General features: G+C 45.4%; 1 protein-coding gene and 3 long non-coding RNA genes across 7 annotated transcripts; 2 read left to right on the forward strand and 2 right to left on the reverse strand.

Moving 5' to 3' along the window:
- The first annotated feature begins 13,893 nt into the window (after nucleotides 1-13,893).
- LOC129147334 (uncharacterized) lies at nucleotides 13,894-16,732 on the forward strand. The gene is made up of 2 exons (XR_008554703.1): nucleotides 13,894-13,960; nucleotides 16,680-16,732. It is a non-coding gene; the product is annotated as an uncharacterized LOC129147334 (long non-coding RNA).
- Nucleotides 16,733-23,124: 6,392 nt separating this feature from the next.
- SHISA6 (shisa family member 6) lies at nucleotides 23,125-310,708 on the reverse strand. Of its 3 annotated transcripts, XM_054709460.1 has the most exons (6): nucleotides 310,056-310,708; nucleotides 286,511-286,671; nucleotides 164,679-164,774; nucleotides 29,682-29,738; nucleotides 25,705-25,857; nucleotides 23,125-23,675 (listed from the first exon to the last, which is right to left on the reverse strand). In XM_054709460.1, the coding sequence occupies exons 1-6, from the start codon at nucleotides 310,706-310,708 to the stop codon at nucleotides 23,125-23,127; spliced, it is 1,671 nt and encodes a 556-aa protein (XP_054565435.1). The 3 variants fall into 3 exon arrangements, with proteins under 3 accessions (XP_054565435.1, XP_054565436.1, XP_008151802.2); XM_054709461.1 differs by lacking the exon at nucleotides 29,682-29,738; XM_008153580.3 differs by lacking the exons at nucleotides 29,682-29,738; nucleotides 164,679-164,774.
- Nucleotides 310,709-325,488: 14,780 nt separating this feature from the next.
- On the reverse strand, nucleotides 325,489-374,097 carry LOC114227049 (uncharacterized). The gene is made up of 4 exons (XR_003613137.2): nucleotides 373,968-374,097; nucleotides 369,728-369,764; nucleotides 368,692-368,831; nucleotides 325,489-325,660 (listed from the first exon to the last, which is right to left on the reverse strand). It is a non-coding gene; the product is annotated as an uncharacterized LOC114227049 (long non-coding RNA).
- Nucleotides 374,098-374,251: 154 nt separating this feature from the next.
- Nucleotides 374,252-381,635, forward strand: LOC114227048 (uncharacterized). 2 transcript variants are annotated; one of them, XR_003613136.2, is made up of 5 exons: nucleotides 374,252-374,482; nucleotides 375,674-375,749; nucleotides 378,584-378,641; nucleotides 380,912-381,022; nucleotides 381,126-381,635. It is a non-coding gene; the product is annotated as an uncharacterized LOC114227048 (long non-coding RNA). The 2 variants fall into 2 exon arrangements; XR_003613135.2 differs by lacking the exon at nucleotides 380,912-381,022.
- The last annotated feature ends 195,081 nt before the right edge of the window (nucleotides 381,636-576,716 follow it).

Raw genomic sequence — 576,716 nt, forward strand, 5'->3', positions numbered from 1 at the left:
GCTGCGTGGGGGCTCCATCCAGGAGACATGCTTAAGAATATGGAGTGTTGCATTGTTCACAACAACAAAATCATGGGAAACAAACCAAATGTTCATCAATGATAGAATGGAAACATAAATTGCGTATATCATTCATAGAATAAAATACCATACAGCAGTGAAAATGAATGGACTACAGCTGTATGCATCAACATGAATGAACCTCAGAAGCAGAATGTTAAACAAAAAAGGACAACTTGCAGCTGAATACATTCAGTTTAGAATTTTTAACCAAATGAAATGAACAATATTTTGTTACATATACATATACACTGAGTGGTCAGATTATTATGATCTCTGAACGCATAATAATCTGGCCACTCAGTACATATATATATGCATATATATATTAGAGGCCCGGTGAATGAATTTGTGCATAAGTGGGGTCCGGCCAGCCTGGCCAGGGGTAGGGAACATGGGCGGTTGGCCGGCCTGCCTGCTGATCAAACTCCTGGTCTAGGGGACAATTTGCATATTAGCCTTTTATTATATAGGATATACTCTGAGTGGCCAGATTATTATGTGTTCAGAGATCATAATAATCTGGCCACTCAGTGTATGTATAGTAATCTAGAGAAAAGTAAAGGAATGATTATCACAAAATTCAGATTTTGATCACATGTCTTTGGTGACAAAGAGGTACAGAATGGTGAGAAGCACACAGGGATTTTTATGTTCCTTGTAATGTTTTATTTCTTAACCTGGATGATGGGTTTTAATTTTATCATGCTTCTTAAACTATACATATATTAAGTAATTCTTTGTATATATGACATTGTATGTATGTACAATGTATGAAGTATCATAATTTTTCATAAATAAAGAGATGGATGTGGCATTTATTACCCTCAATGTTGTGGGGCCATTTCAGTTACTGGAAATAAATGGTAACAATTTAATAGATTTACAAAATTATACATCAGACTAGAGGCCCATTGCAGGAAGATTCATGCAATAGGCCTTCCTTCCCTTGGCTTCCAGCACCTGTTTTCCTCCAGCACCTGAGACCCAGGCCTTTACTCTGGCCGGAGTCTGCTGCCTTTGCTGTAGATTGCAGCCAGAGTCTGCCTTCTTCGTCTTTGCTGCAGTTTCGTTTTCACTACAGATTCTGTAGTCTGTAGTCTTCATCTTCACTGCGGCCAGAGTGCCGCTCCTGTAGATCCCTTCGCCCCCTGCCCTCCCTCTCATAGCAGGCGTCCTGCCCCACTTGGCCACTCCGAGCCTGGAGCAGCTGGGTGGCCACCATCTTTGTCCTTCTAATTTGCATATTCCCTCCTGATTGGCTGGTGGGCGTAGTGGAGTGATGGTCAACTTGCATGTTTCTCTTTTATTAGTATAGATATCTTTACACTTTTAATTGATTAGTCTTACAAATGCTGTGATTAAGTCTGTTAGGTGATTTCTTTGTCATCACATTCAACAGGCACTGTTCAACCCCTTCTTACTGTACTTGTTGGCTCTGTTCAGCCCAGCAGATTGCAGGTTCACTGTGGGGAAATGCACTGTTCTAGTCTCAGCTTCCATGACAAGCATCCCCTCATTCTCTGACTACTCTCTTTTGTGTGTTCCTTCAGTATTAATATTGCTTAGACATCTCTCAGAGCTCCTGGTCTTCTTACTTTAAAATCACTTCTTGTATGAACTTACTCATCCAAAGCAGTAATTCTTCCCTTTATGCCAATGTCCCCCAAATCCATATTTCCAGCTCAGAACTAGGTGTGTAACATTTGAGGCTAATACCTGTTTTCCCCTCAGACCTCTATAGAAACTGATCCACTGCTTTCTAAAGCCAGTTTGATTTTTGTCCCTTTGTAAGTAACTTTTTTTTTTATCCTCACGTGAGAATATGGTTATTGGTTTTAGAGAGAGAGAGAAACATCAGTTGGTTGCCTCCCATACATACCCCAATCAGGGGTAGAAACTGTAACCTAGGTATGTGCCCTGACCGGGAATCAAGCCCACAACCTTTTGGTGTATGGGATCACACTCCAACCAACGGAGCCACCTGACCAGGGCCATAGGTAGCATTTTGAAACCATATGACTGTTTAAAAATTCTTTACTCTCTTTTTATTTTTGTAATTCAGAAAAAGTGTTTTAGGGTAAAGCTAAATCCCATTGAGTTGATTTTTGCCTGAAATTATGAGAGCCCTTTCGGTTCTCATAATAACGTGTTTCTTCACAGCAGGGAGGATTGTTCTTATGGAATCTTTGATTATTACTTATTTTCCATTTGCACTTTCTGGTCTGGTTTTCTGGTAATGCAAACTGATAGAGTGTGCTAACAATTACAAGTAGGGGATACATTGTCAAATACTAATTGAGGTTTTTCATTCATATGTTGTCCTGTGGCTCTTCACTCTGTGAGTTAGTGACATTTTAATACCTCAGGGGAGTGTGGATACTGCCGAAAATAGTCCATTGAATTTCTGAATGGTCTTTAAACACACAGCAGAGACAATAGCCTTGAAAGCCATGCTATTTCTTTTCTTTTATTGTAAGAGTAAAACACTTCGGAAGGAGAAAGGGTTTATGTTGTATTGCTCATTTCTTTCAACTCCAAGTGCTTGGCTTTGAATATCCATGGCACCGTCTGGAAGGCTGAGAGTTAGAATGTATATGCTAAACTGTGGATGGATAGGAGTGCACGGCTATGTGACAAGCAGATTTCCTTAGGAGAAGACATAGAACTCTTTCCAGGATTGGGGAGGGGCTGGAGAAGCAAAGTAGAAGACAACTTGGAAATGGCTATAGAATTCTTGACCCTTTTAAGGAGAGTCCAGGAAAGGGGATGCATGACAACTACTACAGAAATGATTGGGGGTCCAGGGGAAGGGGCCACTTGAGCCTGGCTTCCCAGGGAAGATGGGAAATTGAAAACACGTGGAAAAGCCCTCATCTAAGCCTGTCCCTGGTATAGGGAAGGGCAGGATTTAGGGAGTAGTCAGACTTGCCCTGGCCTGGTTCAGGCATACGGGCTGACCCTTTTTAAGATCTTTGTAGGATGGTCAGGAGGAGAATAGAAATGCTTAGAGAGGTCAGGCTGAGAAGGACTCAATGCAGGTACCTGTATCACCTAGAGGCCTTGGTGGATGGCAGGGCTTGGTTACAAGGTGGTTTATATGTCATTGAGGACAAAGTACAGATGTAGCCCCTCTCCTGATGACAGGCAGATACATAGGCCCAGGAGCTTACAGCCCTCCAGAAAAGAGAGTAAAGGAAAAGAATATTGAAGCCTACAGACATCAGAAATGATTGATCTTCTCCTCTTCCTCCTCCTCTTTCTCCATCTCTTTTCTCCTCCTCCTCCTTCTCCTCCTCCTCCTCTTCCTCCTTCTTTTCCTCCTCCTCTATACTGGTTTAGTGGTGATGAACTCCTTTGGCTTTTTCTTTTCTGGGAAGCTCTTTAGGGAATATAATCTAATCTAATAATAGACAAATATGCAAATTGACCATACCTCCGACACACCCACAAGCCACGCCCACCATCCAATCAGAGCGAGTATGCAAATTAACCCAAACCAAGATGGCTACAGCCACAGAGAGCAAGGTTCCCTAGGTAACAGAGGAAGCCAAGCTTTCTGCCAGCCGTTGCAGGCCTAAGCCTCCACTCAAGCTACAAAGTTTCAATTATAGAAGGTAAACAAATTCAAACAAATGGCGGCAGAATGGAGCTTGAGAGAGCAGGCCAGGGTTGCCGCCGGCAACAGGGGAAGCAAAGCTTTCCGCACACCCTGGCCGGGCTCACCCACTTAAGGCAACAAAGTTTCAATTATAACCCCAACACAAATGGCTACCGGCCGCCTAGGAGGGAGCCCCAGGTTTGGCTCTGCTCCAGGCTACAAAGTTTCAATTGTAGAAGGAAAATAAATTCCAGATACCAGGGCCTCCTCTTGGGTTGCCAGGGGGCGTGGCCGGCCTGTAAACCACCACAGGCCCCTCGCTCAGGCCGCCCCACGCCCCCAGGGTACCCCACCCTGATCAGGGACACCCTTCAGGGCAAACCAGCTGGCCCCCACCCCTGTACCAGGCCTCTATCCTATCTAATAAGAGTATTATGCAGATTGATCATCACTGCAACACACAATATAGCTGCCCCCATGTGGACACAGGATGGCCACCACAAGATGGCCAGCAGGAGAGGGCAGTTGGGAGGCACCTGGCCTGCAAGGGAGGGCAGTTGAGAGGGACCAAGCCTTCAAGGGAGGGCAGTTGGAGGTGATTAACCCTGCAGGAGAGGGCAGTTAGGGGTGACCAGGCCGGCAGAGGAGGGAAGTTGGGGGCAAACAGGCTGGCAGCAGAGTGGTTAGGGGGTGATCAGGCTGGCAGGCAGAAGCGGTTAGGGGCAATCAGGAAGGCAGGCAGGCAAGCAGTTGGGAGCCAGCAGTCCTGGATTGTGAGAGGTATGTCCGACTGCCCGTAAACGGACAGTCGGACATCCCTTGAGGGGTCCCAGATTGGAGAGGATACAGGCTGGGCTGAGGGACAACCCCCCTCCGTGCACGAATTTCGTGCACTGGGCCTCTAGTCAATAATAATCCAATAACTATGTATGGTGTCAGATGGGTACAAATTTTATCAGGATGATCACTTAGTAAGTCTAATCACTGAGGTGCATACATGAAATAATATAGCATTGTATGTCAACTGTAATTGAAAAATAAAATATGATTTAGAAAAAAAAAGAAGTGATTGATTGTCCTGGCTGGTGTTGCTAAGTGGTTAGAGTGTCGGCCTACTCACCAAAGGGTTGCAGGTTCAATCCCTGGCCAGTTGGGGTTCATGTGGGAGGCAACCAATCAATGTTTCTCTTTCACATCGAAGTCTCTTTCTCTCTCTTCATAACTTTTGCTCCCTCCCTCCCTCCCTTCCACCACTCTCTAAAAATCAGTGGGAAAAATATCCTCTGGTGAGGATTAAAAAAAGAAAGAAGGAGAGAGAGAGAGAGAGAGAGAGAGAGAGAGAGAGAGAGAGAGAGAGAGAGAAGCCGTTATTGAATTATCTTGAATTGGCAAGACTGTGTTTTCTACCACTGACTAGATATAGGAGTGGATTGGTTGGCTTGGTCAGGCCCCTCCAAGTATTATAGAAACAAGGGGTTCAATATAGAAATGAGAGCTTCCCTGCTCTGGGAAGAGCTGGGAAGTGACAGTACAGATAGCTATAGCTGGAGGATCCGAGAAATAGGCATCAACATCAGCTTGCAGCCCCGGATTGTGTAAAACAGGCTGAGTTTATGAGAAGTGTGAAAGCCATGTGTCAGAACCACAGAGCGGGAGCCTGAGGGGAGACCTGCAGAAGCACACGTCTGCAGGAGCATGGGGAGTTCTCGGAGAGGTCTGCAGAGGTGCTGAGCCTGCACCTCGTCCTCCAGGGTAAGTGAGAGTGCCAGACAGAGTACAGGATGCCAGTTCAATCTGTGTTTCAGAATAAGCTTTTAGTATAAGTATGTCCCACTAGCGCATACAACTGCATGGGGAAATGGGACATACTAGACTGAACAACTGCTATCTGAAATTCAGATTTAACTAGGTGTCCTGTATTTGTCTGTTTGGTCCTAAGTTGGAACTGGGGACAAATATTAAGGAAGCTGTCAGTTAACAATCAGGTCGTAGTGGTTTGGGGCCACTACTAAGTTATTGTTTGGCTTTCTGGACAGGTTGTTGCAGATTGTGAATCAGAGTTCTATTTTTATATGTGGTTGGCCATTTTTCATTTGTATATTCAGTGTCTCAATATATAACTCCTTTTTTCCTGGCAAATATGATTTTCATGACCACAGAAAATGCACTTTCATCCCACACAAATACTACTACCATCTGCCTTTTATTACATAGCTCCCAGAATCTAATCTTCGTCCAGTCTCACTGAACATTTTTATGGGAGTTTCTAATTCTGATTGTAGAAAGGTGATGAGGATGGAGAGTGTGGGGTAAGATTAAGTTGGAGGACATAAGTGGATAAATATTATTTTGATTATTTTACATACTCAGCACTTATGGTTAACATCACAGGTCAGCAAATTTCAGCCTGTGTACCAAATTCAGCCCACTGCCTATTTTGGAAAATAACATTTATTGCACTCATTTATGAATTACTTTGTGAGTTTTATTATGAATTGCATTATGAATTATGAAAAGTCTTTGGGCTTTTTCACACTGGAAGGGCGGAGTCAAATAGTTATAACTATACAGAGACTGTACCAGCTCCACAATGCCTGAAATATTTCTCTCTTTACATAAAAAGTTTGCCAACATTTAATTTGGATTATTTATGACTAAATCTTTTAGCTGGTAAGGATGTGTGGTAGGGAAGGTATAAAGCCATCTCAGTTTCATGAAGTCACATTCAGAATGTGTTTTGGTGGTTTCCATGTGTGTTAGAGTAAAAGGTCATTCTTTGCAGAGTCTGACTCAGGTAACCCATTAGTCCTAACTGTGAAAGTGGACATTCTTCTTTTTGTGTGTTTTCTTGGTTGTTCTAAGGAGAAGTTGGGAGAGATTGCATTAAGAGTCCCTCAGTGGAGACCATTTTGAACAAGAAAGCCATAATGTACTTTCTCATTAATGGTTATTAATGATTCTAACTACTTTCTTTTCTCCCTCCTGACCCAACATGTTCTGTGGGCTGTAGAAGCAGAGACCTTACTCTCTGTGAGCAGGAATGCATTCATCAGTCCTCTTTTCTGCATGCCTGGGGGATGCAGTGATGGATAGCATAGAGTCTTGTCTTTAGAGAGAGAGAGAGAACCATCTATTCACAATCCAAACTTGTTATTAATAACAACAATAAAATGTGAAAAGGGCAATGCTAGATCAGACCCAAGGCTGTCCACATTCTCTCTGAGTCTAGTCCCTTTCCATACAGTACTTTCCCTGTTATTCAATTCAACAGAAAGCTAGCCCTCCATTTTGGCACCCATTTACCCTTCTTCTAGTAATTGTTCACCACTTTTTGTGGGGAACTTCTTGCACCCCCTGAAGCACCTTCTACTCTACCCCCAGTCCAGGTACTTCTGATAAGGCTCAGTCTCCAACTCTAGCACTGAAGCGTGTGACTTGGCCTAAGCTGACCCTTGTCATCAGTCATCAATGTGCAGTGGGCATCCTGTCTCACTCTGACTCACCAGAGAGTCGGACCCACAGTTTTGGTTTGACTGTTGGGGTAAATGTGGTCTTTCTCTTGGACTTGAACCTAGGAGCATGTAGGGCAGGGCTAATGTGGGAGGCAACCATGGAGCTGGGAGAGGAATATCTGAAAATGGAGTTAGGACAACAGAAGTGGCGCGAGAGATGGAGAAGAGAAAGCAGTTGCTAAGGATTGTTTGAGCTGCAGCCCTCACACCAGACTTTCCATTTGCATGAGCAAAAGTATCTCCTCCCCAGTAAGTCAATTTGAGTGTTTTCTGTCCCTCTTAAGCAATAGTCACACTGATGCAAGTGGCAGGTAAAGAAAAAGGAGAGATGAAGATGTCTATTGGCAAGGGGGAAGGAATCCATCAAAGGAGATGGTTGGGAGGGAAAACATAAAGGGGTGCTTCCTGGAACATTTCTGTAGGAGATGTGAGGGGTAAGCCTTCAGTCACTGTCACATAACAACTCCAGGTCACAGACTGAGCTCTTGATTTTCACCCTGCTTTGGACTTAAGGCAGTAAACCAGAAATTCATATGGGCACATTTTCCTGTTTATTCACCATTCAACATTTAATTCCCAGAAGGATGAAAGAAATACTTAATTAAATGTGCTAAACAATGACCGTCCTCGCTTGCTTTTCACATATACTTGTCTTATAAAAGTATGCTGTGAAGAGTCGATGGCGCTACTTTTTAAAAATGAATTCCACACATTACTTAGTTACAATAGTCTGTGGAGTGTAACTGCATGCTTTCACCCCAGGACACCGGTGGGCAGGACAAGGAACGCTGCAGAATGCACACCTGCTCAGCTGGTTCTTTCTGTGACTGTGGGAATTCTTAGGGCTTGATGTTAACTTTTAGACATGGTCCTCTTGATTTTAGAGGAAATCACACATTGAAGAGGCCCAGGGAACCACCCCTTCTCATGGGATGGAATTATAAATTTATGAAATATATATTCAGTTGTAATACATATATTATAAAAATCTGAAAGATTATGTTCGCCTTTGAGCTGGTCACCTTGGTGGATGTAGGATGGGGGCTAGGGCAAAAAAGGATTGTGATGGTGAGCATTGTTCTTCAAGGACCTGAGGTTGAGAAGAGGAAAGATCCTTAATCCTCTAATTGCTGGTTTTTTTCTCACACTTAAAGACAACTTTCTTGATTTTTCTTATTTGCCTCCAGAAAAGAGGAAAATCTCAGCTCCTTCTCACTCTCTTCCTCTTCATTTAGCCACAATCCCCTTCCTATCAGAAGGAGAACGAAATCGGCCAAATTACATCTAGGATCTAAAAGACATAGTCCACCGAGAGGAGCTCTCTAAGGTTAGAGATGAGTGTAGCTGGGGTGTGCTGCTCTCTTTTCCTCACCTGTAGCCACACGTTGTAATCACCTGGGATATTTTAGAGTACCAACACCCAGGCCCACCAGGATAACATAGGCAGTACCTGGGAATGGGGCCCCAGCCTTGGGATATGTTAAAAATCTCCAGGTGATTCCATGTGTTGGCAGGGTAGAGAACTACTGGGCTGCTGGCAAGCTCTTCCTTCTATAGGGCCAAGGAATGTGAGAGCTGACTCTTCATCATCCTGATACTCTCTTCCCCGTGCGCCTCTCCCCCCCCCCCCCCAGCTTTATTCTCCTTTCTGGCTCTCTCTCTGTTTCATTTGTTCTCTCTCCCTCTCTCTCTGGCTTTGTCCATCCTTCAGACACTCTTATTTACATGAGTTTGGAGAGGTCTCAGAAACCCTGAGAGGAGACTGAACCACTGCCTCGTGCTTCTTTGGAATCCCTTCAGGTACGAGGTCATGGCTGAAGTCAAGAAATCGCACAGCCCTCCAGTGGAAGGCTGAGGCAGCCAGATGAGAGGCCCGGGCTGGAATGACTAGGCCTGTTGGGCTCTAGGGTTGGGCCAGTGGTTCCCAAAGTGTGGTCCTGGGAGGCAGCATCAGCACCTGGGAACGAGTTAGAAATGTGAGATCTACTGAAACAGAAACTGGCAGTGGGTCTTAGCACGTGTTTTCAGGAAACTTCCAGGTAATTCTGATGCCACTGCGGTCTGAGAACTAGGCTCTATGGAGAAAGGCTCCCTGGTTGCTCTCCACGGGCCTCTGCCTTGGGGAAAGGAATCATCAGGACACCTGAGCACGAAAAAACAGGGGCTCTTTATTCCGAGCCTGCCAGGGCCAGGGAGGCGATCACTCTGCGAGGAGGGAGTTTATAAAGCTAATCCCCTCTCTCGAACACGCACCCCGTCTATTGAAAGTGAGTCACAGCCTGTCCTGACGTTTCCTGGGAGCTTGTTCTGTGCTAAGCACTGATTTAAGGGCTTTACATGCATTAACCTAGTTCATCCTCACGAAGCGCTATGACTTCAGCACAAGGGTAATCCCTGTCTTACAGATGAGTCGTCTGAAGCATGAAGTTTAAATACAAAGCCAGATAGTAGTGGCCTGTTTCAGAGCCAAAGCCCTGCTCACTCATCTATGCCGCCGCTCGTCCTTGTGGGGAGATTCCTCCCGGGCGAGTGTTATGTGCACAGTGATGGCTACAGAGGTAACGGCACGTGTTGACTAGCACCCTGGCAAATAGGAAGGCAGGAGCTTTTGTCACTTTCAGTGGGAACAAAAGGTGAATCATGTGAAACCTCATAGGATGGCAACGGATGTGTGCCTTCAGATGGAAGATACACTCAATTGTTTCCTGGTGGATCAGCTTATTTACAGCTGGAGCTAATGTCTGTGGAGAAATAGAAGAGAGAATGCTGGTTGGCCTGGGATGGCCTAGAGGTAAACCGAACTCTCACTGTTGTGGCTTAACCTGTTTCATCAGATTCTGGGAGTAAAACCAGAGAGGCAGTTGTCACGGTTGTGAGGTGTGAGCTGCTTACTTCTTTGGTACGCCTGGGCCTCAGGAGAGAGCTGGCGGGCCTGGCAGGGCAGCCCATGCAGGTGGACCTGGGAATGAGCACCTTCTCTGCCATTATATTCCTCTCCTCCCAAGGAAAGGATACCAGTGCCCACTGGTTGACTCTGGGCTTGAGTTGAGCTCTTAAGTTAACAGACAGACAGGGGACTGTCCGGTGCCCAAGGGAGTGGAAGCTCACAGCAACCCCCTAGATTACCTACCTCTGCTCTGCCCCTCCCCCTAAATCTAAAGAGGAAGACCTCTGAGCTGGATTGACCAAATGCCGGAGCCCCAGAGACACCCTTGCATCACACGTCCAGAGAAGTCAGGAGGGCAGGGATTTCCTCAGTGGAGAGGCGGGCCAAGCAGCTCAGTTCCCCTGGGCTGTCCACACTACGCTTTCCGATCTTCCCTCTATCACCGCTGCCAGCACACATACTTGCAAGGCATATTTACCCAAAGGGTTGGATAAACAAAACGGGGTTGGGCTTCCTAAAAGAAACTCGGGAGTTGGGCCATCTTTTTCTTTTCTCTCCTTTTGGCCTGTGGGCCTTTGAGATCTTCCTCCCCGACAGTTAGCGTAAGCTGATCTGGGGCATGCCTTGAACTGGAGTGGCCCAGGTCTAACAAGGCCTGGGCACTTGAATGAACTCAGCTGTGTCCTGGACTTAAGAAGAGTCTCTCCCTCTTTCTTGTTCTTCCTCCAACTGTTAACTAGAGAAAAGGGAATCCTCCATCAGTTCTAGCTGAGTCCACTGTAGTTCTACATGGCCCTCAACAATCATAAAAGATGCTTTACTTTGCTCTTGTCTTGTTGCATTTATTTCTTGCTAAGATTTTTGTGGTGAAAAGTGACAATTTGAGGAAGAGATTTAGATGTTTGGGATTTGGTATTTCCTCTTTTTCTTCCTGCTGTATTTTGATGATTTCAATTTATTGCTACACTGACTTTCTCTTGGTGACATAGCTTCCCAGGGGTCTCATCGCTACAGTGAAACCAAAGACCAGTCCCGCTCTGCATCTTCGGAAGCTTTGCTGACCTATGAGAAGAGCATCATGGAAATAAGCAAAATGATATCTCAAGGCCAGTAAACTTTGTCAGAGGTTTATGTAGATCACACTTTGCTAGTATTGCTCAATAGCCCTTTATATAGCCAACACCTTTTACTATAAAATGCTACAACCCAATACTCGGAGATATATTTCATATTCCTATCCAGAATACTCATTGTTTTCTGGTGGGTAACACATATACTAGTAGAAGGGCTGAGGGCCTGGAGTTCAAGGTGGGGAGGGGCTTGCTCTATGTATATCTGTCTTGCCACTATTTTTATGCTACCAGACCTGCCATATGTTGGCATGGACCATTCATCAGGAATTTTCTCTTGAGTTCTAGGCAGGATTCTGAGCAGAGGCTGTGCTGCCCTCGGGTTCTCCAGTCTGTGGGGAGGGATGCATTGTCCACCCCCATCTTCCACCACCCCGACTAGCCCACCTCATGGTGGTGATCAGGGTCGGGCTCTCCCAGAGGCACATATGTCTTGCTTTCTCCTCTGATTCTCCCTGAATTTCTTCTCTCAGGATAGGAAGATATTTCTCTCTGTCCTGTGTAGCAGCAAAGTGTGTTCTTCCACCGCAACCTACTCCGTGGTTTCTTATCCAGCTTGGCTCATTGATACTCAAAGGTCAGCTTTTGATACTAATGGAAACACTCTCTTTCCACCGTGTGACTCTTGCAATTAGTGCGAATTTCTGACACTGTGAGCTTGACAAAAGCCAACTGTGAAAGTCAAGGCATAACAAAGACTTCTGTCTCTAACTTTTTCCTGGGGGAAGAGTAGATGGAGGGTTACTGTTGTTGTTTTTGGACTGGTGGGGAAAAGAGTAAGGGTAAAAGGAAAGGAGGGAAAGCTCCACAGTTTAAAATCAACACCCTGTGAATATATTAATAAAATTTCACTGAATCTATTGTTAGCATGTCTTGTTCACTGTATTCCCCGGAGTCCCCATGTTGGAACTAATGAACAGATGCTCTGTTCGTGGGATGCCTTCTCAACACTTCAGGGATGTCCCACTGTAAAGCGGCTGCTACACTTCATTTTCTGAAAACTGCTATAACTCCAGGGGTGGACAGTTGTAGCCATTTTGGAGTATGTGGTCCAGGGTTCCCTGGCCATAGCTATGGGACCAGGCATATACACTTGACCCAAAAGGTGGCAGGTAAGGATGCCCATAGCCGTATCCTCCACCAACATGCTTTTCTTACAATGCAGCCTTGTTGCACTTCTTTCAGGCAGCACAGGCTGTGCCCCCTGCTCTTGAACCTGGCAGAACTTCGTAACTCTTCGCCCCAGAGAGTGTACTCTGTGACTTCTGAGGAAACATCACATGAGATGATACAGTTCTTGCCTGGCTCACTCATTTAATATCTCCTTTTTGCCCACCCCTTCTCTCTCTTCCCAGATGCTTGCTCTTGGAACCCAGCTGCCACGTGGAGAGAATGCATGTGAGAGTTCTAGTTGACAGCCCCCTTTGAAGTCCCACCAACAACTGGCATGAACAGCAGACATGTGAGGGAGGAAGCCTCGGAGACGATTCCAGCTTCAGCCGGCACTTGACCGCAGTTACGTGAGGGACCTTAGTGGGAACTCTCTGGATGAGCCCAGTCAACCCTATGAATCGTAAGAGATTACTACAATGAAGAATTGTTGTTATTTGTGTGTAAAACGGGACGTTGTGTCATGCAGCAAGAGATAATGATATACAAGAGGAGTCATTATAGAGATTTTCAGAATTTTCTCTCAGGAATTTTAGAATGGGGCACAGAGAGATTGTCTCAGCTAGCCATCGGGTTGCTGAAGATGTCATTTCCATCAGGTTTGACCCTGTGTGAAAAGAACCACACACTGAGGAATAGGTATTTGCAGTGAGTAGGAAATGAGAGTGTGCCACCAAGAAAGAGTATTGCCATGGTTGTGGATGATGTTCAACTTCTTCACTTTGGAGAGGCCGGTTAAACATTCAGACCTCAGATCCTGTGAGAGGCTTTTATATCTGGCAGAAATAAATAAATAGTATTCTCATTTTTTGGCCTCAAATAATTGAGTACATTTTTGTTTTTTGTAACCAAAAGACTCCTGATTATGTAAGACATCTACTAGCCAATTTGAAATGGAAATCGGCATGCCACTGGGTTCATGTAAAATAAATCAACTGCAGAAAAAGTTTTACCTGATTTAAAAAATGAGAATATTTTGATGGTTTTGCTACAGTAATAGAGAAGGGGCTGTTTGCCCCTGTGAATTCCTGTCTTTAGTTCTCAGCACGACATGGCAGCTGTGGTGATCATCCATCTACTCGCTGGGTATTTCTTGCTCCCCGTCTGCCTGGAACAGCATGGAATCACATTTCCTGGCTCTCCTGTGGTGGGGTGGAGACTACGCACCCAGATTGACAGACATGCTGTGTGTCACCTCTGGACTGCCATTTAATTGCCCTTAGCCAAACCCTTCAGAGTTCTCTTTTCCCTCTGCTCTGATGGCAAGCCGCACGACACACAGTGGGCACTCCAGGTATGTCCCAGGCCTTGAGCGAGGACGAGGAAGTGAACAGGGGCCCCAGCTGATCCACACTGAGTGGAAGCGAAATAGAATTCTTTGATATGTTAAGGAGATTTGGGAGTTCTCACCATAGCATCGTCCAGCCTTCCCGCCAGATTCAGTGACTCTGCATCACACATTACCAAGGAGCTTGAGATCCTCCAGGAAAATCCCCTCAGCAGCCCCTTCTCATCATCTCACACTGGCTTCCGTCCTGCCCTCCCAAGAAGTTTCTGAGGTGCAGCTCTTCCTCCTCCTGTACAGCTCCAGGGCCCAAGGGTAGGGCTCTTGTTTTGTGTCCATGTCCTTCCCAGTGCTCCTTCAAATGTTAACATATTCAGATTTGTGCAATGTTTCACGATTCTCATTCAACCTTATGATGCCTTCCAATAGTCATGGACATTCCCTTCTGTGAAACTTTCCCGTAGATAGTTTCTGTATCTGACTCAGCTGTCTCTTCATTTCCTAAATACTTAATCCTCTGTAAACTCATTTTTGTTCTAACCTCTTCATGAAGCTCGTTTGGCTATATAGATCAAGACTTACTCTCATCCCTGAATTCCAAGTCTTTATTTTTATCACAAAGTTATAGAATTTCAAAAATAAAAGGCAGAATGATGTGCTCTTCAAACTTTAATGTGCATAGAGTCACCAAGGTATCTCGTCAAATGACAAATTCTGGGGCCCCACCACCAGAGATTCTGGTCCAGTCTGGGTTGGAGACTGGTGTCTGCATGGCTGTGAGCTCCCGGGGGTACTGATGCTGCTCTCTGCGGGCACACATGGACTAGCACTGGATTAGTTGACAAGTTTTGTTTTCTCCAAGTCTAAAATGAAGATCAATGTCAGCAGGAGTAGCTCTTATAAATGGTCCAAGAAAAAAGTCATTAAGGTGCACACAGTTGGGAATGAGGGCAACGGTCCTAATATTCTACACTTGATACATATTTCTAGAACTTGGATTTGGGATTGAGATTGAGGCTGGAGGCAAAACAACTTCTCTCTCCTCTTTGTGGAAAGAGCCCTGGTCCTGAAACACACATTTGAGTTCTATTTCTATGGGCAAAAGCAGGAAAATAATGAACTGATGGAACTTTCTGTAAAGTTGCTGAGTTCTGGAAATCACAAAAAGTTAAACAGAACAGGAAATTTTCCAAGGACTTTGTTATTCCTCTAGTTCAATACCTTTTCTTCCCCTATAGCCAACTTATTAACATGGGTAGAAATGCTGGCAACTGGGAAGATGCTATCATATAGCAGTGGCTCCAGCCAAGGGTTTTCTCCTTTCCTCCCATCACTCTACCCTTCTGCCATGACTAGGACCAGCTGAACTCACCAACTCCCTGCAAGAACTCGTCAAAATCACAAAACAGACTAAAGAAGGTGAAGAAGGATTTTAGAGACTTAGAGTGGTCTGGTATATCCACTTTGTTTTAAATAGAAAACAAATTTGAAGAAGAGATGTCTTTCCAGGCCATACAGAACAATACTGGCAGGGCCAGTACAATGAGCAAGGTCTTCTGACTCCCAGTTCAGTTCTCTTTGACTATATCCTATTCTCATGAGATGGGAAAGTTGAGATGGACAGGACCAAGGAAGACGGCAGGATGGGTTGCCTGAAGTTTATTCAGCTACCTGGAAGTCCGGGTATAGTTTGAGCAGAGTTTTGTGATAATTCAGGAATGACATGTATCAGGTATGGGAAGAACCTTTGAGACTATTATCCCAGCTTTGACAGCTGAAGAAACCAGAGATGACATTGACAACACATCCCTGTTATAAAAGTTACTGATTCCCTCATTCTGCAACTTTCAAAGCTCTCATTCCCAACTTCTGCTCTTTCTGATTTTCCCACTCCTGACAAATTTGCAGTCCAAACACTGAGTATCCTTGGTCTTCTTAAAATCTTGAAGGAAAATATTTTTACTCCTTTCTAGAGGTTTTGTGCTTCCTTATTGCTCAACCAGAGAGGAAAAAGATCAGTGTCTAAAGTGACATTGAAGGTGAAAAGCTGCCTAGTACTCCTGGCACCTCTGTGATTTCAACCTGAGATTTCACTGGCCTTGGCTTATTAATGGTGGTATATTAAGACCTAATTTATTCAGATTTTGTCAATTTGGAATTAGTGACAAATGTGATAGGGCTTAAATTGAGGTTTACTTTTGAGAATCAAAGAGAAAAAATTAAGCCGAATTGTTAGAGTTGATGGTATTTAAAGGGGCCATTTAACTTATTTAAGAGAATAATCTTTTTTTTTTTGTTTTGTTTTGTTTTGTTAATCCTCACATGAGAATTTTTCTTCCCATTGCTTTCAGAGACAGGAAGGGGAGAGAGAGACCTGGATGTGAGAGAGACACAGACTGGTTGTCTCCGGCACATGCCCCAACCAGGGATGGGGAGTGGAACTGGCAACCCAGGTATGTGTCCTTGACTAGGAATCCAACCATGATCTCTTGGTACCCAGGGCAATGCTCTAACCACTGAGCAATGCTGACCAGGGCTAAGAGAATGATCTTTTAAGGTATTTTAGAAATACCATTTAAAGCATGTTCAGAACTCTTTGAACCATACCTCTTGACAATTTTTATATTAATTACCTATTATTCTTACCTGTTCAGTAAGGAAGGTCTGAGATTTTCTGTTTGGGAACATGTTGCTAGTTTAATTTAGTCAATATATGTGTGTGTATGCATTGTAATTAAATTGCACTTCTGTAAAAAAAGTATCTCCAATTCAGAATTTTGTTTTCTTTTGCATTTCCTTCCAATAATGAATATAGATTAATGAAGCTTTTATATGCTTGTAGTGTGTGTGTATGTGTGTGTGTGTGTACTTGCTATGAGTCATTATGGGTGAAAGCCACTATGACGTAGAAGCAATGCACTCTAATAATGATTGTTAGTAAACAAATGATGTAGTGAGCAAAATGCATTTCAGAATATCTGTGGTTATGTCATTATGCATTAGAAGAGTAAATAGGCTTATTACTTTGTCCTAGGTAAAGAATGCCTCTGGCAGGAGTAATAAAAGGAATTTTGAACATAAGCACAACACATCCAAAGAGAAGGGTTTTAATCACCATGGAGCTGGGCTGTGGTAAGAGAGTCTAACTGGCTGTGGATACTAGGAGCCATGGAGGCACTAGAGTTGGCCGAGGACATGTCCTGTTTGGCAGCACTGCTTGCTGAACCTGAGCCTACCAGTGTCCAGGTGATGCTCAGAAACAGGACAGCAGATGACCTTGGCAGCACCAGTGAACATGTGCCAAAGAAGATAATATAAAAAAAAACGAGTCCAAAGAAAGAGAACCTGGAGCAAGGGTCCAAATCTAAATCAAGTTTCAAGGTGCAACTTGATTCGCTCTTTTAAATGGTATTGATATTTAACCACCTGTACTCTAATCACTCATGGTAACTATAAGAATTATATCTAAAACCAAACTGAGACCTACTGTCCAAGAATAATAGTGCTAGTGTAGATGAGTATGGATACAGAGTTTTATTAAGGACCAGTTTGCATGTCATACAGTTCACTCATTGTAAGTATACACTTTGATGATTTTTGCTAAATTTATACAGTGTGGCCATCATCCTAATCCAATTTTAAACAGCTTCTATCTCCCTAAAAGTTTCCTCATTTCCATTTGCAGCCAATCCCTGCTTCTGCCCATCTCCAATGATCTTCTACATCCTTTCAGGATTTTTAATTCCATTTATTTATTGATTTAGTCTTTCCCCCCATTACCATTTATCCCCTCTATGTCCTCTTCCACATCCATCCCCCCCACCTTGCCCCACAATCACCACACTGTTGTCTGTGTCTATGAGTTCTCTATCTTACCTTTTCTTTTCTTGGCTCTGTGTTTGTAAAATTAAGCACATGGATACTTGCAGAGACAGGTTATGTTGAAACAGCTTTATTTTTTTAATCCATAAATATATGTTACTGACAAAAGTGGAAAAATCCTTGACTAAATCTTACTAAAGTGATATATGTTTACAGTACATATAGAATGTGCTTTGACAGGTAAGTAGAACGATGAGATTTGTACAGAGCAGCAGTGACGAGAGCAGTGCTCATCACGAAGCTTGCTGATGGGGATGAAGAAACTGCAAGGTACAGACAGAAAAGTACTTCCATCAGTGCTACCATATAATAAACACGGAATCCATAAATTGGGGTAATGCGTAAAAATGTTCATTAATCCCCCCTTAGGAAATTGTGTCCCCAAACTAAAAATATTACAGTAAGAATTGCTTTTTATTAGAGAATTTCAAGAATTCTTTACTACAAAATGTCTAGTTGAGTTATAGAACTAGAGGAATATTTGCCACTATGAAGCAAATGAATGAGTCCTCCCATGGAGTGGCACTCGAGGGTCCCAGCGGAGTGGGCAGCAAAGTTGAGCAGGGTTCTCCCTCTCCCTCAGGAAGAAGGACATGAAAGGAACATGGTCACATCATTTCTCTGACTGATGAAGGTTGGTGCGTTTGCTGATTTACAAGATGGATTTGATGATACTGACTTGTACTCTCAATCTTGCTTCACAAGCTTTCACCGGGAGGACAATAGTGTCCCACGCAGGGGCTAGTGAGGTACTAGGATGCCCAACTCCTAGCAGCCCAGAGACGATGCTTCCCTTCCTCCAGCTGGAATGAAGCCCAGTGTCCAGACTCAGTCTTCAGGACCCAGGTTCTGGAGGGAGATATGACATCCATTGCCACAAAGAGCCTCCGCCGTGAACGCTCCTCTGTGGCTTGGAATACAGTTCCCACCGACCTCAAATACAAACATCACGCCCTTGTAGGCCAACCTCTGGACCTTTCTCCTCTAGCCTATCCTCTCTCTGAAATCAGAACTCCCTCCCTCCAGCTTTAAGGACCACATCAAAGTGAAAGTTTCAAATTCAGAATTTCCCAATGACACAGATACCATAGATGACTTAGTAGGTGTGTCTATATGTGAAGACTTCCATGACACACGGTGGGTAACCTATTGAATGGGTAGGCCCTTACACCTTCAGATATGAGAGCATCCCTAGATGGCCAAGACCCTGGGGCCCACCCAGGTTCTGGTGAGGAGTCTGGTGGCTGTCTAGGGCATCTAAGGTTGTCACCGTGGGGCAGCCTTAATGGGAACCATGCAGCTCAGTTGGGATGGGGGAAGAAGGTGAAGAAAGGAGGTTAATGAAAGCCCTAACATGTAAGAGCTGGATGAAACTTCAGAGTTCATCTAGTTAAAGCCCCTCATTTTACAGGAAACTGAGGCACTGAGCAAGAATAGGACTCATCCTCAGTCACATGGCAAGATGGAGACAAAGCCAGGGCAGAAGTGTATCCAAGAGACTTGGCCCCGAGCTTTTTCCTCCTGTAGTATGCTTCCTTCCAAAATCAAATATAGAGCTCAGGAAGACATATCTTTCATACTGACTCTGTCATTAAAATGCTGCATTTATAAAAAATAGCATCTGAACCCTGAAAAATACTTCATTAAAACACAACAAGCTTTCTTGAAAATACTTCAGAGCAAAGTTTCCAGGTTTAGGGAAGATGGTGGATGAATGTATGCGGAAGGTAACATGTCAACGCTTCCCAAAGCCATGCCTTCTAGGGTCCAGGTCACCAGCAGCCCTTTCAGAACACCTGGGGTCAAGTCCACAGTTGCCTGTGGATGGAATCGGAGGATGGCTGGTGGCAGACAAGGTATCTCTTAAGAAATGGATCGTTTGGTGGCAGGGTTGTTGGAATGGATATTTCTCCACACTTGGGGAGTCATGAGGCTATCCAGAATTTTGGGACAGAGGGAGATCTATGACACACAAGCAGGACAGGTATGAGGTGGAACAGTGGCCAAGAGCCCTCAAGGGTCTGAACTTTGGCCAGAGTAGGAACCTCTGGGGCTAGGGCAGGCTGGGGCAGGGGCTTAGGGGGATGGGCCGGCTGCAGGAGCCAGTGCTGACCTTTGAACCAAGATGCCTCTGACAGGGCAGCTTCTCTGGCTCTCCTCCAGAAGACCAGGGTAGGAGCCCTTGGCTTCGTGCCCTGGGGCATCACCTTCCAGGGGCAGGAGGGGAAGGATAAACCAATGAGGCAAACAGAAGATCTGAACATCTCATCCTTTAAATGTTTTCACTGAGAGCTGTAGTTGTTACAACTAGAGAGTATAGCAAGACCAAGGAAAAGAAATTCGGGATGAAGAAAGGTAAGTTAAGGAAGAGGGCAAGGCCAGGGAGATGAGAGGAAGGAAAGACTGAACTGGCATAAAAGACTGAGCTTATGAAAGAGTTTGGTAGTGGGAGAGTGGAAAAAAGGAGAAATTTGAATTAAAAGATTTGGAACTTTCTAGAAGGCAAACCCATCACCCAAGAGACTGGGGAGCCAAGTGAGGGGTTTAACAGAATTCTTGGGAAAGCCTCTGTGACTTAGGAACTCAGGGAGTCAAGAGTTAACTGGAGGAGCAAGACAGGGAAGGTGGGAGGGCATGGGGGATTGTGGGAGCTTCCTTGTCCCAGAAGGCCAAGGAATCAGCAAGTACCTTCGGGGCAGGAGGGAACGGGGCAGATCCCAGATCATTGAATCAGAACAATGGAGACTCGCACAAAGAACAAAACAAGCAAAGGAACAATCTGGGCTCTGGGCTTCCCTTGCTGGGGGAGGGGACTTTGATTGTGGGGCAGAAATCATGACACCCGGGTTCTAATCCCAGAACCCTTCCTTATATGCTGCCTGAACTCATTTAGTAATGTGGCTTTGCTTGCTCTGCAAGCTTGGATGGACCAACGGAATGAATAAGACACTTCTGTGTCCTAGTTAAGATGTCATTTTATGGACTGAATTGGAGCAAGTCTGTGGACTTCTCTCTTTCTCCTCCCTCCCTTCCTTCCAGACCCCAGGGTGAAGCAGAAGAATCATTGAAAAGAAGTTGGGGCTCAGGTAGAATTTTCTGATCTGACTGATCCCAGAGGTTTTACACTGGATAAAGTGTAAAGTAAGGCTGGGATGAGAGACATTTTGGAATCAATCTTTCAAACAACCCCTGAGACAGAAAGACAGGGCCTAGGAGAAATGTCATCCTGAGGGCTGGGGAACTGGTGCCAAGATGCTTCTCACAGGATGAGAGAGATGAGTTTGGGTTTAGGGTTTCTGTATAGACACGGGGGAGGACTTTCTCACCCACCCATATCCTTTCCCCTCTGCACCAATAGGCAGCCTTCCAGGGACTGGCCCGGGGCTGGATTAGAGGGCAGTGGGTTTAGGGACCAGCTGTGAGAGACATTCCTTTGTTTCTGCGAGGGGCCAACTGCTCGGTTTAGGGTGATTTCCTCCAGCTTAATCCTCTTAGCCTCCCCTCTAGAACAAACTCTCATAAACCCTGGGGCCAGCCCTTGGGAAGGTTTATGTGTTTGTAGGGGAGGAAAGCAGAGCTATCCCTGTCCTCACAGCCTCACAGGACACTACCCCAGTGGGGGAGCTGAGGGCTGTGTTCACCACCCTGAACCCTAATACCCTCATGATTATGTGATTATGGGAGCCTTGGGAGGAGACAAGAGCTTTGGAATTCTTGAAATAAGTCAGAGGAATCAGGCAATTGATTTCTCTGTGGTTGTAGACTGGGTTAGACTAGAAAATCCCAGGGCTGACACTGGGGAGTTCTCCTGCCCCAGCCCCACCTCCCTTTTAAAGGGCCATACATATTCCATGCAGAACTGGGGGAATCTAGAATCCCAGTTCAAGGTCATTGTTTCCGGAGTCTGACTGTAGTGAGTCACGTTTTTAGTATCAGACCTTCACCCAACACTTTGGAGCTGATTTCCCCAGCCCCAGCCCAGGGAGGTGCCCTGGCCCTGAGAATGGGGGAGCCCCTTCTCTCCCCACTGGCTCTGGTCTTGAGGGAGTGGATGCTGCTTAGCTCACGGTCCAGTCTCCAGGAGGCGGTCACATCCTGCCCTCCCCCATCTGGAGGCAAGGAAAGGGCTGAGCTAGGCTGGCAGGGGCCGGCCCCCCAACAGAGCTGAGGGAGTCCATCTGCCTGGGGCCTGTGTCCCCTGCAGGGGAGAGACTGGGTTGCTGCCCAGTTAGCCCCAGACCAATCCCTGGAGTACCGTTATTTGCATTTGCTACTGAGCCTCAGTCCCTTTGACCCAGAGGAGGCACTGGTCTGAAGAAGCAGCAGCCGGGAGAGAATGATGGAGCTGCAGGAGGTGGGGGGCTGGAAACAGGCAGAGAGCAAATTCCACAGGAAGTGGGCAGTGATGGGGATGGAGGAGTGGACGAGGTGCGGGACCACCACGCACGCCCTCCTTAACGGGAGTGGGGAGCTGGGGGGGAGGGGCAGGGCTGCCCCTCTTCAGAAGCCGCTGTCTCCATCCTGTCTGACCTGCGTGCTGGGAGACAGGTGGAGCCCTGGATGATGGGAACAGCAGCCCCTGAGACCTTGGGCGTCACAGTGGCCTCCCCACCTGCAGCTGTCTGGCCGTGGCAGAAGCCTCCAGGGGGCAGTGTAGGGGAGGGGAAGGCAGGCCTGAGTGGCGGGTCCTAGTTCAGACCGAGAGGCCTGGAGGAAGTGTGGAGATAATCGGGTTGCTAGGGAAGGTGTCCCAACAGTCCCTACACCTACCTCATCCATACTCTCTTCTGAGGGGGCTGGAGCAAGGCCCCAGGGAATTCAGGGTGAAACATCTGGGGCTAGGGGAGGGGGCAAAGTCCCCCAGAAGAGGGCCGGGGGACCCTGTGGGTGGGACAGGCAGCCGGAACTGGGCAGGCTCCCCAACAGTGGGAGTGGGGAGGCAGCGGAAGGAAGGGGGCCCCTCCTCATCCCGGGGCTTGGGGGAGGGGCAGGGTTCAGGGTGCGGCCTCAGGGGCTCAGCAAAGGAAGGGCCACTCAGTGGGGACCAGAGTCCAGCAGGCCGAGGAGATCGGTATTGTGCTTATGGACACAGCAGCTCCCTGGCTCCGGAGCGCGCAGGCAGTTTAGGCACTAGAAGATTCCTGTGATGCGGTTCTAGGTAAATGAATGAGACCGAGTAGCCTATTCGGTCAGCCATTGACCGCACCCGCTGGCCAGTTCACACCCAGGCAGCTTCCGCCCGGGTCAGGCCAGGGCCTCCCGGCTGACAGGCCTGCAGCTGAGCCCCAGGAAGGGAGAGAGGACGTGGAACTGGAAGGATTGCGGAGGACAGGGGGCAGGGAAGGGGGGTGCCTGGGCTTAGCCCGCTCCTCACTCCCCGGACTCTCCTGGGAGAGGGAGTGACTGCCCTAGATCCCAGGTCTGTGCAGCCGTGCCAGGCCACCTGCTGTGCCGGGGAGTATGGCTTTCGGGTGAAGATAGCCCACCCCCACCTCCTGCAGAAGGAACAAAGGGAAGGGAGCCCTGGGGGCTAGAAGCGCCGCCCCAGGCCCCTCCTGCCCGCCCTGCTCCGCCAGTCGCCCGGCCTGTCCAGGGGGTCACACGGTCACTTCGGTCTTGCTGGCGCTGTAGCAGGTGTGGTGGCCGGGGATGTAGTGCAGCTGCTCCACCGTGTTGTGTCTGCGCGTGGCGAAGGCCTGGCGCTTGGCCGCCGTCTGGCTCTGGCCCAGCGTGGCGTAGGAGTTACTGGAGGCACTGGGATGGGAGTGCATCTTGGTCATGCGGTAGCGGTCCAGCATGGGCGTGGACACGAACACGTCCGTGTGCGAGATGGCCCTGGCCAGGGACTGCTCGGGGAAGGCCGTCCGCTCGGGGGACAGCAGCGGGTCCTGGGAGTGCAGGCGCTCCGTGGACAGCAGCTGCTCGTCCGACAGGATGCGGTCGTAGGGCATGCGGAACTCGTCGGGCAGGCGCCGCTCCGGGGACAGGACCCGGTCCTGCGACATGGCGCGGATGGGCCGGCGCGGCCTCTCGCGAGGCAAGGGCTTCTGCTGGGACATCTGGATGACGTTGACCGGGAGGGTGCCGCGGGCCGCCAGGTCGGGCAGGTGCCGCCGCCTCATGTAATACTCGTCAGCCTCCTTGTCGGCTGCAGGACAGACAGAGAGAGAGGTCAGCTGGGGCGACAAGGTGACACCACGCGGGGGCAGCCAGGACTGAGCTAGGATCCTGCAGGCCAGGCAGACGGAGGCTGTGCTTCGGGCTCTCGTTCACGCTGGATTCGTTCTCCTGCGTCTGGGGCTGGCCCGAGTCTGCTCCCAGGCAGTGCTGGGCCCTGTCGAGGCCCACCTGAGTGCCCCCGGGCTCAGGGGCTCCTCGAGTCCCAGGGAGTTCAGGGCAGCACGGAAGACAAGCCCTCGCCCCCAGCTCCTGCTCAGCGCTGCTGCTACCACACCCTGGGGTTGCTGAAACTCCCAGGGTGCAGCCGGCAGCTTTCCCGTGCAGCTTGGAGCCTCTCTCCAAGGGGGCTGGGTTGCAGAGCCTGACTCCTGCTAGAGTAAAGCTGCGCCAACCGCGAGGCACTGTGAGAAAGCTACACTGGTAACTTAGGAACTGAGTAGCACTTTCTCTGGAATAACAGCCCATGCATAGGAAGCCAACACGTGGGTATCCGGCCCCCACACACCACAGAATCAAGCCTACACACACCCGTTGTGTGCACACCCAGCGGGCCAGAATAATCGGCACCTCCTTCAGATGCTCCCTCTGGTCTCCATGCAAGAGGCCCTCCCAGACTCACTGCCTGCTGAACCCTTGAACTTACCCAGGGTACCTATACCTATTTTGCCCCAAATTTTAGGAATGGGGCTTCCCACAGATAGGCTTTTCAGTCTCTGCAGAATATGGGAATGCTGACTGCTCCTCAGTTTTCCCAGAGGGCAACCTCTGGCTAGGTCCTGCCTCCTGAGCCACATATTCTCCCAGCCTAGGCAAGCATAGGGGTCCCTGGATCACTGAAGATCCCCACTGCTAGCCATGGAAACTCACCATTCCACCTGATCTGGACTCATGTGCTGGCTGCTCTGATGGTAGATTAACCCATAGCTTCAAGCAAATACTCAGTCCTGTAGTTGGGTGGTCCTAACAACGGACTTATGGGGAAGTGGGGGCAGCAGTTCCAAGGGTGGGAAGGTAGGAGGGAAGAGCTCTTCACCATGTATCTTCTAGACACTGTAATGTCTTAAACCAATCAGGCTGTTTCTCGTATCCCCATCAATCCCCAGAGCCTTCCAGACTCAAATGCAGAGCTGGGATTATTGGGTGAGCTGGACTCAGCTGATCAAATGGGGTATGTATGTGAGAGTGGGCGATCTCAGGTCCTCAAGACAGTGTTGGCTGGATTAGGGAGGCAGTGGTTTAGGGGCCCTTGCACAGCTAGGTCTCTGTGAGGGGACTCTGAGAAGGCTCTGGTGTTGGCCACCTCTACTCCAAGATCTTGAGGGTGCGAAGGCCCATAGGTTGGAGCTGGTAGGTATGGGGCAAGGCTGGGGAAAGGTTCTCTCCTGCACGCCTTCCGGGGGAATGTGGACCTGAGGATTCCATGGCCTCTGCTCTATCTATAGGGGACATAGGCTTAGGCCCCAAAGAACGAAAACAAGGAGCTTGTCCATGGTCTTGGTGTGAACAGTGGCTCATTGGCTGGGCTTCCCTGTTTTCAACCCCTGAGTTGTGGGAACCAGTGACGGCAGGACAGGATAGAGAAACCAGGAATGCCCTGTATTGAAGCTACCTTTGGACTAAGCTCAGGAGTGCTTCTCTTTGTCCCCTGGTTCACAAAATTACTGTCTTCCAGGGTTTAGCACTCTCTTTGCCAAGAGGCATGGGGAGCCACAATCCTCTGTTACATTGTCCAAGGTTAGAGCCTGCCCCATCTCTGGTGTCCCAAAGCAGAGCAGTCAGCATTCCCATATTCTGCAGAGATTGAAAAGCCTGTCTGTGGGAAGCCCCATTCCTAAAATTTGGGGCAAAATAGGTATAGGTACCCTGGGTAAGTTCCATGCTACCCTCGCTCTTTGTTCTTGGGACTCCACACGGGTCCCTCGGGTGTGGGGCAAGAGAGTGAGACACAGGAGGATGTCATAGAGGCTTCAGAGACAGGCCTGGGACAACCCACTTACTTAGCCTCTTCAGGGAAGAGTACTTGCTGGGGTGGCTCTTCACTGCGGACTCGTAGGATGGGGGCAGGTGGGCCAAGTTCTGGAAGGAGCGGGAGAAGGACAGGTCATAGGGCTCCGTGGCTGATGTCAGGATGTTGTTCATTCGTGGCTTCTCTGTAAAAGAAGGGAGGGGTGCATCGCATTAGTGAGGGTGAAGGCTGGGGAAGGCAGCAGGGAAAGGGTCCAGGCTGTATCTCGTATCCCCATCCCGCTTTCCTGGCCCCACGTGCTAGGACACAGATGGTGCTGGTGACTCAGTTTCCCTCATGCTCAGTTCCAGGTGTCAACAAGCCTGGGTTCAGGTGCTGTTTTGTCTGCCACTGGCCATGATGGCAGTTTTCCCTCCCTTGAATGGCAAACTCTTTCTCCTGGAGCACCCCTGGGCTGTCTGATAAAGATGTGAGCCTGATGGAGCTGGGGGTACAGAGGCATGGTTGTAAAATTATATGTTTGGGCATGAAAGTTCTGTCCTTTCTCAAATAGTTTTAGGCAAACCTAGTTCCCTGGCTCAGAAAAATCTGAGTTTGAAGGAGGAGGAATGACTGGGCTTGTCTACATACCCACAGAACTGGGTGCAAGACCTGGTTCCACTAAGACCCCAACCCACACTGTCCATGATGCCATTTCACCTCTCACATCGCCACTCCCACCTCGGGCCTCTCCACACCCTGCGCCTGACAAGCCACCGTGAGCTACAAAACCATTTCCTCTCCTTCCATTTTCTTCTCTGGAAGCCCCCTTAGCTATCTCTGAGCTGAGGGAGGAAATAAGGAAGTAAAGAATGCTTAGCATATCATTCCCCTTTTCTCCCTCCTTCCCTTGAAATAGACCCTTGAGATTCCAAAAGCTGAAGAGAAGGGAGTGTTGTTCAATGCCATGCATGGGTAAAAGAATAGAGGAAGGAATAGAAGAAAAGATGAAAGTGAGATAAGGTGAATGACTGATGAGGTTAATGAGCTGAACTGGGCTCTGGGGGCCAGAGTAGGAATAGCACAGGCTTTGGGGCATTGGGATTGGGGAGATTCAGGTATGGGTGAGGGAGGGGACGTAAAGCTGGAGGACTGGAGATCTGGGAAAGGAAGACAAATATATCTTGGTGCTTGACTGACTTGAGGCACAGCAAGAAGTCAACAGCTATTCCTGGGGAAACAGTGGTACCCTTCCAGAAATGAGGCAGGTGAGTGGCTCTCACATTATCCCTCCATACACTTTGCTTTGGGACACCAAAGAGATGGGGCCGGCTCTAACCTTGGACAAATGTAACAGAGGATTGTGGCTCCCCATGCCTCTTGGCAAAGAGAGTGCTAAACCCTGGAAGACAGTAATTTTGTGAACCAGGGGACAAAGAGAAGCACTCCTGAGCTTAGTCCAAAGGCAGCTTCAATACAGGGCATTCCTGGTTTCTCTATCCTGTCCTGCCGTCACTGGTTCCCACAACTCAGGGGTTGAAATCAGGGAAGCCCAGCCAATGAGCCACTGTTCACGCCAGCACATATGCGAGGGGGTGGGGGATGCTCTGAGAGATCAGAACATGCTGTACAGAAAGAGCCTCCCTGGCATGGATTGGGATAGATGCCAGGACATGGAGTGGGCAGGAAGCTGAGAGCACTGCTTGTGGAGCTGGGGATAGCCACCTGCCCCTTAGCTCTGGTTTCTTCACTTTGGCCATGCTGGAGAAGAACGAACTTCCCTCTGCCTGTTGGCATTATCCTCCCCCAGAGGGCATCATTCAGCTCGCCCACTTCCAAGTGCAGCCTCTCTGGATGCTCTTATCTTGCTCTGTTCTCCAAAACAAGCCAGTGAGCGCAGGCCAGGTCTTCCTTGCCTTCTGCCTCCACATGATTGCCCTTGCCCCTTGCTTCTGCTTTCTCTCTGATTGCAAGGCCCTTCCTTACTCTTTCTCTAGTCAAATTTCCCTTCACTCAAGACCCTTCGCTGACAATGTCACATTTGTTCAGACCACAGTGATTTCTAGTCTTCAAGGACCTATGGCTCTTCTAGTCAATGCCATCCACTATATGTCTACGAGATCTCTAATCATTTTACTTGAGTGATCTTGATCTCCAAAGATCGTGGTCTCCTTGACAGCAGAGTTCTTGCTTTCCAATTTTTCTGATGCCTTCATAGTGTTTGGCTCAAGATAATGATCCAATTAATGCTTTTTGGTTAATCAAGTGGACACAGGTCGCCTCCTTTCTTAATAGTTGCTCTGTCAGCTCCTGGGAAAAGCATAAGAGTACAGAGCAAACGCTGCCTCCACTAGGTTGTGAGCTGCTCAAGGGCAGGGACCAGGTCTCATTAACCTCATCTCCCGACACCAGGCAGAAAAAGAAAGTAGGAGGAGGGGGAAGAAAAAAATATTTCTCCTGTTGTAATTAGGAGGCTGTGCTTGTGTTGGCTCCTTCTGGGGAAAACCGGCGCAAGGCTGTTCTTTCAGAATGTCACTGAGATGTGAGGCATTCTTCGCTCGCCCTTTCTGGCTTCTCTTCCTGCTGCTGCTTCATCACCATGGGCATCCCCCGGGCTCTGTGCTTCTGCCTTCTGCTTTTCTCTCTCAGCCTTCTGGCACAGACGGCTCCCACTCCCAAGGCTTCTGTTACTGCTCCAAACTGTAACTTACATCTTCAGCTGTAACCTCCCTCCAGACTTCATGTACGCATTTCTGCTTGTTGAATGATTTTTTTTTTTTTTTGCACATCTTATGATCATATCCAGCTCTAAATGTCCAGATCCGAACTCACCATCCTAGCTCCATCTCCTGTACACACTGGTTGCTTTCCTTATTCCTTAGATTGTATTAATAAGACCCCCCTCATCCTTCTAATTAATCAAAGCTCACTCATAATTGACTCCTATCAGCCATATTGGTTAGTAATTAATTTTTCCCAATTCTTTCTCCAAAATGTCTCTATTGCCACTGCCAGCATCACCAAGCCTAGAAATGGTGATGAATGAGAAATGATATCAACTTTTAACCGATCTCTTCAATTTCTCCCAGTTCTAATTTTTTCTAGACTCCCCACAACCTGAAACATCTTATTAAACTGTTGCTTTCATCATCACATATTTACACTAGGAGCCTCGCACTGGGGGGGACATGAAAATAGCCCACTCTGTCCTCCTAACTGTAATACTCCTCCTTCTCAATGCCGAAGCAGAGCACACTCAGATGTGAGAGAGGTAGGTCTCTCCGCCAGGTAAGCTGTAGAATGTATCCTTGTTTTGAGTTTCTCTCTCACTAAAATTCACTGGTGTTTTCACATTCTTTCAAACAAAGAGAGAAGAATGACTGATAGTTCACCATTTACATGGCTGTCTTATGTTCCATCAAGTTCTGAGCAGGTACCCAAAATAGTTTTGCTTTGCAGTTCCAAATGTGAAGTTGTGAATTGGTGGCAGGATGCTAGAACCTGAGGGGGAAACGTGGTTTGCTACCCTTTCGCACTATGCTGATACTCCTGTGCTCCCCAACTTTCAGCTTCTTCTCCTGCCAAGAGGCTGAACCTCAAATAACCCAGTTCAGTTTTGAGGTTCATCAAATCTTGACTAGTTTGGGAGGATCAAGATAGTTTAATGAGTCTCATGTCATTTTATATGGTACCACAAGTAGCCTTGGGCAAAGGAGGGTGTTCACTCCTTGCTGTGGATATATGGAATTGATTACTGCAAGCGAAAATGGGTTCAGAAAGGGTATGGCTTTTTCTCCTTCATGAGGGAAGATCACTCTGATATCAGAGACAGAACACTGAGGGAACAATGATCTAAAAGTGAGCGTGAGGCACTGTGGCCCTGGAAGAAGGTGGACACCTGACTCCTGACACCTCCTTAGCTTCAATGAGTCAGTGACTGAATGTCTGATGCCCTGGTGGGCATCAGCAGTGCGGATGGAACCACTTGGAATGAGGATGGAATGCAGAGGACTCTCAGTCATCTCTCACCATGTGCAGGGGTCTGGGTAGCACTGCTTAAAATCGGATGGTTATACTGATGATCACCTGAAAATCATAGAAAAGAACATTTTAAAGAAGAGTTCAGGCATTCCATTGTCTCTCCAACACAGCAGCTCTTCCCTTGGCCTCCGATGTGCTTCTCTGAGTCAAGTGAAGCACTTCTTAAAGGTGCCGGACTTTTGAAGTCATAGAAACGTGAAGAGCAGGGGACAGTGTATTAGGCTCAAAGAAACTTCCTCTGCTGTTTCTGTCTCTCTCCTTCTGCATCAGGGCTTCCTCTGTCACCATGGTGACCCACCCACATCTGTGGATCTGGCTGACCAGCAATAGAGGCTTTGCTGGGGAGAGTGCGGGTGGGGAGACTATACAGGGGAGAACTGGGCTGAGGGAATAGATCCTTCTTTGAGGAGGGGGTTGTTAGGTGTGGTTAGCCAGGAAGAGTGCTTACACCTTATGAGGCTGTGGTTTGTCCCAAGTCTTTTTGTTGTTGTTGTTAATCAAGTGAGGACTGCTGTGTTTTTTTTTTTTGTTTTGTTTTTAGAGAGAGAGCAGAGGGAAGGTAAGGAGCGGGGAGAGAGGGAGAGAGAGAGCAACTTCCATGTGAGAGAGACACATTGATTGGTTGCCTCCCACAAGTACCCCAACCTGGGCTGGGGATCGAACCTGCAACTCAGGTGTGTGCCTTTGACCAGGAATCAAACCTGACCCTTCAGTGATGCTCTAACCACTGAGAAGCACCAGCCAGGGCCATCCCAAATCTTTATACACAGGTGTCTGGGTGCATCCTGAGATATGGCAAGGTGACATGAAGTGTCCACTGTCTGGCATTGGTAGTCCTGGGGCCTAGATTGTGTCATACTTATAAATGACACAGCCTGATATTTAAAAAACATTTATTTTGCCCTGGCAGGTGTGGCTCAGTTGATTGGAGCATTGTCCTGTATACCAAAAGGTCACAGGTTAAATTCCCATTCAGGACACATACTTAGGTTGTGTATTTGATCCCTGGTCTGGGAGGCAACGAATTAACATATCTCTCTCTTCTCTCTCTTTTCTCTCTCTCTCTCTCTCTCTCTCTCTCACTCTCTCTCTCTCTGTCTCTGTCTCTCTCTCTCTCTCTCTCCCCCTCTCTCTAAAATCAATAAGCTTGTCCTCGGGTGAGAATTAAAAAAGAAATAATAATAAAATAAAAAACATTTGTTTTAATTAATAATGCAAAATCCACGTGGACTAAACAAGCCACAAAATGAATAGAGGTACAATTGTCAAAGCACAGAGTTCAAGAGCTTTTAAAACTGAGTGAAGATTTGGCTTATCACTAAAGCACACATTGACATTGTAGTATTGCTTAGATTCAATGTTGCATTTTTATTTTTCAAAGGCACGTTCATCTAATTTCAGTGAAAGCCGGGGGGAGAAGAGGCATGAGGTCTTTGCTTTAATTTATCTAAACCACGGATCACAGCTCTGCCATCGTCTTAGGGCTACATCTGTATACACCTCCTTATGTCTTATTATTGAAACCATCTTTCCTGCCCTTGGCATTGTATCCTCTGGCTCCTCATCCTCCAGCTCCTTCACTAGGTCCCCCTTCTTCTTCGCTTCTCTACGTGCCCGTGCTCCCCGGGCTCAGGTGTCTTCATGAAGAATGGGGCTCTACCTTCTCAATGCTACCCCTCCAGCTGGAGGTCCATCTGCTCTGCGGGGTTAGAGTTTAAACTGCTTATGGACAGCCCATTGAAGTTGATGCCCTTAGCCTGAACTATTAAAACCCAAAGTGAGCTCATCTTTTTTTTTTCTGCAATGTTCAAGCATCTGTCTGTCTATAGTACTAATGTTCCCTGGGCTTGTATTGTGAAACTTCAGTTGTCCTTCACCTCCCTTCATTTCTCTCCCTTCACCCTCCATAGCCAACGAGTCCCCAAATCCTGTCCTTATGGCCATCTCCTAAACCCAGGCCCACAATATATCTTTTTGTTCAGGTTTCACTTAGCTCTAATCTCTGGCCATTTCTAAGACAAATCATCTTGTGTACTCCTACCAGACAAAATTTTCCATACCAATAAAACCATTACATCATTCCATTGGTTCAGAACACTCTTGAAATAGCCATGGACACTATCCAATGGGGTGTGCGTTTGGGAACTAAGCCAGAGTTTCTCACATGAAGATATTCTCCTTTCCTAAGACAGAATATTAAGTATATCCAGGGAAAAACATTTGCCAAAGGTTAAATCAGTTCTGTACTGCATCTGGATTTAAGCAAGGACAGAGAATCCAGGAAGGGAGATAAAGGATAGGTATTTTCTGCCTATCCTCCCGAGGCAAGGAGAAAACCAGTTTCATTGTCCTTTTGTTGCTGTTGTTTGTTTTTAAGCAATATAGCAGCACCAAAGAGGCCCCTGCAAGAAATGAGAGAACCCAGGTGGAATGGTGGAGTGCCAGTTAGAGAGAAACACTTCTCACATTCCATTAATAGTCAAAGCTGCCACAGTGACATTTATTGTATTTTCTTTTCTTTTCCTCCCCCTGTAAATCACTATATGCATGTTTGTTCTCTCTCTCCCCTCCCCTCCCCCTGTCTCTCTCAATATTGCTGTGAATAACCAGTAGCATTTTTCTTTTTGGGAAGAGTGAGAATTAGATTATAGCTCTTAAAATGTAGAAAAATATGGTGATTTGATCTTCACACTTGTGCAAAGTAGCAAACGTGTGAGGTTTTTCATTGCAGCATGTTTGTAGCAGCAAAAGGAAGGAAACAACCTAAATGTTTACACATATACTAGAGGCCTGGTGCACGAAATTTGTGCACAGGGGATGGGTCCATCAGCCCGACTTGCACCCTCTCCAATCTGGAAGCCCTGAAGGCTTAGGCCTACTCCCTGTGGTTCTCTGCTCTCTGCGGGGCCTGGCCACTCTACGCCTGCTGCCCAGAGGCTCTCCATGGCCCAGAGACTCTCCACGACTGCTGCCCAGAGACCCTCCGTGGCCAGGGCAGAACACTTGCCTCACCACCGTGGTGATGAAGCAAGCATTCTGCCAGGCCGCTCACACTGCCTGCTCTCAACAGCCGCCCCCTCAGGACTAGGGGACTCTAGCGGGGCTGAGGGGACTGGGTGCTGACATCTTGAGGCTATGGGAGCTGCCATCTTTGTGACGGACTGATGGTTAATTTGCATATTACCCTTTTATTAGATAGGATGTACATACACACAGATAAATATGTATAGTTTCCACATATGTATGAATGCTACATATACTATTTTTAACCTGTTGCCTTTATACTTAGTGGACAGCATATCTTGAATATACTTTCATGTTTTGAAATATTCTTTAAGATATTTTATGTGGTTTTACACTAGTCCTTTCTACAGAACAGTCTACTGTATATTTCTATACATATAAGTGTAATATGTTTATTTAATATGTAGACTTAAGAATTCCCCTATTACTGTGTATTTAGGTTGTTTAAAAGTTTAATAATGGTACACTAAATAGCCTTGAACACATATCTTTGGCCATGTCCCATTTTCTTAAATGAATAACTAAAAGCAGCATTTCTAGGTGAACACATTGCCAGTTGCCTGGCAATGTGAGAAGTGGACTGATAGGTTTCCTCATGTTGAACCACTCATTGGTTCCTGGGCAATACCTTACCAGGTGTACCAGTTAATAATGCAGATTTTTTTCAATAGATGGAATTACACATATGTTGATATATATGCGATTTGATATGTATGCTATTTTGTTGTATTGACAGCAAGCTTCAAAACTTCATATGTCAAGTTTTCTGAAGGTGTTAACATCATAGATATTTTTACGCTTAAAAATGTCAAATTTTGTGTCAAAAAAAGAGCATTTGTGGGAAGTTTTAATTCATTACTTTATTTTGGAGAAAAAGTTATTGTATACTTTGGGAAGCTTATGGTGAATATGCTCCTCTCAAGATACTTGTGAACACTGGTTTAAATGCTTCCAAAGTGATAATTTTGATGTGAAAGACAAAGAACGTCTAGGTCAACTGAAATACTTGATTTTGGTGTGCTATTCTTTCATTACAACACTAGATACTATTTGTATATATGTAATTCCTATAGATTCAGAAAATTTGTATTTTTTTGCTAACATATAAGCTTTTTATATCAAGAATAGAGGCCCGGCCGAAACCGGTTTGGCTCAGTGGATAGAGCGTCGGTCTGCGGACTGAAGGGTCCCAGGTTCGATTCCGGTCAAGGGCATGTACATTGGTTGCGGGCACATCCCTGGTGAGGGGTGTGCAGGAGGCAGCTGGTCGATGTATCTCTCTCATCGATGTTTCTAGCTCTCTATCCCTCTCCCTTTCTCTCTGTGAAAAATCAATAAAATACACTTTAAAAAAAAAAAAAAAAAAAGAATAGAGGCCCAGTGCATGAAAATTCATGCACTAGAAGGGGGGGGGGTCCCTCAGCCCAGCTTGCCTCCTCTCATAGTCCAGGAGCCCTCAGGGGCAAGAGGCGACCTGGCAATCAGGGGAAGGTGATGCCCCCATCACACCTCTGCTGCTGCCACTGCCAACAGTGCAAGCCTTGGCTGGCCCTGGTTACCTGAGCCTTGGGCGGCCCTGGGCGGGTGGGCAGATGCCATCCGAGGCTTGCCTGCACCTTGGGCCAGCCCTGGGAGGCAAGGGGGCTGAGAAGACTGGGGGACTCTGGAGACAGGCATGCAGAGTGGCCGGACCTGCCTGGGGGTGGGCCCAGCCATGCCACGTGCCTGCCACTCTGGCAGGGCTAAGGGGACTGGGTGCCACCATCTTGTGGCTGTGGATGCCACCATCTTTGAGGGTGTGACAGTCAATTAGCATATTCCCTCCTTATTGGCCATGGGCGCTGCTATCTTTGTGAGGATGTGATGGTCAATTAGCATATTCCCTCTTTATTAGATAGGATAATGATTTTGTAAAGTCAAATGTATATTGTTCCACCTTTCTGTATGCCTTGAAACTATTAATATCCTACATAATAAAGAGGTAATATGCAAATTGACCATCATGCCCTTGCACAAGATAGCCTCCCCTATATGGTCACAAGATGGCCACCACAAGATGGCTGGCAGGAGATAGCAGTTGGGGGGTCCAGGCCTGCAGGGGAGTGGTTAGGGGTGACCAGGCTTGCAGGGGAGGGCAGTTAGGTGGGCCCAGGCCTGCAGAGGAGTGATTAGGGGTGACCAGGTCAGAAGGGGAGGGCAGTTGGGGGGGGGGACTAGGCTGGCAAGGGAGGGCAGTTTGGGGAGAGAAGGCCTGCAGGGGAGGGTAGTTGGAAGGGACCAGGCCTGCAGGGGAGGGCAGTTGGGTGGTACCAGGCTGGCAGGGGAGGGCAGTTAGGAGCAACCAGGCTGGCAGGGGAGGGCAGTTAGGGGTGACCAGGCTGGCAGGGGAGGGCAGTTGGGGGAGATCAGGCCTGCAGGGGAGGGAAGTTGGGGGGTACTAGGCTGGCAGGGGAGGGCAGTTAGAGGCAACCAGGCCAGCAGGGGAGGGCAGTTGGGGGTGATTGGGCTGGCAGGGGAGGGCAGTTGGGGGCAAACGGGCCAGCAAGAGAGCAGTTAGGCATCGATCAGGCTGGCAGGGGAGTGGTTAAGGGGTGATCAGGCTGGCAGGTAGAAGCGGTTAGGGGCAATCAGTCAGGCAGGCAGGCAAGTGGTTGGGAGACAGCAGTCCTGGATTGTGAGAGGGATCCCAGATTGGAAAGGGTGCAGGCTGGGCTGAGGGACACCTCCCCAGGGCATGAATTTTGTGCACCAGGCCTATAGTAGCATATGAAATACTTATTCTTTGGAAGTCTGAAAGAATCCTATATAATAAAAGGCTAATATGTAAATTGACTGAATGGCAGAACAACCGGTCACTATGATGCGCACTGACCACGAGGGCAGACACTCAATGCAGGAGCCGCACCCTGGTGGTCAGTGCCCTCCCACAGGGGGAGCGTTGCTTAGCCACAAGCCAGTCTGGTGGCTGGCAAGTGCAGTGGTGGTGGTGGGAGCCTCTCCCACCTCTGCAGCAGCCCGCTCCCCGAGGGCTCCTGGACTGCTAAAGGGTACAGGCCAGGCTGAGGGGAACCCCCACCCCCCGCCCACCCTGGGCCTCTAGTGAAATAAAGAATGCCTGTTGTCTTTGGGAAATCCTATTAGCATTGTGTAGGGTTGGCTTGCTATTTTTTTGACTGCATAACAACTTTTGGAGATAGATATTACCATTCAGAATTAGGGACACTGAGGTTTGGAGAGGTGCAATAATTTGCCCAACAGGTGATGCTGGGGTGCGAACCCAGGCAGGCTGGTGCCGGAGCCCATAGCCCTAACCAACATGCATACTGGCTCACATGCTTGGCAACTTTTTCCTTGCATATTGATTCATTCACGTTTTTTGCTTGTAAATTAAATGTATAATTTCTGTTTTTCTTAAATAAATCCATTGGACCTTTTAAACTTTATTAGCTTAAGACTGTAACATTCCCTCAATAAACTATGCATGTGAAATTATACCCGTTTTCTTATTCTTAATTTTTTTGTGTTAATGTTTTGTTGATTAGTAATTTATTTGTATTGCTAGAGGCCCAATGTACGAAATTCATGCAAGGGGCTTGGCCCTTGCAGCCCCAGCTGCCTCGTGCCCCATGGCCCCACCCATTGGTCATTCCAGAAGGTCGTTCTGGAAGGTTATTCCGCCATCTGGTCTAATTAGCGTATTAGCTCTTTATTATATAGGATTATTCTTTTTCAAATAACTACCTCTTATACATGTCAGGTTTTTTTTTTCTTTTTCTTTTTGTCTTCAAATCCTCACTTTGTGCTTTTGAACTTGCTCATTCCTGCTTCCTAATTTTCTTTGGTTCGTTATTGTTTCCTAATTCCTGGCTCTGAATCTGTAGTCCATTTGTGGGGCTCTTTTCTGGTAATATAAGGCCTTTAGCTGGAACCTGTCTCCGGCCCTATCCCCTGAGCATCGATACAGAATGTTCTGATTGTTGCTGTTCCTGAATGAGCTGTAATTGCAGCCTTGCTTTTCTCTCTGACCCAGAGTTCTTGAATAGAGTGTTGTTAAATTTCAAAGTGTTTGGATTTGCTGGTTTGAACTTTTGCCATTAATTTTCTGTTTTATTGCACTGTGGTCAGAAAACAGAACCTGTTCAATCTCTGCTTTTTGGAATTTATTGAGATTTTCTTTGTGGGCAAAAATATGATCTATTTTTGTAAATGTTTCCTGAGTACTTAGAGAAAAGGTGTATTTTCTTTTTGTAGAGTACAAAGATGACATATATTTATTAAATCAGACACATGAAATACATTATGCAGTTCCTCTCTATCCTAATTCATTCTTTACCTACTTAATCTGTCAGAGGTGAAGGGAGGTGTGCTAAGGTCTCCCGCCACTGCTGCGTACCTGTCGTTTCCTCTTCATACTCGGTATAGAATTGGTTTATGTATTTCATAGCTACTTCGTTCCACACAAAAAGGCTCGTGATGCTGTGTCTTCTTTGGGGCTTGTACCCTTTATCCACATGAAGCAACCCTTTCTGTCCTATTTAATGCCCATTTTATATCTTCTCAATCTGGTATTTATCTTACTAACCCCCCTTTCTCTTTGTTTGCATTTGCCTGATAAACTTTGCCTATCCTTTTACATCTAACCTTTCTGTGGCATGTTGTTTTATGCGTGTAGCCTTTGCAATTTTTAAAGGAAATTGACCTGTGTACTTTGGCGCTTTCGGGGTTGCTCTGATGTTAAAAGTGAGTCCTTCTGCTCAGAGAACTGCCTTATCTTCTATCATGTTGTCCCCATCTCCCTGTCACAGTTGTATATGACAGGACCCTGTTCTCTCCACATAGCCCAAACTCTAGGTCATGGTTGATCCGGCCAGGTGTGACTACCTGGGCCAATTAGAGCTCCTTCTCCAGGAATTAGGAATCATTATAAACTCAATAAATTGGGTTTCTCTGCATGGCTAGACCTATGTACACTAGCTAACTTGGGACGGTCTTATAGATTTGGAAGAGAGAAAGCAGGTCTTTGGAGATTGGCACATTATATTTTATAATAACAGACACAGTTGTATCTCTAATCCTATGTGCTCTCCCGGAACTTTGCCATCCCCGCACTTGACAGGGAGTTTTCTCCCTCCTTTAAATTGAAGGCCCTTGTGACTGTCTCAGTGAGCAGAATGCCGCGGAAGTCACACTGCATGACTGCCACGCTTAAGTTGCAAAAGGTGATGGGCTGTCACCTGGCTCTCTCTCGGCACACTCCACCTTGGATCCCTGCCACCTGGCTGTAAGGCCCTCCAGGCCACGTGCAAAGCTACATGTGAGAGCTGGCAGCTCCAGCTGACGTCTCCATCAACAACCGACATCAACTGGCAGGCATGAGTGAGCAAGGATTCAGAGGACTCCAGCCCCCTGCCTTCTGGCTGCCCGAACAGAAACCAGTGGAGCAGAGACAAGCTGAGCCCACTGAGCCTACCCAAACTCAGACGTAAAGCAAAATAAATGTTGCCTTTACTGCGTTGCTTTCTAAAATTAAAATTTTTACTCTGAGATAATTGTAGATTCACATGCATCTATAGCAAAGAACACAGATATCTTGTGTACTCTTTAGCCAGTTTTCCCAGTGGTAAGCAACATTTTGCAAAATCAGAATATCAACTCTGAGACAGTCAAGAGATGGAACATTTCCATGTGAGGAGGATTCTTCCTGTTGCCTGTTTACAGCCACACCCACTTCCTTTCTGCATCACCCCCTCATTAACCCCTGGCAACCTGCCTGTCATTTCTATGATTTTGTCATTTCAAGAATGTTACATAAATGGAAGGACACACTATGTAATCTTTAGGATTGCATGGAGATTTATTGAGCATGGTACTCTGGACTTCATCCAGGTTGTTGCACGCATCAATAGTTTGCTCCTTTTTTTGCCAACTAGTCAATACTCCATGATACGGATGCACCACTGTTTGTTTAAATAACTGTCTGCTGAAGAACATTTGGGTTGTTTTCAGTTTTGCAGTGTTAGGAGTAGAGCTGCTATAAACATTCACATGCAGGTTGTGTCAACATAAGTCTTCATTTGTCTAGGATAAATGCCTGGGAGCGCAATTGCTGGGTTATATGGTAGTTCCATGTTTATTTTTAAAAGAATGTGCCAAATTTTTCCAGAGTGGCTGTACCACTTTACATTCTCACCAGCAATGAATGAATGGCCCATTTTCTCCATATCCTTGCCAGCATTTGGTGTTGCCACTATTTTTTATCTTAGCCAGTTTTAGTCATGATAGTTATGTAGAGATATTTCATTGTAGCTTGCTACATATATAATTGATTTCAGAGAGGAAAGGAGAGGGAGAGAGAGAGATGAAACATCAATGTTGAGAGAGAATCATCAATAAGCTGCCTCTTACACACCCCACACTAGGGATCGAGTCTGCAACCCCGGCATGTGCCCTGACTGGGAATCAAACCGCCTGGTTCATAGGGCAACACTCAACCACTGAGCTATACAGGCTGAGCTCATTGTAGCTTTAATTTGCATTTCCCTAATGGCTAATGATGCTAAACATCTTCTCATGTGCTCATTTTTTTTTTATCTGTAAATCTTCAGTGCAGTGTCTCTTGATTACTTTTGCCCACTTTCTCATCAGAGTGTTTGCATTTTTTCCTGTTAAATTTTGAGAGTTCTTATATCCTAGATAATAGTTATTTGTAGGCTATGTAGTTTGCCAATATTTTCTTCCAGTCTGTAGCTTGTCCTATCATTCTTTTGTTTTAAGTGTTGCAAGGATGTTGATAGGAATTGTGTTAAATCTGCATATTATTTTGGGAGAATTGACATGTTTACTCTGTTGAGTGTTTCAATCCATGAGCATGGTATGTCTATTTATATTTTACCATTTTTAATTTCTTGATATTAATTACATGTGAAGACTACATGTGGTCACATCAAATCATCCACTTAAGGATACTTCTAGAACAGTGTTTCCAAAACTAGCTCCAGGAAATCTTGTGATTCCTTGGAAGTGCCTCAAGGGCCACTGTTTAAATAAAGTCTAATGAGTAGTGTTTTAGCTCTGTCCTCCCAACCTTACCTCACCCAGAGCAGCTTGCTTTTCATCTGTCCTCTACTTTGGGCTTCTACCTAAGATTTCACTTGAGGAAAGAATTCCAGTGCTTATACATTTAAAAATATACTGATCAAATTCAGCTACTTCAGTTTGTAGATGAAAAAAGAGGACCAGAGAAATGAAGTGACCAGACTAAGATCACAGAGTTGGAGGCAGAGAAAGGACTCGGTCTTATGTTGTATCTTCTTATGGTGCATCATTGTCTGAAAGCTTGCCTGCTATTTACACAACCTCTCTGTTTTCCAGCAGAGGTCCCAAGAAGCTGGGCATTTTCTGGTGGCTTTGCCCCACTTCTCTGGCTGCATTTGGCTCTCAGTGTACATCTGACTTCCTTGAAATACTTACTCTGAATTCTGGGGATGTGGGGAGAATGGAGGGTGGTTCTGGGTCAAGTAAGCTTTGGATTCTACACATGCTGCCCTTCTTGGATACTCATCATGCATAGTAAAGGCTCTGAGAAGTCTAGTCATAGATAACCCATTTTATTAGTTATTTGATTATAGGGTGTGTGTTTTTTCACCTACTACAGTTGGAGTACAAATGGGAAACAGATACACATCCAATTGGGTGTTTTAGGGAGATTTTAATAAAGTGACTATTTTCAAAGATGTAAACAGGATGCAGGGAACCCATAATGGATCATGCAGTGCCCTGGGACTAGCAAGATGGCTGGCTTTATCCAAACTGGGCCTGAGAGGTGAAAGAAGTGGCTTCTGGAACCCAAAGAGGGGGAAGCTGTGTAGACAGGACCCCTGATCTTTGGTTGAGGGACACAGCCAGAACTCCGTGAATGTATTGGGAGGTAGCCTGGGAAATAAGTATATCCCAACTTCACTTTCCTCCATCCTTTTGATCTCTTCCTAGGATCCCCCATAACCCAATTAACATCCATAGAACACGAGAGCCAAAAGAAGCAACCCATAAAGCTTAGCATCCAGGAGACTGAGTTAGGGTGGAGAATAGATATGGAAGTTCAAATGGAAAAACTGTTCAGCCCAGTTTTTATTAACCCTCTCTGACAGATGCTACTCTAGTACATTCTAAGATGGTCTAAGGGGGTTTGGGCAGATGGTGTTCTAGGTAATGAATGGAGTTTGGGGTGTGGGGGTCATTAGGTTTTAATGCAGAAGGGAGAAAAGCAGAATTCGAGATGTACAAAGAATAGAGAAGTTAACCATTCAATGACTGCCTGGAGCTTCTCTCTGTGGTGACGTGTATATGATCTGTTAGATTTACCATCCTGTCTCTCACCTGACTTATCAATGGATCACATCTCCACTCGCTCAATTACCAGTCTTCTCTCTCCTTCTCTCTTCAGGCAGTCCTGGGCCTTGGCACAATGCCCAGTCAGGGCCTTCAGCGTCCTGATGGATTGGGCTGGATAGCATAACTATTAATTAGTGCTCAGGACTCATCGATCGATATGCTGACAAGACTATAAAGTGACAAAACAATCTCCACCTGAGCTCCAAGGCTGTTTGAAGGAAGCAGAGAAGCAAGGTGGGGCCCTCTGCCCTCTGAGAGTTTGTGGACTACCAGTGGCTAGCAGGTCTCTTAGAATCAGAATACGCCCCAACCCCCACCTCTGCAGCCTCGAAGCTGCTGGAACCAACAATGAATTTTCTCACATTATTGTCTGATTCAACTGCAAAGGGAAATGGCTAGTTTTTTCTGTGGAGCAAAGAAACTATGTACATAGATATAGATTTAGATGTAGAGATAAATATGTTTATGCATGCATTTGTGTGTGTGTGTTGTGTGTGTGTGTGTGTGTGAGTGTGTATGTGTAATAGGGAAAAGGTGAAAAAGAAGAGTGATTTGGGTTGGATGTTCCTCGTGATAATTCACTGAGAGATGTAGCAAAAGCAATTTCTGTTTAGTGAGTCATAGGAAGGTTGTGGGGTACAAAGACATACACAATGACTTGATCAATGGGATCCTGAGAGTACAAAACAAAGAGGTAATATGCATATTGGCTACAGATTCTCAAGTCTTAGTCCTTATCGCACACTCTGGAATTGCTATGATAACGTTCTAATTTCTGCCCTGCATCTGGTCTCTTCCTCTGTGGTCCACCTTACACACTCCTGCTAGATTAGTCTTTTTAAAATGCTAATTTCATCCTAGCCTTTAGCCTGCAAATATTACAAACTACCAATAGGTTAAAGTTTAGATGCCTAAGGCCAAAGACTTTGAACTGAGGAACTCATAAGGAAAAACTCTGGGCCCTTCACCCATACCATGAATTTGGATTCAGGTGATCTGAGACAGGTCCCAGGTGATTCTTCTGCAGCTGGAATCTGAACCACACTTTGAAAAATTGAATTTTCAAAGCTGCCCATGGGCTAGTCCCATTTCATCTCAACCAATACATCAGGGAGTCATATGGACTGGTTTTCCCTCTGCTATTCCCAACCACCATCACCACCTCGTGCTTTGCTCAGGAACATTTCCCACCTAACTTGCTTTTGTCCTCTTTACTTACCCCAAACCCTTCCAATCCTTGAAGATAAAATTCCAGTTCCATCTCCATAAAGTTATCCTCAGGCTCTCCGATGCACTATAATGCTCCTTGCCCTTCTGATAATTGGAGCATTTATTACCACCACCATTTGCTCTTGGTGCTTAATCATATATTATTATTATTTTTACTTATCTGAGTCATTCATTTGCTTATTCAAAGATGGTTCTGCCTGTAAGTCACTTCACCCCTACTTTTAATACCCTGACCATTTCTGGAGGTGGAGGTCAATCACTCTTCTTTTGTGTTTACCTTACTTACTTAACACAATACTCCCTGGGCTGAGTTTTTGGAGGAACTTATACAACATTTTGAATGAAGAATGAATGAGTAGGCCCATCAACTCTTGAGGTGGCAGAAAATGGACAAGAGGCCATGGTGATGATATTTGATCGCCTATCCTACTTTCTCTCTTCTTGTCCTCTACTCTCTTCTTCAGGCTCAGAGTGGCAGATTTTCTGGGGCTGTAGCCAGATTTGTGGGTTATAATAGTTTATATGTGTCCAATTATGAGTCTATATGGAGGAGTAAAGCATCCCCCCTGTCCCACCTCAAATTCAACCCACACTGCATACTTCGTGAGGATTAGTTGCCATTCTAATGTATCAGACACACCCCTTTAAATCTTGGCGGCATGAAAAGGGCAATGTAGAGAGGCAGGCCTGTGAGTCATGGTGTCAGATGGTGGGATTCCTCCCAAGTTGACTGGTTGGTTGCCAATGGCATTGTGAGATCCTCAATCCCTGTGCTCCTGTCCATCCTCTCTCCTTCTCTGTGCCTCCTCTTACTGCAAAGGCTTTGACTCAGGGACCCCCAGGGCTCACCACAGAGAGGCCAACCTGTGGGAGTGCCTCCCGAGTGGGCCTGCTCTGTTTCCCCACTTCTGGCAAGGATTTTCATTTTCAATTCTGCTGAAACAAATGGCATCCCTTGGTTGTCATGCCCACACAGGAAAACAATGTGTCTTCTGCCAAATTCACTTAAAAAGACAAACTTTAGGATTCCCTGAGAGAGCCGCCCGCCACCTGCTATGATCCACGTCTTTGGGACAGCTTTGGCACATCTGAGCCTGAAGGCACTGGAGCTATGTTTGTTCTGCTAGCTTTATTTTCATCACCACAAAAGGAGTATTTACCATCCCCTTGGCTCCAGGGGAACGATCATCCTTCTGGCAATAAAGACCAGCAAATCCCTGAGAGCTATTTGAATCAGATCCATGGAAAGTCAACCTTGGAATGCCCTGGGATTACATGGGGGGGTGGGGGGGGGTGGAGTAGAGTATGAGTACCAGGTGTGTGATGAGGTGTTCCAGGGGAGGCTGGGTCATCTTGGCCTCTGACACTGTGGCAAGCTGGCACCATCAGGAGGCTCCCTAAGGAGGTTGAAAGGCTGTGATATTCCCTAAGAAGTAGGATTGTTGTGAGATTCTATGGCAAATCTCAGACCCTTCTGACCCCCACTATCAGTCACCCCATCTTATAATTTCCCAAGCTTGACGTAGGTACCCAGCACATCTGGGTGACACAAAGTGGCTCAATATCATAAAAGGTGACTCCAGTTGAAATAACTAGAACCGAGGGATGGTTGATATTTAGAGGGCAGGCAGCCTTTTGGGAAACCCAAAAATATCCCAAATAAAAAGTAGGTCCCCAGGGATCTGCATCTATCCTGTAACTACTATAAGCTCTAAGTGTACCTGACAGTATTATATTTCCCATTTAGAAGTAACATTTTTGTGTGATCTGGGTCCATTTTTAAACTTTACATTTGCTCTTTACATTATAATACCAATTGGAGGACATTCCAAGCCTAGTGTCTGGCCCAAGAAACCACAGGCATTCCTATCCCAGTATAAATGGACTTTTACTGTGTTTGGGCAAAGACAATAATCTTTTTTCTATCAGCTGTCATTTGTTGTAAGTTATTGTGCCAAGTAATATATAAGCATTATGTCATTGAAACCTCACAATGATTCTATGAGGTCATTCACATTCTATAAATGACATTGAGTTGCCCAAGGCTACACAGAAAATAAGTGGCTGAACCCACATTCAAACTCACAGCCAAAGACCCCAAACACAGTGCTGTTGAGCTGTATACTATACTACCATTTTGCTACAATGTGCAAGCATAGACTCACCTGCAGCATCAGCTACAGAGCTGCGAGTTTCTCAGGGAATCTACAGTCTCTTGGTTTGCAAAATGGTAATAAATGATTGGTATTTGGAGAAAATCTCATACAATTTCTAATCTCCAGGACCTGGACTCACACCCACACTGTATACCTCTGTGAAGGCTATCCCCGACTCAGCTCAGAGCAATGCAGCTCTTTCTCAGCTGTCCTTGTATTTCCCCACAGACGGCAACATTCTAACTTCCCATTGCAGCCCTTTTATTTTTTCTTTCTTTTTTTAAAACTATATTTTATTGATTTTTTACAGAGAGAAAGGGAGAGGGATAGAGAGAGAAACATCGATGAGAGAGAAACATCGATCAGCTGCCTCCTGCACATCCCCTATGGGGGATGTGCCTGCAACCAAGGTACATGTCCTTGACTGGAATCAAACCTGGGACCCTTCAGTCCACAGGCCTACGCTCTATCCACTGAGCCAAGCCAGTTAGGGCCCTTTTATTTTTTCACCTAAAAATCGTTATCCAATCAGTGCCTGCGGCTTAGCAGAAGCCAGCCAACTGCTAGGGACACAGGAGACCAGGAGTTAAGGGAGTGAGTGCTCTTTTTCAGGGGACCACCATGGAGAGCTCTGATTCCAGGCGGTGAGTCACGGCCTTCTGGAGAATGGTGACCATGCTGGGGTCCTCTGCCCCCAAAGCCCACTCTCCTGCCCATGACCTTCTTAGGCCCATCTCACATGCAGTCATAAGTCATCACTTTCCTGCACTGATTCATTCTCCCTTCAATGTCTCTTCCTCCTGGGCTACTTGTTAAATTCTTACTCACCCTTCAAGTCCAGCTAAAAGACTGCCCTTCTGTTGTGGCCTCCTCCAATCCCTTCAGCTGCAGGCAGTCTCTCCTTACCGTGAACTGTCTCATGCTCTGTCACTTCTTGGGGGCACTTAGCACTTTCTACATTGTGTAATAATTAAATATGTACATGTCTTGTCTCTTCCAACATGCTCTAAGTGTCACTGCAAGTGGATAATGGTGAGTGAGAGAGGATTCATCTCTGTATTTCCCAAGTTGTCTAACAGTGCTTTCACCGGTAAGCATCTATTAGATGAACAAATAAGCCCCATTATGCTAAACACTGGAGAAGATATGAAGGTGGGTCTGCCATAATCCTACTTGCACACAATAGGTGTTCAATACATATTTTTGAATCAAATGATACATGCATATATAATTGCAGGGGGTACATAAGATATTTTTTAAAATATATTTCTTTATTGATTTCAGAGAGGAAGGGAGAAGGAGAGAGAGAAACATCAATGATGAGAGAGAATCATTGATCAGCTGCCTCCTGCATGCCCCCTACTGGCATGTGCCCTTGGCTGGAATCGAACCTGGAACCCTTCAGTCCACAGGCTGATGCTCTATCCACTGAGCCAAGCTGGCCAGGGCCATAAAATATTTTGAACATTTTTGTAGAGTATAATTAGGGAAGGCTTCATAAAGAAGGGAAATCTTGAACAAGGCTGTACAAGAGACTTAAATTTGGACTGGGGGTAGGAAATCAGAGGTAGGCACTTATTTCATGTAAAAGAAATCCAAGAGTGAAAAGGGTGGAGCTTGTAGGACAGATGGTTAGGATTAGAACATGGACATGTGTTGGAAAGGTAGCCATAAAGAGAGAGAGAGAGAGAGAGAAGAGAGAGAGAGAGAGAGAGAGAGAGAAACGGAGAAACATCAATCAGTTGCCTCCCATACAGTGCTTGAACACTCAACTTACTAGTAAGTATGTGACTTTACTGGAAATTGAACCCAAAACCTTTTGGTATATGAGATGATGCTCCAACCAACTGAACCACTTGGCCAGGGCTAGATTATGGCAGTTTAATGGCAGGTTGAAGACTCTGACTTTATCCTGAAAGGCTATTGGTTCACAAACAGAAAGGCGATATGACAAAGGCCTTGTTTTCTAAGGATTGATCACCGGAAAAGACTAGCATAAGGAAGGAAATCAGTTTGGAGGTGTTATGGACTGAATGTTTGCATCCCCTCAAAATTCATATGTTGACATCCTAACCACAATGTGATGGTATTTGGAGGTGGGGCCTTTGGAAGGTAATAGGTCATTAGGGTGGAGATCTCATGAATGGGATTAGTGCTTGATAAAAGAGATCCCACACAGCTCTCTAGCCCTTTTTCTGCAGGTGAGGATACAAGGATTTGTAGTCTGCAACCTTGAAGAGGCTCTCCCCAGAACCCCACCATGCTGTCACCCTGATCTTGGGACTCCCAGCCTCCAGAACTGTGAGAAATAAGTCGTTGTTGCTTATAAGCCACTCAATCTATGGTAATTTGTTATAGCAAAAGGACTAAGACGGTAGAAATGTTAAGTGGGAGATAAAGGTAGTTGAATCAATTCTAAGATTACTTCCAAAATGAGGCCTCTGCAATTTATAGTCTTTGTGTTTAATGAGCTAATGCCAGGTAGAAGATGTAAAGAGAACTGATAATAAATATTGATTACATTTCTTCATTGGGGAACTCATTCCTACTGCTGTTGGCTTCAGCAACTATCTCAGGCAGACAGGCAGGCTTCGTGGCTAACACGAAGCTCAACTGCACACCTAAAGCTGCTGTCCACACGCACATCTCTCAGATCCCCGAGAAGGTCTCCATTTGAGGCTCTAAATGAATTGTGAGAGGTGAGAGGAGGAGAGATGCTGCCTCCTGTCCCCCACTCTTTCAGAAAGACCAGCGGCACCAACATCACACACCCATTCTCAGGTGTCTGTGTACCCAGTGCAGAAAGGTGTGGAACTCCCTTTGATAACACCCGGGGGAGACCCTAGAAACCATGTGCTGAGAATTGGGATATGTGTGGTGGGGAAGTCTTCAGGGGCTGCAATAAAATGGAAAACAAACACACATACAAAAACAAGCCTTGCTATCATGGGGAAGGGCCTGGCCCACTCCTGGAGCCACTGATAGTGTCAATGTCATAAATGTAATAGACTCAATAAACTTTAGAGACTATGTTCTTTATGTACATTGTGTATATTGCCCTATTTAATTTTTACAGCAACTCCTCAGAGGTAGGGTTAGTATTACCCTCATTTTATATATAGATGAAGAAACTGAGACACAGAGTGGTAACATGCCCAGGTCATGGGGCTGTTGGTCATGGCAGAGAGTGATGAACCCAGACAGGTGACTGCAGAGCCACCATGTCAACCCTCACTAACCAGATCTGAGCTACTGCTTTGTTCACTGAAACTTCACAGGTGATCTTGCCATGGGCACATTCTACGCAGAGCAGTACTAAGACAACTGAACCGACTTTACTGGTCTCCTGGGAATCCCGACCATATGACTATTGCAGTAAAATAACAAACACCAGCTGATATCCCCAATGGTGAAGAAAGAACAATTAATAAATTCACTATTTGCTGCATAATTCCATAGTGAAACAAATTCACTTGTTAGATTCAGAAATGTCTACCATTGTCCTAGCGTTCAGCTGCCTCGCTATGAAATATGTGCTTGCTTTGTCCGTGAAAAATTCACACACGGCTTCTTTACCTCTTGAGCATGGAGAGCCTTCTGCAAAGAAGGACATCTGAAGTAAGTGACTATCCTTGACAGTAGACATGCCAGTGATGCTGCTAGAACTCGACACCACGGAGTTCCGAGACCTCCTGTCAGTGGGATGAAGCAAGAGGAGATGGGAAGGAGGCATTCACTCCTGTGCTCATTCACTGGGCTCTCGGGAGTCTCCAGCAGTGTCTGTCTCTCTTCTGAAAATAACTCCAGTTGTTACTGGTTTTCATTTTTAAAAAGTATATAAATAACATGTCTAATTCTGGAAAGACTAGAAAATAAAAATGAACTAAAAAAAATATGTTGTTTTTTCCATCCAAAATGGGACAATGCTAAACAAACTGATTGAGATGTGCTTTTTAGTGACAGAATACTTGGAATATTTTTCAGTCAATAATGAACTTTTCTGTGATGATTGTAAACAGTGGCTTAGCATCCAACCACCTAGATGCATCATAATTGTTTCTTTAACCTAGTTCCCCATTGTTCGATATTGAAGTTATTTCCATTTCAGTGATATTATAAGCAACTAGAGGCCTGGTGCATGAAAAATCATGCACTGGAGGGGGGGTCCCTCAGCCCGGCCTGCCCCCTCTCACAGTCCGGGAGCCCTCAGGGGCGGGAGGCAACCCGGCAATCAGGGGAAGGCGACAACCCCATCACACCTCTGCTGCTGCCACTGCCGGCAGCGCAAGCCTCGACCGGCCCTGGTTACCTGATCCTCGGGCGGCCCTGGGCGGTTGGGCAGCTGCCATCTGAGACTTGCCTGTGTCTCAGGCCGGCCCTTGGTGGCTGGGCAGCTAATATTTGAGGCTTGCTTGCACCTGGGGCATTGGCTGGGCAGCCTACATCTGAGGCTTGCCTGCACCTTGGGTGTCAGCTGGGCAGCTGACATCTGAGGCTTGCCTGCACCTTGGGCCGGCCCGGGGTGGCTGGGGGCTGAGGAGACTGGGCGACTCTGGAGGCAGGCGTGCGGAGCAGCCGGACCCGCCTGGGGGTGGGCCCGGCCTGCGTGTGCACCTGCCACCCTGGCGGGGCTGAGGGGACTGGGCGCCATCTTGTGGCTATGAGCACCGCCATCTTTGAGGGCCTGACAGTCAATTAGCATATTCCTTCTTTATTAGATAGGATACTTTAAACATCTATAGGCAGAATTTTTTTCATGTCCTTAATTGTTTTCCACAGGGAAAATATCTAGAATCAGAATTCCTAGATTAGAAAGTGCAATTTTAAAGATTTTGGTTTAATTTCCTGATAGCAATGTGGATGATTTATAATTATTTTGATTCTGCATGAGAGCACAGTGCACTCTGGGTAGCACCTAATGTTATCTTTTTTTTTTTTTCTTTTTTTGGGGGGGACTGTTTTTTGCCAAGATGAAAGGTGTTTTATTTTTTTATTGATTAATAGAGAGATTAATAATTTAATAAATTTCCCTTGTTTGACAGGGGAAATATGTTTGAATACTTTTGCTCATTTCTTACCCATTGGGGTGATTATCTTGTTTTTACCCTTTTAAAATTTTTTTTAGGAATTCTCTATATAAAGGATATTATCCTACCTGTATCACATATCACATTTTCCCCAATGTTTTCACCATTTGTCTTTTAATTTAATTTTTTGACTTACAAATGAATTCAAATGTAGTTAAGCTTATCTCTATTTTCCTTTATGTTTTGCCTCTTTGGCAATTTATTAATTTATAATTCAAAAAGCCATTTTTGAGCACAGACCCTGGGTCTAGTGTTGGGATATTCTCAAAGAGACCATTTTCATTCCCAGATGACACAACTATTGCTTTTCCTATTCTTTTATGTTTTCACTTTGGCATTCTAATCTTCCATATACATGGAATTATTGTATTATGTCCTGAGATAAGAATTTAATTTGTTTTTAAGTGGTTAACTGAGTCCAACACAGCCTTTCCTCACTTCTATGCAAATCCATCTTAATCTTACACCAAATAATTACCCATCGCATAGTTGGGCAGCTAAGCTCACAGGCTATTTAGATTAACAATAATAAGGAAGTGTTGCCCAATGAGAGGTCTGCAGAGCGAAATGTCTGAACTCACATCCAGAAATGATTCCATAGTCCTGAGACTATTTTGATAGTAGAGCAGCAACTTGGGAAAATCAAGATTTTGACTGGGACTCTATATTATAAAACATTAAGCAGCTTGGCCAGTGTGGCTCAGTGGTTGAGTGTTGACCCATGAACCAGGAGATCCTGGTTTGATTCCCTACCAGGGCACATGCCCAGTTTGTGGGCTCAATTCCTAGTAGGGGGCGTGCAGGAGGCAGACTATCAATGGTTCTCTCTCATCATTGATGTTTCTCTCTCTCTCCTCGTCTCCCTTCTTCTCTCTGAAATCAATAAGGGTTATACTATAGGAATTCCATATAGAATTGGAATTCTCCTGGTTTGGATGGAAATATAAACACTGCACTGCAATACCACTAAAGCAGTTGGTGAAGTCCCCACTGAATGAATTGGTCTGAATTTTGTCTTGTTTGTGACTATGGGTCTACTGTTGGGTGATTGAGACACATGCATTTTCCACCTATATCTAAGGATGAGAAGGCTAATCATTCTTTTTATACTGAATACATTTTAAAATATTTCCCATTAGATTATTAGGAATAACTTGATGAGGAAATTGGTCTGTGGGTAAATTACTGCCAGAAACAATGGCATAGATACAGAGTGGCAAGCTACGGTCCATGGACCAAACCTGGCCTACCACTGGCTATAGCTCAACCACTTCTAAGACTCTTTCATGCGGGAACCCTAGACATGAGAAAATGTGAGAGACTGTATGGCCTGCAAAGCCTCGAAGATTGACTCTGATCCTTTACAAGACCTGTTTGCCAACCTCTGACATAGATCACCTTCTAGACATCTGAAGTTATTTTTTGTAGGTGATCCCTAATTTTTATCCAGTTTACACAACATCTCATGCACATTATCTTATTCATTTTGCAAACTGTTTATCCCTGAAGGTACCGTGCCGTGGCAGTGTTCAAACCAGAAAGTCTGCATTGAGAATTTCACGTTGCCTGGGGTGGCACATGGCTAGTCGTGCTCCAAAAAGTCTGCAGTGAAATGGTTTTGTCCCTGCATTGGGAGGTGCATGGTGATGCTCTGGTCGCCCACCTCTATGCACGAGAAGCAAGTGGATCCTTGACTCAGCTCTGCCTGCAAATGAGGCACACATTCTTGCTGGGCTTCTGAGTTTTCACAAGCAGGTGTGAGCTGCTCTCAGATTCACTGTCTATTACACAATGCAGAGTATTTGCACTACTCAAGAGTACAGTCTCTAGCTCTTTACCATGTAATATTTATCAATAGTTTGGTCAAAAGAAACAACAGCGAGGGAGAATTGTAGTTAGGAAATACTGACTCATCCTGATATTTGAAATCCTGTCTGGGCCAATCAAAGCAGCAGGAGCAGAGAGCTCACAGCATAGTGTCAGTTTTGTTTGCTGGCATTCAGTCTAAAGTCTATTGAAGGTTGTTATGAAGAACAGCCCTATGTCCGACTGGTGTGACTCAGTGGTTGAGCATCGACCTATGAACCAGTAGGTCACAGTTTGATTTCTGGTCAGGGCACATGCCCAGGTTGTGGGCTCGATTCCCAGTAGGGGGAGTGCAGGAGGCAGCTGATCAACGATTCTCTCTCATTGCTGTTTTTTTCTCTCTCTCCCTTCCTCCCTGAAATCAATAAAAATATATTAGAAAAAAAAAAAAAAAAAAAGAACAGCCCTATGAAACTCATCATTTAGAATAACCTTGTTCCTTACATCACAATATTTCCTTTAAGAAAACCACTGGGAGAAGAAAGCCTATTCTCATACCAATAGGTAGACATCTTTGGCCGACTGGCTGTTTTCTTCATGTGGAGATTATGAATTACATGTATACCCAAGAAGATCCCATTTCTCTGGCTGACTGTTAGAATGGCCAGGTCAGATATGCCGTTGAGTAAACGATTGTGCTGTACAGTTTAGCTTAATTCCTGCCCTTACTTTGTCCCCACCTTTGCTTTACTTTCTCCCTCTTTTTTTTAAAAAAAATATTTTAAATTGTATTTGTACACTCCCGTGATCAGACGTTACATAACTTAATATGTGATCATCCCAATAAATCCCACACCCATCCAGCACCACACCTAGTTATTAGGATATCACTGACTATATTCCCTATGCTGTACTTTACCTCCCGTGACTATTCCATAACAACCAATTTGCACTTCTTAATCCCTTCACCCTTTCCCCCCACCCCCCAACCCCCCTCCCATCTGGCAACTGCCAAAATGTTCTCTGGATCCATGAGTCTGTTTCTGCTCTGCTTGTTCATTTTGTTTGTAGATTCAATCTGATAGTTATGTATTTATTGCCACTTTATTGTTCATGTTTTTTATATCCTTTCCTACTTTCTCCCCCTTTTAAGCCCTCTTTTGCTTTTGTGAGGCTCCGTTAATTCCTTCCGAGTCAAGGTGAAAGATACTTGAGCAGCAACAAAGATCAAATAAAACAGCAACAAAAAGAACCCAGCGGGTCTTCCCTGCGTTATAGGGGCGCACCCTGCACCCCTTGTCAGGCTTTGGAATGTGTGGGGGTTGCTTTTCAAGATGGTGGCCTGAACGCAATAGAGCCAAACCTCTCTGACCTCTTCTTGCAAAAGGGAGATTTAAAAACTCTGATTGTAGCAGTCATTGATGTTGTTGCAAAACATTCAGAAATTATAGGAAAACAAAAGAAATAAAACCTACTTGTAAGCCCACCACTCAGAGAATCATCTTGTTTCTTAAAGTACAAGAACCGAATTCACCTGTCATCCATGAGTACAGCCAACCTCTTCACGGACACTTTCTTTCATAAGCCTGGACCACATTGATCTCCATAAGAAAAACCCTGTCCTTTCGGAATACTTATTTTTCTGCCATTTCTGCCCAAGTTGCTGTCTCATGATTTTAATTGTTGCCATTTTGTAGCCGGAGAGGTAGGTTTCAGTCTCTTTCAGGACCTATGGCCAGATGGCCCCAGTGTGACCTCGTTGTATGGCTCAAGCAGAAAGGTACATATTCTTTTCAAAGAGTTCAAAATTATAGCTCTTTACAGCTCTCCAGCCAATAAAAAACTATGCAGAGAATAAAGCAGATACATAGAAGCACATTTTAAAACCATATCAACGTGTCCCCTTTTCAAAGCAGGCGCAGACACAACGCTAGACTGTCATAACTAGAGTAATTAGCATCAGCCAGACTCTTGGGTGGTGGCCAAAACCCCAGCTATGCAACTCGGACTTCTTGCTGGAGCGTTGAGCAAGATCTGCTCTCTCCTCCCACAGGCATGTCTGCCCCCGGGGCTCACAGAGACACACCTGCCTGCCTCTGCAATGACCCTTCAGCATTTCCATTCAGCTCCGCTTTCTGGTGTTTTGTCAGATTCTCTTTGCAGACTCGAGCCCTCCCACAGATAATGGGAGGGATACATTGCCAGAAAGAAAACAGGGAAGCCGCAGCTCTGTGCAGTGGCAGCAAATCCGACCGGAGCAAACACGAGGCCCTTCTCCCTTTTCTTTCTCCTTCTTTTTGAAATCTCTCCAACTTCTCCGCTCGGCTCCAGCACACAGTCTGTGACTGTTGACTAACAGGCTTAGGCAGTGGCTCCTGGGAAACTAACTTACCATCGGGTTTAGAGGCTCGGGGAGTGCTCAATGCCAGTATCTGGGATGAAACCCTGTGAACGTCTGCTGACAGACTGTTTAAATGTTGATAAAAATACTCTTGAAAAAATTCTGCTCAAGCAAAGGATACCAGTTGTTTTGGAAAACAGCTCTGAAAACGGAATCTAAGGCTATCTGTGATTTCAAGGCATGTCTGGGAACTTGATAAGGCAGAGGTTTCCAGAAACCTACATGTAAAGTATTATTGCATGGGACTCAGTATAAGGAAGTTCTTGTTGAAAACATGTCACTGGAACACGGAACATAGGCACAGTCTAAGTAACACGAACCATGCCATCTAGTTCCTGGTGATAATCCTTGGTTTATTTTTAAAAACTCAGTGTAAGAACTACATCTCTCTCTAAGTAGGTTTGTCCTCATTGCTGCTCCTTTCTTGACCCTTCAGAAAGTACAGATAAGCTGGAGAGAAGCAAGCATGTCAAACTCAGGCTAACATGGGTCAAATAAACGAGGCATGTGGCCCATGGGTCGTGAGTTTGACATGCTTGAGCTAGAATCTAGCTAGTTTCCTCATAACTACTTATTTTTCCATTTATTTTTATTGTTGACACTATATTTTTAAAATATATTTTTTTATTGATTTCAGAGAGGAAGGGAGAGGGAAAGGGAGATAGAAACATCAATAATCATTGATCGGATGCCTCCTGCACACACCCTACTGGGGACTGAGCCCACAACCCGGGCATGAGCACTGATCGAACTGTGACTTCTTGGTTCATAGGTTGATGCTCAACCACTGAACCATACCAGCTGGGCTATTGTTGACACTGTTATAGATAGTCCCATCCCCCCTTTGCCCACCTCCACCCAGTCCCCCCCTACACCCCCCTCCCCCACCGGCCATCACCACACTGTCTGTCGTCTATGTCAGGGTAATGCGTATATATGCTCAAGGGGCAGTTGTTCTGAAAAAGCAACTCTAAAAGGTTGTAGCCAGTAACTCCCAAATACTAAGCTGCAAATATTTTTGAAATCATGCTGCTCTGAAGCCTCAAGTCCCAAGAGGATTTTGCCTAAGTTAAGAATGATGATAAGTTGATATTAAAAAATACCAAATAAATACTCACTTCTATAAAAGTCTTGCTTTAAGTACAAGACATATATTTAATTATTATCCTCAAAAACTTGCTTCAAAGAGCAATAATCCACTGGTTAATATTGTTTGAAATCAGCTGGTTTAATAAAGAAATTAATTTTGGTTAGTAAATAAAATGAAGAATATTCAGGATTAGACATTTCTGGAACATGACCAGAAAAGCCTAACTTCATCTGAACCCAAGCTTTAAACCCCAGGCATCATGTCCCAGGATGACCCTGTTCCCCCATCTGTCAAACAGGCTTTATCAGTGCGACCTGCACGTCCCAGGTGGACTCTATCACAGCGCGTCCAGAAAGACAGTGGTGAGTCCCTCACAGAGCCTTTGCCCGTGGAGTTAAGGATTTTTTAGCAGAGACAGGCAATAATGAAATAGCAAACAAATAATTGCTAACAGTGACACGAAGATAACTAGACGCAGGGATGGATGATAAGAGAAGGTGGTGCCTGTTTAGTTAAAGTGATCGAGGGAGGCATGCGTCTCTGAGGAAGAGATGCATGCAGAGATCTTAAGGATGAGAAGGGCCAGCCATGCACATGGACAAATGGACATGGGTGAGGAGGAGAAGAATAAGAGAAGAACGTGTGTGTGTGTGTGTGTGTGTGTGTGTGTGTGTGTGTGTGTGAGTGTGTACGCAAAGGCCCTAGTGTAGGAAAGAGTTAAATTAAGTGGAACATAAGTATAATTGAGAAACTAAAGTGAGCAGTATGGCTAGAGTATTGTGGCTGAGGGCAAGGAGCAGAGGCTCGAGAGAAGGTTGAAGGTAAAGAATCAGTCGGGACTCTGGCCCAGAGAGGAAGCTGCTGGAAGAGTCCAGCGGAGAAAATATGGTGGGGCCTGGGATTGAAGGGGGAGCGGGCACGTAGATAAGGGGACGGATCTAGGATATATTCCAAAGGCAGAAGTGCCAGGATTTGCTAATGCATCAGATCTGAGAGGGGAGGAAATGAGAGAATTAGAGATGCTGCTCAAATTTGAACAACTCAGCCTTTGCTGATATGGGGAAGAACACTGGATGCACAGCTTGCGGGGGAGGTCAAATCAAGAGCTCCAGTTTGAACACATGAACTGTGAGGTGCCTGGGAAACACCGGAATGATGTGAGGTAGGCAGTGGAGTTTACAAGTCTGAAGTTCAGAGAAAAAGCCAGGACTGGAGATGCAACTGTGAGAGTCATCAACGTGTTTAAACAAATTTAAAATGATAAAAGGAGACAATTTCCCCTAGAAAAGGAACAGAACATACACAGAGAGGAAAGAGATGGTCTTGGAGAGAACTAAGGAACCCTTAAACCTACAACCTAAGCCAGGGGCCTAAGAAGGCAGGGGCGGGGCAGGTAGGAGGAGAAAACAGGAGAAAATAGAAACCAGGAAAACAGAGAGCTGAGTATTTCAGTGAAGTTAAGTGAGGGGAGGAAGGAAAGGTGTTGCTGGATTTGTTAACATGCATGTCAAGGTGACCCTGGCCAGAGCAGGAATGCTGGAGTGAGGAAGCCAAACCCAGAGTGGCTGTGAGTGGAGGAACAAATGGGAGGTTAGAGTGGGGACAGCAGGTAGACACAGGTATCACCTTCACCATCATCATCATCATCATCATCATGGTAAATACACATGACATCTTGACCATTTTTAACTGTACAGTTCAGTGACAGTAAGTACATCCATCGTGTTGTGCAACTATCACCACTATCGATCCACAGAACTCTTTCATTTCCCCAAACTGAAATTCTGCACCAATTAAACCACAATTCCCCATTCCTTCCCACACCCAGCCCCAGGCAACCATCCTTCCACTGTTTGTCTCTATGAATTTGAGTGGAATCATACAGCATGTGGCCTCCTGTGATTGGTTTATTTCACTTAGCATAATGCCTGCAAGGCTTATCATGTTGCAGCATGTGTCCAAGTAGCATGTGTCAGATGGCACACTTTGTTGGGGCACACTGGTTCAGGGACACTGGGTTGCTTCCAGCCTTGGTTATCACGACTCATGCTACCGTGAACATGTGTGTTCAAGGATGTTGAAGTGGCTCTTGACTAGAGTAACAAGAATGAGAGCTGGAGGGGATGTGGGGTCAAGGAGGGGGTTTCCTTTTGGTTTTGTGCTGTTCTCCAATCTGAGAGACACCAGAGAATGTCATGCTGTTGGCAGTGCTTCTGTGGAGAAGGAGAGGCAAGTGCTGAGCAGAGAGAAGGACAAGTGAAGGAGGGAGAGGGAAAGAGACCACACTCTATAGCGACGCCTGGGGCTTGGGCAGGGCGGAGAGAGGGAGGCCTGAACCCTCTGGCAGGGGCACCACTTCCTAAGTCGAAGGGAAGGGAGAAGGCCTGGCCTGACCTGCAGGTACTTTACTCCCTGTGGCAGTGGGAGGATAAGGGGGTTTCCTTCAAATGGCTCCCATTTTCTCTGTGAAGCATGAAGCAAGTTCATCAGCTGGACGTCGAAGGAGAAGGGAGGGCAGGTGTAGAGGAGAGAGAAGGTGGGGAATGATCATCTTAAAGCCTTGTTTCTCCATCCTGGCTGCACATTAGACTCACCTGCAGATCTTTCAAATGCTCTCACACCTGCTCCCTCTCCCCCATGCTAACTGGGATTTCACTGCTCTTGTGTGGATCCTGGCACAATAGTTTTAGCTATAGTTTAGTGAAAAACGGTATACTTTAAACTAGAGTCTAAAGTTAATATAACTTACTCTACGTATAGTTATAATTTAAACACCCTGATGATTCCATGTGCCGCATGGCTGAGAACAGTTTCATAATCATAACTTTCTTTTTTAAATTAATTAATTAATTTTATTGTCTAAAGTTTTACATATGTCTCCTTTTTCCCCAATTGACCCCCTCCCCCATCCCTTCTCAGCCCGGGCAAACCCCCACTGCCCCAGTGTCTGTGTCCATTGGTTATGCTAATATGCATGCATATAAGTCCTTTGGTTACTCTCTAACTCCCCTACCATTTGTCTCTAGATCGATCTATTCTTGTTCATCAAATTATGTTGATCATTATATCCCACATATGAGTGAGATCATGTGATATTTATCTTTCTCTAACTGGCTTATTTCACTTAGCATAATGCTCTCCAGTTCCATCCATGCTGTTGCAAATGGTAAAAGTTCCTTCTTTTTAATAGAGAATCATAACTTTCAAGTGAAAGGAGCCCATGGTTATAGGGTGTGCACATGTGTGTGTGTGTGCGTGCGTGTGTGTGTGTGTCTTTGCTCAGCATGTTAAAGTTCAGCAAATCTATAATCATCCTTCTTCCTGATAAACTCACTCATGTAAGAGTCCATCTATTTCTCATCATCAACTTCTATCAATAACAGTAACAGCTAATGTCACCATGTGCCAAGCGCTGTTCTAAGCATCTTACATCTATTAATTCCTTCCATCCTTACAGATATCAACGTCTCCATTTTACAGAGAAGCAAACGAGGCACAGAAGTAAAACCAGGCACCTGTCAGTACTCACAGGGCTAATGCACCATAACACGGGAGCTGAGACCCGGGAGACTAGACCTGGAGTCTGTGCTCTTGACCACGGCTCCAGCCGCCTCTGGGAGCACATCTAAAACGGCACCTCCAGCCTGTCCTTCCCACCACAGGAAACAGGCCATGGGTTGGGAGAGATACTCCCATAAACCCTCAGGCAAGGAGAGGACCAGGCACCTGGGAGTGACTGTCAGTTGATGGGGATGGGGACGGCGGGGTCAGGGAGAAGAGAGATGAGCTGGGAATGCAAGCCGGAGGGCAGAGCAGACATTCTCAGCTTGCTGGAGGAAAGGGGTGCAGAGAAGAGCCAGGAGCGGGTGGGGTGAGCCAGGGAACTTGGGCAGACAGGTATGTCTGAGGTGGACTTTGAAACCTACCTGTATGTTTCCCATGGAATCGTCTGTGAACCTCACCTTGGCCACCACTAATGCTGGTGTAAGCAGATTATTTCGGGGGCAGGTAACCAGTTGCTGAGGTTTATAGCAAGACTGGATGGGTGGGAAGCAAACCAGAGATAGGGCAGCTGTGTCTATAACCAGTCAGTTTCCCATGGTCTCCTGGATACTTCCGCCATTAAGCTCGTTAAGCACAGAATGGCCCCGTAACCCCCGTCAGCTTCTCCTTCTGGCTTCCAGACCCTGCTGGTGGCACGGATCCTCCGCCCTGGGGGACGGTAGTCTCGGCACCGCCTGCCACAGAGGCGCGGAGTGCGCGCTGGCCTTGGCTGCAGGAGCTCTGGAGTGCGGCAGGGTTATTTTGGGATGAACATCAAACCGAGACCCTTTCAGACATCCCTGCAGGGAGGGTCCCTTGGCTGGGCCAGTCCCGGCGGCCTCTCCTGAGCCGCTTCTCCTACGGCCTGGGCACCAGCAGCCGCCACGCGGCGCCCTGAGCTGCCTGCTGCCTCCCGCCGGCTCCCTGGGCGGAGTTCAGGCGGGGATTCTGTGAGGTGGCTGCTGGGCCGGGGTGGTGAGATCAGCCACGGCGGGAGTATTCATAGCACGGGAGCCCGCAGAAGTCGTAAATCAGGGCTCCCTCTCTCAGGCGCCCGCCCCGTTCACCAGCACATCAGTGACTTAGTGCTCGGCTGCGACAAGGTCCTGTCCCCTCCATTTCCAACCCAGTCCTCACTCCGCCCCTGAGAATGAGCTCACTGAGGCTGAAGGAGCGCAAGTGACTGTCAGGGGCCCCTGGCCGGTGAGGGGCAGATGGACCTGGAACCTAGTGCCTGAAACTGCGGGTCTGCAGATGGTGTGACTCAGGCCCTGAGGTGTCGCCTTCACCTCTGCCGCCAAGCCTGGGCGGTCCCGGGGGACACCCCGATGTTTCCTCTCAGGTTCCCACAGTGACGTCGGGTTCCACTCGGAGGCAGGCGATGGACGGTGAGCACCTGCCCTCGTGTTCAGACCATGAACAGGTTCCCAGTGACCCCGGGGCAACCTGGTGGGGAATGATGGAGACTGTGGCGCCTTTTCCTGCCAATGACTGGGATGATGTCATAACATTGAAAACTCTGTATTTGAAGAGAACCCCTGGCACTCCCCCTGAGCGCTCTCAGCTGGAGCTTGGTTTTGGATGAAGAGGAGAGTGGGAGAGAGGGAGAGAGGCGTGGGGAGATTAAACAGACAGCTCTGGACAAGGGCAGTCTCAAGGCACATGGCCTCACAGAAGTCCCAGCGCCATCAAGAAGCAGAAGGAGAACGGCCTTGCTTGGCTCCGCGAGCTCCTCACTTAGGGAGATGCAGTGGGTGTGCGGTACCCCGCCCGGGGGGCCACGGTACTGAGCTGGTACATCTACCCCTCTCCTGGGGCGATTTCCCCGCTCAAAATCCAAACCGCTGCAATAGGGGAGCTGACTGACAAGGATACACGAGGCCAGTCCTTTTGCCCCGAGGGTGACCAGCCACTGCACTTGGTGCCCAGGGCTCTCCATGGGGCCAGCTGGCAGCCAGTCTCCCGCTGAGCCCACACCCTTGCTTAGCCTCCTTCCCCTGCGCTGGCTTCCTTCCCTCATTCCTCTTCTCCGGAAAAAACTCCCTCAGTAAAACACGTGCCCCAGGATCCAATCTCGGGCTTAGCTTCTAAGGAACCCAACTTAAGATGGAAAGTTCTATGCTGGGGATCCAAGAAATACATGAAGTCACCAAGGGGAGTGACGCTACTTGGTTTTCCTGGGAATGTCACTCCCCTTAGCCATGACACCCCTCTAGGAGGATTTGGGGGAGTTCTGAGTCTTCCTGGCGAGACCTCATGCTCCCTGGCAGTGACAGCATCACTAACGGAGGCCCCCAGGGCTCCATGTACGGCCTTTGCAGCTCTCCTTGCTTCTTGTAAGCCCGGGTCCCTGTCCCCCCGCACCACCCTACAAAACGCAGGTCAGCCAGGCATGTGGGTGCATGCTGCTCCCCGGGAGGTGCCCTCGGAAACTGAGTTAAGGAAGGAAGCAGGCCTTTTATACGAGGGTGTGTGACTGAGGCTGCTGCTGTGAGGAGGACACGTGCTGTGTGCAGGGGCCCCCGAGAAATGCGCAGGTGGCTCCCGGCATCGAGGCTGCAGCACTTACGCGTGGGCCCCCATTCCACGCTGGCTGGGAGTTGACCTGTGTGTTAGCCCCAGAGCTTCTGGGCTCCTGCTGCCTCTGGCCAGGCCTCTGAGTACAAAGCACAAACATGCACAGAAGGTGGGGTGCTGTCCTCCTGAGGGAGTCTGAGGTGCATGGAACCGTCCCCTGCAGCGGAGGCGGAAAGCAGGGATGAGCTGAGGTAGCAGAGAGACCTGTAACTGTCACCCACCCCATCATTTCAAAGTGTCTGAAAAGCAGCTCCATGGAGGAGGCCATCGTTAGAACCCCCTTAAGAAACATGAAGGCATCCCATCAGGCCCCACCACTGTGTTATCCAGGCACCACCAGAGGCCAGGCCTTATGCTTGGGGCTGAAACATAGGAACTTATCAGTATGCACGTGCTGAACTTAGGGAAATTAAATAAAACAAAATATGAAACCGTAAATTCGGATATTAAGCATGGGTCAAATCACATTAAAAAGACACATGACTGGTAGGACAGCAAGCTGTGCCTGAAGCTGCGATCACAGCTAAGGCAGGACAGGGCTGGCCAAGAGGCCCAGGGGCCAGTCAGCCACACAGCACAGGCCCACTCTGGCTGTGCCCACCTGGGCGCTGTCCAGGGCCGAGTGCGGGGAAATAGGTACATACATCAGAGCCTGAAGCTAGCGGGCTTCCAAACCCTATACCCACTGCCCTCCTCCTCCTTTTCCGCTCACAAAGCACCCGCCCTTCTGAGATGCCTGGCTGCTGTGGAGCTTGCCTGAGGGGTACATTGTACTGCAGAATCCAGCAACTGTCTGGTCCGCCTGCCAGCGCCATTTCTCATCACAAGGAGAGCAGGTGGCTCTCTGGTTCATACACTTCTCCTCGGGTCCCCAGTGAGTTAGTCACTGTGACCAGCCTGCTTGGGATCAGCTCTGGGGCAGCGATGAGATTGAGCTTCTGCACGTGGAACATGGACTCTCAGCTCTACCGTGGAGTGACCTTAATGGCGCAGATTCCACAGCAGAAGGGCCCTGGTGGTCAGCGAGCTGGCCTTGCAGGGACCTCGCCTTCAAATGCCTGCACTTACTTGATGAAGAGGCAGGAGAAGAGCAGGCTCAGGGAGACGAGTGATAAGGTCTCAGGAGTATCATCTCCAAGGAGAATGTGAGAGAATTTACATAACTGAGCATACAGAACCTGTTACCTAGAGACATGGTATAGGTGGAAAGTGAAGAGGTTTAAGAAGCAATTGCTCATTTGTATAAAGTTATAAAAAGTCATATCTTTTTACATTAAAAGGGAATTCATAAAAGAAATACTAGCAGAGTGCTTGGGACACAGAAGGTGGTTATAAATATTTGTTGAATGAGTGAAATATAATTGATCAATGAACAATAAAATAGCCAGCCTCAGTGGTTCAGAAAAAGCCTATTAAAACAACAATGAAATACATTTCCTTCTCTCAGATAAAAAGGGTAAGAGAAAATATAGCATAAATTAACTAGCATGTGCTTCCCAGGAGACGGAAAGGAAATAGCTAACCATATCATTACTACAAAATGTCTGGAAATAAGTCCAGTAATGTGCCTCAAAAATCTTACAATAAATAGAATAGTGCACCCAGCCATTTCATTAATAGGAATGGATCCTAAGAAGAGAATTGAACAAGTTCACTGCAAAAATGTTGATAATAGCAAAAAATTGGAAACAACCCGAGTCCAACAATAGCAGATTAGTTGAATAAAATATAGAACTCCAAGCAATGGACTACCACTCAGCTTTTACAATGTATAATGTAGATATTAACAAATGTATACATGTGAAGGGGAAAAAGCAGGTTGGAAACAGTACAATAGAATATGATTCTTTGAATTTATATGAATTATTTATATATAAAGTAAATAATCTAGATGTATAAATATTGAAAGTTTATCTTTGAGTGGAAGGATAATTGACATTTTTATTTGCTTTTTTGACAAATTTATATTTTCTAATTGATCTGCAATCGACTTGTATTTTTGCAAAAATAAAACGTGACAAATTTTGCCAATTTCCATACGGACTTGATTTGACTTATGAGGTGTAAAAACATATACGTGTAAGCAAAAGTATACGTGTAAGGTTAACAAACATCAGATTTCACTACAGGAAGAGGAAGAATGAGCTGTGTGTGGGTGAGTGAGGTGAGCTGATGACCATACCTGGGCGCTGCTGTGAGTGTCTGGTAGCTGAGGCAAGCACTCATCAAAGAGGTAATTTTTGAACAGAACCTTCTTTAAAAACAGAGGGTAAAATATTACATTGTGCTTTGAAATCACTGAGTGCTCAACTTGGACAGGAGTAACCTCGGGATCAAACTCGTTTGCAGATGAAGAAACTGAGGGTGGGGGTGGGGAAGTAATTTGCACAGTGAGTGTGAGAAGGGTGACTTGTTCATGTTCTCTGATTCCTGGCCCAGACAGGCATGGGTGTGGGAAAGCTTCCTCACTCTGCACCAATCCCATCACTTGGTGAGGTCAGCTGGGAGGCTGTTTCTGCATTTTGAGCCTTGGGAAAATTCTGTCCAACCCAAGAAGGCCTCTGATTGGAGCAAGAATAGAGGCTAATGCTCTTCTCCCCTGACCCAGAACTCATCGACCCTTCAGGCACCCAGTTTCGTGGTGGATAGGTGAGGACACGTTTTTCTGTGGTGTTGTGTGGGGGACCACAGACCCTTGGAGGGGTAGGCATCACGGAAGGCTTCAACTCACCCTATTGCCTCTGGGGAAACCCTAGCCTTGTGCTTCTCACTGTCACAGGTGTTAAATGTGCTTGGTCTGGCCTCTCTAGCTGCAGCTCTGATGACCTCCCCGGGAGGGAGTTTCCAGGCCAGGGGCGCTGCCAAAGGTGAAAGCAAGGACGTCTTCGCCTATCCAGTAAACGCTCTCCACACTAGCAGAAAGGCTTGTTCTGATGACACCGCCAAGAAGCGAGGCAGCGTCAGGCACTTCCATGAGCTCTCGGAAGCCCCACGTCCTGCCTCATAGCTGTGGTGAGCCTGCGACGGGGTAGCAGGTGGAAAGTGCTTTGTAAATGGTTCAGCCTGTGCAGGTATGCGGAACTTTATGTAATGCCTAGTTGACTATGGATACATAGTTTTTAAAAATTGATCTTAGAGAAAGGAAGGAGGGGAGGGAGAAAAGGAGGGAAGAAGAGAGAGGGAAACATTAATCAGTTGCCTCGACCGGGGATCAAACCCGAAACTTGGGTATGTGCCCTGACCAAAAATTGAACCTACCACTTTTTGGTGCATGGAATAATGCTCCAACCAACTGAGCCACCCAGCCAGGGCTGGATATATGCTTTTTGAGTGAATTCACTCAGATTTGGTTCCCCACTCAGAAGGGTAATGGGCTTGGGGGTAAAGTCTGAAAGCATTCCTCTGTTCATGCCCAGGGTCTGCATAAGCCTTCAGCCAGAGAAGTAGGTTTCACACTGTGCTGTCTGGACCCGGATTATCTGGGAGACTGAGGCTGTGTAGCCCTGGAGGCTGAAGTCCCCCACCCTCCTCCGCCCCACCCATCCTTCAAGAGTCAGTCAGTGAATGCTTTCTGCACTCACACCTTCAAGACAGTGTTATTTCTCCATCCAAGTATAAAATTTTGTCTCCAATGCTCATTATTCCCATAAATGAGGGTAACTGATTTAGAATCTATTAATATAATACTTATCAAATGAGTGCTTTTCTGAAACTCAATAAATCTGATCATCTGGAAAGCGATTCCAGTCTGAGAAGCAAGGAGTCAGAGTGTAGGAGATCCTCTGAAAGGCGCTCCCCCCTGCTCTTCCCTCCTTCTCTCCCTCTTTCCCTCTCTCTCTCTTCCTCCCCTGTGGAGGGGTGTCTGTGTGAGGACTGGGGAGGGCAGTGAGCTGCAGGAAGGGTGGAGTGGTACGTGCTGTCTTGGAGATGCTCAGTTGGGGAGGAAGGGGGATGGATGAGCTCCAGAGCCCCTGCTTTTCATTCAGTTGCTCAGACCGACTCAGACTCGTCTTTGACTCTCCTCTCTCCTTCTCGCCAACTTTTCAAACAAAGCATAGGCTCTACGTGTAAAACACAGCCCGTTTTTGGAGGGTCAGAATCCTCATCTGGCTTCTCCTTATGCTCAGACTAGCCCCTACACTCTTTACCTTGGCTTACAAATCCAATCGCTTTTAGCCTCTGTCTTCTTCTCTGAACTCACATCTTTCTTTCTTTGTCAAACAAGCCAGCTTTTGTTCTTCAAGCACAGCAAGCTCCTTCCCATTGGCATTCCTCTGCTTGGCATTCTCAAGGCTTATTCTTCCCTGTCACTTACATCCAAACACACATTTCCTTCCTCAGGAAGGCTTCTCTGACCTCCTACTAAAGTGTGCGCCATGTCACTCTCTTGTATCCTGTTGCCTCTGACCCTGGTCACCAATTGCATTTGTCTCCTTTATGTGCTTGGTTAGTTGTTTCCCCCACTAGAGGACAAGCCCTTTGAGGGGAGGGACCGTATCTGTCTTGCTCATGTTGGCATTGTTAGTATTTAGAAGAATGCCTGATGCATAATAACTATTTGCTGAATGAATAAAAAAAGGAAATGGCCTTCCAGACACTGTTGGCCATCTGTATGGAGCTCTCACTTGTGGATACTCCCTATAAAGGCATGACTGGGGGGCAGTGGCAGGACAGACAAAGGGACGCCAGCAGGGTCTGGCTCAACCTCTGGTGAACCTGAGGACTTGGTCACAGGTACCTGGGCCTTAGAGATATTCAGGTCTAAATTTGTTATATCTTAAAATACGTGGGGGCTGAGTCTCAGAGAGCTTTAGGCACTTGCCCCTATCACATAGCTATCCTCATTCAGAGCAAGAATGAGAATCAAACCCTGAATTCCTGGCCACTATTTTCTCACTGTACCTCACTGCCTTCAAAGCCTCAGGGTGGAGGAATGAAGCTGTTTTGACAGAGACTTAGAGAAGGCTCCGTGTGTCCAGAAACAGATGCCCAAATGGTAGAAATTTAGGCAACTGGCTAGTGGTTAACATTGGGATCCTTGAGCCAACTCATGCCCTTTGGCCTCATGTCTCCCATATGTGAGAGGTGGTGTGTGTATTTTGTCACAACTAAGTGGAATTTGAACATATGTTTCAAAAGGAAATACAAAGAGAATAAAAATATTATGAGCTTCAACAGGGTACTAAAGATCAGAAATTAAGAAATCTTATTGTTTTAAAAGAATTTTTAAATCAGTTTTAAAACTGATTTTTTTTTAGAGAGAGAGGAAGAGAGAGAAACATTGATCTCATATGAATGTGATTAATTACAATTTTGAGAGGTTAAGGAAAATAAGGAAGATGTATTTATTTTCCAGAGGAGAAAAGAGACCCTGAACAAAGGGGTAATTTAAAGCTAAATTACTTGTGTGTGATATCCCGGTCTCTCTACCTGAATTAAAGACTCCTTCTGTGATTTTATATTTCCCCAAAAAAGATAACAGACAGGAATGTAGAAAGGAGAGCAAGAGAAAGAGAGAGAAGGCATGAAGGGAGCCAGCAACTAAAAGGAGCAGTGGTGTCGTGTTTGGGGGTGAGACAAAATGCCACCATCACTTCCTCAGCTGTCACTTCAACAATGGGTTCTCATCGGTTTTATGAATATGAGTGTCTCACTCAAGGACACAATCCTTGGATATATTTTGTCTCCTGTTTCAGTGGAAATCTATATTAGGACTGACCAATTTTCATGCCATAACTACAATTAAGAATCAAACTCTTCCAAGTTCTACCATCTCCCAAGACCCACCCTCTCCTCTTCATCACACTGTCCTCTGCCTGTGACATCTGTCAGGCAGCTGGCCCTTGGTCATGAAGGAGCTGAGAGGCCACAATCCTTCCCCGAATCCATCTCCAATCAAACGGCTTCGAGGGAGCTTTCCCAGGTTCCTCTTCCTGGAATAAACCTCTTCCTCTCTGAATTCTCCATCATCCTTAGACTGCACTGCTTTTCCAGAACTCATCACGATCATCTTGATGATCTACTGTTTTGGGGGTCCCTCGCCTCCCACACCACTAAGCACATGCGTTCTCTAAGAAGGTGCTCAATGTTGTTTAAAAGAATAACATTTTTTAATTGAAAACATTTTTAAGACATATCTAGGACTCTGTTTTACAGGGCTGACATGGCCAGTTATGTCCAGCTGGTGTGATTCAGTGGTTGAGTTTCTACCCATGAACCAGGAGGTCACTGGTTCGATTCCCGGTAAGGGCACATGCCTGGGTTGTGGGCTCCATCCCAGTGGGGGTCGTGTGGGAGGCAGCTGATTGATGTTTCTATCTCATTGATGTTTTTACTCTCTCTTCCTCTACCTTCTTCTCTCTATAAAAATCAATAAAAACGTATTTTTTAAAGAAAGAACCCAGTTATCTAGTCTGATTCATAGCCCAGTAGTTGCTTACCCATTGCATTCCCACCCACTCCACGGTTCTGGGAATCCCATGGCCTTGGGAGCCAATGGCCTGGTTCTGCATGAAGATGAGGGCTGATTTCCAGGGCGGTGTTTCCGTTATATTCTAGACTGTGTCTACAATGGCCAGCCCAGGGGAGACCTATGTAGAAAGGCTCTTAGGAGAGAGCTGAGGGGCACTCTGGGGTATTCCTCTACTAAAGCATGTGTCTGGAGACCACAGGGTTACATCCTCCTCCATGTCTGTCTCTACAAGGCCAGTGGAAGGGAGACTTCCATTTCTGGAACTCATTCATGAACATAGGCATGTTCAAGAGGGACGGTCCTGACAAGAACTTCTCCGAAGGGCTGCAGTGTGGGAGCCCAGAATCATAGGAGGTAAGCCCACTTGCACCTCCTGTTTAGAGGAGAGATAAGAATTGTAAACTCCTTTCTGTAGGGAAAATGAGAGAAGCAGAGTTGCATGGACTTTCTGAAAGTGCTGGAAATTTTCTCCCAACAACACAAGAAGACAGGTTCTGGTCAGATATGTCCAGCCCCTGAAAAAAGAGGCTTTGCTAGAGCATAGCTGTCGTAGATAGGCCAGAAGTTTGGAGCCCAGTCTCAGGAATTCCAGATTGGCATTGGTCAGTAAGAACAAGAACAGCTCAAAGGCAAGGTCAGACACATATCAGCTAAATAGCTTTACAAAACCCCAGGTGCTTCTTGGGACACAGGTGTTGGGTTTACCTTTTCAATGAGGTCTTCTGCCCCCTGCTAAGGTCAGTGGTATTGCAAATCTGGAACCACCAGCTCCATTTCAATCCTAGTATCTCCAGGTCCCTAACTTTGTCTCCTGCCCTCCTCCCATCAGTGTGTTATTTGTGGCATCCCCACTGACTTGGACCTTGAAGTTTTAACTCGCCAGAAGCTAGTAGGCCCCTGGGTTGAGTTTCACAGGGATTCTCCCATGTCCCTTCTTGCAGCAACCCTCTCCTTTTCTATCTGGGCTCATCGTGTGATTGGAGAGACAGTTTCCTTTTCTGTGCCTTCAAACCTCCAGCCAAGGCCAGGGCTGCTGGCGTCACTCCTTGAAAACAGAACTTGGTCAAAATCTTGAGACAAGTCTGTCCTAAGTGGATTAAGTTCGCTGGACTTCTATGATCAGGCAGAAGGGCCCAACAGGAGGGATGGAGAGTCTCTTCCTCATGATGAAAGAGTATTTTTCAAGGAGAAATTTTGCAGAGAGGTTTAAAAATTCTACCAAAGATTGGGGACTGTGGAGCTTCCCCACCGGGAGACTTAGCTGACTAACAGCTGTCTCATTCCTGCTGTGAGGTTTCATGCAGAACACCCTGGACTGGAATGAATGACCTGCAAGGCCTGTGGAGTCAGCCTTTCCTCTTCCTCCTCTCATGTGAGCACCTTCTTACCTGCCTACCTTCAGTAGAGGGGCAAGAGGCTCACGGATCTTCCGAGATCATTGAGAAATAATTTTTTCCAACCTAATGCCTTTTGGTAATTACTCACCCACCCACCCCAGGTAAGTGAGCACCTCCCCTAGGGTTAAAAATCGCCAGAAGGGGTGTATTCTTTTGGTTCTGCTTTTATTATATTGTGAACATTGGTACAAGGTTAAATACACATAGAGACAGACATCAGAGGCTGCAGAGTGCATACACATGAACATACTTGTACAGAGAGTACAGAGACTGACAGAGCACATGAATACACATAGAATACAGGTAACTGCACAGGAGTGCTGGCTACATCGGGTACACATTCCTACACAGAACAGAACATAGGGTATACAGAGAGCAGATGTCAGTAAAAAACATCATCAATTCAAATCCAGCCATTTGTGTTACATTTGACAACAACATACAGAACCTTATTACATCTCCAAGGGCAAAAGGCTTAGGGAACCTCAAAGAGCTTTCAGGAATTGTCTCAGAGGCCGGCTCTGAGGGGAGGAAGTGAGCAGGCAGACCACAGAGATGACAGGAGGAGGACTGGCCATCAGGCTAAGGAGCAGGAACAATGCGGGGAAGGCAGTGAGGGCAGTGGGGCCACATTCTGTAGGAACCTCAGTGGTATCCAGAGGGTCAAAGGCCCTTCTCCATCTAGACACTTGGCCCAGCCCCACCCCCACACTCCAGCCCTGCTGGAGAAATCCAGGGATTGACATGGACCGCACAGAAGCCTGTTTGTGCTTTAAGTTACATTTGGTGATTAAGTTCCCAGCACCAGATACAAGGCAAAGGACATCACCCCTGCACCGAGAGAGCTGCATGAAACAGTGCTGTCAGCCTTGGGGTCTAGCCCTGGCTCTGCAATCAACTAGCTGGGCGATCTTGAACAAGTCAATTAACTTCTCTAGGTCCCCATTTCTTCATCCGTATTTGAGGGAGCTGGCTAGATGACCTCTAGACCCCTTCCAGCTCTTAACAAGGGAAATGCAGGTGAGTTTTAATAACACTTTTTGCTAAAGGATAAATAAACAAAAAATAAATGGTTGAACAAAGGTAATCCAACTCCCCAACCACTCATCTACCCAGACCCCACAGTCACCCCCAAAGAATAGATCCTGAAGCCCAGGATTTTGATACCTTGAGACCTGGCTCTATACCTAAACTCATCCCAAGTAGCTACTTCTGTTCATGGCAGACTTCCCAGGCTTAGAAGTAACCTACTGTGTTCTCCTTGAAGCAAGAGATGACATGGTATTGCTTTGTAAATCCCAATATCCACACTCAGTGCTTGAGAAATAGGAGGTACTTTGGCCTAACCATTGGCAACTTCCTGTCAGCGTGGCTGCACTGAGTTTCTGCAGAGTTTGAGCACCAAACACTCCAGCCTTTCCCCTTGTTCCTGAGGCTCAAGTAGAGGAACCTCAAAAAAATGCCAATGTGGAAACGGAAAAGCAAAGTGATTTGGCACCAAGGAATTGTCCAACCATTGGCCAGGGGACACACTATTCCTCTACCATCGCTGTCTCTCTTTCCTTCCGTTTCCTTTCCTTTTCCACCATTAGGAGAGGGAACAAGGTCCCTTTTGCTCCACTGGCGCTATGAAGGGTGTGTAAGGGAAGCGTCCCTGCGACTATCTCTCGTGGCAGCTGCCATCTTCTCCACTGCTTAGTGCTCAAGAAGCACCCCCTTGTGACCACCCAGTTCTTTGTGCTCCATGTCTCGTTACTTCTCTGGCCTTTAGCACCCACATACTGTCTGCATAGCTGTCTCCCATTCCCAGCGATTAAATCACCCTTTTCACTTCTAGTACCAAACAAGCCTCATTCACTCCTGTAATTGGTTCTGAGCCCTTTCATTGTCTTTGCCATCTTGAAAATAGCCCCAGTTGGTGGGCTCCGCTCCTTAGCAGCACCCAAGTCTGTATTCTTTTCCGTCCGTCGGAAGAGTGGAGCCCAGTAAGTAAGTACCAGACTCCGAGGTAAACAGACCTGAGTTGGAGACGTGGCTCACCACTCAGGCTGTGTGATCACGCCAAGGTCCTGAACTGTGCTGGGTTCACCTGTGAAAGGGGTTGATGACAGCATCACACACCCAACTGTGAGGACTGAGGTCATACATTCAAAGAGCTTACCGCATAGCTTGGCACACGGTACACCTTAAAAATAAAAGAGATGAAAGCAGGGCTTTTTGCCTTGCCTCCCAGGATCCCTGTAGACACAAGTATAATGTATAGTACAGCTATGTTCACCCAGAAAAACTTTGAAATAACGGAAATTCCAATATGACAGCCAGGAGCCACCTGCAGCTACTGAACACTTTTAAGTGTGGCTGGTGCAGCTTGGGAAACGAAAGTTTTACTTTTATTTCATTTGAATTAATTTAAGTTTAGATTGCCATATGTGCTTATTGGATGCCATATCAGACATATCCAATGGATATATGAAGATGTATCTGTGTGCATGTTCAATAGCTCCCCACAAGTCCAACAGGAGTGGCTCCGTGGCTGAGCGCCGACCTATGATCCAGGAGGTCTCACACACACACACACACACACACACACACACACACCTGGGCCAGAGACTATCTGTGTATATATCTTTGCTGTGCACGAAGTAAGGGTTGGCCTTTTGAACAAACCAGGGAACATGTGGTATGGCTCCACCTGACACTACTATGGAACCTTGGGCAGGTCAATTCGCCTCTGTGCCTCAGTTTCCTTGCCTATAAAGTCGGGTAGTTGACCAGAGTTCTCAGGTCCCTTCACCTAGGGCTGCTGCAGATGAGCATGGGCTGTGCATGCACCGTTGCAGACAGGAGCTCCATTCACAGAGACTACAATGTGAAGAGCACCCCCTGGAGTTGTGCAGCCTCATAACCTTCCCCCACCGCTAAATATCCTGGGGCTTGACAAGGCTGATTCCCAAGCTGCCTCTTCTGCTACCCCCTGCAAGTCAGGAGGGGCTTGCGGGCCACTACAGGACGCAATCTGTGAGGGAATGGGGCTGGAGGGCAGGCGGGGACGAGTGTGCGTGTGGCATTAGGGCAGATTCCCTGTGCCTGGGCTCACCTGCCCAACTCTCCGCCTTGGTCTCCCACGCACAGACATCTTGTAAATGTTTGTAGCATGATTTAGCAGGGACTAGCGTAAGATATTGGTTCCTCCTAAGGCACTGAGAGTACAGGGTCTTAGCAGCATTAACACCGCGGTGCACATCACCGGCTGTGAAGCGCTGCCTAGCTGACAGTGCTTTGCTATGGAGCCTGTCAGGCCCTAGAGGAGGTAGAGGTAGCTGGGACTGGTGGGGGTGTGAAGTAGAAGTTGATGCTTGCGTGTGTTTGTGGGGGTGTTGCAGAGTACTTTAGAGGGAACAAAAGGTCCTGAAAGAGGGGACAACGGTGCTCCACAGCCCAGTTCCCAGGTGGCCCCTTTCTGCCCAGTGCTAGCCCCCATCCAGGATGGATAAAGCTGCCCCTCCCACTCCTCTCAGGTCTGGGTCCGAGTCCCCTTATTTCTGCGATGCATTGAACCCTATGCCCTGATATCCCGGCTCCACGGCGGACCCTGCACTCGGCATCCCCGTCCTTCCTTTCAGGAGAGAAGCTCAGCTGGTTAGAGGTTAGTTGTGCATCTCTAGGAAGCGCGCCCCTGTGTGGCTGCCAAGGGGTGTGACACAGAGCATGCAGTGGCAACAGGGAAGTGTGGCTGCAACACCCGCCCCTCCTTCCCGTTGAACCTCTTAGTGATAATAGTGACAATGAAGTAAAAATGACAAGCATGTACTGAGTGACCAAGCCAGGCTCTGTGCTAAGCGCTTGAGACTCATCACCTCATGGCATCCTCATGTCAATCCCTTATAAACACGGAGATGCAGCTCAGAGGGTAGAGTGAGTCCTGCAGGTTACACTTTGGTCATGAGCTTGAGCAGGAATTCCAACCCAGGTCTGTCTGGCCCCACAACCCAGGCTCCTCCCCGCTCCTCCTCCCTTCCCCCTTCTTATTCTTTTCTTGTTCTTTCCCCATTACATAGTCCATTCTCTCCCTTGCAACTGTGGTAGAGATTCAGGCCTGCCCTCAGGAGAAACTCACACAGATGATTGTAATAGTGTGTGAGAAAGGATGGATGCAGGTGTGTGGAGGATGTTAGGGGGACAGGGGAAGGAGGGGTCAGCTCAGGGAGGGCGGGGCCATCAGGGAAGAATCTAAGGGAAGAGGTGCCCCTTGGGTAAGCCTTAATCACCTCACATTTAGTGTGAGAGCTCTGGCTTCCTCAGTCTGTACCACTGTGGGTTCCACTGTGTGGGAGAGAAACCCGTGGGTTCCACTGGGTGAGAGAGAAATTGGAAAAGGCGAGTGATGACCTGCTATGCGAGCCCCCTGCCCCTCATCCCTACTCTCTTCTTCTTTTCCTTCTACAAACACTGTGTTTATTAAGCACTCCCTGGGAGCAGGGATGAGTATATAAAGAAATAAACCCTAATACCTGTGCCTAAGGATTCAAAGCCCAGGTTGGGAACAGGTGTACCCAGTGACTGGTGCTGCAAGCCAGAAGGAGAAGTGAGCTTCAACAGCACTTTAAGGACACAGAAACCCAGGGGCTGCTGGGCCTTAGGAGGAGTGAGGAGCTCAACAGGCCAGAGAGCTCAAGGTTGTGGGAACCTGACTGGTGACGATGTGGCCAGCTTCGGGGAAAGACTTAGGACACATGTTTGATGAGGTCTTATTGGTTCCCGAAGTTGTGTTTTCCCTGGGGGGCGGGTGTGTGTGAGAAATTTGCTGCTGTATTCTGGGCCCGCAGCCTGCAGAGTGTGGGAAAGCTTCCCGGCTGCCTGGTGGCCCAGCTCCTCGGCCGACGCACCTGGGCCCCAGCTACCCGTGGGCGCTTGCACCTGCACAGCAGCCCACTCAGTGCTCCTCCTGTTGTCACTTGGACCTGCCACAGCCCCACTTTCTCCTGACAGCAGTCAGAGTGATTGTTTTAACCTGTAAATCAGATCACATCCTTCCCAGCCCCAGGCTTGATGGGCGTCAGGGCACTTGAAAATGACAGCTGAGATACGAGAATTTCTAGAGGCAATCTCAGAACACGGCCAAGCTGGTGTCCCATGACGGCAGGTGCCTGTTCTTCATCCATTTCCTTTGCCCAGGACACTCCTGTCTCTTCTCCTCCCCAGGTCAAGGCCCCAGGGCATCCTATCAGACACAGTCCAGTGGAAAGACTGAAGGGGCCTGGCTTAGGACAGGGTCCTAGGCTCCTCCCTGCGCAAGTCCATGATTCAGTGTCTGTAGTTACAGGAGGTGGCGTGCAAACTGAATGTGGCCTGCAAAAGTGTTTCTTCAGCCTTCATTGTTTTAAAAGTTAGCAAGTTATAACAAAACCTGGATTCCTGTCTTCTCTTGAAAAGTGAGAAGATACACAGGAGCTGCATTCCCACTTGGAAATGATTGGAGAAAAGCCAATAATTGGCTCGCTCCTTTAAATGGGACTATGTTTTCCAGTCTGCCACAATCCCCACCACTCCTTAGTGTATTCCACCTATCCCACTTCATCCCACTCTATGCCTAGCTCTCACAGTGTTTGAGTTTACACTCCTGGGCTGGGGCAATTTCTGGTTAATTTTTTCTATAGTGAATCCAAATCAAGTGACTCTTAGAGAGCTTGATTTTAAGTCTCATCGGTGATGGACTGAAGGGTGTTGAAGGAGTTTCAGGTGACAGAGGATTGGTCAGGAGAAAAACAGTGGTAAAAGAAGGGAACCTTCTAACCAGGTTAGAACCCTTGCTTGGCAAATAGGGAGATTCAGTCAGTTCCTAAGAGATGGCACCTAGAAAAACCTTAGGTTTTATTCCAGAATGGCAGGAAGCAGGTCATTTCTGGTACATAGTAGGCCATCAAGTAACACGTATGGGATGGATGGATGAATAGATGGATGGATGGATGGATGGATACATGGACTTCCGGTCATAATTTCAGGCTGTTCTGGCTGAGTGGGGCCATGAACCAGATGTGAAAGAGGTGCCCTGGGAGAGGGCTCTAGGAATCTTCCAGATGCATCCTTCCTTAATAACTGACACTTCTTTCCCTCAACTTCTAACTGTGTGATTTAAAAGTCTGGGCTGCAGCCAGAGCAACACAACGGTTACACATTTCATACACAAATCAACCCCCTGGTGGTGTGAAACTAAAGGGACTGAGAGAATGGGAACCTGGAACATATGAGCCAACATGCTCACTTAATTCTCGGAGGGATGCTGTGGTGGCCACAGTCAGGTCAGGAACAGGGGGAGGTAGTCCAAAGTCCTTGCAGGCTGGCAAGTCTTCATAGGACGTGGTCAGGCCAGGGGCAAGGCTAGGGACAGAGAGATAGGAGCTGCCCTAAGAGGCGGCCGGAGGAAAGATCCTGGACACAGGGCTCCTCTTTGCTAACTTCTCCTAACCAGCATTGGAAGGAGCGAGAGGAGTGCATGATGGCGTAGGGCACACACCCAGGCCAGTCATTGCCCTGGCCTGGGCAGACCTCCTCTCCCCTGCCTCTTCCCCAGTTGCTATGTTTTTCTGGCAATCTATGGAGAATCCCCATTCTCGTGGCCTCTGTGGAACTGTTTGCATTTGGACCCACTGCTGGAGAACACAACCCAGGAAAGGCAGCTCAGTCTATGCCCAGGGAAGGGAGCATGAAAGAAGGAGGGAAGGTAATGAAGTGCTTTGTAGAGAAGTCAGCTTGCCCAAGGTCACACAGCTAATAAGTGATGGAGCCTGATTCTGTCTGACTCCTGGCTCAGGCTGCGGCTTGATTAATAAACCCCAAAGACTTGACAATAGACAAGATGCTTCCACCCTGAGGTTTCCCTGGACAGAGCTCTGTGAGGTCCACTAGAGGCAGGGTGACCAGCTCATTCCACCTTGCCCAGACCTTTCTTGGTCTAACTCTGAGTTCCCCGTGTCCCAGGGAACACCTCATTCCTGGGCATGGCTGGTCACCCTAGTCAAAAACTATGTCATCCTCAGCCCTTGGTCCTCAGTCTGGCTGCATACTGGATGCTTTGCACAATATCAATGACTGGCTCCCAACTCCAGACATTTCTGTCTAATTGATCTAGACTTCAGCTGAGGACAGAGAGTTTTCAAAGCTCCACAGATGATTCTAGTGCACAACCATGGCCAACCACCACGGCTTAGCCCAACACTGCTGCCAAGCGAGCCCCTCACCTGCTCAGCCGTCTCCATGTCCCTCTGTGATTCAGTGATTTACAATAGGAAATATATATTTGGCCTTCTTCCCTTTTTCTGGCACAGAGCTCCTAAACCCTGAAATTTCCTGAGAGGAGAGTGATAAAGGTATCTTTTGTTATGTGAATGCGATGACTTTTGGACCTCACCTAAGGTTGGAGGTTGGTTGCCTGGAGAACCAACCTTGTGATTTGGGGATTGGAAAGTTCAGTCCCAGCTCCCTGACCTACTAGGAGAGGAGGGAGCACAGGTTGAATCAGTTGCCTGGTCATAGACTGAGCTGCCTTTCCTGGGCTGTGACTTAACCCATTGTGTCTGTGTAATGAGGCCTCATAAACATCCGAGAGGGGTGGGCAGAGCATCCTGCTTGGTGAGCAGGTGCAGGTGTGAGAGAGAGGACTGCTCAGGGGGCATGGGAACTCTGGCCCCTTTCTCCACCCCTTCCCAGTGCATCTCTTCCATCGGCCTAGACCTACCTCATATCATTTTATAATAAACTAGAGGACCAGTACATGAAATTCATGCATGGGGGGGCGGTCCCTCAGCCTGGCCTGTGCCCTTTTGCAATTCGGGACCCCTTGGGGGATGTCCAACTGCCAGTTTAGGCCTGATACCGCAGGGATCACTGGCTCCTAACCACTCTCCTGCCTGCCTGATGGCCCCTAACCACCCGCCTGCCTGACTGATTGCCCCTAACTGCTTGCTTGCCTGCCTGATCGCCTCTAACCACCTCTGCCTCAGCCCCCACCATGGTGCTTCATCTGGAAGGACGTCTGGAATGACATCTGGAAGGTCGTTTGGCTGTCCAGTCTAATTAGCATATTATGCTTTTATTATTATTATTATTGTAGATTGGTAATCTAGTAAGTAAAATGTTTGAGCTCTGTGAGCCACTCAAGCAAATTAATCAAACCCGAGGAGGGTGTGAGGGGGTGGTCAAAGGGACTGAGAGAATAGGAACCCAGAACATATGAGCCAAACACGCGCACTTAATTCTCAGAGGGATTCTAGCTGCAGGGGCCAGTCCTGAGGGTGGAAGGAGGACCCTGCCTCCTGCGGCACAGCCTGACTTCCCTGGTATTTCCCCTGATTACCACACTTCACCACCACCTCTCTGGTGAAGTCATTTTATCTCAAATGAGAAATTAGTATAAAGGAATGAGTAGGGGGAAAAATAAAATGGAGAACAGAATTCAGTAAAGGAAACATTTTTAAATGACTTTTTTTGTGTAGTGAAACATTATTTCCTTTCTATTCTATCGTCTGACAGAAGCCCCAAGGCCAGGTCCTGGAGGGACCCCTGCCCTGTCAGCTGTCAGCTGCCTGGGGTGGGGGAGGATCCCAAGGCTCTAGGGTTGGTGAGGCTGGGAATCCCCAGCCCTAAGATGCCTCTCTGGGAGGCACCCCTGTGCCTGGCCCCCCGCTGCTGGGTCTGAGGTGAAGGACTGGTGGGTGGCTTCTCTTGAACCATCGAGTTTTCAGCAGGTGGGGAAGGAGGAAAAAAGAGAGGGAGAGAGGGAGAGAGAGCTGACAAGTAGCAGTTGCTTTTTCCCTTCAGCAATCATATGTAGCTGACAGCCAAGCGGCCACAGTGATCAGGAGCCGACCTGCCGTATTGATGAGTGAGGGCTCCTAAACTCACAGCAAAGTCCAAGCTTTTTGCACATTCTTTACATTCATAAAATATTAAATCAGTGTTCGTGTTTGGGGGATCCGGGAAAGGTCCTCACTTGCCAGAAGATGGCTGGGGCGGGGGAGACAGGCCAACCTCCAACTTTCCTATCAACGACAGAATTCTGTGATTGAGGTGGGCATCGCTGAGAGAGACTGGGATGAAAGACAATAGGAAGGAATGGAGGCCTGTGAAGAAAGTTCACTGTGTGTGACAATAAAGAAGCAAGAGGGGTAGTGGGGAGGCTTGGGAACCCCAAGGCTGCCTGAACACAACGAAACCCTGAGCTAGAGTCTGATTTGGGGAGGAGGTGCAGCAGGGTCTAGGGGAGGAGGCTGACCTTGCAGGGACCTATCACCAGGTGAAGGGCCACTTGGTGAAGGGCCACCAAGTCTTGATGCACAGGGAGGTGTGCTGCAAACCGTGAGGGTGGAGAGAACACCCGATATGTACTGAGCCTCCTGTGCACCATGGTGTATGCCAGACACGTCTATGCATCCACTCCCACAACCACCTTGAAAGGTACCCATCACCATCCTAATTTATAGATGACAAACTGTGGCTCAGAAGGGTTAAACGGTTTTCCCGCAGGAATGCCGCTGTTAGGAATGGGAGAGCTGAGACAAACCCGAGGTCTTTCTTATTCCCAAACCGAGGCTCACGCAGCTTGCTGGTTAACCCAGGAATGGTTTTCATGAGTCAGTGTCTGGGTCCCTTCAAGTCAATGTTCTTGCAATGATGGGTACAATTAGACCCCAATCCAATAATAAGAAGCAAAACATTTGGAACCTGTACTCTCAACTTTCTGTGGCCTTTTAGCATTTCATACTGCTCATCATTCATTTATTGGGTATTCTTTTTTAAAAATATATTTTATTGATTTTATTTTATTTTATTTATTTATTATTATTATTATTATTATTATTATTATTATTATTTTTACAGAGAGGAAGAGAGAAGGATAGAGAGTTAGAAATATCGATCAGCTGCCTCCTGCACACCTCCTACTAGGGATGTGCCCGCAACCAAGGTACATGCCCTTGACCGGAATCGAACCGGGGACCCTTCAGTCCGCAGGCCAACATTCTATCCACTGAGCCAAACTGGTTAGGGCTATTGGGCATTCTTGAAAACCCCAAGCAGAACACGAATATCCAAGCAGGATGCCCCACCCCTCCCTGTCCCCCTTTCCTGCCCCCACACACTCATCTCCCATCTAGGACTCCAGTCACATCACACTTCACTTCCCTAAAACCTGTAACAGTTTCCTCTGAACTGCACAATACTGGACGCTCATCTTTGAGTTGGCACTTAAGTCCCTGCACTTATGGGCTCAGTGAGCCCTTCCAGTTCTTCCTCCCATTACTCCTCACACTCAGTCTCCTTGTGGCTCTGTTTCCTCAAAATTCTCTCCCTCACCACCACTCCTGCTGGCAGCTCCTCTCCCGAGGCCATGAGTCCCATGAAAGCTTTCCCCAGGTCACTGTAGGTCACAGAGCCGGGTCTGCCCCAGGTCCTCACTGCCCTGGTGCCTGTGAGAACCTTGGTGCTGGGAGACTGCTCCCCAAGGAGACAGGGCCCTGGGCTGAGAGGATCCACAGGAACCCAGCATCTCCCCTCCTCCTTCCGTGGGCACAGGGCCTGGGTCAGGCGACACCTGAGGGTGAGGCCTCCATCTGCACTTGTCTGCCTTCTCCAGGGGTCCCTGCAGGGCTTGCTGCACGCGTCACAAAGCCACTGGCGAGGCCCTACCTTTTCACTGGGCCATCAGTTGGATGGAGAAGGTCATCAGCTTGAAATGTGTCTCTGGATGAACATGGCTCTCTGGGCTTCTCAGCCCTCCAAAGTTCATCAACAGTCACCCCTCCAGTGACCCCACGACCACCGCTACTCCGCACACTGTGGGGAAACAGGACAGGAAGGGCCCGAGGGCCTGGGTCCCAGTCTGACTGCTGGAGGCTGGGAGCAGGTGCCCCCCTTCTTTCCGCGGTGGATACGGGTCCGTAGTCACTGCCACCGGCTGAGCCTCCCGAGTGTAGTAAAGCGTGTGGGCTCAGAAGCGGCTGGAGCAGAGTGTGAATAATGGGAACTGCTTCTGACTTAATGAGACTCACATTAACATCGCACTCCCTGAAGCTTGCACGAGCTGCATGCCGGCCCCGTTTTGTTTTCCTCCTTCATGTTCTTCTCCTTCCACCCAGTCCAGACACCCTTCCTGCTCTCCCTTCTTCCTCTTTCCTCCTCCTTCCCTGTCTGCTCCCCCGTCACCATGTCTCCCTCCTTTGTCTCCACACTCTAGGGGACCCCACAGCCCTGGAGCTATGCATCTACTCCATCTTTCTGTTTAGTAACCGTGAGCACAGGCCAAAGCCCAGGCCGCTCTGGGTGTGTGAAAGCCAGATGGACGGCAGGAGGAGGAGGCTCCCTGGATGCAGGCCTGCCCATACAGAGGCAATACCCTGATGGTTGATTTGGGGGCTTGTGGCTGAGGTCAGAGGGGCTGCCAATGGAAACACCTAAGCCAGGCTTTCTCAACCTGGGACTAATGACATCTGGGGGGCCAGGTCATTCCTCGTTGGGTGCGGGACGGGTGGGTAGTCCTGTGCACCAGAGGATGTTTGAGCAGCATCTCTGATTTTTACTTGACTGCCACCCCCCCCCCCACACACTTAAACATGTCCCCAGGCACTGCCAAATGCCCCACCCCGCGGGGAGCAACATCGTCCTGGTTTGAGAACCACCGTCTGAGCTTAGCTTCTCCCTTAGGCATCTGTGTGGTTGGCTGGCCTTGGTGTTTGTGTCCTGGATCTGCCGCCTCCCAGCTCCCGCCCTGGCTTCCCAGCCAACCCTTAGGCACCCTTATGCTCTCTGAGGGTTATTTTACTTGACAAATGGGGCCATTGTCTACTTTGCAGGATTAATGTGAAGAATAAATGAGATGCAAACTGTGAAGTACCACATCACATTACATAAAGCATATTTAAGTACTACGTTATTATTATATGTAAATAAGATTAAATCTGTACACTCGGAGAGTTGTCTTTAAGTGATGATAGATAAGGGCCCTCCAGAAATTCAGTTGATTAGATGGAAGGATTTGTGAAGAACGAAGGGAGGAAGGGAGGGGGCTCAGCATCAGGTGGGAGAAGGAGAAAAGCGTGAAAGCAGGTGTGAACAGAAAAAGGTCAGGACCCTGGACAGCACAGTGGGTGAGAGCTGGTCTGGGGTAGGCTTCTCCCTGACAGAGGGAGTGATCTGTGAGGCGGGGGGGGGGGGGGGGGGGGGGGGGGTGATGAAAGGTCAGCTCAGGGTGGAAGGGAAAGTACAGCTAACTGGGGTGAGAGGGAGACTTGAAAGACACTTCTCAGCTCGTCAAGGGGAGTGAGCGAGGAGGAGAACCTGAACAAGAAGGATCCAAACCAGGATAACACCCCAAATCCAGAAAGTAAGACAAGCTGCAGAGACTGGAGGGAGCAGCGTGGATATCTGACCTTTGCTCCCAGCCTCCCCCATCCCTTCCTCTGAGAACAGTACCCTGACTTTTCTTTGGGGAACCACCCATTGCCCAGTCTCTGTCTATGCGGCTTCAGGAGTGGACATGAGTGTTACATCCCAACCGCAGGGACAGATTCAGGGATGGGCACATGATCAGATGAGGCTGATCAGAGCCGGTGAGCACCGTCCTGGGCCTTCACACACATCTCTGGAAGGATGCACCCTCTACCGAGGCTGCTAACCTGGAAGGTCGTAAAGAAGCCCGTCTAAGAAGGAAGCCAACACAGAATAAAGCAGAACAGAGAGATGGAGAGAGAGAGAATACCAATGACACCACCTCTACTCCTGGATCCAGCCATGCCTGAACTCCAGCACTGCAGGCAACTTTCAGTCAAATAAGGGCATCAATTCTTTTTCTTTTTTTAAAGTCCAGTTTGAATCAGGCTTCTGAAGTTGAAAGAGTCCTCGTAATATAGAGAGGCAGTGTGCTAAAGGGGCAAAAAGGTTGGTTTAAGATCAGGAATTCTCATCTTGGCTGTAGGAAATCATCTCACCCTCGGTAACATGAGCTTCAGTTTACTCATCTATAATATGAGTATATTGAACAAGGTGGTGTTGAAGGACCCTTCCCACTCTATTACCAGTAATGACAGCCTACAAACAGTGGCGCCCAGTCTTCCGCAGGGCCAGTGACGGGACACTGGCCAGCTGTTGTGTGCAGCTTCTGGTTGTCTATTTGTCCAGAGCTGAGCGCTCACAGGGCAAGACTGTAAGTCAGGAAAGCTTTCTTCCCTCAGAAACATAGCTCTCCTCCTCCACTGCAGGTTCTTCAGTCCCAGCGCCCTCCACCCAAACAAGACCGGGTCTGATGAAAGACGTTTGCCCTCTGCTCCGAATGCAAGTTCCGAACAAGATCTTGCCTCTTAAAGCAACTTTGGCAAACATGTAGTCAGGCTCCTAATAATCTTCATTGTGAGAGGCCCTTTGTGGCCCCAGGGCAGCTGGCCTGGAGGTGAGCTGTCACCTGTGACTTGCTATCTACAAGGGTCACATCCCTGAGACCAGACTCCAGGTTTTCGGGCGGGGGCGATGCTAGCTAATTTTCATCAAAATTGGAATTCAAGAGGCTTGGCAGACCACAGAGGAGATTCGCAAAAGGGTCCCGGCATTAGCAAATTGCTAAATTGAAATGTTTCGGTCTTAGAAAGAGGGGCATTAGCACACTCTGGCTGTGGCTAATCCGATTATTTGGAACTCTATCAGCGCATTCTTCTGGCTGGAGCCTAATCTCAGGGGTGGATGGCTGCAGGGGCTGCTTTTCATTCCTGCTCTCCAGGCTTTAATATTTCCTGGGTGCACGGCTAGGTTAGGACAAGACGCTAACCTGCCCTTCCCTTGCCCCCAGCTGCCTCCCGATCAAATCCCACATCATTCCCAGGGAACCCTGTTGTGGCTAATAATGATACAGTAAGCTAGTGAGAAAGTTTATTTTGCAAATAGTGAAAACCAACAACAGAAATCTACTTTCCACCCTAACTTGGCACAAATACTGTCATATCCTCTGGGCGCCCGAGAGAGGAGGAAGGAACCTTGTACAACTGGGATCTTCATTCATTCATTCACTCACTCACTCACTCACTCACTCACTCACTCACTCACTCACTCATTCATGCACTGCCCTGGCTCTTGGTGCCTCCGATGGGGAACGTGGCGATGGTCTGCCTGTGCTGTGCAAGCCCCGTGCAAGAGCGGGGCCTGTGTTTCCCTAAATTAGCAGTCAGGAAACTTTTCCTGTAAAGGGCTGCCATGTAAGCTGTATGTTGTGTCACAGCTATTTAACTGCCATCGTGGCTGGAAGACTACCATAGACAATATATCAACAAACGGCGTGGTTATGTTCTAATCAAACTTGATTTACAAAAGCAGATGCACCAGATGTGGCCCTGGCCCAGTGTGCTCACCCCCAGGCTAGGCAACAACTGCACTGAGTGGCTTGGTTTGTGGTGCGAACTTTTAACAGTCCATTTCCTCACGCCCCTGCTGCAGTGGGTGGGGGATAGCTACCTCCCTGGAAAGGTATGAGGACAGCTGATGAAGACAAGAGTGGTGGATGAGAAGGCCCTTGAGGTTTCTCCCCAGCCCCAGATGCCAATTCGGGGTGAATGGAGAATGATGGGAAACTTCCCCATGTGGCTGTTTCTGGTCTCACCTTGGATGGTGTCTCTGTTGCCCTGGGAAGGGTCCTTAAAGATTACGGGACACAGAGCCCACCCAGGGCTGGGGTCTCTGGCAGCCCATCTTATTGATTCTGCTGGATGTGCCACATTGTGGTGTATATTCATTCATTCATTCATTCATTCATTCATTCATTCAACTTCTGTTTCTCTTTAGCATATTTATAGTGGAGGTGTTTCCTAATGTTTGTTGAATATCTGCCAACTACGGGGCAGGCCTTGTGCTAGGCATTCTGGGTTCGGAAGAGGAAGATAAGTATCTGGCCCAGGGAGCTCACAGAGTAGTGGGCAAAAGAAAAGAAAATTGCAGTGGGACATGGATGTGGTAAGTGGGTGACAATGCTAAGCAGACAGTGCTGTGGGGATCAGCAGGTTCAAGCTCCACGCTGACTGGGCAGGTGAGACCGAGGCCCTGTCTCTTTGGGGGCAGAATTCCAGGGCACAGAATAAACAGCTCACCTCTCAGAGGCCACCTGAGCACCAGGAGCCCTGTCACCCACGTGGAGCCCAGAGCTGAGGCAGAGGCCTCCGGAGCACATTTGTAGAAACGAGGAGAGGCCCATTCAAGAAAAACCCTCCTTCTCTCTGCTTCTTACAGCAGTTTTTGTTTATCTCATTATCTCCCAACCTGAAGAACAGGACCATCTGGCATGCGGGCATGTTAACAAGATCATAAATTAGGAGGAGAAATGAAGCCAGATTTCCATAATGGTCGCAAGACAGAAATCAACAGCGCTGGGAGGAATCTGCCCGGGAAGGTGGGTGGGGAGAGGGAATGAACCGCCTCAGCACATCCCCCGAATGGAAAACACAAGCCCAGCCGCATTTAGAAGGAGTGTGTTTTACAAAGCGCTGGCGAAGCATCTCTCCTGCCTCCCCCTCTCCCTCTTCCTGCCACTTAGGAACGTGAATCCCCTTGGTCCTGCAGGTCGTTATTACAACTTTTGTCATAATGGTGTGAAAACTCCCTCTGCTTCCCATTCCACAGAAGTCAGGCCCCCCGCAAGGCTGCACACTGGGCCGAACTCTGTGCCGTGGGCCTTTCCTGGGACTTCCAGCATCTCCTGACGCTGTGCCTTGGGTCTGGCAAAGACACTGTAGGTAATTATTAGGAGAGGACATTACCCACTTATGGCCTGGATGCTGAGGGCCCCGGACAAGTGCGTAACAGGGTTTTCCCCAGGGTTGCCACCCATTAGGTAGCTCCTGGATTCCTGGTGGAGACAGCTCCTCCCCATTGCAGTGCATTCAGTGGGCATCACCATGCCCTCACCTGCTCTCACCAGCCATCCCTTCCCCTGGATTAATTGATCCAAAAATTGTGGCTTAAATAAAAATATAAATAATTATCCAAAGTGAGTATCCACATTACTGAGAAAGAACTCGGGAGAGAGATAGGCACAAAATAAGGACCAAAATAGGGTAAGAAATCACAGACGCAGAAAACAGTGTTTTTTATATCCACAAAAAGAGCAATTTTCTAAGCGACTGTAAATTATCAAAATTGGCTTTTTAAAAAAGTTTAAATGCCTGAGTAGATGAAAATTCATGGAAGAAATAAAAAAAATTATCAATGAATTGCCCTCTAAAATGAAATGGAGCAGAGATAAATTGGCAGGCAATATGGGAGCCTTATGCTACATAAAATTTTCAAAGTGAACCCATTATGATGTTACTTTTCCAATTGAAAGAGTTTATTTTACCCTCCTCTCCCTGATGTCCCTCTATGAGTATAATCAATGGGACAAATTATCTTCCACTCCCCACATTTTAAAACCGGATGTAGCCATTTTTATTGTCGGTAGTGGTTCAAAAGAAGGAAAGGGTGCCTGGCGAGATCAGCTTTCCCAGAGAGGGTAAGCCTGGAGACGCCCTGACAGAGATGAATGGGTACTTCATTTGTTCTCATTCATTTTCGCTCAGTCAATTCACTCACGTATTCTTTCAGGCCCAGTATATGGTCAAGTTTTGTAAGTATCTCATGGTCAAAAGAAAAACTATCTTGACCACTTTGTAGGTTAGTGATATAAATACTTAATCATTAAATATTTGTACAGACAATGTGGCCTTATGTAGTCTCTGAATTCTGGATTGCTCCAGAATTATTATTATGGCCTTATTATTTCTGTCTTTCTTTAATTCCAACTATTTTGTGATATTATTACTGTATGAAGAGATAGGTGTATTAGATCTTCATTATAGAGTATTTGCTTCATTAATAAAAAATGACTGCTCTATACATGATTGACCACTTGGGTTCTATGCACCACTCCGTTGTGTTTTTACATCACCTGGTATTTTTCTGTGTCCAGCTCTTAACTTTTCAATTTGAACTAATTATGCTGTAGATGTATTTCTTTTTTAAACTTTACTTTAAGAGCACATTTATTAAAGCTGGGGACAGTGAAACAAAGAAGGGCTTAGGGCTAAAGAAGGGACGGGATTGCCGAGGCGGGGCAGCGTTGGCTCATTGGAAGTCAGGGACAAGGGGGCCTCGAGACAGGTTCAGGGTGAGCTACCACTGCCCATTCCTTGCTCCCCTGGTTGCAAGTCTCCTGAGGACCTTTAGAGTTTAGGAGGTGCACTCCTGACAGGGCAGAAGGGCGTGAGTGTGCTCACGGCAGGGAGAGCGCTTGGTGTAGTTGTTGTACGTAACATAAGGCTAAGCTTTCTTTCCTGACATAGGAGTCAAATCCATTTATCTTTTTTTTTTTTTTTAAATGTCACATTTTTATTGATTTCAGAGAGGAAGGGAGAGGGAGAGAGAGATAGAAACATCAATGATGAGAATCATTGATCAGCTGCTTCCTGCACACCCTCTACTGGGGATCGAACCTGAAACCGGGGCATGTGCCCTGACCTGGAATCGAACTGTGAGCTCCTGGTTCATGGGTTGGTGCTCAAGCACTGAGCAACCACGGCTGGGCGAATCCATTTATCTTTATCTCATACCTGATTTGTTCTTATTTTTGCCTTATCTGTGTTATTATTATTTTGCTTTATATTTTTTTATGTTTCTTTGATGTTTGTATCATTAGCTTTATGAGACCATGTTTTGTTTTTCCCTCCTATAATGTTATTTTTAGTCCAACTAGTAGTTACTTTCAATTTTACAAGTATTGTCAAACCTGTATTTTATGTATTATCAAAATCAATAAGGGAAAATTACCTAATGTCTTATATACTTACAGAGGGAAAATGCTACCAGATATTTACATGTTCTCTCTTCCTCCCAGATTCACCTGTTAGACCAGCGATTTCCAACCTTTTTTTATCTCATGGCACACCTAAACTAATTACTAAAATTCTGTGGCACACCAAAAAATATGTTCTAGTTTTTGCTGACCTGGTATAATGTTGATTCATTCACACTGGACAATTATTGTTGTATTGGCTGCTGTCATCTCTTTGACAATCTAAGGGAAAAGAGGTCAGTGCCCTGACTAAGTAGTCAGGTATTGCATGTTTTTAAAATTCTTGTGGCATGCTTGTTGAAAATCGCTGCGTTAAACTATCAAAATCTTGGCCCTGTTTAGTATTGATAATTACAATGCTGTTTTTTTGTTTTTCTTTTTGCTTTCAAGAATCATGATTTTTGCATTGTTTTGTAACTGTGTCAACAATTGATTTTTAGACTTAAGTGTGGCCAAGGGCGCCACCAGTGCCACGGTCGTGGCTGTGGCTCTCTGGCTACCTTTTGGCTGCCAGGCATACAGGTTAAGAATTTTTCATATCTGGGAAAGGCTCTGAATTGCCTGGAGAAGTAAGCCACAGCCTGCCTGGCTGCTGTGTTCTTGGGTGGAAACCTTTCCCTCCCTGGTATAGCATCTCTCTCTTTCCCTCTCTCTCTTAAATTACTTTTTTTTCTTCTTTTTTTAGCTTCTCTCTTCTGGAATTTACATCACCTTACATTATGGAGATCTCTGTGGCAAATCTAGCTCGTGTTCCTTTGTAGAGAGTTTTGTTTGTTTGTTTTTTCTTCTGTTTTTAAATTCCAGACAAATGCCTGGACATTTGTCTAATTCTATGTTTATCCTAAAATTAAAAAGAAAACATTCAGATATGGCTGTGGCCATCACCTGTTAAGTTTCTTCATAGAATAAATTCTTTTAAAATTCACTCAAGCCAGAGCATCATTAGTATTGTAACTAAGTGTTCAGACATGAGTTGATCTCCCATCTTTATTTGGATTCGTTTTAAACCCTCAGTTCTCACTTCTCCCCCATCTCATGACAAATGCCTGTTAATTTGGCTAGCCCAGCACAGAATTACCTGGAGGATACGGAAATTACTTATTCACCCCACCATCTGTGACCTTTACCAATTGGGGAAGACAAATTATTACCAAACAAAGAAAGGTTAACAATTTTGCAATAGAATGAAAAATAAATAAATGTATTTATAAAAAAAAAGAAAAAAGAAAAGAAAACATTCAACAACTAATAGCACCCGAGGAGCCCATTCCATCCACTCATTTGAGTCTTTCTAAATTCAGGAAAGTTTTCCTCTACTCTGTCCTATTTTACCCTTTACATTGATTCGATTCCATTTTAAAAGTGAATCCCCTGCCCGGCCGGTGTGGCAGGGTGGTTGAGCATCGACCTGTGAACCAGGAGGTCAGGATTTGATTCCTGGTCAGGGCACATGCCCAGGTTTCAGGCTCGATCCCCAGTAGGGGGCATGCAGGAGGCAGCTGATCAATGATTCTCTCTCATCATTGATGTCTCTATCTCTCCCTCTCCCTTCCTCTCTGAAATCAATAAAAATACATTTACAAAAAAATAAAAGAGTTAACCCCCTTTTCTCTTCAACTCCCTGCAGCTGCACAGTAGCTTTTACTCTCTCAACAGAAGCCCCGAAGTGTCTCCACTGGCCACGTCCACTCAACTCCTTTTTGTGCTGCATCTGAGAGCACCTCTAGCTAGTCCTCACATCCCTGCTCCCATTTTGTATGGAATCTAGTTTGCTCCTTGCCATTTCCAATGCCAGTTCCAATGTTATTTGCTTCCTTTTATTCTTTCCTTGACCTCCTCACTGTTGCCCTTAAAAACATTTTCAGTCTGTCCTTCTATTACCTCCTGTTTTATCTCATGTGTTTTTAAGTGTATGGTCTCCTCTATTTGAATTAAAATTAATGCCATTTAAAATTTATAAATGTTCTAAACATTTTTAAAAATATATTTTTATTGATTTTAGAGAGAGAAGAAGTGAGAAGGGAGGGGAGAGAGAGAGAGAGAGAGAGAGAAAAAGAGAGAGAGTGAGAGAGAGAGAGAAACATAGATCGGCTGCCTTCTGCATGCCCCATCAAGCCTGAAACCTGGGTGTGTGCCCTGACTGGGAATTGAACCAGCAACTTTTAGGTGTGGAGTCACAGACCAGGACTATTTTCTAAATATTTTAAAATCATTTTTTATATCTAATTCTTGAATGCTATGTTTATCTTTTGTATACTCCATAATATGAATATATAGGGTGTGGCAAAAGTAGGTTTACAGTTATGAGTCTGTGAAATAGTTTATTATTGTATTATTATTTATTAATTACTGTATTATTTTTCCATAAGGACAACTGTAAACCTACTCTTGTCCCACCCTGTATGTTATTCCCCACAACTGACATCTTTTTTTTTTTTTAAATCCTTTTCCTATTACATGCTTCATTGATTTTAGAGAGAGGAAAGAAGAGAGAAACATGGATTGGTTGCCCTGTACATGTCCCAACCAGGGACCAAACCCAAAACCCAGGTATGTGCCCTGTCGAACCCGAGACTTTTGGAGTACAGAATGACGCTCCAACAAACAGAGTCACAGGGGCCAGAGTGCATCTTATTTAAATGAGATGACTACCTCAGTTTGGAACAGCCCGGGAAATGCTATAAAGTGCTCTCTGGAACTCTTCCTGCTCCATCCCGGGTGCTGCTCCCACTCAGACCTAAACTGCCACACGTTTACACACTCTGCGGACAGTCCCAGCAGGGCGCCTGCTTGCTGTGCCATTTCTTTACAGCCAAGGCTCACTTTCCTGCCCTGTAAGTCAGAGTGGGGGAGGCAGATCCCTTCCTGGAACCCGTGTGGGGAGCACACTGAAGGGAAACACAGCCTGGGGACATCACTCCCTCTTCTGAGCCTGGTGGACGGGGAGCCGTGACTGTGGGGAGAGCCTGGTGGACGGGGAGCCGTGACTGTGGGGAGAGCCTGGTGGACGGGGAGCCGTGACTGTGGGGTGAGCCTGGTGGACGGGGAGCTGTGACTGTGGGGAGAGCCTGGTGATGGGGAGCTGTGACTGTGGGGTGAGCCTGGTGATGGGGAGCTGTGACTGTGGGGTGAGCCTGGTGGACGGGGAGCTGTGACTGTGGGGAGAGCCTGGTGGACGGGGAGCCGTGACTGTGGGGAGAGCCTGGTGATGGGGAGCTGTGACTGTGGGGAGAGCCTGGTGGATGGGGAGCCGTGACTGTGGGGTGAGCCTGATGATGGGGAGCCGTGACTGTGGGGAGAGCCTGGTGGACGGGGAGCTGTGACTGTGGGGAGAGCCTGGTGGACGGGGAGCTGTGACTGTGGGGAGAGCCTGGTGATGGGGAGCCGTGACTGTGGGGTGAGCCTGGTGGACGGGGAGCTGTGACTGTGGGGTGAGCCTGGTGGACGGGGAGCTGTGACTGTGGGGTGAGCCTGGTGGACGGGGAGCTGTGACTGTGGGGTGAGCCTGGTGGACGGGGAGCTGTGACTGTGGGGTGAGCCTGGTGGACGGGGAGCTGTGACTGTGGGGAGAGCCTGGTGATGGGGAGCCGTGACTGTGGGGTGAGCCTGGTGATGGGGAGCTGTGATTGTGGGGTGAGCCTGGTGGATGGGGAGCTGTGACTTTGGGGTGAGCCTGGTGGACGGGGAGCCGTGACTGTGGGGAGAGCCTGGTGTGTTGAGCTTCTCCTGGCTGCTTTCTCGTATGGTGACACATTACCGGGTACCTCCTACTCATTCTCCAGATTTCCTTTTCACTCATTCACTTACTCACTTACTCACCCACTAAATGTTAGTTTATGGATCTGTTCAGCAAAGTGCGAATAGCTGCCAGGCACAGTGCGAGTCGCTAGGAATATGACTGAGAAAGAGAACGCTGTCCCTCACCAGGCTTTCCTTCCAGTGGGCCACACAGACCCCTGGTGCGTGTCTAGTGACATACAGGACGGAGTCAACAACCAACCCACAGCTCATTACAGCCTGTGCAGATGCCGTGCACCAGATCCAAGGTCAAGGGCCCCACTGTGGGTGCAGAGGGCAGCAAAGGCTTCCCCGGAGATGACACCTGGGCTGAGAGACGGGACTGAGAACAGGAAGGAGGTCCGTGCGCTGGAGCGGAGTAAGCTACTGGTGTCTTCCACTAACTCTCTCCATCCGCTCTCACCCTCTCCACCCTGTGCACCCCGAATTCCCCGACCCTCTGCTTTCCAGCTGGGCTCAGCCAATGGGGACCACCAGCAGGAGACTGCGGGTGGTGGGTAGACAGGAAGTCAGTTGGGGCATATACTGCTCCAGCCCGTGCTCATGAGTCACAGGGGTCAGCTCCAGCTCCTCTGTGGCCTTTCATACCTTCTCTGGGCCTGCCCCCCCACCCCCCGCCTTGCCCCTTTAGGTCGGGGAGTGCAATAGTCCCCACTGTTGTCAGCCCCAGGGACTGCACCACCCTTATCAGCCCCCTAACTACACCCACCCTTTCCTCAGGAGCCCAGTTCACAGGTTCTGTTCCCTTCCGGCCAGAGAGATTGGCATAAGATGACCCTGCACGACCTTCAGGGCACACAGGTGACTACTCTGTGGCCACCACACAGTCCTCGGATGCCGCCTTACGACTTCGATGCTCACAGGAGTGAGTGAGTCACTGTGTCCCTCTGCCTGTCACTCGCTTCAGCTGGCTTCACCTGCTGCCGGTGGAGGCAGGGAGGGCCTGCTGTCTAGGAGCCAGGATCCTGGCTGCTGCCAAGGAACAGGTGTCACAATCCTTACGGAAGAGAAACCAAACCGATGCGGTGTGGAGTGACTTTGCGTCCCCGTGCAGGGGCCATTCCTCCTTGTGAGAGAGGCGTGGGGAGCATCAGGGCTTTCCAGCACCTGCCCCTGGGACTGAGACCTGGGAGAAGCCCTCCCTGCAGACCTGACCTCCGGGCTGAGTGCTCACGATCAATCGATCAATCGGCCACTGCAGTGGAGGAGCTCGGAGGGGAATTAGCAGAACTGCCCTGAGCGGCCCGGCTGCACCCGCGGAGCCAAGGGCCGCAGAGGCTGCACTCAGAGCCGGAACCGGACAGGCCCAGGACGAGGATGCCGGACTGAGGTCTGCAGCTGAGGCCAGGCAGGGCCCCCAAAACTGCTCCCCACCCAGTCTGGTGCAGAGCCCCTGCTCCGCTGGGCGGTCAGTGGGGAGGACTGGGGGAGTGGAGTCCTGAAGGCGGATCCAAGGTGCCCTGTTCCAGGAGAGGAGACTGCAGGACACCCTCAACGCCTGCTGTTTCCTCCTCCCTGGGGGGGCAGACAGTTTCCTACAACTGCCGGAACAAGTTCCCACACTCTCACTTATTATCTTACCGTTCCTGAGGTCGCAAGTCTGAAATGGGTCTCACTGGCCTGAAATTAGGGTGTTGAAGGTCTGGGTTACTTCCGGAGGCTCCAGGGAGACCCTGGTTCCTGGCCCCCAGCGCTCCCCACATCCCTGGCTGCAACATCCACTTGCCCGCCAGCAGCGCAGCACCCTCCGTCCCCATCCCTGACAAGGCCCTGTGATGCCCTAACACCCGGCAACCAGGAGAATCTCCCAACCTTAAATCCCTCTGCCACGTGAGTACCAGAAGCACGGGCTTCGGGACTAGGACGGGCATCTGTGGGACCATAGGGGCTCATTCTGCTTGAGCCCCAAATTTATCTTTGGAGGAAATGGTCTGAGCCACCACAGCTACATGAGGACAGGGTGCTGGCTGGGGCCTCCTTAGGGTTAGTCTTTCCTGCTCAAGTGGATTTGGGAAGGAAGGAAATACTGGCCTGACAATTTGAACCAAGACCCGGGTGGGCAGACCCTGCAGCAGCCCCCTCCCCCCCAGCCCGGCTCTTGAGGAGGTCACCACAGTCAAACCCGCTCTCAGCCCTAAAACTCACGGTGGCTCAGGATGCGATCCCAGGGCGGCAGGTGCTGACCCCATGCAAAAAATGAGGTCCTTTATGGTGGGCAAGGGGTGCCCCCACTCCCTTCCCATGGCTGACCTGCATTCGGACTGGAACCTCGTGGGCGGGACAAGGTGGGTTTTCAGTTCCTGGCACCCTTTAAAAGGACAATGGACCCCCACCTTCCCACTGGAGGGTCATCTTGGATTAGGCTGGGCTGACAAACCCGGGCGCGGTCCTGTTACTTCTCTGGGAATAATCTGGGTCACAGGACTCCCCTCTCCTGAGGTTCAGGTGAAAACAGCCTCCAGCCCTCTCAGTTCTCACTGTTCTAACCAGGCACTGGGCCTATTTTCCGTGAGCCTTCGCATGCAGCCTGCACAGGGTGGGGGGTGGGGGCACACCCCTAGGGGACTCCTCCCCTGACTTACAAAGTCGGGACCCTGTCCGTGCACAGCTGCCCTTTGCCGTTCAGTGAAGATAACCTGGGGCGGACGGAAGCCCCACTGCACGCTAACCATGGACAGCCAGGGACCCCACGGCCCCGCGTGGACACGTTTCAGGAGAGCAAGGCACATCAGAGGAGGGTGCTGAGGAGACAGCTGGCCTGGGAAGCAGGGTTGGCGGGAGGAGAGGGCGGTGAGGGGAACAGGCCAGGGAGCGAAGGGAAACAGAGTGGATAAACTCATCTCCCCCCAGTCGTTGAATTGGGAAAATTAAAAATATAAATTAAATAATGCATCTGTTCTCCAAGGTTCACTCCAGCGTTAAAATTTTATGCTTCCATAAGCTTTTGGGGAAAAGAATAAACCAACCGCTAATATCAAGGAGCTTTGGAAAGCTTTAGCGGTTTTAGAAGCTGCGTCTCCCGGAACAGGGATATTTGCTGCACACACTGGCGGTCCAGAGGGACAGCGGAGAGTTGGCTCTCCGGTATCTGAATGGAGGTTTATCGAAAGCAAACCTCCTTTTCAGGCCCTGCACTGTGTCTGTGCTGCTGAACTCAGCTCTCAGGACTCCAATGCTGCTTGCCTCTCATGCCAACAGGAGCTGTGAGAAGAGGCCCTTGAATCTGTCATACAGTCCCAGTTCCCAGAGAAGTGAGGACCAGGGAGGACAGAGAACAAGGCTTTCCTGTTAGAAGCCCCGATGAGGGCTGGTCCCCTGAAAGCTCGGAGGCGCTGACTGTATTACATGTGCTTGTGACAACCGTGGCAATGGGTCCCTCTCCTGTCCCACCTTCCTTAGCTTTTCCGCATTTCTGCAGAGACAAAGGCACCTGGCATGCACTTTGCTCTCTAAGAAATAATGAGGAGACTGAGAAGGCTTTGAGGACCATTGGCATAATATGGACAAGGTGACAGCAATGAGGGGTGATCTTAAAAATTCATAAATTGAGTTAACCTTGAAGTTAAACATGAACTATTTAGGGACTATCTCTAACTTGTTCATCATTGTAACCCTTAGGCCAAAAGGAGCACCTGACAGAGGCGATGCCCAATGCTCACTGAACAAATGAATGAGTAATTAGCAAGGAAATGGATACTCGTACCCATGAGAAAAACCTGTAATTTCAAAGCTTCTGGCATTTCCTTGTGGCGGCTGAGCCGGAAGACCCAGAAACGTGGCCCTCTATTTAGCAGGCATTCAATGACCTCGGGGACACGCAAAAAGGACACCTGGAAGGGAGAGCTGGGTGAAGAGCATAATCTGCGTAAAAGAGCTGCAAAGGAAGAGGGACAAGCCAGGTGGCAGGAGGCTGGCTCCGGGGGACACATGGACCACGAGGAAAGTCCCCGTGAACATTGGTCAATGAATGTAGAGGATCGATGTCTGACGTGGTGTCTGGGGTGGGTGTTCCAGAGAAAGAGGGTGTCTGCGGAGAAGAGACTGGTTATGGGCGTGACATGTGGAGGTGTGAACCTAGTGTGAGTCGAGAATGGACAGGGGCAAGCACCCTGGTGGAGGCTGAATAATGCCCCCTAAGGACGTCCTAAAACCTGTGAATATGTTATCTTGCATGGCAAAAGGAGCTTTGCAAATGTCATTAAGGTAAGATTCTTAAGATGGGGAGACTATCCTGGACTATCTGGGAGGGCCAGTGTAATCACAGGGAGATTGTAAGAGGGACAAAGGAAGGTTAGTCCGAGAAGGGACGTGACGATGGAACCAGAGCTCGCAGTCATGTGGCCAGGAGCCGAGGGGTGCAGGCAGTCTCTAGGCGATGGGAAAGGCAAGGAAGCAGAACCCTGCCCCCACGCCCCCCTCCCGGAGCCTCTGAGAGGAACGCAGCCCTGCTCACACCTTGATTTCATCCCAGTGAGGCCCATTTTGGATTCCTGACCACCAGAAATGTAAGATAATAAGTTTGTGTTGTTTAAGCAACTAAGTTTGTGGTAATTCATTACAGCAGCCACAGGAGACTAATCCCGCACCTTTTCAGGACAGCCATGAAAACAGCAGGGTTCCGATGAGTATGTGGGTGAGGGTGGTGATCACCTGGACATTCTGGCTCAGTAATAGGTAGGTCGGTGGGCCCTCCTTTCCTCCATCTTAATTCTACACACTGGAGACCCACGAAAAAGCTAGGGTATTGGTGCTGGGGGAGATGGCACCTGCCCTTCACCACATGCTGCTCCTATGCTCTCCATCAGCTGTCCTCCATCAGGATCCCAGCTATGAGAGGACAGATCAGCTGGCCCGGGGATTAGACTGTGGAGCAGAAAGGCAGGTCCTGACCTAGTAGAGCTGGGTTGGACCTACATCCAGTCTTGTCTTTTCATAGATGAGGAGCTGAAGTCCAAATAAATGACTTGTCCAAGCACCGATGATCTGTCACCACAGGGCCACCTAGTTCCCTCTCCTCTATGGTGACAGGCCCTGGGGACCTCAGGTTGGGCATGTCTGTGCCTGATCAGGTCACTTTAGGGGAGATGGCTCTGGGGCTTTGGGTGTTGGGAGTCCCCCTGCCCCCCATAAATAGCCAGAGCTACCACCAACTCAGAGGGCACTTGGGGGGGGGGGGGCTGTTTCCCTACTTCAGGAATGTTTTCCCTTCCCCAAGCTCCCTTACCTGCAGGGCCTGCTTATCATCCAGACTCCATCCCTGACCAGTGTCCTTGGATCAGAACCTTCTGTCTGATGGAGTCTAAGCTCTACATCAGCACGCACACTGATGACAGATGTGCCCCCATGAGAGCCTCTCTGGCTTGAGTTTGTAAATACTGGATTTGGGCGGTAGTGGAGGGACTGTTTCTGCTATTAGCAGAGTTGAGTTGAGAGCAACAAAGGCAACATCCTCTATAAGTTCTCTCTTACAGGGTGTTTCTTCCATAGGGGGCAGGGGAGAAAGACAGGAAGCCACGTTTGCAAGGGCTCCCAGCACAGGTGCAGTTGTGAAGGGCATGGCAAGGTGACCCAGCATGAAGCTCAGCCTCAGAGCAGGGAGAAGTACCACTAATGGGGTTCCTCCAAAATGCACAGGGTTTGGCCAGGAAGGGAGAACGGGCTGGCTCTGGGGTGACAGGGCAGTGGGGGTGGAGGAGGAGAAGCCAGGCAGGAGTGGGTGGGAAGGGTGGGAATAGACAAAGAAAGGTGGGCCAGGCTGAGGGTGAGGGTGGGGCATGACTCCACCATTCTAGAGAAGCTTTCAGTTCTCCTGTGGGCAGATAGCTAGAGCAACTCAACAGGAAACTGAGGAAAGAGCCTGCCCAGTCTAAGTTTCTGAGTTCCCTCCCATATGTCAACTTCCGGCTCTCCCTCTGCCCCTCCCTCCCTTCAGCTGAGGCCCACACAGCTCTCTGCCCCACACTGTGGCAGCCCACCCTCCTGGAGGCAGAGGGAGCTGTGCCTGTGCTGGGAAGCCTGCCTTCACCCATCTCCTCTATGCAGTGCAGAAAGCCCATCAACTAGGTTCTGATGGGGGAAACCAGGAAACACACCTCAAAAAATTAACAGTGTGGCTGTTCTTAACTTAGTGTGATGTTTTAAAATATGCATTATGTGCTTATTATATGCAGGGGACAGCAGATAATACAAAATGCTTTATGTGCCTGATCCCTGTCCTCTAGGCCCTGATAATCTAACAGGATATAAGCCATATATATGCAAACAGGAGCAATGCAAGGCTGAATAGGAGAGGCATTGTGAATATGAAAGTAATTTAAAAGACAGACACATTGTTCTAGCCAAGGCTTCCAGGTGTGGTGACCTCTGTACTAAGTCCTGAATGCCTTCAGGAAAGGCAGAGGGAGTAGGGAGCAACCGGGAAGCAGAAAGGACACACAGTGTCGGGGAGATGGGGAACGGATAGTTGGGCCACATCCTTTGGGGGATGAAGCCAAGGGGTTGAAGATGTTGAGTGCTGGTCTGAGGAGATGAAGCTTTGGTGGGTAATGGGAAGCAACTGAAAGTCTGAGATGTGGACGTAAAGGGGCCACAGGCTAACCTGACAAACTCTGGGGAGGCCTGTGTGGTGGCCTTGCAAACTGAGACCTGAAATAACCACAAAGGATGGTCTGAAAGTAAAACTTATGAAAAAGCAGTCTGTGGTGGGTAGGCATGTCCTAGGCTCCTATCTTCCCTGGCAAAAACCAAGGTTGATCTTAACTGAGCCTATTGCCATTTGGCATCTACCAAAACCTAACTTTGGGATGTCAGGGTAACTTGTGCTTCCCTTTTTCAGGATCCCTCAGGGCACAACCAAGGCACCAGGGCTGAGAGCACAGATTCCCTCAGTTATTGTTATCCTGTTAACTGATAACTGTTAGCACCTATGTATCCTGTACCGACCTATGTAAAAGAAGCATGTGTCTATCATTTTACTTTTTATCCAATCACAGAACCACCCGCCCCCCTTTGCTTTCTCCCACCTCCCTAATCTATCCCCAATGGATTTTGTGTAACTCACTTATGTCTCCTCATTTGATGGTCATTTATAAAACTAAGTGAAAAACCGCCATTCTTGAGAGCATTATCTCAATGTGTTGAGATTCTGCTTCCTGGCAACTGTCCACAGTTTGGCTCAAATAAATTCACAAAAATTCATTACAGACTTGAATGTTTCTTCTGTTAACAGAGAGAGGAGTAGAAACATTAGCAAAGTGCTGGCTTTTGATTCCTTCAACAAACAGCCTGCACCTGGTGCTGATAAACAAGGATTTCCCTTTCGGCTTGACTGTTTTCTTTGCCTGGGCCAGGACAGGCCCTCCCCACTAAGGTGGAACTCTGAGCTTTCTTAGCTGCTGCTTCCTGGAATTCAACACACTCATTCAGGGAAGTGAGCATGTGATGGGGCCTGGTGCAAAGGGAAGCCAGCTTTACCTCCTGCCATGCCTTTCCTGAGGTGATGAGACTTAAAATCATTCAGGCAGGATGGAAAATGGAGTCTTCTAACCCTTAGTCCCTAAATATATGAGAAACATGTTCTCCTGAGTGATGGGGCAAGGGCCCAGGTGGGCATGGGGACTGGGCTAATTGTGATGTTAACAATCACAGTTCATCTAAATAGGAGGAAAGCAACACAAAATCTATGGTATACTGTAAATTTAAACAAAGCCAATCTTAAATTCTTAAGTTCAATAGCTCTTTCTTTCCCAAATGCCTTATAGGTGCGAGGCATGTATTCACAAATGTATAAACAGATTTCCCACATCTTATCACTCTTGAGATCTATGAGGATTACACCTGAATGTCCATCAGTAGGGGCTGGCCACATAAGGGATGGCACGTTTTTACCGTGAAATACTGTGCAGCGATTAAAACAAGAACAGGATAGATCTGAAGGAGCTGAGCAGGAACCTTCTCCATGATGTATCAAGTCAAATGAGTTCTAGACCAATATGGATAGCATTATTTCACTTTTGTATAACAAGACACGTGCATGTACTCACATAGACATGCAATAAAGCACAGCAAAATGTTAAAGGCACTTAACTGATGGGTGGGGTTGAAGGAGAGGAGGCTGTGACTTCCACTTTTCCTTTTATCATAATAAGTGGTGTGACTTGAGGCAGCTTTCCTTTCTATTCTCCCATATGTTTTTAAAAAATAAAAACCATTTAAAAGATCCAGGAAGGGTTTTCACTATGGAAAGGAGTCATTTAGTAACGTGGAGAATAATAACAGCTATTATTTGTTGAGTGCTTGCTGTATGCCAAGCCCCGTGTCAAGAGCTTGACAAATATGATCTCGTTGACTCTGTCCCTTTTGGAAGTAGATAGCACTATTATCTCCGCTTTGTGGATGAGGCGACATGCTCAGAGGTCAAAGACTTGCAGGAGATGCCACATCAGCGCCTGGTGGGGCCAGCATTCCACCTGTGGCTGGTCACTGCACAGGCTACCTTTGACTGGTACACTCTTCCTGAACAATCTCTTGAGAAGTGGGGATAAGGGGATAATTCTAATTTACGTTTTCCCTAAAGCATACTTTAAAGTCACAGGTATATGATACAATGAATAGTGTGACGATCAGCTTTGTAAAAGCAACGTCTGAATTTGTATTCCACTTTACCCTACTGCAAGTGGATGGCATACTGTTTAATACAAATGTATATTTTTTTAATTTTAAAAACCTTACATATCATCCCACTGGTGTTTTCTCAAAAGCCATAACTTTGGCTGAATAAATTATAATGAGATTTTATGAATGACCTGAAGTTGAGGACCTCTTAATCCTCCCTTCCTACCTCCTTTCCATTCATCCATTCAACTTGCCATCCATCCATGCACCTACCCGTGTACTCATCTTATCTTTCCATTTTTCCATCTAGCCATCAATTTAGCAAACACTATGGAATGCTCTACAAGGGGATTTCTTAGGAGCTATGAGAAATATAAATGGTATTAGATCATTCTTGAGGAACTTAAAGACTAGCCTTTGTCACTGTGATGTGCTTCCTGGGCTGGATGGTTAAAAATCACTGTGATGAGTGAAGGAAGCCCATGCCCCTCACATCCCTTGAGAGACTGAGCCCAGAACTTCCCACATGGAGCCTCTGAGACTTGGGTTGGAAATGCCTGTGAGGTCTGCATATCTGGGGAGGAGGGCGTGCTTGGGGATTGTGCACCAAGGCGAGGCACCTGGAGAATGGAAATTTTGCTCACTTTGCTCTTATTAGGGAGAGACCCAAGTTTACTAAATCTCCAAAGAAAGCCTCCTTTGTTCAGCCGTAAGGTCGCTGTTTTAAATAATTGTGTGGGAGACCTGAGCTGAGAGGGCTGCTAGGCTGCTGGTGGGGATGCTGGTTCTGTGGGGGAGGTGGTGGCAGGGCAGTTTGGTGTGGCAGCCGGAGTCTCTCTCCAGGGAGGCCTCCCAGGAATGACACTGGACCTTCAGCAACAAGCTCCACAAGCTTGGACCTGAGGATCAAGCTGGGAGAACGGGAGTGTAACTGGTGGCATCAGTAGGGGTTGCAGCTTCTGTCTTTTCTCCCTTCTGAAGCTCGGCTTCCACAGACACAGATGCCATTTCAAGTTGTGCCACAGTCTCCAGTGAAGGCAACTGTGATACCAAGGGAAGAGCAAGGGGTCTGGAATCAAAGGCCTGAGTTCAAACCCTGCCCCTGCCCTTGCCCCTGCCCCTGCCCCTGCGCCTGCCCCTGCCCCTGCCCCTGTGCCTGCCCGTGCCCCTGCCCCTGGACGCCCTCATTGTCACAGGCATGCTACCCACCCTCTCTCTCTGAGCCTCCACTCTCCTGTCTGAAGAATAAGTGGTCATGGGAACCAAGTGGGAAAATCACGGGCAGAGCTTAGCATGGATGTCTGATATTTATGTGGATGCATTATTTTTGCTGCTGATTGAGGCCTTCCCCCAGCCCCAGACTGTGGTTCACCCAGAAGCTGCAGGACATGCCGAATACAAGAGACAGGAGATCAGAGAAGCCACCACAGTGTTAGGGGTCCTTCCTAGGGGAACTTTTACATCCTCTTCTCAATCATGTGCTCCAGACCCATCTTTCTAGAGTAGCGGCTCCCACATAGGAGCCATTGTGTCCCTGAGGGGACATCTGCAGGGTCCAGAGACATGATTGTCGTGACGAGGGGAGAGACTGCTCCTGCTGCTGCCCGCACTACAATGCACGGGACAGCAAAGAACCACCCCTCCCCCAAATGCCAACAGCACAAGTTTGAGCAACTCGACTCCTGAGTCAAGAGTGAGGGCAGGGACACCAGGCAGGAGACTGTGATGCATTGAGGCCAAACCACATGCTGATACTAGCACACCCTTCCGGAGACCTGAGCTGGGGCTGAGCAGCATTAACATGATTATGATGATTCTAATGATAATACCAGAAACAATTTCCCCAGCATCTTCTCTCCCCAGTATTCTCCATCTCAACAATGGCACCACCAACCCATGTCCACGCCTGAAAGTTACCCTTGGTTCTCTTCCCCTCACTCCTCTCCCCCATGATCCCACTCACTTGCTGGCTCTGCCATTCCAAAGTACACCCTGAAGCCAACAGCTGCCCCAGGCACCGCCCTCTCTCTGGACTACACTATTCAACAATCTCTCAGCTGGTTGTTTTTGCCCCATCTTGCCTCCCTGAAATTCAGTCTCCATCGAGATGCCAAGGTGATCTTTTAAAAACATTAATCTACTGGTAATCATGCCAGGCCCCTGCTTCCCACCCTCCCACTGCCCTTGAAATAAAATCCTAATTCCTTGAGGTTCCTCAGTTCAGTTTCTAGAACAAGTCAGTCTTCCCTCGCTGGGCTTCCCAGTCCGTCTGTCTTGTGCGGAGGCTCTCTCCGCCCTGCCAGCTGCTTTCTCTCAGCTTCTCAGGCTCAGTTTACATGCGTCCCCTTCAGGGAAACCAAACCCGATCCCTGTAAACAGGCCCACCTTATTAATCTCCTCCACACACCCCTGTTTGTTCTGTCACTGCCTTTACACAATGTGCAACTAACTAAACTACCAAACTCATTATCTTGTTTACTTATCATCTATCTCCTACTAAATGAGGGCATGACCTGCGTTTCTCGTGTTCAATGCTGTATCCTTAGATCCAGCAGGTGTTCAACAAATTCACTGCCTCTTAAAATTACAAAGGGTGTTGTAGTCGACAAAGCCTTGTCAGCGTATTCATCGTCTCTGGAGGGAAGTTAAGGGAAGCTCCCACTGAGGGTGTCCCATCGGCACTGGTGCTGGTGATGGGTACAGAGCAGTTCCTGCTAACAGTATTAACCCTGGTAGCAGCACAGCACTCTGTCCTGCGTTCAGGGGGTGGGGGAGTTTCAGTGGTTGCCAGATCCATTCCACTGGCTACACTTGGCGGACAGCTGGGTTAAGACTCGGATCTGTGATCTTGGGACACAGACAGAGCTCTTGGCCATGGTGGGGAGAAACCCGCACTGGCGGCACCCTCAGTTAGCAGGCATCCCAACTGGACAAGCCATTCCTCCTCCGTGGCGTGCTTTACAGATGGTGCATTCACACTGCCTTTGCCCTCCCTCCCAAGGAAGAGCAGACGAATAGAGGGGAGGGGAGGAATGGGCAAACTTTAGTCTCTGCCCTCTTGTCCCTTAGCCCTACATCTCTAAACTTGCTCTCTCTCATTCCTATCCAACTAGTCTGTTTTCCTCTTTGTATGGCATTGCCTGAAATTTTTTTGCATCTCTCTGAGTTTCACTAATTTCCAATTGTTTACCACCAACAACATGACTGTAAACTGTTCCCCTTTGGACATAGAGTTGTATTCACTGTATTTTCTGAATTCTTGATGCTCTCGGCACCTGGGGCCTTGCTGACTCTGGAGGGTCTGCCCCTGCCAGGTTAGCTAATTCCTACATAGTGAATGACTTGCTCTGAGCACGCCTTTCATATGCACACTGACCAATCCAGAGCCCACATCCCATCAACCTGCCTTGCTTGCCTTTCCCCTTATTCTCTCTGCCTCCTAACTGACCCTGGCACTTCTCCTTGTGGCCCTGCTCCGCATGCTGTGCCTTCTGATTCCAGGGATCTGTGAGTATAAAAACTTCTTCAATAGCTATCTTTTCCATGTCTACCTGTCTTACAATACCTTACGATGAAACAAATTCTAAGTATCTTTTCAAATAAGAGAGTTTTCTATTGAACTGAATGTATATCAACATATGATTCTTATATGTATTATAAGTATTTTTATTTTTAACAGATTCAACACACACTCTGTAGATATACTAACAGTTCCTGATAAAGATCATTCAATGTTCATTCATGAATTAATTGATAATGCCAAAAAAATAATCTATGTTGTAAGACACTTGTTATCCTAGTTGCAATCCTTAATGATGTCTTCCTGTCAGTCATTAGCTGATTAGGAGACAGCCAGGGACTTGTCACCTCTCTGCAGGATCATCCATGCTCCAGGCCAGTGGCAGGACCCATGTCAAGGACTGTGGGCTTTGCCTAGCCACAGACTAGATCTTGGGTGGTGGTGGTGTGTGTGTGTGTGTGGGTTGTCCCTAACTCTCTTCTCCACACACCTGTCTGGTGGGCTACCCAGGAGTTCTGGATCCAGTCAGAACTATAAACACTCATCACCCCCTGTCTTTGCAGCTCCCAGATACAAAAAAATGTTGTTGGGTTTCTTTGCTAGACTTGGGTCCATCATTCTTCCTGATTGCAAACTGCTCCTGGGAGACCCTCTGACACCCAGCTATTCTGCTGCCAGGCAGTGGGAAAGTTCTTACTGTGTCTGGACAAAGCCCCTCACGTGGCAGTCCATGCCCAACTCTCCTGTTTGGCCTCATTGAGCTGGGCATAACCATCCTTCTTGGAGAAAATTCTCACACACTTGCACATTGTTATTTGTTCTCCGCCACAATAAATCACACAGATGGCTTCATCCTTTCCTCAGAGGCCCTATTTTCCGGCCTTTAATCATGTTTGTTGCTTAATGTTGGCCAATCCGCTGGGCAGTCATTTGTCTGTGACCTCTACAGTCGAGGCCCTCCGTGGTCCCGCTTGAGCTTGTTTGGGTTCTGGGGTTTGATGAGCAATCACTCCTATCAGTGGGCTGGATATTAAACAACTGGGGCTCTCTGAAGCCATTTCAGGGACTCATCCAGAAGACAAGGAAGCAATTTCAGAAACAAGAGGCAATTGCTTTGTAGATTCCATCTAGTTTCTTCAAAGTGTTCTATGACTGAACACAAGAAATTGATGGAAGGAAGGAGCTGGGGTCTGTGTTTCATGTCCAGATTCTACCATTTCCACTGTTTCACACTTACATCACCAGCCTGTTCAACAGGGGCCTGTCTCCCAGGCTAGGGAGTGTGGACCTCAACAGACATCTCCTACCTCAAGACACTGAATAGCACACAAAAGATAACTCACAGGCTGAGTCCAAGCAGAGAGGGGCTTTCATTCTTTTATTCATTAAATGTTTATTGAGCATCGACCATGTGACAGGCACTGCGCTACATATGGTGCATATGTAAAGATGAACAAGATCCGTATCCTGCCCACTTGCCCCCATAGAGATTATGGTCCTCCAGGCAGCAGACACTGCCCTACTTACCCAGGCAGGCTACAGGAAAGGCTATTCATATTCCCGAGGCAATCCAGAGGAATCCACATTAATTCTGTGTAGGAGGGTGAGGAAGACTTCACGAAGGATGGAACACTTGGGTCTAGTCTTGGATTCACAACATCTTTTACACTCCAACTCCATTTAATTCTCACAACAGCCTGATGCTGAGGGCAGGGAGGATGCCCCTTTGTCAGGTGGGATATCAGGGACCAGAGAAGCTGGGTGACCAATCAAAGGCCACCCAGAGGGTGGGTGGCAGAACCACAAGGAGGCTGTCTAGTTCTAGGAGCAGTTTTATGCCATCTGCTTATCAGGAAATAGGATGGGCCAGGAAAAGACACTGCATCTGGGGCCAGTTCTCCAGGGGATGCCCAATTAGTACAAGGACACAAAGGTGGTTTGAGCCCCGAACAAGGGAACCTGGTCCAGTCTGGTAGGTCACAGAGGAGCTCCTCATCCCGGCCATCATGACTATCAGTATCCGGTTTCCTCTGGGAGTGTAAATCCTCCCTGGCACACGGCCTCATCCATCCTCATTAACACACGGTCTGCTACGCTCATGGGGCAGCCACCGAAACCACTGCTCCTGCTGCAGTGTCTTCCTGCAGGGCTCAGCGCTCACTGCTTGGGCCATTGAGCTTCTTATTCCCTGACAACAGACCCAGTGGAGAGACAATGAAGAACAAACGATGAGGGGAGAGGAGGAAGAACTATGATGCCCACTGACCACCTTTGCAAAGCTGTGTCCTTCATCATTTCTCCTAGGTAATAGCACAGCAGGCAGACATGCTCTCATCTTACAGATGAGAAAACAAAGTGTCCTACTACCCAGGACACACTGTGGTGTGACTTAGGAAAGGTAAGACTTGTAAAGAATTAATGACAAGTCTTAACACATGGTAAGTGCTCAATAAGTGTTAGTTGATTTGTCAATGATGTTGCTTTTGTTAACATTAGTATCGCGTCTACCTGTAGGAAGGCAATGGGAAACTGGGATGCCCCTGTGCAGAAATTAGCCCCATGAAGTTCACGGAAAGCTTCTATTCTGTGTTGTGACTGTGGTCACAGGGTGAGGTGTAATGCAGAAAAGGCTTCTCTAGAAGCCTGGGGCAGCCTCAGGCATAAAGGGTTGATGGGTTGGGATTAGCATCAGTAGGAAGGGGAGTGCATGGCAGAGAGGAGTGGTGGGAACAGCGCTGGGGGCCAGGGAACGGGGCACCAGCCACAGCCCAGGGAAGGCTGCGCACATTAGAAGGATTGCCTGTAGAAAGGGCCGAAGACAGGGCCTTATGGAGCTTTTTTGGCATAATATTCAGTGGGTCACCATGAATATTCAATTAGGCAGAGATCTGCAGATAGGCCCTTGAGGGAGCAGGAATTGACAGGGGACTGACTTCTTTTAAGAATCTCCCAATATTGAGGGAACATAAGCCACAGTAAGAGAGCTGGATAGGATCGTAGGTGGAGACAAAGATCTAGAAGCTTCAATGAAGAGGAGTAGGTGAGTGACAGCTGGCAGGAGCTGAGGTCTCAGCTGAACAGCCGGCCTACAGTGGAACTGTGGGGCTTATCATTTCCATTTGTGTGCAACTGTCAACAGTCTCTAAGGGATATTTTCCTGCTTGGCAGGTTCTTATAAAATCACATAAATGTAGCACAAAAGAGAATGTTAAAGACAGACAACAACTCTTGCAGTTCTTAACCTCCTGTTGAGAGGCATGGCATGGCCATGGTGGTGAGCAAGGGTGCAGGCCCCACTCATTTCTAACAGTGTAACTCAATCCCTCACATGCTTACTGACCTCTGAGGACAACTTCATCAGAGGACATGGCTCAGCAGCTACAGGATAAAATTTGTGAAAAACAAACTCTCGTCCACACTCATCATTTTAAGAAGCCAAAGATGAGAAGAGTTGTTCTCACTTACTTAGCTCCAGAATCCAGCCTGGGACTCCATTCTGCTTACTCCCAGTTTGTTTTCTGCATGTTTTTGGCTGCAAAGCAAGATGCTCATGGAACTGCTGCCAGCTCATATGATGCCTTTGGATGAATGAGAAAAAGAGGGACTCCTCTGGGTGGTCACAGCCCTAGTGAGCAAAGGCCCCCTTTGCCAGGCGCCTGTGCAGATCACAACCTCCCACCCTGAGTGTGAGGAAGTAGAAAGGATCTGGCGAGGTCCACAGTGCCATTTATGTATTCTCCTTCCCCCCTCCTTCTATCTTCCACTCATTCACTTTTTAAAAAATAAAAATGTGCATTTAGTAGATGCCTCCTACATGCACAGTGACACCTCTCTGACACGTCTCGTAAAGAATACCACAGGCCAGGGAAAGTGATGGGTATAAATTTACAAAGAGCTTTTCTAACCCTGACAATTTGAAATTGCTAGCTTGAGGGTAAGAACCTGCCAGAGGCTGGGAGACTTAGAGATAGTGAGTGAAGGTGAAGGTGCTTTTAATGAGCTCTTCCCTGTTTGGATCTCTACTGCCACACTGCACTGGATCTTAGCCCAAGGCTGAGAAGCATGCCCACCTGCAATTCTTCATGGTCAACAGGATGAAACGGGTTAGCTCTAATACCAGGTGACCTGGAGAATCTCTTAAAACGATGGTTAAGAGTGCAGGGACTCCTGGGAGCTTTGTGGTGACAAGAAGATTCTGTAAGGGGTACATCTTTGCGGATAAGAACAGCATGGATGCAGTCCTGCTGGGAGGCATCCACTTCAAAATGCAGGACTGCAAGCCCCTCTGTGGTTACTGGGGAGGAGAGGGTGTCAGGAGAGAGAGCTCCAGCATGGGGTGAGGACCACAGTTTCTGGGCTGTTCCTGGAGCAAACGAGGAAGGTTCTGTGTTCATGAGGAATGCCCTTTGATGCAACACTTACGTTTGTGGAAGGAACGAAGATATTCATTGTCCTCTTTCACAAATTTACTTGGAACGTTACCACTTTTTAAGTTCACACTTACATCACATTTATTGTGCGCTGGGCACTGTTGTAAAGGCTTAACATGTATTGATTCATTTGATCCTGAACCTACGAAGTAGGTACTATTATCCCATATCAGATCTCCACAAACTCCTTCCACTTTCTCAAAACTCTTCCTCTCTTACTGTAGTCTCCTTGTATCCCTATATTTTGGTTCTTGACCTATTTTCTTGGATGACTTTGTTACAGGATGAATTGTCCCCCAAAAGACATGCTGAAGTCCTGACACCCAATACCTCAGAAGGTGACCTTATTTGGAAACAGGGTTGCTTCAGCTGGAACTAGTTAAGATTAAGATGAGACCATAATGGACAGTGTGGGTCCTTAATCCAATGTAACTGGTTCCCTTATAAGAAGAGAGCCACGGGGAGAAGGCTGAGTGAACCTGCAGGCAGAGATCAGATGATACACTTGACAGCACAGGAGGACGAGGACTACCGGCCATCACTAGAAACTAACAGAAAGGCAAGGGAGAGACTCCCTCAGAGCCCTCAATGGAACTGAGTCTGGAGGCTTCTGGCCCCCAGAAATGGGAGACAATAACTGTCTTGTTTTAATCCACCCAGTTCATTACAGCAGCCCCAGGAAACCAAGAAACTCTTTCTTTCTTCATTTGGTTGATTTCTCTTCTTCCTTCCACTCTCCGTCTTCCTCATCTGTGATTCTCCTGCTCGCTCTTCTACAAGATCCACCATTTTCTTCACTCTTTCTGACCTCTACACTGAAATCTTCCAACTTGCAATTTCTGTTCTTAACTTTTCCCCTCAACCACCTGCATATCTTAAGCAAATACAGTGCTTCTGTATATATGACTCAACTGGTATCATACTAGAGTGATCTTCCTCCTCACCAAACTGCAAACATACCACTTTCTGCCATGTGCCAATCACACTTTCCTCACCCAGACCTTTAAGTTTTTACTCCTCTGCCCAACCTCCTAAGAGAAACTTTTATATTTGTCACCATTTCTCCATTTCCCTTAATATAAGACCACAGCACTTGGATTACTTGGAGTCTACCAACTCATCCTGTCTCCAATCTTGCCTCACCCGGGGACCATGAGCTCTATGACCCTCAGCTTTCCCTGCACTCACTCTTCCTCAAGGACTTGAGGTCTCTCTAGCAACAGGCAGCTCATTCTGGGCCAGCCTCACATTGTCTAACTCTGGCCCCACATCTGGCCCCTCTTCTCAACAGCCCCTCCACTGCCCATGGACATTTCCACCTGCACAGCACTGGTTAATCCCACCTTCAGACAACACTATGGGATGCGTTAACTAAAGTAAATGATGTTCTCTAAACATGGGCCTGTGAGTTATTGTGGAGCAGAATATATTAGCCTGTCAGCATTGTTTAGTAATAATAACTGGATTTATAATTTGCAACTGGTTTTGGTGGAGGCTGGGAATAGGTGAGAGGTTTCAACGGTTAAGGCTGGTCATGTACCTGGAATATATCTAGGTGACTAGCTCTAAGAGACACCATCAGGAGCAGACTTGGAGCTTCCTGGCACCAAGATGCTTTACATATATGCTGGTGGTGGTTCAAGACCTGGGGACAGTGCATGCCCTGTGTGTCATCCTGCACCTGAGCACTCCAACCCCTTTGAATGCATAACTTTCTCCTGCTATTGTTGTACCATTGCTGTGTTCCTATCCTGTAATAAAACTGTTCTGTGCATAGAAGCTGGTTCTTGTGAGTCCTTTTAGAGATTGACCACTTAAGGTGATCAGCATGTAATTAATGCAGGCCTTTACATATGCTTTTAAAAAATCATTTTTTATTTTCAATTACAGTTGACATATAACATTATAATAGTTTCAGATGTACGCACAGTGATTGGACATTATATTACTTAGTATGTGATCATCCTGATAAATCTTGTACCCAACTGACAGCATATATAGTTATTAGAGTATTGACTATATTCCTTATGCTTACATTCCCATGACTATGCTGGTACTATAAATTTGTATTGCTTAATCCTTTCACCTTTTTCACTTGACCCCTCAAACCCCTCCCATCTGGCAACCATCAAAATGTTCCCTGTGTCTATCAGTCTATTTCTGTTCTGCTTGTTTATTTTGGTTTTTAGATTCAATTGTTGATAGATATGTATTTATTGCCATTTTATTGTTCTTTTTAAAAAACCTTTTCTTTCTTTTCTTCTTCTTCTCCTTCTTCTTGACCCTTTACCATTTCTTGTAATATCTGTTTGGTTTTGATGAACTCCTTTGGCTTTTCCTTGTCTGGGAAACTCTTTATCTGTCCTTCAAGTCTAAATTATAAGTTTTGTTGGGTACAGTAACCTTGGTTGTAGGTCATTGCTTTACATCACTTTGAATATTTCTTGCCACTCCCTTCTACCCTGCAAAGTTTATGTCGAGAAAATCAGCTGACAATCTTAAGGGAGCTCCCTGGTAGATAACTCTTTTTCTCTTGCTGCTTTTTAGATTCTCTATTTGTCTTTAACCTTTTGCATTTTAATTATGATGTGTCTTGGTGTGGGCCTCTTTGAATTCATCTTGTTTGGGACTCTCTGTGCTTCCTGGACTTGTATCTCTATTTCCTTCACCAGGTAGGGAAGTTTTCAGTCAGTATTTTTTTGAAATCGGTTTTCAATCCCTCGCTCTCTCTCTTCTCCTTCTGGTACTCCTATGATGTGGATGTTGTTACATTTGATGTCTCACTTTTTAAAGTTCTTTTTTCTTTTTGCTGTTCCAATTGGGTGTTTTCTGGTACCTTGTCTTCCAAATTGCTGACTTGTCTGCTTCATCAGATCTACTGTTGATTCCCTCTAATGTATTCTTATTTCAGTTACTGTATTCTTCATATCTGACTATTCTCTTTTATGTTCTTCTTTCTCCATTTTTGTCTGCTATCTCATTGTTGAATTTCTCAATGAGTTAATCTACTCTTTCCCTAAGTTCATTGAGCATCCCTAAAATCAGTGTTTTAAACTCTGCATGTTATAGATAGCTTGTCTCCATTTTGTTTAGTTCTTTCTCTGGAGTTTTGTTCTATTCTTTCATTTGAGACATGTTTCTTTGTCTCCCCATTTTGGCAGCCTCTCTGTGTTTGTTTCTATGTATTAGGTAGAGTGCCTACATTCCCTGGGCTTTTCAGAGTGGCCTAATATAGTAGGTGTCCTGTAGGGTCAAGTGGCACAGACAATCTGTTTACCTGAGCTGGGCATTCCACATGGGCCCCCCATGTGGGCTGTGTACTCCCACTTGTTGTAGTTGAGCCTTCATTGTTGTTGTCATGTCAATGGTAAGGGGGGGATATACCCACAGGCTGATCAGCTGCAAGGTCTGGCTTTGACCACCCTGGAGGATCAGCTGTGCAGGGGCCTACTCCACAGAGCAGGACTTACTTCAGCAGGGCTCTTGTGTCCATATGGAAATAGTTGGGTGGTGCTTTGACATGATCTGAAGCTGTCCACTGGGTGCACTGGTTCTGGGGGCTTCTGGGAAGTTCAGGAAAAGGTAAGCCACTGCCTGTATTCACCCAGCATGAACTACAAAGAGATCTGCAGATGGTTGCTACTTGTGCTGGGCTTGAAGGTGCCACAAAAGGCCAAGCTGCAAGCCAAGGCTGGCTGCCACTGGTGCCAGGCCTGAGGCCACTTAGTGGGAGGTGAAGGGCATGCTGAAGCCAGATGCTGTTTGTTTGAGAAATCTTAGGAAAGTCTGAAGCATGAGCAAAGACAGTGTGTTCATATGGAAAAGTCACTGGAATTATTTTGGATGGGTGTGCATTTTGATGGGGCAGGGTCTCAGGGAATCACCAGATTGGAGTGAACAGTGTTAGCCAGGTTGATGAAGACTCAGATATGACACCTGCCTGCTGGCTTGTTGGGGAGGGCTCATCAAAGGAACAATGACCTCTGCCAGTACTTCTGTTTGGAATTAAGCCTCCTTTCCAGATCTCACCATAATGCCAGACACTTCAGTTCCTCCCCTTTTATGCCTTGTGCCTTTTAAGCTGCTGCCCCAGTGCTGGATCTCAGAGGGAGTAAGTCCCTGCGCAGACCCTTTAAGAGGAACTGCCTGGAACTCCAACAGCCTCAGCCTCCATCCGCCTCAATCCATGCTGGTTTTTATAGACAGAAGTTATAAGGACTTCTCTTCCTGGCACTGGAACCCTGCTCTGGGGGGGGGGGGGTCTATGGTGGGGCTGAGACCCCTGGCTCCTCAACAGAGACCTCTACAGCCGAGATATCCCTCTCAATTTTTATCTGCCACACGTTGGCGTAGAACCAGCCCATTCTGCATCTCCTTCCTTCTACCAGTCTCAATGTAGCTTCTTCTTTATCTATTTAGTTGTATGACTTCTGTTCAGCTATATTTCAAGTGGTTTTGAATGATGGGTTATTCTGTAGTTTAGTTGAATTTTTGATGTGGTTGTGGGAAGAGGTGAGTACCACATTTACCTATGCCTCCTTCTTGCCTGGAAGCTCTACTTATACTTTTTTAACACATGAAATGCCCAGTTTCTATTTTCATGCGCCCTACACCTAATCTCTAAGGAGGTCTCAAACCCCTCCCTTTCAAGGAGTCTCAACCACTATCTTCCCATCTACTGATCTTCACAAAACTTGGCCTAAAAGGGCTTTAGAATTTTGCGAAATTTACACTATCACTTGGGGGCACCACAGTTTATTGGGAAGCCCAGTTCCAACTCATCCAATTAATAGTTTTACATAATATGGGGAGTTCCTTAACCCTTCTATGTCTCAGTTTCCTCAACAATAGAATGGGGATGCTAATGCCTACTACAAAGGATTGTTGTGCAATCTGACAAAATAATGTAGAAAGTGTGCCTGACATTCAAGGAGCAGGCAGTACATCTTAGCGCTCTTCTTCCTTCCTGCATTTTCTTTCTTTTCCCATGGAGACTATAAACTCTGCAGTACAGGTAATCATTTCTTATATCTGCATGGTGTCACCCAAAGTAATAAGCCCAGTGAGACACAAAAAAGCCACTCAGGTCACAGAGTTCAAGACCATCAAGAGAAAGCTAAAGGCATGGTCTGTGTGGAGTTACACCTGGATGGAGGCATGCGCCCACTAGCTCGTCTTGAGATGACTTAGCTCTTAGGAAACATCCCTTCTTTCTGTTTTTAACAGAATGATCACAGAGCACTTGTGAGAAGTAAATGATGTAGGCAAATTTTCCAGTGCTTAGGAGGTACTCCATAAATGTTAGTCTGCCTTTTTTGCTGCTCATTTTCCCCTTCTGCTCCCAGGGAGATGATAAACAAGGCAGTTCTTATATTTCCATTGTGTGCCCTAATACCCCAAGTCCTGGGGGGTACACAACAGACAGTCACAGCGCAGGGTCCGAAGAAACAACATAAAATGGACAGCGTTCTTCCCTGGGAGTGGCCCATGCCTACTGCCCACTGCTGTGTTTAGATGTGCTAAGCCTTCTACTGCTTATCAGCCTTTTGTTTTCATAGCATGCCCCTCACACACAACAGGGGGTACTTCCAGCAGCAACAGGACCTGCCAGCCATGAAGCACTTGGCTTTAGAGTGGAAGAAATGGGAAGAAGACATATTCATGGAGGAGATAATGATTAAGCTTGTGATGAGGCCTCTGTCCTGCGAGTCCGGATGGGGACTGAGGAGGACTCTGTCAGATCAGCAAGGGTACTATACATGGAGGAATATAAAATGCCTGCCTCCTCTTTCAAAAGGGTTGGTTGGAAAAATAAGCTGTGGAGGCTGGGGTGGGAGAACTGTTAATGAATCTGGCATTAACAGGTTTGTGTTAACTCAAGGGAGGTGGCTCTACCCCACGTTCGATTCAGCCCCTGCCGGAGTGCTGTGGGGGTCTTCTCTGAGGTCCACTGCAATGAAGCTCACTATCAGCTGCTCATTATTCCCACAGACTGCGCCACTTTCCCCAGAGTGTTCCGGGAAGGAGACAACAGCCCCATGCTGGTGAGTTAGTCCAGCCCCATTTATCATCCCTAACTCAGAGATGTCTCCTTCTCTTTATTTCCTTCCTACCTTCTCTCCACTGAAAATTGTGAAAACCAAAGGTCTCTGGCTTTGAAGGTCACCTTGACACCATTTCTTGTGCTTAACCATGGATTATTTGTTTAACATGCCCATGGCTTTACTTACATCTGAAGAAAGTTTTTTGTTATTGAGGCAAAAGCACTGGGTCTCTGTTTCCTCTGGAAGAAGCAAGAGGGAGACATGTCTGAAAGATGCCAGGCTCAGACCGGACTCCAGGAGTCTAGATAGGAGCAAGACCACAAGGTCAATACTTTTAGCTAGGCAAACACTGGTGAGAAGATGCATCTGCTTCTTCAGGTGGGCAGACTGGAAGACGTAGAAGGTTCTGGAAGCCATGTCTCACTGGCTTCTCCCACATCCAGGGAGATGAGCAGGCATCTGCTATTACTGCTTTCAGACAAGGAACCTGCAGCTCAAAATATAAGTGACTTTGCACAAAATCACGAAGGCAGACACAAGATGAAAATGTCCTGGGCCCCACTCCGTGGCAGCTGGGTCAGGAAGAGCTGGGTCAGGTGGCTGGGCAGAGACTTCCAGACAGAAGAACAAGGACTCGTCTCCCAGGCTGGACACAGCCAGAAACTGCATCTATTCCCACGCCTCTGCCCACACGGGCACTTCATCTCCATCTGTCTGCTGCAATTTCATTCCACCAGGTATTTGTCTGAGAGTGCTTCCGGACGGCAGCCTTTCGTGGGAGGAATGCCGAGGGGCTGGATGCGGAGTGGTGGATTCTAAAGGTCAGAGGCACGGCTAATTAGCACCAACGTGCTTGAGCAGCGGCAGCCATGCACAGCAAGGGCAGAGAGCTGCTGAGTCTCCATATTCCTGAGGCTCTGAGTCTTGTCTTTGAAATCAGTTCCACCACAGACAAAGGCAGTGCATGTGTATATGCTTTGTTCTATGCATTTCTACCACAGGTGGCAGATTCATGTGACCAGCCCAGTCAAGTGATACACAGTCCCTTCCAAGTACACTGCTTGGACTCAGGCTGTTCCCTCTGCAGGCAACATCCTCCCTCACTAGCTATTCCTCAGTCTGGCCAACTCCTGTACATCTTCTGAGACCCAGTCCGCCCGCCATTCCCTTTAAAAAGCTTGCTCCACCCCTTTCTACTGTGGATAAAAGATCCTGTTTACTTCCTCCGGGCTCCCATGGCTTCCACAGCTGCCACCTTCCAACCCTCCTCGTCTAATGCTATCAGCTACCTTCCCTAGCCTTGGAGCGCTTTGAGATCAAGGACATTGCCTCTTAGACCTTTGCATCACCAGTACTTAGCACAATGCCTGACACATAGCAGGGGCTCAATCACTGTTTGCTGGTGACATGTCAGTGAAGTTTAAATGTCCAGAATAAATGTCCAGTGGCTGAGGGCAAAACCACACAAGCAAAGCTGTCATGGAATTAGGATGTAATATTCTTGACTAATATCAGTATACTTGCATTGCTAAAACACATTGATGTTAAGTTGCTCGGAGTTATGTGACAAGGATGTATGTGTACAGTGATTGATGCTTGGCAGACAATCACACCTGTTCTTTCGGGAGTATTAAGTGCTATTCAAATCCTCTTCTAAATACTTCCACCGGGTTTTGCTTTAGTGTTACACCTCCAGCTTCATCAGAGGCCATTTGTAAAAACTTGTGTGAAAACCACTTCTCTACACCTGCATTTTCTAGAAAGCGGTCACTCACTGAGCTCTACATAACTCATCTCCACCATGCAATCGTTATTTTAGAATTTGACGCCAAGAAAACCGTGGCCTCCTCTGCAGAATGGCCAAGCCTCTCTCTCCCTAATGCCCAGAGGTACATAAATGCCACCTTTTCCTTTTTGACATGGTTGCCAGGAAACTCAGTCACATCAGATTCTCCTTTACTGATTCTCAGCCATTATGTCAGCTGGTTTCTGACTTCCTGGTCTTTCTCAGAATTATAAACCATCGTTAAGTAATCCCTGCTGCTTCTTTCCTGGGTGTGAGCCACCAGGGCTGCCTGTTTGAGAAGAGCTCCATGCAGATCTACACCGGCAACTAGAAGCTTCTCCTTGAATGACTGGATTTGGGGCATATATTTTTGTCGTTGTTATTCTTGTTTTGGTCCAGAACATCTGAATCCACATAGCCCATCCCCCCGCTCACAGGTCCAGAGTGATCTCAGGTGGACCGCCCGTTTGGCCATCCTGGAGGACCACTGGTCTCGCTGAAGTTTCTTAACCCCTGAGAGAGGGAGTTCACACTGTATCACTGTGTGAAATGCCGTACTGTGTTCTCACATAACAGGAACAGAACCAGAAATGTGATTTTCTTCTTTCCTGATCTTGACTTTCCTACTCCTCTCTCATCTCCCTGACTTTATTTCCTACTTGTCACGTACGGTACAATGTGTCAAGTCCTTTACAGAAGGGAAGGAACCTCCATCTAGCTCACATGTCTCCAACCTCCCAGTCTTTCCTGACCTCCCCTACCCCCACCCACCTCAATGGGCAAAATGGACACCTCCCTTCTTTGTTCTCAGAACAGTTCTATCCCATTATTGTTTCTGTTACAGCACAAATCCTGTTATGTTGTAACTTTCTGTCATGTGACTGAGAACTGCCCTGGAATCGGCTTCGTGGAGTTGAGTGATGTGCCCGTTATCTCTGTATTCCATGCGCCCGCCCTTAGCAGAGGCACAGATGTAGACATGTTACATACACTTTTTGTGCTTTGCTTTCTTTTTCTGAAAAATAGACATCATAATAGCATCTACCTTATAGGATAGTTGTAAGGATTAAGAGAGAAAAGCCAGGTAAGACCGGGTATGCAGAGTAGCCACCCAATGAATGGTAGTTCATTATTACTAGTAGTAGTGGCAGTACTGAAATTTATAATATTCTTGTACACCACAGTGCCTAGTACACAGCTTACAGCTCAGTAAGTATTTGCAGAATAAATGCTGAGTAATGAATGGATATAAATAGGCTATCCCTCTCTCCTTGTGAGGGCATCATGCTGCCCATTTCTGAGATGGAGATGTAGAGGCTGACACAGCAAAGGCTGGAGCTGAAGCCAGAATCTAGGTGTGCAAAGTCCTGGCTACACACTTTATGCTAAGACGTGCTGCCTTTGTCTGAGGGCTCCGGCAGCTGCAAGAAAAAAGAACTCCTCACATCGCAGAGCACCCTTCAGGACTGCCGAGGACCAGGCCTCTCAGGCTGCCCAGCAGAGGTCAAAGCCAGAAATGCCACCTCCACTCAAACACCAGGACTGCAGGGGAGACAGTGGGGCAGACCTCAGCGTGACCATGGGCACTCCAACCGCAACTCGCCTTTCGTCTACTTGAATTCCCGGTTTGCTTTTTCTGCTGAGAAGTGCCAGGTGGACAGGATTGAGCCCTATCTCCTCCCATTCCCTGTCTCAGCTCAGGAGGAAGAGCTAATGAGCAGTGGCTTGGCTAAGAAGAAGGTGATACATCATTAGAGGGGACGCCCACAGCCAGCCCAGCCCACAGCATGCCCTGCTGCGTGCCCAGGGCCCGGCAGCCTCTGCCCGGGCTTCTCCCCAGCACGCCCACAGGTGGTGCGAGCTCCGTCTGCAGGAGCATCCAGTGCAAAGGCGGACTTCCATCACTGGAGTATCAGCGTAGGGCAGTGCTTTGCAACTGCTGCGCCCCAAGAATTTTAAAACATGCAACACCTGACTATTTAATCAGGGGCCTGGCCTCTTTTTCCAGAGTGTCAAGTAAAAAAATAACAACAACCAACACAACAATAGCTGTCCAGTGTGAATAAATCAAAATTATACCTGACTTTTGTTGTCAAATCAGCAAAAAAAAATAAAAAAAAAAAAAAAAATTCTTTTCACTGTGCTGCAGAATTTTAGTAATTAGTTTATGTGTGCCATGAGATGAAAAAGGTTGAAAACCACTGACACAGACAGTACCAGTGACTTGTGTATGTGTCGGGCACAGCTAAATATTTTGTATGTGTTATTTCGCCCTCACAACAGCCTTCTGAGGAGGTACTGCTGTTAGTCCCGGGTGCGGGAGAGGAGGCCAAGGCTGGGACAGGTTAGGTCCCTGTGGAAGGCTGCACTGCTGGTGACGGCTGGGCTGGGCTGGGCACGGGGTGCTCAGATGGGGTCACTAAAAGGACAGGTAGGTTTGGTGGCACCTGGGGGACATGTGAGAGAGGAAAAGGCCAGAAACTGAGGAGGCTCTACTGGTAGGCAGATCAGGTGGGTCAGTTTCAGGCTGACCCAGCGGGACAACCTGTTATTGGTTGTCCAACGTTCACCTACCATCCTGTGACCTTGAGCCTGAGGCTGTTTCTTTAGCAATGAAATAGGGTAACAATACTGAGACATAATAGTATTCCAAGCTTCAGGTGCTGAAATATCGGTGCACATCCCTGAAGCATGGTCCAGGTCTGTGAGGGTGATGGAGAAGGCACTGTACGCACAGAGAGGGGATGGCAGAGGGAGGAAGGGCACAGGGAAGGGAGAGGAGGCAGCACCACAGCTGCTGCTTCTTGGCTTGGCCCTGCTCTGCCTCTGAGGAGCTGCCCTGGGCCCTCACTGCTAGGATGGAAGGCTCCAGCTTTCTCCCACTGAGCCGAGGTGAGGTGTCCCCGGAGCTGCTCGCCGCCCACAGAAGGCTCCCATGGAAGTTTCTAACACCTGGCTCCCCAGCACTGGGTCAGTGGAGTTCATCATGGGACCAGACATGGCCCACACTCCACAGAAGGAAGTTGGAGTGAAAAAGTGGCAGAATGCTGTATATATGTCAACTTAATGCAAGTGAAAATGTCTAATACTATGAAACTCATCGTGGGTGTGGATATATTTTGGGTTCGAATCTTGAATCTATGATGACACCTTCCTTCCTACTTCCCACCATATGCACACCCACTGTGGAGAACACGGGTCACTGTAGTCTTTCGTTTGTTTGTTTGTTTGCTTTCACTATTGTTTGTGGACCCTCAAATCAGAAGTGACTCTCAAAGTCATCAATGCCATCCTCCATCAGATCCTCCTCAGCCAAGTTCCAGCACGCCGACCTGTGAGCATTGCATTCCTGCTCGAGAGCCCACTGCACCTGAGGATGGCTCGGATGGCTTCACACCTTCCTATGCTTAAGAGTCCAAACACGTCCACCCCTGACTGTTCTGAATGGGTTCATTTTTTAGAATATCTAAGCCCCTATTCAAATGAAAGACCCTCAATGGCCACCCCCATAGTCTTCTCTTTTCAACCCTTCACCATGGGGGTAGTTTGAGTTTCTTTCCATTTCCTCTTCTGAATTTATCCTAGGTTGGCTAGGGACAGCAGCCTTGGGGAGGTCCCGTCAGGGCTTCAGCCTGGCCAGGGACCGGGAAGGGTGGGAGATGGGTGCGGAGTTGGACTATGGAGGAAGGAAGCTCCTTCATTCCTCAGGAGAGGCTGAGCTCTGGGGGAGGATGGGGGAGAAACTCAACTTCTTTTCCTCCTTCACTCCTTCCTCTCTCTTCTCATTACCCGCTGCCGTCCTCTCCACTACCTCCCATCCTTCACTCTTCTCCCGATTGGCTATTTCTCTCTGTACCTGGGCATCTTACCTGGCCTCCTCTCTCCTGTCTCTCAATGGAGCGGTAAGAACAGCATGCCTGAGACCAGGTGGGACCAAACCCACCTGCCAACTACTAGGTAAACGCTCCACCTGGTGCTGCCAGGCCAGGGGTAGGAACCGAAGAGCCTCCGTTTACATTATCCCTGATTCTTATACCCAATGTCAATGAGCAAACTGATGCTTAGAGAAACTATGGCTTGTCCAAACCCACAGGGATTAAATCTTAACATAGTAAGATTTAAGGAAACAGCCCCAAGGCTATTTAGATGCAAATAAAAAGCCTGTGTTCTCTCCACCTGCTGCACTCTGGGAATAAGTCTGGACCCACAGGGATTGCATAGAGGAGGGCGGGGAGAGGGAGAGCGGGGAGAGGGAGAGCAGGGATCGAGGACTTGTATGTTGTCTTATAAATAGCATTTGCCCCTAATCTTCTTCCATATCCCCCCTCCTCTCAAAGAAACCCCCAAAGTCTCCGGATGGCAGCAGTTGTTGGCTAGAGTTAACGCCAGTTAGAAAGTAGCCAACATTTGCTTTTGGTTCCCACCAACCCTCCCTTTCGCCATCTCTTTCCCTTGTCCATGGCCGCTAAAGGAGGGAACTGGCCTGTAGGGCAGGTTCCCACTCTTGGTCTTTTTTGTTTCCTGCTCAGCATGAAGCAGGTGCTAGATTAATGTGGAAAGAAAGATTAGATGAAGGACTGACTGCACCAGCCAGCACACCCAGGGCCTACAGGCTGCCCCCTGCTGGGCTGGGAGGGCCATGCTCTGCCCACCTGGGTGGTCTTTTCCTTCCCACTGAAGCATAATCAGGGTCTGCCCATCCCCTCAGCATGCTTCCATCATTAAGGGACGAATCTCCTCTCTTCTCAGGAAAAGGCCAGAAAGCATGGAAGGGAAAGCTGTCATCAGACCATAAAATCCTCTCTCGCCAAGGGCTAAAAACTTGAGACCAAAAGAGAAACAGGGGGCGGTGGCGTTGCCTTCAGATGCCCCCAGAAGTAAGCCTGTGGTTACATGGGAGGGGATGAGGGCGGGAGCAGGAACTGCTGCTCCGTGAGTGCTGCCGAGGGCAGGTCCGTTCAGAGAAGCGTTATTTATAGGATGTGCCCGTCTTATAGATGGCATTTAGGATTAGCTGGACTTGGTTACTTAACGAGAGTGATGGTGGCACTGGTTTAAGGTAGACCCAGGACTCAATGTGGATATGCTGGACTCGAGTCCAGGCAGTTTGGCGTGTTTTTCCCCAGGAGGCTGCTGGCTTTTGAAATTTGCACATGAAGTACGTGGCTACGTTCTCTTTGAGAAGTGGCTATGTCTTCTCTCTGAGAGGCCTGGCTGGCGGGATGACTGACGCTGCCCAGGATGCTGGCTCCCCCTCCCCGCCCACGCTTACATACACTGTCCTTTATTCTATCCACCAGTGTTCCCACAGTTGGTCCCCTTCACCGCTCAGTGCGCCCTTCCCTGAGGTAAGTGTGCTTTTGTCTCCAATAGACATACTTGTCTCTTTTCTCTGAAGGGTTTTCTTGGTGCGGAGAATTGGAATTGTCTGGAAACGTATGTCTCCCCGCAAGCCCTTAGCCGATGATTGGCAGGTTTAGGAGTAGGAAAGCTAGCCCCAGATGAGCACCCCTCAGGTATAATGAACACTCCAGTGCCCCCTGGAGTACCTGTCCTCAGGTCTGGGCCTGAGTCTGCATATTCCCTTTTTCTGCTGCCTTGCCCTACCTCCCCCTTTCCTTTCCCAGATGCCCCCGAGACTTGCTTAATAAATCACTTGCACGCGAACCCTCATCTCAGGGTTAGCTTCTGGGGAACCCAACCTTTCTGTAACGCCTGCTTCATCACCTATGAATTGGGTCCTGTGTCATGATCTAACCATGGTTTTCCAACAGGAATGAGTCTGTTACATGTTTACTGTCATAAATTAAATTATGAGCTGCAAAAGTCATGTTGAAGTCCTAACCTCCAATGTGACTGCAACAGGAAAGAAAGGCTTTATGGAGGTAATACAGGTAAAAATGAGGTCATGGGGTAGGGCCCTAGTCTCTCTCTCTCTCTCTCTCTCTCTCTCTCTCTCTCTCTCTCGTTGGACATGCTCACAGAGGAAAGGCTTCGCAAGGACACAGTGAGAAGACTGCCGACTGCACACCAGGAAGAGATTCTCACCAGACACCAGCCTTGCAGGCACCCTGACCTTGGATTTCCAGCCTCTGACATTGTGAGAAAATATATGTCTGTTGTTTAGACTGCCAGCCTATGCTGTTTGCCTATGGCAGTCCAAGCAGACTAGCACGGTTACTATACACCCTAGGTTTTTAAACAGAGCTTGTTGCTTGGAGAGTGGTGAGGATGAAAACAGGAATGACACAGTTAGTGAAAATAATGTATTAGGTCAAAACAAGTCACTAATGAACTATTTCACACTTGTACAAAGAGCATGTGCCGAGCCTCTGGCCTGCACCAGGCATGGCCCCCAGGGAGCAATGCAGTGTGAGAGGACCTTGGGAAAGGGTGGAAGACTATGGCGTGAGTCCTCATCCACCCTAACTCAACCTGTCGAGGTTCAAAACATCACACGATGCGTGGCATCGCTATCGCCAATGTGACGGGCAGCAGCCCCGCGTCATCTGTAGTGACAGCAGCTGCAGCTCCAATGTTGCAGAGCCCCTGTCTCTCACCCAGGCCTAGGCTGTGCTGGCTGCTCTTCCAACCAAATCCACCTCTACATCCACTCACGAGAACCTGTGAGGCTCACCTGCAGAATCAGGAAATGAAAAAGAGGAACACCTGGGAGATGGGCATTAAAAACCACGCAAGCTCAGGGTGGGATGTGCCATGGGAGCTCTGCTTTGAGGCCAGGAGGTACGACCATTTGTCTTGCTACTCATTTGGGGAATCCTCTGAGCTGCTACTGACAAGCCCCCTCACTGTCCGTCCCTCCGGCCAGTGTGCTCAGAGGCTAGAGGACAAGCTCATCACCAACTGGATGCAAAAGGAAACTGCTGAGCCGACGCACTGCAGAAGCAGGCACCGTGGCATCCCTCCTCCGATTCCAGGCTCGGCTCTGGGGGACAGCGCTCCCAAGTGCAGCGTCATGCTGACCTGTGTCCCACTTTAAGGCTGCACTGTGTCAGAGCCGTCTCCTAACCCGCGGGGACCCTCTTAGTCTTCAGCCAGTGGCAGCCTGGAAGCACGGGGACTAATGGTCCTGGGCCGATTCTCAGCCAACAAGAGACAGGAGCAGATGGATAAGTGACCCGGCCTCCCATCCGTTAAGCTGTCAGGACTGTGTGCTTTTCGGGGGTTGCAGCTTAACCAAGCCTCTGGGATCTAAAGCAGCAACTCTGACAATGCAACTCTATATTGGCCTTTCCTCCTCCCCTCTCATCTTCCTGTCCCTCACTACTGCTTCCTTATAATAACTTCCCTGAACCCCAGTCCCTCTGTCAGCTCTGCTCTCGGGGAAGCAAACTAAGACCACCACTGCTTAGCAGGCAATGTGTCCTACACAAGAGGCTAATGAGAAGTCCCTTTCAGTCTTAATTGAGGGGTGGTGAGAATGTGGACAGCTATTTACGAGTTTGACTTGATGGTTGGAAAAAACAGGTTTCCAATAAGGGTACCACTGAGTTGAAGATCAAATCTTACAACAGCATTCGGCTCTTCAGGAGTCTAAATTAGAATCCTGTACTATAACAGCTAAGCAAAATAAGTTACTGGTCAGTGTCATTCAGGAGCCTCAAAATTCATTCATTCAACAAGTCTATCTCAGAGACACGGTGATAATCCCGGAAGATACAGGGAGTCAGGATAGATAGAGGCACTGCCCTTATGGGCTTACAGTGTACCAGGAAAAATAGACATTAGCAGGTAGTTAAATAGACTGCGTAAGCACAACCAAGGGGAAATACAGAGATGCTATGAAAGTGAACAATGGGGATCTGATGGGAATGGTGTAGTTGTAGAGTCACAGATACATAAATAATTGTCAGCTACATTTACAGGGAATGACAGAGCCGCACAGCTTACAGGAAACCATGTGGATGTAGAAACACAGGTACAATTCAGCGCCTACATTAGTCTGCTCTGGCTGCCGTAACAAAACTTAATAGACTGAGCAACTTAAACAGGCGGGATTTATTTGTTCACAGTTCTGGAGGCTGGGAAGTCCAAGATCGCGTTTCTGGCAAAGCGGGTTTCATGCTCAGGCCTCTTGCCTGGCTTGTAGGGGCACCACTTTGCCAAATGCTCTTCTTTGTGCACATGGGGGAGACGAGCTCTCTGCTGTCTCTTCCTATAAGGGCACTAATCCCATCAGACCAAGGCCTTCCTTTCTTTTTATAAAAAAAAATACTTTTATTGAGTTTTAGAGATAGAGGAAGAGATAAGGAGGGAGAGAAAGAAACATCAATGTGAGAGTGGAACATCAATTGTCTGCCTCCTGCATGCCCCCTAGCGGGGATCAAATCCATAACCTGGGCATGTGCCCTGTCCAGGAATCAAACCAACAACCTTTTAGTGCATGGGATGGCACTCAGCCAACTGAGCCACACCGGCCAGGGCCCAAGGACATACTTTCATGACTTCATCTAACTCTATTTTCCAAAGCCCCATCTCCAAATACCATCACATTGGGAGTTAGGGCTTAACATTTGAATTCGGAGGACACAAACATTCAGTCCATGACAGTGCCTCTTTAACTGTTTTCAATGTTAAAATCTGTGAAAGAGGCCAGGGTAGGAAGGACAATTGAAAAATGTGGTGATAGTTCTTCCTTCCTGCTCCTGTCTTGGATGTTTCTTTGTATGTCAGATTAAAAGTCTACTTGAATATGCTGGATAACTAGAGATAAGAGTGAGGTATGAGACTAGAAAACTTTTTCAAATGTGGGAGAAAATGGTATTAGGTTCCAGTAAAATAATACATAAAAATGATATGTTATGTAGGTTTCTCTTGTATATAAAGAAAACTCTAGCCGAGACACAGGAACAACTGAAGAAACTGAAGATGGATTTGTCTGAGCCTATTACACCTTCTGCTTTATGCTAAGAAGCACAGAAATGCCATCCGTATAAACCCGCAAAAGGTTTGGAGTTGGGGGTGGTCAGGTGGCTACGGAGTGGTCTGGCCAAGGTCAGCTTGCCTTGGTATTAGACATGGCTGCAAATACTTGTGAAAAAACTGGGGAGGAATATTTGAGTTGTGATATGTCTGGGCCTAGGTGATTGGATCCAAAAGAAGGAGCGCCCCCAGGGTATAAAACTGGGCTCTGGTCATTCTTGGAGTGAGTATGCACTCATTTGGCCTCTTCTATCCATTTTTCCTTCTTTGGCTACAGCTTCTTGATTTCCTTTTGGCAATTACCTGTTTTCCATTTGATGCCGTCTTGTTTAGACTGCAAATCCACAAGCAAATCAATACGATGCTCCCCTGGGGCTTTGCATCTTGAGAGGAGTTAGCAAACATCAGGGCAAGGTGGCTGAAGGTCATTCAATCCATGGAGGCTCCCTCTGCTGTCTTGGGTCCTGAGTATTTCTCAGCCAGGATCTCCATCCTCCCCTTTTATTTTATTTTTAAAAGATTTTCTGATTGTAATCTTAAAGAGAAAATTACAGCTTTATGGAGCTTTAACTCACATACTGCACAATTCCCCCATTTGAAGTACACAACCCAGTGGTTTTTAGTGTATTCACAGAATTGTGCAACCATCACCACAATCAATTTTAAAGCATTTTCGTCACCCCGGAAAGAAACTGCCTCCATTAGCAGCCACTGGCCACTCGCCCCGCTCTCCAGCCCCAGGCAAGCACTCATTTACTTGCTGTCGGTACAGATTTGCGTCTTCTGGACCTTTCATATGAAGAGAATCTGCAGTACGTGGTCCTTTGGAACTGGCTTCCTAAACTTTGCATGATTTTTTTCAAGTTTTGTCCATGTTGTACCATGTTATTACTCCATTCCTTTCGTGGCTGAATAATAGCCCATTGTACAGACAGAGCGCATTTCAAATCCACTCATCAGCTGATGAGCATTTGGGCTGTTTCTCCCTTTTGTTCCTATGAATTATTCAATGCCCTTCCAATAAATTGCTTTTCTACTAAGTTAGGCAGGGTCGGTTTTCATTGCTTGAAGCGAAACAACTGTAACAGACACAAATCCCTCTATAGCTGTCCATGGATAACATGCATTTCAGAAGCAGTAGCCTGGGGTTCAGGTGGCCCCCAGTCCCGTGCCTCATTCATATTCGGCCTTTCTCTGTGGGACTCCCGGTGAGGGAGGCTAAGTATGAAAACCAGGGCAGCAAACTAGAACTTGCAGATCACTAAATGTCTCGGGTGTCACTGACTCTAAGGAGGCAGCCATGGTACCTAGAGTCCCAGGAGAAATGCCACAGCCAAGGGCAGACCCCCCCCCCCCCCCCCCCCCCCGCAGAAGTGGGGAGTCAGGGACATCTAGCTTTGTTTTTCATTCTGTTAGCGTCTTCTCAATGAACCATTGCTCCTCAGGCCTTTATCATCTCCCCTGACCTTTCAACACCTATTCTCCTGCAAGAACCTAGACCTTCCGTGTGAACCTGCATCTTTGTATTTTTTTTTCTTACAAGCAGACTGGATTTAGGGTTCTAGAGTAGGAAGGGACTCTGTTGGAGGCCAGGCATTTGGCTCGGCTTGCTCCTCCTGTAACATGAGGGCTGGGGTGGTTGGACAGGTCAGTGTAGTTCAGCTTTCTTTAGCAACAGAAGCGATTCTTCCAAAGCTACCATCGGTGGAACCTAAAACACAGAAGCGGCCTTGAACGGCTACTCTGTTTTATTTTTTCTTGTGACTTTCAGTATCTAACTCCAGCTGAGAAGGTGGTACTAGAGTCCCTCCCCCAGGAATGGGTGTGTCTGTAGACGGAATACTTTAGGGTTAAGGAACGCTGCCGCTGCATGGAGAGGGACAGGGGACAGACAGCTCTTGAGAGTCAGACCCTGCAGTGGGGTTTTCAGAGGGTGGGTGCCAATTCACATGGTGGAAGTTTGGAGGAGTCACTCCAAAATGAACCTCAGACTTGAGGACAAAGAAGCAGAACTCAGAGCTGGAGGTGCCCAAATGCTGCTTCCTCGGGAAGGTGCTGTCTCCCTGGACCAGGGGGAAAGCTGGCCTCGCTGTGCAGTTGGTGGTGTTACTGCTTTGCCTGGGCTGGCGTACCCCGTCTTTGAGCACAGTCTGAAGCAGGCAGAGGATCCTGGGTGGCGGTGGGGAGCGGTCACAAGGGGAGGTGCATCTCTGCCTGGCCTGTGTGGAAGGTGCACTGCCCGCCAGGGAACTGTGCCCATGCAGATGTGCGTGCAGGGGGCGCAGCTGCAGGACAGTACAGCTCCTGGGGGACAGAGGACAGCGGAGACGAGCCACTGCCAGAGGAGGGAGCTGCTGGCTGGCCACTCAGGCAGGCAGGAGGACACACCTTCTCAGTGGAAGGTTGTGTGGAGGCTGATGCTTGGGGTCCATACTAATCTGTGCTTCGGGCCCTCCCCAGATTGCTGGCCATCCAGCCCCCAGGGAACCATCCCTGCCCAGTGGAGGGGAGCCTCGCCAATGCCCGTTCTGCCACCAAGGGTCCCAGCCACAGCGGCTCTCCTGGGAGGACGCTGCCCCTGTGGCGCTGGGTGTGGGGAACAGGCTCCAGTCCCTGGGCCCTGCTCTGTCCCTGCGCTGTGGTTCCAAGGAGGAGCTGCCTGAGTGAATGGAGCGGCGGGGTGCACACCTGCCTGGGGTGGTGCCCTCGGGCCCTCTGGTCCCTAGTGGATCCAGGGTGCCCAGAAGTAGAATCTGTCAGCGTGCGGACATCGCACAGCCCTGGTGCCAAGGCGGAGGAGAGGGCTTGCGGAGTCCTTGCCCGGCCACAGACAGAACTAGCTCCTCTTGGGGCAGCCTCCACCCACCCCACCCACCCTGCTCCTCCACCCTCTCCTCACTGTACACTGGTGGGAGGCTGGGCTCTCTCCTGCAGACCTCAGAGGCTCCGGACAAGAGTTTCTTTCTTGTTCACGCTGTGTGCTCACTGTGGGTTGGGGGGTGAGAGGGTCCCTCCTCGCCATCACTCAGGGATGCAACTTTGCTGGCGCCATGGTAGAGGGCAAAGCGGCCTCCGAGGGGTCTTTCGGTTAAACACTTGGGCCTGGAAGGAAGGCTCTTCACTTGGACTCACAACACGTGGGCCAGGCCTAGTTTCTCGACCAAGAGAAGGTCAGAAGGGGGCAGCACTGGGACTGAGTGGCAGTACCAATGGCTAAGTGGAGAGAATGTGCGGGGAGGGTCTGGGAGACACCATCCCTTTGGCTGTGTGACCTGTAGCCAATTCTTTAAGTCAGTGAGCTTCAGTTTCCTCATCTGGATGCTGAGGAAATAATAGCTTTCTTGGGATGCCCCTAGTGTTGAGCACATGAAATAAGGCCACAATAAACATTAGCTCCCTTCCTTTTCCTATTCAAATACCTCGATGGACATGATTTAATAGTCACTTTGAACCTGAAGGGTAAATACAGACAGCGACGGGTAAATGCAGATAGCGACTTAATTCCTGTTTGTCCCCGCATCCCCCCCCTCGTCCCCCCATGCCCCTCACTCCTGTGAGGGATGTTTGCAAGCTGAGGGGAAAAGCTCAGTTGCATAGACCTGCTTTGGATGCCATGGGGTAAAACCCTCTGAATGGTGGCTCATCCCTGGCATCATTGCCCTGGTGGAACCCTCCCCTTGAATGTGGGCTGGACATAGGGACTTGAAAAAGTGAAAGGTGTCACGTTAGAGATTAGGTTACAAAAGACTGGCTTCTGCTTTGCTGGTATCCTCTCTCCCTGGCCCTCTCTCTCCACTGCTGTGGTGAAGCAAGCTGCCCTGCTGGAGGGGGCCATGTGGCAAGGAACCGGGAAGCATCTAGACAACAGCCAGAAAGGAAACGAGATTCTTGGTCCAGCAACCCACAAGGAGCTGAATCCTGCCCGCAAACCCCGAGTGGACTTGGAAGTGAGTCCTCCCCCACTTGAGCCTGGAGAGGACGGTAGCCTTGGCCACGCCGTGGGTTCAGCCTCGTGGGAAACCTTTAGCCAGGGGCACATGGGTAAGCCTCGCCTAGATTCCTGATCCACAGAAACTGGGAGACAATCAGTTTAAGCCACCAACTTCTGGGATGATTTGTTATGCAGCAATAGGTAACTAATACAAACTCCAGCCACGCCAGGCATTCTGCTACAGATAGGCAGAACTTATGCCTTCCCCAAAGATACAGTCTTGCTGCCACCACCCAGTCCCCAGGCTTAGCCTCTCTCCTTTAATCGGGAACGGCATTTGCATTCAATCCAGCCTGGCCAGGGTCAGGGCGGGCTGCTTTGGACCACACACGTGCCTCCCTTGACCTCACTATTCCCCAGGCTTGAGGAGCTCTGCTTTCACTGTTTTAAAAGACCGAACCCAGGGAGCGCATCCTGCCTCTCACCCTGTTGCAGTTCTTTCCTCAGGAGGCAGCTTGGTTCAGTGGATAAAATCAGATTACCTGGTGTGGAGCCAGGTCCCACTATTCATTAACTGTGCCTTTGGGGACATTCTCCCACCTCTACAGTCGTTTTAGTGAGTGTGAATGGGGGATAAAATGGCACTTGGGGCTGCCCGAGGGTAGATGAGGGATTATCCATAAAGAGCATAGCCTCTGGCTGGGAAATGGCTAAGTGCTCCATAGATGTTACTCTCATTAACCTTAGACTTCATAGGGGGGGTATTTGCATCTGGTGAGCAGCGATCCCGATACCCTTTCGGTGTATCCTTTCGGCCTTAGCAACTGTACTTGGTTTATGTCAGTAACCACAGGCAGCCAGGCATGAATGGCCACGATTCAGCTCAGTTATATTTATGTGCTGCTCCCTGTCCCCGACCCAAGAACCGGGTGTTATGACTGGATGCCAGGAGACTGCATATTGGGGGTTTTATTTTGCTGCATTTATGTGGTGGACTGAGGTTCTCTGTTCTCTTCACCCCCGTTGGCCCATATGCTGTTTACCTCCATAAGTGATGTCAGGAACACAACTGTGAAAGGCAAACTGTTCGGAGAATATTTTTTTAAATAACTGACTCACTACTTAACGAATTAATTAACTAGCTTGAAATGTTTCACTCTGAGCAGTGAGGGCCTAGCGAGGCACAGGGACTCACCAGTGCAGGCAGCCGTGAGGGGTGTCAGTAGAAAGGGTTGGGATAAGAACTGGCAGAATAAAGTTGGGCCTAGAGGCAGGAAGAGCAAAAAGGAATGGAAAGGAGACGGGAGAGGGGTTCTTCTTCGGGTTCTGACTGGAGGCAATCAGAGGAGCCTGGAGAACTCGGGCTCTATCCTCAGGGCTTTTGTGCAACATTCCTAATCTCCAGCACACCACGCTGGTTGCTTCTGTGATATCTCTGTAGCCACTGGAGGGGTCCATACAGAATTGCAGTGTGGTTTTTGTTGTGAACTGGACAGAAGTGTGGGAAAGAAAGATGGAGGAGGTGAGAAGATGACGGTAGAAGATCTCTAATACCTGAGTCCTCGGATAGGGTGGGAGGATAGAGAAATGCTTCTCCTTATTTCACCCCGCCCCCATCGTTTCCAGAATTATTTAACTCCAGGGGAATCTCAGCCAACAAGCATTTACTGTGTACCTACTATGTATAAACACACCTATTTTATTTTAAATTCAGATCTATCTACTCAGAAATATGAAGTTTTGAGAGTGGTTCAAAAATAATTTCTTCCCTCACAGTGCTGAGGACAGACGATCTGCATAGTCTCACATTCCGTGTCTGACAGAGGCACGGGGCAGAGCTGCTACCTGACTTGCCCAGCTCCGTTCGCTGCAGGGGTGCACTGAGCCTCGATCACCCCTGGGTGAGATGTCACCCTCTGCATCCCACAGATCTACACAGCTCCCTCCCAAACCACTTACTTTTCCTGTTGGGGACATCTCGTGGCTCATTTTCCCCATGATTATTACCCGTCAATCTCAGAACTCATTTGACTGAAACTACATCTTTCTAGAAAAATCAGCCCCTGCCTAGAACATGAACACTGGAATTTGGAAGCCAGTTTGTGCTTTGTGTTTGTCCTTACATGGCCTCTTTTTATGCTTAAAATGCACCTTTTTTATTTTTTTTTACTTTTTTAACATTTCCCTTTCACCTTTTGTCTGTCATTCTGTGTAAAAAGAGACTAAAATTCTAGGACAGTCATTGGGAAATTACCCCTGTAATTTTGTGAGCTGCATGTTGTGGGCATTTGTTTTTACCATTCTCATTCCATTCTTCCTCTTTCTGGTGACTGCCTCCCCCCCCCCCCCCCCCCCCCCCCCCCCGGCTTGTATGGCTGTGATGAAGCTGTGTCTGTAGTAGGCGCCTGTAGTGGGCGCCTGTTCAGAGGTCACGTTGATCAGCGCACAGCCCTCCGTCTACAATGAGGGGCTCACTGTGTCGCTCAGAACTCTGTCAAAGCTAACGAGGCACAATGAGTATCTCACTGGGGCGCCGGGGAAGAGATTTTGTTTTTCTTTCAGTACAGGAAACTCAGGAAGTTTAAGGGCTGGGCTACCATCACCATCTGGCCATGACTACCACCTGGCCCATCACAGGAAGTCTGAGGAGGAGGCCAATGTGAATGAAGACCAACTGTGGAAGATTTAAGAAATTACTGGGGCACATGGTCATACCTGAACCACAAATTTGTCTTAAGCTAGACCTAGCCCTGAATTTTTCATCTTACACAAACCAATCATTTTTCACTTCCTTAAGTCACTTTAGGTTGAATTTTGTCACTTCAAGCCAAAAGAGTCCTTACTAATATGGTTGCACTAGTGAAAGCCATTTTGATGCCTGAAAATGTAGCCGTCTGGAAAACGGAAGGAGGCAAAACAAAATAATGCTGGGAATGGAAAGCGTCTTGTTGATGAACTAGTTCCCACCCCATTAATTAAAAGGTAAGGAAACGGAGGGTCAGGAAGGGGGAGTCGGTACAGGTGTTGGCATCCTTAGAAGTGGGAGTAGGACCAGATTTGACACCACGTCCTCTTTGTCACCTCTTCCCACCTACATTGAAGTGGACTCTCACTTTCTGAAAGAGTGAGTGTCCTTTTTCATTTGTTTCAAATCACCCTCAAGAGCTCCCGGTGATGAGACACCTGTTCCTTCCTTCTCCTGTGGCCCCCTTTCTGTCCTTTCCTTTCCTATTTGATAGTTTTATTTCTTTAAAAATTACTTTGAAATATTTCAAGCACACAGAAAGTTCAGAAGTAGAATAACAGACGCCATGTACCTCAATCTAGAGTTCACAGATGTTAATATTTTGCCACTTTCCACCAGATTTTAATTTTATTTTTAAAAAGATGTAAAACATGGCAGTTATAGCTGAAGTCTGACTGCCTTTCCCCTTCCTTCTGCTTCCCTTCCACCCTACCCAGCAACGACTACTGCCTTCCTAGTACATGTGCTTGTGTTTTTCTCAATCTTGCTTTGTACTTTAAATGCATGAATAGTAGATAGTGCAGTGGGGGGCTTTTTAGTTTTATGTCACTAATATGGTACATATCTGGTTGGAGCTGGCCTTTCTCATCAGCATTGTATTTTGAGATTTATTTATGCCAAGGGTGGAGAATGCCTTGTCTATGGGCCCTGTAAGGCCCTCAAAATCTATGGTTTGGTCCTGCAAAGACATTAGGGGTGAGTTAATTACATGTTTGACCAAATATAGCAGGCTAATTTTTAAGTTGATAATTTTGTATGGCCCATGAATGATGTTACAAATATACAAATGGCCCTTGGCAGAAAAAGGTTCCATCACCCTTGATTTATGCTAACAGAGATAGATATCTTAGTCTCTATTTGTGTAAACATTTATTTATTTTGTCTTACTTCCTAAATGAGAGTTTAACTGGTTATAGACATTTATAATTTTTATTATTTACTTTATTTTTGAATCATTTTTATTTTTTAATTATAGTTGAAATATATTATTATACTAGAGGCCAAGTGCACGAAATTCATGCATGGGGGAGGAGGGGTCTGCTCAGCCCAGCCTGCACCCTCTCCACTTTGACCCCTCTGGGGATGTCCAACTGCCTAAACCGGCAGTTGGGACATCCCTCACAATCCTGGACCACTGGCTCCTAATCGCTCACCTGCCTGCCTGCCTGATCACCCCTAACTGCCCCTCCTTGCCGACCTGATTGCTCCTCAGTGCCTCTGTGTGCCAACCTGATTGCCCCTAACTGCCCCCCCTGCCAGCCTGGTCATGTCTCACGGCCCCCCTGCCAGCCTGGATGCCCCACGCAGCCTGCTTGTTCAGTCATTTGGTTGTCCCTCACTAACCCCCCTGCTGGCCTGGTTGTAGTCAGCCATCTTGTCAATTTGCATATTACCTCTTTATTGTATAGAATTATTTTCAGGTGACTAGATATTACATAACTTACTGAGTGATCATCCTGATAAATCTGCACCCATCTGACACCATACATAGTTATTAGGATATCATTGACTATATTCCCGATGTTGTATTTTACACTCCCATGACTATACTATAACTACTAATTTGTACTTCTAAATCCCTTCACCTTTTCACCCATTCCCCAAATCTCTCTCCCCTCAGCAATCATCAAAATGTTCTCTGTATCTATGAGTCTATTTCTTTCTGCTTTTATCTTGCTGCTTTTAAGATTCTCTCTTTGTTTTTAAACTTTTGCACTTTAATTATGATTAAAATAGTGTGGGCCTCTTTGGGCTCATCTTCTTTGGGACTCTCTGTGCTTCCTGGACTTGTATGTCCATTTCCTTCACCAAGTTAGGGGAGTTTTCTGACATTATTTTTTCAAATAAGTTTTCAAATTCTTGCTCTCTCTCTTCTCCTTCCTGCACCCCCCATTATGCAAATGTTGATATGCTTGACATTGTCCCAGAGGCTCCTTGTACCACTTTCATTTTTTTTCATCTTCTTTTGTTTTTGCTGTCCTGATTAGGTGTTTTTGCTTCCTTAAATTCCAAATTGCTGTTTTTATTCTCAGCTTCATCTACTCTACTGCTGATTAATTGTAAATTATCCTTCATTTGTTAGTGTATCCTTCATTTCTGACTGGTCCTTTTTTTTATGCTGTTGAGGTTCTCACTAAGTTATTGAGCATCCTTATAACCAGCGTTTTTGAAATCTGCACCTAGTAGATTGCTTGTCTCCATTTTGCTTAGTTCTTTCTCTGGAGTTTTGTTCTGTCCTTTCATTTGGGACATGTTTCTTTGTCTCCTCATTTTGGCAGCCTCCCTGTGTTGGTTTCTATGTATTACATAGATCTGCTATGTCTCTCAGGCTTAGTAGAGTGGCCTAGTGGGTGTTCAGTAGGGTCTAGTGGCACAGTCTCCCCAGTCACCCAAGCTGGTTACCCAAGGTGTGAGCTGTGTACACCCTCCTGTTGTAGTTGAGTCTTGATTGCTGTTGGCAATCAATAAAAGGGATTTATCCCCAGGATGATCAGCTGCAAGGACTGGTTGTGACCACTGCCCACCGATCTCCAGTCACTGTGAAGGATCAGCTGTGCAAGGGTCCACCCCACAGAGCAAGACTTACTTCAGTGAGGCTCTGGTGCCTGCTGAGTTTGCTCCTTGAGTGTGTTGCTCGTGGAGGTGGTTGGGTGGTGATGCTTCGACACGATCTGAAGCTGTCACTGGTTGCACTGGCTGTGGGGCCTCCCAAGAGGTGCAGGACAAGGTCAGCTGCCACCTGTGTTCTGTCCAGGGCTACCCCTTATGAGCTACAAAGCGATTTGTAGAGGGCTGATAATTGTGCTGGGCTTAGAAGTGATCAGGAGAGGCCAAGCTGTGAAGCAAGGCTGGCTGTTGCCTGTGCCAGGCCAGGGGCCACTTAGTTAGAGAAAGGAGCACATCAAAACCAGATGCTGCTTGTTTGAGAGATTTAGGAAAATTTGAAGCATACGCCAAGACAGGACATTTGTATGGAAAAGCCACTGGAAACAACTTGGATGGGCCTGAAAGTTGGGTGGAGTAGGGCCTCAGGGAATCACTAGGGCAGGGCAAACAGTGTGAGCCATGTTGATGGAGACTCAGATATGGCATCCTCCAGCTGGCTCTCTGTGTGTGGGGGCTCATCAAAGGAAAACTGGCCTCTGCCAGCACTTCTGTCTGGAAGAAACCTCTCTCCCCAGCTCTCTGCCTGATACTGGACAAATGAATTCCTCCCTGTATGTCTCTGGTGCCTTTTGAGCTGCTTCCCTAGTGCTCGAGCTCAGAGGGAGTGAGTCTGAGTAAGTCCATGTTTGGGGCCCTTTAAGAAAAACTGCTTAGGAGTGTAGCAGTCTTATGTTTCTCTCAGCCTGTTGCCTCCTGTTCCTGGACTTTCCTGTTGCACGAGAGGCATGAGATACTGTGGGGCTCTCTGACACGTGCAGTCTTTCCCAGATGGCCCAGCGACATGGAAGATGGGCAGTGCCATGCTCACCTGCACCTCAAGCTCAGCCTGAGTATTGTGGTTCCTGTCATGGATGCTGCCTTCCAGATCTAGGTGCTAACGATCTGGCCTCCCAGGCGGCTACTGGAGGCCTAGGAGGTAAAACCAGATGCAGGAGAGTTGATATCACAGGGGACAACTTTGACCAAAGAGAGACGAGAGCCAGCATAAAAATCCTCCTCCCTTTCCTCTCCAAGATGGACTGTGAAAACATAAGGTAGTTCGAACAGCCTCTCTGAAGACATCCTGAGAAACCGAGCAATCGACTGTGCTTGTTATTAAAGCTGTGGTAGAATCCCTTTAATTTGTTCTCCTGCCTTCCCCGACTCCTGTTCTATGCACACTGTCTCTCCCCATCCTCGACCCCCCACTCCAGAGTTGTACTTGACCCATTCCCCAATAAGTCTTGCAGTAAACAAGCACACTTCAGGTGTTCTGTTAACACCAAAGGATTTTCCTCAAGCTCCATTTTCCAGGGAACTCTGGCTAAGATGTGTATTTGCCACCTCACTGGAATCTGTAACCCCTCCAATTAGGCAACAATCAGAACAATTGGGGGAAGGCAGGGAGCCTCCTTGAGAAAAAGGTACCCCTCCATTTTGTTTCTGAAAGCTTCTGCTCTTCTTCCCTCCTGGCCATGTTGCATCTTGGTGCTACACAAGGCAAAGAGAAGACAGTGTTGGGGAAGCGCTTGCATATGAGACCAGGCAGTGCTGAAGCAAGCCAACTTCTCCAGTCACGTGATGGGCTGCAGGTCCTTGACTCCTCCAACCCCACCTTCAATTTATATAATAAAGTTTAACAGTGGCCATGGATGGGGCCTGAGAAATTCCCTCAGTGCTGTTATTTTCTCTTTCTTTTTGTTGAGCAAATTATCTTTTCCAACCATGCCTCCTCGCTGAATCTGCAGGATACCTCTGATAGTCATCTTCATTTTAACTTTGAGGCTCTCTAAAATTTCATTGTGAAAACAATGTTCTTACCCCGGTGCTTTATCACCAGAAAAATGCTACATGGAAACGTTTAATCATAAAATCTAAAAAAAGGAGAGAGAGAGGAACCCCAGTGCATGGTATATGGGAGATTGAATATTCGCTAAAAGACTGAACACACTTATATGAGAAAACCTAAAATTGTGAAAACTTGTAAGAGACTGGAATGAGGAGACATGGGATGTTGCCCTGCCAGCAATAATTTGTGGTCCTTGAGTAGGTCATCTTAACCGAATTGACCCCGAAATGACTCCTGAACACCTTTACTGTGTGGGGAGAAAGCCCAGAGACAGAATCTTGCCTCCGATGAAGTTCAGGAGGTTAGATGGTTCCTCTCTCAGCATCCTGGCAATCAATGCCTGCTAGCCGGTACCCTAATCTTAGCCAATGGACTGGTCCTGCCCAAGAATGTGAATCTAGAGCCAATAATACTATAAAGCAAGTGACCACTTAGAATTATTTGGGTGGTGGCAGTGTCAACTCCTTGGGCCAGTGGTTGTGGCAACGGGCCAGCCGTGGCAATACCTGTGTCGGCCACACCCTCCGTGTGGCCTGTGGCAGCTGCAGTTCGGCCCCACCTTCCATTGCTTCCTGGAGCTCTGAGCCTGGATCCTCAGCTCTGCTCTCTGAGTCTGTGAACTATGTGATACAGTTTGGTGTTTAAAAGCCAACACATAAATGATGTTTTAGTTTCCTTTTAGGTAAATAAACACAGGGAGATCTAAACTTTACAAGAAATTTTCATTCAAAATGAAAAGTTTTTAGACGAATGGGAAGGAAATACTTTAAAAGCACATGAAACATTATGATGTTCGTGAGTGGAATTGGAGACTATAAAGTTCTGCTGACACTCATGAACCTGACCAGCCACAGGAGATCAGATTGACCGGCAGCCGAACGGTCTGCATTCCCATCGTTCAGTAAACACGGCCGGCAGGTCAGACCATCCTGCCATCTCAGAGATCCACGATGCAGATTACAATATAAAAACAGCTCCCGTAAGTCTTGCAGTACACAAGCACACTTCAGCCGTTAATGTGCCCCACCTTTTACAAACGCATTTGACTGTAGGACTCTTGTTCACGGAACACTTAGAACACACAACTGAGCTAATATTCTGCGGAACCCAGTTTGGGAACTGCTCATCTGTTAGATAAGAACAAAATCCTGTAGCACAAAACCAAACAACACACAATAGCAAAACCCACGGCAAACTCCAGGCCTGTAAATATAGTTTAATATACAGAAATGATGCAGCTAATGAACAATGTCATTAATAAACATTTTATTTACACCTTTCAAATCATCAGTAGTCATCTGGCTTAAGTGATATATTCTACTTCATTAAGTGACACCATGGTCATTAGAGCGGGGAGGAACCACACATTCGTCTGAATTTTAATTGTTTTGGCTCTCATCGGGGCCTAGGCTCAGCCAGGCAAGACTGTCAACTTACACTGACAACCCATAAACTATTTTCTAGGCGGGCTCATAATTACTTTTGCGCCAAGGATTATAAATAAACAGAACATAATGTGTTCTAACGGTTAGGGGCAAGGTCAGACAGAGGTGAGTTTGAATTCGGATTCTCCAAGTCTCATCCTGAAGGAGACACCTAACCTCTGGGCCTCAGCTTCCTCATATGTAAAATGGGGATTTTCCTGTCTCGATGGCTTGTTTGAGGATGAAACGAGATTATGTAAAATGCTTCATGCACTCTACCAGGCACAGGATAAATGCTCAATAAATGCTCACTATTATTTTATGAACTTCAGATCCTGAGTTTACTAGTTGTTTTTCTCCTTTGTGAGGAATAACCTTTTTCATCCTTGGGGGACATATATAGTCACTGCAATGCTAATCATCAAACTGATATTTACCTACGTGCCATTTACAAATCCTTTGGATTTCAAGTAAAATGCCTTGGGGAGAGTTATTACATGCAGGTTTTGAAGGTCTCCTTTCATACTCTATCACAGAGTATGCTTCTGAGGAGACTGGGAAAATGACGGGAAAGCAGGGCGACCCTTCTGCACTCAGATACTTCAAAGAGTTTGCCCGGACTGACATTTCAATGGCAGGGAGGGAGGAAAAGGAAAGAGGCATATTTTCTGTATCACTCACCTGCCCTTAACACTCAACAGCAGCACAAAGCCATTTTGAGGGCTGCCTGGGTCAAACAAATGATTCTAGGGATGTGCCAATAGGATTGCATCGAGGCCAAGGTTTCTGACAGCCTATGAGGGATGCTGGTCTAGAAACTTTATTACCAAAGTCAAGAATGAGGGTTAAATGATAGGTGGATACTGCAGAGTGGTTTATTCCAACCCTCGTTCCAAGCACCCTTTTCCGTGGCCTGTCTTTATTATATAGATTGGTAATGCTTACAACAAGCAAGAGAAGGGAGAGGCAAAGGGGTGGGGGAGGAGGAAGGAGAGGAGGAAAAAGAGGAGAGAGGAAGGCAGGCAGCCACGTCAAGGCAAAGCCCTCACTCTGCTGGTTGCTGTTCTGGCTAATGGGTCCGCAGTGGATGGAGGGCTCCCTTCTCCAGCCCTCCCTGCATGCATGCCTTTGCACTGTGACTGTGCAGCTGCTCCCATCAGGAGGTGGGGTCTGTTTTTCCAGTTTTTGAAGCTGAACTGGCCTTGTGACCTGCTTTGGCCAATCGAATGAGGCAAAGTGATGTTGGCCAGGTTCTGAGGCCAGGACTCACGAGGCCTAGCATGCTTTTGCCCTCTCCTGGAAATGCTGCAAACGCTGCTGTGGCCACTGAGAACAAGCCCAGGTGAGCCCGTGGGACGATGACAGATGCATGGCCAGGCGCCCCACCCACAGAGGCCGATCCACCCCGCTGACACACCAGAAAACCTCGTAGACAGAAGAACTGCCCTAACTGCCGCCCCAGGAGATGTTCGTTAAATAAGTGGTGGTTGTCAATGCCCCAGTTTGGGATGGTTGGCTAAGCAGCAGCAGAGAAGTGCTACAGAGCAGAAGTGGGTGTCTGGTGGTACCATTCTCCCTCTGTCCTTGCTCTTCTGCCCTCGGATGCCTGACATGTGACAGTCGGAATTTTCCAGCCATCAAGCAACCATGAGGGAAAGGACAGACCTCTCGTTTTTTATTTTTGTTGTTAATCCTCACTTGAGAATATTTTTGCATTGATTTTTAGAGAGAGTGGAAGGGAGGGGGAGGGACACAGAGAGAGAAACATCAATGTGGGAGAGACACATCAATTGGTTGCCTTCGGCACATGCCCCCATCTGGAACCTGGATGGGGCCTGCAACCAAGGTATGTGCCCTTGACTGGAATCGAACCCAGGACCCTTCAGTCCGAGGGCTGATACTCTATGCATTGAGCAAAATTGGCTGTGGATGTGAACCAGACCCTGTAGGCTCTATGCTTGGGAAGGATGTGAGGCATAACCCAGTCCTACCTTCCCCCAATCACCCACCCCCTTTACAACATTCCTGGCAGGCTCCTCATTACCATGCAGCCCCCCCACCCCCAATTACTAGAAAGTGACAGCCAATCAAACCATAATCTGCCTACATTGCTATTACCACTGGGCACAGTCCTAGTTTCTCGTGCTTTCTGGATTTTTCTGTGAAGTAGCCTGAGAGTAAATGGAATGGACACAATATACGAGGCTGGTCTGGAGGAATGTACAGAATACAAAGCAGCAAAGCAAGTTTATAAAAGACCAAGTTTTCTTCAAAATCATGCTTTATTTTAAAAATTCAAAAACACATAGAAGAGATCGAACTAAATCTTGGTTTCTAAAACATATAATCATATTTCTATTTCTTTCTTTAAAAAATTTTAATGTATTTTTATTTATTTCAGAGAGAAAGAGAGAGGGAGAGAGAGACAGAAATATCAATGATGAGAGAATCATTGATCGGCTGCCTCCTGCATGCCCCCTACTGGGGATCCAGCTCACAACCCAGGCACGTGCCCTTGACCAGAATCAAACCCAGGACCCTTCAGTCCGCAGGCCGACACTTTATCCACTGAGCCAAATCAGCTAGGCATGTTTCTATTTCTTATGATGCATTTGGTCCTTGTGGAACATGCCACATTTATCTCACGGCTTTCATACCTCCACACTTGCAGAAACAGGACCATTTCATTTCCTACAATAACAACAGTTATTTATTTAACACCTACAATATGCCACCACCCTGCTAGGAACTTCACTCTCATAAATCATATAATTCTCACCACAGCCCTATGTGGTATTATTTTGCCTAAATTAAGGATAAAAACATTGAAGTGCAGAGATTTTAAATAATATATTTCCCAAGGCTTCAAAACTGGTAGAGTGGGCATATTTAAACCAGTTCCATAGATCTCCAAAGCTCATCTTTCCACTACAACTTGCTGTTAATAAGCAGCAGCCTCACATATTCAGAAACAATCTTTTTTCTTTTCTTTTTTTTATCTTCTCCAAATATCCTTTTGGGGAAAGAAACTAAAAAAAAAAAAAAAAAAAAAAAAAAAAAAAAAAACATTTAAAAAAAAATCACATTCCCTTTCCAGTAGGGAGTCAAACAATGGTAGGCATTCATTATGAGAGAGAAGAGAAGACAGAGACCAAGTAGTGTGGGTTTTTTTAAGTCTCTGCATCCCAGAAAGTCTGAAGACTATTTGAACACATCCATTGGAATCCTGGGGCCATGTGTGGTGAATAAAGCTCCTGGTACCTAGAAGATCCTAATCACCTCACAAGGTCAAAGAGGCAAGGTGAGGAAATAGGTGTTGCCTCCATGTCAGGCAAGGTTCTCCATGTCTATGATATTCTCAGTGGATTCGAGGTGATTTGGGCCTGCAAAGCCTATCTAAGAAATGTTTTAAGTTCTTGAAAGAAAAGCAGTGAGGGAAGGAACAGGAGAGACTAAATAGACCAAATTTAGTCTCTGTTTCCCTGTTTCAGTCTATATGATGGAATATGTCAGACCAGTGGTTCTCAGACTTTGCTAATGCATGAGAACCACCTGGACCACTTGCTAAAAACCAGACTGCTGGGCCCCTCCCCAGAGTTTCTGATCCAGTAGGCGTGGGGTGGGGCCTGATGATTTATATTTCCAACCTGTTCATAGGTGACCTTAATGCTGAAGGTCAAGGAGCCACACTTTGACTACCACCAACTCCTAAACTATTCCTGGAGCCTGGCAGACTATAGTAGTGAATGCATGAGGCACGCAGACCTAATGGATGGACTGGGGAAGACTGGTTAGCCTCCACATGTAAAACCTCCCCATTATCAGTCAGCCAGGTTATTGGAGGACAGCTGATCGGGGTGACCCACTTTTATAACAAGGGTGAGGGAAGAAGTTCAACTTTAGAGTTAGATCTTATTCTACCACTAACTCTAATTGGACCCGAGCTCAAACACTAGCTCTGCCACTTAATATGGGCAAGTCACTTAATGTTTCTAATCTTCCTTTTCCTGGTCTGCACCAGGGAAATCATAGTACCTAACTTGTAGAATTGTTATGACAATAAAAGCAGGCGTAGGTGAAAGACTACAAAGTGGTGTTTAAGAACTAATATTGCTTCAGGGAATTGGGTAAAGTCATCCGACTTTCTCTGAGGGCTGTTGATTGGGGTATAACACTGGAAAGGTGAGGTTAGAGCCAACCTGAGTTATTCCTCCTTGCCTGACTCTATGAACTGCAGCTTCAGGGAGAGAGGCCTGTTTAAAGAGCAGTCTAAGGATCACTGACAGTTCTTAAGACTCCTGAAGGACTGAAAGGTGTCTGGGTCTTAACCCACGGCAGTGTCTACTATCAATGAAAGGGGAGAGCTGGACTCTTCCACCAACACCAAGAATTCTGCAACACTTATGAGCTCATACCACTTTGCTTCTAGCACTACATAGAGCTTTCATTCTGGTGCTCCTGGACTTAGGGAGAGTAATACGATCAAAGATATGTTTCAGAAGCGACACATTAAGCCATACCAACGATGATCTATGGAGGTCATGTGTGGTGATGTCATCCAAGGGGGCGTGGAACTCTGATCCTCAATGACATTATCCGATATGACATCCCAAGAACTCCTCATTTTCTCAAATAGACACATGGCATTGTCAGTTGCTAACAAAGACAAGGCTGGGCAATGGCCCCATGAACCTGGAACTGTGGATCCTCTTGAGTTGGATGACCTTCATCCAGAATGTAAACCCATGTCCAATTTTTTTTCAGGATGATAATTATAACTACTATTCTCCATAGAACAGTATTGGAAAGGCAAGTTAGTTACTGTCTGACCCAATTACGTGTGTAACTTTTAGAATTTGTACTGGCTTCCTCAAAAAGAAAAGCTAGTTATTTTAGACACTGTAGCCATAATGACACAACGATAACATGGGTCTAATGAGTAATTTTATCAAATTAATTCTTTCTGAAAGAATAAATTTTTATGCTTGGAAAAATCACTCCAGCTTTTCTTTGTTCTGATCTTTGTAACTAATTTTAAAGATCACACTGTGTCTGTTCCATTTGTTCTGAGAGTCTTGCGATGTCCCTGGTCAAAAGTAATAACATTGAGCTTGACCAAAGCCCCAGTCTTTATTGTCTCACTGCATCCTATCACCCTGGGCGATTAAAGTCAGTTGGTTGAATTAGCTTTCAGACTTTTCACAGTTTTAATATCACAGCTTCAATAAGGCGGCCATGAGCAAAGAAGACAGCTGAGCTCTTCGAACTAAGAGCCATCAGAATTAATCATCAGCCTCAACTACATCCCACCTGCCTTGATCAATGGGCAGATAATGGTTTATGCACTGGAGAGGTATTTTTCTGGGGTCAGTCATGAATGGATGGCTTCAATTTCCCAGCAGCTTACGTCCAGCTCTTTACAATTTGACTGAAGCTTCGTGTCCAGAACAGAACTCCATTTCTGGGTAACATCAGCTCAGATGTCCGTTGAGGACATGATACTTAAATGATGAATCCTTTGCATCAATCTGCTTGGGTGAAGTCATATATTAAGAAGCATGTTTTAATTATATATCTTAGTGCTTTATGACAGTGGTTCTCAAATGTGTGTATGTGTCAGAATTACCTGGAGGGCTTATCAGAACACATTGTTGATTCCCACTCCAGAGTTTCTGATTCACTAAGTCTAGAGTGGAGCCCAAGAATCTGCATGTGTAACGAGCTTCCAGGTGATGCTGTTTCTACTGGTATGGGAGCCTCACTGTGAGAACCACTGCTTTAGATGTACCAAGACTTTTATTTTCTAAATTAAGTTCTCATGGTTTCCCACATGGCATACAAAGGGCTGGGAATGCAGAAGCTACTGTGAAGTCCTTACCTTGCCTGGATAATTTATTTCACAGAAGAGTCTGATGTAGAGAATTTGTTTTTAAAAAACCATTAACTCCTAGATTACCTACTAACCTCAGAGTCGGGAAGAGGCAGTATGTCTACCTAGCCTGGGAACATCAGGTCATATTTGTTCATAGATGTCAGAGAGACCACACCTCAGAAGAAATGGCTTTGCAATAATATAAATTCCATATCTTCTTTTTTCAAATGTGAGGCCCCCAATGAAATGGTTCACAAACAAGGTGACAAACTCAAGAATGAGGACAAATTTATATCACAGAAAGGTCCTTAAATATGTGACAAGGACCCCTCATGGAGGAAGGGATTGGACACACCCCAGAGCACACAGGAGGGGGCCTTAGGTTCCTCGTTGACTCCCCAAAAGAGCCATCAGATAAAGCTGAAAAGTGGTATTATTTACAAGAGTGTTTCAGACTCAGAAACCATCAGCCAAACTCCTTATTCTAGCATTCCCGTCTTACTAGTACATCCAAAAGCAAATAAAGTTCTAGGGAAACAACAGCACTGTTCTCCTTTGGAATACTTTTATTTTGCATATATAGATCATTTGTCCATTGAAGGTTCCTCAGTCTCTCTTTCCCGAGAGATGGGTATGTCTGTATGTGTGTGTATATTTGATAGAGAAAAAAATGAACAGGATATACCTAACATTTGAGGACTGCTACTCTAATAAGGAAAACCCTAATGGTCCATTCTGCTTCCAGGGTTCAAGTTAAGTCTCTTACTTACTAACACATGAACTATGGGAAATGTCAGCAGTCGGACTGTGAAATGTGACTAAAGTGGTATCGTAGGAGAAGCCCAGTCTCTAGTGCAGTAGAAGAGTGAAGAGCACAGACCTGAAGCCAGGTCTACCTGTTCCCAACAGAGACTCCACTAGCTGTATAACCTTGGCCAAGTTACCTAATCTCTCTGTGCCTTCGTTTCCTCACCTATTCAATTCAGGTAGTAACAGTACTTCTCTCATAGGGCTGTTACGTCGAGTAAATGAGTTAATATCTGTAAACTACTCAGAGAAGTGCCTGGCACATAGAAAATGCTATATAGAAAGTGCTAGCTATAATTATTTATGTCCAAATCCTGTGCCATCCGCCTTTTGTTCATGCAAATTCCTTATGCTAATGCTATTTAGACTGGCTAAGATCCAAAATGTAGACTACTGCTATAATTATCTACATATGGCAGCAGGATCTTTCCAGAACAACCCTAATGGTCTTGATTAGAACCAATCACCTGTGCCTATTTACACAGCAGAATGATTGGCAGGGTTTTGGAAGGACTGGGTATTCCAATTATACTTTCAATGGATATGGACCGATTTGAGAAAATATGCTGCCAATCAGATCAGTTTCTGTATATTTTATGCAACCCAACAGAGAAACCAGAAAAAAGATAGAGGAGAGGAACCATTGATTCAATAAATGTTGCCTGAGTGTTTGCTATGTTCTGTGCATTGTGCAAGATGATGCAGATTGAGAGATGGGCAAGACACTCCCACTTGCAAGGAGCTCACTGTCTATTGAGGGAAACAGATGAGAAAAATGAACAGATACTATACAATATACTAAGGCTTACATTGCCATGGGCTGCTGGAGGAGCACAGAGGAGTTGTCTAGAATGGCAGTGCCTATCTTGGTCTGGGCAGGTGCGGTCCTTCCAAAGTCAAAAAAGAAAGAGCGAAGTGACAAGCAGGAGCCAGCCATGCCAACAGGTGGGCAAACACATTCTGAGCTGCTTATAAGAGCTCAGAGGTACAGATGATGCTGAAGAAGGTCGAAGAAGTAGGAAAGCAATCATTCTTTAGGGTTCTTAACCAGGAGTATAAAATGACAGAAAGTCAAAGATGAAGGGGTGGGAGCTAGCTGCCGCATCACAGACTCACTCTGGTGGGAAACAGCTCCTAGACCAGCAGTTCTCAATTGGGTGAAGGTTTAGAAATGACTGATGTCCGAGTCACAGCCCCAGAAACTATGACTTGGTTGGTTGGGGATATAGCCTGAGCAACAAGATTCTTAAAACCTCCCCAGATCATTGTGATGTGTACCCAGAGTTGAGAGTCTATAACTCTGTTACCTAAAGTTTGCTTTTGGACCAGTATTAACCCCAGGGACTTGTCAGAAATGCTGCATTACAGGCCCATCCACATCTACTGGATGAGGATCTTAATTTTACCATCCCCACGTGATTCACATGAGAGTGTGAGAAGCACTGACAGCAGCTGAGCTGTGTGTCAGATTCACCTTGGAAGCTTATCAAAGTTATAGATCAGCACTTCTATAGATTATGATTCAGGGGGTCTTGGGTGGAGCCTTTCATCTGCATATATTTTTTAGGTTTTGGTGAGTCTGATAAGCAACTGGAGTTGAAAACCACTGTCTAACTGTGCAGTTAACGGTGGACAGAGGCCCTTAGGACGAGATATTTTATCAGGTTGCTCTGGTGCAAACAGTAGGGGAGAGGGAAGGCAGATGCTCCCTCTTCTCACATGAAGGGAGTTCTACATGGAGAAGAGCATCATGCAACTCAGGGATGTTTGTGGGAGGGGCTGCACGGCCCCTTGCAGCTGTGGAGGGAACAGATGGAAATGATAAACGAGCCCACAGGTGAGGTCATCCTTTTTGTGATATAAAGTGACTCACAACTTCAATGTGATTTTCCAAAAGGAGAGTTGAGGGGCAAAGAGTATAACTCTCCTTGCGCTCATGTGTGTGTGTTTGTATGCATGTATGTGCACACAGTGCAATAGGGCATTATTGTGAGTCCTTAGAGACTCTTTGGTTCTTATAAGAAAGTCTCCCCAGTTGAGAAGTCCTTGAGATTCATGCCTCACACTGACCTCCTTCACCATCTGGCCTGCAGCTTATAATTGGTAAAGTTCAAGGCCCACATAAGCAGTGAGAAGGCAAATGGAGGTGGCCAGCCAAAGAAATGGCCATGTGAGGTAGCCACACTCATTTTCTTTCCTCTTCCTCTCCTGAGAGAGGACTAGAAGTTTGGTGTCTGGGCCAGAAGGGAGCTGGGATACAGAGGCTCAAAGCCTCTGGACTATCCTTATCCTCACTCCAATTGTCCAGATCAGGACCCTGCCCCAAGTCCCCCAGTACCATTCCCTGCCCAGTGAAATTCCCGCCAATTGAATCTTTCAGTGCCTAGTACAGGGTCAAATACATTGACTGCCTGACCAACTGACTGATGAATGAATGGAGTGGATGAATCGATGAGTAAATAAAAAAGATATTCCTCTTGCACTGACTTTTTTTCACTCAAAAGAACAAAGAAAAGAGTCTCCGTATCACCTGCGCCAGGAGCTGTTCACTGAGTCTGGCTCTCATCTTCCTAGAAGCTGCTTGATATTTTTATTTTTATTTTGACAGAACACCTCACTTCTCTGGCTAAAGTGTATAATTTCCTACCTAGCTCTTGAATGGTGTCTCAGCCTTCACAAGAAGGACTAAGAGAGCAGGTGTGAGAGCTTCCTGTGCCTGGGTGTGGCCTCAGCACTACCCCCTGCTGTCCCTGCCTTGGGTTTCCAGTGACTGTGCTTCTGAGTGGCCCCCAGGGAACCTGCCTAGGGTTGATTGACAAGAGGCCTCTGGGAATACCTCCCAGCCCTCCTTTCCCTCTGCCTCCAATTACCCAGGGAGGGAGCGGATGGAGAACATATTTAGAAAATGTGTTCATTGTTGCTTTTAAAAATCTCCTCTGTAATTAGATACTATGGGGGTAGTCAACCACAAAAAGTGACAACCAGCGCTGTCAGGTTCCATAAAACAAAAGAGGAACTATTAATCTAAATGAAAAAGAGGCTGGCTGAGCCTCAGCACCTGTCTCAGCCCCTGCATGCCTACACGCACCCAAACGAGAGTCTCAACTCAGGCAATGCCCACTCTGCTGCCTGGGCATTTCCAGAGCCCCCGCTGTGTTGACTTGAGGTCACTGGGTCTTTGATCTTTCTCCCAAAATCCATCTCATTAATAATGAAGCCAGTTTTGTTATGCTCCCCTGGTAAAACTTCCAGAATGGGCTCTTGAACCTCCCAATTGCAAAAACAAATAAACAAACAGATTCTTAGTACTTTTTGCATCATAGTGGCTCCTAGAGAGTATCTGCATCCATGGGAAGAGTTAACAGGTGCAAAGACCTACTAGAGCTCCATACTGTTCCTTGATGGCTTTTGAAAAGTCTCCAATCATCTCTGAGCCTTGGGAGTAATTGCTCTCTAAAAAACTGAGCGATTGCAGTGAGTGTGTATTTTAAGTAGGGTGCTGTAAAAAGCCTGTTGCATTAGCATAACCACCAGGAAGCACTGTCTCTCAGGGGCATTTACTTCTGGATGAGCCACATAGGGTGCGTTCTCTTTCAACCCCCTCTCTCCACAAGGGAGTTGCTTCAGGGTACCAAAGTCAAAGGATGAGAGGCTGTGAGGAAGCCAATCCTGAAGCTCCCAGGCAGAGTACCACAATTCCTTCCACAGGATGCAGTGCTCCAAGTATTTGCCTGACCAGAGGAAGAAACTGCACCTCCTGGCGTCTTCTGCTAGATATCATTGCTCATTCCCTGACAGAGGGCTGCCTTAGTGCCTTAGAGTAGTCGCCTATAGTTTCCACACAGAAGTGATAGACCCTGTGCTATTCACTATTTGATCTGGCTCTCCTTCCCAGTGCAGGAAGAATACATTTCTCTGCTCTCTCGAAGTGCAGCACGTCCATGTGACCTGCTTTGGCCAATGACAAATGAGTGGAAGTCGCATGGATTGCATCAAAATGGAGCATTTAAGAGCCAAAGTGCCACTTTCTCTGCTTCTCCGCCCCTCCCACATTAGCTGAGAAGGTCAGTATTTTAATTGGATAAAGTGACTCAGAGTAAAGAGTCATTCTGAACTGCAGCCTAATCAAGAAACATTCCCCAACCCAGATTGGGGCCCCTCACAATATCTGCTGAGAGAGATTTCAAAATTGGTAAGGATCAGTGCCCAGCAAGTGTGTCCCCTTCCTCCTCTTTCTGAATTCAGAGAACTTGTTGTGGTTTCCCTGTTCCTATTCTACCACATGGTGTGTGTGTGTGTGTGTGTGTGTGTGTGTGTGTGTGTGTGTGCGTGCGCGCGCGCGCGCGCGCGCAGGGAGGTATGTATTTTTATATTATAGATCTCTCAAGGGATTAAGACCTGATGTGGGAACTTGGTTTTGGGAAAACCTTTCGGAGATTAAAGTGCTTGGAAAAAAAGCAAGATTTATCTAGAGATGTAAAGTATGAGTGGGATTTAAACTAAGTGAAATGTGGGAGAATAGACATCTTAGGTTTCAGGAAGGCAAGGAGAAAATTGTACATTCAGTGAAAGGTTAAATATACCAGGCAGGCTAACCATATGTGCTCTGAACTGAGTAGAGAGCAATCAAAATGACTAGGAAGATTGAAGAACCTGAATGCCTAGGTAATGGAAGAAATAGAAAAAATGGGGAGCCACTCTAAGATTCTGAACAGGAGTATAAATTTGCTGAAAATGATATTGAAGAAAGATTAATCTGGTGATGGAAAAGGTGCACAGCAAAGAGGGTAAAAACAGATTTCAGTTAGGCAGCTATTACATTAAATTGGAAGTGCGTTTTAAAAAGTGTGCATGGGAAAGTGAACAAATGTGAAAGATTCAAAGCATGTGTTGACTATAAATCAATACAATAAGGATGGGGGGAGTGTATATCAGAAAAGTCAAGCAAAGGTGATGCTAACACTTCCAGTTTGGGCAACTCGAGGAAAATTATGTCAACAAATTTCATCAAAAATAGACGTTGGATTTGGAGGAAAGATGCAGATTCAACATAGGACTGTCTGAGTTTGAGGTGATGGCAGAAATGCAGCCGGGTCCCTTCCTTTCTCACTCCCAATGCCAGAACTCTGTTAAAAACTATCAGTGGAGTTTATCAAAAGACAAAGACTGAGAGAGATGATGGACTTTGATATATTTGGCTTACAAGTAACGATGACAGGAGTCACACATGTAAGTACAGCCTTTAATGGAAAGTTTCAAGAAAGCAAAGAATAGAGGTTTAACACAGAGCTTGGAAAATATGCATATCTGTGGAGTGATGGAAGGAAACTATACCCAGAAAAGGAGACAAATAAGGCATGGTCAAAGAAAAACTGTAGTCTGTTATCATGAGAAATTACTTTCAAGTAAGAGTTGGAAGTCCATAGTAATAAAATTTGGAGACAAAAGCAAAACAAGAAGAATGAAGACCAAGACAAGTCTTTGGATCTGGAGATTTAATTTTTACCAGGGACCTTCGGCAGTAGAGTTTAGTCTATTTTTTTTGCCTGAAGAGTTGCATTATCATCTGCTAAAATCCCTTACCCTCAGCATGGCTCAATATTTCCATAAAAGTCCTCCTACAAAAATGGAAAATGGGGTGATCATATAATTCCATACTTCTCAATGACATAATATTTAGTCTTACAGCCAATTAGTAGAATTAATAATAACTGATTAGGGTTTTTCCACAGTCAGCAGCAAAAGTACTAAGTGACTATTACTAGTACATTACACATAAGGCATGCACCATGACTGATCAGGTATGATTTGGCTTCATGTGTGTGGTTTTATCCATATGCCTGTATATTCCATAAACCCTTTCCACCTCTCTATTGTATACCAGTAATACAACCAAAAGCTTTCTAATCAAACAGCTCTGTCTTAATTCCAGCCCTGTTATTGTATTTCTAGCTATTGCTCAGCATAAACCGAAAACAGAAAATGCCTAGATTTTAAATTACTTTTAATAAAAAAAATCAGCAAGTTACCTTTTGACTCCTGCTACAAGCTCTATGGTGAACAAGGACAGCCTAGGAAAACAAAACAAAACAATAAACTATGTAAAATAGAGAAAAAAGGAGATAGTACCAGGCCTAAGAAAAGCTTTTAGGAATGAGAGCATTCACCCTAAGTGTGAAAGCACTGAAAAAGTGTCCTGGTAGGTTCAAGTACTGACTAAATGAATTCAACACGACAGCCTTCCAAAACATTGCTTCTAGATGAGAGGAAGGCAAAGAGGGAGGGAGAGAGACTCTTTGGAGATTGGCTGGTAAGGGAGGAAGAAGAACGGGTGGGGACAGGGGTCCTGTAAGACAAAAGAGGGAAAAATCAGGACACATATCCCTTTCCTAATAACAATGACAACAATGACGACAATCATACAATTCATTAGAGAAATTATATTTTCTATACTGTTAGAAAAGGAAGGAGAATAAAACTTGGGTGGTCAAGACACAATAGAGAGTACATATATGTCATATTATAAAGTTGTGTACCTAAAATTTATATAATGTTTGAAGTCATGTTACCCCAATAAATGTAATAAAAATGCTTGTAAAAATAAATGAGTCAATTATATACAAAAAAGAGAAAAAAGAAAAGGCTACCATTAAAACAGGGATCTTATAATGCACCAAATCAAAAAAATGGATACAAGAAATGTGAATAAAGACAAATCTCCTATTAAAAACATAAGAATCCAAAAACCTCTACTGATGGCAGTCTTCTTCCAACACTACACAAAAATAGCCATTAAGTAGAAGAAAACTGAATACAACGCTCTAAAATAAACAACTTTTAAAGACACATTTGTAGCTATAAAAAAATCTGAAAACACTTTGTGGTGATTGTGGAGGGGAGGTGAGTGGGGGGAGGTGAAAGAGGGTATAGGGGAGATAAATGATGGAACAAAATAAAATTTAATTTAAAATACCTAAAAACAAATTAAAAAAAAACTAAAAGCCAGTGGCAAAAGAGAAATAGAAATTTAAAGAGAATTCACTGAACTCAGAAAAGATATGAAAAAAAAAAGACAAAATGAAGACTAATGCAGAAGATGCCAAAAAAAGAATAGAGTCAAAACCTCCTAAAGGCATCGATGAAGGGCAAGAAAGCAATCAAGAGAATAAAAATGAACCAATGAGCTTTTTCCTTTCTGTCTGGCCGAGGCCAATAGGTAAGCCAGGAGCTGAGGAGGAAGAAGCAGTGGATAATAATGCGCTTTCTTCTCAGGATGCGCTGCCAGCAGCTTAGCCAGCTCTCTGCGCTCCACAGCACCCCACCCCACAGCCCCTGCTCCATAAAACACACAGGCTGGAGACAAGGCCAAGCAAGGTTATGTCATATTATCGGATTCGTGTGCACTGTGTGGCCGAAAACGCCCTGTTCCTAGGGTGCGACCTCTGGCAAGCCTGTCCATCATGGTGTTGATTGGCTCGGGTCAAGTTTGCTCCAGGCTTCAGTCTGCTGCCCAGGAGCCAGCTGGCCGCCACTATAGGGCTCTGAGAGTCCTGCATTCCTACTGGGTTGGTGAAGACACTCAGAAATTCTTTGAGGCTACCCTCATTGACCCATTCCCTAAGGCTATCTATCAGAAGGAATCCTGACACCCAAGGATCACCAAACCAGTCCACAAGCAGAGAGATTCTAGGTCTGTGGTCTGCTGATCACCAGAGCCGTGGCCTTGAAAGGGCACCAAGTTCCACTACATTATTGGTGGTTCTCACTGTCCAGCTTAGAGAAGGTGTAATACTCTCCAGCTCCACCATCATGGCTAATATAAGTAATGTTTGTACAATTCTTACCCAATAAATCATTTAGGACAGTCAAAAAGAAACTAGTGAAAGCAAAAAGAATTAGATAGAAAGTGGTTGCATGGAACGACAGGAGAGAAAACATCCTATCTGAAACTGGAGTCCCTTAAGAAGAAAAACAAAACCATGTAGATAATATATACAAAAATCTGATTCAATAAAGCTTTCTTTAAATATTGAAAGATCCCAACGGATATCTGGAAAATGTACTCAGAATGATCAACTCTGGTGTCCTAGTAAAGTAACAGACTTCAAATATAAAGAAAATAAATTGTCAGGGCTTTCAAGCAAAAAGATCAAATAACTTACAGTTGGGAGAATTAAACTGTCATCAGGCTTCTCAAGAAATAACATACAAAGCAAGGCAACAATGGGGCAGCATTTTTAAAAAACCTCAAGGGGAGAAAGTAAGAACCTAGAACTTTATCAGTAGGCAAACTTTTTCCCCAAGTGTCAAGGTTACAGAACAACAGTTTCAAGATGCAAGAGCAGGGAATTCTGCATCCATGAGCCCTTCCTGAGCAATCTATTGGACAATGCACTTCATCCAACCATGAGATGAATGGAAAAAAAATTAATGATGAGCGTCTCTCTCTCTCTCTCTCTCTCTCTCTCTCTCACTATATATATATATATATATATATATATATATATATATATATATATCTCAAAGACTAAAACACAGATTGTTTGGAGGGCTGATTACTAATGTACAGAGGCTATATGTTCCAAAGTAGAAGTAATGGAACTAAAAAATGGTGGAGGGGAGTAAAGTAGAATAACTATACTGATTGTTGTATGGACAAAAGGGTTAAGTTAAAGAATTTAATAAAAACTGATAAGCCAGATGAAAAAGGTTAAATATAAACATGTGGGACTAAGTAGCATTAAACATTAAGTACAAAGGTAACTACTAGAAAAAAATACAACAAACTTAAATACAAAATTTTAAAAATTAATTAAATAGCAAAAAATACATATCTTGTAGTGACAGTAATTAATAAACTAGCCTCGAAAATCATTAGGCCATGATGATTTTATAGGAGAATTATTTCAAGTCTTGAAAGAACAGATAATCCCAATGTTGAACACATGATTCCAGAGCATTGAAAATGAAGAAAATTACCAATTTCTTTAATAAAGCAAGTGTAACATGGATATTAAACATGAGAGCAATAGCACAAGAAAGAGACTATTGATACAAAATACTAAAGGAAATATTAACAAACATAATCTAATACCATATTTAAAAATGAATACAACATGACCAAATGAGATTTATTTCAGGAAAGCAAGCTTGAGTCAATGTTAGGATAGCCATTAATATTACCATATTAATAGATCTAAGGAAAAAATCATTTATTATCTCCATAGCTACCAAAAAAGCATTTGACAAATTTCAATACTCATTCCTGATTTTTATAAAGCTCAAGAAAATATGCAATGAGGGATAATTTTTTAATGTGAATTAATCTGAATAAACATATATCTACATATCTGTCCACCGTCTGTCTGCCTATCTATCTATCTATCTATCTATCTGTCTATCTATCTACTTTGGTATTAAAGAGAGTAATGAGAAAGCTATAGAGCATTTTCACTAACATCAGAAAAAGGATGAAGATGCCCGCTATCTCTGTTACTATTGAACATAGCCCTAGTAGTATTAAGCCAATGCAATCAGATAAGAGAAATCAATTAAAGACACAAAGGTAAAGAAGCAAAACAACCTCTATCTGTATATGATATGATAATGTACCTGGAATGTCATTGATGACAGCAGGATATATAATTAACACACACAAGTCAATGCCCTTTATATACAAAAACATAACCAGTCAATGGTCATAATGGTAAAGAAACCCCAATTAAAAATAGCAACCGTGATGATCAAATACTTAGAAATAAACCTAAGAGTATGTGAACCTGAGCCAAGAAAAGCATTTTCCTTTGCTATAAAGGACATGAGCGATACATTTCAATAAAAATTCAGGTAATAGTATTTTACCAACGTTAATTTTCTGATTTTGATAATCACACTGAGAATACGTAAGAGAATGTCCTTGATATTATGAAATACACACTTAAGTATTTAGGGGTAAAGGGCCATCATATCTGCAACTTACCCTCAAATATTAAAAAAGCAGTTATATGGTTTTTAGAAAAAAAACAAAATGTATATGTATATGTTTACATATACATATAACATGTAAACACACACATAGAGAGAGACAGAGACAAAGAGAGACAATGATAAAACAAATGTAATGAAATGTTAAAATTTGAAGAATTTAAAAGGTATACAGGAATTTTTGTACTATTTTTATAACTTATGTAAGTCTGAAATTATTTCTCAACAAAAAACATTTAAGAGATATAAAGTAATAGCCCTAGCTAGTTTGGCTCAGTGGATAGAATGTCAGCTTGTGGACTGAAGGGTCCTGGGTTCGATTCCTGTCAAGGGCACATGCCCTGGCTATGGGCTCAATTCCCAGTAGGGGCTGTGCAAGAGGCCGCCAGTCAATGATTCTTTCTTATCATTGATATTTCTATCTCTCTTTCCCTCTCTGAAATCAATAAAAACATATTTAAAAAATCCAGCACTTCTGGAGACCAAATATACATTTTAAAAAATAAAGTAATAAAAAGAAAGCAAGTGGTAGGGCCTTATATTGCTTATATAAATGATGGTATAATAGGAAGAATTATTTAATAACCATTGGGGGAAAAATAATTGAGCTAGACCTATTGCTGCAGATATCGAATGATCTCCAAGCTATATCAGCTTTAAAAAGCAAGATGCAGAATGGCGAATATATTGCATTTTTATGTGTGTGTTTAAAATGCATATGATTGGAGCCAGAAAGAGTACAGTGAAATAAAAAACGAAGCTCTGGAGATGACTGGACAGGAAAACTGCCTACACATCTCTGACCTTGTGTATCCGCACATGCGCATGTCCTGGAGCATCAGGACTAGGGAGCACCTTGTACAAATAGTTTATAGGGAGGGAGATATAAACCCAGAGAGATGAAGCAATCTTACCAAGACCACATTCAACTGCAACAACTTGTCAAATTTCTTGACTCCAAGTTTAGTGTTGCTTCTTCAATTCATTCATTCCTCACTCATTCATTTACAAACACCCACTGAAGGCTGTGCCAGCCACAAGGAACACAGGGTAAATATACTCAGACATGGTCCCTGCTCACATAGTTAGAGGCAAAGACAGATATCAGGCAAGAAATCACACCAATTACAAATACTTTTTGAAGAGTATGGGAAAGTATATAGTAAGGGTGCAATTAGAAAACATAATGGAAGAACCAATTTCCATGTGAAGGGCAAAGCAGACTTATTCAAACAAGGGAAATTCAAATCGGGACCTGAACAATGAGTAGATTGGTATGTTAAGGGACAAAGGAGAACATTCCAGACAGAAGAAACAGCTTGTGCCAAGTTCCTAAGAAGGGTAGCATAGAAAGCAAACCAATGTTGGCTAGAGCGCATTGAACAAGGAGAACCGTATCCTAAGAGGCTCCGGCAGTAAGCAGGAACCAGATGGTACAGACCTTGCATGCCACATATTTGCTTTGCTCCCGACTCATGTCAACAGTCAAATAGATTAAGGAAGGAGAATATGCACACATTATTATTTAAGAGTTTGAACTCAGCTAGTATTTCTATGATGGGTGAGCGCCATTCCAAGAGTTAGGGTTCATATTTAAGACTCTGGCTCCAGTAGAGAGCCTCTGAGGTTTAATAAAGCAGAGGTGACAATAGATCTTAGCTTTAGGTCAGATTAGGTAAACTGGATTCAGTCAGGTTAAATTAAGTTAGAATAAGTTGGATCATTCTGGCTGCTCAGTAAGGGACAGGGTGTTGGGAGCAAGAATGAAACTCCTTGTAGGAGGTCTTTGCAAGTTGTCTAGATGGGACAGGAGGGAACTGCGGATTGGGAGGCTGGCTAAGAAGGGGGCAAGCAGTGGGCAAGGTCAAGAGAATGGAAGGGAATGGTAACTGTCTTGGATGTGGGTGGTGAGGGAAAGAAAGATGTTAAGGACAGCATGTAGGGTTCTACTTGAGCACCTGAGTAGCTAGAGGTGCCATCGGCTGAGGGACCCACACTTTCAGTAGCACGAACATAAGCTTCTGTCAAATTAGCCAAATCTGATCTGGGCATAGCTGGCATCCATGCCACAGCCCCCTCTATTTCAGTTGAATAGATTCAGGGTTCAGGCATCTGCACTCAATTGCTCTTAGTTAAAAACAAAAACAAAAACCAGAAAATTATTATGCTTCCCCAAATTACTCTCCCAGGGCAAAACCAAAATGATTCACTGGGAAGCAGATGAAGAGAACAAGAATTGAACATCAATCCTATTCAAGTAATGAATACTTCATAAGCTCTGGCCCTCTGAACCCAAGGCGCACACTTATGCATTGCTAGTGGAAGGGCCTTCAGGTATGAACTATGAGCAATCTGCTGCTAACCTCGGGAAAAAAATCGCCTCTCTCCAGTATTATGCACATACCCGGAGGACCTCTTGCAACTATCTCAGAGTGTGAGCAGAACAGGCCACTCTGAGAACACATGGGGGTGTTGAACTCAAGGCCTCCCAGTGTGAGAAAAGCTGCCGGCCTCATTCTTCGCTGTAGCTCTGCATTTAGGTGTCTTATCCTGAAACAACCCCAGAACATTAGAGAACAAAGAGTCTTATTCACCTTCCATGCTCTGATTTATACAAGGGAACTGAGCGAGGCCTGACACAATATCAATACCACAAGTCAGAAAGTCCATGTCTGGGACACAGCTCGGCACTGAACCATGAGTCCACTCGATTCCCTTCAGCTCTGCAGCCTGAGCTCCACAGGATTCCTGCGAGGGAGGACACCTCGGTGGGGGGAACAGATACCAAGAATTGACCATACGTTGGCTATATCCACCTCTGCCCATGGAGTCAGCCTTATATTGAGGCCAGATTTTCATGTGTCAGTTTTATTCTTAAAGGCAGAAGAGTACAAAGATGGTAGTCAACGAGGGTTTTGAACTCTGCCCCTACTGTGTGCCTGGGAGGATTCAGGACACTGCCTCCAGCTCACCTTGCTAGCTCCTGCTGCCCCTTATAGGTGTCCTGAGGCCTCATCACTTTCCTGCACCTCCCACAGGCATTTGATGCCCCCATCACATGGGCATTTCTACTTCTACACCTTTGTGCAGGAGGCACCCCTTCTGAAATGCCCACAGCCACTCTTGGTTCATCACCTTCTTTCTTGCTGCAGGGACCCTCTCGATCCTGTCTCCTGTCTGAGGCCATTCAGGACCCCACCACTCAGAGGCAATGTTCTCTCCTTAAGGTCCCATGGCTATTCTCAGGATCTACTTCATGGAACTTCCCATTTACTTGGCAGGAACCGTACCTCCTGGCTTCTTAAAGGCAGCTACTGTCTCACCTGTCTTCACTCAACAAATACTTCAGTTTTATTGAAATAGACAAGATTCCATGATTCTGACACCTGGGACAGGCCACTGGAGTCTTAGAGGGTCTGCTTGTATCACCTCTCAGGGCTCAGTATTCCTCCTCAAATGATTTCTTCCCTCCTCAGCTACATGTCAAAGGAGGCTTCATGGCAAATGAATCTCAGAAATGGAAGTGACCCTGAAGACCATCGAGGAACCACAATTAAAGCAAAATTCTTCTATCGCTGAATGCACAAACTGTAACGTGCATACGAGTCACCTGAAGATCTTGTGAAAATGCGGATTCTGCTTCCGTTGGGTCAGGGTGGGGCCCAAGAGTCTCCGTGTCTCACTAGCTCCCGGGATGCCCTCGCTGCGGGCCCAGTGTCATCCTGCGTAATGAGGTTCTACAGCTCTCGGAAGCTCTGCATGACAGGAAGAGCTGTCCCTGCCTGAGTGCTTGGTGCTCTGGTGCATTATCTCACACAGTTCCACACTAGCCCTGTGACTAGGTGTTACTACTACCTTATTTTATAGATAAATGTCACAGAGGTCAAGGTCGCACAGCTAGCGACTGGTAGAGCCAGGAGTGAGCGAGCATGTCTGATTCCAAGGGCCCCTCTTCTCATCCTTTTTCCTCTTCTCCAACCACTGAGTGGGGGAGGGGAGAGTCAGCATCACTATTTGGAGGGGATAAGGCTGAGGCTGAGGCATGTCTCCAGGCAGGAAGGCCCTGGATTTCTTTATTCTGCCACATCATCTCCACAAAGCAGAGACTCGGAATTCTACGGTTGTGTTCCAGACACCGGAGCCCCAAGAACCCGAGAACATCAGTATTCTGGCCCACTTCTAGGTCACCATGAAATCCTGGCAACTGCTGATGGAGAGACCGTCTTCTCCTGGCCATGGACTCAGCTGGCATAGCAACGGCATTCCCACCACCTTCCCGGACTTGACAGCGCATAGCTTAGCTGTCAGGGTTTCTGAGACTTGGCAGTGAGCAGCAGAGAATGAGGGAAGCAACGCCAAGGGCTGGCTCATGGGAAGGGGAGATTCCCAACTTGGATGACTGGTCAATGCCAAGAACAATGCCAGGAAGAGACTGTACTGGCCACAAACCTCCCCACTTGCCAACTTGAGCCAGGGGTCACGGCAGGAGACAGGTCGGCCCCGGCACCAGTGAGCAACTGGAGAATGAGAAGAGCACAGCTCCGAGTGCTCGACCTCTGGCGGGGCCAGCCAGCCTCTGGGAGAACAACTTGATCCTCTCCCCTCTCCCCAGGAGGATTGAAGAGACACTGCGACACGGTGCTGGAGGCCTCCTGTGGTGCTTCCCACTCCCGCCTGAGCAGAGGAGGAGTTGGGCTGGCAGAAGCTGAGGAGAGGGATGCTTCCTGATCTCAGCATACCAAAAAGACTTCTTTCTGCCGCACTGCTGTACCTGGCTTGCTCCTCTTTTGAGAACATCCCCATACCCGATGGGTAAAAGTTGAAACTTCCCAAGGCAAGGAGACTTACAGTGCCTCCTGACCCTCCTCCTCTGCCCTGTAGTAGCTCCCCTCTCCTCACACCTGCCCAGCAGACTGTCCCAGTGCACCGTGCCAGCACCCTGCATGGGCCAAGGGCAGCAGGCCCACAAATTAGCATAAACCTGGGCCACGCATGGGCCAACACTCAGCAAATGGTCTGATGGATGGGAACGTTTCTCTGTGTTACCATTCCCCCAGGTAGTGAGAGTGGCTAGTGGCTTAGATACCACATCACCTATCAGGGTGGCATTTCCGCCCAAGCACCGCCATGAGAATGAGGTGTGGAAAAGTTGTGGACCATCTTCCTTGGTGCCTCGAGTGGCCTCCCAATGGCACATCGGGTGGTCCTACCTTGGAGGTGGGCTCTTGGGTGGCTTAGGAAGTAAGTCCAGAGCACCGTGCTCCTCAGATCGAGCTGTGAGGTTTAACTGCTGCTACAACTAATCTAGGCGGAGACAGGGCCCTGGGCCAGCGCCCTTTCTGCTTCCCGAGAGGTCATGGGTGTTCCTGTTAGGAGGGTCAACCTGGAAAGGGGGTTTTGTCTTTAAGCAAAACTGTTGAGATTGCAAACATAAGTATCCAATGTTGAAACTCTCAAAGGTATTACGCTGAGTTTTCTTTTGCCTCGTTTCCTTTTATTTTGTTTGAACAGCAGTTACGTAGAGAAATGGATTCACTGGGTAAGCATCGGATTTAACATTCATGCAGACCTGTTTTTGCTTCTGATGCAATCCATTCTAACCAGTAAGACACCTTGTGATTTTGACTCAATTCTAACAAAATGTCATTCCCACTGATGCTACATAGGTTCCTGCATGTAGGGCTGAGGGGCAGCCTGCGTGTGCCGGCCTGGAGCATGAGAAATACTGCTGAGGAACTCTGAGCACACAGAGTCATGCCTTGTTGTCGATATTTAGCCATTCATCAGGAGTGAGCGGGCACGGAGGTGACGAAGGGAGCCGCCCCACATATGCAGAGCGGCAGGCCTTACACCTTGGGTGCCCTCAGCCCAGAACCCACGAGTTCTCTGCTTGATTCCCACTCCCCACTGCCCTCCCTTGGCCTATGGAGAGGGTACAGCAAAGAATGCTCCCGGCAGATTGGGTGGTTCGGCTTCTCAGAGGCCAATCTCAAGCAAGCCAGGCCCAGCCTTCCCTCTCTTGCTTCTCAGCTCACTGTTGCCATGGAGACCGGATGCCTCTGAGTTCTGCATTTTACCTGGAGTCCAGCCTTTAAACACCTTGGTTCAGTCACGCCCACTCCCTTGGTTCCCCAGAGTGTGAAAATAGCTAAGCTGGGTTTCTTTAGCCAAATGGCTCGGGGTCCTCTTGCTATATCCACAGGATGGTCTGCGGGTCTTGCTCAGACCCCGGAGTGGGGGCGGCAGCCTGCATTTCTGTGGAAGCCCACGCACTGGTTCTTTCCTTTCTGGAAGAGGAAACCTGATTTCGAACCCTGTACCACACACAGCCATGGCAGTGCCCAGACATATGGGCCGTGGGAGAGAGGAGCATACGCCAGGGGGTGCACGGGCTTGGGACTAGCACTGGGGCTGGGGAAAGGGCATGATCACTTTTCCCTTCTTTCCTGGATCATCCCTGTACATACAGATATACTGGGATTTCTCCCATCTTAACAACAAACAAACACATCTCGTTCTACATCACACTCCCTTCCAGTGACTGCCCTCATCCTCTGCTCTCCTTTACATTAAAACTCTAAAGACTGTACCTGCAGTCCCCTATTCCTCTTCTCCCATTCTCTCATTTTTTATTCTTTTTATCATGAACGTTTCAAACACACCCCACAATAGAAAGGCTGGCACAGCGAGCACCCCTCCCCACTGCTCAGTTTGCCCAGACCATGTAGAAGCCACCCCAGACATCACCCATTCCCTCCTGCCTCAGCCGGGCAGGCTGCTGCACTCCCACCCAGAACAGCTCTTGCCAAGGTCACCAATGACCTCCAGGTTACACCCAGAGGTCACTGCTGGCTCATCTCACTGAGCCTCTTTACAGCATACAATAGCTCACTCTCTCCCTTGGAAACACTTGTTTTTCACTTGATTTCCAAGACACCACGCTGCCACGCTTTTCTCACTCGCAGTCCCATCTGTAGGTCCCTCCTCATCGCCCCGACTTCTCCATGCTAAGGTACCAGTGGCTCCCTTCTCGAGCCCCTGGTTACCCGGAAAGTGACACTCCCTCCCAAGCCAACGTCACCCAGTCTCCTGGCTTCATGCCCCGTAAACTCCCACGTTTATATTCCAGCTAGGATATCTCCCTGAACTTGACGTTTCCACGTGGATTATTAATAAGCATCTAAAACTTAATATGAAGCCAGAGTGAATTGACCTCGTCTTCAACCTCTGCCTAAACCCCGTCCCTCCCACAGTCTTCCATCTGTCTAATGCCTCAGGCGAAAACCATTTTGTGTTTCCTGTGGCCCAGAGTGGAAACCAGAGCCACACTCTGACCTCAGCCTCCTGCTCTCTCAGCTCTGCTGCTCCAGTCTCGCAGCTGTCCCCACGCAAGCCAGGTGGGCACTGCATCCCTGCTCCCTCGGCCTGGGAGACCCTTCCCAGAAATCCAGCTGACTCCATCCTTCACCGCCTTTGACTTTGCTCAAATGTCACCTTTTCCTAAAATCTTCTGGATGCTCTTTTATAAACTGCAAACCCTCCCTCCCTTTCCCCGCCTCATTTTGCTCCACAGTTCTCAACTCCATCCCAACATACTTCTTGCTGGATTTCTATGACCTCCTACTGTCTGCTGTGTCCTCAGCGCCTGGAACAGTGGCTGGCACAGAGCAGCTGCTCACGGGAAACGAATGCCTACATGGGCCACCGTGTGCCTCCTACAAAGGGGCAACCACTTTGGAGCTCCTGCCTTTTACAAAGGCTATGGGATCCCCTTTTCCCTCTCTCATACGTAGACACATCCCCTCTTTCTCATACATAGACACCCCCCCTCTCCCTGGCCCCTGGGATGGTGGAAAGGACCCAGTGAACAGGGAAAAATGCCAGAAGACGAGCGGAACCCAGCACGTCACAGCCACTGCAAACTGCCTGTGCAGAGGGCAGCTGCAGTGAGCACGTGCGTGCTTGCTGCCACAGCCCGGGCCCCATAGGGCCTGAGGCCTGGGATGCACTGGGGTTGGGGCGGAGGGGGGTCACTGGGGTTAGCACTATTGATGTTGAGGGGCTTCTGGAAAGACTTCTGGCTCTTTCTACCAGACTCAAGGAAAAACACCACCTGCCTGAAAGATTTTAACCACACTGCCTAGTAGACTAGGGCCTCTGCAGTGTAGACAGACCCAGAAAAACGATTATAGGGGCATGCGCCTCCTTTCTGAAAGGAGAGGCCCCACAGATAGGGTGTTGGTGCCCTACTTCTTGGTCTGCCTCCTTCCCTCACTTCCTGTCTTGCAAAATGTACCTCTGATGAAGACAGCCATCGGTCACTGCGCACTCCCCAATGCGTGGTTCCACTGAGCCACAGCCCAGGCTCCGCCTCGGCTCCTCCCACTGTCAGGAGGCACGATCCCCAGGGGCTGGGACACAGTCTTGGGAATGTGGAAGGGAACAGTGCTAACTGCTGGAGGCTGGCCTGGCCAGTGAACTCACCCGCTCGGGTTTCAGTTTTTCACCTGGAACCTGGGGATGACCGCAGTTCTCTAAGGTTGGAGGAGTCCTCACTGAAGCTGGTACGCACGCCTGTCTCCATAATGCCTCTGGGGCCCGTGTGATGGAACACGGGACCCGTGTCATCCCAGCTCCCAATGAAGGCCACCAATGCCATTTAGAACAGGGACCACCCATGTTTGGTTCTCAGGAAATCAATCCCATTCAAAATGCACATTAAATTCCATGATGTGGGTTGGTGGGGCAATGGTATTAACTTCAAAAGCACGTGTTGGCTACCCCGTTAGTTCTGAGAATTTACGGGGTCTACACAATGGCCATGTGTCACCAGAAGGTCTTAGGCAAATGTAGGAAAAGAAGAAAAAAATAAAGGAATAAAGGAAGAGGGACCAGAGAAGGCGGTGACTGGAACTGAGAGAAAAGAATAAGGAAAGGAAGAAATGGAATGGAAGAGAATTAGACTCCCACGATGGAGACAGGTGCCGTGTTCCAGGTCTCTGAGTGGTCCCTCCCCGGGGGTATTTACGTGGGGTGGGTGTGCTTCCAGGTGCCACTTAGAGTTGAACTTGGTTTGCTGTGAATGAAGGGAGAATGGAGCTTGGGCCTTTTCCAGAGATCTAGGTTGCATGGGGACTAAGGAGACCCTGACATTAGAAGAGCATCCTCATTTCCAAAGCAGCCCCCTCTGCCCCCTGGACACCACCACCCCGCCCCTCAGTCTCTTTGCTCATGAAACTGGTTACTATCTAAATAGAAAAATACATGGAAGGTACATTCCTGGAAAGAGGAGGTTTCAGAGGCCTTTGGGTGGCAGAGAATGGAGAAGACCTGGTAGAGGTAATGGACAGGTAATGGACACGGGGAGTTCAGGCCATGCATGCACAGGTGGGCAGGGTAAGGCCAAGGTAAGATGGGGAGATAATGAGCAGTAGCCACCGCAAAGCCTCCACACAGAGCAGGGTAAGCCCCCTGGATGCCCTAGGTGACAGTGACCTAAAGGACAGGTAGCCATAGAGAATGAGCTTTATGTTGCTCTGACGGAGGTCCAGTTAATTTGAAGGCAGGCTTATGTCCACAGCCTGATAAATGCATGATCCGCTCCCCTGTGGCTCTGGTCCCATTTCCTCCTCTCGGCCTCTTGGACCCCGCTGCTCACCCTGGCCTCCCTCCTACTTCCTGACGCCACGAGAAAGCTTCTACCTCAGGGCCTCCCTGTTGCCTCCACCTGGGATGCCGCTCTCTACTCGATCACTACCTCATGCAAGAGGCCTTCTCTGACCACCGTGGCTTCCTGCCTCACAACCCCCTGCCTCCCTGCACTTGTCATCAGGAACTAATTTTGTCTGCTTCCCCCAATGGATGATAAGCTCCATAAGAACAGATTCTGTTTTGTTTACTTCTGAAGATTGCTTAGCACATGCAAGCCTCATGAAATATTTGTTGAACGAATGTGTGAACCCAAAGCCATAAGTATATATAACATGAGTTCCATTGATTGATTGGTGTTTCAGGGTGGACCGCCTCTACAAGGAGTAGGGGTAAGGGTGGGAAACCACTGCAGTTCAGAAACCCCGATTGCAACCTCCTGAGACCCCAAGGCAGGAGCACCCGGCTCAGCTGCTCCCAAATCCCTGAACCGTAGGAACTATGTGCGCTAATAAATGTTTGTTATTGTTTTAAAATGCTACCTGTTGGAGTGATTTCTTTCACTGTGGCAGATAATTCTCACAAAGGCATGGGGGTGGGCCAACCCAGGTGTGAGTTGATATGGGATGACCAGCATTGTGTCTCTCACTGGTTAACTGTGCAGCCCCTTTCCGCTTCCGGAGCCAGCTGGTCCCAATTTGATTCTGCAACTCTTATTAGCCACAAATGCCACCCGTATCCTCAATAAACTTTATTTAGACACAAATAGACACAACAGAAAATACATACACAGATACAGATTATTTTCTCTACAGGATGAACAGACATCACAAAGGGAATTTAAAAAGTAGGTGCATGGAATGTAAGAAAATATTGCAAAGTCCTGGTTCACTCACACTTAACACAGACACATATTTCAGAGGGAGACAGGGATACTCCATCCCTACGGTAAGCTCAGTTGATCTGTAACAGTGCACAGGTGTTGGGAAGGTACTCTTGAAGTGACAGAATGCTCACAACACTAGCAGGACTCTGTTTAAACAAAAGACAGAATCGAGGAGCCGGACCCCGCACAGATGCTCTGCAAGCTGCCAGCGAGGTCCTAAAGCAGCTTGGCAGAAAGGCTACATTAGCTGTCATCTTGCGGCTTGAAGGTCTGCGGAACCTCCACCGTGGTGTGCGCGCCATAGAGTTTACAGAGACACACGGAGGACGTGGCGACTCGACATGCATGCTGGCTTCGAAACCCACGGTACAGAGCATTGACAACAGGTTATAAAATGTGGCTTTGGAAAAAAAAGGAATAATAGCCAAGAAGACAACGAATGCTTTGCAAATGCTGCACATCCACGGCAGTGTTTCCCACTGCGCCGCCGGGGGTCCCCCACAGGGAGCCATCGGCCTCTGTGTCCTGCTCCACACCACGGTGGAGCGGGGTGGATGTCTCTTGCAAGTCTATTATTGCCCTCTAAGGTCACTCCTGTCAGAGCCACGCCTGTCACCAGAACAAGCTGCAATGGAACCACCCCACACACTCCTGTCCCGACAGGCCTCTGGCCTCCACACCATCTTCGCATTTCCGATCGGGGGTCCCTAGGCAATCTCTGTATTTTAGTAAAAAATGGTTTCCACTGTACCCTTCGTGTGTCCTCTTCCTAATGTGACAAATCCGGATGAGATGAAGTTATGGAGATCAGCTCCTCCACTTCGGTAAGCATCCTTGCCATAATGTCCTGCAAGAAGACGGGGCAGAATTACCTGCGCATCCATGACACCACAAGGACCAGCTCACCAGCAGCAGCGCTGCACTGGATTTCCAGCCAGCGGCCAAGACAGAGGTAGAAGCAATCAAGAAAAAATATATACATATACTTTTACAAATGTATATGTAAATATATAATATATAATAAAAATATAATATTTTAATAATATAAATATATAGTAATATATATCATAAATATACATATATTTAGATATAGTCAGTATATATTACTGTGCAACAAAGTGTGCATATATACATATATATATATGCATGTGTATATGTGTGTGTATATATATATATATATACATACATACACACACACACACACACACACGGCAATAAAGAAAAACCTTCTGGGAAGGTCACACTGCGAGTTGAAAGAAGAGTGGGTGGAGTGACACGTGGCTTTGGTTTTGGCATTTCTGCCTGAGCACACCAGACATCAGTCTATTTGTCCTACCATCCTCTCCTATGCCTCAGCTTCCTTCTTTCTCTTTCTTGCCTTATTCATTTGTTTTCTTTCTTCCCAAAGCATGGAGGCAGGGGTGTGGTCGGGATGGCTCTATGAATGTGTATGTTCACGAGTCATAGCACATCCTATGGAACCACACAGCCTGGGGCTTAGGAGAAACCAGTATCACTGAAGCTGGCAAGTAGAATGGGTCCTGAAACATTGGAGAAAGAGTTCTGTGCTGGCCTGTCCTGAATTTCTGCAACAAGATCTATCCCTTGCAGCCTAGTGCATCCGCCTACCTGGGTGGTGTGAGGAAGGACTAAGGCGGGCTAAGATTCTGGAAGAAGAAATTAAAAGAGCAGGAGAGTTAATGTTCTGTTCTGACATTTGCAATATGATTAAAATGTAGACACTGTGAAGAAAGACAGGACACCGGACACCCTGAATGCCATCCTAGGTACGTACTTATTAAAATGGAGAAGAGCCATATCTTTGTCATGTTGCCTCAAGAGCGTATTAAAAACTGTACTTACAATCCTAACAACGTGCAGAGCTACCCAAGATGTGAAGTGAAGTTAAAAGGTGGACAGAAATGCTATATTAAATACTAGAGGCCCAGTGCATGAAATTTGTGCACAGATAAGGTCCCCAGTGGCTGCCGGCTGCCGGCCAGGGCCTCCCTTCCCCCAGCTGCCTGCCACTGCTGGCCTGGGCCTCCCTTCCCGCAGTTGGCCGGCCGGCCCCCTCCCCTGGTCGAACTCCTGGTCGAACTCCTGGTCAAGGGGACACTTTGTATATTAGGCTTTTATTATATAGGATAATCACAAAGCTGCAGAAAATTCCCACCAGTGCATTTAAAAGAAAAAGATGGAAAGAAAATTCACCTGGTACTGACAACTGTCTTCAGGTAGTTGGAACACAACTTCTCTCCTTTCAATGTTTCTATATTTCCCAAGGTTTATTTTTCTATAACAAGTATGTAACTTTTATAATTTAAATAGGTGAAATGAATTTCTAATAGAAAAATGTGTGACTAGTGTAAAGGCAATGTAAACCATACTTTTTCTTAGCAGACCACCTTGCGCATTAGCAGATCTCAAACTTGGGTGCAGGTCAGAATCTTCTGGAAGTTTTTAAAAACACGGCTGTCTAGACACTACTCTGGGGTTCTGATCCACTTGGCAGGGCCTGGGCTTGGGGAAGCGTTTTTGTGAGGAGCTCTCTAGGTGGCTGTCATGTGCCACAGGGAAGGAGAACACTGCCTGGAGCACATGGAGACACGGCCTAAGTGCGTTTACTCACGAGGGCTCAAGGACCACCTGCTGGGACCCAGGTGGGTGCCAGAACCACCCACTATGTAAGTTCCCAGCTCCCTAATGCTCCCTCGCCCTTCCTTCTCCCACATCAGCCGTTCTCAAACCTGAGTGTGGATCAGAAAAAACAGGAGAGCATGTTCAAACAGACTACCAGTCCCCTGCCAGAGTTTCTGGTTAGTAACATCTGGGATGGGGCACAAGATTCTGCATTTCTGTCAAGTTGCCTGGGGATGCTGGGCCGATGAGCCCAGGGACCAACTCTGGGAACCACTGTCCCAGCGCATCAGGAGCATAAGAAAACGGTACTGCTGTTTCCTTCAGCCCCTCCACTCTGAATAAGTGTCTCATTCCTCAGGGCACACAGCTTTCCATGAGGAACTCTCTTGCAATAAAATACTGGGTTTGCAGCCCAGAATTTTATAGAAGAGAAGAATTATTGGAGCTGAACTAAGAGGCTTCTGCCCAGATCCCAAGCCATATCACAGCCCCAGAAACCAGACTTTAGTACTTAGAGAAACTCATCTTCATCAGGGAATGAAGGAGGAAGGGAAGGGCTGAGGGAAGGGGTGAGCTACAAGTCCCAGGGACAGAGGGACCCTTGTCCTGTAACGCAATCACTTTCCATCCCATCTCCTGACAACAGAAGAGTAAGGAAAGGAAGTAATAAATCAGAACCCTCATAAATTTGGATCTCATTAATTCAGGACCTGTGATACACCCTGCAGAATCTGGGCTGGTTTATTTTTGTGCTCCTTATAAATAAAAATTTTGATAAACAAATCAATATGGAGGAAGCTGGAACATAAAATGGTGCCTGTGCTACTTACAATTATCTTTATCTGTCAGCTGGAACAAGCTGCCTTGGGACTTTGCCCTAGTGCTTTGGGGCTGTGCTGTCAGAAAGGAAACTGACATTTCCTGATCACCTACTATGTGCCAGGCAGAGGGACAGCTGGAAATACAGCTTAATTTTTTGCACAATAATTATGAACACATTGTAGCATGATACAATTTACAAAGATTCTTCACATATGCTATTTATTTAACACTTGTATCACTACTGCATGGTAAGTTGTCTAATACTGTTTATTTCCCCATTTTATTGATGGAAAATCTGAGGTCAAAGTCCACAATCTTTCCACAACTCGTACCCTTGGAACCTCACCCTGGGGCCTGCCACGTGCTGTGGTGCTGAGTCGTCAGCTGGGACCCAGTGGGCACGCTGAGCCAGAATTCCGCCTGCGGACGAACAAGTGCAGCGAAGTTGGTGCTCAGAAGTGTTGAGCTTCAAGGACTGAGGTTTTAAATTGAGAAAAGCAAGGATATGCTGAGGGGCCAGGATCAAGAGCACTGGACAGGAATAAAGAATTTATGGTCAAAGCAGTTTGGAAATCACTGAGTTAAATGAAAAGTAACCATGGAAACCATGTCCAAGGACCTGCCCGAGAGCACCCCACTCTCCAGGGAGCCTTCAGACTTTTCAAAGTCGTCTCTTGGGACACTTTTGAGGAGGGCACAGTGGCAGTTTCTGCTTTTGCTCAAGCCAGGCTCCTCAGACGTGGACACATCAGACTTACCTGGATGGCACACAGATTGCCGGGTCCCAGTCCCGGAAGTCCTCCTGTAGTAGGTCAGAGGGGAGGCCTGATCATGTGCATTTCTAGCAAGTTCTCAGGTGATGCTGCTGATAACCCAGGACCGGGAACCACACTTTATGAATATTGTGTTAGAGAGAACTAGCCACAGGTCACTCCCCCGCTGGATACAGAAGGTCAAAGTCCAGAAGATTTATGTCTTCTGTGTCCTCCAAAGAGCTGGTTTAGCCTGAGCGAGGGCAGTGTGAGGAGAAGAATGGCTGGTAAAAGTGGAGCCTACACAGTGGACAGTCAGAGAGAGGGGAGCCAGCCCCTTGTCTGCCCTGGTGATACACTGAGTTCATCAGGTGATGATGTGAATGGTATGAACGGGGATCACAGACTCCTTTAGTCACAACACAAACTACCACGTCATTCTCCGTCTGGAGTCCTGAGGCAGGAGGCCAAGGGAGTGCAGACACTCACCAAAGTGCATTTGCAGAGAAATAGCTATATAACCAGCAGGGCTCCAGGGAGAAATATGCAAGAGCTCTGTGGGCACCCCTGTGCGGAGTGTGGGCACCCCTGCACTGAGTGAGAGCACGCCCATGTCACATCAGATGGCCCCAGCTAGTAACAAGGGTGGCCTCGGGCTGCACAGCGTGCCTGCCACTGCCTGGACGGAACTGTACAAAGCGGCACACCCGCCAGTCTACCGCTTCCCCTCACCATCCCTATCACGGGGAGTCACAGCACAGCTGCCTGCAGGAGACAGGTGAGAACTAAAGAGAAGTCTGAGGCTTGTTCTGGGAGATGCTGGCGGCTCTGATCGCAAGGCAGCCCTGAGTGAGGAGGGCTGTGTAAAAGGAGGGCTGTGTTTCTGTGTAAAAGAGATTTGCTACAAGAAACAGGAGGGACAATTAGGTAATATCTGAACGGTGATCTCAATAAGACTTAAGAGAACGTTGCATCTGTGAAATTACATCAACAGCCACAGAGAGAAGCAGACTGATCAGGAAAAGTTCAGCTCAGCTGCACTGTGGACAACAGAGGGGATACTGAAGGAAACTGGTGAAGAAAACCCGAACAAGAGAGGTGGATGAAGGACAGAGAGACAGAAACAAGGGGAGAAAAGAAGGGACAGGACATCTACGGTAGCTACTATTTCTTTTTTTAAAAATCTATATATATAAAAGGCTAATATGCTAAGTGTCCAACCGTCCTAATGGCATGACGTGCACTGACCACCAGGGGGCAGATGCTCAATGCAGGAGCTGTTGAGCTGCAGTGACTTGGCAGTGGCAGTTCTCAGGTGATGCACCCCAAAACCAGAGAGGAGGGAGCCCAATTCCTCCTGGGCCTGCACAATTCCACCTTCGGCCATGGGTTATGTTGTTGCTGGGGCCCTGAATCTGGTTTAATGCACATTTGCATTTGCATTCTACACCCTGTATGACAGCAACTTTGCAGAGTGCCCTCTCGCACTCCAGGACCCCTCGGGGGATGTCAGAGAGCCGATTTCGGCCTGATCCCTGCAGGCCAGGCCGAGGGACCCCTCCTGCTGAGGGACCCTGCTCACTCCACAGATGCCAGGGAGGGACCATGGGAGGCTGGCTCCAGGGCATATCTGGCCCGTCTCGCCCAGTCCCGCCCCGCTGGCCACCTTCTAATTAATTTCCTTTCAATGTGCATGAATCTGTGCACCGGGTCACTAGTATACCGTACTTTCCGGCATATAAGACAACTTTTTAACCCAGGAAAATCTTCTCAAAATCGGGGGTCTTATATGCCAGAAAATACGGTAGGTTAGAAAAATCTCTGACAATGTATATCAGATTGCTTAAAACCCAAATACCGTATTTTCTGGCGTATAAGACCCCCAACTTTTGAGATTTTCCTGAGTTAAAAAGTCGTCTTATATGCCAGAAAATACGATACATATTTTTTTATTTCAGAGAGGAAAGAAGGAGAGGGAGAGATAGATAGAAACATGAATAGTGAGAGGGAATCACTGATCGGCTGCCTCCTGCATGTCCACACTCGGAACCGAACCTGTAACCTGGACATGTGCCCTGACCGGGAATCGAACTATGACCTCCTGGTTCATATGTCGATACTCAACCAGTGAGCCATGCTGGCTGGGCTGGAAGTTACTATTTCATATAATATTTCCAGAAAAGGAACAGAAGGGGTAATTCAGATGAAATTATTAAAATTTATCTTTTCTGATGGAAGATTTTACTTTTTAGATTAACAAAAGGACCAAGCATCAGACTATATATTAGAAGGGCCAGTATCTAAGTATACTCTAGTGAAATCCCATTTAAAAACATAAAAGGAAAAAACCATTTTCATAAAACATCAAGCCCACAGGAAGTGAAACAACCTCCCCAGGGTTTTGAAAATTATTTCTGCAGAGGCCGGACAGGTACTGGTTGCAGAACACACTCTGGACACGCAGACAAGACTCCAACCTCTTTATGCATCAGTCTCCTCAAATGCAAAAGGGAACCAATAATAATACCCATTTCATAGGTTGTTGAGAAGATTAAATGAGCTAATATATATAAGGCACTTAGAACAATACTACTAAGTGCTACCTAAGGGTTTGCCAATATTTTTGAGTAGAGGTTTTTTTATTCCATGACTCTAAAACTCATTAAAAATAATGGAAAAAAAAAGAGAGAAACAATAGAAAAACTTTCTTCAGAAAAAAATACCAGACACACATACATACAAATACAGAAAAATTAATTCAAAGACAACTAGAGACCTAAATATGAAAAAAATCAAACTTTAATCTGTTAGAAAAGAATATTACAGAATATGTTAATGATATCAAAGCTGGGAGGGGTTTTAAAACAGGAATCAAAAGGTACAGACTATAAAATCCTCAACAAAATATTAGCAAATCCGATCCAGAAAGACATCAAAAAGATCATACACCATGACCAAGTGGGATTTATTCCAGGGATGCAAGGCTGACACAATATTCTCAAATCTATAAATATGATACATCACATAAACAAATTGAAAGACAAAAGTCACATGATCATATCAATAGATGCAGAAAAAGCATTCAACAAAATCCAACACCCATTTTTGATAAAAACTGCCAGCAAAGTGGGAATAGAAGAATCCTATCTCAATATAATAAAGACCATATATGACAAACCTACAGCCAATATCTTCAATGTGTAGAAACTAAAACCATTTTCCCCAAGAACAGGAATTAGACATGGATGTCCACTTTCACCACTCTTATTCAACACTAGAGGCCCGTTGCAGGAAGATTCCTGCAAGAATAGGGCTTCCTGTGGCGGTCTCTGCCACCTCGCCTGCTTCCCTCCCTTCTCTGCCACCCTGCCTGCTTCCCTCCCTTCTCCGCCGCCCCACCTGCTTCCCTCCCTTCTCTGCCATCCCGCTTGCTTGTTTCTCCTCAGCTTTGCTCCCTTCTGCAGCGCTTGGCTTCCTTCTACGCTGTCTTCAGTCTTTGCTCTGAGCCTGGATATGAAAATTAACTGCCATCTTGGTTGGGTTAATTTGCATACTTGCTCCTGATTGGCTGGTGGGCAGGGCTTGTGGGCATAGAAGAGGTACGGTCAATTTGCATGTTTCTCTTTTATTAGATAGGATAGTATGGGAAGTGCTAGCTACAGCAATCAGTCAAGAAGAAAACATAAAGGCATCCAAATTGGAAAGGAGGAAGTAAAACTCTCATTATTTGCTGATGACATGATATTGTACATAGAAAACCCTAAAGACTCCACCAAAAAACTACTAGATTTAATAAAGAAATTTGTCAATGTAGCAGGATACAACATTAACACCCAGAAATCTATGGCATTTTTATACACCAATAATGAATTCTCAGAGAGAGAAATTAAACAATCCCATTTACCATTGCAACAAAAAAATTAAGGTACTTAGAAATAAACTTCACCAAGGAGGTAAAAGACTTGTACTCAGAAAACTACAGGACACTGAAAAAAAGAGCTAGAGGAAGCTAGAGCTGCGTTCATGGATTGGTAGAATTAACGTAATTAAAATGTCCATACTACCCAAAGCACTCTATAGATTCAATGCAATCCCTATTAAAATACCAACAGCATATTCCACAGATCTAGAACAAATACTCCAAAAATTCATATGGAACCCTGAATAGATTGTGTTGTGTAATATCCAGAACACAATCTTGAGAAGGAAGAACAAAGTTGGAGGGATCACAATACCAAATATCAAGTTATATTACAAAACCACTGTAAGCAAAAAAGCCTAATACTGGCACAAGAACAGGCATATAGATCAATGGAACAGAACAGAGAACCCAGAAATCGACCCAAGCCATTATGCTCAATTAATATTTAACTATGGAGGAAAGAGCATACAATAGAGTCAAAACAGTCTCTTCAATAAATGGTATTGGGCAAACTGGACAGATATATAGGAAAAAAATGAAACTAGACCACCAACTTTTACCATACACAAGAATAAACTCAAAATGGATAAAAGACTTAAATGTAAGTTGTGAAACCATAAAAATCCTAGAAGAAACCATAGGCAGAAAAATCTCAGACATCTCTCACAGCAATTTGTTTGAGGATACATCTCCTAAGGCAAGGGGAACTAATGAGAAAATAAACAAATGGGACTATATTAAATCAAAAGCTTCTGCACAGCAAAAGAAACCATGAACAAAAAGAAAAGGGAGCCCACTGTATGGGAGAACATATTTGGCAATGATACATCTGACAAAGGGTTAATATCCAAGATATATATGGAACTCATAAAACTTAACAATAGGAAGACAAACAATCCAATTAAAAAATGGGCAAAGGACCTATATAGATACTTCTCCAACATAGACATACAGATGGTCAAGAGACATATGAAAAAATGCTCAAAGTCACTGATCATCAGAGAGATGAAAATTAAAATGACAATGAGGTATCACTTCACACCTGTCAGAATAACTACCATCAACAAATCAACAAATGACAAGTGCTGACAAGGATGTGGAGAAAAGGGAACCCTAGTTCATTGATGGTGGGAATGCAGACTGGTGCAGCCATTAAGGAAAACAGTATGGAGTTTCCTCAAAAAATTAAATATGGAATTGCCATTTGACCCAGTGATCTCACTTCGAGGAATATATCCCAAGAAATCAGAAACACCAATCAGAAAGGATGTATACACCCATATGTTCACAGCAGCACAATTCACAATAGCTAAGATCTGGAAACAGCCCAAGTGCCCACCAGTAGATGAGTGGATAAAAAAGCTGTGGTACATTTATACCATGGAGTACTATGCAGCAGTGAAAAAGAAGGATCTCTTACCCTCTGAGACAGTATGGAGGGACCTGGAGAGTATTATGCTAAGCAAAAAAAGCCAGTCAGAGAAAGACAAGTATCACATGTTCTCAATTATGTAGAATCTAATGAACAAAATAGATCCAGAGACAGAAGCATAGAACAGACTGTGGAATCTCAGAGGGAATGTGGGGGTGGATGGGTGGGTGGGAAAAGATCAATCAAAGAACTTGTATGCAAATATGCATAACCATGGACACAGACAATAGAGTGGTGAAGGCCTGGGGCAGGGGCAGGGGGTGGGGGTGAGCTAGAAGGGGCCAATGGGGGATAAAGGGGACATCGGTAATACTTTCCACAATAAAGATTTTAGAAAGGGTACAGACTAAAGAGGAAACATCTGAAAAATTTTAAACTGTGATGCATAAAAAGCAATAATAAAACTACAAGTCAAGCACTAGAAATATATATTTACATTAATATCCAGAACACACAGATAACTTCAAATTAATCAGAAAGTAAGACAACCCGCTAGAAAAACTAAGCAGAAGAGATCATAGGCAAGTCATAGAGGAGAAAACGTGAAGGGCCCATATACACAGTGGTGTTCAATCTCACAAGTAATCAGGGAAAGCCAAATTAAAACCGTAATGAGATAGCATTTCACACCCAGTAGACTGCAAAAGTGAAGATGCTGCGACTACCGCCACAGCCAAGCAGGAACAAGACATCCCGCCCTCTCTGGTGGGAGTGTAAATTGGAAAGAACTTTGCAATGGCTTATACAGGTGAAGACGGAAAGATCATAAAACCAGCAATTCCACCTTTAGGCATATGCCCTAGGTAAATCCTCACGTAAGTGCATAATAAAATATGAGCAACATGTTAATATGCAATATTGTTTGTAATAAAGACAAACTGGGAAAAAGCCCTCTCTTCCTACCAAGAGAGAAGTGACAAATAGTGTTCTACTCATGCAATGCAACCCTACACAACCGTGCAAATTAAATGAACCAGCGCTCTCAGTATCAACATGGATGATTTCACAATTAGAGTCGAGTCCACTAAGCAAGCTGAAGAAACACATGATGACATCATCAGGATGACATCATCTGGAGCGTTTCACGCCATGCAGTACAACACTCTGTTGTTTGAGGATATGTGCATATGTGGTGTTATACAGATACAAGGAAGTTCAGGGGAATGACAGACACTGACTTCAGGAACAGATAGGCCACTTCCGGAGGTAGAGCAGGGAATGTGACTGAGGAAGGGTATAGGAAGTTCTTCTGCGTTTATTTCTTATGCTAGATAGTTGTGAAGATGTTTTCACTGCTAAATAGCTCTTTATTTTGTTTAATGACAGAGAGGTAGGGAGATAGATGATAGATAGATAGATAGATAGATAGGTAGGTAGGTAGGTAGGTAGGTAGATAGATAGAGAGATAGATAGATAATAATGGGTGAATACATAGATAGGTGCTGGATAGATAGACGATTGATAGGTCATTAGTTAGCTAGTTAGCTAGTTAGTTTTTGGTTAATGAACTGTTACCAAGGATCTTATCCACTGACAGATTATCCTCCAACAATCAAGGAAACAAAGAATCTCCAGATTTTAAGAACTCAGAGACCAAAATACCCGTCATGCCTCACCGAGGGAAAGAAAAAGCTGCCAGATAATATTCGCCCAACAAAGTAAGACTACAGAATTCCTAAACCATAAATGCACTTATTTATAACCTTCAAGCAATACATAAACCCCAGAATTCTCTAAGGAAAGATTGGTACTATAGATTCCACATTTTTAACATCAAACAAACTGTCTTTATTGATGGAAATACAGTTAAGTGATCAGAAGCCGCCCTGGAAAATCTGGTAGGCAAATAGGGCAAAGAGAGTACAACACTGAGATGAAATAAAGCCAAGAGTAGCTTCTGTGATGGGGGACAACTCTCCATCTCTTGCGCCTGCTTGAAATGCAAAGCATGCGCCCAGCGCAGACACCGGTCATCTCGGGAAGCTGACAGGGGCTCAGATGATCCGGGGCCTGCTCTGCAGTCACCTCACTGTGGGAAATATGCCACAGACGGAAATCAAAACTCTTGTCAACCCCCAGAAACATTTTAATACATGAGAGAAAGGGATTTTCCTTTGTTTACAAAAAGCTCAATCATATCAGTAATAAAAATAATAATAAAACATTAGAAAAATGCACAAGGAATATGAGTAGGTAGTTACCACCTCAAAAAAATTTAAAGACCAATGGAGATATAAAAATATGATTAATCTTAATTCATAATTAAGAAAATGCAAATCAAAATATGAAGCATTATTTTAAAAAACGAACTGGTGACCCAAGGCCAGGGGAACGGGCTCCCACTGCTGCTGATGGGAGTGTAAAGTAGTGGTGCCTACGTGAAGGGTGGGCTTTTCGCTTAGCATCTCACTGCTAGGAGTTTACCCTGCACATATGCCCTCAAGTTTTTCCATAATATTTGAGCCTGGCTACACAGTGCAGTATTGGTTGCAATAGTTTCTGTCAATGGGGGAGGGGGGGTTAAGTAAACTGGAACCCATGTCATGGAATAGTATGCAGCTGTTAAAAAGACGAGACAGAGCTGTATGTGCCGATGTGGGAAAATCTTCAAGATATTGAAAGTTTAAAAAAAAAAAGCAAGGTATAAAGCAATGCTTCAGTATGTTCCCTTTCATATAAATAAGAATAAAAATAGTATGCACAAAAAATATACAGAAACCCATGGTAGGTAGGATGATTCATACAAACCATTTTTTTTTTTGGAAATAAATCATGCATACAAAAGACTGAAACTTCCTTTCCTTTGGGGAAAGGGTCTGGAATGAAGGGAGAGAGATATTTACCTCTGAAGTTTATTACTTTCTTTACTGTGTGACTTTTCTAAACGTGCATATGCATTATTTCAATTTTTGTACTATTTACAGAGTTCATCTGGAATTAGGAAGTGGGCCATTCAATTAGGAAGTGGGCCATTCTTTGATTTCCTCTTTGTCCTTCTTTATATGCAAAATCTCTAATAAATGTCATTTTATAAAAAGAAGTATGCGGGCCAGGGAGTGAGAGGGGCCATTGTTCCTTGTGTAAATGACAAGGCATTTATCAAGCGCAGATCCTAATACCCACCTGGCAGGAGGGTGGTAAGGATTAAGTAAGATCCTGTTATAAATCATTTCATCTGCTACTCGGCAGCAATAAGCCTCAATACAGGGGAGCGCTACTCACTTGGAGACCAGTCTTTCCTCTTTCCGGGGAGGGCAACTCCCTGGGGGCCTCTTACTCTCCTGTGCCTGGAGCTGCCCTCGGGCCAGGAGTCAAGAGCAGAGGAGCTGGAGAGAGCGTGGGCTCTGCTATCTGGCCTGATGGCTCTCCTCCTCCCCCTCGCGCTCCCCCCCCCCTCCCGCCCCGAACCCCAAGGTTCCTTCCAGCTCCCTGGAGCCCACACCAAGTCTGCACATGGGGAGAGGACTGGGGCCAAGAGGCCTGTGTTCCTCTATGCCAGTGGTCGGAGCTGCCTCTATGCAGGAGGACAGTGGTCGGAGGTGCCACTGCCTCTATGCCAGTGGTCGGAGCTGCATGTGGCTCGCGAGCCGCCGTTTGCCGACCACTGCTCTATGCTGCCACTTCTTGTTGAGCAAAGGAGGCAGCTCTGAGTGCCCTCACCAAGGTGAACTGGGTGCAGGCCAGGCCTGATTGCCGATTGCATTCACAGTGACTATTTACTAGTTTAAAAATCTCTAGAGAGCAGCCACTGGGAATGCTTTAAGTATGTCACAGTTCTAGTGCTGGCTCGCAAAGCGCAGGAGGACTGTTTCTTCCAGAGCCTATTGAGTTGGCAGAGATGTCGGCAAATACTTTGGGTAACCCCACCTCTCTGGCATCTTCCCTCTGCTGACGCTGCAGTCAGGGACCCGGAGATTGTCACCAGGTGGGCTGCACACCTGGTTGATTGGGCATGGTCCTGTGCACCGAGAGGTCACTGGTTTGATTCCCGGTCAGGTATATGCCCGGGTTGCAGACTCCATCCCCAGTAGGGCGCCTGTAGGAGGCGGCCGATCAATGTTTCTCTCTCCCTCTCCCTTTCTCTCTCTCTACAATCAATAAAAACATGTTTTTAAACGGTGCTTTCATCCCATCACTCTGTTCTATGGAAAGTAGAAGCTCTCGTCAGATACAGAAGAATCAGGCTCAGGCCAGGCCAGTCGGGGGCAGAACCTGGAATACAGTTTGAGAACCATTGCACTGGGAGCAAATCCCCCAGAAAGTCATTCACAAACCAGCCCCTTTCAATCCAAATTAATGTCCCCCCAAACCATCCGTTTTATTGGTTTGGGTTTAAGAAAACTGGCACTTTGTGTTGGAAACCAAACCAAACAAACAAACAAACAAACAAACAAACACATAAATATGCACTGTACAGAGGTCTCCAGCTGTGGCTGAGGACAGACTCAAGGTCAACCTCATCCCCTGCAACAGGAAGTTCTGCTGTGGTCTCTTGTATATTATACAGCCTTTGGGGTAAGATTTTTTTTTTTTAAGAAAGCATTACATGGCTCAAAAATTAAAGTCTGAAAACGACAGCTCTAATGCATCCTCATTATTTACCAAGGGGATGAGAAAGGATTGCTTGGTGGTGACATTAATCTGCAGAGGTTTTATGAGGACTAAGCCCTCCCGGGCCCCACCACTGAGAGGGGATGGGAGAATGTTACAAGAATGAGTGTCCAAGGTCACCTTTTCCAGCTGGAATACTTACAGATGAGGAAACTGGGCCTGGGGTGGGGAAACAGAGTACAAGGTCATGGCTGCTGCTGTGACCAAACCTTCTAGGTCAGCCCGAGCTCTCCCCAGCGCCCCACGCAGCCCAGCCTCCCTCGCTCTGGAGCAAACCAGGCAGAGGTCCATTTCCATTTCAGGGGACCCAATGCGCCATTTATTTTCTCCTCAGATGTAATCCCCTTGGAAAGATGCCGAGTCTAACCAAATTCCCGTCTCTGCCTGTGATCACCGTCTCAGATATGTCTCGTTCTTGATAGCAGGACCCTGGCCAAGAGGGGTCCTGAGGCCTGGGGAGGGGAGGCCGAGGCCGAGGTGCTCTCTGCAGGAAGGAAGACTCTTTCCTGGCCCCAAACATCCTAGGAGATTCGCCAGACCTCAGAGGTGAGTTAAGAAACCTGAGAATTGGTCCTATCCCCTCTGATCTCCATGCAGACTTAGAGCGGGGCAGCCCGTGGGCACCTGGCATCTGCTCTCCTGTTTCTTTCCTTGTCTCACACTCTGCAACCCCAGCGCTCCCTACGAGTGCATCCGAATTGGTGGGGAACGGAGTGGTGCTGAAACACTCCAGTGTCTTAGGTAATTTTGTCACGTGCCTTTACCCAGAGACACTGGCAATGAATGCCTGATTCCCTAGAGGACAACATTTTTAAAAAACATTACTATTATCTCTATTTTGCAGGTGAGTCAATGGCCTCAGAGTAGTTATACAAAGTCACGGAGTGGCCACCCTGTGACTTAGGACAGGACCTAGATCCCACAATATATACTGGGGATTCCTTTCATTCAACCCTGCTTCTTGCAAAGCCATGCTTCCAGCAGCTGCTCTAGGGACCCCACTTTTCCAAAACACCTAGGAGCCCTTTATGTCCGAGGCAGTGCAGAATGGGAAATTAGAGAGAGACAATTTTTAGGGGCTATTATTTTTTTTTTCAGACTTTATTGCCTAAAGGGATGGCAATTTAATTGGACTATTATATATATTATATATCTCTGAAAATTTATCAGTGAGTGATGGTTCATTAAAATTTCAAGCCTCTTTACATTGATTTGGGTTAAGTGTTTGTTGTCATGGTGAGTGAGGCAGCTTGGCAAATCTGAGATGAGAGTACAAAACAAGGTGAGGGAAACTAGGCATAGCATCTCGTGTAGCCTTAGAATTCACCGCGTTAATGTCCGTGTGACTGTTCACATGGGTCCTTCTGGGAGCAAAGCAACACTGCCCACTCTGGGTCCCAGGAAAAGTCCCAGGGAGCCATGATTGACACGGGCAGGGTGGGGGAAGGGGTGTGGCCTCACCTGGAGCAGATATGCTCTGATCAGCCTCCTTTCCCTCTCCTGCCAGGTGGGGGGTGGAGAGTAGGGGGTGGGGGGAGGGAATGCACTCCTGCTAGGAGGACAGAACGCTGCAGGGGAGCATGCGGGGGAAATTATCCACAAGAACTTCCCCCAACACTGTCGGCTCTTGGGGGTGAACTCTTGCAATTTCCTCCACCCTCAGACCCGCCACTCCCAGGGGCAGGAGCAGGGCATTGATGCCTCTGAGGGGCGAGATGTCGAACACGTCTCCGTGTTCCCCTATTTCTCCGTTGGGTGTGGTGAATTTATTAGTGCGCACCCAGGCCCCAGGCTCCTGGTAATCTCACTGGGGAGGCCATTGTGCTCCTCTGCCCTGCTCCTGTGGGGGCCATCCCTGTCAGCAGCAGAGCCAGGCCCCTGGCTCCCCTCTGCTCTCAGACACTTGGTCCTCTTCATTCAGGGGGTGCGAGGCAGAGCACAGCCCTCCTCAGACCGCCTGGCCAGCCCCTTCCCTGCGGGCCCTGCTCCTCCTATGGGTTCCCAAGGCTGGATCACGAATGTGGAGGTGGCAGGCCCTTCGTTTGACCTCTGTGCATGGCAGCACCAGGAGTTGGCCAGGGAGAGGCAACAGCAGGAGGGGGGGCGTGAGGGGGGCAGGAAGAGTGCGGCTGTACCCTGGCCCCTCCACAAGGGCTGCGGGAGCGCCTCCCTAGCAGCCCTCCTCCTTGTGCCAGTCCCTGCTCCCTCTCTGCCCCTCAGCCCTGGAATGAAAAGGCAGGCCACGGTCGCCTGTCCCCTCCCATTTACATCTTTTCATAATGGCTTTGTGAAACTCTTCTCCAAGGGCCATGTCTTTCCTGCCCAGACTCTGATAAACCATCCGTCTCCATCCAGAGCCTCCCTCCCCCTCCTCATCCAGGTGAGATTCCATGGTGTGAACCCTGATGTCTTCATCTGAAAATGAGACTGATAATAACAGTACTTAATGAGGGTTTTGTGATAATCAAATTATCACAAAAAGTGTTTAAGATCTTGAGGAGATAACACTAAACAATAAATCATAGCTCCTGCCATTCAAGGCCTGAGCAAGTGAGCCAGGCTGGGCAAAGCCACGCACGGAATCCTGTGTGGGAGGGTCTGCACTCTGGAGCCACACTGACCAGGTGGCTCCATCGCGGCTCCGTTTCTCATTAGCTGTGTGGGTTAACAATGAGTTAACCTCCCACTTCACTCCTCAATAATATGGGGAATACAGTGTCCCCCACCGCACAGCGTGATTGAAAGGATACGTGTGGAGAGTTTAGAACGGTGCCTGGAATATGTGAAGCATGGCGTGTTTGCTGTTGTCACTGTCACTGCCCAGGGTCTCGGAATTAATGACCGACATTCTGCGACGCCCCTCAGCCCTGTGGTGCTCTGCTGTCCTTCCCTGGAACGTTCGCTCTTCCACTTTCCAAGTGTCTGTAAGGTTTCTCTGGCTCCTGGAACCTCCAACACCTCCCGCGCTTCAGCTGATGGCCTTGCTTCCTCCTCCACAAGAAACTGAAGCAGGAAGACGGGAACACTCGCACTCACAGGGAGTTTACATCCATGCTCTCCCTGTGTCCCTGCTGGCAAAGGGGCACCATGCCCTGGTTCCTGTCCCAGCCGAAAGAGCTGACAGCAGGAAGTCACCTTCACCTCACACTTTGTTCTCAGTTCTTTCCTGTCTGACTTGTGTGTTCATCTCTCCACTGACGTATTCTTGTCAGCAACAGCCATGGTCATAATGGATAAAGGCCATCCTAATTCACTATGACCTCATCTTAACTTGATTGCATCTGAAAGAATCCTATTTCCAAATAAGGTCACACTCACAGGTACAGGAATTAGGACTTCAACATATCTTTTTAGGGGATACAATGCAACCTATGACATCGGTCAGAAAAGAAGATTATTTAAACAGCCCCCAAACTGCCTCTCCTCTAGGCATCCTCATCATCACTTACCCCATGCGAGACCTGATCCCTAAGGACTATGCACAAAACCTGCCTCACATGCAGCCGCTCTTGCCCATCTCTCCTGCCACCTCCTCAGCAGAGCCAGCACCACCTCTCACCTGCAACAGGACCAGCCTTCCTACCTGCCTCTTCATCCACTCCCATCTGTTCCATACACAGCACAACTAAAAGTAATCTAAACATAGACATCGGATCATGCTAAGCCTCTTCTAACAACCTTTCAAGGCTGCATAACGCACTCAATTAAAAATGTACAATGATCTGCAAGACACACCATGCCAATGCCCTGCAGTTTCGCTCCCTCATCCCCTTTCCTTGGATTCCTGTTCTTCATGGCCCGCTCAGGCCTGTCTGCCAGCCTCTGCATTCACCCCTTCCTCCGCCTGCAATACTCTGTCCTCAGATGCGTGCAAGCCTAGATTCTTCTTAATCATTTAGGTCTTATTCCAAATGTCAACTCCTAAGAGAGACCTTCGCTAATCACCCCATCTACTGTAGGCTCCCCAACATTCTCTATCACAGTATTTGACTTTCATCATGTGCATGAATTGTTATATAAAACTATCTTATTCACCTATTTGGTTGTTGTTTTTTGCATGTACTCCCTCTTATACCCTAGTGAAGGAAAACTCAGTATCTAGAACAGTGCTGGGCATACACTGCACCCCCTAGATAGCTGTCAATGGAATAAATGAATGTCTTCTCAATCTCATCTTCATAAACTCATGCCAATTGCCTTAGAGAACCTTAAACAATAAGAACATATTTATGCTTTGACAATTTCAACCAATAATGTCTTTATATGTAGGAAAATTTTAACTGGATAAAGGATTTCTTGACCTTAATTATATCAGTTGCAGTAATAATAATCTATTTATATAAAAGGCTAATATGCTAAGTGTCCTTCCTACCATCTAACCAGTCACTATGACACACACTGACCACCAGGGGGGCAGATGCTTAACACAGGAGCTGCCGAGCTGCAGTGACTTGGCAGCAGCGGTTCTCGGGTGATGCATCCTGAAACCAGAGAGGAGGGAGCCTGATTCTTCACGGGCCCGGCGATTCCACCTTTGGCCATGGATTATGCTGTTGCTGGGGCACTGTCAACCCCAAATCCTGTTTACTGCACACTTTCATTTGAGTTCCACACCCTGTACAATAGCAACTTTGCAGAGTGCCCTCTTGCACTCCAGGACCCCTCAGGGGATGTTAGAGAGCTGGTTTTGGCCCGATCCCCACAGGCCAGGCTGAGGGACCCTACCTGCTACAGGGACCCCACTCACTCTGCAGATGCCCTTCGAGCCATGGTAACACCCCAGTTGCAGCCACCGGGAGGGACCACAGGAGGTTGGCTTCAGGGTGTGTCCAGCCCATCTCACCCAGTCCCACCCTGCCAGCCACCTTCTAATTAATTTCCTTTTAATGTGCACAAATCCATGCACTGGTTCACTAGTAATCTACACTAATAAAAGAGAAACATGCAAATTAACCATCACTTCACTACACCCACAAGCCATGCCCACCAGCCAATCAGGAGTGAGTATGCAAATTAACCCAACCAAGATGGCAGCTGGCCACGGAGCTGGAGCAAGCAGGAGGCTTGGGTTGCCCCCAGTAATGGAGGAAGCCAAGCTTCCTGCCCACCCTGGCCGGCCCTGGCTTCTGCTCAAGGCTACAAAGTTTCAATTATAGAAGATAAATAAATTCTAGATACTTGCTTCCAGCAGGCCCTGGCCTCCACTTAAGGAGGCGCTGAAAAAAAAAAGAAAAAAAGGAAAAAAGGAGGGGCTGGGACCTTGGGTCACGGGGGGGTGGGGGTAATCAGGCCAGGATGGGATGGCAGGGGCCGTTGGGGGTAATCAGACCAGCAGGGGGGCCAGTTGGGGGTGAGCAGGTCGTCAGTGGGGGTCAGTTGGAGGTGATCAGGACAGTGGGGAGGGGGCAGTTTGGAGTGAGAAGGCCAGCGGCGGGGGGCACTTGGGGGTAAGCAGGCTGGCATGGGTGGCAGTTGGGGGTGATCAGGCTGGCAGGGGGGCAGTTGGGGGTGAGCAGGCTGGCAGGCAGAGTGGTTAGGGGCAATCAGGCAGGCAGGCAGCAGGTGAGCGGCTGGAGCCAGCAGTCCCAGATTGTGAGAGGGATGCCCGACTGCCGGTTTAGGCCCAATCCCTGTAAACAGGCAGTAGGACATCCTTCGATGGGTCCCAGATTGGAGAGGGTGCAGGCTGGGCTGAGGAACACGCCCCACGCACGAATTTTGTGCACCGGGCCACTAGTAATAATAATAACAACAGGAGCTATTATAGTTATTTAATCCTGAGAGTGTTTATGAGCCAGACCCTCTGCTTTATAACCATTATCTCATTTAATCTTCCTAAAACCTCTGGAGGTGGGCAAGAGTAACTTTTATCTTTTACTTGAGGAAACTGAATCTCAGTCTTTAGGTATTTTTCTCCTATTCACATATCTCATTGGTCGATGGCCTAGGGCTGAAAAACAAGTTTATTATGGCTTAAAAATTTTAATGCTTTTAACCACAATGAGATACCACTAGACATCCACCAGAATGGCTAAAATGAAGAAGACTGGCAATATCAAATGTTGTTAAAAAAATGGAAATGACCAGAAGGCCCATAAAATGGAGACTGAATAAATATACTGTGAATATTCATGAATGGGATACTGTACACAGTGTGAACTACTGGCATATGTAACAACACAGATGACTCTCACAGGTATTATGTCAAGTGAAAAGCTAGACAGAACACAGTACACACCAGATGACTCCATCCATATGAAGACCAAGACCAAGTTCTTTTGAAAGAGACTCAAAAAGAACAGGCAAAGCTATTTGATAATTACAGAAGCAGAATAGTGGTTACCTCCAGAGGTTAAATATATATCGGGAAGGGGCCACAGGGAATCATACAGGGTGATGGAAATGTTCTATATTTTTATCGAGTGCTGGATAAAGAGGTGGGGATGGATGGTCAGATGGGTAGGTAGATAGATGAGAGAGAGATGATAGATAGACATGTGAAAAGGAGCATTGACTTATATACTTAAGATCAGTACACATTCCATATTTTAGGATTTATGTTATACCTCAATTTTTAAAATCTATGCTTTACCCTTGCCGTAAATATGTTACAGGTTCCAGCACAGGAGGAATGGGGAAACTGAGACAGGAAAGTTAAGACAAGGCCAAAGAGTGTGGGCAATCTGCAGCCAGCTTGTAACTAACAAGCCATTATCTTCCCCAGCCAAGGAAACTTGAGAGCAGATGGTTAAAAAAAACTTCCCTAAAGAGAGAATGCAGAAAGGGAGTGGGGAAGAGAAAAGGAAAAAGGGCAGTTTTACTCCCTAAGCAGTCAAAAGGGACCTTGAGAATCTGTACCAAAATATTCAGCAAAGGAACTTTGAAGCCTATAGTCAGGCGGGTATATAACACCTCAGACCCCCCCCTACCCCAACTCAGTCTTCAGATGAGCTGAGAGCCCGGCTGCGCTTCATAAACCAGATGTACAGGTTTACTTGCTTTGCTTTTTCCATAACGGACATGCTTTAATTGCTTTAGTAAATTGGCTTTTCACAATGCAGTCAAGGTCTCGTGTATAAATTCATTTACACGAGAACACAAGGATTGAGGCTGTGGACAGCCTTCTCCCACTGACGCAGGGGTCTGTCCGGGAACACCTCTCTGGTGCCGGGAGAGGTGCCTCGAACAAACTGACCCTGATTTGTTCCCCAATTATAACAACACCAAGAGGAAGGCAACCATTCTTAGTTTTCTAGTCCCCTAAATGCCTATATTTAATTAAGAATACAATCCCCAGACCATCAGAGCTGCAAAGGAACTTAGAGTCCGCCCCACCCCCCCATGAGAAAAATGAAACAGCTGGAAAGAGGAAGTGAGTTGTAAACTCGAGTTGCTCATAAAGGGCGGGCTTGGCCTAATGCCGTGGTTGGCAAACTGCGGCTCGCGAGCCACATGTGGCTCTTTGGCCCCTTGAGTGTGGCTCTTCCACAAAATACCACGGCCTGGGCGAGTCTATTTTGAAGAAGTGGCGTTAGAAGAAGTTTAAGTTTAAAAAATTTGGCTCTCAAAAGAAATTTCAGTCGTTGTACTGTTGATATTTGGCTCTGTTGACTAAATGAGTTTGCCGACCACTGGCCTAATGCAACCCGTCTCCTACCTCCAAGTCTAGTCAGGGCTCCTCCCTTTAGGTAATGCTGCTTGGAATGAGCGCCTTTGCCATTTTTCTACAAGCCAGACTACTCACAGAGATTTGGGTGTACCTGGGAGAGTGGACCCCGTGATAATGACCTGCCCAGCAGGCACCCCTCAAAGGAACAGAACGCCCTGGAGCTGTGGGAAGAAGGGATGGAGAAGCCCGGAGGGGCTCAGAGCAGGGCTCCACGCTCCTGCCATCCGTGTGCAGCTGAGCCGGCTCACGCAGGGTGAGCGATGAGGAACGAGGCTCCAGCAGAACGTGGCACTGAACCCGCCAGGAAGCAGAGCCTGCATTTCAGCAGCTGGCCCGAGGCCATTTATTCCGCTAATAAACTCAGAGCAACAGTGACAAGGAGTTTAAGGCCCAGAACTCCCACTAAAGTAGTGATTTAAGTAAGAAGAATTATTTTCACTGAAAAGCAAAGTCAGGCTAAACCCAGAAGAAGCGGGATAAAAATCTATGCTCAGGAAACCTCTGATCCACAGGCAAGGGCAGCGCATAAAAAAATGGTCACCACTTCCAATGTGGCACGTGACTATGTGTTTTCCATAAAATCTCATTTAATGGAATCTCTGAAAGAACCTCAGGAAGGATGCTTTCATTATCTCCATATGGCACCTAAGAAAAAGAAAATCTTCCTCATTTTAAATAACATGTCCCAAACCTGACAGCTAGTAATGTAAGGCAATAGGATCTGAGCAAAATGTTTTACTTCAAAGCTTGTGATCTTTCAGCATCTCAGGCTGCCATGAGAAATAAAGACAGTCGATTGTAAGAAAGCGAAATGGGTGAGAGCATCAGAGAGAAGGGCAGTAGAGGGCCAGTTCCAAAGACTGGACACGAGGAGCAAGGATTCCAGCTCAATGATGAGAAGTAGAAAGAATACTGTGTTTGATACTCTGGGTTCATGCGACCATGTGGCAACCCTCCCCCCAGCCCCACCCCAGCCAGGTGATCCATCGATTATGGCTTGTATGTTCTCCATGTGAACTGGAGATGCGAAAGGCCCTCGGGATCCAGCTGTCTGTGACCTGGTCCCACCTCTGAGCCCGTGCGGGTCCTTCGCTCCCATTTCACCTGCATCATTACTGCTGGTGAGAATGTGTAATACCACTTACTGCACAGCAAGGACCAAGCTCCCCCGTCATCACCACCCTGCAGCCAGCACAGTGCCTGGCACATGATGGGTGCTCATTAATTGCTTGTTGGATTAATTAATGAATAAACACCGGTTTGGGTTCACATTCTAACATTCGAATGTCTGAGTCATGGAAATTCCTGATTTATCTGGGCTAGGAAAGTGCTGAGTGGTTATTAAAGGACGCATCAGGGGGTGAGCAAAACCTCCCAACTGTTTGTTTCCAAGTAGATGCCCCCCTAAATTATCCACACAATCATCACAGCTTGCTAGCCCCCTTGAAGTGAAGGTCCAGGATAAGGGCAAAACACAACATGCACTTATGCACTCACTCAGTAGAGTGCAGGGTGAGATTAACTTGGAACATCTATAGGAAAGCCTCTAAATTCAATTCAATTCAATTAATTTTTATTTAAAACTAAGTGGGAAAGTGCATACACATTAGATACTGTGAAAATCTACACTCTCCTCAAACTAAACTGTGGTTTTAAAACAATTCCAATGAGAACCATGCATATGTGACTGAAAAGCTGGCAAGCTGAGTCTAAAGTCTATCTGGGAAAATTAATGTAAGAGAAGAGCCAAGACATTTTGAAAAAAAAAAAAAATGTGATGAAAGAGAACTTATACCAGATATTACATTAGATAAAGCTACAATCGTTAAAACAGCATGGTCCCAACCTAAGACTAGATAAATGGAACAAAATGGAAAACCAGGAGAAAGATCCTAGTAAACTTAAGGAATGAGGTTATAATAAAGATGGTATCCAAATCAGGGGGGAAAAAAAGAGGAAAAAGGATATTGGTTATCTAGTTGGGAAAAATAAAAGTGATGTCTACAGTTTCTCCTCATGCAGACATATTAGGGTGCTTGTCTGGCCCACACCTCTCCTGGAAGCCCTACACTAACTTCCTGATAAGGGGATGGGTCTGGAAAGCCTTGCTTTCTGTATCACATGACCCTTCTTATTTCCTGGTCATAGTTGATTGGGCCAAAAAAAAAACAAAAAAAAAAAAACAGTCTGTTTTTGCTCTCAAGAATATAAGCTAAGAGTTTCAAATGCTCCAGTAAAAGCATTTGGATGTGAAAAGTCATAGAGTTGGAGGTGGGGTCCCTGTGAAGACGCCTCAAGGCCACACCCTCTGTCCATAATGCACTCCCACACCAGGTGTGAGCAGGAAACCTGGCCCAGGCAGAGGAGAACTGCTACAGAGCGAGGAGGCACCAAGGAGATCCCAGTTCCTGGGAGGCCATGCTGCTTCCCCAGCCACAATCCCCACATTGTAAACAGGCTTCCTCTTACTTGAGGTGTTTTGTGTTTACTTGAGGGTTTGTGTTTCCTACAAACAAGCATATGAACATATACAATTAATCAAAGCATCTTCTAGTTACAGTCTAGAATGTAATATGAAAAAACAAGAATGTAAAAGAAATAGGAGGAAATGTGTGAATATTTACCTAATCCTGGCTGAGACATATCTAAATCTGAAAGCAAAGAGGAAGCACAACAATAAGAAGGATTAACGGGTCAGATTTTATAAAAATTGTTAGAATTTTTTGTGTTAAATATAACCATAAATGTAAACCCATGTTCATAGCAGCATTATTCACAAAAGCAAAAAGGTAGAAGCAACCTGAGTTTCTATCCTATCTAATAAAGAGGGAATATGATAATTGACCCACACACCATCACAAAGATGGTGGCGCCCACAGCCAATAAGGAGGGAATATGCTAATTGACTGTCCTGCCCTCAAAGATGGCGGCACCCACAGCCAATGAGGAGGGAATATGCTAATTGACTGCCACGCCCTCAAAGATGGTGGCACCCACAGCCACAAGATGGTTGTGCCCAGTCCCCTCAGCCCCACTGGGGTGGCAGGCGCGTGGCAAGTCCGGGCCCGCCCCCAGGTGGGTCCGGCCGCTCCGTACGCTTGCCTCCAGAATCCCCCAGTCCCCTTAGCCCCCCAGCCGCCCAGGGCCAGCACGAGGCGCAGGCAAGCCTCGGATGGCAGCTGCCCAGCCGCCCAGAGCTGGTCCAAGGCTTAGGTAACCAGGGCCAGGTTGCCTCCCGCCCCTGAGGGCTCCTGGACTGTGAGAGGGGGCAGTCTGGGCTAAGGGACCCCCCCCTACAGTGCATGAATTTTCATGCATCGGGCCTCTAGTCAGGGGATAAATGGATAAAACAATGTGTACACACACACACACACATACACATGAACATCATGCATATTATTCAGTCTTAAAAAGGAAGAACATTCTGACACATGCTCCAACATGGATGAACCTTGAGGACATCGTGCTAAGTGACATAAGTCAGTTGCAAAAGGACAAACACTGCATCACTTCACTTATATGAGGTATTTATTGGTCAAATTCATAGACACAGAAAGTAGAGTGGTGGTTCAATGGCTATAGTGGTTCAGTTTGGATGAATACGTTTTGGAAATGGATGGAGGTGATTGTTATAACAATACTTAGCACTACTGACCTGCCCATTTAAAAATAGTTAGGATGGTAAGCCTTATGTATATCTTACCCTAATTAAACATGTTCAAAACAATATTTTTAGCATATATTTAAAAAGCTCTTTTAAAAAAAGAAGAGATGAACTTTCTCAAGGAAAAAAACAGACCGTGGACATGAACAGCCATTCAGGAAAGAAGAAACAGAATGGGCAGTATCTCTTCAGTGCAATGTCATGATCCTATATAATAAAACTAGAGGCCCAGTGCATGATTGAATCATGCACGTGTAGGGTCCCCTACACGCTTTCGCTTTTCGCAGCTGGGTGCCTGTCCGCTGGTGCACCAGGCCTTTCAGAAGCCTCTGACTCGGCGGAGGCTTCTGAAAGGCCTGGTGCTGGAGTAGACAGGCACCCAGCTCCCCCACTTTTGATGGTCCGCGGCCGCTGAGGGGGGCTACCCTGCTGTTGAGAGGCGCAGGGGGCGGGACTCCCGCCCCCTGTGCCTCTCAACGGCCGCTGAGGGGGGCTGCCGCGGACACTACCCTGCCGTTGAGAGGCGCAGCTGGGTGTCCGCGGCAGGCCCCCTCAGTGGCCGCGGATCTGGCCGTTGAGAGGCACAGGGGGCGGGAGTCCCCCCCCTGCGCCTCTCAACAGCAGGGTAGCCCCCCTCAGTGGCAGCAGATCTGTGCCTCTCAATGGCCGGATAGGCCACCCTGAGTCCCGCCCCCCAGCCTCCTGCCACCCAATCGTGGGCGTAGCGGAGTGATGGTAATTTACATGTTACTCTATTATTAGATAGGATGTTAATATGCAAATTGACCGAACAGCTGAACAACCAGTCGCTATAATGAGCACTGACCACTAGGGGCAGATGCTCAATGCAGGAACTGCCCTCTAATGGTCAGTGCGCTTCCACAGGGGGAGCGCTACTCAGACAGAAGCTGGGCTCATGGCTGGAGCACATTGTTTTACCCATTTATCCCCTGGAGGTGCTCGGAGCCTCTCCTGCCTCCACAGCAGCACTGAGGGGAGCAGGCCTAAGCTGTCAGTCATACATCCCCCGAGGGCTCCCGGACTGCGAGAGGGTGCAGGCCGGGCTGAGGGACCCCCTAGTGTAAGAATCTCGTGCACCTGGCCTCTAGTATATAATAAGGGTTTTAAAACATGCACACCTTGTGACTCGGTAATTCTACTTATAGCCATTACCCAAGGGGAATAATTACAGACACAGCAGAGATTCATGTACGACAATTACCATCACAGTATTATCTATAATAGCGTAAAACTGGAATCAAGCTAAATGTGACCAACAGGGGAATGGAGTAGCCGAATACATCATGTCACTTCCAAAGGCTGGATGCCAAGCAGGATGCCATTCTCTCCGGAAGAATGTTTTAGTGCTGTGGAACATTCTCATGATCCTACATTAAGTGGTGAAGATTTGTAATTAGTATGAAAGGTATTTACTACAACCTTGTTTGAAAAAAGGGAGGGGGATACACACAGGGGCAGTGGATAACTCCATTGCTCTCAAGGAGTTTATTGGGCTTGTGAGTACTTTTCTACACTTTTCTGTGTTTTCCAAACTTTCTTTAATGGGCAAATGTTTCTTTTCTAATAAGAAATAATTCTGTATTCAAAATGAGGTACATTTTGATGGAGGTCACAGTGCAAAATGCAGGCACAGTCCCTCTTACCACGCAGGCCTCGGACCTGCACGCCCTCCACACCTGCACGCCCTCCACACCTGCACGCCCTCCGCACCTGCACGGCCTCCGCACCTGCACGCCCTCCACACCTGCACGCCCTCCACACCTGCACGCCCTCCGCACCTGCACGGCCTTTCTGCTCTGTCTCCCTTTTCCTGGCGCAGCCGCTGTGCCAACCCTCACTCCCCACCAGGGAAGCCAAGAGGGCCCTCTTTCCCTGCCACACAGATTGCTCCCCCTGCATGGCATTTAAAGGGAAAGAAAACCATCGCTGTGCAAGTTAAAGGGGACACCGCAGAGGCTTGAGTCCAGGAGGGGCTGATGGCGTGCTGCACACTCCTTGAGTGAACAGGAGGGGTGCCGTGCTGCTGGCAGCTGGCCCGTGGTGGCCCTCCACCAAGAGGCAGTGTCAGGGCTGGGAGGGGCCAGACACACATCCCACAGCTGCCAGACAAGGGGAAGAGGCCTCACCATTCTCTGTTCATTGACGGGAAATCAGCCATTCCATCAGCCATTAACACCCTGGTGTCTCTGGGTGTGAACTTTAAATAAGATGCTCCAACTGAAGTGGGTGGAGGCAGCTACTTCGCTGTGACTGGGAAAAGAATAACTGTGCAGGGCAGTGATGGGCAACCTTTTGAGCTTGGTGTGTCAAACTTCGCCAAAAAACTGAGCATAACTCGGGTAGTGTGTCACTTTGAGGAAAAAACATTATTTTGCAAATGTTTCATCCTCAGGAGCAGCAAATGTTTCATCCTCGGCATGCGGCTGCCTCAGCGGCCGCGTGTCATCAGAAATGGCTATGCGTGTCAGTGCTGACACGCGTGTCATAGGTTCGCCATCACTGGTGTAGGGTTTCCTCTGCTCCACGGCAACCCAGGGAGCCGGCCTCATGCAGGTGAGAAGGCAGAGCAAGGAGAGCATGCAGGTTCTAGCTGGAAGCAGCTGCCTTGGTGAGGGAGGGGGGAGCGGGGTTTGGGCTGCTTGCTCACATGACGTGGATTGCCCAGACTGGAGCTGGAGTCTCTGAGCACCTCGAGGGCAGAGTTTACACCAGCAGGAATGATGCGGGGTTCTGCTCACTAAGCCAATCCTGTGGGGTATGGACCTGCTGGGCAGAGCCTGCTCCCTCTAGCCCCAGCCTCAGAGAGAGGCGTAGCATCTGAAACCCCCACCCTGCCCATGAGTGGTTGGAGTTTATAAAAGTGCGTTGGCCAATAAGAATAATGCAATATCGTCCTAGCTGGTTTGGCTCAGTGGATAGAGTGTAGGCCCTCTGACTGAAGGGTTCTAGGTTTGATTCTGGTCAAGGGCATGTACCTTGGTTGCAGGCCGGAGGCAACCAATTGCTGTGTCTCTCTCACATCAATGTTTCTCTCTCTCTCTCTCTCTCTGTCTCTGTCTCTCTCTCCCCATCCCTTCCACTCCATCTAAAAATCAATGGAAGATATCCTCAGGTGAGGATTAACAACAACAACCAAAACTAAAGAGGAGGAGGAAGGAAGAGGAGGATGAGAAGGAGGAGGAGGATGAGGAGGAGGAGGAGGAGGGGAGGAAGGGGGGGGGGAAGAGGAAGAGCTTCCGGGCACAGGGCCTGGAATAAAGACCCCCAGCAGCCTGTCTGGGGCTCTGCCCTCCCACTGAGTTTAGGGGTGCAAGGCCTGGAGAACAATTCAGGGCTTAATACAGGACACCTCCTTAATTGTTTGCACTTAAAGGGAGATAGGTGATAAATCCCTGGCTAGAATCACTGTATGTGTGTGTATGTGAGGCTGGAGGTGGGGGTGTCTTTTTTTTTTAATCCTCAGATATTTTCGCATTGATTTTTAGGGAGAGTGGGAGAGAGAGGGAAAGACAGAGAGAAATACCGATGTGAGAGGAACACACATCGACTGGTTGCCTCCTGCAGGAGCCCCAACCAGGACCGGACCGGGAGTTATGTGCTCTGACCGGAATTGAACCCAGACCTTTCAGTCCGCAGGCCGACGCTCTGTCCACTGAGCCAAACCGGCTAGGGCAGGGTGTCTTTTCATTTTGCTCCAAATCAGGACCCTGCCTGGCTTCCCAATAAAGCTGGCGACCAGCACTTTTAAGGAAAGTTCCATGATTAAACACACTCACATGAGAAGGCTCCAGGGCACACAGACTGAGGAGAAAGAGAGCCTTCAGCCCCACTGCATTGGAAAATGGCTATTCTGTTTTGGGAGGAAAGAAACAAATGCGGAAATCACTGTGTGAGTGCGCGGGAGGCACGTGCCCGCAGACCAGGCTCAGGCCATCTGGTCCCATTAGCTGCGGTGCCCTCTGCACTGCACCCCGTGGACAGAGACGCAGCTGCCTTGGCTGAAGCGCGAGCACTCGGGCCTCTGCAACCTCTCAGGCCCGAGGCTTCCATGTCCCAGGCTTCCGGTGCGACATGGCAGGCTTTCAGTGCTGTTGAGATGCGGCTCCTTAATTTACTCCCATCTGCCCTGTGCCCCTCTAACCAAGAATGTGGAAAACGAACGCGGAGTAGGGAGACCCTGCCTGGTGGGCGACCTTGCTGAGACAAGGAGGGGTCCTGAGGATCTCTGCGGCCACCAGGTCTACCCTGTGTGGAGGAAGGGTGGGTAAAAGGAGAAAAGTGGGGCGGGGTGAAGACCATGCTACTGGAAGTGAGGTCTGTGGAGCAGCCGCCATGCCCTGGGAGTCTGTTGGAAATGTAGATCTCCACCCTAGACATGCTGAATCAGAATCCACATTTGAACGAGGTCCCCAGATGATTCGAAGGCACTGAAATTTGAGAAGCACTAGTCTAGAACAGCAGTCCTATACCAGGAATGATTTTTGCCCCTACAGGAGACGTCTGTCAATTTCTAGAGACATTGTCAATATCTGGCAACATTCTTGGTCATCACAACTGAGCAGGAGGGGGAGGCAGGGATGCCAGATGTGCTGATAAATATCTGACGATGCACAAGAACAGACAGCCCCAGCAACAAAGAATTATCCAGCCCAAAATATTAATAGCATTGAGGTTGAGAACTCCCTGGGGTAGAGGTTTCTTAGGAAAAGAAAAAAATACATTGGGATCTGTTCCCTTTCTTCCTCATAGTTCATCTGAAATTATTCAAACATGAATTCATACAACATGCCCAGGACAGCCCCATAAACAGATGTCTCCTTCCAGCATTTAGTCCCAGAAGGCAGGAATGTCTTCCATTTCAAAGCAGCATTAAAAATCTAAATTATGAACAGATAAATGATCTTCCCTCCGTTCCTCAAAGCGTCCATAATTTCTTCGTTTATCATGGTGCCCTCTGAGTACACCCATGATAATTCAAGAGTCTGTGGCTATAGGCAGACCTGTTGCATGGTATTCCCTAGAGCCGGAGGTGGACTGTACTGAACTCAGTGTATGCACCACTTCAGTCCAGGCACGTGCCTTACTTATTGGTTACAGCGCCCAACAATGACTTAAGCCATGAAGCCACTTTTCTCTCATAGATGGTGAGGACCCTTTTCAGGCTCAGATTCTGGAGAAACCAAACCAAGATCCTCAAGTCTTGTTGATTCTTCCTTGTTATATCTCAATCCTAGCCCCTCCTCCCTAAGTCCACTGTCAGTCATGTCCTATTGAACCATTAAAATATTGTGCCTACCTATTTTTCTGCCTTTAGTCTTACCCCTCTCATAAGGTGACCAGAATAGCCGTTAGTGTATAAATCTGGTCATGTCATTTATTTGCTCAAAATTCTTCAATGGTTTCCCACTGACTAAAGAAAAAATGTTAAACTCCTTTAGCATAACATAAAATATTATCCTGCCTTCATCTCCTGTCATGCTTATCTCTGAATATTCAAATGCCAACGTCAAGTGTAACTGTCTAAAAACAATTCTCTTGGGTATCTCTACATATTGTTAGTTGTTTTTTCTTTTTCCCAGGATACCTAGTCTCAAAGTGCCTACCCAATAAAATTCTACTAATCCTGTTTCAACCTGAGTATTACACCTCCTCTCTGAAACTTACCCTGATCCTTCCAACAGATAAAATTCTGCCTTTTTTACTATTTCTTAATTGTGTTTTCATTATAGCAGCGATAAAATTTATTACAGTTGTTTTGTTTGTGCATCTCTATTTCATTAGACTCTGAGCTCCATGAGTATAAGAATCATATCCTTCCTTGTATCCCAATCCCCTTGCATAGGTCCTAGTACACCTTAGTAGCTCAAGGGATACTTGCCGAATGAATAAAACATTTTAGTAAGAGGGAATGTCAATGTCACATAAAAAAGGGGGACCACAGAGATGTATTCCATGGTTACAGAACAAAGGCATACTGAAGATCTACATAGTAAAAGGAGTCAACAATGACCCACAGGTTTTTGAGCCTGGAATAGTGGTACTATTGGCGGGAAAGAATAAGGAAGTCAGACAGAGATGTAGGCTTAACGTTAAAGATGAGTTTTAAGTTTTTAGTGGGACATTTGTATGGAGATATTCACCAGAGAATTGGAAATGTGGGCAGAGCAGAGGCAAAAAGTCTGAGCTCAAGAAATAGATTAGAGTAGGACCTAGCTAGAGGTGAAAGTGAGACCCATGGGAATAGAATATATGAATTAGGGAGAGAAGGGAAAAAGAGCATATACCTTTTTAAAATTAACTATATTGGGGTATCATTGGCTAATAACATTATATGATTTTCAGGTGTATAAGATTATAATTTAAATCTATGTATTGTATTGCATGCTCCCCATCCAAAGTCTAGTTTCCTTCCATTGCCATATATTTGATCCCATTTACTCACTTAAACCGTGCCCCCTTTCCTCTCTGGTGACCATGATTCTGTTGTCTTTATCTACAAGTTTGTTTTATTTGTTTGTTACTTTTTGTTTTATAGTCCAAATATGAGTTAAATCGTAAGTTTTTGGTCCTTTTTCATCTGGCATATCTTTATTTCCCTTTTAAATTTTATATTTCAATTATAGTTGACATTCAATATTATTTTATAATAGTTTCAAGTGTTAGATATTTATATAATTTGCAAGGTGATCCCCCTGATAAGTCTTGTACCCACCTGGCATCATATATAGTTATTACAATATTATTGACTATATTCCCTATGCTATACTTTATATTTTGTGACTACCAATTTGTAGTTCTTAATCCCTTCACCCTTTTCACTCAGGCACTTAACCCTCCTCCATTCTGGAAACCATCAGTTTGTACTCTTTATCTGTGAGTCTTTTTCTTTTCTGTTTGTTGATTCATTTTGTTCTTTAGATTCCATATATATGTGAAATCATATGGTATTTGTCTTTTTCTGTCTGACTTATTTCACTTAGCATAATACCCTTTAGGTCCATCCATATTGTCACAAATGGTAAGATTTCATTCTTCTTTATGGCAGAGTAACATTCCACAGTAAATATGTACCATATCTGCTTTAGCCAATTGTTTATTGATGGGCACTTAGGTAGGTTCCATATTTTAGCTATTGTAAATAATGTTACAATGAACATAATAGTGAATATATATCTTTTTGAAGTAGTGCTTTGGATTTCTTTGGATAAATGCCCAGAAGTGGAGTTACTGAGTGAAAAGGCACTTCCATTTTTAATTTTTTTCATAATCTCCATACTGTTTTCAATAATGGCTGTACCAATCTGCATTCCCACCAATAATACATGAGGGTTCCCTTTTCTCAACATCCTTGCCAACACTTGTTTGCTCATTTATTGATGACAGTCATCCTGACAGGTGTGAGGTGATATCTCTTTGAGGTTTTAATTTGCATTTCTCTGATGGTTAATGATGTTAAGCATCTTTTCATATGTCTATTGTCCATTTGTATGTCCTCTTTGAAAAAATGCTTATTTGGGTTCTTTGTCCATTTCTAACTGGATTGTTACTACTATTGTGTGTGTGCGTGTGTGTGTGTGTGTGTGTGTGTGTGTGTTAAGCTGCATAAATTCTTCATAAATTTTGGATATTAACCTCTTATCAGATGTATCATTAGTGAATATACTTTTCCCATTCAGTAGGTTGTCTTTTGTTTTGTTGATGATTTTAGTTTGTTGTAGTCCCATTTGTTTATATTTTCTTTTGTTTCCCTTGCCTGAGGAGATATATCAGAAAAAATATTTCTGAGAGCAATGTCAAAGAATTTACTGCCTATGTTGTCTTAGAGGAGTTTCATAATTTTGGATCTTACATTTAGGCTTTTAAATCATTTTGAGTTTATTCTTGTATTTGGTATGAAAAGGTAGACTGATTCAAGAAGAAACAGAAAATCTGAACAGACCAATTATTACCAAGAAAGTCCAATCAGTAGTCAAAACCTCTCTCAATAAACAAAAGTCCTGGACCAGATGACTTCACAGATGAATTTTACCGAACATTCAGAGAAGAATTAACAGCTACCCTTTTCAAACTATTCCAAAAAAGTGAGGACGAAAGGTTCCCAAGCTCATTTTATGAGGCCACTATTATCCTGATTCCAGAACCAGACAAGCACATTACAAAGCAGAAAATTATAGGCCAATATCCCTGATTAACATAGATGCAAAGTTCTCAACAAAATGTTAGCAAACCTAATTCAGCAATGCATTAAAAAGATCATACACCAATCAAGTGGGCTTTATTCCTTGAATGCAAGGCTGGTTCAATATCCACAAATCAATTAATAAAATGAAGGATAAAAATCATATGATCATATCAATAGATGCAGAAAAAGCATTTGACAAAATCCAACATCCATTTATGATAAAAAAAAAAAACACTCTCAGCAAAGAGCGAATAGAGGGACCATACCTCAACATAATAAAGGCCATATATGACAAACCCACAGATAATATCATACTCAATGGGGAAGAGCTAAAATTGTTCTCCTTAAGATAAGGAATAAGACAAGGATGTCCGTTTTCACCACTTTTGTTTAACATAGTATTGAAAGTCCTAGCCACAGCAATCAGACAATAAAAAAATAAAATAAAAAGCATCCAAATTGAAAGGGAATAAGTAAAACTTGCAAATGACATAATACTATATGGAGAAAACCCTAAAGATTCCATCAAAAAACTATTAGAACTGATAAATGAATTCATTAAAGTAGCAGTATGCAAAATTTACCATTCAGAAATCAGTTGCATTTTTATACACCAATAATGAACTATCAGAAAGGGAAACTTAAAAAAAAAAAAAAAGCAATCCCATTTACAAAAAAATATTGAAATACTTAGGAGTAAATTTAACCAAGGAGTAAAAGACCTGTGCTTGTAAAATTATAAAACACTGAAGAAAGAAACTGAAAAAGACACAAATAAATGAAAGTGTATAGCATGATCATGGATAAGAAGAATTAACATTGATAAAATGTCCATACTACCCAAAGCAATCTATAAATTCAATACAATCCTTATCAAAATACCAGTGGTGCCCTGGCCAGGTAGCTTAGTTGGTTAGAGCTAACGTCCTGCCCCAACCACTGTCTTTCCCAAACTGAAGGGAACTAACCCCATTTTGTTTCAATATGGCAGTCCCCAACCTCCATTCCACTAGTTACCCTCATGCTCTTTCTTCCTGGTGTGGTAACCAGACCACCCAGAGCTATTCAGCTGTGAACAAATAATAGTTATTAAAAAATAAGAACATTGTTTCCATGGCTTCAGTAAGTCATCATTACCACACTGGGAAGAAAGGCAAGGCCCAAGAAATACTCAGTTAGATAAGCAAAGTTATGCTTCGATATTCTCCTTCTGGTCCTTTTGGGTCTTGCATGCCCAACGCAAGGTCCACACGTCTTCCAAGCTCGCTCATCTTGACTTTCCACATGCTTCATTTTCACCTGCTTCACATCTACTGATCTAAGCTTTTAATTTGAAGAATCACTCCTTTTTGTTAAACCCTATTCCATTCCTTCCTTCCCGTCAGTTATCAGACGTGGCAGCTAGTGAAAGCTGACTGGCAGCAGAATGCTGCTGAGGCCCATGGAGACATTGGAAAGCACTGGGTCTGTGTAAACAAAGCCGTTTCTCTCAGCACTGGGACCTGCACACCCCCAGGTGGCTCAGCTACAGGACACACACCCAGGGAGGAACCGTCACTGGCATGCTTCCTTCCAAAGCGCTGACCCTAAAACTCAGACCAGAAATGTCTTCTATTGTTACTGCATAGGCGGGTGAAAAAAGCCCTACTCAAAGGACATGGTGCCAACCAAGCACAGAAAACAGTACAAATAATCCTATACTAGTGTAGTTACTCCAAAGCCAACTCTAAGAGATGTTAACCTGAGAGGATTCAAGTCTAAGCCATTAGCAATAGTTTCCTTCTGACTCAATATGAGCAAAATAATGCCAATGGATGCTAGGTTAGGCATGGTTCTGTTGATGATCAATGATGAAGAGACCTGATGGGGGAATCAATAATAAACTAATGATGTGGTACCTCTAGCGAAATTATATGGCCAGCAAGGTACAAACAAATGCATTTTAGCTGACAGCATTGTTTCTCCAGTGTATGTAATTTAGCCAAAGGACCCCAGGCCACACGTGGTCTTGAGCTCATGTAGAACCCGTTTCTTTCGGACATATCAAAGCAGGCAGTTGGTATTTCTGGGATAAGTGTGCGCCTGCCTGCCCCTCCTCTGCAGTGAAGTCAGAGCCAGATAAGTAGGAGGAGCAAAGAGATGACCAACTTTCATGGTTTCAGTTCTGATATTTGTTTCTATGTTTGCTCCACTCTTTCCATCAGTGTGAAGAATAAGTTTCTCACAAAATAATTATGTGGTTTGGAAATAAGCAATCTTGAATCAAACATAAAATATGTCTTCCATTTTACTACTTAGGATCTTGAATGTTAAAATATACAGATTGGGTAGACTGCTGAATATAGGCCCAAAAGAAACTGTTTCTTTAAAAGGAAAAAAAGAAAAAAAATGGGGGTGGGGGAGAAACTTAGTCAGATATTGCTGAGCAAAAGCAGAATGAAAAACAAATAAAATTTCACTCATGAATTCAAACCAACAGTGAAGAGGCCCATTGGGATCATAGAATATTTTGAAAGAAATTATATGATTATATAATTATTTAATTAGTTATATTAAATAATAATTTGATAGTTTTCACACAGAGATTGATAAGTGTCATTAACTAACCAAGAATCGTCAAGGTCTTTGAGCCCTGGCTGGTGTGGTTCATTTGGTTGGAGTGTCACCCTATATAATGAAAGGTTGCAGGTTCAATTCAATGTTTCTCTCTCTTCCTCCCTACCTTCCACTCTCTCTGAAATCAATAGGCATATCCTCAGTGAGAATTAAAAAAAAAAAAAAGAAAGTCTTTGAGGCATGCTTTAATAAAGGCAAAAAGTTGTTTATATTTGGCATATCCTTATCTTGTAGGTACATGATTATCAAGTTCTTGAGAACTGTTTATGTCTCTTCAGGAGCTATAACACCCCATCCTTGTTTGTGTAAACAAATAACTTACAGAAATCTTTTCTGGTTCCATAAATAGAGCAAAGCAAGCTTCAACCTAACTCCTGTCCAGACTTTCCCCAATATCAAAGCAATGAGGCCAATTAAATGCTGTTTCACCATATGTACTCTCCACTTGGGGAGGGGAGGGGCGCTGCTTAATTAAGCTAGGACACAAATCTTATGGTGCTATTGTGCTTTACAGAGCTACTATATTCTGCAAACAAAATAGAATTTTACATCCTGTTATGGGTCACTGATTAGCCCTGCTAGTCTGAAAAAAAAAAAAAATCCTGTTTATTCTCAGAAGTTAGCTCGGCATTTTGGCTTTATATGTCCCCATGGATCTTTCTCTCTAGGTCAAGTCAGTTCATGAAAGGGGAGTGAAGTGGGTGATGTGGGAGGAACCCCATAAGCACCAGGCCAGATGCAGCAGTGTGTCCCCTGCTGCCACCCACTCAGGGCTCTCAGAGGAAAGGGTGTCCCCTTTCACTCTTGGACACAGCTCTCCCTTCTCTGAATCTACTCCCATCTTCCCTGACAGGTTCTGCATCTTTCCTGTCTACCCATGCTGCTCTGATTTTATCACCTCCTTGTGGAAGATATATCATTACCTTCTCAAACTCAACATGGTCACATACATGAACTTCAGACTGCGCTTGTATTCCAGCTTACAATTTACTTTCTTTTTTTACCTTTGGGCAGGTTAGTTAAGGATTCCGAGCTACTGTTCCGTCATCTATGAAATGGAAATAATAAGATCTATCTCATAAAGTTCTTGTGTTATTAAAATATGATATGTGGATATGTAATCTAGGTTCTGGAACACAATTATACCTCAGAGGTATAATTGAAAACATCCTCTCTAAAGTTAACAAATTACTTACTAGACAGTAAATCTGAAGGACCTGTCTCAGTCCTCCGTTGTTTCACTCTGTTGACGACCCTGGCCTTCTCTACCCCTCTGGTTCTTCTGCCTCTCTGCCTGCTCTTGCTTTATCACCTAATTTTATTTTCTTTCCCTTTCCTTCTGCCAATGAAGATATCCCTCGAGGCTCAGTCCTCATTCCTCTACTGATATCCTGTTTATTTCCCCTCGAAAGATGATACTCAATCTTTAGTTCCAGCCTGACCTCTATCCTCAGTTAAGTTTCTAACTTCCTACTTCCCTGTGAATATCCATATGTGGAAGATATATCATTATCTTCTCAAACTCAACATGGTCACATACATGAACTTCATGGCTTTAGTATGATTCAAGTTATAGATTCACCTCCATGAAATGGAAAGATGCATTGTCACACAAAGAATAACTCATTATATTAAATTATATATACCACATAAATATTCATGAAAATGTCATCAGTGCCTTGATTATACCATGAGTCTATTACTGACTATCAAGGGAGTATATCTATTTGTTACATCAAATGATATATATCATGTAAGTATTTCATAAGTATATCATGATTAGTATGTTGAGTATATCATTGAGACTAAAGTAACCATTTCTATTCATTAAATAAAATAAAATTTTATGGGCATAAGTGATAATTTTTTCATCATAATGAACATATTATTCTAGGCTGCAAAAGACAAGCATAGGATGGCATATTATTTGGGAAAGTTATTTTAAGTTTTCTTTATCTCCAGAAATATTGATTTACTGGTTTATCTCAGGAGATTCCATCTCAGATTGAATTAAAGATTTACTTTACTAGTTTATAATTTAAAATAGTCTAAAACAACCACTTTTTCAAAGTAATACTAATTCTTCAAGTGATCATCTGCCTTTGCAATATCTGAAAGTTCATTTTAAATGGTCTTTTGATCTTAAAATAATTTCAGAAAAGCAAAACTTTTTGGAAACTTATGAATATAGATGTAAAAATTCTTAATAAAATACTAGCAAACCAAATCAAGCAACATCTCAATAGATGCAGAAAAAGCATTTGACAAAATCCAACCATCTTTCATCATTAAAAACACTTTACAAACAAGGGATAGAGGGAAGGTTCTCACTGATAAAAAGCACCTATGACAAACTCACAGCTAACATTATACTTAACTAGAGGCCTGGTGCATGAATTTGTGCACCAGTGGGGTCCCTTGGCCTGGCCTGCGGGATTGGGCCTAAACCAGCTCTCCAACATCCCCTGACCTCTATCCTCAGTTAAGGGGTCCTGGATTGTGAGAGGGCGAAGGCCAGGCCGAGGGACCCCATTGGTGCATGATTAGGACCGGGTAGGGACGCAGGAGGTTGGCCAGCCAGGGAAAGACCACAGGAGGGCTCCAGGGCATGTCCGGCCCATCTTGCTCAGTCCCTGTCAGCTGGACCCCAGCAGTAAGCTAAACTACTGGTCAAAGCATCTGCCTCCTGGTGGTCAGTGCACATCATAGCAATTGGTCAACTGGTTGACTGTCTGCCCCTGGTGGTCAATGCATGTCATAGCGAGCGGTTGAACATCCTTAGCATATTATTAGCATATTATGCTTTGGTTGGCTGAATAGCAGACGGGTCGACTGGACAATTAGCATATTAGCCTTTTATTATATAGGATGGTAAAACACTGAATGCTCCCCCTAGGATCACAAAAAAGACATCAGTGTCCACTCATAACTTCTATTGTACTGGAGGCTCTACCATGACAATCAGACAAGAAAAAGAAATTAAACCATCTCTATTTTCATATGTCACGATATTGTGTATATATACCTATATGTAAATATTCCACTAAAAAACTTCTAGAACTAATAAACAAGTTTAGCAAGTTTGCAGAATAGAAGATCAACATATAAAAATCAATTATTTTTCCATACACTAGCAACTATGACCTTTGAGCAAGTTACTTAGCATTTCTGAGCCACAGTTTCCTCAAACAATCTGAAAATAAAAAATCAATGATATATATAATAACATCATAGATAATAAACAACAAAGAAATGCAAGACATTTACCCTTATGAACATTGCAGAAAGAAATTAAAGAAGACCTAAAGTGGAAAGACATCCCATATTTATGGACCAAAATACTTAATACTGTTAAAATGGCAACATTTTCTAAATTGATTTACAGGTTCAATGTAATCCCTACTGAAATTCCAAGGAACTTTAAAAAAACAACAATGAAAAAAACTTATCAAGCTGATTCTTTAAGATGCATATGAAAATGTAATGAACCAGAATAGACAACCCAATTTTGAATTAAAAAAATTGGAGGACTCAGAATTCCCAATTTCAAAAATTATTACAAGGCTACAATAAGTAAGACAGTGTGATCCTGAAATAAAGATAGAATGTAGATCAATAAATTAGAAAAGATAGTCTAGAAATAAACCTTTCTATTTATGGCCAATATATTTTCAACAAGGTTACTGATAAAATTATCTGAAGGACAAAAAATGGTGCTGGTACAACTGGATATCCAAATGCAAAAGAACAAAGTTGGCTCATAAGTCTAAATGTAAGAGCTAAAACTGTAAAACTCTTAGAAGAAAATAAAGGAGAAAATCTTAGTGAGCTTGGGTTATGCAAAGGCTTCTAAGATACAATATCAAAAGCACAAGTGACTGAAGAAAAATATATTTCATCATACTTAGAAATGTTTGTATTTCAAAAGATATCCTAAGAAATGTTACAAGACAACCCACAGAATGGAATAATCTATTTGCAAATCCTACATCTGCTAAAAGACTTACATCCAGTTACATAAAAAAACCTTTCAACTCAAAAATAAAATGACAAGATGATTTAAAAAATAAACAAAGGATTTAAATAGATGTATCTCCAAATAAGATCTACAAATGGCCAATAAGTACATGAAAAGATGCTGAATGTCATTAGCCATTGGGGAAAATGCAAATTGAAACCAAACTAAGATACTATTCCACACCCACTAGGATGCTATCTATAATCAAAAGACAGATTAACAGCAAGGATTAGTGAGGATGCTGAGAAATTGGAACTCTCACACACTGCTGGCGATGCAACCACTTTGGACAGTAGTCTAGCTGTTCCTTAAAATGTCAAACTTAGAGTTACCATATGACCTAGCAATTCTACTCCAACTTTTATACACAAGAGAACTTAAAACATATGTTCATACAACAACCTGTACATGAATGTTCATAACGGCATTATTCATAATAGCCCCAAAGTAGAAACAACCCAAATATTCATAACTGACTAAATACAGTGTGATTTTCCATACAAGAGAATATTATTTGGGTGAACTTTGAAAACATTATGCTAAGTGAAAGAAGCCAGTCACCAAGGACCACATATTGCTTGAATCCATTCACATGAAATGTCCAGAATAGGCAAACCTGTAGATTTCTACCCCAGGGTCAAGGCTGAAAGAGGGTGGGAAGAAACGGAGAGAGACTGCTAATGAGAACAGGGTTTCTTTGGGGGTGATGAGAGTGTTCAAAAATTGATTGTGGTGATAGTTGCACAACTCTAAATATACTAAAAACCACTGAATTATACACTTTAAATGAGCGAATTGTTTGGTATGTAAACTCTACTTCAATAAACCTGGTTTTTAAAATGTCCGATACCCTATTTACCCCAGTGGTTGGCAAACTCATTAGTCAACAGAGCCAAATATCAACAGTACGACGATTGAAATTTCTTTTGAGAGCCAAATTTTTTAAACTTAAACTTCTTCTAACGCCACTTCTTCAAAATAGACTCGCCCAGGCCGTGGTATTTTGTGGAAGAGCCACACTCAAGGGGCCAAAGAGCCGCATGTGGCTTGCAAGCCGCAGTTTGCCGACCACTGACCGATCCCATCAATATCTGCACAGTCAAATCCAGCATCTACTGAAAAACAGATGTACATAAGGAGGCTGCTTGTGGTGTTCTAGGGGTGATACTAAGATTTGGGACACTAATTGGTGGTACTACAGCTGCCAAAATCCTGCTTCACCCACCTACCCTTCCCCTATGAGGTTCATGATGGCCAACAGCACAGGAAGAACAGGTGCTGCTTTATTTTCTGGGCTTGTGCCAAGGGCCCCATTTTAGGACTCTTTACTAGGAGGAGCTGAGACTCATGGCTCACCCCAGTGGTTCTCAGATCAGCAGGGTCGGTATTTCCTAAGAACCTGCTAGAAATGCAAATCCTCAGGCAAACCAAGACTCAAAGAGAGAAACTCTGGGATGAGCCCAAGTGATGCATTGACCAGAATTTACCAGTAAATTCTGACACAGCGTAAGTTTGAGAACCACTGATTTAGTCTAAAGCCGGGGGACCCAGGTCGCAGGATCTCACAGTCGCCTGGCCAATGAAGCAATGACTTCATCTCTATGCAGGAGTGTGCAGACCATTTCTTATGCCCATCTCATTCCCCCGTCCATTTCTGCTTGGCTGTTAGGAAAGGAGCCGCTGGCTGCACACAGTGTGTGGGGAGCCGCTCACTTCAGCGGCACCTGGCACCTGGCGCTCTTGCTCTCTGCCCTGGGGCTTTTTGTGCTGCTGCCAGCAGCCTCCCAGCCACCCCATCACAGGTGCAAACCTGGAGCGAGGGGTTTAACCACCTCTGGGTGTGGGATTCAGGAGATAAACACGTGGTTCCTAATCGCAGGCCCATGCTTTCAGAGTCCTTCCCTGTGTTCTCAGCAGGACTGAGTTCCTAACAGCCACAGGTCTAGCCAGCACACAAACCCCTGGATTAGCTTCTCTCTCTCCTTGTTTGCGTTCTCAGTCCTCCACTCCTCAGGATCATGCCCCCAAATACACTGCCCCGCACAAGCCCTGGTCTCAGGCTCTGCTTTTAGGGGGACCTGGGCAAAGTGATCCTTGTGAACCTGGGCTGAAAATGCCCAGAATCGGACCAGCCACAGGGGCTTCCCTCCTCTGCGAGCGGATGAAGGAGAGTGATGGGAAAGCTCACCCTGGCTGGAGCACAGAAGCTGAGCCCGCTCTCCCTCGCCCAGATGTGGGCACTGGGATGACGCACGATCCTCAGTGACTAGCCTAAATAAATAAATAATTTGTCGCCAAGCTAACGTCACATGCAAGATGTAGGGGAAAGGGAGCTGGGCTGCGAGTCGGGATCCCAGCTGTGCGACCGGGCACTGCCTCAGAGCACTACCAACAGTTCACGTGTTTTCTGTCTTTGCCGCACGCAGTTGTGGGTGTGAGCAGTTCAGTCTCCAGGCCTGTAAAATGCGAGGGTTGGACAAGAAGCCCCAAAGTTCCACCCAAACTGTCCTGGTTCTGTTTCTGAAGAGGTGTACAATTCACACAGCCTAAAAATCACACAGGGCAGGGCTAAAGCATATACTCACAATCGAGATCAGACCTGCCTGCTCTGCCTCCCCACCTCTCGCCAGTCGAACTTTTCAGAACCAGGCCCTCACCCTGGTCCACGGCCCACTCCTGCAGCGAACGTGTCTCTTCCCATGAGAAAAAAAAGTGTACTTCCTATCAGAACACAGATCTGTCTTATACTCCAGGATGCGGATCAGGTGCTCCTTTCGGGGTGACCCCCTAACCTGCACTCACTACTGGAAACGTGCCCTGTTCGATTTATGGGAAACAGGTTTCGAGAAATCACCTGTGCCCTTGGGGATGGTTATCCTCTCCCTTTATTATCAGGAACAATCCCCCAGTGCCAGCTCCAAGTTCTCCATTCTCTCGGCATCTCCAGGGTCTCAGTTTGTCCTGTGCATCAGCTGAGTGCTGCACAGGCCCCGGACACCTTCCTCCTTCCTCCCTTCCTCCTTCCTTCTCCTTCCCTCCCTCCTTCCTTCTCCCTCCTTCCTTCTTTCCTTCCTTCCTTCCTTCTTTCCTTCCTTCCTTCCTTCCTTCCTTCCTTCCTGTCCCTTCCTTCCCTTCCTCCTCCTTCCCTTCCTTCCTTCCTTCCTTCCTTCCTCCCTTCCTTCCTCCTTTCCTTCCTTCCTTCCTTCCTTCCTTCCTCCTTCCTTCCTCCTTCCCTTCCTTCCTTCCTCCTTCCTCCCTTCCTTCCTCCTTCCTCTTCCTTCCTCCTTCCCTTCCTTCCTCCTTCCTTCCTCCTTCCTCCTTCCTTCCTTCCTCCTTCCTCCCTCCTTCCTTCCTCCTTCCTTCCTCCTTCCTTCCTTCTCTTCCTCCTTCCTTCCTCCCTTCCTTCCTTCCTTCCTCCCTTCCTCCTTCCCTTCCTTCCTCCCTTCCTCCTTCCTTCCTCCCTCCCTCCTTCCCTTCCCTCCTTCCTTCCTCCTTCCTTCCTCCTTCCTTCCTTCCTCCTTCCTTCCTCCCTTCCTCCTTCCTTCCTTCCTTCCTTCCTTTCCTCCTTCCTTTCCTTCCTTCCTTCCTTCCTTCCTTCCTTTCCTTCCTTCCTTCCTTTCCTTCCTTCCCTCCTTCCTTCTTTCCTCCTTCCCTTCCTTCCTTCCTTCCTTCCTCTCCTTCCTTCCTCTTCCTTCTTCCTCCCTCCCTTCCTCCTTCCCTCCCCTTCCTCCTTCCTTCCTTCCACCTTCTTTCCTTCCTCCTGCCTTTCTTCCTCCCTTCCTTCCTTCCTCCTTCCTCTCCTTCCTTCCTTCTTCCCTTCCTTCCTCCTTCCCTTCCTTCCTCCTTCCCTTCCTTCCTTCCTCCCTCCCTTCCTCCTTCCCTCCCCTTCCTCCTTCCTTCCTTCCACCTTCTTTCCTTCCTCCTGCCTTTCTTCCTCCCTTCCTCCTTCCTTCCCCTCTCCCTCCTCTTTTCCCACCTCCCTCCTTCCTTCCCTTCCTCATCCCCTCAGGTCTCAGTCTCACCATGATAAACGGCTTCCCCTTCTCCCTGCTCAGAGACTCTCCCTCCAGAGGATTTTGGCTGTTCAATGATTTAATATTTATATGGCTTAAGGCTGCAGCTCTTGCTTTCCCAATAGACATCCCGGGTCTGAGTGACAGCAGGACTTCTGCAGGCTCGGGTCAGCAGGGAGAGAGCCCAGCGGGAGGGGCTTCTCCCCCACCAGCCACTCCACTCATGGCAATCCAGCCCTGATGAAAATTCCCGAGAAAGGGGACAGCCTGGTGATGCACATGGGCCTCTGGGAAGCTGCGGGGAAGGTGAGAGAGGTGCAGAGAGGTAGCCTGCAGGTGCCCCCCCCCCCCGCCTCTGCCACTGCCCAGGCCGTTCAGGACTTCCAGATCCCTGCTCTACTGCCAGGCAGAGAGCGGGGGGCCAGCCCTGTATCCCAGGTTTCCTCCCAGAGCACTGCACGCGGTGGAACATGGGTTCCTGAGGGGGCGGGGGAAGGATGGAGGTTACCTAACCTTCCCCTAGGGCCCTAGGCCGACCACGTTCAATCCAGGCCAACAGATGAAAAGCAGTCGCTGCTCTGTCTTCATGTGTGAATCTGCTCTCCCCCTCAGTACCTTGCACCTGTGCTGCAGTTCTCATTCCTGATGGTGGGGTTTGGGGTTCAGCATGCTGCCCCTCAAATCCATTTCCTCTGGTTCTAGACTCAATCGGAACAGAGACCCAAAAATAACACCCCCAGCGATGCCTCAAATCCACTTTGGAAGGAAACCGTGTACAATAATCAACAGCGAAATGCCGTGACAATGTTGTAAATGAGATCACCATGCGCACTCAATGGCCCACGGCACCTGGGCCACAGCGAGGAGAGACAGAGGAGCCTGGACGTCAGTGGCCCAGAGCCTGGAGCCAGGGGGTCAGGTTCATGGTGCAGCTCTGCCTTGGGCGGGTTACTTCCCTCTGCCTCTGTTTTCTCATCTGCAAAATGGGCCTAATAATAGTGTCTACTTATTAGGGCTGTGCTGAGGATTCAGAGTCAATATATGTAAAGCCTGCAGGCATTTGCCGCCATCATTGTCATTGTTGTAGCAATAACGCTGAAGAATGCTGGGATCACGGCCCCGAGACAAACAGCCGTGAATCCCCCAGCTGATGCCCTCATCCTTGTTCCCAGTGTCTGCAAGAGAGCTGCCTCAGCCTTAGACCCGGCCCACAGAGCTCGCCTTCAAAACGCAGGGCAGGCCTGTCACTGACATTCACCGGTTATTACCCACTGGAGAGCCTTCAAAGGTGTGTCGGGGCAGCCCCTGCCTGGACGAGTGCCACCTCTGGACCTGCAGCCGGCAGCCGTGTCCCCAGCCCTCTATAACCCACCTCCTCCCAGATGCAAGCTGCACCCCTCACTTTTTCCTTTTGCCCCCTGGGGACTGGTTGAGGCAGATGATCATTAGGCCTCTCCTCGCACAGGTCACTGCAGTGTCCACTCCTCGGTTTCTGAACCCCAAGAAGGCCACTTGTGACCCCAGTCTTGTTAGGTGGCCTCCATGTAACCAGAGTGTCACGTCTTTGGAGGGGAGCCCGTATGGGAGGCGCTGAGGTGCCCACAGCTGCTCTTCTCCAGGTTAGACTGTCTGCAGAGAGGATCGCCGGAAACCCGTTGTCTCCATACATGTACGCGGCTGCTTCCTCAAGAGCTGGGTCTGTTTTCCCTCCCCTGAGCCTGGCTGCCCTGGGATTGGCTTTAACCAGCACCATGAGCAGACGCCATGCTGTGCCGGGTCTGGGTTGAGGTCTTTGGTGGCCTGAAAGCTCCTGGTTAGCCTTCCTGAAACACGTTAGCCTCCACGTAAGGAAGCTTAGCTTAAACTCTGAATGAGGAGAGACCACAGGAGACCGAAGCCCAGCCTTCCAGGGCCTAGATGACCTCCGCCCCCAAAAGCCCCATCAGTGGAATGCAACCCACAGGAGCGAGCTGAGGCGAGCCCAGCAGAAGTTTCGTCCCGGCAACTCTCACAACTGCAAGGAATAACAGTGTTGTTTGCATGCACTAAGCCTTGGGAGAGTTTATCACACAGCGGTAGCTGACTGATACACTTCACCAAGCCCCAAACCAACACCCAACCTTGGTTCATTTATGCGCAAGCTCACATCGCCATCCTTATATGATCTCTGAGAATTCATGTGCTCTCAACTTTCAGAACAGTAAAGGGAACAAAGAGCAGGAAGGCAACACTAAGGTACCCAGTTTCATTTCTTAATTATCTTGACACAATTAGGGTAATAATTAGCTTTTAACAGGTTGTTCCCATGTTTCTCTCCTGGGTCCCCTCGAGGGCCCTCCCCTAGTAGTCATTCTTGAACGTCTCTTCACTTTTCTGGCAAGTCCTTACCTTACTTCTACCCCAGATCCAGGTCAAATGTTTTCTTCGACTACCTTGACCCCCAAGGCCTTTGATCCTAGTCCCAGGTCCACACTCCAAGTCAGAACTGCGCTGGCATAGGCGCTTCCTTTCCCACCCTCCCCCTCAATGGCTACCAAATAGGAAATTTCCCCCTGGACTTCCACTGGCTGAAACTTTTGGCCTCGCCTCACTTTCAACCTGAACCCTCAATCTAGCCGCTCCGCCACACAGGAGAGAAGACGAAGGCTGGGGGGTCACAGCAGATCTTTCTGGACGTGGCAGGTGGAGGCAGCTCTATGCTTTTTCCTCTTACTTCAGGAGAGCAGAATATCCCTAAACCATAGTGTTTAAATGTCTACAGTGATGCTAATTTTCACAGTTACCCCTCAAAAGCATTTATTATTATACACACACATGAAACAGGTTTCCTGTAGAAAAATTAGAAATCACAGACCCAACAGAAGCTTGGGGAAGGGGGTTGAATCACTCATAAACCTATCACTTTGAAATAACTCTAATGAGCATCCAGAGATAATTATTCCAGATCTTTTCAGTCATATTTAAATAACTGCAGTGAAAACAATTTGATCATATGTATACTAATTTTACTAGTAACTTGCTTACTTCACGCAGTATATTATAAACAGACCTTCACGTTAGCATGTACACGTTGACAACACATTTAATGGGATGGAGGCACTTTAATACCTAGGTCTTCTACTGCCTGAATGTGCCACACACATCTCCGTATTTTGTTTTGTTGGTTTTCATTTTTTTTTGTTTGCTGTGTATGTTTTTGTTTATTTGTTTATTTTTTAGTGAATCCCTAATCATTTGGTATCTAGATTTACACAGTTTTTTAAAATTTTATTTTTCCCATATGTTAAACCTTATTGTAGGTAACATGCATGGATTTTTATCATTTTACGCACATCATTCAATTTATTCTGTAATCTCTATCATAGTACATTTAGGTGACTGGCAGCTCTTCAATAATTAAACCAGCACAATGTCTCCTTTATGTATCTTTGCAGTTTCTGTAGTAATTTGTAAGGGAGCAAGATTGGTGTTGTTTATTCAAATTCAAAGTCACCTTGAACCATGAATTAAAAGACTGATAAGCCTTCCACTAAAAGCCTCTGGTATTAAGAGGACTCGCTGAGCATGCATTGGTATACAGAGTCTAGGTTGCTTTTCCATGAGTAGTTGGTCCTTGGCCCATCACAACAGAGGCCCCAACTGTTATGCAGCTAGGAGGGGGGGATGATGGGGGCATCCACAGCAGGTGGATGCCGAGCCCCCACCCCGTCTGTGTGCAGCTGCTGAAAGCACATTTCTGTGTCTGTACTCACTGCTGAAGACCTTACCCAGATCACAGGCTGAACCCAGAAGATTCCCCCTCAACAAAGCTTCTCTCTACTTGCTCTTACCTGCCCACTGGTGCAGGCCTCAATCACTTCTGCTTGGTCCCTGACTGGCACCTGTGCTCTCCATCACTCCCCTTTCAAGACTTCCTGAGGCTCAGAGCTTGCTGAGCTTGCTACCCCCTGTTCCACCACAGCAATGGCGATGAGTAAACTACGTCCTGTAGTGGGCACTGTTGAAGGCATAAATGAATAAATAAACAGCGAACCAAGAATTATAGAGGCTCAGGGAACAAAGATGAGGGACTCGTGTCTGAAAGGAAAGACGGCAAAGCACAGTGGGGTAACTGTGGGCTACAGACTATCCTAAAGCCAGGGAGGAATGCGGTGAGAGGAAGTCCAGAGGTGCCTCACTGTACCTGGCCAAGCAAAGGCAACCTGAAGCAGGTAACCCGTGAGCTGATTCTCAAAGGAGCAGGGTCTGTAGGAAGGACAGGGGTCCCTGTCCCTGCCTCTCTGTGCCTGGATGGAGAAGCTCTTTCCCAGGAAGATCTGGCTCTCACAACTGATGCTAAAGATCCGCCGCCCTGCACCCCCAGGCACCTGGCCTCAGTGCAGCTATGATGGACAGGCGGGCAAGCTGCCAACCACCCACGTCAAGGGTGTCAGGTGTCGCTCTGCCTCACTGCTGCAGGGTTTTGCCCCAAGATGTGCAAGTGCAACAAGAAGTGCTGGGACTGATGCACTGGGGTGCTGGGAACAGGTGGCCAGCCCTGAGGCACACTGCGAGGTGACGCTGAGGGTCCGCGAGGGGCTGGATCAGGGGCCGGCAGGTGGCCAGCCCATGCATGCAGCCCGTGACCAGCTTCTCCTCTTGTGCAGTCGCCGTTGCCCACTCCCTCGCTTCTGCCCCCGGGAACCACCCTCCAGAAACTACCTGCGGCCAAGTTCTTGTCTCAGACTCTGCTTTGGGGCAAACCCAAACTAAGGCACACTTTAATACTCCCTGGGATTTGGGGGGTCCTAAGGGAAATTTGGGGCTCACTCTTCGATCAAGGGAGCCAAGGAGGAGAGAGAAAACGAGCCCCTGTGGGGTTTGTCTGGCTCATCCTTGTTTGACTTCGCACAGCTGTCACCTGGCCTCACGCAGGCCCCCTCTCCCTGAACCTGAGGAATCAGGGTGCTCCTGCCGCCGCCGCCCGAGGAAGCTTCCGGACGCCGGGGCAGCTCCCACACAGCTCTGCTTAATGACTTTCTGCAAGAAATCAGAGGTGACACAGCACCGTGGAGTATCACGTTGTGCCGGCTCTGAGTCCCTGCGCCCTGGGCGACTGGGGAAGGACAGGACAGATGGCAGCTGTCAGGCCTTTAATTGCACGATGTTCCTGGGAGGTGGTCAGGGAAAGGCATCTCATCCCTGACCAAACGGAGGAGAAGGGGGCAGTGACTTCTCCCCGCTCCCTCCTCGCCGGCCTCCTGGGGCCCCAGGTGGGGAAGCCTGGTCACGGGGTTAGAGTGAGCGTGGATATCCTGGGGTGGCAGCTGCAGGACATGCCCCATGAGTTCAATATCGGGGTCCCTGGAGGAAGGTCAACCTGGGCCATCTTGGTGTCTAAACCCCTCAGCGTGGCCCCCCCCCCCCCAATGGCTTTGCTCACTGCCCCTACCCCACACCCACGTTGAGGTTATTTAGGCAGAAGAAACTATGGAAGGACTGAGCTGTAACTTAGAGACACTCCGGGGCCAGCTAACACTTCACTGTGCACTGCGATTCGATAAGGTGCCGCCTTCACACCTCACTGGAGCTCTGCGTGCGCCCCACAAATAAGCAGGTGCCAGAGGAGGAACCCAAGTCTGCCTGTCCTGCCACCGGGTTCGCTGGAGCACCAGGCACCCCATCATTCCTGGGGAAGATTCCATTCTCTTTGGGCAGAAATCATTGAGACTCTAGGTCTTGGCCACAAGAAGGTATTTTAAGGACCAGAGCTGTAACGTGGGGAGCTGGCGTCGGCGGACAAGGGGGAGAGAGCATGAGTTCTGTGTCCCTGGGGCCTCATCCCTCTTACCCGTCTTGAAGGCCCTGAGCCCCGATGAGACCCCCCCACTCCCTGCGGGGCCCCAGGTGTCCTGGCGGGCAGGCACACAGAAGGAGCACTTCCATTCAGGCATCACCTGTTCCTTTGTTCACCCACACCGTTTCCCAGCGTGCCCACATGCTGGCACGTGGTGAGGCTGGCACTTGGAGTAGAATCCCAAGGGAGCAGGTGTCTACAGGGAGCCCTGCCACACAGGACAGCGAGGCCAGGGCCCCGTGACCGGGGACAAAGCCCTGCCCGCACACCTGCTTGCCCGGTGACAGAGCCGGCCTTGTTTCCGAGGCGTGCAGGCCTGCTGTCCCCCCAGCCTCGCAGGCAGTCCTGACCTGCGGCTTCTCGGGGCCCACCGCGAGTTTAAAGATCCTGCCGTGCACGTGCCAAGGCCAGCGCCCATCGGCACCTGCTCAGAGCATCGGGGCTGACAGGGTGCTGTTGGATCTGGGGGCTGGGCTGCCAGGGAAGCCTCTTCCTGCTCCATGGCAGGTGACAGTGGCACTGTTAGCCCTCCCCGCCTTGGACGAGCAGCTAGATCTGCAGGGAGCGGCAGTCCTGGCCCAGCCCCAGCCGCAGCCTGCCTCAGTGTCCAAACCTGGACTTGCACGTCCAGTGCTCCCCAGACCAGCTGTGTGGGAGCCACCGGGATCCTGTTAGGGGACCTGCTGCCCACACGGCTGAGTTCAGGGGAGATGCCACCTCGTGCATCCGACGCAGACAGTGATTCTTGGGCCCCGGGGCTGATTTGCATGTACTCCCACGAAGCTGCTTTTACACAGCACTTCTACCACCAAATGTGTAAATGTGTGGGTTTTCCACACCAAGCAACCCTCCGATTCTGGGTGCCCCAGGACTCAACTGGATCCTGACACGAACTACCTGTCATTGTCGGATCTCACAAGTGAATGGCACCGGCCACAAGACCAGCCACTTCAGAGGCCTCCCCTCCTCAGACCAGCTGGCAATAAAGCAGGGTTCCCATGGCCCCTTCTCGGTTTGATAATTTGCTAAAACAGTTCACAGAACTCAGGAACAGGCTTTACTTATTGCCACCAGCTTATTATAAAGGGTACAACCCAAGAAGAGCCACGCAGAAGCCATGCATCGGCCAGGGGGTGGAGGGGAGAGGCCCGGGGTCCCATGCCCTCTCCCGGCACCTCCCACTCACAAACCCAGAAGCTCTCTGAACTCCAACATTTAGGGCTTTTATGGAGGCGTCATTACACAGGCATGACTGGCCCTGTCACTGGCCATTGGGGGTTGGACTCCATCCCCAGTACCTCTCCCCCTCTGGAAACTGGTGGGAGGAGCAAGAGTTCCAAGCCTCTCATCATAGTTTGGTCTCTCTGGTGACCAGCTCCATCCGAAGCTATCTGGGTGCCACTAAGAGTCATGGCTTTAAAACCAATGATGTCCCTGACACCCAGGAAATCACAGAAGTTTTGGGCGCTCTGTGCCAGGAACTGAGGACAGACGAAATACAGAGTTCTGACTATGCGGCACTCGCCAGCCCTCTGGCTCTCACAGGGCCCCTCGCGGTGTGGGCCAGAGGAACCGCCATCCTGCCCCCCGAACATCATGGGGTGAGGCATGGATTTCCTTGTAATGCAGGAGCTGTCCCAAGTCCCCAAGCAACACCATGAGGGAGCGGTAACCGCTGTGTCCCCACCACACCACGCAGCAGGCCGTCCACTGGCCGCACGGCACCCAGCACTGCTCTCCGAGGCTCACCCTGCTATCGCCATCTCCCCCCGTGAACCACTCATGGGCACCGCCTTGGCAATACAGGTGTCTACCCCCCAAGAGGCGAGGGTACCGAAACGCTCCTGCAGGCGGATGTCTCAGGCTGGGATCCTCCGTCATCTCTCCTCCTTTATTCATGACTGTTCCCCAGCAATGAAGGGGCGCTCTCCGCTGGTGGGACAAGGTCACAAAGCCCTGTGTGGACTTTAGCTTACCGCACTCCGAACCTGCAGGGGGTGGTTGCACGAACGGAGAAAACACCAAAGAGAGCAGACGAGACCTGGAGCCAGGAGACCGTCAGGCGAGGCTCTCTCCCTCCATCACACATGGCCCACGTCCACCCTGCTGCGAGGCGGGTGGGAGGAGCGCGGGCTGTGCTTCCTTTATAATTGACAAAGAACAAAGGAGCCTTTTCAAAAGTTCTGTGGGGCCACGGATCTGAGCCAAGTGATTACAGTGCGTGTTTATTCCTAAGTGTCTGGATAAAGAATCACCGCTTTGCCCAGAGGGAGGGGCCCAAAGCAAGTTGTCCCCGTCTCTGGTACCCAGAGTGGCAGGAGCTGGTGTGATACCAGGCATGGCCCCCAGATGACTCACCCCATGGGGAAGGTGCACACATGATCGTCTTCCCATTTTTCAACCCTGGCACCTCTATGTGTGTCAAGGAGATGGGCAACATTTTAATTAGAATGCTCACTTGTCTTCACTTTTCAGGAGACGTGGGGGAGGTGGTGGTGTTTGCATAATTAAATCCATAACTTCTGGAGCTGTACATGTATAACTAAGCAAGGAGAGAGTGTGCGCGCTGGAGAGAAGGGGGCAGCCAGCAGGGATGGAAACTGAGGGAGAAAGAGAAGGAAGCGACTGAGGTCGGCCTGGCAGTGAGCGTGTCTGTGAATGAGAGACACTGAGAGGGAGAAGCACTCCTGAGGGCTGTGGGGTGGGCAGAGCTGGGAGGGTCTGAGGGCACCGGCCGAGGGCGACCACAAGACCGGAGGTTTGTGTGTGTGAGGAACAGCTGGATGAGCAGAAGGATGGAAATAATGAAGACACCAAAAGACTGTGTGTGTGGCTGTGTGTGTGTGTGTGTGCGCGCGCGCGCGCACGTGCCTGTGTTTAAGGAAGAGAGAGAGAAAGCAACAGAGAAACCGAGAGAATGAACCATGTGCATGCGAGCTGTGCAACAGAAAAGGAGAGACAGGAAGAAAAGAAATCAAGCAAGCTTGTGAGTGACAGAGCAGGTAGCTCTGTTGGCTGAGTTCGTTGTGTGTGCTTTGATCAATGTGTTTGCTTAAGGCATACATCTTTTTTTTTTTTTTTTCTTTTTTTTTTTTTTAACATTTTTAAGACCTTTGGAGGGAGGAAGGAAGAGGGAGAAGGAGAGGGAAACATCAATCAGCTGCCTCCTGTACTTCCCCTACCGAGGATCAGCTCCCAACTGGGGCACCTGCCCTGACAGGGAATCGAAACTGCAGCCCTTTGGTGCACAGGAAGATGCCCAACCACCAGAGCCGCACGGGCCAGGGCCCATCTTTTCTATTTTAACTGTGAATTGCTTGTTTTCATTTTAAAAGTAATACATAGTCATTAGAAATAGGAATATATAGAAAACTGAGAAGAGGAAGAAATCACTCAAAGATCTACCTCCCAAGAACAAAAGCAGCAGGTTTTGCATTTTTCTTAAAAGTAGTTATAAATCCTATGTAACCGGACTTCTGAATTCAGCAGTGAAATTCACCTGAAATGACTTATGTTAAGTGTTTTGCAAAGGGCCGCCTGGATCGAGCATGCCATCAGTGTGGGAGTGGTTCACATGGTCGCTTTTGGCCTGTACTTTTCTCAGGAAGAAGCTTTTCCCAAGGAATTTCCCATGTTCAATTACAGAGCTGACCACAAAAAAGAAGGGTAATCATGAATTAAGAAATTCCTCCCTGCCCAGCCAGTGTGGCTCAGCAGTTGAGCGTCGACCCAGGAACCAGGAGGTCACCCGTTTGATTCCCGGTCAGGGCACATGGCCAGGTTGTGGGCTCCAACCCCAGTGGGGGTGCGTGCAGGAGGCAGCTGATCGATGGTGTTTGTCTCTCATCAATGTTTCTGTCTCTCTATCCCTCTCCCTTCCTTTCTCTTTAAAAATCAATGAAAACGTATTGGGGGGAAAAAAGAAATCCCCCTCTTTAAAGCTTCATCCAGGTGCCAACAGGACAGGAGGGTCTCTGCCCCCGCATCCTCAAGGGGTGGCCTGTTCATCCCAAGGCAGGGATACAGCTGACCCCCGGGGCCTCAGGATGAGAGCGTGTCCTCCTGGCTGCAAGAAATGCCAGCCACGTCTCAGAAGCAAACACTCACTTGCATTCCTAACTCCCGTGATCTCTTGCTTGGCTAGAACTGCAGACCTACTGTTTTCCTAAACTATGTATCTCCAAGGGTGACTTCCTGTTGTCTCTGTAGCTAAAGATGTTCTCTTCCTGGAGCACAAAGTCAGAACAGTGGGACCCATCTCACCGTCGCCTGGCCTTTCACAGGGCGGAAGCCCAAGGCCAGCCGCATTTTGTCCCAGCCACAGCTCTTGCTAGCGCACCTCGCCTTACTTTTCTTCACAGATGTTGCGTTTTCTTACAAACTGAGGGCAAGACCTTCCATCAGCAAAAAGATTACAACTTGCTTTATGGCAGTGGTCAGGAACCACACTTGGAAATCTCTGAGCTAAGCCTGTACTTTGAATATATGATGATTTTTAAATGATCTGGGTGCTCACGTGACTGGATGCTCACTGCATTTTTTAACTTGTCTTTGTTCCTATTTTCCAGGGATCTGGCGAGGCGCTCTGGGAGTGAGTCTTTGCCTTCTGATTTTGCCTGGAAAGAGGAGCATTCTTTTAACGTGGACCCGAGGGAGGCTCAGGAAAGTGATCTGTTTGCATCTCTGTTTCTTGTCAAAAATTGTGTGGAGTTTCTTCAGGGACAGCTCTAATCTTTGACTGTTTGCTATCTTTCCCATCTACTAGTATAATCTCTCCACTCTCTGTCTCTGTCTCTCTCACCTTTAGCATTACTTTCAGAAATTTGGGGAAGATTCTCAATTTGCCATGCTCGTCACTGAACAGTTTTCTCGATGTCAGTTCTACTCTTTATTCACTCGGATGGCACGGGTGAGCTCTGCGTCTGCCTAGAATCCCTAACGTTGGGGGACCACTTAGCCTCCTCCCCCAGCAATTCCATGCCAGGTGGTGCAGATGGGTTGGCTCCCCTTCCCCAGGCCCCTGGAAGGGGACCACATACCAGTCTTACCTATCCCAGGACCTCAGTCCACTGAGAGCGGTTTAGAAACGGGGCATTTTAAGACAGGTCAGCCAGGGCTTTAACCAGAATCCCAGAACTTTTGCTGGAAATATAAGGAAAGGTTTCACTTTTCTCTGAGATGTGAAGCTGTAAGGATTATGCAAGTTGGGAGTTTATATGGGGCGGTGGTGTGTGGGGGGGCATGTCTCCCTCATATGACAACAGCTTGCCGAAGAATGAAGTGAAGGCAAACAGTGAGGGAAGAGAGGAAGAGGGAGGAGGAGGGGGAGAAAGGTGTGTGTGTGTGGGCGGGGGGGGGGGGTGGAGGGAGGGGGGGCTGGGATAAAGGGGGAGAGGAATTGAGAATTGAAAACCTCACTCAAGCCTCTTGATCCAGGTGAGCCTGATCATTACCCTCATGAGCCAATACATTCCTCTTTCACATAACCAGTTTTAACCTGTTGCACTCGGATGTCGAGTGTGACTTGACACGGTTAGCATCGGTAGCAGCTCGTATGTCGAGCCACACTCGACACGTAGTTTCACCGCGGGGGGAAGGGGGATTTTTGTCTATTTATCCAGTATCTTTTCTTGTTTTCATTAGCATGAAAGGACAAGTAAAACGTAAATGCCGTCTCAACTGATGCCACCACCTAAGCTTATCTTTTGCATAGGCAGCAATCTTGAGTACGAGGGTCCAAGGCATGAGTCGTTGCATCATGCCTTTTTGAGCTTGCATCATCTTCCCTTGGTAAAGAACCTTCCTTATCTTTTCATCTCCTAGGTTTGTTTAGGTTTCTATTAGCATATCACACATGTTGTCATGACACAGGGTTTAGTTGGATGACTGGTTTGCCCCCTAGCAGTCGCACGTTCTGAGTGAATTTCCCCTCCTCAGGATGGATAAGTTTTCCAAAGACATAGAAAGCAGCGATGATGAATTTTACTTCTAAAACGAAGAAAAAAGTGAAAAATGTAATAGTGACGAAAGTGAGTTCTCTGAGGATGCGAGTGGAGATGATGAACAAATCGCTGGTCCTAGTGGAACTACAGAAAGGAAAAAGTCCCTTGCTTTGCCCAAAGATCTGGCTGAAAGTACTGACAGTGACAGTGACATTGAATTCATAAAGGCAAAACGAAGACGCACAGTTGTTTATTCGAGTGAGAGTGTTGGAGATATAGGTGATATCATTAGGAAATCGGGTATAAGACCCAGTGAAAGTTACGTTTCTAGGGGAAAACAGGAAAAAGAAGAGTGGACATCTACATCTGTAAATGACAAAGAGCCTAGCAGAATCCCTTTCTCCACTGGTCAGTTACATGTTGGACCTCAAGTTCCTTCTGGATGTGCCACACCAATAGACTTTTTTCAGTTGTTTTTTACTGAGACTTTGATAAAAAATATAACGGATGAGACAAATGAGTATGCTAGGCATAAAATTAGCCAGAAAGAACTATCCCAGTGATCCACTTGGAATAATTGGAAAGATGTGACGATAGAGGAAATGAAGGCTTTTCTTGGTGTAATACTAAATATGGGTGTATTGAATCACCCCAACTTGCAGAGTTATTGGTCCATGGATTCTGAGTCTCATATACCATTTTTTCTATCTGTTTTCAAAAGAGAAAGGTTCTTGAAAATATTTTGGATGTTACACTTGAAAAACGACCAAAAGTCAAGTAAAGATTTGAGAACAAGAACTGAGAAGGTAAACTGCTTCTTGTCATACCTTGAAATGAAATTTAGGGAGAGATTCTGTCCTGGAAGAGAGATTGCTGTTGATGAGGCTGTTGTTGGTTTCAAGGGAAAGATACACTTCATCACATATAATCCTAAAAAGCCAACAAAATGGGGTATTCATTTATATGTCCTCTCAGATTCAAAATGTGGTTACGTACATTCATTTGTCCCTTATTATGGAGGAATAACATCTGAAACGTTGGTGAGACCTGATCTCTCTTTTACCATCAGAATAGTTTTAGAGCTTCATGAAAGATTGAAGAACTCAGTACCTGGTTCTCAAGGTTATCATTTCTTCACTGACAGGTATTACACTAGTGTCACTCTTGCAAAGGAATTGTTCAAGGAAAAAACACACTTGACAGGGACAATAATGCCCAATAGGAAAGATAATCCACCTGTTATCAAACTTCCAAAGCTAATGAAAGGAGAGATAGTGGCTTTCAGGGATGAAAATGTAATGCTTCTTGCGTGGAAAGACAAGAGGATAGTCACAATGCTCAGTACATGGGACACTTCAGAGACTGAGTCTGTGGAAAGGAGAGTGCGTTGTGGTGGGAAGGAAATAGTTCTCAAACCCAAGGTCGTGACCAACTATACAGAGTTTATGGGGGGTGTTTATATAGCTGATCACTACACAGGCACATACTGTTTTATGAGGAAGACTCTAAAATGGTGGCGTAAATTGTTTTTCTGGGGGCTTGAGGTCAGCGTTGTAAATTCCTATATATTGTACAAAGAATGCCAAAAAAGAAAAAAATGAAAAACTGATAACGCATGTGCAATTTATTAGGAAACTAGTACATGATCTTGTTGGAGAATTCAGAGATGGTACACTAACTTCCAGGGGTAGATTATTATCCACTAACTTAGAGCAACGTTTAGATGGAAAGCTCCATATAATCACACCTCACCCTAACAAAAAACACAAAGATTGTGTTGTTTGTTCTAACAGAAAAATCAAAGGAGGAAGAAGAGAGACGATTTATATTTGCGAAACATGTGAATGTAAACCAGGTCTTCATGTGGGTGAATGTTTCAAAAAATATCACACCATGAAAAATTATAGAGATTAAAATTACTCTTTGAATGTATCAATAATTTGAAATATAAAAAAAATCCAAATAAATAAGTTTGTATGAAAAGAAACTCCAGTTTTTTATTCTACTGCCGCGCTTTGTAAAATCTGGGGTATTTAAAAAATTAAATCCCGAGTAGAATAAAGGAATCGAGAAAAAAGCAAGTGAGTGCAAAGGGTTAAGTTGGTTTTCTCTCCCCTACAGCCAGTAAGAATCCAGACCAGGACAGCTGGTCCCGCTAGACCAGTGGTCGGCAAACTGCGGCGAGCCGCGGTTTGCCGCTCTGTTGACTAATGAGTTTGCCGACACTGACCTAGACTCTCGATTCCAATAATTACAGGCTGTTGTTGTTCCTTGTGATTAAGCCCCTATCCCAGTGGTCGGCAAACTTATTAGTCAACAGAGCGGCAAACCGCGGCGCTAGACCATGATGGATGGGATCTTCCCCTGCCCCACTGACTAGTCTTGGAAGACTTCCTTAGTGATGACAGTCTAAGAAAAGCTGGGAGGGCCAGCATGCTGGTTCCCAAGGCTCCTCCTACCCTACCCTACCTAAAACTTACTTGTGCGGAGGCCGAACCTTCCAAGAGGCACTGTGCCTCACCCATTCCCACACCCCCTCCTGTTCCTTGGGGTGTGCAGGGAAGAGGCAGGAAGGAGAAAGCCAAACTGGTCATGTGGGGAGAGTACACATGCCCAGGTTATCTGCAAACAAGGATTTCTCAATCAGTGGGTGGTCACTGAGAAAACAGTGAATGCTACTCCTACAGGGATTAACTCCACAAAACTGACATCGCTTTGCATTTCTAATCCAATTCCAATAACTTTGCAATTCCAAGCTGCAATTCGTAGAAATCTCTAAGATTCGGATGGCAGCTTGACTCACCGTCGGTGGTCAGTGGTCCATGCTTTGTGCCCTCCGAGGTGTCTCGATGGAGAGCTGGAGGGGCGGCACCAGGGGCTGTCAGCAGGTCAGCATTTAAAGCTGGAAGCACTGCCATCTCTTCTCTACCCCCCGCCCCCCACTCTGCATACCGTCCACTACAGTTTTAAAACTCAGGCTGCGATGCCCTAGGGGGCTAAGATGAGCAGGAGTGCCTAGCAATGTCCTGAACATCCACTGAGCACTACTAACTCAAATGTTGTTTTGATCATTATTGTCATGATCGTCACAATTATTCTGAGCAGCCGAATCCCATTTCAGCATCGGGGTCTTAACATTCACTGTTCTCTCTGCCTGGAACACTGGGCCCCAGATGGCCTCGAGGCTTACTCCCTGCCTTCGTTCAGCTTCTTATTAAAAACAGCACCTCCTTTGGGATGACAATCTAACGGGTACCCCCTTCATCGTCTCCATCACCGCTTCCTTCTTCTGCTTCATGCTGTTCCCCATCCCCTTTCCATCCCTCTGACCTATGGCATATGTACTTACCTGCGATCATCTGTCTCTTCCCTCTAAGCTCTATGACACTCTTTTATTACTTGTAATTTTTCTTTAAAATTTTGTTAAATTACTCGTCAACTGCTTATCACTTCACAAAACACATACGCACAGTTTATTTGCTGAGTATTTACTAAGTACCAGGAGCTGTTCTAAGCACTCTGTCTGCACTCACTCACTTAATCCTTAAGCAAAGCCTGCAGGATGGGCCCCGCTGTCACTCCCACTGCAGACATAAAGGCCAGGGAACAGAAAGGCTCATTAGGCTGCCTGAGCTTATGCAACTAGTGAATGCTAGACCAGGGTTGGTTCCCTTACAAGTCTAGCTCCAGAGCTGTGCTCTTAATTGCCTTCCCACATGCTCTGGAAACTATTATTATTATTAGCTATTATTATGACTATTAATGATGGTGGGGCCCTAGCCCACAGTGGTGAGAAACCTGCACTCACTCCTGGGGCTGGAGTCCAGAACCCATTTCCTGACTAATACGCGGAACTCCTCGTAGTTCATTTGTTGCCCACATCAACCCCTTGACACAGTTTCCATTATCTCCACATTCTGATGAGGAAAGTGAGGCTGAGAGGGCTCAAAAGACTGTGTTGAGGTTGAATAACTACTGATCGACAGAATGCTTTTAAAAAAGTGGTGGGAGCTGGATAGAAGGGGTCAATGGGGGATAAGGGGAGCTACCTGTAATAGTTTCAACAATAAAGGTTAAAAATAAAATAAACTGTAAGCTGCACCAAAAAAAGTGAATGAGTTTTTTTATTTATTAAAAATTATATGTGGCCCAGCCAGCGTGGTTCAGTTATTGAGTGTCGACCTATGAACCAGGACATCACGGTTCGATTCCCAGTCAGGGAATGGCCAGTTGCTGGCTCGATCCCCAGTGTGTGTGTGGGGGTGCAGGAGGCAGCCAATCAATGATTCTCTCCCATCATTGATATTTCTATCTCTCTCTCCCTCTCCTTCCTCTCTGATATCAATAAAAAAATATTTTTTTAAAATTATGCGTGATTTAAAATTATTAAAATGTGTGTGTGAGAGAGAGGGGGAGAGAAAAAGAGAGAGAGAGAGAGAGAGGCTTTTGGAACAAGAGTGGATGGAAGAGCTTCAACTCTGTCTTTTCTCATGAGCTTGTACCTCTTTAGTTCAGTGTCACTGGGTCTGCATAGGATTCCCGCTGCCACTGCCGACATAGATCTCAGCAGTAGACTGAGCTCCTCTCTCCTCCTCTTAAAGTCCTGAAGCCTCTTCAAGCTACAGCGCTAGGAGATACCTTGGTCCCGCCTCTCATTTCTCGGATGGAGAAAGTGACCCTCATGACTGGCCTAAGGCCATCCAGCTACTGAGCAGCAGAAACATTAACTGCAGAAACCCAAACGTAGCAGTTTCCAAATCACGCTAAGTCACAACAGGGCCAGGCCATTCCAGATCAGTGAGTACTCATGGCACACATCCTCGGAATAGCCCCTTTACACTGGGTGGGTTTGGAAGTGAGATGGTAGTTTCGGTTTTTAGACTCCTTTATCCTCAACATCACTCATGTGGACCTCTCATCCACAGGGTTAAAGTGTCTGCAGAGTTCTAGGGCAAGGGCACATGCTGACAGGTGGACATTCTGGCGTGAGAAATAAGGGGTTAAAGTTGGTAGATTTATGGGAAGATGGCCTTTGTGCTCTTTATGTTGCTCTTTTGGGATCTCATTGTCTTAGATGTGGTAAGATAGGCGGGGGCTGCTCCCTACACTTGGGATGTTGGGAGAGGGAAGTGTGGCCTAGGAAAGAGCCTCTAAGCCCTGCCTATGCTCTTAGCATAAGTAGTTCAACATTCGTGGGAGGTCTCGTCTTTCTCCCAGACCAGGGGCATTTCACATGGAGGTTTGGGTTCAAAGCCTTCTCATCATGCTCCATGTATGTTTGCCGAAATGTCCTCTGAGCACACAGCCCCCTGGAACCAATGAACAGACGGGCAGATGATCTAGAATTCGGAAAGTTAGGGAATTGGCCAAAAATGGTGCCACATCATTGTGAATGAAGGAGCAAATAAGACTGGCTGCCCTGTTGGTGATCCGCTGTGGGATTCACTGGCTGCTGGTTCCCCTTCCTCATCTCCATCACTCGGAGTTAAGAACCCCCAATGCTCCACTAGACACAGTGAATGCACACAGGAGCGAGTGTCCTGGAAATAGAAGTGAAGTGGACAGTGTATCTCAGGAGGGAAGAGAAAGCGACTGACCCAAGCATATCTGGGGCTTCCAATGATGCTCTGCAGGGTCCTGCAGCCACTAGACCTCCAAGCTTGCCGGGGTTGGGGAGGGACATCCTAACAGTGGCTGCTCTTATGTTTCTTGCCATTGTTAATGGAAGATAATGTACAGTCGTAGGCTTTCAGAGCAGGAAAGACCCCCCACAGATGGTCTAAGCCAACCCTTTCATTGCACCAATGAAAAACAGGCCCTGAGAAGTGCTTTTTCCAAGTTCAGCGACCCAAATCAGTGTCTTTGGACAACAAGTTTTTCGCCTCCCCTCACAGGGAACACTTTCCTACAGTTATTTTGCTTCTCCAGACTACAAAACATAAAAGCAGACGGGGAAGATTTACTGGCATTTCCCTTCAGAATTCTGTCTTTTGTTTTTTTTGTTTTTTTTCCCAGCCGAAAAGCCTCTTTCCCTCATTGTTTGGGATAAGCTTCTGGCACGAATGGGCTTCGTTCCATTTGGTGCTGGAAAGCCGCTTCCCCCTAGAGACTGCTGCCAGGGCCGCGGAATGGGGGCTGGAATTCCAGATGGAGCCGGACAAGGAGATGACCATTTCTGGGTCACCCAGCTGCCCAATGCCCTGGGGTGGCCGCAGCAGCGGGAAGGGTAACCTAGTTTGCTTAGGAAATATTGCAGATGTCCCAGTTTATCGGATGCAGTCCCAGAAAAGTACTGTCCTGTTTCTACTGCTCCTACAGTGAAGCCTGACAAAGCTCCGCTGCCCCTTCTTCTGCCCGACGAGCCGACAGCCCAGCACCCTTCTCCACATCCGACCTTGATCTGCCCCAGAGTCTTCACTCTCCTCCGAGGTGATCCCACACTGGACAAGGGTGTCCTGGCATGGAGACGATGGCACGTTTCTCAGAAATATTTTCAGGGCATTCAGACCCCAATGGTTGAGGACCCGGAGCCAGTAGCACACTTCACGGTGTGACGGCTGGTCGACCTGCTTGGCTGTGCTGAGCAGAAGCAGAGGGTGGAAGTAGGAAGATGCGGTGCAGAACCGGCAGGGGAGCACCTGGATCAGGGAGGCAGGAGGGTGGTAATGGGAAATGCAGGGCAGGACCAGGCTACCTGCTCCAGCTGTGCTACTAATGATCCCTGTCTCTCTGGGTATCTCCTGTCACTTCTCTGCGGTTCAGCTTCCTTATTGGTCAACTAAGAAGACCTCACTAGAGTGGTGGGTGGAGAGGTAGTTGACAAGAGTTTGAGATTGTGAACTAAACATAGAAGTCATAGCTCCCAGACCTCCAGAATATAGTTCCGGATTCTCCAGCCTGGACTCTCAGGGGTGTGTGGACAAGCCCAGGTGGGGCTTGAGGAGTGGGGCAGGGGGAGGGATTACAGCAGGCATGGCCTCCACTCTCTAAGCTCCCAGTCAGGGGCACAATGGGTCCTCCTGCCTCTACACCCCCACCCACCGCCCAAGGGCATCTATGGAAGCTGGACACCTGGTTTCCTGGGCACTACATGAGGGCAGGCCTCTGCCTGTCACCGCATATCCCCGTGCCCAACACAGGCCCCAACATGCAGGCGGTGCCCGAGAACTATTTACTGAATGAACAAAGGAATCCGAGTTCCTTCTTTTCCTTTTTATGCCAAAGAAAACTGACAGATGACTTTCCCTCCACGTGCTGCTTACAGGGGAAAGAAAGGGCGTCTCAGACAGAGAAACGTTGGGAAATTCCTTCCTTTGTGTGCGTGCATCAGACTCAACAGCCTACGCGCCAGCCTGACACACTCCCTGATCTTAGATGAGATGGAAAACCAGGGCCACAGCTGAGGAGAGCTGCAGGTGGGTGGGAAAGTATTTTCAAGAGGTTTGGGGCCAGCAATTTAGAAGTATGGGTCTTCCTGGGTTGCCATTTCAGGAAAGAGGAGTGCATCTACCGCTGGGCATGTACCCTGAGTTGTTGAGGGCACCGTATTGTCTTAGTTGGAATAGCTTCCTTTACTTGACGTTCTGGGATATGGGATCCAGATTTCAGGCAGCAGGAAAAAATTAAATAAAAAATGGAGCATTGTATAGTATGTGAATCATAAATGTATTTTTAAAAGTAAGTGAGACCCAGTTAAAGCCGGGACCGTGGATCAGGGAACTAAATCCATACCAGGGTCACTGGAGCATAAAGAAAGGCAAAGTGAAGGGAGAATAAGAGAAAGAAGGGGAGGGGGTTGACAGAAAAGAGATGTGTGGTGTGGCTACAGCACCCCGGCAGGGGAGAGCAAAGACTATAGGTTCAAGTTCCATCTCAGCCACTTAACTAGTATTATGACCTTGAGATATCCTTCCTAGAGCCTCAGGTTCCTCATTAGTAAAACAAAGGTGGTTGGATACAAAAAGTACCAGCTTTCTATTAGTCTTTGATTTGGGAATTATTTTAAGACAGGCTAATGAAGTTTGGATAAAATTAGAACTGTGTGAGTTTGAAAGAACTCACCCTGTTCTCAGTGACAGATTAAAGAACAGAATGGAATTCCAAGTTCCTTTGTGAACTTTCTTGGTGAAGGATTTCTGAGACTTTGCTCCTGTGGGCACAGGGTGGGGAAGACTGGTTAACATGACCTGAAAAAAAAAATTTTTTTTTCAAAAACAAGAATGTCAGTGAGTAACACCCCCCTTCTCTTAGTCTAACCCTTTCTCCTTCTCTCCCTCAAACTTTCAAATGTTCCCAAAAATCTCAATAAAAACCTCAAAATTAATGTCTAAAATAAGCATCCTACTCATACCCTGATGCCCAGTTTACCCTTTAAAGAATGGTTGTGTTTCCACATGTTTATGAGGAAACTAAAATTTTTTAAGCAAGCTATTTGATGAAAGCATTCTAATAGAAACTCGGCGTTTTACACTGGGATCAACCCATTTATAAGTGCAATGAATTCCCTCCAAGTGGATCAAATACAGTGGGTCAGTATCCCTAGGAAGAGAATGACATAGTCCTAATTAATTTCTAGAAGTTAGGCTTTGAATTCTGGTTTAACTGAAAAAGAATTGGATTCCAGTATCTTAGTCTTGAGCTACACTCTCAATATGAGTTTTGTTAACGCCTAATCTCTGGGCAAAGAGAGAAGAAAGAAATAAACCCTAATATTTGAAGGTACCAGAGAAAGATAAAAAAGCAGGCAAGAACAAGAGGGGATTTGTTCCTTGAAAAAGGAAAATGATGTCTGGTGAGTTATATGTTTGTACTGTTTTTGTCTTGCAGGAACCCCCAGTCCTCACAGCAGAAAGCACTTAGAATTCAAGCAGGAAGCACAGGCATCATTGGTCGGAATCAGAGAACTGTATTTGGGACCTACTGCTGATGGCTGAAGTTGAAGAGAGGGGTCCAAGAAATGAGATACCACAGAAGGAGAAACCCCCCAAATCTGCACAAAACTCCCCTTACATCCTTGATTGACCTTGAACTGTGCATGTGCAGACCAGACTGCAAGGAGCCGAAAAGAAAAATAAGAGCTACAAAGTTGAAGAGTTGGGCAGACTTCAGCTGCTGCCCACCTCTGGAGACTGAATGTAGAATTTGAGTCTCACCAAGTTAGAGAAACTTGGTAAACACCTCAGTCTTTTTCAATATAACCCCAGAAAGGCCATGCTTTAGGGGTAAAGACTGTATCTCAGGATTCAGAGCAAAACCAAGGGATTTGCACAACAAAGCACAAAACCGAGCCTCCTCAAGTTCATGATACACCTGTAATCCAATTAGTTGATAGAACAAGACACAACACTCTGCAGAAAATATCAGAATCCAGAGACTCTATAATGCATCATCCATAATATCGAAGATACAATAAAAAAATTACCATGCAAAAATATTTTACTAATATTCAATGGAAGCAAATCCATAAATGACTTGGACTTTGTGATAATAAAAAATAACTCTAAAATGTTTTAAAGAATCTTCGGAACAAGTTGAGTATAATGAGTAGAGATGGGAAGTTTCCGAAGAGACTAAAACAAACAAACAAAACCACCCCAAATCCAAAAGTAGTCTAAGCCTGTGCCCAGGAAAAGTGTAAATGGTGGGGAGGGGAGTAAAGAAGAGAAAAATCATAGAAACTTATGAAATTAAAACTTTAAGATTAAACCGAGCCTTATAAAACCAAGTGAGAACCATGATGGAGTAATTGATGGTAAACAATTATAAAACTAGACAAAACATATGAAGCATCAATTTGGATTTTTGAGAAATGCACAAAGTGAGGCCCATGATCACCTGGTTTTCTGCCTTTAAGCACTTCCAGGTGGCATACAGTGAGGAAGCCAAGCAGAGTTCAGTAGTTTCAACGAACTGTGGAAGATCAGAGTCCAGGGCTACTGAAGTGGTTGGAGACTGAAGGGCAAGAGTGCCAGAGTAGAGAGAGCAGTACAGGGAAGTTCCCACAATGGCCACAGGGGTCGTGACCTCAAGACTTCGTTCAAATGTCAAGATGCACATGAGCCTGGTGAGAGTCCATGAAGCTGGGCAGTGAACAGCTGCTTGGAAGCTGTGAGCTAGACAGATATTCCAAAAGCAGTATAATACTAGGAAACTCAGGAGTTCTAAGGAGGTAGAGTACAAAGTCCTTGCTGCACAATCTGGGCTAAAAAGGCCACAGTCAAGGAATAAGACTACTCCAGGCCTAGACTACTCTCTACCCTAGACCTATCTGAGCAAAAATATATAACAAGTTTCCAAAGGATCCAGCATATTAAAAGCATGCAATAATAAAAATCAACACTCTTAAGGAGGACAGAACCAAAATTTTCAACAACATAGTGTCCAGAATGTTTAACACATAAATGAAAATTACTGGACATGAGAAGCATCAGGAAAAGGTGACCCATGACCAGGAAAAAAATACCAGTTAATAAAAAGTGGTCACAAAAAACACCAAGACCTGGAATTTTATTTTTTTTAAAAAGAAAAGATTTTATTAAAGCAGATGTTATGAATTTGGTCAAATAATAAAGAAAAATATAGTGATAATAAATAATGCATGAAAATCTCAGCAGAGAAATGGAAACTCTAGAATCAAAGGGTGAAATGGAAATTCTATAACTGAAAAAGAACAACACCTAAAATAAAAAAATAGGAATGTGCTTAACAAATTGGAGATGGAAGAAGAATGTGTCAGTGAGATTGAAGACAGATCAATGAAAACTGAGCTAATCAGTAAAACAAAAAAACCTCGTGAGCTGTAAAACAATATCAAGCAAACTACCCTATAATCAAATGAAGTCCAAGGAGAAAGGAAGGAATACTGCTAAAAAAAATCTGAAAAAATATTGGCTAAATTTTTCCAAATTTGATTTTTTTTTTAAAGCAACCATATATACAAGAAACTTAGTGTCCTCAATGGGATAAATTGAAACAATAATAATAATAACACATAGACACATCCTAAGCAAACTGCTGAAAACAAAAACTTGAGAAAATCTTAAAAGCAGTCAGAGGGGAGAAATAATATATCACATACAAAACGTAAAAGGGAGGATCACTACAGACTTTATTGAAAAACAATGAAGGCCATAGACAATGGAGTAATATCTTCATTCAAAGGAAAAATGTCCATCTAGAATTCTACAAGCAATGAATACCTTTTGAAAATATAGGCAAAAAAAAAGCTGCAACAATTTGACCAAGAAAATAAAGTGGTATTGGATTATAACCCAAAAAGTATAAAATAAATGTCCACAAGTCTATACTAATATAAATAAATGGAGAACAGAAAAATCTCTCTTGAATGATTCAGAAATGATTTATGAAGATATTTCACTCTCAAAAAGGTGGTACATAACTCTCCATTTCTTAAATATGGCTGCACCTAGGGTCTCTCTTCCACAGAATACAGGATGGAAGTGGAGGGAGATGAAGAGTAACTGGGCAGTGCAGAGGCCACACAAACACTAAGCCGGGTCATGAAGATTAACGTCAACAGTGCTAAGTCATACTGATAGTATATGATTGATTTGTTTTGATGAAAATGACACTTAACCGCTGTGCCCTTCATCTTCAAAACACATAACCCAGTCCGGTTATAGGAAAAGCACCATACAAATACCATTTGAGGGACATGATACAAGATACCTAACCAGTCCTCAAAACTGTCAAAGACATCAAAAAAACAAGAAAAATAGAAGAAACTTTCACAGCCTAATGAGATGATACAAGTACATGTAGCATGGTATCCTAGATGATCCTGGAGCAGGAAAAGGACATTAAGTAAAAATGAAGGGACTCTAATAGAAGCACAAACTTCAATAGTAATCATCTATCAATTAATTAACTGTACACATGTACCACACTAATGTAAGAAGTTAAAGACAGGGAAAACTGGATGTGGGGGATATAGGAACTCCTAGCACTATGACACTATCTTTGCACCTTTCTGTACTTCTAAAGATGTTATAAATGAAAAGATTAGTTTAAGAGAAAGATAATAAAGATATAAGTAAAAATTTTTAAATTATGGCAAAAAAGACATTTTCAGATCATGCAAGCTAAAAGAATTTATTACCAGCAGACCTACTCTATAAGAAACTGTAAAGAAATATCTTTCTACTAAGGGGAAGTAGTACTAAGTAGAAACCTGGACCTCTAAGTAGGAAGAACAGTCCCTAGAAATGGAAAATATGCAAATAAATGCTAAAGACTTTTTTTTCTTTTGTTACATCCCTTTCTTGACTGAAGTAAAAATAAAACCATGTAGAAATGGAGTTTGAAATATATGTAAAAGTGGCTTCTAGTCAAGATGGAGCATAGATAATGTGGTATTCACATCCTCCCACAAACATCAAAATTACAACTATCACTCAGAACCACCTGAAATCTAGCTGAATGAAAGTCCTAAAATGAGGTCTTTAAAAGAAGAAGTCACATTGAGACTGGTAGGAGGAGCTACTGCCACACCTTGTGTGGGGATAAAAATCAGAAGGGATATCTCAGGTACAGAGGTCTCTCCTGAAACCTCCAACCCCACACCTGGACCCCAGCTCAGGGTTCTAGTGTTGGAAAGGGAAGTCCCCGTAACCTCTGGCTGTAAAAACCAGCAGGGATTGTGGCTGAGTGAGACAGAGGCTGCTGGAGTCCCAAGCAGTTAATCTTAAAGGGCTCGTGCACAAACTTACCTCAGACTCACTCAAGGGTGCCATATCTCAGACTCTATCAACCTGGCTATCATGGTTTGCCCTGCCCTGGTGATTTCCTGAAATTCTGCCCCATCCAACTTTCAGGCCCAACCAAGGTCTGTCCAGGGACTTTTCAATATGAAAAGCCTGTCTTGGTTCATACTTCAGACTGTCTTAAAAATCTCTCAAACAAGCAGCATCTGGCCTTGTGTGCCCCATACCACTTGCTAAATGGACCTAAGCCTGGCACTAGGAGCAGCTGGCCTTGATTTGCAGGTTGGCCTCTCCTGGGCAACTCCAAACCCAGCACTAGTAGTAGCCATCTATAGATCATTTTGTAGCTCCTGCCCAGTGGCCCCAGCAGAACACAGACAATGGCTGACTCTGGCCTGCACCTCCTGGGAGGCCGCAGAGCCAGCAAACCCAATGGACAGCTTCAGACCACATCAAAGCAATACCCACCATCTCCATAAGCAACACACTCAAGGGGCAGACTCAGTGGTCACAAGAGCCCTGCTGAAGTTAGTCCTACTGTGTGGCCCCTGTGCAGCTGATCCTCCATGGTGGTCACAGCCAGTCCAGGCAACTGATCAGCCTGGGGGTACATCCCTCTCATTGACATGCCAACAGCAATCAAGGTTCAGCTACCACAGGAGGGTGTACAAAGCCCACCTGGAGGGTGCATCTGGAGTGCCCAGTTCAGGTAAACAGCTACAGATCACTTATTATATAAGGCCACTCTACCAAGCCCAGGATACATATCAGCTCCACCTAATACATAGAAACAAACACGAGGTGGCTGCCAAATTGGGGAGACAAAGAAACATGTCTCAAATGAAAGAGCAGAACAAAACTCCAGAAGCAGAACTAAACAAAATGGAGACAAGCAATCTACTAGCTGCAGAGTTCAAAACACTGGTTCTGAGGCTCAATGAATTTAGGGAATAGTAGATTAACTTAGTGAGAATTTAAGCAGAGATGGGAAACATAAAAATGGAGATAGAAAACATAATAATAAACTAGTCAGAAACAAAGAAAATGCAATAACAAATAATAATACATTAGAGAAAATCAACAGATTTGATGAAGCAGAGAATCAGATCAGCCATTTGGAAGACAAGGAACCAGAAAACACCCAATTGGATCAGTAAACAGAAAAATGAATTTAAAAAATGAGAACAGCTTAAGGGACCTCTGAGACAACATCAAGTATAACAACATCCCTATTACAGGGGTACCAGAAGAAGAAGAGAGCAAGAAATTGAAAACCTATTTCAAGAAATACTGACAGAAAACTTCCCTAACCTGGTGAAGGAAATAGACATATGAGTCCAGAAAGTACAGAGAGTCCCAAATAAGATGAAGACAAAGAGGCCCAAACCAAGACACATCATAATCATAATACAAAAGTTTAGAGACAAAGAGAGAATCCTAAAAGCAGCTAGTTACCTACAAGGGAGTTCCCATTAGACTATCAGCTGATTTCTCAACAGCAACTTTGCAGGGCAGAAGGGATTGGCAAGAAATATTCAAAGTGATGAAAAGCAAGGGCCTACAACCAATATTACTCTACCCAGCAAAGCTATCATTTAGAACCAAAGGACATAGGAAGAGCTTCTCAGACAAGAAAAAGTTAAAGGGGTTCATCACTACCAAACCAGTATTACATAAAATGTTAAAGGGTCTTCTTTAAGAAGAAGAAAAAATAAAGATCAAAACTATGAATAGTAAAATGGCAATAAATATATATCTAGCAACAAATGAATCTAAAAAAACAAAACACATGAACAAGTAGAACAGAAAAAGACTCACAGGTACAGAGAACACTTAGATGTTTGGCAGATGGGAGGGGATGGGGAGATGGGTGAAGGGACTGAATGGAGTAAGAGGTACACATTGGTAGTTACCAAATTGTCATGGGGAGATGAAGTACAGAAATATAGTCAATAATGTCAATATAGTCAATAATGTTGTAATAACTATGTATGGTGTCAGATAGGTATAAGATTTATCAGGGTCATCACTTAGTAAGTTATATAATGTCTAATCACTGGGTTGTACACCTGAAAGTAATATAATATGTCAACTGTAATTGAAAAATAAAACATTATTTAAAGTCAAATAAATAAATAAAATATATCTAAAAGTAAAATTCATCTCACCAATAGACAAAGTGTGAGAGAAGTATAAATAAAATTATGGCGTTGTAAAAAGCTTACAATGTAAAGAATATAATATTAATTCATGGTAATGGTAGACACTGATAAGTTAAGGAGACATACTGTAATTCCTAGAACACACACATACACAAAATTATGTACAGACATGTATTTGAGAAACTATAGAACGAACAGAATCCAAGCAAAGAACAAAACAACAAGCATATATCCAATTAATGTGAGTTAAATGCTTTAATGAATTAATGCATTTTGAATAATCCTTATATGCTCAAGCATGAAAAAAAACCCAGAATAATTTGAATAATCATAAAGCTATTATGCCACTCACTTGCCTTCAATTTACAAAAGGAAATGTCAGACATGACTTACTTAGATGGTTAGAGTATTAACTTTAAAAGTGAGCAGGCAACCCACATTTTCCAACACTTCAAGGAAAACAGTAGCATGTAAAAGAGGTACCAGACTGAACAAACTGAAGAATTCCTAGAAATAGTTAACTTGAAAAATAGAAAACAACTTCAAAATAAATAAAATTAGTTCCCTTAGAGATATTTGAGAGAACATTATATATATACATACATACATACATACATATATATACATATATGTATATGTATATGTATACATATATATAAAATATACTGTCAAGAAAAAAAAGCAAAGTTCTTGGAAAATAAAACATGATAAAAAGAAAGACCCATGAAGAGCTGAATACCAGTTCCAGAAAACCTAACTCAAGGCTGAAGCACAAATTTGTGAACTCCACAAAAAAGGGTAACAAATTGAAAGTGTAAGAGAAAAGTTAAAAGCCAGTGTAGATAATTTGAGTAAAATCTGGTACCATCCAATGAGAATTCCAGGAGCAGAGAAACAATAAGATGAAATTTTAAAAAAATCCAAAGATAAAGTGTTCAAATAAGAGATACAATTAGTATCTTATAAAGATATTCATCAATCATTCATTTATTCAAGCAATTCAAACATCAAGTGTTTAGGAGATGTTTATTGAGCATCTACTGTGTACAAATAGGAATTGCATATGCAATAAGGAGCAAGAGTAGATACAGTCCCTGCCCTTATGGAGCTTAACTTATGGTGTAATAGGAAAAACGTACATTTCACCAAAAGTACACATTAAATATACAATTACAGTCAGATAAGAGGAGGGACAAGCCAATGGTATTGTAGCAATGCAGGACAGGAGCACACCCAGGCAGCACCCCGGGGAAGTGGTGATTCTGCTTACACCTCAAGGACCTGCAGAGTTATGTAAGCAGGGAGGGGCAGGATGGTTTGTGTGGAGAACAGCATTCTAAGGGGAGACAGCAACTTGTACAAAGGCACTGTGACATGGCATGATAAGAAACTAAAAGAAAGTCGATGTGATCAAAGCTCAGAAAAGAAGGAGAGGTATGAAATTTGTGAATCCCAAATATAAAAATCAAATATTGCCAGTTTCCAAAAAGGAAAAGGAAAAGTCAATTTACAAAAACTAGGTGTGAGAAAACAATAGAGCAATGACTTAAAAGTGTTGAAGTTCAAATAATTTTAAGCTGAGTATTAGGGAAGCAATGTTAATTTTTTTAGTATGATAATGGCATTGTGGATGTTTCCAAATTTCTTTATATCATTCTCTTTCAGAAGTACACACTAAATAATTTACTATTTATAAATGAAATTATATGATCTCTGTGACTTGACTGAAAGGAATCCAGTGTGAGGTGTGAGGTAGGAGTGGGGAAGGTGAGAGAAAACAAGAACTGAGAGACATGGATAAAGGATTCATCATATCATTCTCTATACATTTGTTTAAAATTTTCTATGATAAAAAAAGTAAAAGGAAAATTTTCAATTAAAATTTACTATAGTAAAATAAAGACATTTTTCAGAAGTACAAACAACCATAGATTTGCTGCCCAAATAAATATATTTTAAAAGCATGCCCTGCATAGTGTGGCTCGGTTGGTTGAGCATCGTCCTGTGCACCAAGCACCGAAAGGTGAAAGATTTGATTCCCAGTCAGGGCACCAACCTAGGTTGCAGGTTCAATCACTGGGGTGCATGTAGGAGACAACCAATCAAAGTTTTTCTCTCACATCGATGTTCTTCTCACTCTCTGCCTCTCCCTTCCTCGCTCTCTATAATCAACAAAAACATATTAAAAAAAAAGAGCAAGGGAGACTAGACCGAAACAAAAACAAAGGAAGGAAAGGAGGGAGAAAGAAAAAGAGGGAGGAACATAAGATAGCAAAGAAACCAGTAAAAATAATAAAATCCCAATAATTATTTATACAGTTGCTGTGAAACTCATTTAATTATTTTTTCAAGGACTCCTAAGATATAACACAAAATTATATACATATCCTATAAATAAAAGAGAAAATAAAGGTATGAACAAAGAAATATTATACACTTATTAATAAAGAATCAGGACTGGAAATATTATCCTATATAATAAAAGGGTAATATGCAAATCGACCAAATGGCTATGATGTGCACTGACCACCAGGGGGCAGACGCTCAATGCAGGAGTTGCCCCCTGGTGGTCAGTGCTCTCCCACAGCGGGAGTGCTGCTCAGGGAGAAGCCGGGTTCACGGCTGGCGAGCGCAGTGGCAGTGGCGGGAGCCTCTCCTGCCTCTGCAGCAGTCGGACATCCCTGTGAGGGCTCCCGGACTATGAGAGGGCACAGGCCGGGCTGAGGGACTGCCCCCCCTCCACCCCTCAGCCTCCAGTGCACGTATTTTGTGCACCAGGCCTCTAGTAAAATATAAGGCAATGAACTGAACCAGTAGTATTAAAACTAGTGAGAATTCAATAAAATGACCAGATAGAAAGTACATGAAAATCAATAGCTTTCCTAAACATGGGCAAAACCCAGTGAAAAATAAATCTATTTATTAACAAAAATGATCAAATGCTTTGTCATAAAGACAAGAGAAGTAGCAGAACTCTATTGTAAAAACTGTGAAAACTTTGCTAAAGAAAATAAAAGAAGGAAGTCCTGGATGACCAAAAGACATACCATATTACTGGATAGGAAAACTTAAAACGTGGAAAATGTCAGTTCTCCCCAAATTAAGACATGAATTCTATTTAAACCCCTTTAAAATGTCAGTCTTTAAAAGTAGAACTTGACAAGCTGACTCCAGATGTCATATAGCTGAGCGAATGCACACGAACAGCTAGTAACATTCCGTAAAAGAATATGATGAGAGGATATATGCACTTCAGACACCAAAATGTACTACAGAGCTTCAATTTAAAAAGTAGCATGGAATGATATAAAGGCACATGGAAAAATCTACACTAAAATTTTCCTACCTTTTGTGCATACCAAAGTAATTTGCAGATTCATTTTAATATCTGTTTTTTAAAAAAATCTAAATATTGAAAAAAGAAAATATGAAAGAATGTCTTGTAAATTTGCAAAAGGGGAGCTCTAATATATGACAAGTAAACTCAGAAGCAATTAAATAAAAGATAGACAAACCTAACTTTATGAAAATTTAAAACTGTGATATGTTGAATCATGAAATAGGTTATAACCAACTGTGAAAAAAATATTCACGACATATACAGTAACCCAAGTTTATCCACTATCCAAAAGATAGCTAAATATCACTGAGGAGAACAGTCTGTCCATTCCATCCACAGGGCTGCCAGTTGGACAGCGCCCCCTGCAGTTGTGCAACATGGTGATTCTGGTTTGGAACATGTGACTTTTCATCACCAGGATCAGTACAACAACAGCCTCTTAACTGAACCTCCAGATTCCTCCTCTCTTGCCTGCCTATCATCCATTCTCTACAGAACAGTAAAGGAGATATTTACATGTTTGTAATGAATTACATCAATTCTCTACCTAAAACAGTAGTGATCACTCAGAATAAAATCCAACCCCTCTCTGTGGTCTGCAGGGCCCTTCTCTCTGTCTCCCACGTCATCTCATTCATCGCTCCTCCTTCATCACTGTACTCCAGCCTCTGGGACCTTCTTCCCAGCTCTCCCTGGGGCCTGGGGGATTTTGCATAGCTATTGCTGCTGCTTAGAAAGCTTAGCAAGGCCACCTCTTACCTCTAGTCCTTAACTCATGCTATCTGCCTGGCTGGCTCCTTCACACCTTTAGGTCTCAGCATAGATGCTACCTGCCCAGAGAAGCCTTCTTCAAGTGTCATATCTAAGGAGGGGCCCCTTCTATTTCCTAGCTTAGCTCCTGGGTTATTAACTTCTTAATTTGTCTCAACTTGCAACAGTTGCATCTGTCTTAGTCCCTAGAACATAAACTTTGCTAGTGCAGAGAAAAGAAGGTCTTGTTCACTGTTGTATCCCTAGCAGCTAGAGGGATGCATTGCATGTAGAAGGTGCTCAATTAAAATGTTTTCACCCATCAATGGATGAATGGATAAAAAAAAAAAAAAAAAGATGTGGTATGTATACAATGGAATAGTATTCCACCACAAAAAAGAGAATATCCTGCCATTTGTGAAAACATGAAACTCTGATCACATTTTGTTAAAAGTGACAAGTCAGACAGAAAAAGACATGTACTGTATGATATCACTTACATGTGCAATATAAAACAAGCAAACCTGCGGGTGGGGAAACAACAATAAAATGGCGGTTACAGAGGATAGGATGGAGAAAAAAATATTGATGTTGTTTAAGGGTGCAAACTTGCAACAATTAGTAAAATAGCAATAGAGATCTAATGCACAGGGTAATGAATATAGACAATAATGTTGTACTATAATGCTGTAATGTGATAAATATTACTTCAATGGCAAGCATATTGCAATTTATAAATGTATCAAAGTCATAAGCTGCATCTTTACATTTACAAAATGTAACACATCAAATTTATCTAATAAAAACATTTTTGAATGGAAAAGGAGTAAATATAAATAGATAATTCATAGAAGAAATAGAAGTGGTATTTAACACATGAAAAAAAAATGCAAACTAAATAAGAGTGAAATACAATTTTTTAATCTACCCAATTGGAAAAAATTAGAAAGAGCTTTAACCCTTTGCACTCGCTTGCTTTTTTTCTCGATTCCTTTATTCTAATGCTAACCATGTCGAGTCACACTCGACATCCGAGTGCAAAAGGTTAATATTCAGGGCCATTGGAGTTATAGAGAAGTGCACCATCATTACTCAGTACATGAGTGGAAGTTAACCCAATAATTTTGAAGGCAATTTGGCTTTCCCAGTGGTATGCTGGAGCCAGCTTGAACTGGCTTATACCAGCTTACACGAATTCATAGTTAATATTCAGGAGTTTTTGGCGAGCAGTTGCTAGCTTGAAATTGGCCATGGTGGCAGTATTTACACCACAGAAATCAGCAAATGTTATAAATCAGATGGTTGACTTTATTGGCTTGTTGGGTTTTTCATAGTCAGTTTATGAGCACACTGATACCTTTATATATATCAAAAGAGAAATTAGACATAATCTTGATCTAGAATTCCTGGAGAAATTATTGTGCAAGTGCACAAGAAAAAGTAAATTTAAAAAATAGACAATCTAAACACTTAGGCACCCATTAGCAAGGAAGTGATTAAATTTATTCCATATTCTAAAGTAGCCACTTAAAAAGGAGATAGATCTACAGATTCTGCTATAGTTTATTGTTGAACAAATAAAAAATTTGAAGGACATATAAAATATCTCAATTAACAAATTATATATGCTTATAATATAATGTTTTACCTGTGTTTGGACAAAGTCTATTTGGATGCATGCAACTGTTGAAAGTGGTTATCCTTAGGACTGACAGAGGAGTAGGAAAGAAGGAGGGGTGGGTTTTGTTTTTTCATTGATTAATTTATAAATGATATGTACTTTCAAAATAGCAGCAGATACAGATACTACTTTCAGAAAAACTAATCTTAACTTTTGGCTTAAAGAGGCAATCAAATCCTAATTACAGGGTATTTAAAAATTATGGAATGTAGCAAAAGCTGTAATAAGCAGGAAATTCATATCTTTATATAATTACATGATTAACAAACATTAATAAATCAACTTTCAACTCAATATTTTAGAAAATAAAACAAGTAAATTGAGAGAAAAGGATTCATGCATAAAAGGAGGAATGAATGAATTTAGAAAACATGGAAAGTACGATAATAAGTAAGTCCTAGATACCTAGTTCTATGAAAAAAAATCAGTAAATCAGTAAAATTGGCACATTTCATCAACACATATATACCAATGAATAAGAGAATATAGCTAAAAATGTGAAAATTAAAATTCATGAAAGTAGTGAAACACTTAAAAATTGAGAGCCAATAAAATGTGCTATTTAAAAAAATTTTTTAGCCGAAACCGGTTTGGCTCAGTGGATAGAGCGTCGGCCTGCGGACTCAAGGGTCCCAGGTTCGATTCCGGTCAGGGGCATGTGCCTTGGTTGCGGGCACATCCCCAGTAGGGGGTGTGCAGGGGGCAGCTGATCGATGTTTCTCTCTCATCGATGTTTCTAGCTCTCTATCCCTTTCTCTTCCTCTCTGTAAAAAATCAATAAAATATATATATTTTTTTAATTTTTTAAATGAAAAAAACCCACACAACTCAAACAGGCTATTGACTAATGAAAGAATCTTCCATATTTGTCCTCCCAAAATGAAGTTTTGAAACTTCAAGGGATAAATAGTACTTATGCTATTTAAATTATTCTCATAATAGGGGATAAAAGAGGTAAACATCCCAATTAATTTGACTAGTATTGTACAACAGTGGATTTGAGAAATATCATGTATTAAGATGCATTTTACTAGTATAACGATAACTCCAAAACCTGAGCCTATCAAATGCCCACAAGAAAACCAAAGACCAAATGTCATACACATAAATGCAAAGATTCCAAATACTTTTTAGCCATCTCTCCACATAGCAGCCAGAAGCGATCCTTTTAAAGCCTAAATAAGATCATGTCTCTCCCTTGCTCCTGACCCTCCAAAAGCTTCCCATCTCACTGAGGATGAACTCCAGAGCTTTCCGCAGGCCCACAATGCCCATCATGAAGGGCTTTAGTGACCTGTTGGTCCTCATTTTCTTCCTCTCTCCCCTTGCTCCTCCCACTCCAGCCATTCAGAACTTCTCGGTGTTCCTCGAATCCAACAGCTACCCAGTCTCAGTGCTCCGCATTCCCTGCCTCTGTTGCTCTTGACCGTCCTAGGTACATAGTACTTGTGGTTACCCTGTATCCCCTTACCTACATTATTCCCTCCATCGAGTTTGCTGCTATGTGAAGTTACATTATGTACTTGCTCATTTCTTTACCGTCCATCATCTTGAACCAATAAGAGCAGGACTTCATGTTGCCCACTCCTGTCGTCTCAGCCTAAAAACAGTGTCTGGCACACAATGTCACTGTGTGACGTTATGGTATAAATTCGAAGATGCATTCACCTCCACAAGTCATGGTAAACATCACGAGGGCACAGACACTTTGCAAATAGTATGCATGAGGAAGACTACTAGCTGTCCATCACAATCCATTCTCCCCATCTTCCCTGGGACGAGACCTGCAGCCTACAAATACACTCCGTTTCCCCGTCTCCCTTGCCCATGTGCCTGTGCTCTCAATTAAGTAAGATGGCAGGAGTGCCATGTGGTCTGACACCTGCCTCCTCCCTCCCCCCTTTCAAAAGCTGGAGAACGGATGCTGGAGCCCAACATTGGCCATGCAGATGAGGACAATGCCTCAATACGTCTGAGTGATGAATGAATGAGTCACTCTTCCTGACATTTCTATTCCAGGTTTAGAAGAGGGAAAGAGAAACCCAAAAGCAAGATAAACCACAGGACTCTCTGTGCATGGGAAGAATCATAAAAGAGAAAGAAGCACTGTTTGTAAAGTGAATTAAGAAAGTCGTTACGAAAATCCAGGGCAGAGCAAATTCTTGCAATAGTGAGCATCCACACCCCTGATTTAATGAGAACGAAATTACTGACAAACCACTCTGCAAGTTATTGATGATGCTTTAAAGCAGTGGTCACTAACCGGTGGTCCGGGGACCACTGGTGGTCCGTGAGGTCCGGACGGTTGGCGACCACTGCTTTAGAGCATGGCCACTTATCAGAACCTAGCAACCACTCACAAGGGGGTGAAAATCTAACATCACAAGTTAACACATCAAAGCACTGGAGAGTGAGAGCCAAAGCATAAACAAAAATGAGGGAAATTAGGGAATGACCCCACCCAGGCACACAGGGGTCCCTCCTGCCTCCCAAGAAGAAACACAAGAGAGAGGGATTGATAAAATGGGATCGGGGCAAAACAGACACAGGGCCGGGTGAGAAACAATCCAATGAGTCCATTCAAGTTATTGCAGAAACCAATTTGCAATTGGACCCAACTAGCATCGAAATTCTCCCTAAAGAATGAAAGGGAGGAGAAACCAAGATGGCAGCATAGGTAAACACCTAAACTGCTGCCTCGCACAACAATTTCAAAACTACAACTAAAAGGCAAAACGAACATCATCCAGAACCAAAAGCTGGCTGAGTGGAAATTCTACAACTAGAAGGAAAGAGGAAAGCACACGGAGAATCAGAGGAGCTGCAAAAGGCTGAGGTACGGAGACACGCGTGTGGGCGGCTGAGTGCCTGGCTGGCTTTCTCCTTCGGGAAGGAGACAAAAGCTCCCGACTGTGCTGAACCCCAGTTCAGACTGCACTGAACCCCAGTTCTGGGCGAGACCCTGGGGATCCGGGCTTATACAGGGGGAATCTGGACTGTCAGGCAGAAACTCAGGGGAGCCGCGAAAGGCAGAGGTCTGGAGGCACACGCGCGCGAGTGCGTGCAGAGAGGACTGACTGCTGAGTGCACAGCTGGCTTTCTCTAGCGGGTGGGAAACGGAAGCTCCCCACTACGCTGAACTCCAGTTCCGGGCGAGAATCTGGGAATCCAGATTCATTGGGGGAGAAACTGGACTGTCTGGCAGCGGGCGAAACTCGAGGGCAGCTTACTCTTAGAGGTGCTTGCAGCGATTACCAAGGGACACTGAGACCCAGGGGCCTCATAGGGCAGGGCTGACAGGAAGCCAAGACAGTCTGCTCGGCCCTGAGACTCCGCCCCATCCAAGCTGAGCACAGAGGCTTTTGCAATTTTGCAAGTCTTGTCTCATAAGACTGTCTCCAGCGCAGAAGTTCTCCCAGCATAGACACAGCTGATCCTCACAGCCAGTTGGCCTGGAGGTCAATTCCTCCCAGTGATACCAACAACAATAAAGACTTAACTACAACAAGGCTGTACACACAGTCCACAAAGGGGTGCACCAAGAGCGTCCACCTCAGGTAACTGGGGAGGCTGAGCCACTGGGCCATATAGGACACCTAGCACACAAAGCTACCCTACCATCTCAGGGAAGCAGCGAAAATGCGGAGACAAAGAAACAGATCACAAATGAAAGAAATGGAGGAAAACAAACGACTGGATATAGAGTTCAAAACCACGGTTATAAAGTTTTTCAAGAATATCCTAGAAAAGGCTGATAAATTTAGCAAGACTCTCGAGGATATGAAAAAGGACCAACTAGAAATCAAACATACACTGACTGAAATAAAAAATATTATACAGAGACCCAACAGCAGACTAGAGGAACGCAAGAATCAAGTCAAAGATTTGAAATACAAAGAAGCAAAAAACACTCACCCGGAAAAGCAAAAAGAAAAAAGAATCCAAAAATTTGAAGATAGTGTAAGAAACTTCTGGGACAACTTCAAGCATACCAACATCCAAATTATGGGTGTGCCAGAAGAAGAGAGAGAGCAAGATACTGAAAACCTCTTTGAAGAAATAATGACTGAAAACTTCCCCCACCTGGTGAAAGAAATAGACTTACAAGTCCAGGAAGCGCACAGAACCCCAAACAAAAGGAATCCAAAGAGGACCACACCAAGACACATCATAATTAAAATGCCAAGGGCAAAAGACAAAGAGAGAATCTTACAAGCAGCAAGAGAAAAACAGTTAGTTACCTACAAGGGAGCACCCATACGATTATCAGCTGATTTCTCAACAGAAACTATGCAGGCCAGACAGGAGTGGCAAGAAATATTCAAAGTGATGAGTAGCAAGAACCTACAACCAAGATTACTCTACCCAGCAAAGCTATCATTCAGAATTGAAGGTCAGATAAAGAGCTTCACAGATAAGAAAAAGCTAAAGGATTTCATCACCACCAAACCAGTATTACATGAAATGCTGAAAGGTATTATTTAAGAAGAGGAGGAAGAAGAAAAAGGTAAAGATAAAAATTATGAACAACAAATACATACCTACCAACAAGTGAATCTAAAAATCAAGTGAATAAAAAAATCTGATGAACAGAATAAACTGGTGAATATAATAGAATCAGGGGCATAGAAAGTGAGTGGACTGAAAATTCTCAGGGGGAAAGAGGTGTGGAGGGTGCGGGAAGAGACTGGACAAAAATCGTACACCTATGGATGAGGACAGTGGGGGGGAGATAAGGGCAGAGGGTGGGGTGGGAACCGGGTGGAGGGGAGCTATGGGGGGGAAAAAGAGGAACAATTGTAATAATCTGAACAATAAAGATTTATTAAATTAAAAAAAAAAGAATGAAAGGCAACTATGTATAGTCTGTGGAATCAAACACTGGCATTGGGAATGCCCGAGTGGATGGTGCACGCTTCTCCAGCAGTGACCAATCTTTGGAAGTCTAGTATCAGGTGAAAGTATGAAACGGATAGCCCACATGTTTACTGAGCTCACTTGTCACCTGCCTTCAGGTCCCGTCTGAAAGATTGCCTGCTTCTCCCTTTAGGTAACAAGCATTCTCTATACAGCTGTTGCCTGCGTTGCAGACACCAGGCCGGGGAGACTCCCCTGTGGATACTTACCAAACACAAGAACTGGCTGCAGCCTGAGCCCTGGGCAAAGATCAGCTGTGAGATCACCAAGTTTCTTTATTAAAGAACAAATCATGCTGGACAAACCTGATTGCTTTTTGGATCCGCTGGTGAGATGAGGGGCAAACACGGGCATGCATGGTATCTGGGGTGTTCAGTTATTTAATGGAACACTCTGGAAATTAGACTTGGGAAGCCTGAGCTGTTTGGCCTCGGGTAGAGGGGGAATCAGAGTGGGCCCATGGTGCCCTGGGGTGTAAAAAAGAGAAAACCCTGCTCCTGGCATTTCCACGAAAAAGTCATTTGGTCGCATTTGTGTGCACATATGAGGTGGGGAGTGAGGGCTGGTGCAGGCAGAGTTCTGTGTATTGAGGGAGCTGGGGTCACACTGATGGAATTCCAGCAGACCTGTCCCCCTTTGGTGCCTTCTCCAGGCCAGCATCGCTGCCCTCTGCAAGGCCACCTCTGGGACAGGAATCGTGACAAAGCCAGAACACTGTGCAAAATGCTGAGCAGAGTCTTCCCTCTGGACTTCCGGTTTCTCTTTTTAACACTGGAAGTTGGTCTAGGCTTTCTAAGGGTCTCTCTAACCCTGCCTTTCCATGACAAAACTCTAGGAACCTGATATTAAAGACTGTACAGTTATGTTACCTTAAACATTCTCATCTGTTAAGTGAGTGGTTGGAGTCGGAGTCCAAACCATTTTTGCCACTCCATTTCCCAGCCTGCCTTGCCAATAGGCATGCCCATGTGCCTGTGACCTCACCTAAGGAAGGTGGTAAGACCACAGTGTACCACTTCTGGTCTGAAGCCTGAAAGAGGTTGACCTGCCTCCTCCCACTGACTTTCCCCTTCCAGTAAGCTGGAAGATGAAGCTGGAGCCCAGCTTTAGCCATGCACTTGAGGGCAATGACTTAATGAAAGCAGAGAAACAATATGGAAGGAGCCTGGGTCCCAAAACCATCACATGGAGCAGAGCTGCTTGCCAATCTGAAACAGACAGGTGTGTGAGCTACTGCTACCTTGTCAGAGCCACTGCATTTTGTGATCTCTCTGTCAGAGCAGCTTAGACTCACACAGAAAGCAGAGTACTAAATATATAGCTCTTTTCTTAACCGATATTTTGCAAACAGAGAGCAAGGAATAAAAATTCTCCAGAATTCAGAGTGCACAGACACGTTAAAGCCATGTGCTTCCATTCCCTGAACGTCAGGGAACAGACTGATTTCTTCCAAGTCTCTTTCTAAGACCCATGAAGGCTTTTCAGTCAAACTAAAGCATCAATCTTTTTGGCAAAGATCCACTTAAGAACGAAGCCTCCCATTCCCACCAACCTCTATTGTTTCAGATGGCCTTAAGACAGTCATCACTGCATTGAAAGAGGTGGGTGGAGGTTAAAAGAGGCAAAGACATAAAGCAGATTTAAGAATTATATCTAGCCCAGCCAGCATGGCTCAGGGGTTGAGCATTGATCTATGAGTCAGGAGGTCACCATTCATTTCCCAGTCGGGGCATATGCCCTGGTTGCAGGGTCGATCCCTAGGGGCCGGCGTGCAGGAGGCAGCTGATCAGTGGTTCTCTCTCATCATTGATGTTTCTATCTTTCTCTCCCTCTCCCTTCCTCTCTGAAATCAATATACTTGTGTGTGTGTGTGTGTATATATTATAATTCTGTTTAGGAAAGAATATGAAGTGTGGGTCCTGGGATGTAGAAGTGACTGGAAGGACGCGGATAAGAAGCCTACTAAGTTTTTGCGGGAATTGCATTGGCAAAGAAACATGGACCTGGCCTGAAAGAGCCTGACGGCTCTGTGCGTACAACAGCGCCACAGCCCTGGTCGTGCACACGAATGAAGCCAGCGGTGAGGCCCTCGGTCCTGCAGGAGGCCTGCTCCCCAGTGCCCACCGGGTGCAGTCACGGAGCAGAATGGATAAGGAAGACGCCCTCGGTCAGGCCCACTCCTCCACTCTTAAGGCACAGGGGCTTCCCAATGCCCTCACCAGAACCCCATCACCACTGCGGACCAGCTCTGTGCCTTCCCTTCTCCCCTTCTCTGAGTAGAAATGGTCACTGGGAATGTTTTCTGAGTCTGCTCCACCCCGGTATGTACATTGGAGCGGGGAGGAGGGATGGATGAGGGCCTATAGAGGAAGGAGGGCTCAGATCACTTATTTTAGTGTCTAGGCTGCTGAACCATGAGCAGATTCATCCACGCCTCAGGGAAGGAAACCTGCTCAGGACCCAGGGACCCTGGAGCCGACCTGTACGTGCTAACTGACGAGACCCTGGATGGTTTCCCTGGGGCAGGGCCTTGTGCTCTCTGTGTAAGGAGGGTGTGCACGGCTGTTTGGTGGCCTGAGGAATTGACTGCCCACCAGGAATGTTTCCCATCCCTTGTGCTGATCAAATCAGAGCCTGGCCCAAGGCTGACCAGTGCACATTCCACAGCCTTCTCTGCAGCTGGGCCTCCCAACCTATGTAAGAAGTGAGGGCACCCCACCCAGACCTGAGGCTGCAGCAGGAAGCTCGGCCTCCTCCACGCTCCCTCATTCACTGGGGCTCAGAGCATACGTGGCTGTTACTCAGCTGCGACCACACAGAAGATACACTAGGCCAGTGGTCGGCAAACTCATTAGTCAACAGAGCCAAATATCAACAGTGCAACGATTGAAATTTCTTTTGAGAGCCGAAAACCAACTTCTGCGCATGGGTCACGAAGTTTCAATCGCACTGTACGTGCGCGCCCGCACGTGGTATTTTGTGGAAGAGCCACACTCAAGGGGCCAAAGAGCTGCATGTGGCTCATGAGCCGCGGTTTGCCGACCACTGCTCTAGGCTGAGGGAGTGGCGGAGCTACTGCCCGCCCCAAACTTGAACTGTTAAAAAAGAGAGAAACGAACTGCCATCTTTTAATGCATTTTGGGTCTCCATCAGCCAGCTCCAGCTTGCTATGCGCAAGTCTAGGATGGCACCTGGATGCTGCCACTGGCCCAGGGCTCTCCAGCCTCCCCATCCAAGGCTTCCCAGCACACAGTTCTTTCTGGTTTTGGTTTATTAGCTTTGTCTTTCCCCTTCTTGTCTATTGCCTACTGATCTTGGCAACTCATTTAACCTCACTGAATCTCGGTTTCCTCACCTGTGGAATCTGAGTATGGATTCCAGGAGGCTCAGTAGTGCATGGGGTTAGGTTAGCACTCAGCACGTAATGAGTATGAATGCATAGTGAACAGGGCTGTGCAGAGATTCACAAAAGCTAGTTTTCCTGACTGCTGGCAACATAGCAAGTGCTTTATAAATGCTTGCTTATGCAACGCGAACAATATATCCCCAAAGAGGCTGCCCTGTTTTTCATAAGAGAACACGGAGGCATGGAAGGTATTAAATCACTTGCCCGGGGGTGCACCACTGGCACGTGCTCTGCTTGGCCAGGGATGAGGCGTGACGTCCGGGGAAGAGCCTCAAAAGCCCACCTCCGCAGGCCTACGTGCCATTTCTGATCCACATGAAATCTGAAGACCAGGCTGTCGGAAACACGTGGCCCAAAATTCTACCTTCACTGCAACTGTTCTAGGTTCCCTTTGGTCTTCAACCAACCAGTCCCCCAGCAGCCGAGCAGGACAGAGAGGTCTCTTGCTAAAGACCAGGGGTTATGAGACCAGCTGAGCACAGCCCTGCCCCTGACCCCTGACCCCCGACCCTGCCAGGAGCAGCTACCCCAGGTCCCGGGACAGCATTCCTTTCACTGCCCTGAGGTGTCCCTGGGAAGTTCCCATGATTCTGAGTTCTCTCCTCTCCTCCCCACGCTCCCCTCCGCACCCTCACTGGAGCACAGCCCTAAAGGCAGACCTGACTGTGGGCTGTGTCTCAGCTTCAGGATTTACTCTCTCCTCCTCTGACACCCCCCAGGCGCCCCAACTTGGTCCCCTACTCACTTCCTCTTCAATCAGCTCAAAATGTCCTTCCTCATACATCCCAGCATGCGCATGCCCCTGGCTTCTCTCTGCTGGCTTCCTAGTAATGAAGTTTCCCATACATCATCCATCCCCACCTCACAGGGGTGTTAGGATCAAATGTGTATGAGGAGAAGGGAGGACTTGAACCCAAGACATGAGATGCCACGTGGCTGTGTCACCAGCTCCCCTCTGTCCTCACCAAGCCTACATCTGTCCCTCTTGTTGTCAGGACTTCACGCTGCCTCCCTCCACTCCCCCCACCCCAAATCTTCCATCCAGCTTCAGAATGCTATCCTTGGGGCAGGCGACATCTGCACAGCAGGCTGGGCAAATCCCCAGAGGCTGAAACTCAGCGCAAAGAGGTCTGTCACCGGTCAGGTTTTTGCTGCCCTATCAGGATCCCACCATTCACCAGGAAAAATGCCAACTGCCCAAAGACTCCCCAGGGAAGTGGGCCAATACCCAAGGGGGCATCTGATTCCTGAATGCCTTCCTGACTCCATTCTCCTCCAGAAACAAGGAGGCCGCACTTCCTTCAGCCACTTTGAGTGAGCATCTCCCAGGCCCTGCTGGAGGCTTGTCCCGGATGCAGCTCCTGACTTGTTGGGCATCCTGACCTCCGCTTCCTGCATCCACCTCCCTCTCTTGAAGCCTGTCCAACCGGACAGACAGGAAAGAGCATGTCATTGCCACCACTTCACCCCGTCCCCACGTCCATTCCTGAGTCTCACAGGCCCATCAAGACGCTCCTCTTAGGACACAGCCCACCAGGGAGCTCTGTCTCTGCCCTGCAGTCCTCGGGGGCCTGGGGAGAGGAGGCTCGCCTCGGAGGGAGGGGAGGCGAACACGATTGGGGCTTCTGAGTCCTGGAGACCATACCTCCAAGCGCAGCCTCTGGGTACGGCCCTGTCCTGTGTCGGTCTCCGCAGACAGGAGCTTTCTGACTACCTCCTGGTGGGGTAAGATGAGGTCACACTCATACGCACACACAGGCACACGCAGATACAACTACACAATCACACTCCCACGCCAGCATGCAGGCAGGTCACCGCAAGGCCCTTGATCGCCCTCCAAGGCAGTCACCACACTCTCACTCAGAAGCCCTTTCCCGGGGTCCCCAGACCCAGGAACACTGGGCTGCAGCAGCGCCCCTGGTGGGAAATGACAGTCTCCAGCCTTCTACCAAACTCCCGCGGAGCTGCAGAAAACTCCATTTCCAGCAAGAAGCCTCCCATGTCAGACCTGTCTGCTCTACCTGCACTAATCCCTGCTGCTTCTTCCTCCCTCCTCTCGTTTCTACAGCCCCATCCGGCCCCTGAGGAGGGCTGCTCTGCTGCTGAGAGCCCTGGCCCTTGGGGGGCTGCCTTCTTGGCCCCGCCTATAAAACGCCTGGGTTTTGAGTCCCGTATACCTGCTATGGGACCTGAGCGTTGCCATTAATGTTGGAGCAGAAGAGGGCTTGGACCAGCCCAGATGTTCCCCTGGCCACCAGCCTCCTCAGGCTAGTTCCTCAGCACCAGCTTGCACCCCAGCCCCTTCAAAAGCATGTGTGTGTCTGGCAAAGAAAAGCTCTTTGTTGCGGGCACTGATTTATGTGCTAAGGCAGAGGCACAGGCGCCCACGTGGAAAAGGGAGCTGAGCCCAGGGAGCTGATGTCCTGGTACCTGGATCCTGGCCACAGGCCTGCGCTCGCTGGCTGCTGGCCCTTAGGCAAATTCCTCAGCCGTAAAATTAGGGGTTTACATTGGATGAACCTGGGAGGTGCCTTCCAGCATAATGTTCTGTCATCTATTTCACTCTCTGCAACTTCTTACATCTTGCTGGCAGGAAACTGAGCCTGACAATTCTTTCAGAAAACTCCAACCACAGGCCTAAGGTTTATTAGCTCAGGCTCCTCAAGTCAAGTACAGGCAAAGGGGGGAGGGGCCCCCTACAGGTCCCAGCTTTCCCTACCTGAGGCCTTTCCTTGAAAGTGCCACACCTGCATTCCCAGCCTCTCTACCTGCACCACCTTGACTTGTGGATCGGCAGGGATGCACTAGGTTGCAGGAACCTTCACAGGAAATGCAGCCAATAGGGACGTTTCTGGAAGCTGCCCCTGGCTGGAGGAGGTGGGGTGGAGGGGAACAGCAGTGAGCTCACACTAAGGATGCTCTAATAGAACACAGGATAATTCATGCCCGGTGTGACCTAAGGGTAGAAAGCTGCCACCATGTCCTCTGGCCAGCACCCGTGCAAAGGAGTGAATTAAGGGAGATATTGGCCCAAAGTGCTGCATTCATTTGGGTTCGCACAGTAGGCCGTGGCAAAGCCTGGGGCTCCCCAAAGGGGTGGGATACTGGAAAGGAATAAAAATGAAGGTCAGTGGGCCACCCCTCTGATTGAGATGGGACTCGGTAGCCGCCTGGGGCATCTGATGCTCTGCGGAATGTGTGGGGAAGGGTCCAGAGGCTGCAGGACACCCTGAGGGAACATGTCAGCTTCCCATGAGAGTCCAGGGTGCCCAGCCCAGTCCAGCCCCGCACCCACAGCATTACAGGTCGCAGGGAAGGAAGGATGAAAGTGAGGGCTCGGGTGGCATGCTGGAGGCTGGCGTGGGCAGGGCTCTAAGGAAGAGAACCAGCATCCAGGGGGGAGGCCCTCACAACCAGAAACAGAAAGGCCCAGGATGAAGCTGGGGACAAACCTCCGGAGGCCCAGCTGGGACTTCCTTTGGCTTCGGGCCTTGCAAATGCCCTTTACAAGTGTTTCCCCGCCTGATACTGAAGGCTGTTGTTTCCTCTTCTGGTTGAACATGTTGTGATTTCGCTTTCCTCCTCACGCAGGGCTCAGCATTCACAGTGTGTTCCCGAAGCCTGGGCAGATGGGGGCGGGGGGTGTGCTTTCCCTGTGGGCTCCGCCTCCTCCCCCACTGCCCAAACACTGCAATTATCCACTAACATTTCAGGGGGAGCTGTGATTCCTAGCCAGCATGTCAGGGAATCAGAATAAGGAGCCTGCTCTTCCTACAATCATCTCTTAAGACGTTAACATTTACACCCATAGTTGGTGAATTATAACAAATGACCTTGAACTTGTAAAAAATGGTATTTTCTCCCAAGAAGGGCACATGGTCTTGCTACGAGTCACTCTGTAACTCTCACTAGCTCCACAGAAGTCCTGGATATCACATATGAATGGGGCCTTATTGATCAAAACTGAGAATGGCCCAAAGGCTTCACCAAACATGACAATTCAGATCAACTGATGGGGCTGCCTGGAAAACAGTGTTGAGAAGGATTCTGAAGATGCATTTGGATTCTGAGGAAAAGAGGGCAAACTGCTGATGCTCCATGGACACAAGAACAAGAGTGGTGGCTCATATAACCTGGGTTGGCCCTTCCTGATTCTACAGCAGGGTGGTGCCCAGGGCCTGGACCACACTGGTTGGAATCCTATGCCTTGGGCTTATGTGGTAGGCAGAACAATGGCCCCTAACAGTGTTCACATCCTAACCCCTAAACCTGAGAATATGTCACCCTTCAGGGAAAAAGGAACTTTGCAGATGGGATTAAGTTAAGGATCCTGAGATGGGGAGATTATCCTAAATCATGTGGGCGGGCTCAATGTGATCACTGTTCTTCCTAAACTGGAGGCAAGAAGGTCAGAATCAGAGAGAGAAAGCGATGGCACGAGAGAAGGAGAAATTGGAACGGTGCACTTTGAAGATGAAGGAAGGGACCACAAGCCAAGGAATACAAACAGTCTCTAGAAGCTAAAAAAAGCAAAAACTGGATTCCCCCTATAGCTTTTAGAACAATCCAGCTCTGCCAACATCTTGACTTTAACCAAATAAAAATTATTTTAGATTCCTGGCTTCCAGAGTAAATTTAGGTCATTCTAAGCCACTAAATCTATAGTAATTTGTTACAGCAGCAATAGGAAACTAATACACCATGTTACTTATTCTCTGTGTCTCAGTTCCCTCTTTGTTTTTTTGTTTTGTTTTGTTTTTTGTTTTTCAGTTTCCTCTTTGGAAAAATGAAAATAATAATAGTATCCACCTCAGATGGAGCTATCAGGACAGTTAAATGGAATATAATTTATGTGAAGCACTTAAAATAGCATCTGACACTCAGGAATTCTTAACAAACATTAGCTATGACTAGTTTGGTCCAACTGCTTTACTTTATAGGAGAGACCATTGAAGTCTAGACTTCAATGGGGAATATGATGTAATAGAGGTCACAATGACACAGTGAGAGGATGTGATCATTCCTAGTTCATTACTACTAAGTATTTACAAAAAGGGACCTGGGAGCTACAGAAGATTCAACTCTTATAGGTCATGGGAGGAAACAGGGTCCAGAGCTGAAGCACATTCAGCAGCTCAATGATTTTCTGCCATCCCTGGACAAAGCTGCCATTCATGTCAACCCGCCCTAGATAGCACCTTAACTAGGAGAAGAAGTTGGCCTCCTTCCTACCTAACTCAGCAATGAGCTTTGTGTCTCCTTGAGTTGGCTGCCAACAATGAGCCTGGCACATGGTTTGCCCACTGGGAGCCATTTGTTAGTGTTCTTGGTTCTCACCGAGCCACTCTCCAGCCATCCCCACCCCCAGGCTCCTATCTTGGAGCCAAAATTTCAACCCTCAAAAAAATCACTATTCAAATGCCCCACTGCCCCACCTCCTGGCAAGTTCAGTTCTTCTGGTTTCCCCACAATCCTCAACCTCATTGGAAAGGACCCCACTGCTTTCCCACCAGCTATCAGCTCCCTCTTGTCATTATCCTTGCTAGCTGGCCCAGCCTGCATTTCATTATCTATCATTATAATATCCGCACTTCAAATAGTCTCAAGTTTTTTGCTCTGTCTCCCTTTGTTACACTCACCTGGGCCACCCTAATTCTGTCTAAATCTACCCATCTCCTCCTTCTCCATACCTGTACTCTGCAGCTAAACTTCTCCAGAGACAACTGTGCAATTAGGCTTACTGGTTTCACTTTAAATTCAAGGTCACACGTTTCCACTGGACACTCAAGCAGCCCGGCTTTGTGTTTCCCACCTTTGAAGGAGCCCGTCCCACACCTCTGGTTTCAAGCCAGAAGCAGCATGCACTGGGCTTGAGAACATAGGTACGAAGATCATGTCCCCGCTCCACCAAGATCGGTGGGATCTTGGTCAAGTAACTAAAGCTGCCTGGGCTGCAGCTTTTCACTGATCCTTCAAAAGGTTAAGTCAACTAATACATGTAGAGATTTTAGAGCAGAGACTGGCACAGAGTAAGGCCTCCACAAGTAAAAGCAATTATTATTTTCCTACCAAAACTCTCCGGCATTCCATCCTCTCAACTGATGACCTCTCCCCAAAAAATAGGACCTGTCTTGTCCTCTTGCCACCAGTCACAAACCCTCCGGCATCAACAGCCACGTTCTCTTTCTTCCTGCCGATGTGATGGAATTGTACCCTTCTGCTGAAGGCCGATCGCTCCACTTTACCTGGGGATTCCATTCCAATTTGACGATAACAGAAACTGCTGGAGATTCTGAAGGAGGAAGACTCCTAATAGCTGCCCCTTACTTCTTTCATGGTAAGAGAAACTTACATTTTCAACTGACTACATGGATACTAAGAAAAAGATAGTTCCTAGTCTCCTTTATAGCTCAGCATGGTAGTGTGATGGAGTTCTAGCTAATGTGATATGAGGGAAGTGATGCATTGTCTCTGTTCCCATCCTGATGCTTGGAATGTGGATATAGTGGTAGGTTATCAGGACCCCGAGGGCAAGGACCCTAGAGATGGTGGGACAAGAAGACTGAAGGAGCTGGATCCTTTAACAACCTTATGTAATCAAACCATCATTTCAGCCCAGGAAGCTTACCTTGGGCTATTATGTGAAAAGGAAATGACTTTCTATTTCATTCAAGCTACGGTTTTTGAAGTCTCCCATACAAGTAGCCAAATCCATATACTACTTAATATGCTCAGTTCCTTTTAGTTTTCATTCATCTCTCTGTCCTTTCTCCATCTCCAATCTCCTATATTAAAGTGAGAATATAGGTATATGGACATGTTCTAGTATCTCCCATCCATACAAGACTTGCTCTTGACTCCACATCCCCCTCTCCCACTTGCCTGCCCCTCCCCCCGACCTTTTCTTCAATATCTTACCAAACAAACTTCCTGAAAGTGTCATCTCTATGGTTTCCACTTCCCCTCATCCACCTCTTTTAACAACCAACCCCAAATTAGCTTGAGTCCCTCAGCCCCACAGAGACGACTCTTTCTGAGGATGCCGATGATTCCCAATGGGCATCTCTGTGCTCTCATCTTATTGGACTTTTCCATAACATTGGAAAGGGTGGAAACACTCCCCAGCTTCTAGAACCGTGGTCGGCAAGCTGCAGCTCACGAGCCACATGCGGCTCTTTGGCCCCTTGAGTGTGGCTCTTCCACAAAATACCACGGCCTGGGCGAGTCTATTTTGAAGAAGTGGCGTTAGAAGAAGTTTAAGTTTAAAAAATTTGGCTCTCAAAAGACATTTCAATCGTTGTACTGTTGCTATTTGGCTCTGTTGACTAACGAGTTTGCCGACCACTGGTCTAGAACATCATTCTCTCTGGGTTTTCTTTCTGCTTCCTTCACATGATTCTGTCCCTGATGCTTTCTTTCTAACCAACCTCGAAGTGCTAAAGCGCCTCAGCACTTAGTTGTTGGCCCTCTTCTCTGCTGAAGTGACTACCCCGTCACTTTCATTACTCCCTAGGTGCAGGTACTCCCACATGTATGTGCCGATGCAGGCTGCTCCTGAGCTCTACAGACATGTATCCATATTGCATACAGAGCAGCTCCAGCTGAATGCTTCAAACAGAACATTCCCAGATGATCTCAATGTAGATGTTACCTTCTGAGACAGGCTGCTATGGGCTGAACTGCATCCCCCTTCAAGTTGTTATGTTGAAGCCCTAACACCCAATACCTCAGAATGTGACTATATAGGGAGAGAGGGTCTTTAAGGGCATGATTAAGTTTAAATGAGCCCTGTATGGTGGGCCCTCATCCAATATGACCGGTGTCCTAATAAGGAGAGGACATTTAGACACCAGACAAGCATACACTCAGAGGGAAGACCATATGAAGACGCAAGAAGAAAATGACCATCTGCAAGTCAAGGAGAGAGGCCTCTGAAGAAACCAACCCTGCCAACACCTTGATCTTGAACTCCAAGCCTCCAGTACCATAAGAAAATGAAATTTGGTTGTTAAAGCCACCTGATCAGTGGTGTTTTGTTAGGCAGCCTGGGCACCCTGTTAAAGAAGCCACTAGAAACTTTCTACCACATCATTCTACTCTAATTATGTGCACAGGAAGTATCATTCTGATCCTTTCCTTATGTGCTAACTTATTATTCTCCCCTCATTAAACTAGAACTCCGTAACAGCAAGGTTGTGGTTAATCACCATTAACTCGCATGCCTACAGTAGCCAGACACATGGAAGTCCCTAAATATACATAAACTGGATTAATGAACATATGACTTGCCACTCCAGTTTATTCTAAAACTAACTAAATAAAGAAGAAGTAGGGAGGAAGTGAAGGGGAGGCACCAGTAGAATAAAAATTAGCTGGATATCTTCCAACTCACTAGAGAATAAAAGAGACAGAAATAGGAAAAAAATTGAAGAGAAACAGTAAGGAAAGGTGTTTTTTTTTAAAGGGAAAGCAAACAAATGATATAAAAATATAAGAATCAAGTACTTAGGTTATCTAATAAATATGCATAGGCTTAACACCTCTATTACAATAAAGTCTCTCACAGAGAGACAACAAAACGAAATTTTAAGATAAGGTACATGAAAGAGTTGTACATAAAATTATAAAAAAAATTAACAAGAGGGATGAGCAAAATGCGAAATTGCTAAGATTCAGGCTTGGCAATATTAATGTTATAAAGTATAGCATTAAAGGCAAAGGGCATCAGAGACAAGAGAGGGTATAATGTGTGCTCTCTCTCTCTCTCTCTCTCTCTCTCTCTCTCTCTCTCTCTCTGTGTGTGTGTGTGTGTGTGTGTGTGTGTATATACATATATATATAACTCTTACATACAAATATAAATATATTTTTTCTAATATTATAAATACAGGTTAAACCATAGGAAACTGCCAATATTGAATTGTTTTGACCTATAAAAAAAGCAATTTCTTACGTGTATAATACCAAAAAAAAATAAATAAAGCACAATCACTGTAGAAGAAATTAAGACATTTCTATCAACTTTGATCAAGTGCATAAAAATAAATAAGAATAGAAAAGATTTGAATGACATGATTAATATTTTATTTAATTATTATATATTAATTATATCATAAATAGATACTTGTAAATGCCCACATGATAGTTACATGTCTTGATCACATCAAATACACATATACAAAAAATTTGAAAATTTCCAAAACTGGAAATAATATTGGTCACACACTCTAAAATGCAATAAAAGTAGATGTTAATGACAAACTATGAACAAATAAAAAGGCAAGCCAGTTGAAATTTAAGAAATAAAGTCAAAGTGTTAATTTTTAAAGTGAAAGATTACTCCTTGGATAAAAGTAATCTTTAGGAAAAAGTGTAATTCAAATGAGTAACCACAGATATTTAGAACATACCAGTAACGAAAAGATTACATATAAAAACTTTTAGGATTCAGTTATTGCTGTCCTTAGAGAATAATTTATACCTTTAAGTTCTCTTATATTTAACAGGAAACAAAATTTAAAGCATCAGGAACCCAGCTCTAATATGTTCACTAACTGGTTCTAGAGACGACCCCGTTGTTAGAATTAAATCTAACAACCCCGTCAGAAGCAAGTGAGCACAGCAGCCCAGCAACATGAGAGAAGAAAGGTATGCAATTGCTGATCCAGAAGCGCGATGGTAAATTAATAAGAGGCTGTTTGCAGCTCTATGCCAATAAGCTCAACAAAATCAGAATAATTTTGTTTGAAAGTATAAATTGCCAATATTAATTCAAGAACAAGTAGAAAACCTAAGCATTGAGATAATCATTTAAAAAATTGTTTAAATACATCCTATCTAATGAAAGAGTAATATGCAAATTGACTGTCACTCCAACACACAAGATGGCTGCCCCCATGTGGTCAAAGATGGCTGCCCCCATGTGGACACAAGATGGCCGCCACAAGATGGCCAGCAGGGGAGGGCGGTTGGGAGGGACCAGGCCTGCAAGGGAAGGCAGTTGGGGGCAATCAAGCCTGCAGGGGAGGGCAGTTAGGCATGACCAGGCCTGCAGGGGAGGGCAGTTAGGGGTGACCAGGCCTACAGGGGAGGGCAGTTAGGGGCAAACAGGCTGGCAAGGAAGCAGTTAGGCATCAATCAGGCTGGCAGGGGAGTGGTTAGGGGGTGATCAGGCTGGCAGGCAGAAGCGGTTAGGGGCAATCGGGAAGGCACGCAGGCGAGCAGCTGGGAGCCAGCAGTCCCAAATTGGTGAGGGTGCAGGCTGGGCTGAGGGACACACATCCCCCCCATGCACGAATTTTGTGCACTGGGCCTCTAGTATTTAATAGTATTTAATAAAAATAAAAATTATATTTAAGTCCCTTCCCAGGACAATTTCATAGGGAAGCTCATTCAAAATTCCCAAGAAGAGAATATACTAGGGAAGGGGAAGGAAAAGAGGGAAGGTGGAAAAGAAACAGTCCAATTCATTTTGCAAAACTAGTGAAACCTTGATCACAAACCTTAACAAAGAAACCTCCAAAACATAATGATAAAATATAGTTTAACTCATAAAACTAGATGCACATACTCTATATAAAATATTAGAAAATAGAATCCAGCATTATTTTAAAAGGATAACACTTTTGACCAAATTGGTTTTATGTTCCAAGAATGAAAAATACATCAATGCTAATGCATCATCATTTTAACAAATTAGAGAAAAATAGAACTAATTCTTCAAATAAATGCCCCCCAAAAGGCAATGGATAAAAATCAATATCCATTCTTAATTTTAAAACGAATCTTAATGAAAGAAAATTAAAATATACCTCTTGTCATGAAAAAATATAATAACAAAAAAATCTGTTGTATGTCTACTATTTGAAAGGTTCTGTGTTAAATGTTTTACAGTATTTATTACGTCCTCAGTTGAGATTGGTTATAAACCAGTAACCCCTATCAGGAAAGCGAACCATGTTGGGAGCCCTCCACCCAAGGTGGACATGAGGCACTGCGGCCAGTGATGGCGAACCTATGACACGCGTGTCAGCACTGACACGCATAGCCATTTCTGATGACACACGGCCACATGCCAAGGATGAAACATTTGCTGCTCCTGAGGCTGAAACATTTGCGACTAGAGTCTTGGAGTTAGTTTTTTCCTCAAAGTGACACACTACCCGAGTTATGCTCAGTTTTTTGGCGAAGTTTGACACACCAAGCTCAAAAGGTTGCCCATCACTGATTGCGGCCAACCTCCCTCCTCACTCGGCCTTCTCTGGAGTGGGAGCCAGTGCAAGGGAACAGGACAGAGGAATACGAGGTAACAACACTTACAGGAAAGAGGCAACATTCTCATTATTACCAGATGGTGGGCATATTGATCCAGGAAATCAATACAGTTATCCTGAAACTAGTAAGAATTTCCAATACATTTGAAAGTTACAGAATACATGCATAAAATTAATATTTTATACCAGCAATAATTAGTATGGGGGTGAAAAAAAGAGAAAGGAAGAACACAGTGATCCTATTCACAATTATGAAAATTTATATAATTCATGGTCTTTTAAAAGAAGTGTGGGGAACTCTTAGGAGCAAAACTTAATATAGAAGGTGTCCTTAAAAAACGATGAACAAGAACAGAACCAGAAACAAGGAGGCATCGATCGGACTATCGGGCCTCAGAGGGAGGATAGGGGAGGGGGGGGGGGGGAGGGGGGAGAGATCAACCAAAGGACTTGTGTGCATGCATACGAGCCTAACCAATGGTTAAGTTCAACAGGGGGTTGGGGCATCCGTGGGGAGAGGTGTGGGATGGGAATGGGGGGATGAGGACAAATATGTGACACCTTAATCAATAAAGAAATAAAAAAAAAAACACGTATACATACTTTGAATACTTATTAATTCCAATGGGTTAAATCTGAAAGGAAAGAGCATCAATTGAGCTATCAGCTGTTAAGTGCGTACACATTTTTTGTAGTTACTAAAGGACAAAAAATGCTTGTTCTTGCGGGGCCGGCGGGGCTCAGTGGGTGAGTGTCAACCAATGAACCAGGAGGTCAGGTTCGATTCCTGGTCAGGGCACATGCCTGGGTTGTGGGCTCAATCCCCAATGTGGGTTGTGCAGGAGGCAGCCGATCAATGATTCTCTCTCATCATTGATGTTTCTATCTCTCTCTCCCTCTCCCTTCCTCTCTAAAATCAATAAAAATATATATTTTTTAAAAATACTTGTTCTGGGACAGAGATTCTTAGTATTATAATAAAAATTAATCTGAAAATAACCTATTATGTAAAAATGCAATAAAAAATAAAAACTATCTCTATTGGCCCTAGCTGGTTTGGCTCAGTGGATAGAGTGTCGGCCTGCAGACTGAAGGGTCCCAGGTTCGATTCCAGTCAAGAGCACATGCCTGGGTTGCATGCAGGAGGCAGCCAATTGATGATTCTCTCTCATCATTGATGTTTCTATTTCTCACTCCCTCTCCCTTCCTCTCTGAAACCAATTAACAAAATATATTTTAAAAATAAAAACTATCTCTACTGTATTTTTATTTTGACAAAATAATTCTAACATTTACACAGAAGAATACAAATAAGACTGCAAGAATAATCAGACAGTTTCTTTGTATGCCTCATGCATTGTGTAAATGAGCACAACCAACCAGAAGAAAATTTAGCATTTTAGAATAAAAGTCTCTAAAAACCTACACAGCCTTTGATCAGTAATGCCACTTTTAGCAATTTGTCCTAGGAAAATAATTACACAGGTGTGCAAAACTTTTTGTCCAAGTTATTTACTGTGGCATTATTTGCAATCATTAAACACAAGAGTACCGTCTTCCATGGCCAAAACCAGGGTACCAGATGAATAAATGATGCTGCAGCTCTATGAAAAGATCATAGCTGCTGCAAAAGGAACTTTTGTAACTGGCAGGGTATAAGGTGATATTAAGAAAGCACTGCTAATTTCTTTAAGTGAGATAATGGTATCGTGGATGTGTGTCTGTGTGTGTATATTCTGTGTATGTTGTGTGTGTGTGTGTGTGTGTGTTTGTATGTGTGTGTTGGGGTGGAGGGTAGTGGAGAGGTTATGAATGAATACGATTAGCCGTGAATTGACAATATGGGGGGCTGAGTGTTGGTACATGGGGTTCATTATATATACTATTCTCTAGACTTCTGCATGTATTTAAAATTGTCAATAGCAAAAAATAAGAAAAAAACTGTTAAAATTATGTTCGACATGTATATTTATTAGTATGTAAAGGTACTTATGTAATGCTGTGTTGAGTAGAATCTAATTCTGAAAATTTAGATATATATGCAAATAAAGACCAAAATGTAAACCAGTGATTATAAGCGAGATTGTGAGTGGTTTATTTTTCTTTGATTCACTGCATTTCCCATTTTTTCCTATAATGAAAATATTGCACTTGAGTAATAAAAAAGGGAGGGGGACTCAAAGGAAGCGGTACCCAGGAGCACAGAACATCGTGCCTGCTGGCTGAGCTGCTTCCTTCCTCCTGTCAGTAAACTAAACTAAAGCACTGGCGTCAGACTTTCAGGATATCACCTCTCCTTTCCCATCATCCCGACAAACACTTGGAGATCCTTCCTCCTGAATCCTGCTGCCAAGGCTAGATACCGAGTTCTGCACCTGAGAGGCTCCAAATTGATGTCATTGAAATAAATAACCAGATTATGGGGGTCTGGACAAAAACGTCCTGGGGACCAATGGGGTTTAAATAGACATTTCACCTCACAGAGGAGTCTGTCCTGGACTGTGTTCTGTGCTTTGACGGGAAACCCATGTTAGTCATGGAAGAAAAATCTCTCTCTGCCTCTCCAGCAACATTTTATTCCCAATGACAGAGGATTTTCCTTGGCTATGTCCCAGCCATATCTAGATCTAGACACAACGTTGCTGAAAGGCAGGATGGTGGGAGTGCTGACTGGAGGTGCAGCCAAAAGCAACAGGGCAGACAGGAGGGATCATTCTGATGTGGAAAAGGGGAGGAGGGGGAGCCTGGAGGGCACCCCAGAGGAAGTGGCATTTCGAGTAAGGCTTAGGGGTGACAAGAATTCCACAGTTGATCAAGGGGGAGAAGGGCACTGCTAGCGCCGAGAATATAAAAAATGAAGGCGCATTAAAAAAAAAAAAATAGCCAAAACCGGTTTGGCTCAGTGGATAGAGCGTCGGCCTGCGGACTGAGGGGTCCCAGGTTCGATTCCGGTCAAGGGCATGTACCTTGGTTGTGGGCACGTCCCCAGTGGGGGGTGTGCAGGAGGCAGCTGATTGATGTTTCTCTCTCATCGATGTTTCTAGCTCTCTATCCCTCTACCTTCCTTTCTGTAAAAAATCAATAAAATATATTTAAAAACACGAAGGCCCAGCATTGTATCAGCTCAGGATGCGAGGAAGCGAGCCCTTCACACACCTTACTGAATCTTCAGTAGAGAGGCACGCACACGTGTGCCCTGTCCTCTTGGCAGTGACTGGCCTGGTCCATGAGTGGACAGGCAGGCGGTGGGGATGTGGTGGGAGGTGCCACCAGAAAGCTGGACCTCCCTGTCTGAGGCACATTTGCTTCTGCTGAGGCAGCGAGTGGCACAGCTCATGTCGAGGATGGCTCTCCCACATGGGGCCTCAGCTCCGCCTCAGGAGTAAGAGACACACAACCGCAGCCACCAGCACCCCCGTCTCTCATCCCGATGACTATCACCGCAGCCACTAGCTTCTACAGAGTTCTCAAGAGCCACTTCCAACCACCCTAGTCCCTGTCTTGGCCACAGTTTTGCTTGTTATGTTAACAATAAACATGCAAACATGGGCCCGTGGGCTGCACGCATTCCACGAAGGAAAGGGAGATTCCGGTTCCATGGGGCCCTGCTCAAGGTAAGCTCTCATTACATGGGAATTATATCCAAGGGAATAAATCCCCCACCTAAATTAGCCCCTGAGCTGTCGGACTTGTTTTTTAAGAGGTGTCCACATCATTGTTTCACACAGCAACGGTCCCCTCTCGCTGCTTTGTAAGACACGTGCTTTCCCAGCCACAAGGCAAGATGTGCGCCTCTCAGGGCACAGAGGGGGTGGGATGTGCCCCAGAGGTGTCTGCAACACGCTGCAGGGAAGGAAGAAATGGCAGCGAGTCTCTGACAACCACGCTGCCTCAGCCTCGGCCTGAGACCTTTCTCCCTTCTGTCTGACACCCCCAACGGATGTGCAAAGCGAAGCCCCGCTCAGACTCCTAACTGTGTTTGCAGTTCCTCAGTAAGAATATAACTCCTTCTTACTCAATAGGCCAATATAGTAATTAGCTGATATATATATATATATACACACACACACACACACACACACACACACACACACACACACACACACACTCCTAACTGCGTTTGCAGTTCCTCATGAGAACAAGCAGGCCCCCAGCTGCGGAGCCTCCTCTGGGAACATTCGCTTCTAAGGTGCGTGTGTGGGTGTGAGCGTGCGTATCAGGGAAACCTGAAGCTCGGTGAGTATTTTCCAGATGTTTCCCCATTGTTGATTTCATATCAGCAAAATGCCACGTGTTTGCACAACGGCACCAGGTTCAGCATCCTGCGTTGAGCAGCAGGCCACTGGGCCAGCTAGGAGGGCGCAGTTGAAAAATGAGAGCATTGAGGCCGTCCTGGGGTAGCATCTGCTCAGAGCCACGTCGACTCTGGTTGGGAGGAGTACAGGTGCCGCAGCACAGGATGGAAGCCTGAGGAGGGCCTGGCTTGCACGCATCACTAAACTTCCTTGTCCTCGGTTTCCTCCTTGAAGGATGGAGACAGCGATATTTGTATTTCGTGACTGTGGTTGAGTTCAAATGGGACCATGCCAGTGAAAATGTAAAGTGATGCAGAAGTACAAGATTGCATTAATGAAGTCGTAAGAAATAGTATGAATTCTGAGGGACATCCACAGTATTTCATTATAGAGAGATTTGCTAACGTGAACACATAACCAGAAGAAACTCCCCCATGACTAAGTCCCTTTGGGGCCCATAAAAAGACAGAAGAAACTGTCCCCGAAAGATAGAGGAGACACTGTAAGTTATTCGCTCAATAGTCCATCTGTCCCTCTTTGTCCTTGCTAATAAAACACATATCTAGTTTGTGTCCAGCTAAGTAAATGTCGCTGGGCCCTAGCCGGTCTGGCTCAGTGGGTAGAGCGTCGGCCTGCAGACTCAAGGGTCCCAGGTTCTATTCCGGTCAAGGGCATGTACCTTGGTTGCGGGCACATCTCCAGTGGGGGGGGGGGGGGGGGTGTGCAGGAGGCAGCTGATTGATGTTTCTCTCTCACATCGATGTTTCTAACTCTCTGTCTCTCTCCCTTCCTCTCTGTAAAAAAATCAATAAAATATATTTTTTTTAAAAAAGATTGCTGGAACTGCCCTTGCCCCACTCCTGGTGCCTGGAATGTAGGTATAAAGCCTGGATCTGGGGCAGCCACTTTGTACACATGAGGCAAGAAGCACAGGATGAGGAGGGAAAAAGGGAAGAAGATGAGGCACTGTGAGCTGCTGAGCCCACTCCGGAAATGGCCTGCCTTTGGGCTTCTGACCGGGTAAGAAAATTAGCCTTTATGGCTTCAGCCATAGTTTCTCAGCTTTCTGCTACTTGAAATTCAACATAATCTCAAATGATACGGTTCACTTCTCCCAGTCTTTACTAGGTAAGTGTGTGTGTGTGTGTGTGTGTGTGTGTGTGTGTGTGTGGTTTGGAGGTAGTGATGCGGGAGTCAGCGTTTTCTAATGGAGGATTCCTTGGGTGGAAGTACATGATTTTCTGAGCAAGGAAAGCTTGGGAGAACTAAAAAGAAACTGGGGAATAACAACCCACACACATACAAGACTAAAGAGCAAACCACACGTAAAGCTGAAGCTAAAGAATCCTATAGATTATTTCCCATTATGCTTCCTCAACAGCAATAGAAATATGAGATAAGTTCCCACAGCACCGGACAAAATTGGAATTTCCTTATTAGCCACTGAAGGTATATGCTGTTGAAATGCAAAACTGTGTCTCCTTTCCATTATATGCTCCTTCCCTGGCGCACAGCATGGATATTTAGGATCTGCAATGTTGCAAGGCATCTTTGCTTTCAACAAATATTTGTTTTTACTGAGTTCCCAAAGCATGGTGATAGGGCTATATGCTTTGCACACTATCTGCTGACACCATTTTAATGTGACCAGCTTATTTTCCCTACGCCAGATTCAAAACACAGAAAAATAAGCATGTGCATGAGTTTATTCAGCAGGAGGCTTCAGACCTATCAGACTTAATTCTGTAGCAGACATAAGAGTGCCTGAGTCATCACAGGCAGGATGGAGAAGTAGACAGAAAAACAGACCTTGAATCAGAAGATCTGAATTCAAGTTTGGGTTTTAATACCTACAGGCTGTGATGGTGGAGACATTAATTGGAATTCTGAACCTCCATACAGAATCACCTATTAAATAAATATAACTCCTTCTTACTCAATAGGCCAATATAGTGATTAGCTGATATATATATATATATATACACACACACACACACACACACACACACATACATATAAACATGCACACACATATATTTGCTTTTGTAGAGTACGATATGAATGCAATGAATTTTATTACTTACATTGTCTAAAAGGGCAATAACAGTTAATATTTTTGTGGGGACACTTTAGAGGGTTCAATTACCCTGAGAAGTAGGAATTTTTACCTTAACCTATGAAATGGAATATCTGAAGGCTTGGCTGGGAAAATAAAACCAGGTTTTCTTTCCAAGTTCAGTGGTTTTTACCCTCTGACCAATCAATTAAACTATCCTGGAGCAAATCATATATAAACAGCAGGGCTGGTTTTAATGTCAACCTCTCTCTCCGCTCTATAAAGCTGAATGTGGACTGTGGCTTGGGAAGTCAGACTGAATGCCTCGTCCAAACCCCAGTCAGCGGACTCCGAGTCTGAGTGAGGAGCCATCTCCTTGCACCTGCTCTCCACGGGTGCCCCTCTGGTGTAGGGGGAGGCGCTCGTTCACGTATGGCTCCGGATTACACCGGTCGATACAATTATTATAAACAAGAACTTGTTTGGTCCAAATCATCTGCCCTTTTGCCCCTTCCCCACCTTCTTCTTTCACCTGGAGGAGCAGCTCTAGAACTCTGCTCTGACGTTCAAGGTCTGGGGGACAGGTGAGCAGGAGCATTCCAGAGAGCAAGACAGAGTGAGCTGTGCATAGTAAGGGGCTGGGGCGGGGGACAGGGCAGGGGGGGCGCGGCTTCAGAGGCCAGGGGCTGACCATGGAAGAACCATGTGAGAAAGGAGTGCGCTGGGGAAGCAGCTGCTGGGATCATGCCAGGCCCTGAGAGAAAAGGTAAGGAAAGGCTTTAAAGTTGTAATTTTTTTAATTTTGAAATTCTTGTAAGTTTTTAAGTGTGTTATACACCATAAATACTGTACTACCTTGGCCGATCCTTCCCCAGCTTTCTGACCATCCCAGTCTTATCACTGATACTGCTAATCAAGGTCACATTCAATACCCACTCCCTCTCCTGCTGCCTCCTTGGCCGTGGCAGCCTTCGGCACAGTGGCCAGTAGGCAGCAGGCGCTCAGCAAAGCCCAAGAGGATGAATAAGCTGGCAGCGTGCTCCTATTTCTATGAAGGCCCACACACAACTCACGTGTGCCCCTCTATTTAGGCCGGTTCGGATGTGGTATTTTGACCTCTCTCTCCACAGGCCTAAGTGCAGCACCTTAGTTCTAAAGAAACTCAGTGAACATTCCCTCCATCACGACCCTGTGCAAACTCGAACGCGTACTGCTTGGAACTCTCCATGTGCACAGCTCGGACAGACTCGGTCAGACTGTCCGCTCGCCCTGGGCATGGCGTTCCATCGTTCAGTGCACAATGCCTGGGATAGTCAGCACTCAGTGAACAATGAATGAACCATGGGTTACTTATCTCCGTCTCCCTGCAGTAAATTCCACTCGCAGCAACCATGCACCCCGAGGAACGTTCCAAATAAGAGGCCAGGGGCTTAAAGCAAAGCTTTATGGGGCAGCAGCATAAACAGAATGCTACCAAGGCTCTGTCTTCAGTGGCTTCTGTTTAAGAATGTTTCTAGGAGCCTTGGCTGGTTTCGCTCAGTGGTTAGAGCGTTGGCCCTCAGACTGAAGGGTCTCGAGTTTGATTCCGGTTTGATTCCGGTCAGGGGCACATACCTGGGTTGCAGGTTTGATCCCCAGCCCCGGTCGGGGTGCCTGTGGGAGGCAACCAATCCATGTGTCTCTCTCGATGTTTCTCTCTCTCTGTCTCTCCCCCTCCCCACCCTCCCTTCCACTCTCTCCAAAAATCAATGGGGAAAAAAATATCCTCGGGTGAGGATTAACAAAGAAAAAGGAAAAAAAAAAAAAAGAATGTTTATAGGAAAACATCTAGCTCCTTCGTAGAGAAGGACAAGTCTGATGCCCACGCGGCCTTCTGACTCACACAGCCCACAGGAGGCTGCTGGCCAGCCTCGGCGAGATCTCCATGGTTTTGAGAAGCACAGTAAGCTTCTTTTGCAGGAAAATCTAAGGAGCCAGGTGTTTGCCCAGAGCAGCCCCGAGAGCCTGTGCCTGCTAATGAAAACTGAAAATGCAGGTCACAGCCCTGGCCTCACCTCCCTGTTCTCTGATGCTCTTGGTCTCTGTGACCTGATGGAGGGCTGGAAGCAGCGATCAGCTGGGAAGGCTGAGAGGGCCTGCCTCCGTCAGCTCCTGCACGCACCCCGGACACTGCCACCTCCTAGCACAAGCGGTGTGACCCTGCGCGAGTCCAGCAGCTTATCTGAGGTCGGTCCTATCATCTGACAGGCGGCAATGGGATGCTCATGTTACCAACGTCACAGGGTTCCCATCCAGCCGCCCCTGGGACAGCGAGTTCCCATGAAACCACAGGAAAATGGAGTTCTCTGTCCTGAACGCCACGGAAAGAAAAATCTAAAATCATTGTACAGCAGTGACCCAAGCTCCATAATAACACCAACGCGGACCGTGTCTGACTCATCAGCCAGGCGCCAGGACTGTGCTGGCTGCTTTATATTTATTGTCTCATCCCCACAAGGATCCCACAAATAGCTATTAGTACCCTTGTTCAGAGGAAAGCAAACAGAGGTGCAGGGAGGTTGAGCCATGTCTGCTCGATGTGAAGGTCACGCAGCTCACCCACCCTGTCCACGACCACAGCCTTCCCTGGGGCCTGGAGCTGAGAGCCCGGCTGGGTCGAGGCTGCAGCCCCAGCTCACGCCCACGTCCTCCTCAAAGGACCACAGGAAATGCCTGAAGCTGCACCCGGAGTCAAGTTCGGGACCCAAACTGCTCACTCAGGGAGGATTCTTTAGCTTCATTCTGTGGAAAACGCAGGGCGCTTCTCTGCCACAGGAATGCCCACCCCTCCCTGTAAAATGACCCCAGACGGTGGCCAGCATTTCCCACCCCAAGCCATTTGGCTGGCCCTGGTCAGCCCGTTCTACCTGCTGCCCTGCCGGCCTCCTCTGAGGCCCCATTTCCTTTCATCTAATTCCTACAGGGAAAGAAATGCCACATTTATTAAAGTGCAGGCTTATCTATTTGATCACAAATCTAAGCTGCAGTGATAAATCCCTAAGCTAAACACACACAAAGGGAAATATGAAGCTTGAATACAGATCAGAATCAGGAAGCAGGGGAGGGTGAGCGTGGCTTCGCCTGACTGCCGGCTGGCTGCCTTCCCCACCCACCAGGGTCGTCATGCAGGGGAAGGTGGGGAGGCAACGTCCACATGGATCCACTTTCTAGATAGTTCTGGCAAACCTTCCACAAACACTCTATTTAGGAGAAATTGGCTTTGTTGCATCTTGCAAGACTCCTGAACAATCTGAATGGATTGCCTTCGCTTCACCCAGTGGGCAGGGGGTGGCTCCGGGGAGCGGGAGAGCCCAGAATCCCAGCAGCGAGGAGGTGGACCCAGAGGGAACAGCACACAGCCTCAGATTCTAAGCAGCTCATCGCCAGGGACTAGAGCTGGGGACTCTCCACAGAATTTCCCAGACGTGCCGGCTTCCTTACGGCAATAACGTTCTGTGGCCTCCATATCAGAATCAAAGGTAGGAAAACAGCCCCTTCAGGGTGCTCAGACCTTTCCCGGGGCCCCCAGTGGCCTCGCCCGTCCTGGGCCCTTCCAGTCCACGGAAGCACAGTAAAGATGGTAGCCAGGGATCCGCCACACCCGGGGGCTTTTTATACTGACGATTTGTGGTAGAAAGCATCATAGAGCCCCAGCCCCATTCCAGGCCATATTGTGACACTGATCACTAACTGTCCCCCATGAATCATTTTTCTCTTAAAACAGCTCCCAGACTTTAACTTGTCTCATGGCCACCCAAATTAAAGGCCACACTGGTTAACATGATGTAGGTGGGAGTCGGATGACAACTTCAAGCAACTGTCCTTAAAGAAATGCAATACAATCCTCATGGTCCTTTGTTGTTCCTGATGCCTGATGCAGACACGGTGGCGGGAGCTGGGGCAGCCATCCTGTGCTATGACATGGGAGCCACATGCTTAGGAAGCCAGAGTGGCCAGACAAAAGGAGCTTCCTCACACTGCAAAGCTTCACTATCCTTGGATGAACTCCCTTCATGGGAGAGAGGGGAACTTCTCTTTTGTGTCAGCAACTGTTATTTTAGGTAAGCGCACATAATCATAATTGCTGCACTTCGTCTAATGTACTGAATGAGAGCATTCATTCTGTCATTTATTCAAGTAATGGTTATTGAAGACCTACTAAGTGCCAAGACATGTACACTGTGAATATATTAAGCAAAGCAGGCATGTCTCTATCCTCAGACACTTAGACAAGTCTAATGGGTCATTCATTATTGGTTCTGGTTAGAGTGATATATACCTATGAGTAAATTCAGGTTTAGATCCCTGGGAGAAGGAAATCTGTGTGTGTGTGTGTATGATGTGTGTTGTATATATATGGTGTGTGTGTGTATATATGACTGTGTGTGAGAGAGGGGGGCGGGGGAAGGGAGGGAGGGAGGGAGGGAGGGAGAGAGAGAAGGGTATCACACACATTCTTTGACTTCCACCGGAGAACTAGCAACCCAGCCAGTTCAAATGCCAACACAGAATTTCCTCATTTTCTTTGGGTAAGAGCTCTCAGCTATTCATTCCAGGTCCTGGCCTGGCCATTCTCATCAACCATTTGCTCTGGCCAAAACCTCTGAAGTTATCTGTGACTCCTGACTTCCTCTCATACCCTCCATACAATCCATCAGCTAATGCTGTCATTTCTACTTACAAATAAATTCTGCATCTTTAGTAGATACTAGTATTGTAACAAAGATGCATTTCATAAGTCTAGTCATTGTTTCATGATTATATATAAGAATACCCTTGAATTTAAGAATTCGCATGATGGAGTAGATAGATGTGAAGAATAATGGTATGATATCTGCAACTTACTCTCACATTAGTTCAGTTCTCATGATGATGATGGTGATGATGGTAACGATGGTGATGCTGACGAAGGTGATGCTGATGATTATGGTGATAGTGATGATGCCGCTGCTGATGTTGATGCCGATGATTATGGCGACAGTGATGGTGATGGTGATGATGGTGAAGATGGTGGTGATGATGATGGTAGTGATGGTGATGATAATATGATAATGGTGATGTTCATAATGAGAAGGAAGAGGAGGAAGAGAAGAAAGAGAAAGAGGCAAATGTTAACAACTGGTGAAAGGCATGCAGGAGTTCACTGTATCATTTAACCACGTCAAAATTTTTCATTGGTTTTAAATTGTTCGAAATAAGAAGTTAAAAATAAACATACACGGAAGCTGACTTTCTTATACCCTCCATCATTACTGCCCTAGTCCCAGCTCCCATCACCCGATGTTACGACAGCGTCCACCACCTCCCACCGTCTCCTTTCCTCCACCTTTGCCCTCACAGGGTCTAGTCTCACCATGCCAGCCAGAGCGCATGTGAAACACATGTCAGACCTCATCTCCCCTTTGCTGCAGACCCCGCTGTGGCCCCCATCACACCCAGAAGGAAACCCAGAGCCTGTCCCGGCCCATGCGGCCGAGCGCCTCGCCTCCATCCACTGCAGCTCCACCGCTCTCTCCCCTCCAGCCACTCTGCGCTACGTGTTTCCCAAACAACCAGGCAAGATCTCAGCTCTGACCTGCACATGTGGCTACATGCAGTCCCACGCGGTCACACGCGACAGGCTCTCTCAAGTCACTCGGTCTCTGTTTCAGTAATTCGACCCTTCTTCAAATCAGGCTGCTTCCTACCACTGCCCATCACCTTCTACTTCCTTTCCCTGCTCTAAACCTCTTCGAAGTGCTTATGGTCACCTGATTTTATGTTGAATGTCTGTGGGTTTATTCTGTCTCCTCTAATGGATGCAGCACAATGAGCGTAGGGACTTTGTTCTGTCCACACTCATATCCCCGGGGCTGATACCCAGTCAAAAACCAGGATCATTTTTGTATGAACAAAGGGATCAGTATACTTTGAGTCCTACCCTGCCCTCCCCTGTTCCTTCCTCCCAATGCGCTGCTAATGGGCTGTGGTCCTAGCGCCTCCTCCCCTGCACCTCACCTTAGACCCTCACAAGCCTCCTCTCCAGGCCCCCTTGCAGAGTCCACACTTGTCCCATCCCCATCCCCCATCATTAGCCCAACTTAGCCATATGGCACCTCCACAATAGCCACCCCCCTTCCCACATCCCTCCTTCCCCAGGGACACAGCCCTTATGTTCAAAGACCAAAAAAAAAAAATAAGTCTCCTGCTCACAGCATCCTTCTACAGGACAGAGAGTCCCAGCTCCCTCTGGCCTTTTCCCCAGTTCTTTCATCACTACTGTCTGTTTACAGAGAAGTCACAACCATCTTTTCCAAAGCAATTGGTCACTGCTCCCCTTTGCAAAATGCTAGTGCCCTCTAGGGTCCCTCTAGGGTCTTGTTGGCCCCAGTTCACAGGCCAGGAGCGCCCTCCACCATCTTCCTCACCCATTTAACTCCACCCCCTTCAGGGCACCCAGCGATGAGCAGCCTTCCTCTGGACCCTCAGCACGGGGCCTGCAATGTTGTGGGGCACCCGTCTGGCTGACTGTCCAGTTATTGTTACGGTCTTGTCTTTCTGCAGCTGAGGCCTGGGCTGTCTCATCCACCGTCTCGCTCCCCCAGGCCCTGACGGAGTACTCAGCACAGAGTGGGCGATGCACGTCCAGCTGCGGAAGGCGCCACGCCACCTCCCCCATCTCCACTAGCCAGGCAATGAGCAGCTGGGGGCTGGGCCCCCTTCCCCTTGCAAGCTCTGACCCCTGGAAACCCTGAGGCCTGGGCTATCTGTTTCCTGGCCCAGCACCTCCTGCTCCTGCCCTGGCTGCACCGTGCCTATTGGCCCCTCTGTTTTGCCAACTCACGGAGGTAATTGTGAATTCCCACCCTGTCCACAGCTCTCTGGCTCTCCCTCTCCCCTGCACCTCATTTTGGTCACAGCCAGAACATGTTCTAAATCCCCCTGCTTCCTGGGCGCTGTAGGTAATTAGTGGGCCGGCTCAGTGCCTCTCCCTTCTCCCCGGCCATATGGCGAGAGCAGGCTCCATCTGCCCCCCACTCGGGCTGCCCAGGCGGGAGGGCGGGAGGGTGAGAGGAGCAGGGGGTCCACTCTGGCCAGGCTGACTGAGCCATTGCAGCTCCCCAGCCGGAGCTCCTCTGGCTTCTGGAAGGCTCTGGGTCCGGGCACACCCCCTCTTAAGGCAATCCTGTGCTGGGAAAAGCCACGCAACCCCATCCCTACGCTCCCTGCACCAGGATCAAAATACAGAGGCTTGGGACTCCCCTTCTAAAAGGGATTAAACTGGGAAGTGGGAACAAACTCTTCCTCTCATGACAAGCCTGACACTGGAAAGACGATGTGACCCAATCGGGCTCTGACCCCAGGGGAGCAGGACGGGGTGGGGCACAGAGTCCCAAAAAAAGACAAGTTTGTGCGGCCGCTAGGAGAGTGCACACAGGACCAGGGTCAGACCCCCACCCACTGACAAGCTGTGCACCCGTCTGGGGGCTGCCTTCCCCCCGCCCCCCCGACCTGGTCCATGGCCCTGCAGCCCCCTGTGTTCTGGGCTTGTAAGGGGACGCATAGAATAAAGCTCTGAGCGACTCAGCCCTCAACAAAAGCCAGCTACTGTTCCCGATGTCCTGTCAGAAAGGGGGGACTTGAAACGCTGCTAGGCCAGTCCCCATCCAGGAAAATGCCAGTGGCCCCTCGACTGCTTTTACACATCCTGGGGTGAGTGACTCCGTGCACAGCAAGGTGAGGTCCTCATTGGAGAACATCTGCCCGCAGGCTGAGCACACACTGTCCTCCCCTGGCGTCCTCCCTGCAGGCCCAAGTCCCTGCCCTGGGCAGCCAGGAGCAGGCTGGACCCACAGCCATAGGCCAGCCGTCAGGCGGCGGCAGGGGGCGCCCTGTCTGCACCTCCCGCCAGTAACTTCAGGGCTGGGCTCTGGAGTCAGGCTGCCGCCATTCAGAGCGCAGACCAGCGCCCTCTTGGTGGTGTATTTTGGACAGGATCCTGAAGCCCCTGAGCCTCGGGTTCCTCATCTACAACGTGGGCGGGACAACAGGGACTGCCTCCGAGGGCGGCTACACGATTTAAATAAGCGGGTGCATGGGAAGTACTTCAACAAGTACTGTCAGTTGCTAATATCATTTAAAGAACGGGGTCCTCGGCCTTCCCAGCAGCCATGTCACCCTCCTGGCATCACAGGGCACAGGTGTCTTCACCAGGACACAGCAGCCCGGGGGTAGCACACACGCCAGGAGGAGAGTAGGCAGCCCACCTCCCTGATGCGGCTCCAGGTTCTCTCCGTGCAGCCTAAGAACAGCTGATTCCAGAGCCACTGACTGATTTACTTCATTTGTTTGCATGAAACAGAGAGACAGCTACACCCCTAAGACTCTGACGGGACCTGCTGGCCCCCCACATGGGACTTACTGAGCCTTCTGATGCAAACTGAGGATTTTATGTGCCATTTACTTTATAGCTCGTGTGCCAGGCCCAGAGCCAGGCAGCGGGATCGGGAGGTGAGCTGGACTGATACCAGACGTGCCTCAGGCAGACTGGAGGTCATGGACTCATTCACTCCTCACTACAACACACAGGGAGATGTCACTAGTCCGACGTACAGCCCGGAAACCGAGGCGCGGAGAGGTTAAGGAATTGGCCAAGGCTGCGGGGCCAGGAAGACACAGAGCTGGGTTCCAAGCTGGGATCAGCACCCTGCACCCAGGCCCCTCCTCCGCAGGGCAGGGGCCCGGCTGCCACGGGCACCCAGGGAGGGCTGACCCAGCCAAGAAGTCGGGGGCAGTGAGAGCCAAGCTGAGACCTGGGAGGGAAGGAGGAACAGGCAAAGCTGGAGGAGAGTGGACAAAAAAGGAATATTCCAGACACAGCAAAAAGCAGAGCATGGGTGGGAGAACGCGCCCTCCCGAGCTGAGTGGGTTCACGTGGCCAGAGCGCTGGCTTCCAGGGAGGAAGGGGTAGGAATTCCCTCCCAGCCACAGAGCCAAGTGGGAAGCCACTCCTTGAACCCCCAAAGCTGTAAGAAGGAGGCCGCGAGCCAGGGAGTGGAGTGGAGGGAGGCCAGTTGGCCGTGGGCTGAAGAGCAGGAGGGAGGAATGGAAGAGAGGCAACAGGTGTAGACACTGCTTTTCAAAATGCCCTGTCAGGGAAGGGGAGGGGGCGGGAGGGTGTGAAGCAGAGGGAGCTGTCCCTCTGTGTTGAGGGGAGAGCAGAGCACCACGCCAAGAATGAGGGAGGCGTGCAGATCAAGGGCCGGGTGTCTGAGGACTGGAAACAAATGGGATGTGAGACGCTGGTGGAAGGATGAGCTTTGAAAGCCACAGGGGGCTTGTTCAGTGTAACACTGGGGTGTCTATACTATGAGGACACTGTACCCTGAGTCTGAACCACCCAGGGGGTGCTGGCCAACCCTCCCGGTGATGTGTCACTTGCAAATACAGTAAGTACACTCTCTGCACCATCACCTGGGCGACAGAGAAAGCCGGGAAGGGCAGGGCTGAGGACCCTGGTGTCCCTGTGGTTACTTCATCAACCCCGGAGCCAGCGGCTGGAGAACCAGGATGGAACAACACCCTGGCCAGAGCACCAGGAAAGGGGGGGCGGGAAATGGGCCTGACCTTTAGGGAGCGCCTCCTGGGCTCTGCCATGCTGTTGACTCCCCCACGTTTCCTAGTGAGGAATGTGTACCCTGCACATGCCACATGGAAGGTGCCTGTGGCTTTCAGAGACAGGTTAAGAATAGCCGTTGGTAAGCCAGAGCCCAGGGCCCAACCTGCCCGCCCCCACTATTGTTATAAAGCATGTTTTATGGAAACTCAGCAGAGCCCACTCATTTACCAATTTACTGTGGCTGCTTTCGCACTTCAGTGGCTCAAATGAGTAGTTGCGACAGAGACCTTCACAATCTGGCCCTTTCCAGAAAAAGGGTGCCAGCCCGTGTTGAAGAGCCCTGGACTGAGGCCTGTGGCCTTATCCAAGCTGAGCTGGGATTTGGACCTGGGCTTCTCTGATTCTGACACCCACAGGCAATCGCTGCATCACCTGGCCCTTTGTGGGGCGTCTCCTTGTGGAGGAAGAAGTCAGAGAACATTCTCTTATTAACCCGTGTTGCTATTAGAAATGCTAACTGCTTCTTAACTACTTGGCAACCAGGGTAATTTTATTAAAACGGAAATCAGATCATCATAGTCAAACAGAATCCACTCTCCTGACTGTGGCCTCCAAGACCCTGCCTGACTGGCCCGTGTCCATCCCTCTGTTCTCAGCATGCACTGCCTACTCCTTCAGCCACCACTGACACCGTGTCTTCCTGCTGTTCCTCGAACAGGCCAGGTCTGTTTCTGCCTCAGGGCCTCTGCACTTGATGTTTTCTCTGCCTGGAATGTTCTTCCTCCAGATCTCCCCATGGTTGCCCTTCATCAGTCAGGTGCCAGCTGAAACGCCACCTCTTAGGACCACACTCTCCAAAGCAACTCCCTGCCAGCGCTCCTCAGACATGTCTTGCCTGGCTGTGCCGAGCACTGAGCATGCTCTGAAGGTTTCCTTTGTTGACCTGCCGTCTCAGTCAGCACAATGCAAGCTCCACAAAGGGAGAGGGCCTTTGTTCAGGACTGAACCTTGAACTCAAGGAGACACCCAATGCTGCTAACACTGAAATCAGTTCTGTTTAATGTAAATATCATGTCAATCACAGATGTGAGCCACACATGGAACTTTACTTTTTTTTGCATGGTGATGACTTTTTGAAAAATATATATGTTTTTGTTGATAGTATTATAGATATCTCCCATCCTCCCAGCTCCTACCCATCCCCCCAGGTCTTCATTACCTTATTGCTCAAATCCAGGAATTTCACATTTTTTAAGTAGTCACATTAAAAAATAAAAACAGGTGAAATTAGTTTTACTAATAAACTCTATTTACCCCAATATATACAAAATATTATCATTTCACCATGTAATCAATATAAAAAATTTTGGCAATACCTTACGTTCTTTTTTCCTACCAGCTCTTTGAAATCATGCGAGACTCTGAAACACATTTCAAGCACTCCACAGCCACATGTGGCCTAGCGACCAACACATGAGATGGTGCATACTTAAAACAGTGTTTCCCTGTGTCAAATGGAATGTGTCAGATGCTGCTCTGATTGCTTTACATTAAAACTCATTTAGCCCTGGCCAGCGTGGCGCAGTTGGTTACAGAGTCGTCCCACGCACTGAAAGGTTGAGAGTTGGATTCCCAGTCAGAGCACATACCTAGGTTATGGGTTCTATCCCTGATCAGGGCGCATATAAGAAGGCAACTGATTGATGTTTCTCTCTAATCTCTGTCTCTCTCTCTCTCTCCCCTACCCCAACCCACCCTATATCCAAAATCAATAAGCATGTCCTTGCTTAAGAATTTTACAAAGCTCATTAATGTTCACACTAGTCCTAGAAGGGTGATGCAATCATTAGCCCCATTTTACAGATGGGAAGATCAAGTCAGAGTCTGGATGCACAACAGCCTGACTCCATAGTCTGTGCTTTTAACCACGGAACCAAGTGAAAACAATACACATGGTAATGGCTCTGAAATAGACCATATGAAGGTCTCGTTGTGCAGAAACCACTCAACTGAAGTGTCCCCTAAACCCAGAAGGAAGCATGAAATGAAATTATCAGCATAACTAAAACTGATGTAAAAGAATGTGTAAAATGCAGGATCTGCCATCCAGAAGTAGGTCAGGGTCTGTGGACTCCTACCACTCCAGCTTAATAAGCTTGCTGCTCTGCTGCTCAGTCTGGAATAAAGCTTTGACTAAGACAGAGGAGGGTGCAGAGGAGTGAGCTGACTGCCTGAACCCAAGGGAGGACACGCCAGGAGCAAACCCTAAGAAGCTGACCCTAGAACGCACGGAGCTCTGCCATGTGGAGGAGCCTCATGCCCACATTCCCCAAGCCCCTGGGAGCATCCTCTCACAGAATGTGCCTCCAGACAGGACTTACCACCCTGTGGCTTTGGCAGGCTGCTTGCACCTTTCCCACTCCCCACTGCCCAACCTTTTCAGCCTGGTGAACTCCTGGGCACCCTTCCAGGCACCTCAAGGACCCCGGCCTCTGTGGAGTCTCAGGCTTCCATCCCTCCTTTGCACCTGCATCTGCGTGAGCACATCTACATGCTTGTCAACACTTCCTCGGGGCTCCATCCATGGACCCCAGGAACCAACACAGCACTGGGCACATGATAAGATCACTGTGAACTCTTTGGGGAGACAGAGTGATGTGTTGTGTATTTTATAATTACCCTATTTTTTAAAAAACATTAGGATAAAAATCAGTTTAGATGCCTGGAAGAGCAAATGCCTCCATGTCTAAAGCTTGGGTCAAATGTAATGGCAGACGGTTTGTGAAGCTGAGCTGAGTGATATCCTGCTGTCTATGCTTAACATGAAGTGAAATATAAGGAACCAGTAACAACAGAGAGGTTCAACAGCACAGTGCCCGAAGCCCAGGCTGGGGCTGGAATCCTCTCTCTACCAAGGACAACATGTGTGACCTTGGGACAAGGTCTCCAACCTCCCTGCCCTCACTTTTCTCATCTGTAAAATAACAATAACTATGATACTACCTCATAGAGTTGTGCCGATTAAATGATATAATATGGGTAAAGCATATATAGTGGTGCCCAGTACTCCACATTAACTGTATTGTAAGCACCAATTAATGCTACTCCTATCATCACCGGTTAGTGATACCTTTTCTCTACTAGGAGCCTTGACTTGGTGAACTTTCTGGGTTTTTCAGAACCTGTAAGGAGGCAAGAGTCAAAGAGTGGCGGTCTCATGTGGCTGCTGGTCAGCCTCTGTCTGGTTCACCCTAGGTCATCCCCAGGCAGAGACTTGCAGGACAATGACTGCAAGAACAGGGCATGCTGTGGAGGGAGTGGGGGTAAACCAACATCTGGGCAAAGCGTATGGAGACTCCACCTGGGAAAGGTCAATGCCAGTCTGCTGGGAGACTATCCAAACAACAGGTATAGATTTAGAAGAAAGTATTGTCAACCGGAAACAGGGAAGTGACAGGGGATGTTCAAGGAGCAGAACTAGGAATGAAATGACAGGACACTGTAGGCTAAGTTTGTGCCTGTTTTAACAGAAGAGCTGAGAACCAGCCACTGCTGAAGACCCCCAACATGAGAGAAGAATCAAAATATCAGGCAAACTGGGAAAAGGAATGTAGGCAGAGGGAGGCAGCGGGAGGTAACAGAGAGAGCGGAAAGAAGATAGATAGGCAGGAAAAGATGGAGAAGATGCAGCTGATAACAGATGATGCTCATGATGATGAGAATGCAGATGACCACTGAGTGGGAACTCTGAGCCAAGCCAGTGCCAAGCCCTTAAAATACATGAATAATTTCATTCAACTCTTTAATCACCTTTGAGGAGGGTGCTAGTCATTCTCACATTACAGACGCGGAATTGAAGTGATGGAGCCTGAGTCCTGAAATTTGTAAGTGGGGATCCAGGGTGCACACCCAATCTGTCCATCTGCCCAGACCACATTTTCAACTCCAACCTGAAGCCTGGATGCTGAGGCCTGGCCCAACCACCTCTCACCTAGGCACCCTCAGAGTGCCTCAGTTTCCTCACAGGTCAAGTATGGTTGGGTCAGCTGATCTCATGCCATCGGAGCTCCAGAGTTTGATGAGGCTAGACAAGACAGCCCTGTTCCCCGAGGATGACTGGGAAAAGAAAAGTCCCATTTCCTATTAGAGGCTGAGGTTGACCAGAAGTTTCCCAGAATTCAGGTATATGGCCCAGGTCATCTGGCTTCACCTGTAGCCTTCAGCCTGTGCCTGGAAACAGAGCATCTGAGCTGCCTGGGCTTCCAAGACCTCTGTAAGGAAGTCTTTCTTGAAAGAGTAAGCCAAATAGGCAGGGTCTCCTGGGTTATGACCTCCCTGAGCCCAGCCAGGGAAGTGAAGTTCCCAGCCTCTGGCTGCACTGAATCATGGCGTCCTGGGTCAGCCCAAGACAAAGAGGCCCTGGGGTCTGGTGAGAAGCCTGGGCCTGGAAACCAGGGCCTCCAGCTCAGCTCTCCCCCAGGTGACCAGCGGGCTGTCAACGTGACCGACTCCACCCTCACTTTACACAGAGGGCCACAGAATGCAGGCAGCGATGATGAGAGCTCCTCAGCATGCAGCCTCAACCAATACCTATGTGTGGGCTCCTACATCCATCCCAGTAAAGGACGGTGTCCTCGTTCATTCATCCCCTGAACAAACAGTCGTTGAGCAACTATGACGATCTTCCAGGCAATGTTCTTGGGTCTAAAAAAACAAAACCCTCGCCTACACCAAGCTTATATTCTAATAGAGACAAAGACAATAAACCAGTGAACCAGCAACTAGACGATGTTCGATGGTGTAAGTGCTCTGAAGAAAATAAAGCAGGGGGCGGACAGGAGCAGATGAGGTTAGGAAAGGTAGTGCTTGCTGTCTGAGCATCGAATTTCACAGCACGAACCTCTGGGGCTGAAAAGTTCCTGGCCACCAAACAGAGGGGAAAATTCCCCAAGGGAAGGACGTGCGTGGCATGAGGAGGGACAGGGTGTCTGGATTCCACTGAGAGACACAGAAGGCAATAGGCTGAGGTTCAGGAAGCACCGAAGGGCCAGGCTATGCAGGGCTGTGACAAAGCACCCCTCTGTCAGCTGCGCCGCCTTCATGCTCGGTCCCCACAAAGCTTAAAGAGCCATGTCCCTGGACTCCCTGAGTCTGCCTTTAAAGCACACGGCTTTGACAAGAGGCAGGATGACGGATTGCTCATTTAAACAGCTCACAGTGGTGTGTAGCTGGGACATAAATATTTATTTCCTCCAGCTGATGCCACTGTTGATAATGGGACGTCAGGCATCAAAACTTTGGAACCCCAACAAATGATGTCACTGCTACTGCAAGGAGCAGGTACCCTACTCTCCCCCAGCTGCGAGTCAGTGAGTCAGGTCAGGTGAACACGCGAGGTCCCACTCCTCCCATCCATAAGCATCAAGTGAGGCACTGCAAGTCTCTGAGATCCTGGGCTCACGAGACCTGCGACTCCAGATGCGATCCGTTTCCTGATGCCTGGCTCTGCTGGGCCCTCTAGTTAACTCTGATGTTTCTCCTTGAGCCTGCTGCTGCACAGGTGTCCCCATTCATAGCTGAAGTCTGACAAACCGCCCCCCACCACCGCCCTCTCTCAGGTGAGCCTGAGCCCTCCATCCCCTCTGCCCGCCTGCCATGGACAGACCTGTCCCTGCAGCCACTGGCCTGCAGCAGCCAGGCTCCACTGTGTGGGTGTGGTGGGAACCCAAGCTCCACAGTCCTCAAGATGCGCTCCTCACTTCACTGCCTCCCTCTCAGCTCGGGTTCTCAACGTTTGCTGAACATGGGAACCACGTGGGAAGTTTCTAAGAAATACCAAAGCCCAGGTTTTACCCCCGACCAATCAAAGCAGAATGTCTGGGGCGGGGGCCAGGCGTTAGTATGTTCAGAACTGCCTACCTGACTCCAGTGTGTCAGAGCTGAGGATCCCTGTGCTGAAGGGATCTTCTTCAGCTTTAACGTGCACAGATTGTCTAAAGATCTTGTTTATAATGCAGATTCTGACTCGGCAGGTATGGAAAAGAGCCCGAGATGCTGCACATCCAGCAAGCTCCAATGGGATGCATTCTCTGCTGGTCCATGGTCACGCTGAGCAGGAGGGTCTGCGGCAGCCAGACTGAGGGGTGGGGTATGAAAGTGGGATTCACTGATTTTCTACCTCAAAGTAACCGTCCATTGTGAAGGTCCCTTTAAAGCTGGAAAGGGACTTCGGGAAGAGTTAGGATAAAGGTTCCTATAGAAGGAAAGGGGAATTTTCTGCTAATGTGCGAATAGGAGCTCCTGTACCTACAAAATGTGACAGGATCCACTCTCACAAGTAAAGTGCCCAGCACATAGTAGGCACTCCACAAATGGTACCTGTGCTCCTTGTGGTATCATTGTTTTTATCATCATCAAAGCAGGACCCTCACTCACTCCACTTCCCAAACCGAGCAGGCATAGGCTTCCGATGTCCAAGACCCTGATGAAGCTGGACAAAGCCCTACACACACTTTCATCTGTAGAGGGGGCCGAGGTCAAGCACAGAAAGGCTTGGGTCTAGGGTATTTCATTTCAGACACAGCCCCATGACCCCACCTGGTCACAGGGTGCCAATGCCTTTGTTTCCCTCATTGATGATTCATTGCCCTGAGTGGTGGCTACCCTTCCACAACCCAGTCATGGCTATCACTGAGTGGCTGCTACATGTCAGGACCGGTCTTAAGTGCTCTCTTTGGTGTCACTAATTACGTCCGCAAAACAACTCTAGGCAGCAGGCAGGGTGCAAAACCAAACTGAGGAGAGCTCATGCCTTCTGGTGCTTCTCAAACTTTACTTGCTGAATTCATTAAAATGGCAGGTTCCAGCTGTGGCCCGGTGGCTCAGCTGGCTGGAGTGCCATCCTGTACACCAAAAGGTTGCTGGTTTGATTCCAGGTCAGGGCACATACCTGGGTTGTGGATTCAATCCCTGGCTGGGGGGTGTAGGGAGGCAACCGATCAATGTGTCTCTCTCACATCAATGTTTCTCTCTCTCTCTCCCTTCCTCTCTAACAAAATCAACAAAAACCTATCCTCAGGTGAGAATTTTTAAAAAATGCAGGTTCCATTCAGCAGGTGAGATAGAGCCTGTGAATGCACTTCTCACAAACCCCAGGTGATGCTGATGAGGCAGGTCCATGAACAATATTTTGAGTAGTAAAACCACCCCTAAGCTCTGATGCCTCCTGGTATTTCTGGATATCTTCCTTAAGATGCCCCTAAAAGACTTGCCAACCAAACTCATTGATGAACCACAGCCAATGGCAAAATCACAGTCCACTTAGAACATTTGAGCAAAGTTCTGTTTAAATTCTGCTGAAATTGGAGAGAGAGGATATCAACTGACGAAGGATATAGTTATTTGGAAAAGCTGTTGTGTCCATCATAAGCTGTAGATGTTGTGGGTTGTTATGAAATTGCTTTTAAATTTAAGTGATTTCTGGGCCAGGGAAACAACTCTCACTTCTAAAAGTAAAATCAAGCGTTCCAAACCGGGAAATACAGAAAGGATTTCTCCGAACATGGGAGTGAATCATGTAACTATAAGCTTTCTTTCTGTCTCAAATCACTAGAGGAGAGGATGTATATAGAAGCAAGGAGAAATGACAAATCTTCCTGCCCAGTGAAAGGCATTAAGAGCAAATCAAGACTGTCTACTTAATCGGTCCTGACTCAGTGGCTGGAAACCAGCTGGCTTGTGAGTGAGACAGAGAAAATCGGAGCAGACAGGGGTGAAGGTAAACGTCCAAGGATGCTTTGGATGTCAGAGATCTGAAGTTCCGGAACTGCAGACAAGGCTCTGGAGCAGCCTAACTTCAAACCATGAATCTTCAGGGAAACAAATGCCCTACTCAAGGATGGTCAAGGTCCCAAGGTCAGATTCCACGGTGATGGATGATCAGGACTGGTGAGAACGACCCTTTATGTAATGTCCATAGCCCAGTGATCCTCAAGCTTTGCTCCACATTAGTATCTGGGAAGCTTTAAACACCAAACCCTCCCTCTCTCCCCACCCCCTGCAACCCACCATGCTCAGACATACCCCCACTTCAATTAAATCACCATCTCTGGGTTTAGGGCCCAGGTACCCTTAATTTTCAAAGTTCCTCAAGTGATTCCCCAGGTGACTCCAAAGTGCAGCCAAATGTGAGAACCACCGGCACAGTCTTTCAGTGTCCTCACTCATAGCATGAAAGAACCCATCTGGACCAATGGTTCTTCACCCTGTCCGAATGTTAAATCACCGCAGGGAGATTGTTCAAAGTACTGATGCCAGCAGCATCCCTGGAAATTCCGGCTAATTTGTGGGGCCCAGGCACCAGTATTTGTAACAGCTTTCCAGGTGATTCTAAAGTGCATGTGGGTAGGTAACTACTGGCCCAGGGTTGTGTGTGTGTGTCTATTTGCCAAGATTCCTTCTATTGCTTACATTTTAAGCATCAATGACATTAAGGCTAAAAATGCATCTTAGACTTTTTGCAAAGGCGGATCTCTCATCTTTAACTTGAAATCAGGGATCTCTAACTTTGGAAAGGTCCACGAATCCCCTTAAATCCTATGCAAAATGTGGGGTGAATACGTATATTCATATATATGTATATTTTCTAAGGAGAATGTCCTTAACTTTAATCAAGATTCTCAAAAGATTTAATGCTATTAAATACAATTATGTGGTTTCTGGCTTAGTAAATTTAAGAAAATTCAAGAATGAATGGAAAATAAATTTGATCCAAGCAGCATATTAACTATAAATTTGAATCTGCAGCACACCCACTCCAGCCAGCTGTGTCTATCCTTATCGCAGGTATAGTTCACACTATATGCAGCCCATCCTTTGAAAAGGGAGATGGATGTGAAGATTTCAGACCCAAGTATCAAAGTGGAAGCTCTGTCAGACTGGAGTCAGTACTCGGCTGTCTGTTAAAGCTCATAATGAAAAAACAACTTCCCCAGCTGTACTTGTAAGGAGACTGTCCACTCAGATACTTTGGACTCATGACCCTGCTGGGTTAGGATATTAATATCTTCTAGTCCCGACTATTGTTACCTTTATGCCCCAGTTTGAATCCCGGGTTTCTTTCTAACAACCCTGTCTTTGGGAAACATACTGAACCATCCTATTCCTCATGTGAAATGGGAACAAGATAAGTACTTTTAAAATTGCTGTGAAGAATAAGTAAGAAAAACACATAAACGGCTTAGCAAAACACTTGGCACAGAGCAAGATCCAATCATGAGAGGTTATATCACTGTCATTACTGATGTCTTATTATTAATATCTTAGTGACCAGTCCAAGTCACAAAATTTCCCTGAGCTTCATTTATTGTTTCATACAACAAGGGAAGTGAGCCCTGCTCACAGTTGCAGTGATGACCGAGCAGAAGAGCAGACGGTGACGGTGTATTGCTATTACATGGCAACTCATCATCCACCCAGCAATCGCCAGAGCACAGGAAAGGGTCACCCTACAACCCACACAGAACCCCTACCTCGAAGTGTCGGGTTTTTTTGTGTGGTTGCTTGTTTTGTTGTGTTTGTTTGTTTGTTTTGAGATTTTAACAGTTGAGAAGTCTCTACAATGACTGCAGCAATTTCTTATCACATCGCATCCCAGTCAGCCTAAACCTTCCCCCTCACGGGCAGGCGGGTGACCGGGTGACCGTACACCACAAGCTCCCTTTCAGGTAAGAGGATTCTGCCAACCACTCTCTAAATCACAGATGCTCTAAATCAGTGGTCGGCAAACTGCGGCTCGTGAGCCACATGCGGCTCTTTGGCCCCTTGAGTGTGGCTCTTCCACAAAATACCACGGCCTGGGCGAGTCTATTTTGAAGAAGTGGCGTTAGAAGAAGTTTAAGTTTAAAAAATTTGGCTCTCAAAAGAAATGTCAATCGTCGTACTGTTGATATTTGGCTCTGTTGACTAATGAGTTTGCCGACCACTGCCCTACATAAACAGCCCTCCTCTAGGCGGACACGCATTGGTGGCGTCTCTACCGTGCCAATCCCTCCCCAGGGGGCAGTCCCCAGACTCCCACAAGCCCAGCTGCCCATCAGAGTCTGACAGCACGGGCTCCACGACCTGCCCCAGGGGAGCAGCAACGTCACCGACACCTCTCAGCAGCCTGAGCGGAGACCCAAGGCGCTCAGCGCGCACTTACCTGGAGGCGGCTTCGCTGTGCGCACGGGGGTGTAGTGGTTTTTGGAGGCCGATCTGACCGGCGTGCTCTCCTTGGGGGAGGTATCGATGGCCGAGATCGTTTCTCTTTCACAGTGTGCTATGGGGATTGGTCCCTGTTGTCTCAAGATGTCAGCCAGAGCCCTAAACGGGAGGAGACAACACAGTGAGGTTCCCTGGGCAGGTGTGCAGGCCACGAAGGCCTCCGATGGGCAGAGGCGGGAGGAGAGGAGCCTGGGCACCCAACTCCCAGCCTCCGCTTCCCCTGGGGCTGGGCTCAGTGGGAATGCAGGCTAGAGGTTGCCATGCTGGGCAACCAGAATGCAGTGATGGTGGTTTCTTTCTTTAATTCATTTCAATCCAGGGACTCCGAGCCCTTTCAAAATACTGGCTTCCCCAAACCCCCGCTTCCCGCTTCCCGGCAGATATCTAGGGCCACTGGCCAGCGGCCATCACTGCAGCGGGACTGACACCGTGGGCCTCACGTTCAAGCAGCAGGTTGCTAATATCAGAGCGAGCACTTCCCCACTGAAAAACACGCACCCAGTAGCATGTGCCCTATAAAAACACGCACCCAGTAGCATGTGACCCAAATTAGTACAACACACACCTCCTGCCATCAAAGAAATGTATGATTTAGCTCCCATGACAGGATGTACAGATAAAAAAGTATCAGAACACATGGGTGGTACAGAAGGAACACAACTGGAGCCTGGAAGAGAGAGCAATTACAGGTGCAGGGAGGGAAATGCGCAGGAAGGCGAGACCCAGGGAGCGGCTGCTGGTGCTGCAGAGGCCGCCCCCTCTGCAAGAGGCCAGGGACCCACGAGAAGCTTCCCTCATAGACTCGCTCCACACCGAGCCTCGACATCCAAACCCGCATTCACTGAGCACTCAGCCCGCATCTGGCCCTGCAGAGACAGAGGCAAACAGGACACAGCCCCGGCCATAGGAGGGCTCACAACTCAGGGGAAATCACCCCACAGCCTGTTTCAAACAGCACTCACTCTGTGGGTGTGACACATGAGATAGGCAGTGCGGACTGAAAACAGAGACACACAGGGATACTCTGAAAAGACAAAGATGAGTGTGGACAGCATCAAGGGTCCACCATCTGGATACTGTCCCTCTAGGGCCAGGACCCCAGGTCTGAGTGAACCCCTGTCTTGCATGAGCTGGGCAAGAGCTCTTCCATCTACTTGGGGTGTCCCTGAGGTGTGAGGCGAGGCAACACAGCCAGCCCAGCCCAGCCCAGCCCCAGGCAGCTCCCACACTCTGTCCCCTTGGGAAGTGACAGCCCTGGCAGTTTAAAAGCACGTCTGAGAGTGGTTTGTTTCCTTCCATTCTGCTGCCTCTGACACGCTGACCCTTCCTGGGAGAAGAGCATCAAACCGGCAATCTTATCATTCGGTGGCATTTACACAGCAATTTCCAATTTTCCAACTGCTTTCCCCTCACTGCTTTCTTTCCTTCAGTGGGAAAGGAAGCCAGGCACACGCCACCCCACATACACACTCACTGCAGGGGACCCAGCAGTGAGGGAGGACACACAAGCTCACTAGCTTGGTAAAGGAGGTTCAGGCAGACCTGTGGTCCAGGTCAGAGACCTGAGCTTCAGGGCCTGGGAATAAGGGAAAAATTGCCTTGATGGTTCAAGAGATTTGGGTTCTAATCCCAGCTCTGCCACTGGTGAGCTGTGAGCCTTTGGCAGATTCGTTCATCTCTAACATTACAATGTATAGAGAACAAACAGACTGACAACTATCTGAGGGAAGGGGGGTTGTGGGGCTGGGTGAAAAGGTGAAGGGATTAGGCAAAACAACAACAAAAAAAAACCTCATAGACACATACAAGTGCATGGTGATGACCTAAGGGGAGGGAGTTAGGGGAGGTAGTAGAAGGTGTGGGAATATAAAGGAGATAAATGGTGATGGAAAGAGCTGGACTTGGGGTGGTGGACACACAATACAATATACAGATGATGTATTATAGAATTGTACACCTCAAATCTCTATAATTTTATTAACCAATGTCAACCCAATAATAAATAAATAAATAAATAATAAATAAATAAATAAATAAATAAAATTTAAAACTAATCTTCTCTCCCTATTAGCAAAATAAGGATTTACACGAGCAGGATCTCTAACATGCCTTCTAATTTCAAAATGTGATAAATGTTTTGTGTGTTTTTTTAACCACACACGTATGCAAGTTACCGGATTCCTTCATCCTGCTGTTGATCAACCTCACCTTCCCACCACTTTTACATGGTAAGAAAATAGTGAGCTAAAAGTTATAGCAGAAATATAGACCGATGGAATAGAATTGAGAGCCCAATTGATTTTCAACAAGGGTCCCAAGATAACTCAATGGGGAAAAAACAGTTTCTTTAAGAAATGGTGCTTGGACAACTAGATATCCGCAGGCAAAAGAATAAACTTGGACTCTTAATTAACACCATATATAAAAATTAACTCATAACAGGTCATAGGTCTAAATATTAGAGCTAAAACTGTAAACTCTTAGAAAATATGGAAATAAATCTGTGTGCCATACATTTGGTAGTAGTTTCTTAGATATGACACCAATAGCACAAGCAACGGAAGTAAAAAAAGATACATTGGACTTCATCAAAATTAAAAACTTTTCTAGCCCTGACCGGTGTGGTTCAGGGCTTAGAGCGTCAGCCTAAGCTCCAAAAGGGTCATGGGTTCCATTCTCAGTCAAGGGCATGTACCTGGGTTGCAGGTTCATGCAGGAGGCAGCCAACTGATGTGTCTCTCTCACATAGGTCTCTCTCTCTCTCTCTCTCTCTCTCTCGCTCTCGCTCGCTCTCTCTCTCTCTCCCCTTCCTCCCTCCTTCCCAGTCTCTCTACAAATCAATGGGAAAAATATGCTCAGGTGAAGATTAACAAAAAAATAAAAAATAACAACTTTTCTACATCAGAAGACATTCTCAATAAAATGAAAGATAATCCACAGAAGGAAAAAATATTCGTCAATCATATTTCTGATAAGAGACATATCCAGGCTACATAAAGAATCCTTAAAATTCAGCAATACAAAACCAACAACCCAGTTTTAAAATGGACAAATGATATAAAGAGACATTTCTCTAAAGAAGGTAAGCATGGACAGCAGCTCAACATCGTTAGTCATCAGGAAAATGGAAATGGAAACCACAATGAGATGCCCCTTCAGAGCCACTAAAACAACTGTAGCCAAATGTTGGCAAGGACGTAGAGAAATTAGAGCCTTCTTAAGCTGCTGGTAGGAATGTGAAATGGTGCAGGCCCTTTGGTAAAGAGTTTAGCAGTTCCTCAAAATGTTAAGCATAGTTACCATATGGCCCAGCAAATCACACTCCTAGGTATATACTCAAGAGAAATGAAAACAGATGTCCACATAAAAGTTGTGTATGAAGGTTTATACAGCATTATTAATAACTAGAGGCCCAGTGCATGAAAATTCATACACTGGAGGGGGAGTCCCTTACCCCGGCCTGCCCCTCTCACAGTCCGGGAACCCTCAGGGGTGGGAGGCGACCCAGCGATCAGGGGAAGGCGATGCCCCATCACTCCTCTGCTGCTGCCACTGCCGGCAGTGGAAGCCTCAGCCGGCCCTGGTTACCTGAGCCTCAGGCAGCCCTGGGCGTCTGGGCAGCCGCCATATGAGGCTTGCCTGCACCTCGGGCCGGCCATGGGTGGCTGGGGGGCTGAGGGGACTGGGGGACTCTGGAGGTGGGTGGGCCCGGCCTTGCCGTGCGCCTGCGACCCCAGCGGGGCTGAGGGGACTGGGCGCCACCATCTTGTGGCTGTGGGCACCACCATCTTTGAGGGCGGGGCAGTCAATTAGCACTTTCCCTCCTTATTGGCTGTGGGTGCCGCCATCTTTGAGGGCGGGGCAGTCAATTAGCATATTCCCTCCTTATTGGCTGTGGGCACTGCCATCTTTGCAATGGTGTGAGGGTCAATTAGCATATTCCCTCTTTATTAGATAGGATAGCCAAAAAGTGAAAACAACCTAAGTGTACCTCAAATGCTGAGTGGATAAATGAAACGTGGTGTATTCACACAATGGGTTATTATTCAGCCTTAAAAAGTGATGCAGAACTGACACATGCTACAACATGAATAAACTCTGAAAGCATCATGCTAAGTGAAAGAAAACAGTCACAAAAGATCACATGTTGAATGACTCCACTTATATAAAACTAGTGTTCCCGTTGCAGGAAGAATCTTGCAATAGGGTTTCCTGCTGCACTCTACCCGGCCCCACCTGTTCTCCTCCCTTCTCCTCCCCCCCCTCCCCCAGCTTGCTTGCTTCCCCGCAGCTTTGCTCCCTTCTGCAACTCTGGGCTTCTTTCTACGCTATCTTGATATGCAAATCAACCGCCATCTTGGTTGGGGTAATTTGCATACTCATCCTGATTGGTTGGTGGGCATGGCTTGGCTGGTGAGCATGGCTTGGGCATAGCAAAGGTGTGGTCAATTTGCATATTTGTCTATTATTAGGTAGGATGTCCAGATTAGGCAGATCCACAGAGGTAGAAAGTCCATTTGTGGTGACCAGGGGCTAGGGAAGGGGAAATGAAAAGTGACTGCTAATAGGGATAAGGTTTCTTCTAGGGAAAGTGAAATGTTCTAAAATTAGATAGTAATGATAGATAGCTGGACAACTCTAAATGTATCAAAATCACTGAATTGTATACTTTAAAATTTAAGGATAAATTATATCATAAGGGAATTGTATCTCAATAAAGCTGCTATTACCAAGAAAGGTTTATATTATTTTTCCTTCTTTCTTTGCCTTGTCTCCTAAATTCTTAAGGACTCCTACTGTCTGGTGCCCATGAAGGAGTATGGATTCTCATGGTTAAGTCCACTGCTTTTGGTAAGCCAAGCCTGAGTCCACATCAGTCGTTTTCCATGGTGATTACGGACATTGGCAACATCCAAAGACAGTTTTGTTGTCACCACTGGGGAGGGAAGTGCTACTGGCATCTGGTGGGGAGAGGTCAGGAGTGCTGCTAACCATCCTTCAACACACAGAACACCCAGAGCAAAGAACTGTATGGCCAACAGTATCATCGTGGTAGGGTGGAAAACCTTGGTTTATATCTACACAGCACCAGATGAAGCGGGTCTTTGATTCAGGCTCAACGCAATCTAGTCTCACAGGTATCTACAAGATCAGACACTGGGCTAGGCTCTGGGGCACAGTGGAGCTGGGCACATGGAAACCACGTCCTGAGGAGGGACCATGTCTGTCGGGGCCAGCAGTGCATCCTCAGGTCCTGGCTCACAGCCCAGCTGTAGTACTTCCAGCCCAGCCTCACCTGTGTCCCTATCGACAGTGAAAATGCCATTTCAGAGTAGATTTGCTCGGAGGCTCATCAGCCAATGAAGATACGGCAGAGAAGAAATTCCTGAGTTCACCTCTCCCAGGATGGGGAGTCTCCCGGTGCCCACCTCCCAAGAGGCTCTGCAGGACTCGGGCTCCGAGGACTGAGGGGTGAGGGAAGATGCCTTCCTGGAGACCACCAGGCATTGTGGACACTGAGCGTGCTCAGATGTGGCTGCTGCTGGACAGTGAGCTTTACCTGGGGTACGGTCACTTGTCTCCTAAAGATGATGGCTTGCACTGCATCCTCTTCAGATGCCCAGTTGGCGGGGCTGAGCTGGGCAGCAACACTAAAGAGGAGGGACATGCTGGAGAAGGTCCCCTGAAGAGCCAGGCTATCTGAGGGTCCCAGGGTGGCCACCCCAGCCCTGTGTGCTTCCCTGACTCCTGAACTCCATTCTCCAAGATTATCCTTTCCCAGTGTGTCCTTAGGAGCGACCCCTCTGCCAGCTCTCCCTCTCCTTATCTCCCCACCCCCTCCCTCAGCTCCTCAGCTCCGACCTCCCTACTTGCTCCCATTCCTCTCCATCTTCCATCCCCTTCTCTCCAGGGTTCTTGATAAATATTATTCTAATTCTGAATGTGCGATCCCAGCCTCACCTAATTAATTTGGATGTGCCAGAGGAAATGGGTTAAGGCCTGAGCTACTTTCTAACTGCAGGGGAGAAAAAAAAAATTGGTCACTGAGGAACAGGGAAGCGGATTCTATAAAAGAGTAGAGGCAGTTTTCAGATCCTAAGGAAAGAGAGGGACAGACAGACAGTGACAAGCAGAGAGACAGGACAGAGAGAAAGGAAGCAGGTGGAGAGACGTGGACAGACAGAAAGAGAATGAGCACATCAGAGACCCAGAGGCAGAGAGAGAAAATTCAGGATAAAGGAATGAGAGAAAGAGAGATAGACAAGGAGACAGAGAAAGAAGGGGGACAAAATCAGAGGGACAGAGACAAGTAGGTAGGAGGAGCGAGAGAGGAAATGAGAAACAGTCAAAGGGAAATTCAGATAAAAAAGTGATTCAGAAGGCGAGAGGCATTCAGAGTGATCAGAGGGAAGGAGAATCAGATGGGGAGAGACAGAGATGGGCAAGTGAGGCGCGAGAGCAGATTCCCTGCCAAGCACCTCGCATGCAGACCACAGCCCTGTCCAATTTAAGAAGTTGAAGAATCTTGCTCATTGTCCTGCTTGCTCCACTCTCCCTCTCCCCCAGGGCCACTTTTATGGCAATATCTGGATATATCAAATAAAAATGCATTTTGCCTGAATCATCTGGATAATTGCCGTGGTGCTCTGCTCCCGCTGGTACGTGGACTTCATGGCTTGCTCCGGGGGATGTGTGGCAGGTGGGGAGAGTGATCACCTGGGCAGCAGGTCTGAGCAGGGAAAACTGTTGTTCTGATCATTGAGACTGGGAAACGAGTCCTTCAGCATGGCTGTATACTAACCATCTGCGTAACTGAGGTGCCATCTTACCCTGGATAACATTTAGTTTCTAACTGTGATCACTTGCCCTATGCAGGGTGATGCCATCCTAACCCTGTGACCTTTGTAGCTATTATCACCCCCATTTTCAACAAAATGAGGCTAAAACTAACCCTAGGACGAGAGCACGATGGGACAGAAATTTGAAGCCAGCGCCTGGGCCTTGAGTCTGGGTGTCCTGCTCCTGGGACTGCCGATTACGGGCATTTCACTTGCCTGTGAATCGCAGGCTGAACGCGTCCTCCTGGCCTCACCAGCTGGATCTGCTCACCTAGCAAACGCCAGCTGACATTCGGGCATGGTGAAACAATTAGTAAATGAGTGATTCAGGTCAAGACCAATTATTTATTTGCCTAAAACCTTGGTTACTGTTGTCAGTGGTCCCAAGGCCATGAAAGTGTGTTTGAATTTCCTAGGTGTTGAGTTATCGCGACACTAGGGACCAAGCCCAATCAACATTCTGATGTGCTGGCACCTGCATTCAAGGCATGAAATCTTTCTTAAAATAGCAAATGATTCCCTTTAACAATAGGAACATAAACAACCCTGCTCATAACTTTGCTTCATGCTCTTGCCTGCTTGGGAAATTAAAAGCTATCATTTAATAAGCAATTACTATGTGCCAGAAACTCTTACGTGCATATTATATAATCCTCAAAACAACCTTATATGGCAGGTGCTGCATTTTACTGCTGAGAAAAACTAAGATTTTCAGAGATTTGCTTTCTTTCCCAAAGTCACACAACTAGTAAATGGTAAATTTAGATTTCAAACATAGGTAGGTTAAAACTACAGAGGCTGGCTTTATATCATTGAATTATCCATTCAACCATTCATTCATCCATCCAATGCTCCATCCATCCATCCATCCATCCATTGCTCCATCCACCCACCCAACCATCCATCCATCCATCCATCCATCCATCCATCCATCCATCCATCCATCCATCATTCTAACCCTCCATCACTTAATCACATCTGGTTTTTTTTTTCACCTACTATGTCCTTGCAATGGTCTCTGAACACAAGGTTTTAGAGTGTTCCATCTTTAGTGGAAATATCTACCCAGACAGAACTCAGCTGCCCCCCACTGCCCAGTCCTATTCACTTCAGTGAGCCACCAACATCAACAGCTTTTAAAGTTTTTAAAATGTTTTACCAGGCAATATTTTTGTCAAATGAAATTCAAGGTAGAGCAACAATATACTTCACTAGGCCCTTGCTCTACACAAGACCAAAGTGAGGAGTCCTGCTCTCCAGGCTTCACGGAGTTTCCAAGTTTAAAAACAAATGTGGAAAAAGGGGGCCACATAAAAACACCTTGGAATTTTTTGTCACAATTTTCAGTGAACAAATGGAAAAACTTAGGTTCCCCCAAATTAAGTGAGGAACCTGGGGATCCTTAGTTCATTTGGTAATAAGTGGTTTTTTTCATCTGAATTAATACACTTTCCTGCCTCAGCCATGTCCCTGGATTTCTGAGCATTTAAATAACACAGAATGGGGAATGTAAGTCCAGCGAGTAGTCAATAAGTTTTCCTGTGCCGAGAGCAAGGCAAGCTGGTGAGTTTAGAACCCTAATCACACACGTTCTCCACTTTCTCTTTTTGGGGGGTAGGAAGCAGTTTATGCTGCTGGGTACATATGACAGAAGGCCAAATAGATGAACAAGCTATTCTGGTTAACGTTCTTATTCCTAAGGACTAATGAGAACACTCTTGTTTTGGAAGAATATTCTAAAAGTATTCCTGCCAAATTAAGTAGAGCACACTGGATATAATTTTTTTAAAGACTGCAAGGTCCTTCTGTGAGTGGGCCACCCGTCTAATCTTTCATTCTCTTCACAGAGAAAACTAAGCAAAATGCAGACAACCTAGAAGCTATTCATATAAAAACTGCGGGACAAACCATGGAAGGATTTGTTTTCTTTAAGTAAGTCACTGATAGCTACTTCTTTTGGATTTCTCCTGAAAGTAGAGTGCAGACATTCTATTTCAGTTAAATCAAGTTTGGTTTTGTGAGTCCCAGATAACTGAGTTTTCACGTGGCACTGACACCCCAGGAGCGACCGGCGTCCTCTTTAACCTCATCCTCACCCTTCCCTACTGGGCAGCCGGGGTGCTCTCATTCTCTGAAATATGCACTCCGGACCAGAGAAGTGAATATATTTTTAATACACATGGTCCAAGGAGAATGGCTTAATTTAGTTCCCCTTATTCCCGGTTCTCTCGCAGTCCGCTTGAAAAACACAGCTGCCCGCTTTGTGTGCGCACAAGACCGCTCTCCTCATACAGAGAGGCTCCGAGTGGCTGTGGCGCTCTCCTTTGTTGTGGTAACAATGTTTGTGCATCTGCATGGAGCAGTTCCGCAGGTCTGAGTTGTCCCCGGCACAATTGGAATTCATCACGGCCAATAAACATCGCAGAACTCGGCGAGGGAAGGGAAGGCTCGGGCGCCTGCTTTGTTTTTCAGGCCAGCCGGGAAGTCATTCCATCCTGATGGGCACCTTTCCTGGGGCTGCCACTGGACGGCCAGCCAGGATCTAAGCAGAGAGGGAATGTGGTCCCCTGGGGCCCCATTCATCCCAAATAGCATCATCTCCACACACTCCATCCCTTGCCTCATCGATCATAGGAAAATTCATCCAGGACTGGGAAATTCAGTTGCATCAATAACAAGCCCAGACTTTTCAGAAATATTAGGACTGTTTGTCTGAGAATGAATTAAAGATGTGGATGTATCAAATGCAGCTCCCACTTGTTCCAAAAAATGCTACCGAGATTTGTTCTAGCACTTGGACAGACAAGTGATAGATGAGTTAATAAATGTACCTGATGCTGTTGTTGATGTTACTGTTGGTATCACCTTGATTTGCTCTGGGCACAGACCTAAATCTATAGGTGGGGCAAAATGAAGGCGGTTTAGCCTAGTGGTTAAACACGAGGATTCTGAAGGCAGAGTGCCTAGGTCGGAGTGACGGCCACATGGTATACAGTGTCGACCATCATTCGCTAGCTACTAAGTACCCTGTGCTTCTGTTTCCACATTGAAAAAAATGAGGCCAAAATAAGAAGGCCAAAAATAATGTCTACCTCTCAGCGTTATTATGGAGATTAAATGAGTTAATTTCTGTAGAGCAATTAGAACAGAACGTGGCAGCTAGTAAGCACTATGTAAGTATCTGATTAACAAATACATCCAAATATAACTCCCGGTGTGTACATAGGCCCAGCCTATAGGACTACGACAAAGCATCGGTAGGAGAGGGTAGTCTTGGAGGACTCAGTGATGCCAGATGGCAAAACTCTTGGTGTGGACAGGGAGACACATGGCATGGCTGTGGCCATGGGTCATCCTGGAAAGGACCGCCCACATCCCATATTTTCTACTCAAGCCTACAGACAGGACTGCATCTGGTCACACAGCAGTTTTTGCTGAACTTGAACTTGGACTTTGTGAGCCAAGTGCAAAGAGAGTTTCCTCCTTTCTGCAAGGCTATCACAGATCATGCTTTCAACAGTGTGCGAGGATGCTTCGAGATGAAGTCCCAGGGAAAGGCAAAGGAAATTCAAGCAAAACAAATCAGGCTGGATTTTATTGGGCCATAAAAGAGCAAATGGATCAAACTGGCCAGGGCAACATTTTCTGCAAAGGATTCAGTTACTTTTTTCTTCATTCTTCCTATCTCCCTTTTCCTTTCCTTTTTCTTTTCCTCTCATTTTTGCTGCTTTCCTTTCCTTTCCTTTCCTTTCCTTTCCCTTCTTAAAAACATGATAACCCTACCTGAGTGACTCAGTTGATTGAGCACTGTCCTGTGCACCAAAAGGTTGCCAGTTCAATTCCCAGTCAGGGCACATAACTGGGTTGTGGGTTTGGTCTCTGGTTGGGACACGTACAGAAGGCAACTAATTCATGTTTCTCTCACATTGATATTTCTGTTTCTCTCTTCTTTCCTCTCTCTAAGCATGTCCTTGGGTGAGGATTTAAAAAAAATTATAAACACCATTGTCCTTTCCAAACACAGTACCTTCATATCAATGTAACCATTGGAAGGGTGAGGTAGATGAGAAAAGACCACCCAAAATCCTCTCCATTTTAATTAATTAAGTCACTCATTCATTCAACCATATTTACGGAGCACCTACTCTGTGCCAAGTACTGTTCTAGTCAATACAGGAGTAAACAAAATTGGCAAATACATTTGTCCTCTTGACATCGTGGCGGAGGAGATGGATTGGTGCCGATGGCTGGAGACTGACCAATTTCCCCTTAAAAATCTTTAGATGATAAAATTGTGTTTGAATGACTGAGAGCAACACGTTGCTGTTGGCAACATCACTTGGGGTTTCCCTGTAAAATTATAACCCCATTTCTATATGGACGACTTTGCACAGACACGAAGACTTAAAACCACATCTCATGAGAAACAGACTTGTAACGAGGGATGTTCATCCAGGAGAAGGAAGACTGAAGGGGCTTTGACTGCCATTCAAAGAGACATCTTGTTGTCTTACAGGAAAAAGGATACATTCCTTCTGGGTGGCTCCATTGGGCAGACCTCATGCCAGCAAAGTCAATGTTGCCCCGCTCCCCCATGAAAACTAGCTAGAATTGCATCCTAAGAACAGAATAAACTGCCTCAAGGTTTGGGGGAGCCCCCACTCTAGATGCATGAGTGTGTGAGAAGGGGGATCCGGTGTCCAGAGGGAGAGGCACTAAAACACCTCGTAAGTCCCTTTCAGTCATGAGTCTGGATCGCATTCTTGTGACTGAGTGTGCAAGGAAAATGTATCTTCTCCCGCCCCCAGGGCTGTTGACTGGAAAGTACAGATCTTCAGATGTAGACTCTTGTCCTGAACCTCCCAGGTATGCTGAGTTCAGAATGCGCCAAAGAAGAACATGCCCCCACAATGGGGAAGCCCCCGCCCCACCGCCAGGCTACCAGACCAAGGCGGGGCCAAGGGACTTGCTAAGGTCATGGGGACAAAAAATGACAGAAGTGCGATTAGCCTGCCTCCTATTCAGCTCCCAGCAAATGCTCTAAGGAAAAGACAGGTGGATGACAACTCCAAAAGTGAGAACGGGGCTTTGCTAGGTGTCTCTCAAGAGCCACATAAGCAGGCAAAGGGAGACAGGTCCAAGTCCTTTCTCTAAGGGACCCAGGACTATAGAAGTATGTCCGGTCAGGTCCCACAGTAGGTGCGATGCGGTCTCCTCCACCCAAACAGTGGTGTTGGAGACAGTGCTGTACGTGTGAGCAGGCTCCTCAGGCGGCACAGGCCATTGAGAGAGAACAGAGAGAGCAAAGACAGAGCTCACTGTCGCCTTGTCCCCCAGAGACAGGACACGCTGTGCCAAGTCTGCCCCCAGGTTCCTGACCTCTCCTACCGGGCTGGCCATCCTGGCGCAGGAGAGAAGGAGGCAAGCCCTCACTCCGGGGCTGGGGCATCATCTGTAACAGAATTCACAACGCCAAAAAGGACAGGGTTTCTGGATTCTAAAAACTCAGAAATACAAAAGAAAAGGAACAAGAGGGGAAATTAGCAGGAGACTCCGGAGGAATTAAAAAGGGAATTGAAAGCAGCCTACAAGTCAAGCATCTCCATTTGAGCAGAAATGGGGGGAGGCTAATCCCAATCAATGAAACAGACATGGAAACTACAAAACACTTTAAGGAAATGCATTTTTACTGCTTCCTGAGCCATTGCAGGATTACAAACTAGGCTTTAAAAAAAGAGAAAAACACCGATCTTTGGAGAGCCGCTTTACTGACTAGATAAGAATGACTTGTAATTAGCAGGCCAATTGTCCATGGCGGAGCCTGCTTGAAGACAATCTGTCCTTCTGCAGCCCTGTCGGAGCTATTAGTCTGTTCATCGCAGCTTTTTATCTGACAGAGAAAAGCAAAACAACTTCGCCCAGGTCCAATTTGGAGAAGATTTGAGTTTGCAGTGTCCGAGTTGATGCAGTTACAGCAGGACAAGTTCAAGAAGGAGACCGGAGGGAGAGCGGAAAGGAACACAACCCAACGGGAGTGAGCAGGAATCAAAAGAAGGACAGATGGAGAAAGAAGCGACAGTGGTGGACAAAGATGCTGAAAGGAACAAGAAGGAACATTTTAATGATGTGACTTAAAAGACGGAGAGAAGTGACAGATCCTCTTTGCAAATGCTTGGGGATGGGGGAGGAGGGGCTGGCACGGAGGTGGGTAAGAGCCGGCTGCTGCTTATCTGAGAACAGAAGCGCTGTCTGATTTCCCAAAGCATAAAAAACCTTCCAAGCTGATGGGATAGCATTCCTGGGAAAGTTCAGGCAAATTGCTCAGGAGGCAGTGATAAGTCAGGGAGGGCCAACTGCTAGCCCAGTGGTCGGCAAACTCATGAGTCAACAGAGCCAAATATCAACAGTACAACGGTTGAAATTTCTTTTGAGAGCCAAATTTTCTAAACTTAAACTTCTTCTAACGTCACTTCTTCAAAATAGACTTGCCCAGGCCGTGGTATGTTGTGGAAGAGCCACACTCAAGGGGCCAAAGAGCCACATGTGGCTCGCGAGCCGCAGTTTGCCGACCACGGTGCTAGTCCAACAGGGAGGCTGGGATGCGGAGTCCTGGGAGCTCGGGCTGGGCCTCGTGTTGGGGAGGTGGGTTAACATGATCCTGCCCTGCTCAGCAAAGCGGCCAGACGTCAGAGTTCCTACTGATGGGGTCTGAGGCCGACCCCAAGACGGGGGAAGAAAAGCTCTCCTGGCAACTTCTTTGCTATTATGGGGTTCAGCCCCCTCCCTGCCCGATGCCTAGGGATCACATGCATTCCCAGGACCGCAGAAGGCTCTGGAACACACTCTCAGATGTCGTTTAAAAGGAACAGCCACTTCTATCCCAGGCACTTCCTCTCAGAGTTCCGATCCCTCCTCGCTGCAGCAGCAAAACCCAAGGAAGAGCGAAGAGGTGACTACGGATGGGAAGCAGACCTCCCAGAAGAGGACATTTGGCGAAGGGAACCACGAATATGTCTAGAGGACAGATGTCCTAAGTAATGAGACTTTAATGCCGGAGCTAATGGGAACAGTACACGAGACCAAATGCCAAAAAAGCAAGAAATAAAGAGAGCGTTTGGGAAGCTGCAGAAAACAGCGACTCTCCTCCCAACCACCAGGGAGCAGGGCCAAGGCTGGGCCACTGGAGCCTGCTCGGGACTCAGCCTCCATGAGTCTCGAGAAGGGGACAGTAGCTCCCACAAGCAGGACCCAGGGCTCTCCTGTCCTCTGACTAAGAGTAGGAATGAGCCAGGGTGGGGGCTGAAACCCTGCTCAAGAATGCCATGTCCCTGGGGGAGCCAGGGCCCCGGTTCCCACCCCCACCTCAACTGGATGAGTGCCCTGGAGCTGCAGGCCAGGCAGTCTGAGCCCTGCCACTGACCACCACCAAGGTCATCACCACCACTTGGACCGTGAGGACCGAGCTTGAGAGTAAAACCTGGGGTCTCCCAGGACACCTTCCTTTCCAGGTGCCTTTCAGGACAGAGGGCTTGAGGGCACAAGAAACAGAAGGAGCAAGGAGTTGGGAAGCAGGGCAAAGAGAGTCAAGAAAGGGAAAGAACAGAACTAGAGCAGGGAGCAGACGAGAGCTGGCCAGCATTCTGTGTCTTGTGCACAGTGCTGGCTGGTATAAATGGGGCAGGGAGGGGAAGTGTGATAAATGGGGCTGTTTGTGAGCTGTGCATCTCAGTAATAAAACTGGGAACGGCCCAAGGTCCATTCTCCAACCCCCCTTCCCCCCACTCCCAGATCGCTTTTTCTCTCATCACTCTCAGGAGCTAGGTCTCACGCAGAATTGTCCTGGGGTTCTTTCAATTCTGTAAAAGGGGTTTAAGTTTTGTTTTTTTTATTCTGGTTTTGGTTTTTACATTTTCTTTGTATTGCCTTCACTATCTTAGCCAATATAATCCATTCTTGAAAAAGAGCCCTTTTACCCCCTGGGGCTGCTTCACGCCCAGCACGCAGTGTTAAGTGAGGATCACCAGCCCTGAAGTACCCTGATCAGTAGGTCATTTATCTTCCCATCCCTTCTGGTGACAACCTGTCCCAGGGCACGAGCAGGTGGGTCTTTGCTTTCTCAAGTAATCTGAGTATCACTGACTATTTACATCGGGGAAGATGAGAGCCAGCTGCCCGGCTGGGCCCCAAAGGAGACAGAGCCAGCAATGTACTTGAGGTGTGACCTTTAACAAGTTACTAAGCCTCTTTAAGTTGATTTCCTCATCTGTTAAATGAGCACCTATACTTAGAGGGTGATGGAAGGACGCAGGGAGACACCACCAGTCCAGCGCTTAGCAGGCGCCGGGTCGGGGGGCAAGCCCTGGAGATGGAGCTCTTACAGGTGTTTCCCTGGCTGTTTCATGCATGGGGCTTGAGGCCTCATCTAACTGAGATCTCGGGTCCTCCTGGCCGCCGGCTGTTGGGAGTTGCAGAGGAATGAGGTTCCGTAAGGTCCTGGGAGAGGATCCCCCTTCCTGGCACTTGAGGAGAGGCAAGGGGCTCCCCAGCCACGCAGCAGGCTCCCAGCATGACCACGAGTGCCCTTCAGGGACCAAGCAGGGCCAGAGCCTCTGCCCCAGCCCATGCAGGGGGAGCAACGCCAGTGCCCGCCCCGCACGCACCGCACGAAGGAGACTGGGAGGAAGAAACGCCTTCACACCCACGGCAGCACAGCCTGCGGCTTTCCCAGCTGCAAAGAGGAATGAGAACTGGCAACAACCGCTGCACCTGGAGCCCCTGTCACCTGCCCTGAAACTCCGCTGGCCCCACCTGTGCTCCGGGGTATGATCATTCTGGTCACAAGAATGGACTTTGGGGCGAGCCTGGGGCGGCACAGTGGGTGCGCATTAGGAATCTGCTGGCAAGGCCCCCCAGGAAGCCCATCTTCCTGAGCTTGCCAACATTTTTGCTCCATCGATGGCTGTCTGGCCCAAGCGGTGACCTCATCTGAATGCCAAAATGCAGATGCGGTGACATTTAGGTGGACAGAAGAGAGGGCACAGAGACCACCTGGCTCTGGCCCCAAGCATGGCCACATGCGTCCCAAAGAAATTGGGTCCCTTTACCCTCAGAATCAAATTAGGAATCCAAGTTGAGCTCTCTGCCTACTGGCTCAAGCAGAAATGTGGGAGATTCTCTTTTTGGCCCCCACCCTTTGAGCTGTGTTCTGCACATTCGTCTCCTTTCTTTCCCCCTCTCCCAATTTCTCCCCCGTCTGCCCTGACACAGTAATGCGGCATGAAGCTGATTTTCTTAAGGCCAGTAATTATCCCTCCATGTGAGAAGTAGCCCTCAAAGTGGCCATCGGGGAGAGCGCAGCCCTGATCTGTGGGGCTGCCGTTCATTACCGGACACCTCTCCTGGGCACCTGCCTTCGGCGGCAGCTGATGCCGCTCCCAGGAGAATGGGTCTCATTACTGGAGGCACTTACTTCTGATGAATAACCAGCCCATCCCCTATTTCATTCATCGACCTCAGCCCCATGACTTGTTGCTGCTTACACGCATTAAATCTACCCTGAGAGGATACAAATACACTGAGTGGCCAGATTATGATGATCTCTGAACGCATAATAATCTAGCCACTCAGTGTATATCCTAAATAATAAAAGACTAATATGCAAATTGTCCCCTTGATCACAAGTTTGACCAGCAGGCAGGCCGGCCAACCGCCCATGTCCCCTCCCCCTGGCCAGGCTGGCCAAACCCCCACCCATGCATGAATTCATGCACTGAGCCGCGAACATATATATATATATATATATACACATACACACACACACACACACACACACACACGCACATACTGAGTGGCCAGATTATTATGTATTTGGAGATCATAAATCTGGCCACTCAGTGTATGCTGTCATGACAGAGTCACAATGACATGCCACGGGCTCTGAAAGCACTTCCAAGAAGGGAACTGTGGCAGCGTGTTCAAGGGAAGAACCAGTGTATTCTCCCAAGGTGACTGCCTAGAAGGACGGCACAACAGGATACCTATGTCTTGGTTCTTTCAAAGGAAGACTCAGGCACACTGCAGGCAAAGGCCCCAAAAGGCACGCCACCGAGATTAAAGTTCACCTGATGACTGGACCCCAATGTCCAGCTCCATCAGCCGTCCTGCCTGAAGCTTCCCTGGACCCCTCACCTGTAGTCACCTGTGCTGTCCTAGCCCCGAGCTGAGAAAGGGCAGGACTGGCACAGCGCATGCGCTCCTGTGGCTCACAGAGCTGTCCTGGACATGCAGGAGCCATCCTGGAGGACAAACCTGGATCACCCCCACACAGGCCCACAGGCCTCGAGGTGTCTGGTGTCCGCAAAGCTGAAAGTCAGGGACTGGTAGGTCTCGGCATCCTCGCCCACCTCAGGGAGAGTGAACGCATTCACAGCCCCAGTTTTTAATTAAGATTTCGGCCCACAGTTTTATTCAGTGACCCGTCACCCGCGTTCACAACTCTCTGGCTTGCGCTGTATCTTCCTCCTTCAATGGTCTGCATTACTCAGATCTTATTAAAGGTTGATGCTTCGATCAAGGTATTGCCCTTTTCAAAAGATATGTGGAGAAACGGCAGGGAAGATCAACGGAAATCATCCTAGTGAATGGGAAAACCGAACGAGGAAAGGCTAAAAAATGTAGGGAAGAAAGAGAAGGAAGGAAGCTGTCACTCACATCCATAACCTGCAAGTTATCCGGTGATGACTAAGACATGTGTGTGCAAAGTAAAGCAGACTAGGTTCTCACTGGGCAGAATGAGGTGGAGCATCTAGGAAGGAATGCTGGCCTAGGCCACAGGTGCCTGGTCCCCTGACCGGCACCCACACCACTTGCTAGGAAACCTGGGCCCTGAACCCCTCCTCCCTGACTTCAGTTGTCTCACTTGTAAAATGAGGGAGTTATGTTAAATGACTCGTCTGCAATAAAAATTCTATGATTCTGTAATGGATGACAGAATACTCCTTTGCCTTTGCAGAACATTCTGCTTTAACTTCTAGAGAAGAAGGAGGAGCCCGGCCCGTGTGGCTCAGGGGTTGAGCGTTGACCTAGGAACCAGGAGGTCACTGTTCGATTCCCAGTCAGGGCACATGCCTGGGTTGTGGGCTTGATTCCCAGTGTGGGGCATGCAGGAGGCAGCCGATCCATGATTCTCTCTCATCATGGATGTTTCTATCCCCCTCTTTCTTCCTCTCCTTTCCTCTCTGAAATCAATAAAAATATATTTTAAAAAAATAAAGAAGGAGGAGGAGGAGACTAATAACAATAATAATAATAATAAGAGGAATAATACCAATAATATACAGGGTGAGCACCTGCCCTGAATGGGATTGAAATAACCCCCTCCGAGGGTTTGCTGCTCAACCCTCCCACCAAGCCCTCTTCCCTATCTGCAATATTGGCAAAAGAAGATGCTAAAAATGCGAGGTCATAAACGTGACTCGGGGAAAAATAATGGGTTACAGTTTCCCAAGATAGAGAAAAGAGGGAAACAATTGCAGCAGAAGGCATTTTAAAAATGAATTTAACCTCGTCCCTGGTATAGTCTGTCAGAGTCCCCCATCCCATCACCCATATCAGACCTCTTATACACAAGTTAAGTTCAAACCACAATAGTGTGGTTCCACAAGATATGTATTGTCAAGGGATAAAACAAAAATTGTAAGACAGAATGCACTTGAATTCACCATAATTTCAAAAGTCGACCGTGCATGTCCCAGAACGGGGAGGTGGGGGGGGGGGGGAGGGGGAGGAAGTGTGGTGACATCCAATAGCCCCAGCTGGTGCTGGTTCCAACAAGTGGTGGAGATTCTGGAAAAGGAGCCAGAGTTCAGATCTAAAGGCAATCCTGCCAGCCCTGAGAAATCGCTCAGTGAGACTAGAAGAATGAAGCTTCCTTTGGTGCGGTTCCCTTCCTTTCCGGACCCACGGGCCTGTCTGGCTGGGGCCAGTGAATTAACCTCTTTCAATCAGCTCACTTTTTCAGCTGTCTTAACCACTGCTTCCTGCACAATTGATATGAATCGACTGCACAGTCAATCTGACCTCTCATTAAAATAGATTGAAAAGAATGCACTGGACTTTTTCTCGACCTGAGCCGGGGCAGCCTAGAACTGTGGGTAAACTCTTGGTATCTTAGCAGCAGATTCCTTCCAATGTATGTGTTCTGAGCCCCCCCGCAGGGAAAGAGGGGCAAATGTGCATGCCTTCTGGGCTTGGGTTGAATGGGAGAGGGCATGAAGACAGCAAGTAACGCGTACCAGGGAGAATTGCCAAGTCTCGGAATTTTTGAAAAGTATTTGCATGGCTGACCTACTAATTAAAGCCTCGTGTGTCCAAGGTAGCATCCACTTTCCAGTTGGAATCATATCTTGCCCACAGCAGTGAGCGCGGCACATCTGTTGCATGAACACACGTGCACAAGGCTGCAGGCGGCGGAGGGACACCAAGCATGAAACCAAGCGCGGGACCTGAGCAGCACCGCCCACTTCTCACCTGCCCGCCTTCCTCCTGCTCCTGTGCTTGCTCCTTCCTGTTTTCCTGGTGTCCTTCCCTAACCGCTCCTCCATAAGCCTTCTGAAAGTCTTCCACAATCTCACTGAGTTCCCGACGTGCACTTGTTTTTTACTCAAAGATAAAATGGAAATCATGCAAGACTAAGACCTTCAGTCCAAGGCAAGATGTTCTTTTTCTTTCCTTCCAACTGCTATATTTGAAGCAAAAAACAAGTTGACTCTCTGTTAAGATCAATTCATTATAATGAGCCCACAGTGCTTCAAAAAATGGAGTGTTTGGGTGATTTGACAATTCATTGCCCAGGAACCCGAGAAGAGAACTCACTAAATCAGTCAGCAAGTGGTGCTGCGGGCCTGTGGTCTGTGAGGAAAATCAGAGCTTTGGACATGTAATTAATGCCTGGAGGGAAGAAAGGTGGGACAGGTGCTCCCTTGATTCCTCTGGAAATAAGCAGAGGAACCCAAAGATGAAGGACCCTTTCATGTCTGTAAGGGTCACCTCCAAATACTTTTCCTTTTGCCTAAAAACATCTCCTCAGGTTGTTCTTCCCACAGCCCTGAGCACTTCTCCACCCCCACCCCCACCCCCAAATCCCTCCATCCCCTCCATCACAGTGCAGGCAGTGGGAGTACCCAGGGCAGCTCTGACTTCACCAACAGCATCTAAAGCATCCTAATAGCTTCCCAACACGTCTGTTAATTAGCCTTTGGGGGGGGGGAAAAAGCCACACAGTTCCTCCCTCAAAGTGATTCTCATCTCCAAGACACTAATGAATCAATTCAGGGTGAGAAGGAAGGAACAGGTTTAAACGTGAGACGCTGGTATGGAATTAATGTCAAAAAGGAGCCAGTCTCCTCAGGCATTTCCCGGGCAGATCCCCAGCCCTTGGAAAACATCAGCAGCCCCTCCCTGAACAGCCCCCGGGAAGCACTGCAGAAAGCTGCTCCCGAAACATTAAAATCAGTGGACGCCTGAGGCCCATCAGCTTGAGCCTCCTGGGCAGGTGAAAAGAAGAAGGTGAGGTGGGGATCCTGGTGGGAAAAGGGGTTTTAATTGGTAAAGGTGGGCACCCCCTGTTTCTCCAGGTGTGGCACTCCAGGTCCAGATCATGGGGTTCCTCTGTCTCTTTCCCCTCCCTTCTCAGTGCGACTGTGCTCATCTGTTAGGATCACGGAAGAGCTGAGAGCTTCCCCTACAGACACTGACTTCTCCCACTGGAGCAGGATGGCAATGCCTAATCAGTTCTAGAAAAGTTTAAATCTCTTCTTCCCTGAAGGGACTGAGGAGGTGACAGGTAGCCCTGCCTAGGGAGTGTGTGCACGTGCGCAGGGGCAGGCCGGAAACCCCGGGCGGTTGATCTTGGCGCTCCTCACTCAGCCTCCTGACCCTGCTTGCTCAGCTACCACCTTCAGAGAATCACACAAGAAAGAGCTCCTTGCCTTTTCAGAAAGCAAATGTCTCTGTTGAACTATTTCAAGGAATATGTAAGCACATGCACATCCCACCTCCTCCACTGCCCTCCGAAGAGTCTACTTTCTTTCTTCTCCCTTTTCCCTAGGGAGAACTCAGCATAGTATAAATATTTACCTTTCTCCATCACACGCTCCTTTTCCCTACCCCAATTCCCCAACAAGAATTCTGCACATTAAACTCCCTGAAATAGCAAACGGCGATCTCTGAAGTGTGAGCAAAGCGAGCCAAGCCATGGTACCATGCACACCCGGGAGTCAGTGAGCAGCTCCCTGAAATGTGCACACTCACCCTGACACACCTGGGAAGAGGTCAAGATGAGATGCTGCTGTGCCTGAGTTACCCCAAACTGGAAAATAAGCCCCCCCAAGGTCACTCATGGAGTGTCCTAGGTGAACCTCTCATGCTTTGTCTCCCTTTCCCCCCCCCAAAATAGACAGGCATTGTCCCCTACCTACAAGCACCAATATGATGGTTTCCGAAGCACTGTCAGGCGAGACTGCAGCTGCTGGAAGAGGTGCTGTGAACTGAATAAAATCAGGAGTTGAAGCTGAGGGAGAAACATCTCATATTTACATAATGGTCTGAGGGCCGAAATTCATCGCCTTTCCCATGGTTACCTCCCTTCCCACACTCCAGAGAGAAACTGCCCCCAGTGGCATCACCACGGAGCCATACACCATATACCCTGGTTTGGGGAGGGGAGGAGATCAGTGTAATAGGGCGGGGAGAAAACACCAACAGGGGCCAGCGACATCTCCAGGGCCACAGGCCAGTAGAACACAGGCCAGCGGCGGCTTCCAAACACCATCAGTACCCTTCCAGGTGATGATGAGCACACTCAGTAGGAGGTGGCAAGGTCAGGACAGGGGGCAACTCTCTCTATAAGAGCCGAGAACAAGGACTCAGAGAAGAAAGAAACCCAAAGAAAGGGATTAACCAGAAGGCCACAGCCAGGGTGGAAGGTGTGGTCAGAAGCCAGGACCACAGGAGGTTAAAAGGAGACAAGCCTCGGGGGCTGGAAGCAGCGATGGAGTGATAAGGACTAGATACATCTGCTTCAGGAAGGTGCTTGCCCACAGGCAATTCCCTCTCTGCTTTCCTTCTCTGTCTAGAGAGAATGTCTTCATCAGACAAGACCCCGAGGAGTGTTGTTGTTTTGCTGTCCATCCCACCTGCCTTCTGCATTTGAGAGCCTGCACTGACCACAGACCATCTGTCACAATTCCTCCATCAGTTCCCAGGACCAGTGCGGACACAGTCCCACTACCTGAGAAATAAGATGGGAGTAGAACGGAGGGCAGTGGCACCTTTCGGTGATGAGCAAGCGTCATAAACAGGACTCCTCGAAGGGCCCTAATTCCAGCACCCAAGTTGTCAGTATTGCAGTACCCACACTTAGAGGATTTGACTCAAATCCAGGGAGCATCATCTTTTCTCAACATCCACAGTTTCCAGGGGGAGAGGGGGATTGCTCAGAAATGTCCATCTGCCTCTCTCTCTTCATCAAGGTACAGGTGATTCATGTCCACAGCAGTGAGGGAAGAGGGTTTTCAAAACAAAAGAATAACAAACAGAGTGCCCAGATGAGCTAACGGTCTCTGGCTCAGGGTGGGTGCCTGGTGGATAAACTCAGAAGCAGGACTGAACGGAGAGGTGGTCCGGGTTCCTAGGGCCGTGCACACGTCATGTGCCAGAAATGGAGGAATATCCCAGGGCAGGGTTTGTTCCCTGAGAGGACTCTGTTGAACCACGTCCGGCCATTCATCATCACCAAGGGACTGGAAGCAAAGCGAAGTTTCTATCCCCTGGGTGCTTTGTTCCTAGAGTAGCAAAAAGAAGCTGCTGCCCTATTCTCTGGGCTTTGACTTCCCAGGGGGCTCACTGGGAGCTGGAGAGGTGGGGTGGGAGGCAGTCAGGGGGAAACCATGGACTACCAACCACCTTTTGAGCTCTTGGCGTAAGTTTTGGTGGGAGGCGGCCCCCACGGCCTCCCAATTTTAAGCAGTGAAAGATGCCCAGCAGGTTTAGCACAGCAAGAAGTGTTAACTCAGAGTTCTGCCTACAGGGTTTAAAAGAACAAGTCCTCCAGGCTCAGCACGAAAGATAAGCAGCCCTCTCGGGCAGGATGCGGTGAGGAGACACCATCTGCCCTTGGTCAACATATCGCCCCCATCTCTAACACCATCCAGTGTAACACTTAGTCACTTGGTACTCTTTTCCGTAAGGTTCCAACATTGGTCAGTTTCCTTTATTGAAGATGATGCTCCGGTTTGACTCAGAAAACCAAATGTATTAAGAGCCTGCACCCAAGTGCCCACCTGCCATAAAAACTACGCCCTGGACCCTCACCCAGGATGACAGAGTGTGTACAATCCTTACACTCAAGCTTCACAGACCCCGCTAATCCTCGCTATACTCTGTAAATCCCCCTACCGCCTCAAGCACAAGAGGCAAGAGGCGGTGATTGATCGCATGTCAAGGAAGCAAGGGTGAACGTGACTTTAGAGTCAGGAGGGACCTGGGGATGCCCGAGAGCGAAGAGGACCGGGGAAGCGCGTTAAGCGTAGAAAGAGGGGTCAGGCTCCAGGAGCCTGGGGGCGGGCACCTGCCAGAGGCTCTCACCTGTGGATGTTCATCTCCCTCGGAGGGCGGTGGGCCTTATCATAGGAGACCTTGGCGAAGACGCCGGCCACGATGACGAAGGCGATCACCCCGCAGGTGATGTAGACGGTGAAGTTGGTCTTGTCCTTCTCGGGGTCGTACTTGTTCTCGGGCCCCGGCGACACCACCTTGGTGCTAGGCGTCTGCACCCACACGGGGCTCTGGTAGTTGTTGCACTGGCGCTGGTCCAGCTTCTCATGGCGCTTCTTGCAGCAGAAGCGGTAGTAGCAGGTGCCGCAGCAGTACAGGTAGCCGCTCTCGCTGTTGTTGCACTCGAACTCCTTGTCGTACTGGCCGCTCACGTCGTAGTAGCCCCAGCACGTCTCGTAGGTGACGGCCGCGCTGGCAGCCGCCGCCGCCGCCGCCGCCACCGCCGCCGCCGCGGGCTGTCCCCGCCGGCTCCCCGCCTCCGGGACGCCGGACGCCCGGGCGGTGCCGTTCAGCTCGCGGCCGCCCCGGGCCAGGGCGCCCCCGGGCCGCCGACCCCCGACGGCAGGGGCGCCGGCGCTCAGGGTCCGGTTGGCGGCGCGGCCGCGGGCGCCGTGGGCGCCGGGCAGCAGGTCCAGGAACTCGGGTGAGAGGAGCAGCAGCAGCAGGAGGCGCCGCGGCGCCATGGCGGGGCGGGCGGGCAGGCGCGGGAGCTTCAGGCCGCTCCCTGGTCGGCGGGCTCGGAGGGCGGCCGCGCGGGCCGGGTCGGCGGCGCGGGGCAGTCAGTGGCCCCGGGGCGATGGCGCCATCGAGGCGCGAGCGGCGACAGAGGCGACAGAGGCGCGCCGTGCGCACAGAACGGACCGGCCCGGCGCGGGCTGCTGGCACTCACGCTGCGCGCCGGCTCCGCGCTCCCCCTGCGGGCTCGGCGCGCCTCCGGGGCAGCCCCATCCCCCGCCGGCGGTGGCAGCCCCGCGCGCCGCTCGGCTCAGGCAGGACCCGAAGCGCAGCTCCGGGAAGCGGTGGCAGCGTGGTCCCGTCCGGGCGGGTCCTGCGGGACAAGAGAGGGAGCCGGTCAAGGGGTGGAGCGCCCGGTGCTCCGGGAGGCGGGTGGAGAGCGGAGGGCGCGCGCAGCCCTCGAGGAGCGAGGCTCCGGGCCAGGAGGGGCTCAGAGCCCACTCCCGAGACGGGCCCGGTGCGCTGGCCACGGAGGACGCACGAGCCGCCCGAGTCGCCCCTCCGGGCGTCACGCCGCTGCCCGAGCCCTGGACCGCCGGCCCCGCAGCGCGTTCTCGCCGCAGGCGGGCTCCCTGGGACGGAACCGGCTGCCGCTGGGGTCGGGCGGCGGGTTCGGGGAGCGCGGCGGCTGGACCTCACTCACCATGCCCTACTGCGACTGCAGAGGCGGCGGCGGCCCGGCGGGAGCGCAGCGGCAGTAGCGAGCGAGTCGGGAGCCACCGCTCGCCGCCTGCACCGGTGCCGGAGCGGAGCGTGTGCGAGAGGAGCGAAGGAGACACACGCACTCGCACTCCCGCACACACGGGAGCGCCGCGAGAGGAGGGGGGGCAGCCGCTCAGCTCACCGCCGCCTACGCTTACTCGCCCGGGCGCCCGGTGGGAGGGGGGTTCCTCTCTGCTTCTTCCCCCATCGCGGCACTTGAAGCTCCGCGTCACCAAAGCTCAGGACACCCGTTAATCAACGAGGCGAACCAGGCCAGGCGCGCAAAGAGGGGCCCGGGAGTAGGGCGGGAGTGTACCCTCTGTAGCTGGCCGGTGGAGGACCAAACCTTCCCTGCCTTTGCCCGGTCCAGCCCTGGCGGCCGGTCCCATCCTATCGGGTCCCGGGCTGTGCGCAACCGGAGCTGGAGCTGGGGTTTCTGCAAGCCTTTGCCTCTCTCTAGTGGCGGCGCTGGCTGCAGAGAGATCAGGTCAAACCCATTGCTACAGGTTCCTAAACTGAGACCAGGGGTCAAATGGCTTGTATGAGGTTATGGGGCTACTAGTGAGCAAGGACTACACTCTATTCCCCTTTGGCACACTGCTTCCCACCCCGCCTCCAACATGCACACAGGCACAAAGCCCCAGCGCTGGGTGGCACCTCTATTTCCCTCTTTCCAGGACTTTGGGACACAGTTAGAAAAGCTGTCTGAGCCTGTAAGAGCTTTGAAATTCCTCTACTGTAGCTGACAGGGTGGGAGTGGGGGTGGGGGTGGGGGTGGGGGTGGGGTGAGGTGGTGCAGAGGGTGGTGTTCCGGTATGGGTGCTGATCTGGTCTGTGAAAGAGGCCCAGGTGTAACTCGCAAAGCCATGAGGCCACCCACCCTAAGAGGGAGCCACAATCATCCTCTTTGGCATGCGTTAGTGGAGGAGGTGGGGAATGAGAACAAAAAGCAGTGGCCACTGCCAGGATCCTGCCTGCCTGGCCTGGGCTTGTGTGCATATGCCCAGAGGGCTTAGGTTGAAGGCAGAGAGCAGGTTGTGAGAGTGTGAGGAGTAGAGATTGTCCCCAAGGCTGTCTATTCGGTCCCATTCATGCATGACCCAAATCAAGGATCCCCCATGAGAGAAAGACAGCCTCTCCTTGGAACTGCAGAATGGATACATTGCAGCGAGAAGACAGATTCCAAGGCACAAGAAGGAGATACTGAACCTAGGACGAGAGGTGCACAAACTCCCCACTTGCTGCTCTCTCTCCATTCCCTTCCTCTTCCTCTGTCCTGCCTCCCATCCCCTCAGCTTCCTCTCAGCTGCCACCCTTTTCTTAATGATCCTGTTCTAGAACCATTTATTTAGTGCCTGCTCCCCACCAGGCACTGTGGTGCATGCTGAGGTAAAGGATGAATAAGACAACCCCTCTCTTCATGGAAGGGACAGATAAACAAATGGTCACCATATTGTAGTGAATTCCCATGAAGAGGCGGGCATGGGGTGCTCTGAGAGCACAGATGACAGGTGCCCACCTAGCCCTGAAGGGGGAAGGTGGGAGCCCAAGGCAGCTTTCTTGATATGGTGATGAGCGGAACCTTGAAAAACAATTGACTTAATCATCAAACAAGATTGGAAGGACACTCCTGGCGGAGGGGTGGACATCATTAGCAAAATCAGGAAGACTGGGAGCAGCAAGGCTATGTGAGCAGGGGATAGAGCAGATTAGCATAAACTCTGAGGGAGTCTTCCAAATAAAGCTGGCAGAAGGGCATTGATCCCCTGCCAAGGAACTTGAATTTATTCTACAGGAATTACCGGTGGGCTTTACTCAAGGGGAAGACACTGTCAGATTTACATGTCCGCTGGATCTCTAAGTCAACAGGAAGAGGGAACACTGGATGGGAGAAGCGCTGCTCTGACAACCCAGGTAAAAGTCCATGAAGGGAGGAAGTAAATTACTGGTAGTTGGTGCCCATCGTGCAAATGACAAGCATATCCAAGAACAGGTTCAGGACAGCAGTAGGGATGGGCATGGTGAGGTGCCTGGAAGAACGCTAAGAGAAGCTGACCAGCACAAGGGTTTCAAGCTCAAGAGAGCAGATAAAAGCGTATGCACTTGGGAATCATAACAGTCTCTTTACCCTCATATGATATGCAGGCTTTAAGTCAGTCCCTTCAGTCCTCTTTCCAGAGCTTTCACCTCTCTTCATGATTCCAGAATTGCCCACTCCGTATCTGGGAGCTTTCTCACAGTGGGTACCAATGTGTCTTCCTCATGTGGGACTCTATCAAGACCTGATCAGTGGCACTGAGTAAGGGAAATTGCTTTGGTTCCTCAGACTGCCACCACCCACAAATATGTTCTGAACCCCTGTACTCATAAATGGACACTCACAGCCAATAAGAGTGTCATAGAGTTGGATAGGTTCTTAGGGGTTATTTATTCCAACCCTGACTGTAGTATACTATATTTCTTTTTTTTTCTATTACAGTTCACATTCAATATTATATTAGTTCCAGGTGTATAGCATAGTAGTTAGACATTTACATAACTTACAAAGTGATCCCCCTGATAAGTCTAGTACTCACCTGGCACCATACCTAGTTACTACAATACTAGAGGCCCGATGCACGAAGATTCGTGCAAGAATGGGCCTTCCTTCCCTTGGCTGCCAGCACCGCCTTCGCTCCGGCCGGAGCCACCTTTCCGCTTTCCCACTCTGCCCAGAGGCCCGGAGTGGCTGGGGTGGTGTGGAATGCCTGTGTTGTCACCATGGCAAAGATGCATGCATCCCGCCCCTGGCCGCTGGGTGTCTGTGTATGTAAATTAACCTGCCATTTTTGTTGGGTTAACTTGCAATCTCACTCCTGATTGGCTGGTGGGCGTCATGAAGGTATGGTCAATTTGCATCTTTTTTCTTTTATTAGTGTAGATTATTGACCACATTCCCTAAGCTGTACTGCATAGCCCCATGACTATTTTGTAATGGCCAATTTTTACTTCTTAATCCCTTTACTGACACTTCCAGCCCTCCTGGGTTGTCCCTGGTAGTAGTCCAGGTTGGTTGCCTACCAACATCCATTTCCCTACTTTCTCCTCCTAGTTTTCAATACCTGAATTGTTGACAGTGTGGCAGTGTCCTTCCTCTGTGGGTCTGACTCATCAAACATTCCAGAGAAGAAGCATCTTTTTTTAACACCTATAACAACTACAGACAGCCTTTGGGTTCGGGGGAAAGTGACCCCATCCTTGGCTCTAGAAAGTAAATCCTAGTTGGGATAAGCCAACCGTAATAACCTTATTTCTCTTGCCAGTGATTTGTTAAGAATGGACATGTGATCCAGTTCTGGCCAATACAAAATGAGGGAACTGTTGAGAGATTCTGGGGATATTTTCCTTGCTCTTAAAACCAGTGGTAATTCCTCTACTTTTTTTAGTGTTGTTTTTCTGGCTGTTATGAACTTGAGGTGGGGTGGGGCCCATGACAGAAACCAGTGGTTAGTTGAAACTGATATTCAGTTTCATAGTCACTAATGCTGCTCACTAAATATTTCTACCTTCCAGAAATATAATAGAATTGCAATTCTGGGTTCATTTGTGAGTAGGAAGGGAAAGTGACTTAGTACCAACTGGTCAACAAATCATGAGCAGAAATAATGTGTGTTATTTCTGAACCAGAGCATCTACTTGCAATTTCGAGACCCTCTAAAGCTCTCGTTTTCTTCTGGCATAGTGATCAGCAATGTTCTACATGGAAGTGGCTTTGTTAGACTGTAACTGACAACAGTGAGTAGAGCCCACAGATAATAAAAATAATGCCCCACTATGGGCATGTAGCATGAGAAAAAAATATACTTTTTCATCATAAAGCCATTAGAATTGGGGTCCATTATTGCAGCATATCCTACCCCATCCTGACTAATACACTGAAGATGGCAGATGGAAAGATGGAACTAGCATTTTTGAACCACTCATGGAACTATGCTCAGGGCTCTCCTAACTCTGGTCTTCCAATAATGTGAAATAATACAATTTCCATTTGTGGACTCTTATTTGAATCTAGAGTTCCTCTTAGATGCAATCAAAGGCATCTAATAGATACATTATGTGTCTTCTGTCTCCATTCTGACTTGCTCTAGGGTTTCTACCTAGCTATGCAAATTTGTATTAAGCATACACTTCCATAGAATTTGGTTTTCCCCTCTATAAAATGCGGGGCTGGCGGGGGGGAAGCTAAGTAGAGGGAGTGTTTATTTAAGAAGTAATCTCTATTGTCTCTTCCCACGATGGCTTCATGGCCCCGTGATCTGGTCCCTGCTATCCTTCTGAGTTCATATCCAACAACTCTCTCCTTACTCACTCACTCCAGCCACAATGGTGCCCTTGATATTCCTCAAAGCGTTTGCATTTGTGGTCTGCCTGGAACCCTTTCAGGCCCAGATGTGTGCAGGTTTCTAAGTTTCTACTTAAACACCACTTATTAAAGAGGTTTCCTGACCATCCTAAGGAAGATAGCATAACCATCACACCACTACCCAACACTTCTTCTTTCATCATGATCTATCTTCCCCCTATCATGATGCATTTTTATCATGGCATTTACCACAAATAGATATACTTTCATTTAGATATTAAAAATGTCTATTCTCACCTTCCACTAAAATATCTGCTCTTGTTTGAATTTTGTTATCTGTTTTGACTGTTGTATTCTCAGTGTCTAGGACAGTGCTTGGTACACAGTAGGCTGTATGGACATGGAAAGACCCATCTCCAGCTAAGAGCTCCTTGAGGGTCTGCCTCAGGTATAGAAACTTGCCTCTTCTGGGAACACAGTCTTCCTTCCCTGGATGGTCCATTTCCATAGACTAATCACGTTGGAGGTGTAAAGGCCCAGCCATTGCAGAAACTCTGATGGAACGTGTTTTCTCCAAAGTGTCAGAGTTCCCTGAGGCAAAGGCTTTGATGGGTCTGTGTGGCATTGAGATCGACAGGATGATGGCTCACGCCACTGCCATCTGCCCCACCTGCTCCCTCCCCCATTTCCATAGGTGTTGATCCCTAAAAATGAGCCAAGCCTGCATGCCAGAGTTTGTCCCAGCATCTATTATAAGAAATCTGAGACTGGTACATAGGCATTTTAGTAAATATGTGTTGAATAATGAATGTGAGTGAATGAGTGAGTCTGTGATCCCCAATTCCCTCAATGGCATCCCTTTGAGTGATTATATAGCTTCTGCTTTAGCATATCTGGTGGCAAGCTAGAAACTATCTCTTAATGCCATAAATCCCAATCTCTATATATAAAAGCCTAATATGCAAAGTGCCCCCTCAGGAGTTCGACCAACCGGGAGTTCCATCGCTTGCTATGATGTGCGCTGACCACCAGGGGGCAGTGTGGAATGAAGGGAGGCCCCTGCAGGCAGCTGGCAGCTGCAGAATGGAAGCCTGGGACAGCAGCTGACAGCCAGCAGCCACGAGGGACCCTACCCATGCACGAATTTTGTGCACTTGGCCTCTAGTGTTAAATAGTTCTAATAGTTAGAAAATTAGAATACTTTGGATTTCATTATTGTTTCTGATAGGCAAATCAATTTATTGGCTCATACTGAGCTTATTGTTGACTTGAGTGTTTTTTCACACCTGTGCTACTTAGGATAACTTTTTGTATTCATGTGCAATACTTCATACATATTTTGGTTAATTTTAAAACTTGAGCCCATTATTCCAGACTTTTAAGCATTTTAGGAACCTGTCTTCTAATATACTATTTCTCTCAGTGTAGTAGACATTTGTTCCTTGCCTCCCAACACTCTTCCTCCTTTCTTTCAGCCACAGTTTCTGATCTATATTCAGAGATTTACCCTCCATCACTCTCATCCCATGTGGTCTGCATGAGGTTCCACATAATCCAAATTTAAGCTGAACAACACCTCTTAACTCCTTAGCCAAAAGTCTGGACAAAGTAAGTCAGTGGCAGAAGCTCATCCAGTCAGATGACCCACAGGACTGTGTGGGCAGGACTGAGAGAGATGCTCACTCCTCTCCCTGGGAGGAGGTAAGCATGGCACTGTGGCACCTATCTTGTCCTGAAAAGGCAGACCCCAGGGCTGTTGGGTCCCACAAGAAGCCTGAGAAAGAAGCCAGCAGGAAAGTCAGCTGAATGAAGAGATGGAAGAAAGTTTTGCTGGCAGCATTTGAACCTTGAATCTAGCTTCATCACCTTGAAGCCTGCCTACACCTGTGCTTCTGTGTCACCAGAGCCAATGTATCCATGCTTTAATTGAGATCCTTTTTACTGGATTTTCTTTCCCCAGCTAAAGGGTCCTAACTGATACAATTGACCTCACAGTTAGTTGATCAACACGATCAAAGGTTTAAGTTGGAAGACATGGCTTTGCCCTCCTGTGAATGACCTGGCACATCCCCTGCTCTGTTTCATGGCGGGTAAGGGCTGGGGGCTGGAGATGAGAGGAGCTGGACAGGCCAACCTGTGGGAGATAAGACAGGTGGCCATTCATAGACAATGTCATCAAAGTGCCTCTAAACAGAATTTAGGCTAGAACTCTCCAATTCACTGAAAGCAGCTAAGAGAAAGTATAGATAACGATGAGTGTATTCCTGGTGTGAAACTCACATTCCAGTGGGGCAAGGTCAGAGGTGAATGGCCAACTGTTGAAGATTATTACAAAGCTTCATGCAAGCTTATCAAGGGACACATGAGTTTTAGAAATTGTCAGAAGCACAGTATTCATTCAGATAGATAGACTATAATAGATGTACAAGATTGGGGGAATCTAGGCAATTATCCACAGAACCAACAGAGTGGATGGGTTATAAGCAGGGCCCTGATTTTGGTGGTGGCATGAAGTATTGGCAGAGTGAGGCTGGAGAGTTGAAATCAGGGATGTAGCGGGTATCCCTGGCAAAAGGCTTAGCCAACTGAGCCATTGTGGGAAGGTGCATGAAGAGGTTCAACTTGGAGGGTTGTTCCCTTGTGTAACTAACAACAAAGGTGATTTAAGGAGCAATATGGGAGCAGGAAGCCATGGCCAGTTCTTAGTTGAGATTGAGAGTGGCATTGAGATCGACAGGATGATGGCCCACGCCACTGCCATGCTTTCTGTCTCAGACAGATCCTGTAGGTGAAACCAGTTGTAAGACAAGGGGAAAATCAACGTTAAGAGGAGTAGAGGCACCAGCAAGGGCAGGAGAACAAATAGCATTTTGCTATAAATTAATGATGGCCACTCCTCCTATCAGGAGATGGAGTCTTTTTGTCCTCCCTTTGGAGCTAGGCTGGCCTTGTGACTTGCTTTGACTTTGACTTGAATGTGGCAGAGATGATGCTGAACCAGCTTCAAGTCTAGCCATAAAGAGGCCTGGACACTTCTGCATTTTTTGAGATCTAGCCACCATGTAAGCAGCCTGGGATACCTAGAATACTGAGTGGTGAGTGGCCATGTGGAGAGAAATATATCCTAAAAGATGCCATCTCCAGCATCTTATTCCCAACTGAGCTCCCAGCTGAATGCAGCATAGAATTGCATACAAGGAGAACATCTTGTCAACATGAAGATGGCTATGTATAGCCAAGGAGAGAGACCTGGAAAAGACCCTTCATTCACAGCCCTCAGAAGGAACCTTCCTTGCCAACACCTCAGTTTCAGTCTGGTCCAGATGAGAACAGAAGAACCATCCATCTGAGCCCAAACCAACCCACAGAATCATGAGAAGTAAAAGGTTGTTGTTGTTTTAGGTATTTTAAGCCAACCAGTGTTTGTGATGGTTTATAACAACACTAGAGACCCAGTGCATGAAATTCATGCATGAGTAGGGTCGCTAGTGGCTGCAGGCTGCCAGCCAGGGCCTTCCTTTGTTCCACGCCACCCACTGGTGATCAGCACATGTCATAGCGAGCAATTGAACTCCCGGTTGGTCCAACTCCTGAGGGGACACTTTGCATATTAGGCATAGATAGATAGATAGATAGATAGATAGATAGATAGATAGATAATAGCTAAGACCATCCACACATTATAGCATAGTCTCTAAACAGAAACGTATTAGGACCAACTTCAGTCCACACGATGTCTGAAGCTGTTTTTCATAGCTGTTGTATTAGTTTGCTATGGCTGCCATAATGAAGTACCACAGACTGGGTGACTTATAAAACAAAAATCGATTGTCTCACAGTTCCAGAAGCTAGAAGACTGAAACCAAGGTGTTGGCAGGGTAGGTGCCTTCTGAGGGCTGTGAATGAAGGGTCTTTTCTAGGTCTCTCTCCTTGGCTATACATAGCCATCTTCATGTTGACAAGATGTTCTTGTATACAATTTGGTCTCCAAATTAACCTCTTTTAATAAGGACACCAGTCATATTGGATTAGGGTCTACCCTTAAGACTTTATTCTAATTCTATTACCTCTCTAAAGACCCTGTCTCCAAATAAGGTGATATTATGAGTTACTGGGGGGTTAGAAATTCAACATATGAATTTGAAGGTGGGAAGAAGACACAAGTCAACCCTGCTAAATGACATGCTCTATATAAAACATTGTGAAAATGAGATAGAAAGGAAGAGAGGTCATGTTTGCCACCATCTATTATTAGAGAGATGTTAGAGGATGCCAGTTTAGGTTATACTGGGAATGGTGGGTATTTTTCCTACACTTTTCAAGACTCAAAGCAATTGCTTTAGTGAAATAAGATTCCAAATAGGAAGCAAAGGAAAGGGAATGCCTTCCCCTGACATTTCCCTCCTAGAGATGGAGTTAAGGAAGTTTGCATCATGCATAATTAGGACTCTAGAATTGTGGCATTTTAGAATTGGGTGGGTGCGCAATAATTTATATCCTCTAGACTTTTACTTCTAAACCTATATCTAGTCATGGGAAGACAAGAATGACCTCAATTTATCTCTGTGGCTAGCCTGGCCTAAGATGAACTCACCTCTGCATTTATGTATTCACTTTTTATCATTTATTCTGCCAATCAGTCCTTCAATAAATATTTAATGAGCCTCGACTATGTGCTAGTCACTGGGTAGACCCCAAATTACAAACAAATAAATTACACTTTCCGACTTGCATCTGTAATCCTACTTAGGACCTTATAGAACAACCTTCTCTCTACCACATATCAGATGTTATCAATTGAATGTTTGTGTCCCGCAACCTCCCAACCCCCATTCTTATGTTGCAGCTCAAACTTCCCAATGGGATGGTATTTGGATGTGTGGACTTTGTAAAATAATTAGGTTTAAATGAGGTTATGAGGGTTGAGTCCCAAGGCTGGAATTAATATATTTATAAGAAGAGGAAGAGACCAGAGCCTTTTTTGCCATGTGGGACTCATGCAACCCACCAGAGTATCGACACCAGATACCAATCCTGCTGGCACCTTGATCTTGGGTTTCCAGACTCCAAAACCATGATAAATACATTCCTGTTAGTTAAGCCATCTAGTCTTTGGTATTTTGTCATGGCAGCCTAGCTAACTAAGATACCAGAGATTGGAAGGTAAAAGTACCTCTTCACGATGATTTCAGAAATGTTTCCCCCCCAGCTGAATGTCTACCAGCTCCCTAGGTCAGTTAGGTCAAGAGCTACACTACGAGGAGGATGCCTTAGCAGATTTAAAACCCCTGAAGAGACGTTCTGGAAACAATTGAAGAGTCTAGCATGTGGGCCACTTGTGAGCTCAATGTCTAATAGCTTCTTGAGAAATAGCCCTCCTTAAAGGGCTATTTTACTACAGTGATCATCTAGAACTAGGAAATGTAGCTATCTTCATGTTTATTGCAAATTCATTAGCTAGGGAAGGTAAATGTGCATGCTGTTTTTTACTTGTAACTCCAAAATGTAGAACCCTACTGTTAGAATTGGTCATTACATCTGTCTTTTCTTAAATGTGCTTTTTAAAATTGATTTCAGAGAGAGGAAGGTAGAGTGACAGAGAGATAGAAACATCAATGATGAGAGAGAGCCATTGATCAGCTGTCTCCTGTACATCCTCTACTTGGGATCCAGCCTGAAACCTGGGCATGTGCCCTTACTGGGAATTGAACCATGACTTCCGGGTTCATGGGTTGATGCTCAACCACTGAGCCACACCATCCAGGTTGTGTCTGCCTTAAGAGTAAGATTAGATTACAACACCAAATGATTGAAAAATTTGTTTTCTTTTTTCCCCCTCCTAACATATATAAAGCAGTTCTGTATCCCCAAACACATATTGAGTCACAAAACACCTCATTTTAGTTGTGTGTGTTTTTGGATGAATTTGTACTAGGCCATTTTCAATGGATATACTTGATTGGATCTATGGAATATGATTACTTTATCTAGCATTGCAGCCAGTCACTCCTTATAGCTAGAACAGGCTATAACAATGTTCTATGCTATAATGCCCCCTCTTATGCCCATGTCAGACATCACTAATCAATTGTGAAACCCTTTCCTGCTGAGACCAGTCATAGCCTCAGAGAGCCATTCAACACACAAAACTCCAAATAGCCAATAAGGATTAGCTGTCATTGGAATTGCCACAAGGAATAAATCTTATTTAACTAACAGCTCAGTGAGCGGTAACTGTCAGAATGGTTCAAGCATAATTCTCTTACTTTAGGTAGATATGGTTTTAGAATTCTGTCTTAATTCTGTAGCCTTATTGCCCCAAACTGAAACATTTATGAGAGGAAGGGGGTGAGATTGCAAAGGGCACCAATATCATTGCTTGTTATGTGCTTTTGACTGAAAAACCTCACTGGTTTATAGCTATAGGAAATGCACACTGGGGTTAGGTCTACCTTCAAAAAGTGATCATGAGGCGTGCACCAGAAATGATCATCATACAGCCACTCCCAGCTATTCACCTGCAGAGTCTGTGCATCACTCTTACATTGTTCTCTTTGGTTGGAATTTATTGATATTTTATTCAAAACCACCATGAATTATCCTACAAAAATATGCTTCCCTTTAAAATTAAGAGGACTGTATGAGCACATTCAACATAGATGTGATGTTTTCATCAACCTGTTCTATATCAGTGTAAACTGTTTTTCTTTCTTCTTGCCTTACCTTTACATTGCATCTTTTGTCTATTGTCATTGGGTCACCTTGAATTCTGTTTGTGATTTCCATGAAATCAAACATGCCATAGACAGTGGTGTCTTCTGCAGACTAGGTATGTGTGATTTAAACAATCTACCAAAAATGGTTGGTATGGCTTTTCTTTTTCCTTTAAGGGAAAAAACTTGAATTAACTAACTAGATCTAACCCACTGACCTAGTCCAATTGACCAGGCTTGGTCATTAATATAAGAAAATGAATAAAGAGCAATTCTTGACTCAGTGTCAGGATGTAGACACTGTCTGGATGGACCATCTGTTGGTAGAGTGCCAAGCTAAGGATGAATCACTGAATAGACAAATGCCATCATTAAAATAACTGAGGTAACTGTGCTGAAAAGGACCAGTTTGGTAATTGTTAACTCCCATCAATTTTCAAAATTACTAATTTGAGCCTGGAATTACTTCAGTGGACAGACATCCATTCTGACATCCTGAACCTTGATCAAGATATTGAATAGCCCCCTTTGCTGAAGCCAGGTACCAATTTAAGGAGGAAGGGCCAGCCTGAAAATGCTTAGCAAGTGAATTTCCAGAGATAGTTGGCCAGAGAGCCTAAGAACCATTTTTTTAGACTTTTGCTTGAGGGTCTGGTTTTCTAATTTATTTTGTGAATCCAAGCTCAGCACCTGAAACTGCCTGATCATTTTACCCTCCTGTTCGTCCCTCAGCCCCCAGCTCCAATTTCATCTTCTAGAAGCCCAAGCTTGGGGAGAGGAGATGAACTCCCTCTAAATTCTTCTTCCAGGAAGAGTCACCAGGGACTGAAGGACAAGGTCATGGTGGTATTGGTATGGTGATGGAGGCGGCTACAAGGTTGTGGACAGTTCCAGATCAAAGAGAGAAATTGAGACCAGGGAAATCCAGACATACAACATTGGAGTTGTGCTCAGGCCATTTAGAATGAGCACAAACACAGTGAAATCACACTTGGAAAGCGAAGCAGAGGATTCATTTAGAACCAGGCAGTCAGCCCAGAGAGGTTACACCACAGAAAGAGGTCAAGGCAGGGCAGTGAATTAAATCCGGCAGACCTAGAAGATCTCAGAGCAGGAAAGGAGATGATTCAGTGTCTGTTCAGCTGTTAGGAATAAAGGCATCCATGAGAACTGACAGACAGGGCAAGATATTGCCACTGGGTCCAGTCACAGTGATAAGGACCCTGGCCAAGAAATGGCTTATACATTTCCAGCATGAACAGTTGGAAATAGCTAGAGATGTAACTGAGGTGTGGCAAGTGTGATGAGGGGCTGTGCCTACTTGCCCATTTGGTTGATGGCACTCAAATCTCTCCACTCTTATCACAAATCCTACCCCCAGCCCCTGAATGGAGTTCATAAATATGCACAATACAGGGTTGCACAGTGTTCATGATTAAAAATGTCTAATTGACCATTATTTTTCCCTTTTATTTTATCCTTCCTCCCATTTTTTCAGGTTGATATCTTACCAGTTTTTTTCATCAACATGTTCCCATTTTTGCACATATTCTCCTAGGGTATTTTTACCACATTTAACTTCAGGATATGCCATTCCCTCTGGGAGATAATATATTCCAGGAGAAGAGAGGAAATTTGGCAAAAGAACTTAGGAATTTGGTCTTAATTCTCATCTTTAAAGTGCTTACTGTCCTCTGCCAGAATCCCTCATTCCTTGCGCTGTCATCTTTATAGGGATTATTACACAGTGCACAACAGTGGTTCTTAACCTAGGGATGATGGTGAACCTCTTAAAATGATAGCAATGTTGTGTGTGCAAGTGAGTGTGTTTGTGTGTGCATGCACAAGCCTCTGCTATCTCTTTTTTAGGAGACATTTCACCTGACAAATGAATTCAGACCCCAGAACTAAACATAAAAACAATAGTAAAGGACAACACCCCTAAAAATTAAATTAACTCCAGTCTACTTTTTACTAGTTCAGCTACTAGTTCATGACCTCCTGGGACAAACTGTCTTTGTTGTAGAATCATGAGGGTCATTCTGTGTTTTCGTACAACACAGGGTCATAAAGATCAAATGAGATCACAGATATTAAAGTATTTTGGAAACTCACAGGTTCAATAAAAGTGTTTATTTTTTCTTATTCTGCCAAAAGCATAAGGGCTGGATCAAAAGTCAAACAGACCAGTGCTGGTAGCCTGGGCCATGCTGTTTTCAAAGCATGTACATGTCCTCTTTGATATTTCAGTCTTACCGAATTCCTCACTAGCTCTGTGTACATCGGATGCATCATGGCAGCCATCCAGTTCATTTAATCAATTAACTGTAGATTTGGACAAATGTGGTTATGTATTCTCTCTTCACTATTTCTATCTGGGCCCTCCTCTCCCTGCTGGGCCCAGCCCTCGGTGGACAGCTGCCCTTGGGAACAACTCTTCTAAGAGCTTTCTGAAATTAGCTCCGTGTGGCATCCACTTTGCTACCAGCTCCAGTGACAGCCAATTCAGAGCAAAGAATGGGATAGTTCAATATTTTCCCTCCAACTGAGAAGGGCTTTGACCTAAGTGGAGTCCCAGATGATTTTGGAATCTGAGATCAGAGCGATCCCAGCAAATTATGCAAGGAGCCAGATGGAAAGAGGCCAGAGTCAGGACCGCATGGGACAAGGTTATACTTTATTACCAAAAGAGTAACACCTTTTAATTGCTTAACACATCAAATAAAGAGGTGGCAGCCTTGGCTTGCTTTCGATTTACTCACGCATCAAATGGGTTTGAGAAAACAAACTCCTTTTCTCACTTAATTTAGGAGTTGTGATTTTGATTAGGAAACAAAGGACCACACAGGAAACGAAATGTGAAACAGAAGGAGGCTTCTAACTGATAAGAACTGAATTTATTAGAAAGTCCCCCTAGAGCATGCATCATGAAATGAAAACAACTTTATTAATTCAACAGTGAGAGGAAAATGTTAGTCTTACGACTCTCAGGACAGAACAATCACATCTCATAGGCTGCAGCCTCGGAGACATGGCTTATGAGGACGGTTAATTTTCAATGATGCAGATGTCAACTTCATGGATCCTTTCCCAAATCGGCTTCTTTCCTTGGAAGGCTCCGGTACCCTACTCTGTCAGCAAGCCTGGAACAAATGAATTGGGCAGCTGAAAATATCGCTTGCACTTCCAAAGGCGACTACCTGAAATAATCGGCATTCGTCACACATTAAATGCTAAAACCACAGCTTGCCACATTTATAACTTTTTACAAGGTAAACATGGCTATCGAGGTGGTTGTACGGCTCCTGGGCTCTGATGGCAACAGAGCGGGTTTTCTTGTCAGCCTGGACCCGGTTCCACAGGGTGGTTGACATTTATGGTTGCAAGCAACAATATTGATGGATTGTTATTAACTACAGGCAGTATCTATTCTGCTTCCGTTAGCTTTTCCCTAGCACCCTTTCTCTGCCCCAGGATCCCATTCAGGACACCATGTTACATTCACTGGTCAGGTCTCCTTAGGCTCCTCTGGACTGTGACACTTTCTCAGACTTCCCTTGTTTTTGATGACCTTGACCGGCTTGGGGAAGAATAGTCAGGTATGGTGCAGAATGTTTTCCAGTTTGGCTTCGTCTGATGACTTTTCTCATGGTTAGACTGGAGTTATGGGTGTTTGGGAGGAGGACCACCGAGGTGATGTGCCATCCTCATATCAAGGACACAAGCCATTGATGTGATTGAACAATAGTGATGTAACCTTGACTGCCCTGCTGAGGTAGCGTTTGTCAGATTTCTCCACTACAAAGGCTTTCTTTTATTCCCACTTTTTGTGTCTGGTGTAAGTTGGTGGTCTGGTTTCATTGTTTTGCAGGTATCTGACCAATGTTCCCAACACCATTTATTGAAGAGACTGCCTTGACTCCATTGTATACTCTTGCCTCCTTTGTCAAATATTAATTGAGCATAATGGCTTGGAGGAAAGAGGTTATGTGCAGGTCATGTGTAGGGCGAGAGGCGATACTCTCTACCTCCATGAAGGGGCGAATTCTTCTCTACATGAGATTTGTTTTTCCTCCTCCATCATTTATATATTCAACCATTTCTATCAGCATGGCATGGATATTTATACTTTGGGTTATAGCCCAGTGCTACAGTATTCACTTCTTGCTCAAATTATCCCCACGTTGTCCTTGGGGAGTTCTTTCAGTTAGCTCATGTGTCTACTGGACACTCCTCCACGGACGTTCTTGCTTTGTTTTCTTTTTCAGGACTTCCTTACTTCCCAGCACTGTAAGATGTTCCAGGGTGATGCTATACACTAGACACAGTCAGTTCTCCACAGAGTTCTGGTGCCTTTTATTGAAGATAGTATTCTTTCTCCCTCTTTTTAAAAATTATCCATTTATACCACTTTCTCCCAATTCCTCCATTGTCACCTTCACCCTGGGAATCCAATGCTCTCCCCCTGATTCTTTGCCATCTCCTTAGTGCCTTTAAAATCTGCCTTACAGAGTGAAGATTTTTCTCACACTTGGAGCCCTTTCTCTGATATGTCTCACTTTTCATTCACATGTCTACTGAGCATCGCATTTCCCCTCCCCGGCACACACAGAGCTGTGAGTCTGGAAGAACAGAGTCCAGAGGAATACTAAGAGAGTGCGCTCAAGCTAGCTCCTGGGTGGCACATTATTTTTCATTAATGCTGCTGCCATTTTCGCAATCTCCCAACCAAATTAATGCACCAAGAATTGCATTGGCATCTGCAGCAACAAATGGAGAGAAACAGCAGTTTAAAAGAAGGGGGTGATTGCCCCCACCCCATCTGGGTGCACTTTGGAGCGGGGTACAATTCATGTGCCAAGGAACTGGAACTCCATAGCTCCAGAACACAGTCCCTTACAGCCGGCAGGAATTCCGACTCCAGCATGCAGAGACTTTGAAGAAGATGAGTTCCTGGTGAGCTCCTGCCAATCCCAGCTTGCAGTGAGCACGAGGGTAAAACCCGAGCACCCCAGCACCTTGCTGTGCATTTCCAGAGAGAACAGGCTCCCGGAGCCACCCCTCTCTCTCTGCGCTCCAGCTCAGTGGTCCCTTGTCTCCATTCCTCACATTGACACCCCTACGTGAGCCAGATGGCTCCCTTTAGGTTTAGCTTGTCAAACAGTTCCTGAGGGCCAAATGCACACCAGTGTCCACGGCCATAGAGGGACAAAGGGGTATATACTCCGGCCCACAGTCCAGTGCAGAGATAATATTAGACTACGGGCAGGTGATATCATACTATGTGCTATCTTTAGTATGTAGACCAATATTTACATGTTATGTTATATCCAAAGACTCTGGGGCTTTTATAGATTTTTTTATTTTTCAAAAAAAATGTCTTTCATTTTTAGATAAGTAAACCTGTTATTTGTTATCCTTTAATTTCTCAAATAATATGTGAATACATTCATCTTTAAAAAAGTAAAACATTACAGATGAAGCTAAAGGTACCTCAAACAAGCATACTACCTCCTCCCCCAAATCACCTATCCCTCCTCCTTCCCAAACCCACCTATTCCACCTCCTTCCCCAAAGCCACCTATACCTCCTCCTCCCCAAAGCCACCTATTCCTCCTCCTCCCTAAACCCACCCAACCTCCTCCTTCCCAAACCCACCTATCCCACCTCCTCCCCAAACCCACCTATCCTCCTCCTCCCCAAACCCACTTATACCTCCTCCTCCCCAAACCCACCTAAATCTCCTCCTCCTCCCCAAATCCACCTAAACCTCCTCCTTCCCAAATCCTGAGGCAACTGCTGTTTTGGGTGTATCTTTCAAAAAAAAAAAAGGTATATATATTTTAAAGGATGCTCAAATTCAGGACTGTCTAATTCAGAATGGCACAACTGACAATCACTGCCTCATCTCTCCACTCTCCTTCCATTCTTTTCTGCCTGTCACTTAGCCTGGGTTGGTGATAAAATTCCAGGCAATGCTTGGAATATGGATGAGCCAGGATGGCTCTTGTCAAAACGAATAATTAGAATTGCAGAGATAGGCTGGGACTGGAGAAAGCATGCAAATGTCTTCATGGATTAATCCATTCTGGACCAGGGCAAGGGGGCCGGACCAGGGAAGTGAGCAAGGACCGCCAATCACCAAGAGAAGCAGTAAGGGAAGGGAGCGCGAAGGTGGATGAAGGATCTGGGCCGGGGTGGTGATGTGCACAAGGAGGATCGTGTTCTTGGCCCTGGTGGGACTGGGAAAAGCAGGGTGTGCAGGCCAAGATGTAGTCTTTGAAGAACATCGCCCTGGGCAAAAGCCAGTGTGGTTCCCAGGGTGGTTGATTTCTTGCCGTATATGTCCTTTTACACTTTTTCTTAACAGTATGCAGATGGAGAAACAACATTTCCAGGAGCATAGGTAGCTGCTGTCCTTTTCCCCATGAAGGACTTGAGATTTTCCTTGCTGATCCTATTCAAGGGTTTCTGTCCTTGTCTCTAAGATCCCCCGAACATTCAGCAGGACAGAAAGGCAAGGGAGGGGTGTGTGTGTGTGTGTGTGTGTGTGTGTGTGTGTGTGTGTGTTGGTGGAAGGGAGCTCTCCTTTTTGTATGTAATAGGAACAATAATTTTAAAATACGAGTGTGATTTTCTGTCTTGTCCTTCCACATCCAGGACCTGTTCCCTCGCGGGGAGAGAGAGGACTGACTTGAGGGGGAGGGAGTGCATAAGGACTATTTGGGAAGAGGCAAAGAGAAAGCTTCTGACCTTCAAAACAGTTTGCTATGCAAGATAAACAATAGGGTCTATAGTGGGGCACTGTGGGAAAAGGACCCATGTTCTAAACGCCCCAGCTCCCACTTAGCACATCGCGGGGAAGGCCAGCCAACAGGCTCCTAGAGCTTTAAGTAAAGGGGCAGGAAAGATGGTCAAGGAAAACTCACTCTTTCTGACCTGAGTGATTGTGGGAGTTGAAAGAAAAAGGAAAAGGAGGAACAGAGAATGGGGAGAGAGACTAGAGACTATTAGGCAAGCAACTCTATTTCTCCTTCCAGAATGTCTCTCTCTATTTAACTATAACATATATAATCAAGGCATCGTGGGGCATCCCTGAATAGGTAGGAAGGTGGTGGCATTGGTTGGGCTGTGAACTGATCTGGCTTGCTCCCCTGAGCTGCCCTAACACTCTTTGGTGTATGGACACAAACTCAAGTGCCTTGAGGCCTCACTTTTTGCGGACAACATGATGTTGTATATAGAAAATCCTAAAGACTCTACAAAAAAAAACTACTAGAAACAATAAATAAATACAGTCAAGTTGCAGGATCCAAAATCAATGTGCAAAAATCCATTGCCTTCCTATATACCAACAACAAAATTTCATAAAAAGAAATGGAAAAAAAATTCCTTTTGCATTAGCAACCAAAATAATAAAATACTTAGGAATAAACTTAACAATGAATGTGAAAGACTTATATACTGAAAATTACAAAAAGAGATTGAAAAAGACATGAAGAAATGGGAAAATATCTTGTGTTCATGGATTGGAAGAACCAATGTAGTTAAAATGGCCATATCACACAAAGCAATATACAGATTTAATGTAATCACCATCAAAATCCCAATGTAATTTTTTAAAGAAATAGAACAAGAAATCATCAGATTTGTATAGAACCACAAAGACCCCAAATAGCCAAAGCAATCCTGGAAAAGAAGAACGAAGCTGGAGGTATCACACTACCTGACTTCAAATTATACTACAGAGCTACGATAATCAAAACAGCATGGTATTGGCAGAGAAACAGACACACAGATCAATGGAACAGAATAGAGATCCCAGCTATAAAACCACACATATATGGACAGATAATTTTCAATAAAGGAGCCAGAAAAGCACATTGGATTAAAGATAGTCTCTTCAATAAATGGTGCTGGGAAAACTGGAAAGCCACATGCAAACAAATGAAACTGGATTACAGTTTGTCCCCATGTACAACAATTAATTCAAAATGGACCAAAGACATAAACATGAGACCCAAAACTATAAATTACATAAAAGAAAATACAGGATCCAAACTTACGGACCTGGGTGGTAGGGAACATTTTATGGACTTGACTCCAAAGGCAAAAATAAATGAATGGGACTATATCAAACTGAAGAGCTTCTGCACAGCAAAAGAAATGAACAACAAAACAAACAGATGGGAGATGATATTTGCAAACAGTAGCTCTGACAAAGGTTTAATTTCCAAAATATATAAAGAACTTGTAAAACTCAACACCAAGCAAATAAAGCAATCTAATAAAAAAAGTGGGCAGAGAACCTGAAAATACACCTCTCCCAAGAAGATAAACAAACAGCCAATAAATATATGAAAAAAATGTTCAACCTCACTGGCAATTAGGGAAATGCAAATTAAAACTACAATGAGATACCACCTTATTTATACCTGTTAGAGTGGGCATTACCAATAAGATAAGCAATAACAAGTATTGGAGAGGCTGTGGTAAAAAGGGAACCCTCATTCACTGCTGGTGAGAATGTAGACTGGTACAACCACTATGGAAAGCAGTCTGGCGATTCCTCAAAAAAAATTAAGAATAGAGCGACTATATGACACAGCAAACCCACTCCAGGGTATATACCTGAAAAAATTCAAAACATTTATACGCAAAGATATATACGCGCCTATGTTCATTGCAACATTATTCACGGTGGCCAAAACATGGAAGCAGCCAAAGTGCCCTGCAATAGAGGACTGGATAAAGAAGATGTGGTACATATGCATAATGGAATGCTACTCAGCCATAAGAAAGGATGAAATAGTGTCATTTACAATAACATGGATGGACCATGAGAACATTATGCTAAGTGAAATAAGTCAGATAGAAAAAGCTAAGAACCATATGATTTCACTCATATGTGGGATATAAAACTGAAACTTATGAACACAAACAGCAGTGTGGTGGTTGCCAGAGGGAGGGGGGTGGGGCAAGAAGAGGGTCCTAACATGAGGTGACAGGAGAAGATTTGACTTTGGGTGGTGGGCACATGGTGCTATATACAGATTTTGTAACTTAGAAATCCACACATGAAACCTATATGTTTGTGTTGACCAATGTCACCCCAATAAAATTTAATTTTAAAAAAAAAAGAGCAAGAGGAGGCCACGGCAGCAGTGATGGACCCTGGGACCTGGCCCAGCCTGGAAAGGAAAGACTACACGTTTGAGCTACAGGCATCAGTATCAGACACCTGCAGTGTGCCATCCATTGACAGGATCATGTCTAGGTGGTGCTGTGTGCTCCTTGGGGCAGATGGGAGTGCCTCCAGGTGTGTGGATCTTTCTGTTTACTGCAAAAGGGGAGAGGGGATGATCGCAGACCTTTCGTTGTGTTTTCTGGACAACATGTTTGTGGCCTGGCAGTGGGCACTGGGCATACTCACACCCCTCACACAAGTCCTCTTCCTGAAACAAGGGGCTGAGATACCTTTGGTTCTTACTCCAAGTGTTCTTCTTGCACCTTCCCTGGACAGGCATTTTGGACAGCTCAGTCTTTCGTGGCCTCTTCCTGGGTGAAGGTGTTTGGTCTGGACGAACCAGCTCTGCAGGACAGCTCTGCCAGCAGCTCGGCCCTCGTAAGTCTCCCTTCAGCCTTGTAGGACCAGAAGAGAGACAGCGCATCCCTGCCTCCTAACAAGGCTCCTAGAGGTGCTCCAGACCATGGAGCAGTCACAAGCCTGCAGGGCTCCCCAGGGAAAACTCCGCCCTCCAGCCTTCCTTTCAGGACCTGCCAAGTGAGCAGATGCCTTCTGCCTGCGGGAACCTGCCAATCACAGGGCTAACCTGCCAATCACAGGGCATGATGATGGCGGAGAGAACTCCAGCCAAGAGGCAGCTTCCCCAGAGACACCAAAGGTCCAGCTCCTTCCCAAAGCGAGAACCAACACCAGTGAGTCTAGAAACAAAGTGGGCCCTGCAGGCTGGGCTTGGGTTCCTACTCTTTCTGGAGAAAGCAGACGGGCTCCGACTCTGACAGGGCTCCTCAGCGTGAGTGGTCCAAGACCATCTGATTCTATGTCATATGCTCCCTTCAATAAAGGCCCTTCAATCAGTGTACAATAAAATGTCTTTTCTCATTAACATCTGTAAGACCTCTAATCTCCGTTTTAAAATTTTCATGAGCTTGATTTGTGGATCTCAGATCAGTTCCTTCCTGTATTCATAGCTGCTGAAGCCGTGATACGTCCGCTGGGTGCCTTCAGAGTCTGTGCTTACTTCTCACATCACATCATAACTAATTGTAATGGGAAATGTTAAATGCTACTTAAAAAAACAAACAGGCAGGTTGAAAGTGTGTATGAGTTCAAAGGAAGGAAAGATGCCACTGGCTTGGGGAGTTGGGGAGGGTTCACATGCCTTTAAGTGGTAAAAATAGCCAGAAGTGTTATATTGTGTCGGATCATCCATGCTGCCGAAATAAACACAGAAACCCATTCACAGTGGGGCAGTGGGAAGGTCCCTGAACTAGAAACCAAGGCAGGGTACAGAAGCCTTACTCTCTGAAATGGTAAGAAAAGTCCAGTTCTGGCGTCATAGTTCTCAGTTTCTATAGACACTTTTCCTACAAAATGTACTAACAGTGTACATTTTTCAGCCATCACACTTGGGCAGAATACATGTCATATTTCCTGTTTTTTAAATTAAAAAATAACATTAATTTTTATAAAGAATAACTTCTGCTCTGTAAAATTCAGTATTAAGAGAATGAAATGACAAGCTACAGATGGAAAGAAAATATTTGTAAACCACATGTCTGACAAAGGAGTGGTATATAGATATATACAGAAACTCCAAACTCAGCAGGAAAAAACAAAAAATCCAATTAAAAATGGGCAAAAGACATGAACATGCATCTCACTGAAGAGATTATACAGGAGGCAAATAAGCACATGAAAAGATGTTCAACATGGTTAGCTAAAAGGGAAACCCTAATTTAAGCTACCAGGAGATATCACTGTATTCACATCAGAGTGGTTAAAATAGAGAACTGACAACCCCAAGTGCTGGTGAGGTTGCAGAGAAACTGGGTCGCTCATGCATTGTTTGCGGGAATGTAAAATTACACAGCCACTCTGAAAAAGTTTGGCAGTTTCTTACAAAAATAAATATGTGATTACAACTGACCCAGGAAATGCACTCTGCTTTTTCTAGAGAAATGAGAATGCATGTTCACACAAACACCTGTACATGAATGTTGGCAGTAGTTTTACTCATAATAGTCCTAATTTTGAAAAAAAACAATATTTTCCAATGATACATAGTTAAGTACACCCATATCATAAAATACTGCTCAGCAATAAAAAGAAGCTAATTATTGACATGCAAGAAGTCAGATAAATCTTAAGGCAATTATGCCAAGTAAACAGAGCTAATCCCAAAAGTTTACATATTGCATTATCCCACGGATATAACATTATTGAAATAACAATATTATAGAGCTAGAACACATATTAATGATTGCTGGGCTCCATGACAGGGCATAGGCGGGAGGGAAGTGGGTGTGGTTATAAAAGGGCAGTATGAGGGATTTTTGTGGTGATGGGAAATGTTTGTATCTGTGGATACACAAATCTCTACATGTGATAAAAATTCATAGAACTAAATGCACACATACATATATTCACATACTGAGTACATGTAAAACTAATAAAATCTGAATAAGATCCATAGATTATATCAATGTAAATTTTCTGTTTATAATATTGTATTATAGTTTTGCAACATTGGGGAAAACTGGATGAAGGGCATTATACTGCCAAAAAGTATAACATAAGACCCAACTTTTATTTTTAAATTTTTTAACAAATATAACTTAACTATAATAACAGTAACAATAAAAGGTCTACATGTGGATGGGGAAATACTCATTCAACAAGATCAAAGACAAATGACAACCCAGGAAAACATTTGTAATCCAATCACAGATGATTAGCTAATTGTCCCAAAACATAAAGAGCTCCTCCAATTCAGTAAAAGACCAATAACTCAGTAGAAAAGTGAACAAAAGATGTAAACAGATCGTTCATAGAAAAGGATGAGATAATCCTCAAACATCTGAAGAGATATGAACCTAATTCTACTAATACAAATGAAAATTAAAACCACACTGTCATATTTTTTTAACCACTCAGATTGGCTCAGTTAATTGGGTGTCATTCCGTGCACCAAAAGGGATCCCCGGTTGGGGGTATGCAGAGGCAGCTGATTGATGTTCTGTTTTCATGTTGGTGTTTTTCTCTCTCTGTCCCTCTTCCCTTCCTCTCTAAAATCAGTAACAATACTTTTTTAAAAATTGATAGCATCATTTTAGTGAATGTGTAGAAAAAGAAGCACTCTCATAGACTACTGGATGGAATATAAATGGTGTAACCTCTATGGAGGGCAAATTATAAATCTCTCAAAATTGCAAATATGTATCCCTTTGACTCACCAATTCCACTTCTGAAATTTTATTCTACTTACAAACTTGTCCATGTGCAAAAGGATGAACAGACAAAGCTATTTATGGTAGCACTTGTTTGAACAGCAAAATCATGGAAACAGCCCACATGCCCATCCATTAGGGCAGTGGTCAGCAAACTCATTAGTCAACAGAGCCAAATATCAACAGTACAACGATTGAAATTTCTTTTGAGAGCCAAATTTTTTAAACTTAAACTATATAGGTAGGTACATTGTTATTAACTTAATTAGGGTACTCCTAAGCTGGCCTTTGCTAAAAACTCAAGGGGCCAAAGAGCCACATGTGGCTTGTGAGCCGACGTTTGCCGACCACTGCATTAGGGAGTAGTTAAAGAAATAATACACTGTACATTCATACAGTGGAATACTAGTCAGCCATAAAAAGTATAAGGAAGTGCTTTATATACTGATATGAAATTATCTCCATGAATAGGAAGTGAATAAAGCAAGATCAGAACAGTATGTCTATGTTGCCATTTCTGTAACAATGAGAATATGTGTTTGCTTGTCACTGCTTACAAATGCTTAAAATCCTATATAATAAAAGTGTAATATGTAAATCGACCAAATAGTGGAACGACTGGTCACTATGATGCGCACTGACCACCAGGGGGCAGTCGCAGGAGCTGCATCATGGCTGGCCAGAGCAGCGGCTCACCTCCATGCAACGCTAAGGATGTCCAATTGTGGCTTAGGGAGCAGGCCTAAGCTGTCAGTCGGACATCCCCCAAGGGCTCCCAGACTGCAAAAGGTTGCAGGCTAGGCTGAGGGACTCCCTCTCCCTCCCTTCCCCCACCCCCCGCCCCTGCCCAGTGCACAAATGTCATGAACTGGGCCTGTAGTACCACAATAAGAATATGGAAAAGTTAAATAACATTGGCTTGCCTCTAGAAGAGGAAGTTTTTTTGCTGAGAAACAAGGATAGAAGGTAGATTTTTCTCTATTACATTATTTCATACTTGGAGGTTAAACCATGTGCATTAATTGTATATTTAAAAATTAATTAGAATATTTAAAGGACATGCTCTAAAAATATCATTTTCTAAATATAAATGCTCTCCAGAGTTTTCTGAGCCCCAAGGGGCCTACACATCCCCTGCAACTATCTCCCCATCCCTGACACGGTTTTCATAAGTATGGTACTGTCTACACTGGAACAAGAGGCACTGAATCCTTTGGGGACAGCAGGGTGTGGGGGTGACAAGGTGGAATCAGGAAGAGCTGCATTTGAAAGGGCAGAAAGGTTTTTTCACTGAAAGCAATGCAATTAGGGCACTGGGGGTGGGTTGGGGAGGGTGTCCAGTGTCAGCTGGTCACCAGACCTGCCCCTAGAGCCATGTTGGCAAGGAAACAAAAAGGACTTGAGGGCCTCTGCCTTATTTTTTACCTCCTTTTCCTACCTGAAATGATTTCATTGAGTACATTTGTTGGATCATCACAACCTTAGGAGTTCAATGGATGAAATCTGAAACTGGACCCTATAGCCAGGGACGGAGAGAGACAGAAGGAAGAGGCAGCCCACTCCACTCTGGTAGGTGGCAGGTTTAAATAGCAAAGAAACGTGTATATAGGAGGCTTGTCTTGGGTAACTGCATGATAAATAGATCTCTGTACCTGTCTGCCAGATTCTTAAGCATTTATAGAGAGGTCTTGTATACTGTCCAGATGGTCTCAACAACACAGTGCTCTCTCAAGGATGTATCCTTGAACTGGCTCCCACTGTGGGAACAGTGAGCAGAAAGTGCCTTCCAAGGACAGGGGAGGGGATATGAAGCCTCCGAGGGCCCAGGTCCAGCTCTCTGGTCAATAGCTGGTCATGTCCTCTCAATAACCTCCTCCAACAGCATTCATGAGCCATCTCATGTTAATGTCTCCTTTACCAATGGAGTATGGAAGCAACCAACAGCAACTCCAAGGGAAGCACTCAAACTTCCTGGGCTGCTTTGTGTTTCCCGCAGAGCTAGCCCAGCTCCAGAGGTGGCTCTGCAGCTCTTGTAGCTCCTCTGTGACTGGATGGAAGGTGTGTCAGAGTCCAAACCCCTACCCAACATCTGGGTCTAGACTGTGACATCCAGACATGGATATCTACATTACTAAGGTGAGCAACAGCAATTCCAAACCAACAGTTTACTGTTGCATTCTCTATGCATTCTTCTCTTAGATGTCTTCCTTTTATACAGCGAAAATATGTCTTTAGTTATTCCTTCCTAAACTGTCTTGCCATGTTTTCTGCTCTGATCTGCAGAAATTCCTAAGGATAAATTAGATCAAAGGTCACTGTATCCACTTCTCGTGTTGCCTGGAAAGCTAGCTGGATAGACTCTTCTCTGAATCCCCCTCACATGTGTCATTCTATTTCATTATCCTGTTTGATTCTTTCAGCAGCTATGCTGTTACTGTGGCAGAAACAAGAAACTGCAATATTCACAGATGTATTCACAGAAGGTAGAGTAAAATCTGGCCCTGGAAGTCAGGGGGTTCATATTCCATGGAATGTATTACATGCATGGACATCAGGGTTAAATACCAGTACATGCATCATACTAGGGTTTCAGTTCATTTGCCTAATATAGTTTAAAATGATTCAATTTATTGCAAACTAAGATTTAGGAAGCTCAGTTTACAGGTTGACAAATTAGCATTTGTCTGCATATATTCCACTATTTTGCATAATTAATTCCTCCCTGTAGTACACAGGCATTTTCATCTACAACAAAACCAGCCTATTTCTCCTTCCCTTCCTGTTAACATCATGTAAATGGTATTGATTCAGAAGATGCATATTCTTTTCCAAAGCATCCCCTGGAACAAAACTGAGATTTTCATCGTAATCATTATCAGATGTTTATTACCCAGCTTCCCAAATCTCATTCACAAAGAAAATTTGAAAAGGAAAAGTTGAGTCACAGGAAACAAGACAGTGCTGATGAGATGGGTTCTCCCTCTTCAGATTAAGTAGGTGTATCAGCTAGTGTTTCAGGGGACAGAGAAGAAAGATGCTCATTAAAACTGCCTTCCATGATAGACAAAGCATACTGACTCATTTGCCTGAAAAATCCACAGGTAGAGCAGCTCAATAAAGCCACCAGGTTTTTAATTTTATTTTGTCTTTCATAATGTTTTCTTCAGAGTTGTCTTTTCCTAAAACTGGCTCTCCTTTCCATTCTAAGATGACTTTCAAAGGTTTGAAGAGCTACACATTCCCAGCAAAAGCCCTAAGTATCACTATAATTTGGATTGGTGAAGATTGCAAGCCCAGCATTGAGCCAATCACTGTGGCCAGGCAGAACAAATGCCCCGATTGGTTATGTGCTCTCTCTCTAGAACTGGGGTGAAATCAGCTTCTCTAGAACAGCATGTACTCCCAACTAAAATTGGGAGCTGTTAGGAAGAAAGTACCTTGGCTGGGGAGGGTGAAGGTGGGGTATGGAGAATAGACAAGAAAGCTACCAAAAAATACTTACTACAGTAGAGGAAGGTAAATCTGAACTGGAGAAAAATCTGAATTATAGAGGACTATTGATCTAAATTTCTTTAAGAATATTCTATACACTGCAGTTTTATTTTTTTCACATACATGCAGAAATTCAAATTAGGCCAACAAAGCATTGACAGGTACTCACTTGAATGCACAGATAAAGTTGACTGGCAATTCGTATCTTTTTTATTTTTATTTTTAGTAAGTACTTTAAAAAATGTTTGCTCTTTGAAGACTGGCGCACCCACCATTTCATGAAGTACAATTCTTTTTGTTTATTTGAAATCTTGAGATCACTGGGGTAGGAGCGGCAATGCTTGGCAATTAAGGTGTTAAATGGAACAAGAAGGAGGCACAGCTGCTTACTACCCTTATCTCTTGGAAAATTGGGCAAAGCAAGTAGTATGGAAGACCTGACTACAAGAGTCTGTGATGGAAAATGGGCAAGGGCAACAGGTCTGAATCTCGACCAGGTATGTATTTGAGATGCTCTAGCATAGCAACCATCTTTTCTAGTGTACACATAATTTCACAATGTGTTTATATTATTGTGCACATGGCCAACCTTTCCATAATTGGAAGTAGCAGGAAAAAGATGGTTCTTACCAGGAATAACTGAGTCTTTCTACTAGAGTGAAACTCAGATAACTTTATAATCACTAAGCAGAGATTGCAAGGATGCATCTGATTTTTCTTTTCCTCGCCAGTGGCAGACATAACTAATCAATCAATGTTCACTTTTCTGCTGAGCCTAGAAATGACTTCTCAATCTCTCTTGACAAAGTGCTCCAAGGAGCCACTACCAATTGATAAGACTTGCAAATGAAGATAAAACCCACTTGGTATAACAAATTTTAGCCTGGTCCTTTCCCATTTTTATTTTATTTGATGTTTCTCCTAAGGACACAATCCATGTGGTGGCTCATTCACTCCCTAGGCTGAACTGATGAATCTATGAATCATCTTCTTCCTGAGGTAATCCTCATGGCTCTCAGGTGCCTCCTACAGAAGCATTTTCTCCAAGGATTATTTTTAAGCATGACCAATTATCCCCAATCACTCATTTTGTTATCTGTAACTACCAGTTATTGGTTAATTTGCCTTTCTTTTTGATAATACCATTCATTCCTATCTCTAGGATTATTGCCTTTGCATTTGGAATAGGATGCAGTTGCACAACATATTTTTATCCCCTTCTCATCTTTTTTTAAATATATTTTATTGATTTTTTACAGAGAGGAAGGGAGAGGGATAGAGAGTTAAAAACATCGATCAGCTGCCTCCTGCACACTCCCTACTGAGGATGTGCCTGCAACCAAGGTACATGCCCTTGACCAGAATCGAACCTGGGACCCTTCAGTCCGAAGGCTGACGCTCTATCCACTGAACCATACCGGTTAGGTCAATCCCCTTCTCATCTTAAATAAATACACCCACTTTCTAGGTCATGTAGGACTATTTTCTTTAATGTGTGCATATTATTTCTTAGTGTGATGTCAATGCCCCATGTGCATCAGAATTTACTAGGGTGGGGTCCTCTTTAATCCTGCTATATCTGGGTCTCATTCTGAAGCTAATGAATCAATTTTTGGTGATCTGACTTGTTGGCCAATTCCCAAGGTCATTCTTAAACTCATTAAAGTTTGAAAATAACTGTTATAGGAAATAGACAGATGGGTGGGGGAAAATTGTTATGAGCCTACCCAGACAGAAGGAGTCTTAGAAGTTTTTGAACAATGGTATCTCTTGCGCTCTATTGATTTTTTCGATGGAGCTATGTCTGATCCTTCTTAAGCCTTCACTGACTCATCTTTTATGATTTTTCCCTTCTGGAAGTCAGACTAGAGCATAGCCAGATTAAGAGGCAGGCCAATGGGACATTTGTATGGGATACCAGCCCAGCAGTACCACTAAAACATCACTGAAAATGAAACAAATTGTAGAATACTGTGTTTGCTGGAATGTTCTTAGGAAGTAACAGCATTGTGAGTTGGAAGGAATAATCTGATGAGTGTTTAAGAGGAAATCACTCAAGAAACTTTCCAGGTAACAACAATATTGATGATGATAATAATAATGATCATCCATGACCCTCTAAAGAGACTGAATATGGTAAACTCTAAGGCTTTAGTTTTACTGCATGGAATGTTCAACGCTTGGGTCATAGATGAATGTTCTGAATGAGAGAACAGGGTAGGCCCAATCCTGTGGACTCCCTTCACTGCTTCACCACATATATAATTGGTTATGCTTATAATAAATGGATCAACAGGCATGGCCAGTGTGACTCAGTGGTTGAGCATCAACATATGAACCAGGAGGTCACGGTTTGATTCCTGGTCAGGGTACATGCCCAGGTTGAGGGCTCGGTCCCTGGTGGGAAGTGTGCAGGAGGCAGCTGTTCAATGATTCTCTCTCATCATTGATATTTCAATCTCTCTCTCTCTCACCCTTCCTCTCTGAAATCAATAAAAAATAAATAAATGCACAAATATTCAAATTATATCACTTTTATGTGGCACCAAATTTGTAACCTTCCCAGAAAACCTATATATTTCAGTGTGGCTTATCAGAACTGTCCAATTATTTCATTTTTCATTTTTATGCTTGGGAATTTTTCTCCCAGGGTCTGACTTTCTGTCCAAAGTCAGCCCCACAGACTTTAGAGACCAGAGGAGTTGTGCCTTAAAAATAAAAACAGAAGCCAATTAAGCCCCTAAAATCTCAAATAAGAGGCATTTGCATCTCTGAAGAAATATCTGACAAGCATGACATGCAACCAGAACTAATAAAAGCCTTCTGGATTTACACAGAAAAGTCATCTGGGGCTATTGTCTAGTGTATTTTCTCTCTCCTCACCAGTGTCTTTGAACTCTAGCATACAACCTAGAGTGAGCACTTGCCCAATGTCTCTACACTTTGAAAGATTGATCTCATCTCCACTACTTTTGACTTTTTCAAGCACAAAGTCAGTGAATTTTCTGGTATTCCCACTCACATAAGCAAAAGAACCTGGAATATAAAATACAAACTCTTTAAACTCACAGAAATATAGAGAACTTGCCTCCAAAGTGTTCACACTGGCCATAAAATCCTATGTCATGCTGAAACTGGTTTGGCTCAGTGGATAGAGCGTCAGCCTGCGGACTCAAGGGTCCCAGGTTCGATTCCGGTCAAGGGCATGTACCTTGGTTGCGGGCACATCCCCAGTAGGGGGTGTGCAAGAGGCAGCTGATCTATGTTTCTCTCTCATCGATGTTTCTAACTCTCTATCCCTCTTTCTTCCTCTCTGTAAAGAATCAATAAAAAATATTTTTAAAAAAATCCTATGTCACTACCCCCGCCCCCTCAGATGCTGCCCCTTATGCTGCTGCAGTGCATGTGTAAAGAGTCAAGGACAGCCTTTGGTAACATAGATGAATGTATCACTGTGCCTTGGGAATATTCACTTAAGTGAACTTTAAATTCCCCCAGATAATTATTGTTAAGGGACATTAATAGATTGTACATTCGTTACTTGCTCCGAACCCCAAAAAACAACCTAAAATACAAGATGAGCCCTCTTACTACTGAGTTTTCTTAGGAATTTAATGGTTTTCTGGTTCAAGATGGCTACCTAAGCACATGTTGCTACTTCCATGTTTTCCAAAATCACATTGAGATCACACACACACACACACACACACACACACACACACACACCATAACAGAGCAGGGGAAACGAAATAGATACCGTTAGTCACTTAAGTTTTAAGGACTATCTGGAGGATACAGTATGGTTTTTATCTGATTGACAGAGAATAAGTAGAAGAAACCACAGTCCAAGGAACCAGAATTAAGCATCGGTCCTCCCAGAGGAGCCCAAAGAAGATCCAAATTAGAATCCCCAAATGCAGGAATGGACCTAGAGGTAAGCTTTAAGATTTTATTGAAGAACTGCATTTTAAAGATGATATCCATTAATTCTTTTCTCTTAAGCAGAATTGCTGGCAGCCATGGCTTTTATCCTCAGAGTGAAGCTTGAGAACTGCATTCTAGAGAAAGTAGTTGTCTGTCTGTTTCTACAAGAAATAGGTGATCTATTATTATTGCTTTGTAACAAACCACTTCAAAACTTCATGGTTAAAAAGAATATGTATTACCACCTCTTATATTTCTGTGGATTGACTGGGCTCAGTGTAATGGTTCTCTGTCTCATGTAGGTGCAAGCAGATGGGGCATCGGAGTCTTGATAGGAAGTGAGAACTGGTTCAGGTTAGGAAATGATTGTGTCACTTCAGATGTATTCTAAGGGTCAAAATGGTCATAGATCCCTACACGCTCAAAGGAAAGGGAGGGATTAAACTCCACCCTTGATGACAGGAGTAAACAGATGAGCTGCATTTGCCCTGGGAGAGCTTCTATTGAGGATGTGGAGACTACAAGAGAAACAGCAAAACTGAAGCATTCAAGAACTCTATTTTCAGAGGGCTTTGCAATGGCAATTATGGGGTCCCTAGTCTATTTTCTTGTACCTGGTCCCCAAACATTACCAGGGAGCCTGTTTATAATTATGTTTGCTGACTGAAAGTTCACATTTATCCTTCTATTCAAGAAAGAGATCTCTTGTGAAAGAGACATATACAATTGCTGAGGAAATGCACACCAATTATCTGCACATATTAAAGTAGCTCTTTATTTTTTAAAAGCTTGCAAACAAATATTGCAAGGCATTTTTTAAAACTCAGAAGCACACCCAGCCAGTGTAGCTCAGTGGTTGAGTGTCAACCTATGGACCAGGAGGTCAGGGTTCGATTCCTGGTCAGGGCACACACTTGGATTGTGGGCTCAATCCCCAGTAGGGGGTGTGCAGGAGGCAGTCAATCAATGATTCTCTCTCATCATTGATGATTCTATCTTTCTCTCCCTTCCTCTCTGAAATAAATAAAAAATAAAAATAAAAAGAGTAGTCTTTTTTGAACCCTGGCTGTGTGGCTCAATTGGTTGGAGCATCATTCTGTACCAAAAGATTGAGGGTTTGATTCCCAGTTAAGGTACATACCCAAGTTGCAGGTTTGACCTCTGGTCTGGGTGCATATGGGAGGCAACTGATTAATCTCTCTCTCTCTCTCTCTCTCTCTCTCTCTCTCTCTCTCTCGCCCTCTCTCTCTCTAAAAATAAATCAATAAAAACGTATCTTCTGGTGAGAATTAAAACAAACCAGTAGTCTCTTTTGAAATGCTACCAATTAGAGAATAAGAAAGAATTTTTCAAAATTCAAATATTATTACAAAATTGGACAGAGATTAAAATTAAGTTTTTGACCTGGAAAATGAACTGTGAGCAAAAAGATAAATAAAATGTAAGGCAAAGGATGAGAAACACAAATGGAAAATCTAGGAGGCCTGGAAGCAATCTAATAGACTTATTAGAAGTAGAGAATAGAAGCATAAGAAGGCAAAACATTATTATAGACATTAAAGATAAAAATAAAATTCTTTGAGATGAGCATATACATGACTCATAAGATTGAGCATTGGCCCTAACTGGTTTGGCTCAGTGGATAGAGCGTCGGCCTGCGGACTGAAGGGTCCTGGGTTCGATTCTGGTCAAGGGCATGTGCCTTGGTTGCGGGCACGTCCCCAGTGGGGGATATGCAGGAGGCAGCTGATCGATGTCTCTAACTCTCTATCCCTCTTCCTTCCTCTCTGTAAAAAATCAATAAAATATATTTAAAAAAAGAGAAAAGATTGAGCATTGATTGATTATGGAGAAGGATAAATGAGAAAATAACCCATGTATGGAATATTTTGATAAAATTTCCTAACTCAAAGATGAAGTGCATGTTTTTAAAACTTCTAGAGAGAAAAAGGAGGTCACTCTCAGTGAAAGATAAGCATACTGACATACACTTCTGGTCAGCAATACTGAGTTTTAGACAGAGGAGCAGTGTATTCAAACTTCTAGGAAGAGACTATTTTGAATCTAAAATTCTATACCCAGCTAAGCTATCAATAAAATACAGGGACACACACACACACACACACACACACACACACACACACACAAGATGTTTATGGATAAATAAGAATCCAGCAAGTGTGTTGCCTATATTTTTTATATGTGACGAGACTGCATATTAAAGTGTTTCCACAACTTCGGGAGGGTCAGCATTAAATGTAAAGTTGAGACAGGTGAGTATAATTTAGAAATAGAGGAATCAAGGATGACATTAACAGACATTATATTGAACTAGAGTACTTGAAAATTATAAAGACTGATAAATGTGATTTATCCAAACTTAAAAAATTTTCAATAACAAAAATAAGGTTGAACTATAAGTAGCAAACCAGAATAAATATTTGTATCACATATGACAAAGGACTAATATTCTTGGTATGAAATGCACTTTAGTAAGATAATTTTTAATGGGATAAAAATTTTAAAAATGGGCAAATATCATGAATGGACAAGTCCCAATGAAAGAAAAAAAAAAAATGAAACCAGGTAAAGGGTGACCAAATCTGCTAGCACATTGATTTTGGATTTCCAGCCTCCAGAACTGTGAGAAAAATCATTTATTATATAAACCACCCAGTCTATAGCATTTTAATTATAGCAGCCAGAACCCAACAAAACAATGACATTTTCCTAACTCAAAGATGAAGTGCATGTTTTTAAAACTTCTAGAGAGAAAAAGGAGGTCACTTTTTTCTAGAAGTTTGAATACACTGCTCCTCTGTCTAAAACTCAGTATTGCTGACCAGAAGTGTATGTCAGGAAATTACATTTCCCATAAGGTTGCTCCCTCCTAGGGAGTCAGCCTGAGCAGGATTCTAGTTATTCTTTAGGGCTCATGTGGGTGTGTGGGTTGGGTGCTGGGAAGTGTGGACTTTTCAAGGGAGGCCATGCAGCAGTGAAGTGACTAGTTTCAAAAGGCAGGGGACTTCTGTTTTCTTTAGACAGCTTCCACATGACTGGGGAAAGAGAGGTTAGACTAAGGAGAATTTTTGAAGAAGTTTGATTCTGCTAAGTGTGTGTGTGTGTTTAATAATATATTTATTTCTTTTTATGACCTTTAAAAAGCTTTCTTAGAAGTCAAACTTGGTGGGTTCTGAACATCAATCAGCTTTATTTTTCCCATCGGTGCTTCTACTGGTTCTGCTTCCCATTCCTTTAGGCACAGCTTGGGCAAATTGAAAACTTCTTGGTTGCTTTTGGTTATTAAAAATTCATCTGGTTTAAGGCTTTATTCAAATACTCTATTTTAAATTCTTTATCTCCTCCAGAATCAGGTTGGGAGCCTTGCAGTGGTGTGGTGGGAGGGGCTTCTAATCTTTCACTCCTCCCTTGCAGTGCAGGATGAGGGTATAATCTCCTTCTGGGTTCTCTCCTCCTCACCACATTCCAGGGCTCCATTTCTCTGTGAGGGCAGGAAGGCGTGAGACAGACACCAGTGGTGACCTTACCTGTTAGCTTTACAAAGCATCCTGGTCTTGCTTGGTCCATCTCATTCCATCTGTTTCTGTTGGTCTCCAGAATGATGGTGGCACCTGTGTAGATGCATGCAAGGTTTTCCTGTGCTAATCAGCACCCTCACCCTGTTCTGTTGTCTCCCTTTGTCCTGCCAGTGGTCCACACCCTCAACCCTGCTCCTGATGGGTATCGCTGTGCTTGCCTCGCTGAGACCTGGGCATATACACGTCTGCCTACTCTTCTGACTTAGGCAATCCTCTGTTAACAACAACAACAAATAGACTGCAATAAAGAATAAAAATATATTGCCGAAACCGGTTTGGCTCAGTGGATAGAGCGTCAGCCTGCAGGCTCAAGGGTCCCAGGTTCGATTCCGGTCAAGGGCATATACCTTGGTTGCGGGCACATCCCCAGTAGCGGGTGTGCAAGAGGCAGCTGATCGATGTTTCTCTCTCATCGATGTTTCTAACTCTCTATCCCTCTCTCTTCCTCTCTGTAAAAAAAATCAATAATATATATATTTTTTAAAAAGAATAAAAATATTTATTTGAACAGATTCAGGTAGCAACCCAAATCGCACTCTGAAAGGCAGGATTTATAAATGGCAAAAACAGGAGAATTATTCTCATTTTGGTCATCCATGTCAATGAAGAATGTTGACTAGGTCAGTTGGGCTTGATTAGGCCCACTATGTAAACGGAGGATGCTGGTTGTCAAAATGGATTGGTTCCTTTCAAAGTGAAGAATGCAGATGGTCTGGTCACCACAATGAGGAGGAAGTAAAGTTCATAAATGTCCATGTAGCTGTCCTGGATCTAGGATGTTTGTTGTTTGACCTTGAGCAGAGTTTAGCAACAGGTCAGCAACTTAGCAGTAGTTTCAAGAACTGGGTCCTGAGACGTGCATAGGCCTCAATTCCTCAATAGCGCCCAACTCCATTTTAGTGACCCTCTTAGCAATGCTCACTCCATTTTAATTTTTCCATTATCACCTCCATGTGATGCTCCGGTGTGATGAAGTGCCTCTTCTCACTCTTGAAGGGCTGGGGACCCAGGGTGCAGCCCCTCTGTCCTCTGTCCTGCACACTGTGCCACATCCCCATGCCCACCTGCTGAGGGCTTCTCCTGCAAGTTTCCTGCCTTCAGAAATCCCCAGAGAAATACGTCTGTGACTGTGTTCACATCACTCCCAGGTACATGGTCAGATTCTCCCAAGAATCATCACGTGGTGCCCTAACCCGAGGGTGGCATGCAGCTCCAGAGTGACACACCTGTCTCTTCCTCCTGCAGAGACTGTCGATCTTTCCTAGTGATGCTCTTGGAACCATGTTCCCCACCTCTAACTTGCTTTCATTTTTTGTTTGTTTTGTTTTTTGAAGGGGGAGGGAGAGGAGTAATCATTTCCTAGAGACGCTGTACTTCAGACCGATTTTCCTGCTCATCCTTTCTTGCTACACTTCATGCTCATGCACTTCAGTAGAGCAGAGAGCTTCCATCTTTGCCCAGTGAATCTCCAAACTACAGGACCTAACACAGCTCCTGGACTGTGCCACCCTTGCCAGTCCCACCTCCCAGCCACCCGCTGGCTTGGTCTAGGGAGGTGGAGGGGGGAAATCTCTAAGATCTCTAAGGCAGGCTGTGGTACTGAGGGCAAGCCACACCTGCCTCTGAAATGTCAGGATACTTGCTGAACTGTGGCCATTCATATACTGAAAATGGCTCCATTCAGATTTTTTTTTTTTTGCCTCTTTTTACATTTGAAAAGACAAGGGCATTAATTAACATATGACTTGATGTTAAAACATAAATAGAAATCATAACAAAAGTCTAACCTTTAAAGGGTTCAAATGTAAAATCTCTGAGAAAGTAAGTGATTATTTTATTGATGTGGTTTCTCTACCAACTCTCAAAACCTGCAGGTGCTAAATTAGCTGCAGAAGAATTTCTCCTGCTTCCAAGGGAGTCTGCAGTAGAAACATGCTAATGAGAATTAGAGAAAATTAATGGGAGAAGGTCTAGGAGGCACGAGGGGTTCAGCACAGCTTCCTGTGTGGTAAATTTTCAAAAGAAAAAAAAAAAGCTGCTTTAATTTACCATGACACAGGAGTTTATAAGTTAAAAAAAGAAAAAAACACCAACCGCCCTCCCCCAGGTACAAGACTATTTTCCTTAAGGCAAAAGTCTTTCTAAAAATGCTAAAAGGAATGTTAGTGTCAAAAGAGCTGTTGCCCAAAAACAAACAAATAAAAAAACTCAGAGGGAGGATAGAAGAGGGTAGGGGGAGGGTGGGGGGAGGGGGAGAGTTCAACCAAAGGACCTGTATGCATGCATATAAGCCTATCCAACGGTTAAGTTCAACAGGGGATTGGGGCATGCATGGGGAGAGGGGTGGGATGGGAATGGGGGGATGAGGACAAATATGTGACACCTTAATCAATAAAGAAATTAAAAAAAAAACACAAACAAACAAAAAAAAAACTTTAAAAAAAAAAAAATCAAACAAAAACAAAAAATAAAGCAACAGTGAAGCCTGCCCCACACCTGTGTCTCTGAAACTGACAAAGAGCAAGATTGCAGTTAATTCTGATAGTGATACAATTATTACATAAACTCTGATTCCAGTATGAAAGATTAGATACAGACTAATGCTAAGTCTGTATCAAGCCCTTCAAGGTTCATAACTTATCTGGTCCAAATATCTCATTTTACAGATAAAGAAACTGAGGTCCAGAGATATTAAGATGGTATCGTTGCTGGTAGAAGTGGGGTTCTTACGGTGTCATGAGGAAAAGCATTTCCAGGGACCCATAAGGGAGAATGAGGTCTAGTGATAATATTTATTTCTGATTCAAGATAAAAAAAGGTATCCCTCTAATGGCCTACCTTCATCTTTCCCACCATGGAAGAAGTTCAACATTGTCTTCAGCATGGCCAAGGCAAAGGCCAATGCCCAGAGTTTCCGCTCCATAGTCCTTTGGGGCCTGTGTGGACTTCCATGAGCCTCAGGTGGACACTAGACCCACATGGTGACATACTCCCAGGCATGAGAGAATACAAATGAACAGGCGAGTGTGGGTCATGAGCAAGAGAGAGAGCTTCTTTGTTGACCTGTAATTACGTATTCTCAGGCTTGGAAGGAACCAGCAGCTTTTTCAAAACAACCAATGAACTACCCAAGCTTTTGTGGGCTTGCATTGGTTTCAGCCCCTAGCCAAAGACCTTTTCCCAGGTTAGACTGACAGGCCCCTATGGTCCAGCACTGGCCCCTGCGCCTTTTTGAGTTCATTGTGAGTGTCCCTATCTCCCCCTCTTCCCCCCAACAATCCAGTACTGGAGGTGGGGAAGGGAGGAATGTTAAGCTGTAGCTTCCTGGTGAAGCAAACAAGCCTCTGCTTCTCAGCTGAATATGCCCAACGATGTCTCCCCCTTTACTTCCTTTCCCATCAACAATTAGCTAGTAACTAAGGTAATATTTTCAAGACAAGTCCTATGATCTGTGACAGTGTTGGGACTTGAATTCTTGCCTAGATGCCTAATCTGCTAAACCATGCTGATGGTGACACAGACATTGAAAGGGGTGTTAACATTAGCACTGATCCTGGTCCTGTATGTCAGTGACCAAGAGGGAGGTGACTGTTAAGGCTGACCTGAAGGCCAGCACTCATGCCATTGCTAGTATTCCAGTTAATTTGGTCTGGTAAACACCTACTAAACAGTTACTAAACTAGGCACTGTTACTGACCTCAAAGAATTCATAGTTTAGCAAGGGAAGCAAATGACCAGTATTCAAACCAATAATTATAAGCCAAGATGATAAATGCTGAGCAAAGTGCTATGGGAACAAAGGTAGAGGGGCAATTAATCCCATCTCAGGCACGGGAGAGTGGGAAGGCTTTCAGGAAAGATTGGAGAAAAATAACATTTTTCCAGTGGAGATGAGTACCAAACTGGCCCCTGAAAGATAAGGTGTTTGTCAAGAAAAAAAAAGTAGGAAGAGTGGGAAAGCATGAACAAAAATATGTATCCTGAAAGTGCACAGCGAGTCTATGGGGAATTGGAGGTGAGTCCAATTTACAGAAAGGCTGGAAATGTTGGCAGGAGCTAAGCTGGATTTGTAGAACCTTCTGTGCCATGCTGAAGATTTTGTTCTTTCTCTTGCAAATGATGGAGAGACAATGGAGGGCTTTTAAAAAAAAAATAGAATGAGTGAGATTGAATCAAATTTCTGTTTAGAAAATGATTCTGTTGGTATTCCAAAGGATGAATGGGAGGATAGAGAGTCTAAAAGCAGAAGATCAATGAAACAGCAGCTGAAACAGTATAAGAGAGAAATAAATGTACAACCCAAGCCATGTTTGTAGGAATGGAGAGTAGGGTTGGTTTATAAAGCAGAATGTATAGGACTCCTGATTGTTATACATGATAGCAGGGCAGCTAGGATTTCTGGTGAGAACATTGCTGATGCAGATGTGTAAGGGAATCTTAACAATGATGAGGAAGCTAATACTGAGCTCCGCCTTCCTCTCTGTATGCCAGCATTGACTGCTGGTTTGATTCTTGAACATCAAACTTACCGTATTTTTTTGTGTATAAGATGCCCCTCGATTTTCAGTCTAACAATTTTAGAGAAAAAAAAATAGCATCTTTTACATGGAAAAATACAGTATTTCTGCTTCTGGTGTGTTCTCTGCCTGGAATGCTCAGCTCAGGATTATTTTACATGCCAGGTTTTCATCCTTTAGGTCTTGTTCAGGGTTAAATTGTGTCTTCCCAAAACTCATATCATGAATTCTTAACCTCCAGTGCCTCATAATGTGACCTTATTTAGAAATAAGGCCATTGCAGATATAATTAGGATGAGGCCACATTGGAATAGTGTGGGCCCCTAATCCAATATGACTTGGGTCCTAACAAAAAGGGAATATTGGAAGATAAACATGCACACAGGGAGAATACCATGTGGAGATGAAGGCAGAGAACTGCTATTGTTGCAACCATTCCTCATAGCTGATTGTCCTGGGGGGTCAATCTCTCCCACTGACATGCCAACAGGAATCAAGGTGCAACTACAACAGGAGGGTGCACAGAGCCCAAATGGGGGATGTACCTGGCACACCCAGCTCTGGTGACAGGGGAGGTTGCACCATTGGGCATTATAGGTCACCTACTACATAAGGCCACCCTACCAAGAATGGCAGACAAGCAGATCTACCTAATACATAGAAACAAACCCGGAGAAGCAGCCAAAATGGAAAGACAAAGAAACATGTCCCAAGTGAAAGAATAGGAGAAATCTCCAGGAAAAGGACTAAAAGAAATGGACGCTAGCAATCTACAAGATGCAGATTTCAAAACTATGGTTATAAAAATTCTTGAGGAACTTAGTGAGAGTTTCAATGGCATAAAAATATCATAGAAACCACAAGAAAGAACCAGTCAGAAATGAAGGATACCGTAACTGAAATGAAGAAAGACTAACAGGAGTCAATAGCAGATTAGATGAAGCAGAGGATAGAATCAGCAATTTGGAAGACAGACAACAGAAAACACCCAATCAGAGCAATAATAAAAAAAAGATAAGGATAGATCAAAGAACCTTTGGGACAACATCAAGCATAATAACATCAGCATCATAGAGGTACCAGAAGGAGAAGAGAGAGAGCAAGGGATTGAGAACCTATATGAAGAAATAGTGATGGAAAACTTTCCTAACCTGGTGAAGGAAAAAGACATGAGTCCAGAAAGTGCAGAGCCTCAAACAAGATGGACTCAAAGAGACCCACGCCAAAACATAGCATAATTAAAACGCAAAAGATTAAAGACAAAAAGAGAATCTTAAAAGCATCAAGAGAAAAGCATTTAGTTATGTACAAGGGAGCTCCCATAAAGTCGTCAGCTATATTCTCAACAAAAACTTTGCAGGCCAGAATAAATTGTCATAAAATATTCAAAATGATGAAAACAAGGACCTACAACCAAGATTACTCTACCCTGAAAAGCTATTATTTAAAATCAAAGGACAGATAAAGAGCTTCCCAGACAAGAAAAAGCTAAAGGAGTTTATCACCACCAAACTAGTATTATAAGAAATGTTAAAGAGTCTTCTTGAAGAAGAAGAAGAAGAAGAAGAAGAAGAAGAAGAAGAAGAAGAAGAAGAAATAAAATGGCAGTAAGCATATATCTATCAATAATTATTTTAAATGCAAATGGGTTAAATACTCCTCCAATCAAAAGACATAGGGTGGCTTAATGGATAAGAAAATAAGACCCTTACATATGCTTTCTACAAGACATCAACTGTAATTGAAAAATAATTATTTAAAATATAGGAATAAACAAAATAGTGTCTCTCTATCACATAACCTTGTTTTACTATCTTCACAACGTTTAACATATCCTTAAGTTATCTTGTTAATATATTTACTTAGTTGTTCCATCTATTTACTGTCCCATTCTCCACCACCCAGCTACACCCTGCCCTGCCACCCTTGAAATGTATGCTCCGTAACACTGAGTGATTTTTCTTGGTCTTTGCTGTTATCTCTGAATTTTAAAACAATCTGACAATAGCAGACAATCAATAAATACTTCATTGAATAAGTGAAAAAATAAACAATGATCAATCTTGACATTAAAACTAACTCTAATGTCAATTACAACTCATGTATTATCACCTCTCCTCTAGATAGCATTGAATTTGGGAGGGTTACCTTCTAGGGCAGAATTATCTGGATCACTCTTCACTGAAATGTCTGACCTGGCATGACTTGAAGAGTAGAACTGTCCACCAGCACCCCTGCATGAGTTTGTCCAGGCAGCTTGGCTTCCGCACAGCCTGGCAGCCTCACCAGAGTTAGTGTGAAACAGTGGTTCAAGACTCCCAAGTGTGAATGCCCCAGAGAACAAGCCACAAACTGCAACACCTTTTATGACCCAGTCTTGGAAGTCACAGTGTCACTCCCACCTTATCCTATAGTTCAAAGCAGCCATAATCCCAGCCAGATTGAAGGAGGGAAGGAAACACAGACCGCACAGCTCGATGGTAGGTAGGCAAGAGGCTATTCCAGAAGATGTGGGATGAGAAATATTTTGTTGCAGCTATCTTTGGAAAACAGTTTGCCACGGATTCTTATTCAAAACCTGATTCTTGGGTCTCACACCAAGAGATTCTGATTTCTGGGTCTCAGTCCAAGGCTGGGTGCCCTGGGAAAGTGTAGTTTGTTTTTTTTTAAATATGTTTTATTGATTTTTTACAGAGAGGAAGAGAGAGGGATAGAGAGTTAGAAACATCGATGAGAGAGAAACGTCGATCAGCTGCCTCTTGCACCCCCTACTGGGGATGTGCCCGCAACCAAGGTACATGCCCTTGACCGGAATCGAACCTGGGACCCTTGAGTTCACAGGCCGACGCTCTATCCACTGAGCCAAACCGGTTTCGGCATGGGAAAGTGTAGTTTTAACAAACATTTCAGGTGTTTCTGATGCTGAGATCCACAACCTCACTAAGAACTCTACTTAGGGCCCTTTTAAAGTCTTCCAGCAGCTGCCACCATGCAATTTACATGCACAAACCAGTTCACTGTTGTGCTCTCCCCAGAATGGAAACCTAGAGATACAATAAGCCAAAATGCCAGGGCTCTGGAAGCTATAAAAATGATCTATTAATATAACCCAATAGAGAGACTGAAAAAGGCCTGTATTTACATATAAACTTTAAAATAATATTGGAGAAATATTGCAGAAGGAAAAAACCTAAACCAAATTTTATGCCTTTACTTCTGCAATTGTTGTTACTATCTGCCTAATGAAATTGCAAGCATTTTCCTAGTCCTAAATTATGAATTATAAAACACTTTCCAATATCATGGACTTTTTTTGGAGTGTACTTGTGCTTTCTGTAATTATTGGGGATGCTTTAAAACACCCCCCGGTGGCATTTTTTAAAGGTAACAACCCCAACTGCCACCCTAGCTTTTGAGTTAATACTGGTTTTTCTTGCTCATTTTTTCTATGATTTATATCCACCCCCTGTCCTTCAAATGATATCAAGACACCGTAGGGAAACTAAATTTGCCACCTCAAATGTGTCTCTCTGGTATGAGGATTCTTCTATTTATTTATTTTTAAACATTTTTGTAAATCCTCACCCGAGGATATGTTTATTGATATTTGAGAGAGAGAGAGAGAGAGAGAGAGAGAGAGAGAGAGAGAGAGAGAGAGAACATTGATCAGCAGCCTCCCATATGGGCCCTGACCAGGGATTAAACCTGCAACATAGGTATGTGCCCTGACTAGGAATTGAACACACAACCTTCTGGTGTATAGGACAATGCTCCAAATGAGCAATCCTGCCAGGGTAAGGATTCTTTTATTTTTAATAAACAAAAGACTCAGGAATAACCTTTGTCCTTCCCCAAAACTGCCTAAAATTTTTAAGATAGAAGGTCTGCTCCAGGAAGGGAACTATCACCATAGAAGACCATAGTATAAAATGAAGTAGGTGTGGTAGACAGGGAGGGACCGGGTAAGGCCGATGTGATCAGAGTCTGCTCTGTGACCCCCTGTTGCTAGATGGCCCAACAAACATTTGCTTAGTAAAAATTAAGTCTTTTCATCCCCCTAAAAATCACCAATTTCCCTTTGGAGTCCCAGACCCATACCTGCTGCTCCTTAGTCCAAGTGGCACATATACTTCATTTTGCCTTACAGTCTTTGGGGTTTTCATGCTTATATAAATTCCCCTCTTGTACATGTTAAAACTTGATTTTCTCTTGTTAATTTACCTTATGCCACTTCAACTACTGGACCAGTTATAAGAACCAAGAGGGCAAGGGAGTAGTTTCCCCACCCACAAGGTGCTACAAATCAATATGACCTCATTCATTACAGTTCCCGGAATTATCTTATTCTGGATTTGGGTTTTTCCTTGCAACAAGGTACCAAATAATCCCGAATCACTTGCAGGAAATTAAAATGACTAGAATCACTTCATTAAAAAAAAAAAAAAGTTAATTCCCTGAAAAGATTTGAACATGATTTATTTCCAGAAAGTGTCTTGGAATTGATTATGAAGGGGAGAAGAATTTGCTACCCCCAAACAGTACCTCTCTTTGGCATAAGGATTATTTTAGGGCGACTACCTTTAAGAAACAGCAGCAGCTTTGAAAACTGAGTGGAAGACATTTACATTTATAAGGGAGATCTCCATTTGTAAGGGTGTCTTTCTCTGTACCAGGAAGAGAAGGATGACTCAGTCTCTAGAAACTCTATTCAATGGAGAAGTCAAGGACCTAAATCTGCCTAAAACTTACTCTTGTTTCCTGTGCTTTTCCTAGTCACCTCCCATAACCACTACTGGCCCCCAACAGCCCACCATCTTCTTTTGTCTGTAGATGGAGCTGGTGTTTAAGGTGGTGGCTTAGGCCACTTTGGAGAGTTACTCAGTTTTCCTGGGTCTCTTCTATGTATACAGGAGGTATCCATGTTACTGAACTTGTATGTTTTTCTTCTACTAATCTGTTACTTTCTCCTGTTAATTATGGGTGTGTGTGTGTGGGGGGGGGGGACTTCGGGGAGGGGGAGTTCTCAATCAAGAACCTAAAGGTATAGAATAAAATTATTTTCCTACCCCACAATTATATACTCTACCCTCCACCACTGTTAGGGGCAGAAATAGAATAGTAGAAACTAGCTATCGTTAAAAGAAATATTAACCATGCCCTGCTAACCAAGATTGTTTTGTTCTGATTAAAGAAAGTATATTCTGATCTGGCTGGGAATTGTACTCCCCAGGATCTGGAAGTTAGCCTTGGAATGCGGTCCATTGTCATCTGAGTAATGCCTATTATCATGGAAAGATTAATAACCTTGTTGCCGAAACAATGGAGTCCAGAGGCGCCCCACCCTTTGCAACCCGAAGTCTGCATTGCCTGTAATCTGTAACCATTTTACCCATTCTTATTCCTTTTGCCTACTTCACCATGAAATCTTTGTCCTTCTACCCAACATAAGCAGCTGGCTTATGGGGAGGGGATGGAGAGCAGATTTTCGTGCATGACCTGCTGCTCTCCCACACTGGGGCATTGTTGGAATAAACGTTCAAATGTGATTCAACCCTGCCTCTGCTTAATTGGCTCAAATCGTGACAGGCAGCCTGGACCCATTGGTTGTCCGGTTTCACCACCAGCATTCTTGGTCTTTTAAAAATAATCTGAATATATTAGAAGAGTCCTTAAGTGAAAACCTAGAGTGGATTCCTCACGGTCTGCTAGAGGCAGTGTTCTGGGCCATGTACAAACTATTCCTGAATCAGGTTAATAGAGGACTCAGATTTAGACCCATAGAGTTCTACCGATCAGAGTTGGAGGGATGCAGGACACGTTAATTATGAGACAAGTAAACAGAGGGAAATAATACTTGGAGACCAGCATACACCCTAGGGTCCAGGCCAGACAGGAGCTGAACTAATAATGGCTGTTAGGAGAGCTCAAGCAAAGCTAGGTGAGAATGATAACAGAACAAGGTAGCCAGGAAATTCACAAGTGGTTTTTCTATGGACATGAAGGCTTTAGCCTATAGTCCAACAGGCGTAAGGAAGTGCCTGGGAATCCCTAGATGGTTACCAAACTGAAAGAGTTCATCTACCCGGTGCACAGCAGAACCGAACACTAAATGCCAAGAATTGCTGTGAAGAAAGTAGAGTCGCTTTATTGGTAGGCACCCTGCAGAGAGAATGGGAAGCTATTGCTCAAAGCTCAAACTCCCAAGTTCAGGGCAGGGTTTTACGGGTTGGAGGAACAGGTGTGTGGAAGTGTTGCTGAGGCAAGTTTTAATTGGACGACCTTGGAGCTTGGCCAAGGGACGTCAACACCAAATCTTCTTGGGCAACAGACCCTGCACTTCTGAAAGGGTTACGGTGTTAAGATCCGTTAAAGCCCGATCCTTTGGTACTGTGAGGAGGGTGAGACTTTGGTTCTGGGTGAAGCTGGTGGACAGAGGTGGCACGTATAATGCTGTCTATAAAATGATTCAAAGGACTGTATTAATCACTGATCTGCTTTAAGGGAATAGAACCAGTTTTAAGCTGGTCAATGTGATTTGTTTTTTCAATGGTGCAGAGTGATTGAGATGCTGATGCTGATGCTGGTGGTGTATGCTCAGAACCAGTCTCTGCAGGGCCTGATGCTCATTGGGATGCCCTGGGCAATGCTATGCCAGTTGGCCAGACTCATATCCCAAGAGCTTAACCCATGCTCCCTTTGGCACCCAGAACTATGAACTCACAGAGGAGGAATCCTCTTGGATTCCAGAGAGTGGGGCATCCCAGGGAGAGCATTCCTGAATCATCTGCAGGATGCTGACCTTTGGAAGTTAATTAGGACTTCAGTTGTTTACAATAACGATTGTAATTAAGATTACTGTAGAGATCACTTAGAGCTCCATAAGGAATTTGGTTCTGTGTTGTTTTCCTGTTTATTGTGGCAGCACTCCTCATCTTTCTTCCCCTCCTTTTTTTAAGAAGTCTCGCCCACCTGCTTTGCACCTTCTTCTCTCCTTCCATTTCCTCCTTTTCTTCACCCTTTCTGGTTTAGAATAATTGGACATTAGAGTCGGAAGCTTAATCAAGACCACCTCTTCTAACCTCAACCCTTTCCACCTGCACCCACATAGAGGAAGTGACTGCTATGGTCACACAGCTGGCTTGTGGCAGATATGAGCAGAATACCCAGAACTCCTGGGGACATCTGATGTTCTATTTGTTACTCCAAACAGCTGCATCTTCCTATTTTCCTGTTTTCTCATTGCCTGCCTTCCTCCCTCCTCTTTCTGACTCTATGAAAGACAGTAGGCTCTGGAGAGCTCCCAGAACAAGAAAGCTATGTGTTTATGGTGTGAAGAGTTTGTAAGTGGCAAGAACTGCAAGCCAGAAACAGCCATCTGAAGGCCCTGTGGATTCCCTGCCCAAACTTGTCCCAACAGAGACCCACACCTCCCTTCCCATGTGGCACAGAGCGCCAGAGGGGTCATTCTGACTTGCAAGGTGAAAATTGTTTGTTTGGTGATGGCTCATGCCAGGAGCCACTGATTCCCAAAGGTCAGTTACTGACATCATTGCAAATAGCAACTTTGCTGCTGTAAATGAAAGGCTGGTTTCCAGCAGAGCACCTCCAATTGCTTGTGAATTGTCTGCAGGCACGCACACTGCAATGTTGGCCTTCTCCTAGTCATTTAGTGTGCTTGTCTTTGCACACATCATACATAGGTCATGGTAATGCTGGGAGCCTCATGGAACTCACCCCTACAGACCAAAGTCACAGAAATCTTAGCTTCTGCTGTTCCTTCGCTGTGTGGTACATTTATTATGATGATAGAATAAAAAATGCTTGAATTAAAAGGACCCAACAATAATTTCATACCCTACATCTTTATTTTTCAAGTAATGAAATTGGGACTCAAATAAATTAGGGTCTGGTGTTTAATGACAAAGTTAGGGAGCAACTTAATTTAGGAAGCAGGGGGAGGATGGAAAGAGGGAGTAATGTTTGTTGAACTCCCCCTATGTGCCAGGCTTAAAATTTGTAATCTCATTTAATTTTCAAGTAGGGGCTTTTAAAAAGGAAGGACATTGGCTCTCCATGGATGAAGGACTTGAGCCATGTTGCACAGTGTGAAGTGAAAGAGCCAGTGGGAGGAAGGCTGCATGATCTCCCTTCAAAGCCCCAGTTTGTTCTTTATTCCACAACCTGGTAAAACCTTGAAAGTGCATTCTAACCAATCTACAAGCAGTCAGAAGAGGAGAACAAAGTGATACCATTGTAATCAGTTAGTTATTAATAGGAAAGGAGCAAGGGAAGACCAGACATTACAGGCCTGGCCATCTGGGCAGCTTCACCAGGAAGCTGTAATTTCACACGCTCCAGCAAACTATTGGCCCATTCCCTGTAGGATCGCTGGGGGAAGGGATCCAAAAACAGGAGATAGACACATGCACAGTGAAGTTGGGGTGACTAGGGAAGGTACTTACTTGCCTGTCACTCAAGCCTGGAGTATCATGGATTAGCCAGAATAGGTGACGCCTATGCGATTCCATGAAAATTTGGAAATACATAATCCCCTAAACAAAGGAGTTTACACTCTTGGCTCTCTCATTGCTCTTGTGGCTTGGGATTCTTGGCTCGTGGGGCTCTCTTGTTCCTGCTTCCTTGCATTTGCCTGTGTTTCCTCCATAGCCATGTGGCCTTGTGCACCCCACATGCAATGGACTGATGAACTGCAGCAGGAAACATAAGCTAAGCTAGCCTGATGCTGGACTGGACACTGCTCCAACATGGAACTTTCACTCTGGACACTGACTCTGATTCTGGACCCACTGAACCCACAGCTACACGTCTTTTATGGTGGGACTAAGAGAAATGGGATCTTGGGAACTCAGGGATGTAATTCCCCCAAAACAAAAATCACTCATTCTCCAGTGCAAGTCCCAGAAAATTATTTTTCTTGGGATATCACAAGAATTCCACTCCCAGGAGCAACCCCTTGGGACTAGGACCTCTCCCCACTGGTAACAAAAGGAAAACCTTCCCTAGGCAGGACAGGAACTTCACTCTCCTTGCGCTGCCCAGCAACTGCATCTGCTCTCTTGCTCTGAATTCTCCTCCACACACATAGTCCACCAAGGAGTGTTTCCTGTAAGCATTATATATAGACTGTCAGACTGTGCTTCTTGAGATTCCATGTATCTGTGCCCAGTGGTGCAATTCAACTCAGATTCACAATTATAAATGCCTTGTGTATTGCTTCATCAAGAAGCTGTGCTGCTAGAGGTGTGCTGCTTGGGTTTGCCAAATAGAAAATTAGTGTGGAACCATCAATATGGATTGGGTCTACCCAGGGCCCTTTCAAAAACATGAGGATAATAATGTCTATATTTTAATTTCTGCCTCTATCTGTCCAGCAAATGGGATTCCTAGGCCATAAAAACACTCCTACTTTGGGGCCTCTTAAACTCTTTATATTTATGGTTCAGTATTAATTTTGCTTATTCTAGCCCTAGCTGGTTTGGCTCAGTGGATAGAGCATTGGCCCACAGACTGAAGTGTCCCAGGTTTGATTCCAGTCAAGGGCATGGCCCTGGTTGGGGTGTATGTGGGAGGCAACCAATCAATGTGTCTCTCTCACATTGATGTTTTTCTCTCTCTCAGTCTCTTCCCCTCCCTTCCACTCTCTAAAAATCCATGGAAAAATATCCTTGGGTGAGGATTAACAACAACTAAAAAAGTTTGCTTATTCTAGTCATAATTACTTTGTAACTTTCTATATGTCTACATGTGTCTAGTAAGTGCACAATTTGTCAGAATCAATCTGGTAATATTTGTTTATGTGATTATTTTGATAACATCTGGTTCCCTCATTAAAATAAGTTGAAATGATGTCAAAATTTTTCTCCATTATACTCCAAGCCTGGCATACTGTATAGATGCTCAGCAAACACATGCTGGATGAATGAACAAATGAATGAGTGAATGAATGAATAAAATAATAATTTATTTTTCATCTGCCAAAATGGGAAAATGAGAAAATTTTAAAATTTATGATTGCTTTAGAATAATTAATAAAGTGCTTAGAATATAATATTTTTAATATGAAGGTTATTTTTTAATACATATTTTATTGGGTTTTTTTTTACAGAGAGGAAGGGAGAGGAATAGAGAGTTAGAAACATCGATTAGCTGCCTCCTGCACACCCACTACTGGGGATGTGCCCGCAACCAAAGTTCATGCCCTTGACCGGAATCGCACCTGGGACCCTTCAGTCCGCAGGCCGATTCTCTATCCACTGAGCCAAACCGGTTAGGGCTAGAATACAAATTTATCTTTAAGTGAAAATGTGGTGTTTAATCACACACTCATATTTTTCAAACTTATATGCCAGGCATTGTGGTTTGGTGAAAGGAGCACTGGAGATCAGGGTTCCAGCACAGCACTGCGATTTTAGGTCCCTCTAACAAGCTGCTTTACCTCGCAGGCCTACAGTGTCTCCATGTGTACATCAAGGGTGTTGGCGTTAATGAGCTCCTGATTCCCTTCTAGGCTGGTGCTGTTTGAATTTTATGAGAACCCATGAGCCATACCAGATCAAGAGAATATCTGTATGCTCCAACTTCCTCAGACTCCTCAGTAAAACACTTTACTTCTAGGCTGTACTGCCAGATTCAAGTGAAAAGGAAAAGGACTCAGCACCTTGTTTAGAACTGAGCTTCTTGCTATTGACTTTGTTATTAGGTGTTTCTTTTCTTAATCCTCCTCCATCCACACAGAGGGCGGGAAACATCACGTCTCACATTGTGTTGCTATGCACAACTGGTCCAGGTTTTTTTAGGGAGCCTAGGGGAGTTGGTATGTTGTAACTAGCTTGCCCCACTAACCCCCTTACCTTACCTGTACATGTAGAGAAAGGGAGTGAAAATAGGAAACGTTTAAGCATCGGGACACTGTTTCTCAGTGTCGTTCTGGGAATGTTTGTTCAGTAAGATACTCCATCGAAATGCTTACCATTGTCCACAAAGTCTGGGAAATGCTGCCCAGTAGAGCCGGTGCCTAGAAAGAAATTCACAGTGCGCTCTGCATAGTAGAGTGTCTGGGTGTTGGCACCATAAACAAACCTAACGTTTTTTGAATCCTGTTTGCTAGAGATGTTTGACTACAGGAGCCTTTTTATTTTTACTCATCATCCTTATTTATAGCTCATAAACTCTTCCCAGTAGTCCAGGGCTAACTCAAAAAGAAGACAAAGTTTGCTTAAAATGCACTCGCTTCTCATTTTCCGAACCGCTCTCCTTCCCAGGGCTTTTCCTGTGGCTCTCTTTGCGCAACACCGGGTTCTGCTCCCACGGGCTGATTTCATCTAACGAAGGTTGGATTAGTGACTGTGCTTGTTAACTTGTGCTGTAGCCCAGGCCTGAGCAGGGGCTTCCGTCATCCGCAGGTGGACATAATGAAGCATTGAGACTTCGACAGAATTCTTAGTACCCATGTGTGGAACATGCTGCTGAAGAAGAGGGCAGTAATATACAGCCAAAGACAAGTAAGAACCTTTATCTGAAAATGGTATATTTTAGAATCAAGGACAAATTATTAGGAAATAAAGTACAAGTCATTACTTCTCTGATACATAATAAAAATATCCTCAAGGCGAGAATAAGCTTAATGAAAAGACAGCAGGGTACGTGAAAAAAGGAGATGGAAAAATATAGCCATGAAGGTAATATTTAAACAGCAGTTGAAAAAAGATACTAGAACTAATCCTGTAGAAACTAATCATATCAGTAACATGGGGAGCAAATTGGAGGTTCCCCCAGAATATAGAGAAAATGTCCAATTAGCAAAATAATAGATAGCAAAAACAGAGAATATAAGTCAGCATACAGATAATTATTGTTCTTCAAGTAGAAAAGGAAACAATTAACTAGAAACAATAATCAAAGGTATAGTAGAAAAAAATCTTCCTAAGATGAAAAAAGACTTGTGTATACATAGTAAGAGATCCACTGCACAGTAAAAATGTATATGCCTGTTTTTTTAAACCTAGAAAAAAGAATGAGTCAAAATAATAATATATAGTCTGATCATAAATATAACCATTGTTAACATTTAGCCTTTGCTCTGTTCATAGCTTATATGGCTACACTAGTGTTTTTGAAAATAATTTTTGAAAATTGGACTCTATTAAAGGGATAAAAATAGAGGTGTTTATCTCTTCTTGGGCCATTAATAAAGAATCCGTGTTTTTTGAAGACCAGCCTGATGGTGGTGGTGTCCGTGAGAGATCCTTGAAAGATAAGGGGCCTGAGGGCTGGGACCCTTGGAGCTGCCCCTCCTCACTCTAGGTACTTCCTTCCAAAGGTAAACTTTAAAATTTGGGGTTTTGTATTAGAAAGTACTGACCCCCAACCATTGATCAGCTTTGTTTATAAAAGAGAAGACAAGCACAATGTAGTGGATTACTTGACCAGCTTTGGGATTCAATCCTTTGTAGGCAGCTGCAGGAATGTCAGTACCCAGATGGTGCATTTCCTTGGGAATCTTTAGGAAAAGCACTGATAACTCCATGCGTGGAGTGATTTAGAAACCTACTTGTCTTAAGGTAGGAGGAAGGACAGAGTGAACTATAAAGACCCCTTTCTGCTCTGTGAGCTTGAGTCTCCATGGTATCACTGGGTTCACTTTAACCATGTATTCTAGTGTTTTATCACCATAATTAACACTGTTGTGTGGAATTAACAAGCATGTAGGAAACCAAGGGAAAGAGAACTTAGGTACTAATGAGCACATCAATTATAATAATGATAAACTTACTGTCATTCCAACCATTGATCTTCACATCACTCAGCTGTTGATTGTAAATGAGTGGAAGAAAAATATCTCCTATAGTCCAGCGGCCCGTTTAATTACCATTAACTTTTACTAGGAGATGTATGTCCTTGAAGCTTTATGCTGTCCATTCTTTGGACATGATTTGGATCATATGCTGTAGTTTAAATTGTATATACATATTATTTAAAATTCCACCTATTTTTTTCTTATATGAAAAGGAGTAAGATACTCATTGAGGACAATTTTGGAAAATGAAGTGAATTTTAAAATCATCCAAATTCCCAACATTTAAATATCACATTGGTTGGCATTTGGTGTATATCCTGCGGTGTTAAAAAAAAAAATCTTATTGGCCTTTCCTAATTGTAGCAGTTTTATAAACACATTGTAAAAATCTAAACAAAACAAAAGATACATACAGTAGAAAGCGAAGTCTCTTGCCTTTTCATTCTCCACAAGAATGACCACTGAGAAGAGCTTTCTGTCTATCCTTCCAGAATTTTTTTCTAAGCATATTTATATAATTAAACTTTTTCAAAAATTGGATGATAGTAAATATTCTTTTCTCCTGTATTCTTTTGTACATTTATCAACCTGATATAGCAATACTATTAATTTATTTTTTAAAAGTCTCCAATTGTTTGGTATTTAGGTTTCTTTCCATTTTTCTATTACAAAACAAGGAATATCCTTTTAGCCATGTCTTTTCAAACTTGCAAAAGTATCTCTGTAGGAACAATAGGGTCTACAGGCTCAGAATTTTAAAACGTTGAAAATTTGCATTTTAAGCCTTCAAATATATTGCCTTCTGAGAGGGTGTTTCAGTCCCACTCTCACTAGCAATGTATGAAAATGCTTGTTTGGACAATATTGGATATTGTTAATATTTGAAAATCTGATAACTGAAGAATCCTAGCACAGTGTCCGCCCTTATCTGGGAGGGATGTGCGCCAGGACCCCCTGTGGATGCCTGAAGCTATGAATAATACCAAACCCTGTATATGCCATGTTTTTTCCTATACATGCATATATATGATAGTTTAATTTATAAATTAGGCACAGTAAGAGATTAACAACAACAACTAATAATAAAATTGAACAATTAGAATAATATGTTGCAATAAAAGTTATGTGAATATTATCTTCTGCCTCTCTTTCAAAAGATCTTATTGTCCGTACTAACTTCTTTCTCCTAGTGATGATGTGAGATAATAAAAGGCCAAACTTATTCCTGAATCTGTGTCACACCCATTACCTGCACTAAATAAATGGCATGGGGTCACTAATTACAGGGGATCCCTTGCTTGCCGGAAGCTAATTCCAGCATGTCATAAATGCAAGAAATTTCATCAAAAGTTTGATGGAACTTGGGGATTCAGCAGGGCTGAATACATGTTATTGCCTGTTGGAATGGCTGAGGGCATTTCCCCAAACCTAAAGATTTGCATATATTATTGCCTGTTACCAGACAGCTGAGGGCATTTTAACCTACATGTCATTGCCTCCTGCTGGCCAAACACCTGAACAGCCTAAGGCAGTTCCCCCAATCTAACAATGCCTACTGTATACTAAACCTTAACCTTTGATATGCATATCTGCCTTGCCTTAGGACAATTTGTGTTAATAAAGGGCTAGGGGTCCGGAGAACTTGTTTATTGAAGCTAAGCTCCCTTCTGACTCCCCCATGGATTACAAATTTTATATTATATTCCTAGTCTCTTTATTAATTTATGCTGCAGCACCTTCTCCAGATTCCTGAATCCTTCTAGATGCTGGATATCACCCCGGCATTACTTGCTGAAGTCTTTGTAGAGGCTCAGTGCTTTCTGGTGCAACACCTTGCCATTGATCAAAACACGTTTTCTGTTCATGTCTTCCACCCACACATTTAATGCCTTTTCCACCTGCACTAAGCACTTAACACACACTGTGCTGTAAATTTGTAGTTTGAGGTATGACAGCAAAACTAGCACAAATTTCATTTTTCTTCACCATTTCACAGATAGAAGATGTGTTCTTACCATAGATCTCAGCAACCGCAGCATACAACTTTTCTTTCTTCCCTTACTAATTGAGAACTTTCATCTTTTCACCCAAAGGAAGCACTTTATGGCTTCTCTTTGGCAGATCTGAATTGCCAGCATCACTGCTCTTGTACTTTGGGGCCATGGTGAAGTGAAACAAGGGTGAACGGAACACAAGCACTGTGGTCCTGTGACAGTCGATCTGATAACCAGGAGGGCTACTAAGTGACTATCAGGCGAGGAGCACACACAGCGTGGAGACCCGGCACCGGCCGGATGTAGTGGACAGAGTGAGAGTTCATCACACCACTCAGAATGGCACACACTGTAAAACTTACCAAACTGCTTATTCCTGAAATTTTCCATGTCCTATTTTCAGACTATGGTTGACCACCAGTAACTAAAACCTTGGAAGGTGATATCGTGGATAAGGAGGGGACTAGTAATGTATTATTTTAATTTGTATTTATTTCACGACTGGTGAGGTTCCATTTCTCTTTATGCTTATGGTCATTTTCACTGATTTAGTAATTTGCTATTCTTACCTTTTCCCATTTTCTTTTGGTCTGTTTCTTATTTTCTTACTTATTTGTAGAAGCACTTTATACATTATAGATATCAATGTCAATATAATTTTTAAATTAATCAGAAAAATTCCACTCAAGTTTCTGGACAATGAAAATATCAACATATTGATATTATATATATATATATATATATATATATATATATATATATATTGGTAGTGAAAAATAGAAATTTTTATTTAGTAATTCTGGTGTAATGTGCCAAGTGTGTAAATAGTTTAAATGTAACTAACAAATGGCATGGAAAAATAATACCAGTTATCTTTTTAAATGATCAACAAACTTCAAGAATTGTGAGGTGGACAATATGGCATGAGAAAACCTATTTCCCGGAAAAATACATTTCCAAGAATGAAGGTACTTTCTGAAGAAGCACTGTAGAGCCAAATTTCCCCACAGGCTTGTGGACGAAAGGAGCCACATGCTAACCTGACAAGCTCAGGGGAGGCCTGTGTGGCAGTCTTGCAAACTCAGAGACCTAAAATAACCACAAAAGATGGTTTGAAAATTAAATATTTAACTACAAACAGGTTATAGTGGGTAGTCATGTCCTAGGCCGATATCTTCCCTGACAAAGATCAACTTAGATCTTCTTTACTGAGCCCATTTGCCTTTTTGCCTCTAAGATAACATATCTGTGAGATGTCTGGGTAACTTGTAACTTCCTTTTTACCCCGGACTCCTCAGAGCACAACAAATGGCACCAGGACATTCCCTTATTGTTATTGTTATCAAGTTAATTGTCAACTGTTAATTACGTTAAACTATCCTGTATCCATCTCTGTAAAGAAGCACATGTCCATCATTTCACTTTTCACCCTATCCCAGAGGTTTCCCTCGCTTTGCTTTATCCCACCTCCCTAATCTATCACCAATGAATTTCATGTAACTCACCTATGTCCCTTTCCTTTGATTGCAATGTATAAATATAGATGTAACCCTCCATTCTCCGGAGCATTATCTCAATTCATTGAGGTTCTGCTTCCCAGCATATGTCGACAGTTTGGCTCAAATAAACTCACAAAAATTCTTTACAGGTTTCAATGTTTTTTTTTATGTTAACAGGCTGCAGGATCCATCTGAAATAGACAAACGGCTTCCTACTTTAGAAACCAAAGGGAATAAATAAATACGTCCAAGCTCCTTTTAGTCTGTACAAGATTAGTGATGAGAGGAAGGGACGGACCTCGCCCCCAGCTAGAACCATAGCTCAGTGTTCCCTTAAATGCAAATCTTGAGTTTCTAATCCACAGTAAAGATATTGGAGAAGGAAGAAATGTGCTTTTATCTATTTTCAAGTGGACAAGCTCGCCCATGGCATCACACAGGTGGTCTGCCAAGACTGCGCTCAACCCTATTGGAGCATCTTTGAGGCACATGGAAAATTCCCCGGAGTGCAGGCACAGGTTTGACTGACAAACCTGGAATACGACAGGTGTCCCTTTTTCTTCTTCTTTTTCTTTCCATTATTATTATTATTTGATATTTTAAAAGTTATTTCATTGAGGAAGGTAGAGATTGTTCAGGAGCTGCTACCCAGAAGCCCTTTAGTCTTTTGAGAGGCAGGGAGAATGAAGCTTTCACATGTGCCTGTGCTTGTGTCTCTGTGTGTAAGCGTGTAGTTGGGTGTGTGTGCGTGTGCACTTTTAATTAAAGTATAATATATATTCAGAAAAGCACACAACTATGCAAGTCAATTCATTTTCATAAATTGCATGCAGCCATGTAACCAGCACCTGAATCAAGAAATAGATACCACCAGTGCCCAGAAATCAGCCTGTGCCCCACTCTCCTGCCTTCTGACACCCTAGATTAGTTTTGCCTGTTTTTGACTTTTATATAAAAAAGGTATAATACACACACACACACACACACACACACACACACACATTTGGTCTGGCTTCCACACAACATTACGTTTTTGAGACCCACTTATATTGTTGCCTATACTTGTACTTCATTCATTCTTATTGCTGTATGGCAGCGATTTTCAACCCACAGTAAACTAATTACTAAAACTTATTACTAAAATTCTGCAGCACACCAAAAATATATTTTTTGCCGATCTGACAAAAAAATGTAATTTTTATTCATTCACACCAGACAGCTATTGTTGTGTTGGCTGTTGCCATTTTTTTACTTGAGAATCTAAGGGGAAATGAGATCAGTGCTTGTGATTAAATAGTCAGGTATTGCATGTTTTAAAAATGCTTGCAGCACACCAGTTGAAAATTGCTGCTATATGATAGTCTATCGTGTGAATGCACCACTGTTCATTCTGCTGTTTCTGGGCATTGGTAAGTTTCCAATTATAAACAGTGCTATGATGAACATTCTACTACAAGTCCTTTTCTTTTTCTTTTTTAATACTCACCCGAGGACATGTTTTTATTGATTTTAGAGAGAGAGGAAAGGAAGACGTAAAAGAGAGAGAGAGAGAGAGAGAGAGAGAGAGTAAGAGAGAGAGAGAGAGGGAAAAAATCAATTTGAGAGAAAAATGTAATTCAGTTGCCTCCCATATTTGTTCCAATCAGGGATTTCAGCCACAACTCTTCTCCAGGCCTCATAATCAATAAATCAACTAATCAATTAGAAAGCCCTTACTGAACACCTACTATCCATCCAGTGAGTGTTGCGTTTCAGTACACCAAAAGGTTGCAGGTTTGATTTCTGACCAGGACACAACCTTCTTAGATCCACCACAAACCCTGGGAATTATGCTGGACATGGAGGAGGGGGCAGGTACCTGTTCATGCTTCCACAGAAGAGTGAAGTCCTACTCCATTGCACAGGGATGGAAAGTATAGGAAACACACATCATAGTTTTCCTCTACTCTCTCAGTCTTCATCAGAAGAGGAGGAGGAATCACTATCTGATTAGTGAACCTGGAAGAAGAAACCCAGAATGCTTTGCTAAGGCCCATCTCTCCTCGCCATTAGAACCTGCTTGCCAGAAGCACACATTCTCTGCCTCTCCATGCTTTAGGCTTATGAGACAGTCCCCTGTGGGGGAGGCCTGTGGTGGACAGACTGCGTGACTGGGGAGTAATCAGGAAGGGAAATATTAGGAAGAGAATTGCAGACACACATAGAAGCATTTTCTTCCAGCCCAGGCACCAAGACTTAGGATACCCTTTACCTAAAGGGAGGGTTGTCAAAGCAGAAACAGAAGAACAGAACCAAACTTTTGACATTTAGATTTCAAAAGCCAGGGTTCAGGATATAATACCAATAGATTTAGAAGAATATTCAAAACAGTCTTTCCCACGCCCAGACTAGTTAAGATACCATGGGTTGGGATCAAACAGATAGGAGCTGAGCCCCGAATAAGGGACTGTCCATCCTATGCCCAAGTGAGCCCCATCTGTCTCCAGTACAGAGCGATATGGGAGAGTTGAGTCACCACCTGAAGGTCTTCACTTCTCATTCAAGTGAGAACTGAACATCCTGTATGCCTGCCGAGGAGCTGTTAGAATTTTTATCTTTGCCATTCAGTGAGTAAATTTCACCGAGAGCTGCCAGAACATTGCCTGTTGATTAGGAGTGACGTCCAGCTGCATTCTGGCACTCCATATACCCTTCTCCACCTTGCCATGTGTCCAGTCCTCCCCAAATGCCTAGGACTTTTGGAAGCTCTTTAATATGGAGAAGATAGTAGTTTAGACAAATTAAGAAAAGATGTGGTTTAGAAGCAAAACCCTATATTCATAGTTAAATTAGAGCTGAATTGAACCAATTTGAGATTCACTCCCCATTCATTCCATGAATAAAATACTACTTACCACACCTTGTTACACTCCTTTGTAGCCCTTGTATCACCTAATGCAAAGGAATTGTGCAGTTAGAGGCCCTCATTAGAATATATCTTTGTTGGATTTAACAGAGTTCATTTGAATTTAATGATGCTCTATGTATCTGGTCAACAGACCACACCTCAGTGTATAACTTGTTTCTGACACTTAGTTCTTAAAGTAACTCTGCCAAGGCTGGAAGCAATAGATATCTTTGTATCTTTGGTTTCAGGTACTGAGGTTTCTATGTTAGAACACATAATTACTTTTTTAAAAGGAAAAACCAACCTTGAGAAACCCTTCCCAAATACAACAGGTGCATTGACAGGCTGTGATATGTGCCTTCAACTCTCAGATTAAGGCATATTGGGAGAGTTGAAAGTCATGGATATATGTCAATACAGCAAAATAGTTAACTAATTAAGAACTCTGACAATGAAATTTGACAGATATAGGCTATGTCACTTGCTGCCTATAAGATCTTGAATAATTCAATAACTTTTTTATCCCTCAGTTTTTCATGTGTGCAATGGGGATAATAAAGTTTCCTTACCAAAGAGTTGTTCTGAAATTCAATAAGATGATGTCTATAAAGGGCTTAGAAAAGTCTCTAGCGCACAAAGAAGTAATCAATACAGGGTAGTTACAATTTTGGATAGCCACACTATAATGTTTTAAACCCAAACCATTATTGCTTATTTAGTTGAAGGGTCTACTTGCTAGCAAGCTAGGAGTACATCAACCACTAGGTCATGTGACTTCCCTTTGGAGGCTCTGAAAGAAGAGTGGTGAGCAATGGGAGACTGCCCTATGAGTCGGAATCTCAAAGTGTCAGTCCCGGCTCCACCCTTCAGTAGCACAGTGAACCTGGACCATCCATGCCTGAGCAGCTCGGGACAGATGCAGCAGCACTGTGTTGAAAACTCCACAATCTTGCAAAGCCTACCAGGTGGGTGACGTAGCCCTGCTACTTTCCTGGGAATGGATCGGTGACCTGTGACCGAGAGTGAGCTTCTAGCAGGCAGCAGAGTGCAGAGAAAGCCTGAGTCATTTCAGGCTCATTAGCACCATCTGCTATGGCCATCCAGGCTTGGTCAGCGGGAGAGGACTCCTAGGTTATTGACACCACAGAGACCTTGTAAGAAGTTATTTCCTGGCTGTTCAGCAATCACTGCTCTATGGAAGGGACCTCCATGAAATGACACTCATTATCTTCTTTGGTTAGGAGCAGGCAGTCATTATGGGTTGCAATTTTGACATATACTGCAAGGGTTACCCAACCCCCAAAGCCTTTAATTTCCTTCAATTGCTTACTGTCCAACCACTGTGCCTGTTCTTACATGCTCCATATTTCCAACAACTCTGTCACTACTTTGAGAGGAAGCATAAAAATATGGACATAGTTCTCAGGGGACACAATTAAATAAGCTTCCTTACTATTTCTTCATCCAGGCATAGTATACCCCTAATCTCCTTTCTTGATGCACACTCTCTTCCCCAAGCTTTTGCTCATTTATTCATTTAAAAATTATTTTCTGAGTGCCTCTTAGATGCTAAGTCCCATGCTGGATGCCAGAAATATAGTCATGACCAAGACAGATGGGCCCCTGCTCTCATGGGCTGTATGTTCCAGTGCAAGGAGAGTGAACCACTTAAGTGTATAAACAAGAGCAGTTTGGGATGTGAGAGAGACAGTGTAGAGCAGTGGTCTCTAGGCCTAGGTTAAATTTTTGGCAACTTGTTAGTTGGGTGACTTGGATAAATTACTTAACCATTACAGAAAGGGCTCTGCTTTGTGAAGTAGGGGTTTTCTAATAGGACCCCTCTCATATGAGGTATTTGAGCTGAGACCTAAGTGCTGACCCGAGGCAGCCACCGAAGAACTTGGAGGTGAATATTTTAACAACATGTACAAATGTCCTAGGATGGAAACACGCCATGGTGACATAAGCCATGGTGAGGACTTTGAATTTTATTCTAATTAATTAGGTTTTAACCTCTGCCTAGAGTGATTTCTCCTTACCTGGCCACTCTTCTTCAAAAAAGAACCTACTAAAATCCCATTCATAGTTCAAAGTCAATTCTAATATCATTTTCTCTGTGAAGTCTTTATTCTCATACTTGCCAGAAAAATTAGTCCCCACCTCCTTGGCACTTCAGCCTTCCTGTATATTAGTTGTATACATGTTTGTTTCTTTTCTTCATTGTGTGTGTGTGGGAGGTCAGGGATTGAGTGCCATGCATTTTAGAATCATCGAGCAAAGTGTGTGGCACCAAACCACAACAGACATTATTTGAATGACTGAGTGGATGAATAAATGTATGAATGCATGAATGAATTATTGAATGAATAATATCCTCTTGGGTCTTTTAATCAGATTTTCTAATTGACCATTTCCTGATTGAAAATCTGTACCCAGAGGGAATAATATATAGCCCAGGTAGATTTTACTTGGAGCAAAAAGAGACCTGAAAGCAACAGGGAGAATAGGAGGACGGAAAAGGGAAGAGGACTGGAATGGAACTGCATGAAATTTGATGGAGGCCACACTTCTTTTCTCAGTTCTAACCCAGCTATAATTACATGAGCTTGGGCAATTACTCAACAAAAAGAACTCAGTAAAAACCACAATGCTCCACTTATCCAGAAGTTAGACTTCTGGTAACCCCAATCTCTTTGACTTGGACAAAACAAAACCTCAAAATGAAAAGAAAAAAACAAAGAATCCCCTCCCCTCAATCACCACATAAAAACAGAACTTAAAGGAAAACCACCTTAGCCTAAAGGAGTGAGTATAAAACCCATGATCTCAGAGCACGATTGCCATCAGGTACCAGCCCACTATTTCCTTTCCTTCCTTCCGTCCTTCTTCCCCAAATATTTATTGAGCACCTACTATGTGCCAAACACAAGGCTGCTGCTAGGGCTAAAGCAGTAAATAGCAAAGATGTGTCCCTATTCTCAGGGAACTTTCTCCTTCCTTCCTGCTTCGTGACTTCCTGCCCTCCTGCTGACTTACCTTCTTTTCTTGCAAGCATCTCTTACCTGTTTATAGTAAGAAAAGGCAACAGATTCTGATATCAGACTCTTTGAGTTCAATTCCTGACTCTGCCACTTAATTTCTCTCTTCCTCAAAATTTGAAAGCTCTAAGTTAAAGTCTGACCAGGTATGAGAAGTCATTAGGAAAGTGTATTAATGAGAAGGCTAAAAGGCTAATTCCAATGTAACCCTGATATTTGGGGGTGGCTAGCAATCTGAATCTGTGCCAGCAAGCCCAGTGTACATTCTTGATAACCTATAATTAAGTCATTGCCCCTTTCTCCACAAACTGGTCTTGCAAGACCTATTACCTAAATGCTCACATTTCACAGAGGCCATAAACTATGACATAGCCCCTGGAGGGGGTTTATCACAGCCTGGCGCCAGGCCAGGCCCTTAGGTATGGTCTCAAGACCCCAAATACCTGGGGCTTTTTGCAAAGCTCGTGAAAGATCCAGAAGTCCCATTCTATATTTGGGGGGACAAAACAGCAAAAGGAGATAAAAGAGGGGCTTCCACCATATTGGTTTGCTCAGAATTTGAGAGGCGACCTCCTCTGAGTCTGCAGGCATAATAAAGCTATGTAACTCCATTTCTCTAAGCGTTGCTTCATTTTTCTCTGGTCTTCTATAGCACTAAAAGAGGAGAACAACTAGAGACCTAGGATGGAAGAGGCTCTCGCATTTTGACCCATATGCCCTTGTGCAGGTCACATGACCTCTCTGGCCCTCAATCCCTCCATCTACAAGGTGCAACTACAGTAGGCCCCCTCATGTGCAGTTTCACTTTCTATTGTTTCAGTAATCCATGGTCAACTGTGGTGTAAAAATATTAAATGAAAAATTCCAGAAATAAACAACTTATAAGTTTTAAATTGTGCACCATTCTGAGTAGCAGGATGAAATTTCATGGTGTCCCACCCAGGACATGGATCATCCTTTTGTCTATATCTGCTCTGTAGACACTTCTAACCCATCAGTCACTTAGTAACCCTTTTGGTTATAAGATTGACTATAGTGATATCACAGTGCTTATTTTCAAGTCACCCTTATTTTACTTGATAATAGCCCTAAAAAACACAAGGGTAGTGATGCTGGCATTTTAGATATGCCAAAGAGAAGCCATAAAGTGTTTGTATATAGGAAAAAACATAGTGTACATAGAGTTCAGTACTATCCACATCTACTTACCTTCAGGCATCCAATGGAGGTCTTGGAACGGATCCCCCGAAGGCAAAGAGAAACTGCTGTATTGTCCTTTTCTTATTTATTTTTTCCCTGAGGTTTTTTTGCATTTATTTACTTATTTGTATAATTGGTATACAATATTATACCAGTTATATTAGTTTCAGGTATACAATGTAGTGATTCAACATTTTTATACCTTACAATGTGCTCACCCACGAATTCTACTATTGTTCTTTTCAACATTCTATGTCTCTGGGCAACCTTTCAAAGTGATAAGTCAACTAGTATCACTGCCTCAAGTGCTGTGGTATTTGATACAACCAGCAGATGCCACATCTGCCAGCCTACTACAAGCCCTCCAGGGAAAGAGCTCTAAAGATTTAAACAACAACAGGTCTTTTTACTTCCCTGATGAAGAGACTGACTGACTTTCAAGCCAGGAAGAGAGAACTGTGTGCAATTTGATGGGATTCAGAACATCAAAGGCTGTTGAGTTGGTGTTTGGAACAATCTCTCAGGTCAAATCTAATTTTATCTGAGCTGATGTTTCCAAGCTCTGGTAATTGCTCCCAACATAACTGCCAATTGCTTGTTATAAGGCTGTAAGTGCAACTGCTGCGGAGCCTCCAGCAGAGGGTCCGGCAGATGGCTTTTGTCTCGGGTGCTCTGAAGCTAGGGAGCTGGGCTAGCTTTAAATCTTGGGAGCTCTAGGCTGACATAGCAGGAAGGATACTGGACTTGGGGTCAGAGACTCTGTCTTCAAATCTTGGCTCCATCACAGATCCTCAGAGATTTTCCTCCTAAGGGCTTTCTCAGTTGGATTTGACAAATTTGTATACTGGTTTCAGAAGACTGCAAGGGAAGTTTGGGGTTATGGAGCATAGGGTGCTATCTGGGCAGTAGGGGAAGCAACGTTGACAGATACTAGTAGAGGCACCATATGGCATAAGGATTCTGCACACACTCACCTGACGTAGACACAGCATCAGCCTAAAGCAGTGATGGCGAACCTATGACACGCGTGTCAGCACTGACACGCGTAGCCATTTCTGATGACATGCGGCCGCCTTAGCGGCCGCATGCCAAGGATGAAACATTTGCTGCTCCTGAGGATGAAACATTTGTGAAATAATGTTTTTTCCTCAAAGTGACACACTACCCAAGTTATGCTCAGTTTTTTGGCGAAGTTTGACACACCAAGCTCAAAAGGTTGCCCATCACTGGCCTAAAGGTTAGGAGTTGCTGAGAAGTGCAGCAGTGCTGGTGTAGGGCTGACAATATGGCTGGGGATAAAGGGCCTATGGTGGTTAAATTTCTGTGTCAACTTGACTGGATGAGGGGTGCCCAGATATTAGGTCAAAGATGATTCTGGGTGTGTCTGTGAGGGGGGTGAGTTTGACATTTAAATCAGTAGATTGAGTAAAGCAGATTGCTTTTACTATGGCAGTTGAGCCTCATCCCATCAGTTGAAGGTGTGAATAGAACAAAAGGCTGACTCTCCCCCTGAGTGAGAGAGAATTCTCCTGTGTGACTTTCAAACTGGGTCATTTGCTCTTCCTGGTTCTATAGCCTGCTGGCCTTCATCCTTGAATTGGGACATCAGTTCTTCAGATTTTGAACCTGTCAGCCCCCATAATTGCACGTGCAATTATAATTCCTAATAATAAATTTAAAACAATAATTTCCTATTGATTATGATTCTCCTACAGATTTCTCTTCTGTTTCTCTGGAGAACCTGACCATCTCAGGGCACTCTCTGCAGCAGGCTCTCTTGCATTCAGCAAGGTAAGGTGGGGAGAGAAGTTCAAATGAAAAACACAGTCAGAGTCCAAGGCGGCCCCTCACTTGAGAATCTCTTTTGAGTCTGGCAGACTATCTCCCGACCTCTTGCCAGATGCAGAAGGAAGAGGTTCCACCATTAGTCAAGCACAGCAGAGCAGCTTCTAAGTTTCAGAAGACATCCTACTCCTTTATTTATATCTTCTTGTCCAGCTTGATAATAAGGGGTTTTGCACTCTTATCATAGGTATTCTCAGCCCACTCTCCAAGCTCAGAAACAAAAATGGCGGACACTCACCTACTGTCTCCTCCAATCATGAGCATCTCAGATCCCCCTCAAAAACTCTGTGACTCTCATCTGGTACTTGGCTTGTTGAGATGGAGCATCCACAAAGAATGTAGGGATTCCCAAGGGGCTAGTTTCTCAGCCATCCTTGGGATAGTACTGGGCTACAGTCTGAAGGTGTGAGCAAAAATAGTTTTATTAACAGTAAGTAATATTTTGATGTTAATGTGTGTGATTCAATTTGGTTTCTTTTACCCTCTGCCTATCCCTTCATCACCAAAGGAAAGGTTTTCATATATGCTGCACATAGAGTAATGGAACAAAGTGAGCAAAAGAGTCAAATTCAGGGCTTTTGAACTTTTAATTATTTTTTTTTTGTGTGTGTAAATCTACAGAAAATGTAATAACTTTGAATGTCATAGACTTTTATTTTAAGAAGCAGGTGCTTGAAAAGAAAAAAAAAGCTTTGAATTCTAGAAAGCTTAGTTGAAATATCATGAGGTGAAGCTTGAAGAAAGAGGGCAAAGTTTATTTATAAACAATAGATTACAAAGAGGAATCTGAAGAAGAGCTAAATCCTGTCCTAGAAGTAGAAAGAGCAGCTGAGTTTCAGAAGAGAAGGCAGAAGGTTCAAAACATCCTAGCTTCAGAGTGGTCCACATACCAGAAGAGGCCTTGGGGTGGAGTGAGGACAGTCCAGTGGCTACAGCAGTGAGTCCTGGAGGGTCGGGGGCAGATGTCCTAGGCTTGGGAACACCAGCTGCCCCTCCGAGGCAGCCACTCCTTCCGTGGGCCTCTGCTCATGCTAGGAGGGTACATGCCCCAATCTTCATTTCCTCTCATGAACTGAAATATCCTGCATGTGTAGAAAGACAAGGCAAGAGTAGGAAAAACCCTAAAATTAAATGAGCATTCACCTAAATTAAATTAAATGTAAACAACAGTGAATGAATTGCCTTGAATTAGTAAGATTCCATTTTCTACTGTCAGTGGAGATGGAAGTTTGAGACCTAAATTGAGTCATTTAAGAGATGAAGTTTTGTCTTTCTATCCCTGAATTTTTTTTATTACTTTTTATTTTTTAAATACATTTTGATTTATTTCAGAGAGAAAGAGAGAGGGAGAGAGAGAAAGAAACATCAATGATGAGAGAGAATCATGGATTGGCTGCCTCCTACATGCCTCCCACTGGGGATTGAATGAGCCCGAAACCAGGGCATGTGCCCTGACCAGGAATCTAATCGTGCTCTCCTGGTTTATAGGTCAGCGCTCAACCACTGAGCCATGCTGACCAAACTCTATCCCTGATTTTTAAAAAAACATAATATTTATTTCTGTCTTGATGTCAATGGTAGGAACAGGCAGCCTCTGGATTTGTAAATCACAGTTCCCTCCCATCCTCCAGGGGGAAGCTGGTTGAAGACATCTGACAGATTTGAGGCAGTCCTTCAGGAGCCAGCACTGTACATTCACTATTTCCCCTTTTCTTACTGTCGTTGTTCATGTTAATTAGTTACGGTCATTTATTGAGAATTTACATTTCCTAGTCACTAAGTGCTATGCTTAGGTGATTTTGTTTAGGTTGTGTCACACCTGGTCGAAGTAGATGTTATCATCTCTAGTTTATAAATGAGTAAACTGGGGATCATAGAATTTCAGTAATATTTTCAGGATTTCACAACTAGTGGGAGGAAAATGTGGGATTGAAATTCAAGTATCTCTAACTCTAAATCCCTTGCTTGGAGTTGACTTAGTTTTACTGAGCTTAATGGAATTGAATAACATTCAATTGAATAACATTCAAAGTCAGGGCCAGGAGTTTCTGAAGGACCCTTCCCCAAATCCTTCTAATCATTAGAAATTTAATGAATAATGGCCATTTCTTTTGGCCGCCCATCATCTACATCTCTTCCTACGTTGGAGAGATTTCCCACTTTGGGTCTTGGTGGGAGAACTATTTGCAATGGTTTTAGGTGCACACCAGCAAACATCATTTGGTACATGCTGGGATTCAAGGACAAAAGGGTCAGCAGCTTTAGAAGTCACCCATTCTTTCATCGTCTACAGAAAAGTGCTGAGACCTGTATAAGACCTGCTGGGTGCCCTATGGGGTCATGCACCGAGAAAGGGATCTCATCTCCCTTTTGCTCTTTCATTTTATAGGGCAAACTTGAGAGTGATTTTGAAGGTAGCATATAAATATTTGGGAACCAAATCTGAGTTTAACTGGGCCAACTGTTCATGGAGGTGCTGGGAAATGCCAGCTGGCTAGCACCTGGAGACTTTGAAGGAAGTTGAGATCATGAGCAAACTCTCCTCATGGGAAGACTCCAGTCTTAGCTAGCTCATTGCAAGGCACCCTGAGTTTCACAGGTCATTCATTAGATAATCTTGCTTGTCTCCAAAGTCCAGGGGACAGGGGACTCATCAAACATAAGTCTTTCCAGTAAGGGGAAGTTATGGGTCCATATATGAAATATGAAGAAAGGGTTGTTAAACCTCTACTTCCTGGTACAGCCCAGGCAAAATGTCTAACCCAGTTCTCTTCATCCAGGTGATCTCAATTCAAGCAATAGGTTGTTCAGTTCCAACCAATGGACCCCTACATGCAGGTAAGCCCTGTTGTCCACATGCTTCCAGCTGCTGGGCTCAACCAAGCAAGCAGAGACATTTACTGATAAAGAGAAGGACCAAGGGGGAATTAAGTCAGCCAACAGCAAAGCCATGTCCCTGTCTTCCCACCCCCGATCAGAACCCAGGGATCCCCTAATGGGTACTTCAACACATTGACATACATTCCACTCTATGCCACATGCCCATTATCCCCATACTGCCACGTCCCACAAGGATACACAGGACAGAATTCCATAGAGATTGTAGAGACCACAGGGCCACTGCCAGCTGCTGGTTGCCATCTCAAGTTGCATTCACTCCCACTTCAGCTTCCCGGTGCCTAGGATCTTTGCCAGCACAGAGACCTAAAATTGTGGTTTTCCTTCCATGAGATCTTCTTACTGGGATGCCCCCTGCAGCCAGCAGGAGTTTTCCAATTGATATGTTGGCACATTTCCCTAGAATGAAAGAACATTACCATAATCCAGCTAAAGGGGTCCAGCTGGCAGCTTCCTACACTCAGGAGATTAGTATACCCAGTAATGTTTGGGGTCTTCCCTTGTTTATCAGTGCACATGATGGCAACATCTCTATCATCGGAGGTTAGTTTTGCCTATTCTTGAACTCTTCTATGTCTGGCTTCCTTTGCTCAGCACAATATCTTTGGGATCCACCCAAGTTATTTTCTGTATCTGCAGCTTGCTCCTTTCTCTGGCTGAGTAATATTCTATTGTATGAACATATTGTAAATCTGTTATCCAGTCTCCTGCTAATGGATACAAGGTCTGTCTTCCAGTTTTTGGTCATTCCAAATAAAACTGATATGAACATTCTTGTACAAGTGATTAGTTGGGTTTTTGGGTTTTTTTGTGTGTTTTTTGTGGACACATGTTTGTATTTCCTGTTGGCATAAAGCTTGGAATGAAATTGTTGGGTCATGAGTTAGATGTGTGTTTAATTTCACTAAGCTCTTTTTCTGCTAAACTTACCCAGAGTTGGTTTGTTTCTGACGCTTGTAATGAACACCATTGACACCCCTGGCATGATGTTCACTAGTATTACTTCTGCGTTTTTATTGAGCCACAGAAAATGTCGGGTACTCAGCGAGGTGTGGGTGATACAGAGGTGAAAAAACAAGTTTTGTTTTGAAAAGGAGCTATCAGACCTGGGACAACACAACTGCAGATAGAGGTGTTAAAAAATGTAAGGGACCCATGGGAGGGGCTGGCAGATAGAGGAAATGCTCATTGGTTCAGAGGAGGGAACCTGTCTGGGACCTCAGGTGTCCACTCGAGGCTCCCAAAGATGAGGAGCTGGAAATCCTCATTGAAGAGCAGCTCCGATTCATGAAATAGATGTCATGTGCATCATAGAGCATCTGTTCCATGGAACAGTCTATGGTCATTAAAACTATAATCAGAAAAACTGCATAAACACTTGAAAAATAGTGTACTAGTAACAATGCAGACTAAAACCACCTCCACCATGATTATTAGTATGCAAACTCTATACTTTTGAATGTGGAATGGAAGGAAGGGAGGAGATAAAAACAAAGGTTGTGTTCTGCAGTGTGATTCTGGGTGAATTCTCTTTTTCATTTCCATTTTCTTTTAAATTCTTTTTTGTTTTTTTTGTTTTGTTTTGTTAAAACAACATTTTTAAAGCAATAGGGGTTGGGAAGGAGATGGGGATTCCTAGCCAGGAAAACAACCTTGTCACAGACTTCGGATGTGGAAGGAGTTTGTTTGTGAGCTGGGATTTCTACCCTGGAGGTTTAGTGTTGAATGGTTGTGCTTGGATGGCACAACTAAAACAGGGCTGTTGTGACTGAGTGTGCCAGTGGCACAACGTAGGCCAGCAGCCCACTCCTTGACTTAGAGAAAGAGGTGTTAGTGTCTTAGCAGGACCTTTCACCTGAGAGGTGCGGGAGAAAGCGAGGGGCTTTGGGACTCAAGGGTGGATGGTATTTGGTGGGCGAGTCTCTGTGGTGCGGTGTTTGGGTGAGAAGAATGTGACCAGAATCAACAATCTTTGCTCCAGTGGTTGTAGCAGCAGCAGTCACACCTCTGCCCAGCAATGCTGACCCAGCACCACTTTTTTCCAGAAAAACTGAGAAGTGGGCAGCTTTCTATCCAGCAGCCAAGACAGCTGTTTTCCTTTTACTTCAATTGACCCCACACTGTTCACATAGACTCACTCCCAGTCCCAGCATCCCATGGCACCACCACTGAGATTCAGCAACAGCGCCCTCATGTGAGTGCTCCTTTAGGGGTGCCCGGCTGCAGACCAGACCAAAGACATAAGCGACTTGCTCCAAATGAATGACTGGCCAGCAGAGGCTGTGAGGCTCTCTCATTTTCCTCAGAGAGCAACCCTGAGGGTGAGATGGGGCAGAATGTCAAGGAGTCTCAAGTTCTGGAGCAACCTTACATTTTAGGACTCACATATCTGATCATGACTCAATTCCCTGCTTCTGTCCCCAGGAATCCCAACCTGTGATTATCCATGAGGCTGCATCGGTGTCAATCGGTTCTGTAGTTTACAACTGTAATTACCCAAGGGGATCAAAACTAACAAGAGGAACTCCTGAACCATCACAGAACATCAGTGACCTTGAAGGAGGCAGCAGTCAGCAAAGAGCAGCCTCTGTGTGGATAGAGAGGAAGGCTGCAGTGCTGGCTGTAGGGTGTGGATCTAAGGTCTACTAACCAGAAGTGAGTAGTCCTCTAAACTAAAGGATGGGGCTTGGTTTTCCCTATGCTCTTCCTTGAGCCACTGATTGCAGCATCATTTGCTTCATTCCCTTGAAGATAAAGACTCTTGAATGTAATGTGTTGAGAGAGGCTCAGATTACTTTCCAGCTCTCCAACTTACTACCTGCCTTTGGTATTTAGTAACCTCTCTGTAACTGTTTATTAAGCCATCAAATGAGAATAATATTGCTGGTGTAAGTTTGTTATAAAAATTCAATAAAATAAAGCATGTCAAATGCCTGTAACAGAGCCCGCCACATGGTAGGTGCCCAACAAAGTTGGTTTCGTTTTCTTGACTTGGACAAGGCAGTATGGGCACTGCTAAGCTGGCCTTTTTCCTCTTGGAAGTCTTTCAAAGCATTCGCTGCAGAAGGAAGCACTTGGAGGCCACAGCAGCTTTTAGACCCAAATCAAGGATTTGGGGAAGCCCTTCATGGAGTTGCTTTATTCACTGAGACTCATAGTGACTTGGAAAGAGTGACCTAAGGTATTTATTGGCACCCCAATTCTACTGAGGGAACAATAAGCCTTTTGAAGGCTGTCATGTGCTGTGGACACCAAGTGGCAGACAAACAGGTGTACAGCCATCCTGTCCTTGCCCAAAAAGGATTCTGCTTCCTGGATACAGAAAAAGTCCAGGAAAGAAACCACAGAAGCATGAGTTTCAAGACTCTTTTTCCAGAGCCAACATTGGGTCACAATGGGAAAGAATGTTTTCTATTGTTGTTGTTGTTTTAATAGACTTTATTTTTTGGAGCAGCTTTAGGTTGTGAGAGGAAGGCACAGAGTCCCCATATACCCTGTGTTCCCCTCCCCACACACATATATGCAAAGTTTCCCCCACTATCAACATGGCAACCATAATGGTGTATTTGTCACCCTGATGAATTTACATTGACATGTCATTATCATCCAAAGTCCACAGTTTATATTAGGGTTCACTCCTGAGGTTGTTAATTCTATGAGTTTAAACAATGTATATAGACATATATCCACCATTATAGTGTCACTAGCAGTTGGTACACAGATTCATGCACATTGAAAGGAAATTAATTAGAAGAAATCTATATATAAAAAGAGTAATATGCAAATCAACCGAATGGTGGAACGACCGCTTGACCAGTCGCTATGAGGTGCACTGACCACCTCTTGGTCCCTCCCCCTAGCTGGCAGACTCCGATCACCCAATGGTGAATGGGGAATTGGGGGTGGGTGGCAGCAGGGGGCAGGGCCGGCAGCTCAGAGAGATGGCCCTGATGACAGCCAGGCCTAGGGACCGTACCTGTGCATGAATTTTGTGCACTGGGCCTCTAGTATTTTAATATTGCTATTTGTCCTTTCTCTATAATAGAAGTGTCAACCAAATTCACAATAGACCATGACAGATCAAAACATACACGTGCAATTGGCATCAGGGAGAGCTTTATGCATATCGCGCATACGTGAGTCAACATTTATTTTTAAATTGCCAGTGCATGTGATATTACCACCCAGTCAGTTGGTTGGACAGTGGGTCAGATGGATGGATGGTCACTTAGCCTTTTATATATATAGTTATGGAGTAGTTTCACTGCCCTAAAAATCTTCTGTGCTGCACCTACTCATTCCCACCTCCTGTACCACGGGCAACCACTGGCAGTCTTACTGTCTTCATAGCTCTGCCTTTCCACAGTGTCATATAGCTGGAATCCTAGCATATACATCCTTTCCAGTTTGGCTTCTTTGACCTAGTAATGTGCATTAAGTTTCCTCTGTGTCTTTTCATGGCTCAACAGCTCGTTTCTTTGTAGTACTAAATAATATTTCACTGTGCGAATGTACCACAGCTTAATTATCCACTTACCTACTGAAGGAAATCTTGGTTTCTTCCAACTTTTGTACTTAGGAGTCAAGTTGCTGTGGGTTGTTAGCTGTTGATAAAGCCCTGGGCTGGGAACTGGCCTCAGGCACACCTGTAACTGGCTTTGGGACTTAGACAAATCACCCAACACCTTGTGTCCTCAATCTGTTTTCCCAAATGCCTTTGGTTTCTACTCTCCACTGTGTCTGTGTTCTAGAATGGCAATGCTTCCCAAACAAGGAAAGTACAGCTTGGGACCCTGTGAAAACTGGCAGGCAGACCAGGAAACAAAGTGTCAGGAAGCAGAAAGGAGTGGGGTGTACCAGGAGTGGCTGCTGTGACAAACAGCACCATGTCCCCCTCCAGACCAGCTGGAGAGTGAGCAGGAGATGACCAAAGAAAGCAAGTAAAGAGTGGGGATTGGGAAGAGCCTCGGAAAGCAGAGGTGCTGGCCATCTCCTCCTGGGAGAGACCAACAGACACCAACCAAGGACAGGTCAGCCACTACTGAGGGCAGAACTTGGATGCAAGGCTTCCGAAGATGATATGCATCTCTGTTTGTTAACATGGGGAGATATTGATGACATCATTTAAATGGAAAAGGGAAGTTTTAGGGCAGATACTCCATAATGATGTATGAATGTACTGTGAACATATGTATGTATAGAATAACAGGGTTTTCCCCTCCACCATGGGAGCCCTTACGGGAATTGTGTGCAAAACAGTGTCCACCAGGCACTTCTTTCTCTTCCTTTTCTTCCTCCAGCCTGTCCTTCCGCCCTTCCTCTCTCCCTCCCTGCTTTCCTTTCACAAGTATATGTTGAGTGTACTGTGCCCCACGTCCTGGGCAACCCTGTGACAGGAGCGGGACTGATAAAGCCCCTGCCCAGTTGGGAGCTTCCTGGGACCCCCTTCTCCCTGACAGCATGTGCCCCTCCAGCATCCCACACACTGTGCTTTCAGGGTTTCCCTTCTAGGACATAAGCCCGTGGGAGCAGCTCCCAGCTGTTGGAGAGGGTGGACTCATCTGGGGAGTGCAGCCCACTTCTCCTCAGCCTCTCAGAAAGGGGAGTGACCTGCACCACAGGCAAAATTGCAAAGACCAGAGGCAGAAATAGTGGCACTCACGAGAGAACCCGGTGTGTGGACCGAAGAGCAAACACAGCGGCATTTCATAAGTTTTGGTCCATTTTCATTCACAAATGTATTCTTTTCAGCTTGCAGTAAAAATAGATTTATAACTATGGAAATACTTTTATTATTAAAACTGCCATAAGAAACATATTTTTTTGTCAGTCTTAAACTCTCTAGCCCCTAACCACTTTATTGTTTGTATTGCAACATTTATTTCTACAAATCTTTTTTTTTATTATTGTGAAATATAGCACACAGGAAAACTGTGCAAAAAGAAAAGGTGGCCCTGGCCGGTGTGCCTCAGTTGTTTGTGCACCAAAGGTCATGGGTTTGATTCCCAGTAGGAGTGTGTGCAGGAGGCAGCCAATTGATGTTTCTCTCTCACATTAATGTTTCACTCTTTCTCTCTCCTTTTCTCTAAAAACCTGCCCTTGTGTGAGGAGAAGAAAGAAGAAAGGAAGAGAGGAGAGAGAGAGAGAGAGAGAGAGAGAGAGAGAGAGAGAGAGAAGAAAGAAAGAGAAAGAAAGACAGAAAGAGAGAGAGAGAGAGAAAGAGAGAGAGAGAAGAAAGAGAAAGAAAGAAAGAGAGAGAGAGAAAGAGAGAGAGAGAAGAAAGAGAAAGAGAGAGAGAGAGAGAGAGATAGAGAAGAAGAAGAAGAAAGAAGAAGGAAGGAAGGAAGGAAGGAAGGAAGGAAGAAGGAAGAAGGAAGAAGGAAGAAGAAGGAAGAAAGAAGAAAGGAAGGAAGGAAGAAGGAAGAAGGAAGAAGGAAGAAGGAAGAAGGAAGAAGGAAGAAAGGAAGGAAGGAAGGAAGGAAGGAAGGAAGGAAGGAAGGAAGGAAGGAAGGAAGGAAGGAAGGAAGGAAGGAAAGAAAGGAAGGAAGAGAGAAAGAGAGAGAGAGAGAGAGAGAGAGAGAGAGAGAGAGAGAGAGAGAGAGGGAAGGAAGGAAGGAAGGAAGGAAGAAAGGAAGGAAGAAAAGGTAGTTCAAAAATGTATCACTAAGCAGATACCAAACACCCACAAACCCATCCCCAGGTCAGTAACTAGAACATCATTAGCCCCCTCATGTCTAAGCCAATCACCCTCCCCTCCCTCCAAAGGGAGTCAGTCATTCTCCTGGTTTTTACCAGTAACACTTCCGTGTGTGTGTGTGTGTGTGTGTGTGTGTGTGTGTGTGTGTGTGATATACACGTGAAATATCACACCTGCATATCTAAAAGCCGCATTTTAGTCTTAGCCATTTATCAAGCTCCCCACAGTATGCATTCCTCACCGCTGTGCCTGCCTTCTTTCACTAACTGCGCTTTCACGTAGCTTTGCCTGTGTTTTCAGCGAGGGTCCCGCTGCTGGGCTCCCTTTGGTTCCGTTGTGTTGCAGTGGGTGTTTCCATGGATGGCTCCGCGCGGGTTATTTCCCCATTGTCCTGTTGATGCAGAGTGGCTTGTTTCCTGTTCCGGGCCGTTACAAACAGTGCTGCCCCTGATTCCTAAGGCACATGCACGCACAGTTCTGTGAAGTACCTAGTGAGAAATGGTATGCACTGCTCTAGGGAATGCAAATCTTCAGCCTCAGTGGACAGACAATGTCAAACAGTCTTCCAAAGTGGTCGCCCCAATGTATAACCTTCAAACATTTATAAGCCAGCTGCTCCCTGTCCTCACCTAGTTGGTTGTCAGCCTTCCGATGTTAGCCATCACAGCCACTTTCTCTTTAACTGTCGCTGTCACTCCCCCTGTTCTTCTCCAGCCCCTCCCCTCTCCTCACTTTACATTTATCTTATCCTCTAGTTTGTATTTTCTATCCTCTTGTTCTCCAAGAGTCATTCTGGATATTGTCTTCTGGTCTATATTTCATCTCACTCATTCCATTTCGTTGTGCCTAATCTAATGTTAATCTAACTCTTGGATCCTTAATGTCAATTTTATCTGTATTCTAGAATTTTTACTTGTTTTTTTGTTTGTTTGTTTGTTTGTTTGTTTCATAGTGTTTGATTCTTTGTCAAAATTCTCAATTGTGTCTTTTACTGTCATCAACATAATAAGCAAGTTTATTTTAAAATATGCACCTGATAACTAAAAAATCTAGAGCCACGTAAGTCTATGACTCTTTGTTATTTTTGTTGTGTTTTGCTCATATTGACTTTTCTCTTGTGTTGTTTTTATTGTGTGGTAGGTATTTTATTGAGCATATTCTTTGTAGAAATAATTTACATTTACATCTGCCAGGGACTTGGTAGCATGGGGGTTATCAGAGACACAGTGACTTAAAGATGTACTTCATTCCTGGGAAAGGCTTGTCCACCCTACTCACTCTGATTTCTGGGGTACAGTACTCTGAAATCTCAGCCCAAGTGAGAGAGTCAGAAGAGCCCAGCTTAGTGAACCCTACACTATATTTTTATTTAAAAAGTATATTTTTCTTGATTTCAGAGAGGAAGAGAGAAGGAGAGATAGAAACATCAATGATGAGAGAGAATCATCGATCGAGTGCCTCCTGCATGCCCTTTACTGGGGATGGAGGCTGAAACCTGGGCATGTGCCCTGACCAGGAATTGAACCGCGACTTCCTGGTCCCACAGGTTGACACTCAACCACTGAGCCATTCTGGCCTGACAATGGACCCTAGATTTTCATCTTTAGCCCTCTAACTCTTCTCAACACACTGCGGGGAATCAGAAATTACACACAAGTGAAAATGACCACAGGCTCTAGGCATCACTTCCTGAGCACTGTCTTTACTCACCTCCTGGCCAGGAACCTCCTACTGAGTCCTTCCTTTGCAAGTCAGTTTCCGGAGAGATTGATTGTTGAGATGAAACGTTTGTAAAGGAATTTTTGTTATCAGGAGGTGTCGTAAAAACTCAACTATCTTATAACAAACGAGTTTATGTATGTGTATATATAAAATGCACATATATATTATATATGTAACTTCTTGTCATAAAGCAATAAGTGGTAACAAAAAATCAGTTATACACAATGTAGGTGAATAGAAATCAGTATTTTTCACTCAATCTGTATTACCCAATACTGTATTACCACAGACTGTACAATATGGATTGTGCATTGAAATGAGAAATTTCCACATTATTACAAGGTTTTCACCCCTCACTGTATCCCTTCTCCAATAAAAGATAATAGAATTAGCCATTCCTGTTTCTAAATCAGGACTGGCCAGAGGCTGAGAGCCCAAACCCAGGGTCTTATCCAAATTTAGAGTAGTGGACAGTGTGCTATTTCAGGACACACACACACACACACACACACACACACACACACACACGGCTGGAATTAAAAGCCAGGGCTTACTGAACGTGCAGTTGTAGATCACACCATCTTCTCTAGCCACGTTAAGCAGGAAGGATTTTTAAAGGGCATTTAATAAGGTAGGGAATCTTTGGAAAGGCTGGTGGAGCAGGTTTTAGGTTAAATTTCCAGGAACAATTATGGTGAGAAACAGGGAATAGGGAGACCTCTGCCAGGTTTAGAATGCGGGTGCCATTGCCTTTCTCTGTCAGGTGGATGATCCACACCTGCCTGGGTTTCATCAAAGTCTCACTTTGGTGCTTGTGACTGGTGGAAACACAGTCAAGTTGCTTGTTATTAGTGATGTTATTTTACATTCTTGTCCCTTTAAATCTAATGCATTCTTGTCGGCTGCTTTGGGAACCACATACTAGTAAAAAGCCCCACAGATTCTTGTACTTGCCTCTGGAGCTCCTCCAGGCTCAGGACTTACCCTCGGCTTCTTGTTGATTTCTTACCTTTCTTGCCTTGGCTCCCGTCATGGCTGTTCTCAGGGATATTCTACATGGATGCTTCCTCTCTACACCCAGCCCTGTTTGAATTGGTGACTCTATTTTAAGCTGCTTATTTGAGTTTTAAGGCAAAATTGCCAGTGATTGGGCCTCAGTTCCAGGCACTAAAACCCTGGGAAAGTTTTCTCCATCACCTGTGACCCACCCAGGACTTGGAAATACTTCTCCAAGTAATGCCACGATACCCTCAGCCCCTCTGGCAGGGGAAGGGGGATGCTGTACTGATTCGTTAATAAGAGCGAGTGTTCAGGCATAGGAAAGCTCCAAAAGAAACGAAAGGTGTCCCCTGGACTTCTACTATGCAGGGTCCTGACACACTACCCATGGGTGGAGAGAGAGAAGGAATTGGAGGGGAAGCAAATAGATACAAAGGAAGGAAGAAGGCGAATGAAACCTGAGAGAATACCCCAAGACCAAACCAAGTGGCGTTTAGACTGTCGAGGCCCTTAACACACTTCTCTTCCAGGCAGCCAAATCAAAGACAACATATACAACAACATACACTGAATGGCCAGATTATTTTGATCTCTGAACACATAATAATCTGGCCACTCAGTGTGTGTGTGTGTGTGTGTGTGTGTGTGTGTGTGTGTGTGTGTGTGTATTAGAGGCCTGGTGCATGAATTTGTGCATGGGTGGGGTCCTGCCAGCCTGGCCATGGGGAGGGGACATGGGCAGTTGGGTGGCTTGCCTGCTGGTCGAACTCCTGGTTGAGGGGACAATTTGCATATTAGCCTTTTATTATATAGGATATACACAGAGTGGCCAGATTATTATGCGTTCAGAGATCATAATAATCTGGCCACTCAGTGTAATGCACTTCTCTGTGCTTGCACAACGTTGGCCATTTCAGTGACTCCCTGAGTGGGAGTTGGGAGTGGGAGGAAAAGGGGGTGGAGATAATCATTAGACACCTGTGTGCTCACCATTGTACCTGGAAGCCCTTGTTTCTTCTGATCATTTTCTGTTTCATGTACTCTGCTCGGCATTTCTACATTTATACTTATGCCTGTGATCTTTTGAAGATCTAAGCATGTGAATTTCTATAAAGGTCAAAGAAATCTCATTTAATGTGATCTCAGATTTGTGGGTGATAGTTTTCACCTAATAATAAAGATCTTCTTCTTAAAAATTAAAAAAGTTGTCTTTGATTTCTTAACTTTGAAAAATTCTTTCAAATACATTTCTATATGTTCACATATATTGATATAGGTCATGCTATGTGACTTTGAGTGTTTGTGGATTCCCACACTCACATACGTGAGTGTGTACATATGTACATGTATATGATGTATACTCATTATGAAGTCATGCTATTGTTATTTGTAACATGAATGCTGAAATGACAAGAGCAGCAGACAGCCATCTAGGCCAGTGAATCTCAGCTGGGAGTGACTTTGCTCCCAGGGGCATTTGGCAATGCCATCTGGCAGACATTGGTGGGGTCGGGGTGCTCCTGGCATCTAGTGAAGAGCCCAGAGGTGCTGCCGAACATCCTGTAGTAAACGGGACAAAGAATTATCTGTCCCAACAGACAATAGGGTGGTGAAGGCCTGGGGTGGGCTAGAAGGGGGTCAATGAGGGAAAAATACTTTCAACAATAAAGATTAAAAAAAAAAAAAAAAGAATTATCTGTTCCAAAGCATCAATAGTGCTGAGGTTGAGAAACTCTGCTCTGGAGGCAGAGAAGTAGGCATATTATTGAATAAATGTTTATCGGGCACCCACAATATGCAAGATTATTTTAGCCGATGTTCAGATATAAGCGTAATTCCCACAGATCTTGGTGTGCTCCCACTTTATGTAGTAAGGGCGTGTATCAGGCAGGGCCCCAAAGGGAAACATTTGGCCTGTGCTGAGCAGGCTAAGCTGAGAAAGGCATGAGTCCGGGAGGTGTGAGGAGTAGTGTGGTTCCTGGGCTCGCAGCAGCGGAGGCGTGCTCCAGCCTCCTAAGCCCCACGTCCCCACAGCTGTGCTCTCCTGCTTTATGGTCCATCCCTCCCTGCGAACCCTCCCCTTAGTCTACTCTCCTTCCTACGACTCCTACTCATGTGTCAGGGCCTGTCTGTCTCCCCACAGGGACTGACCGCACCCAGTACCCACCGGCCTTCTGCGCAGAGAACCGGCTCTGACTGGCTCCATTTCAGACTGTCTCAGGGAGAGCGAGTGGTGGCCTCTAGTGTCCCAAGGTCCACTTGTTATCAGACGGCTCCCGTGTGGGGGGCTGGCCCAGCACAGTGTGGTCCAGGGCCTTTTAAGTGTCAAGACATGAGTCCAGGTGAAGGTGAGAGTACGTTTATTGAAGTGTCGGACAGTGAGGCAAAGGAAGGGCCCCTGGACACAGGATGGGGGGGTAAGCCCGGGGTAAGCTTCCGCTGCCCATTCTCCCCGGGGTGCAGGTCTCATGGGGACCCTTAGAGCTTAGGGTAGGAGAAGCAGAGCACACGCCTGAGGAAAGGGTGGCACGGTGTACCCGAGAAGAGCTCACACTGGCGTCCTTTGTCTGAAGTTTTATCTGTTTTCTATAGGTGTGGATGTTAGGGGGTGTCCCAGGGGAGGATCTCAACAGAATATTCATTAGATTTTCAGGTTTGTCAGTCAGTCCGCTGATGCATCAAAATGAGGGTCAGGGTCATTTTCTGTTTAGTTTCGCCTCTACCTTGGATTAGTCTGGCTCCAATTGTATTGTTGCTGTTGTTGTTATCTATCTCCCTAACTAAGGTGATTTATACCCCCTGCTCTTAGGTATCTTTGGTTAGGGGATAGGTTTAAACCACCTGCTCTTAGGTATCTTTGGTTAGGGGATAGGTTTAAACCTCATGCTCTTAGGTGTGTGTGGTTAGGGGGATAGGTTTAAATCCCCTGCTCTTAGGTATTTTTGGTTAGGGGGAGAGAGTGATGTGATTTATCAGCTGGCTGTTAATTTCTCAGCCTTTAGCCATTTGTTGGACCATTTTTTTAGTTTCCTCATTCCACTTGCCAGGGAATTTTCCTGGTTTCTTACTCCCCTGCCTTACACTGAGCTGTCCAGGGCAGATGTGGACGCTCCTAGTGTAGCCCCCAAGGCGTCTCCGTACCACAGAGTGCAGACCGGCCTCCTCCCAGTGCTTGCTCATTGGGGAACTGTGGGCTCTTCCAATGGCTCCTCCAGCACGTGTGTGCACACGTGCTCTCACACACACACACACACACACACACACACACACACACACACACGTGCGCGCGCGCACGCATCTCCCAATGATGAGTATTAATTGTCAGGAATATTGCAGTTTAAACCTAAAAGGTAGAAGAGAAATATCTTTAAATGCCCCTGTAGTTTTCAAAGCCTCCTCTATGTGCAATTAGCACCTCATATAATTTACCTTTGAGCAGCGTAGGTGCCCCCTCCTTTCAAACTGTGACTCCCGAGGGCCTGTTGGAAATAAGAAATGGGCCCATATTCTAGCTTTGTGCCTCTTAAGAACCACACAACACCGAACAGGAGTTTGTAATTACTTCTTGAATGAGTTTAGATTAAGTTGATAGCCAAGGGCCCTTCTCTTGCCCAGACTCTGAAGGAAGAGGAAAGGATAGCTTTGTCTTTCTGCTGGCGGAGGGGTTTAAACTGCCCGTTGGGATTGAGAGGTAGGAGCTGGGGTGAGAGGGGCTGACATTCCAGGTGGAGAGAACAATGCAAGCACGCCGCAGAGGTAGAAACAGTGGACATGGCCTATAGCTTAAATGAGCATCGTCTAAACATGTGAAACCATGACGGGTGTTTGACAGCAGGCATCAGATTATGTGCCGCCTAGCTATTTCCTTGGAGGTGTTCTGTATTCAGAGCATCTGTGTCGCCGCTTTAGAGAAGGACACAGCTCCCTGGAACTGAAACAGGAAGTCGTTTTGTTTCCCAGGTTGTGCTGTTACTCGGGTTATGTCACCGTGCCCCTCCCCAGCCCCTGTGACAGTGGATTCCCCAGGACATGGCGCTTGAATTCTGTAACTCTTGGGTCACTTTGGGTTAGTAGCTCAGTCTTTCTTGATCTCTCTTAGAGGCAGTGTTGTTTATTTTAAGTTGCTAATTCCATTGTCATTTCAAAGTCTGCCTCCCACTTCCCCCACTGCTTCCCCCGCTGCAGGACCTAAGTAAGTGTGGACTAGCAGCTTGGGACATAGAGGGGGCGTGTGCCACAGCTCGCTGGCGCCCAGGGGTTGCAGGGTGACATGTCTCCTGCTGGCTGCCCAGGGGCCAGCTGCTCCTTTTCCTGGCTGCTGTATTTTTCTGACAGAGTCGCCGGTGGCCATTGGTTCTCTGTGTGCCAAGTTTCCAGAAGGATGCTGGCTATTTCACCGAGGGGGTCTGTGGGTGTTGAGAGAGCCCTAGGGGCCCTGCCCGCAAACATCTCGCCAATCTGTCTCTCAGTTCCGATGTCCCCTCTTTTCCCAGGACCCCCTCCAGGCTGCCTGCCCATCGCGGCTTGTTGAAAGGTGCCCACACCACGCCGTCTGGAGCTACCTACCCTCATGCCTGCTCAGAAGACACACATCTTTTCCCATGAAATGGTGACAAGTACTGGCTCTCGCTCTGGCATGCCCTACCCCAGCCATACCTGCTCTCCTCTGTCACCTCTGACATGGCCTAGCCGTGGGCACCTGACCAATCCGTTCGCTTGCCCACTCTCACATAGGATGACCCTCTGTTCCCAGCCCAGTGCGGGGAGAGGAGGGTCAGGCACCTTCCACTTACGTTCGAGTCTCCTGATGAGTGAGGAGTGGGATCCTCTGGGGAAAGCCTCTCCTCAGCTTTGGAAATAAAGGCAAGAGCTGCTTTCTAGAACATGACACTCCTTCAGAACGCCCCCTCTGCCCCCTCTTGGCCTTCCCTTTAGGTCACGGTCCTGTGGGAAGAGTGGGTGGGCAGCGCTAGCATTACGGAGGGGCACCCTTCTCCGCACCCTGAAGGAGGGGCTGGCCACGGAGCTGTAACCCTCTCCGGTGAGAATGAGGGGCCTCGCAGGCCCGCTCCTGGTCATGCCCCCAAAGAGCCAATGCCAACCTTGGCAATGACAGCATGTGGTCACTGTGGGGCCACCCTTCAAAGATAGATGTCCCCCCAAAAATGTGGTTTGGATGTTAAAACAGATGATGCCACACGTTCACCAGAGGGTACGAAACTGTGTGCCACTTATAACCGAGGTCCGGGGGAGGGCAGGGCCCAGTGACGTGAGGGACGGAGGAGAGGTGCCCGCTCTGCGTGTTCATGAAGGTTGGGGAGTGGGGTTGGGGAAAGGTCCCACGAGAGGCAGGAGCTAGTGAGACCTGAGTCTTCTGCTGGTGCCTAGGAAGGGCACCCAGGTTTTCTTACCAGTTTTCCCAGGTGTGGGGGACACAGGGTAGAGGGAGGGATGAAGCTAAAACACTGTCAGTAGTCAGAGATCACACCTGAGGCAGAGTCTTTATCGCCGAAGTGGGCTCTGTGGAAAGCCGGGCCTGGCCTCTAAGGAGCAGAAGCCAGGACGGGCTTTTAGGAAAATGCCTCCGGGGAACAAACAGGGAGGGGCCAGCGAGCGGGAAGAGCCTTCAGAAGCAATGCAGGTTTGACCTTGAGTGAAAGACGGAGAGAGAGGTTTGGTGGAAACATCTGGGCTGCCATGAGGTCTAAAGAAAGTCAGCCAAGTCTGGGGACATCTTTGAGCCAGCGTCACCCCCAGAGGAGTTCCTGCCAGGAAAGGCCTGTCTTCCTGTCTCCACAGCATGCAGTTCTGAGCTGGGAGGCTTGGCCTTGGCCTTGGGAACAAGTGGACGGATTCTACAGCCGCAGCTGGGCCCTGGGTTGGCTGTCCTTCCCGCAGCTGGAGAACCTGGGCAGATAGGCATGTGGGGGAATTATTCATCATGAAGCTGACAAAGGGGGCTCTTCCAAGGCTCTGCACTTAAATTAGTATTTGTACTTTTATCGTTTTTTCAAATCAAAGGATAATAGAGAAGCAACGAAGGGGCAAAAGTGTTTGATAGCTTTTAAAAATTACTCTTTACTCTTGACCAAATACAGCATCGTCCGTCTTGACTATCTAACTCAGTACTTATCGGGGATGGCTCTGCGAATTTGCCTATTGCAAAAAATAAAAAGAGAGAGAGAGAAAGAAAGAAAGAAAGTAAGAAAGAAAGAAAGAAAGAAAGAAGAGAAAAGAAAAGAAAAGAAAGAAGAATCTACACAGAAAAAAGAATCTATATCACAGGACCTGAGAGCATTTTCAAGGGAGAACTCCAGACACAGTGTAAACAATGGTGACAACATAAGATCACGGTCCAGCTCTCCAAGGCGATGCCCCTGAGTGGACCATGCCCAGTGTGCCGAGGACTCCAGGAGTGACAGTAAGAGGTGGAGAGGCTCTGCTTTCCCCTTCACTGCATTCCGTGTGCGCGGGCAGATGGGTGTGCGCGGGGACCAGTCACCATGAAGCTGACGGACGGGACTCTTCCAAGGCTCTGCACTTCATCTTGTATTTGTGCTTTTATCTTTTTTTAATTTTTATTTTGTATCAAAGGGAACTTCCCAAATTTTATGACCTTTAGGGCCCAAAGGCCTTCATCCACCCCAGGTGTGTGTACTTGTGTGCGCGCACCTGGGTGTGTTGTGTGTCCATCTCTATGGCTTTCGTTCCCCATCCTCACACGTAGATACATAGGCTCTTCATGGGAGGTACTACTGTCCTTCACTCATGTTTTTAAATGTCTTTGGAGTGTTAAATAAAAAGAAGTTAAGGGTAAGGGTCGGAGGGGGGGAGTTCATTTAGACAAATCTCTGGACCGAAGAGAGGGATGGAGGGACAGTTTTCTTTTCCTCATTGGGGCTCAAGCTTCAAGTTTCCATCAAGTTTTAGGAAAAGGATCTCTTTATACTGACCACTAGAGGGCATCAGTGTGCAGACGATTGTCAGATTTGGGCAGGGTGCTGAGCTCCAGGGAATAAGAAAGGTGACTGGCACATTTCTACAGCCAACAAGTCCCTTTTCCTTTTCAAAACACATCTTCCTCCACTTGGGATGTTTCTTCCTTGTTCTGAATTATCCTAGTATTTCCTTCTCACCTCCTACCCTTTAATAAGGCCATACATGCCCACCCTCCATATTTTTGTTATTAACTATCATCTCTATGAATGGGGGTTAAAGGACCCCTTTGTCCTCAGGAGAATAGACAAGGGAGACATGTGGGCAAGGAAAGAACACTGACATGACTGTCAGGAGACATGGACTCAAGCCCGGATCTGTCATTGGCAGTGTGATCTTCAGAAAGTCACTCTGCCTCCTGGAATCTCAGTGTGCCTATCTGTATAATGGGAGGGAGAGTCCTCTCCAGCTCCATGTGTCTATGGAAAAAGGCCTGTCTTTCTCCACTGCAGTTCTGGGTGTTTCGTGTTTGGCTCTCATAGCGCCAACGGATGAACGCTTTCTGTTCTGTAACATGAATCATCTAATTTTTAGCTTTAAAAGAGCGCCTTCTTGAGAGTGACACTCAAGGCTACCTGTGAGCCAGTGAGATGGCCTCTGTTGCCTCTGACAATTTCCTTTCACACCAGCCGCCAGGTGTGTGCAACACTGAGCTGTTCAGTTACTAAATCCCAAGGCATATTCCTACTTCCTTGTCTTTACACATGCTATTTCCTCTGCCCCAGGGAGATTTCACTCTATTCTTCAGACTAAATAACCCAAGTGTCACCTCCACCAGGAAGTCTTCCCTGAGAAACGAGTCCAGGTTCTGTGCCTCTCCTAGGTCCTCTTTCATAACATCAGCATAACTCTGCTATGCTCCCTGCCCTGGCCCATACTTGCTTTCCTGTTAGCCTAGGGGGCAAGGATTGTGTTCCTTTCTCCAAACCTATTATCTAGCACAATATATGGAAGAAGGTTTGTTACATGAATCGAAGTATAAATCGAGTTGATAGAAGGTAAAAATCTCAAAAGTAAGCTATGAAAAGAAGGTAACTGTGGTTCATAAAGGGGGGGTATAGAGGAGAAAATCAGAAAAGAAAGAAGACAGGAAAATTCCAGGTACTCTTTTAAAGCTAAAAATTGGATGATTAATGTTCAGTCTTTATGCAGACTGTTGTAGGTAGTTAGACACGAGCAGCACAAGGACGATGGGCCAGGTACAGAAGGTCACCAGGTGGAAAGCCCCAGGTGCCTAGCAAGGGACAATCAGTTGTAGGGTGGGACCTTGCCCCCAGGGGGACCTTTCCTCCCCTAGCATATCGATGGCCACAGGGTTTGGACCCCTTGACCTTTCCTCCCTCAGTTGTATTTCAGCTCCAGGCCCAGATAAGCAACAAAACCAGCCACGGCTGAAGGCTGACTGATGGCTGATGTCAGGACCAGCTGCATTGGATAATGACCCCCAGCCCTGGTGCCAGCCAATGAGTGGAGACCACAACCCTCAAAGGACACACCTGAAAAACTGCTGAATATTCTATCATTTTCCCCTGGGACCTGCTCTCGACTCTCCACCCTTAAAACCCTTGGGATGGAGGACCCAGTGTGCTTTCCCTCCTGACTGCATGCCACTGCCTTCCCCTCTCCCTCTTTCTCCCCCACCCCCCGCAGGCACATTACCATTAGTTTCCTCACTCCCAAGCTCCAAGGGCCCTTTCGTTACCTCTAGAACTTGTCTCCTAAGCCCATTTCTTCTAGGAATGACTTCTTCTACCTCTGTGACTTACCAAATAAATGTTCTCTTACAGTTTGGGCCTTGGCTCTGAATTCTTTCCTAGCCAGAACTCAAGTACCAAGATTGCTGAACCCAGGTTTGGTATGGCCCCACCGATCAGGCACCTGATAGCATTCCACTGCCTACTACACAGGCGATTAAGGAAATACAGTTTAAGAAATGCCTTTTGAAAAGAATTTTTGAAAAAGCTTAAAGATAAGAATCAGTAAAGCTAAAATGGAATCCGTCTGTCAGAATGGTAAATCCGTTTATCAAGTCAGAAAGCAAACATAAAGAAGGTGAAAAGCATAGAAAAAGACGGCAGAAGAAAGATCAAACATAGGAGTTGTATGAATAAAAACAAGCGGATCAAGATTCTCTATTAAAAGATAGACAGATGGGGTCAGAACTCCAAACCTGAGTATGTACTCTATAATTCACACACCTAAAGTAAATAATCCAAACACGCAGAGAAGAGAGTGCACAAAGACATGGCAGAAATATTTTAAAAAGGAAAATATATGGAAAACGGAGATTACTATATTAATAGAAGATTAGAAGACGAAGTAAGGATTCTAGGTCAAAGACATTATATAAGACAAAAGATCTTTTGTTTTACTTTATAGTTATTTTATTTTTTAATCTAAAAGTTAAATGTGCATAGTCTGTATTTTACAAGTTCTTGTGATATAGTGGTTTATAAGAAGTAGATATTTGGTTCTGGGCCCCATTTCTGGCAGAGCTCCTGAAACACTTGGAATTTCCTAAGTGATGAGAGCAGCAAACACATCTTTTGTTATGTTAATGAGTGACTTTTGAACTGCACCTAAACATGGGCTAGAGCCAACCCTGTGATTGGAAGGTTGGAACGTTCAGCTGCACTCCGCTGGCCTCTGGGAAGGGGGCCTGGAGGGGACTCCAGGTGGGATCAATGGCCAATGAGCAATGATGCAATCAATCATACCTATCCAATGAAGCCTCCATAAAGCCCCCAAAAGCCAGGGTTTGGAGAGCTGGGTTGGTGAACACGTGGAGGTGCTGGGAGGGTGCTTTGCCCAGAGAGAGTGTGGAAGCTCTGTCCCTTTCCCTGTGCATCTGTTCCACCTGCCGATTCCTGAGTTGTGTCCTTTCATAACAAACTGGTAATCTAGTGAGTAAAATGTCTCTCCAAGTTCTGCCAACTGCTGTAGCAAGTTAATCAAACCCAAGGAGCAGGCGTGGGCACCTCTGACTTATAACCAGGCAGTCACAGGTAGAGGTTGCAATTGGTGTCTGAAGTGGGATTGGGGGCAGAATCTGATGCTCTCTGAGCAGAGTTGTAGGCCACCTGGCTGGTGCCCAGAATTGTTTGTTGGATAAGTGGGGGGAACCTCCCCTTGCCACACTGGAATGTAGTGGGCAGAACATCAAAGAATTCTAAAAGTTATAGCAAATATATTAGCTCCTTACCCCGCACTGCCACCCAATATTCTAACGGCAACATCTTTCATCCCTTATAGCTTTTTCTAATATGTAGTTCTATCTTAAAAATAAGGGACATAGACTGACCTCACTTGCTATTGTCTTCTCATAATCCCAACAAAGGATTTGGGATTTATTTATTTTTTTGTGTGTGTCAACTGTTTTCATTCTTTTGATATAATTATACCTGAATATGGGGGTATATCCACACCCAATATTGTATTAGTTAGGCATCGGTGTGGCTGCAAATAAAACAAACAAACAAACAAAACACACCCTGAACAGTGACTTTCTAGCAGTCAAGAGCTGATGTAGTAGTTTGATAATGTCATTAGGATCCCACGCTTTTCATTTTGCTGCTGGTTTTTTTTTTGTTTTGTTTTGTTTTTTTTGGCTTATGTTTTTTGTCCTCATGGTCACAAGGTAGCTGCTGCACGTCTGACATTGCATCCATTATCCAAGCAGGGAAAAAGGAAGAAAGAAGCATTTTCCCATGAGCTCTTACACTGAGTGGCCAGATTATTACACATTCAGAGATCATAATAATCTGGCCATTCAGTGTAGTTTATGTCTCATTGGTAAGGCACTGCATCACATGGTCACCTCTGACTGCAAAGCAGTCTAGCATTGAAAGAATTGCTAGGTGACACGTCACTTCCTGGACACAAATGAGGTCTTGATACAAGGAAGAAAGGAGGGTAGAAACAGCCCAAGTAACCAGTGGTGTTCTTATTATCACCATGTAGTGCTAACTGCTTAATCAGTAAGACAGGAGTTCTTTCTTGTACTTTTTTTTTTTTTTTTTTTCATTTTGCCTGGAGCCAAAGCTTGCCTCATTAGTTTCCATTCACTTTTTTTTTTTCTTGAACTTGTAGCTAAATTTTCTAATAAATACCAAAAGCCCTTTAAGGTATCTCTCAATATAACTTTCAGGTGTGTTAAGTCTGTTATGCAATCTATCACTTCAGCCTTTTTCAGGAGACGTCACCACTTGAGCCCTCATCCTTGGGCTCTAAACTAGTGGTCCTGAGACTGCCTGCCAGCCTGTCAGCATGGGACTTATCTTTGTCTCTGTCCTGGGAATTTCCTCCAACCCCTTTCCTATTTTTCTGTATCCTCTTTCTTTTTCTTGAATTTCCACCTAATTTCATTGGGCACATCCTTCAGATTGTTTCCAGAAGGAAAAGATATGTAGTAGCTATTACTTTTTTGACTTTTGCTTTTCTACTCTATCACTTAATTGAAAATGGTACCAGTCTAGGATTCTAAGTTGGAATGGGTTTCTCTTGGATTTCTTTAAGTCTTTGCCTCACTGCTTTCTAACTGCTGCTTTATGAGGTCCAATGCTATTCTAATTACTGGTCCTTTGTTTGTGACCTGTTTCCCATCCCAGCTTGGATGTCTTTACATCTTCCCTTTATCTCAGTATTCTGAAAATTCACTGATGTGTGTATCTGATTATGCATTGTGATAGGCATCTAGTAAGAAGTAATATGGAAATTCTTATCTTTCAGATGTGGGAAGGTTAATTTTATTACTCTTTGGTGATGTCGTCTACATTTTCTTGATTTTTGTTTCTACAGACTGTAATAAAATTAGGAGTTGAATTCCTTCATCTTGTCTAGTTATCATTCCATTCTAATTTATTAAAGACTTTTCAACTTTGTCTTCTGCACTTTTTATTGAACTTTTTATTATGCTTATCACATTTTTAATTTCCAAAGGCTGTTTCTGGTTCTCTAATTGTCGCCCCCTTCCATAAAAAGCATCCTATACTTGTTTCACAGACACACCTTATTTCATTATCTCTGAGGTTAATTATAATTTTTTAATATATTTATTTATTTATTTATACATTTTGAATTTATTTATTACATGTTCTTACAAGCTAATATCTTTTTTGTTTGTTTGTTTGTTTGTTTAAATTTCTTTATTGATTAAGGTATCACATATTTGTCTTCATCCCCCCATTCCCATCCCAAACCCTTCCCCTCGCATGCCCCCACCCCACTGTTGTCCTTGACCACTGGTTAGGCTCATATGTATGCACACAAGTCCTTTGGTTGATCTCTCCCCTTTATCCTCACCCTCCCCTACCCTCCCTCTGAGGTCCAACAGTCTGATCCATGCCTCCTAGTCTCTGGGTCTGTTCTTGTTCATCAGTCTATGTTGTTCATCATTTCCCCTAGATGAGTGAGATCATGTGCTACTAGAAATACACTTATAAGAACTGAAAATGAGACGAGCAATAATGGTTATGCTGAAAGGCAAATGAATCAGTCTGTAGTGAGTTTCTTTCTGGGCCAACAGTTCTTTTGAGACCCAATTTCAATGTCAAACAGTTCCTTATGTGTACATGTCAGCAATGATATTTCAGTTCTGGATGGTGGACAAATGGTGGTAATGCAGGTCCGACCCTCTCTGGTTTGGTCCTGGGCAACCTGCAGTGACGCACAGCTGCTGACTGCTAGTATGACAAGGCGATGTCAGCGTCTTCCATCTCTGGACTGCTTCTTTTCTGTCTTCATGGATGGAGTAGTCCTGTTGATTCCTCTCTGTTGCCGGAGTCCACATGGTCTTGGAGTTGTTTTCTGAAAATATACAAACATATTCTCGACCAAAAGTTAATAAAGGAATATTTTCTATAAATTTGACTTGGGATCCTTTTTCATTTTTTGCCCAAATGATTTTCCTCTGGCTTGTTTTGACACCATGTGTGTTTTTCATGGGTGTCGTGCTGTTAGCATTACAATTAATTTTCTAAAGTACAAATTTTCTAGTTGTAATTTACTTACAGGATATTTTTCCTTACATGATATTCTTCTACTATCCCCCCTTTTTTGATTTAAATATTAGGAGGCTTTTGAAAATTTTATAATGTAGTCTTGTAGTCTTTTAAATTTTAATTTTTTTGCACTATAATATGACTGCTTTAGGTTCATTACATGTTACACAATTTTATTATGAGATGAACTATCAATAAAAATTTTAGTTAACACTTTAGGAACTGCTTTTTGTCCAGTACAATCAATTTTTCTAGAATATTCACTTATTTCAATTAGCCAATTTAAATTAGCCTGAAAACTTGACTACTATTTTACTGTCAAATTTGATACTCTAACAACAATCTTATTTTACCCTGTAAATATTAGTGGAAAGGATTATTTACCTTCTTGAATAGGCCCTGAGCATTCCTGATGATAGGCTGGATTTAGATATCAAAAACCCACTTCCCCACACCATGGATACAAGACAACTCAAACAAGTCTTGTTGCAGTGAGAGGGCAGTTGCTGTTAGCCAAGTCTCTGCCTGTTACCCCGGGTCCTGGTTTGAGCTGGGCATCACCCTGCTTGGCCCTCACCCCCCCATGGGGGCAGGAGACTTCCCTCAGAAGGGGTGAGGGTTCAGGCCTCTGCAAAGTTGGGGGGGTGAGGGTCTGTGCCCCACTTCTGTTGACCCCCAAGTTCTCTCCTGATGGCCCCTCTGTGACTGTGCCTGTCTTAGGTTGTTCCTTCCCTGAGGAATCTTACCCATCTCTAGCTAACCAGCCATCCTCCAGGGCCAAGTAGGGTGATGTGAGGTTCAGTTCTGTCTCCTTGGTAGCCTATGCCCCCGTGACCTCCACACCCAGCACCTGCCTTGGGATCCCCTCCCCTGCTGGCGGGGCCCCAGCACTGATCACAGATCTTGGGGAACCCAGGTTTCTTCTCCAGAGAGGGTCCAGATCGCCCCACTGGGTGAGAGACAGATCCACGGTACCAGCCATCACGAGGCTTTAACCTCAACATGAACAGAAAGCTCAGGCAACAGCTGTGGGCAATTGGATTGTGAGAAGAGGGCCCTCTTGGCCAAAAGGGCAAGAGGGACCAATATAGAATGCTCATGTGCCTTCCCAGGGGGCCCTCTACACAATGGAAGGAATTAAATCCTTTCATGTCCTTTTTAAATTGCTGTCAGACATTCAAAGAATTAGTTTGTAAGTTTGCTTGGGATAATTGTATATTATGCTGTTGTAATTCTAAAATATCAAGAGATGTGTTACCTTTGTCTCCAAGCACCAAAAAGATGATTTTTTTATTGATTCCCAAGGGCACGAGATACTATGGGGGTAACACAAATGGGGGTAACACAAATCGGGGAAAAAAATTTAATGACATTGTAGAATAATATCATGTAAGGATATTCTTTGCTCTAGGCCATGGCAATTCCATTTCAAACTGGCTGTCCATTTCTTTTTGTATAGACAAGGTCTTAGTTACATTTTATGCACCTCTCCCAGGGGCAAGTAGTGATAGTAGTGACACCCTTTCTTTGGTGTCCCCACAAGCCAGAAACCTCTCTTTAATTTTACACACAAAGGGGCAGTGTTTTGATTTTGTGTCATACAAAAGGGAAGCTGGGTGGAGACCCCTGTGTAATTATACTTTCTTGCCCCACCCATGGTCCTCCTGGATGACTAAGGTGTTTGGTATTATTGGTGACTACATTAGGCATGGGATAAGCCCATGTAAGGGGTCTTACCCATGAAGGGTCAGGAACATAAGTCCAAAATACTACCCATTTGCCCCAGGTAATATTACCATACAGCTGATGATTGCTAGCATGGCTAGAAAGGCGTTCTCAGGCATTCTTGGGTTTCTGGTTACCTCACAATTTCTTCCCTGAGGTTTGACGTTCTGTTTGATGTTTCTCTGTCTCTCGATCTATTTTTCCCCCCCATCAGTTGATGTTGTTCATTATATTCCACAAATGAGTGAGATCATGTGATATTTATCTTTCTCTGCCTGGCTTATTTCACTAAGCATAATGTTCCCCATCTCCATCCATGTTGTTGTAAATGGTAAGAGCTCCTTCTTTTTTACCGCAGTGTAGTATTCCATTGTGTAGATGTACCACTGTTTTTTAATCCACTCATCTGCTGATGGGCACTTAGGCTGTTTCCAAATCTTAGCTATGGTGAATTGTGCTGCTATGAATATAGGGGTAATATAATTTTTTAAAGCCCCTGAATTGTTTTTACTCCTGCTGATTTCTTTTTTATTTGTTTTAATTTCTCTCTTTCATACCAGAAGCTTTCTTCAGAGTCTGGTGATTCTCAGGTATTCATGCTGAAGAATGAAATACCAAATAACTAATTGGAAGCTACACTGAAGGAACCCAAATGTCCACATAGCTGGGTCTTTTCTTTGGCTGTGTGTATACAGGCTTATTCTCTCCAGCCTACCTCACAAAATTCTGAGGCTTGTATGTGTTATCAACATTCACTATGCAGACTTTTAGCTAATTCCCATGTGTTCAGTCTTCCATCCCACCTCAACCCTACTCTATGCTTAATGTGTCTGAGTTTAAAGGCTCTCAGGTTCAATTTTTAATAAGTATTTGACCCTTGCTTTGTATTGGGGGTAATTGCCTGACTATGTAAGGTAGTGGTGGATGGCGGCGGGGTCGGGGGGCGAAGGGAGGGTGGATCTAATTCCTTCTTCTAAAGACTTTCAGAATCCTCTGGTTGTTAGTCCAATCTCTTCTCTGGTTTCTTTGATATTTGCTTGCTCCAATTCCGAAGGCTTTCCAGGGCTTACCAGGCAATGTGCCAACTTCTCATCAGCTCCCCTCGACTGCCAGTAGGATGGGCCTTTCATTGCTCAGTCAGTAGCAGCCGTCCGTTCACGCTCCCTTTCACCTAAGTAATATTGTTTGGGTTGTGGAAGCCTTCTGGTTTTATCAAGGATGCAATTTCAGTTTCTCCCTGTCGTTTTGAAATGATCTTGAAAAGAAACGAAACCCAAACCACCTTTTCTCTATAATTTGGAAACTAAAAGCCTCATTTTGTTTTGACAAAAGTTACAATTCACAGTGAACATATAACTGGCACAAACTTTTATCTGGGGAATAATGTTGCAGCAAAATATATAAAAGCAAAATATTTGATATTCACAGAGAAATTGACAGAATTAGAATGGCGGTGAGGTAGTTATTATACTTCTTTAAATAATTTTTAAAGAAGTATAATAGGCAAAAATAGGAAGGTTGAAGAGCTGAATAATGTAATTAGTTTGATTTTAAAGATATGTTTCAAACTGTACTTCACAGAGAATAAAGAGAAACAAAATAAAAATATCAGTAATAGATTCATGACCATATGAGAATGTGTTTCATGATGAAGTTGGCATTTCAGTTTGGTAACTAAAGGGTAGATTATTCAACAAATGGTGTTGAGAAAACTGGCAAAATGATCTGGAAATAGAGAGAAAGAGACTAATGGTTTCTGTCTTTTAGTTACTGCTGCCAGTTCTTGGCAGAGAGTTTGACTACGGAGACTTTCCCCCAAAGAGTGCTTGTTCCTGCTCTTTTGCACTCAACCATAGGCTACTTTCTAGGAATTTCAAAGAATAATCAGAATTAAGCCATTTGGCTTCATCTGGTGATTGTAGTGGCTGCACTATTTTGAAAGCCAAAAGGTCCTCCTTACTTCAATCCTCTTAGGTGATGCATTTGGTGGCACTGACCTGCATATTGGATTCTTCCTGGAGTTGGAGGGGGCTCGAACATGGGTTGAGAAGGTTCAGAAACCCACATTACTGAACAAGATAGCTGTCCATAATCAAACCTTCCTAAAGCCCTCCAATGCTGTCTGAGGACTCCCAGGGGCTCCTCCAGCCATTCTATCACCTTCTGAATGCTCCCAAGTCTTAAAGGCCTTCCAGATAATCTGCTTTCTTTATGATTATCCTCTCCTCCATCCAGGAAGGATGTGGAAAATATTCAGCAACTGTTGTGTCATGTGTCATTGACAGCAACCAATCAGAATGATGTGATACTTGTCAGTCTAGACACTAGGTGTGCTTAACCAGTCAAACCTGTGCCTGGCAAGTGAGCATCAGCTCTCCCTCTACTAAAGACAGTTCTACAATTCTCTCAAGAGGCTTTCCCCAAAACTTTATTTTGAGTGAAGTGTTATATTCTCTCTTAATTTTTACTATTTTTATCTCTTTGAAGGAGTCTATGATTGTCCTTTCTATCCCTGACATGTTGTCTCTCTGATAATAATTTTCCTGGTTTGATTAACTGTGAAAGTCTCTTGAGCAAGTACATTTCCCAAATGGGGCATAAATGGGACAGATGCATCCACTGGCAGACTTGACAGAGGTCGGACTGAGCACACCCCAATGGCTTCCCATTTGGGGAGCATCTACACCATTGTAGAGCTCCTGGCCTTTCTCTCTTCCCAAGCTACTCAAAATCCTCTCTCCACTTGGTTGCACCATTGCTCCCTTACTCTAAGAACGCAGCTGGATCTGCACTGTTCTGATGGCTGAAGAGCAGAGAGGGTAGAAGTGGAAGATCTCACAGGAGATTTAGGGCCAAGTCTGGACATGGCCAATGTCCTTCCTACCCACAGTTCACTGGCCAGAACTCAATAGTATGTCCTCTCACTACTGCTTGGAATGTAATTTTACTTGTCAATAGAAGGAAGAAATGGGCTTCATGAACATCTCACCAGATTCTGTCTCACTTCATTATTTCATCCCTGAAGGTGTGTGTTCATATGGCAACTAATCTGTAATGTTTCTTCTTTCCTTTTTATGTAAATGAGAATTTTCACTGGAGTAGCTGTTTTCCTTTAAGGGGAGTTGTCCTTAAACCTGCTATGCATTGGCATTCCCTGAGGGGCTTGTTTAAAATGTAGAATCTTGGAACCACCTCCAGGAATTCTGATTAGGTAGGCTCCAGGTAATCAGGGAATAGGGAATGTGTGTGTGTGTGTGTGTGTGTGTGTGTGTGTGTGTTTAATATATTTTTATTGATTTCAGAGAAGAAGGGAGAGGAAGAGAGAGATAGAACCATCATTGATGAGAGAATCATTGATTGGTTGCCTCCTGCATACCCCCTACTGGGGATCGGGCCCACAACACGGGCATGTGCCCTTGAGTGGAATCGAACCCGGGACCCTTCAGTCCACAGGCCGATGCTCTATCCACTGAGCCAAACTAGCTAGGGCAGGAATCTGTTTTTGAACAAGCAACCCAAATGATTCTGACACAAGGCGCCCTCAACCCATACACTCATTTAGAATTGCCAGGTTATTAAAACAAGCCCATTGAAATTGAGTCCTTCAGGGAGAAACGTATTTAAGGATAGAAAGAGCAAGCCCAAGGGGCTGGAATTTTCTTGAAGAACTAGAATTTAAATGGGAGGACGACCTTCTCTCTATCCTTGAAGGGCATGACATGTAAATTACATATAAGCATGTCTGGATGCCACCTGACATGAGAAGAATGTTGGCCTGCTGCTATGATGTTAAACACTTAGTTTTAACTATGTCCTCAACTCTAAGACACACAGTGTTTTTTCTCAAACTTTAAGATTTATGATACTGAGTTGTATCTCACAGTCAATGTCTTAAAGTTATAATTGACAAAATTTTTGTCATAGGTGCATCATATAGTATCTTAAGACCTTTGATATCTTAGATTCATGAAATACAATATTTCACCATAGGTATGCAGATGCTCAATTTTACCTTAGTTTTACTTAGTTGCTTTAATCAAGAATTAACACCCCATGAGTGGTGATGTAGTATTCTAATCAGAAAGTCCACCTGCCAGATAGGGGTATTTGTTAGAAGTGCTTCAGTTATTTTCATTTCTGATGAATGTTTTTGGCCAGTATAATTAGCATGACAAATGCTAGAATTAGGTTTTCATTGGTGAAATAATGGTTTTTAAGAAATGTGAATTGGCTAAAATATTCTTTTTTATAGACTTTGTGTGAATATAATTTTTTAAAAAAATATTCAGCTCTATCTATACTAATAAAAGGGTAATATGCTAATTAGACTGGGTTGACTGGCCATCTTTCAGACATCCAACTTCCTTCTGGACAAAGCCATGGTGGTGGGGGCCGAGGCAGAGGCAGTTAGGGGCGATCAGGCTGGCAGAGGAGGGCAGTTGGGGGCGAGATCAGGCCGGCAGGGGAGGGTAGTTGGGGGCGATCAGGCAGGCAGGCAGGTGAGCAGTTAGGAGCCAGCGGTCCCTTATAGGATAAGGCCTAAACTGGCAGTCGGACATCCCCCATGGGGTCCCTGATTGGAGAGGGTTCAGGCTGGGCTGAGGGAACCCCCACACACACACAAATTTTGTGCACCGGTCCACTAGTTGAGATACAATTGACATGTACACATTTAAGTATATAACATAATAATTTAATAATATATGTACATATTGTAAAATGATTAGTATAATATGCTTAGTTCACATCCATCAGCTCACATAGATACACATTTCTTCTTGTGATGAGAAACTTTAAGGTTTACTCTCTTAACAACTTTCAAATATACAGTACAATATTGTTATCTATAGTCACCATGATATACATTACATCCCCAGGACTTATTTATCTTATAACTGAAAGTTTGTACCTTTTGACTAAGCAAAGATAGTTTAAAGAATTATCCTAACATTGAATAAGTAATATTTAAACATCTAGCACCAATTCTAGTATGTGCCCTTTTAAGGCAAGTGTCTGAAATGATCTGTGAACAGCCATAATTTCAGAGGACTCTAGTTGCCTGATACCAGCTATTACATTAGCTGAATTATGCCTCTGGATTATGTTGGCCTCAAGTGAGCCTCTCATACAAGGTCGACAGGGAGCAGGACTTCACAGAGCATACTGCGTATGTGATATGATTCGCCTTTGTGCCTTTCTGTTAATAAATAGCTTTGTCTAATAAACACATATAATGTGATTTTTGTTGGAGACATTCTTTCATTATACTCAGGTGGGCAAGTCTGTGGAATGTTAGCCACCTCTCATCTACCTCCAACTACTGAGCCACCAAGAGCTACCTATGGTAACCCAATATTTGTGCTTGGCCGCCTTGTTTCAGAGCATTCCACAACATGTGGGAGAGACTTGCTCAGGCAGGACTGATAGTTCATGGAGGGTCTCCCCAAGCCCATTCCTTTAAATTTCAAAGGTCAGTGGGCAGAAATCCTGGACTCTGCCTTTACCTGTGACACCAATGGTGAGCAGGCCTTTGGAGACAATTGGGATGGGGCATGTGTGTGACTTGCTGGGTAATGTTAACAGGGCTGATGCCAGGTTCACAAACCTGGCATTAGAGGCATCAGCAGGCATACGGCCTAAATGAGCACCCAGGCCAGTGGTTGTGAAGCTGCCCAAGATAAAGGAGACACCATCCAATGTCCTGCTCTAGCACGGAGGCAAGAGTGATCAGGATTAGCTCTTTAAACATGAATTAGCATATGTTGAGGATTCCTTGTCCTTATTAGATAGAACATTGGGTGGGTAGGTGAGGGAATGTAAAACCAGACTTCCTGATAATTTGGGTCAGAGTTTCATTGAGTTGTATTTCTGGACCAAGTTATCTGAGACATTATCTGAGATGCAAATTGGTGAAACAGAATTGCTTGTGTGGACTGAAATAAACCAATTCAAACCAATTTAGTTGTTTGCTAAGTTGTGTGTATGTATTTGATAGTCTCTAGTAGTGAAAGGCAAATGGGGATTATACTCTCTGTCTTAATTCTTGGAACCTCACCAAGTGCTGATGTAGTAATAAAATAAAATCTTAGATCTGCCCTAATCGGTTTGGCTCAGTGGATAGAGTGTTGGCCTGAGGACTCAAAGGTCCCAGGTTCGATTCTGGTCAAGGGCATGTACCTTGGTTGTGGGCACATCCCCAGTAGGGGGTGTGCAGGAGGCAGCTCATCAATGTTTCTCTCTCATCAATGTTTCTAACTCTCGACTCCTCTCCCTTCCTCTTTGTAAAAAGTCAATAAAATATATTTTAAAAAAATCTTAGATCAAATTCCACCAAATGTGCAGCTATCAGTAGTGAGAATATGCAAATAGTCTAATAACTTTTCTGTGGTAGTTTGTTTTTTTCACCCCTTTAAGGACTCCCACCAGCACAACACCCTCAGCAGCATCCTACCAGGCTTACAATGAAGCACGTGCAACTTGTTCTTAGGGCTGTTCATGGAGTAGGAATGGAGGCAGTAGGATGAACCTTAATGGAAGCATAAATTTTTGGACCTGCCTGTTTTAGACCAAAGTCATACAAGGTGTTGGGTCCAATTAACCATTCCTCATCAGCTGTACACTTTTAATATTACTTATCAAATCTACTTTAACCAAAACTTATTCCAACATTCCTTATCTTGATTGGCCAACCTGAAGGTGTTGCTTCATATTAAGAATTTCACATGCTAACTGACCAAGCCCAAGATGAGAATCTATATTATTTTGTTCTCATACACATACACATCACAGTGATCATACTAAATGATTTTAAAGTGTATTACCACAAACACAACCCATCCATGATATATTAATTATATATGCAATTGGTGACAATGATCCATCAAGAACAGTGTTATGAAAATATATTTGTTCTGCAGTATAGAGGATAACATGAAATAAAGATTAAAAGATTAAGGAAATATGTTTGTTGTTATTTTTACAATATGTAGATAAAAATCAAAGAGGGGTACAAACCATATATACATATAAAATTTTACATATAAATATCCTATCTAATAAAAGAGTAATATGCAAATTGACCGTATCTCCACTACACCCACAAGCCACACCCACCAGCCAATCAGGAGCAAATATGCAAATAAACCCAACCAAGATGGCTGCGGCCACAGAGTGCAGGAGGGAGGCTTGGGTTTCCCTGGCAATGGAGGAAGCCAAGCTTTCCACCTGCCTTTGCCGGCCTAGGCCTCCACTCAATGCTACAAAGTTTCAATGATAGAAGATAAATAAATCCCAACAAAAATGGCAGCAGCCATGGAGCTGGAGAGAGCAGGAGGCTAGGGTTGCCCCCGGTGATGAAGGAAGCCAAGCTTCTGCAGCCCTGTCCGGCCTAGGCCTCCACTCCAGGCTACAAAGTTTCAATTATAGAAGATAAACAAATCCCAACAGAAATGGCTGCCACCACAGAGTGAGCAGAAGGCTTGGCTCTGCTCCAGGCTACAAAGTTTCAATTGTAGAAGATAAATAAATCCCAGATGCCAGGGCCTCCACTTGGGTCGCCGGGGGGCATGGCTGGCCTGCAAACCACCACAGGCCCCTCACCCAGGCCGCCCCATGCCCCAAGGGAACCCCCACCCTGATCTGGGACACCATTCAGGGCAAACCAGCCAGCCCCCTCCCATGCACCAGGCCTCTATCCTATCTAATAAAAGAGTAATATGCAGATTGACCATCACTCCAACACACAAGATGGCTGCCCACATGTGGTCAAAGATCCTGCCCCCATGTGGACACAAGATGGCCACCACAAGATGGCCAGCAGGGGAGGGCAGTTGGGACGGACCAGGCCTGCAAGGGAGGGCAGTTAGGGGCAAACAGGCTGGCAGGGGAGCAGTTAGACATCAATCAGGCTGGCAGGGGAGTAGTTAGGGGGTGATCAGGCTGGCAGGCAGAAGCAGTTAGGGGCAATCAGGAAGGCAGGCAGGCGAGCAGTTGGGAGCCAGCAGTCCTGGATTGTGAGAGGGATCCCAGATTGGAGAGGGTGCAGGCTGGGCTGAGGGACACCCCCACCTCCCCCGTGCATGAATTTCATGCACCGGGCCTCTAGTGTAATATTAACCTCCATTCCATTAGCCAAAATGTTAATAGTGCTTGTCTTTGGATTATGTGTGATTTTCTTTTTCTTTCTGTTCAAATTATCTGTACTTTCTCAGTTGTCTGATGTGAATATGTGCTATTTTTATAATTAGAGAAAAGTCAAGTTAATTTATTAAAGTGAATAAATGGAGGGCAAAACATTTTTGCAGGCAGTAGAGCCCCACCTGTCTTCCTCTCAGTCTCCCTGTCATCTCTCAGCAGCACCGTACACAGTACTCTCTCCTTTTAAAAATCTTTGGAAAAAAGTTTTGGCAGCTTTATTGAGGTATAATTTGCATATGCCTATGGTAAGTGTGCAAGTCAACAATTTTTAATAAATTCATCAAGTTGTGCAACTCTTACCATAATTTCGATGTAGAGCATTTTTGTCAACGGAAAAACTTTTCAGTCACTCCCCACTCCAACCTCAGCACAGGAAATCATTGATTGTCAGTTTTATACAGAGCTGCCTTTTCTGAATATTTCATACAAATGGAATAATTCAATATGTGGGTTTTTGTAAGACACCTTTCACTTTCAACCATGTCACAACCTGTAGCAGTAGTTTGTTCCTTTTGATGGTTAAATAGTGTCTCAACGTGTGAAGACATCACATTGTCTTTCTCCTTTTACCAGCTGATGGACATTTGGGTTGTTCCTACATTTTGGCTGTTATGAACAATGCTCCTCTGGACCTATTCCTACAAGTCTTTGTAGGGACATAACTCTTTGCTCCTCTTGGGTGGATAGTTAGGAGTGGAATTGATAGATCATTTGTTAAGTTAAATTTACTTTTTTAAGAAGCTGCCAAACTGTTTTGATCATTGCACATTCCCAGCAACAGAGCATTCCTGCTTCAGTTTATCCACAGCCTCCCTAATGTTTGCTATGGCCAGTCTTTGGGATTTTAACTATTCTTGTAGCTGTTAGTTATTTTTTATTATTGTTTTAATTTGTATTTCCCTAATGACTAAATTGTGTTGAGCATCTCTTTTTGTGTTTATTAACCACTCATAGATCTTCATTGATGAATCATCTATTGAATTTTCTTGACTGTTTTTAATTGTGTTATTTGTCTTATTATTGAATTATAGGAGTTTTTCATATTCTGGATCTAAATCCTTTTCCAATTATGCAATTTGCCAATATTTTCTCTAATTGTGTGATTTTAAAAAAAGGTTTTAAACAGTGTCTTTTCAGAGCCGTTTTTAATGTTTGATGAAGTCCAATTTATTAATTTTTATCTTATGAATTATGCTTTTGATGTCATATTTAAGAAATCTTTGCTTAAGCCAAAATTATAAGATTTTCTCCTGTTTACTTCTAAGGTTTTTATACTTCTAGCTCTTTAATTTAGAACTGTAATCTACTTTGATTTTTGTTTATTGTGTGAGATAAAGATTTAAGTTTATCTTTTAAGAAATATTGATATTCACTTGTTCTAGCACATTTTTGAAAAAAACAATTCTTTAAAGAAAACATTGTGCTAACATATACATGTCTGAAATTTTATAATTTTGGCTAAAATTTTTAGTGTAAATTTTTTGGCTGCACTTTTAGTGTAGTTCACTTTCTTAGTGTAGTTCAATGCAATAAATGTATTCACATTGTACAACCATTGCCACTATCTGTCTCCAGAACTATTTTCATCTTTCCAAACTAAAACTCTGTACCCATTAAAAAAATAATTCCCCATTTCCCCTTTCCTCCAGTCCCTGGTAACCACCATTCTACTTTCTAACTCTATAAATCTGACTATTCTAGGTACTTCATATAAATGAAACTATATAGTACTTTTCCTTCTGTGATTGGCTTATTTAACTTAGAATAATATATTCAAGTTTCATCCATATTGTAGCATGTGTTGGACTTTCCTTCTGTTTCATGGCTAAATAATATTTCATTGTATGTATACACTGACTTTGCTTGTCCATTCATCTGTCGACGGACACTTAGATGTCCTCCTCCTTTTGACTGTTGTGAATAATGCTGCTATGAGCAAAGGTGCACAAATATCTGATTTCCTGCTTTCACTTCTTTTGAGTATAATCTCAGAAGTGGAATTGCTGGATCAGATGGTAACTCTATTTCTAATTTTTTAAGGAACCACCATGCTGTTCTCCATAGCAGCTGCACATTTTCCATTCTCTTTAGGAAAGTACAAGTGTTTCAGTTTCTCTACATCCTCACCAACATCTGTTATTTTCTACTTTTAAAATTAATAGCCATCCTGATGGATGTGATTTTTAAAAGCATTATTTTTTACTCCTTCCTTCTTAAAACATTTGTCCTTTGTGGCTTTCAGAATTCCACTATTGTATCTCTTTCTACCATGTCCACCATCCATTCTCAGTCTCTTCTGCTCCATTATTTTCTTCTTCCTGATTTAACACTTCAGACCTCTTCTATTCTCTATCTGTATATCCTAAATATTTTTAAATTAGAACCCATAATTTTAATTATGATATATAAATTTATATGGCTTAGAACCTCCAGACCCAATCTTCCACCCCAAATTCCAGACTTGAATATACAGTTAATTGCCCAATCAACTTTTCTACTTTCATACCTAATAATCTTCTGAGACTTAAAATATCCAAAGCATATTCTTAATTTTTATCCCAGTTGTGCAGATCCTATTGTGTCCCTTCTCAATCAAAAGTAACATAATATACTCATTTGCTCAGGACACATATCTTGGATTATCTTTTACTAATTTCTTTCTCTCATACCCTCATTCTATTCAAAGAAAATCCTACCAACCTACCCTCAAAGTGCATTCTGAGTCCAACCACTTCTCATATTCTACACTGCTGACATGGTAGTCCATGCTAAGTTAGTATCTCACACCGACCTCATTGGTGTATCAGCTGCTGTTCTCCTCTCTTCCACACTCAGTTCAACACACACGAAAGCCAGAGCAATCTTTTAAAACCTTCAGCCAACTGTGTCCCTCCTTGCCCTCAGTCCTTCTGTGGCTTCTCTGGACCCACAGCACCCAGAGTCCTCACCACGGCCCTCAAGGCCACAGGATCTCAGCTCTGGCGACTTCTCAGGTCTTATTTGCAACCACTCTGTTCATGGAACACGGCCACAGTAACCTCCTGCTCCTTCCCTGACCATGTCAGGGCCTTGCTCCCTTTCCTGGCATGCTATTTCTCTAAATATCTGTGTGGCCTCCTCCATTGCTTTGATCAGGTCTCTGCACAAACTTCATGTCCTCGGAGGCTTTTCCGATGATAATCCATATAGAGAGGCACCCAGCTCATTGGTCGCTATCAGTTTACTCCTGCTTTACTTTTCAGCACAGCTCTTGTCATGAACTGATCGAACATTGTATCATTTGCCTATTTGTTTTCTCCCAATCCAGCCCCATGACAGCACAGACTTTCTTTGTTACTCCTCTACTCCCCAGCACCTAGAACAGTGCCTGGCCCTGAAGATTTTATATTATCTTTTTAAAAAATAATGAGTCTTATGAGGATTTCAAATAATTTGTTCTATGAAATGATAGCCCTCAGTCTATGTTAATAAAAGATTTTGCTCTCTTTGTTTAATGAAGAGCTTTTATTTTCTTATTCAATAGCCAGCAAATAAAATGCCAGTGGAAACCCAGTGTCCTGACTTTCTGACCTTTCTTGTTAATGTCTGTGAATTTCCTTGAACACATACTTTGATCTGGCCTGCCTACTTGAGGTCATCAATGGGACAGCCCTCGTTTCCAAGCCGCTGCCTTGATCTGTTCCCAGCACAGCATCTGTGCCTGGTGCTGGGAGAGGGCGAAGTCCCAGGAGTGCCGCTAAATCGGGAGACGGCTTCATTACTATGCATCCCCAGTGAATCCCTAGCACGACTTACGAGACTCCTTTTAGGATGATTAAAAGAAAGAAAGAAACTAATGAAAAGATCACATACTTCATTTGTAGCAAACATTTCAGGCTGTTTTCTTTCCAAGATGTTTATGAAAGAAACCCAGTTGAACGAAATGGGTCTCTACCCCAAAATCAAAAATGCAAGAGGCCATAAAACTAAAAAAAAAAAAAAAAGAAAGAAAAAAGAATGTGGGTGGTTCAGTAGAGCTGAAACATAGAGATCAGTGGTGTGTGGTGGTTGGTAGTGTGTCTGTGCGTGTGTGTGTGTGTGTGTGTGTGTGTGTGTGTGTGTGTGGTGGGTGGTGGGTGGAGAGCTGATGATAAAGCATCTATAATAATTTTTAGTAGGGATCCCTTAAAGAGGTTTTAAAGATTTTCAGAAGATCTCTCCAATGCAGTATGGAGACGGCGGTAGAGGGGCACACCAGACACATCAAGACCAATGACAAAGCCCCTGCAGTAACTCGGGGGAGACATGAAGGTGGCGATGTGGACAGAGAGATATATTAAAGTGGTGGGGATGACTGTATATCATGGGATTTGAAGGAGCAGAAAGCCATCTTTAAAGGTTCTATTCTCCCTAGAGTATCACATTGCTATCCCGTGGAGAGATGAACAGAGATGGAGAATTATAGCCTTTTCCCAGAGGGCTAAGGTTCATTCTCTGCAGATAAAATGAGCTTCTCCTCTCTGTGGGCTCTGACAATGTGGGCCCACGAGGGACATGACCAGCATGAAATCGAAAGCCAGTCAAGTTTTACAAACTTGCTCGGAGTGAACCCTGCTCTCATGACTTTCCTCAACCATGGTGCGAAGGGCAGGGAGCCGGGTGCTGCATGCCAGGAGAATCCTATGACTCAGCCTACAGGGCAGCGGACCAACCTGGAAATGACAGGAAGTTAGATGCAGACAGGTCACGTGCGATGCCAGATGCCTGGCTGCAAACTCACGATGCCGCCTGCTCCCCAAGACCCTTCAAGCCCCTTCTCCTGGGTCTGACCAGGGGCCTTGCATAGGCCGCCTTCTGAGCTGTGATTTTCTGCCAAGCAATCTTTCCCAACATGTGCCTGTTGGAATAATTTGTCCTAAGCCCACACACTTGAGAAGACTAAGGGTTTTTTTCTTTTTAAAAGCAGAACTTTCTACCAGATAGCTGCCCTACATGAATATTCTCCATCTGCCAACTCCTCCCCCTCCACCCCCAACAGATTCATCCTTTACGTCTGCTTTGCCCTGTGCCCTGTATCACCGAGGCCCTCTCTCCAGATGGTTTCTGATGGGCTCCACCAATGGGAAGTACTGGCAGGAGATGGGAACGTGGAGAAGAGGAGTCGGGATATATCTCTTCCTCCTTCTCTGGGCATCGGCACTGGTCTAGCTCCATGGGGGTCTCCTCCACTGTCCCAGCCCCTGGGAGGTTCCATCTTCCCTCCCAGGTTGCCTCAGTCCAAGGGGCAGCCTCAGCTTCCTCCTCCTGCTGGCCTCTGGGTAACTCCTTATCCCTTGTTTGACTCCCGAACCCAGACTATCCCTCTATAAGTGATCACTTCATGTATTTCTCTTCATTTGAACCATCTGCAATGAGTTCCATTTCTGGTAGAGTCTCTGACATAAGCCAAATTCCAGTAAATCATGCTTGTCATCTGCATAGTTCATAGGGCTTCCATCAAGTTGAACTTCAGCGACATGAAAATTATGGGTTAGCACTCTGTCTCACGTTAGCATCCACTGCTTTCCTAGTTACTCGCCTAGAGGGGTTTGTCTTAATCCCCTAGCAATACCACATGAGCACTTTGCTGTGCCACAGCCCACTGCACCCTTTCCACGCTGAAAGGGCTGGCCTTGGTGTAGCTTCATAACTTCCCTGGGAATCTGAGGCGGAGCCCTCAGTCCCATCTCTATTCATACCCCTATATTCCTCCACCACATGTCCAGGAGCTTAACATGCACAGTGAGCATGTAGTTTTGCTCTGTACTACGGTGGGGAATTAATTTGAAATGAAGTGGGAGAGTGCTCCTTTAATCTGAACTATTCAGAATGGCATCTCAAAATGAAGCTCAAATCCTGACTCGGTCCCCCTGCCTGAGCAACCGCGCAAGCCATCTGTTCTACTCCTGCGTTAACAGGATACAGAAGTCAGGCCCTTTCATTTCCACACGAAATCTAATCAGCCCTAACATTTTATGAGTTTTATAGACTTAACTAAGGCTTGGGGAGTCACAAGAAGCAGTGACATTCCATCATGCCCACATTCTGCCCTCATGCACTCTTCTTTCTTCTCCACAACTCCTCTCACTCCACACCCCCCACCTTCCTCAGGCTCACAATGTCCCTTCAGAAAGCAGAGTGACTTTCCTCTTGCTGTGAAGCTTTAGCCCTTGTGTTAGACTGGGCTTCCCAGCTGCAGACTCTGAGACAGAGCTCATGCAGATATTTTAGAGAGTGCTCTTAGAAGACCCAAAAAAGTGAGAAAATATAAAATAGTATTGGGCAAAAGGAGGAGCAGGTCCACACTGTGTTTGCAAGTTGGGTCTCAACAGGTCCCTCAGGTGACCATGGAGTTGGGTGCTCCTTCCTCCTTATCGCAAATTGTACTAGGGACTGAGGCTTTGCATTCTCTCATCAGCCAGTCAACAGCTGTGGGGTGTCCCTGGGGAAGGAGGCAGTGTAATTTTGGGCAAAGCATGTCCCTGCAACCAAAGTCCATTCCATTCTCAATTAGCTTAGCAGATGATACTCCTAGCAGCTCGCAGATGGAAATACTGACTTTGAAGAGAGGTCCTGGTGGAACGCTGTAATATCTACTACAGGCTGATGGACAGCTTGGCCCCATAGGCTCAGCAGGCTTAGTGTCTTCTCTCAACAAGGATGTTAGCAAGCATTTTCCCAGAAAGGAGTAGTATCTCTCTAAAGCAACATTTCTTAGCAGTTGGTAAGAGAATAAAAATTTCTCTTCGTTTTATGTATTTATTTTTTATAATACAATGATGTCAATAAAAGTATTCATTATCGGAGTGCAAGGGCAGTCACCCTTTAGGCCTTGGTTTCTGGCCATCTTTTACAGAGTGTATATATAATAGCAAAAGTATTGTCTCAGGGAGCTGGCAGGGAATGTCTGAGTCTTGGTCACTGAAATGGAGGTAATAGAGCTGGAAGGTTTCGTACTGAATCATCAGATGCAGTTCTGAGCATCTGAACCCTCACATCCTTTATCCCCAGTCACATGTCAGAGAAGCTGTAAAGACATCCAGAACACAGATATCCTACCCGTCATACTGTACTCTCTCAGGGGAAGCCAGTAATACCTCAGCTGGCAGCCCACAGACAAGGGTGATGGAGCCTGGAATAAGAACAGGAGACGCCATTTGCATAGACCAGTGGTTGGCAAACTCATTAGTCAACAGAGCCAAATATCAACAGTACAACAATTGAAATTTCTTTTGAGAGCCAAATGTTTTAAACTTAAACTTTTTCTAATGCCACTTCTTCAAAATAGACTCGCCCAGGCTGTGGTATTTTGTAGAAGAGCCACACTCAAGGGGCCAAAGAGCCACATGTGGCTCACGAGCCGCAGTTTGCCGACCACAGGCATAGACAGATAATTTGCTTATCTGGTGAGCTCCAGATTAGATCGATAACACCCACATGATTCTTTTTTCAGGAACTGTCCAGCTCTCTGACCAGGAAACCTTCCCCAAACTACCTTCAAGGGCTTGTTCAAGACTCAATTGGGCAAGGGGTCTCCACTGCCTAGAATAGATCCTTTTGCAGTGATATTACCTTTGCCTTGAAGCCCTACAGCCCTTCAAAAATGCCCCATCACTCTTCTTGACTTAGATGAAGTCTTATACTTTAATCTTATACCTAGGTCTCTTTACCTACAAATAAATGTAGCTGCTCAACCTCAATGTATTTTCTCCTTTTTGGCCATTTTTATTTCCATCAATAAGTAGAAATCATATAAATTATGGATCTGTGATATGATATTGCCTATGAACCTAAAAGATATTTAAATATCTTAACTATAAGGTAATAAATAGCCTTGGCCAGGTGGCTTAGTAGGTTGGAGTGTTGTCCTGTGCACCAAAGGATTGTGGGTTTGATTCCAGGTCAGGGCACATATCTAGGTTGTGGGTTCGATCCCAGTCAGGGCATGTACAGGAGGCAACCCATCGATGTTTCTCTTTCACACTGATGTTTGGAAATGGTTATTTATCACTACAGGTGCTTTCTAAAAAGGATAGCTCTTTTTTACTGGCGGTGAAAAGGAGTGATCACCATCATGGAATTGAGTTTGTTATGCAAGTATCGAGATAAAAGCTGGAAGCAAAGCTCAATTTATTTTGATAGGTGGATGAGTGAAGTTGTTTTCGCCTGAGGGGATTGGGTATAGAATCCAGGAAGATGAGCATTGTGGGAAGAGAAAGGCAGAAAGGAAGGATAAATACAAAATACGAGTGATAAAGAATCCTTTAATGTTGGTACTATCTAAGCAAAGTTAAAATATCTAACAGGAATTTAAAAAAACTGTTTATTGTGGGATGAGTGACATAAACTCTCATCTACATAATCTTCAGTAAGTCTTCCTTGCTCAATAAAGATTTTGAGAGAAGAACTACTTTATAGCTATTAAAAGAAGTATGTTAGCTAGTGCGGCTCAGTTGGTTGGAGTGTCATCGAGTACACTGAAAGGTTGCTAGTTCAATTCCCGGTCAGGACACATACCTAGTTTGTGGTTGCATCCCTGGTTGGGGTGTGTATGGGAGGCAATGGATTGATGTTCTCTTCCACATTGATGTTTCTCTCTGTATCCTCGGGTGAGGATTAACAACACCAAAAAAAATAAAAACAAGGAAGAAAAAGCAGCAGCCCTGGCCAGTGTGGCCCAGTTGATTGGGCATCATCCCATTTAAGGAAAGGTTGCTGATTCGATTTCCAGTTAGGGCACATGTCTGGGTTGCGGGCTCCATCCTGATAGGGGGTGTGCAAGAGGCAGCCAATGTTATGCTCTCACATCAATCTTTCTCTTTCTCCCTCTCCCTTCCTGTCTCTCTAAAAATCAATAAAAATATTTTTAACAAAGAAGTTAAAAGAAGTATGAAAATTCTTATCTTGTTTAATACTGTGAAGAGCAGAGACAACATTCAAAGTGAAAAAAACTTGGGACGTGTATAGGGTCTATCCCTAAGAATTAGCACACTTGTGGGGAGTACTCCAGAGTCTCACAGGCTATGGAATTGATAAAAGTAAGAGCAAATTACATGAGAGACATCTGTTCACTGGTATATTCCTGCAGTTATTTCTTAAGAAATATTTATTGAATGAATATTTCAGTATTTATTGAATCCTGATTCCTCTCTGCCTGACCTGCCTCAGCCAATTAATACCTAAGTCCTAACTTCATTGTGTCTTTCAAACATATCTTCTTTTCTTTATCCCCACCTCCTCTATCCTCATTTAGGCCACCAACATTTCTTCTTTGGATAAATGTAGCAATCTAGTTTTTCTGACTCACTCATCTCTCTTTCTAATCCATCTTCCTAAAATGCAAATTTGATCAAGTAATTTCTTTGCTTAAAATTCTTCAGTGGCTCCAAATTGTCCTCAAACTCCTTAATATGGCTTACAATAAGGTTATTCCTGACCTGAAATCTATATAACTTACCACACTTACCTCTTGCCACTCTCAACCTCACAGTGTGTTTTGGCAACACAATAAAAAATTTCAATTACCCCATATGCTCTTTTACCTCCAGGTCTCAAACTATTCCATGTTTTCCTTACCCATCAGACTCAACCATTTCCTGTTCTCTCTGGACTTGGGACTTTACCCAGAACACTCTTCTTTCTCTCTTCATTTCCTAACAAACTCCTACCTATCTTCAGATTTCAGCTAGTTGCTAGTTCATTTGTGAAATAGTTCATGGCACTCCTAAAATGTAGGTTAGTTCTGCCTTTTTTGTGCCTCTGTTGTACCCTAAATTTATTCTACCAAAGCATTTGTCATTGTGTATTTCTTAGTTTACTTGTCTATATCTTTAATAGACTGATACATTCAAGTTCTTTGAGGGCTTGCTTTATTTTTTTAATTATTATTTTTTCTCACCTGAGGATATATTTTTATTGATTTTACAGAAAGAGGAAGGGATATTGAACAAGAAGCTAGTCGTATAGATTGTCTCTGCCATGGATCAGGCTTTCTCTGGTGGATGTGGGTGATGGGTGGGAGGGAAGGAAACAGGGAAACAGCTTCTGTGGAGGGTGAGGTCTGAAGAAAAGCACACCAGGAGATCTTTGGGGATTACTCTATTGACAGCCATTTCTTCAACTTGAACTAGTTGAGAAACACTACAGAAACAGAGCTTTTAGTGAAAATAACTGGATCACTTCAAATTGAGATAGTATTTTCAGAATCAGAGAGACAATGCCACTTACCCATAAAGGACAGAAAAGAGACAAAGCCACATGGTGTACACACAATGGAGCTCATCCAAATAGAAAAGCTTGTCCCTAGTGCTATAGTTTGATGACCACAAAGAAAATAAAATATGCAAATCAATTCTCCTGAGGGGACTGCCCTGGCCTCAACTACCTTCCCCACTTCTCTCAGGACACTGAGTAGCTGAGTTGGTGATACAGACCAATGGGACCCAGGGAAATAAAAAATGGTCCACAGGAGCAAACACCTGTCCAACATAGTGAAATGATTTGTCTGCATTGATCTGACTAATTGAAGGAACAGTAACCAGCAAAACAACCAATAACATATAACTTATTTTAATATTTAAAACATTAAAGAAGGATGTAAAGCCATGAAGAATCATTGATCCACTTATCATAAGGAGCCAAAAAAGTTTAGACTAATGCTCCCAGGATTTTTTAAAATGGGCTCAATGAAAATAAGATGACAAGATAATAAGTTAAGAAGAAAAGCAATATGAAGCACTTAGAAAAAGGTAGAACTAAAATAATTTCACTTTAGAGTTAATAATAAGGATTGTAAGCAGTAAGGAAAATAATCAGAGCAAATTGAATTAAATGATGGAGATAGCTTTCACAATTCAGAGAAAGAGAGGGACATAATCAGAAATGATATGACAGATGAAGGGTAGACAGTGGAGATTCAACAATATACATAATCAGCATCCCTGAAAAAGAGAACCAAAAAAAAAAAAAAAAGGAGCACAAACATTTACAGTGATATATGAAAAAAAATTCCTAGAATTTAGGAAGATCTGAAATCACCAATTCTTAGACAAATTAACAAAAAGAAACAACTAGTCACATTTGGTGACAATATTATCTATAATAATAAAAGCATAATATGCTAATTATCTTCTAGATGAAGCTGGGGCTGTGAAGGCCGAGCCCCTTGCACAAATTTCATGCATCAGGCCTCTAGTTTCAAGAATAAAAAGAATCCTATCATCATCTAGTTAGAATTAACAGGTGACTTACAAGAAGAAGAAATTGGGCCAACCACAGATTTTTTTCTTCAATGTTAAATGTCAGAAAATAATAAAGAAATGTTTAGAAAACCTTGAGGTTCCTATGAAACTGCCATTCCCATGGGAAGAGCAAATATGCACCAGCTTAGGGAATATATGACCCACATACTCATCCTTAAAAATCTACTCAGGAAGATAAACAGCCAGGAGATGAATTCACTATGTCTCTGGGGAACCTTAGGAGAGGCTAATTGAGGTAAAGCTACAGCCAACTGATAAATTCAGCAGTTTGCCCTATGTGCCAACCAAAATTATTCAACCCGCCAATGCACAGAATGTAAAGGGGGAGCATTCTGTTGATTAACTGAATTCCTCATCTTGAAATCGTTTGTGTGGGTTTGATATATCTACAGGGTGGGGCAAAAGTAGATTTACAGTGGTTCACATGGGAAATAATACTATAATTAATAAATAAGAATACAAAGAATAAACTGTTTGGCCTACTCACAACCTACTTCTGCCAAGCCTTGTGTGTGTGTGTGTGTGTGTGTGTGTGTGTGTGTGTATACATAATCAGTCCACAAAAAATTTTATTTCCTTTAAATTTATGAGTAATTTCTACCATTCCTTTACTAACACATTTTTTATTTTTCTCACTCCAATTTCTAGGGCAAATCTAAGCCTATGTTTAAAAAGAGCTGAAAAATGAAAATATATAGCCAAAAATATAAAAGTCATTCAAATGAATTCAAAGTTTGTTTTAATTATATATAATCAGACTACTTGGAACGAATGCTATTATCTTAACAGATGACAGGGAAAGGGCTATTCACTCTTATTTTATTGCACTGTGTTCCTTTCATCTCCATTAGAGAAATTATCTTCAAATCAAGAAGGCTAGACTAACCATAAGACGACCAAAACCCCAGATAGGAAGGAAACTAGTTAGAGGACTCCCCGCCAGTCTCAAGGAGTCCAAGGGACTGGAGACTATAAACTAGAGCCTTGAAAACCAAAGGGATGTGCAGATGTTACTGAAGAATCACTGCTTTCTGTGAAAGGTTATGAAGCGTAAGTAGGTTGACAGAATACTGAAAATGGACAAAACTGACCTGATTTTTTTTTAATGGGAAAAACTAAATTCTTCAAAATAGATTTTTCTGTCTGACAAAAGCCATAGTGGATTATTTACATGTAACTCATTCATTGTGTTAAAAATAGTTGTGAGCTTTTGGTAAAGAATTTGAAGATTACTGAGGATCAGAGTAGGATCACTTGAGAATTTTGCAAAACAAATCTCATCCGCTATTGAGTAGGATTTCTGGTCTGGAAAAATAAGGAACTGAAAGATCACATGTATTATCTTAGCAAAAGGTGCAGCACAACTTTGATTATATTATTTTGGAGCAGATAAACTCAACCATCCACACTGTTACTCAATGGAGCAATGTCATAATATGTAGTTACATGTCCCCAGGTTCTGTTTTATACCAACTTCTGTTGCATACGTATCGAAAGGTGAATTTGGGGGGATATTATAAGGTGGTCTCATACCGCCCACTCCTGGTGTTTTCCTTTATGACTTCAAATCATCCTTTAGTTCTTAGCTCAAACATTAATTCTATGACTGGGACGCGCCTCCCCCCCACACACACACATGATTGCTCAGGTCCCCTGTCCACAAGCTTTCATTGCATTATGCAATGGCTGGAGACTCTAGGTTTTGCAAAACTTCAATTTTAAAGATTCCTTTTATTTATCAAATATCTTCAATCAGAGCTTACGAATCTTGTTTACATAGGGTAAGATGGTTGACCTTTATGGTCTCCTCAGGACTGGGGGCTTACCAGGATGCTGGACTGTCAGGCCTAAAACTGGGGAAGTCCTATGTGAATTGGGACGTGTTTGTCACTCTAATGTGAGGAAGCTTTGCCTTGTCACTCTTCACTGTCCCCAGAACTTTGCTTCTCTTCTTCCTCTTTAGACCGAGCAAGGCTCAGTACCAAGCGTAGCCTGCTGGATGGTGGAAGCACCACTTGCCGGCAGGGGCCACCTACTGACACATCATGGCTTGTAGGATGGATTTGCTTTAAGCAGATGAGTGGATTAAAAAACTGTGGTATATCTCCTAGTACACAATGGAATACTAATCTGCTGTAAAAAGGAAGGAACTCCTACCATTTGCAACAGCATGGATAGAGCTGGAGAGCATTATGCTAAGTGAAATAAGTCAGTCAGAGAAAGATAAATATCACATGATCTCACTCACCTGTGGATTATAATGAAAACCATAAACTGATGAACAAAAACAGATCCAGAAACAGAGACGCATCAATCAGATGCTCAAACTTCAGAGGGAAGGTAGGGGAGGGTGAGGGTAAGGGGGAGAGATCAACCAAAAGACTTATATGCATGTATATAAGCATAACCAATGAACGCAGACACCAGGGGGGTGAGGGCATGATTGGGAGGTTGGAGGCGGGGGGCGGGGGGGCAATAGGGGGATAAGGACACATATGTAATACCTTAATCAATAAAAAAAAATAAAAAAGTATAAGGGGTCCTGAAGCAAGACATCCTTTGAGTTAGGAATGAAAGACACCTATAATTACCCAAAACAACAAAACTAAAAACGGGTGAGGGGGTCAGAATAGATCTTGCTTTCTTTTGTCAGGCTGATCCAAGGAAATATCAAGTTAATAAAATGTCAAATTAATAAAAACCAGTTGGATTAGTAGATTCAGAAATTGGAAAGTATTGATTTCAGGTTTCTACGAGGAAGTCAGTTCTCCTAATCAGGACGTACTAGACTCACATCCCCTATAGACAGTGAAGAACACTCATTGGTAGTTTGTATCATAGAAAAGCTAAACTCTTTGGACTCTAAGCTTGCAAAGTTCAAATTCTCCTTCTGGGAAAGTTTTGTATAAGATTGTGGCCAGGACAAGAGTTTTAACTAGGACTGGGAGCAGAAGAGAGCTGAGAAGATAAAACTTAACAGAGTGAAATGTGAATCCATACTAGGCACAAAGCAGGATGGAGGCAGAGGGCAGACCTGGAGACACAAGCCTCCATAAAAACCCAAAAGGAGTTTGGAGCGTTTCTAGGTTTGTGAGCACGTGGAGATTTGGTGAGAGTGACAGGCTCAGAATGGGAGCTGATACAGGAGAATTGCTTGGTGTTATGGAATCCCTCCCATCTCTCTTGCTTCTTCCCCCCAGGAATAGGAACATTTGAATTGGTGACCAGAATCTTAACTAGCCTTGAGTGTTGCCTCAGGCACTGTTTCCAGGCATCTGAAATGTGACTTGAAACTTGTAAGAGCCACAGTTAATTGGAAGGTTGCTGAGACAAAGGGAAAAAGGTGTTGTTTTAATGGTTTGAGCAGAAATGAAATGTGGAGTATGGAGCATTAAAAGGGAGCCAGGGGATGTAGAGGCAGGCCAAGAAGCATCCCTACTTAATTCTACTAACCAGAGAATGTTTTGAAGACAGACTTCCATGTAGCAGCTGTCTTAATATGGATAAAGTTCGAGAAGTGCAGGTGGTCTAATGCTGCAAAGACATGCACCATGAAATACAAATTAAAACAATAAGGAGCCAGGATTGTGTGGGATACTCACCAGATACTTTAGAGTCCCTGTAAAGTTTTATTTTTAAAAATCCAAAGCAAATGGCAAATTGTGAACATTTGTCAAATATCAGCAGAGAGCACATGGATGTATGTCATATTATGTTCTGCTCTCTTCTCTGGGTTAGAAATATTCTATAATAAACTATTTTTTAAAATGAAAAATGAAAAATACACACCCCATGGAGTTTGTCTTGGCGGCTGAAATCAGCGGGATCAGGTAATGACCACAGATGGAAGCGCCTCCGCCCTTCCGTGCGGAGTGTTAAATCTTCACTGTACCAGCTGTCAGAGAATGAACCTGGGAACTCTGGCAAAGAGTTGCTATAAATTGGCAAGCCTGATCTTTGTAAATCTTGCGGGTTGGCTTGGTTCATGTGATGTATTTTTTTTTCTTTTTGGTCTGTTTTGATTTCATTCCTTAAAAACCGGATGTAACTTATCTTCACACGGACATTTCCCTGCCAACGCAAATTTGGTATGTCAGGATATTGGTCTTGTTTCATGACCACTTAAACTTTATGTTTTTTAGTTAATCCACAAAAGAACTGATTATTTGCTGGGAATTGATTGTTACCTTAAGCAGTAAATCCAATGATACTTTCCTTGGTGTTTTTAAAGAATGGAGGGATTGCTTTTCTGTGTGACATGTGTTGCAATTTATACAGGAAATATCCTAATATAGAACTTGACATGACTTTATTATTTTTTAAAATATTTTATTTATTTCAGAGAGAAAAGGAGAGAGAGAAAAACACCAATGATGAGAGAATCATTGATTGGCTGCCTCCTGCACACACACACACACACACACACACACACACACACACACACACACACACACACACACACACCCCGCCACCGAAATGGGGATTGAGCCCACAACCCAGGCATGTACCCTGACCGGGAATCGAACTGCAACTTCCTTGTTCATAGGTTGATGCTCAACCACTGAGCTATGCTGTCTGGGTGACATAACTTTATGATTTAAATAAATAAATAACAGCCTGTAGGAAGAACTGAGTCCAGCTCTTAAAACTGATCAAATTCTGCATTGCAGTTACCTGAGGTATGGGTCTAGTAAGTGTTAACGTAAAAAACAACAACATTGAAACCTGTAAAGAATTTTTGTGAGTTTATTTGAGCCAAACTGTCGACATATGCTGGGAAGCAGAACCTCAACAAATTGAGATAATGCTCTGGAGAATGGCGGATTACATTTATATTTATACATTGCAATCAAAGGAGGAACATAGGTGGGTTACATGAAATTCATTGGTGATAGATTAAGGAGGTGGAAAAAGCAAAGCAGGGGAAACCCTGGGGATTGGATAAAAAGTAAAATGATGGACACATACTTAGGTGGGTGCAGGAACACTTAACATGATAATGAAGGAATTTGTAGTATCTGTCCTGGCGCCCACCACATTTGGTTGTGCCCCAGGGGCTCCAGAAAAAGGGAAGTTACAAGTTACCCAGACCTTTCAAGGGTATGTTATCAAAGATGCAAAAAGATAGATAGGCTCAGTTAAGGAAAAGGTTGACCTTGTCAGTGAAGATACTGGCCTAGGAAGTAACTGCCCACCATAACTGCGTTTAGTTAAAGTTTAATTTCAGACCATCCTTTGTGGTCACTTTAGGTCTCTGAGTTTTCAAGACTGTCAGGCAAGCCTCCTCTGAGCTTGTCAGGTCAGCATGTGGCCCCTTTCATCCACATAAGTAAGGTTAAAGGGGCTCTAGAAATTAGGAGTGCCTTTGGTGCAAGTAACAGAGTGCCAGTTTGTAGAGGCTGATACAGAAAGCCATTTGGTTATCCCACAGAGCACACAGTCTGCCAACAAGAAGCCTAGGACTGGTTATGAGAAGGCTAAAAGGGGCTAATTCCAATGTAACCCTGATATTTGGAGGCTAGTGATCTGAACCTATGCCAGATAACCTATAATTAAGTCACTGCCTCCTTCCCAGATACTGGTCTTGCAGAACCGGTTACAGAGGCCATGGGGCTGTGGATAGTGCACTGCCCCAGAGGGAGGGTTATTAATGCTGGCGCCAGGCCAGACCATCAGATATGGCCTGGAGTCCCCCAACACCTGGGGGCTTTCTTGCAAGGCATGAGAAAAGGACCAGAAGCATAATCCATATTTGTGGGACAAAGACCACAGGGAGGGAGATATAAAGGAAAGCCCATGCATGTTCCTTCACTCAGATTTGGACTAGCTGTTCCCTGAGTCCGCTGGTGTATTAAACAGTGTCCCTCCTCTTCTTGGTTTTCTTTGGTCTTCTGCAACAGCTAAGCTGCTCAACCAACTCGACACGGCCCAGTCTCTTTCCATCTTTCTGCTCTGCCAACCGCAGTATGGTGGCTTGTCATTTTCATTGTTGTAACTTTGTTATTATGACTACTTTCAAAGGCAGGGGGCAGGGGCTGGGAGAAATCAGAGGAAGGTTGGGAGAAACAAATAAAAACAGACCCTTTCCTCCAATTAACCTCTTCTTGTGTCAACAAAGGAATAACTTTTACAAAGCCTTCCAAGCTGACTTGATTCATGATTCATTGCCTTGTGATATGGCAGGTACAGTACTGAGTATCTATGTATAACAGCCTCCTAGCTGGCCTCCCTACCTCCACTTTTGCCCCTCTACAATCCATCCTCCACACAGTGGCTTAATGATATCAATCAGATCACTGAACTCCACTGGTCAAATCTTCCAATGGCTTCCCTTTACCATGGAATAAAATCCAGGCTGCTTCTCGTGTTGCCAGGAGCTCTGGCCTCTTTCACTTCTCCAGTCTCGCCTCTCTCCACTGGCACCCTGGCTCCCTCTGTTCCAGCCACACTGGATATTTGCTTTGTCTTAAAACACAGACCTCAGTGTTGATGTTTCATTTGTTTAAATGGTACTTCCTTGTTAGCTTTCGTTTTGTCTTTCAGATCCTTTTAAAAATAGGATCTTTTTCAAGAGGAATTTCCTGATTGATGTCTTTAAAGTGCATACACATACCTTTTAGTCTAGCCCCATTGCATGAATTATACTCTCAAATAAAAGCTTTACTGTCTGAAATTGCATAACTTATTTGTTCCCCTGCCCTATCTTTTCACCTCCACTAGAAGGATACAGTCTTAACTGCCACCCCTTCCTGTGGGTCTGGGGCAGTGCCTGCCACCCAGTGTGTCTCAATGAGTATTTGTTGAATCTGCATTCAATCTTCACAACAATACTATAAGGTGGATGTTTATTGCTCTCAGTTTCACAAAGGCTGACACGAAGAATGAGAGAGATAAAATCATTTTCTCAAGATAACAGGCTATGAAGCAGTAGAACTAGGATGTGAAACCATTCCTCTCCTCTGCCTCTCAGCTATTCCAAGATTAAAAGCTATTCTCAGCTACTCCTGAAGTTATCAACAATCCTAAAGATATCAATTGTATAGATATTACATAATTTTTTCCCAGCTCAAATATAGCTATTTCCTAGAAGAGGCTTATTTGTGTGGTCCCACTTTTGTATGCCATCTGGTTAATCTTTGAGGTTTCCCCACCCCCACTCCAACCAATATATACACAAAACATCTTTACTCAGTTAGATGTTTTAAGTTGGGTTTATTGAGATTTACTTGGACAAAGATGGGTGTGTGATTTTTATTCCTTAAATAGCCTTGATTCAGCTCTATCTTTAACCTTTCTCTTTCCTTTTATATTCTGTTTTAAACTCATTCTATCTTGTATTTTATGTGTCTTTTTAAGCTACCTTAAATCCTAAGTATAGGATGGGTATAATTAAGAACATAAGCAGTTAAATGTGTATTCCTGATGGATGCACTTGAGATATGTTATTTTGAGTAACACTAACTTTCAATGTAGGTAAAATAATGAGACAAAATGTGAGTTTCAGCATTAAGAAGCCAGAGGGGTAGCCATTAAGAGACTGTAAAACTGTGCAAAGATGCTTATGGTAGTAGGAAAGCTGGGTGCAAAATTGCATATTCAGTACAGTCAAGAACAATTTAAAAAATAAGACTGGAAGGAAATATAAATGTACTCCATTTTGTGCAAACCTGAACTATGCAGGTTTGAAATAGTGTGAGACACAAATATAACATCTCACTTTATAAATCAAATTTCATGACTATTCCATTTTAAACTTTTTATTATGGGGAACTTAAAGCACACCTAATACACACAGAATAAGGTAATAAACACCCATTCTGCCATCACCCAACTCCAACAACCTATTTCTGCCTGTCTGGTCCATCTCTTCCTCCATCTACTCCCCAACCTTCTTATTTATTCATCAGATTTACTCATTTTGAAATGCATAATGTATAAGTTTGACATTCATGCAACCTCCTATTCCAGAAAGTACCTTATGATACCCTTCTAGTTAATCTCTCACTCCAACAGAGGAAATCCTAATAAATTACTTTTATTTATTCTAGAACTTAAATAAAATCATAATGTTGCAGAAGACCAAAGAAAACCAAGGACACTTCAAAGAAGAGGAGGAACACTGTTTAATACACCAGCGGACTCAGGGAACAGCCTTCCAATTATGAGTGAAGAAATATGCATGGGGCTTTACTTTATATCTCCCTCCCTGTGGTCTTTGTCCTGCAAATATGGATTGGATTATGCTTCCGGTCCTTTTCCCGGGCCTTGCAAGAAAGCCCCCAGGTGTTGGGGGTCTCTAGGCCATATCTGATGGTCTGGCCTGGCGCCAACATTAATAACCCTCCCTCTGGGGCAGTGCACTGTCCACAGCCCCATGGCCTCTGTAACCGGTTCTGCAAGACCAGTATCTGGGAAGGAGGCAGTGACTTAATTATAAGTTATCAAGAATGTACACTGAGCTTGCTGGCATGGATTCAGATCACTATCTCTCAAATATCAGGGCTACATTGGAATCAGCCCTTTTTAGCCTTATCAATAAAACCACACTTTTTTGGTGTATGACTCCCTTTGTTCCTTTGTGGCCTCTATCAATAGTTCATCTCTTTTTACTTTCTGAATAGGGTGTGCAAATTTGATGTTAAATAACACCAAATCTTCCTTGAACATTTGATAAAATTCTCCACTGAAACCAAGTGAACCTGAAGTTTTCTTTATAGTGAGTTTTTTTTATAAATCGGTTTAATTTTTTGTTAGATACAAGGTTATTCTAGTCAATTTTTCAGGGAACTGGCCCATTTCATCTACAGTGTCAAAGTTATCCATGGTATTTCATTTCAATAATTGGATAAATACAACCTGTCAGGATGATACTTTCATTTCTGACATCAATCAGAGGTGTTCTATCCCTTTATTTCATCAGTCTTGCTTGGGGTTTATCAGTTTTGTTCATCTTTTGGTCAAAAGAACTAACTTTTAGCTTTGTTGATTGTTTTCAATTTTACTGATTCCTGCTCTTATCCCAATTATTGCTTTTGACTTATTTTCAGTCAATTTTCCTAGTTTTCATCTAATTTTTGAAAGTGAAAATTTAGATAATTGATTTTAGACCTTTTTTCATTCCTAATAGAAGCATTTGAAGTTATTGATTTCCCTCCAGAAAGATCTATGATGCGGGAGAGAGAAAGGAAAACCAAAGCAGCCAATTATTTGTGTGAGCAGAAGGGAATGCCACTCAGGCCAGCAGTGGAAGGATTCAGTGATGAAATGTTCTCTTAGTTACAAAAGGAGGGAAAAGAAGAAGATGGATAAAAATAAATAAAGGCATGGATTTGCTGATGGAACATTGAGAGCATTTCCATCTGATGGCTTACTTTTTTTCAGTAAGCGTGAGGGCACATCACCAGCTGAGTGTGCAGGAAAGAAGAGTGGGGGAAGTTATGTGCAAAAAGGAAACTATGAAATAGCCATCTCAGGGTGTGGAGAAGGGAATTTAGTAATGAAGGGGAACAGATGCATCAGGCAGATAATGGCTGTGATTTTTAAATCTGTGATTTTTCTACCCAAAGCTCAGTTGTCCATGTGACTGCATAGAAAAGGCAATTATATGGGCTCAGACAGGGCTGGAGTTTACCAAGTGAGCAAGGCACTGAGATGGGTAGGTGGCAGGGGTGGGAAGGGGTGGGGAGGGAAAGTCAAAGGACTTAGAATATTTGCAAGGAAGTGATTAAACTCACATAGCTGGGCAATTAGAAAAGTGAGAATGAGGTGAGGAAGTCACAATGAAATCAAAGGGCTGTAGCATTGGAAGGTAAAACATATTTACTAAAAAAGAATGTCGACTGGGAAAATGGTAGACATATAATGTGTAAGACTTAACATCTTCAATAAATGATGAGGAGTGACTGGCAGACTAATAGAAGGTAGGAGGGAGAAGGGTGAGAGAGTGATAGAGCTAAGTAGCATGACCTTTAAATAAGAAAAAGTTTTTGCAGGAGGGAGGGAGTAAGCAGATTATCTGGAGGTGACAATGGTGAGTTAGGAGAATAGTGAAACTACTTCCAGACCTTGAGGTCATTAGGCTGTGAAAGAAAACTCAATCTCTGCTAAATTGGCCTTCAGAGACACCAGGGCTTCCAGATGGTGTCCAGCATCAGAGAAGGAATATTTCAAGAGAAAACTGAAGTTATACTAGTGGTAACTAGTCATAGAGTAGAAGCTCCAGATGACACAGTGACAGCATTTAGGCAAAGGAGAGGGATGAAAAAATTGACTCCAATTTGGAAGTATAAAAAGCTAGGATAAGATTGGAGAGAAAGAGATGTGACAAATGAGTTGCAAAGGCTGGTTAGGACTACAGCTGTGAATGTCAAATATTCCCTGGAATGCCTTTTTGGAGTGTGTATTAGTTTACAGTGACTGCTATAACAAGTTACTGTGAACTCAGTGACTTTAAACAATACAAACTTATTATCTCACAGTGCTGATGGTCAGAAGTTTAAAATGGACTTCACTGGACTAAAATCAAGGGGTTGGCAAAACTGTGTTTCTTCTAGTGGCTTAAAGGGAGAACTTGTTTTCTTGCCTTTTCCAGCTCCTAGAGGCTGCTTGAATTCCTTGCCCTGTGTTCCCTTCCTCCATCTTCATGAATCTCTAGTTCTAATTCATCTTTCTTTCTCTCCCCCCTTTATAAGGATTTCCCTTATAATTACATTTGGACCCACTGGGATAATCTTTTTATTTAGTACCTTTATTTTTATTAAAATTATTAGGGTGACATCTATATATATAAAAGCCTAAGTGAACAAATGACTCAACAACAGGTTGACTGGTGGCTATGATGTGCACTGACCACCAGGGGGCAGATGCTCCATGCAGGAGCTGCTCCCTATTGGTCAGCGCACTCCCACAGCTAGAGCACTGTTCAGCTGAATGAAGGGCGGCACTGGTGAATCCAACTGCTGCGGCGTGAGCCTCTCCCACCTCTGCAGCAGCACTACCAAGCGGCAATGGCGGCAGGCACAGCGGGAGCAGCGTGGCACTCGGCTCGGGCTCAGGCTCCTCCTCAGCCACCTGCCGCTTTGCACACTACTACATCCCTCGGGGAATGTCAGACTGCCAGTTTCAGCCTGATCCCCACAGGCAGCCTCCCCCAAAGGGGTCTCAGATTTTGAGAGGGTGCATGCCAGGCTGAGGGACCCCACCAGTGCACTAAGCCATGCACAGGCCTCTAGTTGGTTAATAAGATTATATAGGTTTCATGTACACAGTTTTATGATACATCATCTGTATATTGCATCGTGTGCTCACCATCCAAAGTCAAATAATTTTCAGTTATCATATATTTGGTCCCTTTACCCTTTACTATCCACTCCTTCTCTTTGATAACCACGATACTTTTGTCTGTGTCTATGAGTTTCTGTTTTATAACCTACATATGAATAAATTCATATGGTTCTTAGCATTTTCTGACTGACTTATTTAGATTAGCATGATATTCTCAATATCCATCTATGTTGTTGCAAATGGCATTTTAAGGTAATCTGATTGGTAAGCCCCTTGGGCAGGTAATGTAATATATCCACACGTCTCCTGGATTAGGATGTGGAGCTCTTTGAGGGGTCATTATCCTTTCTACACAGAGTCTCCCCCAAGATAAAAGGTTCTGCACAGCCACTTAAATGAGTCATATCAAGAGGAACAGGAGGTGATGGAAGCAGGAGAGGTGAAAAGGAGGCAAATAAGCTACTACTTGGTTTCTGGGGAGAGAACAGGAGTGGTGCAAGAACTGTTCTAGGACCTCAGTGTCCAAGGATGGAACCATGCTGTAGAGCAGTGATTCCCAAACTCCACTAAGCATCTGGATCCCCTGGAGGCTGTGTTAAAAGACAAAGTGTTTCCCCTCCACCTCCCCATTTCTGACTCCATAGATGAGGTGGAACCTAAGATTTACATTTTTAACAAGTTTTTTGGTGATACTAAGGCTGTTGGTCCAGGAGCTGCATTTGGAGAACTGTTACTCTAATAAGCCCTTGCTTCAAAAATTCTGTGAATCAAGATACATTAATTTGTACGAGTGTGTGTGTTGTTTTTGTGTGTGTGTGTTCTTATTTCTGGTTCAAAGCATGGACTTTGGAGCCCATCTTCAATGCCTGCTCCATGGCTAATGTACTGTGACCTCTCTATTACTTAGTCTCCACATCTGTAAAGTGGGGATAATGATAGTCCTCAATAAAACAAGTTGTGAGGATTAAATAAATCAATCAGAAGCATTTACTAATGATATAAAAGTGTTAGCTATTATTTAAGAACTTTATCAGCCAAGAGAGAAGAAGAACTAGAGATCGGTATAACAGAGAGGGACAGTATAATTCAGGGACTTGGCTACACAGGTGGTCGAAAAGCTGGGAAGCCAAGATGAGTAATGATGGGAATCACTGCTACCTTGGGGGCAGAGGCCACAGGAGATATTCCAGAGCTCAGAAACTGTGGCCACAGTGGGGACCATCAGTAGAAGCAGAGCAGGTGCAAGGGTGGGAAAAAGGTCTGCCAGCAAAAGGTAGTTGACTGGCCCACCAACTTGCCCATAGATCTTAGTCAGGGATAAAAAGAGCAAAAGAAAAAGCCTTCCTGCAGAGTCCCATGATTCCCGTGAACTAATTGGTTTCAGCTCAAATGTGGTTCAGGCAATCCCCATTCATTTTCCTTTCTTGGCACGATGAACTGAGAAACAGCATTCCGAGCAGATACGCAGAGAACATCCACTCCCACGTGCAATCTGTGCTTGCACTCACTTCTTCATGGGGAGCCTTCATTAGGGCCGAGACACAGGCTGGATCCCTCTTCTGGCTCTGTGAGTGTGTGCTGGGCTTCTTGGGAAGGCCCTTCCAGCACCAGTGAGATGTATCACATGGAACAAACTGAAGAAAATGCAAAGAGGTGGGTGCTGGATGTGCCTGGGGCTCAGGGGGTTGCATTGTCTCTCTCATTGGTTGTCTTGAACCTGCTTCAGGAAAATCATTCCTCCCCAGATGGCTTTGCTTTATTTCATGAAAAAAGTGCCTCCTTATGTCATTATGATGAGTAACAAGCATAGGCCATGTGGTATCTTTTACACAGGGTGTAAACTCCCTGATGCTGGTGTTCATGTCAGAGAACAGCCGTGTGAATGGCACTTGGAGACACGATGACACTGGCATTGAGAAGGCTGTCCTCGGCTGGTGCCTGCTCGTGGACAGCTGTGGCTGGACCTGATTCAGGTGGACCTGGTTAAAGTAGACCTATGGTCCAGACCAAACAGGGGGTAGACGATCAGAATTACGGAAGGCGTGGGACACAAGGTATTTGAGCACATGGATGAGCACACACGGAATGCCTGCAGGCTTCCCATCCTTCCCACCTGTGGCCTCCTGTGATATTGTCATTTGTAATAAGAAATATATATTTGGGTCTTCATGCAGAATTCCTGGCACACAGCTCCTGACACCTTTGGACTTTCTTATGTGATAAGAGCCACAACAGTTGTCTTAGTTATAACAAGCCCCTTTCAGCCACACCGAGTTTAGGTTAATGAGGTGATGTTTGGGAAGCCCCTTAGGATGAGGACTACTTGCCAGTGGAATCAACCATGTGATTAGAGGGTTGGAACCTTCAGCTCCCTGCTCCTCCCCAACCTAGACCTTCTGGGAAAGGAGAGAGGCTAGAGATTGCATTTAGTCACCAGTAGCCAATGATTGAAACAATCATGCCAATATAATAAAATTCTATAAGAATACTAATGGAAGGGCTTCAGAGGCCTCCAGGCTGGTGAGAGCGTGGAGATGGGAAGTGTGGTGCCCCCAGAGAAGGCAAGGAAGCTCCATGTTCCTTCCCCCACACCTTGCTCTGTGCATCTCTTCTTTCTGGCTGTTCATAACTTACATTCTTTGAAATAAACCAATAATCTAGTGAGTAAGCTCTTGTTTTTTGTTTGTTAGTTTGTTTGTTTTTAGTTCTGTGAGCTATTCTAGCAAACAGTTATATCTTAGGAGGAAATCTCTGATTTATAGCTAGTTGGTCAGAAGTATAGGTGACAACCTTGACTTTCGACTGGTGTCTGAAGTGGGGGCAGTCTTTTGGGACTGAGCCCTTAACCTGAGGGGTCCATGCTGGCTCCGGTTAGACAGCTTCTGAATTGAGTTAAATTGGTGTCAGAAAATTGGAGAATTGCTTGGTGTGAGAAAAAGCCATAAGCATTTGGTGACCAGAGCATTGTGTGAGCAGAAAACACAGAGGAGTTTTTCTTTTTTTTCTTTATACCTTTCAAGGTTAAACAGGAGGGAAACTCTGTGAGAAGCCTTTGGTAGGGCAGCTTTCAATAGCATCTCGAGGTGAACAGGCAGACAGTAGAAATTGTTTGGCCTGTATTTGAGGCTCTCTAACCCTCCAAGCAGAATCTTCTCTATCTTGTGACCAACTGTGAAAGTACTTTCTTTCACTCCATAGATTTGGGAGTCAACCTTGTCCTTAGACAAAGAGAATTGAAGAATTCCTTGATCAGTATTTCATTTTAAAATTCCACCCACTTCACTCTGCTTCATCCTCCAGGCCCAGCTTCTTTTCCTGTAATGAAGGTGCTGATTCGGATCCCACTCAGAGGGTTTGAATTTCCTGCACATGAGCTGTAGTCACCCACCACTGGCTCTTTGCTCCCAGCAGCCAGACTGCCCAACAGCGTCCTGGACCCCCACTGCCATATGCCCTGTCTCCTTTTTCATGTAGACCTGGCTCTGAGGCTGAGCTCAGACTTCCGATTAATGGTACCTGTGGCCAGTTCTCCTCCCACTTTGAAATTGATCTCCCAGACTGAGACCTGCATTTCCCTTCATGTTACTGCAGCCTGATGCCTGGCCTCCCCACTCCCTTCCTTTCTTGTTCTGTCACTTGGTCTTCATCTGCCTGGCCAGGGAGGAGACACTTCGCATACTGATTCAATGAATTTCCTGTTGTTGATGCAAGGACTGAATGCAACTTTTTAATATCCTGATTTGTAGGTTCTTCTTTCTGGAAATAGAAAAAATGTGGCAGGTGTGTGCTAGGAACAAGGCCACTACCCAGAGGACAGCAACTGAGGAGACTATCAATAGCCACCGATCAATGCAGAGAGACTAAGCACATCACCAACCCCAGCTGCTCACTCTTTCACCAAGAGCCACAGACAAATTCATGCTTCAGTCCCAAACAGGAAACTCGAATGAGGGTCTCGGGGTGCAGTTATGACCAGGGTCAGGCTTTTCTCTTCTTGAAGATTCTGATTCACTAGACCTGGAGCAAGACCTGAAAGCAGAATTGTGAACTAGCATCCCAAATCAGTCAGACAAGGAAAGTTTAGTAAACACTAGGCATAAGATCTAATCCCAAATTGCTCCATGAAATGCCACACTCAAATGGGAGAGCTTCAAATGTCCCAGGGGCCCTGCTTCTAGACAGAGCTCAAATCACATAGCAACAGAACCGAAGTACGAAAACCCAAAACCAGATGAGGAAAATCATATCACACCTGCCCTGCCCTGGTGGCTCAGTTGGTTAGAGCGTCATCTTGTACACCAAAGGGTTGTGGATTTGATTCCTAATCAGGGCTCATATCTAGATTGTAGATTGGATCCCCAGGCAGGGTACATACGGGAGGCAACCGATTGATGTTTTTCCCTCACATTAATGTTTCTCTCTCTCCCTTCCTCTCTAAAATCAATAAACATATCCTCGGGTGAGGATAAAAAAATATATATTACCCTAAAAATTAGCAAGGAAGGTCTCACATCATACCTACATTTTTGTATTTAAATTCTTTGTTGGGTTTGATTTTTCCTGACATGTAAAACAGTTGTGATTGGTTAATACTTTACATATTACTTTTATTAAATGTGAGAATTTTGTTTTGAGAAAATAGAAAAGAAATCAGCTCATGTGCTGCATGTTCTCTCTCTACAGTTTGGTAGCTATCTGTACCTGTGGAAGGCCAGACAGTATCCCACGTGGCCCTGAAGCTGCATGATGCGTGCGGTGATGCACATGAGCTCTGAGGCCCAAGGCCTGGTTCCCATTTATCCACTGCGAGTTGTGTAGGCCGTTTGCTAATCTCTGGGCCTTGATTTCCTTACATTGAAATGTCTGATAGGGCTGATATAAGCCTTACTTCATAGGATTATGAAGATTGAAAAAGTTAAAAATACATGTAAGGCATCTGGCCGGTGTGCTCAGTGGTTGAGCATCGACCTATGAACTTGGAGGTCATGGTTCAGTTCCCGATCAGGGCATATGCCCGGGTTTCAGGCTTGATCCCAGTTGTGGGGCGTGCAGGAGGCAGTTGATCAATAATTCTCTCTCATCATTGATGTTCTCTCTCCCCCTTCCTTTCTGAAATCAATAAAAATATATATTAAAAAAATACATGTAAGGCACTCAGAAAACAGCTTGACATTTAGTAAAGCATCTAAATATAACTATTATATTTTCACTATTTATCTTTCGGCAGGTACTATACTCAGGATACGTTGGCAAAAGTCAAAACCCAGCTCTGAAGGACTGGTGAACCCCAAACCAGAATGGACCCCCAAATCATCTTAGGACTCAATTCATGTTTCTGACATTTCTCTAGAAATTTGATACAGGGCATTGTCACTGAGCTTTGTTACCTTCCAACCAGCTGCACCCTAGCCTCAGTCTCCCCTCAGCTCCCTGAACCACCCGCCTGGTGCTGCCTGGAACTGCCTTCAACATAGCCCATCCTTGATGGAAAAGGGGTGCATTTCAGTTGAGTTTCCTTCAAACCTGCACTGCCTTGGGAGGTCATTTCTGTCATTTATAGGGGACGAGACCACACCAGGACTTGTGGCCCTCAGTGGTCCATGCGGCCTGTAATATTTATAACCACTGCTCTTGGTGTTGAGTTTCCTGCAGCCAGCGATTTGTTAGGAAGACATAATAAATGTCTTAGAGCTAGACTTTGGAAAATAACAGCTCTCCTCCCCTCCCCTGAGCACCCACTCACTTCTGGATCCACAGGGCCTGTGTTCTGTCTGCTAAAAGGCCTTGTTTCCTTTCCCTGTGGGGATCCCTTTCAGCCAGGGGAGTAGTGGGGTTGAGCCCAGAAAGGATGGAAGTAGCTCAGCCACCAGGAAGCTGGTGAACCGGGACAGATACCAAGTCAGGAGCAACTTTTTGGTGAGTTAATCCCCGGTGTTATGTCAGGAAATTTAGGTAAGGTGGTCCATGGACAGGATACAAGGGGGGACTAGGGGGAAAAGGGAATCCTTAGCAGTTACATGGATGATACTATGGCCTAATCAGAGACGTGATGTTGCCACTGTGTGATTCTGCAGACCTTGACCTCCCAGAGCTGTGCTGAGCCAGCACAGTAAGTGCCTGGCACAGAGGAATGCTCAATGGGTGGGAGTCATTGACAGCAGGATGATGATTATCAATGCTCTTGGGTGCTATTCCTTGCTGTATCCTTTCCAGAACATGAGTGTGGATATTGCAGCAACAATAACAATAACAGCAATAATAATATTAATAGGAATAGTGTCTCTACAAGAACTTTCTGCTTTTTCTGGGTGGCACTGGCTTTTCCAGAGTTTGGGGGAAGTGAGTCAAATGTATTAGGTTCCAGATGAACCCCTGGTCCGCCTCTAGGAATAGTGCTCAGATGCTGGATCTTTTGTATGATTACATTAATTGAAGAGCTTGAAGCTGAGGTGAAAGCTGTGGGGTAAAGAGAGACACTATGGGGGTCAGAGTCTGAAAATCTGACTTGGAACATGTAGGAGGTTGTAAGGAGCACATCATGGGAAAAGGTGCCACAAGGGACAGTAACCCATGACAAGCCATACTGGGCAGGGCTCAGCAGGGTAGCATAAGAAGGTCCAATGCTTAGGAGTAAGAGGCCGCATCAGAGGAAGAGGAGGGCGAGGGACTCCCTGGTAAGGGGAGATAAGAGAAGGGGCCTAGTTTCAGGGTTGTCACTCAGCAGCCAAGTTGGGGGCCATGTCCCAGAATGCTGAAGGGCCAGGATGCAGGATTATGGCAGCTCAATATCTCTATGACCTGGGGTTTATCTTGTCTATTGCCAGCAGATGTGGGATGAGGTTTCCCGAAGTATGCAAAGCAGGCAAGCTCTACATGGCTAAAAGTCTGATTTGGGGGCTTTTTTTTTTCAATCCTCATTGGGGGATATGTTTTTATTATTTGAGAGAGAGAAACATTGATCATTTGCTTCTGTATGTGCCCCGAACAGATCAAACCTGAAACCTAGGTATGTGCTCTGACAGGGAATTGAACCTGCAACCTTTTGTTGCATGGAATGATGTTCCAACCAACCGAGCTACCCAGCTGGGCTGGGCTAATTTTAAGGCACTTAGATATGTAAAACTTTGAGTTTGGCACCAGCGGACTTTTGAGATGATGGGTGAAGAAATAAACAACGGAGGGTCCCATGTCCCCAGGCCCCTTTGGCTCATTTATGTGACAGATGCCAAGACAGCCATTTGCTGGCTGTGTCGCCTTGGAAGATTCCTTAATGTCTCTGAGGTCTTGCTTCTTCATTCATTAATGGGTGGTAACTACCTTGAATGCTTGTTGAAAATTAAAATCAAGGATCTAAGCCCAAGAATTTCCAACACCTTCATGTGTGTTTTTTCCCCATTTTCTTTTTTACTTGAGAAAGTGAATGGCGGTTATCCTTTACTGGAAAGTCTTAAACTGGGCAGGAGGCCCTGGAATTGGACCCTCTCCCCATCTCACCTCTTTAATCCTGACTTAAAACACATCATCCTTATCTGCCTGCTGCTTAATCTTTGCAAAAATAGAAAATAGAAAAAAATAACCCCAGAAAGGAAGAGAAGGATGAGAGGAAAGAGGTGGGTGCTGGGGGTGGGGAGGGGGGGGGGGGAGAGGGGGAGGGGAGCGGTCCCGGGCCCTTGGCACATGAGCACAAGTGAAATCAGCAATACTCTCTGTGACTCCTTTCCAGTCTCCAGCTCAGCCTGAGCTGCCCAGGCCTCCCCCTGCTCCAGCCTTGGATGCAGAGAGCTGGGCTCCCTCCCTCACAACACCCTGACCCTGACTATCCCTCATCTGTCCTGCAGGGGCAAGGACTTAGCCTAAGTATCTCCTGAGCTGCCTGCCTCCAGGTCTTCAAGGGCATCAGTGGCTTATCAATAGCTCTGAGTTTTCCCTTCCACCAGGGTTTCCAACCTCATCATGATTGACAGTTTGGGGCAGATGATTCTTTATTACAGGGGACTATTTTGTGCATTATAGGTTGCTTACCAGCATTTCTGGCCCCTCCCCACTAGATGCCAAGGTCCTCTGGGTGGAGGGGAGGAAGAAAAATCATCCCCAACTGAGAAACATTGCCTTATTATGCCTTCCTTTCTGCTTTGTTCTATTTTCTTCTGAAATGAAGTTAAATCAAAATTTAAGAGGATGCAGTCTCCTAGTGAGGCATTTGCAGGCCACTGGCACTACAAGCTCTGGCTAAGGGCAGCAGCTCCATAAGAGCTTCTTGAGGCCCTGCTAGAAGCAACTGTGCCTTCGCAACATTTCTGCAGCACTTGGTCTTTCTCATCACATGACCTCTCACTTGGTAGTTGTTTGCACAGCGCCCCTGATAGAGTGAAAGCTCTTATAGCATAAGTTTTAGTTCATTGATCTTTAAAATCCTGGAACGCCTAGCACAGTGCTTGAAACACAGTCACACAGTGGTTTTCTGTTTGGCCAAGATAGACTCATCCCCAGCCCCATTCTTGTTGTTTTTTGTTGAAAGAAGGGATCCAGGTGAGCTTGTCCTTAGGCTGTGGGCACCTTGCACTCAGGGGCTCCAATCATTCCTCTCCAAGCCCAGAGCTCACACAGGCCTAGCCCAGACCAGGGCTCTGCAACGTGTTCTTGAATCGTGGTGTCTCATGGATGCGCCATCCCCTGTGGCCATTTCTTTCCTCCTCTGTGACTCTTCCAAATCTCCACAACGTCTCTACCTGCCGGAGGGGAGCAGCTGTATGCCCATGGAGCCAGAATCCCACCATTTCTCAAATGCTAGCTTTGCTTTATGGGCCAGCCAGCACCAATTATTAAAAAAACATTTCTCCCCCCAGCAAAATCTAGAGCCACGTTGTTCCCAGCCCACCGGCAGGGTTTCCTCACAACAGAGCCTTCTTCCTATTGGCAGGGGAGAGAAAATGAGAAACGTGGAGATTTAATATCTTCACATTATGCAGATCTGATTTAATCAGAGATGAGGGGGAAGCGCAATAAAAACTATAGTTTCATTAAGTTTATGACTTTCAGACTGTATGTCAATTACTCTGTTACCATGGCCACCAGCAGCAACAGCCTCCGCACAATTATTTCCCCACAGAGAGGGGAATGGGAGGAAATGGAGAAAAGACAAGACTGAATTCCCAGTTTGCACACTTATCCTGTGCTGGAGGTTTCTGGAAGGAGTAAATCAAGTTGCAAGAGTCCTGATGATTCCTTCTGGGAAAAAGCCAGCAAAGACTGAGAGGAAGAGGAGAGAGGCCACGTCTGTCAAGGTTTTCACGGGTCCCAAGGGTCTTGCAGACTCTTACCTTCCCAGGTCAGTTCAGCCCAGAGATATTGCCATGTCGACAGTCCAGCAGCAAAAGCAAGCACGAAGAGTTCCACTGCGGGCCCCATCTCTCCCTTGTTTCCAACAGGACGCCCCATCCTTCACCTTGTGCTCTTCTCAAGGACTGCGCTTGTGAGCTAAACTTCTGGAACAGGGTGCATGCAGTTGTGTAAATGGTGGATTATATGTTTGGCTGCCACCTTTCCACACACTCCGTGGGGCACGAGGACATAAAAGTCACCAAAGTGAAATGCTGCCAAGTTGCTGGTGGGAAGTCGGGCTGCTGGCTCCTAACATTACTGTCCCCACACTGCCTGACTCATGGGTATTTGGGAGGAACTGGATCAGCTCTCCATAAGGTAGCGGGAGAGAGTGGCTAACCTGTTAGACATCACACTAAGCAGACCGTGCTAGTTGCCTGCTCAGTACCCATTCCATTCTTCCTTACAGGCTGTCCTCTTACTTAGAGACTACCCCACTAAGAGGAAGGCAGTCTCTAGCTGGAGGTGGCCATGTGACCTACCTCTGGCTGAGGACAATTAAGCAGAGGGTACAAGGAAGGTAGTTTTCATTTTTCTGATTGTAATCAATGATTTTTGTGCCTTCTCCCGCATTTCCTCCACCCACCTCTGAGTTCAGCCATAGCTGTGCTGGGCAATTCCACGCTCTCTGCCATCTCAAGGGCATGGGACAGTATTTCTTCTCCTTCTTCTTCTTTTTTTTTTTTTACTTCAAAGCCACAGAAGGTCACTCAGCTCACATCCTGTCACAGTCGGGAAAAGCACGAAGGCTAATACCCCTGGGGTTAACCCTCAAACCATGAGGTATGGCAGCACATCAACTAATGCCCCAGCCTCCTGTCCTTCAGATAGAAACTTCTGGGAGTCATTCTGTATGCTTCTCCAAGGTCCCCAAGGAGCTGAACCCGGCAGTGGTAGTGCACCCTTTATTGACTCCTTCCCTGTCTCACTATTACTATATATATTCTTCATTTCTCTTATTTTTTTTTGGGGGGGGGGGTCATCTCACCCAAAAACTGCTTGCATCTTAGTCTTTGTCTCAGGCTTTGCTTTTGCAGAAACGTAAACAAATACATGAGAATAATTCAAACCTTACCATCATCACAGCAGGATTCAAATCCCTTCTTCTCCACCCATTCTTCTACTACCATTGCCTTCACAGGTAACATCCCTCTGTCCTCCCTCTAAGCTTACTGACTATAAACAAGTGCCCTTTCAAATAATCACTATGTAGAGTTGCTTGCACAGAGCACACCGCTTAAGTCTTTCTCTTCAAATAAATCTAAGCTTCTCTAGGGCATGGATTATGCTTGGAAAATCTCTAGAACAGAGCTGAGCAGATGCCCATTGACACTCTATGATTAATTCATGGATTGACTTTGTAAAGTTGTGTATTATTTAAGTGATGAATAATGGTGAAGAAAGAATCTCTTTTAAGATGAAAAATATATTTGGCTTTAAGAAATTTTCTACTTGCCCAAATAAATATATCTAGTCTAAAGAGATGTTCAGAAACCAAGTTTTCTTTCTCTCTCTTTCTCTCTTTTATCTCCTGGTCTTTAAAATGGATGTCTCTGAGTAAGATAAATGCACTCAGCTGAACAGAACTAGATTTTGAGGTCAATAGATATTTGACTAACTGCAGTGTATAATTGGTGTCCTGAGAACTCTTTCACCTGATCTGTTTCTTAGGTTTTACTCTCAAGTTTAGTTCAGTGGAATCCCATCTGAGTAATGATTTTCTGTTGCCTTAATCAGTCTAATTTTCAGCTCCAACTCTGGTTTCTGTTGCCAGTCTTCTCTCAATCACAGACTCATGCTACATTGGCTTCTTTCTCCCCTCCACATAAGTAGCCTCCATTCATGCTTGCTCATTCATCTCACACAGAAGTTACATTCATAAAGGCAATTTTGACTTCTGAGACTCTGAGTGAGCAATTCATTGAAGATATGAATCTCATCATTAAGTCTGGTGGGGAAATGGTGCAGATAACTTAGTGGAATGTCTGGGACATAGTAGGTACTCAGTACACTGTAGTTTTTCTTATTTTATCATTGTTGACTCTTTCATGACTATCTAAATATCTTGAACACTTCGGGGAGAATTTTTTATAAGGGAGTCAGTATCCTTAGTTGGTCCAGAGTACAACTTTGCAGAAAATAGACCCAGGCTTAACTCCAAATTCTACCATCTCTGAGATGTCTGCCAGTGATTCTCCCAGTAGGCATGCCCGTGTTTAGGAGTTTCCTCTAGTGGATCATTGTAAGCTTGTGTGTCCAACAGAACACAGTGGAAGTACCAGTGTGACTTCTGGAACTGGAATATAAAGACATTGAATTTTCCATCTTGGTCTGTCTCTGGGATTATTTGCTCTGGAGAAAGCCAGCTGCAATGTTGTATCCCCTACGGATGCCCACATTGGTAAAAAACTGAGGCCTCCTTCTAAAAGCCAGCATCAGTTCACCAGCCGTATGAATGAGTCATCTTGGAAGCAGACCCTTTAGCCCCAGGTAAATCTTCAGATTACTGCAGTCCCAACTGACATCTTGATTGTAACCTCATTAGAGGTCCTGTGCCAGAAGTACCACTAAAGTACTTGTGAATCTGACCTAGGAGATGATAAATGTCTACTCTATTTTAAGCCTCTAAACTGTAAGATAATTTGTAATGGAACAAAAGACAGCTAATATACTACTTATGTTAGTACAGAGTAATTGTTTGTAAGCCTTAATTTCCTTATTTTCAAAGTGAGAATAATAATAGCATTTACTCCAGTGTTAAGAGGATGCAATGAGCTAATACACACATAGCAATTATAAAAGTATTTTGCACATAGGAGTGCTCAGTAAAAAGAGCACTTTCATTGATGATATTTCCTGATCTTATTGTGCACATAGCGCTGGTCTCTTGAAGTACATTAAGGGGCGGGGCAGGCTAGAAGAGGTCAATGGGGGCAAAAAGGAGACATATGCAATACTTTCAACAATTAAAAAAACAAAAACAAGTTGACCTCCTGTTTAAGGCAATTTCTGTCTACAACTCAAGGAACATTCACCACAAAAGACATGTCATTAGCTGATTCAGGATCATCGGGCTCCATGATTGAAGGTATCCTGGACCAAGGTACTCTGAGAAGATGTAATGTAGGCAAAATGCTCAACTGTTCTTTGACCTGCGAATGCGCCTGTGTGGTCGGTCCCTAATTACATAACAGGTGTAGTAGAAGCCCTGTGGTGGTGGATTAAGCCCCTAAGCATTCTATCAGATAAAGGCCGGTGGCAGCCCCGTCTAGGAATTAAAATTTCTTTAGGTTTAAAAAATTGTACAGAGCAGAAATGCTACAGAGTCTTCACTCACTTTTCAATAAAAAAGGACAGTTTTGGGGTTAATAATGGGCACATCTAAAACTTAACCCTAGCTTTTTAAAAAACATGTTTTTATTGATTTTAGAGAGAGAGAAGACAGAGGGGAAGATAGAACCAACACTTAGCTGCCTCCTGCACGCCCCCTACTGGGGATGGAGGCCGAAATCTGGGCATGTGCCCTGCCCAGAATTTGAACCTATGACTTCTTGGTGCATGGGACCACGCTCAACCACTGAGCCACACCAGCCAGGCCCCTGGCTTTTTATTTTTATTTATTTATTTTTTTAAATATATTTTATTGATTTTTTACAGAGAGGAAGAGAGAGGGATAGAGAGTTAGAAACATCGATGAGAGAGAAACATCGATCAGCTGCCTCTTGCACACCCCCTACTGGGGATGTGCCCGCAACCAAGGTACATGCCCTTGACCGGAATCGAACCCGGGACCTTTGAGTCCGCAGGCCGATGCTCTATCCACTGAGCCAAACCGGTTTCGGCGCCCCTGGCTTTTTATGCAGAGCAATCCTAAGGCACAGCATTGAACTAGCCTCCTTTGGAACTCCTCTCTGCAGGGTCATCTGCAATGTAGCTCGTTAACAAGAAGTGTTTGAAAAGACCCCTTTGTCAACTTCGCTTGCGCAGAACCCCAGCGGGCTTCTAGGTGCAGTTGATCTGGGGTCACCCTGCAGACGTGCATCACTAATTATTTCATTAGCGCTCACCCTCAGAGTTCTTTAAGAATTTAAGAGCTCTTTGGGTGTTTTAGCTGTGGAAGCGCCCTCCTCTTGTTCCGTGTGGATAAGTGTGGAGAAAAGGGCTTTCACCTTCATCTATTGCTCACTGAGCTCTAAGGACGCCCAATACAATGTTAACTGTGCTCCTACTTCGCCTCCACCTCTAATTAGCCAGTCACGTTGGGTATGTCATTTCCCCCGGGGTCTTTGTTGGTGTTTAACCTAGAATAAAGGAAAACTTTTACCTGGTGCAATTTCCCAGCTTCCGGTATGAGTCAGAGGAAGGAGGGCGCACTCGGATTTGAATGCCACTATGTGCCAGGCTTTTTATAGGTGCGATTTCCCTTCATCTGTATGCACCCTGCGAGGCAACTGTTTAGTCACTATTTGGTAGATAAGAAAGCAAACCTCAGAGTCTAGTCACCTGACGTGCCCCTCTCTCTCCAGTTCGCACATCCTGTCTCCACTCTGGCCGAGATGGGACTGCTGGACACTCTCCGGGTGCGGAATGGGACCTTTCACAGGCTGGTGCTTGGTGCTCCCATCACACCAGCGCTCATTTCCATCCTTACACAATAGTTTATGATTCTCTGCTTGAGTATATGCATCACCCACCTGGGTGGGCACTCATTCGGGACAGAAACTCATATCCCTTTGCATGACCAGGTTGGGTTCACTGCCTAACACAGCAAGTGCTCAGTAAGCATTTTATGCAACATTTGTGAGGCTGTGTAGGTTTTCTTTTTTAACCTGGAAAATAAAAAGAAAATTTAAATAGCTTTTAATTCCACACTCAGATAACACTGGACACCTTAAAATAATAACAAATATATTATTACCTATACATTGTAAAGAAAATCCACATGGTACCAAAAATAAAAAATAAAAGTTTTTCTTCCTCCATCTACCCACAGTTCCTTTGTATAAAAATGTCAAACTAAAAACAAAAGTTTCCTTTCCTTGATATCTTTATAAAATTTATGTACATACACACGTGTCTAAACATATAGTCACACACAAGTGTATATATGCTTACATGCTGCTTCACGATGGAGATATGTTCTGAGAAATGTATCGTTAGATGGTTTTGCCATGGTGTGAGCATCATAGTGCACTTACACACACCTAGATGGTCTAGCCGACTACACACCTGGGCTATATGGTCTAGCCCCGTGGTCGGCAAACTGCGGCTCGCAAGCCACATGTGGCTCTTTGGTCCCTTGAGTGTGGCTCTTCCACAAAATACCACGGCCTGGGCGAATCTATTTTGAAGAAGTGGCGTTAGAAGAAGTTTAAGTTTAAAAAATTTGGCTCTCCAAAAAAAATGTCAATCGTTGTACTGTTGATATTTGGCTCTGTTGACTAATGAGTTTGCCGACCACTGGTCTAGCCTATTGCACCTAGGCAGGTTACTGCACAAAACAACAGAGAAAATCATGTGAATCAAGAAACATAATAAACATAGGATGTATGAGGCTGCTACTCCAGTGTTAAGAAACATAATAAACACAGGATGTATGAGCAGTACGGCCTACTGCTTCCCAGCTTTTATAAATATAAAGAATACACTGTAAAATAATGATAAAAAGTATAGTATAGGAAGTATGTACATGAGTAACAGTTTATTATTATTATCATCAAGCATTATGCACTGTACATAATTGCATGTGCTATACTTTATACAACTGGCAGTGCTGTAGGTGTTTTTACACCAAGATCACCACAAACCCGTGAATATTGCAGTGAGGTAAGATGCTACAACAGTTATACCACCAGGCATTTCATTTCAATTTATGGGAACATCATCTTATATGAGGTTCCTCACTGATTGAAATGCTATTATGCAGCACATGACTGTCTACATTTGTGTATGGATGTGTGTGTGTATTCTTAACCCTTTGCACTTGCTTGCTTTTTTCTCGAGCTGCTAACGATGCTAACCGTGTCGAGTCACACTCGACATCTGAGTGCAAAAGGTTAATATGTATGGTCTAAAAGGAATTATATGTATACACATATATTTTGCACACTAAATACATTGACCTGTACTTTGGTTTTTCAATTAGTGGTATAATTTGGAATTCTTATATCAGAAGAGAGAATACATTATATTTTTAACCTATGCACAGCACAGTGTTTCATAGTATGAATATTTTTAATTTATTTAACTCTCAACTATTCAATGATTAGGGTGTTTGCAGTTCCCCCACCAGCTATTTCTACAATAACTACTCTCTGAGCATCTTGACATTCTTTTGTCTTTATTCATATCTTGACATGGCAATGTTCATGACATTTTCTCCCATGCTCTGCACAAGCATTGATACTAATCCTTTGTCTAAAGCTTATCCTGAAAGTTGAAAACAACCAGATACACTTATAGTATAACTAGGGGCCCGATGCATGAAATTCATGCAAGAGTAGGCTTTCCTTCCCCCAGCTTACCTCTGGCACCCAGGACCTGGGCTTCCCTTGCAGCCCCGCCTCTGTCTGGAAGGATTTCTGGTCTAATTAGCATATTACACTTTTATTATTATAGACTAGAGGCCCAGTGCACAAAATTCATGCATGGGGGTGAGGGAGAGTGTGTGTGTCCCTCAGCCCAACCTGCACCATCTTCAATTTGGGACCCCTCTAGGGATGTCCGACTGCCCGTTTAGGCCCTATCACCGGGATCAGGCCTAAATGGGCAGTCAGACATCCATCTTACAATCCAGGACTTCTGGCTGCCAACTGCTCACCTGCCTGCCTGCCTGATTGCCCCCTAACCACTCCCCTGCCAGCTTGCCTGCCTGCCTGCCTGATTGCCCCCTAACCACTCCCCTGCCAGCAGTTAGACACCCTAATCGATGTCTAACTGCTCCCCTGCTGGCCCGATTGCCCCTAACTGCCCTTCCCTGCCTGCCGGGTCACCCCTATCTGCCCTCCCCTGCTGGCCCGGTCACCCCTAACTGCCCTCCCTTGCCAGCCTAGTTGCCCCTAACTGTCCTCCTCTGCTGGCCTGGTTACCCCGACTACCCTCCCCTGCAGTCCTGGTCACCCCCAGCTGCCCTCCTCTGCTGGCCCAGTCACCCCTAACTTCCCTCCCCTACAGGCCTGATTCCCCCCAACTGTCCTCCCCTGCAGGCCTGGTCCCCCCGCAACTGTCCTCCCCTGCAGGCCTGGTCACCCCCAACTGCCCTCCCCTGCTAGCCATCTTATGTCCACATGGAGGCGGCCATCTTTGACCACATGGGGTGGCCATTTTGTGTGTTGGAGTGATGGTCAATTTGCATATTACCTCTTTATTATATAGATGGCTATGCAAGTCTTGTTTGTTGCAGAGCCATATAGTGACCAAGGATTATAATTCCTGGTTTATGTGCTGTGATAGTTGGACATATCTTGGTTAGGCTACAGCTCCAAGTTATTCAAGCAAACACAAATCTAGGTGTTGTTGTGAGAGTATTTCATAGATATGATTAAAGTCGTAGTCGGTTGACTTTAAGTAGAGATTGTCATAGGTAATCTCAGTGGGCCTGAATCAATCAGGTGAAGGGCCTTAAGAGTGGAGCTGAGGCTCCCTGACAATGAAATTCCACCTGTGGACAGAAGTTTCACACCCACCCAGGAGTTCCAGCTGCACTTCGTGATGGCCAGCCCTTTGTATTTTGGATTGGCCTGGCGAGCCCCCATGCTTGCATAACTCTTGCAGTATGTCTCTTAATTTGAAATTCTTCCTGGTTTTGTTTCTCAGGTTGAACACTGATCGATGCATAGGCTCAACGTCACCAACCCTGTAGCGCTCAGTACAGACTTATTTCAGCACTGAGAACAAGTGGGTTATCTTTTCTTATCCTTTATCAATAGCTTAAAACTATGCTTCAGTTTATGTTACTTCATATCTGGATTATGATTTTTTTACATATTTGCTTTTTTCTGAGGTCTCTAATTGACTTTCTTTTCTCTGATGGAGGAAAGAAATATGTACTTTCTTTCCCATGTTGTTATAATCATGCAGGCACTTAATCATTCCACTGCTTGATTAACTTCCATTTTCCTTTGAAGAGATTCTTCTTGTGTGTGTTTCTGTTCAATTTTGGCCTGCTGCACAGCCGCCATCCTGAAATTTCTTTTCTTCAGCTTTCTCCATGTCTTGTTATTTATTTACATCGTCTTCTTTCTTGGCTTATATTCGTGTTCTGGGTAAATCTTCAGCCTCCTCAGAAAGGGATTATAGGGGGTGAATGTTAAGTTCTTGCAAACCAGGAAATCTTTTTTCTCTCCATCTCCACTTGTCTGTTAGTATAATTGATCATAGGATTTAGGTTCAAAATAATCTCCCCCCAGAACTTGGCTGTCTGGCCTTGAGTTTTGCTAATAAGCTAATTTTGGTCTTTTTTTTTTTTTCTTTTTTTTTTAAATCTTGGAAGTCTTGAGGATTATCTCTTTCCCTGTGGTTTTCTGGATTTCCTATGATGTGTGTTGGTGTGGATCTTTCTGGAACTTGGCACAATGCGTGTCAGTGTGGATCTTTATTTATGCTAATCTGCACTAGGAAGGCTTTTTAAAATCCCCAAACACATCTCTTTTCAGCCTCATAAATGCCTTTGCTTCTATTTATTGTTGTTGTATGCTCCCTCCGTCCCCTCCATAATGCCCTTCCCTTCTGGACTCCCTGTGGAAGATGTGCCTCTTGAATCCTCTTTAGCCGCTGAGCTCCTCCTTTCACTCAGATTTTCTGATTCCCTGCTCTGTGATCTGGAAGATATTTTAAAAGGTTTCTTCCAGCCCTTTATTAAATTTTTAATTTTAGCAATCATATGTTTACTTTTCAAGAGCATTCATATATTTAAAATTGCTACATTTTTATGACACACCTTCCTTGTTCTATGATTAAAATATCTTCCAAAATCACTATAAAGTTACTAATTGGAGCTTCTTTTTTTTCTTAAGGTTTTTTTTTTTTTTGTGTTGTTGTTGTTTTTTAAGTTCTTTTCTGTCTGTCACCAATTGTTCTATTTGTTCATCTTTGTCTTTCTTTCTTAGAGCTACTGTTTTTATCATGAGTTTAGTAAATGAGGGACTGGGTTGACTTTTGTAAATAACTGCTTCTTTCTGTTGCTTATATTGGTCGATTTCCCACTGGGTCTGAGCCATCGAATTGGAAGGCAGACTAGGGATCTGCAGTGAGAAAGGCTTGTAGGGGGGCAGGTTGCTATAGGATCTTGGTGGGGCCCTACTGCCAATCGGGGATATCTCAACTCTGTGGACTGTCATTCACTTTCCCTGCCTCTGCTCCCCGCAAATGAACCAGAGAGCATATTGAAATGTGTATGATTTTGTTAGTTGACACTTTTGCTTTTACAAGACATACAGCCATATCTGGAAATAGTGATAATTTTGTCTCCACTGTTTTATTCTCTTGTCTAGTTGCATTGGTTAGTAATTCCAACTTCCTGTTAAATACTGTTGGTGCTGGGAATGTACTTTTTTGTTCCTGACTTTAATGAGCATTATTCTAGTGTTTCCCAGCAAGCCAGGTGCACCCTTTGATTTATGCCAAACATATTTTATTTCATAATTTTCTTAAGGTTTTATTTTTAATATTTTGTCAAGAATTAATGTAAATTTTTTTTAAAATATATTTTATTGATTTTTCACAGAGAGGAAGAGAGAGGGATAGAGAGTTAGAAAAATCGATGAGAGAGAAACATCGATCAGCTGCCTCCTGCACACCCCCTACTGGGGATGTGCCCGCAACCAAGGTACATGCCCTTGACCAGAATCGAACCTGGGACCCTTGAGTCCGAAGGCCGATGCTCTATCCACTGAGCCAAACCGGTTTTGGCTTAATGTAAATTTTTAAAATCACTTTGGTATCTACTGGGATGAGTGTGTGTGTGTGTGTGTGTGTGTGTGTGTGTGTGTGTTAACCATACAAGAGCAATGGAGGAAAATCTGTTTGCATCTCTTCTAGCTCTTGCGGTTAGCAATCTCGGGTACTTCTTGGTTTGCAGATGCATCACCCTCATCTCTGCCTTTATCTTCATCTGGCATTCTCCCCATGTGTGTATCTGTTTGTGTCCAAATTTCCCCTTTTTATGTGGATACCAGTCATATTAAATTAGGACCCACCTAATGACCTCATTTAACATCTGCAAAGCCCCGATTTTCAAACATCACATTAACAGGCACTGGCCTTAGGACTTAGACCTCTTTCGAGGGAACAAAATTCAACTCATAACACCATCTTTATACTCATCCAAAAAACAACAACAACACATAATCCATTTGATACTTTGCTAATTTATTTTGCTAAGATTTTATTGAAGATTTTCTGCATTGATACTCATAAGTAAGGTTGCTCTTTGTGCTATTTTTATTTTATCTTGGAACAAAAATTTGTTTATGATATTGGTATCAGAGTTACTGTGATTTTGTATACACGTTAAAGTATACATATTAAAATTTTTCTCTTTAAGTCCTAATCCTACCTAATAATAGACAAATATGCAAATTGACCACACCTTCACTAGGCCCAAGCCACGCCCACCAGCCAAGCCACGCCCACCAGCCAATCAGGACGAGTATGCAAATTACCCCAACAAAGATGGCGGCTAATTTGCATATCAAGACAGCTCAGAAAGAAGCCAAGAGTTGCAGAAGGGAGCAAAGCTGCTGAGAAGCAAGCAAGCCGAGGGGAGGAAAAGGGGGAAGCGGAGGTGGGGCCGGGGGAGAAGGGAGAAAAGCAGGCAGGCTGGCAGAGAAGGTGGGGCGGGGGAGAAGGAAGGAGCGGAGGCGGGGCGGGGGAGAAGGGAGGAGAGCAGGCAGGGCAGGGTAGAGTGCAGCAGGAAACCCTATTGCAGGATTTTTCCTGCAACGGGAACGCTAGTATCTAGATAATAATAAATAGTATTGGAATTAAATGTTTCCTTGAAGGTTAAAATGATGTCTATGAAAACGTCTGAGGCTTTGGGGTGTTTGTTCTCAGTTTCTTCCAATATCATCAATATATTCAGAATTTCTATCTCTTCCAGAATTAGGTTTGGCCATTTATATTTTTCTAGGTAATTATTATTTAATCCAGTTTTTTTTCTAATTTATTTACATAAAAATAAAATGCTTTGCAATGTTTTTATTTAAAGTATTCTCTATATGTTAGATTATTTCACCTTATTCATTGCTAATCAGTTGCTTTTTTCTTGCCTAAGCTAATCTATACGTATCTATGCATTAATGGGAAGCTTTTCGTGGGTATAGACAGGATGCTGGATCTTTGAGAATAAGCTTACTTACCTTCACCAAGTGCTACCAGTTTGCTTTGAGGAATTGCTACACTCCCACCAGCGGAACATGAAGATTCCTATTTGTTCACATCCTCACTAATACTTACCATTCTCTGAGAGTCTAGATTTTATCAACCTAATGGATGTAAAGTAGTATCTCCACAAACTAATTTTTCATCAACAACAAAGTCCTCTTATCTTTCCAGGTCCTTTTCTCTAGAACCCAACTTAAAAAGCCTCTTTCATGGAGACGGTCAGTCAATCCACCTACCCCATTCATTTTCATTATCTCTTACCCTCTTGATTTCTACTGTCACTCTAACCCAGTTTAAATTCATGGTTTATTATAATGGTCACTCTAGTTCTTTACTCCTCTTTTACTTCATCAAACTGTCTTGCCTTAATTAAATTCAACTTTCCGCCCATTTAGTTCCTGCATCCATGGAGCTGAATGTGGTTGAAATAAGGCACACAGGCATGTAGATTAGTCTTGTTTTAGATTAATGATCACTAGCCCTAAATGGGTCCTCATTACTGACCATTCTGTGTACCATATTTTCCCAGTCCACCCACTCTCCCCATTCTCTTAGATGACTATTTCAAACATCTTCCTCTCTTCTCAAGCCTCTTACACCTTCTTCCTCATCCTACTGTTGCCTGCCGGTCTTGTTTCCTTTTCACTCAGGAAAGAGCACACTGAGAACTTTCACACGTTCCCACCAACATGATCTCTGTATACCTATGGGTTCCTACGCCCAGAACTTGCTTCTTTTCTCCAGTTATTATGGATGAGCTATTTATCACCAGCTAAGGCCAACTCTTCCACTTGTGAAAATCATGTGGATGCAAATGTCACCATATATTTAGAGTCTGACTACTTCTCACCACCCCCACTGCGTCCATCCTGGTCCAAGCCACCATAATGGTTTATTTCAAAGCCCTCTTCTTAGTTCACGGCTCCTTCCTTATCACCCAGATTATCCGCTGGATACGGCAGCGATGTGGTGCAGTTAAAATGGATTACAGCATGGCATGTCTCCACAAAAAGCATCCAGAACTTGCCATGTCATACTAAAAGTCAAGACTAAGGCAAAATGAATAAAAATAGAACTTGAAATGATTCAAGATGGCAACTGTTTCCATGTCCTCAATATTTTTAAAACCACTGCTTGATTGAATCCTGGCTGTCAGTTCTGGTGAGATGGTTTAGGTTATCCTTGGTGGAGGTTTGGGGCCAGGCCTGCCCATGACCTCTGAAGTCCAAGGTCAACCATTGCAACGCCATTACAGCGCCCTATGCAGAGCCTCCAGCCTGAGTCCTCTTGGAGCCCTGCGGACAGACCCTGGGTGTGCACAGCTCCCAGGGACAAATCACTGCCCCTTCCCAGACACACCGCTCATCCGGGATGACATTTCAACTCCCTTTTAGGACTCACTTTCTAGTACATGTGCTGCCGGAGCCAGCACAAGTATTTACTTCCTGTTTCATAACTTTTCTCTTGGAGAAAGTGATTTTCCCCCCTTAAACTCTTTACAGTCCACATGAGTTCACCTGGGAAACTCATTTTTGGGGGCCTGATTCTCACCACAAATATCATTTCAGCAAAGCTTTACTAAAGTGAGGGAGCCATTTACTCCAGTTAAAATGTGATCCATTTAAGTTAAGAAGTCTAGCACTTCCTTTCTTTTCTCTACCATATTATTTGAATTTAACCAAAGCTTACAGTTGGCCTTTTTAAAATGTTATTTTATTTGGCAATGCTGACTGTTATGGATTAAACGTTTAAGTTTCCACAATATTCATATATTGAAGCCTTCACCCACAATATAATGGTATTATGAGGTGGGCCTTTGGGGTGATTAAGTCTATAGGAGGTCATAAGGGTGGGACCCTCATGATGGGATGATGGGATTAGTGCCATTATTAGAGGACAGTCTTCCCTCTTCCCACGCCCTCCCCCCCCCCCCCCCACTGCCACAGGTGCTGAGGAAAGGCCACGTAGCACACTATGAGAAGGCAACCATCTGCAAGCCAGAAAGAGAGTCCTCCCCAGAACCCAGCCACACTGATCTTAGACTTCCAGTCTCTAGAATTGTGATAAATTTCTGTAGCTTTTACCTACAAAGTCTATGGTATTTTATTATAGCAGCTCAAGTAAACTAAGGGACATATTCCATATCCTCAATATTTTAAAACCACTGCTTGATTGAAGCCTGGCTGTCAGTTCTGGTGAGATGGTCTAGGGCCTAGGCTGTGGTGGAGGTTTGGGGCCAGCCTGCCACCAAAACCTCCAAATATCCAGTCACACAGCTTCCCTTCTTATGCATGCTCTGATTGTTTTTAAAACCAAAATGTGAAGATTTATGTTTATGCCCATTACATTTCATTTTCTCATTCAATCTTCTTATTGCTATAAGTCTTAAATTTTTTTGCTATAACACTTTTTTATTGTTTCCGAGTTAAGTCCTGTACGTTAGAAAGCTGAGGGAGGCCTGGGTTCTGAGTAATGTTATAGCCTGAAAGAAGTATAGTCTTGGATTGGGCATAAAAATAATAGCCTGCCTAGCTATCAAATATGGGGTTGATGAAATGCAGATTAGAGAACAAGGAAGTAGCCAAGTTCACTGAATAATGGGTATGCCTCTGAGTCTCTGGTTCTGCATATACTTCACACCCTGAAATCCAGCACAAAGTATTCAATCCATTTGCTGCCTGAGGAGCTGACTTGCTAGCTTGACTCTGCACTCTAACTGTAGTGGATGAGAGTATAAAATGTGAGCCAGGCTGCAGGAAGGGTAAGAAAAGGGGCCTTCCTAGTCTTACCCAGATTCTCTCAGCCTTGCTGTGTGATTTTCTAAAAGGTAAACAACGTCTCTGAACATGGATTCTTTTGATCTACAAAGTGCAGGCCTTTGCTCTGAAATGCCTTCCCACCCTCAGAGTTTAGATTTTTGGTGGATAGGTGTAAACAGAGATGAGGTAGGGGTGTCCTTGGTGTCCTACAGTTTGCCCCAAAGGGAGCTGGGCAAAGGCAAATGGAGGAGGCCGCCCCCCACATCCTCTCCTCCAGGATTAAACATGGACTGAGAGGAAGGAGCCAGTGATTTGGCCTTGAGCAGCCCCTCCTGCTCTCCACCCTGAGCCACCTGAGTCAGGTCCTGCCACTGCCAACTCGTCCCAGTGGGTCCCCCGACTTTCTGAGGGATGTAAAAGAGACCTGCACACATCCCAGCCCCTTTCTGCTGACTCTGGGATTACACAGCAAGCTGCAGCCATTATTTTTATTGCTGATGCCACTTCCTATCGGAACAATTTGTTGCTAATAAGCCCCTATAATAGTAAGCAATGGTTTGGCTGAATAATTGTCACTAAATACCATTCAAGGCTTTGTTGCTTCTTGGGCATATTGCTAATTATTCTGCATCTGAAATAACACCCAGAGGCCCACGGAAAGCTAGTAAATAGGGTTTTTTCTCTCCCGAAGCCCGAGGCTGGGAGTGATTAGGAATGCCAAGGCTCTAATCCAGTAAACAATGGCTGTCTCAGTCTCAACCGGCAAAATCACAGCCTTTTGCAAACTGTGCTGGGCTCAGACACATCAGGCGTCCATCTCAGGCCAGCACTGGCTGAGGAGAGCGGTGTGTGGGGGGGGTCACCTCAGGGCTGCCCAGGGGGACTTCGGGGGTGACCAGGGGGGCAGTGTGCAGGGAGAGGCAGGGTGGAATGACAGGTCTGGCTGGTGCACCTCGGACTGTATGGAGGCAAAAGGCCCAGCAGGAAAAGCAAAGGAGGAAACACGGAGGGCGGGTGGAAATGGGGGGTCAGAAGGTCCATGTCAAGCTCCTCCTCACAGAGCTGTCTACACAGGTCTTGTTTAACCGGATCGAGGCAGCAAACGGTTTTGTCCTCCGCCTCCCAGCACAGTGCCTCTCCAGAGCCTCACTTTCTCTGTGTGCCCAGGAGGATGACACTCCTCCCACCCCCTCCACGCCAGGACGCTTCCACCGGCCACAGGCCATGCAGAGAGAGACTGGGGGTGTGACCTGCTGGGAAGCAGGGCACCTGAGGCCGGATCACACAGAGGAGCACAAGGTTGGGAATTAACGCGTGCGGCTGTGGGCACAGGGCAGCTCCAGAAAACCCAGGAGAACGGAGTTCAAGGTGGTTTCTTCTCAGGAGAAAAAACCAGGACTTGGAGACGGGGATAAAAGGTGGACATACTATTCATTGCCTATTTTCTCCTACAATTTGAAACTATAAGGCAATATATGCATGGTAAAAATAATATTTAAAAATATTATAGCATGTACATGAGCCTGGCTTGGTTCCATGGCTGAAATAGTCAGGAGACATGGGCAGGTGGAAGTATCCATAGGGCATTGGTACGTTTCTTTTCTTTTTTCTTTTTCTGAAAAATTTTCACTCCTTCCATCTACCCAACCAACATTCCTCAATCAACAGGTTTTTCTGAGCATCTATTCTTTGCATCAAGTTCTAGGCCTCAGAGCTATAAATGATTCTTATAAGAAAGGCTTCTATTCTCAAGGAATGAAAAACGTCATAGAGGGAAGACAGAAAAGTTCATAAATAATTATAATGCAATTTGATAAAGCCACCCACTCAGGTATGCACAAGGAATCCTGGGAACCTGGGGGAAAGTGGGGGCTGAGGGCGGCTTCCTAGAGGAGGAGGGACTTGGAGGGCATCAGATAGAACTTTGCATCACCGGGCACTTAAAAGGCTCCCACAATTAGAGGAGACACTACCCAATTCCAAAATGTAAGTGCTCAGAGGGAAACTGCTGAAGATTTAGGAAATGATCTACCGCCCTCGTCTCTCTTATTTGCTACTGGGATGGAAGCAGAGCTGTTTCCTTGAAGTCTAAAATCCGATCTAGAATCTAACTCTGGTGACTGGAAAGAAAAGATTGCTTGGATAAGGTGGAAAAGGCTAGAAAGTCAGGGAAGAGACCGCAGATTAGCTGCAAGAAGAGCCACCTGGAGATACTTGGATCCGATGCTTCCTTGCCTCCTGGGCAGCAAACTCTCACTAGGAGGTGCTGGGGCATCGGGAGGAAGGAGGGTGTGTGTGTGTGTGTGTGTGTGCGTGTGTGTGTGTGTGTGTGAAGGGGGTAAGGGGGGGCATGAGGGGGACATCCAGGACAAACATCAGATGAGGAAATGGACACGTGTCAGGCAGGACCCTGCACACCCTCCATTTAAAAGGGAGTTAGTGCCCAGCTTCCCTGGTGAACATGGGTTCCACCACAGGAAGCAGGGAGAAAGCGAGGCCTCCCAAATGGGAGCAGCAAAGACACCTTATCGCTCAGATGACTTCCTGGTTCTTATAAGAACACGAGAATGAGGTTTACTTGCACAGAATGCAGACCTATATCTACGTGTGTGTGGCTTTTGATTAAATTAGGACCTGGGATTGGGTACGTTTTGCTTTTGTAGTAAAGGGCCTTTCTGGGAGAGAAGTGGCTAAGCCTAACCCTCCCTCAGACCCTGCCCTTTGAGGTTCAAAACTTGAAACCTCAATAGCATGGGATGGTATAGGGGAGATATGACTACGTTACTCTGCCCTTGTCATGCGGAAGCAGCCGGACAGCACAGGGCCTGAGCGCACAGCCAGGTGTGGCAACGGAGCAGCTGATGACCAGATGGGACGGTGGGTTGATTCTGAGAACCTGTAAAGCAGAGAAGCTGGACTCAGGTGGCCTGATGCCTGATCTTCTCCTGACCCATTCACGTGGGCACTGCGGGCAAGCAAGGAAACGGTAATGCACGTAGTAGGCACTTAGCGTGTGCCTGTTGAATAAACGAATGCAGTCATCAGACCTTGGAGAGTTTAATTATGGGACCCTAACTGGCCTGGAGAAGCACTGAGGGCAGATCACAGGAAAAGAGGATTTTCCTTTTTGTTGTGCGGACCCTCCACGGCCTGGCCCCTCTGCAGGGCAGACGCTATTGCCAGGCGTGAGGACTCTCTTTGTTTCAACGGCAGCACTGACCACAGGGGATGCAGGAGAATTCTGGAAGGAGCACAAACAATGCCTAGAAAACAACCTCTAGAAAAAACTAGGCCTTTCTTTAGGAAGGCCTGAGAGGGGGACTCTAAAAGGGCAGTATTCCTGCTACTTGGAGCAGAAACAAGGGTCTCGTTGGGGTGGGGTGAGCGTCTTTCTAATTTAAACGTTGAATGAACTATGAGGAATGACACGGGTGATACTGTGCTTGGAAACTCCTCCCAGTCGCCTCGCCCATAAGGGCTTCACATTGATGTCATCTTCCTCCCAGCCCCCTAACTTTCCCCCCACCAAACTGACAAATGTCTTGGAAGTCTGAGCACGTGTCAGCTGAACCCCCTCCCTTGGCATTTACTCTGCTTCTGCGTCACTTCTTTCTCCACCACTTAAAGAACGCTGTCTCCCCAAGGGCACCACTGTCTCCTTGTGGGTAAACCCACCTGAGCCTCCACAGCCTTCACTCTTGCCAGCATTGGCAGCGTTTTCCTTCTCGAAACACCATCTTGCCTTGGCTTCTCCAGCTCTCTCCTGTCTCCCAGTCACCACCCACCTCTCCGGCACGCCTCATTTTCTCAGTTTCTCTTCTGCCTTACATGTCAGCGTCCTTAAGGATTCTTCATTTTTTGTGTGTTCTCTGAACATTTTACTTCTTAATTTACATATTTTTCCCCTTGAGTGGTCTCAAACACTCCCATTACTTTAATTACCATCTGTATGCTGACAGCTTTCAAATCTGTCTCCAGCCCAGCTTTCTCTCCCCAGCCACGGACTTACAGATCCAAGTTTCTGCCCCGTGAGCCAAGCTTGCACCCAGCATTGGTGAGGCCACAGGATCCGCGTACAAGGGGCATGTCAACATGTATCATTTTGAAGGTTAATTTGGCCTACAACCAATCTAAAACTATGCATAGTACTTGAACCTAACCTTCCACTTTTAAGTATCTATTCTGTGAAAGATGGCAATTACGTGAGACAAATAAAATAGTCCAGCGTATAGAAGCAGAAAATACAGTGGTGATTTCCAGGGGGCAGGGGTGATGGCGAGGGGTTGTTGAACGGGTAGGAAGCTACAGCTATGCAAGAGGAATGACTTCTGGAGCCCTGCTGTGCAATGCTGTGCCTAGTTAACAATGTGGTATTGCCCACTTAAACTTTTATGAGGAAGGCAGATCTGTTAAGTGTTCTCATCACACACACATACACAAAAACAAAACAAAAGGGCAAGGAACTCTTGGCAGTCATGGAAATATTTATCACCATGATTGTAGTGATGGTATCATGAATGCATGTGTATGTCCAAATTAATCAAATTGTACATGTTAAATATGTAGAGTATTTCTTTGTATATCAATTATACCCCAATAAAGCTGTAAAAATAGAACTGAAAAGAATGTGCAAAAAGTGTGCCAAGATTTGCATACATAGATTTTTTTCCCCAGAATTTTATACAAAAGTGGAAATTGGAAAATAATCTAACTAACTAGAAAAAGTGGGTAGCTAAGAAAATTGTCATACATGCCCACTATGCCCATTCACTCCTGGTTTGGGAATACACCAGGGGCACTCCACTCGCAAGCACGGGTGACTAAAGTAGGAGACAGCGAACATTTTTCTGTGAGGGGCCAGGTAATAGATATTTTAGGCTGTGCTGGACATATAGTCTCTCACAATTACTCTCGTCTTTCTTTGTAGTGGGATGGCGACCATAGGCAAAACACAATAAAGCTTTATTTACAAAAACAGGAGGTGGACTGGAGTTAATTTGTAGGCAGGAGTTTGCAGACCCCTGATTCAAGGGCTTTTTTTAAAGCCCCCACAATGTGCAGGGCAGTGAATGCTACCAGGAACAACCGTTACCCAGTGGTAGACAAGAGTTAGAAGGTAAATAGTTACAGACTCCTAGCCCTGTGGAAGGAGAACGCATTTGAAATTCCTCTCGGATGTAGTCTGAGTTGTCTGTAGAAGCAACTTGCTCAATAACATGATGTCTATTGGCTTCTTTTTTTTTTTTTAATGAATCTTTATTGTTCAGATTACAATTGTTTCTCCTTTTTCCCCACATATCTCCCCACCACCCAGTTCCTACCCCCCCCTCTTCCCTTACCTCCCCCCCCCCCGCTGTCCTTATCCCTAGGTGTATGATTTTTGTCCAGTCTCTTCCCATACTCCCCACACAGACACCCCTTTCCCCCTGAGAATTATCAATCCACTCCCATTCTATGCCTGATTCTATTAAGTTCACCAGTTTATTCTGTTCCTCAGATTTTTAATTCACTTGACTTTTAGATTCACTTGTTGATAGATATGTATTTGTTGTTCATAATTTTTATCTTTCTTCTTCTTTTTCCTCTTTTTAAAGAATACCTTTCAGCATTTCATATAATGCTGGTTTGGTGGTGATGAACTCCTTTAGCTTTTTCTTATCTGTGAAGCTCTTTGTCTGCCCTTCAATTCTGAATGATAACTTTGCTGGGTAGAGTAGTCTTGGTTGTAGTCCTGCTATTCATCACTTTGAATATTTCTTGCCACTCCCGTCTGGCCTGCATGGTTTCTGTTGAGAAATTAGCTGATAATCGTATGGGAGCTCCCTTGTAGGTAACTAACTGTTTTTCTCTTGCTGCTTGTAAGATACTCTCTTTGTCTTTTGCTCTTGGCATTTTAATTATGATATGTCTTGGTGTGGTCCTCTTTGAATTCCTTTTGTTTGGGGTTCTGTGTGCTTCCTGGACTTGTAAGTCTATTTCTTTCATCAGGTGGGGGAAGTTTTCGTTCATTATTTCTTCAAATAGGTTTTCAGCATCTTGCTCTCTCTCTTCTTCTGGTACCCCCATAATTCTGATGTTGGTTCGCTTGAAGTTGTCCCAGAGGCTTCTTACACTATCTTCAACTTTCTGAATTCTCTTCTCTTCATGCTTCTCTGGAAGAGTGTCGTTGGCCTCTTTGTATTCCAAATCTTTGAGTTGATTCTTGCAATCCTCTAGTCTGCTTTTGGGTCTCTGTATAATATTTTTTATCTCAGTCAGTGTATGTTTAATTTCTAGTTGGTCCTCATTGAATTTATCGGCCTTTTCCATGAAATTCTTGAAAAACCTTATAACCGTGGTTTTGAACTCTATGTCCAGTCGCTTGTTCTCCTCCATTTCTTTGGTTTGTGATCTGTTTCCTTGCCTTCTCATATTCTCTGCTTCCCTAAGTCGGTAGGGTAGTTTTGTGTACTAGGTGTCCTATTGGTTCAACGGGTCAGCCTCCCAGTTACTTGAGGTGGACACTCTTGGTGTACCCTTGTGTACTGTGTGTCCCCCAGCAGGAGCTACAGCAAGGGCTAGTTTTCTCCTCCTTAGCTTGGGCGGTTTTGGAGCAGTCTGACTGGAGCTGCAGTTGGTTAAGCTGCTCCAGAACAGGCCATTTATATGCAAAAGCCGCTGTGTGGGGTCGGGGCGGGTTTGTAGAATGTGCGGGGCGGGGCCTCAGGGCGGGGCCTCAGGGCTGGGTGGGGTCTCAGGGCGTCACAAGGCTGGGGCGTGGCCAACGGAGATGGCTGCCATCAGCCGTCTCTGCCTTTCCACGTTTCCAAGTCCCTGCGCCCCGCGCTCCAGCGCAGTAAACAATGATTGCTGGGCGCACCTCTGCAAAAAAGTCACTCTCACTTTCCGACCCGATGGCCGAGAGTCCAGCTTCTCCCCGTAGGTGCCTGGGTCCCCCGAGTGTCCCCAGAAACTGGATTTCAGAGTGATCGGGAGCTTGTCTCCCTGCGGGTTGAAGAAAAGCCGCGCACCCAGCCGCCCGCCGCCAGCCCGATTCGCGTGCCTCCGTACCTCAGCTTTTCAGCGATTGTGCTTCTTTCTCTTCTTAGTTGTGAATCTTCCACTCAGCCAGCTTTCCCGTGGTTCTGGGTGGTAGACGTTTTTGTCTTTTAGTTGTATTTTTGAAATTGTTGTGTGAGGCAGCAGATTAGTTGTTTAACTATGCTGCCATCTTGGTTCCTCCCTCTATTGGCTTCTTTCCCTTCCCTGCTTCCTTCCTCACTCCTGCCCTAATGAAAAACTTGAACTTAAATTTTTATCTCCAGATCTGTTTCTGGAGAAAACCCAGCTGAAGATGATTTATAAAAGAAGTGACACTAGGAAGCAGACGCTTTGGAGGGATTTCTGAAGTTGGGTCCCGCATCAACCATATGACACCTATGATCTTGTGTCTATTTCTTTTTTAAAAATATGTTTTTATTGATTTTTTTTGAGAGAGAATAAGGGAGAGGGAGAGAGAGAGATAGAAACATTGATGAGAGGGTGAGAGAGAAACATCTATCATCTGCCTCCTCTGCAACCCCCACCGGGTATCGAGGCTACAGCCCGGGATGTGCCCTGACCGGGAATCAAACCTAGTGCATGGGACAATGCTCAACCACTGAGCTACACTGGCCAGGCACCTTGTGTCTATTTGGGATGTTAAGGGGACATGGACAAAATCTTCATTATGCTGTAGAATCACATTTACTAAGATTCTCACCTGGGGTTTATTTGGATAGAATAATAGGCGGAAGGGGAGGCACATACTTATTCAAAAGCTCTGGTGCTTGAAAGATATAGAGACAGTCGTAATTATAAGGATTATAAAGTTGGTTATTTTAACTGCCACAGAAGCTCTACAGGAAGAAACTAACAAACTCATGTCAACCAATTATCAGCTAAGGACATGGTGAGAAGGCCAGAAATTATCCATGGTAGTATTTAAAGAGACTCTCATCTCCTGCAGGCAGACGGCAGACTGCGCTGAAAATCAGGCCCAAGACTTTATTATAAGAGAAACAAAATTATAAAGGAGGCTGAAGCACAGCCCAGTATGTCTCCTTTGCTGATTACTGAGAACTTAGATTCATCTGAACTCTGTGGGTCCACAGAAGTGGCCTTCTCCCTCTTGCTAGGGGAGCTCAACCTCATTGCCTGAGATCAGCAAAGAGGACTCCTAAGAAGCCTGCCCAAGAGGAGCAAGCTTGCCCTTCTCAAGATCTGCTCAGCTTGCTCTCATTGTTTCAAGACCAATAATGAGGGTCAAGATTCAGCATGACTCAAGCAGGAAAGTGCTATTCCAGCTTTGGGAAGAAAGAGATTGCTTTCTAAAGGAGCTGCAGAGCATGGCTAATGTGTCCTGCAATGATTTGAGAGCATCTAGCTGAGCTCTGGAGGGTGTTGGACCAAAGAAGCTAAAATAGAAGGCTGAGTGGAAAGTTTATGGATGTAGACATGTCCTCTAACGACTGTAGACTGAATGTCCTGGTGAAGATGCTGGGAGCTGGGCAAAATATGTTGTTGGAACAATTTCTTCTTGAAACTTGAAAACAATGATGTTTTATAGGAAATGAAGCAGAGATATTGGAAGTACCTTTGCAGAATTTTGAGGAAGATGTCAAAAGACTCTGTGGCCTGCATGTTAGAGTGGATTTTTAAGGAAGACCAGACAACTCACTAGATAACTATATTTCCTAGAAGGGCCCAAAGGAAAATGCTTACATTAAAGGAATAAAGAATGTGCTAGTGAAGGGAATTCCAGAATAGCAGGTGCAAGGTGGTGGCTCTTAACCATCAGAAGCAAGGTGGATTTAATGATCATGTTGGACAGCAATGCTGTAATAGCATCTAGGAGACTCAGAGACCATGGCATTGCTAGGGGCAGCTAGTGTGTGTGTGTGGGTGGGGGGGGGGGGCAGTGGCAACAAGGGCATTGCTTGACTTATATAATCAAGACAGACCAAGAGCAAATGACTGGAATACTGAAGTTGGCTGCTAAATGGAATATAATAATCCTTCATCTGATTTTCAGATCTGAGCCAGTTTCCAGATTCAGAATACTGTGACTAAGAGATACGCTAATCCTTTTGCAGAAAATCGTACAAAACCTCAGAAAGAATGTATGGTACTATCTTCCCCAACCTTTCTCCAAAGGGACCTGCACTGCAGAAAGGGAATCACCCAGCTATTTCAAGGGCTGTTGGATGAGGGTTTGAGCTGACATAACTACCAGAGAAACCTTGGAGTGGGTGTGTAAAAACCAGATGATAAATGGAGTGTTGATCCAAGTCCATTTGATAAATGCCAAGTCTGCCAGCCCACACTGTGATAATTTTCATGGCTTTTGAGTGCTTAATTGGGTTGAATATACTTAGCAGCTGGGAGAAATCTCACATTTGTGCCTGACCTGCAGAGTAAAGCTGTTATGGTAGAAGGGCCAAGTGGAAGCCCCGAAACTGTTCACCATTCCAGTCAAGATAGCAAATCATACGCAAAACATCCCAGCTGAGACAGCAAAAAGTAGTGCTACACTAGAAGACTGGAAGGTTGCAGAGGTGTTGGTTCCCATGTCTCCATTTACTTCACTGGCATGGCCATTGTAAAGGCCAGATGGGTCATAACGACAGCATGGATGGACATGGAGAGCATTATGCTACGTGAAATAAGCAGTCAGAGAAAGACAAGTACCATATGATCGCACCCATATGTGGAATTTAATGAACAAACTGAACTACCAAGCAAAATAGAGACAGACTCATAGATAGAGAGCAGACAGACAGTTCTGATGTGTGTGTTGCGGGGGCGTGGGGGGAGGTGTTGGGGGGAGTGGTGGGAGGGATTGAGAAAAAGAAAAAGAAAGAATTCATGGACATGGACAACAGTGTGGTGATTGTGGAGAGGTGGAAGAGGGCACAGAGGGGATAAATGGTGATGGAAAAAAATAAAATAAAAAAGATGATGGTAAAACACTGTAGGTATAACCAAATGGTAAACCCAATAGCCACAACTTTGTTAGGCATTTTAGTATACTTACTAGAACACATCTACACAAATATAGGCTTTGGTGTGAAGCTACTGTGTTGTGTTGTTGTTTTGTTGTGTTGTGTTGTGTTGCATTGTATTGCATTTCATTGCATTGTATTGTATCAAGGAATTAGCTCAACATGCAGGTGTGGATATAAATTAGGTGCTGCCACACTACAGCCCCACACAAGGGGGCTCTACAATAGCAGTAGGGGAAGTCCTCTTGGGGGCAGAGCTTAGAGCAGTACACCAGGCCATGAACTTTGCGTGGAAAGAGAAGTGGCCTGGGGTACAGATTTATACAGATTCCTTGGTGGTGGCAAATGTCTTGGCTGATTGTTGGAGGCCTCAGGTGCAGGGAACTGGAAAGCATAAATGAGGTATCTGGAGAAGGGGAGGAGTATATGGATAAACATAGGAGTGAGCACAAAGTACTGGGGTCCTTGTGTCTCATGTCTATGACAACTAGAAAGCATCTACCACTAACAAGTCACTGACAAACCAGGTGAATGTGTTGACTTCTAGATTATAGCCAGTCTTTGTCCTTGTCCACCAGTGCCTACAAAACAAGCCCCACATCCATAATGTAGAGTGTTCATGGACCACAGCATGAGCTCCCAATCATCAAGGTTGACCTAGCTACTGCTGCTGCTAGTCCTGGTCTTTCAGGAGCCCCGAGCCTGGGGTCTTCAGAGACCAGCAGCCACCAGATGTCAAGTAGATTACACTGGAGCCATCCTTTTCTAGAAAAGGCAATGATTTATCTTTATTAGAATTGGTACATATTCTGAGTATGTGTTTGCTTTCCTAACCACAGTGTCTCAGTCAGCATCACTATCCAGGGCTCATGGAGTCTGATTTTCCAATGTGGTATTCTGAATAATATCACCTAAGACAAAGGGACACATCTTAAGTTAAAGTAGTTGTGACAACAGGCACATGATCTTGGGATCCACTCATCTTATCATATACGACCTCATCCAGAATCAGATCATCTAATAGAATATTGGAACAGCCTCTAAAAGACTTGAGCTAATGCACCAGCTTAAAGGTGATCTCTGAAGAGTTTGGGTGCTGTCCTTTAAGAGTGGGAGTAGGAACGGCTTTTCTCCACACCACTGCCAGGGACCCCTCATAGCTTGCTGCCCTGCCCCCTCCTATAGCTCTCTGCCGCCCGCTTGTAGCTCGCTGCCCCACCCTCCTGCTGATCCGTGATCTGGTCATTACGCAGTCAGTTGTTACGCTTCATGGTGTAATGACCATTTGCATATTACATCTTTATTATATAGGATACTGTAAGGATCCATGGCCAGACCCATGTCCTGACTTCAGGGGATGGGAAGGGAAGGGAAGGGAAGGGAAGGGAAAGGGAAAGGGAAAGGGAAAGGGAAAGGGAAAGAGCTTAGGGCAGTACACCAGGCCATCAACTTTGTGTGGAAAGAGAAGTGGCCTGGGGTACAGATTTATACAGATTCCTTGGTGGTGGAAAATGTCTTGGCTGGGGTCCTTGTGTCTCATGTCTGTGACAACTAGAAAGCATCTACCACTGACAAGTCACTGACAAACCAGGTGAATGTGTTGACTTCTAGATTATAGGGAAAGGGAAAGGGAAAGGGAAAGGGAAAGGGAAAGGAAAGGAAAGGAAAGGAAAGGAAAGGAAAGGAAAGGAAAGGAAAGGAAAGGAAAGGAAAGGAAAGGAAAGGAAAGGAAGGGAAGGGAAGGGAAAGGAAAGGAAGGGAAGAGAAGGGAATGGAATGGCTTTGCTAATGGATTCAACATTGAGAGTATTTTTTCAGGGCCTCTACTCTAGTGATGCCAAGTGATGATGTCGAAGTCAAAGCTTCCTTCCAAGAACAATGAAGTGAGTACACATGCCTGTGTGCATTCACACAATGATCTGTGTCTGCATGTCCTGACATGGGAGGAGGTGCAAGATATGTTTTAATATGTGTATATGTTTATTAATGGTGAATTTTGTTAAAAGTAATTATTGTTATACATAAAGGGATAGCATATTATGGGCATAGATTCATTGTGCATTTACCTTTCCTCTCTCTATCTATAATAATAGAAGCATAATATGCTAATTAGACTAGAAAGCCAAACGACCTTCCAGACATCCTTCTGGACAACCGGACAAAGCCAGGCCTGTGAGGGCTGAGCCCCTTGCATGAATTTCATGCATTGGATCGCTAATATTTTTATATAGTTTAAATTTTTTTATAATAAGTGTCTATTTTTTTTTATAGTCAGGTAAAAGAATCTCTGCTCCTCTTTTCTCCTTGAAGCTGCCTGAAACCAACAAAGAGAATGAGAAACAGAAAACAATTGCATATTTGATGAAACTAAGACATGCTCATAATTTCAAACTACAACTTACTAACATACATGGTTAAGACCCTCAGGCGAGGAAGGCCTCTGCCTCTGAGGATTTTGGCTGGAGGCAGAGCACAGAATTCGCAAGTAGACAGTACCTGGACCCGTAGTTTAGAATCGTAAGTTTGGGGTACAGGACAGCTGAGGCAGTTTCCCTGAAGGTTGGCACTCCGGAATAGTGGGGCTGACTGTGAAATGATGTACACCTGCCACCCCTGGAAAAAGTCAGCCATCACGGAGGAGATACTAGAAACTGGGGAGCATATATAAAGCTGCCACTCTGAACTGCTGGAGAAAATGAAAGGCTATGCCACCCCCACCCCAAACACCTGTGACCTCCAGAGTTCCCCTGTGACCAGTGTCTATGGTTTCCCTGAATCTATGGCAGGAGAATGCAAGTGAACATGTGCTCAGAGATAGCAGACCAAACTTCAGGCTGTTCACTATTCCAGCTCAACCACGTAGCCCCTTACTCTCACTATCTGTCATAATAAGTTCATTCAGGAAGAATGAACTCCATCCCACGAGGAGCAATAATCATGAAGGAAACAAACAAACCAATGTGTGTGGGGGACACTCCTCGGAAATATAGAACAAAACGAAAATTCTGATCAGAGTTCTATATGAAATAACAGATATAATTTTCTACATGAAACAAAAGCTCAGACATATAAGGGCTCAAGAAAGAAATAATAGAACAACAGAAGGGGATGAAAAGTGTGCTTGTGCCTGACCAACATGGCTCAGTGTTTGAGCATTGACCTATGAACCAGGAGGTCATGGTTCGATTCCTGGTCAGGGCACATGCCCAGGTTTCGGGCTCAAGCCCCAGTGTGGGGCGTGCAAGAGGCAGCCAATCAGTGATTCTCTCTCATCATTGCTGTTTTTATCTCTTCCTCTCCCTTCCTCTCTGAAATCAATAAAAATATATTTTAAAAAAAGAAAAAAGAAAAGTATGCTTGTAACACACAAGAATGGAAATAAAAAGTTAAACCATTTCAGACATGAGGGTTAGCTCCAAAAGCAGTAAAAATGACAACTAGGTAATGCAGAAACACAGTCAGGGATACAGAAAATGAAACTGAGAAAGTGGGGCAAGTGAATTTGAAAAGGATAAAGAATGTAAAAGGAAAAGAAAAACAGATAAAATAGGTCAGGAAAGCTATTCTATATAATAAAGATGTAATATGCAAATGGTCGTTATGCTGTGAAGCATAATGACCGACTGCGTAAGGACCAGATCATGCATCAGCAGGAGGGTGGGGCAGCAAGCTATGAGGGGGAGCGGGGAGTGGGGGTGGGGAAGGTAAGGGGGCGGAGGGAGCTAGAGGAGGGCAGAGCAGTGGGCAGAGAGCTACAGGAGGAGACAGGGCAGCAAGCTATGGGGGACAGGGGGGGAGGGGAAGAGCTATTGGAGGGCGGCATCGAGCTACTGGCAAGCTACTGGCACACGGATTCGTGTGCAGGGCTACTAGTGCAAAGATAAGATGCAAAAACTTTCATGCCTCTATAGATTCCTCCCAGGGAGACTTAAGAGACTGAAGAATAACTACCAGCAACAAAATAATATCCTAATAAAGTTAAGGGAGAATTCTGGTTAAGAAAGAATTCTATCTGTATAGTAATTACATGTAGTATATACACTACAGATATATGTAACCTGAATTTTGTTAAAAAACAAAATTCAACCGAGTAAACTTGAAGATCTAATTGGCTTCATTAAGTGATTCATGAATTGGACAGCATCCCATGGCGGGGAGGGGGTGGCGGGGGGGGGGGGGGGGGGGCTCCGAGGGGCTGCACAGAATGAGAGGGTTTTGTAGGAAGAAGGGTGGGGCAAGGGAGCCATTAACAAAGAAAAGAAAGGGTTATTTAGGGGCTGGGATATTTTGGGGGAGTGGGGAGGAAACAAGAAAGGTTTTTATCATGCAGATTGCCTCTTCTTTCTATTGGGGGGCGGGAGGAGATGAAGAAGGTCCATGGGACAGATTACCTTAACTGGAGCCTGACCACAGAATTCCAGACCCGTTGACTAAGATTAAATTTCTGGGAGAGGCTGAAACTGCAATTAGATCAGGAATAAAATCTAGGTTGGGTATCATGGGCTTTTTAGCGTGAGTGATCCCATTTTGGGCCTGTGGTTTTCTCTTTGATGCTATTGATGCATGATACATTACCCCCAGACTCAGACCCTTTAAAAAGCCAGGCATCTCTTACTATATAGTTTCTGTAGGTCAGGTATCCAAGTGTGGCTTAGCTGGTGCCTCTGGCTCAGGGTCCCTAATGAGGCAGCAGCCACGGGTGGGTCAGAGCTGCAGTCATTTCAAGGCTGGGCTGGGGAAGGGTTCACCTCCAAGCTCACTCACGTGGTTCTTGGCAGAATTCAGTTCCTCATGGGCTGTTGGACGGGGTGCTTCAGTTCTCCGCTGTTGGCTGGAGACCATCCTCAGATCCTTGCCCCTCGGCATTCTCCTTAAGCAGCTCAGGGTGTGAGAGCAGACTTACCTGAGGTCGAGTAGCCAGGTACAGTAGAGGATATACAATTGTTTGACTTTCAGATGAATGATGAATAATTTTTTAGTGTATGTCCCAAATATTGAATGAGACATACTAAAAGATGATTTGTTACTTTTCTGAAATTCAAACTTTTCTGAGAATCTTGTATATTTACTTCCTAAATCTGGCAACCCTACTCAGCATGAGTCAGCGAGGGAGCTAGAGAGGATGAGAAAGACAGAAGCCACAGTTTTCTGGTAACTTGATGTTGGAAGTGATATCCCACCACTTTGCCATATCCTACTTGTTAGAAGCAAATCGCTGGTACAGCTCACACCCAAGGGCTGGGGACTTTACGAGGGACTGAATACTAAGAGGAAGAGATCACTGTGGGTTATCTTAGAGGGTACCTACTACACAAAAAAGAAAATCGAATCGTATACAAGGATTAAATCAAAATTAGTCATGTGCTAAGACAGCTACATCAACATTTAAAGCTACAAAATTGTGAAACAATGTCTACAAAATTCTTGGGGTGGTGTGCATTGGGGAGTAGTAACTGAAATTCATATATAAAGGCCACAAGAATATTTGTGAATCTTTAAAAACTCAGGGAGCATTTCCTAAAAGAAACAGTGAAACTGGGAGACAACATCCAGCTCATCATGAGATGAATGTAGTCCCAATGTGAAAGGACTGGTTTGGGCATCAGTGTACAATGTGAACCTAAAGCTAAGTGTCTATGGGAAAGATACAATAATGGAATTAACCATGCTTATAAGTTGAAACATAGGAAGAAAGTAGGGGTCATATATGGGCTGGCTTCCTTGTCCTTCACAGCAGGCTAGGGAGGGGTTTCCAAAGATGTTATACAGAGTTGACACATAAAATAATAAGGTTACAAATGTTATTTCATTTATCAGGTTATTCACCAGAAAAATCATGAAAAATAATATACCAACCCCAATCAGGTGTTGGGAGAATCAGGGTGGAGGGGGTTGGAGGAGAAGGGGGAAGTATACTAAGGTGTACTAAGTTCCTTGTCTTATGTAGTGGGGACCATTAGGTACAGTTTAAAGGTGAAAACTCAAGAAACTATTAAAGATAGCCACTACAAAACAAACAGAAAGTGTTTGTAACCTTCCAGATGACCAGAAGGGAAAGAGAGTTAAAGCAAAGAAAACAAATACTAAAAGTAAAAGGGATTTTTTTTTTTTTGAAGCATTAAGAATAAAAAGGATTATGACCTAACTGGTTTGGCTCCATGGATAGAGCATCAGCCTATGGGCTGAAAGGTCCCAGGTTCGATTCTGGTCAAGGGCATGTATCTTGGTTGCGGGCACATTCCCAGTAGGATGTGTGCAGGAGGCAGCTGATTGATGTTTCTCTCTCCTAGATGTTTCTAACTCTCTATCCCTCTCCCTTCCTATCTGTAAAAAAATCAATAAAATATGTATTTTAAAAAAAAGAATAAAAAGGATTAAAAACACATACCAAGATGACAAAAATAAGGTGATTTGTCTTATCAATAAATTTAAATCAAATAACTCACCTTTAAAATCTTTTATTTTATTAAATATTAGAAGACTGTCCCAAAAAGGAATCTAAAACAAAATGGCCCCAAACACTGAGAATAGATGCATCGTCAATGATATAACAAACAGGTGTATAAATACATAAATGTGAAAAGAATTATTACATTAGAAAAGGAAGGGTTCTTTGTAACCATTAAGAGATAGTTTATACTGCAATGAATCTCCCTTGTGAGTTGTTCAACATCAAACAGCAAAGCATCAGTATTTGTATGGCAAAGGGAGATTTTCCTACACCTTTCTTGGTGCTTCATAAATGAAGTAGAACAAGCCCATGTGGTGATAGATACACCCCAAACCACAAGATCAACAAGATGCACATAACACAGAAGAATAAATGAGAGCAGAAGGGAAAGGTCTTTTCAAGTGGCCACAGCACACTTCAAAGAGTAGAAATAACAAGAGCAGGTTTCCTGAACATGAAGCAATAAACATATAAATTAACAATGAAGTAAAAGACAAAAAAAGGCCTACTGCCTAGAAAGTTTGAACTCTCTTAAGCAACTCTTTTGCCAAAGAGGGAAAAAAGCAGAACCAAAATTGTAAAACATCTACAAAACAAAGAAAATTTGAAAAGTTTACAATGGTCTCGATCATCAAAAACAAAGTCTATTTCTTCAAAAAATGGATGCAATCACGCCATCTGGTTACTTACAACTACTTAATGGTCGTCCATTGCTTTTTGAATGAAGTCTAAACTCCCTAAGGCCTTTCATGTCCTGTGTGTGGCAGGTGGTCTCCAAGATGACCCTCCATGGTCTCACCTCCCAGTGTTCACATCCTGTAAAATCCCCTCCCATAGGGTGTGGACAGGACTTGGAGACTTCCTTCTAGCAAGTAGACAGAGGCAAAAGGCTCTGGCATCTCTCTCTCTCTCTCTCTCCCTCTCTCGGAAGCCAGTTGCCATCTTGTAAATAGCCTATGGGAAGACCCATGAGGCAAGTTGCTGATGTCTCATTAACGGCCCGTGGGAAGCTGAGGCCTGTCAATAATTGTGTGGGTGAGCTTGGAAATGGATTCTCCACACTCAAGCCTTGAGAAGACTGTGGCTCTGGTCAACACCTTAACCACAGCCTTGTAGAAGACCCTGGGTCAGGGGCACCCAACTCAGATTCTTGACCTACAGAAATCACGTGATGATAAATGTTTGTTGATTTAAACCATTCGGTTTGGGGTAGTGACTTAAGGAGCAATGCATAACTAATATATCCTGTCTCTTTTCATCTCGAATAACCCTCCTAATATGCACTTGAACTCTGAGACACCTCTCAGTCTATCCTATTGCTCTGCCTCTGCTACCACAGTCCCTTTGCACGTGTTATTCCTTCTGCCTAAAGTGCTCCCCATTCCAGATATATTCAAATCCATTCTTCATAGCTTAGTGCAATGATACCTTCCCCAATTTAACAGCTCAATCTCCAAATTATAGGTTTTCTTTTTTATACCATTTGTCAACATTATAATCTCAAAATTGCTTTGGTAACTATTTGATTAATGCTACCTCCTCCCTTGATAGAAGGTAGTTCCCAAAAGGCCGAGGTCATGTAGCTTTTCCGCATCACTTTATCCAGCAGCCATCACAGTGCCAGGCCTCGAGTCAGAACTCTTCCCTGACACTTTGTCTTTCCTACAACTGTTCATCCTTCCAGCCTTAGTTAACTCACTAGTCTAGTGACAGGACACACGGCCCTTTCTTTCCTCTCTTGTCCTGACTTCTTGATCTCTCTTTAGAAACATAAGAGGCCCTCATCGCTCATAGAATTAATTGTAGGACAGGGAGTCACAAACACACAATCTGTTACTAAAACTTCTGCTTTAAAGGGAGCCTTCCCTGCCCTTCCTTCTAGTAAGAGACCTGTCCTCCCCGCCCTCTTCCCCCCTCCCCACCTATGCACTCTGAGATTTAGAAATAATGAAACCACCTCCCTTTCTTCCATGAAAAAAATCTCTGCATCCTGAGCCAAACCAGGAGCCAGTGCAGGACACTCCTCTTCTGGCCTCAGTCATTCCTCTCTCCTGCTAAACCCCACATGGGGGCCGGCTGCCACGGCCCGAGCCCAGCCAGAGCTGGCTCCCAGAACTGGGTCCAGAGCTCTTCTCTTCCCATGTAGTGCTTTGGCCCCAAACACGTGTACATTTACCAATCTGGCTTCAGATCAGACACTAATACATATGGATTCATGGTAGGGCTTTGTTAATATGATATTATTGCATCTAAGGCCCATAAATTCCCAGATATTACTGGGGGAGCTATACATTAGAAACAACAGAAGAATAACAATTAAAGTAATTACTACTTAATACCAGGCAAGCACCTTGTATGCCCCTGTAGGGCTTTTTGGCAAAACTGAATAGGAAATGCAGCATAAGCCTTTTGCTTCCTTCCTCCCTGAATTTAATATAAATAAGTCTTCAAAGCAGGCCCCAAACAATTCACCCAATCATAGGTGCAGAGTAAGAAAGAGAGGCTTTATCAGTCTGTCTTGCCCTGTCTGCTTCCACCAGAAGAGTCAGCTCATGGATGCTCAGCCTTCAACTCATAGTGACTCTTCCTGGTAGTAACTCTGGTCCTAATATTTTAATTTGTTTATCAGGTGTGTGTTTTTCTGTTGTAATCTCTTTTATTCTTTTTTATTAAGGTATTACATATGTGTCCTTATCTTCCCATTCCACCCCCCAACCTTCCAGCTCGTGACCTCACCCCCCTCATTTCTGTGTCCATTGGTTATGCTTATATGCATGCATACAAGTCCTTTAGTTGATCTCTCCCCCTCCCCACTACCCATCACTGCCTTCCCTCTGAGGTTTGAGGATCTGTTTGATACTTTTCTGTCTCTGGATCTATTTTTGTTCATCAGTCTATGCTGTTCATAATATTTCACAAATGAGTGAGATCATGTGATATTTATCTTTCTCCGACTGGCTTATTTCACTTAGCATAATGCTCTCCAGGTCCATCCATGTTGTTGAGAATGGTATGAGTTCCTTCCTTTTTATAGCAGCATAGTATTCCATTGTGTAAGATGTACCACAGTTTTTTAATCCACTCATCTGCTGATGGACACTTAGGCTGTTTCCAAATCTTAGCTATTGTAAATTGTGCTGCTGTGAACATAAGGGTGCATATATCCTTTCTGATAGGTGTTTCTAGTTTCTTGGGGGTATATTCCTAGAAGTGGGATCACTGGGTCAAATGGGAGTTCCATTTTTAGTTTTTTTGAAGAAACTCCATACAGTTCTCCATATGTTTATCAAATATTTATTAAGCATCCAATATATGTTGGACAGTGTTCTAGGCATTGGGGATCAACAGGACACAAAAAAGTTATTATTCCCACTGAGTTTACATTATTATGGGAGAAACAGACTACAGTCAAGTAAGCTAATAAGAAATAATTAAAATGGGAAACTGATTTTTTTAAACGTTAACATGGCACTATGCTGCTCAGTAACTGATGAGGGTGCTAGAGTGGCTTAGAGTGTTCGTGGAGGACTGTCCAAGGAGATATTGGATCTAGAGCTGATGAATGAGAAGACATAATTGTGTGAGGAGCCAGAAGAGATACATTAGAGCAGAAATATCATATGCAAAGGTCCTGAGGCAAGGAAGACTTTAGTACATGTTCAGAATAGCCAGTGCAGCTGGCGACAGAGAGTGAGAAAGGAATGATATTGGAGGAGGGGTCAAAGCCAGATCATGGGTGGCTGGCAAGGCCATTATGAATATGGAAAGGACTTCAGAACTTATTCTAAGGACACTGGGATGCCTTTGGAGAGTATTAAGCAGGAAAGAGAGAGAGCTGATTTGATTTATCTTTTAGGAGCATTTACTCTAGCTGCCTTGTGGATATTGGACTGTAGGAGGGGAAAAGAGGACATGTGGTCAAAGTCCAGCTGGTTCCAGACTCTGAGCAATGGAATCGGCAATTCTTCCTCCCTCGGAAGTGGAGGGATGGAAACACTGGCCACCCAGGAGGAAAGCTGAGGAGAAAACCCCGAAGGCTCCACACACACCAAACACTAGTCAACAAATTCAATAAAGTCACGGGGTACAAACTCAACATAGGATACAAACTCAAGAATCAATTGCATATTTCACACTAATAATAACTTATCCAAAAAGGAAATTAAGAAAACAATCTCGTTTACAATAGCATCAAAAAGAATAAACTTAACCAAGCAGACAAAAGACTTGTACACTGAAAACTACATAAAATTGATGCAAGAAATTAAAGAAGACACAGATAAATGGAAAGCCATCCTGTGTTACAGAGTGGAAGGCTTAATATCATTAAAATGTCTAGCCTGAGCTGACTAATATATCACCTGGCGGGCTAATGTCAGAGGAGAGAGTATGATGTTACAAAATTTGTGTTAATCAGCTTTCATTTCATGCTGGAACAATTCATGCTGATTTCCCTACATGACTGTCTTTCCCTATCTCTCCTCCTTTCTTATTCTCTCTGGCACTTTATGGCTTCCATTTATCCTCTACTCTGCTCTGGCTTTTTTTTACTTCTCTGGATTATAATCTTTATTTTCTTAAGGCTTTCATGAGTGACACATTTTACGTCTTCCAGAGAATAGGAAAGAAAAGAGCCAGGTGGGTGGATTTTGCATGTGAGATGAAGAAGACAGAGACCTGTGTGTGCTCCCATGACATTCATAGAAATCATGGGGGCCTCTTGTACCTCCTGAAATGTGTACAAGGAATCTCAGTGAGTAGGACAGTCACTATTGCCTAAAAGATCTGAATAAAGTTTCAAGACTGGTAATGATAGGTTATCACATTTTTATTAAAGTTTACATTCGATATTACTTTGTGTTAGTTTCAAGTGTACAGCACAGTGATTAGAAAACCATACCATATACTAAGTGTTCCCCCTGATATTTCCACACCCACCTGGCACCATACATAGTTATTACAATATTACTGACTATATTCCCTATGCTGTCATTTATATCCCTATGACTATTTTGTAACTACCAATTCTTCTTATTTTAAAGATGTTTTACTTCTTTTTAGAGAGAAGGTAAAGGAGAGGGAGAGAGAGAGAAACATCAATGTGAGAGGGAAACATCAATCAGCAGATCAAGCCTGTAGCCTGGATATGCACCCTGACCAGGAATCAAATCGGCAACCTTTGGGTACATCGGACAATGCCCAATCAACTGAGCCACACCAGCTAGGGCATGTAACTACCAATTCTTAATCCCTTCCCCCTTTTCACCCATTCCCCAACTCCCTCCCATCTGACAACCATCAGTCTGTCTTTCATACCTATGAGTCTGTTTCTATTTTGTTTGTTCATTTTTTTTCTTTAGATTCCACATATAAGTGAAATCTTATGGTATTTGTCTTTCTCTGACTGACTAATTTCACTTAGCATAATGCCCTCTAGGTCCATCCATGCTGTGGCAAATGGTAAGATTCCATTCTTTTTATGGCCGAGTAAGGTTTTTGGATTTTAAAGAGATCCTCCCAGCAGGGTAGATGCTCCAGAACTTATTAAAAGTTGGACTGGCCCGACTCTCATCACCCACCAAAGGTGGTTAAAATTAGGGTAGTAATAAAGCTAATGACAGCTAATATTGATGAAGTGCTATGAGCACAAAAATTGTCACTAGCACTGACATAAATGCCACGTTGAGGACACTGCAGAGGCTCGCTGAGGTCCCACCGCAGGCATGATCCCTGTTCCAAGGATCATGCTGTACCCCGGGCTTATGATGCACAGCTGTGTTTCCCAGCAGGTGTCTGAGGGCACCGGGAGGGCCCCAGGTGGTGGCAGGTATATGGTGCAAGCTGAAGTCTGAGGCCGTTGGAACCTCTGGCTTGAACAGCCTCACCCCAACACCCAGTGTGCTGTAACAGCATTGTTTCTCTGGGGTCCACAGTGTGAAAGAAGTATGGCGAGCACTGCTACTGGGAAGGCAGGGGCTGAGCTCACAATAGCATTGGCTCCGGAACAGATGTTCTGCATGCCGAGCACGGTGTTGGGAGGGTCCCACGTGTTCTCTCTTTTGATCCTTCTGAAAGCCTGAGTGAGAGGCTACTGGTGCCACTAGATGGAAAGGGGTCATCCACCCAGCGCTGGCAGAGCCAAACACAAAAGCCCGGAACCCCAGTGGAGAAGGATAAAGGCCCACCTAGGAGAACGGGAAGCCAATGCTCAGAAGCCCAACCTCCTTGATCCAGGATTCGGGGGGTCTTTACGGGGTGTAGGGGGAACAGCTATGCAGAGGCGCTGGCGGGGCAGGTTTAATCAGAGGACCTTGGAGCTTGGCCGTTCCTGGGTGACTTGTGATTTTGGTCTGTTGCCTCTGCAAAGCAGCTCAGTATCTTGTTAAACAGGACAGGACTGCTTTGGGCTGGTTCTGCAATTACAACGGCTCTGTCTTGTAGTAAGGACGTTAGGCTCAGAGAGGTTAAGTGACTTGTTCACATCCATGTATGTTGTGTCCAGGTCTTGATTTACCAAGGTGACCGAGTGATGACACTAAGAGGTCAATGCCATTGAAAGAAGGGTTTAATGTCACACTCCCCCTGGAAACGGGAGGCATGCTCCTCACACAAGGCCACAGAGGAATGCCAGGTCTGGTCAGGAAGTGGAGGGGAGTGAGTGGGAGGTTCAGGCCACTGCTTTATTGAGCAAGGCAGGGCAAGGTGAACAGTGAGAGTTGGCTAGTTTGAATAATTTTACTGGGCTCTGGGCTCCTGGGGTGGTCCCTTTGCCTGGGGTGGTCCTGGGGTGGGAGGGCCTGAAATAGGAGCTTGGCTCCAGATTAGTTAGTTTGCATCTCAAAGGTATACTGTGGGCTGAGTCCTGTGCTCCCTCCAAAAATTGGCCTAGCCAGAGGGAGGCAGTCTTCTCCCCAGCCAGAAAAAATGCTTAAAATAAAAAATGTCAAAACATCATAATACACACAAAAATTTTTAAGTGATTAATCCACCATATGAAGCTAGAGAGAGTGGAGCTGGGTTTCAAACGCAGCACTTCCCCCTTCTTTATTCCATGAGTTCACCGAAGTCTGCTCCGGGAGGGAGGCTCACAGCCAGGTCCCTGGGCTGGCATTGCTGAGGCGTGGCTATTGCTCAGACAGGATGTGGAGCAGGAGGTGGGAGCTGGCCAGGGATCGGCACCGCTGCAGGCACACACAGCAGCTCAGTGAGAAGTGACCTTCTCCAAAGGGGCTGGCGGTGCATAAGAGGTGGAAGAACTTGAAGGTGAGGGATATCCAGCACCTGTGTCCGCTGGGAACTCTCTTTACCTGGTGTTCTGTGGTTTACAGGGAGCAGAAGCCAGGCTTAGGGGAGCTCTGAGAGACCCCCAGGAAAGAACCAGGTGGTGGTGGCTCTTGCAAAATGCCTGGAGCAGCTTCTGGTGAGCCAACCCTGACATCCTACATGAAGGGAAGAGGGGGAGGCAAAGTAAGGTTAGGGAGCTAGGATCCTCCCCTTCTTTTATGTTTCCACTCTAATGAGGGTAAGAAATGAGTAGTCATACAGAAGAGCAAATCAGAACCCGCTGTCACCCTTTCACAGTTAAAGGACCAGAGAACAGTCCTGGTTACAGAAAGACTGAACTGAGCTTTCAGGGGGCAATTAGGAGATTGTATCTGCTGTGACTGACAGGTAATGAAGGACCTTTAACTTTGCTTTTGTAATGTGAAGTCAAGTGGAAGAGGCCCAGACATCCAGGCTACACCACTTTAAAGGCGCACGCACCCACATGCACACACACATACACACACTCTTACACGCAGTCACACCACCGTTTTCACCACCCCAGACCCCACAGTTACCATGGAGGGCCAACCAAAGTCAGAGCCACAGGGTTGGACCAGTCGACACAGGCAGCTTGAAAATAACACAGATTTCCGCCAATCTTCTCTCTTTTTGTTATCTTTTTAAAATATACTTTTAAAGACATATTCTCACTCTCTGCAGACAGCTCCTACTGTTCTTTCCTCTGTGTGTGCATTCACTCACTCATTCATCTACTCCTGATATGCCATTGGGTTCCTTTTTCTGTGCCAGGACTTCAGTTGGAACTAAACACACAAACTGGAGAAATGCTCCTCCGTGCTGGGACCTTGCTGGCTCCAGGAATGCTCCCCTTTGCGCCAGGCAAACGTGCCTCCAACTGGCAGACACTGTGTTGTTTGTCATGCAAATATAATTTCACTTGGAACAATTTTTGAATTGATGACTAAGCTCGATTTTTAATCCTAAAAGCATTGCACATGTGCGTGCACACACACGCGCGTGCACACACACGCTATGTTGTCTTCATCCCCAAACACAGGCCTTCTGCCACTCACTGATGGGGATGGCCATCCTCTTTTGAAATGAATTAAAAACACATATCATGAAATAGACTTCACTTATAGCGCCCCTCCATAGAATGCCAGTATTAACTTTCACGGTTTGGCTCTTCTTCCTTTCCTTTCATTGCGGCATCATTTTATGCTTTGAGGTTCGGAAGTGTCAGAAAAGCCAGACTATCAATAGCCAACATGTAAGAAGCACTCATTTTCTGCCAGGCACTGTTTTTTACATTTTTAATGCATCGCCTCATCTCGCCCTTGCAACAACCCTAGAGAATTTATCACTCTGTTTAATGGATGAGGAAACTGAGGCACAGAGAGGTTAACTTGCTCGAGGTCATACAACTAGTAATTTGGCAGAGCTGAGGTTGCAACCCATGTGGCCTGTGCCCAGAGCCTGCTACCTGGCTACGATGCTACACTGTGTCCCAAAGCGAAGGGAAGCGCTGCCGACGAGGAGCCTGAAGGGTGAAGTAGCCCGGAGGCTGGCAGAAGTGACAGATTCCTCCTTAACGCAAGCAGGGCACTAAAATTAGAATAATTTGACAGATAAAGCTGCAGCTTAGTGGGAAGTTATTTTTACTTGTCAAAAGAAAATGTTCCCCACGCACATGGATGCTTACTGCAATTACGCACACTACATAATCCTATGTACAAAGTTCCCACGATTATACCAGGTAGGTCTTTTACAATGATAAAATTTAGAAATGAAATAAGAACAAAATAGAAAGTTAATCTCAAATTCCTAACATAAATGTCATGGGCGAGATGGCACCTTGCCGAGACTAAATCACTGTACCCGGAGTGACCCTGGTCCCAACGGCCCCAGCAAGGTCCTTTTGAACCCACATCTTGCCCACATTGTGCTGTGTGATCCCTCCATCCTCCTCCTGCTTCTCTCCACCAGGGCTTTGGCGAAAAGGCCAGCACCACACGGCCTCACTTGCTGGAATGGGTACTGTTGTCTTAGTAAACTGCACATACCCTACTTACGGGGCACTAAAGTCACACAACTCCTAAGAAAGGGATGACAAATGCAACAAAACGAGCTTTGCTCATGTTCTCATCAAAGCTTATTTCATTGGGCTTGGCACACGGTTTCAACAAGCTTGGTTATCTGGTTTCTCAATCTCTAGCAGATTGGAAGCAGCAAATTAGAAGGAGAGAGATACCACCAGAGGCAAAAAGAGTGAAAATAGTGAGAAGTGGCATGCTGAGAGCAAGAGAGAACAATATCAATCACGGGCCATTTAATGTCCGCCTGAATGGCCCCAAATACAGCCGGTCCCATCATAGAGCAAGACAACCATTGGCCCCCCCAGTGATGACTCTGAGTCATAAAGGAAAGCTGAAGTGGTTCCTTCGTGCTACATAAGATGTCAGAAAATGTAAAATGCATTTGTCAAAGATGTTCATTGAGAATTATTAAAGAAAGAAAGGGTTTCTATTCTTAAAGGGCAAGCCTCCCACCCCTGACTGGCTCATTCAGAAGAGACACATTCCCGAGATACTGTAATAGTGGAGGATTGTTACAATCACAACATCTCATTTGCATGTTTCCTTTCTGATGGTAGAATATAAGGAACCTGAGGCCAGGATGGGAGGACATATTTCTGGCCTCCATGATACCTAAAATAGACTACTGTTCATAGTGGGAACCACAGGTCCTCCTCATCATAATCACTGTGTCCCAGGTCCTCACATGTATTGAATCCTCATAACCAGTCTATAGCGTGGTCTTGTTGCTAGCCCCATGGGCGGCTTTCTGACGTGCCCGCCTAGCTAGGCCTAGCTGCATCCCTGTCTCCTTTGTGGTGTTTCTGGTTAAGGTGGGCTGCAGGGCAAAGTGAAGTGGCTACCATTTGTTTTTACACTCCCACACCTTGCCATCGGTCTGTGATTCACCTCGTTGGCCCAGGACAGGCCCTGGACCTGCAACCGCTCCACCTCCTCTTGGGCCAGGTGTGTGTTGAACGGTGGGTGTTGAACGGTGTGTGTTGAACGGTGAAGTTATTTTCCCACAAGTAAAAATAACTTCCCAGGTGTGTGTTGAACGGTGCTCCACCTTCTCTGTTGGGCCAGGTGGGATGAACGGTGCCAGTTTCTCTGGTAGGACACCCACTTCATTGAAGCTGGAGGCAGTGAGAACTGACATGGGTTTGGGTTAGTCCTGATGGCTCCTATTCATGTCTGTGGGTTTCAATCTGTCTTTCCTCTTGTCCACCTCACATCCATCTACCCTGCAGACCTCCAGTACCAGCATCCGACAGGAAGGCAAGAGCCAGCAGAGACTGTTTAACAAGCTCCCACACATGAATAGGCCAATCAGATGGTTCTGCTCCTCTGAATGAGGACTAGCTGCCTGAAATGCCCCATTTTGCAGATGAGGAAAATGAGGCTCCCAAGAGGATAACTAATGTGTCGAGGCCTCAGAGCAAGTGAAGAGGTAGGCTTAGAACTCAGTCTGACTTTCTGACTTCAGCACTGTGTTTGTACTCATTGGACCATAGAGCCTTTATCATAAGTGAATTCAAATAAATATAACCTCTGAAACAGCAGATTCAGAACCAGGAAGTCATCTCTCTCTCTCTTTCTCTCTCTCTATTTTTAGTACCTACTTGGTGCCCAGAGAGCCTGGTCCGGCATTGGCCAAATCAGCCACTTTAAAATCTAGTTCATGAACTGTCACCTTGGACTCTAAAAAACCACCAGTCAAATCTAACTGTGAAAGCGCGTTTAGAAGCACCTCACAGACATGACTGTCTAGTAGACTGTGAAGGCAAAGACAAACATGCATACATTAGTGTCAGCAAGAGCTCTGGGGCAGTGATTTTATTTTCACTTCAGTATGCTTCAGTTAGGGAAATACATGATTAGTCACTTCTACTTAAAGTAACAACAGAGAAGATGAATCCAGACGTGCCGTATCTTCTGAATAGAGGCATGCAATTTGCATACACCAGTGTTGCTAAACTCTGAAAAGCAGCTGACATTTACCTTTATTTAGGATTTTTAAATGGAGATGTGACTCACTGATTCTGTGGGGGGAATTTTAACATCAGGGTAAATGCTCTGACCTGGAAGTCAGAAACTCTGCACCATCTTCCTGGGGTCTCATCTTGGATGCACCATTCATAGCTGTGCAACCCTGGCAAAGTCTTTCACTTCTCTGGGCCTTGGCTGGTACATCTGTGAAGGGAAGCATCTCAAACCTGCCTCCCCAGGCTTTGCTGACTCTTTGTAACATCTTCCAACGTGGCTGACCACTAGCATTTGCCATCCAGGTGCAGGGCAATAAATGAGAACTTAGAGTTTCATAACATCCATTCCTTTCAGGAAGTACAGTCATGCGCCCAGGGATGTTTCCACCAACAGTGGACCAAATATATGAGGGTGGTTCCATAAAGTCATAATGGATTATAAGTGAAATGTTTGTGATGTTGAAAGAAAAGGCTGGACCCTAATAAGTGTGGAATGTCCTGCTAGTTGTGGGTATTTTAAACAGATAGGGAAGCTCAGCATGCTCTCCACTTTTCTCACCTTGTGTCCACCTTGGGCTGAGGCTCTGAGTTGGTGAGAGAGTGAGGGGAGAGGGCTGAAAAGCAGGTAGCCAACCCCCCACCCTCCCACACCTGCCCCTGTACACACATGCACATGCACACACTCATGCATACAAACTTTCTTTCCCTCAGTTTCTCTTTATCTCTCCTTCCTCCTAGTTCTCTTCTTCTTCTTCTTCTTCTTCTTCTTCTTCTTCTTCTTCTTCTTCTTCTTCTTCTTCCCTTCTCCTTCTCCTTCTCCTTCTCCTTCTCCTTCTCCTTCTCCTTCTCCTTCTCCTTCTCCTCCTCCTCCTCCTCCTCCTCCTTCTCCTTCTCCTTCTCCTTCTCCTTCTTCTTCTTCTTCTTCTTCTTCTTCTTCTTCTTCTTCTTCTTCTTCTTCTTCTTCTTCTTCTTCTTCTTCTTCTCCTCCTCCTCCTCCTCCTCCTCCTCCTCCTCCTCCTCCTGCTCTTCTTCTTCTTCTTCTTCTTCTTCTTCTTCTTCTTCTTCTTCTTCTTCTTCTTCTTCTTCTTCTTCTTCTCTCTCTCTTTCTCTCTCTCACACACACACACACACACACACTCTCTTGCCCTCTCTTCTTTCTCTCTTCTCTCACTTCCCTTTATTATTTCTCATCTCAAGCTTTATCTCTCTGTGTCCCTTTCCATCTATTCTCTTCCTTTCTCTGCTTTTCTCTTCCTTCCCTCCCTCACTTGCTTCCTCTCTCCTCCTAATGTCTACTCTTTCTCCAATGGAGCCTTCCTGCACAGCCCCCGCCCCGCCTCTCTAGTGTGCATGTGTGTTTGCTCAGCTAAGTGCCCCCCGCCCACATACACTTTATCTTTTATACTTATTTTTATTGTACCTTTATATGTTTACTTATGTTTTTATACATAAATACTTACTGTTGTATTGTAATTGCTTATAGTACTCAGTACAGTAACATGCCCTATAGGCTTGTAGCTTAGGAGCAATAGGCTATACCATAGAGCCTAGCTGTGTAGTAAGCTAGACCATTTGGGATTGTGTAAGTGCCTCTACGATATTTGCACAACGATACAATTGCCCAATGATTCATTTCTCAGAATGTGTTTCTTTTTTTCTTTTCTTTTTTGATATTTAAATTAAGGCTTTATTATTTTTTTCAATTATAGTAGACATTCAATATTATTTTATACTAGAGGCCTTGTGCACAACATTTTTGCACTGGGGTGGGGGTCCCTCAGCCTGGCCTGCACCCTCTTGCAATCCAGGACCCTTCGGGGGATATCTGACTTGCAGGCGGACATTCCCCAAGGGATCCTTAGTGCTGCCACGGAGGCAGGAGAGTCTCCTGCCACCACCGCTGTGCTGGCCAGCTGTGATCCCAGCTTCTTGTTGAGTGGCGCTCCCCCTGTGGGAATGCACTGACCACCAGGGGAAAGCTCCTGTGTTGAGCCGTTCAGCCGTTTGGTCGATTTGCATATTAGGGTTTTATTATATAGGACTAGAGGCCCGGTGCATGAATTCCTGCACAGGTGGGGTCTGGCCGGCCACCCTAATTGTGGCTGATTGGGCTGGTCCAGCCAAGGGGAGTGGATGTGGGTGGTTGGCTGACCAGCCCCGCCCCCTGGTGGAACTCCTGGTCAAACTCCTGGTCAAGGGGACAGTTTACATATTCGCCTTTCATTATATAGGATTAGTTTCAGGTGGTTAGATATTTATATAATTTATGAACTAATCCCCCTGACAATTCTAGTACCTACTTGTAGTACATACTTATTACAATATTATTGACTATACTAGAGGCCCGGTGCATGAAATTTGTGCACGGGGTTGTGTGTCTCTCAGCCCAGCCTGCACCCTCTCCAATCTGGGACCCCTCGAGGGATGTCCGACTGCCCAGTAGAATCAGGCCTAAATGGGCAGTCGGACATCCCTCTTACAATCCAGGACTGCTGGTTCCCAACCGCTCACCTGCCTGCCTGCCTGATTGCCCCTAACTGCTTCTGCCTGCCAGCATGATCACCCCCTAACCACTCCCCTGCCAGCCTGATTGACGCCTAACTGCTCCCCTGCCAGCCTGATTGCCCCTAACTGTCCTCCCTGCCAGCCTCAATGAATGACCTGCTTGTTTCAAACAGGTTTTGTAAAACCATATTTACAGTCCTGTGGTGAAATGTTGTCATATCCATGAAACAAATGATTGCAAAATAATTGAGACCCTGTGATTCTCACTTAACTTCCAAGATTCTCTCTGGGAAAGTTGAAATAAACTATCTCTGTGAGGTGGGGAAACTGAGGGACAACTTCCCATTCTGAGTCAGGAGGCTTTCAATTCTGCACTCAGACTAAACCTATGTGATTACTCAATATCACCCCAAAATGGTGATTTTTTTTCCCTTTGCCTTTCAAGCTTACAAGACTCACAACATTCATGCTCATCGAAGGCTGGGAAACCTTATGCTAAAACAAGATCGCCTCTAGAAACGTGCTGGCTGAAGCCTGAAGACCCTGCAACTACCGCTGGCCAGTCAGTGAGGAGATTGTGATGGAGAGGAAGGCAGAATTCATTGTCAGCATGTGCCAAGGGCAGGAAGCCATGGCAAGGATTCAGTGGAGAGAAGTGGTAGAAATACTACATCTCCACGATTAGAGATGAGGTTAGAACGTGGGAAAAGGGATCCCCAGGGTTTGCAAGAAGACTTGGCGGCTCAGAGGCCTGTGATGCCATTGGAAAACTTGCAGGACCACAGTGGATGAACCCCTCGTGTTCCCCCCCCCCAGACACACACAGCATCTGTTTCAAGAGGAAACGTAAATCACCCCAATGTTGGCAGTTACGGTGACAGAGACGATGAAACCCGAGAAGAGCTTGAAGGCCAAGTGGCAAAAACAATGTCTGCCACAGGTAAAAATGGACAACATTTATTAACTCTTATGAGTGTAGAACCCTGGATCCTGACAGCACACAAACTCACAAGGTCTCTGCATATCGATTTGATCGTGGTGGTGATTTCACAGATACATACATAATTTGTCAAATTACACATGTGCAATAATTACACCCCAATAAATCCACAAAGAAGAAAGGAAGAAAGCACACACAAAGAAAGTAACTTCTTTGGTTTACTGGAGGTACGTTCTGCATCTGAAGGCATAAATGCATTCAGTCCCTTCCTCTGATCGCTCCCCGGTGTACCGCTCCGTTCTCTGGCAGCTGGAGCATAATGAGCTCAGGCCTGATCTCAATCTTCCCTCCAAACCCATTAGACAGGATTTTCATACAGGAAAAAAATTCTCCCGTCTCATTGACATTTGGCTGAAATATTGAAAATAAAGCATGCCTAGCAGAGAGAAATATTTAATTTTCCATTTCTGTCAGGAAAGGCAGACAGGCACCTCGCTCTGCCATGTGATTTATAGCAACCAGAGCATAGGAAAGCGCGTTGTCTTCCTGTTCAAGTTAAAGGCCTCTTCCAGTGAACAAGAATAGGGCTTGTTTTTGAAGCGCCGGGAACTGGAGGGGCTGGTGGCAAACACCATGTACCTGTGAGGGGGAGACAGTGTGTTGCCAGCGGCTGCTGCATGGTTTACAGGCCAGGGCTGTCACGGGCGAGGAACACAGCACCGACAACGCGGGAAAGAACAGCCCTTCCCACAGTCAGTCAGCTTCCACACCCACCTCCTGCTCTTTCTCAAGCCGGAGATAAAGAAAGCACCTCGGGCTTGAAAATGCTGGGGTTTGGTATGTAAGTCTCCTCCCTCGGTTAGTGCATTCATAAGCATTTATTGAACTGTCTGTTAGGTGCCAAGAACATAGAAAGGATAATAAAAATAAATAAAACACACCCTTGATAACTTAGAACTCATTTGCTAACGGGGGAGATAGAATAATGAACAACTAAAACAGTTTACCAAATGCTGAAATAGAAAAATGTATGAGGCACAATGAGAGACAAGACTTTAGCTGGAGAATCCGAAAGTGCTTGGCATGTTAGAGGGCCACTGGGCTACAAGTTCCAGGAGGAGTGGGAATTGGAAGGATAAAGAAGATACATCAATATAGTCCAGACACAGGAAAGAGCATTGGGTTAACATATCAAGGTAAAGTGTGAGGTAGATGTTATGTGTGGTTAATAAGTAACACATAAAAATTTGACAAATATTAAAGAGTTCTGTGTGTCAAGTAGAGATTAGTGTTGGTAGTGAAGCATCCATCTTATATAAAAACTGCTGTTTGAAATTTTAACCCTGCTATTTTGGCTTCTGTAAATGCTTGCTTGCTTAAATAATAAGGAAAATCGGACTATTCCCATTCCAGAGAGGCCGTGGACTATGCCCCAGACAGAGTTGTCAGTGCTGACACCAGGCCAGGCCTGGAGATATGGTCTCATGGCCCCTTCCCAGCATGTAGGCCTTCTTTCCCAGAAGGCCCGGAAGTCTCAGTCCAAATTTGGGAGACAAAAGAGCTAGGAAAAGTATAAATAGAAAAGGTTTCCTCCATGTGAGGGGGCCCAGAATTTGAAAGGCACATTTTTCTCTGGCCCTGCCCTTAATAAAATGTAACTCCCTTTCTCTAAGCATGGCTTGGGTTTGTTTGTTTGTTTACGGTCTTCTGTAACATAATGGTTCCCTGACCAATAAGAAGGCCAAGCATGCTGGCCTTTTGGCCTCCGGTGAGTGGACCGGGTTTGGCGCTCAGGGGAGCCGGACAGGCCTCTGGGAGGCACCGCTCTGCTGATTTAGCAAAATTGAACCAGGGGACTCTGGGCACTCCCGGACCTCAGCCTAGGACCCAGCCATTATCTGGAGAGAGTGGACGGACACTTCTGGACCTGTCGACAGAATCGGTAAAGTAGGGGCCCTATCAGTGAGGCCCACTCCGAGTGAGTGGAAGGGGGAGCTTGATTACCTCCCCGGAAGTCAAGGACTTCCTCAGGCAATTAATCAGGAATCAGGTGGACTGTTTAAACTCTGAGTAAATATCTGGTAGAAGTAAAAAACTCAGACTGTCTGGTATGTAAATGTAAGTGTGAGAGTCTGTGTGAAGTGAAAGCTACTTTGTGCTGTCTGGCTGTACACATGAGAGTATTTGTTATCTCTTTCTGTTGTTTAACTTGTTAAAGATAGTGCAAACCCCACTTTAGGGGGAAAACAGAGTAGGACTTTTAATTGCTTGTCCTTGATTTATAATTTTGCTGTGTTAGTTTAAAATTTTGGAATTCTAGGGTTAATTTAAAGGTTGCCAATCCAGAGAAGTTTAAACAAAGGCTTGGTAGGTTAAGATTAGTCATAATTAACTGCTTTGTAGGCTGCCTTTTTCAGCCCTGCTAGCAAACAGAGAATCATGTGGTCCCAAGAACTGCGACCTGCCTGCCCTTCCTGATAAATTTACAGTGGGTCTCTGGGGAAGGGAGAGAGCCAAAAACTGCTCCGGAGCAGGTGTGAGAAAGGGTAGAGGTGGTGGAACTCACTCTCAGCCTGCTGAGATAGAGAAGCCCTAGGCTGGGGGAAGGGGCATGGTTGGAGATATCAGAAGTGGTGATGGAGGAGGAAGATTTGAGATCTTCTGGGGCGTTGGAGTAAAGAAGGAAAATCTGGGAGGGAGAGCAGCTGTTCCTTAAGTGTAAAAAGCCTGGTTATACAGGATCTCAGACCACTTGCCTTATTTCCCCTGCTAAGGACAGAGTAAATGGTTAATGCAGAAAGGGGGCGGGGGAATCAGTAGAGAGAGCAGGGAGAGAAAGGTTTTTGTTGATTTTGCTGGCTACAACCTGCTGTGCTGGCATCCTTGGTTTCTTACTTATCTGAACTATGCTGGACTGAAGGCTTTCTGCAAAACACAGTGGATCTTCCTCTGTCCCGTTTTATTCTTTTTAACCCTTCCAATACACATAAAATCTCATTGTCCGAGCCAGGAGGGGCAGGGTTATTGGGTACTTCTTGGGCGGTGGTGGAATATTCAGCAAAGGAAGTTTAAGATATAATATCTTTAATGTTACAACTAGTTTAAGTTTTAAAAATCTCTGTCTCTCAAAAAGAAATATTTTTACCTGCTCTTAGTTTTATCACAGAAGGTCTAAGTAATAAATGTTAATCTAAGAAATTCTGGCTGTTTACTTTTTAGGAATCATTAAAGGACTGAGGTTTCAAAGAATAAGGAATACTGAGTAGAAGGTCTGAGGCATGGTTATGCATTTTTAAAGGACATAGAAAGGTTTGAAGGCTAATTTGGAAGTGTAAAATTTACAAAGATTGTGGATGTAATAAGAAGGAGAAGAGAAATGTTGAAAGGAAACCAAATAATACAGGCCAGTAAGCCAGGAAAAGTAAATAATTTACATTCTGCCTCCCTAAACAGAGGGTAAATAGTTATGCCAAAGTACTTAGGGAGGGACTTATAAAAGAAATCTAGCAGTTACTGTTTGTTATAATACATTCAGAAAATATTACTTTGCAAAGTCCATAAAAAGGACTGGCAAGGAAAATTCTATCTTAAAGCAGGTCAGTGTATTTTTCTCTTTATACAATTCCTCTGAAATTTGGCAATACATAATAAATAAGTCATGGCAATACATCTCTTTGCATAAATTCAATAAGACTGGTTTCCAATAGTGGTTTTATTAACCAGAAATTTTGACTGGAGTATCATGTTTTAAAGAGCCCTGCCTGAACTCTGAAGACTTGAAGCCAATAAGAGTGCCATGGAGAAAGTCTGATATCCTGCTTGGTAGCCCTGAAAATAGCTGGTGCTGGAGCATCAGGCCCATGCCCTACCATCACTGGCAGTTGGTCAGAGTACAAGGGGAGCAACAAGGATGCCTCTGCGTCCCTGCGGGACCCCCACGCACTCTGAGCTGAGACAAGTAGGAGGGCTGAGATGGGCTTTGAAGCCTAGGTCATGGGCCCGGGTAGAGCCACTACAGGTGAGGACTTCACCTAACTCAGCAGATACTACAGGCAGGCCTGATGGCAGCTGGATGGCTTGGCTTCCTGGCCCTATGGGGCACATTAAGATTCAATCATGAAATTCCAGCAAAGGTAGTCAGTTACCATTCTTGTTATGTTTATGCAAACAATCAGGCCAAATTAAATGCAATAGATAAATTAGTCCTGATTTGGCTCTTTTGATAAACATGGGGGTAATTTTGAGGAGAAAAATTCTATTTCAATAGAAGTTATTAAAACTGAAAGGTTTTCTTTCCCTTCCACCAGACCATTTGTTACAGTTTGTCTCCGCCAGGTCACAAACCCATCTCCTTTTGTTCCCAGGCCTCATTGTCCCTCTGACAGACAGCAAGGATCTCTTGGCTCTGAGAGAAACCTCTGGCCCACCTCAGCAGGAAGTAGCTAGAAGAGCCCACCGACATCCATTTTCCCTAAAAGAATTCAGAGCCAGGATCCTTGAGGTAATATATTAGGCCAGTGGTCGGCAAACTCATTAGTCAACAGAGCCAAATATCAACAGTACAACAATTGAAATTTCTTTTGAGAGTCAAATTTTTTAAACTTAAACTATATAGGTAGGTACATTGTTATTAACTTAATTAGGGGACTCCTAAGCTGGCCTTTGCTAAAAACTCAAGGGGTCAAAGAGCCACATGTGGCTTAGGAGCTGCAGTTTGCCCACCACTGTATTGGGCAGTTAGACAGATATGAGCAGAGCAAGGATGATGGGCCAACTAGCACTACCAGATGTAATTAAGTCTTTCCATATCTAACTATGTGAGACAAGGGGACTCCCCAGAAGCAAGAGGGAATGAGGCTGCAGATGAAGCAGCCCAGGAGGCTGCCCTAAAACCAGGGGAGCCTCTACAGATTCTAGTGACTCTTCCAAACCCTGACCTACTCACCTCACCAGCTTACATGGAAACCCAATCTAGAAAAGCTGAAATCCATAACCAATCTTTACTCAAGTTCTTACAGGCTTTACAGTCTACCCAGAAAGCAGTCCAGAAGCATGTCCAAGGTACTCTGCCTATACCAACTTCTGATCCTGTCCATCCTTCCACCCTGGTGACTCTGTTTGGGTAAAGAAATTTGCCACAGAAGGACTGACTCCTACCTGGAAAAGACCACCCCCACAGCAGTCAAGGTCGAGGGGATCCCGACGTGGCTTCATCACACCTGGCTTAAGACAGCCCAGGCAAAATAGAGAGTCTAGGGCTCTTCGGACCCTCTAAAGATTAGTCCTGGCCCTCATTCTGGGCCCTTATCTTATAAACAGGCCCACTGACTTTATTCAGCAGAGAATTAATTCTATCAAGCTTATAGTCCTCAGGGGTCAATATAACTCCCTCGCCAACCATGACCCAAAAGAGTCAATGATTTGATTCATGTACATAAAACCAGTGGGGAATGAAGCATCCATCTTATATAAAAACTGCTGTTTGAAATTTTAACCCTGCTATTTTGGCTTCTGTAAACGCTTGCTTGCTTAAATAATAAGGAAAATAAGACTACTCCCATTCCAGAGAGGCCGTGGACCATGCCCCAGACAGAGTTGTCAGTGCTGACACCAGGCCAGGCCTTGAGATATGGTCTCATGGCCCCTTCCCAGCACGTATGCCTTCTTTCCCAGAAGGCCTGGAAGTCTCAGTCCAAATTTGGGAGACAAAAGAGCTAGGAAAAGTATAAATAGAAAAGGTTTCCTCCATGTGGGGGGGCCCAGAATTTGAAAGGCACATTTTTCTCTGGCCCTGCCCTTAATAAAATGTAATTCCCTTTCTCTAAGCATGGCTTGGTTTTTTTTCCGGTCTTCTGTAACAGTAGTTTGGGGGTGTGGAGGGAGGTTGCTTCTTAATGTGGAGGGTAGCAGTGCCAGAAAGAGCAATGGGAAATCTGAAGGTCAAGTACATGGGTAACCTGGGCAAGGGCATTTGCACCAAACCAGGGGCCACAGATGGCAGCAAGCGCACCACTGTATCACTGAACGCCATGGCTCATCCACATGTGGTGGGCCAGGAACAGGACCATTTGACCACCATGTATCCACTCAGCGGTTTTATCCAGAAAAGACACTGCCCATTTATGAACTTGCCCTTCTTATCTTGTAGGTCTCTCTTGGGCCGTCTGGAAGCTTAAGATCTTAAGATGATTTAGAAGAACCTATTCATTCCATTTGCTGAACAAATTCCAGGCACAGATAAGAGCTTTATTGTTCAAAGATGAAAAAATGACAAGGGGCCAACAAAAAGATCCTAAACAGAGACCACAGACGGATAGTATAATACTTAGGAAGCAATAGGAGCATTGTTTTTAAAAAGATTTACAGCAGGGAATAGACATAGATTTTAGACATTTGTCTTATCTTGTCAACAACATTAAAACAAAAGCAACACAGGGCGATCAAAAGGCAGCTGCTCCGAGGGAGTTCTAAGAAGGGAACTAGAGAGATCAGCAGATAATGTTACTACCAAGTATGTAAAAAGGTTTTTTAATGCTTGAAAAGTAAAGAATCGGCAGTATAAAAAAATCACATTAGCAATGTGAGGAAAGTTTTGAGGAACACACCCAAAACCAAGAGGAAAAGGAAAAATAAAATCACAAAAAGGGCAATGCTACAAATAGATCATAGGAAAGAGAGATCCAAACTACAGATTAATGATATATTTGATGGAAAGGATAAGACAAATAGAGCAGAATCAAATACCCACGATTTAATAAAGGAACATTTCCTTAAACAGAAAACCTGCAGATCCAAAGGCGTCAATGAATATTAAAACTCCAATGGACACAGATGTATCTTGAACTTAAGTGTTAAATGAGGTAGATTTAACAGGTTATCTAACTTCTATTTTATAAAAATAGATTAACTTCAAAATTATCCACTGAAATATTAATGCCAAAGGTAATCAACAAAATCACAGAGGAAAAGAAGTGAGGCCAAAATAGTCCCAATGTACCTGTTTTAGTTCCGATGCTTCTTATTGCAAGTGACAGAAGGCCTGAGGAGGAGGAGCGAAGTACTTGCTTGGTAGCCTCACAACTACCCCATGGAGCAGGACAAAGGCTCCCTGAGGGGCCAGGGACAAAGGAGATGGGGGAAGATTCCAGAAAGCCCACATCCATCACCCCACATTTCACTCTATTCTACCCTGTGACCTCACACTCACATGCCCTTGTCCTTTATATTCATTTCAAAAAAAATATGTATCATGATGCTACAATCTGAGAATTAATCAACCCACCCCCCTAAACACACACACACCTTTCCCCAAAGCCGTGGTCGGCAAACTGCAGCTCTCGAGCCACATGCAGCTCTTTGGCCTCTTGAGGTGGCACTTCCACAAAATACCACGGCCTGGGCGAGTCTATTTTGAAGAAGTGGCATTAGAAGAAGTTTAAGTTTAAAAAATTTGGCTCTCAAAAGAAATTTCAATTGTTGTACTGTTGATATTTGGCTCTGTTGATTAATGAGTTTGCCGACCACTGCCCCAAAGGACGGCAACTCAGCATCTTATCTGGTTACTGCATCCACCGGCAAGCCCAGTATCTCTGGGAGATACACATTCCTTTCATTGAAGGCCATAACTGGGACCTGCCAAGTCCCTGCAGCCTCAGACTATAGATCTAGTCACTTCTGACAAAACTAATGTTGTAGCAACGGAGAGGAAACAGGATTAACACAACAGTGGCTGATTTAGACAAGGGAAGGAGGGGAACCGACTGTTGGTGAGAAACAGAAGAGTCTCAAGCCTGGTAGTGGAACACGTTTCTAAGTCAGCAAATTGGGTGGCCTGCCTTTGGGTCTCTTACCCACCATCTTTCATGCCACATATGACAAGGGTACAAAGAAGAGTTGGTGACAACTTCAGGCTTGGAGTTCCTTCATTATAATTCCCTTAAAACTTCTTTAACTGTTGATCCATTTGACTTCTGAAACTCTGTGTCACCAACACTCATCTTAATGAATGGCACAGCCTCTGCATCTGGGCCATACCCATGCTGTTTCTTCCTTCGGAACAGGCCAAAGTCATCTTCCCATGAAGACTTGGACCAGACTTCGCAGCTTTAGTCTTGGCTGTGACTTCTGACCATCGCCAACTGCTGAGGCAGAACTAACATGCTCCTTCTCCCCATGTGAAGGCAGGACTTGAACTCTGATAAACAATACGCAGCACGAGGCCTTTGGGAGGGACCTGGTGTACCTTCAAGGGTGGCATTCTTATATCTCAATGAGTTTCCGTGTAGGCAGCTTCTAAGATGGCCCCGATAGTCACTCCTTCCTGGTATTCACACCACCCATGGCCTGTGGCTTGGACTTACTGAGTGGCTTTGAGGAGATTTGGCCCCTATCTTGGGCACTTCCTCTCTTGCTCTGTCCTTGATCATTCACCCCATGTTGTGAGGCAATTTAGTGCAAAGGTTCATGTGGCGAGGGACCCAGGCAGCCAACCACATGAGACAGTTTGGAAGCAAATACCCCTCAGACCCCAAGTACAGCCTTCAGAAGAGACCTTGATTGTACCTTGATTATTCCGTGATTGGGGCCTTGTGGGAGACTCTTAAGTCAGCGACTCAGCTATGCTGCGTTGGAATCCCTATCCCCCCCAAAATGGGAAATAATAAGTGTCTTGTTTTAAGCTGCTAAGTTTGGGATGATTTGTTATTCAACAATAGATAATTTATTTTCTCACCCCCTGCCTGCTTTGCATTAACTTGGTTTGACGCAAAGGGGTGCAGATCATCTGACTGGCCACTGTCCTAGCTGGTCGCAGCAGAGGGGCACTCTCACCCCTGCTTTCAGACAGGAAGTGGAGACTAAAACTGATCCTTTGTTGAGAAAATTTACTAGTCTGCCAGAAACAAAGCCTGCCCATCCCAACATTCTGAAATCTTCCTAAAGCTCCAGTTTTAATCAGCACTGGGAATACGTTCTAAATAGAAATGGCTCCAGCCCTACAGGTAACAGTTTAACCAATTGCTTCATTATTGAATAATAAATATTGTCAAATCCCCAGCAAGAACTGGAGGCATCCCCTCCACCTTAGAAACTACCTCAACTAAGCCAGTTCCCCACTGGGGGGTTGTGACACACTTAGACCAGCCTAACCGGGGAAAGATAACCTATTAACTGAGATCACCGGGAATTCTGGGGATGAATCTTCAGGCACAGTTAAATTCAAAGGCTCAGAACATCAGACATCAGAACTCTCTCCACCTGTCTCCCACCTTGACTGTATTTGGCTTTAACAGACAGAGTCTCTCGAGATAGCAGTCATGATGATCTCCTCACTGTTCCCACTAACACGATTCTTGGTACAACAATCTCCGGGGAAATAGAACTTTGCTCCTCCAGTAATCACACAGCAATCCCTGTGGTTAAGGATGGGGGTCTCATAAAGGGATAATAAGACAAATGCCCTAGAGGCATTCGACAAAGGGAGTTGGCAGTTTGTTGGGCAGACAGAAAAGATAACACTCCACTTCACTCCTACCACTCCAAGTGTGTGGTTCATGGAGCAGCAGGAGCATCACTTGGGCACATGTTAGAAATAAATGCAGCATTTCAGCCTCTCTCAGACCTTCTCCCTCAGCCTCTGCATTTAACAAGCCCCACCCACACCTTCTCCCTCAGCCTCTGCATTTAACAAGCCCCACCCACACCTTCTCCCTCAGCCTCTGCATTTAACAAGCCCCACCCACACCTTCTCCCTCAGCCTCTGCATTTAACAAGCCCCACCCAGACCTTCTCCCTCAGCCTCTGCATTTAACAAGCCCCACCCACACCTTCTCCCTCAGCCTCTGCACTGCAGCCTCTGCCCACACCTTCTCCCTCAGCCTCTGCACTGCAGCCTCCGCCCAGACCTTCTCCCTCAGCCTCCACATTTAACAAGCTCCAGAGTGATCCACATGCACACCACAGGCCAGCAGTGCTGTGCTCATATCACCCAAACGACCATCTAAGTGAGAATGCAATGGGAAAACATTTGTATGCCAGGATTTAAAAGTATATCTATCCTTCTTGGAAGAACACATTCAAAGATGTCATACACTTTGAATCCAAGAATGGAGATGCTGAGAATTAAAAGGACAAGTTGTAAGCATTCAAACCATTTAAAATAAAATTATAAATAACAGGATGTCTTGGTTGAGCTGCAGGTTTACTCTCTGAACCTTAGTTTCCTCAAACCTAAAAGAAAGGGGAGGTTCCATCCAAGTTCTCAGCCATGGCTGCCCATTAGAATCACCTGGGAAGTCCTATAAGTACCACTCCAAGCCCATTGAACCAGAATCTCCAGTGATGAGGCTGGGGCTGCCTTAAAAGTCTATGTTTTCAACAAAGTCACAACCAGGGCAATGCTCCAAGAAAGATTAAGAACTAGCTCTTGCACCGTTCTTACTACAGTTTTCTCAATTCCACCATTCCTATGCTGTAGCTGGTCTTCACGACCAAGCGGAGGGGCAGGCTCTTCCCCCTTTAAAATCCTTAATGTTCTGCACGGAGTTCCTATCAGACTAAGGAGAAGAACTTTTGTCTCAGGCTCTCGATGGGTTTCTTCATGCAAGTTTGGGGGTAGAAGTTGAGACCTTCCTCTAGTCTAAGAGTTGGGTGGCATCAGAAAGGTGAAGGTGCGCCATATAAAAGAGGAAGAAGTTGGAATTCTTTGGAGATGGGGAGCATGGAGGCAGTCCAGAAAGGGGTGGAGGGAAGGACAGAAATGGGGAAAGCTGCACAGCTTATGGCAATTATACCATGGCTGCTGTGGGTGGATTTTTTGTGGAGACCTAAAAAGGGATGAAATTGATGATGGTGGGAGGAGGGAAAACAGAGATATCTGCAGATGAAGTTATTGACTCAGAGGAGAGTAGACTAGGACCTGCAGAAGCACTTTGGGAAGAGAACAAAGCTAACTGGTGTTCATGGCAATTATGTCCAGATCTCCAAGGGCCACAGGTCCTAAGTGACAACTGTTTATACTTTATCTCCTCTCTGAATGGGCTCATCTGGGCTCTACATAGCTCCTTTCACACTGTCATTCACTTGTTTTCACATGGTCTCCATGGAGATGGGGCTGGGGATACAGTGGAAAGCCAAACCAGCACTTAATTTCAAGTACCAATCAAATCACAGCAGTGTTAAGTTTATAATTGTAAATTCAGGTAAGTGCTATAGAGGAAAGGAATATGGTTCCATGAGAGCAGAAAACAAAGGAATCCATGATGAACAGGTGGCCAGAGAAGATCCTCATGATAGAATAATGCTTGAGTTGAGATTGGAGTGAGGTGTAGGGGGCAAACTGAAGTGTATGGTCTTCATCACAAGATCAACAGGAGGCCATTGGACATTTCTAAGAAGAAGGTGAAAAGATCACTTTGCAGTGTGGAGAAGGGGGTGGAGGGCTCAGAGTAGATGTGGAAAGACTAATTAGGAGTCTGGCCCAAAGTGATGATGGTTTGGATCCCAACAATAGCAATAGAGATAAAAGGACATGATTGGGATACTTAGGAGGGAAATCTGGCAGGTCTTGGGGCCAGAGCCAGTATGATGTGTGAGGGAGAATGAGGTTCCCTGGGTTTCTGGCTAGCATCATGCAAGGGACAGTGTGCAATTCAGAGGTAAACAGGATGTGTATGAACCTGACACCAGATGCTATCTCCATCTAGAGGTTCCAAGCAAGCCAGCAAGTCCAATCAAGGAACTGAACCCTCACCAGCCACATGTTTGCCCTTTCTTTGCATATCCTAGCCCTCAGATAGCACCTAACCTACATCATCCAATTCATGTCATTCATTAAACAGAAGGAAATGGGAATCTTCTTCCTGAGGGATTTCCCTGGAAATTTTGCAGAATTTTTAGCTAACCAAAGAGAGACCCTTATTCTGCTGAGCTGCAACTCAGACTGTGAGGGTTTGAAGGCCAGCTCCACACCCTCTGGAAAGCTACAAATACCCGTGTGTGGAGTGAAGCCTTCCAGTCAGTGTACCACAACACTGTCCTCTTGCCTCTGAAAGTTGGTCAGGCAGAAAAAGGGAAGCCAGGATGCAAGTCTCTCTGTCTCACTTCCACGGGCATTAAAGTCCCCACTCAGGCCACCAGAGGAACGCAGAATTGTACTGGCTCTGCCTCCTAATGCTTCTACTGTGGACCCTCACAGGACTCCCCCACCCTGGTGATGCAGATGAGATTTGTGGTTTACATTATGCAAAGGCGTTAACCCCATTGATCATGCCTTCTTTCTTGAAATATTTTCTTCACTTGGCTTCTGAGAGCCATTACTCTGCTGATTTTCCTCCTATGTCACAGGCTGCTTCCTCTAAATCTTCTCCGATGAATCCCACCTTTCTTCTTAACCTTTATGATTTGAAGGTCAATCCTGGGGTCACTTTTCTTCTCCCTCCTCACCTCTTCCCTGATAATCCAGTTCAGCCCTATGACTTTAAACATTACTCATACCCTGATGATTTCTTGGTCCATATCTCCAGCCTCAACATCCTCTTTAGTTGTCTAGCTTTTTATCCCACATCTCCATTTTTCTATTAAGCCTAAAATAAAACCTGAAAAGTTTATATTAAAAATACCTAAAATGTTTAAACCTGAACCCTGATGTCTTGCCATCCCTCATGCATTGTTTCTCCATAGTCTCCATACCTCAGCTCATGGTAATACCCATGTTGACTGACACCAAAAGCATTCTCATCCTCTAAGTATAGTTTATGAGTACTACTATCAGCTCTACCTTCAAAGTGTATGTCAATTCCAATGCCTTCTCTCCAGGTACTCACCAGCACCATCCTGCCCAATGGGCCATTAAGTCCAAGTCATTCTTGGACTTCTTCAGTGGCCTCCTAAGTTAACCCTGTTTCTATTCCTATACACTCTTGGTTCTTCACCCAGAGATCAGGTGACCCACCTACATGAACCAGATTATGTCGCTCCTTCCTCCTCACCCAGTGGGTCTCACGGGGCGCTCCTTCCTCCTGCAGGGCACAGCTGCCTCCGCTCCTTCTTTCAGATCTCTGCTTCAACCTCACCTCCTAAAAGAGGCCTCCTTAGCTATCTTTAAAAGCTACCTAACCACCATCACTTTTTAAAAAAATATATTTTATTGATTTTTGAACAGCGAGGAAGGGAAAGGGATAGAGTTAGAAACATTGATGAGAGAGAAACATCGATCAGCTGCCTCCTGCACAACCCCACTGGGGATGTGCCCGCAACCAAGGCACATGCCCTTGACTGGAATCGAACCTGGGACCCTTCAGTCCGCAGGCCGACGCTCTACCCACTGAGCCAAACCGGTTAGGGCAACCACCATCACTCTTTATCACCCTACTCTGCTTTATTTTTCTTCAGAGCCTATATCTACTATTTGGAATAATGGTTTTCAACTATTTAAGTTTATGTTAGTCTTTCCTATAAAAATATACAATCACGAGGGCAGAGACTAAGCCTACCTCATTTGCTGCTCTATCTCCAGTGTCTGGTATGATGTGTAGCACATAGTAAGTGCTCAATAAACAATTGTTGAATAGTTAAATGGGTAAGTGAATGACTAGTTCCATTTTAAGAACGTTAAGGAAAGAATCACCTGTAAGACCCAAAGAGTACACAGGGAAACACTAGCCATCTGAAAGTGTTATGGGAGATTTGGAACAAGTCAAGAAACTGTAGGGGGAGGGAGGGGAAGGCTGGAGAGGAAAAAAGCAAGCTGCAATTTAAAAAAAAGAAAAAGAATTTACAGTGCCTTGTGGAAAGAGGGTAAAACAAGAACAAGAATGAAGATAGGGGGCTTAAATACTTCCTGAGACCACAGAGCCCTCACTCGAGAGTGTATGTAACATGGTCAGGAGACTGACAGTTTAAACGGTATAGGAAAGCAGAGGGAGAAAAAGATGGAAGGAATAAAAAGTGACTCTATTGTGTTTACAGAAAGCCGTGATGTCCTTAACCGAGTGTTTGTGTAAGTGGTTTTGGTTTTCCTGTGGTGGGAAAGGAACCGCAAATACTGTGTGTACACTATGGAAACTCATTCTGCAATTTTCAAAAAGCCTGTGAGAAGTGAATGCAATAATAGCTGTGAAAAGTATAAAGAGTTCTGCAAATGAAAGGTATTGTCATAAAAAGAATGAAAAGCGACACTGCCGAGAAGTGAGCGTTAACTTTGGGGAGCCTGCTCAGAATCCCAAGTGGCCCAGAATCCAGGACCTGAGCAAGCCCAGAATTGTTGCCCGTGGGTGAGGCAGTCATGCGATGTAGCTGCTGCTGGTGGGATGTGGACAAAGAGGAAAATGAGAGTCCTGGCTGGTTTTGCTCAGTGGATAGAGCATCGGCCTGTGGACTGAAGGGTCCCACGTTTGATTCTGGTCAAGGGCACATGCCCAGGTTGCAGGCTCAATCCCCAGTGTGGGTGTGCAGGAGGCAGCTGATCAATGATTCTCTCTCATCATTGATGTTTCTATCTCTCTCTCCTTCTCCCTTCCCCTCTGAAATCAATAAAAATATATTTAAATTTTTTTTAGAAAAGAAGAAAGGGAGATATAACCCCCGGAGAACCCTGGGCCCTTCAGAATGCTTAGAGCTAATGTAGCTTACAATGGGATATATTTCTTTGCCATCTCGCAGATCCAGAAGTCACCCCTTTGGCAACATTGATTGTGAACCATGCAGGTGAGCAGGTGTAGACAAGCGGAGGTGGAAGTGAAGATGTGACTCAGAAGGAGCCTACACAGGGATACAGTGTTCCTGAACAGCCAGAAAGTGACAATGACCACTCCTGCCAGGAGGATGGCTTCTGCCCTTGACCTAAATGCCCTCCTCCTAGATACTGACATGAAGCTGTCCCTCCTGCCTCCTCCCCCGTTGGAAATGTGGCTCAGAGACCCATAGGAGTGGCAAAGGCATTTGGCAAGGGTGTTCTCTGAGGCCAGTTCTGAGATCCTGCAATGCCAAAGTCGGGATCCATCCCCCTTGTTCATCCTGTGCATCTTTAGAGAGATCAGGGATAGAGCTGAGCACAAGCCCCCATCTTGATGGTCTCCATGCTGGAGGGAAGGAGCCCCCCTTCCACCAGACAGAGGACACTCCCTGCCCCGGACCAGGGTTGGAACTGTTGTATCGTAAATCAGCGAGATAGATACGAGACACCTTAATGAGCCAATTAATTAGGAGTCTTCATTCGCACGGGCCCAGAGGGAGGTGTTTCCCAAATCTCTGAGCCCTGAAATAAAGGAAGTTTCCCGTATTTATACTTTTTGAGCTTCTTTGTCTGCAGATTTCACAAAGAGTTCTGTGTAGGTTATTGTTACAGTTTGTAACCTTGAATACATAATGAACCAATACTTGGCATAAGAATATGGGAATTATTATCAGTATCAGTATTAACCTGTTACGTCAGATGGCTAGCCTGCAAGGTCGGACAGCTAAGTTTTTATCTTTTTCAATTATTCAAACTAAAACAGTTATTTTACAGAATAAGGGACTATCTAAAAATAACAGAGTTGACCTACAGAATAAGAGACTGTCTAAGAATAACAGAGTAGTTCAAAGAGCAGTTTCAAATAGCAGTTTTCCCAAGGAGGAATTACTTTGCTTCAGAATAACCAGAGAAGGCCCAGCCTTTTTATTTGTCAGCACTTTCCTCCTTCCCCTTGTATCTTAAAAGCAGTGCCCTGGGCAGCGTCTCTCAGCCATGGAGAGTGCCCTGCCTCCTCACTGCCTCGCCTGCGTCCCAGGTGCACACGCCTCTTCCCTCCTGCCGCTTGTGCAGGCTCAGCTTGTGCAGGCTCAGCCCCCATGGCCTGCAGAGGCTGGGCCTGGAGACGGCAGCTGCTCTCTGGAGGAGCACTGGGCGACCTCCTGACCTCATTCAATCTCTTAGAGCCAACACTTCAGGCACCGCCTCACCATCTGTCACTTTCCCAAGCCTGCCACCTTTTCCAGACACGTTTCCAAGATGAGCAACTGAAACAGCAGTCACACCTCCATGTGGGTCCTGAAACAGCACTGACAATGTTCTCTGTGCGCTGCACCTCGGGAGCAGTGATGGCCCTGTGTGTGAACCCGGACGATGCCTCCTTTCTCCACGTGTTGGCTCGCTCCTGGAGACTTACCAGACATCCTTCCGGTGCTACCAACAGCCACTCAGATGAAAAGGGCAGCTCCTACTCCTACTGCAAAGCTTATGTGGTTCTTCTGGATGCCCAGGGCAGAGGAGAGAAGGGTCAGGTTGGTATCTACTACTTTTTCTCAAATACCTCAGCGGTTTGGCACCTACATCAGTCATAATAGGTTAGGTGCATGGTCGGCAAACTGTGGCTCGTGAGCCACATGGGGCTCTTTGGCCCCTTGAGTGTGGCTCTTCCACAAAATACCACAGCCTGGGTGAGTCTATTTTGAAGAAGTGGCGTTAGAAGAAGTTTAAGTTTAAAAAATTTGGCTCTCAAAAGAAATTTCAATCGTTGTACTGTTGATATTTGGCTCTGTTGACTAATGACTTTGCTGACCACTGGGTTAGGTTATGCTGCAATAACAAAAGACTTCCCAAATTGCATTAAGTTCAAACAATAAAGGTGGATTTCTTTTTAAATATCTTATATAATAAAATGCTAATATGCAAATCAACTGAACAGTGCAACGACAGGTGGAACGACCGGTCACTATGACACGTACTGACCACCAGGGGGCAGACACTCAATGCAGGAGCTGCCCCCAGCCCTCAAGCCCCAACCAGCTGTTTTTTTTTTTTGGGGGGGGGGGCGCGCCCTGGGACGGCAAGTGGGCGGTGCCAGGCTGCCAGCCAAGACAGGTGCCAGTGGGGAGGGCCCCGATTGCCCCTCCAGTCATCCCGCAGAGGGAGGCAAAGGTCGGTGGTGGTGGGAGGTGGGCCCAGTGAGCGGGAAGCACCAGGCCAAGGCAGGTGCAAGCGGGGGAGGGGGGGGCGATTGCTCCACCGATCGGCTCTGGTCTCCAGCCAGGCCTAGGGACCCTACCCATGCTCCAGGTCTCAATATATTAATTGATTTCAGAGAGGAAAGGAGAGAAAAAGAGAGATAGAAACATCAATGATGAGAGAGAATCATTGGTCAGCTGCTATCTCCTGCATGCCTCCCCTGCCCCCCACTGGGAATCGAGCCCACAACCTGGGCATGTGCCCTGCCTGGGAAACAAACCTATGACCTTTTGGTTCACAGGTCAATGCTCAACCACTGAGTCACGCCAGTGGACAAAGGCGTGTTTTTTGCTCATGCTGCATGTCCACTAAAGATGGTAGAGGGCTTGGCTCATTGGGGTCTCTCAGGAACTCAGACTGATGGAGGAGCCACTAAATCGAGCATTCTGAGTCGCCGTATCAGAAGGGAAAGAGATCTAGAAAGGGAACAGCAATTAAATGTTCCAGTGTAAAAGTGACACATGCCACTTCTGTTCATAGTCATTTAGCTGCTCTATGCATGGGGGGGCAGGCAGTGTGGTCCTGCCATGCTCCGGAGGGCAGAGGACCAGAGATGCCTGGCAAGCAGCACTGGTGATGACCACAAAGTACACGGAGCTGGAAGCCAGCCCCTGTGTGCCGGGCTCTCCAGGAAAACAACAACCCGTGGCTTCAAACTCAGACACAGCCTTTCAGGATCTGCTATTAAATCGGAAAGGCCCCGTGATGATCCCAGTGGGAGAGTCGAGGGAGGAAATGTGGCCAGAGGGTCTCCTGCAGGAAAGGTTTTGTTTCCCTCTGGTGACATTTATTGAGCAACAACATTTACCATGATGGATGGCTCCTGGAAGCATGACAATTTAAATGTTTATCGATCCCACAGTATGCTGGACTGGCCCCAGGAGATGCTCCGGGCTGGGCACGGAGCCAGGACGGCCAGCTGCGCCGTACAATGGGGCTGGCAGGTGCCCCAGCAGCCGGCCCTCAAAGGCCAGACCTGTGAAGCCTTCAAGTTCAGCTCTCCCCTCATGAAGGCCAGGCTGCCTCAGCCAGAAGGCTGTGCCTCGTCTCTAGTTCTCTTGTTTTCCTTCAAATGAACAGCGAGGGTTTCTTTCTCGCTCACTTCTCAGTTGTGTGATAAACATCAGTGTAACAGGTACAAAGCCTTCTATCCAGTCCCTCCCCATCACACTTTCCTGGAGCCTGGGAGCACCTGCCAGCTCCTGTCTCCCTCCATGCCGCCTTCTCCCCAGGGCCTCCTGGGACCCAGAACCTCAATCCTAGCAAAGCTCCGGTGGAATTCTCTCTACGCTCTGAGCGATGCCAAAGACTGAAGGAAGCTGAAGGATGAATGTAATAGCTAAACAGGTGCAGTGACCTATGGGCATCTGAGGCCATGCTGGCATTAGGAGGGAAAACTAGGAGTTCTCCAGATCCAGGCTGCAGTGGGTGGAGCTATTGAGATCTTGGAGCCGGTGTGTGAGGGTGTGTGAGACCTGGGAGAAGAGGCTGTGACTGGGCAAGGACAACACATTCCTCAAAGGGAGATGTTGAAAGGGGCTCACACAGGGACAAACTGGCATCACAGATTGGACCCCTGGGAACTGCCTTGCATTGGAGAGACAAAAAGAGAGGGGGGCAGCATGCCTTGCCCCAAATCCAATAATAGTAATGGGTGGAATAGGTGAAGATCTCAGGATTCCTGGCCCTTTGCATGGCTGCCAAATGGGAGCAGAAATGCTGTAGATTCCAGACAGCCGAGATGCACCACGTCACATCTGGACTTGTAATCAGAGTCATGCCCAAGAGGCAAGCAGCTCAGAGGTCATTGCTCAGGTTCTTGAGGATCCTGAAGGAAAAGGTTCCAGGTGCCCCAGGGAGGAACAAAGGTAAAATGCAAGTTATTCCTTCCATGAGTTGAATCCTACCTTGATTTATTGTTCAGTCTCTTAAGGGAGCTTCCATTGAAATTGGTCTCTTATTGCTTGTGTATGGTTGACAATAAATAGTTGTCACAAATTTTGACCATGAAAACGTACATTGTTCTTTAATATTATATGTATAAGGACTCTTTAAGTTGTAAGTGACACACACAACTTGGATTAAGGAGGAAAAGGTCAATTATTGGCCAATGATGTAGCTTGACCAGGTTATCATCCCCCCTGCTGGCCTCAGGAATATCTCTTTTGTACTTGCCCCCCAAAATTTATTTTCTTTAATCCTGGCTTTTTTTTTTTTTTTTTTCTTTTTTTCTATGACTCAAAATGACCTCATCCAGCACCCTGTCAGACTAACCTCCCTCTCCTTTGCTTAATCATTAAACCCTCAGGACAATGAGGTTCTGGCCAGTATCCATGAGTCTTAGGAACAAGATCCTGGGTCTATTGACTATTGAGACAGTTTTCAATCAAACTGAACATAATGTCTTGGCCTCTGTTGTGTTTTAGCTCCAGACCCAGGAAACAAACCCACAGAACAAACCCTTGGGAAGTTGGACAGAACAACTCCATGGCTGACAGATGCAATGATCAGTTACCCCCTATCCTAGCACCAACCAATCAGTAGAGACCATGACCCTAACTCTATTAGTCACATGATTACTAATATTTTTTCTATATAATTCATCCCCTGGGAGCCATCAGGGAGTCAGGTCTTTGAGCATGAGCTACCTGTGACTCTGGGCGTGGTGCCATCTCCTTAATAAATCCTTATTCTCATGTCTTCCTGGGCTTTGATGCACGCAGGCAAATGGACCCCTTCAGTCTGGTAACAGTTTTGGTACCCAAATGTGGGGCCTCCCTTTTGCCTGTGGATTCAGGGACCCCTGGCCCAGAGCTTGCCACCAGGCCCCCACCTAGCAGCTGCCCAGACCTGTTGTCTTGGAGGCAGAGGCTGAACAGCGGCCCATGACTGGGTGCCCCTGACCTATGGCACTTTTGTTTGCAGCATAAAGAAACAAGGAATTGAAAGGCCTAAATTTGGATTTGCTCTGGTTTGGGAAATTGAAGACATCTTCTGTAAGGTTTCACAGAGGGTGGAAACCACCCGCTTCTAAGGGAACCTAGAGGGGGAATTTGTTTGTCAGTCTGCTTGAGGCTGTATTTGTTACCTGTTAAGTCTGTTCTTCATCTCATGGGAAGGAGGCCAATTCTGTCTGCATTTCAGCTGGCCTTGAAGGAGTGGGCCCTGGAAGCTCCTCTGGCCTCACTCCAGGCAACTGTTGGCCTCATCTGGAGGGCACTCAGCAGTGGGAGGCACAGCAGGAGGGGTGAGCCACCCAACACCCTCTATTGTCTTATCCATTGTGTCTGACTCTTTGCTGGCCAAACGTTAGCAAAAAATAAGGTTATTGAATTGTTAGATCTTACAACGGTTTGTTCCCGGGTTATTCTTTAATGGAAACTGTCTAATCCTAGGACTTATTTAACATCACTTGAGCTAAAAATAAGTAATTACTTTGACTGATAAAGACCTTAGTAACATGAGTAATTCCGTCTCTGTTCCCTAATGCAGCTCTCTGGGCTGTAGCTTAAAAAAACAGAGTACATTTAGCTAAGAACTATGGAAGAGAAAATGGACTAAATTAAGCAGACATTAATGGGGTTAAAACAAAGGTTTTAGTATAGCACTACCAAAGGCTAAATGGGGCCAAATCAACCCCCAAATCAGCCCCTTTAAGATTAAGGGCCCCTAATAAGTCTGCTTTATTTGTAGAAAAATGTAAAAGACTGGAGGAAAAGATTACAATGAGAAACCTGACCAGCAATTGCTTGGGGCAATAGTCAGGCTTAAATCTACTTAAAGTTTAATAACAGGGCCAGGGTCCCTTGGCCTGATCACTCCTGGGAAACCCAAAGCCTCTTTATTCAAGAGCGGGTGAAATGGCCAGGGGGCAGAGAGAAAAGTTCCCAGGACTCCTTGATGTAGTAATGTCTGAACTGTGATAGCAAAACCTGACTCAGGTTACCATTAAAGACTATGGATTGATAAGATCAGGACAATTGGATCATTTAAACAGGCTTTATGTTAAAGTTATGTCAACTTCAATCAATTGCATCTCTTTGGTTTGACTGTATTGTAGAAATAGACAGAGTGTCTCATTGGGAAACTGGGACATGAAGACGGTTGGTTTTCCCTTCCAGCTGTCAGAGGAAGGGACTAGAAGTTCTTTGCACCCTCTTGGGTCCACGGAATTGTTTAATAATTCCAGAAATATTTATTGCTTGTCCTAACTGAAACATGACAAGATATTCAAAAGGATTGAATAGCTTTTTGATCAGAAATTTAGCCACATTGAAGACTCATGTCAGAGCCTGATAGAAATTTCTATTTTGAGTCCCTTCCCTAATCTAAAGTAAATGTATATGCCTAGAGGGAAAGAAACAAATCAAAAATTACTACTTAGACAGGTAGATCAACCTATGATGTCACTTAAGTTTCAACCAAAATTTTAAGAGCGGCTGTCCATATCTTACAAATCTTTATGAAACCAGTAATGCAGCCCAGAAGAAATTCAAGCTCACTTATTTTTATCTTCCTCAAACTCTACAAGTGAGGTGGGGAAAGGAGACTGGGCTATTTTCTGAAAGCACAAACTGCTTCCATGGCTCCAAGACATCCTTACAAGGACAAGTACAAACCTTAGATGCTTTCTCCACAAATATTAGTAGAAAACCAACACACAAGACATCTGAACAGATCCGTTTTAGTTATTTCAGCTGCTCCTTTCTAAACAAGTGAGTTTTGCTTTATGGTACCTGTCTCGTGGCTAAAAGATTTCTATGTCTGTCTGCTTATGTGTGTTGTGGTATTTTCTACCTCCAGACAACATCCTATATAATAAAAGCCTAATATGCAAATTGTCCCCTCAACTGGGAGTTCAACCAGGGGCGGGGCAGGTGAGCAGTTGGGAGCCAGCAGTCCTGGATTGTGAGAGGGCTGTCCTAATGGGATCGGGCCTAAACGGGCAGTCGGACATCCCTCAAGGGGTCCCAGATTGGAGAGGGTGCAGGCTGGGCTGAGGGACACACCTCCCGTGCACGAATTTCGTGCACCGGGCCTCTAGTCTATATAAATAAAAATGTAAATGTTCGTTTGTTCAAAATCTTAAATCTCCGAAAGTTCTTCACTGATTGCTTTGAAATTTTGACACAACGTTGCATTCGAATACGCGAGTGTTTTTATATACCTTATACCTACTATTATATAGATGTCACACCTGTGACAGGTAAAAACATGCTTTTTTAAAAAAACAGCGCCATCTGTTGGATGTAAAAGCAACACACGCTATACTAAATATTTTAGGATTCTATTTCAATGTTGATAATGACTGAAGATTTGTGCTTAGATATCTCGAACAAAGTTCTCAATCAATTGGGAATGCCATCACCAAATCGATCTGCTGCTGCTTCGTTCAATGTAGAATTGCGTCATGAACAAAATTACAACACGGGTGATCTTTTGTCGTATGTGCAATCAAATATTCCTAAGCTAACGCTTGAGCAAAAAGGCATTTATGATCAAATAATGCAAACTGTCAATAACGGGGTTGGAGAAATCTTCTTCTTAGATATGCCAGGAGGAACTGGTAAAACCTTCCTAATTAGATTGATTCTGGCAGCAATTTGATCCCAAAATGACATAGCCTTAGCTCTTGTGTAGTCCGGAATAGCTGCAACATTGCTACCAGGTGGAAGAACTGCTCATTCCGCTTTGAAATTGCCATTGAACATGCAATTCATTGAAACTCCTATGTGCAACATTTCCAAAGCATCTGGCATGGCAAAAGTATTGCAGAAATGCAAACTTATTGTTTGGGATGAATGCATAATGGCGCACCAAAAATAGCTCGAGGCTCTTGATCGATCATTGCAAGATTTGCGTGGAAACATCAGACCATTTGGGAATGCATTAATATTGCTTGCAGGAGATTTCAGGCAAACATTACCTGTAATTCCTCGATCGACACCAGCGGACAAAATAAATGCTTGCCTGAAATACTCTACTTTGTGGTGACACGTAAAGACGTTAAAATTAACTATAAATATGCGTGTCCAGCTGCAAAATGACCAATCAGCTGAGATATTCTCACATCAATTGCTGGAAAATGGGAATGGAAAGGTGCCGGCTGATCTGACCTCAGGATGAATTTCATTGCCTCATAACTTCTGCAATTTAGTGACGTCAAAAGAAGAATTGGTTGAAAAAGTATTTCCCAATATTCAAACCAATTATAAGAATCATGATTGGCTGAGTGAACGAGCTATTCTTGCGGCTAAGAACAAAGACATCTACGAATTTAACAATATTATTCAGTCTAACATTCAAAGTGAAGCAGTCACATACAAGTCCGTTGACACTGTTGTGGAAGCAGATGAAGCGGTTACTTATCCAACAGAATTTTTTAATTCATTCGATCTGCCAGGGATGCCACCGCACGTACTGCAATTGAAAATCAGCATGCCAATTATCATGTTACGAAATATCAACCAGCCAATGCTTTGCAATGGCATGCGGCTTGCAGTAAAAAAATTAATGAGCAATGTCCTAGAAGCAACAATCTTGACAAGACCTTTCAAAGGTGAAGATGTCCTCATTCCTCGCATTCCTATGATTCCAACGGATATGCCATTTCAATTTAAGAGATTGCAATTCCCAATTCGGTTGGCCTTTGCAATCACCACCAACAAAGCTCAGGGCCAATCTTTAGAATTGTGCTGTTTAGATCTAGACACGGATTGCTTCTCACATGGACAATTATATGTTGCGTGTTCTAGAGTCGGCAAACCAGACAATCTCTATATCTGCACAGACAATGGAACAACAAAAAATATTATATACCCACAAGCATTGTGAAATTAAACATATTAGAAACGCGTGCTTTCTCTTTTCTTTCTTTTCCATTTAACCAGACTGAGCCACAGCAACGCGTGGCAGGGTATATACATATATAGTATATACATATATAGATATATACATATGTGTGTATACATATATAGATATACATATGTATATCTATAGTATATACATATATAGATATATACATATGTATGTGTGTGTGTGTGTGTGTGTGTATGTGTGTGTGTATATATATATATGTAATGGAAATACATTTTTTAAAAGGACTTAGAAGAATGAGGTTTGTCCTAGAATAAGGTTGGTTATTTCAGAATGAATAAGAAGGGACAAACGAAGAGGGACTAAGAAAGTTGTAAAAGGTCTGCAAAGAAAAATCTTGAGATTTTATACATAATTAAGCTGAATAAGATTGGAATTCCTGTAAGTAAATAAATATAAATATCAAAAGTAAGCTAATGTGCCAGGCTGGTGTGGCTCAGTGGTTGAGCTTCAACCTATGAACCAGGAGGTCAAGAACTAAAGTTTTGCTAACTGCATTTTTATTTGATACCTTTTTATTGTCACTTTGAATAAATAAATAATGTAATACTGTTTCATAATAACATACTATCTTTTTGGTCAATTGTGTATGACAAACTCCCAGGGTTCAACTTTTAGCAGGAGACCTTTTTCTTAACCCAGAAATGGTTTGCGGTTATTCCAATGGGCCCCTGGAATACCTCCTTGCAAGGGAGAGGGTTTGAACTAATTAGGCCCATTTGATATGTTTTAATTGCCTGGGAAGCTTTGTCAACTAAGGAAATAGCTGTGCTGTATTTATGTGTAGATATTCTTATTATTAAATGGATAGTACGTATTGGGATTTTACTAAAATCTGCAGGAGTCTACAAAGTCCTGATACAATATTCATTTGTAATTCTTGTTATCTTAAAATTATGTTATGTTAGAGAAAACAGAGTTCTTTGTTAGTGCAGTATTATCAGATCCACGTCATTTTAAGGTGTGCTTTTTTTTTTTTTTATCATTTACAGATGTTCACTGTTTTACTCCAATGCTTTTGCAAGTATGTTTCATCTTCAGAAAGACCCATTAAAAAAACTCTAACTTATTCTAAAACAGAGTTTTCTAAAAACAAACTTTAAGATTGCACCTTTAAACTAGATAAAGGTTTATAAAGCTCTGAGGAATAACTGGATTCATTAACTGCTGATAAAAAAATCAAGATAGACAAAAATTACCTATATGGGACTGAATGAACTGAGGATTATAATTTTTACTAGAGGCTTGGTGCACAGATTCATGCAGCAGTGGGGTCCCTCGGCCTGGCCTGCGGGAATCAGGCCAAAAATAGCTCTCTGACATCCCCCAATGGGTCCCAGATTGCAAGAGAGCAGTTCTCAGATGATGCACCCCAGAATCAGGCTCCCTCCTCTCTGGGTCTGGGGTGCGGGTGAAGCAGATCTAGGGCTGATGGTGTCCCAGCAGAAACCTAACCCACAACCAATTCTGAGAGGAATCAGGCTCCCTCCTCCCTCCTCTCTGAGTTCAGGTGCAGGTGAAGCAGATTCAGGCCAACAGTGCCACAGCAGCAGCCTAACCCACAGCCAATTCCGTGAGGAATCGGGCTCCCTCCTCTACTGGTCGGAGTGTCTGGCCCCTGGTGGTCATTGCGCATCATAGCTACCAGGCAAATGGTCAAAACTGTCGGACTTAGGCTTATATATATATATATATATAGATATCTTTTAGTTAAAAATATTGCTCATATTTAACTTTTCGTTTTTCAGATATAAGGGAACTTGTCTTCTTTTAAACTACCTCGCACTTAGAGCAATTTGGTAAATTATACCTGTGTAAGCAATAATGAAACATTTATATTTTTCTCCCTACTGATCCCTGTAGAAGTTTGGAGACTTTGAGTGAGTACTATTATTTTCCTGGCAATATGGTTGTTTGCATAAATTATATAGATACACATTATTTTTATAACAGGACACAATTAGAAATGGGTTTATTATCAAGATTTGGATAGGAATATTAAGTTTGAGAGAGACATGCATAGTCTCTGGATGTCACCAGAAAGCTTTAGGAAATTAAGATTGACTTTGGAAGCTGATAAAAGCCCCTTGGAGAAATGGCCTGATATAACTTACTTTCATGTCACAGCAGTCTTTCCAGGTACAGAACAAAGCTTGCTTTCCTGGGAGATGGCAAAGGAAGAACCTCAGACATTTTGGGGAACCTTGATGTTGTTGTGTGTTTTTTTTTTGTGTCTGTTTGTTAAATATATTTTATTGATTTTTTACAGAGAGGAAGGGAGAGAAACAGAGAGCTAGAAACATCGATGAGAGAGAAACATCGACCAGCTGCCTCCTGCACGCCCCCCCACTGGGGATGTGCCCGCAACCAACATACATGCCCTTGACCAGAATCGAACCCGGGACCCTTGAGTCCGCAGGCTGACGCTCTATCCACTGAGCCAAACCGGTTTTGGCTTGGGGAACCTTGAGAACTTGAGGAATACTCACGGCAAATACTGATGGCAAGTATGTGGCTTGGCTTCTTAGCCCTGAGGCACTAATTAAATTTCAATCTGGAGATTCCCTATAAAACTCCAACAAAGCAGATTTAAAATAGCCTATATGATCAATTATGATTCTTATCATACATACAAATAACAGGCCAATTTATCAAAACTAGATTTTATGTAATAAATTAATTTTAATTTGGCTATCTTTGATAAAACAAGGGTAATTTTAGAAAAAAAATGGTTTCAATCAGAATTGCAATGCCCAATCCTATATAATAAAGAGCTAATATGCTAATTAGCCCAGACAGCGGATCGACCTTCTGAAATAACCTTCCAAAACGACCTTTCGGAATGATCTTCTGGAACGAACAGTGGGCAGGGGCAGGGCCAAGGGGCGTGAGGCAGCTGGGGACCATGAGGCAGCCAGGGCTGTGAGGGCCGAGCATAGGGCCTCTAGTTATAGATATTAGATTCTAGATCAGTTGTCTTTAAAATCTTATATTTCACCTGTGGACTAGACTGGATCCTGAATTTTTCTAATTAAAGTGCTTGGCTGCAGCCCTCTAAACTAGTGTTTTCTTTTTCTCCCATCCTTTGCCTTGGAATCACTGAGAACTAAAACGTTTTTCTGAGCCTTGCCGTTGTAGACCCCAGTGAGACGATAGAATGTAAACTTCAGAGAAGTTCTCACAACAGCTCACCATTAGAAAGTTCTGGTGACTGATGCTGTGTAAGCCACAGAGAGCTGGCTTGAGCTGGTGTCAGGACGTTCATCGGGAACAGCTGGACTGCAGACCAGGGGAGTCTGTCGGATTGTCACTGCCTGCCTTTATTCCAGCAAAAATGAAGCTCTGAGCCTTTCATCTGGGGGTTTTCTTAACTGGCAGTCTTACGGTTGACTCTGGTTATTACTTAGGGTACAGGTATCTTGGCCTACTCCTCCTTCTGCCATTACTGTCCTTCCTGCTTGGAAATTAAACACCTAGAATGCCCCCTAAGGCTCAGGGACCATCAAGGAAGAAGTGGGTGTGTCAGATTGTAAGCACCAGATAAGAGGGGTATGTCGGGCAGACAAAGCTGACTCCATTTATAAGCTAATCCTCCCTCATGATTGAACCTGGACCAGTTGCCCTGTATTTCTCCAGATTTAGGAATTATCAAAAGAAGGGGGAGAATTTTAAACATTCAGTAACCTTATTTTCTTACATCTGGCCTCTTTATTTCTCCTTTAACTCAAACTGGCCTCACCTAGCACCCTGACAGAGCAACCTCCAGCTCCCTTGCTTAATTATCAAGCCCTCAGGACAATGAGGTTCTGGCCAGCATCCAGGAGTCTTAGGAACAAGGTCCTGGGTCTATTGACTATTGAGACACAGTTTTAAATCCTACTAAACATAATAGCTTGGCCTCAGTTGTGTTTTAGCTCCAAACCCAGGAAAATAGAATAAATCCTTACAAAATTGGACAGAACAACTCCATGGCTGACATCAGGATCAGATACAGTGATCAATTTCCCCCTACCCTAGCACCAACCTGTGGAATGAATGCCAAATTCGGAAATGCCAAACTCCTCACAAACCCAATCAGTAGAGACCACAACCCTAACGCTATTAGTCACATGATTAATGCTTGCCTTCCACCCCTTATGTAATCCATCCCCTAGAAGTCACTGGGAAGCCAAGTCTTTGAGCACCAGCTACCTGTGATTCTGGTAATGGCACCATCTCCTTAATAAATCTTTACTTTCTTGGTTGCAAACTCCTGTTTGTGACTTATTGGGCTTTGATGCATGCCAGCAAATGGACCCCTTTAGTCCAGTCTCTCTTGCCCTCTCTTCTCTCTCTCCCCTCTGCTTTCCTTTGTTTTTTTCTGTATTCTCATGAAGCTGACTCTTCTCATGCAGTGACCTCATAAGTGCTGAAGGACAAGACACTCATTTGTACAACCTCCCCCACCAGCAGGAAGACAGCTGCTCTTCCCTCATAGTCCAGAAAACACTCATGATTGCCTTTCCTTAGCCTGACCTTGGTCATTTGTCCATCCCAAGCCAACAACTATGGCCAGACAATGCAGTACAGGTGACCAGCCACTCCTACCCTGAGCTGGGTATTGAGGTCTCAGTCTCACTGGAATGACAAGGACTGAAAATAGCAGAGAACTGAGTCCTAAATAAAATAAGGAGGTCGGTTCCCAGAGTCAGGATGGATGGGTAAGCAAGCAGAAACAACCGTTCACTCCATGGAACTAGTTTGGGAAATACTGTTGTACATCTTGCTTTCTCCCAAGGCAGCCATTAGTTACCGCTATTAAGTGGCTAGTTAGTTCAATTCGGTGAGTTTTTTGTTGGGTCTGAAAAGGTTGAACCCAAACAAAACACCAACATCCACTCCCTTATTCCTCTTTTGTGCTCTGGTGGTTAAAAAAAAAAAAAGTGACTTTCCCTCGGTGCCTATCCAAGTGTCTGCACCCTGGGAGTATGACTCCCATGATTTTAGAAGGAGATGCAGGTCCTATACCGACTACAGCAGTCAACCAAGGTCTTTAGAGCCTGCAAGTTGCTTGTAAAACACACTTCACTCAAATTAAAAGTCTCTGCTTACCTAACTGTTTACAGAAAGCCTCACAAATGAGATTAAGATTTCCAAAAAAAAAGAAAAGACAACAAGATAATTAAGTCTGACTGCTCCGGAGCAGGTTGGTGACAGCCTTGGAAACGTGCCAACACTAATTGACTGGTGATATTTCCCATGCAGTTAATTGCAAATGGTCATTGAAAGCCCTTGACATGCTCTCAGGGCCCCTCAGCTGAAGTGTGGAGAAGGGAGTTAGAAGTGTGAAGGAGACAGGGGTATGGAAAGGGCAGCCACCAGGAATGTCTGGTCTTTGCTGTCCCAGCGTGCTATTCGACTAATGTTGTCAAATCTTGTCACCCCTCTGGACCTGGGTCTCCTGGTCTGTAAAACATCTGTGGGCAGCGAGGGTGGAGAGGTGTGCCTGAGTAGAGGGACCTTCTGAGATCTCCATCTTTGATTAAACTTTGCTCATGTGCAAGGCCTGTGCTGGTGATGGCAGGGGCACCATGACACCTGGGTCTTCAAGTCCCTTGAGCAGACCTGCAATGGGTAACATGAAAAGCCGAGGGCCGTTGCTAGCAGGATGCTGGCTCTAAGGGAAAGGTGGATTAACCAGACAGGGAGGAAGAGCAGGAAAATCCAGGAAGTCTTAGTTGGGAAGATTCTGGAAGTGCAGTCTTGAAGAGGAAGATTTAGGTGTGTACCGGAGAGGAGGGGAGCAGAGAAATAGAACCGTGTGTGGTGTGCTAAGAGAAGCCTCAATACGCTGGTGAGGATGGAGTGTTCTGTTCATTGAGAGAGTTTTACTCTTCGGTTCCAAGGAACAGACACACTGCATTGCTGTTTGCTGGCAGGACTCACATGGAACAAGGAACTGTACAAGGCCCAGGGCTCCCAGGCACAGGAGGCAGACTCCTGTCTCAGGGTGCAAAGCAGACATTAGTGATGTCTCCTGATCTCCAGCCCAGGTGCTTGGCTGTTAGTGTGACTCAGTTTCCTTCTGCCACTGCACCCTCCTCTGTAAGGATGAGTTGCTATTGATTAACCATCATTCCTCAATTTCGTTGATAAACCATCACCTTCAAGTTCAGCATGCCCTTGGCTCCTGCTTCCTCCCCACTGCTGCCTCCTCACATCTTCTGCTCATGAAAGCTGCCTGTGGCCCCTCTCGCTGCCTTTTTTGTTTATGATTTGGCTCCCATGATGAATGATTTCCTACCTAGCTATCCAGTTAAAGTCCTCACAAGATGAACCTGATTAGCCTTAATGACACCTATCCCTTGCCAACCAGATTTCAGATCACATGTCCAGTGCTTGTCAGACACATGTGATAAAGAACATGGACCCCAACCAGTAGCTATTTGGAATCTGCTTCCACAAGCAGCTTTGGAAAAGGACTTCTCAGAAGGAGTTTCAGGGTTAAGCTGATCAGCTTTTCTAATGTAAAAAAACTAGAGGCCCAGTGCACGAAATTTGTGCATGGGTAGGGTCCCTAGCAGCTGCCAGCCAGGGCCTTCCTTCCCCAGCTGCCGGCTGCTGGCTGGGGCCTTCCTTAATTCCGCACCACCCTCTGGTGGTCAGCACAAGTCATAGTGAGCGATTGAACTCCTGGTCAGTCAAACTCCAAGGGGACACTTTGCATATTAGGCTTTTATATAGAGAGAGAGACAAAAATTGTCTTAGAGGAAAACTGGCATGGAGTAAATGCATGGAAGAATGATTCTAGACCCATGATTCTCAAACTTGAACGTGTATGAGTTTCACGGGGAGCGCTCCTGTTTCTGATGCAGTGGGTCTGGGAGGCCTGGAGATATCTTCCTTTCTGATAGGTTCCCAGGTGATACTGACGCTGCTTGTCCAGCGACCATGCTCTGAAAACCACTGACTTCCGCTGATTGAGACCACCCACCCCTCCCTGGGGCCTGTCTGGCCTGCTGCCTCTTTGTATATGGCCCGTGAACTAAGAATGGTTTTCACATTTTTAAATGGTTGGGGGGAAAAACACCCAAATACTAACATCCTGTTACATGGATATTATATAAAATATAAATTTCAGTGTCCATCAATAAAGTTGCATCGGAACAGTCATGCTCATTTGTTTCCATGTTGTCTAGGACTGTTTTCATGATCGATGGCAGAATTAAGAAGTTACAACACAGACCGGAGGGCCCACAAAATATTTACTGTCTGGATTTTTACAGATGAGGTTTGCCAGCTCCTGTTATTATTTTAAATGTGCCAGAGATTTACCTGAAGAGAAGAGATGCACATAATTCTAGATATTCTCTGGAGGAATTCTTTCACTCACAACATGGCCTGGTGCTGGAGCATCTGCTCCCCAGGCTGGAGAGAGTGTCCGCTCTCCCAGGACCATGTCAGGGAACCACCGCACCCAGAGCAGGGTCTGCCTCTTGGAAGCTGGAATGGGGACCTGGATTGCTGGACGGTCAGCAGAACTGATCCTCACAAACCACATCTGCTCCTCAGGGTAACCGTTTAATAGATCATCATCCATTTTCTGCTTAAAATAATGAGTGTGACTGAGGCCTGCTCTCCCCAACCCCATGGGAAGGAACAGATGTGACCCAGGGCCCTCCTGCCATTTTGGCCACGTTGCCCTGCTTCCCAGTATGAACTTCTTGGACCCTCTTGGCTTTTGCCCTCTGGCAGCCTGTGATCCATGAACTGACTTCAGAGCTGGATTCGGACAAGTGGCTCGTTCTATCTTTTCCCCGCCATCCTCTCCATTTGCCACACACTGGCTTCCCACTCCTCCTCCTGCTTCTTCACTCTTATTCCCCTCTTAGCGTATTCAGTTGAGCCCAATAATATTAATTATCCCTTAGTAAATGCTCACTGTGACAGGTACTGTTGTCAGCCTTGTATATGGACTAACACAATTAGTCCTCACAAGAAAACCGTGCGGAAGGCAGAGTTATTACCCGTAAGAAACTGAGGCACAGTGAGGTCAAGCAACAGCCCAGTCAAGCAGCTGGTAATTGGAAGATTCTGGCAGATTGATTCTAGATCCTTATTTCTACCACTGTGGGGTATTGCCCCTCAGCCATGCTTCACTTCAGATTTCCTGGGCCTGGAAAAGTTATCCCTAAAGATAAAAAGATATTACTCTAATATATATTTGAAATGTGAAAGGTAAAACTTAACAAAAAGCTTTTAAAGGAAAACATGTTTTGTGACCTTGAATAGACAAAGATTTCTTAAACAGAATACAAAAGAACTAATCATAATGACCCCCCCCAAAAAAAAAAAGACAAATTGGTCAACATTAAAGTTAAGAATTTCTATTTGTCAAAAGACATCATTAAGAGAGTGAAAAAAATAACCTTTTTTTAATGGGCAGAAAATTTGAACAGACTCTTTGTAGCAAAGGACAACCAGATAGCCATTAAGCATACATAAAGTGCTCAACTTTATTAGCCGGCAGGAAAATGTAATTTAAAACAGAGATGTGATACGCTACATCTCCACCCAATGAAAAGCAAAGCTAAGCTTGAGCAAAGATGTGGAACAAGCAGGACACTCACACACTGTCGGAGGGAATGGCAACTGACAATCACTTTGGATAACTGGCAGCATCTACTAGAGCTTGACACAGGCCCACCTTATGACCCAGCAGTTCTATTCCTGGGTATATATCCCAAAGAAATGTGTGAATATGTTTAGCAAAATGTATCAGAAATGTATGCGAAATCTCATAGCAGCACCATCTGTAATAACCCCAAAATGTACACCAATAGTATAATACAGTAGAGGCCCAGTGCACGAAATTCATGCACTTGGGGGCGGGGTGGGTCCCTCAGCCCGGCCTGCACCCTCTCGCAATCCGGGACCCCTCAGGGGATGTCTGACTGCCAGTTTAGGCCTGATCCCAGGCCTAAACTGGCAGTTGGACATCCCCCTCGCAATCTGGGACGGCTGGCTCCTAACCGTTCGCCTGCCTGCCTCATCGCCCCTAACCATTCTACCTGCCTGCCTCATCACCCCTAACCACTTGCCTGACTGCCTTATCGCCCCTAACAGCCTCTGCCTTGGCCCTGCCACTGTGGCTTCGTCTGGAAGGATGTCCGGAATGACATCCAGAAGGTCATTCGGCTGTCCGGTCTAATTAGCATATTATGTTTTTATTATTATAGATTATTATAGATTGAGTGATGTGCACACAATGGGATACTATGCAGAAATAATATAGTACACTATAGTAACACAGCTACACACAATATGGATGAGTTCATTTTACAAACAATGCTGAGCAAAAGAAACCAGATGCACTGTGTATACGAAGAAGGATGATCGATGCTGTTAGAAGTCAAGATGGTGGTCACCCTGGTGGGGTTGAGGGAGGGAAATGAATAACTGGAAAGGGGACTTACAGGACTCTTGAAGTGCGGGTCACCTTCTTTCCTGATTTGGGTACTGGTTATACAGGTATGTTCAGTTTGGGAAAATTAACTGTATGATTTCTCATGTGTACTTTCCTATATGTAGATCATGTGTACATTTTCTGTATGTGCATTGATAAAACATTATAAAATATCTCATTTGATCATACAGACACACTAGAGTTTGTACTCGATCCAACTGTCCTGTAATCACAACATGGATTTCCTAGTGTGTACATGGATAAGGGAACCCATGTGTGGATTTCTTATTTAGTGAGCAGTTAAGCTTAGAAAAAACTCCCAGTCACCCATCATGGAGCAACAAAGACATTCTGAAGGTGATTTCTAAGCATAATCCTAGCTAAGTTAAAACTCTCAAACATTTTATCTTACTCTGGCTACCTGGAAAGAGCCTTCTACACTCTGATCCATGGACTATATCCTGTCAGCAAGCTTCTGTTCCTTTTTTTTTTGTGGGTTTTTTTTTGTTGTTGTTAACCTGAGGATAATTTTCCCATTGATTTTAGAGAGAGAGGGAGGGAGGGAGGAAGGGAGGGAGAGAGGAAGGGAAAAGGGAGGGAGAGAGGGAAAAGAGAGAGAAACATCTATGTAAACTCAAGGTTTTGTACAGTCCCCTCTAGCTTTCAATTTTGATTCAACTCTGATTTCATTGAACTCCAGAGAAGTGTGATGTAACTGTTTCATGAGTAGGCCAATCAACCCAAAATAACATTCAAGAATCCATAATCACAACCAACCCCAGTCATGGTCCCGGTGTCCTGCATAGACTTTCTCTTTCTTTTTTTTTTAATATTTTTTAATTGATTTCAGAGAGAAAGGGAGAGGGAGAGAGAGATAGAAACATCAATGATGAGAGAGAATCATTGATAGGCTGCCTCCTGCATGCCCCCTACTGGGGATCAATCCCACAACCCAGGCGCATGCCCTTGACTGGAATCAAATCTGGGACCTTTCAGTCCACAGGCCAATGCTCTATCCACTGAGCCAAACCAGCTAGGGCTAGACTTTCTCTTTGAGGATTTGCATTTAGTAGCCTGTTAGTTGCCCCAGGAAAGGAGACCACCTGAGAAAACATGTATCCTCCAGATTTAAGGAAGGCATGGATGGTTTTCTTCTCGAGGCCTTACCAAATTTTCCCATTTTTTACAGCAGCATCTGAAAATCCCCAGCTACCCACTCAGCAGACCTACTGATTCAAAGTCTGCATTTTAACAGGATTCTGGGAGATTTCGATGGCACTCAATTTCCAAACATGCCGTTTCAGAGGGCCTCTTGGTTAGATGTTCTAACTCTCAGTTCCTTACGAAGACCCATGGCATCCTGTCCCAGCCATCAGCGAGGAGAGGAGGCAGGGCAGTCCTGATATCAGTCTTCCTTCACCGGCAACAGGCATCCTGGAGGACATTTACATCACATTCACCTTCCCAGGGACAAGCCCACAGTGTGTCAGCCCAGCTCCTGGTGGCTCCACCTTTTTCTCTGCTGCTCATAATGCTAAGGAGTGGAAATGACTGCTTCAATTTACTATACATTTCTAAAGGCGAATCGTGCACATGCTTTCCTCCATCACCTCTATCAAACAGCAGATTACCGAGACCCTCTTTGCAACTGCTCATGACATACCATGGACCGAGTCGCACCCCCGAGAACTGCGAGAGTGGGGCCTGGGAGGAGAGGAGCGTCTGGGAGGAGGAAGCGCAGGCCTGCCTGGTCCCCTTTCCAGGCAGATGCTAATGAGCCTGGCCAGCCCTTAACCTCCCTGACAGAGAAGCAAGCTGGCGATGTGATGAGCTGTCACTGTTCATTACAGGGACAGCAGTGGATCCAGAGATGTCCAGGAGCACAGACTGGCTTGTGGGAGCAGCATAAGAGGGGGGCTATGCTCGGGGCAGAGGGCCTGAGGAAGGGGGTCAGGGGACAAAGAAGAGCCCATCCGGTCAGCTCCTGCCCTGCCTGTCCGCTGGGCAGCTCCTCCTCACACAGGCTGTGAGGAAGGCTGCTCAGTAGGGGGCTTACTTCCTGTGCACTGTGGCTGGCCAGCCAGAAGAATGGCCACGGGGGTCTCTCCAACTGCCCAGCAGCTCCAGGGCAGGGGCTACTGGGGAGAAGAGAAAATAGACTTGGGGGGTGAGTCAAGCTTTTCTGCTGGCCTTCATTAGAATTCCACTTTCCTCCAGGTAAATCAGACCCCCTGCCCACCCCATATCCCAGGTGGGTCACCGAGCCTTGGGTGGGAAAGCAGGATGCCACCACAGATGTGGTCTGTTCCAGATCCCCATTCAGGAATAGAATCAGTATCCCCCTGTCACAGAGGAGGCCACCAAGGCCCCAAATGGTCAAATGACACTCCCAAGGTCATTGGGCCAAGACTGAAAAGGGAGGCACTAAACTCTGTTTGCATTTCTGCCGCCTGATGTTGGATGTTCCACAGCCCAGAAGTTGATGAGGGCGGCGGCCTTGGGGCAGGAGGCAGGAGGGTGATCTGTACGCACAGCTCTCTGAGTCTGCAGCCTCTTCCTCTCCGGCATGCATTCCCCACTCCCTGTATCCAAGCCAAGCCTCTTTCCGGATAAGCCTGCCTGGACCCCACTCACCCCATAGCACCCCTTGATGTCCTACAAGCAGCCTTACGGAAGTCAGCCCGTCAACTTGTTGCAATTAACATTCTATTCGCTGTCATGCACACTGTCTCCCCCCTAGATTGAAAGTTCTCAGGGGTAAGGACTTTGCATAAATTTTCTCCCTCTAGTAGAGTCTAAAGTCTGTTTTAAATTCTCAGTAAATGTCTACTGACAGCTAATCGGTCAGAGGTTACCCTAGGATTTTTAAATAAAAAGTATCCAAGCAAGGGAAGCAATTTTTGATTTGCCAAAGAGAAAGGGCGGGAGGGGGACAGGGAGAGGCAGGGAAGGGGTTATTTCTGATGGAGAAGCACCTTGGGGCAGGTTGCTATCTTTATACTCCTGAATCCACTCCCTTCAGCTCCCAGTTCTGCATGATTCCTGGCACATAGTAGGTGCTCAGTGAGTGCTGATCAAATGAATGCTGAGGGAAGAGAGAAAAGTAAAAGAAGGGTCAAGAGAAGACAGGACCGAGAGGTGGGAGGAGGGGAGGGTGTGGTCACTTTGTCCGCCTGGCTCAGCGCCATCCCTGGCCTCTCACTCTCCACTCTGTCCCACAGTGGGAGAGGGGGTGACAGTGAGAGTGGCCAATCCTGCAGGTCCAGGGGTGGCCTGGTTCCAGCCGCAGGATGCTGTTGCCTCCCAGGCCGGCCTCCTGCTGCTCTCGCAGTGCATGAGCGCATGAGCAATTCCTCTGAGTTGCAGGAGCAGCCTCAGCAGTGAGAGCCACCCCTGTGCTCCTGGTCTGGGACCTCCAGCCCCGGGGGCAATACGAGCTTCCTGCTGTTTCTAATCTTTTTCAGCCCCTCCCACGCTTTTGTAACATGTTTCACCTACCAGTTCCCTATGTTTGAAATATTTAGCATGATTTCTGTCTTTCTGGTTGGACTTTGACTGATAAAGAAAAAGAATCCAGAAAAGAGAACAAAAGGGAGGGGAGAGGTGAAGGAAAGAGAAAACATGTGGTGTGACCAGAAGCAAAGATCAGTTCCGACCGAACATGTACATCAATTCAGGAGGCGCGTGTATCTGGTCACAGGACTCCCGCACCCAGAGCACTGTTTGAAGGAAACAAGCCCATCTTTGAATGATGCCTTGGGGTTGCACCTTCCATCCCGCCACCCTTCCTGGTGATCCTGTAATCTCACAGCCGAGCAAATGGCCTTCTCAGGTGCCACCTCACACTCTTGCACCTGCTCCCGCTTGAAGGGAGTGCTCAGCGACCACCGTGAGCTTATTCCACGCTGAAGCCAGACCTTTAATGTGGGAATCTGTGTCACGTGAGGCATCAGGAACTCCTCAGAGACTCCCTTGCCTCGTTACAGTTTACATCATTTTCTCCTATATATAAAACTAATGAAGACACAGTGTGTCTTCAATGTGCAAGTTCCAACTTCCCTGGGAAAAGTCTCCCCATTTCCAACCAAAACCTGGAGTGATGGGGGCATGTGGGCAGTGGGTGGGGGGCAAGCAGGGTGGCTGATGAAGGCTCCCAGGGGCCGGAGCAGGCAGCTGCTGGACTGTCCTGAACAGGATGCCGGGCACTCCCTCAGCTCCACTCGGCTCCACCTGGGGAAGGTCGTAAGGAGTTAAGTCCCAGTCTCTGGGGCGGAGTGGGGGTGGGGATTCAGTGGGAGAAGGAAGCTCGTGTCTGGATTCGGATAGAAGCCTGGGTCCTCGGGTCACCTGGCCAGAGTGGGACAGGACTTGTTGGGAGGAGCAGCACAGAGACAGGAGTCCACTGCAAACACTGAGGCTGCCATCTGCATGCAAGAAGGTGAATTTCCAACACACCCGGGGGCCTGGAAGACTCCGGGAGGTCCAGGATTAAAGGCAGACACACCACAAGGGTCAGCTGGGATGGGACGTGCCCACCGGGCACCATGTGCCTGGGTAGGCAGGGGAGTTAGGGGCCCCTTACCATGGAGGCAGAGGAGTCAAGGGCCCCCTGGGTGGGACCACTGAGGCAGAGGAGTCAGGGGCCCCCTGGGTGGGACCACGGAGGCAGGGGAGTCAGGGGCACCATGGATGGGACCACGGAGGCAGGGGAGTCAGGGGCACCATGGATGGGACCACGGAGGCAGGGGAGTCAGGGGCACCATGGGTGGGAACATGGAGGCAGAGTCAAAGCCATGGCTCTTTTCTCCTTGGGCTTGAAGAAGGCAAGAAGGCAGGAACCATCTCTGGCTGAGTAACACAGTTCAGGTTCCTCAGCATCCGCAGCCCTGAGATGGTGTGGGGGGGAGAGGGCATCTGTGAAAGTGAGATGAAGAAGCCAGGAAGACAGCGAGATGCACTGACTGGAGAAAGCATCATTTCTAGTTTAAAAATCAGGGCACACAGTTTGGGCCGATGGGGTGGTAGTAAACGGCAGAGTGGGGTGTGAAAGGGAAGAGTCTAATGTTTTGTTTGTGATGAAACAAAATACAGGGTGGGGCAAAAGTAGGTTTATAGTTGTTCATATGGGAAAGAATACAATAATCCTATATAATAAAAGCCCAGCGTCCGAAACAGCAGAAAGACCAGAACGACCAGAGACCAGAAGGACCGTGGCCCCTTGCCCGGCTAGCCCTGCCCCCCAGAAGAGACCCCTACCCCAATCTGGGGCCCCCATCAGGGCAGGCCGGCTGGCCCCCACCCGTGCACCTGGCCTCTATCCTATAAAATAAAAGGGTAATATGCAAATTGACCCTAACAGCAGATTGACCACTTGACCAGTCACTATGAGGCGCACTGACTACCTCTCAGTTCTTTTCCCCAGCCGGCAGGCTCTGATCGCCAGATGATGAATGGGGAACTGGGGGTGGTGGGTGGTGGGGGACACGGGCAGTGCCAGGCCAAGGCCCCCGACCCACTAGTCACTCCACACACAGAGGGAGACTCATGGTGGGGGCGGGGCCAGCAAGTGGGCGGGAACAGCTGACCTCTTGGTCTCTTCCCCCCAGCCATCAGGCTCTGGTCTCCCGATGGCGAATGGGGAACTGGGGGTGGGTGGTGTCCCTGATCGCAGGCCAGGCCTAGGGACCGTACCCACACAAAAATTTCATGCGCCGGACCTCTAGTTAATAAATAATAATACAAGAATAAACTCTGTGTTTCAGGTACTCACAACTATAAACCTACTTTTGCCACCCTGCAAAAAGTTCAGTGTGTGAAATACTCAACCAGCCTGGTGGTTAAAGAGCCTTATTGGGATGAAGTCACAAATTAAGTCAGAAAAGGGCCTAGAACATACTGGCCCTGATTTCTTTTATTTTTTTTAAAGAAATATATATTTTTATTGATTTCAGAGAGTAAGGGAGAGGGAGAGAGAGAGATAGTAAAATCAATGATGAGAGAGAATATCCTTGATTGGCTGCCTCCTGCACAACCCCCGCCCTCTCCCCACTGGAGATCAAGCCTGCAACCCAGGCATGTGCCCTGACCAGGAATCAAACTGTAACTTCCTGTTTCATAGGTCGATGCTCAACCACTGCACCACACCAGCTGGGCCCTGATTTCTTCATGGAGCTTTGAAATGGACCTACGTGGACAGCGCCTGCAGCAAGGCAGTTTGAAGACTGTTCTCAAAGCACTCCGGTTGACAGGGTAGGAGGAAGGAGTTTGGCTAGAGCAGCACAAAGATAAATGAGTATAAATTGCGTGTTGGGTAGTTTATCAGTTTGAGTGGGAGAATTAATCTGTGATGTGTGTCTCTGGATGTGTGTGGATATATAATTCAGAAACGGCAGTGAGGCCGCATTAAGGGTGAGAAATAGTGCAATTAAAAGAGTCAAGAAGCACCTCTGTGAAGCCTCCTGCATCATCATTAACTCAGCCACATTACCTTCCACAAACACTGCACACGGTCCACCGGCAGCCTCCACACTCCCAGAGCAGGGTCAGTGGCCAGCGCGTCCCTGGGGCTCCCTGGGGAAATGAGGAGTTTTCCTACTTGACCAGCCTCGAAGTTAACCAGGTCCTGCCCAACTCTGTAACTGTCTATATACGATACCCCTGGATGAGTGGGTGGCAGGGGTGTGTGTAGGGGGGGAGGCGATTAGCCTTCTGTGTGGCCAGGGCTTCTGCTCCATGGGTCTGGAGTGGGGCCCGAGATTCAGCTGGTATAAAAGCTCCCAGGCAATGCTGACCCTGCTGGTCCCAGGACCACCTCTGAGCAGTGAGGATCCAGAGGCAACATTGGCATCGCCTGGAAGCGTGCAGCTCTCCAGGCCCCTCCAGGCCGCCCAGAAGTGTCTGTGTTCGAACAGGATCCCCTGGACGAGTTCCAGGCTTGGGCATGTTTGAGAAGTGCTGTTTTGGTGAATCCCCTTGATTTTCTTAGAAAGACCCTGACACCCCCCCCCCCAAATAATATGCAAATCGCACCTGTGCATTTATGAGTGCTTAGGGCATTTCCGTCTTTGAAGCCTGCCACTCATTTCTCCTTTCTTCTAGGTTCTCAGCCGAAGGAGAGACCATCAAGGGAAGATATCCAAACAGGAAACTCAGTACAGAAAAACAAGCTGTGAACCAGGACCTCGGAGCCAGCTCTAATGCCTCCAAGTGCACAAGCCCAGGGCCCAGGATGTCCTCCTCTTTCAGAAACGCCTGGTCCTGTGGGCAGCCAAAGCCTTCTTGTTCCACTGGCCAGGTGAGTAAGGATGGCTGGCGCCTCATCCTCCCTGGAGGATGGAGGGACAAAAGTGCAAAACCTGGCCAGCCAGGGGAGGCCGGTGGGGCTCACACAGGCTCAACTCACAGGGCCAGGGTTGGGGAGTGAGGGTGGGAGAGGGGCTCTACCTTGACCTTGTTCCCTGTCGTTACAGACATCAAACACACCCAGAGAATGGGGGCCATCAGATGAGCAGCCCCTCTGGCCTTGGGGAGAAGCCTGTAAGTGGGATTGGCAGGAACAAAACTCCATCACCCAGGCTTTCCCAAGACTGGTAGAGGAAAGAGAAGTCTACGTTGCCCATGGGCTAAAAATACTGGGGAGAAGTGTCCACTGTACAAATGGGGAAGTGTCTAAATTCCAAAGTCCCCAATGGGATCCATCCAGTGTGTGACCAGCTCTGGGCGGCAGCCTCCACCACAGCTTCTCCCCACAGCCCACTGCTGCGCACAAGGAGCGAGGAAGTGTAATTAACCCGGTAACAGGCCCTCTTCCCTGCAGCCCACTGGCAGCCACCCCACTACTGCTCTCCCCACTCCCCCAGCAGATTCCCCTTGAAGCTTAAGTTTCAGGGTCCCTCCCTTGGGGACCCAGGAGTGCTGGGATCAGAGGGAACTTCGGGTTGTTCCAGGAATGGTGGGGATACTGGCTCATGATCAGAAAGTGTTCTATTCATTTAGGCTGGGTTTGTGTTTGTTTTGTAAATTGTCTGAAGAGATTTTAAAAGAAAGGTAGCTGAGTTCCCAAGGCTAAATTTGTTTTGATTGTCTTTTCCTTCTAAATAAATATTTGTTCTTCTACCATTTAAATATTTTTTTTTCTTTTGGAGAAACCAAAGCCAAGTTTCTTCGTTCGTGTCTCACATTTGAAGTACTCCTCGATGACACCCTTGGCCTGAGATTCTGCCGTAGTTCGTAACCACCACACAACTGCAGCCAACCGCCTGCCCCTGCATCGGTTTACAGAGGCCCGTGTTCCCCAGGCTCTTGTCTTCAACCTCAGTAGGTGGATGTGGTGTTGGGCAAAAAGGGCCTTGGCCAACCTGACACGCAGGCTTGTCACAGTTGGATGCCAGCTCAGAGGCGGGCTGGCGCTTGTCTAAAGGCCTTGGCAGTTGCGCAAATTCTGTGCTAGACCATCATGACGAGGGTCTCCCGCACGTCTTTTAAAGCAGTAGGAATGTCCACCGCACCTCCTGCGGCAGCGCCTCCTCGGCAGTGCAGTGGGTCAGGGGTAGGCTATGGATGTGGCTGATCCTGACCGCACTTGAGGCTCGCCTGCCAGGACTCAGGAACAAGGTGGGAGCCAGGTGAGCCCTGCAGATCACCCATCTCCACTTGCGTGAGACTGGGGCTCCATCGCTGCTCCCCATTGTGATGCCCAGCAGTGTCCCACAATTATCTGATGACCATCCTGCAGAAGGGACACCTGCTAGGCCTGATACATCGTTTTTAGTTGCCCCAACTTATTCCCCTTCTTTGAACATCACAAGACATGTCAGACACACTGACTCAGAGGATGGGCATGGGCATGCCAATGAAGTTGGTGGGACACGGAAAGGCTTGCCCGGCACCTGTGCCTCAGTCAGACCTCTCAGAACAGTTTGAGCTCTTCCTTGGGGCAAATAAAATGGTACAAGAACCATCATCTCGCAGCATTGGGAAGAGGAATCAGACTCTCCACCCCAAAGAATGGAGTCCTGGAGAAATACAAAGCCCTAAGGCAAGAATGCATGAATTGTTCTTATAACAGAAGTGAGTATGATTGATGCCTGCTCACTGTATCTTTATGAAGGATGGAGGAGAATTTTTTTCATCTTTTCCCCCAGACATATAGCATATGGCATATGCTGCAACCACTTCTGATCCCATCCATTTTCAACACCTCTATGCTACCACTAACAACTCTTTTCAAAATAGATCTATCTTGGAGGTAGAGTTGACAGAACTTGCTGATGGATTGTAGAGAGAAGGGGAGGGAAAGGCAGGAGCCAAGAATGACTTCAAGCATTTTGGCCTCAGCAACTAGCAAATGGTGATGACAAAGGTCTCTTTGGAGATCAGAGGGGAGGGACCTGAAGTCCACTAACATTTAGAGATCTAGGGAAGAATGAGGAGTCAGCAAAGGAGTTCATGGTCATGTGGAAAGTAAATGGAGAGGCAGTACTTGTCTCAGGAACCAGGAGAGTCAAGGAGGAGGGCTTCAAGGAGGAGGAATCACACAGCTGGGTCAAATTCTACTGAAAAGATCTGTAAGATAGGTATTGTTCCCAGGCCTCCCACGGAATCACCAGCTCACTGAGGGCCAGGCTTTTGCTATGATATCGTGCTATGTCCCAGACAGAGCCCCCCCTACCCTGTTGTGATCAGGAGCACCAGGGAGGCAGATGTACAAAGTACCGAGCGCCCCACCAGGGAAACATGAGAGACCGGCGGGGCCTAGTCCCTGCTGGTGACACTGGCCACCTTTGATTGAGAGTCAATGTCATGCTTGGAACTGTGCTAGGCATATAACAAATTATATCCTATTTAGTAGTCACAAAATTCTACATGGTGCTTTTATTATGTCCATTTTACACATTTCCCACTAATGCTAGAGACCAGTGTGCTAGAGACCAGTCTGCCCAGTGCGCTGGTTATGAAGTGAACTTGGGGTTTAGATAAACCTGGGTTTGATTCCTGGTGCTGCTACTGACTGACAAAATGATCTCATTTTCCTGGGTGTCAGTTTCCTTATCTATAAAAGGCTCAAATGGGGTTAGAAAAAACATCATCATTCCTTTCAATACCACATCCTATGATCGTGGGTTTTGTCCTTTCAGGGTACAGAAGGAGAGGTGACTGTCTGGGGAGTTCACCTCGTGCATGACAATCAGTCAATACCCAAAGGTGTGTCCTGTCAGTCACCAAATTGTCTGTCACAAATTGCCTTCCCAAAGGCGCTCAAAGACAGGTGGCCGCCACTCCTGGTCCAGGGGACCATGCAGCCCCGCAGGTTGCTCCTCACCCAGGGGTGCCAGGCAGTGCACAAGCCACTGGGGACGGGGAGGGGAGGAAAGAGCATTTCATCTCCACTGGCCTAATTCGGGGTTATGGAAGGGGGGCCCTGAGGAGCAACAATCAAGGGTTGTCTGGCTTTTTCTGGAAAGAACCTAAGGTACATGCACTTGCTTATTAAGAATAATGACCAGGAACTTTTCTTATGCCGTTTAAGGGAACACAGCAAAGTTCAGTCTCGAGTGTAGGGGAGCCAAGGAGAGGCAAGTGCTGCTTTGCAAGTATACCCGTCCTTCTAATTGTTCCCAGGTCAGAGAAGGACATCGCGCCATGCCACGTTCTCACCAAGCTGTGGGGCTGTGACATGGCAGGGGGTTGTCCTCTCTCTCTCTCTCTTCTCTCTCTCTCTCTCTCTCTCTCTCACTAATTATTTCAGAGAGAAAGGGGGGAGGTAGAGAGAGATAGAAACATCAATCATGAGAATCATTGATCAGCTGCCTCCTTCACGCCCCCTACTGGGGATCGAGCCTGCAACCCGGGGAATATGCCCCTGACTGGAATCGAACCTGGGGACCCTTTAGTTCGCAGGCCCACGCTCTATCCATTGAGCCAAACCGGCTAGGGCAAGGTTGTCCTCTCTTTCTCCAGAGAATGAACGAGGACCAATGAGCAAGAGTTACAGGAAGGGTTAGTTTCAGCTTAGCATAACAGACAATAGCAGAGTAGCTAAGTATATGAGCTTAGGAGTCAGTCAGCTGTATGATCATTGGCATGTAATTTGACTGTCTGTACCTCAATTGTCTCATTTATAAAATGGGATAAAGTACTGGTGTTCAGCATTGTGCCTAAGCCATATTATCTTTGGTTTCATTAGTATTCGAATGAGCATTCTAACTGAGTGCTCTGACCACGGGCGAGGCAGCCAAGTCAGGGGTCAGCCTCAGGGACCGGGACTGGGAAGGTTTGGTGCATGATCATCTGACAAGGAAGAAAGGACTCAGGACAGAGATGGGGCTTGTCTGACCCCATTCGGGGCAATGCTTCTCTGCGCAGCTCACCAGCTGCAGGTCCCCTCTGGTGTTTGTTTCTCAAACAGAGGTCTGGTTTGGTTTTGCTTTGCTTCGCTCTGTTTCCCAGAAAAGGGCAAAAGATCAAGAAAATATGCTAGAAATTCTTCTACATGGATCCTCAGAGCAGCAGTTTCTGAGGTCTCTACACAGGAAAAGAAAAGAGCAGAATGCACGGTGTCCAGCAGCATAGCTGCTTTAGGCTGAGCACAGAGGAGCTTCCGGTGCAGTCGCCTATGCTACTGAATATCTCCTGACTGTCTCTATGGCAACCATGGCTGAGAAGCCCTGGCGGCCAGATCACAGATGGACCTAATTAACCTCTCCCTCACTGAGGCCAGAAGACCCAGGTACTCCCATGGATGCAAAACTTTGCTCTCCACTCCTTCTGAGCTGAAGTATCTGAGGAGAAACCGCAGCCTGTCCAAATAATTTTTGTTATAGCAGCAGAACTTGTGCTTCGTATGCTGAAGCACATAAAATAGGGTAAATTATTTTAGCTGCTTTGGCAAGGACAGAGTGGGGAGATTGCAGATCTTGCCTTCTCTGATGATTCTTGAGGTATTCCAGGGGCAGAAGGGCTCCAGGATGCCACAAGGAATCATGTTGGAAAGCCCACTGGTCTAGACTAAATGCCACAGAAGCTGGAAGGGAAAAAAAAAGATCTCTGAAGATTGGAAAAGTCAAGGAAGGCTTCATGGAAGAAGTGGGGTCTGAATTAACCCTTGAAGGATAGATAGAAGGTGGTGGGCAAAAAGGTTTCCAAGAGATGGAGGGCTCTTTACTCTGGACTTCTCCACCTACTTTCCGTGTTCACATCATTCACATTTCTCCTTGGCTGCCCTCTCTATCCTCTCCAGGCTGATACTTCTCTGAGCTTCTGTGACCACAAAGGAGAAACAAGTCTCCATCTAAAGAATTCATTCAATACCTTGAGGACCGTCTGTGCATGAGAAAAGCTGAAAGCAAACCTCGGGCCTTCAAGAACTGTCAGCCACTCCAACAGCCCACTTAGGCCAGCAGGTGTAAGAGAAACAGAGCAAGTGCAACTCTGTTAAAAATAACACTCCTGTCTCTGTAAGGATAACATATATTTATTGTGAAGAAATGGTGCCCGACTGGAGTGACTCAGTTAGTTGAGTGTTGTCCTATGCACCAAAAGGCTGCTGGTTTGATTCTAGTCAGGGCACATGCCTGGGTTTTGGGTTTGATCCCCGGTTGGGGCATGTACTGGAGGCAAGTGATCCATGTTTCTCTCTCACATGGATATTTCTCTCTGTCTGTCTCTTTCTCTCTCTCTGTCTCTGTCTTTCTCTCTCTCTCTCTCCCTTCCTCTCTCTAAGCATGCCCTTGGGTGAGGACTTTTTAAAAATTGTAAAATGATGAAAAAAGTTATCTTACTATTTAAAAATTATATATATATTTATTTATATATAAAACATATTTTATCTGTATATATTTATAACTTATATATAAATGTATATTAAAAACATCAATATCTTGGTGACTTAACCCAACAAAAACATCTATTCATTGTTCATGCTGCAAGCCCCACTGACTTGGCAAGGGCCCTGCACACATGACCACTCCCTGCCATCTAATTACATCTCTATTCTTAACATAATGCTTCAGGTGTTCTGACAGGGGAAGAAAGGAATGGAAAGTTGACCACTGGCAATTAAATGCTTTGTGGAAGTCACATCAACTCGCATTTCCTAGGCCAAAGTAGTCACATGGCCAGACCTAACACCGAGATTGGAAGGGTGACACAGTGCTTTTCTATGCCTAAAAGGGAATGGGGACCCATTATTGGTGAACAGCCTGTCATGCAGTATTCCAGTATGTGGATGTATCACATTTGTTCTAACAATTCCCTGCTGTTGAAAGAGTTGACATAGAGCTGACAATCTGGGCCAACCCTTCAGACAGAGATCGTGCTAGAGGCCAACTAACATCAGAAATGCCAGAGTTGGAACCAGAGTTGGAACTCAATGGTGTCCACCATTGAGAATGGGAATGCTGAAGAATGTGACTAGAGAACAGGAGCTCTCAGCTGCATCCAGTGTTCTGGTAGCTCTGTGGGTAAGTGTATTACAGCAAGGAAGTCATTTCACCATCCAATGACCATGAGCTCACACGGAGATTGTTCAAATATACTTATCTATTGTGTCTCACCTCAGTCCCTAGAGTCTTCATTGGGAGATTGTCCCTTTCTTCTCTGATCTCCCTAGCCATATCTTCTTTCCTCCCTCCATGATGCCCTTATTTTTCCATTTATACATGTGAATGGGGTCACCTGATTGAAAAGAATAGGCAGTAATCAAACAATCACTCAATTATGCAATCCTCCCTTTCCTCTCACACCTCCTTGGTAGGATTGTTGAGTGAACACAGAGCCCCCGTCCTCAGACCAGGACTGACAGTTTCTCCTCACTCCCACACACCTGAATGTACTCATCCTTGCTATGTGAGAAGGGATAAGATCCCAGGACTTAGATTCTGGCTTTTTTAGGAGATAGAGCACATTTTGGGGCTCAGGGTAAGTTTTATAATCCCATTATACTCTTTCAGAGAGTTCTGCATGGGGGTGTTGGGTGCAAAGGGGTTCTTTGTTTCCCATAAAACTTCTTGTTGTGTATGCCTCTTTTGCAGAAGAACTGATGGATCACAAGATCACAATTTGGGTGGTGCAGAGACCCTTTGCTATAACCACATCAAAACCTACTCTTGACCTAACAATGTGCTATTCAGAGATGGGTGAAAGCATCACAGAGCAGGTGGCATTGGAGCTGCATCTTTGAAGGATGAATAGAAATCTTGCAGGCAGCTATGGGTACTGATTCATCAGGCTCCCTGAGTGGTGGGGAGGGGAGCGCTTGGGGCAAGATTGCCCAGGAGCAGGGAGCTTTTCTAGAGCTACTACAAAGGTGGATGCTGCTTCTTTGATGTTCTCACCATCTAATTTGAGTTGTCTAAGTGATAGATGGGCTGGGAGGGCAGATCTCCGCGGGTAAGAGATTCTGAGTCTGCTGGGTCTGCACGTTTCTGGCAGGCTGTCTGTCTTGATTTGTTGCTTTGAAGGGCCATTGCTCAGAAAGTCTTTGTTAGCGGCAGAGCCTGGGGCTACTGGATCACCTCTGTTTCTGGGTTCTAGCAGACATGCCACATGGGGCTCAAAGCTTTCTTATCTTTATTATCCAGCCTTTAGTAACTCCAAACTTAGAAGAGGGATGGGTCCAGCTGATGCCTGAGAAACTCTGTCCATTCAGTGTTCGCTGGGCTGGGGATTCTGAGATGGGTCTGAATCTTTAGGTTCATTGCTGGGGACTTGATGAGTAGCCTGTGGACTAAGGTGGAGAATGAGATATCTGATACAGACAAGATTGCCATCTATTGTATTACATCCACGCATCCAATTACTAATGCAGCAAACGCTTACTGAGCTTCTATGTTGTTTCAGGTGCTGGGCACAGATAAGAATGGCACCTACTTTCCCCAGGAATAAACCAATGAACACAGTAGTGTGTGGACATGCCATGTCCCAGGGAAGCCCAGGGGAACCTCTGGAACATGAAACTCAGGATGGGGTTTAGTGTGAGGGAGTCAGAGAAGGCTCAGCCCCTCAGCACTTAGCACACCAGATAGGACTGCCATCAGGACCCAAGGACTCTGTCAAGGATGCATAAACACTATGTAAACAGGAAAGCAAAAGAAAAGAGCAGGATTATTTCTATTGTTACTCTCTGGCTACTCAACACAAGAGTCCTTCAAGCAATTGTGGTGCCTAAAGATTTGATTCCATTACCTGTGCCTCCTAACCTTGGTACTTAGCATTTCCTCACATCATTTCACCTTTTTATAATGCCTTTCCCACTAAACTTCTTCTTCTACCAATCCAAAAATCACATTTTCCTCAATAGCAGCCTTGGTCTAGTTTCATATAGAAAACTTTTTTGAACACACTGAGTGTAAAGACCCCCTCCTCACTCCCACACTGGATTCCAAGTGAATCCACCTTTCAACCCCACTCCCAGGAGGATTGGTGGGCTGGGAGGGAGCAGATCTGCTCTCATTTCTTCTAGTCTCGAGCCCCAGACAGTTCAAGCCTGCTATAACTAACATGACTTTCAAATGTTCTGAATGTTGTCCTCAGTTTGTTTCATTAATGGAAATCTCATCTTTCCCACGATATTGTAAGCCATTCGAGGGCAGGGCCAACGCCCTTGGATGCTTTCCTTTGCTCTATATTGGCTGGCAGTGTGAGAAACACTTGACTGTTTTTCATCACTTTATCAGCGAAGCTGATAGAAATGAGACTGTTAATTTCATCTTTGGGACTTCATTTGCAATTAAATGGATGGTGATGCCTTGGTTATGGCTTAATTAATAAATTCGGTAAACATGAATTAAGGATCTATGATGAGTCAGACACTGTGCTGAGCACTGACTCCGCAGAGATGAATGGCAGGTCTCGGCTCTCAAAAAGTTCACAGTCCAGTAAGAGATGAGCATGTGCAAATAGGTATTTATAACACCGGGGATAATTGCTGGAGAATAGGTTTGTTTAAGGGACTGTGAAAATCCAAAGGACAGCGCAAGAACTGTGCATGCTGATGTGATGGATCATCTTGGTTTTGAAGGGTGCAAACATATCTTCAAAAAGGCAAGGGAAAGCATTCCAGGCAGAAGTAGAAGGGAGTGCGAAGACAGAGGTGTGATGAGGCAGGAAGCCATATCTGAGGAATTTGAGCATCTCAGTGTATCCAGGACATGGCTACATGATGGGGACGGTGTCAGAGTGTGAAGACCCTTCTGCACCAGATCAAGCTTGTGAACTCTATGCAGAACCCACAGACAGTCAAAGGAGATTTTTAACACCTGGGGGTGGCATGATCCTATCTGCTCTCTAAGAAAATACCCTTGGGTGTATTTCTGCCTGAGGGCCAGGAAGGGCCAAGCGAGGCCAAGAGAGGCTTGAGGATCCAGGGGACTGAGGAAGAGCCGCTGATGGCAGAGACCAGCTTGAAAAGCAGCTCGGGATGTGAGACTCCTCTGCAGCGAAGGGTGACTACCAGAGCAGGGATGGAGGAAACCGTGAACCGTTAACGAAGAAAGGGGGCTGCTTCTACTGACTTTTTAAAAAGACCTTTTCTATAAAAACAAAAAAATGCATTTTAAGTAGCTAAATATGAATAATAATTAGATTGATTACAGATACAAACAAAAAACAATTTAGAGAGTAAATGGATAGGTATGACCTAATGCCTTTTCCACTAATGCGCAACTGTAATAGGTCAGTGCCCAATGTAACCTGCTCTTCTAGGCATGTGCAGGATTAATCCAGATCAGAACTTTCTTGCACCGAACCTGAGTTTTGCTCAAAGTTCTTCACTTGTGTCCCAAGTCCTACTGGGCGACTTTCCTTCCCTGGTGGACGCCTCTCCATAGCAGCGGCCATGTGCCCACTGATCCTCCGCTGTGGCCGGAGGTGGGACAGAGGGAGTCATAGGTATCAGGCATGCTGAGAGCCTTCTCGGGTGGCGGCACCCCATTTAAGTCACCAGGATCCAAAATCTCACCCTCAGGTTTGCAGATCCCCAAATCCAATTTCCTCAGTGTTCCGAAGTTAATTGAGTTCAGAAACGCTGAGCTAACAAAGTGTTGCCAATTCATTAATTTACCCAAAGAACAGAACTGCTGTAGGAACAGTTGCTCATGTCCTCCAGCCCAGCTAGCACTTTTCCTTATCTTGACATTTCCGCAAGCAGCAAATTACACTCAAAGCTGTATGGTGAGCAAGGAGTCCCCGCGATGGGAGATGGATGTACGCTCAAGTAATTGACGCCACCGGGTACGGTTGTCGGATGCCTCCCATCCCTCAAAGGGATGTTCTGCCCAGTGCCTCGGGCAGCACCAATCCCTTGGTGGCAGTCCACCCCACTTGTTGACAAAACATTTAGGAGAAAATATCTGAGATGCTCCTATTACCATAGAAACTGAAAAGTAATAGGCAGTAGCAAGCCTCAGAATTAAATCTGATGAAATTGGTCTATGATTTCAAAGGAAATTGTTTCACCGACAGGTTCATTAAACAATTAGCCGACATATGTCTGGCGTGTTCTAAGTGCCAGACATGATGCTACATCAATGAACAAGACAGGACTGCCGTCGGAGGCTCGGCGCTCAGGCGCGGTGCCCAGGAGGAGCAGCCACTCTGGCTCCCGGTTACAGTGCAGGGCGTCCGCGGGAATGGAGGCTGGTTGGAGGCTCGAGCAGGCAAAGGGCCCAGGCCCGCCTCGGGGGAGGGGGTCAAGAAGAGCAGCACAGAGGCCAAGGAGCTGAAGCTGATCCTACTTCACAATTTAAAAATGCACTTTTCTGACTATTTCTCACCAGTCATACAATACATAGAGAACTGCTGTTGCCTTGTGCAATGTTTCTTTTAAATTTTACGTGAAGATTGGTGTGTATAAATTTGGACTCATACAGTGCCATGCTACTCTCACGGAGTGGGATAACACAAGTCATTCCCATGCAATGTAATAAAATTCCACTTTTCAAACAGTGACTGCTTGGCGTCCTGGCCAGGGTGGCTCAGGTGGCTGGAGCATCACCCTGTGCGCTGAAAGGTCTTGGGTTCTATTCCTGGTCAGGACACACACTCAGATTTCGGGTTTGATCCCAGGTCGAGGTGCATGTGGGAGGCAACCAATCCATGTTTCTTTCTCACTGATGTTTCTCTCTCTCTCTCTCTCTCTCTCTCTCTCTCTCTCTCTCTCTCTCTCTCCAATTACTGCTTGATTAGTCCATCATCTGGATATATCGTAATTTATTTAACCAAACCCTGTTGTTAAACTATTAGATTATTTTAAATTATTCAATATATTAAATAAAGCCATAACTGAGAGGATCTCATAGGGTATGTGGTAATATTCTCTTGCTTTGCAAACGAGGGACATGGTTTCCAGTGAATTTATGTGATTTTCCCCACATCATGTAGACAGTTTCTTTCAGAGCTCTCCTGCTGTAGTGCATTTTGGAAAGAAAGAAGAGGTGGGTTATCGGAGATTTGATAAAAGCAAAAGGCGCTGAGGGCTCCGGCATGGAGAGAAAAGGAGAGTGACAGGTTTGCTGGTGCCAGTGTCCCCGTGTGAAACCCTGCCATTCCAGGAGGCCCATGCTAGTCCTCTCCGCAGCAGGGGTGCGACCAGGGGGCCCTCCCAGACAGCGTGACATCAGCAGGCAGGGGCATGACAGAAGGACCCGACCTGGGAGAGCCTTGACCATCATGACCCAGTGGTCTACTCAGGGGTCTGTCCTAGGGAGGGACATGCACACAGTGGTCACCAAAACACTGTGGTGTCAAAAAAGAGGAGCAATCAGTAGGACAGCTATTTAGATACATGGTAGAGGATAGATACACATAGAGGGATTTTCTTCGTATTACATATTAAATTTCTTTATATTTAAATGCATGTCCTTTCTAATATGATACATTCTTTATAATGTATAAAGAGGTTTATTACCAGAAATTGGCTCACGTGATTACAGCAGCCAAGTCCCACAATCCGCTGTCTTCGAGTTCTGAGATCCAGAAGGATGAGTCTGAGTCCTTGTCCTCAGGGGAGACGGTGTCCCAGCTCAGCTTCCAGGCATGGAGCTGCTCCCCTCCTCCACCTCTTGTTTGTTCAGGCCCCCCACAAACGTGCCCACCGGGAAAGGCACACTGCTTTACTCAGTGAGTGAGAAGGGCTGCCTAGTCCTCCTCTGGAGCTAGAACATCTGTCGCCCTGTGTCTCTTTTCTACGCCTCATACGGAACACCCACAACACTTCTGGTCACCAAGCCCGGGCTCCCCCACAAGCAGTTCTCCACAGCACCAGCTGGTGCCTACAAGCTCAGCTCTGACACTGTCTGCCTGGAGGCAGCTCAGTCCCACGTTCAGGGCTCGGTCCCACAGGACTGTCCCACCCACATCAGGTGACACCTGCAATCTGTCCCCTGTGCTTCTGACTGATCAGCTACACAGCAAAGGTTCCCACAGCCCCCTCCTTGGGGTCAATAATATGCTGGAGCAGCTCACAGAACTCACTACTTATGTTTACCAGTTATTAGAGGACATGACAGATGATACAGATGAACACTGACATGAAGGGGCGCATAAGAGGGCTCTCAAGTGCAGGAGCCTCTGCTCCCTTGGAGTTGGAGTACACCACCCTCCCCGGGTTTACCACCTGAAAGCCCCTCAAACCCCTTTAAGTGAGAATTTATGGAGGCTTTCTCACATAGGCATGATCAATTATTAACCCCGCTCCAGCCCTCCTCCTCCCCTCTCCCCTTCCTCCCCTCACCCATCATCCCTCTCCCCTCTCTGGAGGATGGGGGCTGGGGCTGAAAATTCCCGGCTTCTAGTTACGGCCTGTCTTTCTGTTGACCATCCCCATCCAGATGCTCCCAGCGCTCTTTTCACTTAAGAAGTTAACAAGGTTTCAGGAGCTCTGTGCCAGAAGTCGGGAACAGAGACGAATATGTATTTATATTTTCTATTATTTTCTATGATTTCACACCCAGTCTACTGACTCAGGTTCCAGAAACACCCTCACAGACATGCCCAGAACAATTAGCCAATATCTGGGCACCCATGATCTATCTAGTCAAGTTGACACAGAAAATTAACCGTCACAGCCTTCAGTGCTGGGGAAGGTTAAGTAGGTTATGGCCCATTCATTCTATGGCCACCCCTTTTTTGCTTTCCAGTGTCTGCGTTTGCTGGCTCAGCTGGCTCCCCCCTCTCTCTGCTGTGTGCTCAGGGCCTCAGGCCTCGCCACACATTTTATTCACTGGGCTGCAGCCACCCCACCAGTTCCAAACGTGCACTGTGCTCCTTTCCCTGCTCCAGGGTAGTGGGCTCTCAGGAGAAAGGTGAGGGAAACACACGTGATCCAGCGATCTGCAGTGCGGAGTTGGAAGAGCATTGCTTTTTCTGTAAGTAAGAAAGCAGGTAGCTGCCCTGGCCCGTTTGGCTCAGTGGATAGAGCATCAGATCACAGATTGAAGGGTCACGGGTTTGATTCTGGTCAAGGGCATATACATCAGTTGCAGGCTCCATCCCCGGCCCCCATTGGGGCATGTTCGGGAGGCAACCAATCGATGTGTCTTTCTCACATCAATGTTTCTCTCTCTCTCCCCCTCTCTTCCACTTTCTTTTAAAAAACACACAAAACAACAACAAAAACACTTCCGGTTGGTGTGGCTCAGGGGTTGAGCTTTGACCCATAAACTAAGGGTTTCTGGCTTGGTCCCAGGAGGCAGCTGATTGATGTGTCTGTCTCATCGGTGTTTCTATTTCTCTATATCTCTCCCTTCATCTCTCTCTAAAATCAATACAAATATATTTTTTAAAAATGCTCATCAAACTTATTTTTAAAAAATCAATGGGAAAAAAATATCCTCGGGTGAGGAGTAACAAAACAACAACAGCAGCAGCAACAAAAATCCAGATAGGAGTAATAAAAATATTCATAGTCCTTAAACCAGGAATCCCAATTAATGTAAGTAGGTGATGTAAAAAAACAAAACAGGAAGGCTTAAAACTATGAATATTACCACAGTGCAAAGCTGTGCCAACTCAAAGTCCAATAGTGTGTGGTTAGAGATTTAAATTACAGCGAATGGGTATAGGGAGTACTGGGTAGCTTTTGTTTAAATGTAGGTGATAAGACTAAGGTCAAACGTGGGGAACCTCTTGTCATAATTTTTAGTAAAAAGGCTGGTTACAACTGTGCAAAAAAAAAAATAAGCACAGAGAAAACAGAATAAAGACAAACTATAGAAATGAGTAAGAACAGTGATATTTCACGTGATGTGTTTTCTTTTGCTCTAAAACTCTCTAATGTTGAGAACTTCCTTGGTTTTGCATTAAAAATAAAAATACCACTACCAGCACTGAGTATCCCACTGTTACTTTAGTGTATTGAGATATTAAATAAAATGCATTTGAATAGGGCCACTGCGTGGCTGCATGGCTTTGGTTGGGGCCAGTGAGCCCAGCGCCCACAGCTGGGTGTGAGAGCATCTCCCATCTGCAGGCAGTGGGAGGGCAGGGGGAGTGGCAGACAGTGTGGGCTTGTGCCTGTGAGTTGATTGTGTCAAAATACATTGCACTTCGCGCCTTTATGCCTCCTGGCACCAAGAGACACACAGTTCCTTCCTGTGAAGCTTGCTCAAAGCTTTTGTTTTTCGTTGTGTTTATCTAAATGTGGATTTCATCCCAAAATGTGGAGTTTCTTGTTACCCAAAGACACCGGTAAACTCTGATTTGAGTGCAATCTGAAGGAAAAATGCCGTTCTTGTTGTTGTTTTCCACTCCGTGTCTGCATCCCACGGTGTGGTGCAGTGGTCGGCAAACTGCGGCTCTGTTGACTAATGAGTTTGCCGACCACTGGTGGTGGAAGAGAGCACACACGGTCTGGATCCCACCGTGGCCATGAGAGTGAGAAGTAGCTCAGGTGACACTGTGCTAGTGGCTCTGAGCATAGCACAGTCTGAAGCCAGCACTCCAAGCCCAGCTAACCAGCTTAGGACCGTGTGGCTCAGACTTGAGCACCTCAACGCCCGTGGAAAGGACTATATGAGTTCTCTAATTCCTGCACTTTGCACAAATCCTCCCATCCCCTGTCCCCATGGTGCTGTCAGCCAGGACTCTGACTGTCCCCTGCAATGAGGACAAGCTTTTCAAAGAGCATAAATGTCAGAATCACCTACCATATACCTCTCCGTGAGGATCACTTCTAAGTCCCATAATACGAGAATGCCTGCTACATGCCCAGCACTGTTCTAAATGTTTTGTGTGTGTTAACTGACTTCATTTTTAGAATAAATTTGTGAGGTGGATGCTAATATAACCTCAATAAATAGATGAGGACACCAGAGTCCAGATAGTTTAAGTAACTTGTCCAAGGTCAAAGTGACATGGCTAATAAGGAACAATAGATGCTGGGGTTCAACCCCGGGCTGACTCCAGAGACCATGCTCTGAGCTACACTAGGCTTCCCACTGAATGTAGGTCCCCCTGTAAGACCTGCTTCTGTCTTCCAGAGCCAGACTGAAAGAGAAAGCTTGATTCGCCCTCTACATGCTAAGTATTCCAATTCTTGAACATGCTCAGGTCTTTCTACCATTTCTCTACCATCTCGCCCTTTCTCTGCACAGCTCTGCACCTGCCTTCCTTCTACAATCTCTTAGCCACTTCACCAGGCACTAGGCCCTCAGCACCCTAAACCCTACATCTTCTCAGTTTCATCACTCCACAGTTCTGCTGAGCTTGACCAAGCAGAATCTCATTGGTTTTCATATGTGGAATTATTCCACATGGGGTCGCTGATGGCCTAGTCTCCCAAAGATGAACCAGCTGTCACCTCTCTCTCAAACCCTCAACAGAGGACTAGAGGGCTGAATCATTCAGAAAATGAGGCAAGATCTGTTAGTGCATTAGCACAAAATTTTTCAAAGTGATTTTCAAAGAAGACTGGCTTTCCATTTCCCTGAAGACTTAATATAACTACCAAGTGAAGGGGGAGAGGAGTAATAATTTGTAAAAGTTTCCAGACAGGAAAGAAGCCATTGCTGCTTCTATTTCCACATCACACTGCAAACCCTGGCACTTGGCAAAGTGGGAAGAGGTATCATTTTGATGACTAGAATACAAATGGGCAGATGGTACTGATAGAGTCTGACCTATTTGTGCGAGCCCCTCAGCTAGAACTAAGTTTATGTTAACTATGGAAAGAAACAACATAAAGGAAAACAAAGGCCTCCAAGTCAGCAATCAATCAGAACAGACACCTGGCGTCAAGCATCAGAAAGGATGCTGGCCAATAGGATCCTAGCAGTGTTTCTGTTGATTAAATGCCAGTCAGCATAGTTTGGTCAACATTTGGACTAACACTGCTTAGTAAAATTTAAAAATTACCACAATTTTTTCACACAATTAAAAATAAAATATATTTTACATCGGTAACATTATTTCATATCACATGACTAGAGGCCTGGTGCACAAAATTCATGCATGCACTTCATGCACTGGGCGGGGGGGGAGGAGGAGGTATCCCTCAGCCTGGCCTGTGCCCTCTCACAGTCCAGGACCCCTCAGAGGATGTCTGCCTGCCAGCTTAGGCCTGATTCCCCCAGGGCAGTCAGACATCCCTCTTGCAGTCTGGGGCTCTCAGTCCGGAACCCCTTGTTCCTTACTGCCCACATACAGTGGAGGCAGGATAGGCTCCTGCCACCGCCATTGCGCTCGCCAGCCATGAGCCCAGCTTCTGGCTGAGCCACGCTCCCCCTGTGGGAGCACGGCTCAGCCAAAAGCCAGGCTTGCTGCTCCTTAGCACTGCTGTGAAGGTGGGAGAGGCTCCCACCACCACCATTGTGCTCGCCAGCCATGAGCCTGGCTGCTGGCTGAGCAGTGCTTCCCCTGTGGGTGTGCACTGATCACCAGGGGGCAGCTCCTGCATTGAGCATCTGCCCCCCTGGTGGTCAGTGCGCGTCATAGCGACTGGTCATTCCACCATTTGGTCAATTTGCATATTAAGGTTTTATTATAGTGGATGAGGTAATATTGTTTATAATCTCATGTTTTGCCAGGATTACAAACCCGGCTCAGTAGAGTTCTTCATCCTAACAGGTTTTGTGCACTTGACTTATCCCACGTAGCAAAGTTTTCATTCTCATGGCAGATCATCAGGAATGGCAGCGGCCAATGTTCGCTTATTTTTAAGAGAATTGGCAATAATTGTATGAAAGGTAGACTGAGAAGTTATGGAAAGATTTCTCATTGAAAACTACTTCCCACATTCTGTAGACATCAGGACAACAAAGCCCATTCTAAAAGTTTGAGTGACTCAATACAAGAGGTGATGGCAAATGAGTTCCTATAGGACTCAGTGCCCCCTATTTGTTTATGTTTGTTGTGTATAGTTGTAAACAATGCATCACTTCTTGACAACCGCAAAGAAAATCAGCAGGTGATGGGAAAGAGAGAGCTTTCCATGACTGAGTCATTTGTACTAAATTAGGTCTGATTCTCCAACTCTAAAATTATGATATTTTACCCCTAAGGTGACATTTCAAGGTACTTGAAATACTAAATAGGTCACTGAGACACCACTTTAGGCAAATCTCTTGAAGTTACCAATATATACCAATTTTTTTTCCATTAGTCAAATTCCCTCTATTTTATTTATTTGTTTATTGACTCACTGAGAAAAAGTCAAATAGCTCCATATGGCTTAAAACAAAACAAAATTAAAAAAGAGAACCATTCTCTACCTGCTCCTCACTATCCCTTAATTCTCACTCCCTAACAGCAACAACTTCCAATTCCTTTCACAGCTTTTTCCCACCCCCTCGTAGTTACCTCTGACTTTGTAAGGAAAGTGCTTATAAAGGTTTTTTGTTTTTTTTTCTTAAACTGCCATGGCAGATGTCTCCCTTGATGTAAGACTACCTGCCCCTAAAGGTACAGAGACTAACTACCCCACCCTCATTCTTTCAAATGTAGATTTACTATAGTTTGGTTAGATGCATATTTATTACTTACCATTTTTTTACTATATAACTGTTATTCAGAGTTGAGCTAGATGGTCCTTTCTTCAATACTGTTTTATTTTTACTGATTCTTTTGTTTGCTTTGTTTTCTAAACATCCATCACTAATTTATTCCCACGTTCTCTACCGGGTGTGTACATCCTCTCATGGTACCTTCCAACCTGTTAGTAATACCCCGTCCCCCTTCTGAGCCTTCTTCCCCTGCTCCAACCTGAACTCCCTGCTCTTTACCCTGATGCCCCGGGAGCTCTGTTCACCATCACCCTACAGGGTTTCCTTCCTCCTTTGCCTGTAGAAGACCACCTGCTTCTTTGGATCATGTTTTTGTCTTTTTGTTTACTTCTTTGTTTCTATAAGTTTCATTTTCCAGTAACTTCCTCAGCAAGTACACAAGTGGGCATAAGGCTCAAATATGTAAGACTTTTCATATCTAAGTTATGTTGATTCCACATTAATATCTGATTAATAGTTTGGTTAGTGATAGAAACTGTTAATGTCAATTTTGTGTCAGAATTTTGAAGTCACTGATTCTGTTGTCATCTAGTTTCCAGGTTGTTGTTGAATAAGATGTTAGTTGAGTATTCAGAATTCCTGATATTTTGTATATGACTTCCTCTTCTGCTTCTCCTCTTCCTCCTGTGCTCCCTCCTCCTCCTCCTCCTCCTCCTCCTCTCTCTCTCTCTCTCTCTTTCTCTCTCTCTCTCTCTCTTCCTTCCCCACCACCCCATTGTAGCATATTCTCCCTGTTCTATAATTATATGATGGTGGATCTCTGATTTTTTATTTTTAAGATCCATTGAGATAGATATGTGGTTTGCCTTTTCAATCTGAAAACTTATACACCTCCAATGTGGTGAATTTCATTTAAATATTTCTCTGAAACATCCCCCCATCCATTTTCTCTGTCCTTTCCCATTCTTCAGCTGTCAAACCTTACCAAACGAATTCCCTATATTTCTTGTTTCTTTTTATCTTTTTACTCTGTGAGGGAGTCTCTCAACATCACCTTCCAAAATTTATATTGAATTTTTCATCTTCTATCATACTTTTTACTCCCCAAAGTTTTTTATTTCTTATCTAATATTCCTTTTAAACAGTATCCTGTTTCTGTTTCACAGTACAATATTTTCTCTATGTCTCCATGGATATAAATAAAATATGTTTAAGCTTTACTTCTCCTGCGAATGTTGTTTCTGCTTTCTCTGAGATTCTTTTTTCTGCTCTATTGTACTTTTTGTGATAGAGGTTTTTCTCAGGGCTTGGTGACCCTCAATAGTGAGGTACTACTAAGCTAAAAGAAAGTGTGTGTACCTGAGGAGAGCTTCTGACTGCACATTCTGGTTAGTTGAGAGGCTGTCTTGTTGAGAGATATCAATGTCAGTGTATCTTTTCTCTTGGTCAATTGTGCTTCTGAGAGATGATCTTGCTTTTGCCTCCCTGGAGGTGGAGGCTGACTGGCAGCCTCCCAGAGGCCAAGGGGAAGAAGAAATCTGAGTGGCCTCATCATTCAATATATGTTTCTATTTTTTCCTCTGACCACATCTGTGCCTGGGCTTCCTGAGTCCAGGGTCCTCTGGTCCAGCTTTCCCAGAAGCAAACCCCTAATCTACTTCCAGGTTATTAGACGATGCCACCTGGCCTCAGAGATTTGGGAGAGAGGGAGTCTGATCTAACTGCATCTTAGGTAAACTTTCAGCTGCACCTCCCACGTCCAGCTCCCCCCTCCCTCCCACTTTCAGGTGGGCCTGGGACCTCCATTTCGGAGACCCCGAAGCCCTGCAGAACTAGCTGTCTGATTTCCACACTTCCTCCATCGTCATCTCAGGACACATTTACTATCAATCTGCTCTCCCGTTTGCAAAAAATTGTTATTGCTATTTCCTCTCTCATTCGCTTTGTCCTTTGGGTCCATGCTTTTCCAATTCCTGTATTTTTAATTCTGAGGGGCTTCGGGAGGAAACTGAGACAAAAGCATGTGTTCTACCTGACATACCTAACAGGAAATCACAAGGTTAAGTCTTTATTTGATCCTTCATGTCAACAACGTACAGGAAGGAACTGGCAGCTGTGGTGGTTCCCGGAAGAGGAATGCATACTTTTCTCTCGATGCCCTTTGGACCTTTAAATTTTTCACCACGTTCAAAGATTACCTGTTCAAAACAAATGAATCAATATAACAAAAACAAAAGCAAAAAGGCTCCCCTGAGTACCTTTCTCCCTACGACCCGTGTATGTTAAGAACAGGTAATACTGTCACTGCCCACTCCACCACACAGCTTGCTGCAAAGACATGAGCTCGAGGTTGCCCTGGGTTTATTCCACCCATAATTTATATCATTTCCTTCCACCTTGAATCAAGGTTAGAGGAAATGTTATTGATCACAAAGGCTGTCAGTGGCTAGAGCTCTGGTTGACATCTAAGTGTGGCCTTATGGATTGACAACCCATGTCCTACCTGCTGCCGCTGCTATGGGCACTCCCTCGGGCTCAGTTCCAACACACTCTGCAGTCGCCAGCAGGGCTCACAAAGCAATGGTGAAGTTTTTAAAAATGATGTCTTCCATGACATGAGTTCTCAGCAATCAATAGGAAGAAATGCTGAGCCTGTCTCCTTCATATATAACACGCATAGGCCAAGAATTCCTTCTACTCAGCGTAGCAGAGGTTTTGTGCTGCTCTAACGCAAATGACAGGTGGCTCACACATGGGAAAGTAGCAGTGGTTCCACGTGCGATCCACTGAGAACCTGCGACAGCCAGGAGTGTCTTCTCCGGCAAGAAACCTGCCAGGAGTGTGTTCTGCTCTTTCTCTCTCTCTCTCTCTCTCTCTCTCTCTCTCTCTCTCTCTGAGAGCATAAGAGCTGTCATTACTTTCGCACCTGGCTTTACACGATTCTCAGCAATGGTGTGCCTTGAGCCTGACAGCCTGGAATGATCTGCTGTAATTTTAACCTTTCTTTTTTTCCTTAAAAATATGATCCATACACCACCAGACTGGAAGATATGAATTTGTGCTTGTTCTTTAAAAATTCAATTAATTTATTGCAAAGGTCATGGCTTTGTTTGCAAATGACACAAAAGCTGTGATGGTGTACACCACAAGTCGTGACACCAGCGGACAGACCCCAGGGGCCTGGGATCCAATGGAGTGCCTGTTGGATGAAATCCTCTTGTCACAACCCACCCTCCCACATAAGCATGCTTCCTGCTGGCCCTTCCTGTTTCAGGTTCTTGTCCGAAATCGCCAGATTCATAGAATTTTGGTAACTCTTTATTTTTATGACATTATGCTGAGTTGTAGTATTTTTATTACCATTTTAATAATCTTTTCTAAAAATACTTTTACGTTTATAGAAAAGTGAACATCGTACAGAGTTCCCATGTACTACATGCCCTATTTCCCCTATTGCTCACATCTTCCATTACTATAGTACACATGTCACAACTAATGAACCGATATTGATTCATTATTGTTATCTGAAGTCCATATTTCATTCATTAGTTAATAATAACGAATTGATATTAGCTTTTGCCACCTTACATGTAGTTGTCATGTCTCTTTAGGCTCCTCTTGTCTGTGACAGTTTCTCGGACTTTTCTTATTTCTGATGACCTTGACAATTTCGAGGAATTACAGTCAGTATTTTGTAGGATGTCCCTCAATTGGGGTTTTGTCTGATGTGCTTCCTACGATTAGAACAAGGTGGTGGTTTTTGGGGAGGACATGCACAGAGGTAAAGTGTTATTCTCATCACACCATATCAAGAATTCATGCTATTAACATGGTTTATCACTGTTGATGTTAACCTTGACCCTCTGGCTCAGGTAGTATTTCCACTGTGAAGCTACTTTCTGTCCTCCCCTCCACCCTCTGTGCTCTTTAGAAGGAAGTCACTGTGCACAGCCCATACTTAAGATGTGGGGACGTACGCTCCATCTCCTGGGGGTGGACTATCTACATAAAATATTTGGAATTCTTTTGCGCAGGAAATTGTTTGTTCTCTCCTATTTATTTCCCATGATTTATTTATATCAGAATGGTCTCATGAATATTTATCTTATACTCTGATAATCCAATACTATATTTTTGTTGTTGCTTAACTTGTCCCAACTTTGGTCAGTGGAAGATCTTTCCACTGGCTCCTGGATCCCTTTAACATGCCCCTTTTATTGTGGTTTCTTTAAATAATTCCTTATTTTCTGGCCACTGCAAGATGCTGCGGCAGCATCTTGTATATTTCTTGCTCCAGCCTAGAAGCAGCCATTCTCTAAGAAACCATAGTTCCTTTTATTTGAAACCAATATCTGGACACTTAATAGTGCTCATTGCTACTGATGTGCCATTGCTTCCAGGCCTTCTCACCTAACAGAGGGATGAAATACATGTGTGTGCTCTATGCTACTCCTGCATGTATCCATCTGTAATTATTTTAAGCTAAACATGAGTTCATACAGATGTCTCCAGCTCTAATCCAATTCCACATGGGTCATTCTAGCACCCTTCTCTTGCTCATCTGTAATCTCCCATTTCAACAGTGGAAAACCCTGGCTCCCACCATTCACCATCCATTTACTTCATTGTTCAGTGCCATTGCATGTATAATGGTTTCAGAATTTTTCATCTGCATTATTGTGAGGGAAAAACTTTATCAACTGGAATGCAGTGCTTATACACATGTTTCCCTTTAATTTTACAGATGCTACTAATTTCCAGTTACTGAGGTCAGCACCTATCCTCCTGGCCCCATTCACTGAGGTTGTTTCATACACTTACAAAATAGATTCTTTTGTTATAACCTGCATTCCACCCTGAGACCTCCTAAGCTCTAGGTGAATTTTTAAATTTGCATATGTTAAGGTTCACACTTTGTATGTAATGTGAAGCTTTATGAGTTTAGACAAATGTACAGTGTCATGTAGCCATCATTATAATATCATACAGAATATTTTCTCCACCCTAAAATATCCCTGTGCTTCACCTATTCAATGCTGCTCCCCCTAAATCTCTCACAACCATGATCTGTTTACTGTCTCATAGTTTTTACTTTTCCAGAATGTCATCTATAACAATGTCGTGTATAATGTTTTCAGACTAGCCTCTTTCACTTAGCAACATGCACTTAAAATTCAGCGATGCTTTTGCCAGCCTTGATAGCTCATTTTACTTCTTCCAGCTTTATTAAGATATAATTGACAAATAAAAATTGTATATACTTAAGATATAGAACCTGGTGGTTTAATATATGTATACATTGTGAAATAATCACCACAATCAAGCTAATTAACATATCCATCGCTTCACATGATTATCACTCGTGTGTGTGTGTCTGATGAAAAAACTTCAGATCTACTGTTTTAGCAAATTTGAAGTATACAATTCAGTATTATTAGCTATAGTCATATTGCTGTACATCAGATCTCCAGAATTTATTCATCTTGCATAATAGAAGTTTGTACCCCTTGATCAAACTCTCCTCATTTCCTCCTCCCCTGGCAGCCAAGGACAGACACATTTCCATTTGCCAGCTTTTTCTTTTTTGAGGATGACAGTGACAACTTCCTGGCTCTTTACATATTAGAGCTAAAACTGGAAGGCTCGTCATGCTATTTTTACACCCAATAAATCATTATGAGTCACTAATCTACTGTTATGCATTTAGGATAAACACAATTTAACATGGCCATGGGAAGGCAAATGTAAGGAACATAAATAGTCACCATACCTGAAGCCCCATGGCTTTATCCATGAACGGTTGTTGGCCAAGATGAACCAGGGAGGACAGGCCTGTGATGCTCACGCAGACTTCAAGGTTTTCATGAATTATACAGTGACAGGATTTCTAAGAAAAATCACAAACCTCACACTTTGCTTTTGTAAGATACATGTTTTTCACAAATAAAAAATGGATTTTTCCTGTATTAATTTTTTCTCTGAAACTGCCAAAATGTCTGTGGACTACTTGATAAAATCCCAGAGACTACACATGAGAAAGTCCTCAATAGAATTTCCCTGAAGTGGGATATCTTGTAAGAAAAGACAGTACTCAGAGTTAAGTCCTAGGAGACAAGCAGATGGAGAATCAGGTATACGTTTATGTATTCATTCATTTATGTAATAAACTATATTCTAGATACCCCAGGGCCCAGATATACACCCACTTCTGAGAGGCCCTGGTCCTTAGCATCTCTGTGACACCATCCATGTGCACAGGACTGGCTGAAAAGGAAATTCATTTGTTCAATGGTCAGTGGGCATTCCCTTTGCCTTCAAACTGGATTACTCACCACCTCTCTGGTTAAGCATGAACCAGCCATGATAACGTGCCAATTACAGCAAACTAACTGATCATTATTGGCCCAGAGGCCACTCATCACCAGCTCTTTTCTTACCATCAATTGCAGGAATCTCATGTAATATGAGAAAATCAGTATTTGGTCACACCTCTACTTCCTGCATGACTTCACAAGAATGAGGATTATTTACTTGGCTAAAACTGGACTCAAGCATCCAAATTCAGATCATTGCAAACTGATTTTTCACTGGAAGTTCAGGCAGGACACTCCAAAGTCACGTGAGATGCCAGGACAAGTCTTTGTTTATAGGAGCGTATCATACATTGCAATACATCTAGCTTTTCTAGACCTCGTCCACTAAAGGCCAGAAGTACACCCCAATCACTGAAACAAACAAACACCTGACGCACAATTTTCTAAAATATCTCACTAAGAATCACTGCATTAGAGAAACTCTTAAACATGAATACCAGGCGACATGTACGAGAGTGTTCAGAATGGCATTGTTGTAATAACAAAATATGGAAAATGACCCAAGTTGCCATCAAAAGAAAAATAAATGCAAGTCTCACAGTACAATGTTATCAGGCAGTGACAATGAATGAGCGTGAACTGTCCCTGTCAAGATAAATAAATCTAAAGTACATATAGTTGAACAAGAAAGGAAATTGAGGAAATATACAGACAATATAATATAAACTATTTGATACTTTGCTATACGCAAGACAATGTTATGTATTATTTAAGACTATACTAGTACATATTGATAAGTAATTACAAAGGCATGTCATGGAATGATACTGATTTCAAGAATGTGGCCATCTCTTGGGGACAAGAGAGAATGAGATTAGGGAAGAGTGTGCAGTAGTGTAAGTTTTATATCTAATATTTTATAACATAAGCTGGGCAATGGAACATGGGTGTTCAGTATAGTATACCTTACATGTTTTTGTCACTAAAATGTTTTTAAATGAACAAGAGCGAAGACTTGTGCAGTTTCAGATTCTAAAAAAAACCTGGTTTTGAATCCTGGCTGTGTGTTGCTGAATGAACTCTCCTAAATGTTAGTTTGTTTTTCTATAAAATGGGGATGAAAATAGAAGCTACCACATAGGAATGCTATAGGCTATTATATGACAAGATACACTTAGAGCTCTTAGGATAAATTTTACCCTCAGATCAAATCACACTGCCTGAGAGCTACATCTGTGTGGGTGGCATCATTCTGAGTCTTGTCAAATTTACTTGACGGAATTGAACTTTGCTGCTTCGATATTGGCTCGCATTGAGGGATGCTGTAAGAAGCAACGGAGCAAACTTTACTCTTGTATTATCTATTGCTGCGAAGGAGCCCAGGATGTTATTTTCTGAATCCAAAAGTATTTTCATTATGAAGACCCAAGGGAGAAATTTTTCTCAGGTCAGCAAAATGAAAACCTTAAACAACTGGCTTGTCTTTATCTTGTGGACAGTGTGGGTCTTTTCACTGAGCACATTTCCCTCCTTAACCTGGCCTGCAGAAAATGTGCAGCCCAGTCCGTGGCCCATCTCTAGTGTCTCTCTAAAGCCATTTGCTACACCCCTGAGAGGTGTAGATGGTAAATGTACCCCTGCATTATTTTCTGACCCATATTATCTCTTTGTCCCAACATTTTCAATGATTTGTATTCCATGTAGTTTTGAAAGCTGTCTCTTGTTTATGAAACAAGATAGGATGAGAGAATATGAAAAAATGAGGACAGAATAAAGGAAAGTGAGGTGCACATAAGTATTAAATTAAGTAGATAAGACTGTCTTGTTTACTATTGTATATCCCAGGGCACCTTGCATTGACTCTTACAATAAGTAGATGGTTAAAAATGTTTGTGGGAGTAATAAAAGGTAAAATCTCTCAGCATACAGACCATTTTTTTCCCTGCTTATGCATAACCATAAGGTTGGGCTAGACATAACAAAGACTTGATGAACCTCTGAGAAACAAAAGAATATATTGATCCCTTCTGAGTGATGTCTGACATTTCCTAAAGGAATGTCTTAGCTACTCCTCAAGGTTCACACCAATGCCCTCTACTTTCTCTCTCTACTGACCTCCTTCAGAACCTATGGTCTCTAAGCATTCATCTCAAATTTGTTTTATGATAACTTACCTTAAGATACAGATATAGAGATGATAGATAGATAGATATATAGATTGATAGATAGATAGATAGATAGATAGATAGTAGATAGATAGATAGATGATAGATAATTTGGAAAGGGAAAAGACCATACTTATGAATGCTTCTTTGTATTCGTAAGCATATTAATGATCACATATTTGTTCAATATTTTTAAATAAGTAAATGAAAATCTATTTCATTGATTTTTTTTTTACAAACTTGCATTAAAACTCTGTTCACATGCAACAAATGGTTGACACTCAAATGCATTATGCTAAGTAGAAGAAGCCAGACTCAAAAGACTACATACTTTAAATTCCATTTATACAACATTCCTGCAAAAGCAAAACTGTGAGACCAGAAAACAGATCAATGGTTGCCAAGGTCTGGGAGTGAGGGGAGTAGCTGACTGCAAGAGGATGCAGGTGAATCACAGGGGCAATGGAATGCCTGTGTATCAAGATTGCACAGTTATTGTTATATGACTGTATATACTTGTCAAAACACTGGTAATTCTACCCTAAAAAGTGTGGATTTTACTGTTTGTAAATTATGCATGAATTTAAAATAATGAGAAAACTTTGCTCAGTATCTGCTGAAAATAATGAGAATTTTCCATTTTCTAGGAAGTTAACCCAGTTCCTGGGCCATCTGTTCATGTACTGCCTTCCCTCTCTATGCCCACAGTAGACACTACTAATCAAATATGGCATTTTCTTCCCACTCTGAGGCACGGCTGAGCCTCATGCAGAAACATGAACAGAACAAGCCAACAATTTTTGGGAATTGGCGTAAGATAAAAAGTATTTGCTACCTGGAATTCATGTCATCCCAAACTGATACTACCATTTGCTCAGCTGCATGTACTCAAAGTGCAGGTGTTGCAGAAGACCAAAGAAAAACCAAACGACGCTTCCAAGAAGAGGAGGGACACTGTTTAATACACCGGCGGACTCAGGGAACAACCTTCCAAATCTGAGTGCAGAAACATGCATGGGGCTTCTTTTTATATCTCCCTGTGGTCTTTTTCCCGCAAATATGGATTATGCTTCCGGTTCTTTTCGCAGGCCTTGCAAGAAGGCCCCCAGGTGTTGGGGGTCTCCAGGCCATATCTGATGGTCTGGCCTGGCGCCAGCATTAATAACCTTCCCTCCGGGGCAGTGCACTGTTCACAGTAACAGGTTCTGCAAGACCAGTATCTGGGAAGGAGGTAGTGACTTAATTATAGGTTATCAAGAATGTACACTGAGCTTGCTGGCATGGATTCAAATCACTAGCCCCCAAATATCAGGGTTACATTGGAATTAGCCGTTTTTAGCCTTCTCACAGGCATATTGTTCACAAAGGGTTAATTGACCTTCGGGTGACCAACCCTGTCTGCTTTATCTTAACTTAGTGTATATGAAAAGGATTCAAATATCAGCACAGGATCACATTTTGTAAGCTACAGTCAGACTTACAATTTTTAAAAGTGTGTTTCTAACCATAAAAGTAGATGATCCAATGATCTTAGGATGTGATTAGGACACAAGGAGGGAGATTTGAGCCAGAGGACTGGAGTGTGACTGCCAGCTTGGACCCTTAATAACTGTGTAGACAGACGATATGAAGATGGACATGAAAAATTAAAGGCCCAGCCCCGGTCAGGTGACTCAGTTGGTTGGAGCATCGCCCTGTGCACCACAAAGGTTGAAGCTTCACTTCCTGGTCAGGGCACATGTATAGGTTGTGGGTTTGATCCTCAGGGCGTGTACGGGAGGCAACTGATAAATGTTTCTCTCTCACGTGGATTCTATCTCTCTCTCTTTCTCCTTCTCCTCCTCTCTTCCACTCTTTCTAAAAATCAATGGAAAAAATATCCTCAGGAGAGGATTAACAAAAAAGCTTAAATCCAACCAATAATAGCTACCTCAGGGTCTATATCTTTACAATTTAAAATATAAATTAGGTGACTTTGATTTCAGGAGCTTTTAAGAAGCTCCGAACATTTAAGGAGCTTAAATAATCGGCACTCCATCCTTATAAAGAGAAAAAGCTGAACAGACAGAATTCAAAACGTTTCTTCAACGCCTGCCCCCCCAAATTGGAAGAAAGGTGTGAATCCAGAGTTACAGCTAAGATAGGCCCACCTGGAGCAGATGCCCTCAGAGCCATAACTGATAGGGACACTTAAATAATAATTTGCAAGAACTGCTGGAAGTTGAGTGTGAACTTTGAGAGTTTCTCAGTCTTAAGTCCACACTCAGCCTCCAGTAATTCTCCTTTGTTATGGGGGCCTGCAATATTGGGTGGGGGTAGGAATCACAATTTCATGGTCTTATCTCCATGAACCTCACCAGGTTCTTCCAGTGAAGAAGTAAGAAAGATCCCCTCCAGGTTCTGGCAGGTTAGAGAGAAGAATAACTATTGTGAAGTACAACAAGAGCCTTCTCCATTGCAAGGGTCTATTCTCCAGGGAAAAGGCACTATCAGAGCCTCATCCTACTCAGGGGAAGGGCATATGCTCAACTCCAGCCCCTCAAGTCATCCTATCTCACCTAAGGGTGGGGGGAAGGGGAAGAAAGCTAAGAAATCCTTGTAAAAGTCATGACCCAGGACTCAGAACCATGAAAAACTGGTATTTAATCATAAGATTATAGAATGCTTCCACTCTCAACAATTTTCCAGTATAATAATGGCATATTACAGCTAAAGGAAATGCAAGATACAGATTCTATTTAAGGAAGCGTTCTTAGGGAAGCCCAAAGATAAAAGAGGTAACAAAAACAAGGGCACTAGCCAGGTGGCTCTGTGAATAGAGAGTCGGCCTGAGCACCAAAGTGTTGAGGGTTCAATTCCCGGTCAAGGGCACATACCTGGGTTGCAAGTCCAATCCCAGGCAGGCCCCCAGTCAGGGTGTATGCAGGAGGCAGGAGGCAACCAATCGATGTCTCTTTCTCACATCAATGTTCCTCTCTCTCTCTCTCTTCCTCTCTTTACTCTTTAAAAATCAGTGGAAACCATATCCTCAGGCAAGGATTAACAAACCACACACACACACACACACACACACACACACACACACACATAAGAGCACTAGAGGAACATGAAGCTTCTGGTACTTATAACTGCAAGCCAGTTCCTTGCCCAAGTCCTACCCAGATTAACATAAAAACTCATAGTAGGGCCTACGGACCTTAGTCCCTGTGACCTGATATATCATTTCTGCCTTTCAACAACAAAAAATGAAGGCATGCTAAAAGATGAGAAAAAATACAATTTGACAGTATGAAGCAAGCATGAGAACCAGACACAGATATAACACAGACTTTGTAATTAATGCACAGGGTATTTAAATTAGCTATAATTAACATGTTAAGGGCCTTAATAGAAAAAAATGATAGAACAGATAGGTAATGTAGGCGGAGAGGTGCAACTTTTAGAAAGAATCAAAAGTAAATTCTAGAAACCAAACACTCTGTAACGAATTGAAAAAGGCCTTTGATGGTCTCCTTAGTAAGATGCTTGACTCCAGCATGGCTGAAGAAAGAATTAAGGAGCCCGAAGATAGGACAAGAGAAACTTCCCAAATAGAAATGGGAAGATAAAAAGAGATTTTAAAAAAGAAGAAGAAGAACAGAATAACCAACAACAGTGGGACAATTTCAAAAAGTATAACATGCTCAGAGAATGCTAAGCAAGATAAACACCAAAAAATGCACACTTAAGCATATGGTATTCAAACTTCAGAAACAAAAAGCAAAGAGAAAATCTTGGATGCATTTAGATGCACATTAAGAAAGGAAGAGCATTGCAGAAGGCATCATTGAAGGTAAAAATAAATGTTATGTTTTTCTTATTCTTAATTTATCATAAAGATGCTGTTTAAAGTAATAATAGTAACTGTATTAGGTGATTAGTATATATGAATAAGTGGACTGGAGGATAGGAATACCACAAGGAACGGAAGGAAGAAGTTGGAAATACTATGTTATAAGGTAGCTGTACATGTTAAGTGGTATAATGTTCTTTGAAGGTGGATTTAGATTACTTAAAATGTACATAGCAAACTCTAGGTCTAAAAAATAATTTAAAATTAAAAAACTGCCTTTTTTCACAGATAATATGAATTAAAAAAACAACTCAAACTAATAAGCAAGTATATAGCAAGGTCACAGGATAAAATGCTATTATATAAAAGTCAGTTGCTTTCCTATATAATATCAATGAATAATTAAAATCTCAATACTATTTACAATGGTATACAAAAAGGAAATAATTAGGTATGAATTAAAAAAAATAAGCATCATTGATATGCTATTAAGATATAATTGAATCATATAAAAAGTTAAAATTAACTAAAAACCAGTGAAGGCAAAAATAAATAAAAAGAAGAGAGAGAGGAAAAAAACAAAGAAAAAATGAAAGGAATAGAAAACAGTTGGAAACATGCTAGGCATTAATTCAACTACATCATAAGTATTTTAAATGTTATGATCTAAATACATCATTAAAAAACAGATGTTGCCGAGTGGATAAAAGCACAAGAAACAAACTTTAAATATAAAGACTCAGGTAGATTAAAAGTATAAAAATAATTATACACCACAACCAGTGGGACTTATTGTAGATATACAATGCATTGAAAATCAATCAGTATCACTCAGCATGTCAACAAACTAAAGAAGAAAACATCACATAATATATTAATTGGTTCAGAAAAGCTTTTGATAAAATCTAATACCCATGAATGATAAAAACTCTCAGCAATACAGGCAAACTTCCTCAATATGACAAGTAATAATCTGCAAAAACTCACAGCAAACATCATGATGCTGAGAAATTGGACGCTTCTCCCCTAAGACAGAAAACAAAGCAAAGATGTCCCTCTCTCGCCACTTCCACTTAGCAGCATACTGGAAGGGCTAGCTAGTGAAGAAAAGATAAGAAAATAAAAGAAATAACATACAAATTGGGTGGTAAAGAAGAACAAAAACTGCCTTTTTTCACAGATAATATGAATTAAAAAAACAACTTGAACTAATAAGCGAGTATATAGCAAGGTCACAGGATGAAATGCTATTTATATAAACGTCAGTTGCTTTCCTATATAATATCAATGAACAATTAAAATACCAATACTATTTACAATGGTATACAAAAAGGAAATAATTAGGTATGAATCTAAGAAAATGTGTACAAGGTTTACATGTGAAAACTACAAAAGTCTAATGATGATAGAAATCAAAGATCTAACTAAATGGAGATATTTCATGGGTATGGATTGGAGGACTCAATATTGTTAAGATGTCAGAGTCTTCCCAACTTAATCTATATATTCAAAACAATCTAAATAAAAAGTCTTGGATTTATGTTCAGTATTGTAGTATTGGGTAATACTCTTAGCTGGGAATGATGACATGATCAGAAAGGAGAGTTTAGATTTATTCCTAAATTCCACCCATGATAGTAATTAATTTACACAACATTAAGTCTATTATGCAATCCTCACAACAATTCTACAATGGAAACTCACACTCTGCAACACACATTTGACTCTTCCCATCCTCCAGAGCTTCTTTGGTCAAAGCCAACAATTTTCTCCACTCCAGTGGTCAATTCTCGGCCCTTATCTTACTTGAACTGCACCGTTGGCAGTATGTGATGTGGTTTATCATTCCTTCCTCCTTAAAAACACTCCTTTACTTGGCTTCTGGAACACATCACTGGTTAGTCTTCTCCGTCTCTTTTACTGGTTCTTCCTCTTCCCTCTGACCTTTCCTTATTGGAGCTTTTCCAGGATTCAGTTCTTGGTTATTCCCTCTTCTCTATTTGCAACCACTTCCCTGTAGGGCTTTTAGAATTCCAAGGCTTTCAAAACTCATATATGTTGAATCCCAGATTTATATCTCCAGCTGAGACCTCTCTTCTGAACTCTAAACCCAGATATTCACTGCATCCTCAACATCTCCACTTGCAGATCTAATAGACATCTCAATTAAACATGTCCTAAACTGAATTGCTGACCACCCCCTCAGATCCCCTACCACCACCAAATTTCTCCATCCACAAACCAACTCCCCATCTCAATATATCATCCTTCCAGTTTCTCAGGCCAAGAATTTGGAATTATCCCAATAGCTAACCCCTCTGCCTTTTACGCTCTAGCCCAAGACAATGACTTAGCTAGTCCTTTCTTTCCCTCAAGTACTTGCTCAAATCTCCTTCTCAATGCACCTAGCCCTGTATAATATTCCGTCTGATAAATCTACCTCCTCTAGCACTCTTGATCTCCCACATGCTTCTGTTATTTTCCTTTTTCCATGGCATTTATTTACTTCCATCATACATATACTCATTTATTATTTTCATAGTCTGTCTCTGCTGGGCAGAGATAATCTATTTTGTTCACTGTTACATCCCAAGCACGTAATACTGTACAATGACTGGTGCCTAGGAAACATCCCACAAATAATTATGGATGTTAAATGAATGCAATTATTTCTCTTTTACAAATGAGGTAATAAACTACAATGCAGCTAATAAATGATGAACTGGAGTTCCAGATATCTCAATTTCCAAATCCCGGTGCTTTCTCTCATAACATATTTTTTTCTCCTCCCTTCAGGTTCAGTGTACCCCAAAACTGGCTTCACATCAAAATCAGCTGAGGCACTTTAATAAAACATTACACCACACTTTGAGTTTCATTTGGTCAGAAGTGTGGCATTCATGCACCTATATTTTCACTCTCCTAAGAGATTCTGAAACCCCCAGAATCTGTGAACCATTGCTGTAGATTCTATCCTTTTATATGGGCATGTTTCCCTTCCAGAATTCTCAAAGAATTGGAAGGGTGTGTCTGAGAAAAGTTAGCTCACCAATGCAGCCAGCAGTCACATGGCATCATGAAAGAATGAGCTGCCCCGTAGTCATCAGTTCATAAAATTGAAGTTTTCCCTTCTGAACACCGAAGTTTTTCTATTATTTCAGATCTAACTCTTTCTGAAATGTAATGCTCTTAAAAAAATAGTATGTTCAATTAATTTTAGTGTTTTAGGTATTCCTTCTTCCTGCAATGTGTACCTAGACAATCCTCACTCACTCTCTATGACTAAGGACAAGTAGTATCTTTTCTTGACATCTTTTCCCCAAGACCCTCAGGTTGGGTGAGACTTCCCTCTACTCCCATGGCATTTCTGTGGTTTTTTTTTATTGCCATGATGTTATTATAAGTGATTAATTCATCCTGCTCCCCTACTTTATTGTAGTATTATCAATAAGGGTGCTTTTTATTTCAAAAGACAGAAACCCATCTCTAACTGGTTTAAGGGAAAAGGAGAATTGATTAGCTGTGTGACTGCAAAATTCATGAGTAGATCGGGAATCATTGGGCCTCGGTGCTCAAATGACACATTGAGAACTCTGACCCATCCCTATTCTCAGTTGTAGTTCCCTTTGGTCTGTCTTCATTTGCAAGCAGCCTCTCCCCAGATGGTAGCAAGGATGATGCACAGAACCAGGTTCCCCTCCTGGCCCTGAGCAACACTAGCAGGAGAAGAACTCCTCAGTCCCAACAGTTCTGGCAAAAGTTCCAGGACCGATTCTCTGGGACTGACTTGGGTCATGTTCCCTTCCTAAGCCAATCATGTGGTTTGGAAAAAGTGAAAATGCGCTTTGATTAGCAAATGTGCTCCTTGCTTAACGCTGGAGCCAAGGAATGAATCAGTCCCTTCCCCCAGATTCCTGTGGGTCTCTCAAGAGGAAATTAAGGTGAAATTATCAAAGGAAAGAGAAGCAGATGCTAACTAAGAAAGCCACAAACAACACAAGTCCAGCACAACCAAATCCCTGGAGAGCAGGTACCTCATCCTCTTGCTAGTCCACACATCTTCCTCTCCTAACATAATAGTAAGCATATACAGTGCAGCTCATATTTAATTAATTAGTTGAACAAATGAATGTGGTGAGGGTTATGAAAACCACCCACAATCACCCTGTGCCATAGGCATGGTATCCTCAGAGACTGCAGATGTGGTGCCCCTCACACCAAAAGCCCACAGTCTGCTGGATGTGGGCTACATTATTTATAGACCCTTGGCGTACATACAAAGATGCTTTTTTTTTTGTTTGTTATAGACATTTGATGCTCACGTCCAGATATGACTATTGGTAAAAGCACTGTCAGCCCTTTAATGAGGTGTCCCAGGAGACCAGGCCCAGGATGCTGCAGGAAGACAAAGCCAACAGGAGGGGAAGTGGAAATGTCACCCTCATTAGTGGGGCTATTCACAGGAGGAAGTGCCACCCAGGGCCCTGGTGAGTGTCAGAGGGCAGGTGCCTGCCAAGAAACTGAAGTGAGTGTCACAGGCAGCAGTCACAGGGCCTTGGGGCAGGGGCTTGAGTTAAACCAAGACATGAGGCAGAGGGAGGACGATATCTCCAGGGCAGACCCCAGCCTGCTTCCCTCCACGGCCCCTGGGGAATCCGAAGGACTTTCTTCCAAGGTGATCCTGAAATGTGCATGTTGTGGTTATTGCTTATTTATTTCCCATTTATATTAATGTGCTGTCATTATGTGCCACTTCCAACTATTGCAGACTTGAGCCCTCTGACCAAGCAGAAGGGCAGATGAAGGTGCTTTCTGAAGTGTGGTTCCCTTCTCTCCCCTGAAGCCCTGCCCATGCCCTCACTCCTCTGCACACACACACACACACACACACACACACACACACACAGGCAGCCCATACTGCACACTCCCACAAGCAGCCCATACTGCAGAGGTGGCACTTAATGACTGTTGTGCCTATGGCTCCTCTCACTGCTCCCTGTCACAAACCAATGGACCTGACTGGCCACAAAGTTACCAGAACATTCAAGCCAAGGAATCTGTCTGGGGGTTGTAGCAGGAAGAGCAGCAGACTCAACCAAAGTCCTGAGTTCAAGTCCCTGACCTGTGACTAACAAGCCATGGGTCCTTGGACGAGTCAGCCTTCTCAGTTTCCCCATCTGTTAGAAAATAAAGACAACAAAAAAAATGGAGGGTTCTTTGATCTCTAAACTCCCTGCCGACAGGACCAGATCCTGATCTTTTGACTGTTAGGGTTTCTTGCTTATAGGAAACAACCCGCTCTGGCTAAGTTGAGCACAAGGGATATTGAAGTCATATAGGATAGATGAGACTTTGAAGAGTCAGGCTTGGGAATGGCAGAAACCAAAGAAGACCCAGAGGCAGGTGCTCAGGCACCATGCTTGTCCCATAGCAAGAGAGTCTGGCAGGACCCTGCCTCCGGGTGGAGTGGAGCACACACCATCCACAGGAGTCCTTCTCGGGGGCCATGGAATGGCTGGACCCTGATGACATTAGACTCAGATTCAAGGGAGAAACAGTGCCTCAAAGGAATTCAGAGGAATCTTTAAAACAGAAACAGACACCAAGCATCCAGAAAACAGTGAGAGGGAGAGACAAACGCTGTCATTGCAGGAGGAATCCCTTTTTCTTCATGAGACTAGAATCCCAGCAGACCTGCCCCGCATGTCACCCAGGGAGATTCCAAGGCCACAGCACGCTATCTCGGCCCCCAAACAATAGCTCTACCTCTACCTGGTTCTGCACCGCCATTTACAGTTTTTCCCTGAAGACCAAGAATCCTTGTGTCATTACCCCCCATCTCCCCACCCCCCAAGTAACTTGAGGAGAAATCTCCTGCATATTTACTGAGTTTAGCTAAGCAGAAAGCAGAGGTGATACTGTGATGGAAAATGATCTATCAAAGTGCATTTACAAATACTAAGGACTACAATGGTGGTCTCTGTTGACTAGGGACAGCCTCTCTGGGTATAAAATCAGAGACTAAAATCTGAGTCCTCACTGGGTGTCTTCTGCTTCTTAGCACCCAAGTTGGGTAGCAGCTCTGTTTGTGCTGTCATCCCAAGGCTGCTCCACATTCTCCATGCCACTCCCTGTCACTCCCAAACCACCGCACACACCCCAGTCACCCTCCACAATCCTTTTCAGCCTCTCTGTCTGAACACACCACAGTCTCTGAGGCTGAGCCTAGGACCTGCCTCTCCAGGTGGGTGAGAACAGGCTCTCTCCACCTCCCTCTCTCCAGCCCCTGGTGTCTGAAGCTGCCCATATCCCCTGCAGGTTAAGTAGAGAGGGGATTAGACATTATCTAAATCACAACCATTCCCTGGCCGCTTTTGTGTGATTGCAGGCTCTGGTGAACCAAACTGTCCAGCTGGGTAATTGAAGAAAACATATTTATTGAAATTCACATGCTTACAGTTATACTTCGCCCCTGGACACCAGCAAAGCTGACCTGAAAGAGAATAAAAAGCCCCTTGCAGCATTCCAAGTAATCATTCTGTGCAGGCCCTTCGGGGCTTACCTCGCTGGTAGCAGGAGAGAGCTTTGATTTTCTACACTCCTGGTGCCTCTAGCTGCTGCCAGCTGCCAGCTGGGCTGCCGGGGCTCAGGCAGGGATATGAAAATGGGACTCACCCACACTGACATCTCCCCCTCATAAAAGGCTTAGCCCAAAAGGTGTCGGCAACATGGCCTTACTTTTCAGATTTCATTTTATGTTCAGAAAGAGCAGGGCTTTGATCAGCTGGTGATTTCGCTCTGAGTGACAGCTGCAGTTAGCAGATGGGTCTCCAGTATAAGACTCCAACATAGAAGAACTGACCTGAGCAAGGTCACCCTGGGCTCTACACAGGTTCACTGAGATGAGCTGGAACAGTAAGCGGCTCAGGCAAAGCAGGGTATGCATTCCATACACACAGATGTGTGTTCCTTTCATGTAAAGGAGGGCTCACGCTGACATTGCCCCCACCAAGTTACAGTCATGAGGAAATATCCAACGTCATCAGAACCTACCTTCTGCCAGATGTTGGAATCCTTTGCCTAAGCCCTCAACATCTAAACAAGGGCTTTAATTAGGTTTCAATTCATAGACCTACCCATAGTTAGTGGGGTTTCCTATACTGAGGTCTGGGAAGCCAAATTTGGGTTCATCGAGGAAGAATGTAATGGGATGTCTGTCAAGAAGCAAAATCTTTGATGGGAGCAGTCACAGGTTGGGTAGCAGCTGTGAAATATTAGACCTGATTTATGCCAGGTCTTGTCCATCGCTGAGTCTAGCCATCAGCAGTGCTGCTGGTGACTAGACCTCTTTCTGCCACAGGGGTCTGGGCCCTATACCACAGGGATGACACACGAGGCAGAAACCTGACCGAGCAGGGAATTGCTGGGGCTCTGTTTGCCCCTTGGTCAGCAACTAGGAAGTGAGTAATGGGACACCGCAAGTCCAGCTCCCAGAGGTATATTTTGACCAAGGTTTGTGTAGGTCCCATGCCCCAAATTTAGAGATATTTGTTCCTTTGTTCCATCCAATAATCTCACCTGCTTATTGTGGATTTCTAAGCATCTTGAGAAGCATTATAGTACCCAACTGTGAACAACGGAGAAACCTGGATGGATCCAGAATCTAGACGGTGAGGTTATTTTCTGGATGCATCCATAGTTCCCAAACAGATGCTAAAGTGTCACAAATCCTACTTATTAGGGGAATGGTGAAAGTAAATATTGCGACATCAAAAGGAACGCAGGCTAGAATCACTAGGTAGCCCATCTGGACATAAGAAAATCCAGAATTTTCTTGAGCAGATCTTTTGGGACTAACCCAAAGAAGAAAGAGAAGCAAAATACTAGCCAAGAGGGACTTGGCTTCAGAGCCCTACCCCTGTGGGACCCCATGGTGGCTCCCCCAACAGGAAAAGCACAGGCCCTGTGACGAGAGGTAAGAGCATTCAGGGATGACTATTTGAAATTACACATAAACCTTGTTCATTGGGCCTCTGAATTGGGAGCAAAGTTCATGCTTGCATTCCCTACAACGAAAGGCTTGCAAAGTAAAATAGATTGCATAAATCCTATTTAAGGGAATTACAAGAACAAACTGTTTTTAAGGACTTTAGCATATTAACCGTTGGAATAAAGATGGATATAACCAATTACCAATGGGTTTTAGAGAGTTTCCAAAGTGGTCCTCCAGGGAGGGCCTCCACTCAGAAACACACTTTGTCAGCAATTAAGGCTGTGGTGTGTTATCTGAAATTCCCTGTAAGAAGTTAGGAGCTTTTAAAAAAAAGTAACTCAGATAAGCCTACCTCACAATGTGGGGGTCATTCTGCTTTAAAGAAATCTGATCTATGAAGAAAACCTGTATTTATAAAATAAATAATGTGATATAAAATGTTGCTGTAACATTTTTATAAACAATAAATTCCCCTACTGAATCTAGAATTTGACCTTCCCACCACCCCCCAAAAAAATGGGTTTAAGGACAATTTCCTAAGAAGATGTCCATTATATAAAGTGACCCATATCTATGGGCAGACTTATGTTAGCAAGTTTGGGACATTTTATATTTTCTTTTGGGAGACCAGCCAGGTGAAGAGAATTTGTGGCTTTGCATGGGCAATGGCTGCCTCTCATTTGGATGGGAATAACAGCTCATCCCGCCTGCTACTAAGTAGAGTGTGTGTGCCTCTGTACATCCATTTATACATCCAACAAGATTGTCTGAGCACCCACTATGCACATAATATATTCATGTTCATTTGCATAAATATATACATGTGGCACATGGAGTGTCCAGGAAGTGACCTCCAATCATTAGGGGTGACAGGAGAACATTGTTCATATTTTTGACTGACTGGTATCAATTTTCCCTTCCTAACACACCCTAATTTCCTTTGGAGGAGTGACTCTGTCTTCTAGGATTCTCCATGGGGGTTGTAATCAGAAGGTCTACCCTCTACTATTGTTTTGACCTTGACACAGCCACGTTTCTGCTCCCTGCCAGCCAGTGTTGATGAGCCAGCCCCTCAACCACGCCTTCTGTGAAGCTCTGAGTCTTTCCGCGCATTCCCTCTTATTGAAGTGAGATAGAGCCATATTCAGTTGCTTTCAACCACATCAGCACATGGTGCTAGACTCTGAATGGCTACCCTGTGCTTCAAAATTTCTTCCAGCCAGGAAGCTAAGTCTGCCCATTTCCTAGCCCTCCTCTTTGAAACTGATCCCTCCACTCTGTAGGGTGACAGATTCATCCAGGTTCACCTTGGACTTACCCAGTTTTAACATTGAACTGCCACGTCCTGGGAAACCCCTCAGCCTCAGCAAAGCCAGATTGCCGGGCACCCTAACTTAGAGCTTTCTCACGTCTCTTTCTGCATAATAGGAACGTTTTCTCCTCTGCCAGCAAATCACTCAATTTTTCGCTCTGCTCACTTCCCACTCACTCAGAGACCTCACGGAGTCACTGCTAAAACTCAACACCCATCTTCTCTCCAAACACCTCCAAGGTATTCATTCAAGTAGAGATACAACATATTCCACAGTAAACGCTCTGCTCACAAGCACTGCCTCCCCGTGTAGATGGGCACAGGTGGGCACTGCCACTTTGAAGGCAGCATGCCCAATGGCAATGAGACAGTAAATACTGGAATATGCATGCCCTTTATCCTAGAGCAGTGGTCGGCAAACTGCGGCTCACTAGCCACATGCGGCTCTTTGGCCCCTTGAATTTTTAGCAAAGGCCAGCTTAGGAGTACCCTAATTGAGTTAATAACAATGTACCTACCTATATAGTTTAAGTTTAAAAAATTTGGCTCTCAAAAGAAATTTCAACCATTGTACTGCTGATATTTGGCTCTGTTGACTAATGAGTTTGCCAACCACTGTCCTAGAGAAACACTCACAAATGTGTACAAGAAGTAGGTACAAGGATGTTTATTAGAGCATTCTTTACAATGACAGAAAACAAAACTACCCATTAAAAGGAAAAGCATCGTTAATGCCTATAGAGCTTACCATGTTGGAGCACTATTCTAAGTTCTCATGTGAAACAGGAAGGTCTAGAAAAATACATGTCAAAATAATATGTTTATTGTTCAGAAGGGAATTGTTCTTTTTTAATCTTTTATTTTTTATTCTTTTTTAAATGTGTGTGTGTGTGTGTATTTTATTTTATTGAGAGAGAGAGTCAGAAACATCAATGATGAGATAGAACCATTGGTCGGCTGCCTTCTGCACGCCCCACACTGGGGTCGAGCCCCCAACCCAGTTACATGCCCTGGCCAGGAATCAAACCACAACCTTCTGGGTCATAGGTCAACGCTCAACCACTGAGCCACGCAGGCCGGGCAGGAATTGGGGTTTCAGGAAGTAATGAATAATGACTGCAACAGTTCCATATTTTACTTAGAATAATATTTGCATATATTATTTCACTTATAAGAATTTATTAAAAACAAAAACAAAAACAAAAACGTGATTCTCCCACTCAGTTCTCTATTTTGGCTGATACTGCCATTCTTCTTTAACCACCCAGACTCAAACCCACAGTATTCATCTCCCCTCGCCCCTCCCTTTGGTTCTTCTCTGTAATCAATGCGTTTTCAAGCTTCAACGAATCCTTCTTGAGATCGATGTCAGGATCAGTGTGCTGGAAATAGCTGTTAATAGGCAAATGTTACCTGAAAGGAGTAGCAGAGTAAATGTGTAAACATGCAAATCGATAGCAAAGGCCTTGGTTTGAATTAGTTTGCTCCATCAGTGCCCACAGAATCAGCAAAGGCATGAAGGGAGGCAGGTAGGTGGGAGGTGGGGAGAAGGCAAACTGGCCCTGGCAATCTGATGGGGGTGGGGCTTCAGAAGGATAAGGAAGGAAGCAGGAGGACTAAGAACAACTTGCTAAGCACCTGGAGAAAGAGGAGATTTATGTAAAAGAGATCTATAGAATATTCTCCGAAGGGTTATTTTTTGTAATGTTTTTATTGATTTCAGAGAGAGGAATGGAGAGGGAGAGAGAGAGAAACATTGATGAGAGAGAGAAATATTGATCCATTGCCTCCTGTAAGCACCCCTACCTGTAATCAAACCTGAAACCTGAGTATGTGCCCTGACCAGGAATAGAACCAGTGGCTTTTGGTGCACAGGACGATGCTCCAATCGACTGAGTCACACCAGCCTGGGCATCAGGAGGGTGTTTAAATATCAGAACAGAGAGGTCTTAGAGGCTGTCTCCTCTGAGCCACGAGCAGTAACTTTTTTCTGTGTTCCTAGTACGTGGCAAGGTCTGGCACAAAGAAGAGGCCCGATTAATATTGGTTAAATGTGTGAAATATACAGACAAGGAAGCACATACAAGAAGTGTAGTCACTGGTGTCAGCTCCCAGAGAGGAAAGGACAGATCCAGATATGAACTAGGTCTCCCCACTCCCTGACCTAAGCTCCCACACCACACGGGTACGCTCGGCCTGTCTTCTACATACCAGCCCTTGGCAGGCATCGGGACACCCATGCAATTTTCCCATTTGACTGTCTTAAGACTCATTTGTGAAGCATAAGTGTTCTCCGCCCCGTGGTAGCCCAATACCAGGCGAACAGCTGTTCCACCCTGCTCCTGGCGGAGGAAAGGGGTGCCTGCCTGTGTGATGCTCTATCAGGACAGCATGCACCACCTCCAGACTCCATTCGACTCCCCTGGCTGCTTGCAGGATTCCCCAAGGGCCCCGGTGACAAGAAATTCGAAAGCATATTTATTCTATGAAAGCCAGTCATGGCTCTGCTCTCCGCAGTAAATGGATGGCGGCTGCTTCTGTGCTGCAGACTCCCCAGCAGAACAGCCTGTTCCATGGCTCTCCCCGTGTCTGAACCCACAGTCTTTTTTTCTGGGTCCACTGCGATCCCCACCAGCCTCGGGACTTCCCTCCTCGGAAGCCTTCCCCGCTTCCCCGCAGAGCCCACCATGACCGCTCTGTCCAGACGCCGCCAAAGGAAGCCTGGCTCCACTGGAGGCAGGACCCCGTCCCTCAGCACCCCCAGTTCTCCCTCTGTGCAGGGGAGCGGCATGTGTAAAACGTTAGTTAACGAAAAAAAAAAAAAAACACACCATTGAAACCTGTAAAGAATTTTTGTGAGTTTATTTGAGCCAAACTGTCGACATATGCCGGGAAGCAGAACCTCAATGAGTTGAGATAATGCTCCGGAGAATGCAGGGTTACATCTATATTTATACATTGAAATCAAAAGAAAGGGACGTAGGTGAGTTACAGGAAATTCATTGGTGATAGATTAGGGAGGTGGGATAAAGCGGGGGGGGGGGGGTACCTCTGGGATAGGGTGAAAAGTGAAATGATGGACATGTGCTTCTCTTACAGAGATGGATACAGGATACTTTAACGTAATTAACAATTGACAATTAACTTGATAACAATAACAATGAGGGAATGTCCTGGTGCCATTTGTTGTGCCCTGAGGGGCCCGGGGTAAAAGGAAGTTACAAGTTACCCAGACATCTCACAGATATGTTATCTTAGAGGCAAAAAGGCAAATGGGCTCAGGAAAGATCTAAGTTGATCTTTGTCAGGGAAAATATCAGCTTAGGAATGACTGCCCACTATAACCTGTTTGTAGTTAAATATTTAATTGTCAGACCATCTTTTGTGGTTACTTTAGGTCTCTGAGTTTGCAAGACTGCCACACAGGCCTCCCCTGAGCTTGTCAGGTTAGCAGGTGTCTTCTTTCGTTCACACGTTCCCATGAAAGCTGAGCAGGAGTGCTGTTACATGGAACTGAAGAACATAACTCACTGTGTGAAAGCCTTTCTTGCTTAGAAGTGGTGGCTCTGACCCACATGGTCTGTGTCTTGGCTCAAGGAAGACAGCTCCCCTTCCCAGGCCAGAGCAAGAGACCCCAGGCCCCTGCCCGTGGACAGGAGGCTTCCACGGGTGCCCACCTTCCCCATCCGCTCCGGAGCAGGGCTGTGCGGGGCCAGGTGAGGGGAGAGGCAGAACTCGGCCTTGGGTGGAGAATCACACCCGTGCCTGCACCCATTCCTGGTTCCAGGTCTCCACATTCAGTGCCTGCGCAGCCCACTGAAACGCCTGCCGCTTTGCCAGCCTAGAACTCCAGCGTCACCCCTGCCTCCTCCACTCTGGTCTCCAGGGAGGAGCGCAGGCATGGAGACAGCAGTCTGGAGGCACTAATTAAGAAATACCGGTGGTGCCTTGGCAGCTTGGTTACCGGTTTAACAGGTATAATGAATATTTCAACAATCCTGGGCTTCAATATGCTAAAAAAATTTTTTTTTAATTTGTAGCTTTCTTAATTTCTAGTGCTGACTTTAATTTCTGGCTCTGAGCCCTCAATCTACCCTGGAGCAGGTAAAATCATTTTACATTTAGTTTTTAAGTTCCAATGTGATTTTTAACATTAAATCTAGAATGATTAACTCTTTCCCAGTCTGATTTAAAAATTATAACAACACCATTCCTTTCTGTACTTTTCTTCCATCCCCCCTCTCCACCCCCCGCCCCCAACAGCTGGACACCTCCTGGGGCATTGCAGGACCATGCCAGCTCACCCCAGGCAACAGCGAAGAGGGCAGCTCTGTGACTGGCTCAACGTTGCTGGGATGAGGGGTCCTTCCTAGTCCTGGGTCCTTTGCTCTCTCACCAACTATAAATCAGGGGTTGTCATAACCTCCTCCTCTGGTTCAATAATTTGCTAGAACAGCTCACAGAACTCAGGAAAGTGCTCCATTTATTATAAAGGATAGGACTCGGGAACAGCCCAGTGGAAGAGACGCACAGGGCAAGGTGGGGGGCAGGTGTGCACCGAGCTCTGTGCCCTCTGTACACACAGCACCCCCAGCACCTCCAAGTGCACGTGCTCAGCAACCCAGAGCCCTCCACGCCCTTTCTCCTCTGGCTTTAGTGTGTTTCCATGAAGGGGTCATGTTGATGAGATCGTTGGCCAGTGGTGATTAACTGAGTCTCCAGCCCCTCAGCTCCCTGGAGGTGGGGAGGTGGGGTTGAAAGTTCCCCTCCACTAATTATGTGGTTGGTTCCTCTGGTAACCTCCCCCTGCCCCCAATCCTTCATTAGCATAAACTCCAAAGTGGTTTAGAGGGGCTTATTACGAATAACAAAGGATGCCCTTCTCACCCCTATTACTGAGGAAATTCCAAGGGTTTATGGAGCTCCAAGCTCGATGTCTGGAAACTGGGACAAAAACCAAAAGTATCTTCTTACTATATCTCAATATCACACACACACACACACACACACACACACACACACACACACACACACCAGGAGATTCTGGGGCACTTACCATCCTTCCTATTTGACTTTGGCTGCATCTGTATAGAATGCCCCTGCTGTGAGTCTCTGGGACCCACCACCCTCAACTGACCACTCTCAGTTACCCTTCAGATCCCTCCATTAAGAACCAAGGGGAATTTGGGGAGCCTTCTTCTATCAGGCTTGATAAATGTGCAAATCTAAGATGGGGTCTACATCTTATAGTATATACCTACATGCTGCACACTACCAGACCTCCAGTTTCAAGGTCCAGAAATAACCTGTCACCCTCCCTAAGTCACCAATACTCTCATATCACATAGGATCTTGCTGGCCAGGGGGCGGGGCAGGCAAAGTCTGCCTACTAATATAACTGGGCAAATGCTGGGTCTGTCTGGCTCCATCTTGTTGGGGCCTGCATTGATTCCATGGCCTTCAGGGTAACAGCTCCTGCTTTAGACATGCTCATTATAGAGGAACTGTTACAGAAGACCGGAGAAAAACCAAGCAACACTTAAAAGAAATGGAGTTACACTTTATTACGCGGGCCCAGAGGAAAAAAATATCTTTCCAATTCTGAGCAGCAACATGGAGGAAGTTGTCCCTTTTTATATCTTTCTCAGTCCTTTGTCTCCCAATATGGGGTTTTCCGGTCCCCTTTGCAAGTTCTTAAAGTGCCCTATGTGCTGGGGCTTTGAGACCACAACCAAAGGCCTGGCCTGGCGCCAGCACTGATAACTTTGTCTGGGGACGGTTTATGGTCTCTCTAAAGTGGGAGTAAACAGGTCTTGCAGCACCAGACAATTAAAGGGGCAATGACTAGATTCAAATTGCTAGCCCCCAAAAATGTCTCCTTTTCCCCATCAGAACTAGAGGCTCAATGCACAAAATTTGTGCAAGGGGCTTAGCCCTCGCAGCCCTGGCTGCCTTGGCCCTCACAGCCTTGGCTTCGTCCAGAAGGTCATCCAGATGGTTGTTCTGCTGGTTGGTCTAATTAGCACATTAGCTCTTTATTATATAGGATTCCATAGAGGCTTGAAATTTTATAGAAACAGACCCTCCCATTTTCCTTCCCTTGACATAAAAGATTCCTGAACTTTGTAGGTTCTTAAAATGGATTTGAAAAATTGCAGCACTCCCATCTTTGAGGCTGGCACCCTCTCTTTACTCCAAACTCTGACATTTGAGCTTTGGCATTTTAAATCATTGACACATGGACTATGAAGTGATAACACCAATGTGTTTCTTTTGATGCTATAAAGTGTGAGCTTCAATGCCCCTCACCTGCATCAGCCCCTTCTAGGTTCCTGGGAGAAACCCAGCAGTATTTTTACACAGTCACTTATTATTGTAAAATTTGCAAAAGTCAAATATTTTCATCCCAATTGATTAAGACCACTGGTTCTTTCTACTCTGACTTGCCCTCCACCATATTGATAGAGTTGTCATTAGCTAGTTATTAATAATAGGAAAAGAGCACATAGGAGGCCAGACATCATAGGCTTGTTCCCTGCAAAACACTGGGGGAGATATCCAACAGAGGGAAGATGGATGCATGCCCAGAAAGTGGGGATGACATAGGGAAGGAACCTGTCTGTCAATCACACCTGGGGCCAGAGATGGGCGTGGCCACTGCAAGCGCACAGAAATTTGGGATATATAATTTGGTTCATCTTGGCATGCTTGGTTCATCTTGGCATGCTTGGCTCATGGCTCACTCATGGCCTCCTGGCATTCTTCCATGTGGCCCACAGCCATCAGATCCCACACACATTGGACTGATGGACTGCAATGAGCCTGATGCTGCATTGGACCTGATGCTACATTGGACCTGGCTGCAACATAGAGCGGAAACTCTGGACACTGACTCTGTTTACACTAGTAGCCCAGCAGCACTTCTTCTATGACTGGACTAAGGGAAATAGAACTTTGTAAACCCAGGGATGTAATTTCATGGAAATAACACTTCATACTATATTACATCTTCCCATGCAAGTCTCGGAAAATTTATTTTCTCAGGATATCACTAGGACCCCACACACACTAGCAACGGGTGAAGACAAGGCACGTTTTCCTCTGGTAACAATACCTCCTCCCATAACTGATGACACTGAGGTGACCAGGAGCATTTTTGGAATATACAGCATGGGGCAAAAGTAGGTCTACAGTTGTAAGTTTGCAAAACATAGTTTATTCTTGTTTTGTTATTTATTACTTTTTTTTTTTTCATATGAACAATAGGGTAAGTTGAGTTGGGAATACATTTCGGATGTAGTGGGATTTCACAATCACTTCCAAGTAGTTGCTGGCCATGCTGACACTGGAATGGCTTCTTGGAAGACCCCGATTGTTCACTGTGCCAGTCACCCAAGTCTTGACTTTACACAACAAGGTGCAGGGCCAGTATTATGTCACCATATGAGCATGCCATGCATCTAACGGCAGGCAAAGTGGGAAGTACAAGGACAGTGTAAAAGAAAACAAGACTTGAAGTGTTCGGAGCCATAAGCTAGTCTGTGGGACAGTCTTCCAATCCCATCGCATAAAAGAAAACTTTGTGAGTGGAAGATTTTTTCTCTATCTATCCTTAGTCAATACAGAAGGTCTCTCTTATCACAAACATAACCTACATGAAGGAAAATACATTTCCTAGCAGGACAATATGTTCTTTCTCTTAAAGCCCCCCCCCCCCACCACACACACACACACATCAGTCTCTGGGGTGTCCCTGCTTCCCACTGTGTCTTTTCTCTTCTGCCTTCCTCCATCTCTTCTACCCAAACTCTCTTCTCCCTGCCCTCCAGCTAGAACAGATTTCTCAGCCTTGCACTATGCACTCTGGGGACCAGGCCATGCTTTGGTGGCTGCTCTGTGTGTTGTAGGATGATTAGCAGCATCCCAGGCTCTACCCACTGGATGCCATTCACTTCCCTCACCAGTTACAACAACCAAAAATGTCCCTAGACATTGCCAAATGCCCCAAAGTGCTCCTAGCTTAGAATCATTGGCATAGACCATGTAGTTTTAGAGTCGTTCTATCTAAACACATCCAGGTAAAGTTTCAAGTCTTCTTTGAGCTGGTAACGTAGAGTCCGGTGCCTTTTTCCACCAGATTGGTAGCGGTGTGCTGGCCCTGGAGTGGTGAAAGCCCCCACTGTTGATCTGTGAATGGGAGGGGTCAGCAGCTGTACCATGTCAGGCAGGAAATAGAATTTTTACAAACACTTTGAAATGTCATCCCACCACAATAGTAACAAGGAAGGACCAAGTCCCTTCCCATCTCTGGATCTTAGTTTCCTCGTGACCAAAATAGAAAGGTTAGAATAAATGAAGGCTAAGTTTTTCAAAGCATTCAATGTCCCATTCTCACTTCAAGCCCTGCCACAGGGTGGCAGAAACCCAATCCTGGGGAAAGAGGCCTATTCACAAAGCTATCTGTTGGGTCTAACCA

Source organism: Eptesicus fuscus, chromosome 20, assembly GCF_027574615.1.
Source record: "Eptesicus fuscus isolate TK198812 chromosome 20, DD_ASM_mEF_20220401, whole genome shotgun sequence".
Lineage (NCBI taxonomy): Eukaryota > Metazoa > Chordata > Mammalia > Chiroptera > Vespertilionidae > Eptesicus > Eptesicus fuscus.

Coding starts and splice junctions, on each gene's coding strand:
- SHISA6 (XM_054709460.1), bottom strand. CDS start 310,708: ATGGCGCCGCGGCGCCTCCTGCTGCTGCTGCTCCTCTCACCCGAGTTC. Junction 25,858..29,681: donor TACCCAGACCCCTGCACATG/GTGAGAGATGAC, acceptor CTTCTTTTACAG/AGAAGCCACGAATGAACAAC. Junction 23,676..25,704: donor CTCTTCCCTGAAGAGGCTAA/GTAAGTGGGTTG, acceptor TCTGTCCTGCAG/CCGACAAGGAGGCTGACGAG.